This window comes from Dromiciops gliroides, chromosome 3 (genome assembly GCF_019393635.1).
Source record: "Dromiciops gliroides isolate mDroGli1 chromosome 3, mDroGli1.pri, whole genome shotgun sequence".
Taxonomy (NCBI): Eukaryota; Metazoa; Chordata; class Mammalia; order Microbiotheria; family Microbiotheriidae; genus Dromiciops; species Dromiciops gliroides.
Window position 1 is genome coordinate 419,124,204 of NC_057863.1, and position 576,716 is coordinate 419,700,919.

Below are 576,716 nucleotides of genomic sequence, written 5' to 3' on the forward strand. Positions count from 1 at the left end.
CACTGCCCTGATCCTCCCCCATATCCCCTCCTCACTTGGATTTCACCCCATTCTACCTCTCACCTTCCCCGTCCCCCAGTGCATTCCTATAACACCTGAATTTTACCCTAAAGATGTCATCATGTGGCAGCAAGGTGACACAGTGGACAAAGCACCCACCCTGGACCCAGGAGGACTGGAGCTCAAATCCAGCTTCAGACACAAGACACCCACCCACCCACCAAACTCCAACCACCCCACACAAAAAAGATAAGCAAAAAATAAATACTTTACAGATATCATCCCTTCATAATCAATTCCCACCTGTGCCCTCTGTCTAGACCTATTTCCATCATCTGTCCTAATACTGAGAAACTTCCCATGAGTTAGATGTATCATCTTCCCATGTATGAACATAAACAGTTTAACCTTTTAACATCCCTCTTAATTTCATTTTCCTGCTTAACTTTTTATGATTCTCCGGCATCTTGTATTTGAAAGTCAATTTTCTATTTAGCTCAGGTCTTTTCATCAAGAATGCCTGGGAGGGCAGCTAGGTGGCGCAGTGGATAGAGCACCGGCCCTGGAGTCGAGAGGACCTGAGTTCGGATCTGACCTCAGACACTTAACACTTACTAGCTGTGTGACCCTGGGCAAGTCACTTGGCCCCAATTGCCTCACTTAAAAAAAAAAAATCTTAAAAAAAAAAAAAAGAATGCCTGGGAGAGGCCGAGCCATGATGGCGGAAGAAAGACATTAAGCTCACAGGGCTCCTGATACAATAACCCCCAAAATAGCAATAAAAGAACCCTTGAGGCAGAAAAACACACAAAAATACGGGCTGAGAGTTTTCTCCAGCTATAGATAGATTTCAGGGGGCCGTGCTGGACCACGAATAAAGCCTAACCCCACAATCGGGCCAACACACCAGACACCCGCCAGAGGAATTTGCCCCAGTGCCTCTGAATCGGCTGCAGCACTGGCATCTTCTGGAACCAAGTGCGCAGTGGGACTGAACGGCTGGCCTGGGGGCAGTAAGTGCAGGGGTACCAGTGGATTGGGGGGGAAGGATTCGAATGTCCCACCCCAGCGGGCAACTAGGAAGAAATCCTGAGTGGCGGGAGACCCAGGTGGGGGAGGGGAACAGGGGAGCAGTCTCATCGGAAGCTGAGAACCATACCACAGAAAGCTTTGCTGGTTGGTTTCTTGATAAATAGGCCTGAGGTTATCTCCAGACCTGAGAACAGGCTAGGTGAGATTAAAGCCTGCCCCGCCTCAACCCAAAACACCTGGAACCCTCTGAAGCTGAGAACAAGAGTGGAGCCGAGAAGCAGCCCCCCCCCAACCCCCCCCCCCCCCCCCCCCCCCCGCAGTGGAGAGTTTAAAATGAAATAAAAGCGAGGCTAGGCAGGCTGAGAAGAAGTCCAATCATCCCCCAGGCCACGCTGTAGCTTGAACAGTGTGTCCTGGAAGCAACACCACACTTAAAGAAGGAGTTAAAAGCTAAGAAATAGTAAGCCAGGATGAGCAGGCAGAGAAAGCATAAGAACATCGAAAACTTCTTTGGGGGCAAGGTAGACCACAATACAACCTCAGAAGAAGAAGATAATAACAGGGACAAAGCTACAACCTCCAAAGCTTCCAAGAAAAATATGAACTGGTCTCAGGCCATGGAAGCTCTCAAAAGGGACTTTGAAGAGAAAGTAGGAGAGATAGAACGAAGATGTAGAGAAAAGGAGGAAAGAATGGAAAGGGAAATGAGAGCGATACAGGGGAGTCATGAGAAAAAAGTCAACAGTTTGAAAAGCCAAATGGAAAATGAGATTAAAAAACTGTCTGATGAAAATAACTGCCTAAAAATTAGGCTCGAACAAATGGAAGCTAGTGACTTTATGAGAAACCAAGACACAGTAAAGCAAATCCAATTGAATGAAAAAATAGAGGGCAGTGTGAAATATCTTCTTGGAAAAACAGCTGACCTAGAAAATAAATCTAGGAGAGATAATTTGAAAATCATTGGACTACCTGAAAACCATGACCAAAACAAAAGCTTAGAAACCATCCTCCAAGAGATTGTGAGGGAAAATTTCCCTGATATTCTAGAAGCAGAAGCTAAAATAGAAATCAAAAGAATACACCGAGCACCTCCTGAAAGAGATCCCAAAAGGAAAACCTCCAGGAATATTAAAGCCAAATTCCAGAACTCTCAGGTCAAGGAAAAAATACTGCAAGCAGCTAGAAAAAAGGAATTCAAATACTGTGGAGCTCCAATAAGGATAAAGCAAGATCTAGCAGCTTCTACATTAAAGGACCGAAGGGTATGGAATATGATATTCCAGAGGGCAAAGGAACTGGGACTTCAGTCAAAAATCACATACCCAGCAAAACTGAGTATAATTTTTCAGAGGCAAAAATGGGATTTCAATAAGAAAGAGGTCTTTCAAGCATTTGTGATGAAAAGACCTGAACTGAATAGAAAATTTGACTTTCAAATACAAGATCCTGGAGAAGCATAAAAAGGTAAACAGGAAAAAGACTTCATGAGGGATATTAAAAGATCAAACTGTTTACATTCCCACATGGGAAGATAATACTTTGAAATCATAAGAACTATTTCAATAACAAATTCAGGGGCAGCTGGGTGGTGCAGTGGATGGAGTGCCAGCCCTGGACTCAGGAGAACCTGAGTTCAAGTGTGACCTCAGACACTTGACAATTAATAGCTGTGTGACCCTGGGCAAGTCGCTTGGCCCTGGTTGCCTCACCAAAAAAACAAAACAAAACAAAAATTCTTCACAAGAAATTCACAGAAGACAGGGCTGAACTGAATATGAAGGGATGATATCTGTAAAGCATTTATGTTTTATTCTTTGTAGGGCAGATGGGGAGGGGTGTCATGTCTGGGGCTGGATTTGGGCTTGGGGGGTCTCCTGGGTCCAGGGCTAGTGCATTGTCCACTGTGCCACCTAGCTAATCCATGATGACATCATTAAAATAGGGTTGAGGTGTAGGAGGAGTAAACTGGGGGAGGGAGAAGGGGAGAGATGATCTGGGGAGAGGTATTTCACATGAAGGAAACAAGAAGAAAGCTTATGGGGGAGATTAGAAGAAGGGGAAGGAGTTGGGGAGTGAGTGAACCTTAATATCATCAGAATTGGCTCAAAGAAGGACTAACATACATACTCAAGTAGGTATAGTAATATACTTTTGCCCTTGCAGGGGGAGGGAGAAAAGGGGCGGGGGGGGTGGAGAAGGGAAGGAGGAAAGGGCAGATTGAGGGAGAGAGCAGTAAAAAGCAAAACACTTTCAAGGAAGATGAAGATGTTCTGCATTACTGCACCAGTATGACATATTGAATTGCTTGATCTCATAGGGAGGGTTGAGGAGGGAGGGAGGAAGAAAAAATTTAGAACACAGAATTAGCTCAGGGACCCTGATCTCATTGGAGTGGGCTCATGGAGGGAATATATTTCATACCCAATTGGGAAGAGTAATCTATTTAACACTGCAGGAAAACAGGAGGGGAAGAGGACAAGGAAGGGTGAAAAAAAGGAGTGCAGAGAGAGGGAAAGGATAGTCAGAAGTAAGGCACCTCTGAGGAGGAATAGGTAAAAAGAAGATAGAGTAAATGTCATGGGAAGGGAGTGGGATGGAGGGAAATAGTTATGATGATTTATTATAATGGCAAAATGTATGGTACCTACTTTGCTGGGCTTTTGTGAAGAAGATTCTCTGTCAAGCTTAAGGTACTATATAGAGGTTGTGATGAATAGGATGCTATCAGGAAAAGCTGGAGAGACCTACATGAGCTGAAGCAGAGTGAAATGTACTGTATACAAAATAACAGCAATAGTGGGGGATGATCTGCTCGGAAGCATGTGGTTGTTTTCAGCAAGGCAATGATCCAATGTAACCCTGAGGGATTTATGAAGATTGCAGCCCATTTGCAGAGAAAGAACTGATAGTATCTAAAAACAGATGGAAACACATTAAAAAATTTTTTTTTCATTTCCTCTTTGACAATTCCTTAATCTGAAGTTTTGGGGTGTTTTTTTTGACTGTTTGCTCTCATAACTAGCTTATATGGGAATTTTTCCATGACTACTCATGTATAACTTATTTTGAATTGATTGAGTTCTTGTGGGTGGGGGGGCGGGAATGGAGGGGGGAAGAGAAGTTGGAACACAAAGTTTTTTTTAAAAATTGATATTAAAATTTTGTTTTTACATACATTTTGGAAAATAAAATTCTATTCACAATAATAATTAAAAAAAAAAAAAGAATGCCTGAAAGTACTCTCTTTCAACAAATATCCATTTTTTCCCCTGAAGGATTATACTGTTTTGCTGGGTAAGTGATTCTTGGTTGTAACTTCAGTTTCTTTGCCCTCTGGAATATCATATTCCAAGCACTCTGATCCTTTAATGTAGAAGCTGCTAGATCTTGTGCTATCCCGACTGTGTCTCCACCATACTTGAATTGTTTCTTTTTGACTGCTTGCAATATCTTCTCCTTGACCTGGGAGATCTGGAATTTGGCTATAATATTCCTGGAGGTTTTCCTTTTGGTATCTCTTTCAAAGGGTGATTGGTGGATTCTTTAAATTTCTATTTTACCTTCTATTTCTAGAATATCAGAGCAATTTCCCCTGACAATTTCCTGGAAGATGATGTCTAAGCTCTTTTTCTGATCATGGTTTTCAGGTAATCCAATAATTTTCAAATTATCTCTCCTGGATATATTTTCCAGGTCATCTCTTTTTCCAAGGAGATATTTAACATTGTCCTCTATTTTTTTATTCATTTGGATTTGTTTTATTGTGTCTTTATTTCTCATAAAATCATTAACTTCTATTTGCTCAATCTTAATTTTTAAGCAATGATTTTCTTCAGAGAGCTTTTGTACCTCCTTTTCCATTTGGCCAATTTGGCTTTTCAAGCCAAATTATATTACCAAGTCATTAGCATGCATATATATATATATATATATATATATCTTGGAGGAGAGATAGTTAATACTATCAAAAGCTACAAAGAAATCAAGAAGGTTGAGGACCAAAAAATTCTAAAAGATGTAGCAGTTATGAAATACTTGGTAACCTTGAAGTGGTTCTGTTTCATGGAGAATCTGGAAACCAGGTTGCCAGGGGTTGAAAAGTGTTTGGGAGGTGAGGTGAGAGGGTAGGGAAGAAATTTAATACAATTTTTCCTAGGAGTTTGGCAATGAAAGGAAGGAAAGGCAAAACAACAGATTCGTGTGACATCCAATCATTCAGTTAATCAAGATGCCACTCCTAGGAATGGCAAACACTGGAGAAATTTGGTACTTTCATCTCCATTACCACCATCTCACTTCATAAATAGGTACAACTCTGGTTAAGGAGAAACAAAGAATCTTAACTCTCCACATATATGGGAAAGAGGTGAGAGTGAGAAAGGTAATTTGCCAGCTCACCCAGGAGCAAATGTTTGACAAGATGGTCTTATCCCAAGTGTGTGAGCAAAGAGAGTGAGCAGCAGAGGGAAGCACATTTTGCATCAGCACAACCCCAGATACCTTTTACTTTTTCCTGCTCTTTGGAGAGGTATGGCTCAAGGAAAAAGGACCAGGACTTCCATAAGGAGGGAGAGGGTAGCACTTTTGGTAATTAACTCCAACATCTATAGGGTACTCCCTTCCCACCCTACCTCTTGGCAACAGCAAGAATGAAGCTACAACAGGACACTTCCTTTCCAAAGATGGTTGAATCCATGCTTTGTTTCCATTTACCCCTTATCTTAGATGTCTAGTTCATCTCTAACACAAATATTTAAAGACTGTGGGACAGGGCGGCTAGGTGGTGCAGTGGATAGTGTATCAGCCCTGGAGTCAGGTGTACCTGAGTTCAAATCCAGCCTCAGGCACTTAACGCTTACTAACTGTGTAACCCTGGGCAAGTCATTTAACCCCAATTGCCTCACTAAAAAACAAAACAAAAAAAAAAAATAAAGACTGTGGGACACTCACCATTTTCATCTCCATGCCCACTGTCCCAGCCTCAGCTTTGGTGAGAGGCTCCCAGAATATTGGAGCTAGGTAGTTCTAGGAACTTCCCCAGACTCCTCAGGGTGGTAGATGAATTGTATTTGCATGAGACAAAAGTACTGGATGTGAACTTTTTGGTAACTCCCTTTATTTCTTTTTTTTTCTAAATCATAAAAGTATTTTATTATTTTCTAGTTACATGTAGAGATAGTTTTCAACATTTGTTTTTATAAGATTTCTAGTTTCAAATTTTTTCCCTCCCTCCCCTTTCCTCCCCCCTCCCCAAGACTGCAAGCAATCTGATATAGGTTATATATGTACAATCACATTAAACATATTTCTGCATTAGTCATGCTGTGAAAGAAGAATCACAGCAAAAGGGGAAAACTTCAAAAAAGTAGAAATAGTATTGTTCAATCTGCATGTAGATTCCACAGTTCTTTTTTTCTGGATTTGGGGAGCATTTCCATCATGAGTCCTTTGGAACTATCTTGGACCATTGTATTGCTGAGAAGAGTCAAGTCTATCACAGTTGATCAACACACAATGTTGTTGACACTGTGTACAATGTTCTCCTAGTTCTGCTCATCTCACTCAGCATCAATTCATGTAAGTCCTTCCAGGTTTCTCTGAAATCCACCTGCTCATCATTTCTTACAGCACAATAGTATTCCATTACATTCTTATACCACAACTTGTTCAGCCATTCTCCAATTCATGGGCAGCTCCTCAATTTCCAATTCCTTGCCACCACAAAAATAGCAGCTATAAATATTTTTGTACATGTGGGTCCTTTTCCCTTTTTTATGATCTCTTTGGGGAAAAGACCTAATAGTGGTATGGCTGGGTCAAAGGGTATGCACAGCTTTATAGCCCTTTGGGCATAGGTCCAAATTGCTCTTTAAAATGGTTGGATCAGTTCACAGTTCCACCAACAATGCATTAGTGTTCCAATTTTCAACAGCTTCTCCAACATTTATTATTTTCCTTTTTTGTCATATTAGCCATGAGAGGTGGTACCTCAGAGTTGTTTTAATTTGAATTTTTCTAATCAATAGTGATTTAGAGCATTTTTTCATTTGGCAATAGATAGCTCTGATTTCTTCACCAGAAAACTGCCTGTTCATATCCTTTGACCAACTCCCTTTATTTCTATGGAGCTAATTTGCTACCTTCTAAATTCTGCTTTTCCATAGGGGAAGTTTCACTTGCCCTATCCTGATTATAGCTTTAAATCAAAGGCACAGTCCAAAAGTAATTTTTTTTTAAACTTCAGGTTTTTTTCTAATAAGGTATTTTATTTTCATGCACTATTCAGGCACTTCTGAGTTAGGCTTCCCATTACAGTTTTACATGCTTCACACAACTTTATTTTCTTTCTATTTGGTGAAATCTCATAGTATCTGTTTAATACATAGTTTATTGATCCAAACTATTGTGAGCATTCTTGTCAGAATAAATTTTCTAATCCATTGTATATTATATCTAGTGAACCTCTCCAATGGTTCCTCAAAACACTCTAGACTAAACAAAAACTTTCATGTCATTCAAAGTTCATTATCAGTCCTCACAACCCTGTCTCTGTTATTAACTCCCTGAACAGGTCAATCCATACAGGATCCACTTCCTCTTTATTTTTATTCCTATTTCTGAAGTTTTCTTTGGTTGCTCCTAATATATGAATTAATTTTCCTTCTATTATTCATTTCATTATATCAATAAGCTTAAAGCTTTATGTCAACTTTCGCCCAGAAAGATTTTGTAAAAAATTAATCCTAATCTCTGACCAGTCCCCTAATTCAATCCTGCTTTCAACTATATACTTTGTCTACAATACCAAAAGACTGAGTAAATTCTTTAAGAATAATGTCCAATATTTTATATACTTACATTGCTATTGTGCTTAAAAGTTTACAAAATACTTTTTTCATAATAACTGAGGTACCAAATATATCATATATGTGTATATATATGTGTAGGTATGTATATATGTATATATATATATATATATATATATACACATAGGTTCACATTGCACTACAGTAATTAATCATGGGACACAATTCAGACAAATCACATTAAAATATCAATGTGTTTACTTTGACATTGTGTAAATTTTTTTTTTTTGCTTTTGTGGAAGTTGTTTCTTGCACACTATGTTCTTTAGTTCTTTTAGTTCTCCCATTTGTTATACAGAAATGTGCATAATTATATAAGAATATATAAGATGTGTTTATTCAGTTTACAAAACTCAAGGCAATCTCTATTAAAATATATTCAATATCTCCAAGCCTGCATTATAATGGCCTTCCACTGTATTAAATTTCCAACAGCAATACCGCATGACACTGCTGATCCCAGTTAATCTGATAAGCATTCTCAACAATGTCAAGGGGGAGCTATTTGAATTAACCATCTGTCAATAAAGACTGAAAGCTGAAAATACTCCCTATAAATACAATTTTCTAGGTGCTTTTGGATTTCTGTTTTTCTAGGAACAAACTATATTCATACAACTAAGTTGTTGTTTTTAATTCCAGAGATAACAGAAATACTAGTTCAAACACAAAGACATAAACAAAAGTTTTTTCTCGTATCCTTCCTTCTCCAACCAAAAAATCAGATAAGAGATGATTCAATATTCTCATACACGACTAAACTCTTAAAAATGGCATAATATTAATCATACCTAATTTGTCAGAATTGTTTTTTCCAGAAAAGAAAAATGTATAAATATAGCAGTCTTGTGTGCTTAGAAGTCATTAGCATATCATAGCACTAATAAATAATATTAGATGTTTTAAATGTATGTATGTATGTGTGTGTGTATAGATAGATAGATATAGGTATATAAAATAGTCAATCCTTTAAATATTACCTTCCATGGAGCCAAGGTGGCAGATTAGAGGCAGTCACCCAGCTGAATTCTCCCAACATTCCCCTAAAAGCAACTAAAATAACACCTCAAATCAAATTTTGGAGTGGAAGGGCCAACAAAAGTTCAGGGTAAAACATTTTTCTGGCCTGAGAAAACTTAAGAGGTCAGCTGGTCTGTGGCACTGGGGTGGAGAACCCACACTTGCTGCAGCAATAACAGTTGGGCCAGCAGCATGGTAAGGTGGTCTGAAAACTGGTCAGAAAGAGATAACAGAGGACACTTTGCTGGTACTGGGTACAGCCAGTGCTGATTGGCAACTCTATTGCCTGGACATTGTTCTGGGTCACAGTTTCAGGGAGGAGAGGAGCTCTGGGGAGCAAGGGGGTTGGTCACAAGAGAACAGGAGTCCTGGTCACAGTACCAGAGCAAAGAAGAGCTCTAGCACTTGTGGCTGCAGAGACTAGGGCCCTCCCTGGGTAAAGACCAGAATGCAGAATAGGAAAGCACTGATCGGGAGAACATTGATCTCTCCCAGGATAACACGACCTTGGAAGCACCAAAAATTTACAGACCATGCAGAACCAACTCTAAAAACAGCAACACACACACACACACACACACACACACACACACACACACACACACACACACGGCATGAAGCTTTGAACAGTACCTGCCCTTCCCAAGGTGTGCAGAGCCCAACTTTAAAATGAAGTTCAAAGTGAAAAATTGGTGGGTAAAGTGAGCAAACAACAACAACAACAAATTTGACCATAAAAAGTAATTTTGATGGCAGAGAAAACTAAGATATAAACTCAGAAGAAGATAACAATGTAAAAAGAGCTACCAGGAAAAAAAATGCCTTAAAGAATAATCCTAATTGGACCCAAACTCAACAAGAATTCCTAGAAGAGTTAAAGAAAGAAATAAGAATGGCAGAGAAAAAAATAGGAAAAGCAATGAGAAAGATACAAGAAAATTATGAAAAGAAAATTAACAGCTTGGCAAAAAGAGGCATTAAAAAAGTACTGAAGAAAATACCTTAAAAAACAGAATTGGCCTAATGATAAAAGAGGGATAAAAGTCCATTGAAGACAACTCCTCCAAAGGCAGAATTGGTCAAATGGAAAAGGAAGTACAAAAATTCATGGAAGAAAAGAAATCTTTAAAAAGCAGAATTTACCAATTGGGGGGAAAAGAGGCATGAAAGATCACTGAAGAAAAGAATTCCTTAAAAATTAGAATTAGGTAAGTGAAAGCTTTTAGTCCATGAGACATATGTTGGAAGGACTATGGGAAAATAGGCATAAAACATGATAAGACCTATATTAACTGATGCAAAGACAAGTGAGAACTGAGAGATTGTTGTGCACAGTAACAGCAAAGCTATAATGATAATCAACTGTGAAAGACTTGGCTACTCTGATCAATACAATGATCTAAGACATTTCCAAGAGATTACAGTTAAGATCACACAAGATTTAGTGGCCTCCATGTTAAATGAGTGGAAGGCTTGGAATATGATATTCCACAAGGCAAAGGAGGTAGGAGTATATCCAAGAATAACACCCTACAAAACTGAGTGTAATCAATCATTCAAGGGAAAAAATACAGATATTTTAATTAATAGAGGACTTTCAAGCATTCATGATGTCTTAGATCATGTTTTATTCTGAAACTACCTCTCTCATCATGTAATTTAGTAACTTTGGGGGCATAGCTATAAATTGCTTTTATCACTGGCTGTACCAATTCATAGCTCCACTAACAGTGCAATAATATGCCTATTTTCCCATAGTCCTTCCAACATATGTCATTTTTCTTTCCTGGGAGTTGCTTAAATTTTCATTTATATAATTATTATTGACTTGGAGCATTTTAAAATATTGTTATTGATAGCTCAGATTTCTTCCCTTGTGAATTGTCTATTCATATTTTTGACCATTTATTACTGGTAAATAGTGCTTCCTCTTATGAATTTGAATCAGTCTCAAATGCACACACATGTGTGTAAATGTGCACATATATACACATACATACATATATACACATATATGTGTAAAATAATACTTTAATTAGAGAAACTTGCCACAAGTAACAGTTTTCTTTCTCATCTTAGCTGCATTGATTTTGTTTGTACATAATATTTTAAACTTTATTTAATTAAAATTGTCCATTTTAAGTTCATATTTCTATCTATATCTTATTTGATTAAAAAATCTTCCCCTGGGGGCGGCTAGGTGGTGCAGTGGATAAAGCACCAGCCCTTGATTCAGGAGTACCTGAGTTCAAATCCGGCCTCAGACACTTGACACTTACTAGCTGTGTGACCCTGGGCAAGTCACTTAACCCCCATTGCCCCGCAAAAAAAAAAAAAAAAAATCTTCCCCTATCCATTCATCCAAAAGGTAATTTCTTCTTTGCTCCTCTGATTTATGATATGACATTTCATATTTAGGTCAGTTGTCATTTTGGAGCATCATATATAATACGGCATGAGGTGTTGGTCTAAATCCATTTTTTACCAGACTATTATACAATTTTTGTTCAATAGTGAGTCCTTACCTTATTAACTCGGGTAGTTGGGCATGTTGAATACTATGCTATTAAGTTAATTTGCTTCAGTATGTTATAAACCTAATCTGTTCCAATGGTTGACTTCTTTATTTTTAGCCATTATGCATTCTTTTTGAAGATTACAGATTTTTAGTATAATTTGAAATCTGATATTGCTAGGCCCCTTTTATTCCTGCTTTTAAAAATCATTTCTCTCAAGATTATTGACCTTTTGTTCCTATATATGAATTCTATATTGATTCTAGTGCTATAAAGTAATTCTTGGGTGGTTGATATGACATCAAATAAGTAAATAATTTAGGTAATATTTTCATTTTTACTCTATTGGCTCAAGCCTACCCATGACCAACAAATATTTCTCCAATAATTTAGGTCTGTTTTATTATCATAAAATATTTTATTGTTGTATTCATATAGTCCTTGTTTCTGTCTTTGTAGATAGACTTTCCTATATTTTTTACTTCCTCTAATTATTTTAAATGGAACTTCTATTTTTATCCCTTATGGTTTGGTTTTGATGGCATTAGTCAGAAAAGCTGATTATTTGTGTAAACTTATTTCATGTCTTGCAAACTTGCTAAAGTTATTCATCTCATTAATTTTAATTAACTCTATAGTGTTCTCTAAGTAAATCATCGTATCAAGACTTGGTTTTGAATATTGTTACTACTATCCAGATTATTAGATTAATAGTGCTTAAAGAGGCCTAAGAAATTATTTTTTCCAAACTATTTCTTTTCAAATGATTAAATTAAGACCCAGAGGGGTCAGGTGAGTTATAGGACAAATAGGTAACAATAGAATACTGATTCCATCAAACCCAGATGTTCTGATTCCAATTTTAATGGTCTTTACACTTGATTCAGATTGCATACCAAATGCTGAAACTTTAAGTTACATCTTCCTACTGTTAAGGGCCAAAAATTCTAGCTAAACTGTCTAAAATATCTAATGAGTGGTCGCCAATAAATTATAAGCTTTAGCAAGAGTTATACTTTTAAGCAGTTATTAAGGAGAATAAGAATTTGATAAAGAGAGAAGAAAGGCGTAAATTCCTATCTATTAAAGGGAGAGCACATTTCTAGCTCCCTTCTCTGCCAGAGTCCTCAGGAAAGAGCACCAGACAGAACGCTAGTCCCTTCCTTCTTCCTCTCACTAGCCAACGTCACTTCCTGATGCCAAAGAAAAGACTCCTGGTCTTGCCCTCAAAGACCTTCGCTTCATGGGTGGAACTCTTCTACAGTAAGTCTCCAGCAGGTGGCATCATTCCAATTGTTACAGTTCCCCGCTTTGTTTACTCAAGAAACGGGATGTTTCCTTGATGAAACAGTCAAAAATAACAGAATACAATAACCTATGCTAACTAACAATATGTTAATAACAATATAGAAAAGGAAGAGAGGAAAATTTTGTCCAGAGGGGCAATTTTTTGTCCTCAATGAACTGATGCTTTGACATTGGTCTTGCAAAGGGAGGGCCTCTGCAGAGAGTACATGTTACAGATGGTGTATATTATAACAGAAAGAGAAAAGAGAGGGGCAGCTAGGTGGCACAGTGGATAAAGCACCGGCCCTGGATTCAGGAGTACCTGAGTTCAAATCCGGCCTCAGACACTTGACACTTATTAGCTGTGTGACCCTGGGCAAGTCACTTAACCCTCATTGCCCCACCAAAAAAAAAAAAAAAAAAAAGAAAGAGAAAAGAGAAAAAAAACAACAACAAAACAAAACTGTTCATTTAAAGTCTCTGAAAGTCTTTTTTCAGATGTCCTCTAGGTGTAGTTGTGGAATGAAAGTCTTTTCAGGGGTTGATGTGTGGATGCTGGTAATCAGCCAGGAAAATTTCCTACAAAATTGAGCTTAACACAACTTTAAAATAGCTTTGTCAATAATCAAATCAAACAATGAAAGTTCTCAAAAACATGTCTAAGGGAATTCGGAATCTTAGTTGTTACACATGAAACATATAATAAAACAAAAATTGAAACATTCTTTAAAATTAATATTAATATAGTCCCCCCTTATGGAGGGTAATTGAGAAGACAATTGCTGTGATATTAATTTTTTAAAATAATTTTTAACTTTGTTTCATCACTTTTTTCATCATATGCCTAATTATCCTTATGCCATTATGAAAAATTTAAAAATCTAATATAATTGGTAACAGGTGTCAAGGCCAAATTCAACACTGTATTTATCATGACACCTGAGATAATTATGGGGGTTACCATAAAAGAACAGAGAAATGATGGGATATGAGCATTCCCACACTTGAGCAATATGTACTGCCCATATAGTATGCCAGGCTTAAAATATGTGGATAGAATATATGTCTATGCCACCGAACATATTGGAGGAAACTGAGTCAGACTTAAGCAGATGCATGGGATTGAGATGTCCATGGCATCAGGCATATAGGAGGGAGCATAGAAGCCAGGTGTAGAAGTGAGATGGGTGGGATCAAAACTTCCAGCCATCTGTACAGTATTGTGGGGAAAAAGAGAATAAAATATTAAACCAAGAGAATCCAACCTTAACATTTGTCAAAAGCCGTTCCCTCAGCCATACCTTGACTTCATGCATGTCTCCCCTCATGTGACAGTTCAGTGTCTGCTCTTGCATGTATTCCTCTTGTGATTGGATGGCATCTTGGCCAACTGGCATCTGATAACTCAGAATAAAGGCAATTAATGTCTTAAATGATAAGTTCCCATAATCCAAGTCTCATGTGGATTTAAAAATTGAGGATAATAAATGATTGCAAAAAATGTGAATACATCTTGACTCAGAACACAATATATAATTATGCAACAATTTCAAATAATACCCCTTTTTTTACTTAGTATACAATTACTTTTGTGAAAAATCTGAACATATTTAAATACAAGAATATGCTTATCAAAAATAATACTTCTAGAATCAATTTACACTTGCCATGGCAACCAATTTGCCACGGAAATGCTTTAAAGAGTTTGATCAAATAATCAGTTGAGAAAAAATAACAAAAACAAACAACTCAGAATATGGGAGCACAATACTCCTAGAATTAACATTGTATTATGAAATCAAAACCATCTTTCAATGTTTCAAAATTAGATAGACAAATGCATAGAAGAAAATACACATGGAACAATAAAAGACAATGAAATTCAAACTAAGGAAATCTAAGTGAATATGAACTTAATATTAATAAGAATATTATAAAATATAAACTCGATCACATGACTATAAAAAGCTTTTACAAATATTCTCCTTGTTTTAAAAACTAAGTATAAAACACAATCTCAAAAGCATGAAAATCTCTATGAAAATAAACCCATACCATTAATTCCAAAATGTAGGTGTAATAGCATAGAAATCCTATGTAATCTCTGAACTGATACTATTACTCTGAGTGAATTCAGAACACTTTTGATTCCGATATCTAAAATCCCCAATACTCATATCAATACCTTGCTGCTTACTTCTACATTTCTGTAAAATATGTACCCTTCCATGGCAAAAAGAAGCGGAGTCTTGAACTATGTTGATGATTGTCATTCTTGTTCAGCTTAAGTTTTTCTTCTTTAACCCCTCTATATTGTCTGTCAGTCTTTTCACCATACAAATGCTTTATAAGATTACTAATTAAAGACAAAAGCAGGTTAGCAAAATTATGAATAAAATGAGCATATCTGGAATTTAAAGGGCTTTCTAAGGTTGTCTCTGAAGCACAGCCAGGCTGGGGAAGGACTGAGCCTGAAGCTGCAAATGCTGGTAGAGAAAGTTGCGCATGCGCATTAGATCTCTGGACTTCCCAGGAAGGGGAAGCAATGGATTTGGCTATGGGAGAAGTAGAGGGTGGGGTCTGGAGAGGAGGGGAGGGACCAGCGCAATTTGAATCAGACTTGATTTTGAACTCAGGCCTGGATTCCTCTTCCCCCATTTTGCCTCCAGGCACTAGGGAATTAAAAGCTTCTAGGGGGTGGGTCATTGCCTCCAGGCATGCAAAATTAGAGCAACAATTAGTGTTAGAACTGGGAAAAGCTGCAGGAAAAGCTTCATGGTTGGGAGAGGGGGAGATATTTCCTTGTGTGAGTATGTTGCTGGCTCTTCTAACAAAAAGAAAAAGAAAAATAGAAAATCCACAAAAACAAAGCATTAACATGATCTTATCTCCCACTTGTCTGGTTAAACAGACTAAAATAAAAAATAAGGTAATTAGGGAGTTTAAAAGGTCCATTTGAAAAAATATAAAGGGAAAACACCCGGCAATTCAGCAGTACTTCAGATTTAAAGGGCAGGGTAGGGGAAATTTCTTACCCAACCGAAAGATCAGAAGTGAGGTTCAGCTGTCCCTTCATGGTCGCCATCTGTTAAGGGCTAAAATTCTAGCTAAACTGTCTAAAATATCTAATGAGTGGTCACCAATAAATTATAAGCTTTAGCAAGAGTTAGACTTTTAAGCATTTATTAAGGAGAATAAGAATTTGATAGAGAGAAGAAAGGCCTAGATTCCTATCTATTTTTTTAAAATATTATTTTATTTTACATATCAGGTATTTTATTTTTTCCATTACATGTAAAGATAGTTCTCAACTTTTGTTTATACAAGCTTTACAATTTCAGATTTTTCTCCCTCCCTCCCCTCCCTCCCTAGATTCCTATCTATTAAAGGGAGAGCACATTTCTAGCTCCCTTCTCTGCAGGAGTCCTCAGGAAAGAGCACCAGACAGAGCACTAGTCCCTTCCTTCTTCCTCTTACTAGCCAATGTCACTTCCTGATGCCAAAGAAAAGACTCCTGGTCTTGCCCTCAAAGACCTTCGCTTCATGGGCAGAACTCTTCTACAGTAAGTCTCCAGCAGGTGGCGTCTTTCAAATCGTTACACTACTCTAGTACTAGTGCTATTTCTTTACTTCATGCTGACTTTACCAAAAACAAGTTGGTCTACCTCTCTGTGAGCTTTAAGAGGAATAATACACTACCTAATCTCACAAAGGTATTATAAGATTCAACTGAGAGAATATATGCAAAACTATTTTGTAAATATTAAGTGCTATGTTATTCTTAAAAGAAGATGTTATTATTGTATATCCCATGTAAGGTCTAAGGATCCTTATCCAAACCTCCACTCTCATAGATGAGTGTTGGGTCTTAAAGCAAGGTTCCATCTACTCGTCATGTACCCTTGAGGGAGCAGGGGTGATTTTTTCATTGATTTACACTCCAACTAGTACACTTTTCTCCAAATTATCTGTTGAGGATAATTGTATTCATCTATCCTCTAGTTTTTAGGAAGGAGTGTTTTACTTATGGGGTAAAATAAGAACATTTAGTATGACATATCACCAGTAAATTCAATGACAGAAGCGGATCCAAGAAGAGACCAGCAGGAAGAATATGACAAACTCTATCTTCCTCTCACCAAATAATTCCAAAGAGACCTAGGAAATGCACCAGACCAAATTCTTATGAAGAAATCCAGGAAAAAGCCACAGAGACTCATTTTTTACAGTTGAGGTCTTCATAAGGAGACAAACCAAAAGTTTCAAAATGTTTTGTTTTATAAATGAAATGAAAGGAAACTCAACTAAACTTTGTAACTACACATAATTGAATGATAGGGGAATTTTACTTATTTACTTAATAATAATATGATTAGCAATCACATTTCTCTCTCTTTCATATAAATGAACAATTAACAAAATTAACAGACACATAATCTGCTAATTTCTTCTGGGTTTGTATTCCAAAGGGCACCCTAAATTTACCCACTGTGGATATCTGCACTTCATGGGCGGTCATATTCAAATTATATACTTACCAAATAACAGGACAAGTAGGATCCATAAAAATCAATAGAAAACAAGATCAAATAGGCTCCAAATAAGTATGAGGTTCTCAATAAAATTGATTAAATATTTAGGATTTGATTGGGGTTTCTAGGCCAGCAAGCAAAACTTGTTCTATGGATCTTCAGTCTAAAAGGAACTGGAACAAACTATGGTATCAACACAAATAAGGCAAGCACTTTAGGTCTATTAAATATACACATACATATGTGTACATATGTGTATGTATATGTATCTACACAATGTGTATATATGTATCATCTATGTATATACACACACCCCTATATATTTATGATTTCACACTATATTGCAGGCTAATATCTAGGCACCAGTATTTTAGGAATGCAAACTCTACTTCTCATATACTCCTTAATAGCAATACTTATATAGGATTCAGAATTACAACAAATATCATTATTTAAATATTCAACAAATATAAAAAGATTAAGAATTATCTCACAAAGAATTATTGACTTTTAAGAAAAATATAGCAGGAAATACAACTGCTATACAATTGCAATTTGAAAATGCGAGAAAATACATTATCTTTTTTCTCCCCCTAGTGTATCTAGGGTTTGCAATAACGAAAGTCCTAGAGAGAGAATTTCTCCCACGGGTCCCAGACAATTTGAAGAGTCCAATGCTTTTCCCAGACAAGAAGCCCATAATGCAGTGAGGCTCTGAAGTTTTTCTCCCAGAGCAATGCTGGCTATATTCCATACCTGGCTGTAGTCTGATAATCACATGTGGTAAAGAGATGTCTTTTTGATTGGCTGTGGAGCCAAAACTGGTACAATCAAGAGGTACTGGATTGGACAAAGCAATATCTTAATTTCATTCTGGCTTGGCTGTGTTTCAGTGAGTAAATAAAGACCAAGCTCTTGGTGGAAAGAGATAGATACCTGAGGCCTTTATCTGCCCAAAGGGGTCATCATAATGTGGTCCTGTGTTGCTTTTCTGTTATGTCTTTTCTTCCCTGTTTTAGGTGAAAGAATATGGGTGACAGATCTGACCTTGTGTACTTCAAAAAGTCAGAATGGTGAACCAATAAAGGTCTAGAAACCAGATTCCATAAAAGCCTATTAGCAAGCCTAAAAGGAACAATTTTTGAGACTTGGAAACCATTAAGCCCTGAGGAATGACATGATAGTACCAGTGGTAGCTATAGACTCAGAGAGGCTATGCCACATTTGTCAATTAATTTTGGGGAGGAGACCAATGCTTCGTAAAGACTGCTTTTAAGTTTGAGCCCCTATACTGAAAGGACTACTGGGTAGGTATAGGGGAGAGTGTGGCCCCACATGTTGGGGCAAAATGCTTGCCCTTTCATTCTCATAATATCTTCACAGTAAATATATCTTTGTGCAATCTAATTTGATAGAACAAATAGAATGCTAAATCACTGGATGTTAATAGGGGGCATCAAAATGGGGATTTGAAATGATGGCATTAGAGAATCATCCCTGAGGAAACAGGAAGAATTTTAGAATCCTGAGTAGGGTGATCTAATTAGTCATTTTACATTTCACATGGGCTCTATAGTTCATAAATAACTCGAACTATAAATGATATCTTCACGAAAATTGACCATGTATTAGGGAATAAAAACCTTATAAACAAATGCAGGAAAGCAGGAAAAGTAAATGTACCCCTTTTCAGACCATAGTGCAATAAAAATTACATTCATAAAGGGCATTTGAAGCATAACTCTAAAATTAATTGGAAACTAAATAATCTTAAAGAATGAATGTGTCCAAAACAAATCATGGAAACAATCAATAATTTCATGAAATATAATGACAATGAGACAACATACCAACAGCTGTGGGATGTTATGCCTTAATGATTACATCAATAAAAGAGAGAAAGAACAGATCAATAAATTGGGTATGCAAATAAAAAAATAACAACAAAACAAAAATCCTCAATTAAACACTGAAATATATCCTGAAAATCAAAGGAGAAATTAATAAAATTAAAAGTAAACAAACCATTGAACTAATAAATAATACTAGGAGGTGTTTTTTTTAAAAAAGCAAATTGGCTAATTTGGTTTAAAAAAAGAAAGAAAACCAAATGACCAGTATCAAAAATGAAAAGGGTGACTACACAATGGAATGCACAACTGAAGATGAAATTAAAGGAATTAGGAATATATTGCCCAATTATATGCCAATAAAAATGACAATCTAAGTGAAATGAATAGTTATAAAATATAAATTTCCCAGATTAACAGAAGATCAATTTAAATACTTAAATAGCCATACCTTAGAAAAAGAAATTGAACAAGACATAAATGAACTTCCTAAGAAAAAACCTAAGGGCCAAATGGATTTATAATAACAAACATTTAAAGAACAATTAATTCCAATACTATAAAAACTGAAAAATAGGTAAAGGAGTACTACCAAATTCCTTCTTTGATGCAACTATGGTTTTGATACTTAAACCAGGGATAGCAAAAAAGGGAAAGAAAACTTAGCTCAATCTCAATTTTAAATAAAATACTAGCAAGGGGATATGGCACTATATCACAAAGATCAGACACTATGACGAAGATCAATTTGTACCAGCAATGCAGGGCTGGTTCAATATTAATAAAACTATAAATACAATTTACCATATCAATAACAAAAACAACAAAAATAATATAATTATATCAATAGAGGGAGAAAAAGCTTTTGACAAAATATAAAACCCATTCCTATTAAAACACTAGAAAGGAAAATAACAAATGTAACTTTGCTTAAGATAAGTAATATTATATAAAACCAAGAGCAAGTATTAACTGTAAATGGGATAAACTAGAAGCCTCCCCAGTAAGATCAGGGATGAAACAAGTATGTCCATATCACCATTATTATTCAATGTTGTACATGAAATGCTAGTTATAGCATTGACAAGAAAAAGAAATTGAAGAATAAGAAAAGGTGACAGTGAAACAAAACTTTTTGCAGATGATATGATGTTATACTTAGAGAACGACAGTTAATTTTAAAACTTGTTGAAATAATTAACAATTTTAGCAAAGTTGTATTATATAAAATAAACACAACAAATCATCAACATTCCTATATGTTACCAATAAAACCCAGAATGAAGAGCCAAAAAGAGTAATTCCATTTAAAATAACTATAGGCAGTATAAAATACTTGGGAGTAAGCTTACTAAGACAAACACACAGGAGTTAGATACAATTACAGAACACTCTTCATACAAATACAGATCTAAATAACTGAAGAAATATTAATTGTTTATGAATGGGCCAAGATAATATGCTAAAAATGACAATATTTCCTAAAATTAATTTAGTCTCATATCAATTAAACTACCAAAGAATCATTTTATAGAGCTAGAAAAAATTACAACAAAATTCATCTGTAAGAACAAAAAGGTCAAGACTATCAAAGGAATTGGTGAAAAAAATGTAAGGGATGTAAGTCTAGCAGTACCAGATCTCAAACTATATTTCAAAGCAGTAATCAAATGAGCACAGTAAACTAGTGTTTGATAAATCTAAAAATCCCAGACAAATTCATTATTTGACAAAAACTGCTGAGAAAGTTGGAAAATAGTCTAGAAAAAACTATCAAAGAAAAATGATCCATATGTAAAAAAAAAAAAACAATATTTGTAGCAGCTCTTTTCAGGATTCCAAAGAATTAGAAATAGAGGGAATGGCCATCAATTGGGGAATGGCCAAACAAGTTATGATATATGAATACCATTGCCCTTTCATTCTCATAATATCTCTTTAAACAGACTAAAATAAACAAATAATGTAATTAGTATTCTTACAGAATACTATTATCCTGTAAGAAATGGTGGATATGATTTCAGAAAAACTTGGGAATACATAAGAACTGATGCATAGTGAAATGAGCAGAACCAGGAGAACAATATACACAATAACAGTAATATTGTAAAGATAATTAACTGTGAAAGATTGAGTTATTCTGATCCCTATAATGATCTATGACAACTGCAAAGGATTCATGATGAAAAATCCTACCCACCTCCAGATAGACAACTGCTTGATGCATACTTTTCATCTTTCCTTTCTTTTTCTTTCTCCTCCCCCACCCCCAGAACATGGCTAATGTGGAAATATGGTTTCCATGAATTCCTATGTATAATGGGTATTGTGATGTTTAAAATCTATATTGTGTGATCGCCTTAAATTAGAAGCTTCAGCACCAGTCTTTGGGCATACAGGTATTAACATGGAGTTCAGAAAGTTAAGAAAAGGCCTTTCTAGTCTAGAGTTCCAGCCTCGTTGGGTTCTTCCTCAAGTCCTCCTCCATGAGCCTGCTTTAATCAGGAACTCCCCAGCAAGCTGATTGTGGAAGCTTTTTATAGGTCTGGAACAGAGGTGGTCCTTACACACTGCTTCAAGCTGATTGGTTGGCATCATCCAAATCCATTGGATTTGAAGGTGTTCTCAAGTTGAGTTCACAGTCTAGCTTCTGAGAACAATTCCTTCTTAAGGGATAGCCAGGTGTGATTTCAATTCAGTTAACTTGAAGTAGGCTAATCAGCAGTCAATCACTCTAACTTGATTCAATCAGTCTAGATTAATCTCCAGGTGGGTCTTTGAGCATCTGCAAAATCTCATTATTTCATCACAGTATCTTGGGGGTTTTTTTGTTTTTCTTGCCTTCTTAATAGGTAGCGGAGGGAGTGGAAGGAAAGAAAAATTTGGAATTGAAATTTTTTATTAATTCCTGCTACATTTATGCTAGTAAAATGGCCAATCTTTAGCCAAACCTATTGTTGTTTGCCTCCCTTTCCAAAAGCACTATAGGAGGTGCCCAGGATTCCTGCTTTTGTCACAATTCAGTTTCAATCTAATGGGACCCAGGGCCTCTTGAACTCAAAATTCCACCCAAATGTGCAAGTTATCTATCTTGGAATTTCATGTTCACTCCCCTAAGACTAAGAAACAACACAAAATAAGGTAGCCTAAAAACCTAAGCTGAGCATTACCTGTTTTAAGTTTTTGTCAAATGCACAATTGTAAGTGTTAGGTGTTTAGCTTTACTTCTCTGTGTAGTAATAAATTGTTGATCCCATACCCAATTTATATTGTATAATGAGCACCTTTCTACTGTTCCCTTTTAGGAAACCCTTGTCATGAGTCATTCCCTAAGTTATACGTAAATTTTCCCTGGGGTAGGGATTTAATGAGTAAAGAGTAGAAGAAATGAAATATTTATATGGGAAAAGAGTGGAAGAAAGGGAAGGCTAATCTTTTTTTTTTTAATTAGAAACCATGTTCCTCTAATACTGAATATGGTACATAACTGATGCCTGGATCCAGTGTAGAAGAAATCATTAATAGAGACATAAGTGGTGTAGGATCCTAGCCCCTGTGGGCCTAGCATTAGTTCAGTTTGACTGTGATCTTGTGGTGTTGAAGTCTTTTATAAAATCTTGGTAATCTCAAAGAAGAAGAGTTTATCATGGGAACCAATTTAGAAATAGAAGTATGTTATATGTTTAATATGATTATACATATATAACCTATATCAGATTTCTTGCTGTCTTGGGGAGCAGAGAGAGAAGGGAGGGAGAAAAATTTGGAACTAGAAATCTTATAAAAATAAATGTTGAAAACTATCTCTACATGTAACTAGAAAATAATAAAATACTTTTATGATAATTTTTTTTTAAAGAGTAAAGCTCTATATACTACTTAAAAAGAAAAAGAAATACAGGGCAGCTAGTTGGCACAGTGGATAAAGCACTGACCCTGGATTCAAGAGAACCTGAGTTCAAATCTGACCTCAGACACTTGACATTTAGTAGCTGTGTGACCCCAGGCAAGTCACTTAACCCTCATTGCCCTGCCCCCCCAAAAAAGTACGTTATATAAAAACAATAAATTTCATTAAAATCAATGGATAACTCCTAAAATAAAAAGAGACAAATGGAAAAGGATAATTTAATGTGGTCTAGTAAATTGTCCTGAAAATGAAGATAAGCATTTTGATTTTGACATGTAGGATGAGGGGGAAAACCTCTATGCGGTGTTAAAGGGGGATGATGCCATGATCACGAGAGGACAATTTTAGCAGTAATACTGAAGACTACCAAGAAAACTGTTCAAAAGGTGGAAAGTCTCAGAAGAGAAATTTTAAGAATCTTGACTAAAGATCCCTAAGGACTAGAATAGGAAGGAATAAGAACAACTAAACCTATGGTACAAAAAGAAGCATAATTTGGAAACACTGGAAGTCAGGCATGCAATCAATATATATTGAGCACCCATATCCTACTAGAGAATGTTAGAGAAATACCAAATAAAAATAAGACATTGGAAGCTTAAAACCTAACTAGGGGAAGAGTGAAGTGGGCTCAGGAGAAAATGGTAAAATATTGAACAGGCACATAAAAAAGCTTAAGGATATTTATAAAGTAATATAACTAACCTTGCACTAGTAACAACTTTTCTTGGTTTCAATGACCTGATCTGCAAAATAAATGAGTTGAATTAAATGACCTCTTAGACCTGCCCCTTCTACCTCAAAACCTATAAATGTTAATTTGTTAAAAAGGCTAAGAATGAAAATTAAAAGCACAAGTTAGGTGCACAAATAAGGGAAGGCTTGCTTGAGATGTGTTTTGAGACAGGAATTGATGAAGATAAGGATTTATAGAGAAGAGGAAGATATCACAGGATGTAAAGGTACTGAGGTAATGATAAGTAAATTTTGTGTCTGTCTTTTGTGATACCAGAAAATATTTACTCAATTCCTTGATCATTATTAGGCTTACTGAGAATGTCGGGGTGAGTATGTGGATAAGGTATATAGAAGTTGGATGGTCTGCAATCCATTTGGATGGACAGCCATGTTGTCTGGAGCTACTAAATATATTTACATGAAGCAAGGAGTCATGTTAGGGAATGATCGGGGGGGGGGTGGTGTAGATTGTGAGTAGGGGAAGAAGACAGATCTTGAAAGCCAGGAGTTTGGATTTGACATGATGAGAAAAAGAGAGATCATGCAGGTTTATAATTATTCTTCAAGTGACACAATTGTATAGGCATTTAGAGATTGAATTTCAAGATCTCAAAGAAAAGAAAATTTCAGAAGAATGGAATCCTATTTTAACATTTGCCTATAACAAGAATGAGGACTTTCTCAGGTCCTTATAGCAGGTCTGTCTTCAAATGAATTTATTTAAGCATAAGAAGATTATATGCCTATGTATACCTATAGCTATAAAAATGCAATGTGACTTTAAGACTTTAGATGAAATTTTTTTTGAAGATGCAGTATCACTTCCTACCAATACTGCTGCCTAAACAAGAGGCAGGATATCCATCTCCCACATATCTCCTCCAGCAAAACCCTGATGTTTGTACCACACCAAATGATGATCAAAAAATACAATGATATCTTCCACCTCAAAACTGGACAAATAGTCTTTCAGAAGTCTGAGATCAATAGGAAAGGAAGCGTCCTCAGCAAAGGGAACCAGAACTATCAGAGACAGGACAGCCTTCAAGGTTCTATGTCAGAGGGCTTCTCTGAGAAAATGTCACAGGACATGGCAACAGCAAAAAGCAGTCTACCATTGTTGCCATTTCATAGCCAGCCTCATCAAATGAGAAGACCTCAAGCCATGAGCGCCTTAACACCAAACCCTCCATTTCCCCCTGAGCTTGGCATATCTCTTGAGGAAAGGCTGCATGGGACTAGGCTGGATGTCTTCCATTTGTCCTAAGGAAACCACTTCTATCTATACTAGCACAAGACATCTTCCACCTCTGGCTGTCAGTCCAATATCCCAACTGGGATGTAGAGAACCTCCAGTGCAAAGTAACCCTCCCCTCAACTTCAGGTCTCCAATATCCTGCTTTGTTTATCCTTTGAAGGGATACTGATTCTCTCTCAAACACCCTTATCACTTAGTTCTTCAACCTATTCACCTGTCATGAACTACTACTCCAACCCACCTCAGCCACACACAAAGATGGCCATAACCTTGATATTTTCACAACCCACAAAAGTATCCTTCCATGTACAAGGATACTGAAATCCCCTTATCCCACTATCTACTGGTTATTTACTTCTCCTTCTGCCTTTCCTTAAATAAAGCCTATTTAACCTTTGACCTCCTTGATCCTTGATTCCTTGACCCTTGACCCCTCAATTCTCTCCAAGACCATCTCCCTGGTACCTGCCACTCTCTCCTCTACTCCCTATCTTGACTCCCTGGTGAATCAATTCAACTCTACACTGTCCTCTCTTGAATCCCTAGCCCCATTATCATATCACTGATTATGCCCAGTCAAGAGTCAGTCTTGGATCACTCTCAAAATTTGTTGCTTTTGTACCTATACACATGTTGCTGAACAAGGTGGAAGAAATCATGAAAACATTTTGACTGTGTCTACTACAAATTTATGTTAAAAACTTCAACTGGGCTCTCACCATTACTGGGCAATCCTACTATATTTCTCCTATCAACTCAATATCCCTCTCTCCAGAGCAGTTCTTCCAAAGCTTTTCATATTTCCTCAAACCTCTCATGTCTTCCTCTGCCTGTACTCTCTCAACTGAAAACTTTTCCTCATATTTTACAGAAAAAATTAAGACTTTTGTTGTGAAATTCCTTTTCTCCCCTTTTATCTCCTATCACTCAGATACCTTCTGCCAATATCTCCTCCTTCACCCCTGTTTCCATGATGAAGTAGACTTACTCCTTACCAAGGATAACCCTTCTATTTGTTCAAGTGATTCCATTCCATACCATTTCCTCTGATTGCCCCCTCTATCATCCCCACTTTCACTTATTTTCAATTTCTCCCTCTTTCCTGACACATTTCCTGTTGCCTTTAAACATGTCCATGTTTCCTCATCCTGGAAAAAACCCTCATTTGATCCTTCTATCCCTACAGAATATTGCCCTATGTTTCCGCTGCCCTTTGTAGCTAAACTCCTTGAAAAGGCCACCTAAAATATAAGCGTTCACTTTCTCTCCTCTCATTCTCTTCTTAACCCTTTAAAATATGGCTTAGGGGCAGCTAGGTGGTGCAGTGGATAGAGCACTGGCCCTGGAGTCAGGAGTACCTCAGTTCAAATCCGGCCTCAGAAACTTACTAGCTGTGTGACCCTGGGCAAGTCACTTAACCCCAATTGCCTCACCAAAAAATAAAATAAAATAAATAAAATAAAATAAAATATGGCTTAAACATTATTGGGGCAGCTAGGTGACAGTGGAGAGAGCACTGACCCTGAGCTGAAATCTAACCTCAGGCACTTACTAGTTGTGTAACCCTAGGCAAGTCACTTAACCCTGATTGCCTCAAACATCCAGGACCAGTTGTCATGATGAATATCTTGCCACTGGACCCAGATGGCTCTAGAGGAAAGAGTAAGGCTGGTGACTTTGCACAGCCCTCCCTCTCACTTAAATCTGATTCACTCCCAGTCATGACATCATCCAGATGTCATGTTCCTCTTCAAGAATGAAGGATAAACAACAATACCACCATATTACTCCACCAAAATGGTACATAGAACACCAGGCCTAGAGCCTGGAATACCTGAGTTCAAATCTGGGCTCAGACACTTACTAGCTATGTGACCCTGAGCAAGTCATAACCCTGTTTACCTAAGCTTCCTCAGCTATAAAATGAGCTGAATTGAAGGAAATGGTGAACCACTCTAATATCTTTGTCGAGAAAACTCCAAATAGTGTCTCAAAGAGTTGGGCAGGACTGAAAAATAACACAATACAAATATGAAGAAGAAACATTCAGGAGTAAAGAAGTCTGTTCCAAGGGTTTTAAGAAAGAAAAGAGAGGGCAGCTAGGTGGTGCAGTGGATAGAGCACCGGCCCTGGATTCAGGAGGACCTGAGTTCAAATCCAGCCTCAGACACTTGACACTTGCTAGCTGTGTGACCCTGGGCAAGTCACTTAACCCCCATTGTCCTGCAAAAAAAAAACCCCAAAAAAAAACAAAAAAAAAAAAGAAAGAAAGAAAGAAAAGAGAGGGCAGCTAGGTGGCACAGTGGATAGAGCACCAGCCCTGGATTCAGGAGTACCTGAGTTCAAATCTGGCCTCAGACACTTAACACCTACTAGCTGTGTGACCCTGGGCAAGTCACTTAACCCCAATTGCCTCACTAAAAAAAAAAAAAGAAAGAAAAGAAAGACTTAAGCATGCTGATCCAAGCAATGACTAATCATGTCTCCAGGGCACCTTTGATGAATCATGTCATTCATCTCCTGAAAGCAATAGACAGAAGGTGAAGAGATATGCCTTTTTGGACTTGGTCACTGAGTGAATTAGTTTCACTTCACTACACTTATTTCTTGTAAGACCCTTCCTTTCCCCCGCCCCCCAACCCTTTCTTCCTCTTAATTAATGGGAGTGATATGGGGTTGGAGGTAGGGAGTGGGGGAAGGTTAGCACTAGTGATGCCATGAAAAAAAAAAACACTAATTTTTTTTTAAGTGAACAGAAATTCAAAAAGAAACTTGAAAAGCAGGGGATTTTTAAAAATACAGTATTATATACTTAAAAACAAACTATGGGGGCAGCTAAGTGGCGTAGTGGATAGAGCACTGGCCCTGGAGTCAGGAGTACCTGAGTTCAAATCTGGCCTCAGACACTTAACACTGACTAGCTGTGTGACCCTGGGCAAGTCACTTAACCCCAATTGCCTCACTAAAAAACAAACAAACAAACAAACAAAACCCCAAAAAACAAAACAACAAACAAACTATGAAATGAATATTCACAGTTTCAAAAAAATCCTTTTTCTGGAAACAAGTAGTACAATGATTAGAGTGCTGGCCCTGGAGTTAGGAAGATTCATCTTCCTGAGTTGAAATCTGACCCCAGACACTTACTAGCTGTGTGACCCTGGACAAATCATTTAACCTCTGTTTGCCTCAATTTCCTCATTTATAAAATGAAGCTAATAATAGCACCCATCTTTAGGATTGTTGTGAATATCAAAGGAGATAATATTTCTTTCTTTCTTTCTTTCTTTCTTTCTTTCTTTCTTTCTTTCTTTCTTTCTTTCTTTCTTTCTTTCTTTCTTTCTTTTTTTTGCAGGGCAATGGGGGTTAAGTGACTTGCCCAGGGTCACACAGCTAGTAAGTATCAAGTGTCTGAGGTTGGATTTGAACTCAGGTCCTCCTGAATCAAGGGCTGGTGCTTTATCCACTGCGCCACCTACCTGCCCCCATGGCTATTTTCTATGCCATGAATGTACTTCCTCCTCTCAACCACAGAGAATCCCTTACTTCTTTTAAGACTCAGCTCAAAGTACCACCAAATGAAACTTTTCCTGACCTCTCCACAACTGCTAGTCTCCTCCTTCCTAAAACTACTTTTATATTTATTTTGAATTTATTTTCTACATACTAAGATTTTGTTTTTTACTTTTCCAATTAACAAGCATTTATTTTTTTTCTTCCTTCCCCCATTGGAAAAAGAAAAAGAAATAACTCTTGTAAGAGCTATACATAGTTAAACAAAACAAATTCCCACACTGGCCATGTCCCAAAATTGTACATACCAAGAAATATACATGTTGTCTTCCTTAATAGAATTAAGGGTTTTCCTCCTTGAGGATATGGATAGTTTCATTTTTGTCTTTTATCCCCAGCATCCAACATCATTGAAATCTCACAAATATAAAGACATTTAGAGATTGACTTTCAGAATCTCAAATGAAAATTTCAAAAGAATAGAAAAAAAAACATAAAAAGTACTGTTGTTTTTTGTTTAGTTATTTTCAGTTGTGCCCAACTCTTCATGACCCCATTTGAAGTTTTCTTGACAAGAATACTGGAGTGGTTTGCCATTTTTTCCCCAGTTCATTATACAGAAGAAACTGAAGCAAACAGTGTTAAGTGACTTGTACAGCATCACACAGGTAGCAAATGTCTGAATCCAGATTTGAATTCAGAAAGATGAGTCCAGACTCAATCTACTGCACCATCTAGCTGCCACACAACAGAGAAGATATAAGTACAGCTCACCCATGTACCTACTTTCTCATCTCTTTAAAACTTTTATGAGGTTGGTTATTCCTGCATTGAGGATATCCTTGATAAAATATGAGGAAGGAATCAGGTAGGCTTTAATAGATTATTCTCTATAACAGGACCACATCTTCATAGTCACAATTGACTATGAGATATAAATAATACAAAATCAAAACCACCACAACCAACATAACTATAGTAATTTATAAAGCACTTTAAAGTTTGTAAAGTCCTTCACTTATGTTATCTGTAGTTGAGCCTCACTTCAAGACTTAAATAGATCTTGATTTGTTTATTGCTCACTTAAGCAAACAAATAAAGATAAATAATCCCAGTGAAGCAAAACATAGCCCTTTTAAGGCTTTCCAGGTGCTTTCTAACAAGATATCTTTGATGCATGTGGTAAGATCATGTAAGATTCCTGAAAAAGCCACAGAGAACTTTGTTCAGTGATCATGATTATTATCACCAAATGAGGCATCAAGTAGGGGGATGTAATTTGCCAATGGTATTAGTTTCATAAAAAAAAATTCTACAAAGAGTCCAAAATGAACATGGATTTTATATAGATAGTAAAGTTCCACAAATACTGTTTGTGGATGACATGCTGATTGCATTGAGTCCTTGGGATTAAGAGTCCCCTCAATGTTCTCCACAACTACAAAAAACCCCAACAAATTTGCCTAGCAACCCAGAATAGAAAAAACAAGTGGATAATGAATATAAAAAAGCCAAGATTATGATACCTGCTGGGTAGGTTCCTGAGTGTTAGTATATACAAACTATATAGGCATTGAATATGGATAATGATCTAGGACCAGAAATGAACAGGAAGAAGAAAACAAACTGAAGATCATTTGGAAAACATTGAAGTACTTGAAGTGATTCTGCAGCCTCTTACTGCTGTCAAAGCATATTTTAAATACCATGTTTCTGTGGTTGAGAGGCAGTGTTGTATAATGTATAGAAACCTGGCCTTGGAGTCAGGAAAACCTATGGTCAGTTCTGCATCTAACATATATCAACATTAGATCTGGGGAAGAATGTGTACTTTGAATCAAGAAAGGCTTACTATATGTTGTTTATTAATATATGCCCCAAACTAAACATTCTATAAATCCAAAGCAAAAGACAGAAGAAGCTGTTGATACCATTAATAAAGAAAAAAGAATTAAGGCAGATATACAGTAGATCTCACCTGTGGCCCTCTTATTATCATAAAGAAATCTATAATAATTCTAATTAATGGTTCTTTTTCTACTACCCACTTTCTTCTGTACTTTTTTTGGCTACCACCCACAGCAAGGCCACTATGAGCTGAATGGGTGAGAAGGGAAGGACTTCTCTTCCCCTGGTCCCTCTCTTTTGTCCTAGCTCCAAGAAATGAGTCATGAGGGAATAGGGTGTTTATTTCTGTTCTGTGTTGTTTGTTCTTCTCAGTTTCAGGTGACAGAAGTGATCCTTATGGGGCCCAGGAGTTCAAGGCATGGCAATCTTGGAGCAAGGATTGAAGATGGGATGGTATAGCCAGTTATCACAACATGGAAGCCCTGAGAAGCCAGGGTGCCTGGATCCTGAAAGGGGTTGCAGGAATAAGTTTGTATGTTTGAGATTATACCTTTTGAAGTAAATATTTCTGTGTGAAAGATCATCTGACTTAATGGCTAAATGGTACTGGAGTGCTAGGGAATACTTTCTACACTTGGGAGGAATACCATTGGTGGGAGATAAAGCCATTGGCAGAGAGTCTAGAAACCCCAACCCTCTTAAAGGTGCTAGAGAATGTTGGAGAAAGACGTAAAATTAATCTACCTGACCTTCAGGCAGTGGGGACCAGAGTGGGCTGTTATATGTGGGACCTTGTCTGGCATACAATTTGGTCCTTTACTTTTTTTTTGTCAAATGTTAATTTATTGCAATAGTCTTCCTTTGTAGCTTAACTTGCTGGGCATTCCACAGCACCACTATTGATGTCATCAATACCATCACGAGGATGCCTGCCATAATTGTTGCAGTCCACAGACTGGGCTGTTCCAAGGATCTCTTTAATGGTTCCAGAGAGCTCTCTTGCCAAGTATCGGTGCCTCATCTGTAGCACAATGCTGATGATCTCATCAAGACTGATGTTTCCATTGTTTAATATTTTTCTGCTTCTTTCTCTCCTGAGTAGGTTTCTTTAGGGCTTTGATGATCAAGGCTGAAGCAGAAGGTACAACCTCAATCTGGGCCTGTCTGTTCTGAATGGTAAGTTTCCTTAGCCCTTTCCAGTCACCAGTTGCCTTGGCAATGTCATCACCAACCTTTTTGGGAGACAAACCCAAGGGACCAATTTTGGGGGCCAGAGCTGATGTGGCACCAACTTCACCACCAGTGAACCTTAAAAACATGACTTTAATTTCGCTGGGGTCAGACTTGGGAGGTATGGCGGCAACAAAGGTGGAGGCTCAGCCTGGATGCTGCAGGGTGGCTTTCGGTGTCGGATGAACCCGGATTCGGGACGACCAAAAGAAGTTGCACCTTCAAGCACCACAAGCTGGGAGCCAAAAAGGGTCCTTTACTTTTGAAGAGACCCCTGGAGGGGCAACTAAGTGGCACAGTGGATAAAATGATTAGCCCTGGATTCAGGAGGACCTGAGTTCAAATGTGACCTCAGACACTTGACACTTATTAGCTGTCTGACCCATGGCAAATCACCTAACCCTCACTGCCCCGCAAAAAGAAAAAAGAAAAAGAAGAGACCCCCTGGAAGGATTTTCTGCACAAGACTTTTGATTTTTTAAAAGTAGCCTTTAAATACTCTTGCATTTTTTTTTTTTGGTGGGGCAATGAGGGTTAAATGACTTGCTCAGGGTCACACAGCTAGAAACTGTCAAGTGTCTGAGGCTGGGTTTGAACTCAGGTCCTCCTGAATCCAGGGCAGGTGCTTTATCCACTGTGCCACCTAGCTGCCCCCACCCTTGTGTTTTAAAATAAAAGATCCCAAAGAACTTTTGGGGAAAATTTAGGCAGTAAATGTACAATTTTTTTTTCTAGTGAGCATTCTCTCCCAAATTGGTGTAATTTTCCAAATTTTTCATTTGATTGCTTGACTGTTAAAGATATAATTGTACAAATGTTGTATTCCTGAAATCTGTATAAGATTTAATATACTGATACTATTCTATATGACCGATCCCTGTGCTATTATACTTATATTACTGATATTACATTCTATTTATATATACTGATTTTATATTGATCATACTGATATATTATATGGATATATTATTATTTATATAAGTGTTGATATTAAATTTACTGTGAGAAATTTGGAATCACTAGATTGCTGCCATTTAGTAAAAATGCTTATATTGTTCTTTTTGCATTTAAGCAGACCTGTGTCCTACTTGTGTTTTGTGAAAGCTAAATATCTTATAACTTCATAGGGTGAGAATGCCTGTGCCTAAAATCCACAAGTACCTGATATTCTTTGCTGCTTCTCTAACTGAGGCTACCTGCCTTAGTGTTCTGATATGTGAGTTTACAATTCAGTTTGGTTTGCCCTGGCAGTGGCAGGCCAGTAGCAAGTAGCATGGGAGAATTTGTGGTGCCCTTAGGGACAAGAGCCCTGGAGAAAATGGCCTGAACCTCTATGAGGATTGGACCACTTATATTAGAGGAATCCCTATAGAATGTTAGTGTGCTATGTAGAAAGGGATATTCTTTGCGCAGACACAAGTAGGATGACCTTATGAGAGAATGATGGGATGAGTTCTACCCAGGAAAATGTTCTCAATTTGAGAAAGAAGCAACACCAAATTGATCCAAGTCCCAAATTCCTGCAAGAACTCCATGTAGCTTGGAAAACTAAGTGTGGACCAGGTTTCTGTTTGAGATGGGACTAGTTTTCTTTGTCTTTACCCTTTCTTTTGCTCATAGATTGAGAAAGGCCCTAAAAACTTAAAATAAGCAAACAGTGATATTTGGTAAACTTTACAAAATGCTTATTTTGTTGGCTTATTTGGAGAACTTTGTGAAATATTGCTTGTTCTGTGAATTTACAAAAACTTTGTAGAGAATTTTGGAGAGAATTATGATTTTATTTGTATGTGAGAGGTTGAACATGTTTGAGACTTTATGGCTTTGAGGAAAAAAGTAAAAGGACATTGCCTATGTCTCCTCAGAAATCATAAACTGTTTTGAATTTGGGACAGAGGATGTGTTTAAAAATGCACCCCTATCTGCCAGGGACTGCACATTTAAAATGGGGAAATATGTAACTTGGGCTTGTCTGGTCACGCTCAGTTTGGTTAATATGGAGGTGTCCTTGAGGAGTTTTTAAAATTTGTCCAGATTTCCCATTATGGAGGCTTCTGGTGGTGTGGCATCCTTTGATTGGCTGCCTGAATCTTTAAAGCTGAGAAACTAAAACAGTCTTTTTCTTTTTTTTCCCTGCTGCTCTTTTTTTTTCTCTCTACTGTGATCTTTTTGGAAATTCTTATTGTGTCCAGAGGAAGAAGATCCCAGTTCACCCACAGAGAGATCTCCAGGAACTGAATCAGTGAGAGGGATCAGATTTTCTTCATCTGCTTCCTCTCTTTTACCTGAGCTCCCAAAAAAATGCACTTGGGAGAGTTTGTTTCTATTTTACATTGTTTGTCCTTCTCTGTTTCAGGTAGCAGAGGTGATCCTAAAGGCACCTGGAAGTTTGAGGCATGCTTGCAGGAAGGATGGTACAAACCACACAGCACATCATGTGAGTTCTGAGAAGTCAGGATGCCTGGGACTTGATTCCAAGGAAGGTTTTGGACTTGGAACTGGAACTGTGCTCTATGGGAACTGAGCTAAGCTATGAATCTAATCCCATTCCTCTCCCCAAAGACCGAAGTAGTGCTATTTGTGATTATACCTTTTGAAATAAATATTTCTATGGAAAAAATGCTAATGGCTCTCTTTCCAAGTACTTGAAATGAGGACAGGTATCTTTTTCTACATTCATATGTATTAAAATGTGTCAATAAAATTAATTACATTTCAAAAGGGATTGATATTTGAGATAAAGCTGTCTCCCAAATAGTTTTCCACAGAATTCTGTCACTATTTTAAAAAGCCCAGTGCTATGTATGTACCCTGCTGATCTGAAGTGAATGGATGAAAACATTTATGTAAGTCATATACCTATCTGCATAAACCTTTTAAAATGTGCAAATTTGCAAAGAAAAGTAAAGATGCTGCCAAAACAAATTCTAAATCTCACCGTCCTCACTCTTAAAGAATTGTGTCTCTGATGTATAGTATCTTTTTGAATGTCAAGAAAATTAAATTATTTTTATATAGTCTATTTAATTCAAAGTAATTTTCAATTAAGGTATATATGTATCTGAGTATGTAGAGATATTTATGTATAAATATATACATATGTACATAATTTATTGAAATAGCTAAATGACTTCATTTTCAAGAATTCATTTTAAAATAAACTGAAAAAATTAAATTGACCTACACTTTAAAGATGAGAATTGGAATCTGGACTTCAAACATTAAAACATTTGTGCTTAGGGACAAGAAATTAACTAAGAAATTCTATAATTGTAAGTAACAGCTGCAATACAGTTAATATTTAATCACTATATTGTGAGACAGTTCAGAAGTGGAGAACAGGATTAACATATTGCTTTAAAACATTCCATTACTTTCTGCATCTGTTTACTGATAATAAAAGACACAGCTGTTCTAAACGAAACATACTAACAGGTGTAAACTGCTTATTTGGCATCTTAAATAAAACTTAGTCCTCATTTCCTTTTAATATACTTCAAAATTATATTCTTAGCACAACTAATACCTTAAAGAATTGAATAATTTGAGGTTACTCTATTCATTAAGAAAAACAGATCTGGAGCATGCTTTCTTCCAAATTATTGAAAACCTCTGTTCCTAAATAGTACATATCCTGAACTAATTATCCCAGATGTGTTCCATAAAATGGTCCCACAATTGAGCAGTTTTTCTTAAGCAACTGTTCTATATCAAATTTACTACAGAAAAGCATCAAAATTATGAAGCAACACTGTATCAAATTCATGGTAGTAATATCACTATGTTTGGTTAAGCAATGAATGATAATCAAGCTTGAAATTGAATATTTATTTTGACAAGTACTCCAGATAATCTGTAACCATGTGTATTTAATTCAAGGCCATTAACAGGAGATATAATATATCCATGAATAAATTCTTAATAATTACATACCAAAAGCATTAAAGTTAAGTAAAGATTGTAAATTACCACTATAAATGCAAACTTGTGTTGAATAAATGAATATGTTAAGAACAGAACAGTCACTCCAAAACAACATGGGTGAGTAGAACTGAATTTATTCCAATTTAAAAGTCATTTAATTAATCTAGAAAAAAGATCTGTAAAGTTTATGCGTACAAATGTGATAATACAAAAAGTACTAAAAAATACAATGATTGAAAAAATCAAGGACAAAAATGAGCATTACTAAGTATTTTAACATCTTAATAGAATCACATAATTATTTTGGCCACCATCACTATCTTTACTTCTAAGATATAAAACTTTGGCAAAGAAGGTTAAGGGGAACATCAAAGAAGGTTAAGGGGAATATCAAAGGAATCACTGTCTTTTGTTTTCCTAAAATAAAAATATGTATGAAATTATCTACAAAAAAATTTTCTTTCACAAATGCACATACAAACATATTGAGAGTTGGCACAAATTTCTTTACATTTGAAGGAAATTTACATAAAAGGATGTAAAAATAATTTTGATTTTTTCCAGCATAATACAAAGTACTAATATTACCAAATCCCCAAATTCCTTTTTTTCTTTACCTCAATTAGAGATTATTTTTATGTAAAAATGCATAGTCAACATTTTTTTTGAGAATAGAGTCATAAGTGAAAAAAGGCAACAAGAGCACTTTCCTGAAAGCACTCTCAGACCACTTCTATAGACCACCTCTATGTAGCAATGAGTACGCATAATTAGCTAATATTTTAACTATCTCCACTTGGAGGTAGAATCCCAGGTGAGCTTTTCCCTAACCTGGCCTCACCAGCAGCAGCTGTGTCATCCCACAGTCTCTCCTTTAACATCTGCTAAACTAAGTTTTTCTTAAGAAATTGATTTGAAGTCATGTTTCCTGCCACTCACTAAAGGTACAAAAATTACTAGTTAAAAATCTGGTATAGAAGACACTAAAGCCTTTTTCCAAAATTATCCTTCAGAGCCCAAGAAACAGAATCATATGATAGTTATAATAGTTCTATAACAATGTCCTTCCTTCTGATACTTCCCTCTGATTAAATAAAACACAATGCATTTCATAAGTACTTCATTTTATTATTGGAGTAATGTTGTGCTTTTGGATAGACTTTCAGATATTAACAGCATCATTGTACTGAAAGAACAAAAAGATAAGAGAACTGAAGGTGCCTTAAGGAGATGGCAAAAATTTGTCTTCAAACTCAACAGAGCCCTTTGCCTTTAAAGAGAAAAATCTGTGATTCTGCTATGGGTATTCATGTGATTGCCTAAACATACTTTCATATACATAAACTGGAAACTAAATGATGTGGTCAAGAAACTATAGGTAAGAAGTATGTTTAATCAGGCAGTGTCCAACATATGAATGGGTTACATTCCAAAGATGCCTTTGTAGGTTACCTTGAACATATTTTCCAATAGAAATAAATGAGGAATTGGTATTTTAGCTGTTAGGCCAGTCTCCAAAAACCTAATTAATCCATGATTAAATGGTATTATACTAATGCCACTCCTCCCTCTACCACTCCTGCCAACACAAATTCCCAACCTAGACAGCTTTGGAGTAAGCTGAATTTTAAGGCTTAGATAAGAGAAGAGGTAAAAGCTCCTAGAAAGCAATGTAGAGAAGAGAAGAAAACAGAGGAGAGAAAGGAAGAACTAGGGAGGAGAAAGGTAGTTTCTAAATTTCCTGATATTCCATGTAGCCGTTTGGTGACTGCATGAATTTTGCTTTATAATACTAGTCCTTTTCATAAACTTGATCCTTAGAATGAAAAAATATAATGAAAAACTAATATATATACATCAAGATTGGCCAAGCACTTTGCAAATACAAAAATCTGTACAATCCAAAGAGATCTTGTGATAACTTTCTTCTACTGGATCTCAATTGGATACACATCTATTATCTACAGGACTATTCTCCTTTGAGCAAACTCTATGAACAAACTGATGAACTGATTTAAAACCTCCATAAAATTACAGTGAAAACACATTTATATAGACACTCAACCTGATCTCTAGTTTATTTAGAATATTTTAATGTTCAAATTAAGTTTTATGAGAGGATTGTTACAACCTCAACATGAAAACAGAGTTCTTGTAACTTCTGAATTCTGTGCATACTAACAGAGCTATAACAAGGGTGAAGCAACCAAGGATTTGTCCCAGGGTGACAAATATAGAGCACTTACAGTCCTTCAGCAGCACAGAAATAGAGCTTAGCACCTAGTTAGCAAGAATAATTAGAAATCTACCAAATGGTGGGCTAAAGTGTGCTCCTTTCATTTCCTCCCCTGCTCCATATCCTTGACCACACCTTCCTTCTCCCCAGTGTCCCAAGTATTGTTTCCCCTTGATAGGGAAGCAGTCTACCTGAACCACTCCCCTTTCTCTTCAACTTAGCACTTTCTTCAAGTTTGTTACCTCAAGTGTAGTTTGTAATAGTTATTCAGGACATAACATTCTCACAGCTCTCCATGCTGGAATGATCGGGTCTCGAAATATGTATTTACTGCATTTAGTTGCATTTCTTATCAGGTTTGTGAAAAAAAAAACAAAAACCACTAACTTAAAAAAACCCTCAAAATAATTTAGGGATGGGGTGAACACAGAGGAGTGTCTCAGAATTAGGTTTTCTATACAGTTATTAAAGGATCAGTTAATTCAGTTAAATTAGGGGTTTAAATATGTCAGATGGGTCAAAGAATTCAAAATAATAAGCTTGCTATATGTCCTTAGAAAAATTCTAAAATTGACACTTCCATAGATCATATTGCTCCTTTATTTTTTCCTAATCCAGATGACATATGACCACTTTGGTCATGTATGAAATTAATTGATTTAACTCCAGAGTACTTTCTAATGATATCAACATTGCCATAAAAGTGGAAACAGAGTTCTTAGCTTACATTGTATGGCTTTACAATTTCAAAGATAACTGGACAGCCACTACTATCTGTGTATCTCCTAAGTAATGAATCATTACTGTGATTGGTGAAGTTTTAGGTTGGGTAAGAATAACCACTGGGAGCTGTGAGCTGATCCAACCATTCTGGAGAGCAATTTGGAATTATGCCCAAAGGGCAATAAAGCTGTGCATACCCTTTGACCCAGCAATTCCACTTTTAGGTCTTTTGCCCAAAGAAATCATGGAAGGGGGAAAGGGACCCACATGTACAAAAATATTTATAGCTGCTCTTTATGTGGTAGCAAGGAATTGGAAGTTGAGGGGGTGCCCATCAATTGAGGAATGGCTGGACAAGTTGTGGTATATGAATACAATGGAATACTATTGTGCTGTAAGAAATGATGAGCAGGAAGAGTTCAGAGAAACCTGGAGGGTCTTACGTGAGCTGATGATGAGTGAGATAAGCAGAACCAGAAGAACATTGTACACAGTATCATCAACATTGAGTGTTGACCTACTGTGATGGACTATATTCTTCTCACCAATGCAATGGTACAGAAGAGTTCCAGGGAACTCATGATAGAAGAGGATCTCCAAATCCAAGAAAAAAAAAAGAAAGAAAGAACTGTGGAGTATAGATGCTTATTGAACCATATTATTTCTTTTGTTTTGGGTGCTGTTGTTTTTTTTTTCTATTTTGAGGTCTTGCATCACTGCTCTGATTTTTTCTCTTGTAACAGGATTAATGCAGAAATAGGATTAATGTTATTATGTGTATATATATGTGTGTGTATATATCTATATCTATATCTATATGTATAGAGATATATAGATATAACCTATATCAGATTACCTGCTGTCTAGGGGAGGGGGGAGGGAGGGAAAGGAGGGAGAAAAATCTGAAATTGTAAAGCTTGTATAAACAAAAGTTGAGAACTATCTTTACATGTAACGGAAAAAATAAAATACCTTATACATTAAAAAAAAAAAAAAGAATAACCACTGGGCAGTTAGGAGACTCAATGGATAGTGCACTGGGACTGGAGTCAGGAAGACCTGAGTTCAAATTTGGCCTCAGACAATAACTGGGCAAGTCACTTAACCTTGTTTGCTTCTGTTTTCTCACTTGTAAAATGAACTGGAGAAGGAAATGGCAAACCATTCTAGCATCTTTGCCAAGAAAACCCCAAATGAGGTCACAAAAAGTTGGACACAATTGAACAACAACAAAAAAACAATCTATCATTATGCCCTTTTTCTTTCCACAAATATTCTAGATACTTTACCAAGGTTTTATGAGGAAAGAGTTTGTTCTTTTTTTTTAGGCTATGGGGGTTAAGTGACTTGCCCAGTCACACAGCTAGTAAGTGTCAAGTGTCTGAGTTTGGATTTGAACTCAGGTCCTCATGAATCCAGGGCCAGTGCTTTATCCACTGCGCCACCTAGCTGCCCCCAAGGAAAGAGTTTGTAAATATCAAATCACTATAAATACAAGCTGTTATCATAAACTACATATACCATCTCAATACCCTATGCCACAGGTAACTCTGTGTTCTACCATCTCTCATTATTAATCAGAGCAATCTCCTCCTCAACTGAAAATAGGCATTCAGAAGCTTATTATAAAGCTATACTATGGGAGAAAGAATCTAATCTTAGCCTTTTAAAAAGAATATATATTTCATTTGACTTGAATCTATTGCATAGCAAGTGATTAGGGGAGAGTAAGAGGAGAATAGGAGGCACCCATGTAGGTCAATGGATGGAGTGCTGAGCCTGGAGTCAGAAAGACCTGAGTTCAAATCTGGCCTCAGACTTACTAGCTCTGTGACCCTGGGCAAGTCACTTAACTTGTGACTTATGAAGTAACAAGTCACTGTGTCTTAATTGACTGAAGAAGAAAATGGCAAACCACTCTAATATCTTTGCCGAGAAAACAACATGGACAGTATGAACAATGGAATCACAAAGAGTTGGACGTGATTGACCAAGAAGAAAAAGAGAACACCAGGGGGCAGCCAGGTAGTGCAGTGGATAAAGCCCTGGATTCAGGAGGACCTGAGATAAGATCCAGCTTCAGACACTTGACACATACTAGCTGTGTGACCCTAGGAAAGTCACTTAACCCTCAAGAGGACACCAGTAACAAGGTTATAATTCTACTACTGATTAGAATTTTTTTCAAACTTAGTTCCACAACACAACCAAAACTCCAGAGTTCAGAGCTCCAGAGCACTGGAATTCATTGACTCACTCTCTCAATCTCCTATATACAATCACTGAAATAATCCTGGTACTCAAATTTCAAACACCAAATTCCAAACTTGCTTTAATATAAAGGCAGAAATTGCTCTTACCACAGTTGTTACACCTTTCAAACAGTTCCTTCACTCACAATTTCCATGCTAATTTCTTAACTATCAATGATCAGAATGGTCCCTGAAGCTAATACCAAATACTTATAAATAAGGCCAGGGAACTTCAGGCATTTGATTTCCCTTACAGACTCCAGAGACATACTTAATGTTCCTTATCCCCTTTCTCCCTCCTAAGCTCCACAGTGCCCCAAACTCCTGACAATTTTCAGTATACTTTCTTCCAACTGAGTGGTACTTTAAAAATATGTCTTTTGGGGGGCAGCTAGATGGTGCAGTGGATAAAGCACCAGACCTGGATTCGGGAGGACCTGAGTTCAAATCTAGCCTCAGACACTTGACACTTACTAGCTGTGTGACCCTGGGCAAGTCACTTAACCCTCATTGTCCCGCAAAAATATATGTTTTTTTTCCTTCTATTTAAAAAAAATTAAATTAAATGTATTAAAGAAAATGGCAAAAGTGGCATAACCTCCCTTTTCTACTATATGAAACTATCAAAGTACTGTTTAGGTCATTTGTTTTTCAACTATGTTACACATGATGCCACTTGTACCACTATAGTTATGAAATTTTCTCTTATCATCAAGAAGGCATTATTCTACATATTTGATCAAGTAGAAATTAAGAAACTAAAAAAAGAAAATCTTTATAGCACTACCACACTACAAGAATATTATACAATGAAAAGACAAGATGAAACTAGTTTTCTTTTTGTTACTGAAGACAATCTGGGGGCCTTCTAAAGAAAGTCATGTTGATAAAATAAAAAGGAAACACAGGAGTATAGATATACTATTATTAATAGGAGTAAAAAACTAATTAGTCATAAAAATTTACATACTATTTAGTGTTTTATAAGTATGCATCTATTCTTGGAACACAAAACCAATTAAATAAGCATTTGTCGTCTATCATATACTAAGTTTTCATTATTTTTCTCAACTAACAGATGGAAAAAAATGGGACACATCCATTATTACAAAGTTGACAGGAGACCAAGAAATATATGCTTATCTACTTATTAGATGCCCATCTAGTATATTCTGAATACATTTATTAGATAATGAATGAATATCTCTGCTTCAAAGGACGTAAAACATCTCCCTAAATGGGGGGAAAAATCCTTTCTAAATTAATGGTCCAGATTTCACAGCTACAGATGAATTTTCCTGCCATTGTGTAAATGTATAAAGGACTCAGAAGGTTTTCCTCTGAAAGACTATTAAAACTCCTAAATTTAATCCATGAAATTACTCTTATCTCTTTCTGTGAGGAGGGAAGAATACTTTAATAAAGACAGAGATAGTGAGACTGAATGGGAATGAATATCTATCCTAGAAATCAGAAAATAGACAATGTTTATAACTGATAATACAGGCAGTTACATTTTATAAGAATGTACATCAATTTCTTTATACATGAAAATAAATAGGATTTCAATTGCTGTTTTTCATTAAAACAAAAACTAAATATAGTTTAAGACTCCATGCTAAAATTTTTATTTGCTTTTAATTTTCTATGAGATTCTGATGTATATTAAAGAGAAAGTATCATTCTTGAGTTTTGATAAATCAAGTTAAATAACAACTAACTGACTAGTTACTTATTAGTAACCATACATTAAAATCCTACTAAATAATCCTAGAAGAAAAGTGTATTTGAAATATTAGAACACTTTAAGGAATCTATATTTGTCCTATATGCGTACAATAACAACAATTACGTCCAAGTCTTGCCTAATAGAAATCTTTCAAAGGTTAGTAATTATTTTTAATCAATATATCAATTTTATACAAATGATAGTTAAAAATTCTTCTTGAATTGGATGAAAGCTAAACATGTATGCTGTAATACTGCTTTCACTTTGTAATCTCTCCAGATAGAGTACAAGGGCAAACTTCAGTCCCACACTATCCATATTATCATAAATCCCAAATTAGTAGGGCCTGTATTTATGCAATTTTAAGGTATTTCTAACTACTATACAGATGGATAGGGGATTATCTTGTAGGATTCCTTTGTGAATAATTTGAAAAGAACTGAAAGCTTAGCTAAACATAAATAGAAGACATATGGAAAGAAAAATATTAGATTATGATGACTCCTTTTATATTTTTTTGGTGGGGCAATAGGGGTTAAGTGACTTGCCCAGGGTCACACAGCTAGTAAGTGTCAAGTGTCTGAGGCCGGATTTGAACTCAGGTACTCCTGAATCCAGGGTCGGTGCTTTATCCACTGCGCCACCTAGCTGCCCCAACTCCTTTTATATTAACTTACCTTATTAAATCAAGAAAATATTTTATTTCAAAGTGATTTATGCATAAAAATGGAGCCATTAATGTACTCATTGAAGTTATTCAATTATTATTCATTTCACTAACATCTGTTTCAAAGTGCTTTGTGAACCTTAAAGTGCTATATAAATGTTAAATACTACTACCATTATATATTGTACAAGACAGGATTATTATGTCTGTCTATTATTTTCTTCATGCAAGTATATATGTTGCAGAGAGGAAGGGAGTGCATACAGGTCTTACTCCAGCACATTAACTCTCACACGAGGGTTTAATGGCACAGACTGGCCTTGGGCCTCGCCAGCTCCACATTTGTACTAGCCCTAAATGACTCAGTCATTCTCATTCAGAACCCAATTCCACTATCGACCAACTCTCCACATTCCCTTGATCCAGGTAACTGCTCTTTGTACAAAAATGCTAGTTTTATTCTGTCCATGTTGCTTCCTTTATCACTGACAGACAAGTCTCTCAAACTCTAATGACCAAATACTATTCCTTTTCAGTGATATTCTTAAATGGGATTGGTGAATTGTCTGTAACTGTGTAAAAGCACAGTTGTTTCCTTCTACCTCATCTAGCCTCAGAGCATCCTCAACATCTGCCAGTTGCACACAAAGTAGATTAATTTCTGCAAAATTTAATCTTCTTTAATACAAACTTCTAACACCATGAATTTTATTTTATAAGAACATATCTCTATAAATTTTATTGCATGAAAACTACTTTAGAATTCAATCACTAACCTAATAACTTAGGATCACAGAGAATGTATCAATAATTACTTAAAAATAAATCATATGAAAGTTTATTTAAAATTATAGCTTACCACATCTGTAGTGACTTCTTTTCCTATAATGAAAAAATAACAGAGAAATAGAATTGGAAAATAAGATGTTCAAACTAAAAATTAAAATTCAGAAGAAAATATATCCTACAGCCAATATTTAGACTGTTATTTAAAGCTGTTTTCCCATACAAAATCTTGTTTGTATAATTTTGAGTGCTTTTATATCTACAATATATGATATTTTAAAGTGTTTTATTATTTATGAGATCTATTTTTGCTTCTTCACAAACATTAAATTTGTTGCACAATAGTTTCATATAAACATGCTATACTCAAATTTTTGTTGTATTTCTTTCTCCTTTTTCTCCCTTTTCTTGGGTGTCAATTAACCTCATCTGGCCTCAGTTTCCTCATCTGTAAAAATGGAGGTGTTGGGCTACATGATCTCTAATATCACTCTCAGCTCTAAATTATGCTTGATCTTCCTTTCTCCAGTGGAAGTCACATAATCTGTCTACTGATTAATATTCTTCCTGTTGTTTCATAGGTTCATAAAAATGTTCTTGCCTACCATCCTCAAACAGAAATAGACATCTTGCTGGTGGGAGCCCACAGAATTACTGAGTTGAAAAAAAGCACTAGGAACTTTTTTTTTACTAGTCTTACCCAGCTTTCTAAAAACATCAATTCCCTTTAGGTTCATTTTTTCTTCTTTCTTTGATCCTCAGTTTCACTTTTACATTTCCAAATCCTATGCCATTTATTCTCATAACTCACATTTTACCATCTTTGAAATAAAAATTTCCCCCTTTTCCTCCCACTCTGATGACTTTGAATTTTGTTTTGACTCCAGCTTTTGTTCTATTGTGACAGCCACTTATTTTTTTACCTTTAATTTTTTTCAATTTCACATAAAAATGTTTTAACTTTTAAAAAAATTTTGAATTACAAATTCTGTCCCTCTTTTCCCCCTTCCTTGAGAAATTAAGTAATTTGATCTAGATTATACATGTACGGTCATGCAAAAACATTTTGATGTTAGCCATGTTGCAAAAGAAAATGCAGACAAAAAACCAAACCAAGAAAAATAAAGTTTAAAAAGTATGTTTCAATGTGCATTCAGACTCCATCAGTTCTTTCACTGGAGATGGATAGCATTTTTCATGATAAGTCCTTTAGAATTACCTTGGATCATTGTACTGCTGAGAATAACCAAGTCATTCACAGTTGATCATCTCACAATATTGCTGTTTACTGTGTGCAATGTTTTCCTGGTTCTGCTCACTTCACCCTGCATCAATCCATGTAAATCTTCCCAGGTTTTTCTGAAAGCATCCTGCTTATCATTTCTTATAGCACAATAGTATTCCATCATAATAATATATTCACTTAAAATTTTAAGTGATTATGTCCTATTTTCTGATAATGTGCATTCTGAAGCCAACTATAAAACTGACAATGATAGTTCTTTTATTTTTATGTTCAACTTTAATCAATAAACATTTATTAATCACTTACTACTAAGTAGTGGGGATACAAAGTAAATGCAAAAACAATTCCTACCCTCAAGGAGCTAACATTCTCCTATTGGAGAGACAACATACACTTTGGATATTTGATATTTTCCAAAGGATGTATCCATAGACTATCAGTCAGTCAACAACCATTTCTTTTTTTTGAATAAACAATTTTATTTAAAGTTTTGGTTTTTGAATTCTGTCCCTCCCTCACCCCTCCATGAAGCAGTAAGTAATCAGAAATAGGTTATACATATGTTCCATATTAGTAATTTTATAGAAGACTCAAATAAAAGAAAAAAACAAAAGAAAGAAGGTGAAAAATAGTATACTTAAGTCTGTGTTCAATCAATATCAGTTCTTTCTTTGGAGGTAGATAGTATGCTTCATCTTAGTCCTTTGGGATTGTCTTGGATCATTGTATTGCTGAGAATAGTTGTCTTTCACAGTCTTCATCAAACAGTATTGCTGTCATTATGCACAATGTTCTCCTGGTTCTGCTCACTTCACTAGACATCAGTTCATACAAGTCTTTCCAGGCCTTTCTGAAATCATCCTGCTTGTCATTTCTTATAACACAATAATATAATATTCCATTACAATCATATATCACAGTTCAACAAGCATTTCTTACTGATGCATCAAGCACTGTGTTATGAGCTGATCATACATAGAAAAGCAAAAGCATGATCCTTGTCCTCTAAGAACTCTGCAAAAAGCAACATGCAAACTGCTCTGAATTTATAAGACATGTACAGTGTTAATGGGAGGTAATCTCAGAACAAAGGTGCTAGCAATGAGGGAGGACGTGAGACTAGAAAGGGACTGGATGGCTCATGTAGAAGGTGGGATTTAAGCTGAGTCTTGAAGAAAGCTAGAGAAGCCAGGAGGCAGAGAGGAGTAAGGAGTACAGGGGACACAAAAGCATGGAAATGAGAGATGGAATGTCATGTGTGAGCAACAGCAAAAAGGTCAATGTAGTTAGATCACAAAGTATGTGGAGGGGAATAAAATGTTTGTTTGTTTGTTTTGAGGGGCAATGGGGGTTAAGTGACTTGCCCAGGGTCACACAGCTAGTAAGTGTCAAGTGTTTGAGGCCAGATTTGAACTCAGGTACTCCTGAATCCAGGGCCGTTGCTTTATCCACTGCACCACCCAGGCCCCTGTGGAGGGGAATAAAATGTAAGAACATTGGAAAGGATATTTGTAAGTTTATTTGTATTTGTAAGTCTAAAAAACAATATAAGAACGATTAGAAAGAGTATATATAGACAGAGGGTGTGATCATAAGGTGACATTGATGATACAACACCATAGAAAACAAAATAAGAGGCTTACAAGAAATTAAATGGAAGAAATAGCAAGGGAGAAACTGAATATGGCGAACACGCACACATACACAAAGAGGCATATAATTTTTTTTTAAAGGGGGCAGCTAGGTGGCACAGTAGATAAAGCACCAGCCCTGGATTCAGGAGGACCTGAGTTCAAATCTGACCTCAGACATTTGACACTTTCTAGCTGTGTGACCCTGGGCAAGTCACTTAACCCTCATTGCCCTGCAAAAATAAAATTAAATTAAATTAAAATAAAACTATTATAATAGAGGGGAAGATGAGGACATGGGCAAAGGTTAAATCTTACTCTCATCAAAGTCAAACAAGGACGGTAATAGTAGAAGGGGTTGGGGAGGGGATTTGGGGGAAAGTGGTGATCATAAGTAAAACAATTGTGGGAAAGGAGAGGGTGTGGGGCAGAGTGGGAAGGATTAACAGGTGAAAAATAGCATGGAGAGAAATAAACAGTCATCATAACTACAAATGTGAATGGAATGAACTCACCTATTCAATGGAAGCAGAAAGCAGAATGGATTAAAAACCAAAATCCTACAATATGTTCACAAGAAATACATTTAAAGCAGAGTGGTACACACAGGGTAAATGTAAAGGGCTGGAACAAAATCTATTATGTTTTAGCTGAAGCAAAAAAAGGTGTAGCAATTAGGATTTCAGACAAAGCAAAAGCAAAATTAGATCTAGTTAAAAAAGATAAAGAAACTATATTTTGCTGAAAGGTACCATAGACGATGAAGTCATATCAATACTTAACATATATGCACCGAATGGTATGGCATCTAAAGTTTTGAAGGAGAATTTGAATGAGTTACAGGAGGAAATAGATAATAAAACTATCCTAGTGGGGGACCTTAACATTCCTCTCTCAGTACTGGATAAAACTAACCAAAAATAAATAAGAAAGAAGTTAAGGAAATGAATAAAATTCTTGAAAAGTTAGATATGATAGATCTCTGGAGAAAACTGAATGGAAATAGAAAGGAATATATCTTCTCAGCAGTACATGGAACTTGCACAAAAATTGACCATGTGGGGCAGGTAGGTGGCACAGTGGATAAAGCACTGGCCCTGGAGTCAGGAGTACCTGAGTTCAAATCCGGCCTCAGACACTTAACACTGACTAGCTGTGTGACTCTGGGCAAGTCACTTAACCCCAATTGCCTCACTAAAAAAAAAAAAATTGACCATTTATTAGGGCATATAAATCTAACAACCAGATGCAGAAAAGCAGAAATAATAAACACATCCTTTTTAGATCATAATGCAATAAAAGTTATATTCAATAATGCACAATTGAAAATGAGATTAAAAACCAATTGGAAATTAAATAATCTGATCCTAAAAAAATAAGTGGGTCAAAAAACAAATCATAGAAACAACTGATGATTTCAATAAAGAAAATGACAATGATCGACAACATATCAAAATTTATGGGATGTAGCAAAAGTAATTCTTAGGGGAAAATTTATATCCCTAACCACTTACATAAATAAAATAGAAAAAAAGCATATCAATGATTTGGGCATACAACTAAAAAAAACTAGAAAATGAACAAATTAAAAATTCCTGATTAAACATCAAATTGGAAATCCTAAAAATCAAAGGAGAGATTAATAAAATTGAAAGAAAACCATTGAATTAATAAATAAAACTAGAAACTGGTTTTATGAAAAAACAATAAAATAGATAGACCATTGATTAATTTGATAAAAAAAGAAAAGAAGAAAACCAAATTACTAGTATACAAAATGAAAGGGGTGAAATCCCCACCAATGAAGAGGAAATTAAGACCATTATTAGGAATTATTTTGCCCAATTATGTGCCAATAAATTTGGCAATCTAAATTAAATGGATGAATATCTACAAAAATAGAAATTACCCAGACTAGCAGATGAAGAAATAATATATTTAAATAACCTGATTTTAGAAAAAGAATTTGATCAGGTCATCAATGAACTTTCTAAGAAAAAAACCCCAGGACCAGATGGATTCACAAGTGAATTCTACTGGGGACTGCCAGGTGGCATAGTGGATAAAGCACTGGCCCTGGATTCAGGAGGATCTGAGTTCAAATCCAACCTCAGACACTTGGCACTAGCTGTGTGACCTTAGGCAAGTCACTTAACCCTCCTTGCCCCGCAAACAAAACAAAACAAAACAAACAAGTGAATTCTACCAAACATTTAAAGATTAATCCCAATACTATATAAATTATTTGAAAAAATAAGTGAAGGAGGAGTCCTACTAAACTCCTTTTATGAGAAAAATATGGTGCTGATACCCAAACCAGAAAAAAACAAAACAGAGGAAGAAAATTATAGACCAATTTCGCTAATGAATTTTATGCAAAAATTTCCAATAAAATAGTAGCAAATATATTACAGAAATATATCACAAAGATCATATACCATGACCAGGTAGGATTTATAGCAGGAATACAGGGCTGGTTCAATATTAGGAAAACTATTAGCATAATTGAGGATATCAATAACAAAAGCAACAGAAATCATATGATTATCTCAATAGATGCAGAAAAGGCCTTTGACAAAATACAGCACCCATTCCTATTAAAAACACTATAGAACAGGAATAGAAGGAGCTTACCTTAAAATGATAAGTACTATTTGTCTAAGACCATCAGCAAGCATTATCTGTAATGGGGATAACATAAAAGCCTTTCCAATACAATCAGGATTGAAGCAAGGATGCCCATTATCACCTCTATTATTTAATATTGTATTATAAATGTTAGCTATACCAATAAAAGAAGAAAAAGAAATTAAATGCATTACAATAAGTAATAAGGAAACTCATTGCAGATGATATGATGTTATACTTATAAAATCCTAGAGAATCAACTAAAAAGAAAATTGAAATTATTAACAACTTTAGCAGAGTTGCAGGATACAAAATAAATGCACATGAATCTCACTAATAAAGTCCAGCAACAACAGATAGAAAGAGAAATTCCATTTAAAATAACTATGGCCAATATAAAATACTTGGGATTCTGCCTGCCAAGACAAACACAGCAATTATATAACCAGAACTATGAAACACTTTTCACTTTTTCACAAAAATAAAATCAGATCTAAATAATTGGAAAAATGTTAATTGCTCATGGGTAGAGTCAATATAATAAAATCGACAATCCTACTTAAATTAGTTTATTTAGTGCTATACCAATTAAATCATCAAAAATATTTTCTAGAGCTAGAAAAAATAAAAAAAATTCATCTGGAAAAATAAAAGTTCAAAGATATCATAGGAATTATCTGTCCAATTCGAATTTTTAAGGCACTGTTTTCTTCAGTAAGCTTTTGCACTTTTCCATTTGGCCAAATGAATTTTTTTAAGGAACTGTTTTCTTCAGTCAATCTCTGTATTTCCTTTTCCAAGCTGTTGATTCTTTTTTCATAATTTTCTTGCGTAGCTTTCATTTCTCTCCCCATTTTTTCTTCCACCTTTCTCAATTAACTTTTTTTGGGGACAAGGCAATGAAGTTTAAGCGACTTGCCCAGGATCACACAGCTAGTAAGCATCAAGTGTCTGAGGCCAGATTTGAACTCAGGTCCTCCTGAGTCCATGGCCAGTGCCACCTAGCTGTCCTCTCTCAATTCATTTTTTAAATCCTTTTTGAGCTCTTCCAAGCAGGCTTTTTCGTCTTGAGACTAATTCATCTTTCCTCTTGAGGCTTGACAATCTGAGAATATTGTCCTCATCTGAGTTTGTGTTTTGCTCTTCCCTATCAACACAGAAGCTCTCAATGGTAAGAGCCCTTTTCTGTTTCTTATTCATATTGTGGTTTATTTTTTTAAATTGAGGTCTGCTCCTGGGGCACAAGGGTCACTGTTTCAAGTTTCTTGTGCTGGGGGATAGGGACTGTGTCACCAGCTTTCTACTCTGAGGCCTCTGTGGCTTGTGGATTCCTCACCACCCTGGGGTTGCTCCCTGTGCTTGCTCTTGGCACTAGGATGGCCCGGCCCAGTTGTGCCTGTCCCATGGGTGGCCCTCCAGCTGGCAGCCTGCCCTCTCAGCTGGTGCTGGCGAATCTCACAACTGGCCCGCTGTACCATCAGGTTGCTGAGCCAAGATCAAGGGGCCAAGAGCTTCCTGCTGACTTGCCCAGACCCCCTCCATGCCATGCTGTTGTGTGCTGAGCTCCCCTTTTTCCCAAGTGAGACCTACCTTTTCCTGAAGTCTTCTAAATTATCTCAAGTTGGAAGATTGTGTCTCTCTGTCTTTTTGTAGGTTCTGTAGTTTCAGAATCTGTTTAGAGGCTTGATTTAATGTTCTTTTTGAGCTAACTGCAGGAGAGCTCAGGCAACTTGCTGGCTTCTCTCCACCATCTTGGCTCTGCCCCCCTTGATATCATGGGAATCAATGAAAAAAATACAAAAGAAGGTGGTCTAGCAGTACCAGATCTCAAACTGTACTATAAAGTGGTAATTATCAAAATAATCTGGTACTGGCTAAGAAATAGAGAGGTAGATCAGTGGAATAGAATAGATAGAAACAACACTATAGTAAATGACTATGGTTATCTAGTATGTGATAAACCCAAAGATCCAAGCTTTTGGAACAAAAACTCATTATTTAATAAAAACTGCTGGGAAAACTGGAAAATATATATTAATATATTTTACTTTTATGTTATATTACCATGGTTTCCCCAGTATCTCTCCCCCTCCCCCTCCCAGAAAGTTATCCCATGTTAAAAAGTATATTTTTAAAGAGAAAAATGATAAAAAAAGAAAAATCAGCATCACTGATCAATATATCTAAAAGTCTGAAAATATGCATAATGCTTGTTCTTTATAATTTTACCACATTCACTTTTGATTTTTATAGATATGTAGCTGTTCTTTCTGTTTACATTATTGTAGTCATTGTGTGTACTGTTTTCTGGGCTCTGCTTACTTCATTCTGCATCAGTTCATGTAGATTTTTCCGTGCTTCACTGTATTTATTACATTCATCATTTTCATAGCACCATAATATTTTATTACACTCATGTACCACAATTATTTAGCCATTTCCCAATAGATGGGCATTTACTTTGTTTCTGATTCTTTGCCATTACAAAAAGAATTGCTACAAATATTTTGGTGCATATTAGAACTTTCTTAGACCAATGGCCTCCTTGAGGCATGTACTTAATCACAGAATCTAAGTCAAAGGATGTGTACATTTTACATCTATTAATTGGCATAATTCCGAATTGATTTCAAAAATGGTTGCACCAGTTCAGTTGTACTCACAATGGGTCAGTGTACATTCCCACAACCCCCTCTGATATTGACTATTGCTATCTATTGTCATCTTTGCCAATATGCAGGGAGAGGTGAAACCTAAAGGTTGTTTTGATTTGCATTTCTCTTGTGATTAGCAATTTGGAGCATTCTTTCATGTGATTGTGAATAGTTTGTAATTGTTTTGAGAACTGTTTGTTCATATTCCTTGACCATTTATCTATTAGGGAATGGTTTTTGGTTTTATTTGTGTGAATGTATACTTACATATATAATTTGTTTATATAGCTTAGATACCACTTGCAGAAAAATTTAATAGAGATTTTTTTCCCCATTTGACCTCTTCCCTTCTTATTCTAAGTTCATCAATTTTGATTGTGCAGAAGTGCTTCAGTTTCATAAAACCAAAGGTATCTATTTTACCTTTTGTAATTCCTGCTATACTTGTTTTTGTTTAAGAATATATCTCCTTTGGGGGCAGCTAGGTAGCACAGTGGATAAAGCACCAGCCCTGGATTCAGGAGGACCTGAGTTCAAATCTGACCTCAGACACTTGACACTTACTAGCTGTGTGACCCTGGGCAAGTCACTTAATCCTCATTGCCCCACAAAAACAACAACAATAACAAACAAACAAACAACAACAACCACAAGTTCTCTGCCAGCCAGCACCACATCATTCATATGTGGAACAATCAGTTACAACAAATGGAGAAATTTTGAATGCTATGGTTAAGTTCACTTACTTTGGCAGTATACTTTCCAAGAATTTCCATGTAAATGATGGGGTTGACGTATACATTGCCAGAGCTAACTCAGTGTTTGGGAGGCTCCAAAGGAAAATGTAGGAGAGAAGAGTATTAGAATCCCTACCAAAGTGAAGGTTTACAGAACTGCTGTGCTGACCTCATTATTGTATGACTCTGTAACCTGGATAGTCTACTAGCTCTATGCCAGGAAACTGAATCACTTCCATTTGAATTGTCTTAGGAAGATTCTGAAATCACCTGGCAAGATAAGGTGCCAGACACTGAGGTCCTTTCTTTGAATGCCAAGCATTCAAACTCTACTGCAGAGAATGCACTGTGATAGACTGGCCATATTGTTTCAATGTTAAAAGTACATTTGCCTAAAAGACTATTCTACAGAGAACTCACACAAGGCAAACGCTTCCATGGAGATGGGAAGACGTGGTACAAAGATACTCTCAAGGTCTCTCTGAAGAACTTTGGAATCCATTGTGAGACATGGGAGATGCTGGCGCAGGACTGCTCAGTATGGCTTACCTGCATCAGAGAAGGTGCTATGAGCACAGCAGAACTGCAGTAGCTCAAAGGAAAAATGAAATGTGCACATTTAGAGGCATGTCCACTCCAAATGTTCACATGGATTATTTGTGCCCAACCTGTGGTAGAGCCTTCTGAGCTCCTATTGTTATGATCAGCCATAGTCAGATCCACTATACCTTGACTCCAACATAGTGATGTCATTTTGTTCCTCTTCAAGAATGAAGGACAATCACCAATACTAATTTCTTTTTTTTTGGGGGGGGGTGAGGCAATTGGGGTTAAGTGACTTGCCCAGGGTCACATAGCTAGTAAGTGTCTGAGGCTGGATTTGAACTCAGGTCTTCCTGAATCTAGGGACAGTGCTTTATCCACTGTACCACCTAGATGCCCCCACTAATACTAATTTCTATTCTGGCCCATCTTTCTTGAAAGATTCCTGTAAAAAAAGTTTAAAGCCAGTGAACAATACTGCAAATGCCTCCTTCTCATTTAAAAAAAAACAACACTCTGATCCATCATACTGTTCATTTTAGGGCAGTTGGGTGGCACTTTGGTTAGAATGCCGGGCCTAATGTCAGGAGGACTCATCTTTGTGAGTTCAATTCCAGCCTCAAGACTGTGTGACCTCAAGTAGCTGTGTGACCCTGGGCAAGTCACTTAATCCTCATTGCCCCCCCCCAAAAAAGTAGGGAGAATATTTATTACATGTTCTCTTTGATAGCTACATACCCTAGAATCCTGTACATCATCTCAGCAGCTTCTAGCTTTCGCAATTTGAAATAATGTTAAGAATCTTGTGGGGCAGCTAGGTGGCGCAGTGGAGAAAGCACTGGCCCTGGATTCAAAAGGACCCGAGCTCAAATCCGGCCTCAGACACTTGACACTTATTAGCCACATGACCCTGGGCAAGTCACTTAACCCTCATTGCCCTGCAAAAATTAAAATTAAAAGGAAAAAAAAAGAATCTTGCAGGGGAGTAAGAATAGGCAATAGAGAATGGGAAGAAAATAATTGGAGGAAACTTTCCCTTCAGCTGCATGTAGATGATTCCATTGTAATACTTCTGAGTAGAATCAATTACAAAAGGTTTTCTTCTCTTCTGAAACCTGAGAGGAAATAACAAAGCTTCTCTGCAATGCTTTGAAGCCCCTATGCCAAGAAACTTTGTGCACCCTATATTTTTCCCATAGACTAATTTAATACTGCCATGGATGACCTGGTATATGCTTCTCTTGTCTTGCAGAGATAGTGTTAACTAGAAGAGATGAGTTGTTCCTGGGAAACACATATGGAAAACAGGCGTATTCAATTGGGAGCTGAGAATAGTACTCTCCTGAAACACATGTTGGGAGGTGGTAGCCTTGGGAAATGAGTATTGAGAATGTTTACTTCATCGTTTAACTCTATGTTATTTACTTTGCTTTCTGTTTTAAGCGTCCTATGTTTTATTATGAAGTAACATGATTCATTTTGACATAGCCAGATTTAATGGAATTGGGAGTTATGAACTATGGAGTACCATGAAGCTGAGAGGAAACAGCAGCAGGCTGTTTAGGGGGTCCAGGTGCTACATTTTATTAGCTAATTATTGTACTCCATGGCCCAAAGGGCCTCAACAAGGGTCTATCCTCACATGGGTCAAGATTTATCCTTGGAAGTTCTCTTTTTCTGGCTTTATAAATACTAGCTATTAATATTATTATGGCTCTGCTCATATCCTACAGTAACTCCAGGAAAATCTCTAAGGAAAATCTCTTGGGCATGTCCCCAAATGAGGAAAACAGTGTCCTTTCTAGAAAAAGTACACAATATACAATATAGCCATCAGGTATAAGGCAGTTGTTAATTCCTCTACCAAAGAAAATCCTTAAGAATAAAGATTCACAGGAACATATGCATACACATGGACAAGAAACATAAAAAGGAAATGTCTCAAATAGCCCATTACATTCATCCCATCAGATGCTCAGTTGCCAATGATCTTCCATAAAATATGCCCCCTAGTCACTGGGGACCAATCAGGACTTGTTATGTCATCCCAGCAAAGTATATAGCCTGTAACAAGGGTCAGATCATATGTCTTGTTCAGTAGAAGATGCTCTAGTCCATCAAATCATCCCTGTTCACCTCCGCTACAAGAAAATTAGATAGCAAATTCGCTCTTCTCATTTTCACTTCTAGCTCTTGAAATAGGGTCCATGAAGAATTCTTTCATCATCCATAGTTTCTTTTTCTTTTTCTTTTTTTCTTTTTTTTTTTTTTTGGTGAGGCAATTGGGGTTAAGTGACTTGCACAGGGTCACACAGCTAGTAAGTGTTAAGTGTCTGAGGCTGGACCTGAACTCAGGTCCTCCTGACTCCAGGGCCACCTAGCTGTCCCCATAGTTTCTTTTTCAATGACATCTGAATTTGTCCATTTTTCTCTCTTGAGGTCATCACTCTTCTTACACATTTTTACACATATATGTAATGTTTATATGATAACAAGTAATTAATGAAGAGCTTAGCCAGAGAATACCAGGGTGAAGAAACAGACAGTAAAAATAAAAGAACACATGAGAACAAGCATTATAGATAGGGTCAAGATGATGAGGGAAGGCAAAGGTCGAGTAAAAATAGTGATAGTGATAGAGATACAGACACACACATACTCATGTGACTATATATAGGGTGCTCCAAAAGTCAGTGCAGTTTGAAACTGTAATAGCACCTATGTGCTATATAACACATAAGTCTTTGTTATAACACATGGTACATCTACACTACTCAAGTGTTAAATTGCACTAAGACTTTTGGAATACCTTGTACATATTCATTTATGCATATCACTATCCTCACCAGAATTTTTTTTCCCCTCATCATCTTGACCCTATCTATGATGCTTGCTCTCATGTGTTCTTTGTTTTTAACTGTTTCTGTTTCTTTACCCTGGTTTTTTCTAGCTATGTGATTAATTAATTACTTATTCTTTAAATCATATATATAATATATGTATATATACATGCATACACACACACACATAGCACATATGTGAAACAGAGAGAAAAGCTCTTAAAAACTGTTTTACTTACTCTTTCCATTTGGTTTTCTTCACATCATTTTTAACATCCCTTATCACCAGCATTTTGAAAAAGGAGAGGGCCTCCCTTACTTTTTGCTTCTTTTTCTTTTTTGATTCTTGATTTTTTTTTCTTTTCAGGGCAATGGGGGTTAAGTGACTTGCCCAGGGTCACACAGCTAGTAAGTATCAAGTATCTGAGGTAGTATTTGAACTCAGGTCCTCCTGAATCCAGGGCCGGTACTCTATCCACTGAGCTACTTAGCTGCCCCCGATTCTTGATTTCTAACAACATTTTCCTCGTTCTTTTTAAAAATGGAAATCTCTGCCAAATTTCCAAGATTTTATAAATTAATTTTGGCTATCACCATTACATCATCAAAATTTGTAGTATCTTTCACTTTCCATATCACAACCTCTACTCTTTCTTCCAAATAAATCCTCTCAATCTAGTGACATACTTCCCTAGTTTGCAAATATATTCCTGTCAGTTATCATGTATATCTAAATAAGCATCCTTGCATGACCATCTGGAGACAACATATCATGCAGGCAAGCTCATTCCCCATCTCTCTCCTACCAGAAACTGGGCTCACCATTAGCTGAACTCAGTGACCATCTGGGAATGCCTGACTATGAGGACAAACACACCAACATTCTGTTTAGCAAACATAATTGGAATCTTGGAACTGATCATTTTAGATCCCCTGTGGTTAAGTATGTCCCTCCAACCTGGTTCCCAAATCCCTATTAGACAGAACTATCAATCTTGTAACAAAAACAAACAAAAACCCCAACTCTACTCCTTTGTTATACTTTCCTGGATTCTCACTCTTATTCAGCTCTGTCTTATCCTTATCTAGTCCCAGTTAAACTATCTGTCCTTCTGTACATTTCTGGAAATTATTAGACACAAACTCTCATTGCACTGCATTATGAGATAGAGGGCCTGTGTATGAATCCTGAATCAGTAGCAAGTTTACTAGCTTCTTTAGGCTTCATTTCACCTGAAAAAAATGAGGGCATTGAATCATGTTTCTTCTAGCTCTAAATCTATGATCCTTTTTCTCAATCTTTCCAACCATCTCTTAGCACTAATTGAAGCCTGAGGACACCACACCGCTGGAAATTTGCTTCCTTGTCCCCACTCCACCCCTATATCTCTGCCTGTTGAAATTCAACCCATTCTCCAAGACCTAACTCAACTGTAGCTCTTCCTCCCACTCAGAATTAATCAACAAGAATTTATTAAACACCTAAATTTGTGAAAGCATTATGTTCGGCTCTGGGGATACAGATACAAGAAAAAAAATAATCCCTGTTTACAAGGAGTATATTTTATTATTTTAAGTAACATGTCCCTATGTACAAGTATAAACAGGATCAATACAAAATAAATACAAGGAGGGAGGGAGGGAAGCCACTAGCAATTGTAGGGATGAGGAAAGACTTCATGTCAAAAGTGGTGCTTGAACTGTAACTTGAAAAATCAGAGTGTTTTTGTAGGGTAGAGATGGAGTGACTCCAGTTTAGGTATAAGGGACAGTCAGTGAAAAAGGTATTGGGAGGGAAGAACATGTGATTAACAAGTTAGATCTCCCTCCTATGAACTTTAATAATACTTTATCTCTTTTACCCATTCACTGTGTTTTTTTTCTTCTTCATTCTTTTTTATTTTCAGGGCAATGAGGATTAAGTGACTTGCCCAGGGTCACACAGCTAATAAGTGTCAAGAGTTTGAGGCCACATTTGAACTCAGGTCCTCCTGAATCCAGGGCTGGCTCTTTATCCACTGTGCCACCTAGCTTCCCTATATTCATTGTATTTTATTTTGTATTAGTTACTTGTGTATATTTCTTTTCTCCTGTACTAGTATGTCGTGTTCCTTTAAGGAAAGTATATATATATATATATACACACACACACACACACACATATATATATGTATGTATATGTATATGTATATATATGTATATGTATGTATATGTATATGTATATATATATATATATGTATATATATATATTTGAACTCTGTGTATTTCTAAACACTTTAAGATTTTCTGTACATAGCTGCTAATTAATGTTTGGTAGATTAGTAACAAATCAACCAAATTTAAATTCTCATTCTTTCTTTTTTCTATCTTTACAGTTCTGTTCTCTTAGAGTCAAGTAAACCGCATTTCTTCTAACCTTTATTCTGATGTTATTGATAGCATATGCTCCTACTTTTAATTATGTTTTGTAACACATTTTACTTAATAATATTTTATAACATTTTAAATTAATTACTCCTTTGTGGTTAGCTTGGAACTCTATTTCTGTCTCTTCCACTCCTTTCTCTCTGAATCTGTCACTTCTCTTCTTCCTTAATTCCTTAATATAAGGAACACATTTTTAACAAATAGTAGGATCAGAAAGTAAATGGGCTGCTTCAGCAGGTAGTTGGTTTCCCCTCAACAAGAAAGGTTGTATGACCATTTGTTGGGTACGCTGTAGAGGGAATTCTTATTAAAGAATAGGTTAATCTAGAAGACCTCTGAGAGCCTATTATTATATTATACACATTTTACAAATAGAGAAACAAAGGCTAAGAGGCTAAGTAATTTATCTAAGGTCACATAGCTAAGTTATAAAAGTTATATGAAAACTCAATTTTCTTTACTTTATACAGTGGTCATTACACAGGATTATACTGTCTAATTTCAAATTATAAATCTCCTGGGAGTCTTCTATATTGATCTTATCTTCCCCTTCCTTCCTTAATTTCCCTAGATATTCTCCTTTATCCCCTCCTTTCCTATGTATCTTAGACAAATTAACTTCCTTTGAAGTAATGTACCTTGTTTCCTTTCCTTTTGAGGTACTTAATGAGTACCAATCATAGAATCATATATTTAAATCTGAAAGGAATCTCAGATATTATCTATTCTAATCCCATTTTATAAATGAGGAAAATGAGGCTCAAAAAGAAATGAATTGACCAAGATCACACAGCTGCTATATTTAAATAGTATTTTAAATCAGATCGTCAACTTCAAATTTGTTTTTGTAGTGAGTGTAGCAAACATATAGTAAGATAGTTACTATGAACCTATCTTTTACTTTATCTTTCAGTTTCCTTTTGTATGTTGTCTTCCTGTATTAGATTCTGACCACTTCAAAGGCAGGGACAGCCTTTTATTTTTTCAATTTGCATCCCCAGCATTTTGCACAGTGACTGTTACAGACTTAGATATGGTGACTGACTAGGGAAAATAATGAAACTGAATAAAGGGAAATTATACTTGGTTCTCATCCCTTAGATGATTCTGTCAGGGAGAAGATATTAGAGTTCAACCTTTAGGAACATAGTGCACAGAAGTCCAATGAGAGACTCTCTGGAAAAAAAGACTGATGGTAGTGATCATAGAGAATCATGGAAAAGAACAGAATTTTAAAACTGAAAAAGGGTCTTAGAAATTTAGTCTCACTCTTTATTTTAACAGTGGAGGAACTTGAAACAGAGAAATTAAGTAATTTGTCCAAGGTCACACAGGTGACACTACTGGCAGAAAGATACAGTATAATAAAGTCATAGAAACTCGTGGTTTTGTTTCATCCTTTTAGCATTAGAAATTCTGTACATTTTCCCTTGTTTCATGCTCTATTGTTAGCATTAGTCTCTCTGTCTCTGTGTCTGTCTCTCTCAATATTCAGCCCTTATGTTACTGTTCTTTCTATGCAATACTTTCCCTTTCATTCAATTAATGTTATTTTATATTAGGGTTAACTGAAATAATGGTATTTCTTTTAAATTTTTCACAAATTACACATCTGAGGTAAAATACCTGAAGCGGTCACTTGTAAGTGATAAGGAACAAGGGTGTCAATCAGGAAGGTTTGTAATATATGATAACATAAGGACAGGTGCCTATGGATCTGTGCAGAAGGTGGATAGTCAGGGATCCAACCTTTGGTGAACAGGAAGTCAGACATCAGTCCAAAAAAGAGGAAGAAGGCCAAGAATCTGTCCCTAAGGAGATAGGAGGCCAGAAAGACTGTCCAGAGGATCAGGGGGAAGCATTATGTTCCCATTATAGGTTTAAGAGATACAGATATAATGAGCAAGTCCAGCATCTTGGCACTGTGAGTAAAATTCCAGTTGAGTTCACTTTGCTCACATTAATGCCTGAGAGTTCCTATCTGTGGATTCATAGTTCAACAAAAAACTATAGTATGTGTCTATTCCTATAGAAGATCCCAAATTGTAAATATTCCAATGTGATTATATAGTGACATAATTTTTTCTACCTACATTTGAATGAGATTATACTTGATGTTCTAGTAATTTATAACATTTAAAATAAAATTTACAAGTCCCCATGTGAAGATAAAATTCAGAAGGACCTGAAAAACTATTCATCTTATCTAGGCTTTTACTTCACTCAGTCTCTTGCTTGTTTCTTATTCCAAGCTGGGGGTTAATAATATCACTTCTCGGGGCAGCTAGGTGGAGCAGTGGATAAAGCACCAGCCCTGGAGTCAGGAGTACCTGAGTTCAAATCCGGCCTCAGACACTTAACACTTACTAGCTGTGTGACCCTGGGCAAGTCACTTAACCCCAATTGCCTCACTAAATATATATATATAATAATGTCACTTCTCAAATTACCATTAAATATAGCCTAACTAGTATAAGCAAATTCTTTTAAATGAATAGAATTTATCTACTATGCCCAAGAATCATAGAATCATAAAATTTTAGAATGTAAAGGAACTGTAGTGATCATTAATCCAATCCCTTCATTTGACAAATAGGCAGACTAAATCCCAGAAAGCTGAAGTGATTGGCTCATGCTCAAGACTCAAGTATCTCAGTTTAAATTCCATTTTCTCATAGCTGTATCTGAATTTTATGTAGAGATTTTCAAATCTCTTTCCTTTTCTAATAATTGCAGGCTGAATGCTGGCAAAACATAAATGTCAGAAATTTTAATGACAGTATAGAAACTGATCAATTCCTTTTAATACTGTTAATAACAAGTGAAAAGCCAAATCAGGCTGTCAGAGAATTTAGAACTGACCATACGTGTAGAAAAATGTTCTAAGACTATAAATACCTATGACTTCAGAAGCAGTCATGATTCAAGGTGATTTTCAGGCTGCAGACCTTGAAGATAGAGGATAAACAGTTCCTTTCAAAAGAGAGAACAAAGCTTTGAACAGAGTAGACACTAAATATTTTTATGAATGAATGAATGTTTGCCACCAGGTTCAGACTGTAAACCAAGATTAAGCTCTAACCACCTCACTTTCATATGACTTTAATTTATGACTTTTATTTAGTTAGTCAACAAAACAAATCTGTCTCGTCTTATACAAGTTTCGAGTCAGAGAAGAAAAGCTGGAATTTAGGATCAACAGTTTCTCCAAGTAGTAACTTAACTAGAGCAGTGAACCTCGGACTCTGCTCCAAAGAAATCATTCAATCAATAAACATTTATTAAGCACCTATTCTGTGCCAGACCCTATGCTAAGCATTGTGGATATAAAAAGATACAAAAGATAGTCCCTGCCCTCAAGGAGCTTACAAGCAGATGGAGAACATTTTTGGGGGAAGGGATGTACTTCCTTTATTCCCATGGTTCAGGATATAACACTGGCCTGCAGTACATGACAGCACACCAGCCTTGGCCATTCCCTCACGGTGCCTCAGCTGCCACCCAAAGGATCCCATCACCACACTCTTCTCCTATAGCTTACCTTTGTGCCTCCTAACCCTCAGAACCATACCCTTAGACTATCCCCACAACACTATCCCTGATATCAAATCATTTGACCTGTTTTTTAAAAATGTATCCCTCTCCTCACTCAATTGTCCTCTGCAGAAGTGCCAAATACTCCAGGCAAAAGAATTACTACTTAAGGCTATCATATGCCGATTAGTAATGAAAAAGTAATAAATATTTAAATGAACAAATTCTGATAAATGTAAATGTAAAATATTAATGTGATATATTACCAAATAAAAGAGTATTTTGAATTAAAGCAGTAATTTAGAAATATAACTATAGACCAGCCCTATTTTAAGAAAATATTAGCAAACATCCAGATTTACAAAGCAAATAAATTAGATTATTTGCATGAAGAACATTCTCTTAAAAAAAGAGATTCACCAATCACCTCCTTTTACATAGGAGCTTCCCTAGTTCTTTTAGTCATTTCTTGACCGAGAAGCTTAAACTTATAGCTATCTAATCCTATCTCTTTGAACAGTGGAGAACATTCAGATACATATAAACATTTAAGGGCATATATTTTTCACAGAAGACCGAGGCTTTTAATAAGCAAGGCTAAAAGAACAATTAACAAATTCATTGTGTTTCTTCTTAAACTCCTTAATACAAAGTTAAAAACTCATTTGTTTAATTAAGTTTCTGCCTCAAATGTGCCCAGTTAGTTTTTAGAAAACAAAATTACATTTGCAGTATACAAGTCTTACCTTTTAAATCAACATTTTCACCTTTAATTGGCATATACAAACTTAGTCAAAGAAATAATCTCTAATAGCGAATAGAACCTTAATTCACAAATTTGTTCACTGTTCTTCCTTGCTATGAATATTAGCTACTATCTAATTTTAACTATAACATGTATGGTGTACTTTGCTTCATTACTTTATTTAAAAAACCCTTTTCTTAAAGCACTGTATATTACTGAAAATTGTATACATATCATCTTGTTAATTCAATCATTTGAAATATATAATGAAGCTGCATAACAATATCCCATTTATGCAAAACGGGGTGTAGTAGTTTATTGAATGTTCACATTAAGTGTTTCACCTAAAGTAGATGTTCAATTTTTGCTGATGGTCATAGGATGTGTATGTTACTCATTTTAAAATTATTATTATACCAAAGTAAACTTGACTATAAATAATATATAGCTAGATAAACATAATCTTTCTTGAATATTTCTGAAAATATCTTGCAGAGCCTTAAGATCTTTATTTTGGATATTATCATTGTACAATACTGCAAAAACAATTTTGGTTATCCGAGTTTTAAAATTTTGGATTCTAGATAAACAGGAATTTACTATATACATAAAACATATACTTAATTATAGGTAAGTCATAATAATAAAACCACATATTTGTGATGAATTAGATGTAGCTGCAGCAATTTGCATTGTTTTATTTAAAATAAAACCTAATAAAAATTTATTCAAAGACCCCAAATCATCAAATTTCCTTATTTTTCCAAGAAAGAATTCTTTTAGCAAATTTAACATGAAACAAGATCTTCATCCTCTCCCAAGTTTTCTCCTAAAGCCTTCTATTTAAAGATAACTATGTTTGTGACCTCAACCCATGAATTTCTTTATCCCTAAAGAGTTAAGATATTCTTTACATCCTTTGGTTCCAAGAGCTATCTTCTTCCTCATACATAAACACTAAATTAATGCCCACTTTGGCCATAAAGTATTTTTTCTACTCATGCTTCCTTATGAAAGAGAAATCTATTTCCTTATGATATTTCCTTCCCCTTTTGATAGCCCTGTCCCCAACTAAATAATCAGCAAAGAAATTTTTATTCAGACACTTTTATAATGAAATTGCCATTTTTCCTTATCTCTTTTCACTGTTTTCATCTTTCTGCCAAAGGAAAACCTTAAGGTTAGATTAGAGGACCAAAAAATAAGGCATTAGAACATGAGACTCTTAGAAAGAGATCTCTTAGAGTTTTCAAGTCTTGTATAAAGTATATATGAGGGGGCGGATAGGTGGTGCAGTGGATAAAGCACCAGCCCTGGATTCAGGAGTACCTGAGTTCAAATCCGGCCTCAGACACTTGACACTGACTAGCTGTGTGATCCTGGGCAAGTCACTTAACCTGCACTGCCCCGCAAAAAAAAAAAAAAAAAGTATATATGACCCAATAATTTCATTACTTGTAATCATACCTGCAATACTTTTGGTGGCAATAATACATAACTATTGCCATATTGAATCCAAAGCTTTATAGAAAAGAAACACTAAAACACTTGTATATAGAAGAATATATAAAATAATATATGAAAATTTAATAGCTATTAAATATGATCATTTGGGCATTTTGCTGTCCCAGAATCCAACCAGCCTTAGATTTTTTTAATGTTTTATATCTCTTATCTGTCTTTGGACTTTGTAAGGAATGTTTTTGTTCATTTTTGTCTCTTCTGAAATGCTGTATGTGCAACTTACAGAGCACTGTGCAATTAAGTTGTGACAATGTAGAGTGCCTCCACAAATTCAATAAAGTTTTTAAATTTGAAAAAAAAAAGAAGAGAAACAAAGAACACAGTATAAGAAATTTCCAATTATGTATTATAAACTTGAATATGTGTGTATATATGTATATAGATATATGTGTAGATATGTATGTGTGTATATATGTATGTATATATAAGTATATATTTTATAGATATAGATATAGATATATGTCTGTATAAAGAAGATATTACCATGAAGCTCCTGGTGATTTCCTAAATTTGTCATTAGAAATTATTCGAAACTTCTTAATTCTCATCATAAGCCTCTGAAAACATAGAACCAAGATAAATGTTGTAAAACATTAAGAAACTGCACTACTAGTACTGTCATAAAACTATATGAGGAATAAGATGGTAGGTACACAGTAAAACTTTGATTTGGACTCTAACTCAAAATTTATGAAGATTCATCTTGAAATAGGCTAAAATTTACTTTTGGATTATCTATGAATAAAGGTTTTTTCTGAACAAATTTTAAAATTGCAAGATACACATCAACATTATGTGTTGATCAGCTGTGATAGACTAGATTCTTCTCACTAATACAACAGTACAAGAAAGTTCCAAAGGACTCATGCTGGAAAAGGCTCTCCAAATCCAGGAGAAAAAAAAAACAAAAAGAACTATGGAATATAGATGCTGATTGAACCATACTATTTCTTTTGTTTTGGGTGCTGTTTTTCTTTTTTGAGGTTTTTCCTTTTTTGCTCTGATTCTTCTCTTATAATATGACTAATGAAGAAATATGTTTAATGTTGTATATATAAAACACCTATATCAGATTACCCGCTGTCTAGGGGAGGGAAGGAGAAATTGGAAATCTTATATAAACAAATGTTGAAAACTATCTCTACATGTAACTGGAAAAAAATAAAATACTTTTATCAGGAAAAAAAAGAATTTTACCCCCCCCCCAAAAAAAGATTGCAAGATACATATTTTAACCAAATTGTGGTATTTATTTTTAGAGACTTTAAAACATTTATAGTTTAGATGAAAATAGATGCTGCTAGTTACAAATGATTGCTGAAGTACTGAAGTATATCTCCAGAATCGCTATTTAGAAATACTTTGTTAGAATTTAAGTTTTTCATGGATTGATTCTAAATTAAAGCTTTTTACTGAGATTGACATTTCAAATTGTTCCAAATTAGTGATTTTACTACTATATCCTCTCTTAAAAGCCCAAATTCAATTCAATTTCCTTCTTGAAACTTTCCTTGATCCCCCATATTACTAACAATTTTCCCTGTGATACTGGATGGAACTTTATTTTACAAATCTCTACTGTGCTTCATTCATTGTACATTTTAGATATCTCTTCCTATAGCTTAGGAAACTAATATTTCTCAAAAAGTGACATTTCTAGCCACCCTTTCTAGTAACAATTTATCAATATCCCTACCTCATTGGAGATCAGACTCAAAAGGACTAGAAAAGAATGAATTATCTTCCCCTATTCCCCAAACCCACCTCTACTTTAATCTTTATTATGTCTGTTAAGGCCATCACCATTCTCAGTCATTCAGGTTTATAACCTTAGAGTAATAGAATCACAGATTTAGAGCTGAAAGAATTCTCAGAGGCCATCTTGCCCAACACCCTCATTTTACATATGAGCAAACTGACGTCATAAAAGTAGAAATGCACCCTCTGAGGCTGAGATGCAACAAGTATGGATTGTTTCTTTGCTGTTTGTGCTAATTTTGGCCTAATAATTAACACCAAGAAAACACAGGCTCTCCATCAGCCAGCACCATACTTTATGTGGAGCCTGGAGTTTTAATAAATGGAGAAATTCGGAATTTAAGTTCACTTATCTTGGCAATACACCTTCTAGGGATGTATATATAGATGATGAGGTTGATACATACATTGCCAGAGTTAGCTCAGAGTTTGGGAGGCTCCAAAGGAAAGTGTGGGAGAGGAGTGTATTAGACTGCCTACCAAACTGAAGGTCTACAGAGCCATTGTGCTGATCTCATTGTTGTATGTCTCTGAAACCTGGACAGTCTACCAGTCCCATGCCAGGAAACTGAATAACTTCCATTTGAATTATCTTAAGAAGATTCTAAAGATCACCTGGTAAGATAAGGTACCAGACATTGAGGTCCTTTCTCAAGCTGAACTGCCAAGCATTTAAACTCTACTTCAGAGAGTGCAACTCTGAAAGGCTGGCCATATTGTTTGAATGTCAAATGTACATTTGCCTAAAAGACTAATTTATGGAGAACTCACAGAAGACAAGCACTCACATGGAGGTCAGAAGAAGTGGTACAAGGATACTTTCAAGGTCTCTCTGAAGAAGTCTGGAATCAATTGTATGACATGGGAGACACTGGCAAAGGACTGCCCAGAATGGCATGCATGTATCAAAGAAAGTGGAGTGGAGCAGAACTGCAGTAACTCAAAAGAAACATGAGATGTGAAAATTTAGAGACATCTCTACTCCATATGGTCACATGGACTATTTGTACGTGACCTGTGGTAGAGCCTTCTGAGTTCATACTGGTCTGATCAGCCACAGTCAGACAAACTGTACCTAGATTGAAACACAGTGGTGTCATTGTGGTCCTCTTAGAATGCAAAGGACAACAACCAACCAAAAATTTTTCCAAAGGCATAGGTAACTTGGTTAGATGCTTACAAGTTGTGTGACCATAGGCAAGTGATTTAACTTCTGTCTTCTTCAGCCATGGGGTACAGTCATTGGAAATGTACTAATTTGGGAGATGGAATGTCTTATTTGAAGAAAAGAAAGTGTCACAGTTCATGAACACCTAAAAAAAGGCTTTTATATTTGATTTTTGAGGTGATAAGGAACCATTGGAGTTTACTGAATGGGAGAGTGACAAAATCAGAACTGCATAATAAGAAAATCCATTTCAGAATTGAATAGGGAATTGATTAGAGAAATATTTGAAGCAAGAAAACCAACTAAAAGGCTATTGTGATGGTTCAGGTATAAGGTCATGAGGGATGGAACCAGGGTGGTGAAGATTCAGCAAAGCAAACTGAAAAGAAGCAAGTGAATTGAGAATGGTGATGATAATGATAATGATGATGACAACGACAATGAAAGAACTAGCTAGCATTTAGGTAACACTTTAGAGCTTGCAGGATGCTTTGCAAATAATATCCCATTTTCCTTCACAATAAACCTGGGAGGCTGGTGCTATTATTATTCATATTTTACAGGAAAGGAAACAGAGTTAGAGGTTAAGGGACTTTTCCAGGGTCACACAATTAGTGGGTGAAGTTGGATTTGACCTCAGATCTTCCTGATTCTGGTCTAAAACTCTATCCACTACATTAGATAGCTGCCTCTAGGTGGGAGGAGAACCATGAAACAAAAGTGTCACAAAAACTTGGAGACAAGAGAGTATCAAGAAGAGGATGGTAAAGGCTACAGAAAGGTCATGAAGAACAAAGATTGAAAAATTTTATTAGATTTGGTAATAAGAAATCCTTTGTTACTTTGGAGAGGGGAGTTTCAGTTTAATGATAAAGGGAAGGAAAAGGAATAATGATTCATATAGCACTTACTACATACCAGGCACTCGTCTAAGCAGTTTATAAATATTATCTCATTTGGAGTCAAAAGCCAAACTATAAAGAGTTAAGAAGAGATTGGAGTGGCAGCTAGTTGGCTCAGTGGATAGAGCACCGGCCCTGGAGTCAGGAGTACCTGAGTTCAAATCCAGCCTTGGACACTTAACACTTACTAGCTGTGTGACCCTGGGCAAGTCACTTAACCCTTATTGCCCTGCAAAAAAAAAGAAGAAGAAGAAGAAGAAGAGATTGGGAAGAAAACAAGTGAAAGCACAGATTATAGACTGCCTTTTCAAGGAGTTTAACTCAGAAAAGGAGGATAGATATAAGATGAGAGGAGGGATAGAGGGATCAATAATAGTATTTATGAAGCGCTTTAAGTCTTGCAAAGTCTTTTACATACAATATTGCATTTGATAACAGATTTATATGTATTACATAGAATAATAGCTTTAGTACTAGAAAGGAGCTCCAAACTAATCTTCCCATCTGTAAGATGTAAGACTCTGAGAATCTGAATCTAAATCATAGCTCTGCTACTTTCTACAGGAGGTAGATTCAGATTCTTTGACTGCAAATTCAGCATTCTTTTTACTTTACCATGAATTGTTCAATATAACAAAGTTCTCTCTTATGAACACAAGAGTGAAGGCTGAGGAAAATTCCTATAAATTGGCTAAAAAATAAATACATAGCATTTATAAGCATATAAAAGTTTTTAGGAATCAAAACAAAGATTATTTTTGTAACTAGAAACTTTGGGGAGGTAGAACGCAATGTGGCATCTGCAGTTCCACAGACCAGATGAGTTATAAAAGATTTGGATCATTTATTTGGGCTTTAAAATGACACCATTCCTCACTGCTTTTGAAAATGTAATTAAGAATCTAAATTTCACAGCTTTGAAGGTACAGCCAAATGGAGTTTGTGAAGCTGGCATTTTCTGTGATCCAGACTACCTAATAGGAGTGAAAGAACTCTGAACCAAGCCCCAGGTTCTGTTCATTGCTAATGAAATATAGAAGGGATTAGTCAGAACTGGAAGATAGTTGGAACTAGAAGATAGCTGGCTGTTGACCATAAAAATATCTGACCTGATATAATCTTTCTTGGAAAGTGAAACATGGGTCAACTTGCAGTAGAAGTCCACTTCCTTGTCCTGCGATCATAGCAATCCTTGAAGTTTTGGAAGAAGGCCTCACTAAAAATGCAGATAGGTAACATCTTCAGAAGTGAACTGATGCAGTTGCCTTCTAATACTGTATTATTAGAGGAAGCTAGATACTAATTAAGATTAGTGTGGAAAATGAATTCTGTGAAGTGGTTATATTATTCAAATTTGCATTACATATTTTCCCTGGACTAGAAACAATGACCATACTTTACATAATTATGACTTCAAATAGTGCAGATTCAAATGCATAAAGATTAATTATTTGCACTCTTTGGGATCTAGTTTAGATAATATTGTTATTAGATACATTAAATATTATGATGAATATTTCACTCCGTGAAAGAGTCTGAATTTAAACACACACACACACACACACACACACACACACACAAAACCACTTGAAAAAATGTTTAAAAACCTTTTTTTAGACTTCTGGCCAAAATTATATATGGTGATATCATTAGTTTTGCACCCCAAAGGAAATTAGATTTTATCCCTAAATTAACCACCCAGAGATATCTAGTATACTTCTATCACAGCTGCTGTGAGGAATGCAATATTCAATTAGGGAAGAGTAAAAGGATAGCCTTGTGGCAATACAGACTCAATTGAGATAACGTATGATCTAAGGTCATAGCTCTACCTCTACAATTCTGATTTATATTCACTTGTGGGGTCCTCCAGCGGCTGCTTTTCAGGTTCTAGGCACTCTGTGGTTCTATACTCCTGAAACTATAGTTCATGAGCCCCTACCAGTGTGTTTACCTTAAACAGAAGCAGCAGAAGACAAAATTGGTCCAAAGCAAAGACATTTACAAAGATTGCATAATAAGAACCACAGCTACAAAAATCCACCTCATAATCCTGCAGCAATCTCATACAAATACACACAGTATTAATGGGAAGAATGGGCATGTATATAAAGTACATTGGAATTGAGACACATATGTAGTGAACATTACAAGCAACTCATGCTTCCAACAATGCTGGGATCTGATGTCCTTTCTTTCTCATTGGTGACTTCCCAATGTTTTCCTCCTTGTTATAGTGTCTGTGCTGGGAAAGCTGCTCCAATGGGCTTCTTGGTCCTACTCCACTTTGCAGCCCATCTACTGACTGTCAAGGTTAATTTCTCTTGAATCCATAGCTGTCTTTTTTCTCTGCTGCCATCAGTAAAATTCTTTGGAGCTACCATTGCTTACTGTCTCTATTTCATGCTGGGTGTGGCACCTTCTACTGGGAGAAGACCTCCCATTGCAAGATGTCATGATGTGATGATCAGTGGAGTGCAAGGATAAGAAATTCATTCCCTTCTTCAAGAAATGAAGAGGAGTTCCCTCCCAGGAACTGGGTTTTTCCTGAATAGCTACTTCTCTCCTCTATATTACCAGAGGTTGCAATCCTTATAATTTCTTCCTGCCTCAACTGTGTCTCAGAGCTGGCAGCAAGCTTGCTTTTTATAGACTATCAGAAGAATGGTAAATTTTCAGCCAAACAATGTCAAGCTAGCTTTCTAATTCCATCAGGGAAGAATTTCTTCACATATCATAAAGAGGTGACAAAATGAAATGCCTTCTTATACTTTAATAGATGAACACCTTGCTATATATGTTATTTGTCCCTGGTATGATTTCATTAACCAAGTGGAGAGGGAGGGAGAGGGGAGGTATGTACAAAAACAACTGACCAGGGGAGTTCTGGCTAAATCCCAATCTCTAAATTCACCTCCCTACAGTTAAACATCTGTTGTCCCCAGAAAATCAACTATGGACATTTTTACATATTCATCCATATTCCTAATTCTAGATATATATCTCTTATGACTTGGAGAAGTCTAAGTATTGTCTTTTTGAGTGTCTTCTTCCTGTGCCTTGTACTTAATAGTCTCAGCAATGTCCATATGGCATAACTCTTGAAAAATCCAGAAATTAACTTTCATGCAAGTGGGTCTAGGACTACCTTAACTCTTACACCTGGGAATTACACTCACCTCCAAAATTAACAGAAGAGACACAAAAATACTGAATACTGAAGAAAAGAACTCTGTAAAAGGCAGACTAGGTCAAATGGAAAAAAGAGATATAAAAGCTCCCTTTAAAAAAGAATTCCTTAAAAATTAGAACTGGACAAGTGGAAGCTAATGACTCCCTGAGACATCAAGAAATAATAAAACAAAGTCAAAGGAATAAAAAAAGAATAAAATATGAAATATCTCATTAGAAAAACAACTGACCTAGAAAATAGATTGAGGAGAAATAATTAGATAATTATTGGGCTACCTGAAAGCCATGATTTTGTAATGATTGAAATGACGACACCTGCTAGAGAGCTACTGTAGGAAAGCTCTGCCATGAGGAGAAGGCATCTGAGGGCAACCCATGCAGTCAGGTCCTTGGCGTCAGGAAGTGATGTTTGCTCATGGGTGCTGTCTATCAAGGCTACCAGCCAATTAGCTTGGAGATGTGGGTGCGTGTGGATGGGATGTTGCCAGTTTCACAGGAGGCTTGTGGGATGAAGGAGGTGTGTCTCTGACTCTTTTGTCTGGACTCTCATGGAGAGTGGAGCTAAAATGTGCTCTCCCTTTGATAGATTAATCTAGGCCTCTTTCTCTCTCTCTCTTCACCAAATTCTTATTCTCCTTAATAAATGCTTAAAAGTCTAAACTCTTGCTAAAGCTTCTGATTTATTGGCGACCACTCATTAGATATTTTAGACAGACTAACTAGAATTTTAGTCCCTTACAATTTACAAAAAAAAAAAAAAGCCTAGACATGATATTTAAAGAAATTATCAAGGAAAACTGCTCTGACATTATAGAACCAGAAAGTGAGCCAGAAATTGAAGGAATCCACCAATTGCCTCCCTAAAGAGATCTCCAAATGAAAATTCCCAGGAATATTCTAGCTGAATTCCAGAGTTCCTAGGTAAAGGAGAAAATATTGCAATTATTCAGAAAAAATTCAAATATGGAGCCACAGGATTGTACAAGATTTAGCAGCTCCCTCATTAAAGAAGCAGAAGGTTTGAAACATAATATTCCAGTAGGTAAAGGAGCAAAGATCATGGCCAAGAAAAACCTACCCAGCAAAACTGAGTTTAGGGGAAAATGGATGTTTAATGAAGTAGAGGACTTTCAAGCATTCCTGATGAAAAGACCAGAGCTGAATATTAAATTTGACATTCAAACACAATATTCAGGAGAAAGATTAAAAAGGTAAACATGAAAGGGAAATCACAAGGGACTCAATAAAATTTATATTCCTATATGGAAAGATGATATATAGAACCCCTAAGAACTTTATAATCATTATTAGGACAATTAGAAGTAGTCTACTTAGAGGGTATGTTGAGTGAGTTGATTATGTTGATATCTAAAAAAATAGAGAGATTAAAGAGGGATGCACTGGGAGAAGGGGGAAAGGAGAGGTAGAATGGAGAAAACTTTCTCAAAAGAAGCACAGAAGGAAGAGCTTTTACTGTAGAGGGGGAAATGGGAGGCTAGTAGGTAATGTTTGAAACTCACTCATCTAAATTGTTTCAATGAGTGAAAAATATAAATATACACTCAATTGAGTATAAAAAGCTATCTTACCCAACAAGGAAGTAGGAAGGAAAGAGGATAAGAGAAAGGAGAGGCCAGATAACAAGGAAGGCAGATTAAGGGAAATAGTGATCAGAAGCCACACAGACTTTTGAGGAGGGACAGGAGAAAAATAGAAGTTAAACAAGAAAATGAGATGGAGGAAAATACACTATTAGAAATCATAACTGTTAATGTGAATGGAATGAGCTCACCCATAAAATGGAAGCAGAGAGCAAGATGGATTAGAAACTAGAACCCAACGATATGTTGCTTACAAGAGACACACTTGAAATAGAAACACACACAGGAGAGTTAAAATAAGAGACTGGAGCAGACTCTATAATCCTTCAGCTGAAGTTAAAAAGGCAAGGGTAGCAATCATGATTTCAGACAAAACAAAGGCAAAAGCAGACCTAACTAAAGGAGATAATCATGGATATACATTTTGCTAAAAGGTACGATAGGCAATGAAGTAATATTGGCATTTTTACAGTAAGTTTCTCTGAGAAAGGCCTCATTTCTCAGGGAACTGAGCCAAATTTATAAAAATAACAGTCATTCCTCACTTGATAAATGGTCAACAGAAATGAACAGGTAGTCTTCAGAAAAAATCAAAGTTTCTACAATCATATGAAAAAATGCTCTAAATCACTATTGATTAGAGAAAGGCAATACAAATCTGAGGTAGCACTTCATGCCTATAAGAAATTACAAATGCTGGAGGGGATAAGAGAAAATAGGTACACTAATGCACTCTTGGTGGAGTTGTGAACTAGTCCAACCATTCCAAAGAACAATTTGGAGCCATGCCCAAAGGCCTATAAAACTGTGCATACCCTTTGACTCAGCAATACCACTACTGGGTCTGTACCAGAAAGAGAACAACAAAGGAAAGAACTGATATGTACGAAAATATTTATAGCAGCTCTTTTTTGTGGTGGCAAATAATTGGAAATTAAGGGGATGCCCATCAATTGGGGAATGGCTGAACAAGTGTGGTATATGATTGTGAGAGAATACTATTGTGCTATATGAAATGATGGGCCTGATGGTTTCAAAAAAATCCTAGAAAGATATATATGAACTGATGCAAAGTGAAGTGAGCAAAACCAGGAGATCATTATATACAATACCAGCAGTATTGTAATGATGATCAACTTTAAAAGACTTGGCTACTCTGATCAATACAATGATTTAAAGACAATTATAAAGGACTCATAATGAAAAAAATGTTATATACCTCCACAGAGAGAACTTGCAAATTGGTGTATAATTTTCTCATTTAAAAATTTTTTCTTTCTTTTTTGCAATATGGCTAATATGGAAATGTGTTTTGCATGATTTCACACTTATTGCTATCATATTGCTCAGTGGAGGTGGGGAGGAGGTGGTGGGAGGGAGGGAGAAAATTTTGAATTCAAAAGTTCTCCCTACCACTGACTCAATAAATTGCAGTAGCTCCCTATTACCTCCAAAATCAAATACAAGATCAAATACAAAATCAAATACAAGATCCTCTGTTTGATATTTAAAACCCATCATAATTTAACCAATTCCTTCCTTTTTTAGTCTTCTTATACCTTACTTACCACTACATACTTTTCTATCTGGTGACACTGTTCTCCTTGCTGTGCCACAAACAAGACACTCCATTTCTCAGTTCTGGGCATTTTCTCTGGCTACCCTCCATTCCTGGAATGTTCTGTCTTTTCATATCTGCCTACTGCCTTCTCTGCCTTCCTTTAAGTGCCAACAAAAATTATATATTCTACAGGAAGCTTTTCCCAACCCCTCTTAATTCCTGCCTTCCCTCTGTTGATTATTTTTTTATTTATCCTGTATACAGCTTATTTATACATTTACTCTTTGTCTCCCCCATTAGATTTTGAGCTCCTTGAGGGGAAATATGTCTTTTAACTCTCTGTATTCCCAGTGCTTAGCACTGCCCAGGACATAGTGGGAGTTTAATAAATGTTTATTGACTGGCAATTCATTCTAATCAGCTTCCATATTCATAACGGCCACAATGATGCAGCAAATATTAATAAAAAGCATTCAAATATACATCCATTGGGGCAGCTAGGTGGTGCAGTGGATAGAGCACCGGCCCTGAATTCAGGAGGACCTGAGTTCAAATCTGGCCTCAGACACTTAACACTTACTAGCTGTGTGACCCTGGGCAAGTCACTTAACCCCAATTGCCTCACTAAGAAAAAAAGACAAAAACAAAAAAACCCAAATATACATCCATTCCCAGGTATTCCTGAATCCATAACCTAGTCCCTAAGGAAATTCATGTTTATACCTTTGGAGTTCCTGCCCAACCCAAGTTGACTCATGATTGAGTGTGTGCAAATTAGCCCACTGTATCTACTTGCTGGCCCTAGCTTCACAAACCATTCAGCTTTGTCTAGCCATCTAGTCAGGTCATTTGTTTAGCTTAACTATGCATATTTGCTTTAAGGGCTTTTTTCCCCTTTCTTTTTGAGTGGAAGGGGAAAAGGTTAGAATGAGAGAGGGTGGATTTTTCACTAATTGAAAAAAATTAAATAAAAAGCTATATACAAAACATTGAAACAAGGGCAAATATGGGAAGGAAAGAAGCATTTATTAAGCACCTACTACATGCCAGGCACTGTACAAAGTACCTTATAAATATTTTGTTTGATCCTCACAATAACTGCTACTATGATCTCCATTTTATAGCTGAGGAAACTGAAGCAGGCAGATTTTTAAGTAATTTGCCCAGAGTCATACAGCTAGTGTCTGAGGCTTGATTTGAACTAAGGTCTTCCTGATTTTATGGCTGGTGCACTATCCACTGTGCCACCTAGCAGAAAATTTTTTTTTAAAATGGAACACGACTATAAAAAATGATGCCAGCTATTTGTACAAAAATATTTAGAGCAGCTCTTTTGTGGTGGTTAAGAATTGGAAATCGAAGGAATGTGCATCAATTGGATGGCTAAATAAACTGTGGTATATGATGGTGATGGAATATTATTGTGCTATAAGAAATGACAAACAGGATGACTTCAGAAAGGCCTGGAAAAACTTGTATGAACTAATGTATAGTGAAGTGAACAGAACCGGGAGAACATTGTGCACAGTGACAGCAATAATATTTGATGAATTGCGAATGACAACTATTCTCAGCACTACAATGATTCAAGACAATCCCAAAGGACTAATGATGAAGCATAGTATCCACCTCCAAAGAAAGAACTAATATTGATTGAACACAAAATGAAGAATGCTATTTTTCATTTCTTTCATTTTTATTCAAGTATTCTCATACAAAATTACTAATATGGTAATTTTTTACCCAATAACCTATATCTGATTGTTTACTGCCTCAGGGAAGGGGGCAGGGGAGAGGGGAAGGAGGATAAAATTTGAAACTTGAAACTTTAAATAAAAATTTTTATTATTTTTAAAAAATAAAGACATTCATACTGAAAAAGAAATAATGTCAGGAATACTAAAGCTCACAACAAACTCAGGTTGTCAATGAATACTAAGGACCAAAAAAATGGGTTTCAGGGGTTTTGAGATACATTGGAGAAAAGAAATTATAGGTTGCTCATAATAAGCAACAGATTTACTAAACTTTTATTTTGCTTTGGTTTTTCTCTAACAAAAGCAATCTTTAGACTATAAAGGGAAAATAGCTAAAAGAGAGTTGAAACTCACATTAAACAGAGTTGAGTGCTACCTTTGATTAGTTTAAGTCACCAGGCTCAAAAGAACTGAACCATGTATATGAGATTACAGGTTTTATTTGGTGATTTTAAATTCAGGGGGGGGAATGATTTTTTTTTTAAATTAAGGGTTATGGTGTCTGCTAACCATGGGAATAATAGAATACAAATGCCATGAAGAGGGGTTACAACAATCAGCTAAGGAGATTCAGAAAGGAGGCCTAAGGGAGGCTAGAGAATAACTATTTACCAAGAAAAATATCTCTACTTTGGGGGAGGAAGCTAATTACACAGTTCAGACATATAAAAAATTAAGATCTGAGATTATTAAGATGTCTGGATCCCATAAATAGAGCTACCCAACCCCTATCTGAAGGCTCTTCAGGTTCTGGGATTAATTCAGTCCCTTGGCAAAGGAAATGTAAGGACTTTTGAATGCATAGTTCGGCATCTCAGTGTCAAGTCAGCCTTTCAGCCTCTCCCATTTTGACCTTCTAATAATAGTAGTCCTGTCTTGGTTTCCATATGTAGCTTTCTAGTTCTTGAAGGAAGTGCTTCCCCACCCCCTTCAACACCCTCCCCATCTCCCCAGCTCCTGGTCTTCCCTAAACTGCCTGCTAAAACATCCAAGTCATCTGATGATGGAACTCCCTGACAGTAACTATCCATCTGTCAGATCTTCCTCATATTACTGCCCTCTGCTCAGACTAGATTACATATACTACCCCACACTGCTGAGAATCTGAGTCCCAGCCCTGCTAGTTGCTTACTTAGTCAATAAGCATTTATTAAACACCTAGTGCCAGGCACTCTGCTAATTGTTAAGGATACAAAGAAAGACAAAAGGTAGTCAAAGAGCTCACTGTCTAATGGAAATAACATGCAAACAACTGTATACAGAGAAGATATAGAACAGATAAATTGGAGATAATCCATATATAATGAATAACAAATGAATACAATATAGTGCCTAAACCTGCTGACTATAGTCATCCCTATTGTTGTCTCCTCCCATTCCCCACAGGATATTAGCTCCTTGACTGCAAGGATTATTTCATTCTGTAATCTGTAATCCTAGAATCTAGCATAGTGCCTCATAAATCAGTAGGTACCTAATAAATGCTAGTTGAGGTATCTATTGGTACATGAACTCAGAAGAAACACAGTCCATTAGTCTGCGCCAGAAGGCTCTGTCCAACCATGTAAGACAGTATAACAATGAATACAAAAAGATTTTAAGGAGGTATAGAGGAATCAAAATTAGTGTTAAGAAGTCAACATATAGAAAAGTATGACACAAAGAGAAGAGGAGAAGCTCTGCACTAATAAAACTATATAATGGTATGAAGATTAACAATCAATGACAATTATGAGAAATCCTGATATTTGTTTCCTACATGTCCTTAAACAAATTACTGTTCCACTCTTGAATTTCACTTTCCTCATTTACAAAATAAAACGGTCAAACTAGATTATGTCTAAAATGTTTTCTAGCCCCCCCCCCAAATCTATTATCCTATGAATGGTGACAGAGTATTACCTATCTGACCTCCAGATGTATAGTTTATTACTCTATTACCTATCTGTCCTCCAGATGTATAGTTTATTACTCTTGCTGAGGGTGACCATATGTTGACATGACTTAGCTAATCAGGAAGCATGCTGGTTTTCTGGCTTGTGTATCTGAAGCCTGCCAAAACTTATCAAACCTAGCAATTGTTACCCACTTTTGATTTGTGGGAATGAATGATATAGGCCAGAAGAAACCTAGGATGTATCTTTAATGACCTTGAATTTTTGGATAGAAAAATTAAGCACTTTAGGGCAAAAGTTATATGTTCCTCTCCTAGTCCAGTAGAAGGTTTGTGCGTTTGAATAGGGGGAAAAAAGATATGAAGAGTAGTTGTTTACATAATGTGGAAGATCAAGATTTGTTTGTTTTGGATCATGCCTTATAACAACAGAACAATAGGAGAATGGACTTATGAGGACTAGTAAGAATGTGTTTGGTAAGATACCTGCTGACTTGATCAATAGGACTTTAAACTGATGTTTGAAGATGGGGAAAAATATGCCCAAATATAATTGTACAAGTGGGTACTTTGAAGGACAACAGAAAATTATAGAAAGTACAGTAGTGGATGCAATACAGAAATTGTCAGGAATTCAATTCAATTACACAAACATTTGTTAAGAACCTATTATGTGGGGACAGCTACTTGGCGCAGTGGAAAAAGCACCGGCCCTAGATTCAGGAGTACCTAAGTTCAAATCCTGCTTCAGACACTAGACACTTACTAGCTGCATGACCCTGAGCAAGTTACTTATTGCCCCACAAAAACCAGAAAGAACCTATTATGTGTCAAGATGAGGCTACGAAGACAAAAACAAAATACCTCTTGCCTTCAAGAAGCTTATATAGACTACTGGGAGTAAACAACATTTGTACAAATATATAAAGAATATATACAGAGTTAATAAAAGGTAATTGCATGGGAGTAAGAGAACACTAATGTTACCTAGAGGAGCAGCTAGGTGGCACAGTGGGTAGAGTATTTAGCCTGGAGTCAGGATCTTTTTTTCATTGTGTTTTGATCAGAGGACAATTCTCAGTATTACTAGGTTCTGTCTTCAAAGTCAGTTGCTTTGGTTTATAGAAATAATAAGTATAATTCCAATTTTGCTGTCTTGATTTCTGCATTATTTTTAGTTTTGTCTTAACTATTTTCTTTTTTCAGAATATGCTATGCTTTAAGATATTCTATCATCACAAAGTGAAGTGAGCAGAACCAGGAGAACATTAATTTTGGTATTAGCCATATTGTAATGATGATAACTATTAAAGACTTAGCTACTCTGATCAAAACAATGATCCAGGGCAATTAACAAGAACCCATGATGAAAAATGTTATCCACTTCCAGAGAGAACTGATGAATTGCATGCAGGTTGAAGAACATTTTTCACTTTGACTTCCTTGTTTTTGGTGTGTATGTGTGTGTGTGTTTGTTTTGGGAGGGGCGGTTCTTTTGCAACATGGCTAATATGAAAATGTAATTTGCATGACTTCACATGCATAATCACTATCATATTGCTTGCCTTTTAAAAAGGGTAGGAGGGGGCGGGAAAAAGGAAGAGAATTTGGAACTCAAACGCTTAAAAAATGAATATGATTTTTAAAAGAAAAATTTTAATCAGGAAATACTTAAGGCAATAAACAAAAAATATACACAAAAAAACCACACATTGTCCAACAGTTTCAAATGATCAATTCTCTTGTTTACCTTTTCACATTCTTCTGTAAGAACTCTTATTTTCATCCTTATTTCTTACTTTCATTCATTAAGCTTCTGACCATACAGTTGAAGGATTCTTGTAATTCCTCCATTTTCATTTTGGTGGGAGGGTCTAGTTGTTGTTACTGAGGTATTACTCTTTTTTTTTTAGGTGATTTCACTTTCCTTTTTCCTTTGTCCCATATTATTTATTTGCCATCCAAACCCCATTGAACACTGTAATCAGCTTATCTGTCATTTTCATTCTGGGCTGCTAGATGGCAATGTGGATAGATTACTGGCCCTGAAGTCAGGAGAACCTGAGTTCAAATCCCACCTCAGACACTTACTAGCTGTGTGACCCTTGGTAAGTCACTTAACCCCAATTGCCTTAAATATCTGGGGCCATCTCCAGTCATCTTGATATATATCTTGCCACTGGACCTAGATGGCTCTGAAGGAGAGAGTGAGGCTGGTGACTTTTCACAGTCCTCCTTCACTTAAATCCAATTCAGTGCAAGTTATGACATCACCCTGATGTCATTATCCTCTTTCAAGAATGAAGTACAAACAACAACAACATTCCCATTCCCCTCAAATCCTTCCAACCCGAAATTTCAATCTAATTCCATCAAGTCCTTCCACTGTGCCATCAAGAGTACCTTTTCATAGGCATTAAGTTTCCTTTCATCTTAAATCTTTTCCTCTCCCACTCTTTTCATCTACTAGGTCTTGCTGAAATTTGATTTTCTCCTGATGACACAGCCTCCCTTGATACCCTTTCCAGTACTGGCTAATGCTTTACTCATTCTCCTTGGCTCACTAGTCAAGGTAAGGGAATTGGAATACTCCTTGCTCCCCATTACCACTTCCAGGTTCCCTCCCTTCCTCCATCATTCAGTGACCTCTCTTCCTCTGAGGTTCATGCTATTCACACCTACCACTCAATCAAAATCCTAGCAGCTGTTGTCTACAGACCTCCAGGTCATTCCTCTTTCTTCCTTAATCAGTTTAATATCTAGCTCACAATTTTTTTCCTCTTGCCCTAATACTAAGGGACCTCAACATACATATTTATTCCTCAATGTACTCAACTCTATCCCACCCACAGCCACACATACAGTTGGTCATAATCTTTAATCTTGCCCCTACTCGCAAGTATACTGCCTCTGTGTTCAAGAATATGACTATATTCTATTGGCTTTTCGCCTCTCCTTATGCCTTTCCTTACAAACTTTCCTCCTTGCCAGCACCATGACCTCCAACCCCTTGACTCCTCAATTTTAAAAAAATATATTTTTGTGGGGCAATGAGGGTTAAGTGACTTGCCCAGGGTCACAAAGCTAGTAAGTGTCAAGTGTCTAATCCCAGATTTGAACTCAGGTCCTCCTGAATCCAGGGCCAGTGCTCTATCCACTGTGCCACAGCTAAGTGACTAGCTGCCCCTGACTTCTCAATTTTCTTTAAGGCCATCTCCCTTGCATTAGCCACTCTTTCCTCCCCTCCCCATCTTAACTCCTTGGTAAATACATTTGAATCCCTGGACCTTCAATCATATCACAATTATACTCAGCCAGGCCTCAGTCTTGGATCACTCCCACCATTCATCACTCCTACACTCATGCTGCTGAACAAAGGTGGAGAAAACCATGCAACTGTGATAACTACATCTAGTGTAAATTTATGTTACACAACCTCAGCTAGGCCCTTTGTGCTGTTAGGCAACCATATTATACCTCTCTTATCAACTCACTATCCCACTCTCCATAGCAGCTCTTCCAAATCATTTTGTCCATCCTCAAACCTCTTATGGTTCCTCTTCCTCTACTCTCAACTGAGAACACTGCTTCTTATTTTACAGGAAAAAACTGAGGCCATTCACTGTGAACTCCCTCTTTTTCCCCCTCTTCATCTCCTATCATCCAGATTTCTTTTTCTACTTTCTCCTACTTCATCTTGGTCTCATATGAAAAACTCCTTACCAAGGCCAACCTTTTTTACCCCAATCTGTTTGCATTTTACTTCACATTTCCAACTGCCTTTTAGACACCTCAAACTGGATTCCAGTAATCTTAAACTCAGTATGTCTAAAAGAGAACTCATTACCATTTCTCTAAACCTTTCCCCTCACTCCTACCTTCCCTACTACTATCAACGGCAACATCATTTTCCAAATCCCTCATGCTCACAATCTCTTGTCCCCCATTTCCAATCTGTTGCCAAGACATTGGTTTGAGCTTTGCGACATCTCTTCAGATACGCCCCCTTTTCTACTCTGACATTGCTACCGCTCTTGTGCAGGCCCTTATCACCTTGATTACTGCAAAAGCCTGCTGGTAGGTCTGTCTGCCTCAATTCTCTCCCCGCTCCAATCCATTCTCCATTCAGCCATTACTTCCCTGGATAGATGGTTACAAGGGCTAGGCTGAAAGTAAGACCAGTGATATGGTATGTGCTGCTATTTCCAAGGTTCTTGGGTTCAGAATCCTAGGCTGTCTCCATCAGAGTGTAAGAGGTGGTGGTGGTGGTGGTAGTCCAAATTGTGGTGGTTTGACTCAGCACATGCCACTTCCTTTGTTTCCCTCAGGGTGGATACTTTAGTGAAGCTGGTTTGCCTGCCTCATGGGTGGGTAGTTGGTTATCAGTTAGTGGGGAAGGCTAGCTTCTTGTCTATAGTAGTCGTTTCCCTAAATAATGGCTGAGGGGGTTAGGAGGGAAGCAGGGCAAGTGATCTGGGGAAGGGAGGTACTGATATTCCTAGGACTCTTGGATCTATCTATCCAACAGCAGCAGTAGATCAGTGGTTAGTACTAGTGGTAGCAAAGCAGATCCCTTCTCTATAAGGACTGCTCCCTGGTTATGGCTTCAAGGGCTGGAGGGCAAACACATACCAGTATTTGGGGTATTTAAGAAGAATAATGATGAATAGATTCAGAATTGAGTTCCAAGGGAAAATGAAACACTTAGAACAACCTCAGTTTCATTAGAGTGCCAAAATCCAAAGCATGCATTTAATTTTCATTGGATCCCCTTTATTGGCAGTCAGTATTTTATTCACAGCTTGTTTGTCTATCAAATTCCCTACAGTAGCTGTTTAAAAATCTGTTTTAATCTCAAACCTTCACCACCATCCCAAACTCCTCGTTCTCCACAAATGATCTTTCCTCAAATTTTGTTAAGAACATGAAGGATATCTGACATGGTCTTGCTCAAGTCTCTCAAACTTGCTCTTGACTTCAAAGTTTCTCTTTATCTTCATGTATTTTCTTCCATCATTCCTGTCTTTGAGGAATGCTTATCCTTCCTCTTTGCCAAAGCTAATCTTTCCACTTGTGGTCTTGATCCTACACAGGACTTCAGCCTATCAATTCCTTCTTTTCTTCTTTGGAAAATCAATCTTTCACTCTCTACCATCTCTTTCTCCTCTGCCTACCAGATCCAGTAGACACTTAAAAAATCCTTTCTACAGTCTAACTCTCCCATTAAGATATTAACCTAATATATGTGAGTGTGTATTTTCTCTTTTTTGTCAAATTTCTTGAAAGAGTAGCTTAAAATTGCTAAGTTCGCTTTCCCCTTATCTACTTATTCCTTAATCCCTTTAAATAGGCTTTTTTGCCACTTCCACTCTAATAGTAATGGTAGTCAACATTTGAAAAGCATTTTAAGGTTTACAAAATTGCTCTACAAAACAAAACCATAACATTCCACATTAGTAAAATATCCATCACCACTGTCAATTTATTCTAATGTAATTCAGCATGGTGGTTATATGATAAAATAACTCAAATATGGGAAAATACTAGATCAATATAAAGCATGTAAGAAAATCTTTCTAGAAACTTACTTCTGTCATAAAATATCAGCCAAGCCAGGCAAATTGGAACTTTATACATCAATACTTCAAAAATTTGTGGATCCATGGGGATGGAAAATCCCTCCACCAAAGCCTATTCTTAAGATTTTTTTAAAGTTTGGTACATGTTCTATAAAAATTACTGTAACCAAAAAATCTATCATCACACATGAATGAGTCTTTTTCTAAGCTTAAGTAGACTGGTCCAATCCTAGTCTGTACACAAAGCTTTTCTAGATCAGTAAAAGAGGCAAAATCTTGAAGGACCCAAGGTATATTCACTTTACAATGAAGAATCTGAAGAATCACAACATTATGTCTAAATAACTGTGTCAATTCTGAGCATAAAACCAAAAGTCCCTGTGCTCTAGGAGGTTACAATCTATTGGAGGCATAAGATGTGTAGACTGATACATACAATATAAATTAGAAGTACATAAGCTAAAATACTTACCTGAGAGAAGAGATAGATTAGCAAGTTTCTCCTAGGGTATAAAATGGTAGAGGGCAGCTAGATGGCACAGTGGATAGAGTGCCTGGCCTGGAGTCAGGAAGACTCCTCTTCCTGAGTTAAAATCTGGCATCAGACACTTACTAGCTGTGTGACCCTGGGCAAGTCATTTAACCATGTTTGCCTCAGTTTTCTCATCGGTAAAATAAGCTGGAGAAGGAAATGACAAACTACTCCAGTATCTTTGCCAAGAAAACCCCAAGTAAGGTCATGAAATGTCACTGAAAACGAATGAACAAAATAAAATAGTAGAGACAGACTAGTTCTGTTTTAGGTAGATGCTCCTATCAGAACAAGAGGTGATCAATTTGTTTATTTATTGAATTTGTTTGGGAGTAGGCAGAGGGATCAGGGAATAGTTATAAAATGACAGGGAAACCATACAAATTTTCAAGGGTTGCCTTTACAATGTAGGTTCATTACACTGTTTAGAGTTAACAGAGGCAATCTATAATCAAAGGCCCAATTCAAAACAAAAATGAAGTCTTTTTAATCAGATTGCCCTAGCTCCTTCACATTAGCAAAATAATAATAAAATGAAATAAAATTATAGATTTGTGTTAAACCGTCATCATATCAGGGCATACTATTAGAAAGAATAATCCAAAATTATATGAATGGATAGCACTTACATGTCATTGTAATTGATAATGAATCTAATTTTTTTTTAGTGAGGCAATTGGGGTTAAGTGACTTGCCCAGGGTCACACAGCTAGTGAGTGTTAAGTGTCTGAGGCCGGATTTGAACTCAGGTACTTCTGACTCCAGGGCCGGTGCTCTATCCACTGTGCCACCTAGCTGCCCCATAATTTCTAATTTGAAACTGCTTTCAAAGAAATTTAATTGTAGGGGGAAAAAAGATTCACTGGGATGCTAATCCACTGTTGTTAGAAATGTTGATAGATCCAACCATTCTGAAGAGTAATTTTGAAATTATGCCTAAAGGGCTATAGAACTGTGTATACCCTTTGACCTAGTAATACCTCTCACTGCTAGGTTTATATCCCAGAGATATCCCCCAAAAGAGAAAAAGACCTATTACCACAAAAATATTTATAGCAGCTCTTTTTGTAGAGGCTAAGAATTGGTAATCAAAGGGATGACCATCAACTGGGGAATGGCTAAGGAAGCTGTGATAAAAGACGGTGATGGAATATTATTGTGCTGTAAGAAATGGAAAACAGGATGATTTCAAAAAGGCCTGGAAAGACTTGTATAGTGAAGTAAGCAGAACCAAGAGAACGTTGTGCAGTGACAGCAGTATTGTTTGATGAAGAATTGTGAAAAACTTAACTATTCTCAGCAATACAATGATTTAAGACAATCCCAAAGACTAATGATGAAGCATACTATCCACCTCCAAAGAAAGAACTGATATTGATGGAACAGAGACTGAAACATGCTATTTTTCACTTTCTTTTTTCTTTTATTCAAGTTTTCTTATACAAAATTACTAATGTAGTAATGTTTTACATAATTGCCCATGCATTATGCTCATACATATCTGATTGCTCACCATCTCAGGGAGGGAGGAGGGGAGGGAGAGGAGGGATGAAATTTGAAATTCAAAAGTATAAGTAAAAATGTTTATTTTTTTAAAGGAAGGAGGATCAAACAGGACAATTTTAGAACTAATGTCTTTAATTTATCACATACATTTTTAAAATAAGCTTTATGTAATAAAAAATAACCAAGGGGCAGCTAGATGGCACAGTGAATAAAACAACCAGCCCTGGAGTCAGGAGTACCTGAGTTCAAATCCGACCTCAGACACTTAACACTTAGTAGCTGTGTAACCTTGGGCAAGTCACCTAACCCCAATTGCCGCCCCCCCCAAAAAATCCAAAAGGATAATTAAGCTTTGCCTTTCTGTTACATGGTAAAATGACAGAGAAACCAAATCTATGTATATGTAGAATGCAATATTCCAATAATCAGAATCCAACTTATTGATTTTAAAATTAGGAAATAGACAACTGTACCAGCCTCATTCTGATTTTTTTAGATAATCTTATCCCAAAATTTAAAAATATTTTCATATGTATTTCTACCCAAACTTGTAGGGGTTATAAATGTAAAATGATTTCCTTTCTAATTAGAATTATTTTGTGTTGGTTTCTGGAATTCAATTGTGTGCAATTAAAATTAGTTTTATTGCTAAAAAAAGGAAAAAAAAAGGTATTTCCATCTAATTATGAATCCTATTGCGGTTTATAACTATATGTCATGAATTTGAAAGATAATGTATAATTTACTATTTATTATGCACTTCTTTTAAATTATCATTTTCACTCAGTTTCTGCTTGTCCTTTGAAAAGAAAATAATAAAACTAGGGTCTAATGTGTAGGTACCTTATAGATTTGTTTTAAGGGTTACATGGTCCTTTTCTTCAAATATTACCCCCCCCCCTTCTACATGAATTCTGACCAATTAAAGTTTCCTTAGGGTTAAGGGACTTCCTCTTTTAAAATGCAAATATTGATGGAATGGTTATAGGGCTTTCAGTTATTCATACTGAAGAGGTAGGGCAAGAGAGAATGGGGAGGGTAAGGTAGTAGGAGGCAGCAAAGAACTTTGTAGCACAGAAAGAGCAGACCTTGGTAGTATGGTAAGGTAAAGGGGTGGAGAACTGAATGAATATATTAGGGGCCTAATTAACAGGGAAACCAAGAAGTAGGAGAGAGACTTAAAAAGATAGGTGAATGACTAAGAAAAACTTCCTCTACTTTGGAATTTTGCCCAGGACCAGATCTGTGCAGCACCAAATACGGTATATAAAGCCAGTCAATCTAATTACTAAATTTCACTTAGAAGATAAAAATTTGAAAGAATATTTGCTCTCCTGAGAATAGCTGATAAGATAAAATGTTAAATTGGTATAAATTAAATACATCATTTTATCAAAGGACACAGGAATTCATGAACAATTTTGGTAAGCATTACATTGCTTTCAAGTGACAATCTGCTTTTATTTAATATGTTGGAAAACTATGCTCTTGAATAATCTTATGAATACTGACTTAAAAGTTTTTTTTAATTTTGCACACCTCAGGAATATCAAATTTTTCCTCTAGTTCTTCCTAACTAACATCCATCTTCTTCTAGCTTTGAATAAATATAAGAGAACTCAAGTACATTAACATTAGATTACATACTAAATATGGTATTAAACAATAATTTCAGTAGTTGTAATTTATTCAACAAATTGAGAAATGTAGGAATCAAGGATCTAGAAGAGATCAACTAGCTCATGTTAATATGAATATATGGATCACCTGGATTTGACGGAGGTACCTTATTACCTAAATGGATTTTATGAGACCCTGAAAAATGCCCTTTGGCTAAAACTTCAGGCTGAAGCTAGATAGCTAGCAGATAAGTCCCTATATACTAACCTCTCTTCCCAAGAGAGTAAACAAATCAAAATGCCCCCTTTTGACTAAACTTCAACTAATGAGTCCCCATTCACTATCTTCTTTCCCCCAAAGAGTAAATAGAGCAAATATCTAGACATTCTTGTCTTTAGTAAACCCTTCCTGTGTCTTTAAGCCGCCTGTTATAGTATTTGCTTTAGGTTAATTTGTATCATGCTAATAAAAATGACATCACCCTGTAAGCAGTGAGCAGAGAAAAGCTTATATACCTTCAGAAAAAGGGAGTCCTCAGGCTCTCTTGGGCGGGGAGACTCCACACATGATCATGTGTTATTTCTTTCTTCTTGGGACAACAAAATATTGAATTGATATTGGTTTTTTTCTGTTTGTCTCTGATCTGGTTTTGTCTCATAGGAGATATTATAAGATACTATAATTTCTCTGATCTGTTTATTGATTCTGTTTGTAGGAGACAGGCAGATAACAAAAGCTCTATTTTAATATTCAGCACTCAAATTCCTCATTTTATAGGCAAAGAAATTTGTCTCTATATGAAAAAATCCCTGGTTCTAAGACCAAATCCCAACATCTTAAAGTTTTTGCATTAGTATTTAACTTTGAGATAATATTCTAAGAGAAGCAGAGATTGCCAAATTCCTTAAAGATGTTGATAGATATGTGAGTAAGAGAACAGTCTGCTTATCATCCAGAGGTTGGGGGAATTAATTGTATAAAGATACTATGTCTGATTACTATGGGAATTAATTTTAAATGAGGAAACTAAACTTAAGAGTAATAAAATGAGATATCAATTGCTCATGGATAGGCAGAGCTAATATAGTAAAAATGACAATACTGCCTAAATTAATTTACTTATTCAGTGCCATACCAATCAGACTACCTAAAAATTATTTTATACAGCTAGAAAAAATAATAACAAAATTCATCTGGAAAAACAAAAAATCAAGAATATCCAGGGAAATAATGAAAAAAACTTCACAGGAAGGTGGGTTAGCGGTACCAAACCTGGAGCTTTACTATAAAGCGGCAGTCATCAAAACTATCTGGTACTGGCTAAAAAATAGAGTGGTAGATCAATGGAATAGGCTAGGCTCAGGAAATGCAGTAGGAAATGACACTAGTAATGTAGTGTTTGATAAACCCAAAGACTCCAGCTTCTGGGATAGGAACTCAGTATTTGACAAAAACTGCTGGGAAAACTGGAAGATAGTATGGCAGAAATTAGGCATAGACCAACATCTTACACCTTATACTAAAATAAGGTCAAAATGGATACATGATTTAGACATAAGAGGTGATACCATAGGTAAATTAGGAGAGAAAGGAATGGTGTACCTATCAGATCTTTGGAAAGGAAAACAGTTTTTGACCAAACAAGAGATAGAGTATATTATAAAATGCAAAATGGATGATTTTGATTATATTAAATTAAAAAATTTTAGTACAAACAGAAGCAATGCATCCAAAATTGGAAGGGAGGCAGAAAGCTGGGAAACAATTTTTGAGGCCAGTGCTTCTGATAAAGGCCTCATGTCTAAAATATATAGGGAATTAAATCAAATTTATAAGAATCCAAGTCATTCCCCAATTGAGAAATGGTCAAAGGATATGAACAGGCAGTTTTCTGATGAAGAAACCAAAGCTATCTATTCCCATATGAAAAAATGCTCTAAATCTCTAATGATTAGAGAGATGCAAATTAAAACAACTCTGAGGTACCACCTGACACCTATCAGATTGGCTAAAATGACAAAAAAGGAAGATAATAAATGTTGGAGAGGCTGTGGGAAAATTGGAACACTAATGCATTGTTGGTGGAGCTGTGAGCTGATCCAACCATTCTGGAGAGCAATTTGGAATTATGCCCAAAGGGCGATAAAGCTGTGCATACCCTTTGACCCAGCAATCCCACTTTTAGGTCTTTTGCCTAAAGAAATCATGGAAGGGGGAAAGGGACCCACATGTACAAAAATATTTATAGCTGCTCTTTACGTGGTAGAAAGGAATTGGAAGTTGAGGGGGTGCCCATCAATTGGGGAATGGCTGGACAAGTTGTGGTATATGAATACAATGGAATACTATTGTGCTGTAAGAAATGATGAGCAGGAAGAGTTCAGAGAAACCTGGAGGGTCTTATGTGACCTGATGATGAGTGAGATGAGCAGAACCAGAAGAATATTGTACACAGTATCATCAACATTGAGTGTTGACCTACTGTGATGGACTATATTCTTCTCACCAATGCAATGGTACAGAAGAGTTCCAGGGAACTCATGATAGAAGAGGATCTCCAAATCCAAGAAAGAAAAAGAAAGAAAGAACTGTGGAGTATAGATGCTGATTGAACCATATTATTTCTTTTGTTTTGGGTGCTGTTGTTTTTTTTTTCTATTTTGAGGTCTTGCATCACTGCTCTGATTTTTTCTCTTGTAACAGGATTAATGCAGAAATAGGATTAATGTTATTATGTGTATATATATATCTATATGTATATGTATAGAGATATATAGATATAACCTATATCAGAGTACCTGCTGTCTAGGGGAGGGGGGAGGGAGGGGAGGGAGGGAGAAAAATCTGAAATTGTAAAGCATGTATAAACAAAAGTTGAGAACTATCTTTACATGTAACGGAAAAAATAAAATACCTTATACATAAAAAAAAGAGTAATAAAATGATTTGCCCAAGGTAGTACAGGATTTGAACTATTTGACTATGATGGCAAATTCAGCATCACTTTTCCACTAAACAAAGGTGATAGCTGAACTTAATTCAGCTACCTTCCTGAATTTAAATAACATAAAGATGTCTTGTAGAGGAGTTGAAGAAGGCCTATGTTGTAACCATTAGGGTTAGTTTGTTTAAATGTACAGAGGCTGGTGGTGGAGGGTCTGAGGAATAGCAAGTAGTTGAGTTTGGCTGGAACATGGAGTAATATAACAGGGAGAGTGTATTTTAGGGCAGGGTTTCTTAAACTTTTTCTATTCATAACCCCTTTTAACCATGAAATTTTACACGACCCCAGGTATATAGGTATATAAAATTCATATACATAACCTTTTACTGTTGCCAAATTTTTCATGACTACCCCATTCAGTTACTCGACCCCATATGGGGGTTACAACCAAGAGTTTAAGAAGCTTTGTCTTAGGGCATACTCAATTATGGGCCACTAAAAACTATACCCATATTCAAAGCAAACTTTGAATCTGCTTCTATACACTACAGCTAACAGGACTTCATATGATGGTTCTTTTTACTGGATTAACCAGAGTTCACATTAAGGCAAAGCAGAGGAATTTAAATGTTTTTAATTAGTTAAATAACAAGGATATACTCATTCCCTCCCTACACCTGCCCAGTACACCTGGGCATACTTTATTACACAATTTTCTGGGAAAGGAAACAGGTAAATCAAACCACTAGCAGGACTAAGGAGGCAGCCTTGCAGGAACCATTCTATGTCCACTTAACTGACAAATGTCATTTCCTCTCAGAGCTGCTAATATCATTTGCTAGTCTCCTTTCTTCAGTATGCTGTCATCTGCTAATTCTTCACTGAGCTACTTATTGCCATCCACTGCTTTACTGAATTGAAGCTACTATAAGGCCCCTTCTTAGAGAAGTAAAGACAGTTCTTTTGGGAGAATGCCCATAGCCTTAAGTCTCTTTTTAGCTTTTTTTGGCCAACAGACCCATGCTTGCAATTGGGTAAATCAGAAAATCTCAGGTCAAATATATCTTTTTAATTCATTTTGCTACCCACTCATGAGGGAAAAAATAGAAACCACAAACATTTTGCAACATTTTGATGGGCTAATAATATAAGGATCCCCTATTCCAATCATCTGATGATCTAATAATAGAAAGTCCCCAACCACAACTCTAAAAAAACACATAATATAAATTATATAAGGACATAGTAAAAAGGCAGATGATCTGATACACCTACAGCCTAGATTTAATAGTTACTGCAACCTTGCAGTTTTATCTGAAGGAACAACTTTCACAAATGTAAAAATATTGGTCACCTTCCCCTTGTCTCCTATCCTTGAATAAGGAACATCTTCTTATTGAGATAACAAACCCTGCCAGCTACTTGGCAAATATTGCCCCCCAACCATACCCCTCCCTGCCTACACCTTTACCTTTTTCTTGCTTTTAAGATTTCCCCTTTCTCTATCCATCTTTCTTCTGTGAAAGTTGTTACTTATCTATACTAAGTTGCCACAAAATGTTGCTAATTGCTTGTGTACTCTAGAAGGGTCTAAAAAGTTATAAAAACTAAACTGATACCTTTGAGGGTTGTAGTTGCTATGCACAGTTTCCCTAGCATAATATTTATTTCTTTTTAATCTGTAATCTGACTTTGACCCATAGTTATCAGAGCCCCTGTGACAGGTATGCCTCTCTCAAGAGGATCCAGTTATCTTAGTAGAGAAAATTCCTACATACCAACTTCATATTTGAGTTGAGGTAAGAGAATTCCTTTCAACTCCCATTATGTCCCCGTTAGCATAAATCAGTGGAGATTGCCCAGGAGCTTCATTTTTTTTGCAAGACAAGTAAGGGGAGGCTAGATAAAAGGCCATCAGATTTACCAGTTAATCAATCACACGGCGTTTGAGAGAGTAGCTCCAATGGAAAGGTGAGGTCAGAAACCAGATGTGAGTGGGTTGTGAGCAAATAGACCAAAAGAGTTCATGTATTCCAGGAGTTTAGGAGGCCCTTATCCCCCTAGACTATTTCAATAATCTTCTGGTAGGTCTCCCTGACTCCAGTCTCTACCTATTATAGTACATCCTCCAGTCAGCTGTCAGTCATCATCCTAAAGTGCAGGTCTGACCAAGCCAGCCCCATGCTTGATCAACTCCAGTGGCTCTTCAACAAATATAATACAAGTCATTTTAGACAGAAAATTGGGCATGGAGGAGCACTGCAAGAGAAACAGGTAGCTTCATCTTTGACACAAATGATCGATGAAGCATATAGAATCAAACAGTAGGAAAAGACCTAATATCTAGTTCAAACAATACCTCCAGGATCAAAAATAAAATCCTATGTTTGGCATTCAAAGCCTTTCATAATTGGCCCCTCTCTTACACACACCTTTCCAATTTCCTTTCTTACACATTATACCCCACCCCTCCACCTCCCCATTCTCCCCAAGGTCCTCTGATCCAGTGAAGCTGCCTGCCTTGCTCTGCCTCAACACATTTCAACTCTCCCCTCTAGGCATTTTCACTGGCAGCCAGTCTCATATACCTTGAATTCTCTCCTTCGTTTATATCTCTTGGCTTTCTTCAAGTTCTAACTAAAATCTCACCTTCTAGAGGAAGCCTTTGTCCAACTCCCTTAATTCTTATGCCTTCCATATGTTGATTATCTTCATTTTATCCTGTATATAGTTTGCACATAATTGTTTGCACATTGTCTCCCTAATACACTGTGAGCTCCTTAAGAGCAGGGCTGCCTATCTTTTGTCTTTTTTGTCTCCTCAATGGGTAGCACAATCCTTGGCACATAGTAGGCATTCAATAAATGTTTATTGATTGGCATTAAAAGAGAAGAAAGACAAAGGAAGGTAAGGAGCTAAAGGAATAATCAAGTTTCAGTTTTTTAAGGGTTGGGTGGATCTGCAGATGTTTATAGGTAGTGGAGAAGGAAGTAGCAGATAAGGAAAGATAAAACCAACTGATCTTATTACATTAAATTTCAGGCTACTTTTAAAGTTTAGCCTAACATTTTTTGACTGTGGATCACTGACCTTCAATAGAAAAAAATTCTTAGTAATTAGAAAAGGTTAACAAAGGTATAAATTTTAAGGAGTTATTTGAAATATGAAAAAGAATATTTAGTAACATTGAAAACAGAATATTTCAGGCAAAAGAGGCAATTTTTTAAAAGGCCTAGAGTAAGGTCCATCTGGGAATGGAATGTGCATGTCTGATTATCCTTGTACCTCACCAGGGACCTTATATAGTATCTGCATCTATTACAGGCTTAGTAAATATTGAATTTAATTAAACTGAACCAAAATGGGTCTAAAGCTTAATTGTTTAGTGGGTATTTCAGAGCTGTTTAGGAAAAGGTAGAATGTAAAAGCCTTATTCCTGGGTTAAAAGGGCAGTGAGTAGCCACTAGAGAGTGGTTATGAAAGATATTGGTCCTTCATACTATATTACCATATTTTAGTTCTGGAGATGAGTAGATTTCCGTGGAGCAGCTAAGGAGATGAAATAGGCTTTTGGTAAGGCTTCATAATGTGTTTTTGTTTTTTGTTTTTTTGTGGGGCAATGAGGGTTAAGTGACTTGCCCAGGGTCACACAGCTAGTAAGTGTCAAGTGTCTGAGGCCAGATTTGAACTCAGGTCCTCCTGAATCCAGGGCCATAATATTTTTAAGGACATGATATATTCATAATATTTTAGAGTTTCAAGATGCACACAAATTTAAATTTCTAACATAAATCTTATCACCTGTACCTGAAGAACAACAAAATTGGGAAAGAGGCCATTTCCCCTTTAAGCAGCTCTAATTATTTGTACATTTTTCACATGGAGCCTAACTCTACCAAGGACATTTTACTTGGTCATTTTACATAGCCAGTTTTCTTCCCCTCCTTTTTCAATTCAAAATCCCTTTATTAGATTTTCAATTTTAAAAAATCAGTCCTTGTTGGATACACTATCCCTAGTTCATAACTCCTATAATTGAAACTAGAGTGCAGAAATCTAAAAGCCATTCTCAGACATGATCTTCTTAATAAGCTGTTCACTTCCCAAATCTGTCATCTTTTTCTTATGAATACTTTGCCTTCAATCACAGTGATGAAGAAAATACCACCTTTGCCCCTAAATTCTTTGTTTTCTTGCCCACTGGAACTTCAGAATTCTTTCGTCTGACAACTGAGATTAGGATGACTCCCATCAGAAATGGAATACTTTACTGATAAACTGGTGAGGATCTTAACAAAGGAGACCCTGAAAGAATAATTGTTAAGTAAAGAGGTAAATTATACAAGGATCTTATATGTATTATCACACCCTTCTTAATATTTCCCTGGAGCTACTGTGTTTGGAGCTCTTCTTTATTTCTATCACATTCCACATTGTACCATATTTATCTTGGTACATATCATAACCTCCCAGAAGAATATAACTCCTTAAAGAAAGGTACCGTTTTGGTTCTTTGAAGCTCAAAACCTAGAACAACCCTCTGCACAAAATAGACAGTGAATAAACATTTCCTGCAATGAATTGGAAAGAGGGAGGAGTCAAGGTCATGATCTTCAAGTACTTGAGTAGCTGTCACATGGAAGAATGATTAACCTTATTTTGTTTGGCCCCAGAATAATTTGGAACATTGAGTGGAAGTTACAGAAAGGCCTATTTTGGCGTTATACTAGGAAGTTTTCCCCTTATAAATTAGTGCTCTTCCAAAAAAGAAATAAATTGCCTCAAAAAGTAATGAGATCCCCCACCACTGAAGATCTTCAAATAGAAGCTGGATGACTATTTGCTAGGGATGTTATATAAATCAAGCAAATCTCAAACCAGGAGACCTCAGAGGGCCATTCCAACTCAAAGTCTATGACCGAGAGTGCTAAGCAACATTGCCTTTAATATTTTAAAGCCATAAGTGATCATGAGCATGTTACTATACAGACTTAAGTCCTGATGCATACATGTTGTGAGTTTAATGTTATAAACAAATAAAAATTGTAGTAAAGTTAATCTGATGCATTTAATTATGTGAACAATTGTTATTGTGTTGAGTGATACTTATAAAATCCAATGCTCTTTCCATTATATCATTTCTGTCTCACATATATAAAACTACACAGAATACCCTAAAATTACATCAACTATGTTCTAAAAGCTAAATTTGTTGTCTGCAACTCCAAACATAATTTCCCAAAGAAACAATATAAAACTAACATTTTTAAAAAGAAAAAAAAAAGCCAAGGTAGCAAGCATATATGGTCCCACAAGAAGACCATATCTTTGGGGGGGGGCAGGGCAATTAGGGTTAAGTGACTTACCCAAGGTCACACAGCTAGTAAGTGTCAAGTGCCTGAGGTCATATTTGAACTCAGGTCCTCCTGAATCCAGGGCCGGGAATTTATCCATTGCACCACCTAGCTGCCCCAAGAAGACCATATCTTGAATAAGAATTCTGTTCCCTTTACAATATACCCAGTTAAGGTACTAAGTAGTCATCAAGCCTTTGCTTGAACATCTTCAACAAGTAAAAAACCAATAATTCCCAACATAGACCATTCTATATTGGCACAGCATTAATCATTAGGAAATATTTCCTTACATTAAACCAAAATTTGCCTGCCTGAAGCTTCTACCTACTGTGTCTAATTCTGACATTGTTGCAGAAGTGCAAGGAGGCACTAAAGATCATTTTATATTTTTTTCTTTGCTTCTTAGGCTTCCAAAGCCATAGACACAGGCAGAAATGCGATTTTTGAATAGTTGCAAATGGGGTGATATTATAGTATGATAGAAAGAGCATTTGGAAATAGAATGCTTACGTTTTAGTTCCAGTTATGTCAGTTACTTATAAGTGACCCTGGTCAAGTCACTGTAACCTATGAGCCTCAGTTTCCATATCTATAAAATGAATGATAATATTTTCACTACTTAGAAAGTGTTTGTGAAGATCAATAGCATCGTTATGTAAATATTTTGCAGTTTACAAAGGAATATATATCAATCAACCAACAAATAAGCATTTATTTAGTATCTAATGTCTTAGACACCGTGTCAGTCCCTGGGGATACAAAGACAAAATTGAAAATAGTCTCTGCCTTCAAGAAGCTTACAGTCTAGCCAAGACAGACATGATACTTTTACAGAGATATATACAAAATAGATACAAGGTGATTGTTGGAGGGAAGGAATGGGTGAGCATAGGCATTAGTACCAGGCATGATATAGATTAAGAACCAGGAAAGGAGATTAAGAAAGAGCAGATGGAAAAACAGAAGACTCAAGAGAGAGTAGTGTCAGAAAAACCTAGAGAAGAGAAAGAAAGCAACAGTTGATGATATGCAGTACATATAAATGTATATAATCCTAGTTGTTGTGATAACAGAAAGGAATTACATATACAAGAAATACCTAGTCAGTGGTATCTGTAAAAATAGAAAGTATAATTTATGTTAATAGGGATGCACATTGGAAGCTTGTATCAATAAATTTTTCTTTAAGAATACTCTCAAGAAAGGCAATATGTTGAAGTCACAGGATAGATGACAAATGTGCATAGAATATGAAGTTTGTATTCTGGTATGCTCTATGCATACCTATGCTCTATAATCTGTTGAAGGAATTTTACTGCCAAAGAATAAAGAGTTAAATATGCAAGAGTTTTTTTTTTTTAAGAATACTCTTCCATCTTTTATAATGATTTCAATACTTGGCTCTCAGTATTCTTCTCCTCCCCACCTTTCTTCCAATATTGCTATCAACTTCAATGTTGTTAATTAACTAACACCTTGAGTTCATATTTCTATGATTTAATAAGCACCCAATGATATTTTATCTCTACTCCACTTCAGGTGCCCACTGAAATAGTGAAATCCTGTCATAATTCCCAAACTTCTAAGATCTCAAGTTTCAAAATTCCCTAACTACTACTACTATTACCTTTTTATCTTCCCATTTCCTCAGTCCTTTTAAATCTCATAATCCTCATTGTGACCCCCCAATCCCTCAATCATTCTATATTCTTCTAGTCATAGAAGACTCATATGTCTCCCTACTCAGTCTGGGACGTCATAGTCAATCATTTTAATGATGCTTTCACTAGCATCTAAGGATTTTTCACTTTAACCCTTGACTATTACTAATTTGCCAATACCCAATCCTGAGTAATTTTTAATGTTTACATGGTCCATGTCTAATCCTGAACTGTCAGGAATTTGTGGGGAAATCCAAACTCTATTCACCAATATGGTTTGGCCATGACTACAGTTGAACAATATTTTTATTATTCTTGTCTTGAATCCCTATTATGCTTCAAATAGCAGCTGTGCCAACCATTTCCCAGTTTCTTCAGGCTTCCAACTTTCCTCCAAATTCTCTTACTCTCAACAAGTAACTTTGGACTCCCCCTTTTCTGAGAAGACTGCGGCTAATAATATTTTCCTCACAATTCTTATTTTCCATCTCAGAAGTTCTTTCTATTTTCACCCAATCTTTCTTCTATCCTATTTTTAAGACAATATGCTTAAAGATTAATCAATCTACCTAGTTCTTGATCTTAATCCCTTCCCACCTGCCTCTGTGACTTTGTTCCATCAATTTATCTAGTTATAATGAAAACAACTTTCAAAACAAAGTCTAAGGGGCAGCTAGGTGGTGCAGTGGATAAAGCACCTACCCAGGATTCAGGAGGACCTGAGTTCAAATTCTACATCAGTCACTTGGCACTTACTAGTGTGTGACCCTGGGCAAGTCACTTAACCCTCATTGCCCCACCACCACAAAAAAACACACAAAAAAACAAACCCAACAACAACAAAAAAAGCTATCCTTCTTAAATACTAATAACAAACAAACGAGAAAACATACCATTTTCTTCCAAGAATGTGTTCAATTCAGTCACAATTTCTTGTCTATTTCTTCTCAGCTCTTCATTCATTTCTATCATCTAAATTAAAAACAGAATCACAGAATCTTTCGTGATTATCTTGTCTACCTTGACCTTTATTTTACAGATGAGGAAACAGGCCCAGCCAGATGGTACCCTAACTCCTACTCCAGTGTTCTGTCCATTGCAATACACTTACACAAAAAAAATTAATAACTTCGAAAAAGTTGAGACTAAAAAAGCCAGTTTTAATTTCTTGCTATTGCTTAATTAAAAATTCAGAATTGTTTTTCTCCTAAAATGATTATAATTTTAAAATATGTCAATTCTTTCTTAAATAAAATATTTCATTTATAGGACAGATCTAACCCCCAAAATGTTTCATTAAGGATCTAATTATTCTTTGAGCTAGAGTTAAATAAAGTTTGAAATTCTGGGGTCACTACAAAATGAAGCTGATAGACTCTTGCCCAGGATGCCTGCCTGGATGGAGTCAGGAAGCCTAGCTGATCCATACCTAAACCAGAAAAAAAAAAAAAACTAAAAATCACACCAAACTAAATAATGATCATGAAACCTGAAGAAAAGAGTTTGAAAAACTACAAATAACATCAGATTTTTAAGTATGTTGATCAGTTTTGCTGATTTTTTTCCTCTTTTTCATCTCTTTAAGAATTCTTTATTATAAAGGAAGGCTCTATGTCAGGGAACAAGGGGAAAAACATGGAGAAAATTTAAACAATATAAAAACAATTAATGAAATGTATTTTTTAAAAAGAAATCCAACAAGAAACTACAGCAAGTGAATTTTTCCACTCTAAAATAGCACACAAAATTAGCCAGCATACCACAGACAATAGGAAAGGGGACTGTTGGCAAAATTGGCATCAGTACAGATAAACAAGAAGGCAGTATACCACTTCAAACAGATTCAAAGCAGAAACACCTATAGCCTACAAGGCTAATCAGAGGCAATGAAAGCAAAAAAGCACTAGTGGTCAGAAATCCACAAAAAGAACCTTGTAAGTGATTAGGATTTGTAGAGATTCATTTGGGCAGCAGGACTCACACCAGGACAAGCCAGGGCAAGGGAATCTGAGGTCTCCAGCACTTAGTTCTAAGAAATCATAAAGGACTCTGAAGATCCATGTTCTAAAGCTCAAATTCTGAACCTCAAAAACTGAGTTTTTACAGTCAACAGAACTCAGTTCAGTAACCAAAATGAACCAAAGCAAAAACAAGCAGAGTAGACCACTTCAACCAAAAGCACCTAAGAGGTAGGGTTTTGTCCTAGCATGAAGTCCCATTAAGGCTAGAGAGATGAATAAATAGAAAATATACAAAGCACTATAAAGAATTATAATAGATCATGTAATAATGCCCCAAAATTAAAATCAGAAGAGGAGAGTAACTGTATACTAAATATAAGCAAAGAAGGGAGGGAATATAAGCGGAGGAGAGGGGAGGGAAAAGGAGGGGAGGGAAGGAGAGGGGAAGAGGAAGAGAAAGAGGAAGAAGAGGGGCAGCTAGGTGGCACAGTGGATAGAGCATCGGCCCTGGATTCAGGAGGACCTGAGTTCAAATCTGGCCTCACACACTTAACACTTATTACTAGCTGTGTGACCCTGGGCAAGTCACTTAACTCAATTGCCTCACCAAAGAAAGAAAGAAAGAAAGAAAGAAAGAAAGAAAGAAAGAAAGAAAGAAAGAAAGAAAGAAAGAAAGAAAGAAAGAAAGAAAGAAAGAAAGAAAGAAAGAAAGAAAGAAAGAAAGAAAGAAAGAAAGAAAGAAAGAAAGAGGAAGAAGAGATGTCCATAAATTGAGGAATGGCTGAACAAATTGTGATATATGAACATAATGAAATATTTCATATAAGAAATTTTGAAAAATGGTTTCAGAGATTCCTGAAAAATAGGAATTAATTAATAGGTCAGAACCAGAAAATTTTATAGAGAAACATTTTTAAGGAAACACAGTTTTCAAAGACCTCTCTGATATATGAGCAATCACATTTCCAAGGAAGATGTTGAAGTATGTTTTCCACCTCCTGATAAAGAAGTGACAGACTCATGGTGCAGAAGGAGCCATAGATATTTTTGGATATGACTACCATGTAGATTTATTTTACATGCCTATGCTTATTTGTTACAAAGGTTTTTTGGGGGGTGTTTTGTGTTTGTTTTTAGTTGGAGGGACTTGGAGGAAAGGGGGGAGAGAGTAGTTGTCAATGGTGATGCCAAAAAAAAAAAAAAGAAAAGAAAAGGGAAAAAGAGGCAGATCATTGAAACATTTTAAAAAGTAAAAAGTGGGATACAGTAGTGAGCACAACCCAGCAGGACAACCTTGAAAAGAGTAAGTTAAATTTATTAGTAGTTTTTAAAGCGAGCAGTATGGAATAGAGATTCACCATTTCTTATACAATCATATTTTTATGTTCTACTTTGTATGTAGAAATGCTCTTTTGTAGGAGGGCTGTTTATTAAGTTTGGAGTATTTTTAATGGAACAGAAACATTGGACTTATCTTAGCCTGAACTCCAATAGTTTAACTACAGCTGCACTCATTTATACATGATGCTTCCCTATATCCAATCAGTTGACAAGTCTTATCAATACTAGAACATTTCTCACATCTGTCCCGTATCTCCATGCATATAGTTTCTACTCTAGTTCAGGATCTTACTTTTTCTCTCGACCATTGTACTAGCCTCCTAATTGGCTTTTTTTCTATTTCAAGTCTCTTCTCTCTCTAATCTATTCTCCAAACAGCTGCCCAAGTGTTATTCCTAAATCACAAATCTAACCACTTCATTCCCTACTCAATTCCAGTGACTCCCTATTCTACCATCAACTATAAACTCCTGTTTAGCTGTTAAAATACCCCCAAATCCCTGGCCCCAACCTATCCTTCCAGCCTCTTCATAAATTACTCCCCTTCCTGAACTCCACAATCCAGCTAAATTTGCCTTTATTTTTTCTCTCACAAAGGGAAGACACTTCTTCATCTTCAGACCTTTACACTGGCCATCCATCATATCTGGAATCCATTCCCTCTTCATTTCTACCTTAGAATCCTTCAACTCAAGAACAACATTCTACAATGTCTTTCCTGCTCTCTCCCATTGCTAGGGCCTTCTGTCCTCCTCCCAAATACTTTGTATTTATTTTGTATATATTTTTATATACCTAAAGACATACATGATAGCTCCACTAATGTAAGCTCCTTGAGAACAGGAACTTACACTTTTTTTTTCTTTGCACTCTTGTGCCTAACGAACTACCTCTCAAAGAGTAGGTATTTAATAAATGCTAGCTATATACATTTTAAATTTTATTCTAATCCAGGTAGGTTGTTTTTGGGGGGTTTGGGGGGCGCCATATTTGCCCTAAAATGTCTTCAGCAGCATCTTCAGAAACAGCAACACAGATGCACAACTTTGATTTGAGCTGAAGAACATAAGTTAGGGTTGTGACAAGGCATCTTATCTGAATTATTGGCTCTGCCGTTTTAGGCTAATTACTGTCCTTGGGATCCAGGGATGGATGAAATTGGGGATACAGAAGAGCGATTGTCATGAGGTATAAGGAAGAAATTCCCTTATAGATCTGGGAGGGAGCACCTCATCACCATTACCCCACCCCCCAAATCTTACCTCCACTAATAGCCACCCAAATGTGCCATGTCCCTGAGGAAATCCAAGGGCCCTGGCTGGAGGCTGCAGAGGTCCGGGGCCTCCCCTTCCTGCCCTCTCCTTGATTCCCACAGGTGGTTACCTCCACTCTAGGGTCAGAGCTTTGAGACGTGGCCTCCCATTCCTGCCATTTCTCTGGAACAGCATTCCCCATGATCGGTTCGGGGGTGGGGGGGTGGGGGGGGAGAGGGAGCGGGGCTGTTGCCCCAGTCTGAAAGTGGAGGCTCAGAGGCCCTGGGGAGGAGTGGGTAGGCCTTCACTCCAAGGACTGCCCTCAGGAGCCTTCAAACAGAGTCTCTGCATCACCAGCCAGGTGCTGTGAGGCACAAGGCATGTGTGGGGAGGCAGGGCCTGGGACCTGGTGTAGAGGGAGGTGGGGCCTCGAACCTAGTGTGGAGGGAGGTGCATTAGAGCTTTGCTTAGGGACAGGCTATACTGGGCCACGATAGAGCAGGTGGGCCTAAGACCAGATTTCAGTAGCCCACTTTGCATTCTTCCTTTTTTTTTTAAATCCTTAGCAAAAATAATCAGGGAGGCAGTTAGGTGGTGCAATGGATAAAGCACTGGCCCTGGATTCAGGAGGACCTGAGTTCAAATACGACCTCAGACACTTGATACTTACTAGCTGTGTGACCCTGAGCAAGTCACTTAACCCGCCATTGCCCTGCAAAACAGACAAACAAATAATCAATCAGCAAGCAGTTACTATGTTAATTAAGTAGTAATGAAGCCCCTGTTGTTGGATTATGGAGAAAGCAAGGGAGTTCCAGAAAAACATCAACTTCTGCTTTATTGACCACTAAATCTTTTGTATGGATCCTAACAAAATGTGGCAAATCCTCAAAGAGATGGGAGTACCAGATCATCTAACTTGTCTCCTGAGGAACCTGTATTCAGGCCAAGAAACAACAATTAAAATTGAACATGGAGTAACTGATTGGTTTAAGATTGGAAAAGGAATATGACAACACTGTATATTGTCACCTTATACATCATATGAAGTGCCAGACTGGATGAATCAAAAGCCAGCATTAAAGTTGCCCAGAAAAATATCAACAATCTGAGATATGCAGATGGTACCATTCAGATGGCAGAAAGTGAGGAGGAATGAAGAAGCCTCTTGATGAGGGTGAAAAAGGAAAGTGTAAAAGCTGGCTTGAAGACAAACATAAAAAACAACAACAATAACAATACACTAAGATCTTGGCAACTGGTCCCATCACTTCCTGGCAAATAGAGGGAGAAGAAATGTAAGTAGTGTCTGATTCTTGGGCTCAAAGATCACTGCATACAGCAACTGCAGCCATGAAAGTAAAAGACACTTGCTACTTGGAAGGAAAGCTATGACAAATCTGCACAGCATACTAAAAAGCAGAGACAACACCTTGCTGGAAAACATCCCTATAATCAGCTATGGTTTTTCTAGTAGCCATGTATAGTTGTGAGAGTTTGACTATAAGGAAAGTTGAGAATCACAGAATCAACACTTTCTGATTGTGGTGCTGGAGAAGACTTCTGAGAGTCCTTTGGATGGCAAGGAGAGCAAGCTATTCACTGGAAAGCCAAATACGGAAGCTGAAGCTTAACTACTTTGGCCACATCATGAGAAGATGGGGTTCATTTGAAAAGACCTTGATACTAGGAAAGATTAAAGGCAAAAGGAAAAGGGGATGGCAGAGTTTCATGGAAATAATGAACATGAACTTGGACAGACTTTGGGAGACAGTGGAGGATAGAAGGACTTGGTGGGCTATGATCTATGAGGTCATGAAGAGTCTGACACAATTGAACAACTGAACAACAACTAATGGCCAATGCTTTGCAACTGTTATCTTATTTGATCTAAGGACAACAACTACCTTGGGAGGTAAGGTGCTATTATTTCCCCCATTTTACAGATGAGTAAACAGGCAGACAGTTTAGTGACTTGCCCAGTTACATAGTAAATGTCTGAAGCTGGGTTTCAATTCAGCTCTTCCTGACTCCAAGTCCAGAGCTCTATCTGCTGTGCCACCAATCTGCTCCTAAGCGTCAGGTACTGAATAGGGATTTAAGAAAAATCAAATAAGCCTTTGCTCTCCAGGGGCATACATTTTAATGAGGTAGACATACACACACACATACACATATACACATATATAATCTCAAGATCTATCTATATATACATGTATATATACAAGATATATGACAATATGTCTTATATAATTAAAATATATACAAGCTAAATACATAGTAGTTAAAAAGTAGATTTAGAGGGGAAGGAACTAGCAGTTAGGGGCATTTCAGGAGAAGCTTCCTGCCAACAGTGGCATTTGACCTGAGTCTTCAAGGAAAACAGGGATTCTAAGAGGTAAGGAGGGAAAGAATATTCCAGGCACGAGGGACCACCAATTCTAAGCAATGATAGCATCATGTGGGGTGAACACAAGACAGAAATGACAAGATTGGCAACTTATTGGATATACATGTTGAGTGATCAGGAAAGTAATATCAGCACAAATACTTATCTCAGAAGAAGAATGGCTTGTGGTTTATCTTGTAAATGCCTTAAAGAAACATCCACTTTTGTTAGGGGTAATTCATTTGAACATGACTAAACACTGAAAATGTTTTATTATAAATTATTTACTTAATATGCACTGCTTCAAAATGGATTACTCTATGTGTTTATTTATTCTATCCCCAAACATTTTGTTACAATTGAAGTTAATCTGGCAATTTTTAAATGAATCCACTTTTGTATTAGAGTCCTCCTCCTCCTTCTTCTTCTTCTTTTGGGTGGGGCAATGAGGGTTAACACAGGGTCACACAGCTAATAAGTGTCAAGTGTCTGAGGCTGGATTGGAACTCAGGTCCTCCTGAATCCAGGGCCGGTGCTTTATCCACTGTGCTACCTAGCTGCCCCTCCATCTTCTTATAAAAAGTATTCTGTTATTAATTCCTTAGCAAAATCTCATCATCCTAATGGGAGAATGAATAATACCAAGCATAAACACTGAGTTCTGGTTTTCTGTTTCAACATGACAATTAGCCAACCTAAATTTTAAAAGCCTCTAGTCTAAAATGTTCAAAATTTCATTTTCTAATAATAGAGACATAAGGTCTGAGGTAACTTTCATTATCTGACCTGGTTATTGGCAAAATAATTTTAAATTGTGTTAAGACCAATTTTGTAGGAAATTCGTAGAAGAGAAGAGGATTTCTATAAGTGACTTGAGTTAAAGAAGACAGCTGGAAATTGCTCTAAAATCACACTCAGACCAGAGACATGCATCCGATGGTGTCCCGAAAACCAGACAGCTGTATGAGATGAGACTTCTGTGCTAAATGGATTTTTTTTTTACTTTTTCCTTTTTCATCTTTTATCTGTACAATCTACTTACTTTGGGTTTGTCAATGTGCCAGTCAATTTCTTCCCTTTTCTCCCTCACATTGTTATCCATAATAAGTTCCATAGTTAAGAACCCTTAATGAAGTGTTTGTAATGTCAGTTAGTGATTTATTGAGGAGACCTCATCTCTCAATTAGAATCAAATGGGGGAATGTGAAAAATAAATATTTCTCTTCTATTTAATAACTAATTATTGTATTAAAACCAACATTTTTTTCCCTTTTCTACTTTCCCATCTAGAAAACAACCATTGTGGGAAATTTCTCTTAGAGATTTACCTAAGTCAATATCTAATTAGACAGTAAAAGAAATTCTAAATTTGGACTAATGGGTGTATTCCTTCTCATTGTGTTTGCTCATACAGGTGCTAGGAAAATGTTATTTCTCCCTATTATCAAGAGAGGAGATATGGAAATTGATGTTTCTTTGACTAAGATTTAAATGACTTAAGTCATCTACCCCAAGATATCCCACCTCCCATTTGATTAACCAATCAGAGTTGATTGGCATCCCTCAGGAACACCTCCTCTTCAAAGGACATATAAACTGTGACCCCACCTTAGTCAGGGATCTTTTACCTGATAAAGAATCCAAATGACCATCCTTTTATTAATAACCTGCCAGCCTTCTTGATAAAATTATTAAATTACCCAGAAACTATAGCTTTCATATTTTTAATCACATTGATGAGAAAGTACAAAGAGGGAAAAAAGAAGAAATCCTAAAACAGAGCCTTTGTACACATCCCCAGTTAGTGGATGTAACATAGGTAAAGATCAAGCAAAGAAGACAGGTAGAAGGTAATAGAAGGTAGAAGGTAGTCAGCAGCATCAAATACAAAGAAGAGCTTAATGAATCAAGCAATCAACAGATAAACATGTATTATGACAGGTATTGAAATATAAATACAATTAAAGAAAATCTTACAAGAAAGGATATACAGAGAGAGAGAAAAAGAAAGAAAGAGAGAGAGAGAGAGAATAAATTCAAATAAATGCTCCATAACCAAATACAAAGTGGTTTGGGATGTAGGGTATTTGGGGAATCAGATAAAGCTTAATATAGAAGGCAGTGCTTAAAGGAAGACAGGGATTCTGCAAGGTGGAAGTACTGGAAAAGGATATATGCCAGGCACGGTAGGGGTGGAGGTGAGAAACCAGTGTGGCCAGTACAAAAGTACATAGATAGGAGATGGAGTGTCCTGTGTGAGGAAAGGTGAGTGATAGCCAGTGCAGCTTAAAAGAAAATCATTTTGACTAATTTTGACTAATACAAAAATATGTTTAATGTTATATATATATATATATATGTGTGTGTATGTGTGTGTGTGTGTGTGTGTGTGTGTGTGTGTGTGTATCAGATTGCCTGCTGTCTCGGGGGGAGGGAGGAGGGAGGGAAAAAATTTGAAATTTGAAATCTTATATAAACAAAATGTTGAAAACTATCTCTACATGTAACTGGAAAATAATAAAATACTTTTATTTTTTAAAAAAATCATTTTGGGCCAGGTTGTAAAAGGCCCAAAACTAAACAAAGTAGTTTACATTTTATCCTAATGACTATAGGGAGTTGATTTAGTAGGGGTGTGATATGGTCAGTTTGAATTTAAGGAAAATGACTTTGGCAGCAGTGTGTAGGATCAACTGGAGTGAGGGGAGACTTGAGGCACGGAACCCCATTAGGAAGCTATTATAAAAACATCAATGAGTGATACTGAAGGCCAAAACTAAGTGGTAGCTTTATGAGTGAAAAGGAGGGGCCAGGTATGAGAAATGCTATGGATAAAGAAATGCAAGATTTGGCAAATGACTGGATATGGGGGGGTGAGGGAAAGGGAGGAGTAAAGAATAATGTCAAGGTTACAACCCCAAGAGAATAAAAGTAAGATGGTGTCTTCAGCCAAAATAAACAAGTTTGAAAGACAGAAAAGTATGGAGAGAGAGAGAGAGAGAGAGAGAGAGAGAGAGAGAGAGAGAGAGAGATGTGATGAGCTAAGTTTTGTTGAACAATCAGTCAAAAAGAATTTATTAAGCCCCTTCTATATTCCAGACTCTGTGCTAACTGCTAGGGATACAAAGAAAGACAAAAGACAGACATTGTTCTCGAGGAACAGTTTTGGACATGTTGAGTTTGAGATGTCTCTGGGTCATGAAGATAAATATTGAGAAAAGACCATTAGACTTAAAAGATCATTGGTAACACTGAATGGAGAAACTTCTGTTTAATTATGAGATAAGAAATCAAATGTAGTGGATAGAGCACTGGGCCTATAGTCAAGAAGAATGGAATTCAAATGTAGCTTCAAATACATACTAGCTGTGTGACCCTGGATAAGTCATATAACTTCTTTTTGCTTCAATTTCCTCAATTGTAGAGGGAGAATAATAACAGGCCTTACATCACAAGGTTATTGTGAAGATCAAATAATATTTGTAAAGATAGCTTAGTATAGTGCTTGGTACATGGTAGGCAGTATATTAATGCCTATTCTCTCACTCCCTTCCAGAATGCAAAAAAACTTGTATGTGTGTGTGTGGGGGGGGCAATTGGGGTTAAGTGACTTGCCCAGGGTCACACGGCTAGTAAGTGTTAAGTGTCTGAGGCCAGATTTGAACTCAGGTCCTCCTGAATCCAGGGCCAGTGCTCTATCCACTGCCAAAAAGATTTTGAAGAGAGAGAGGTAGCCTGGAGTAGTGGGAAGAACGCTAGACTTAGAGACAGAAAAATCTGGATTAAAATCCTGCCTGAGAATTTTATTAGCTATGTGAACCTGAACAGATCACTTAACCACTTTCTTCATTCATAAAATATGGGGTTTGGAATAGATAGCCTTTAAGGTTGCTTTCATCTCAAAATCTTTAATTATATTATATGAGAGTGAGAGAAAAGGAAGTAGACACACTGAGTATAGATTGTTTTTTCAAGTTTAGCTGAGGAAAGGGGGAGTGATATAAGATGACTCGTGGTGGGCATAAGAGGATCTAGTGATGGGTATTTTAGTTTGTTTCTCTTTTGAAGATTTAGGCATACTTGGGAACAACAGGGAAGGAACCAGTTTATAGAAAGAGAATGAACACAAGAGAGAGAATGAAGAAGACACTGGGAATAATAGGATAATCTGCTGAATGAAGAGAGTCAAGGATACAGGTAGAGAAATTGGCCTTTGCAAACAGAAGGGCCATTTACCTCATAATCAGAGACTGAGGTGGCTAAGTGGTGATGAAATACATACACACACACACATATATATATGTATATATACTCATACACACATATATGTACATTATATATAAAATAAAAACTACAGATGTTATAGCTACAAAAATAATAAATAAGAATTACCTTGTAGAAGATAATACATTTTTAAATCAAGATTTCCCCCAATAGAATATAAGCTTCTGAAGGGCGAGGACTATTTAATTTTTTGTTTTTGCATCCCTAGTGAATAGCACAGTGATTGCACATAGTAGGAGTTTAATAAATTCTTGTTGAATGGAATCAACACCAAGCTGGGTTTATACCTGCTATACAGGGATAATTAAACTGTAGGGGAAAAAATAATACAACTTATAAAACAAAAAATCCCAAACAATATCAATAGAGTACCTACTGTGTCACAGGCATGGTGTTAGGCCATGGTGATACAATAGCAAAAATGTGAGTCTCTTCCTTCAGTCTCTTTTTTCTCTTATTGTTTCTGGGGAAAACAACACAGGACTTGAGTCAGAGAGGAGGGAAAAGGAAATCGTATGGGTAACTTGTAGTGGTTTTGTATACTGGAGTTAGTCATATCTGGGAGATATTGAAGAAAATTTGAAGGAGAATAATCTTCAGGGCCTAGTAGTGATCAAGATTCTTACCTTCAGGTTGATAAAGAAGTATAATCAAGGAAAGGAAGATAGGAATAAGGTAAAGGATTAAGAAAGATCTGGGAATAAAACCAGAAGAGGGAATTAGACCCTCAAAAAGTAAAAAGACATAGTTTGCATGACAAGGTCAGTAGGAAAAGCTAAGTAGAACATTAGAGGCTAAAGAAAATTGAAATAGTGGCTTAGTAAGTGGGGAAAATTGTTGAAAAAAAATTTATATACAAAAATATCATGGGAAAGGCTGGGAGAATGACTTTTACCAAGGACTGAGGTAGGATTCTCCTGGCTTAATTTTCTCAATCTGACACGTGGAATGAAAACTATCCCACCTGGCTGATTTTAAGCCTGGCCCACTGCAATAGGCTACCTATACTACTTTTCCCTGGAGTGCACATGAAGCTTAGGGAAACATTATTCCCTGAGAGCTTTGTCCCTCTTCTTTTATGGCAAATTCCTATAATCATGTCATTTGATCAGCAGGAACACAATATTGGATTTTCTTTTTTTTTTTTTTTAGTGAGGCAATTGGGGTTAAATGACTTGCTCAGGGTCACACAGCTAGTAAGTGTTAAGTATCTGAGGCCGGATTTGAACTCAGGTCCTCCTGACTCCAGGGCCGGTGCTCTATCCACTGCATCACCTAGCTACCCTTCACAATATTGGATTTTCATCCCTTAGGTTAGTAATACAAATGGGTTACTATAGTGAGATGCAGGGGTATATGGTTTAACCTAAAAATTCTAGTCCTTTTTATATTCTAAACAACTAAAGTGTATAAGAACCTGGCTTTGTCATCTGTCTGCTGTTAGTTATGCATTTTAAAACTGAATCAGAAACACCTAAAGTACAGCTTATTTGACATGCACTCTTGTCACCTTAAGTCTTTTTTATTCTTGACCTTGCCTTTTTAACCTCTTATTAAAGTTTGTCCCATCCAGGCTCAAGGCTTCAACCTCATGGCAGTTACAGCCCATGCCTATGCATCTCCTCTCACCCTCCAGACCAGGCCCCTCCTTCCCCTGTGATTTCTTTGACCCTGTTCAGCTTGAAGCAGTTGCAGAAGAAAAATCTTCACCCCCTTTTCCCTTACATGTAGAGAAGTGGGGAATGAGATGGGAGTTGGGATTATTAAAGTTTAAACTGACCAACTAGCTATCAGGATGGACACACCTAAGAAGGGAGATAAGCTCATTAGGTGTGGCTGCTGCCTGATCTGAGCCATGGGACAGAGATAATTCCAGAAGTCAGGACTACTACCCCTCATTCAAGCTTTCCCTACCCCCAAAGGAAACTTTCCATAGTCATGTAGTTAGCCCATCCATTACCCCCTCCCCGAACCCTTCTGTCCTCTATAAAGGTTTTGGCCTCCCTTCCAGTCAAGGAGAAAAGATGTCTGTCTCAAAGTCATCTCTTCCCCAAGTGGGAAGTCTTCCTTCTTAGTCACCTTCTCCAGCACCCAAATAAAAAGACCATTTTATTTTATTCTAATTGGATTGTGTGTAAGAGGTGTAATTCTTTAAAGAGGAATACCTAAGGACCACTCCCCTACCTATTTCTCCCATGACAAAAAGGTCTCATATCTCAAATATACAAAGAACTCTGTAAAATCTAAAAGAATATGAGTCATTCCCCAATTGATAAATGGTAAAAGGTTATGAACAGACTTTTTTAAGATAAATAAAACAAAACAATCTATAATCACATGAAAAATGCTTTAAATAATTATTGATGAGAGAAATACAAATTAAAACAACTTTGAGATAGCATTTTACACCTATCAGACTGGATAGAATGATCGAAGGGGGAAGAAAATTGTTGAAACAGAGAAGGGGTTGGTGCAAGGCTGAAGGAGAGCATGGTGGGGTTTTGCAGCTGTTTTTTAGACTAGAGAAAAGAAGTTGAGTGGGGTTATCGGGTTATTAAGAGGTGACACTTGCATATAAAACTTTTTACCAGATACTTTGTTACCAGATACTTAGTTTTGAGGGGGTATATATCCACAAGTAGTTTTTAAAAACTGCAGGAAATCTCAACCACTATGAAGGATAAGGAAGATTTTACAGTGACTTTCATCAAGTGCATATTGTTTGTATTTCTGCCACAGCCAAGTGCCTGTTACCTGATTTTCCTTTTGGAAGAGAAGAACTGTGCCTCTCCACACTCCAAGTTCTTAGGGAGAATGAAGTACTCCTAAAGGAAACAGGAGCAAGGTTTCCAAGGGGAAAAAGAAATCAGAGGCGGAGGAGGGGAAGACTTGATGCTTGTCAGGATGTTAAAGAATGGAAAAGTGTTACACAGGGGAGGAAGTGAAGGAAAAGGACAGCTGTGCAATTAGAAATTAAAAACAGATTGAGGCTCTTCCTGGAAAAGGGGGGGGGGGTTGGAGGCTCATAATGCAATTGCCACTTGTAGAAAAGTACCATGCCACCACTATCATTGAGTATACTCCCACCATGATTAACTTTGATAAAGTAAAAAAAAAATGATATGAAGTTATGGAGACCTTCATCATTAATGTGCTAAAATAGGACACATTTGTAATTCTGAGTGACTTTAATGCAAAACGAGGCACAGACTACCAGACATGTCCTTGGGAAGAAGGGAGTCAGAAAAAGCAACAGCAACTATCACTTACAACTGAAGACTTGTGTGTCTCATGACCTTTTCATCACTAGCACTGCCTTCCATTTGGCTAAATGCAATAAAACTTCATGGATTCACCCTTGCAGAAAACTTTGGCATTTAATAGATTCTGTCATTGTAAGGAAAAGAGACGGGATGTGAGAATGATAAAGGTAATGTGTGGTGCAGAGTATTGAACTGATTATAGATTTATCCTCTCCAAATATTCACATTCAACAACAGTAGTGGGCATAAGGCAAGACTACCGGAAAACTTAATGTCAACAAATTAGAGTGCTTCTCCTAGCAGGAAGAGTTCATTACTTGTTTACCAGGAGGATAGTTCATCTGTCTCTAAGAAGAGTTTAACACCATCAAAAATAAAGTACAAGCAAAGCTTAGAGAGATGCAGGATTCTTGGCTCAGTAAGAAGGCAGATGCAATTCAGTTTTATACTGATAGTAACCCTCCAAAGGGCTTTTGTGAAGCTTTGAAGGCTATTTATGGGCCAAATACCTATGGCAAATCTCAACTACTCAGTGCTAAGCCACACTGATTAGTGATAAGGACATGATCCTAGAGAAATGGGTATTCACAATAGAATGTCATCAATCAATGCTGAAACCATTGATCATATACCTTAGATTGAAGTCAATCCCTCTCTAGCTGAACTTCCAACTGAAGAAGAGGTTTTGAATGTCATTTGGCTCTTCTTGTGTGGCAAAGCTCCTGGTGATGAATCTATTCCATCTGAGATTTATAAGGCAAGGGGTCTATTGATCATACAAACCTGGCTGAAATTTTCCAGGTTATATGGCAAGAGGAGGTTATCCCTTAGGAATTCAAGGATGCCTCCACTGTCCATTTCTATAAAAGAAAAAGAAATAGATTGTCCTGTGATAATCATGGCTGCCAGTTTGTGTGTGTGTGTGTGTGTGTGTGTGTGTGTGTGTGTGTTTCATTGTTGGCAAGAATTTTGCCTGAGTCCTGCTGATCCTTCACTTGGAAGATGGTCATCTATTTGAAGGTTAGTGTGGTTTTGGAAAGAGCTGAGGAACAATTGATATACTGTTTGCTGTCTGACAACTTCAGGAAAAATATCAGGAGTAGAACAGAGGTCTGAATACAACATGGGACCACCCAGTGTGACATGCCCACATCACAGAAGGTGCTGTGCTCCATGGGGAAAGCATTATTTCAGGAACACAAAGGAAATGTGAGATGTGCAAATCTAGAGACATTTCAATCCCAAATGTTCAAATGGCCTATTTGTTCCCCACCTGTAGTAGAGCCTTCTGAGCTTGTATTGGACAGATCAGCCAAGGTTAAATACATTGTACCTTGACTTCAACATCATATCATTGGTCCTCTTCAAGCATGAAGAACAAACAACAACTATGCATTATACTAAGTACTTTTACAGATATTATCCCATTTGATTATCAAAACAACCCTGAAAGGTAAGTTCTATTCCTATCCCCATTTTATAGTTGAGAAAATTGAGACAGATAGAAGTTAAGTGACTTGCCCAGGGTCACACAGCTAGTAAGGGAGGTTGTATTTGAGCCTAGGTCTTCCCAACTCCAGGCCCAAAACTATCAATTGCATTGCTGATTGAAAAAGTAAAAAAGGTGAGAAAGTCTGCCACTTCATCAGAAATTAGAATGAAGGAGTAGTTATGTCTGAGTGATATGAGATGAGGAAAAAATAGGAACTCTTAGCTGATGGCCTCAGCTGACAGGGTGGCTGAGGGGTAATATGGGAGGTTTCAGAGAAGAAAAGGCTTGGAACAGCTGCTTTGTGGGATAGAGGAATGATTAGGAAGGAGTAGAAGGATCATAATACTTCAGGGAGAGTCTGATTCATATTAAATAACACAAATTTGTAGTGGACTCAATCAACACAGTCTTGTGAAGTCGTCCAGCTCTATTCAGCAGAATGGAAGATGTGGATGGTGAAAGTCATTTGGGTTGAGGTGTAGTAAGGCACAATTAATGAAAACAACATGGAGCCAAGAAATTCCAAAGCAAAGAATACTAAAGAGTTGAACTGGTTCACCAAAGAGTTGAGATTGGGAAAGGAAGAGAGTGTATATAGAACAAGGTAATGTCTTGGGTGTAGGCCTCCATCAGTCTCGGATGACCATGGATTAGCGCCTTGAAGAGCCACAGGCCACAGTGTGGCTGTGCAGGCTGATACAGGAGCCACAGCTCCTGAGTGACTTATAACTGGTAACTGCCGCATCCCGTGTTATATCTACTCCATAAGGAGTAGCTGGAGTGTCCTCTCCAGGGCGCTGGCCTGGGCAGATCAATTGGAAAACAAGCTTTTGCCCATGCAGCAGGTTTTCCCTCTCTGTGACACTGGTGAATCCAAAGGAGAGGCAGAGCCAATACAGTTTGGCACCAGTGCCGCTGCAGGAGTTGCCAGAGGGATGTGATGTCCAACATCCAACTGCCTAAGGGACTCCGACTCCTGATTTTTCCTTGGGGTTAACTCCAGAAGCCTTTCCCATATATGGGTATAGCTGCAAGGCAGCAGAGGTTTAAAATCAGGGTTTCCTTCCCCTAGGCAATGTCCTAGGAAAGGATTAACAAGAGAAGAAATGGAGGTCGTGATGATGCAATGGAGGAAGGAGAAGGAAAGGGAAGAATTTGTCTATGAAAGTGTATCCCTGGGAAGTTGTGGATGTCAAGTACACAAGTATTTAAGTACCTACCATGTTCCAGGCACTATGCTAAGTACTGAGGATTCAAAGAAAATTTTTAAAAACCATATTCCCTGCTTTCAAGGAGTTCAGAGTCTAATATACTAGGTACAAACAATATACACAGGATAAATTGGAAATAATCTCAGAGAAAAGACACTAAAATTAAGGACTTAGAAAGGCTTCTTCTTTTTTTTTTGCAGGGCAATGAGGGTTAAGTGACTTGCCCAGGGTCATACAGCTCGTGTCACGTGTCTGAGGCTGGATTTGAACTCCTGTCCTCCTGAATATAGGGTTGGTACTCTATCCACTGTGCCACCTAGCTGCCCCTGAGAAAGGCTTCTTTTGAAAGGCTTAAAGGAAGCCAAGAAAGTAAAGAGGGAGAGTGCTCTAAGCATGGGGAACAAACAATTAAAAATGCATGAAGTAGGTGGCACAGTGGATAGAGCACCAGCCCTGAAGCCAGAAGGACCTGCGTTCAAATCCTGGGCAAGGCACTTAACCTTGACTACCTCTAAAAAAAGAAAAGAAAAAGAAAATGCATGAAATTGAGAAATAAAGTAAGCTTCGAGAGAACAGAAAGGAGGCTAACATCATTAGACCACAGAGTACATGGAAGAAGTAAGAATGAAAGGTAGGAGGGGGTCAAGTTGGCTTTAAAAGCCAAACAGAAGATTTTATATTTGAGATTAAAAAGTGACTTCTAGGGGCAGCTAGTTGGTGCAGTGGATAAAGCACTGGTCCTGGATTCAGGAGTACCTGAGTTCAAATCTGGCTTCAGACACTTGACACTTACTAGCTGTGTGACCCTGGGCAAGTCACTTAACCCCCATTGCCCCACCAAAAAAAAAAAAGTAACTCCTAGAGTTTGTTGAATAGGAGTATAACACAGTCAGATATGTGCTTTAGGATGATCAGTTTGACATGTGAATGGATGATAAGAAATTTGAGGGAAGGGTACCAACCTTTTCAATAGTCGAGGTGAGAGATGATGAGGGCAAGGCCCAAGGTGGTGGCAGTATTAGAGAAAAAGAGTATATATGAGAGATATTATGAAGGCAGAAGTGATAGAACTTGACAATGTATTGCATATGGTGGGGGGGGATAAGCGGGAGTGAGGACATAAGGATAACACCTAGGTTATAAGCCTAGATGACTGGGAAACTAGCGATACCCTCAATATTAATGGGGGAATTAGGAAGAGAAGTGGATTTGAAGAGGATAGATAGTGAGTTCAGTTTTGGACATGCTGAGTTTAAGATATCTGACTGTATGACTTCCAGTTCTAGATGTCCAATAGGTAACTGGAGATGCAAAACTAGAGGTCAGAAGAGAGGACAGAGCTGGACAAATAGATCTGAAAATAACCTGCATAGAGATGATAGTTAAATCCATGGAAGCGGATGAGATCACAAGTGAAAAGTATAAGGGAAGTGAGTACTCTGAACAGTCTTGGGGGCACACATGGTTTGGTGAATCTGCTTTCTAGCATGTGGAATGGAGGGGCCTGTTCTCTGCTTCACGATACATGTAATTGTTCTACGCCTATTTCTCTTCTACTAACTGTGTGATGAAGAAGGAGCCTTTTGGCTATCTGCTAAGCTGGAACTGAGTGTTTATTCAAAAGGCAAAGCAGGGTTTTCTCTCTTTTTCTTGCCTACATGTCTTCAAGTGAGAGGGTAAGGACTACTATAAGAGACCAGGTGGGTAGAAAGAGCTGGTGGCTGTTTTCCTTCATTCTCAAAGGGGACCAAAATGACATCACTATGTTGGAGTCAAGGTACAGTGGGTCTAATTGGCTAATCAGACCAATACAAACTCAGAAGGCTCTAGCACAGGCGGGGCACAAATAATACATTTGAACATTTGGGTTGGAAATGTTTCTACATTTACACATTTCCGGTTTCCTTCATGCTCCTGCAATAATGCTCATAGAGCATAGCGTCTTCTTTAGTGTGGGAATGCCATGCTATGTGGTCCTTTGCCAATGTCTCCCAATCTTACAATCAATACTAAAGTTCTTCAGAGAGATCTTGAAAGCATCCTTGTGCCACTTCTTCTGACCTCCACATGAATACTTGCCTTGAGCAAGTTCTCTACAAAATAGTCTTTTAGGTAAATGTACATTTGGCATTCGGGCTATATGGTCAGCTCCTAAGAGTTGTACTCTCTGAAGTAGAATTTGAATGCTTGGCAGTTTAGCTAAAGAGAAGACCTCAGCGTTTAGTGTCTTATCTTGCCAGGTGATCTTCCGAATTTGTTCAATTCAAATGGCAGCAATCCAGTTTCCTGGCATGGCTCTGGTAGACTATCCAGATTTCAGAGGCATGCAACAATAAAGTCAGCACAACAGCTCTATAGACTCAGTTTGATTTGCAGCCTAATATCCCTTCTTTCCCATACTCTTTCAGAGCCTCCCAAATACTAAGCTAGCCTTGGCAATATGTGTATTAACCTCACTATTTATGTGTACACCCCTGAAAAGTAGACCACCTAGGTAAGTCACAGCATTCACAGCATTCAAAATTTCTCCATTTGGGGCAGCTAGGTGGTGCAGGGGATAGAGCACCGACCCTGGATTCAGGAGTACCTGAGTTCAAATCTGGCCTCAGACACTTAACACTTACTAGCTGTGTGACCCTGGGCAAGTCACTTAACCCCAATTGCCTCACACCAAAAAACCAAAAAAACCCAAAATTTCTCCATTTACTGTGATGAGCAGTTCCATGTATGGATTATGCAGTTGCTGGCTGGTAGAAAACCTTTTTTGGGGGGACTTATTGTCAGGACAAAATTAGCACAGGTGGTAGAGAAATGATCCATACTGTATTGCATCTCAGCTCAGAGGCTGCACTTGAGTGCATGATCATCTGTGAACAAAAAGGTCATATACCGACTCTCCCTCCACTTTCGTCAGGAAATGCCAGGAGCAGAACACGGGCCTGTACACAGCATTCATTGACCTGACCAAGGCTTTTTATATTGTCAGCTGTGAAGGCTTGTGGAAGGTCATGGTGGAATTTTGTTTGCCTGTGCAAGTATGCCATCATGAAACTGGCATACAATACTGATAAATTTCTCCAGGCAAACATCAAGGAAAATAACAAATGCTGGAGGGGATGTGGAAAAATTAGGACACTAATGCACTTTTGATGGAGTTGTGAACTAGTGCAACCATTATGGAGAACCATTTGGAACAATGTCCAAAGGGCTATAAAACTGTGCATATCCTTTGGCCCAGTGATATCGCTACTTGGTCTGGAGATCAAAGAAAAGGAAAAAAGATTTTTGTACAAAATACTTATAGCAGCTATTTTTGTGATGCTAAAGAATTGGAAGTTGAGGGGGATGCCCATCAATTGGGGAATGGCTGAGTAAATTGTGCTATATGATTGTGAGGGAATACTACTGTGCTGTAAGAAATGATGAGCATCATGATTTAAAAAAATCTGGGAAGATATATATGAACTGATGCAAAGTGAAGTGAGCAGAAGCAGAATATTTTACACACTAACAGCAATATTGTAAGGATGATCAACTGTGAGAGGTTTAGCTACTCTAAACAAGATAATTCCAAGGACCCATGATGAAAAAGCTTTCTACCTACAAAGAAAGAACTGATGAATATAGATTGAAGCATACTTTTTTTTTGGTTGAGGCAATTGGGGTTAAGTGACTTGCCCAGGGTCACACAGCTAGTAAGTGTCAAGTGTCTGAGGCTGGATTTGAACTCAGGTCCTCCTGAATCCAGGGCCGGTGCTCTATCCACTGCACCACCTAGCTGCCCCAGATTGAAGCATACTTTAAAAAAAATTATTATTTTTTCTTTTTTGTCTGTTTTCTTTAGCAACATGACTAATATGGAAATGTTTTTCATGACTTCACATGTATAACTGATACCAAATTATTTGCCTCCTAAAGAAGTGGGGAGGAGTAGGAGGGAGGAAGAAAATTTGGTATTCAAAATTAAAAAAAAAAACTAATATTAAAATGTTTATATATGTAATTTGGAAATATTTAATGAAATAAATGAATATGCTTTAAAAAAGATTGTAAGGCCTTTGAGAGCAGGTATTGTTTCATTTTTGTCTTTTTATTCCATAGCACAATGATGGATGGGCACATAGTAGGAGTTAGCAAATAAATGTTTGAATGATTATACAGTTCTCATCATGTCACTCATTCCCCTGCTCAAAAACATTGGTAATTCTTCATTATCTACTAACTATCATTCAAACTCCTTAACAGGCATTTCAGAGAGTTTTATAATCTGGCTTTAAGATCTTTATATACTTCCCCTTTCTTCAGCTAAACTAGATCATAATAGAACAAATTTTATGTTTTCTTGCCTCTATGTGTTTGCTCAAGCTGCTTCACACCTCTAGAATATTGCTTTGCTTTTCTCCTCTTTGTGACCTGATGTACTCATTAGGGTCCAGTTCAACTACTATATCTGCTGGAGTGCTTCCCTGTTCTCCCTTCCTAGAAGTACACCTCCCCTCCTCTGAATTTCCTCCTAGCACTTACTTAGGTAGTGTTTATAAAAGAATTTGCCACAGGATCCCCATTACTCCATGAGAGCGTTCAAAGTAAGATAATTTGAAAAAATATGAAGATGTGTGTGAGTGTAATTTGTGTGTGTATCTGTATTCATGTCATATCATCTACTAAATTATCTTAGAAGACTTAAAAGATAGAGAATATGTCTCATTTCTATTTGGTATGCCTTAACCACACTTGGCCAAGTACTTCAGCAAAGTGGACTTTCAATAAATATTCACTGTATCAAAATATAGCATCTGAAATACTTCTCTCTCATATGTGGGGGCCCCCAAAAGCCATCCTGACTAAAAGGTACTCCGTGGGTCTATAGCCATTCAAAACCATGACTCAGGAACCTATGTTCACCTTTACTAGTGAATCAGAGGACATAGTCAGAATAATATTTAACAAAGGAGCTGTCAGAAAAAGTAGCAATTGTACATATGGATAATGACTGAGGGATATAAATGACCAGGACACAAATATGGAGCAACTCATGCCTCAGATAATGTAGTATAACTGCTGTCCTTTGGTTAATATCATTATGGTTATTGGGTTTTTTTGCTCGATGCTGCTGTCTGCTGGGTCTATTGACCAGTGGCTATTAGTCTCAAGTACTGTCCCTTGATGTAAACAAGCATGTTTTTCATGATTTTTTTGGAATTGTTATTGATCATTGCATTGATTGGAATTCCTAACTCTTTTGGACATATGGATCCTTTTCCTCATTCTTTTTGGACATATAGACCTAGTAGATATTTCTTGGTATATGTTGGCATAAAAGAATTCATATGTGGACATAAAAAATTCATTAACCACAACCTTTGGGTTAAAGAGTATGCATAGTCTAATAAATTTGGGGGCATAGTACCTAATTGCTTTCCAGAATGGTTGGACCAATTCACAGCTCTACCATTAGTGTGCATTAATATACCTCTTTTCCCTCAGCTGCTTTAGCATGACATTTTCCTTTTTGGTCAATTTTGTCAATTTGATAGGTGTGTGAAGCAGAAGCAGAAGAGTTGTTTTAATTTGCATTTCTCTAAAATTATTACTGATTTTGAGCATTTAAAAAAATTACTATTTATAATGTTTCTTCCTCTGGAAACTGCCCATTCATAACCATTGACTATGTATCAATTGGGAAAGTTTTTATTCTTATAGATTTGAAATAATTCCTTATATATATATTAAAAATATTTTAACCATAGAAATTTGCAAAATCAGCCCCCTCACACACACCTCCATTTTCCTTCTCTTCTAATTTTGGCTGCATTGGGTGTTTGTATAGACATAAATTTTATGCAATCAAAATTGTCTATTTTACTTTCTTTGATCTTTATTCTTTGCTTGCTTAGATTCTTTCTCATCCATAGAGCTGAATAATTCCTTCCTTGCTCTTCTAATTTGTTCAAGATGTCACACTTTAAAATGTCTGAGGCATACACTTGGATCTATCTTGGTATTTACAGTATGAGATGTTGGTCTATGCCAACTTTCTGCCATACTGCTCTCCAGTTTTCTCAGCAATTTTTGTCAAATACTGAGCTGGCATCTCTCTGGGCTTATCAAATTAGGTTACTGTGCCCATTTACTTCCATATCATATAACTAATCAGTTCAACTGATCATCTCTGTTTCTTGTCCAGCACCAAATCAGATTTTATTTGAAACAATATATTCCCCCAAAGTCCATACACACACACACCACACACACACACACACACATACACACACATAGATCTTCACATTTTTGCGAACTATATTATTTTGAATGCTCTAAGTGGAGTAATGGGAATCCTATGGCAAATTCTTTACAAACACTCCTTAAATTTTTCTGTAAAAGTAAATCTTCACATATTGAGGTAGTTGCACTGTATCCCTGGCATACCATCATCTGACTATTCTGGTAAGATAACCACATTTGTGTAAAATAGTATGATAACAGGATGGCAGGATTCTCCATTTCATGAATTTTCTCAATGTATTTCCCACTCATTTTCCCACTCTCCCACTCCATTTATTTCCCATTATGCACGTATCTCCATTTGATCACAACTTCCTCTCCTCTGAAATTTATTGGTACAAAAATCAACTATTTTAATATAGCAAAAACAAAACATAGGAGAAAATAATATTAGTGGAAATCACATCCAAAATATCTACAAAATGCACAAAATATCTGAGAACCAATTTGTTGATTTATATGAATACAATTACAAAACACTTAAAAAATAACTGGAGGAGGGTATTCATTGCTTATGCTTGAGCCATGCCAATATAGCAAAAAAGAATAATACCTAAAGTAATTTATAAGATTTTAATGCTTTACCAAACTACCAAGGGTTAACTATGTAGAGCTAGACAAAAAATTCATTTAGTGAAATAAAAGATCAGAGAATTGATTGAGGGTTGGAATTTGTGAATTTTTTTATGTTCAAGTACATGGTCAATTTTTGTAAAGGTAGCAAAGCTGAGAACTACATATACGTTTTTTTTTTTTTCAATTTCCTTTCAGTAGTCCTTAGAAGCCTATCATAGCTAACTTTTCTAAAATTCTATTTAGACCTACTAAACATATAGACCATTTAGACCTAGTAACTGTATATCTCTTGGCATAAAAAATTCATAGAATGGGGCAGCTAGGTGACAAAGTGGATAGAGCACTGGCCCTGGATTCAGGAGGACCTGAATTCAAATCTGGCCTCAGACACTTGACATTTACTAGCTGTGTGACCCTGGGCAAGTCACTTAACCCCAACTGCCTCACTTAAAAAAAGAAAAAAAGCACAGACTGCAACCTTTGATTGGGCTAAAGATTATGCATAGTTTAAGAAATTTAACAAATTAAAGCTCTGTTTAGAGCTTTAACTTCTTTAATATGTTTTGTTAGATTTTTCTAAATTTGAAAGACATAAAGCTACCTTTAAATTATTTTGTTATATTCTTGTAGTTCAAAGTATTTTAAGTTTTTAGATACTATGCTATTTGATGCATATATTTAGTAGCAATATTATTATTCATGGCACCTTTAAGTATGTTGTAGTTTCTCTGCTTATCTATTTTTAAGTGTTTTTACTTTATGTATTGCCTTGTCTGAAATCATACTTACTACCCTTGCTTTTCTTGCTTTAATCTGAAGCATCATTGCTTCTACACCACTCCCCGATCTTAACTTTATAAACCTGTTTGATATGTTCCTTGTAAACACTGCTGTATTCTTTCTGATCTAGTCTGCCATTCTGTTTAATGGATAAGTTCATTTGATTCAATTGTGATTTTTAGGTGTTTTCTCCTCACATTTCCTCTTAGTGTATGATTTTGACTGGGCTCTCTTAGTTATTGATTTACTTCTTTTTGGCTTAAAGCAGTACTTTTTTTTAAAATTTAACCAGAAAATTAGATTCTGGTTGTGACAATTCCATGTGGTATGGTCAATCTAGTTTCTTTCAGGAGGAATTCTTTTTATTTTTTGCCATGGGCTCTATTAATTCTGGAATTTTTTCTTTTATGGTTTCTTGAAATGTTGTAGCCCAGAAATGTATTTATTTTTGATTTAGTCTTGGTTTTTAGGGTATAATGATTCCTAAATTCTCTTGTCCAGTTTTCCAGACCAGTTGTTTTTTTGTTTTTGTTTTTTTTTTGCTGAGGCAATTGGGGTTAAGTGACTTGCCCAAGGTCACACAGCTAGTAAGTGTTAAGTGTCTGAGGCTGGCTTTGAACTCAGGTCCTCCTGACTCCAGGGCCGGTGCTCTATCCACTGCACCACCTAGCTGCCCCCAGACCAGTTGTTTTTGATAGAATATATGTCTATATCTATAGACAAATAGATACATATCACTTTTCCTAATTTTTCATTTCATGATTACTGTTCTACTTCTTGTTGCTTTGTTGAACCACGGAGTTGTTTGCTTCATTTTGTTATGCTACATTCCATCAACTACTTGGAGAAAGTGGTACACTCTTTGCCTTTTTTTCCCCTCTTTCCAAGTGTTTAAATTCATCTTTATCTGTTTTGGCTCTTCCTTTATTCCTTCCATCAGCCACTGGAGTCCCTGTGGCCAATTTGTTCTTTTAGGAGGTTCTCCTCCAGCTTCTCATTTATGTCCACAGCTTTAGGTCTGGAATTAGGGCTTTGTGCTACAGACAGACTCTCTCTCACTGCTGGACTGTGTGGTTAAGTCCAGATGTCTACAACTTCAAGCCCATGGAACACTCCACAAGATGGCATTGGGTTTAGGATGGTCTCCTGATGTATATTCAGATTCCTCCAAGTTGCTTTGGACTTGATCTTTTTCCCTTGTGCCACCACCTAACAGGGGATTTCAAACCCTGAATGGAAGCAGCAATAGGACCCTTGCTGCAGGTCCTATTTCCTTGTGTTATCTTTGACGGGCTAGAAAAGCTGTTTTCCTTTAGTTTTACTGTTTTATATGGAGCTCTTCATCATTGTTAATAAATGTGCCTCAAGTTGGGAGTTTGTAAAAGATATTTTTGGACCACAGGAATTAGAACCATGTCTCGCAGATGCTGACTGATATGGGTGGGCAACTGAACAATGTTGATCTAGTGTATTTATAAAAACTGATTTTTTCCAATATGAAGTCTATTGTAACCATATTTAGTACAAATGACAAATATTTTAAGTTACTCTTGATGTTTGGCATTATACCTTACAGAGTAAATTTTATAAAGAGATTAAGAAACATTTACTGGGGCAGCTACGTGGCACAGTGGATAAAGCACCAGCCCTGGATTCAGGAGTACCTGAGTTCAAATCCAGCCTCAGAGACTTGATACTTACTAGCTGTGTGACCCTGGGCAAGTCACTTAACCCCCATAACCCCACAAAAAAAAAAAAAGAAACATTTACTGAATCTGTTGAATGAATGAATAAAAATGAATAAATGACAGAATTTTTTTTTAAAAACCTCCCACTATATACATTAAGAACCAGTCCATCTAGCTGAATTTTTTTATACATATATGTAATTTATTTCAGTTTACAAAATGGTGAATCTTCATTAAAAACAATTATTTGTTACACAAGATGATAAAAAAATGCAGAAGACATGATCATAAAGTTTTAAAGCAGAATAGATTTTGTAACTGAAAGGAAAAAAGAAACACAATATTCTGCTTTATTGAATAATATATAAGTATCATATAGTTTTTGGAAGGTATGTTAAGTGATGAAAAAATGGACGACCATGAACACATCCCTTAATTTCATTTCCAAGCTGTAGCTTCATTCTACACATAGTATCTTGTACATCTTCTTTTGATAAATACAAAGGAAGCTGTCGAGAGAGACGCACTGCTTCTCCCTATAATGAAAAAAGCCACAAGGGTATCACTAGTATCCTGAAAGAGATGCATTCATAATTTTGGCAGATTTGGTGAAGAAAAGTTGAATAGGTATTAAGTTTTTATCTTTTAATTATATTAATATAATATTTTAGATAAAAACCACTACATACTTCCAAAAGATACTACTTAATCTGAGTCTTTTGGGGAAAATACTATGCAACTGCAAAGTAATATTTTTATTTCCTTTTCCTACCTACTTCCAGAGCAGGAAATTGGTTTTATCCTAATCTTAAAACTTTTAAGATACTTTCTCCCATCTTATTTTATAACACTATAAGGTATCAAATTTCCATTTATTAAATAATATGGATCTTTAAAGAGATACAAATGTTGGGGCTTAGCTAGTACACTTCACCACAACACTACTGCCTACTGAACAGTATTTAGTATATGATGGATACATCTTCTATTGAGTCCCTTCTGAGGGTTATTAGTTACCAAAATGCCCAAAGCATAATGTGCCTTATCTATAAGACTGTTCCCTATAGGATGTCCATCAATTTGAGAATGGCTGAATAAGTTCTGTTATATGATTGTGATAGAATACTATTGTGCTGTAAGAAATGATGAAGGGAATGGTTTCAGAAAAAACTGGGAAGACTTATGTAAACTGATACAAAGTGAAGAGATCAGAACCAGAAGAACCACTGCACACAGTAAAAGCAATATTGTGGTGATAATCAACTGCAAAAGACTTAGTTACAGGGGCAGATAGGTGGCACAGTGGATAAAGCACCAGCCCTGGATTCAGGAGGACTTGAGTTCAAATCCAGCCTCAGACACTTGATACTTACTAGCTGTGTGACCTTGGGCAAGTCACTTAACCCTCACTGCCCCACAAAAACAAACAAACAAAAAAAAACACCCCAAAAAAGACTTAGTTACTCTGACCATTGTAAAGATCTATGGCAATTCAAAAGGACTCAGGATGAAAAATGCTATCCACCTATAGAGAACTGATAAGCTCTGAGTACAGACTATAGCACATATTGCTTGTGTTCTTAATGGGTGGGTAAGTAGTGGGAGAGAATCTGAAATGATAAATTGAAAAATGAATGTTAAAAAAAAGAAATCATAGTTCTAGCCTCCTTCCTCCAAAGAAAAAAAAATAAAAAGAGAAAAAGCTAACAATGATAATCAAACCAAAAAAAAAAAAAAAAGACTGTTCCCCCAAATGGACCCAAGAATAGCATGATGATATGGCTTTCATGTAGATGAACTGTATAAGTATTCTAAAATGCTGAGATTCTCCCCAAGTATCTTACATTTAATTAATAAACAAAAGGCTTAATATTCTAATTCAGAAGAAAGAATCTTTAACCATCTTAAAACCTGCCAACTTGTAAATGCTGGTATTACATACCTCTAAATAACTAATTACTTTCCGAGGTCTACATTCATAAACTTCCTTTGCATTTTTATTTAGCACTGCATTAAGGATTTCTTTTAAGTCCAATATTCCATAGAATGGGAGACAATTAGCCATTCCTTCTATTTCCAGATGGTTTTCAGTAACTGAAGTTCCTGGAATAAAGGAAAAATAAATAAATAAAAAATCTTACAGCAATTTTGAATTACATTCCAGAACATGTCCATTAAAAACAAAATCAATGTTAAAACATTTAGTGAACTTTGATTAGAATTCAATTCGGAAAAATATTTCTTTTTTTCCCTTACTTAGAGACCATATAATTTCCCACAGGATTCCACATTAAGAGGTGGTGCCCACTGACACTCCACATGTGCCTCAAGTAATGTAATTTCATCTAAGTTATTGCTGTTTTGCTGATTCTATTTGCTTAGAACATTTATTTCTTTGGAGAGAAAATGAAGTCCCATGATATTTATTAAAATAAAAGTGACTTTAAGCATTTTACCAACTGTTATTCAAGTTCCTAACCAAGGCTCTGTTCTGGGCTCTATCTTTTCTCTCTTCACTCTTTCCCTTTGCAAATTCACCAGCTGACAGAGGTACACTTATCATGTCTAAAAAGACAGCTCCCAGATCCAAATATCTATCTCAAAAACTCAAATGAATCTATGCTCTCACCAATATGGATATTCCCTATAATTATGCAGATTATAAGTCATCCATGTATGCACATCCTGTGTGATTCTTGCCTATCGTCTCTCATATAGCCACCATACAAAAACTACCCAAAATGCTAAAAAGGATTTCTTCACTTTCTTCTGACATCACAAGGGTACCAGTCCCTTACTATGTGACTATTTTATCTTCCATTTTCCATATAACATCCTTTACTCCTGCTCTTCTTTATAGCTCCTATTGATTACACATGGCAGCTTGAATACACCTATCACGTCTTTTCCGTTGTCCTCCAAATGATACTCACTGTCAGTGTTTCAGACTATTGTACTTCATGCCTCAAAATTATTTAACACCACCAGGAGATGGATCATTGTTTCCGAAAGAAATTTGGGGTCATTAAAAGTTTTGCAATTTTTTGTAGGCAGTCCATTTCATTCTCCTCCTACTTAATTCTGGGCCCATCTTATTGTCCATATATAGTATTTGTCATGGATGGACTGACGGACAAGATGTACAGATTGTTCACCCAACCGAATGATATGAATTGGCTAACACACACTGCTCATCCATTTGGTTTTTCCTGTGCAGATGATCAGGCCAAACTATGCTGAATAGTTACAGATACTTTCAAAAAGATTTTGCAATATTCCAAACCTTGGATGCAACCAGCACAATGCCATCTACAAATAAAAGAATCTGGAGAACCTCATCATACATAGAAAATTCTTCAACTTGGATTCTTATGTTGGATCTCCTCCATACAGAAGTGGACAACATAAATCTCTTGTTTGATGCCTTACCATATAGGTCTGTAATCAGTGTTTGAACAAGATTATTTTGTTGTTATCATCATTTAAGGGGTTGTGAATGATTTTGATGTTTTGATATGCAATATCTTTTTTTTGGGGGGGGGCAATGAGGGTTAAGTGTGACCCAGGGTCACACAGCTAGTCTGTCAAGTGTCTGAGGCCAGAGTTGAACTCAGGTTCTCTGTATCCAGGGTAAGTGCTTTATCTACTGCACCACCTAGCTGCCCCTGCAATACCTTTTAAGGTAGCATTTTGCTTTTTTTATATTTAAAAAGCAACACACATAGTGGGCTCTTGTACTATCTTTACTTCTCAGTCAATTGTGTAATGATAAAGATATAGTCCACCATTACCTCTTTCTCATTCCCCATATCCAACTGGTTTCAAAGTTCTGCACCGAATCTTTTTGATCCTATTCCATAGCATCTTTTATTTCTGTCCCCTTCTCTCTATTCACCCAACCTGAGTTAAGGATCCCATTCATTACCTCTTGCCTGGATGATGAAACCGTTCTTTCTGTCTCTAGAATATCCCCTCCCCAATCTGTTATCTAAACAGCTAACAAATTGATATTTCTAACATAAAGATCTGTCTATGTTACCTGACCTAAAAATCTTAATTACCCTTATATTACCTCTGGTATGAAATACAAAATCCTTAGCCTAACATTTAAATCCTTCCATTCTTTCATAATAGATTTCCCACCATCTTTCCAGTCTTTTTCATATTATTCCCAGTCCTGCATTCTTCTCTTCCTATCAATTTGGCCTAGTACTTGCTCTCCATATATGACACTCCCAATTCCTGCAAACCATTCCTTTTCAAAGGTCTGGGATGTCCTCCCTCTTTGACCTCAAAGTTATAGAATCACTAAGCTTCCTTTGCAATACAGATCAGGTACCATTTTATACAAAAGGTCATTCCTCATATCCCCAGTTTTTAGTGCTACCTTCTTGAAATAATTTACATATACCATACATTTAATCATATGTTAAATGTTATATTCCCCCCGTAAAATATAATTTCCTTGAGGGATAGAACTATTTTGGGTTTATCTTTGAATCTCTAGGAACTATGACAGTGATTAGCACATAGCAAGTGCTTAATATTAATTGAATTGAATAGAACTGAGAGTTGCGATGGGAGTTATACAGATAAAACATAGTTTTTGTTCATAAGGAGTTTAAATAGAAAAGTTAAGACTACTATTTGAATAACTGTAATTAATATGAAAAAGGATATGAGAATAGTCAGAGGTACAAAGTACTATGAGAACACAAGAAAAAGATTGCTCCCATTATGAAAACAAGGGATATATTCATGAAATAGGATGACATTTGGGCCATTAATGATAGGTAGAATTGTTTCTGAAGGAAATGAGGGTGAGCAAGGAATTCTCCAGGAGGAGGTAAACAGCAAGGGTGATGGAAAATTCAGAGAATGGTAGACAGGCCATATTGATTAAAATACAGGAATACACGGTGCATGGAGGGGCATATGGGAGATAATTTTCTTAGTGTTTATTATGCCTATCATTTGATATATTATTTGGAGGCAGGAGAGTATATTAGAATGAGCATTGGCTCTGAACTCAGAGGACCTAGGTTCAAAATCTGTCTCTGATACTTACTCCTGTGTGACCTTGAATAAGTCATTTAACCTCTCTGAGTCTCAGTTTCCTAATTTATAAAATGAGGGGGTTGGAATAGATGCCTTTGAGATCTCTCTTTCAGCTCTACATTTATGACCCTGTGACACTGAAAACTACCTGTAACATTTGGACTCTAGAAAACTATTCCCTTGGGAAAACTGAGGGACAGATATCAATGGAAATTCAAGAATATCTGCAAAATTATTAATTACTTAATTATTCCAGTGGTTTAGGACATGAATTATCTCTTAGTTTTACAACTAAGCATAGGGCTCAAGTTATCTCAGACAAAAAACAAGAATTTATTTGGCAGCTCAAAAGAGAAAAAAGGAAATTCTGACTTTGAGAATGTAAGACACAAGAAAATCTGTTTCTTGATGTTGGAGGGGATTAAAGTTGTACAAACAAGTTCCAGAAAAAGACGGAATCTACCTTCAAGACCACATGGCTACTGACACCAAGCTGAGATTTTAGCTTAGAACAAAAGGTGAAGAATCTAGATTCAACAAAGGCTAGGACCAGTTTGAACAAATTGCTACTAAATTATTTAAACAAACCATATAGGGCAGCTAGGTGGCACAGTGAATAAAGCACTGGCCCTGGATTCAGGAGGACCTGAGTTCAAACCCGGCCTCAGAAATTTGACACTTACTAGCTGTGTGACCCTGGGCAAGTCACAACCCTCACTGCCCACCCCCCCAAAAAAAATAAACAAACCATATAGGACAATAAAATAATGGGTCAGAGAAAGGGTAGGACTCCTAAGAGCTGTCAACCACATAACTGAAGGGACAAAACAGAAAACTGTAGGATGGTCTTGGGTCAATATAAAAGATCCTGAAGTTCAAGGGCAAAAGCTCATTATTTTCCTCATCCAGGAGGGAAAGACCTTTAACAGATGCAAAGAAAAGCTACAAAGTAATATAGTATGGTCCAGAATTAGAGGAGATGAGTTGAAGGGATGAAGTCTGGTGATAAAATTAGGAAAAAGGTCTTAGAAGGAATGAAATATCTCACCATTCCAAAAAGAAGTGCCAACCTAAATACATTTAAGAATAGAAACTACTTCATTCTCCCCAAATAGTACTACAGAAATGGGAAAGAACTAGGTGACTAGAAGTTCAATAAATTGTGCAAGCAAATGTGTTTGTAATGGTCAAACTGAGGAATCTTAATCCCTTTAGCAAAAAGAGAAGAAAAAGCACACTTCTCTTTGCCTGTCCTTTTTCTTCAGCCAATATTTCTCCCAATTATTAAAGTGAAACAAATAGGGCAGTCTGGATGTTAAAAGGATAAAAAAGATTACTATGAAACGATCTGATTTGTTAAAACAACATGAATGTAAGGAAATTTGTTTCAAATCAATTTACGCTAAGAAGGAACCAATGTTTTTTTTTTCCTTTTCTTTTTTTACACTGGTACATGCTTACCTTCCAAAATGCTTATTTTTAGATACAGGCAGAATCACAGATCATATATTTGAAGGTGAACCACTGCCACCAACTTGCCTGGTGTGGTTGTCCTAATGGCAAAGTACAGAGAGAACTGGGGCAGGGGAAAACAGGATGGCTTCTATACTCTGATTTTTAACCTTTGGAAGGAGGCATCTGTTTTAAGAAATATGCATTTCCCACAGATAATAGGGAATACTTCCATCCCATTTCATAAAGAACAAAACCACCCAATGTCACCAGTGGCTGGCCAAGGCCTCAAATCTTCCTTGCCCGAGTGATGAGTTGGGGGAGTATCCTTCCCTTCCTTCATTAGCTTCTTCTGCTTCATGACTATTTCCAAGCATTCTATTGTTTTTCTGCCTATGCAAACATTCAATGAAATCATCATATTACAGTTTGCATTCTTTCTTGGCTTGGGTCATACCAATTCCACGGGCACACTCGATGTATTCCTTCTCAAAAGCATGGCTTCAAGCTGGCATTTTGTAAGGTTGCTCAGCACCCATAATTGCCATCCATATGTCAACATTGATACCTAGTTGGGTTTGAATATCAAAAAATGGCATGGCTTCAGCCTAGTCCAAATACTGAGTCCTTTTCCTTCACAAATCTCTGTTATCCCCCAATGTTTTCTTAACTGTGGCGAGTATGATGACTTTTATAAAATGAGAGTAAGAAAAGTTCTTATACAGCTACTATTTCACATGTTGAGAAGAAAGTTAATACATCAAAATTATTAAAAACAAGGACATTAATTCAAATTATAAAATTCAAAAGGGAACACAAAACATTTGAATTTATTTTTCACTTAATAAACATCAAACATGTCATCGCACCTGGTATCAATTTTATCTTGAATCCATTTGCTGTAAGACGTGGATCAGATAAGTAGGTTGAACCACCAAAGTCTTGATCATCTGTTGTCATTTTATTTAAGACCTCTAAATAATGAGATCCACTGAAAAGACTGAAAAAGAAATCATGGCCTTTTAATTTATCAAATTATATAAGGCAAAATTAAGAAGAAAAAAATGAAAACATTCCTCCCTTAGAAGATTACTCAAGGTTCATTTAAAAAATATTTAAAAAAATATTCCCATGGATGAATCTTATTTGTAAAAAAAAAATAACTAGTTTAACAATACATTTATTAAGTAATTATAATATGTACAAGGTACTGTACATATTATTGATGGGAAAACTAACAATATTTCTTATTTATGTAATGAGGCAGTATAGTTCAGTGAAAAGAAGAATAGCTTTGGGTTGTGTTCTAATGCTAACTGGTATTATTTCAGGATTTCACTTCTCTAACATTTAGTTTTCTCATTTGAAAAATGGGGCTAATACTTGCACCATCTACCTCATAGGGTCATTGTGAAGAAAAAAGTATGTAAGCTGTAGAATGCTAATAATTACTACTCACATTTATATAGTGCTTTATTTAAAGTTTACAAAGTATGACCATCCTCACAACATCCTTAAAGTTGTTAGTATTAGTATCTTAATTTTATAGACGATGAAACAGGACCAGAGAAGTTAGATGATTTGTCCAATGTCACAAAGATGGAAGTGACTGAGTCAAGCCTTGAACTCTGTTTTCTGATGCTAAGTCTAGTGTTCCTTTTACTCTGTTATGTTGCCCCTCAGCTATACAGAGGTACTAGATGAATGAATTTTGCTAGCATGGGGCCTTGGACAGAACAAGCACTCAAAAAATACCGACCAAATTGAATTTTCAGTCAGTAACATTTATCAAGTACTCACAATATTGAAAACTTGTTTTAAGCATAACAGAGAACTAAAAAGGAATAAAGGACAAACTATATTTACTATGCTGAAATAAAATTTGTAAGACTGTACAAAATGCTTTTCATATATAATACTTTATATGTAACGCCTTTCATATATAATATATAACATATATAAATCTATAACATTCTACTTTTTAAATGGATACAGTAAAACATTAATTATCAAGTCACTTAAGACATCATCTTGCTTAACTTCCAATCTCTGGGGAGGACTTTTAAAATCATTAAAGTGAGATAGTATCCTTCTTATTCTTAAGAACTTCTAGGGAAGTAGATTACCTAATTTTTCTTAGTAACTTGTTCCAATATCTAATAACTCTAATAGTCAGGGAAAGCTTCCTGCATAGTTTAGAGTGGAGGTCAGCAGCCTGTGGCACTTGTGCCAAGGATGGTCACGAGCTGAATTTGAGTGGTGTGGCCTGGATTGGCCCTCTGCAAAACTGTGAAGTAGCCAAAGTTTGTCTTTGGCACCTACCCAATCAATGCCAATCTTGGCTGGACTGCATCACACAAGAGCTTCTTGGGTTGGGGGGTTGCTTATTTTTGTGTATCTACCATCCTATTATTCTCAGAAAGGGGTGCTCTCATACCAATCCTCATGTCCCCCTAAACAGGGGAAATAAATGAAGACTTTACCAACATATGGGCTAGAGAAGAGACACCATAGCCTGAAAGAAATACTTGGCTGCAATCAGAAGATATGTGCTGACCTCACTTTACATTGGTCACACTGACTGTTTGACCTTTAGAATATCACTTAACTTCTCTGTGCTTTTATTTTACCCATTCCAAAAATGGAAATATCTGCTGTTATACAATATTTCAAGCAGTATTCTGAAAATACATCAGCATACAATAATATACAAAGTCAATCTAGCTCTCTAAAAGAAACATGCACTATATAATAGAGCCCTGTACTAATGCTAGAAGACATACATCCTAACTCTTGTGTCATAGTAGGTTTTTTTCTTTAAAATTCAGTCAAATGTGTCAAGATATCAGCCATTAGTAATGCATGCTCAGGGAAAACAATTCCTATTGTTCCTTTAAGATGCCCAAATTACTACTACTTCTTTTTTTTTTTTTTTAGTGAGGCAATTGGGGTTAAGTGACTTGCCCAGGGTCACACAGCTAGTAAGTGTTAAGTGTCTGAGGCCAAATTTGAACTCAGGTCCTCCTGAATCCAGGGCTGGTGATCTATCCACTGCGCCACCTAGCTGTCCCCCAAATTACTTCTTAATGGTAAATTTGGGAGTAGCAGGTCATTGTAGCTTACAATAAATATTACCCTATTAAAGTCACTTAATAATGATGGGGATAAATGGGCTTGATATGTAAGTGTACTTTATAGAATGTTGAATCTCTGTAGAATTTTTTTTCCTTTCCTTTCCTTTTTTTTTTTTTTTTTTGGGTGCGGGTAATGAGGGTTAAGGGACTTGCCTGGGGTCACACAGCTAGTAAGTGTCAAGTGTCTGAATCCGAATTTGAACTCAGGTCCTCCTGAATCTAGGACCAGTGCTTTATCCACTGCACCATCTAGCAGCCCCGCTCTGTAGAATTTTTAAGGCAATAATTATAAATAAATGTTTCTCAAAGTTTAGAATTTAAGGTGTTCTTACTTTAAGTACATACAACTTTAGTTTTAAAAATTCATAATAAGTATGAAAAGAAAAAAATCCAGTATATTTATATTTCTCCAACATACCTCTCTGTTAATATCACTGGCTTCTCCAATGGCTCTGCAGGAAGTTTATGATTCTCAAGAAGTCTTTTAAATAGTAAAGCTTCTTCCACTCTGTATGGGTTTAACAACATAATCTCTGTTTTGGAAGCAATTATCCATGCATCAGGAAAATTTAAATGGTGGATCAGGCAAAGTTCTTCTCTATGTTCCAAGTCACCCTTCATATACTGCGCAGACTTAAGTTTTAAGGTTTTCATAGAAAAAGGAACCTGTATGATTTTTGTATTTTGTGTCTTGTTTTTCTTTTTCTCACTTTGAGACTGAAAAAGGTCATCAAGTTTTGGCTGATTAGGAAATGAAGTTTTCAGCTTGTGTTTCTGTGCTAGATTCTGTGCTGCTGTTAATTTCAATCTTTTTCCATTGTCTTTTGGTGTTCTTTGTAACCCCTGGTCAGTAACCTTCTTGATTTGCTTATTGTATCGTTCTAGATCTTTAGCAGCCTTTTCTTCATACCTAAAAAAAAGGGGGGAAAAATGCAACCAATAAGAATATAATAAGATATGTTCTTAATTGATAGAACACAGAAAATATAATGAATGACAAATAAAAGGCAGCTGGAGGTAATTAGTACTGATGAATTTATTTTTGTAGGCACTGAAACTAAACATTAAAAACTAACATGGTAAATTTAAACTCTTCAGAATTTTTGTAAAAGTAAAATTTAGAATGAAATTTTTGCGTGTGGGGAAGAGGGGGAATTGGGAATAGGGATTGGGAGAAGGGGATTAAGGAAGGTCTGCACCTGTGATTTCATCAACATTGGGAACTCGTTGCCAATGAGGAAACCTACTCTATTCATGTACATTGGGACCTTCTCTGAAACTTATAGTCGTGGGTATCTGCCTAGGACACTGAGAGTTTTAGTGACTTACTCAAAGTCACACAAGCTAGCATGTCTAAGAGTCAGGAGTGGAATTCAGATCTCCATGACTTCAAAGACAGCCCTCTATGTACCTTTTAGGGTGTGAACAGTTTTTATATACATTGAATGGTATTTCCAAGAATTTGACTAGTTTTTGCATCTGTGTTCAAAGTTCTCACTTGCTGTTTGCTTCTTTTGAGGTTTCAAGTAGCAAAATTATTGACTCAAAGGCAAGAGCTTCTAATTCTATTTATTTGGAAAGGTCCATAATAGCCCCTATTTTGAATTATACTTTTATTATGAAGCTTTTAAGAATTTGTTATTTCATGAAGAGTTGTACATAGAGTAAGAAGGCCTGGATTTGAATGCCAACCCTAAAATTCACCCTGAGTGATTTTAGACAAATCACTTTAACTCTATGAATTCTCATTTTCCTCACTGGCAAAATACAAATAAAATAATTATACTGCAGGGTTGTTGGGAAAACAGTAACTTTTAAATATGAATGTGCATTATCATCACCAGTATGGGTACTCCTTCCATTGACACAAAAAAAGTAACCTCTCTATTCCTTCTCATCTTGTGCAACTCTAGTCCCTACTTCAGCAACTTAAGAAACATTTATTAAAGCATCTATCATTTGTAAGGTATTACACTAAATTCTTGGGCCACACAAAGATAAATATAACATCCTGCTTTCATCAAACTTACCCTTTAATAAGGACAGAAAGATATGCACATAAATAATTGATATAAGGTCAAGTGATTTAAGATTAGGCAAGATGCTATAATATCTTAAGGATATCACTTTCACCTGGTCATGGAAGAAGGGAGAACTTCTATTACGCTTTGAAGGAAGGACAGGACTGCAACAGATGGATGGGGTAGTGAGGAAGGTAAGTCTTTTGTAGGAATGGATGACAGTGTAAGTAAAGGTATAAGGACATGAGAGGGTAAGACAAAAATAGTTAAGAGTATTAGCTTGAAATATGGAATATATAGAAGTACTAACATAAGGTTGATGAGTCAGATTGAAATGTATTAAATTCTAGTATCTGGAGCTTACATACTGGATTCCTTCAGGGTTAGCGGAAGTATCATCTATAAGAAGCTCCCCTGCCCCCATACTGTTAGTCTTCCAAGCACCTCCTAGACCTTAAAATTACTTTGGATTTATTCTGTATGTATTTTATACTTATCTGTGTACATGCTGTGTTTGAATCAAGGGGTGATATGTTCAGAGTCATGCATTACTTTGATTGGAGAGGCAAGGAGACCAATAAGAAGGCTATGACAATAATCAGTTTTCCTATAAAGAAGATCTACTCAACAAAATGGAAATCTTCTTCCTTCTGTTCTTCTGGTACCTTGGATATACCAAGATATCACTGTCCATTTAATGGATCTCATTTTTACAATGAGCAACCCACCATGTATATTTTTTACACTGTATATTTCTCAAACACTATATTTTTTAGGTATGTTAAATGTCAGAGCATTCATAAATCTACACCATTTTAAAAAAATCTTAATAATTTTGAGAAAGGAAAAAGTGTGGTCTCAGATATTTTTCTTGTACAATTTCTTTAAGTGAAGAAGTACATGAAATGTGTTGGGAAATTAAATTGCTGTGAAAACTATAGTTAAATATACATCTTTGAAAGGTACCTAGAGAGGATAACAGAGTCCTCAGGGTCAAAGAGCATTGTTTCACTATAAATAAGATGGAAAATGTTTGGAGGCACCTTATCATTCCACATCTGCAAATTTTTTAGTTCCCTTCTTTTACTTAAACAGGATCTGGGCAGCAATATAAAATCCACTTAATTTTCAATATAGTACATTTTAATAACAATAGAAATAAGTATTTTTAGATGCTGGAACATTAAGCTTCAGGATTTTTCCTCTATGGTGGAAAATTAGTTCAACAAAAAGGTCACCATTTGTAATTAATTATAATGTTCAAACTTTCACATATGGTATCAATCTTAGGTTTACTCAAGTAGTCAATTTAATTAGTTCCTTGGGATGAACAGTACGCCATGTCCAAGAAAATATTAAGTAAATGTTGAGATAAAAAACAGCTGCTACCTATGTAGTTAATATAGTTAAGGGATTTATTAACCTGAATGGAAAAAGTTAATCCTTAACACTATTGTGGTTTTGATCTGACCAAAAAAATCTTTTCAAAGGATGTTTCCGGAATAAAGAAAACATCTAATTGTATGGCTCTGACTAACTAAGTTTTAATAGACTCTGGTGTCTAAAATACCAAATTAACAGTAGAAATGAGTTAATGATATGGCTCCCCCAACTGAATCTCCAAATTACCATTCATTTGACTGAAATTCCCAGTGGCAGAAGGAAACTATGGCACATTGCCCAGATTGAGATTCCAATTCACTGAAGAAGGGCAAATAGGCAAGAAATCCCAGTCATGTTACCCTTTAAAACAGACTATCAGTAAGTAGCTTGGAAGCCCTGATCCTAACCATCCCTGTATATGGTACTATTCCAACTCAAGTCAACAAATATTTATTAAGCACCTACTATATGCCTGGCACTGTGCTAAATGATGGGGATACTAAGAAAGGCAAAAAACAGGACCTGCCCTCAAAGAGCTCACAATCCCATGGGGGAGACAACATGTAAACCATTATGTACAAACAAGCTTTACACAGGCTAGGGTGGAGAAAAACAGCAGAGGGCAGGGACTAGAATTAAGGATCTTAAAGAAAGCCAGAGATGCCAGGAGGTGGAAATGGGCAGGGAGAGAATTCCAGGCATGTGGGACAGCCTATGAAAGTGCCTGAAGGAGGCAGCTAGGTGGCACAGTGAATAAGCACTAGCCCTGGATTCAGGAGGACCTGAGGTCAAATCCGGCCTCAGACACTTGACACTTACTAGCTGTGTGACCCTGGGAAAGTCACTTAACCCCTATTGCCTCACCAAAAAAAAAAAAAAAAAAAAAAGACCAAAAGGTGTGGGAATCTGTTATGAAAAGCAGTGAATGCCAAACAGAAGATTTTATATTTGTTCATAGAGGTAAGAATAAGGCATTGGAATTTATTAAATGTGAAGGGGGGGGGTGGGGAACGTGTATATGATATGATCAGACCTGGGCTTTAGAAATTTGATAGATGAGTGGAAGATGGACTGGAATGGGGAGAGATATGAGGCAGAGAAACAAAAAAAGAAGAGGCCACTGAAATAGTACCGATGTGAGGTAATGAAAGCCTACTGTAGAATGGTGGCTGTGTCAAAGAAGGGGGCATATATGAGAAAAGGTATAAAGGTAGGATCAACCATAATTGGCAACTGATTTTACTTGAGTAGTAGGAAAGAGTGTAGAGTGGTACCCTCAATAGGAATAGAGAGTTTGGGGCATGTTGAAACTAAGATGTCAAAAGAAAACCCAGTAAGAGATGTCACAATAAGCAGTTGGAGATGTAAGACTGTAGGTCATGGAAAGTTTAGGGCTAGACAAATAAGAGGAGAATCTGTATAAAGGTGCTAATTGAGTCCATGGGATGAGGAAATCATTAAGAGAACTAATATAGAGGGAAAATAGACAGTATCCCTTTCCCTTCCCCAGACAAAGCCTTGGGGGACACATCCATGCTTAGTAAGCCAGCAAAGGAAACTGAGAAGAAACAGTCAATCAGTTAAAAGGATAACCAGGAGTAGTCTCATAGAAACCTAGAAAGAAGGGAGTCAAGGAGGAAAAGATGATTGTCAAAGGTTGCTTTTACAATGTCAAAGTATTATTCTGCCATGTAAGACAGTTTATCACCAAATAGGGCAGAGAAAGTACTTTTGTGTAAAGAAAAAGAAATAGTTAAATTAACTGGTAAAAGATGAACAGTTTGAAGCTTGAGAGGAATAGAAAAAAATCTTTGATATAAAAAATTGCTAAAATATGTGTGTAAAGAAACAGTTTCACATGAGATTTGAGAAATTTGGGACAGCAGATGAATTGTGACACAAATATAAAGACTTAAATCATTTTGTAAAGGATGCAAGATGATGCTCTTTCTATTTTGATTTATAACTATACATATATACATGTATATTCACATCATACACACATACATATTATATGTATACACATCTACAGACAGCTAGATGGTTTAAAGAGGACAGAAAAAGAGCTTTTAACAAAACTTGATATTATATGAGTATGAAGAAACTCTGTAAAGAACAAAAGATTAAACTGGAAAGAAGTTTTAAGAATTTCAAGAGAAGCATGGCTCCACTCACTGAAAATAATATTTTTTTAAAAAATCACCTATTTTGAAACTGAGGGAAGATTAGATATGGACTGTTGATTTCATAGAGGAAATGTGGCCAACTGTTACCACCTAAGTGAAAGGCTCCAGAAAACTGGAGAGGCTAAGAGGGGGAAAGGAAGAGAATAAAGGATTTGGCAGAAGAGGAAAAGACTAAACAGGGGGTTAACAAGCAGTTTTGCTGGAACTGTTTGAAGAAATCTGCTGCAGGAGAAAGTCAACTGACTAGAAGGCTTAGACTGCTATTTCTTTACTGATTGAATAAAGCTTTAGTTCCAGATACCATTCTTCAGTCTAATCCCTAGAGCTTGAGAGAAGTGAAATAAGTGTTGCTCTTTGCTACTCCTGGTTTGAAAGGGTAAAGCAGGAAGGTGAAAGGAGTTTCACATCTGCTTTGCTATACAGGAAGAGCTGATAACAGCTAATAGAATGACTCATAATCCTGGTGACTAGAGAGGTGGTGAGGCTGGTTGACCTTGTCCAGAGAGACAAGCTGAGATGTTTTGAGTTCTGCGGCATTCCGATAAGTAGCCAGCTGGTCTGGTGTGCCTAGAGATAACCAATGTGATGATCTTTGCATTCTCTGCCTCAGAGGAAACTGCAAGCCAATTCAATAATATAACACTTTTCAAATGCTCTTGTGTAACGATTGGAATGATGCCACCTGCTGGATACTTACTGTAGAAGAGTTCTGCCCATGAAGCGAAGGTCTTTGAGGGCAAGACCAGGAGTCTTTTCTTTGGCGGGGAGGAAGTGACGCAGACTAGTGGGAGGAGGAAGGAAGAGACTGGCGCTCGGTCTGGCGCTCTTTCCTCTGGACTCTGGCGGAGAAGGGAGCTAGAAATGCGCTCTCCCTTTAATAGATAGGAATCTAGACCTTTCTCTCTCTCTTTACCAAATTCTTATTCTCCTTAATAAATGCTTAAAAGTCTAACTCTTGCTAAAGCTTATAATTTATTGGCGACCACTAATTAGATATTTTAGACAGTTTAGCTAGAATTTTAACCCTTAACAGATGGCTGACCACGAAGAGGAAAGCTAACCCCCAGTCTTCTTCTGATCTTCTGGTTGGGTAAGAAATTTCCCCTCCCTCTCCCTTTAACTGCTAAGTACTGGTGTACTGGCTATGTTTTCCTTCAAATTTTTTCGAATGGACCTTTTAGACTCCCTAATTATCCTATTTTTGATTTTAGTCTGTTTAACCAGACAAATGGGAGATAAGATCATGTTAATGCTTTGTTTTTGTGGATTTTCTATTTTTCTTTTTATTTTTGTTAGAAGAGCCAGCAACATACTCCCACAAAGAAATATCTCCCCCTCTCCCAACCATGCTTTTTCAGAGAAACCTGAAGAGATTCCTGCAGCTTTTCCAAGTTCTAACACTAATTGTTGCTCTAATTTTGCATGCCTGGAGGCAATGACCCACCCTCTAGAAGCTTTTAATCCCCTAGCACCTGGAGGCAAAGTGGGGGAAGAGGAATCCAGGCCTGAGTTCAAAATCAAGTCTGATTCAAATTGCGCTGGTCCCTCCCCTCCTCTCCAGACCCCACCCTCTACTCCTCCCATGGCCAAGCCCATTGCTTCCCCAGCCCGGGAAGTCCAAAGATCTAATGCTCATGCGCAACTTTCTCTAACTACATTTGCAGCTTCAGGCTCAGCCCTTCCCCAGCCTGGCTGTGCTTTTGAGACAATCTTAGAAAACTCTTTAAATTCCAGATATGCTCGTTTTGTTCATAATTTTGCTAACCTGCTTTTGTCTTTAATTAGTAATCTTATAAAGCGTTTGTATGGTGAAAAGCCCGACAGACAATATAGAGGGGTTAAAGAAGAAAAACTTAAGCTGAATAAGAATGACAATCATCACCATAGTTCAAGACTCCGCTTCTTTTGCCATGGAAGGGTATATATTGTACAGAAATGTAGAAGTAAGCAGCAAGGTATTGATATGAGTATTGGGGATTTTAGATACCGAAATCAGAAGTGTTCTAAATTCACTCAGATTATTAATAGTATCAGTTCAGAGGTTACATAGGATTTCTGTGCTATTACATATACATTTTGAAATTAATGGTATGGGTTTCTTTTCATAGAGATTTTCATGCTTTTGAGATTGTGTCTTATACTTAGTTTCTAAAACAAGGAGAATATTTGTAAAAGCTTTTTATAGTCATGTGATCAAGTTTATATTTTATAATACTCTTATTGATATTAAGTTCATATTCATTTAGATTTCCTTAGTTTGAATTTCACTGTATTTTATTGTTCCATGTGTATTTTCTTCTATTCATTTGTCTATCTAATTTTGAAACATTGCAAGATGGTTTTGATTTTATTATACAATGTTAATTCTAGGAGTATTGTGCTCCCATATTCTGAGTTATTTGTTTTTGCTTTTTTTTCTCAACTGATTATTTGATCAAACTCTTTAAAGCATTTCCCTGGCAAATTGTTTGCCATGGCAAGTGTAAATTGATTCTAGAAGTATTATTTTTGATAAGCATATTCCAAAAAAAAAAAAAAAAGAGGGGAACATTTGTAAAAGTTTTCTTTTTTCAAAAAAAAAAGTTTTCTTTGAGATTGTGTTGTGCTTTAACTTGTATTTAAATATGTTCAGATTTTTCAAAAAAGTAATTGTATACTAAGTTAAAAAAAAGGGGTATTATTTGAAATTGTTGCATAATTATATATTGTGTTCTGAGTCAAGATGTATTCACATTTTTGCAATCATTTATTATCCTCAATTTTAAATCCATATGAGACTTGGATTATGGGAACTTATCATTTAAGACATTAATTGCCTTTATTCTGAGTTATCAGATGCCAGTTGGCCAAGATGCCATCCAATCACAAGAGGAATACATGCAAGAGCAGACACTGAACTGTCACATGAGGGGAGACATGCATGAAGTCAAGGTATGGCCGAGGGAACGGCTTTTGACAAATGTTGAGGTTGGATTCTCTTGGTTTAATATTTTATTCTCTTTTTCCCCACAATATTGTACAGATGGCTGGAAGTATTCATCCCACCCATCTCACTTCTACACCTGGCTTCTATGCTCCCTCCTATATGCCTGATGCCATGGACATCTCAATCCCATGCATCTGATTAAGTCTGACTCAGTTTCTTCCAATATGTTCGGTGGCATGGACATATATTCCATCCACCTATTTTAAGCCTGGCATACTGTATGGGCAGTACATATTGCTCAAGTGTGGGAATGCTCATATCCCATCATTTCTCTGTTCTTTTATGGTAACCCCCATAATTATCTCAGGTGTCATGATAAATAACAGTGTTGAATTTGGCCTTGACACCTGTTACCAATTATATTAGATTTTCTAATTTCTCATAATGGCATGAGGATAATTAGGCAGATGATGCAAAAAGTGATGAAACAAAGATAAAAATTATTTTTAAAAATTAATATCACAGCAATTGTCTTCTCAGTAATATTATAATTTTAAAGAATGTTTCAATTTTGTTTTATTATATGTTTCATGTGTAACAACTAAGATTCTGAATTCCCTTAGACATGTTTTTGAGAACTTTCATTGTTTGATTTGATTATTGATAAAGCTATTTTAAAGTTGTGTTAAGCTCAATTTTGTAGGAAATTTTCCTGGCTGATTACCAGCATCCACACATCAACCCCTGAAAAGACTTCCATTCCACGATTACACCTAGAGGACATCTGAGAAAAGACTTTCAGAGACTTTAAATGAACAGTTTTGATTTGTTCTTTTTGTTGGTTTTTTTCTCTTTCTGTTATAATATACACCATCTGTAACATGTATTCTCTGCAGAGGCCCTCCCTTTGCAAGACTAATGTCAAAGCGTCGGTTCATGAGGACAAAAAAAAAAATCGCCCCTCTGGACAAAACTTTCCTCTCTTCCTTTTCTATATTGTTGTTCACATATTATTAGTTAGCAATAGTTATTATATTGTTTTTACTGTTCCGTCAAGGAAACATTTTGTTTCTTGAGGAACAACAGGGGGGACTGTAACGATTGGAATGATGCCACCTGCTGGATACTTACTGTAGAAGAGTTCTGCCCATGAAGCGAAGGTCTTTGAGGGCAAGACCAGGAGTCTTTTCTTTGGCGGGGAGGAAGTGACGCAGACTAGTGGGAGGAGGAAGGAAGAGACTGGCGCTCGGTCTGGCGCTCTTTCCTCTGGACTCTGGCGGAGAAGGGAGCTAGAAATGCGCTCTCCCTTTAATAGATAGGAATCTAGACCTTTCTCTCTCTCTTTACCAAATTCTTATTCTCCTTAATAAATGCTTAAAAGTCTAACTCTTGCTAAAGCTTATAATTTATTGGTGACCACTCATTAGATATTTTAGACAGTTTAGCTAGAATTTTAACCCTTAACACTTGTAAAGGTGAATGTAATTTGAAAGAGTTTGTAAACAATACAATGGAGATAGGGAAGGAATAAGCATTTATATAGCACCTACTATGAGCCAAGCATTGTGTTAAACTTTAAAAAACCAAACAAATATGAATTGATTTGATCCTCACCAAAACCCTATTAGGTAGGTGCTATTATTATTTTTTTTTACATTTTTTTTTTTAAACGGGGCAATGGGGTTAAGTGACTTGCCTAGGGTCACACAGCTAGTAAGTGTCAAGTGTCTGAGGCCAGATTTGAACTCAGGAACTCCTGAATCCAGGGCCGGTGCTTTATCCACTGTGCCACCTAGCCGCCCCTAGGTAGGTGCTATTAGTATCATCCTCACTTTGCAGTTGAGGAAACGGAGGCAAATAGAAGGCAAGCAACTTGTCCAATATCATATTGCTAGTAAGTAAGTGTCTGAGGCTAATTTGAACTCAAGGTCAAGTATAAAAGATAAGTGTTGCCTAGCTGGAGGGTAATGAGACCAGCAGAAGAGCAGTTAAGAGAGTAGTGGCTTTGTATGATACAGATATTTTTGAATAGACCAATGACATAATATCCTGTAGTCCAGAGTTACAAGTCACCCTGAATACATGGGTTTTCCTTTCTCTTGTACTTTTCTGTTAGGAGCTCTTAGGTGACACAGTGGATAGAGCACTAGTCCTGAAGTCAGAAAGACCTGAGTTCAAATCTCACCTCAGATCCTTACTAGCTGTGTGACCCTGGGCAAGTCACTTAACCCCAATTGCCTTAAACACCCAGGGTCATCTCCAGTTGTCCCAATCTATATCTTGCCACTGGACCCAGGTGGCTCTGAAGGAGAAAGTGAGGTTGGTGGCCTTGCACAGCCCTCCCTCACTTAAATCCAATTCAGTGCAAGTCATGACATCATCCCAATGCCATGGTCCTCTTCTAGAATGAAGGACAAACAACTTTTCTGTTAGTTTTCTCTAAGATGGTGTCCACTCTCCCCCATAGATACTGTGAGAGCACATTAGCAAGAGACTGAAAGTTAGATTGACATGTGGATTCTGATATTTATTATTTCTGTGTTTAATATAACTGGTACCTACGATATTATTATTATTTCTTTTGTTTTGTGCTAATGGTTATGTTTAAGGTATCAAAATATCAGCATTCTGAGTAACTAGTTTGTATAAATGGAAGTATACCAGTGGAGATGAAGAGCTAAAGTGGATAGGAGAGAGAATGTACTTCCCCCACCCCACTGTAGGGCTGACATTATATAATAAGACCCTAGGACCCTGATATAATCTCATTCTTTTCTCAAAAGCTGAAAAGCATTTCTCTAACCTGTAGAAAAGAATGAAGGTATATAGGTTTGGATGGAACAGAAAGCATATGAGAGTAGGGGGGACAAGGACAGAAAAAAAGAAGAGATAGATTATGGAGAATTAAAAAAATTGGCCTGGCAGGAGTTTATTTGAAAAGTACTGGGGAACTAGTGATAATTTTTTTAAGGATAATACACTATGAGCAGGTGGAATTTATACCAGAAATGCAGGGCTAATTCAACATTAGGAAAACTATCAACACAATCAAGCACATCAATAAAAAAACTAACCAAAATCATATGATTATCTCAATAGATACAGAGAAAGCTTTTGACAAAATACAGCACTCATTCCTATTAAAAACACTGGAGAACATAGGAATAAATGGAGCTTTCCTTAAAATAATAAGCAGTATCTACCTAAAACGATCAGCAAACATTATATGTAATGGGGATAAGTCAGAGACATTCCCAATAAGATCAGGGGTGAAACAGGGATGTCCATTATCACCTCTATTATTTAATATTGTACTAGAAATGTTAACTTTAGTAACAAGAGAAGAAAAACGGAAATAAAAGAATTAGAGTAGGGAAGGAGCAAACAAAACTATCACTCTTTGCAGATGATATGATGATAAACTTACAGAATCCTAGAGAATCAACTAAAAAACTACTTGAAACAATTTAACAACTTTAGCAAAGTTGCAGGATAAATCTACATAAATCATCAGTACTTCTATACATGACCAACAAAGATCAGCAGCAAGAGATAGAAAGAGAAAATTCCCTTTAAAGTAACTAGACAATATAAAATATTTGGGAGTCTACCTGCAAAGACAAACCCAGGAACTCGATGAATGCAATTACAAAACACTTTTCACAAAAATAAAATTAGATGTAAATAACTGAAAAAATATCAATTGCTCATGGATAGGCCAAGCTAATATAAGAAAAATGACAATTCTACCTAAATTAATTTACCTGTTCAGTGCCATACCAATCCATCTATCTAAATATTATTTTATAGAATTAGAAATAATAACAAAATTCATCTGGAAGAACAAAAGGTCAAGAATATCAAGGGAACTAATGAAAAAAATGCACAGGAAGGTGGGCTAGCCATACCAAATCTGAAGCTATACTAAAAAGTCATCAAAACTATTTGGTACTGGCTAAGAAATAGAGTTGTGGATCAGTGGAATAGGTAAGGCACAGGAGACATAGTAGTAAATGACTATTGTAATCTACTGTTTGATAAATCCAAGGACTCCAGTTTCTGGGATAAGAACTCAGTATTTGACAAAAACTGCTGGGAAAACTGGAAGATAGTATGGCAGAAACTAGGCATTGACCAACTAACATTTTACACCGTGTACCAAAATAAGATCAAAATGGATACATGATTTAGACATAAAGGGTGATACCACAGGAAATTAGGAGTGGAAGGAATAGTTTACCTCTCAAATCTATGGAGAGAAGAATTTATGACCAAATAAGAGATAGAGAATATTATGAAATGCAGAATGGATGATTTTGATTGTATTAAATTTAAATGATTTTGTTCAAACAGAAGTAATGCAGTCAAAATTAGAAGGGAAGCAGAAAGCTGGGAAACAATTTTTACAGCCAGTGTTTCTGATAAAGGCCTCATTTCTAAAATATATCAGGAACTAAATCAAATCTATAAGAATGCAAGCCATTCCCCAATTGAGAAATGGTCAAAGGAAATGAACAGGCAGTTTTCTGATGAAGAAATCAAAGCTATCTATTGCCATATGAAAAAATGCTCTAAATCACTACTGATCAGAGAAATGCAAATTAAAACAACTCTGAGGTACAACCTGGCACCTATCAGATTGGCTAATATGACAAAAAAGGAAAATAATAAATGTTGGAGAAGCTGTGGAAAAAATTGTAACACTAATACATTGTTGGTGGAGCTGTGAACTGATCCAATCATTGTGGAGAGCAGTTCGGGACTATGCCCAAAGGGCTATAAAGCTGTGCATACCCTTTGACCCAGCAATACCACTATTAGGACTTTTCCCCAAAGAGATCATAAAAAAGAGAAAAGGACCCACATGTACAAAAATATTTATAGCTGCTCTTTTTGTGGTGGCAAGGAATTGGAAATTGAGGAGCTGCCCATGAATTGGAGAATGGCTGAACAAGTTGTGGTATAAGAATGTAATGGAATACTATTGTGCTGTAAGAAATGATGAGCAGGAAGATTTCAGAAAAACCTGGAAAGACTTACATGAACTGATGCTGAGTGAGATGAGCAGAACCAGGAGAACATTGTACAAAGTAATGGCAACATTGTGTGATGATCAACTATGACAGACTTAACTCTTCTCAGCAATGCAATGATCCAAGATACATGGATTCATGATGGAAAATATTCTCCACATCCAGAAAAAAGAACTGTGGATTCTAAATGCAGATTGAACCATACTGTTTCTACTTTTTTTTTTTAGGTTTTCCTCTTTTGTTCTGATTCTTCTTTCACAACATGACTAATGCAGAAATATGTTTAATGTGATTGTACATATGTAACCTATATCAAACTGCTTTCTGTCTTGGGGAGTGGGGAGGGAGAAAAATTTGGAACTAAAAATCTTATGAAAACAAATGTTGAAAACTATCTTTACATGTAACTGGAAAATAATAAAATGCTTTTATGATAATTTTTAAAAAAAATTTAAAACAATTTTTTAAAAGTAGGGGAGAAATGAAAAGTAGCAGGATCACTCTGACAGAAATGTAGAGAATAAATTGGAGATGAAAACTGAAGTTTGGGGGGGGGGAGACCATTAGAAGGGGCAGCTAGATTGCACCGGATAGAGCACCGGCCCTGGAGTCAAGAGGACTTGAGTTCAAATCTGACCTCAGACACTTAACACTTACTAGCTGTGTGACCCTGGGCAAGTCACTTAACCCCAATTGCCTCTTCAAAAAAAAAAAAAAAGTACAGATAACATTTTGGGGCAGCTAGGTGGTGCAGTGAATAGAACACCAGCCCTGGAGTCAGGAGTACCTGAGTTCAAATCCGGCCTCAGGCACTTGACACTTACTAGCTGTGTGACCCTGGGCAAGTCACTTAACCCCAACTGCCTCACTAAAAATAAATAGATAGACAGATAGATAGATAGACAGACAGACAGACAGACAGACAGACAGACAGACAGACAGACAGACAGACAGATAGATAGATAGATAGATAGATAGATAGATAGATAGATAAAAGAAGGCAACTGCAATAGTCTAGGCAAAGGGTAATTAATTAGGGCCTGAATTAAAGAGTTGTAATTGGGATGTAAAGAAAGCTGAGTAGCATATCTTATGGATTTAGGATCAAGAGAATTTAGTGACTAATAGGACTTGGCAGAGAAGACAATGGAGAGGGAAGGGAAGAATTCTAAACTGATTTTAAGTTTTCCAAACTTAGTGATTCATGGTGCCATCAACAGAAAGAAAACTAGACAAAAAGCAGTTTTTATTGTTTTATTTTTTAATAATGAGTTAGGTTTTATTGATGATGAGCTTGAGGTACAAGAGGACACCAATGGAAGTGTCCAGAAGTTAACTGGAAATGAAGAGATTAAGGGAGTTAATGCTAAACACATAGAGATTTGGGAGTCAGAATACAGATATGGTAGTTTTAGCTGTGAAAGTAGATGAGAATCCAGGAAGATGGAAAAAGGAAGTTCAAAAATAATATATTTGGGAAACACCTACATTAGGGAAAATGGAGGAAAAAGAAACTTGTAAAGAGTGACCAGAAATGTAAAAAGAGAACCAATAGCATGAAGCCAACAAAGGAATGAATGTCAAACATATCTACTAGTGACCGGTGTCAAATGCTGCAGAAGTCAGAGGATGAGGGTAAATAGTCATTAGATTTAGCATGGATAAGTGCTCACTCTAAAAAATAACTTACTTCTTAAGGAAACCAAAACAGAGTACTAATCTATTTGTGTTTGTTGGGATGAGGTTGGAACCATCAGGAGTTAGTACATGGGATCAAAGATCAGTAGTGTGAGATAACTGGCTAAGAATTGCATGCTGACAATAAAACTTTATTTCAAGTACACTTAGAGAGAAACTGAAACTGGGTGAGTTTCAATGCACACAAATGGGCCAGGATAAAGGAGGTGATCTCCATAATCATATTAAATAGGGGTAATTATGAAGATGCAGAGGAGAAAAGGGAGGGTACTTAGTGGGCAAAGGAGGGGAAGAAGTGGTAACTCTATGCTTGCAGGTAATATTTAATGTTATAGAACCCTGAAACAATCAACATAGGTGTGTTGGACTTAAGAGTATATATTAGATTATTCAATCTAAGGGATTTGTGCACCACATGGATGATAAAAATTTTAACAAATGTTTACATCACTGGTGTCTGGACAGATGGCAAGGGTGAGACAAAATTAAGGGAAAGAAGACTGGACCTAACAATGTTAACCCAATGGATTGATATATTCATAGAAAATGGTATAGAACTTTCAAAAAAAGGAGTAAGGTAGGTGGCACGGTGGACAGAGTTCCAGTCCTGAAGTCAGGAAGACCTGAGTTCACATCCAGCTTCAAACATTTACTAGCTGTATGACCCTGGGCAAGTCATTTAACCTGTTTGCCTCAGTTTCTTCAACTGTAAAATGGGCATACGAGGACCTAACTTGAAAGATTGTTGTGAGGATCAAATGCAAATATTTGTAAAGCACTTAGTGTGCCTGGCACATAGTAAGCACTATATAAATGTTTATTCCCTACTCTACCCTCAGACAAAGTAGAAAATTGATGATTTTGATAAACCAAAAAATTCTAAAGAGATAAATTGATTTCTATGCAATTAGAATTATTTGCAATTTTTCTTCTATTTCCTCTTCTAGCCAAGTTCTAGTAATCCAGCAACAGGACAGAGTGATGAAACAGTTGAGCATCTGTGTACATAGATCTCATGTGTGGACACACTATGCAATTGCACCTTGGTTCTTACAGCAGCAAGGTGTTCTTTCTACTCCATTTTCATTTCAGTCCCCAGAGACTATTCCAAATGTTATCTCTTTTCAAGCCTCCAAAAGCATGCTCTCCTCGACCCTCTTAGTTGAGGCCCTTTATTTAAAAAAAAAAAAAGAGGCTATTTGCCAGAATTCTTCTCCCTTCCTCCTTTTCTGAGAACAATTTCTCATCATTGCAGAGGTCTTAAGGTTATCTTCCCATTTCCTGCAGGCTCTGTTAAAGAAGTAGTTGCCTAACTAAGGCAACACCTCTATGTGTACCCTTCAATCCCCCCCCCTTTTAGCAGATTGTCTCTACTGTTGTCCCTTCTATCACTCTAATCTTCCTTTTCTTATCTACTGCTTCCTTCTCTGCTACTTTACAAACAATTCCAAGGCTTTTCATACTTAAAAAAATCTTTACCAGATTCCAACATTCCTATTGTACTATATTCTTCCTCCTCTTTTCAGCCAATCTTCTTGGAAAAGAAAAAAAAATCTATACTCAATACTTCCACTTTCTCTCCTCTCACTTTCTTCTAACCCTCTGTAATTTGTTCTTATCATTGGACTGAAACTTCTCTCCATAGTTCTTGATGATTTCTTAATTGGAAAAGCTAATGGAACTTTTCTCATTTCCTCATCAATCTAATGAATCCATTCTCACTTTTCATTCTTCTTGACCTCTTTGCAACATTTGACACTGTTGATCCCATGCTCCTCCTGGAGATTCTCTATCTGGGTTTTTATGATACAGTTCTCTCCCATTTCTTCTCCTACCTCACTACTTCCCAATCTTCTTTGTTAGCTCATGATCCATGTGACATCACCTAAGAGTGGGGGTTTATCAAAGCTTTGTCCTGGACCCTCTTCTCTGTTCTTTATACATTCACTCCCTTGGTGACCTCATTAGCTCCTGTGGGTTCAATTATCAGCTCTATGCAGATGACTCCAAGATCTACATTGATATACAGAACAATATAATTCTGGTCTTTCTCCCAAGTCCTAGTTCCACATCATTGACACCAATTAAATGCTTCAAACTGGCTATCTTGGAGGCATTTCCAAAATAGAATCTCATTATATTTCACCCTTTATTCCTGACAAACCTATGTTTCTTCCAACTTCTCTATTACTGTCTAAGGCATTACCATTCTTCTCAATCACTCCAAATAATGCAACCAATTACCAAATCTTATTGCTTCTTTCTACTTGACATCATACACAGTTACCACCCTAGTTCAGGACCTCATCATCTCTTAGCTGGACTACTGAAATAGTTTCTTTCTTCAATATTTCTCATAATATACAATTTTTTTTTTTTGGTGAGGCAATTGGGGTTAAGTGACTTGCCCAGGGTCACACAGCTAGTAAGTGTTAAGTGTCTAAGGCCATATTTGAACTCAGGTCCTTCTGAATCCAGGGCCAGTGCTCTATCCACTGAGCCACCTAGCTGCCCCCTGAAATAGTTTCTTAATTGGGCTTCCCAACTTAAGCCTCTCTCCATTCCAATTTATCCACATAGCCATCTTAAGGCAGAGGATGGTCTAATTATGTTACTTTCCTGTTCAACATATTCCACTGATACCATCTTGTCCTCAAAATCAAATGAAACCCTTCTTTTTGGCAGTTTAAGCTCTTTACAACCTGGTCTCTTCCTACCTTTCAAATCTTCTGGAAGAAGGAGGAAAAGGGGCACATCTTCATTATTCCCCACCCTGTGAACACACACACACACACACACACACACACATTCTCTCTCTCTCATAGGTTAATTCATTGATCTTTTTTATGTAGAAAAAAAATCTTTTTCTTAGGAAGTAAATTAAATCAGAGATTATAAAGCTATCAAAGATGCAGGTAAATTTGCATGTTCTTTTTCTTTCCTTTCTATTCACCACTATTGCTACCTCTAGGTGGCCTGATTTATTTTTCTTCTAGTTTGTCTATATTGGCTACAACCCTTAATTAAAAGGTTAACATTTGGGGGCAGCTAGGTGGCACAGTGGATAAAGCACCGGCCCCGGATTCAGGAAGACCTGAGTTCAAATCCAGCCTCAGACACTTACACTTACTAGCTGTGTGACCCTGGGAAAGTCACTTAACCCTCATTGTCCCACACAAAAAATAATAAATAAAATAAAAGGCTAATAACATTTACAAATCTAGAATTCCAATTTTAGAGAAAACTTTTCTTAAAGTTTTTCAGAGGTGTTTGTCCTTTCACCAGGTAAACAAAGTATCTAGATCCACCATTTAGGAAATATATCTTCTTGCTTTCTGCCCTGTCTCTGGAATTAGACTCTCTTGAATATGTAAACTTTTTGAGTTGAGATATTGTTTGAACTTTCATCCCGAAACCACAGCATCCTCACTGGTATGTGCTTCACATGACCCACTACATTACAGCCAGCTCTGGCCATGCTTTGCTTTACTATCTAACCATCTTCTCACCTGCCACCTATAAGGATTGGAATTATGCCACCTGCTGGAGAGCTACTCTAGGAAAGCTCCGCCATAAGGAGAAAGTGTCTGAGGGCAAGTCATGTGGCTTTTTTTTGGTGTCAGGAAGTGATGTGTGTTCATGGGTACTGGCAATCAAGGCTACCAACCAATTTGCTTGGAGCTGTGTGTGCGTGTGGGGGGGACGTTCCCAGCTTCACAGGAGGTGTTGGGCCCTTTTTGTTCCTGACCTCACCATGGTGGGTCGGATGATGGGGTCTCTTAGAAATAGTTAGATTTTTACCTTTCTCTCTGATCCTGATGCTCTTTAATAAATACTTAACACTTAAATAATCTTGCTAAAGCTTATAATTTATTAGAGACCACTCATTAGATATTTTAGACAGACTAGCTAGAATTTTAGCCCCTTACAGATGGCTGACCACGAAGAGGAAAGCTGAACCTCAATCTTCTGATCTTCTGGTTAGATAAGAAATTTCCCCTACCCTGTCTCTTTAGTACTCCTAAGTATTGGCTGTTTTCTATTTAAATTTTCAAATGGGTTCTTTTCAACTCCCTAAGTACCCTGTTTCTGATTTTAATCTGTTTAACTGCTTTGTTTTTGTGGATTTTCTATTTTTATTTTAATTTTGTTGGAAGAGCCAGCAAGGTGCTCACACAAGGGAATATAAATATTCCCCCCCTCTCCCAACCATGCCTTTTCAGAGAAACCTCTGGCTCCTGCATTTTTTTCAAATTCTAACACTAACCATTTCTCTCCTCCAAATACCCTCTGACTCCCTCTGAGTCCTCCTCATTTGGAATCAGTACTGCCATTGCTACTAGAAAGAGTATATCAATTTACTCCCCTAACAATCCCTATAACTTTCTAAACCACAATACCCTCCATCCTCAACACCATACTTCCTTATCTCTACCACCTTCCCCAATTAAAATGTAATTTCCTTTAGGACAGGACCTGGATTGTTTTTCCTTTGTATACCTAGTGATTAGCACAAAGCCTGGTACATAATAAATATTCCTCCCTCTCACTCAGGCCTTAAACCTCCTACTAATTCTTTGGGAAACTTGCTTCATTCTGGTAAACTAACAATTCCATAGTGTTCATTGTTTTCTAATTAAAAAATAATAACTTTATAAAGAAAAACTCACATAATTCCTAATGGTTCAAGTACAAAGCTAAGGAGCAATTTCTGCTGACCTGATAGTTTAGGGATGCAGTTCCACGGAAGAACTTCATTAGTTGCAAAGTTACTTGTCCTTTGGTAAAAAGGAAAACATCTTGAACCACCAAATTAAAACCTATTATATACTGAACCTGGACTTTATCCCCTACAAGAGAACATAATGCACTCTGAAATATTAAAGAACCATGTCATGTGCCTCAAGAAGAAAAAACAACAAAAACTTGCAATGTTTCTCCCTAACATAGCTATTAAGCAGGAGTAAATGTCGACAGGAGGAAGAAGGAATGAGAGGTTAGGTTAAAGTTTATATTATACAAGACAGACACTGAAAAGATGCACATTGGCTTTAGAGGAAAGTAGCTTTTTCTCTCACTCTGATACCCTGTCCCAATTTTACAGAACTAATTTTAAGAAAAGTCAGCTTCTACTTTAGGAGTCTGGCCAGCCAATGATCTAGGATTCTCCTGGCCAGGACTCTCATGACAAAAGATCACATGATAAAAAAAAATTTTTACTATTATCATTGAGATGTCTTGGGACACTTTAACAAATAGGTATAAAATACCTACAATGTAGAAAAATGAATGGGAGAGAATAAAAACTTAAAAGGGAGTATTTATTGGATTCTGGTAATTTTTTACTAAAATATTGGATGCCAGTGACTGACATATGAGAAACGGATAGGACATAATGGAGTTCTTGATTTTCATAAATATTTATATGTCTATAAAGAAATGGGATTTTAAAAACACTGACATATAGAAAAAGGAGAATGAGTAAAATAGTGAATGTCTTTTAATACCAGTTTGGTTTATTTTACTGTGAATTTTATTCATAATAGAATTTTAGAAGGTGGCATATATATATATGTTGATATAGATTTATATACAAATGCATATATACACATAACATACACACACACACATATACATAAAATCTTTGTGTATGCAAGTACCTTAAGCCACCAGGTGGGGGAAAATATTGCAAACATTTTATTTCCAAATATCTGACTATATGTGAACATCTTGATATTAGAAAGGCAAATCTAATAATACAATTAAAGTATTCATTTTCTGTTGTGTTGCATTATGCAAAATATGCTATGCCTGTTTAAATCAGAGGTTCTTAGGGTCTCTGAACTTTTTTTTTAAATGTTCTGATAATGTAATTTCATTACAATTGGTTTCCTTTGTAATCCTGCACATGCATTTAAAAACATTATTCTGAGGAGTACATAGGCTTCACCTGATTGCCAAAGGAGTCTATGAAAGAAAAAAGGTTAAGAGCTTCTGTTCTAAATCAATTAAGAACACCATGCTATTTTATTTTTTGAATACTTATTCTGGACATTTAATTTCAAAATGGTGATTTCTGTGCTCAGTCATAATGGGTAGCTACTATTCAGAGACTGATAAACAGAATTATTGATTTAGTTTTAAAAGTCTCTAATGTTGATAATATAAAATATAATTAATCCAGAATTACACTACATCATGCAATTACATAGAATATTGGGATATTAACTCTTTTGAGTTGTCTAGATTACTGTCACATGTCTAGTCCTAGTGAAACGATATATCATTTAAATAAAACAAATAATAAAGTGATGCTTTTAAATTGAAAAGCAGAATGGAAAATCTCTAACATCAAACTTAAATCAGGAAACAGTAAGGGCTGCACCAAATGAAAATTAGAAACAAAGTAATGCCAGGAAGGGATCCTAGACGTGCCAGAAAATCATTTTCCATTTTCATAAGTAATTAATATTTTTTTTCATCTAATGAGTCATATAGAATGGAAACAACTAAGTATTCTGGTCACATGTAAAATCTGGAAACTTACTTCATTCTTTCCTCTTCACTCAATGTCTTCCACAGTTCTTCAATTTGTACTGTCATATCCTCTATGTGGGTCTTTGAATTTTCACTGAGATATTTTGCACGCTGATCTTGAATAAAAAGGGCTCTTGCTGAAATGGGCTTCTTAACTACTCGGTTGCTAATTAAATCATAGGCTGTAAGCTGCCCACATTTGTCATCTATCACATTTGATTTCTTTTTATTGGGGCTTTTACTGGGACTCTTCTGTTCAGGAGTTTGTTGATTACAGTTTATATTTATATCAGATGTTAAACCTTTTTCTGGTGGCACAAAAATTTTCACAGGTTCAATGTTCTTTCCTACTATATCTTTAAGCGCACTTCCCTTACTCCAGTCATCTGCATAGATTTCAAAAGATGTTTCAGATACTGTTGCTTCCTCATTTTTTTCCATTTCATTAACAGAACTGTCTTCACTGCCATTTACAGACTGAATATACTTTAAAGCATCTAGATTAAACGTTTCACTCTGTTGGTCCTGCTTATCCTTACATGATGAAAAATTATTTATGAAGGCATCTTGACATGTATTTTGATTTGCCTTATCAGTGCTAGAAATTTCACCATTGAAACCATGAGGATTATCATGACAAATTATCTGATGCTTTAAGCAGACCTCAGTGTTATTTCCCGATTCACAATTTTGCATGTCATGTTGGAATGAAAAGGTTGAAATATCAACATTTGGATAACTATTTCCAGATGATTCCATTTCATTAACATGCACATCTGTTAGTACTGTTCTGTTAACAGCCATGTCAACTGAGGAAACATCTGCTTTATTATTTTCACGAGAATTTGTACTAGGTAGTGGTCCATACCATGATGTCAACACATTTTCAACAGCAATTAAGACAGATTCCTGAAAATGAAAGTCATCAAATGTTAGAATAAATCATTTATAAAATAATTAATAGATGAGTAGGAAACATGACAAAAATAAGAGAACATCTGTATATAAACCTGCAGCTACAGAATGATTCTACAAACCCCATTTACATATGATCTCTCAGTTTTGTAATCTCTTACCTTTCAACTTATACATTAGATGCATTTTGGCATAAAAAAATATATAAAGTCAGTATGACTAACTATAAAAACATAAATTAGTAGTTCAGTTTCACAGGCCATGTAGCCAAGTATTTTATTTTTGATAAAAACGCTAAAGCATGTTTTGTGTAAGGGCATTATTGCTTATCATGACATGCACAGAAAACGTTAAGAATTTAGCTCAGCAGCCATCCCTAGGGTTCTCTAATAACCTGTTATGGATCAATGAATTTTACTTAAGTCTTTCTGAACCTATTTGTATTTTTCAATCTATGGTTGGTCTTTGGGGTAATGCGTTTCATAAATTTAATATTTCCTTTTATTTATACTAAAATTCTCTTTTTCAAACTTCAAAGGATACTTTCTTCCCCCTGTCATTTCTTTCCCTTATCTTCCCCTTCCCTTCTTATCTTCTTTTGCTTTTCTCCCCTCCCGTTCCTGATGTGGAATATGGAAAGATTGGTAGGCAAAGGGAAAAAAGGGGTCAAAGAAAGCTCTGTGAAATTAGGTCAAGAAGGAAGTCAAACTTGGCCTCAATTTCTCTAAGTTCTACAATCTGGTAGGTAAGTCATTCTACTCATACCTTTCAGAAGTTTATAAATAAAACTCAATCAAATTCTTCCTCAGACTTCGACTTCCTACACCCAAGAGTTAACATAAATTAGCATGAAGAATATATATGAAATTATGTTACCTTATTTTGTAACAGTACTTGACTTTTATCAGGTGTTAAATTTACATCCACATCAGCTGCAGGCACAACAATTTTCATGAAGAAGACTGGATATGAACGAGTTGACTCTTTTAAGCATTTCTCATTGTAGTAGTGTCGAATTAACTACAAATGTGTTTAGCAAATTTAAGTTAGAGTTGATTGGAAAATAGAGAGGGTGACACCTATTTAAAAATACTGACCACAGGAACACATTTATCAAAGAAATTAAAGTGATGGCAGGTAAAACATGAAGGGTTAATTTCTATTCTAGAGTTCCTTTAGAGACTTTGGATTGTTTATGAAAATCTACGCAAACAACTATGATCAGAGAAAATTCGGTGTCCCAAAGTCACTAAGTTCATGATCCAAAGGAAGTTTTTTAAAAAGAATTCTAGTCCACATAAAATAAATATTCAGTCTGTTTGTAAATGAAAATATATCTAGTTTTGATTCTTGTATCAGATTATTTTTTAATTTTCCAAAATATGGTTACCTTTAAGATGTCTTTTTGATGTACTGGTCGATTGTTTATAAAAATAAAACTCCTTTCTGGGGTTGAAAGATTTGTCAAGGTGTGATCAGAGTCAAGCTTTGGAAGAAATCCACTCAAATAAATCTAAAATTTTAAGAAAAAAGTGAAATATTAATTTAAAAATAATTCATGTGTAATTTTGTTTAAAAAGCTGGCTTATGAAATAGGGTAAGGATAAAGATAGGCACTAGACCTGTGATATCCTCAATATAGGTAACTCTCAGGTGAAGAAGGTCCCTCTACAACTGTAAGATAGCACTTTCGCTGCAATTTCTAGTATTAAAGCAGGGTTTGTTAGCCTTTTTTGTAACAGATTCCTTTGGTAGGTAAAAATAATCTCAATGTTTTGTTTTTTTAAAATTTGACCATAGGTTAATTAATGATTTGCTAAATATACCAGGAAATATAAATGAATTTCAAATAATAGTTAAGAAACAAGGGACTATACATTCCCCTGCTTCTCCCTCCCCCATCAAGGTACTTAGGGAGAGTTAGCTGCTGTTTAACAACCTCATTTAGAGTTAGCCTCTTTCCCCAGTTTTATTTAATAAATAAATGAGTAAAAGTGGGTAGATAACAATACATAATTTTATAAAACTAGTTAACTACATAGTTATATACATAGAACAATGTATATAACATAATTTTATATAACTATATAAATAACTGTACACACATACACATACACAGAGAGACAGACACACAAACTACCCTCCCTACAAAACCAAAATAAAAACACAACTTGATTTAAGGCCTTAATTCCAATATTTTCATGACTAGGGGCATATGACCTAACATTGATCACAGAGTTCAATACTACTCAGTTTTATGTTTACTTTCCCTTATGTCATTCCTTTTCATTACCATCTTTGCTTTCTTTACCCTTCTTCTTCTCTTGTTCTATACCCTTTTCTCTCTCTCTCTCTCTCTCTCTCTCTCTCTCTCTCTCTCTCTCTCTCTCTCTCTCAATGAAAAACAGAAGGGTTGCTGACAGAAGGGAGAAGGAAGGCCAAGAACACTATTAAGCACTATGTTAAATATGAACAAATGAATGAAAAAAGCAATCATTAAACTTGGTCTTGATTTTCACAAGTATGGACACATTCCTTTCTAAAGATCTTCTTGGTTATGAAATTAAAAAGTTAAAAATCACAAACATAAACGTTTGTCAATTATCCCTCTTAAACAAAATCTTCTGTCTCCTTCGAAAGTATCCTTGCTACCCTCCCATCTATACAAAGAATGTGGGAATATTCAGAAAAAAAATACAAAGCTTGTTTTTATATTTGTTATGTCTCATTTGAATTTTGAGGACATGTATGGAAACAGCCAACTTGCAAAATAATCTTAGTGGATTTTTGTTTAATTTTTCAAGTCTCTTGGCACTCAACTTTAACTTTTAAATTAATGTTTTCATTGTTGTTTTTAATACTTCCAGAGTAGCTATAGGTTTGAAATAAGAGGAGGCTTCAGTCAAGGATGACCACAGAGGAGGCAAGGAAAAAGAAGCATGGAAAAAGCCCTTGCTCTATCCATTCAGTTCAACTTAGTTCCCTGGGCAGCCTAGGCTCTGGTTCTATCTAGCCTAGCCATATCCATCCTACCAATGCTTCCTTCTGGCTGTCCCTGGCAACCCATGGTCATCTACTCCCACATCTGATCAGGCCTGCCTCCATGCTACCCAAGTAAGTTCCTTGAGGGCAGGGTCAACTTTCCATTTTTCTTTGTATTCCCAAAGTTTAACAAAGTGCCTGGGACACAATTAGTGCTTAATAAGTTCTTGGTGACTGACTGATGGTCTCCCTTACCCATATGCTCCTATTAAAAAATTAGCCTTCTTCTGTCTCTGCTTCCATGGTGATGGCAAGCTAACCTAATAAATAACTTAATATGCACTAATGGAAGAAGGCTTGGGCAGAGAGTATCTCCTTCCTCCAGGATCTTTCTCCCTTCCCAAGTAACAAATGAATTTTAACTCTGGTTTTTCAAAAATAGTTCTCCTGACCTTAATTGTAAAATTTCTGACTAAATAGAAGAGTGGCTTAGCAAAGAAGCTGTTTTTGGGTAGGCAGAAGGACCCTGAGGCATCTTACAAGACACACAGTGTGGACTGCCACCTAAGAATAAGGTTGTCCTTGAGGTTGCAAATAAGTTTAAGTGTTTAGGGATATGCATTACGGATTACTTCTTTTAGACCACTAAGTGCATTATTGTTGCTGTGCCAAATTTCACCAATTACTGAAAATAAATAAATAAATCCACATGATCCATTACAAATGATACTACTTAATTCATTGTAAAATTTCACAGTACTTATAAATGGTAGTTTAATTTATAAGGTAACATGAGACATCTCTGTAGCACCTGCTGGGCAGCAGGGTGAGGCTGCTGGGTCTTTGAAAGATTTACAGGGTTTATGAATTTCCAAAAAAGACTCTGCCTTAGAAAGGATAATAAGAAATTTTTAAAAATATTCCTAGTATTTCACTTTCTTGATTTTGTCCAATTAAGTGAAAAAAATTATAATTTATGAATAGTAAAAACTTATATGGTTGAGGTTAATCTTAACATTATAATATTCAGTTCATAATACTGAAGTTATATAAAAGTTGAAATCAAAAGGCAAAACCTTAGAAAATATTTCTAGAAAACATTTCTTTGGGGAAGAGACTGTTACACAGCTGGCTGAAATGTTCACTTCATGGTTTTTAGTTCTTCATTAAGTTTAAGAAAACACACTAATTTTTGTGAAAACATTTACCTACAGTGAGGAAATTTCAAGGAATGTGTATTTCTAATTTAAAAAAAGATTCTAAAGCAAATCAGCATGACTTCTACAAGTTCTTTGCCTATGAACAAGCAGACTGAAGTGATCTTGCTGGATATAGTGGAAATTTAAACCAGAAAGAATCCTAGCAGTGTGATGTACCCAGGGCTAACAAACTCTATCTATATGTAAATACAGATATAAATATAAATATAAATACTAGGAAATGCAGCAACTTTTTTTTTGGTGGGGCAATGAGGGTTAAGTGACTTGCCCAGGGTCACACAGCTAGTAAGTGTCAAGTGTCTGAGGCCAAATTTGAACTCAGGTCCTTCTGAATCCAGAGCCAATGCTTTATCCTCTGTGCCACCTAGCTGTCCCTAGCAACTTTCAATTAAATATAGAGGGACTTAAAAAGACAAATTTAAATAACTTAAAGTGAAAATCAGGCAGGGCACAAAGGAGATAAACATCAGGTGAGGAAAAAACATAGGGCAAAAATAAGATGTCTGTTAGAGACAGAAAATTATGTTGTTTTATTAAAGAATTGATTAATAAAGAATAAATTAAAGCAAACATTTTTATTACTTGGTATTAAGAAAAAGTTGATTATAAGGGATGCAGAAAGGCATACAGACTCCTAATGTGTTAACCATGATCAGAGTAACTCCTATGGCACCCAAGAGTAAAGTTAAATAATTGGATACCATTTTAAAATAATGGAGGTGTTCAAGTCATCAGAGTTCAGAACAAAATTTGTGTAAAGAATTGGTAAAAAATTACAGAACTCAGCAATTATTCTTACTAGAAATACATTACAATTGGAAAAGTTCAAATATTCTGCTCATATTTGAAATATTTACCTTAAAAACTCTTCCGATAAGGTCCTGTTCTACTGTCTCAATACTGTAATGAATTGACCCTGAGGTTCTGCAAGGCTATGCCAGTAAGCACATAATCTGCCAAGTTCTACAAAGCTGGAAAGGTTTTAAGTATAGTCCTTGTGACGAATGGACTATATTATGTTGGAAGACTTGACTCTCTTAAGTTTAGAGGGGCTCAGCAGGCTTTTGGTCAGAGAAATTCTTGAAGACTACATACAACCTTAAAGAGGGACTGCAATCTTTGTCAATAGAGGGAGGAGTGCCCACAATGACAAATTTACACATCCTTGAAGTACTGCAGTATAAGTAACCTGTAAGTAACACTATAAGTAAACTGTAGACTAGTCAGTCAGCTTAATCTGAGAAGGTGATCAGGAAAAAAAATGTTTATAATATTTAAACTGACTGGTAAGAGATATTTATATTAAGAAATCTGTCAAACAACTGCATTAGAAGGGTCCTCAGAAAGCATCTAATATAACCTGTATCTGACCAGGATATATTAACAACATATCCAGCAAGTGGTTATCTAGTCTATGTGTTAAATAACCCCCCAAAAGGGGGAACCCTCTGTATCTTTTTTTTTTTTTGGCAGGGCAATGACTTGCCCAGGGTCACACAGCTAGTAAGTGTCAAGTGTCTGAGGATGGATTTGAACTCAGGTCCTCCTGAATCCAGGGCCAGTGCTTTATCAACTGCGCTACCTAGCTGCCCCCCAAACCCACTATATCTTGATGGAAAGATGTAAATAAAATTATGACTTGTTGAGGACAAAAGTCACTTAGATAGGTACTAAGAGAAATTCCTTATAACTCAGTTATTGAAAAATCTTTCCTTTCCTAAATTATATCCTTTAAAATCAGCAGAAAGAAAGAACATTCAAGCCAGACCTACCTCTCACTCCCACTAGGATGTGAAAACTTCCACTGGGATGGCTTGAAATTGGCATCTTTTGCTGGTCAATTCTGCCTGGAGGCAAAGTAGGTAAAAAAGTAGGTATCCACTGCTGCTATCCCTAGGCTGCAAGCTCACCCAGATCACTCAGAGGATGACTGACACAGCAGGTTGGGATGGCTCAAGTCCTGAACCATTTAGGGAAGTGAAACTGGGGTCAGGGGGAGAGAGTACCTATGGTAATGGATCCCCTCCTTCTCCTCAACTGCAACAGACTTTCTGTCCAGGAAACACATTCAAACTCATTTTATTTATGGTTCCAAATTCCATCCCCCTATCATTTCTCCCCCACCCACTGAAAAAGCAAGAAAAATGAAACCCATTATAAATACCTATAGTCAAGAAAAACAAATTCCTGCATTACTTGGGTCCAAATGAAATATGCTTCAATTTGCACTCTGAGTCCATCACCTCTCCTTTCATCATAAGTACTCTGACACTACGGTGGGTTGTTTCTACTGTGCCTGTCAGAGTTCCTAAATTTTCAAAGTTGTTTGTCTTTATAATATTGTTGCTATTGTTTGTTTGTTTTTTTTTTTTTTAGGCAGTGGGGGTTAAGTGACTTGCCCACGGTCACACAGCTAGTAAGTGTCAAGTGTCTGAGGCCGGATCTGAACTCAGGTACTCCTGAATCCAGGGCCGGTGCTTTAACCACTGCGCCATCTAGCTGCCCCCTATTGTTGCTATTGTATAACATGTTCTCCTGATTTGACTCACTTCATTTTTCATCAGTTCATAGAAGTTACTCAGAGGTTTTTCTAAAACTACTCCCTCCATTCTTTCTTTCTTTTTTTTTTTCTTTTGAGGGGTAAGGCAATTGGGATTAAGTGACTTGCCCAGGGTCACACAGCTAGTAAGTGTCATGTGTCTGAGGCCGGATTTGAACTCAGGTCCTCCTGAATCCAGGGCCGGTTCTTTATCCACTGCACCACCTAGCTGCCCCCATGATTTCTTATAGTACAATAGTATTCCATCACATACATACACCATAACTTGTTCAGCCATTCCCCAATTAATGGGAACCTCCTCGGTTTACAACATATGTAGATGAGTCCTCTTCCTTTCTTTATGGGGTACAGAAGTAGTAGTAGGATAGATAGGTATGCAGAGTTTAATAGCTTTTTGGACATAGTTACAAATTGATTTCCAGAAATTCTGGACCAATTCACAGCTCCACCAACAGCACAGTTAAGGTACTGGGTTTGTTTTTTCCCCAAAGCCCCTTGAGTAGCATCTGTCATTTTCCTTTCCTGTCAACTTTGCCAATTTGATGGGAGGTGGGATTTCAGAGTTGTTTTAATTTGCACTTACTTATTATTAGTATTAAGAACATTTTTAATGTGGCTAATGATAGCTTGTATTTCTTCCTCTGAGAACTATCTATTCATATCTTTTGACCATTTTTCAGTTGAGGAATGACTCATTCTTACAAATTTGAATTCGTTTCCCTTTATCTTAGAAATGTGGTGACCTTTGCCAGAGAAATTTTCTTCAAAGATTTTTTCCTCTAATTTTTTTTACTTCCCTTCTAATTTTAGCTATAATGGTTTTGTTTGTACAAAAATTCTTTAATCTTCCATAATCAACATTGTCCATTCTCCCTCCTGTGACCATCTTATTTGGTCATGAACTGTTCCCTTGTCCACAGATTTGACAGGTAATTTCTTTACTTCATTTATGACATCAGCCTTTATGCCTAAATAATCTACCCATTTGGAGCTTGTCTTGGTTAAAAAAAAAAGAGATGCTGGTCTATATCTAGTTTCTGCCAGACTGCTCTCCAGTATTCTGAACAGTTTTTGTCACAGTACGAGCTCTTGCTCCCATGGTGAGAATCCTTGGGTTTATCAACAATATTTGGGTTTAGTGGGTACTGTGCTTATTTGCTTCTGTATATTGTATACCTAATCTTTTCCTTTAATCAACCTCTTTCCTAAATTGTTTTTTTTTAATCAATTATGGCTTTGTTAGTATACTTTGGGACCTAGTACTGCCAAGCCCCTTTCTTCCCACTTTTTCTGTTGTTGGGGTTTTTTTGGTTCTTCAAAGTATGCCTTTGGTAGTTGGAATTGTATGATTTAGGTAGTATTGTCACTTTTATATTGGCTTGGTCTACTCATGAGCAGTTAATATTTATCCAAGTATTCAGATGTCATTATTTGTGTAAAGAGTATTTTGTAATTATGTTCATATAGTTCCTATGTGTGTGTCTTGGCAGAGAAACTCTCAAATATTTTATAATGTCATTAATTATATTAAATGGAATTTTTCTTTCTATCTTTCCTGCTGGTCTTTGTTAGTACCATACCGAAATGCAGATGATTTGTGTTAATTTATTTTATATTCTACAATTTTAAGTTGTTAATTATCACAATAAGTTTTCTAGTTCAAATTCTAGGGTTCTCTAAGTCATCACATACTCAGCAAAAAGTGATAATTTTGTTTCCTCTTTACTTTGTCATATTGCTTTAGCTAGTATTTCTGGCTCTATCCTATAGAGAAATGGTGATAATACATACTCTTGCTTTACCCCAATCTTACCAAAAGGCCTCTAGCTAACCTCCATCACAGATAATGCTGGTTCATGGTTTTAAATAGATATAATTTACCATTTTAAGGAAAGTTTCATTTATTCCTATGTTTCCTAGTATTTATATCATAAAATGGTATTACTGTCAATAACTTTTATATTTACTGATATAATCATATAATTTTTGTTACTTTTTGTTATTAATATTGTCAATTATGTTTATAGTTTTTCTAATGTCAAACCAGCCCTGAATTCCTGGTACAAAACCTTACTCAAGAAACGAATTCTCTGAAAGTTAGAATTGACCAAATAGAAGCTAATGATTCAAAGAGACATCAAGAAATATTAGAACAAAACCAAAAACTAAAAAAAGTACAAGAAAATGTGAGGTAGCTCACGGGGGGGGGGGGGAATGACCTAGAAAATATATCAGAGAGATAATTTAAGAATTATTGGGTTACCTGAAAGTTATAACAACAAAAAAAGATCCTAGATGTAATATTTCATGAAATCATTAAAGAACACTGTTCAGCTATCTTAAAATGAGAGGGCAAAGTAGAAATAGAAAAAACCCACAGATCACTTCTTGAAAAAAAACTCAAAATGAACATTTCTGGGAATATTATATCAAAATTCAGAGCTCTCAACTCAGAGGAAAAAATGCTACAAGCAGTCAGCAAGAAAGAATTCAAATGCCAAAAAGGCATATTCAGAATCACACAAAATGTAGTAGCCACCAAAGCAGCAGAGAGCTTGCAGTGATCTCCCAGAAAATAAAGGATATGGGCTTTTGGTTAGGAATATGTTCCTCAGCAAAACTGAGTATAATCCTATTGGGAGGAGGGGAGAATGAACCTTTAATGAAATAGAGAACTTCCAAGCATTTTGTGAGGGGGGAAAAAAAACAGAGGTGAGAAGAAAATCTGACATATAAACACAGGACTGAGGAGAAGGATAGAAAGGTAAATATGGGAATGCAATCCTAAGGGACCAAACAAGGTTAAAGTGTTTATATTGTTATATAGAGAGATCATCTATGGATAGCCCCTGAGAACTCTGTCATTCTCAGGGGTGATAGAGGGAATTTGATTTTACAGAATGGAAGTGAATCTGTTATGTTTTGATGAACTTAAAGAAAAAGAATAGAAATGATGGGGAAGAAGAATATACTGGGAGAAAAATTATGTCACATACATGGAATGTGCACGTAGAAGTGTATACAATAAGGAGAAGGAGGAAGGATTTAGGGGGTAAGGGAGTGACACTTGAACCTAACACTCATCTGAACCAGTTAAAGGAAGTAAGAATACATATAAACACATACAGTTGAGTATAGAAATACATTTAAGCTTACAGGGAAACAGATGGGAAAAGGATTAGGGGGAATAGGAGGAGGGAATAGGAGAAAAGGTAGATTAAGGAAGGGATTACACAGAAGCAAAATAATCTTCTACAGAGGGACGGATAAAAGAAAGAAGAAAAAGTAGAAGATAATAAGATGTAATCAGCTACAAAATGGAAAAGGATAGAATGGATTAGAAACCAAAACCCAAAACAGAATCCAAAAATATGCTGTTTAAAAGAAAACTACTTGAAACTAAAAAATGCATACAGAATTAAAATAAGGTGCTGAAGCAGAATCTATTTTGCTTTAGCTGAAGTAAAAAGGGCAAGGGTAGCAATCATGATCTCAAAAAAAGCAACAGCAAAAACATACCTAACTAAAAGAGATAAAAAAGGAAACTAAATTTTGCTAAAAGGTTCCACTGACAATGAATTAATGTATCAATACTAAACATGTATGTGCCAAATGGTATACAATCTAAATTCTCAAAGGAACAATGTAAATGAATTGATAGAAAAACCTTAATAGTGTGAGACTTCAATTTACTCCTCTCAGACCTGTATAAATCTAACCAAAAATGAGAAAAAAAAATGAAGGTCCTAAATAGAATTTTTTAAAAGTCAGATATGATAGACCTCTGGAGAATATTGAATCAGAACAGAAAGGGATATACCTAGCACCAAATGTAGTTATCTCCCAAGCTTCTATTCTGGGACATCTTTTCCTATAGTACTGTGCCTGATATCATCAGCTCCAGTGGATTCAATTACCTTCTCCTTGGAGATGATTATCCCATCTACTTATCCAACCCTATCCTCTCTTCCTGTCCAGCCTTGCAATTCCATAAAGCAATTAGATATCTGTAACTGCATTTCCATCAATATTTAAACTCAACCCTTTCCTGCCTCCTAACTTCTTTACCAATTTTTTGGGATATCACTACACTCCCAGTAACCCAAACTTGAAACCTAGGTGTCATCCTTGACTTCTTACTCTCTGTCTCCCTTATCTAATCTCTTGTACTTCCCCACTTCTCTCCTCTGACTGCTACCACCCTGCTGCAGGCCCTCAATATCTGAACTATTGCAGTAGCCTGTTGATAAGCATCCCTGGCTCAAGTCTCTCCCCATTCCAGTTCATTCTCCATTTAGCTATCAAAAGTGTGGGTCAGACAAAATCTAGTGGCTCCTTATTACCTCCAGGATATGCACAACTCACTCTCTCCCAACCCTGTACATTTTCACTGGCTGTCCCCATACCTGGAATTCTTTTCCATCTTGTCTCTACCTCCTGGCTTCCTTTAAATCTAAGCTAAAATCCCATCTTTTCCAAAAAGTCTTTCCTGATTTTCCATAATACTTTCCCTTCCCTCTAAGATTACCTCCAATTCATCTTGTATATATATTGTTTGTACATTTAAAAAAAAAAACACCATGTTGTCTTGTCCATTAAGTTGTGAGCTCCTTGTCTGTTTTTTGTATCTTCAGTATTTATCATAATGTCTGACAAATAGTAGGTGTTTAATAAGTGCTGGCTGGCTTGAGTTATTGGACAACTTTTAGGCAAAAGGTTGCTGTGAATATGTGATGTCTGGCAGCAGACATTCTAAAAGAAGAACCCAGCTCTTAAGAGAGAATCACTCTGTATCTTTTCCTTTTCACCTCTATTACAGGGCAGTATGGAGTGGATTTCTCTCTCCTGTGATCCTGGACAAGAGAGAAGAGAACAAGATTTGAAGTCAAGAGAAAACACAGAAGCAGTTGGATTTCAAAGTATAGCTGGTGATTGTTGTCTTTCATTCTCAAAGAGGACCAAAATGACACCACTATGTCAACATCAAGTTACAGTGTGTCTGACTGTGGCTGATTGGACCAAGATGAACTTGGAATGCTCCACCAGAGATCAGGCACAAATAATCCACATGAAGCAGAGGCCTCAGGAGCCCAGATGAAAGACCTGCTCAGGAGGATGCTCCGCCTACAAGGAGGATATGAAGATACCATGAGCAGAGAAAGGATATTCAGGCTCCACAGTGGTAGAGTTGTGAACTGTATAGGTCACATGAGTTCCCTACATGTATACCTCACTCCTAGTATACACACACACACACACCCAAATTACTTTTCCAAATGACTGTGGGCATGTCCTGGGTTGATGCTGATGAATATTTTGTAACTACTGTTTTAAAAATATTCTTACAATTTCCGAGCTGGACTTCTCCATCATAACCCTGAACTAGGTATCTCCCCATCCCTCACCTCCACTTTTTGGCTTCCTCGTGTTGTTTTTCCTGATTAGATTGTATTCTTCTTGATGGTGGGGCCTGCCTTTCTTTGTTGTATTTGTATCCCTAGCACTTAACACAATGCCCAGCACACAGGTGGTATTGAATAAATGTTTAATGACGGAATGATGTCATCTTAATAAATGACTTTTCTTTGAGTTATGTCTATTGGCTACTAAAGGTAAATGCTAGTTCATAAATTATAATTTTAGAAGTATGCACTCACAGAGTACCTTGAAACTGAGATTGTTACTCTAGTGGGGACCCAATGAAGGTTGGGTTGGGAGAGAAGCCTTGATGGGGTGCTATAGATGTAAGTAAGGAAAGTATATTGTACATCAAAGTATAATACATCATAAAATTTTTAAAGCATTTTTTGTTATAAACTTATGATTTCATTGGTATAAAGGTCCCAATCAGGAAATACTTTATATCAATATAGATTAGCTGCTGTTATACAAATTACATTTTTTTTTTTAAAGACAAGGGATGCTCTTTATTTATCTATTTTTTTGCAGGGCAATGAGGGTTAAGTGACTTGCCCAGGGTCACACAGCTAGTAAGTGTCAAGTGTCTGAGGCCAGATTTGAACTCAGGTCCTCCTGATTCCAGGGCCAGTGCTTTATCCACTGCTCCACCTAGCTGCCCCCCACAAATTACAATTTTAAAGAGTTGCCTGGGACACTGAGAGGTTAACACAAGCCCAAGATCAAATGGCCATGTGAGAAAATAATTCTTAATAATGGATTTCTGGAAGAAACCCAGACATCAGTTTTAGCTGCTCTCTCCCCCTCACCAGAAACCAGCCTGAGATGAGCCTTCAGCTTATCAAAAGGAATGAAAATTGATCCTTCTGATTAACTAGGGGAAAAAGCACACCTAGATGGTTGGAATTTGATCTCTAGACCACCCCCCAAGGCATGTCAATCAATGAAGCTGAATGATGCTAACCAATTAGCTTATATCAAAGTGTGGTGACCCACTTCTACCAAAAAGAAGATACAATCCCTGGGCACACCAGGGTTGCTCTCTTGTCTCCTGGCTCTCTTCTTCCTGGGACTCTCTTTTACTCTCCACACTGGGCATGTAATTGTTTAGGTCTGTAAGCCTGTGACCAAGTGGTCAATACTTTATTAATATGTGATGTTAATTAATAATGAATGCTTACTGCCCAAACTGATGCAATAGCCATTAATTTATAAATAGCATTTTAGAAAATTAATTTATAAATAGTATTTTAGAAAACCCAGCCTAATCCCCCAATAATTTAATTAACATAGTCAATGAGTCTATCAGGTAGGCCTTGAACCCAAGTTGTAATTCCCCTAAGACTGGACCTCTAATGCTGTACTACTTCTCAATGAAAAAAAAAATAACAATATTCAATGTATATGAATAATCTGCACCATTGTGCATCTAAGTTCTTAAGGGAAAAAGATAATCAGACTAAGTGAAGAATTAAATAGAAAACTAATGTTTGGGATATTTTATGTGAATCTTTTAGATCTAGACATAAGAAAGAATTTAATGACATGAACAGTTTTAAAAAACAGGTATGAAGGCCTTTGGATATTACTAAGCAGGAGCTGTAAGGAGTGTAATTATTTTTCAGCTCTGAATGGCAGCTTTACAAAAACTGACTATGATATAGGTTATAAGGAGTTCAATCAAATGCTGAAAAGCAAAACAATTAAACATCCTTTACAGAGTAAAACGCAACAGCAATTATAATCAATAAGGATATTTGAAGGAAGAATTCAGGCTTAAATGGAGACTAAATAATATAATCTTAAGAACAAATTACAAACACAATAAAATTCTGTGAAACCAAATTATATAACCTCAGACATATGGGATGCAGTAAAAGCATTGCTTAGAGGAAAATGTAAATCTCTAAACATATTAACAAAATAGAGAAATAGAATAATGAATTTAAAAAAATTTTTAAAGCCTTAGGAAAATTACCCCGAAATAGGTACAAAACCAAATTCTGAAACTCAAAGAAAAGATATACAATTCTAAAAACCAAAAATTACTGGTATGATAAAAATTACAAGATTTTTTTAAAAGATCAATTACATGGATAAGTCACTAACTAATTTGATTTTTTAAAGGAAAATCAAATTTTAAAAAGGAAAAAGGAAATTCACAATAAAGACAAAATAAAAGAAATTATTGTACTCAGTTATGTACCCACAGAATTGAAAGCTGAAATAGATCAATGTTTGCAGAATGATAAAATACACATAACAACAGAACAATAAGAAGATAATTAAATGCCAAATTCTCAAAAAATGAACAAGGTATAAGAAAAATATCTATGGGCTTAGACTGGCTTTTAAGCTAATTCTATCAAACATTTACAGAACAAGTAACAAATTATTTGTAAAAACAGACCTAGGAGGAACCATATAAACAGACCTAGGAGGAACCATATAAACCATATAAAATGAGAAAAATATAATCCAAATATCCCACCAAACCAGGGAAAGTAAGATCAAAGAAAAACAAATCTATCCCTAAACTCAAGTTTTCATACAGGCAGCATGGTATAGTGCTAGAGAACAATAAAGGCATAGCATAGTACAGAGCTAAAAGAGATGATTTGGAATTAGGAAGGCCTGCATTCAAATCATGCTTCCCACATTTACTGTGTGATTATAAACAAGTTGCCTGACCTCTGACTTTGTTTCCTCATCTGTAAAAGGGAATAATAATAATGATAATTGCACTTCCTATTTCAGAGGGTTGTAATGGGGATAAAATCAGATTATCATCCTTTATAATGCATATAAAGCACGATAAACTTTAGTGTTGTATAATTGTCAGTAATGAAAAATGTATACAAATAAATGATACAATATGACCTTGAAAGTGATGAAGATCAAGTTGAAGATCCAGATAAGATGCTATAAGAAATACAAGTGAGATAACCTTCAACTGGGGTGGCAGGTGGAGAAAAGGAGGGAGAAATATTAGAGAAAGCTTCATAGAAGGGATAGAACTTGATTAGCACCTTCAAAGAAGAGAGAGTAAGTCTTAATAGAGGTGATAAATGAAATGAAGGGAAGGAACTGATGAAAATGTCAAGGATAAGAGTTTATAAAGAAAGTACCAAGGACAGGATGTTTGGAGATACCCACACTCAGAAGGGTAGAAACAGGAAAAAAAAAAAGTAGAAAATCAGCAAAGGAAGTGGTCGAGGGTGGGACTGGGATAAAACCAAGAGAGAAGAATATCATCAAATCTAAGGGAAGAAATTTTTTTCTTAATTTTAAAAAATTATGCAATTAACACCCAAAAAGGGGAGCATTTACATATACCAAGTAGAATAGAAATAGACTGTATATGAAACCAAGATTCTACAACTTAGCTTGCTTTTAAAAAGTACATACAAAGTAAAAAAAGTACAAAAAATTTAACATGTTACTTCCAAAGCTGTCCTCGTCTATTTCTTTCTGGACTTCTTTTTCTGTACAAATTCCTTTAAATATTTCAATCACTCTCATTTTTAGAGGGAACCCTACCGTAAGCCCCCTTCATTCAATTGCAAAAAAGAAAAAGAAAAGAAAACCAAAATTGTTATAATACACAAACACAACAACCCACACACTGGCTGTGTCTGAAAATGTGTGTCTTTTTTGAACCTTGAACATGTCACCTCTCTAGGTGTTAGGAGCCTGCATCATCATTATACTTCTGATATCGTGGTTAGCCATTGCACTGATCAGAGTTCTTAGGACTTTGAAAATTATTTTTATTTATGATGTTCTTATATAAAATGTTCTTCTTGTTTGGGAGCATGGAATTTTAAGAATAGGGTCATCAGCAGTTTCAAATGATGCAGAAAGGTCAAGGAGGATGGGAACTAAACAAAGATGATTCACTGAATCTGGCAATTAAGTACACGGAAGGAAAAAGAGGTAGAGATCATAGACCACTCTTTCCAGTTTTACAGTGAATGAAAGGGGAAAAGATTAGAAAAACAGTGTAAAGAGTCTAGGGAAATTTCTTGGGAACAGGAGGGATCTGAGTATGTTTATAGGCAGAGGAGGAGAGAGAGAAAAAAGAGAAGAAGGAAGGAGAGAAAGAGAGAGAAACAGAAATGATGAGGCAGAGGATGAGAAGAGAAAATGGTTAAGAGAGCAAGCAAAGTATTAGAGAAGATTTGAGGAGCCAAGATGGTGAAGGAAAGACATTAAACACTCAGAGCTCCTGAAACAATTACCCTCAAAACAACCATAAAACAACTCCAGGAGCAGCAAAACCCAGAAAAATGGGCTGAGATTATTTTCCAGCCAAAGACAGATTAGAGGGGGCCGTGCTGGGCTCCAAGTAGAGTCCAACCCTGCAACTGCACCAACACAGTCCCCAGGCAGGTTGCACCAGAGAAACTTAACCCTGATGCCCCTGAATCAGCTGCAGCACCAGTGTCTTCTGGAACTAAGCTTATTGTCAGGTGAGAGGGCTGAATGGCTGGCCAGGGCGGGAAATACAGGATTGTTTGTGGGACCTAAGAAGGAATTCAGCTGCCCCACCCAAGCAAGGAACTAGGAAAAAATCTTGAGCAGCCAGAGGCCCAACTGGGGGAGAGGAGCAGGGTTGTTGGAGCTAAGAAACAGAGCACACAAACTTTTGCCAGCTGGTTAATTAACAAAGTGGCTTGAGGTTATCTTCAGACCAAAGAATAGGCCAGGCAAGTGAAAAACCTGCCCTCCCTCAAACTGAAACACTTGGGACCCTCTGAAGCTTGGGACGGTGTAGCTTGGAAGTAGGGCCCCACTGTAAGAAGGAGTTAAAAGTCAAGTAAAAGATGGGCAAGATGAGCAAGCAAAGAAAGTTGAGAACTATAGAGAGTTTCTATGGCAACAATGAAGATCGAGGTACACCCTCAGAAGAGGATAGCAATGTTAGGGCCCCTACATCCAAAGTTTCCAATAAAACTATGAATTGGTCTCAGGCCATGGAAGTGTTGGGACTTTGAAGAGAAAGTAGGAGAGATAGAAGGAAGATTTAGAAAGGTGGAGGAAAGAATGGAAAGAGAAATGAGAGAGATGCAGGAGAGTCATGAGGAAAAAGTCAACAGTTTGAAAAGTCAAATGGAAAAGGAGATACAAAAGCTCTCAGAAGAAAATAATTGCCTAAGAATTAGGATTGAACATATGGAAGCTAGTGACGTTATGAGAAGCCAAGACACAGTAAAGGAAATCCAAATGAATAAAAATAGAGGTAAATATGAAATATCTCCTTGGAAAAACAGCTGACCTGGAAAACAGATCCAGGAGAGATAATTTAAAAATCACTGGACTACCTGAAAACCAAGACCAAAATAAGAGTTTAGACAGCATCTTCCAAGAAATTGTCAGGGAAAATTGCCCTGATATTCTAGGAGAAGAAGATAAAATAGAAATTGAAAGAATCCACTGATCACCTCCTGAAAAAGATCCCAAAAGGAAAACCTCCAGGAATATTATAACCAAATTCCAGAGCTCCCAGGTCAAGGAGAAAATATTGCAAGGAGATAGAAAAAAAAACAATTAAAATACTGTGGAGCTACAGTAAGGATAAATAAAATCTAGCAGGATCTACATTAAAGGACCGGAGGGCATAGAATATGATATTCTAGAGGGCAAAGGAACTGGGACTACAGCCAAAAGTCACCTACCCAGCAAAACTGATTATAATCTTTCAGGGAAAAAATTAGAATTCAATGAAAAAGAGGACTTTCAGGCATTTGTGATGAAAAAACCTGAAGTGAATAGAAAATATGACTTTCAAATACAAGACCCTAGGGAAGCATAAAAAGGTAAACAAGAAAAAGAAATCGTGAGGGATATTAAAAGATTAAACTGTTCATATTCCTACATGGCAAGATCATACTTCTAACTCATAAGAACTCCCTCAGTATTGGGGCAGCTGAAAGGAATACACTTAGAGGACACAGGTCTGAACTGAATATGAAGGGATGATATCTGTAAAACATTTATTTTTTGTTTATCCTTGTTTGTTGTGAGGCAGGCAGGGTGGGGTGTCTTATGTACGGGGCCAGATTTGGGCTCAGGGCCTCCTGGGTCCAGGGTTGGTGCTTTATCCACTGTGCCACCTCACTAACCCATGATGACATCTTTAAAATAAAGTTAAGGAGTAAGATGAATTCACTGGAAGAAAGAGAAAGGGAAAGGTAGACTAGGAAAATGTAGCTCACATGAAAGAAACAAGGAAAGCCTTATGGAGGGGAAGGGAAGAGGGGGAAGGAGTGGGGGAGTGAGTGAATTTACCTTACTATCATCAGAATTGGCTCAAAGAGGGAATAACATACATACTCAAGTGGGTATAGTAATATATTATTACCGTGAGGGAAAGTGGGAGAAGGAGATATGGTGGGGAGGGAAGGGGGGGCAGTAAAAAGCAAAATACTTTCACACTTTCACACTTTGGAGGAAGGTGAAGATGTTTTGTATAACTGCAAGTGTATGACTTATATTGAATTGCTTGATTTCATAGGGAAGGTTTAGGAGGGAGGGAGGAAGAAAATTTAGGATGCAAAATTAGCTCAAAGAACTTAATCTCATCAGAGTTGGCTCAAGGAGGGAATAACATACACACCCAATTGGGAGGAGTAATCTATCTAACCCTTCAAGAAAGTAGGAGGGGAAGAGGATAAGGAGAGAAGGGTAAAAGAAGGGAGGGCAGAGCAAGGGAGGGGGCAGTCAGAAGCAAAGTACTTTTGAAGAGGAATAGGGTAAAAGATAGACAATAGAGTAAATATCATGGGAAGTGAATAGGATGGAGGGAAACAGTCATGATGATTGATTAAAATGGCAAAATGTATGGTACCTACTTTACTGGGCTATTGTGAAGAAAATTCTTCATCAAATTTAAGGTATTATATAAAGGATATGATGAAAAAGATGCTATTAGAAAAACTTGAAAAGACTGAAGCCGAGTGAAATGTGCTGTATACAAAAGAATAGCAATAGTGTAAGATGATCTGCTGGGAAGGATGTGGTTATTTTCAGCAATGCAGTGATCTAATATAACTTTGAAAGACTTATGAAAATTGCAATCCATCTACACAGAAAGAACTGATGGTATCAAAACAGATTGAAGCATAATTTTTCTTTTGATAGTTCTTTAATCTGAAGTTTTGTTTTTGTCTGTTTTCTCTCACAACCTGGCCAATGTGGAGATGTTTTCCATGACTTCTATAAGGGGCTAAAATTTTAGCTAGTCTGTCTAAAATATCTAATGAGTGATCGCCAATAAATTATAAGCTTTAGCAAGAGTTAGACTTTTAAGCATTTATTAAGGAGGATAAGAATTTGGTGAAGAGAAAGAGAATGCCCTAGATTCATCTATCTATTAAAGGGTGTTTCATCAAGGAAACGTACCGTTTCTTGAGGAAACAAAGCGGGGTTAGACTTTTAAGCATTTATTAAGGAGAAAAAGAATTTGGTAAAGAGAAAGAAAGGCCTAGATTCCTATCTATTAAAGGGAGAGCACATTTCTAGCTCCGCTCTCCACCAGAGTCCAGAGGAAAGAGCCAGACCGAGCGCCAGTCTCTTCCTTCCTCCTCCCACTAGCCTGCGTCACTTCCTGACGCCAAAGAAAAGACTCCTGGTCTTGCCCTCAAAGACCTTCGCTTCATGGGCGGAACTCTTCTACAGTAAGTCTCCAGCAGGTGGCGTCATTCCAATCGTTACAAGGGAGAGTGCATTTCTAGCTCCACTCTCCACCAGAGTCCTGAGGAAAAAGAGCGAGAATGCCAGCCTTGTCCCCTCTTCCTCCCACAAGCAAATGTCACTTCCTGATACCAAAGAAAAGCCACATATCTTGCCCTCAGGCGCCTTCTCCTCATGGCGGAGCTTTCCTACAGTAAGTCTCAGCAGGTGGTATCATTCCAATTGTTATAATACTCATGTATAACTTATATTTAATTGCTCAAGTTCTTGGGGTAGGGGTGGGAAGGGAGGGAGGAAGAGAAGTTGGAACACAAAGTTTTAAAAAATTTATGTCAAAATTTGTTTTTACATGTAATTTGGAAAATAAAATTCTAAACGGAAAAAAAAAAGGAAAGATCTGAAGAGATGGAATTGAATACAAAAGTGAAAAGCACAGCAATGGCAAGAAATTAGGACATTTGCTCCTTGAAAAAGTGAAGGATATGTGTATCCTTCAACATACAGAATAATTATGTTCTTCAAATCTGACTAAAAAACAAATTTTATAATTAAATCCTATCTTCCCCTGGTTTTCATTATAAAATCGGCAACACATTTCCTCTGGAAAAAATTCTGGCCTAAATATTTTTTAAAATATACTTATATAAAATATACTTCTCCTATATCCAAGAGGTGAGGTTCTCAAGGACTATACCAGAAGAATGGCAGCTCAGCCAGGATATACTAAGTAAGAAATTGAATACAGGATTAGTACATACAAGTTTTGTATACAAATATGTCTGCCACATTGAGGTAAAAGTCATAAAGTTTTCTTATACAACAAAACATTCACTGAATAGCCATGTATCAGCAAATGACTATGATATAAAAAATAAAGACATCAAAATTTTTTTAATGTAGAAGAAAGATACTGAGAATTAGAGTTTTCAGACCATTTAGAAGAATTGATATAGTAGATAATACTGTTAATGTACATATTCATCCAATGTTCTAATTGCTACAGTACTGGAGAGACTGAACACATTGCCACTGATGCTAAAAATGAAACCAGTAATGACATATGTGACTGAAAATAAAGGTGGACTGGTCATTTATTGGGAATGAGAGATAATAAATGGAGAGCCTAATTTGATAATGCCTGAGATCCATACGGAGACCTCTGGAACACAGTGTAGATCTTTATGGAAGATTTAAAGGTAGACCTGAAGAAAAACTAGATAGAAAATATTTGGGGGCTTTCATTCTGTAGTAGCAACAGAGGTATTCACACCAATGCAAAATATCTAATTATCAACAACTCAAAATACTCAAATTAAAATACATGAAAATAAAAGCAAAATACAACCAAACAACAGAACAAGCAATCTACAACTATAGAATATTCTTTATAGAAGTTTTACAGTGAAAAGCAAGAGGCAGGAGAATGACTTGAATAGGTACCAGAATGAATACATATTTTTTTAAATGTGAAAGGAAATAACTGATGGAATAAGATCTCTATGGAAACCCTGATCCTCTTATTCCATTACAAGTAAAGGGCATATTCTTAACAATGAAAGTCACTTCATTATACTTAAGTTTTGTAAGTATAATAATAATAATATTTAAAAACTGATATGTATACAATATGTTGCAGTTGCAAAAATTTTTATATACATTATATTTCATCTGAACTTCACCATAAATGGGAATAATACCAGGTCTAATGTCTACCTGCTTAGCTATATTTGGCATTAGTATGATTTTTTAATTTGACATCTCAATACCTTCTGTTTAGTTTAAAGGGTAAAAGTGGTATAAAAAAATAATTAAAGAACATTTTAAATTCCATCATCCTTTGGTTACCTGAGATTCTTCAGAGTGATGCTGAAATGCTTCCATATTGCTCATCATGGTAGTTCCTAGGACTGCCATCAAAGCGGTTTTGTGATCTGAAACCCTGCTTTTCTGCCAAATAATTACCTGAAACAAAATGACAGAGTCAAATCTTATAACACTGATTTTAGATTATAAAGCTTAAACTACTTATGTTAATAAATGTATCACATTATGGACTCTCACGTAAATATATATTTACTTACATATATTCTTATATTAAAACTCTATCCTCAAATGATGCTTTATCACCTAGAAGCTAGAATAATTCAGCTTAGAGCATCCTTAAGGACTGGCTCCAAGTACTAATATTTTACTCACAACCAGGAAATATACTGTAGCATTTCTGTAAACAGCCTAATTGAAACAAAAGTTAGGAACCATTAAGTAAAAGGGTAGTTTGAGGAAACTGACCTTAGGATTTAAATACTGAGATTCTCTTTAGCTAACCACAGTCTCATTCAAGTCAATACTGAAATCAATGATGGATGTAGATAATAGCTATAAAAGTAAAGAGCTGCCATTTCTGCTCTTTGAGTCCAATCATATAGAGAAGTACATGAGTAATTATGAATCTAAATATCTATCAATTTATATTTTTTAAAAACCTGACTTTTAAAATTATATTTTAACAGGGACATGGATACACTGTAGAGTCATGAACCTAACTATTCTGGAGAACAATTTGGAACTATGCCCAAAGAGTCATAAAACCATGAATAGGTTTGACCCAACAATCCTCACTACTAGTTCTCAATCACAAAGAAATCAAAAGGGAAAGGACCTATTTGAACAAGGATCTTTATAGCAGCTCTCCTGTGGTGGCAAAGAATTGGAAATTGAAGGGAGACCCATCAATTGCGGAATGGCCTGAACAACTTGTGTCATATGATTTTGACAGAATAGTACTGTGCTATAAGAAATGATGAGTAGGCTAATTTCAGGAAAACCTGGGAAAACATGAACTGGTGCAAAGTGAAGTGAATAGAACTAGGGAATATTATACACGGTAAGCAATATTTTAAGAATGATCAACTATGAAAAGACTTAGCTACTTTGATGAAGACAGTGACCCAAGAGAATTCCAAAGGAAACATGATGAAAAATTATATCAATTTCCAGAAGAACTGATGAACTCTAAGTATAGACTGAAGCATACTTCTTTTTAACTTTCTTATTTTTCTTGGGGTTTTGGTGTGTGCTTTTGTTTGCAGTATGGCTAACATAGAAGGTGGTGCTTGAACTGAGTCTTGAGGGAAATAAGGGATTCTACCAGTCAGAATTGAGGAGAAAATCCATTCCATACATTGAAGATGACCAGTACAAAGACGTGCCTATGGGAGATGTGAGGAAGACCAGTTTGGCTGGACTGTACAGTATGAGAAGAGAAATGTAAGATAGGGTTGTAAAGGATTTTATGTCAGACAGAGGAATTTATATATTATCTTGGCAGCAACAAGGAGCCAATGACTTACAGAGTAAGGGAGAAACATGATCAGATCTGTTTTTAAGGAAAATTTCTTGGCAGCCATACAGAGGATGGACTAGAGTGAATGAATGACTAAATAAATGAATAAAAAAGCACTTAAAGGTGATTTATTATGTGCAAATCATAGTGCTAAGTGCTGAGAGTACAAATAAACAAGCAATACAGTCCTTGCTCTTAAGTTGTTCATATTCTAATAAGGGGAGCAGGGATATATTTGAAACAGGGAAGGCAATTTGGACAATCTTAAGAGAGGTCACTGCAGTGTTTAAGACAGGGGTGAAGAGAACGTGATCCAAGTGGTGGCCATGCAAATCATCTCCATAAGGATATGAGAGATGTTATGAAGGAAGTTAACAGCATGATTCAGACTTTCTGGTATGAAGGGAGGACCAAAAAATTTTACAGAGATTTTCTAGATCACAGGGGCACTGTACCCCTAAAACGTGTGATGTGGAAGAGATAAATGTATAGTCACTAAGGAAGATACAAGTAAAGAAATTTCCCCAGAAAACACCTATGAGGTTAAAAGTAACAACAACAACAAAATAACAAAGGAACCAACCAACTAGAGATTTTTTCCTAAAACTACACAAGAAGACAATCAATCAATAAACATTAAGTACTTAGTATGTGCCAGGCACTCTAAGTGCTGGATAACAATGTAAGTAAAACTCAGATGGAAAAACTGATAGGGGAGAAACAAGCAGAAAACACTATGGACTACACATCACAACACTATGCCTGTAGGTGAATCAATCTTTTCTGTGGGACTAAATGCAGAATGTGAGGGCACATAAAAAGGGGGGAGGTGGTGAGAGAAGAAAGGAGTGTATGTATGATATACCCTAATCAAGGCAATGGTAAACAATGAAAGGAAAATAATTCTAGTCTTTTAGGAAGAAACCCTATGGCAAAATGAGTAAAGCTGGCAAAAGGGAGGGAATAAAATAGGAGAAAAGGAGCAATTTTGATTCAATGGTGGGAGGAGGAAAGAATGCTCCCATTGGGTGGGAAGATTTTATAATGGGAGATGCAAGGGCATAATTTACAGTGATCTGGTACTTAGACCACTACCTCTGAGAGAGTATTGTGGCGCTATGGGCAGCATCCTGCATCAGAGTAAGGTGAATCAGAGCTACTAAACAACTGAAATCCAAATGGGGAAAAATTATCATGCAGAGGACAGGGGGTAGTAGAGAAAGAATTACACTATCAGGGAGTGCAGGAAAGTTTCTACCACTTCTATGATCTTTATCTCTTACTGTAATTTATACTTCTAAACGTGAGGTAAAAGGAAATAACATAGAAACTATTTCTACAGTTCTATGGAAAGAGGCAACTCAAAGTATGTAACTCAACCTCTTTCAGCCTGTTTTCTCAAATATAAAATGGGGTTTATAATAACACCTACCTCAGAGTGTTGTTGAGAAGATCAAAAATAATACATACAGTGCTTTGCAAGCATTATGAGTGCAAACTATTATTATTGTTGTTGTACCATTTTGACCTTGTCTTGGTATACAGTATAAGATGTTGGTTGGTCTATACCTAATATCTGCCATATTGTTTTCCAAGCAATTTTTGTCAAATAGTGATATTTTTTTTTGGTGAGGCAATTGGGGGTTAAATGACTTGCCCAGAGTCACACAGCTAGTAAGTGTCAAGTGTCTGAGACCAGATTTGAACTCAGTTCCTCCTGAATCCAGTACTGGTGCTTTATTCACTGAGCCATCTAGCTGCCCCTAAATAGTGATTTCTTATTCCAAATGATTTGATCTTTGGGTTTATCAAATAATAAATTATGATGGTCATATACTACGATGTATTGTGTACCTAATCTATCCCACTGATCTACCTCTCTATTTCTTAGCTAGTACCAGATTGTTTTGATTATTACTTTACTTTATAATACAGTTTAAGATCTAGTACAGCTAGGCCACCTTCCTTCACATTTTTTTCATTGATTATCCTGATATACTTGACCTTTTTGTTCTTCCAGATGAATTACTTTTTCTAGCTCTATAAAATATTTTTGTTGGTACAGCACTGAATAAGTAGATTAGTTTGGGTGAAGTTATCATTTTCATGATATTGGCTTGGTCTATCCATGAGGAACTGATATTTTCCCAATTATTTAGATCTGACTTTATTTGCATGAAAAGCATTTTATAATTGTGTAAATATAGTTACTGAATTTGTCTTGGCAGGTAGGCTCCCAAGTATTTTATATTTTCTACAGTTATTTTAAATAGAATTCCTCTATTTCTTACTGCTGGACTTCATTGAGAATATATAGAAACGATGATTTATGTGGGTTCATTTTACACACTGCAACTTTGTTGATGTTAATAATTCTTCTAGATTTTTAGTTGATTCTCTAAGTATACTATCATTTCATCTGCAAAGAGTAGTAGTCTTCTTTCCTCACTGCCTCTTCTAAATCCTTCAATTACTTTTTTTTTCCTTATTGATATAGCTAACATTTATAGTATAGTATTTAATAACAGTGGTGATACTTGGCATCCTTGCTTTGATGCTAATCTTACTGGGAAGGCCTCCAGCTTATCTCCATTACAGATAATGCCTCCTGATGGTTTTAGATAGATACTACTGTAGGGTAGCTAGGTGGTGCAGTGGATAAAGCACCAGCCCTGGATTCAGGAGGACCTGAGTTCAAATCCAGCCTCAGACACTTGACACTTACTACCTGTGTGACACTGGGCAAGTCACTTAACCTTCATTGTCCCGATAGAAGGAGGAGGAGGAGGAGGAGGAGAAGGAGAAGTGAGAAGACAGATACTACTTATCACTTCTACTGGTTATGTTATGGGCAATTAATGCTGATAGTTCTCCTAGTATTGAACCAGTCTTGCATACCTGGAACAAATACCACCTGGTCATAACATATGATCCTTGTAATCTGCTTGTAAGTATTTTAAATTTTTATATCAATACTCATTAGTGAAATTGGTTTATAGTTTTCTTTATCTTGTTTTGCTCTTTCAGATTTAGTTAGGTTGCCAGTTTTCTTAACACGTAACTCCTAATAATTGCTTTAATTTCTTTTCTTCAATGGTGGTGAATTTACCCTTTCATTTTAGGTATTGGTAAGTTGGTTTCTTTCCTTTTTAAAAGCAAAATAACCATTGGTTTATCTATTTTATTGATTTTTAAAAAACAAAACCAGCTTCTAGTTTTATTTATTAATTCAAAGGTTTTATTACTTTCAATTTATTAATTTCTTTGATTTTCAGAATTTCCAATTTGGGCTTTAATTGGATATTTTTAATTTGTTGTTCTAGTTTTTTTAGTTGCATGTCCATTTAATTGATCTGCTCTTTATTTTACTGATTCATGTGTTTAGAGATGAAACTTTTCTTCTACATACTGCTTTGGCTGCATCTCATAAATTTTAGTATGTTGTTTCATTATTGTCATTCTTTTTAAATGAAATTATTGATTTTTAAAAAATGATGAGGGAGCAGATTTCAGAAAAACCTGGAAAGACTTAAGTGGACTGATGGTGAGTGAAGTGAGCAAAACCATTTGAACACTATACACAGTGACAGCAACATTGTGTGATGATCAGCTGTGATAGACTTGGTCTTCTCAGCAATACAATGATCCAAGATAATTCCAAAGGACTCATGATGGAAAATGCTTTCCACATTCGGAAAAAGAACTGATTGAACCATATTATTTTCACCTTTTTTTGTTTTTCTTTCTTGTTTTTTTCCCCTTTTGTTCTGATTCTTCTTTCACGACTTGAGTGATGTGGTAAAAAGCCCTCCTTCACTTAAATTCAATTCAATGCAAGTCATGACATCACTCCGATGTCATGGTCCTCTTTGACAACAAAGGACAAACAACAACAAATATGTTTAACATAACTGTGTATATTTAACCTATATCAGACTGGTTGCTGTCTTGTGGAGTGGGGAGGGAAGGGAAGGAAGGAGAAAAATTTGGAACTCAAAATCTTATAAAGATCTTATAAAAATGGATGTTGAAAACTATCTTTACATGTAACTGGGAAAAAATACTATTAAAGATTGGGGGAAAAAAAGAAAAGAAAAAGGGGCAGCTAGGTGGCACAGTAGATAAAGCACTGGCCCTGGATTCAGGAGGACCTGAGTTCAAATTTGACCTCAGACACTTGACACTTACTAGCTGTGTGACCCTGGGCAAGTCACTTAACCCCCATTGCCTCACCCCCCCCAAAAAAAAGATCGAAAAAATTTGTTTTGTTTCTATGATTTGTTCTTTGATCCACTTTTTCTTTCTTTTTTTTTTTTTGTGGGGCAATGAGGGTTAAGTGACTTGCCCAGGGTCACACAGCAAATGTCAAGTATCTTGAATCCGAATTTGAACTCAGGTCCTCCTGAATCCAGGGCCGGTGCTTTATCCACTGTACCACCTAACTGCCCCCTGATCCACTTATTCTTTAGGATTAGACTGATCTATTATTCTATGGCCCTTTCTTGAATGTAATTTTATTGCATAATGATCTAAAAAGGATACATTTAATATTTCTGCCTTTCTACATTTGGTTTTATAGCTTTTATGCATTAATACATGATCAATTTTTGTGTAGGTGCCAATTGAAAAAAATATATATTCTTTTCTATTCTCATTCAAATGTCTCCAGAGGCATATCAAATCTAGCTTTTCTAAGATTCTATTCACCTCCTTAACTTCTTTATATATATATATATATATATTTGTTTTGTTTTGTTTTGTTAGATTTAACTAGTTCTGAGAAAGGAAACTTAAGGTCCCCCACTAATATAGTTCTACTGTCTATTTCTTCCTGTAAATCATTTAACTTCTTGAAAAATTTGGATGCTCTATTATTTGGTACATATACATTAGTATTGATGTTACTTCATTGTCTCTGGTATCTTTTAGTAATATGTAGTTAATTTTTAAAATTAGATCTATTTCTGATTTTGCTTTTTCTAAGGGCATTTTTAACTTTAGCTGAAGCATAATATATTCTGCTCCAATCTTTTACCTAAATTCTGCATGTGTCTCTGATTTGAATGTGTTTCTCATAAACAACATATTACAGGATTTTGGTTTTTAATCCATTCTGCTATTTGCTTCCATTTTATGGGAGACTTCTCCCATTCACATTCAGTTGTGACTACTTTGTATTTGCCTCCATCCTATTTTCCCATTTATACTTTTCTCTCTCTCTCCTTTCACCTTGTCCCTAATAACCAGTGTTTTGCTTCTGACCACTGCTTCCCCCCAAACTGTCTTCCCTTCTATCAGTTCATCCACTGTCTCTTATCTCCCTTTTCTCCTTCACTATAGGGTAAGATAGACTTCTATACCCTGAGTATGTTATTCCCTCCTTGAGCCAATTCCAATGAGAGTAAGGTTCAAGTGATGCCCATACCTCTCCCTTCTTTCCCTCCACTTTAACAGTTTTCATACCTCTTCTTGTGAGATAATTTATCCCATTCTACTTCTCTTTTCCTTCTATGTGTATCTCACCCTTTAATTATGTTTTTTGGGGGATATTATCCCATCAAGGTCAACTGATACCTGTACCCTCTATCTGTATATATTCTAACTACCCTAATACGGATGAAATTCTTAATAGTTACCAGTATCATTTTCCCATGTCAGAATGTAAACAATTTAACCTTACTGAATCCTTTATGTTTCCTTCTTTCTGGTTTACCTTTTTATGCTTCTCCTTGAATTGTACTTGGAAATGAAATTTTCCGTTCAGCTCTGGTCTTTTCAGCAGGAATGCTTGAAAGTCCTCTATTAGACTGAGTATCTATTTTTCCCCCTGAACATTATATTCAGTTTTGCTGGGTAGATGATTCTGGGTTGTAATCCTAGCTCCTTTGCCCTCCAGAATTTCATATTTGAAGCCCTTCAATTCTTTAATGTAGAAGCTACTAAATTGTATGTAATCTTGATTATGGCTCCATAACATTTGAATTGTTTTTTGGTTTTTTTTGGCTGCTAGCAGTACTTTCTCCTTAACCTGGGACTCCCGAAATTTATCTATAACACTCCTGAAAGTTTTAATTTTGGGATTTAGGTGGTGTTCAGTAGATTGTTTCAATTTCCATTTTACTCTCTGGTTCTAGAATATCAGGGCAGTTTTCCTTGATAGTTACTTGAAAGATAATGCCCAGGCCCTTTTTTCATCATGGCTTTCAGGTAATCCAATAATTCTTAAATTATCTCTCCTCAATCTATTTATTTTCAAGGTCAGTTATCTTTCCAATGAGATATTCATGTTTTCTTCTATTTTTTCATCCTTTGGATTATTTTTTATTGTTTCTTGATGTCTCAGGGCATTTGCCCAATTCTAATTTTCTTCAGTGAGTTTTTGTACCTCTTTTTCCATTTGGCCAATTCTGCTTTTTAAGGCATTGTTTTCTTCAGTGAGTTTCTATATAACTTTATTTTTGTGTGTTTCCTTTACCAAGTTGTTGACTTTCTTTTCATGATTCTCATGTATTACTCTAATTTCTTTCCCCAATTTTTCTTCCACCTTTCTTATTTTAATTTTATAATTCCTTTTGAGCTCTTCTAGGAGTTTGGGAGGGGGGGGTGAGACCAATTTTCATTTTTCTGTGAGGCTTTGTATGTAACTGTTTGACATTATTGTCCTTTTCAGAGTTTGTATTTTCATCTTTCCAGTCACCATAGTAACTTTCTATGGTCTTTTGTTGTTGTTGTTTGATCATGTCTCCAGTCTATTTCTTCTAATTTTATGCTAAAGTTAGGTTCTTCTAGAGCAAAGGGTGCACTATATTAAATTTCCCATACCAGGCCCAGCAGCCCCATAGCTGGCCTGTTGCACTGGGGGTCAGGGGAGCTCACCACTGGCCTGCTGTGATGAGGTCAGAGCCTCACCATGAACCTGCTCTAGGGCCTCCCCAATTACATATACTCAGGTTCATTGGGGCCTCCCTGCTGCTGTCTTGCCCAGATGCCAACTGTACTGGACTGTGCTCCCCTTTTACCTGAGTGATACAGACCTTTCCTTATGATTGTTGTGGACTGAAAAATGGTTTCACCTAGTGTTTTTGTTGGTTCTGTCACTCCAGAATTCATTTTGAGGCAATATTCTATAGTTATTTGTAGGTGAACTGGGGAGAGTTTAGGCAAGTTTCTGCTTTAGTCCACCATCATGGCTCTGCCCCTCCTCCAACTTCCATATCTACTCTGTCATCAGTCTCCTAATTTTCTGTTCTTATTCTCTTCCTTGCCTCAAAAGATGGGGGAGAAATTGAAAGCACTGCATCTATTTCTCCTGAATAGCCATTATCTAAGGCCCATTATTTTTATCCTCATTTCTGCCAAAGTAAGAGGCATTATTCTGTATTATCCATTACCTATAATGTAGACTTATGAGTGAGAGAATAAGATTTTAATTTTCTCTCTGAAATATTTCTACTCCCTAATTGAATTCTGATATTTCCTATTATGTTTTACTTAGATTCTTTATAACACTGATGCTCTCCTTGATGCCCCTGTCATTCAAAGTTCAAGATTTTTAAAACTCAAATAAAACAAAGAAAATATACCCCCTTCAATCATATCTTTGTCTAGCATTAGTTTCATATAAATAAACATTTCATTTTTAATTCATTCATTACTAACTGAATTCTCTTGAAGGAATGATTCAAATCTTTTACTTTTATTTGTTGTCTAGCTATTTTCTTTGTGATTTGGGCTTACTTTTGCATGATATTATTTGGGATTATAGTTGTGTCTTTTTCTCTTCAAAATATCTTATTTCAATTTTTCCTTTGATTTCTTGTAATCACAAAAGTCTTATACTATTTTTATTGTTGCTACTTGAAATTTCAAGGCTTTCCTCCCCCTTCCTGCCTAGAAGGTTATTTTATTATGAAATTTACCTACATTTCTTGGTGATTTAAACCTCGGGTTTGTTTTTGTTGGTGTGCAGTAGAATTTCTCAAGCTGAACTTTGCCACCTGCTTTTAATATTTCTGGGCAATTTTTCTGCATGAGTTTCAGAAATGTTCTTTTTCATGATGTGTCTCTGAGATAACTAGAAGTAAGGGATATCACAGATTATCTCTCCACATCCTATCTTCAGATAAGTAATTTTGCTTTGCGGAACTCTCATGTGCTCGTTCAATCTTCTCATTAAAAAAAAAAAGTTTCATTATTTTTCCTTTTTACACTCCGATTCTGCGTCACTTAAGGGAATATACTGTGAACAGGGTCTCTATCTTTTGTTCTAAAGTCTCTAGTCTCTACTCAGACCTGATTATTTGTTCATAAAGAGCTCTAAACTCTATCTTATTACTCTGATAACTTCATGTAACTATTTGATTATTCATATGAATCATTCTGGAGTTTGTTGAAATTATTTCATCGCAATTTCAAAGGGCTTTTAAGAATTTGTTACATTACCTTTAACTCCTCCTTCCCCTAAGAAAATTTTGATTAAATTTCTATTGTGAAATATTTGCCCATTGAAGTAGATGTTTCTCTCAAATCCTTTTTTCTTTCTCCTCTTCATCAACTTTTGTTTATTTTAATAATTTGGCTAATTTTTCCAATATGAAAATGTGCTTACTGTCAATCCTCTTAATTCAGATTTATTACTAGTTTTCCCCCCGCTCAGATTTCATGTAATGGTCTTTCCTGAAATGGGGTATATTTAAGTACAGAAACAAAGCATAAAAGTAAGCTGATGTGTGAGACAGGATTCAAAATTGTGACTTGCTTTTCTTTTTTTTGAATAATATTTTATTTTTTTCAATTATATGTAAAATAGTTTTCAGCATTCATTTTTGTGAGACTACTTGCATTTTAAAAGTAATATATATATATATGTATGTATATTTTAGTTAAAATGGAGATTAAAGCGAGATATATTTGAATGACTCAAACTTAAATCAATTTCAAAATTAGAGATAGCTTTAAAAACACACGTAAATTTGAGAAGCTTTCCAAGTTCAGTTCTGCAACATACTAGCTATGTAAGCCCAGGTATTTTACCTCTCAGTGCTCTGGGCAACTGTCCAAGACTGTAAATTGCAGCAAAGACAGACAATCTGTATTAGTAGAACAAGTTTCCTTACCTGAGATATTCTCTCCCAATGAAATCACAGGTTACCCCCCCCCAAAAAAGATCATATGTAAATTTTATTTAAAAATATAGTAAAAGGTCCTAATCTAATGTTTCACCATAAAGTTGAAATGATGTTGATGAGAATGTATGTTAATCACTTATAAAGTTTAAAGCACTGTGTAAATATCAGCTATCATCATCACCATCATCATTATTATTAAAGGTAGAGTGGCATAGTGAGTCTGCCTCAGAGTAGGAAGACCTGGGTTCAAGTTCTATCCCTGACACACAAAGATTGTGTGACATTAGACAAGTCACTTAACTTCTCAGTGTCTCAGGCAAGTTATGTTGCAGAACAGATCAGGTATTGAGCTACGTAAGTAAAAGGAGTTTTCTCGATTTGAGGGTTGGGGAGAATGGGAAGTTCCTATATCAATGAAATCACAAATCTTGTTTTTAATAAACACACACACACACACACACACACATATATATATATATATATATATATATATATATATATATATATATATATGTATACATGCATGCATACATAGCAGAAATAAGTTCTGGAAGGTTCTACTAAGGTTGAAAATACTTGAATAGGATCAGTAATATACATATGGTCTGTTCAGTCTAACCAAATATGGAGAGGCTCAGCACTAGTATAGCACTAGCAGGACAAATTTTTTTAACCTCAGAAATCCAAAAAACGCATCAAGTGATAGAACACTAGTTCCTGGAAAGAATACTGTCGTTGATTAAATCATATGGAAATGCAATTTTTTTTGGTAGGGAAAATGGTTTTGTACATAGATTATATAACACTATAAATCAATATAAACTCATAGACACAAGGTTTAATTTCCATATCTATCACTACTTTCTTCAAAGAGTTTATATGAAACCCATGATGTCAAAGTCAAAGTCAACACGCTCTCTCCCTTGAAATGTCATTCATATTTGGACAACACATAGTCTTGGAATTTCCTCAGAAGGCCTAGTTAATGATTAAACAAAAAAGAGAAAACACCCAGAATCTTTTCAAACAGCAGGGAAAAGAGAATTCAGGGTAGGGAAGCTATTGAAATTTAATTTTCTTTCTCAGTGGCTTATGTTCTGCTATTCCTCCTTTTCCACATTGGAAATGACTCTGCCTTCAAAAGTTCCTTTGGCCTCTGCCACAAAAATTCTCACGGCCTCTTTTACTATTTCCTCTTCCACCGAATCTTTTTCAATGGTCACCACAATCTATAAAGTCCCCTTCAGCTTTATACTTGGAGTTATTTTTTTTTCCCGATTGACTTCCATATCATCCATGACCCCTTAGCAATTTTAACATCTCCTATGTTGGAAGTTCACAGTACCAAACCTTTTAGATGAGGAAGTTTCCCTCTCTGTGACTATCCTTACAACAAAAGAACCATAAAATGATTGTTTTAATGTTTCTTTTGTCGTGTCTTCAGATAAACCTTTGAAAAAGTCTTATGACTAGCTTTGTGAATTAGTTATTTTCTGTCCTTTTTATTTCAATTTTATTGGTCTACTCACTAATTCTATTTTGTTGCAAGAAATCAAAGTTTCTTTTGCAAGATCATCAGAGGAAAATTCTATGAATGCATACCCTTTAGGTAAGTTTTGGTTGTTTTGGGGCATGTTGATAGATGATGCCTTTTCACATACTTCCTGAGATATCTGCAAGTATTTAGCACACTGGAAGTGCTTTATAAATGTTCATCCCCTTCCCTTTCTTCAGTGGCACTTTAGGCAAGGTTATTCAGGACAAGTATCTTCTTTTGAATTTTCTTGCCCTTAACTTTTTAACTCTTCTGTAATTCAGAATGATGTCCTGACCATCTGTTCCTTGTTTCTCTTCTAAGGCCTTGTCCACATCTGCGTTAGTCTTAAATTCAACTTGGATAATTCCTTTTGAGGATCCATCTTTGATACTAACTAAAATAACTTCAAAAGTATCTTCAAACACTTCACTTAGAGACTCCCAAGTATAAGGCAGATTTTTGACCAAAAGTGTTTTGCTTCGCAGTCTTTCTTGTTTTACTTTGATTTTTCAGTTTGATATCAGAGTCAAGAACTTTTGATCAATTGAGTTCCAGAGTTTTTTCCAAATCTTTAGCAAATTCAAATTCCAAATAGCCAAACTTCTGTATGAACCAACTCGGACACTCACATTTGTAAGATGATTTATTTGCAAAGAAGTTATTGATACCAGTTTATATTTCAGAAGAGCTTTTGTTACAGTTCAAATTTCCAGTAAAGAAATTAAAAACTGTAGATGCTTCAACTTCCAATTTCTGCTTCTTGGCATTAGGGGCAGTTTTTGTCCATTTCTTTTTTCGTCTTTCCAGCTGATTCTTAGATAGACCCTCTATTTCAATCATGTAACACGTTTTATTTCTTGAAGAAAAAGTTCCCAAATTATTTGGTTGAAAACATTAGGTAAGAAATGGGTTAAGATGAGATTTAGTCCTTAAATGTAAGGTAATGAGGCCATGATACTCATTATCTGAATGATCACCAGGTTTGATTAGTCCATCTGTATGTAAAGAGGTGTCCCTTTCCTTCTTTCTCTTCTGTATATGCATCTCTTATGAAGATGTTCACATGGTTCAAAAGGATGACATCCTTCAAGAGAGGGATATTAGGCTTTGATCAAAGGAAAAAGAAAAACTGTACTCACCCCAAAGAATAAGCATTTTGCTTTTTGGTAGAACCATACTTTCTTGGAATGCTAGTCTTTAACTAGCAATTTTCTTTTGGAAGTCAAAAGGGGTTTTGGCTCAAAAAAAAAAAAATTACCTCTACAAAAGAAAGCAGTTTTATACATTGAGTTAGCTGATGTTAGTCAAATTACATCAGGCCACTGGAAAGGCTATATTTAAAATGGTGCCACTACCAAATAAAAATGGCATAAATGAGTCCCAAGACTGTAGCTTTGAAGTTTCAGGCAAGGCATAATGAATGCACTTAACACATGCTATATAAACTATATTATAGTGATTTTCATATAATAATTTATTTCTACCAAAGAACACCTGGTAAAATAAAAATGTTACAAGCATAATACCTGTGGCACTAAACACAGCCAGTCCTATAATTTGGTTATTTACTTAATTTTCATGAGATGCCTATCCTTTTAAACCAAGAAATGGAGATACTATATTGGTAAAAATTTATTATAATGCCCTCAAGCATAAATAGCATAAAATACTAAAAGTACAGCAGTTTTGGTCATATTTAGATAAATATTACAATCTACATTTTCTAAAACGTCAGTCTACTCTTTCTAAAGATAATAAAATAAATCAGCATTCTTTACTATTTTTCTATAGTAAATATGCATAACTAGCATATTCTGAGTGATCATTGTTACACTATAATTTAGCCTTATAGTTAGTTTAAATAAGCTAATTCCAACTAGAATTTCCTCTAATATATACTGCTTCAGTTTTGAATTTTAAAATAAAGGAATTTTAAAAATCCTCCCCCCAAAATTAGTATTTTAAAATTTTTCAATCAGTATAATGCTTGTGACACAACTAATATAACCATCACACTGTTTATTTTAGTTTATATTAGTGTGATGCCACAGGTACAGATATAAATCTTAGCTGCTGATTAATGCAAGGATGTTATTACACTGCCTGACCTGCTGAATAGCTAGTATACATAACTGTAAAAAGATCACTCAGTAAATGGGTTTTGGAAAAGCTATGAAACATGAGAACTATTAAATGCAGACTTTAAAAAGTAGACACAGCTAGCAATTTGGGGGTATTATTCCACACTGGCAAATTATTGCATCAGATTAGATCAGGGCAATTTCCTTATATTATTTATACTTCAATTTATAACAAATATCAAATACATCTGCCAACTAGTTAACACTTATTCTATTACTCAGGTAATTAACTAAGGTTCTACTTTCAAGATTGGATACATTACTAAACAACAAAATTTGATACTTAACAATTGGGTACCACGGAGGAACAGAATTTAATTATCCTCAGGAAACAAAAATGATTAAATAAAAGAGGGAAGAAGCATAATACCAAAAAAATCTTACTTCCAAAAACAGGCATATACAGTTGATTTCTTGCAATTTTTCATATCTATATATTTTTTTGCAGTTTGGTTGCAGGCTGAACTTGTGCTATAAATACTCCAACACATACCCCCATATGTTTTCTATCTAGGTCAAACAAACTTGGAGCATCTGGATGTGCCAAGTAAGAATCTGACTCTAGTCAGTATGATGACAGTGCAAAAACAACCCAATCAAAAATATATTATTACATGCAGACCATCTTAGGTTTGATTAGCATTAGCCAAATATATCTTCTCTCCATTCCCTATTTCATTGACAGACATTCCAAAAAAGAATGGTCATGTAGCCACTGCCAGTATTTAATACTTAGATCATATATATGTAAATTCTGCTTATATAAGTTTCTGAATAGTGAAGCTGAAATCTGTGTTAAATTGGGGTGGGAGGGAGAGGAAAAATCACAAACACCTGCTAATGCAAATATAATCAGAAAATTTCCATTTTAAGTTTGCCCAAGTATCACTGATTTATCCATGTGAATGTATATTTGTCTATAATTCATCCAAAAACCTTTGTAAATTTCCATTTCCTGTATTGTTTGAACTTGCAGTTTCCTATATTGATTTCTGGGACCTAGTGAAATGAATATAGCTTGTTTCCATATCTATTTTCCATACCACCCAGTGGTATAATTTCTTGCTCAGAAAATGAAAAGTATGCAAGAACAGCAAAAATGAATTTTTCTGTATGAGACAAACAATGTAACAATGTATCCTAATACATGCTATATTATATACTACATACATACTGTATATTAACCTTTACAATATGCTATGTTTTATGTATACTTATAGTAGTAAAATTAGGCTAATCTGTATAGCATAAAATAATAAAATAAGGACTATAGCAACTTATTTTAAGACCTCTTTTACAAGGAATTTGTATAGTGATAATATCAAGGTTTCAAATTTTTGCATTACAAATGGCATCATGATAGATCCTATTATATCAATACTATTATGTCATTACAATATGTTATAAATAATGACATGCACATATTTTAGAAGTCTATAGATTTGTTTGCTCATTTATTTTTACTGAAAACCCCTTGGCTTCATTTTTCATTATTTACATAATCTATTCTTAAATATTTCCAGGAAGGGATTTGTTATCTCACTGAATTGTATAATCTCCCTTCTTAGAATAATAGAATAGACTGTACCTGCCCACACTATATCAACAGATAAGATAGTTAGATAAATGAATGGATAGGTATGTAGGTGAAAAAAGCACAGAGAAAATAGTACTTGAGTGGAAAGCTGACTAAAGAGAAGAAAATAATACCTGAAATTCTGTTGCTCTAAGTCACTGTCAAGTTAAAGTAGCTGAGGATGACATAGGCCAATTAATTTGCTAAAAATATTCAGTTTTGAGTTATTTTCTAAATAAATGTTTCCAGATATTTCTGTCTGTTGGTTGTGGTGGTGGTGATGAAGGTGTTTTTGCTGTTGTTATAGATTTTTTAAAAAATCGATGTCATCACATGGTTATAGATTGCTATGAAGAGCTAACATCAGCTGATATACTAGATTATTTTTTACAAGTCTTTATCTAGTTGTAAAACTTGAAGATTTAAAAGATATTGCTATCATTAATATGTTCCTGAAACTGTCCATTCAGGTACATCAGGTGAAAAGTACAAACAGGAGGCAAGAGGGAAAAAAACAGCTAAAAGAAAAGAATGAAGTAAAATAGCAATTTTATGTTGCAGTAGTTGTGCCTAATAATATACTTGCTTATATAAAATAGGAAAGGAGGGAGGAGGCACTATAAATTTTTGAATTTTAGAGATTAATCCTATTATTGCTTCACCATCTTAGTATATCAACATGCAAGTTAAGACTTTCAGGTCAACCATTCTAGGGGGCATATTACTTAAATTTAAAACATCCTTTCCCTATTTATAAAAACAGCAGGCGGAAAGAAAGTTTATCCTGACAACCCAGTACTGTCATTCAAGAATTGCTCAACAGAATTTTATCAGTACTACAGCATCTGCTTATAATAACTGATACATATTTTAGGATCAGGAGACCATCTGAAAAACATAGTATATATGAGTAGATTAAATTCTGTGCCTTCCAAACTTGATGATCATTCTTTTTAAGCAGCTTTCAAGATAGATAAAAGAATGTCCTACTATTATGTATGGGGCCATATTTCACCTCCAAACCCCTCTTTTTCCATCATGATGCCACCACCACCTATTTCTCTGCAAGTCATGAAAATTTGAGTCCCTATCCCTTTTTTATTTTGCTTTTATTTCTATTTTTTAAATTCTATTTTTGCTTTATTTATTTCCTTTTATTTGCTCCCTATTCCTTGCCTCACAGGGAATCTATTTTCAAATCATCATGTTTCTAATAAAATAATTCCTGAATCTGATCCCTTCCTCTTTATCTTAACTGCTATGAAACTTACTCAAATCATTAGTATTATAATATGTTCTTCTTAGTATAATCTACTATGCCGCCAGCAATTCATCTTAAATCCAGCCATCCAATCCATTTTTTGAAAATGTTACTTTTGACTAGCTCACCAAGATCCTTAAAACTCTGCAGAATTTCACCAGTTATTTTCCAAATCAAGACCAAATCCTTGATCTTGGACTTCAAAACCCTCCATTAGTTGGTAACCATCCTTAAGTGTTGTTCCTTCTTTTGCTTTTGTTGTAGTTAAGCTGAGGTTCCTTCTAAGGCTTTTGAACAGGTCACCACATCTCAGTAAGATACAAAGCTAGCATTGTACTTTATACTTACAGGCTCACATAATCTCTATAATGAAGAAAAAAATGAAGCAATTTGCCTTAGACTTAAAAAAAAAAATTAAACACCATTGTGCTAAGCCAAAATTTTGTTTGACAAAGCATTTTCAAAAGGATAAACAAAATCAATCAAGAAGTGTAATTTACCAAGGGGACCATTCTGTGGGCACTATGCTAGGCTCTAGGTACATAAGCATTGTATATTAGAAACTGTAGATAATATACTTGTGGGTATAACAGAGAGCAAGAATATTATTTCTCTACTCCTCCAGACTCAAAGACTCTAGCATAATTTCTGGATTCCCTTTCCAGAATTCCACCTTCCTCCATCCCCTAAAAAACACTGGAAAGTAGTTTTTATTGATTCTTTGTTCAAAGTCTCTTACAGGTTTCCTGTGCCTTCCAGTACCATAGCCTCCATCTTAGTTCAAAACCTTATCCCCAAGACCTAGATTGTTGTAGTAATCTTCTAACTAGTTTCTCTACCTCTAGGATCTCCTACCACCGATCTTGTATACTCTTGTTAGTTTAATATTCCTAAAATACCCACTATGATGATGCAATCTGGCTATTCACAAACCTTTAAAGGTTCCCCAATTTTCACAGACAACAGTTCAATCTTTTGGCCTCATATTGAGGGTGCTCTGTGATACAGCCTTTCCTTCTACCTAATTTCCTGACTACTCTAATCATAAACCTCCTGCTTCAATCTAATTAGCAACTAGGCCCTTGAACATGCTTTATGTTCTGACTTCATAATGAATCTGAGAGTAGAAAGACATTTGAATCTTATCTAGCCTATGTTTACTCACAAATACTTTGGCCTCACTTTTTACCTTCTCTTTTTTTCTTTACTTTTCCAAATCTTGCCCTTCCTTGAAAATACAACAAAAATTCTGCATCCTTCACAAAGCCTTCCTTGACTACCTCTGGTTGAAATGACACTGCTCTCTTCTGAAATGCTAGATCACATATTGTCTGTGCAACTGGTTCGTCAATTAGTCATGTAATACCTTGTGATTGCTCTTCTATTAATGTAGTGAAAATAGTTATCTTTGTTTTAAACTTTGCACGTTTTATGTTTTGCTTCTCCTACTAGATTGTAAACTCCTTGAATTTAGGGACTGTGTCTTATGCTCTATATCTTCCATACTTCTAATATGCCTTTTAGCTCTTATGCCAAAATTCTTCCCATATTCCATGACTGGATTTTATATTTAGATTTCTATGCAAGAACTACTGAAGTTTGAAATCTTTATGCTGTGAAAAGGGTTGCTGTACTTAGGATTTCAATTATGAGTTCATTTTAATACATTTCATAATAATATAATTTGAAAGCCTGAAGGCACATTAGAAGTACAGTCCAACTCCATTTTCCAAAGAAACTAAGGCCTATACAGGTTGGAAGTGACTTGCTCAAGGTCATATAAATAGTTTGTGTACAAAAAGTTGAAGACTTGAGTTCAAGATCTTTCCCATTTGTCTCTGTTGCTTTCATCTGGCCTCTAGTAAGGAGAATGAAATTCAAGTTTTTATTCTAGAAGAATAATAACAATAATAGTAGTAGTAAATAACATTTATATACCATTTTACAAAGAATTATAAATATTTATTATCTCATTTGAGGACCACAACCACTCTATGAGAGTAGGTAACATAGATATGATCCCATGTTACACAAAGGAAAACTGAAGCTCAGAGAAATTAAGTGACTTAGTCACACAACTAGTTAAGAGTCAGAGGTGGTATATGAAACCAGGTCTGCCTGACCCCAAGTGCTGCACTTAATCCACTATGTTAGGATGCTTCTCTTGGTAAATAAAGGTTATAAAGAATAAGTTCCCTTACTGATGTAGTATGATTCTTCATGATGGATTCAGTTGTTTGTATTATGATTACAAACCAGGGGGATATAAGCACTGCTTTAATTTGAGCAGTTTTCAAAATAGTGCATATAAAGTAGCTATTGAGATGTTATCAGGGCAGAGCCAAGATGGTGTAGAGAAGCCAAAAAGTTGCCAGGACTCTCCCAAGTTTCTCTCAGAAACAAAATTAAATCAAGCCTCTAAAAAGATTCTGGAGCTACAGAACCTACAAAAAGATGAAGAGAAACAAAATTCCAGTTTAAGATACTTAGAAGGACTTCAGGAAAGGTCTGTCTCACCTGGTAAAAGGGGAGTGCAGCACAGTGGGTGTCTAGGTAAACAAGCATGAAGCTTAGTCACAGCACAGATCAGCAGCTGAGACCCTTCAATCCTGGCTCAGCAGCTAGTGGCCCAGCAGGCCAGTTGTGAGGCCCCTAGCCCCAAAGCAGAAGGCAAACTGCCAGCTGGAGAACCACCAACAAGACAGGTGTGACTAAGTAGGACCGCCCCAGCACAGAGAGTAAGCCCAGAGTGGTGAGGAGGTGGTGAGCCCCTCAGGTCTCAAAGCAGAAAGCTAGTGATAAGAGCCCTGGCCCCCAGCACAAGAAGCTTGGGGTAGTGACCTCTGGGCCCCAAGATCAGAGCAAATATGAGTAAGGAACAGAAAAGAACCCTCACCAACAGGGAAGATCAAAACACAAACCCAGAAGAAGAAAACACTGTCAAAATGCCTACATATGAAGGGTCAAAGGGCAAGATGAACTGGTCTCAAGAAATGTTATCAGTTTGAACTTCTTGAAGATTGTAAGGATGAAATTCAATCTCTGCAAAAGTTCCAAAATGACAGCTAGATCTTCCTTAGCTCATTGTAATAAAGCCATTTAATGACTAACTTGTTCAAATAAAAGATACCTAAACAACAAAGATGCAATAATAACAAGCATATCTTCTAAAAAAAAAATAAAGAACTGCTGAAAGAATAAAGTCTCAATAGGAGGCTTTATGACTAACAGGCAGCACAGAATAATAATAATGAGAATGATAATAACAGCTGACATTTATGTGTTTACAGTTTACAAAAGCACTTCACAAAAACATGACCCCAGTTGAGCCTTGCAACAGCTCAGTGATGTAGATAAAGTGTTATTCATTTCATTTTACAAAAGTGGAAACTGAGGCTCAGAGAGTTTAAGTGACTTGCCACAAGGTCACACAAGGGAGGTAAAATCTGAAGACAAGTCCTCTGATTCCTATAACGTGTACTTTCAGATTCACACCCTATTACAGGGAAGGTATGAAAGAAAGCGGCTCCAATTTATCTGGTATTTTGCAACAAGACGAAACATAAATTGTTTAATGTTAGCATAGATTATATATACTTTTACATTTTTCAATTAATGAGATTAAATGTGTTGCATATCTCTTAACTTTTCAACACCACCAAATATGTACATGAAAAGTAAAAGAAAGTATTAAATCAGGAAAATATTAAAATTACTTTAACATAATCACTATTTAACATGGAGGAAAAGTAGGAAGGAGAGGAGGGCATAGGGCAGAACCTTGTATATAGTAAGTATTTAATAAATGTCTGTTGAATTGAATTGAATGAGCTACAATCATCCAAAGAGATAGTTTAAAATGGCCTGAAATTTTAAGCACACAACCTTACAGGCTATCACTCTCTTTTCTAATATTTTATAAGTTCCCAGATGAATGATTCCAAACAGAGATGTTAAAGCATCCCAATGTATACTTAACTATCAAGAAATTAAATAAAATTCATTTAAAACATACAGATGTACAAATGTACTTTTAAAGAAAGAAAGAACCAATAGAGGAAAGGGTACAGCATTTCTGAAAAGGTTGGGAATTACTGCTTTAAACTATACGATTTCATTTTTCAAAATCTACCTCCCCTTAAAAAATATAGCTTACAGGGGAAGCGAGGTGGCAGAGTGGATAGAGCACCAGCTCTGGATTCAGGTGGATCCGAGTTCAAATCTGACCTCAGACACTTGATGCTTACTAGCTGTGTGACCCAGGGCAAGTCACTTCGCCCTCACTGCCCTGCCCCCCCCCCAAAAAATAGCTTACAATTTTTTTAAGAGTAATTGTTCTAGAAAATTCTTCATGGCATATGAAATGGTTAAAATGCTAAATTGAGTGTGACTATAATTAACATGAGAAACATCTAATTCCTAGAAATAGACATCTTTACAGAGTAAAAGTATATATAGCAGAATCCTACAGGTGGTTTAATCATAACATCTAAAGCTGAAATCACTAGCACTGATTAATTAGCAGTGGCTAACTATGGAATGGCTCTAACACTTCTCTAAATAATGTCTACTTTAAATAAACTTACTGAATCCACTTGAAAATCATTTCCCTTTGGCTGTCTCATTATTCAATATGCTTTCAAGGAACATGGTGATGAAAGAAGAAAAATACCTCTTTCTAACATAACCATACTGGCAAGAGGATCAACATTATCAGTATTCAAAGAATGTCTTGGCAGGATAAACCTTCATAAAAAGAAGGAACACTATCTAATCCAAGTCGTCAAAATAGCAATAGTACTTCTCGTATTATGTGCAGTATAAATGTTTATTACCAGTGCAGAAAAAAAAGCTGAAAAGAAAGGTAAGACTTCAATATTGTCGTTTCTAAAATTCTAATACAGAAAAAAATTCTTTAGACAAATTCTGTCAAGAATGTTAAAATTCTATTTTTTTTTAAAGAAAAAAGGTTAGAAATAGGCAAGCTATTTCTGACTCAATATTCAAACACTTAATTCAAACATTAATTCTTATTCTGAAGATTTCAAAAGTAATCTACCCTTAGAAAAAAAGGCTTGAGGGTGTATTGCTTTTATGAGTTGTGTACATTTCTTTTTCAAATCACTTTCAAATTTAACATTACCATTTAGCAGTTAAACTTCAGCCAATTGTTCTTTCCAAACTATACCGGTTTCCATCATAGTCAGTGGCAAGGTACCCTTAACTAAGTTGTGCTATTCTAAATACACCATCTAGTCTTTGGGGTTTTTTTTTGGTTATACTAAATGGCAGTGACATCATGTGATTTGTTCAATGTAGGTAGAGGTAAGCCTGGGTTCTCAAAGACTATACCAGCAAAATACAAACGCTAAAAGGTTCTGCTATGCTGGAAAGGTTTCAAGAATAATTTCAGTAACAAAATATATCTCCTTCCCAAGGATCAGCCTGAATGAATTATTTGGCAGTGGCAGAAGGAATAAAAACAAAAAATAGCCTTCAATATTATGCAGTCCCTTTAATTTCTGCAGTGATGGTAGAAGAGTGGTAAAGAAGAGACAAAAGTTAAGAATCTTAATTTTTAGACCATTTATAAATATTAATTCTAAGTACTCAATGTGAAAGCCTTGTTCGAAGATCAACAAATGGAGCTGTTAATGAAAGCACAGAAAAAAACGTTTATGTTCTACATAAATGGAACCAGAAGACAAAAGGAAGGTGTAGCTAAATGCTCACAGGTTCACTTTGGAAAGGAAATTAAAGTGGATGACAGAGTGTCTTTCTCATACATCCAAAGTAATGAAACACAGTATTTCAGAGGACATTAGGTCATCTTGAGTTGGCAGGGCTATGATAAGCATTTTTTTAAAGGACAAAATAAAGAAAATGATAGCTTATTTGCCAACATCTGATGCAGAGAAAGAGGAGGTAGAAAAATATTATGAAAAACTTGATAAGACCTTCCAAATTATATGAACATATACTTTATAGTTTATTATTTCAATGTAAAGATTAGGATAGGGAAAATGGTAAAAAAATAATAATAATAATTGATTTGGTAAGATCTAGTTAAGGAACAAAAAAGAGAAAGGCCAAAGACCTAATGACTATACAGAAGCCTCAAACTTATAAATGTCATACTTTCTTCAAGAAGAAAATCATTATGAGCTAGATAGCAAATTAACAAAAAATTGGTTACCAATATAGAAGTTATTTTCAAATCAGCCATCTATATACATTCAGATCATCAATTTGCTATATCAAAGATTAAAACCAATACCAAACTAGCATAATAAAAATAACAATATGTGGCGGGCAATTGAGGCAACTATAACATAATCTAATTAAATTAGTTCTTGATGCTCCTATCTGGGAAATGAGTAAGAGAACAGATATCAACAGACCACAATTATTGTCTAACAAGGTTTAATTAATGTAAATCAATTGCCCCAAGAAGACACATATACACACACACAAAACAAACCAGAGAAACTCTCATTCTCATTGCCAGTAAATACTTGAATAATCTTCTAAAGAGCAGAAAATAGCAGCTCAGGGTAATAATTTAGAATATAACTTCATATGTAAAATTTGATGGAGGAAGGAGGAATATTATGAAGAATATCACTTCATAAAATAGTGAGAAGTAGGATATAAAGAATGATACCAAAAGCTTGACATAAGACAACCAAACTCAATCATCTTGAGGACTTTTAAGGATGAAGCTGGATTTGAACTCAGGTCCTCCTGAATCCAGGGCCGGTGCTTTATCCACTGCATCACCTAACTGTCCCGCATTTGGGGTTTTCTTAACAAAGATTCTAGAGTGGTTTGCTATTTTCTTCTTTAGCTCATTTTAGAGATAAGGAAACTGAGGCAAACAGGGTTAAGTGATTTTCCCAGGGTCACGCAGATAGTAAGTGGCCGAGGCCAGATTTGATTTCAGGAAGACAAGTCTTCCTGACTCCAGGCCCACCACTCTATCCACTATACCACCAACTGTTCCTCCTTATTTACCTTGTATTTATTCTCTTCATATTTATTCCAAATATATTGGATACATATGTGTGTATACACATATGTACATATATATTTATATTACATATAGCACATAATATAGTTATATATGGAATATACATTTATATATTTTCTTATCTCAGACTGTAAAATTTTTTGAGAGTAGGACTATTTTGTTCTTTATATTCGTATCCCCAACATATATAGTAGCCCTTAGTAAATTATTTTTGGATTGAAAGAAAAAGAGCTAAGCAAAAACATTTGATTTGGTAACCATATCAAGCAAGACATACAACATTCTGCTCTATAGTAGTTTCTTTCTGAAAGGGGATATTTCTGGAAACATTATTGGTTTTTCATTTACCTGATTTCCTTTTAGTAACCTTTTTGTTTACATTGATGTGGACACTATGTATACTATTCTACTGGTTCTGTTTATTCTAGTCTACATTATAACATACAAATCTTTCCAGGTTTCTCTGAAACCATAATGATTTCTAATAGCATAATAATATTCCATTACATTCATATACAATAGTTTGTTCAGTCAATCCTTAATCAATGAGCAGCAATTTTATTTCTAGTTCTTTGATTACCATTAAAAAAAAAGTCCTACTCTGAATATTCCGGTAAAAACGAGGTCTTTGTTTATGCTTTTGACTTCCTTAGGGTTTATGCTTAGTAGAATGTCTAGACCAAAGGGTATGAATAACTTAGTCATTTTTCTTGCATAATTCAAAACTGATATGCAGAATGTTTAGACTACTTCACATCTCCCTCAACAGTTCATTTGTGTGTGTCTGTTTTCCCATAGCTCCACCAACATTAACTGTCCTCATATTCTGTCATCCAAACTATGGCATATGGTTGGACAGACCATAGACAAAATTGATCCATCAGTACATACATCTTTAAAAGACACTTACGAGCTGTGTGACTCTGGGCAAGTCGCTTAACCCTCATTGCCCCACCCCCCAAAAAAGACAACAGAAATGGTCAATAAGCTAAGACAAGAGGAAGAGAGGGGTATGGACTATTTTGGGGAAACTGCAGTACTTTTAGGGACTACAAGCTTCTCCCTGTTTTCTATAAATTTATATTCCTTCTATTGCTTCTTACTGCTATATGAAGTGATATATTTCAAAGGCCTATTACTTTAACGCCTCCTAATGGTTTTAATGTTCTTCTAGTAATGCTAAATAGCTTCATATCATGGAATACCTGATCATTTTTTTTGTTTCTGATAAAGTAACTAACAAAAATAATTATGTTTCAATCTGCATTCGAATACCATCAGTTATCTCTCCATATATTGTCCACATCTTTCACAAGACCTTCAGAGTTGTCTTGGATCACTGCACTGCTGAAAACAACGGAGTCATTCACAGCAAAACATCTTACAATATTACTGTTATTTTGAATACAGTACATTCTACTTTGCATCAGCTCATGAAGGACCCTCCAGGTCTCTATGATAGTATCCTGCTCATCATTTTTCTCATAGTAAACTATTTTCACATAATACTTTAAAGAGAGATTTCCATACAATGAGCCCATAAGGTTGATCACTGCAACAACAGCAATAGACGACCTTTATATAGCACCTTAAACTTGACAAAGAATTTTCTTCACAACAGCCCAGCAAAATAAGCACCCTACCATCATTATCATCAATCAAGCATAATCCATCAATCCTCTTCATCCTGTCAATCCTCATCATTGTCAATCAATCCTCTTTCTTTCAATTCTCATCATTAATCAGTCCTCCTCATCAATCAATCCTCATCTTTCTCCAATCCATCTTTCTCCAATCCATCAATCCATCACCAACATCACCACCACAATGACCACCACCATCATCATGCTATATTGCTCCTGTCTCCACTTCAAAAATTTTTTCACAATTATTACTGTTAACTGTTTCCCTCCATCCTATTCCCTTCCCATGATATTTACTCTATTTTCTATCTTCCTTTACCCCACCCCTCCTCCAAAGTGTTTTGCCTCTGTCTGCCCTGCACCTGGTCTGCCCTCCCTTCTTTCACCTCTCCCTCCTTATCCCCTTCCCTTCCTACTTTCCTGCAGGGTTGGATAGATTACTCCACCCAATTGAGTGCTTATTTTATTCTCTCCTTCAGCTAACTCTGATGAGATTAGGGTCTTTGAGCTAATTTTGTTCAGTGTAAGGTTCATTCACTTTGCCACACCTCCTCCATCTCTCCCCCATTCCATAAACCCTTTCCTGCTTCTTTCACGTGAAATTTAACCCCATTCTACCTCTCCCCTTTCTATGCTCCCCCAGTGCATTCCTCTCCTCCCTCAATTTGACCCTAAAGATGTAATCATGGGGCAGCTCGGTAACACAATGGACAATGCACCCACCCTGGACCCAGGAGGACCCAAGCCCAAATCCAGCCTCAGACATACGACACTCACCAATTCCAACCCTGCCCCGCCCCCTGCCAAAAAATGATAAAAAACAAATGCTTTCAGATATCATCCCTTCATAATCAATTCCTACCTGTACCCTCTGTTTAAATTTATTCCTATCATCTGCCCTAATACTCAGAAAGCTCTTATGACTTAGACATGTCTTCTTCCCATGTAGTAATGTAAACAGTTTAACCTTTTAACATCTCTTATGATTTCTTTTTACTGTTTATCCTTCTATGCTTCTCTAGGATCTTGCATTTGAAAGAAATTGAAATTTTCTATTCAGTTCAAGTCTTTTCATAACAAATACCTGAAAGTCCTCTTTTTCACTGAAGTCGCATTTTTCCCCCTGAAAGATTATACTCAGTTTTGCTGGGTAGGTAATTTTTGGTTATAATCCCAATTCCTTTGCCCTCCAGAATATCATATTCCATGCCCTCCAATCCTTTAATGTGGATGCTGCTAGATCCTGTGCTATCCTGACTGTGGCTCCACAGTATTTTAATTGCTTCTTTCTGGCTGCTTGCAATATTTTCTCCTTGACCTGGGAGCTCTGGAATTTGGCAGATTCCTGTAAATTTTCTTTTTTGGGATCTTTCAGGAGGTGATCTGTGGATTCTTTCCATTTCTATTTTGCCTTCTACTTCTAGAATATCAGGACAATTTTCGCTGACAATCTCTTGGAAGATGCTGTCTAAACTCTTATTTTGGTCTTGGTTTTCAGGTAGTCCAGTGATTTTCAAAGTATCTCTCCTGGTTCTATTTTCCAGGTCAGCTGTTTTTCCAAGGAGATATTTCATATTGCCCTCTACTTTTTTATTCATTTGGGTTTGCTTTACTATATCTTGGTTTCTCACAAAGTCACTAGCTTCCATTTGTTCAATCCTAATTCTTAGGCAATTATTTTCTTCAGAGAGTTTTTGTATCCCCTTTTCCATATGGCTTTTCAAGCTGCTGATTTTTTTCTCATGACTTTCCTACATCATTGTCATTTTTCTTTCCATTTTTTCTTCTCCCTCTCTTACTTTGTCTTCAAAGTCCTTTTTGAGCACCTCTGTAGCCTGAGACCAATTCAAATTTTTCTTGGAAGCTTTGGATGTAGAGGCCCTGGCATTGCTATCTTCTTCTGAGGGTGCACTTCAATCTTCCTTGTTGCTAAAGAAACTTTCAATGGTTCTCAACTTTCTCTGCTTGCTCATCTTGCCCATCTTTTACTTGACTTTTAACTCCCTCTTACAGTGGGGCCCTACTTCCAAGTTAGCCTGTCCCAGGCTTCAGAGGGTCCCAGGTGTTTTGTTTAAGGAAGGGCAGGTTTTTCACTTGCCTGGCCTGTTCTTTGCTCTGAAGATAACCTCAAGCCAACTTGCTAATTAACCAGACAGCAAATGTTTGTGTGCTGTGGTTGTTAGCTCTGTTGAGCCTGCTACCCTCTCTGACCTGGGCCTCTGGCTGCTCAAGATTTCTTCCTGGTTCCCTGCTGGGGTGGGACAGCTGAATTCCTTCTTAGATCCCACAGACAACCCTGTATTTTTCCCCCTGGCTAGCCATTGAGTCCTCTCACCTGACCTTAAGCTTAGTTCCACTGTAGCTGATTTGGAGGCTCAGGGGTAAGGTTCTCTGGAGCAGCCTGCTTGGGGCTGGATCTGTGTTGGCACTATCGCAGGGTTAGATTCTGCTCCCAGCCCAGCACAGGTCCCTACTAAGCTGTCTTTGGCTGGAAGATAATCTCAGCCCCTCTTTTTGTGGGTTCTGCTGCTTGAGGGGTTGTCTTATGGCTGTTTTTTGGAGTAATTTTGTCAGGAGCTCTGAGTGTTTAATGTCTTTTCTCTGCCATCTTGGCTCCGCCCCTTCAGAACACCATAGTCTCTTAAGATTTCAAACTGCACATCACCAAAAGAGAAACAGAGAAGCACAAAGTAGGTGAGCAAGCTGTACAATATCACTAATGAAGAATTGGGCATGTTATCATTGTTAAGTTGTTTCAGTTGTGTCCAAGGAGCAGAAAAAAAATTATATCAAAGATATAACCAAAAAAAGGAAACAGACTAGTCATATAGCAAAAGAATAATTGATGAACAGTCTGTACACTTCATTACCATTTATGTAATGCCAAGACGTCTTGAGGGACACAATCATGTTCCCTAAGGAAGGGCTGCTAAGGTTAAGCTGGAAGTCTTCCTTCTGTGCAGTAAGTTCACCACTTCCTGCTGCCACCTCATAGCCAGCCATATGAGGCGAGAAGACCAGATTGCATGATTACTAGTACCTTGAGCCTTCCATCTCCTGCTGGATATAGCATGTCCCCTGAGAAAAGGCTTCTTGGGGCAGGGGCAGGGGCAGGCATCTTTCATCTCCCTCAAAGCAATCACTTTATCCATGCCAGCAGAAAGAATTTTCCACTTCCTGCTGCCAGCCCAATTTCCCAAATGGGATGTGGAGAATGACCATTGCAAAGAAGAACAATCTTCCCTTTGACTTCACATCTACCATTTCCTGCTCTGCCTGTCCTCTGAGGATAGAGGAGTGGCAGACTCCACTCAATGATGAACATTATCATGCCTGGTCATTCCCTTCACATTCCAATGACTGAACGTCTACAGACCATCATCCAAAGCCCATTTCCCACCCCTCTCCCCTGATTCCTGATTCCCATTCCCCTCAACTCTCCCACCCCAAAGTATTTTGCTAATCCACCTAGCCATTCCACTGTGTCCTCTGGAATATCTGTTCCACAGAAACAAACTTCCCTTCATCTTAAATTTTTTGATCTCCCACTGCTTCCATTTATTAGCTCTTACTGAAACCTATTTTTTTCCTGAAGACACAGTCTTCCTGGATACCACTTCCAGCAATGGCTATATACCTTCACTCATTCTCCTTGGTTCACTGGTCAAAGTAGGGGGAGTTGGAATACTCCTTGTTCCTCACTGTCACTCCAAGGTTCTTCTTTTTCCTCCATCACTCAGTAACCTTTCTTCCTTTGAGGTTCATGCCAATTCTTATCTATCATATAATCAATATTTTTTAATCCTAAAATTATTTTATTATTTTCCAGTTACATGTAAAGATAGTTTTCAACATTTGCTTTCATAAGATTCTTAGTTCCAAATTTTTCTCCCTCCCTCCCTTCAGTTCCCCCTCCCCAAGACAGAAAGCAATGTGATACAGGTTATATATGTACAATCACATTAAACATATTTCTGCATTAGTTATGTTGTGAAAGAAGAATCAGAGCACAAGGAAAAACCTCAAAAAAGAAATGCAGACTGAATTCACAGTTCTTTTTTTATGGACATAGAAAACATTTTCAATCATGAGTTCTTTGGAACTGTCTCAGATCAGTGCACTGCTGTGAAGAGCTACATCTATCACAGTTAATCATCACACAATGTTGCTGTTACCATGTACAGTGTTCTCCTAGTTCTGCTCATTTCACTCAGCATCAATCCACTTAGGTGACCTGATGACCGCCATATAATCAAAAGATGATCATACCCATGATCTTGCCAACATTCACAAATGTACCACCTCTACATTCAAGAATTCTGAAATCCGGATGACTTCAGAAAGGCCTGGAAAGTCACATATGAAATGATGTGAAGTGAGCAGAACCAAGAGAACATTCTACACAGAGACAGTAAAATTGTTTGATGAAGAACTGTGAATGACTTGATTGTTCTCAACAATACAATGATCCAAGACAATCCCAAAGGACTACTGATGAACCATACTATCCACCTCCAAAGAAAGAACTGATATTGATGGAACAGACTGAAGCATGCTATTTGTCATTATTTCACTTTTTTTCTTTCAATCAAGTTTTCTTATAGAAAATGCCAAATATGGTAATGTTTTACATAATCATACTTGTATAACCCATATTTCATTGTTTTCCACCTCAGGGGAGGAGGGGGGAAAGAGGGATAAAAATTGGAACTCAAAACAATAAACAAACAAAAAAAAATTAATTCTGAAATCCCCATATCCAACCATAATCTATTGGCTCTTCACTTCATCCTCTTTTTGCTTTACAAAAACCCTGATCTTACTCCCTACTATGATTTTTTTACTTCCCAACACATACTCTTCAATCCAGTGACACTGGCCTACTGGCTACTGCATGGACCTGGCATTTTATCTTTTGGTTCTGGGCATTTTTTCTGGTTGTCCCCCTTTCCTGGAATGCTCTCTCTCCTCCACTCTATTTACTGACCTCCCTGGATTCCTTAAAGTCCCAACTAAAATCCTACTTTCTATAGGATATTTTACCCAATCCCTCTTAATTTCAGTTCCTTCCTTTTGTTAATTATTTCCCATTTATCCTGTACAAAGCATTTTTTGTATATATTTATGTGTATGTTGTCTTCCCCATCAGACTATAAACTCCTGAGGGCAAGGACTGCCTTTTGTCTCTTTCTGTATTCCTAGTACTTAGCACAGTGTCTGGCACACAGTAGGCACTTAATGTTTATTGGATTGATTGATAGAAAACACCCCTGGCATGTTGGGTAGGACTATTGTGAAGGATTTACAAGAGGATGTTAATAATAATCATACAATATGAGAAGGCATGGATGGAACAGGACCTGTAACACTGGAGGAAGTACCCACATCAACAAGATCTTAGATTCATTCAAATGTTATGAAAATAAGTTTAGATTATTACAAAATAATGTGGCCTGGTAGTGTCAGAAAGTTTCTTTCCAATTTTAAAGTTCATATTATACTTAGAATACAAAGGCAGGGAATGTTTCAATTTTGTACCAGTATCCCTAATTGCTAGCACAGTGCCAGCCTCACAGTAGATGTTTAATAAATGGTTATTCACTGACATTGCCATATGCTTGGAGTAGATTACAATATCTACTCTGCTTTTTAAATAATTTTACTGGTGTGGTTTTAAGCTTAACAAAATGTTCTCGCAGAAATATACTTCCTGTCAGTGAATACCAGATACAGAAGAGTTCTAAATCATATAAATATTCCTTGAACATTGTCACTTTTGTCTTTAAGAGAGAAGGAATTAATCTTGGGTCATCTTTTTTTCTGTTTAACTAACTCTTTCTTATTCCTAATTACAAATTAGAGCTTCCTTTAATGATAGTCTTCTCCCTTTTAGTTTTGTACTACTTAGTTCATAAAGCTATAGAATGGAAAACACTTCATAACACTTAAATTATTCCATAAATTGGATTTTATTATTATTCTACCTATGTATGAATTCCATTCTTATGACACTTTTTCTTTCATTTTACATTACTGACTAGATTTTTATTGTGCTTAATCCATTTTCTCGGCTTCCCTTTTTGACACTAAAATTTTAATTACTGATTATACTCAATCAAGATGTCTTAAGGTTATTTATAATAGCAAGATGTATCTCTAGTCACCAGTATTTTAAAGAATCACTGAATAGTGAGTAGAAAGGCAACTTCAAGCTTATTTCATTTACCTCTCTGATAAAAATAAAGATAATGAATGTCAAAGACTGCAGAATTTACTCATAGTTCATACTCATGTTTTACGATCTCAACAGTCAAGAGGCAGTATGCTATACTGGAGAAAACACTGAAGAAAAAATAAGGTTTGTGTTTTAGTCCCCTTCTCTCTACTCACATGGCAACTATCCTAATTCAGGTTTTATCACCTAAACCATCCTTACATCCCTAGTACAAACCTCATTTGACTATAATGAATGAATTCTTGGATAAATCACTATAATCTTTTATGTTCATTAATGATATTGGCCTACACTGTTCTTTCTGTGCTTTATCTTTCCCCAGTTTAGGTATTTGAAAAATATTTGCCTCATAAAAAAGATTGAGTTTTTTCTTTTTCAATTTTTAAGAATAATTTAGGAAGTATGAATACTAACTGTTCTTTAAAAGTTTGACAGAATTCTCCTTTGAATCCAATCAGGTCCAACAGTTTTTTTTCTTTGGCAGTTCTTTTGTAGTTATATATCTATTTTCTTTTCTAAGAATGGATTATTTAAGATCTTTCTGGTTTTCTGACAGTTTCAGTGTTTTGTATTTTTGAAGGTATTCCTCTTTCCTTCATGTTGTCAGTTTTGTTAGTATTTACAGCTGTACATAATATGTTATATTCTTTTTATTTCTTTTGCTGTGATTTCACCTTGCTTACATGCTATTTTATTGATTTTCTGACCTTTTTAAAAATCAGATTAGCTAAGGGTTTATCAATTTTATTAATCTTTGCAAAGAAAGAGCACTGGTCTTTTTTGATTCTAATTTTTCTATTTTCCCTCATTTTAATCTGTTCTTTTGTGTTTACTTTAGATTTGCTTATTTCCTATTTTAAAATGCATATTTAATTCATTATTCTCCTTTTTCTATTTTTTCCTTCATTTTATTTTTTTATTTTTTAATAATATACATTTCTATTTAGTTTTGAGTTCAGCATACCCTTTTTCTATTTTCTTAATATATGATTTTAAGAATATAATGCTCTGAGGACTATTTTAGTTGCATCCCCAAAATTTAGTATGTTGCTTCATCATTAAAATTTTTTTTTAGTTTTTGTTTATATGAATTGTTCTTTGATCCACTCATTTAAGGTTTCACTGTTAAGTCTCCAATTGAGTCTGTATCATTTTGGGGGAGGGGGTGTAGTCTTGGGACCAACTTCTGTTCTTATTGCATTATGAATGCAAAAGATATAGCAAACATTTTTACCTTTTTCCATTTCTTTGGAATCTCTCTGCCTTAGCACATTTTCAATTTTTGTAAAAATTCCACGTGGTAGAGAGAGAAATGCAGCTCCTTTATTCTTTTTGTTGTTACTGTTGTTGTTGTTGTTCTGTTTATTCTGGCTCTCTTCCCCTCATCTCTACTCCCTTCTTTTCATCTGATACCCCTTTCCTTTTAGGGTTTTATTTATTAGTTCCTCTCTCCTGCTTTTATCTAGTTATGTATTTCTTTCTCTTCATTTTTCCTCCCAGTCACACAGATTCCCTATCAGCTAGTCTCATTCATTAGTTTGTTTTATTTCATATTTTTGTGCTCCTTTCCAAAAAAATTTCTTAACTCCATTATCTTCTCTTTCTGTTTATACTCTCATTTTCTGATTCATGACCCCTATAACCTGGTCTCTCTCTTTTCTCTATATTCTTCATACAATCAAAGTTTCCAAGGTATCCCTTCTAGGATCTGCCTTCTAGGCACTTTTTGTAAAAATAACCCCATCAATTTCTTTTTCCCATTGTGCCTTTCTCTGAAAACAATGCCAATTATTGCAGGACTAAGAGAGTAGAATGTTCCATGGTAGGTGACCACCCCCACACAATTCATGCCTCCATCACCTGATCTATACCATCTCTTATTGATATTTTTCTGCTATATTTGCCTGGAAATCTCCCTGTGTCAATGCTTTCCTCCTCCTCTACGTGTAAGTTGTCCCAAGGGTTACAAATCCCCTGTGCCAGGACAGGAAGACCTTTCAAGGCACCAAATTTCCCAGATCTCATCCAGTTGTAACGATTGGAATGACGCCACCTGCTGGAGACTTACTGTAGAAGAGTTCCGCCCATGAAGCGAAGGTCTTTGAGGGCAAGACCAGGAGTCTTTTCTTTGGCATCAGGAAGTGACGTTGGCTAGTGAGAGGAAGAAGGAAGGGACTAGCGCTCTGTCTTGCGCTCTTTCCTTTGGACTCTGGTGGAGAGCGGAGCTAGAAATGTGCTCTCCCTTTAATAGATAGGAATCTAGGCCTTTCTTTCTCTTTACCAAATTCTTATTCTCCTTAATAAATGCTTAAAAGTCTAACTCTTGCTAAAGCTTATAATTTATTGGCAACCACTCATTAGATATTTTAGACAGTTTAGCTTGAATTTTAGCCCTTAACACACCTGACCCACAGGAATAATCACCAATGGAACCCCTTTCATTCCAAAGTAAGGACCCCTTTCTTTCTTCCCCTCTTCAATGTTTTCCCCTTCCTCCTCACCCATTCCCCTGCAGGTGCTTTTCTTTCTGAGACCATAGTGGTCACCTCATTGCTAGTTCTTGATTTGATCTCCGTGTATCATTCACTACTCTTTATTCCCTTTCTCCTGTCCTCTTCTTTCATGTACCCTCCCATGTTGTAATGCAGTCCTACAAAAGAAGCATTCGCTGGTATCCAGGGTATGGTCAGATTCTACCCATAATGCAGGTCTGCCTCTTCACTTTACAATATCTTCACAGCCTGCCTCTTTGTATACACTTAACTTACTCTTACTGGTCTTTCTGTTGTTACTATGTTGCTGTTACTTTCTGCATTTATTCAATCCTCTGCATTTCTGTTGTTTGGCATGTTCAAGAAGCAAATAATCTCCTCAGTTCTGTTTTTTCTTCCTAAAAATATTTTAAACTCTTCCTTATTACTGAACATGCATCTTTTGTTCTATATGGTTAAGCCCAGATTTGCAGGATAAGTCACTTTGGGCTGTATCCTGACTTCCAAAGCTCTTCAGTACATATTATTGTTTCCCTCCCCCTTTTTCTAGCAAATCCAGAATACTCTTGAAATAAGCAAATGTCCTTCCCTTTGTATTTGAAGGTCTTTCTTTTGATGGCTTACAGAACTTCTTTCCAAACTGAATTGTTAACATTTAACCATGTGTCTCAGTTTGCAGTCTTGGTTTTTTCTTTTTCTTTTTTTTTTCTGGTGACAATATGTGAATTCTATTGGAATTTCATTTTTTATGTTCAGAAGTCCTAGATTGTTCTCCTCTATTATTTCCTTTATTATGGTATTTTTTTGGTCCTGTTCTGTTCTTCTGTGAGAACTATGATCCTTATGCAACCTGTCTTTTAGAAACATATATTCTGCTTATAATGAGCACATTTTCTTTTGGCATTTTTGTTGTTTCCTTCTGTTCTTCTAGATCACCTTGTATTTTGGGTTTTTGTATTCCTAATCTATTGTTTTCTCTTATGTTTCCTTGGTAAAGCTTGCCATTTAAGATTCATTTTTCTATTTTGGTAATTATTTTTGCTGTGCAGCATACCAACCAATTCTGCTCCCATAATTCTTATTTCCCTTTCAAATCACTCAGAAACAATGTGTTTGAGTCAACATGCTCCTCAAATGCCATATTTCCTTCTGTTACTACTTTTTCCTGTTGATTTATCTATTTATATTTGAGGTCTTTGCAAGTCTTCTTCCTGGAATTTTTGGTACTTTCAGTTCTTTTTTTCTCCTTGCTTTCCTAACTCCTTCTTTTCTAACCCCTTCCTTTCTAATTGTGGTTTCTTTGGATCTCAAAGCATTTCACCTTCTCCTTACATTGGACAATTTATGGTTCATCAGTCTAGATTTTTGTCCTAACTTTTAGGCTGTCAGAATTGGTCTGACATGGATGCTGTGCTCTTCCCTTAGGTTTGATGGAATGCTGTACAATCCCCCAAAAGCATAGTGCCCTGTCCTGATGATCTGTCTCAATCCCTTGATTCCTTAGTTCTGTCTCAGTACCAGCAGTTCAGATCCTGCTTTTCCTGACACTAGAACTTCTGAGCTTTCCAGAACTGGTATTTCCAGGTTTCAGCCACCAGCAGATTTTTACTCCTGAAGGGCTGTGGCCAACCTGACTGTTGAGCCTGAGACTGGGGGTCTGTACAGCAATGGAAAGAGAGAAAGGAGAACACAGTTCAGTGGTGAATTCTGATGTAAGCCTGTGTCATGTTCTACTAGTAGGGGTCTTGCTGCTGATGGCATAGGAGAGGAATGGGTGCTAAATAAGCTCAAAATCACTAAGCATGAGTTTCTAGGTTTGGTTTTTTTATTCGTTTGTTTACATTTTCTTTTGGATTCTGGGTGTCCTAGACCATGAAAACAACTCAAGCTACTTTGGTGCATAATTTCTGTTTAAGAGAGGTTTGAGAGTCCATCAGGACTGACTCCAGGACTTGAGTCTCTCCTTTCTCCAAGCTACCCACTATGTATCTGGTAAAATGATATTCTTAATGTACGCATTTGACTATGTCACTCTTCTACTCAATATATTCTAGTAGAGTTCCCTCTTACTTTTAGGATCAAATCAAACTACTCTGCTTGGTATTTAAAATCTTTCACAATCTGGCCTGAACTTACCTTTCCAATCTTATTATACATTACTCTTGTTAACAAACTCTATGATTTAGCAAAATTGGCATTATCTTTGCTCCTCACATATAACAGTACATCTCCTTTCACTATGACTATCCCCCATTCTTGGAATGTATTCTCTCCTCGCATCTATCTCACAGAACACTTAGTTTCCTTCAAAACTTAGTTCAAGTGACATATGAAGTCTTTCCCTATCCCTTAGCTTTTCATGCCACTCCTTTCAATTATTTTGTATGTATTTTATATATACTTTCATATGTATGTGTTGTCTCCCCTAACAGAATCTAAACTTTTGGGGGAAAGGGACAGTGCCTAGTTCACATTAGAAGCTTAAAAAATGCTTGAAGATTGATCAGCTTCTACAGGTTAAATTATTAGCTCAGTCACCATTTCCTCAGTGAAGCCCTCCCTGACCTCTTGTCATCCAAATTATATTGTCCTTCCTCAATTTATTTTGCATTCACATGTTTATGTACATGTTATAAAAACGCCTAGTAAGCTGTGCTCTTTTTTTCCCTTGCCACTGTCCCCTGAAAGACTAAACACAATTTTTAAAAATTCTATTATTGATTTTCCTAGGGAAAAATGAAATTTGGGCATAAATGATGAACTGTACAGCCTTTCGCTTTTAAAAATCACATTCATAAGTTATTTTACAAAAAATCAGTCTTACCTTGTTATGTGTAAAAATAATCCTTAATTCAGGTTTGAGAATGCCATAGGCTATAAGGAGGTCTTGGATTTTTTTTAATTCATCCTTACATTTTTTAGCTGTTGAGTAAAATTGTTTTCTTACAGGAAGATTCTTAAATAGTTTCAATGCAGTTACAGTTGTACCTATAAGCAAAATTAAAAAAGATATCAACTCTCCCCAAAACCAGTGCTAACAAAAGGCAAATTTTAACTACATTCCAGTGAAAAAAACAATTTCACAAAACAAGTAACCTTAAGATTTCCCCTAGGCCAGATCTCTAGAGATTTAAATTAAATCTGGAGATTTAATAATGAAACTCTAAAAAGCAAAAAGAACAAATCATAACAATAACTGAGAGACAATCATAATGGTGAAAGAACATGCCAAAATTTCTGGCATAAAGCTAAAGTAGTACTCAGAAAAAAGTTTTATCCCTAAAAACAAACATTATCAAAATGGAAAAAGAAAGTAATATTCATCAAGAAATAAACCCAAGATAAATAAAAAAGCAAACATCTTGAAAATCAGTGGAGAAGCAATTCAACTGGAAAGCAAAAAAACTACAAAGCTGATAAACAAAACTAAAAGTTAGTTTTTTTAAAAGACTAGCAAAACTGAATAACTTTTACCCAACCTCATTAAAAAGAAGGGAGAAAAACAAATCAATGAAATAAAACATGAAAAAAGTAAAATCACAATTAAACCAGAAGATGTAAAAAGAAAGACTGGAATCCATTATACAATTATATATACCCCTCCCTCAAATCTGAATAGAAGAGAAATAGATTATACCAAAAATAACCCAAATAACAAAACACGAGGTAAAGAACCTAAAAAAATCCAATCTTAGGAATGGTAATATAACCAGTTGCAAAGGAATTAAGAAAACAAATTTAAAAGTCCCACAAACCTCCTGCTCCTAATGGATTTACAGCAGAATTCTAAGACTTCATCATACTGTTAAAATGGTTAATGACACACAAAAAGTTTAGGAATATATACTTTCCCAACAAATACAAGATTAAAGTAAGGATGTACCTTCCCCCACTATTATTTTATAGAATTTGAGAAATGCTATTAAATATCAAGAAGAGAATATGAAAGACAAAACTATCCCTAATTATTAATAAGATATTTTACTTAGAAAATTCTAGGGAATCAGCATAAAAACTAATTGAGACAATTATCTTAGCAAAGTTACAGACTACAAAATAATCCACAAAAAATTCACAGAATTATTATACAGTAGCACAATCCAGAGGCAATAATATAAAAAGAAATTCCATTTTAAATTACTACAAAATAACACTAAGTTTTAAAAAAATCGATGTCAAAATTTGTTTTTACATGTAATTTGGAAAAAATAAAAATCTAAATTAAAAAAAAGAAAAAGCTTAAAAAAAACTACAAAATGAATAAAATATTTGGGAGCTCAATTTACCAAAGCATACTCAATACTTTTAACCATAACTGTTGAAAGCTATCTCCTTCAACATGTTTATGAAATGGCTTGTATATTTTATGTTTTTGTATCTATTTGGACCTTGTTGTAGCATGTTACAAGATGTTGCTCTAATGATTTTTACCAGATTGCTTTCCAGTTTTTTTCAGTGTTTGGTCTCAGAACGCCTTTACACTCTTAAAAATTGAAGACCCTCAAAAAGCTTTTATCTATTGATATTCACAGTTTTGGAAATTAAAACTATTATTATGAAAAATAATTTGAACCTCACCAAAACACTTTCAGGATCCTCAGACCACACTTCTAACAGTTTAGAACTGCTAACTAGGGAGCCCTTACTCAAAGAGTTGGTGTCCTACAGTTTGTTGAATACTATACTACTATATAGGACTCCTCCTGGATCTTATTGACCTAATCTGTTCTACTGATCAACTTTTTTTTTTTTTTAGTGAGGCAATTGGGGTTAAGTGACTTGCCCAGGGTCACACAGCCAGCAAGTGTTAAGTGTCTGAGGCCGGATTTGAACTCAGGTACTCCTGACTCCAGGGCTGGTGCTCTATCCACTGTGCCACCTAGCTGCCCCTACTGATCAACTTTTATTTTTAAGCAGTAACAGTTTCTTGATGGCTACTGCCTTATAGTTTTAGACCTGTTACTACAACTAGATACTTTTCCAACTTAAAAGTAAAAATAGTATTTCTCTTGGGATTCTTGACCATTTATTCATCCAAATGAATTTTGTTATTTTTGTCTAGTGCTATAAAGTAACCCCTTGGTTGTCTGATTGGTATGGCATTTATTCTGTAAATCAATTTAGGAAGTATTACCATTTTTATTATAATAGCATAAGCTAACCACGAGCAATTAATTACTCTATAATACTTTAGTCTATCTTTATTTCTAGTGTTTTGTCATTGTATTCATCTAATTCCTATATTCATTAGGTATACTCCTAGATATTTTATACATTCTCTAGTTATTCTGAACTGACTTTCTTTTCACTATCTCTTCCTTCTCAGTAATATAGAGAGAGGCTGAGGATTTCTGCAGACTTAACTTTATATACTGCTGCTTAGTTGAGTTTGGTTTCGATTTTTGGTTGCATCTCCAGAATTTTCTAAGTGAACCAACATAGTACCAGAAAAAAAAAGTAACTGTTTTCTCTTTGCCTATTAATATCTCCAGAGTATCTTTTTTTTTCCCTTTGGGGGAGGAGGGTCCTATTGCAATAGTCAGCATTTCTGGAATTATATTAAATAAGTGGTAACGATATTTTACCCTAGACATTATTAGAAAGGAATCTAGCATGTTTCCAATACTGAGAATGCTAGCTCAGTTTTAAACAGATATTATTAACCACGTTAGAGAAAAGTCTACTTAGTCCTATGCTTTTAAAACATAAATGGGTGCTGTATATGCTGATATGTCTGAGGTGATACTTTAGAGTTGTTTTAATTTGCATTTCTCTGATCAATACTGATCTAGAGCATTTTTTCAAATGATCATAGATAGCTTTAATTTTTTTGTCTGAAAACTGCCTGTTCATGTCCTTTGACCATTTATCAACTGGGGAATGACATATATTTTTTATACATTTTACTCGAATCTCTATATAATTAAGAAATGAGGCCTTTATTAGAGATAATTGTTTCAAAAATTCTTTCCCAGTTTTCTGCTCTTCTTGTAATCTTGGTTACATTAGTTTTGCTTGTGGAAAAACTTTTAAATTTTACATAATCAAAATTATCTATTTTACATTTTGTTTTGCTGGGGCAGCTAGGTAGCACAGTGGATAAAGCACCAGCCCTGGATTCAGAAGGACCTGAGTTCAAATCCGGCCTCAGACACTTGACACTTGCTGTGTGACCCTGGGCAAGTCATTTAACCCTCATTGCCATGCCCAAAACCAAAAAACAAAAAATTGTTTTGCTTTCTACATCTTCTTTATTCCTAAATTCTTCCTCTACCCAGAAATTTGACAGATAAATGACTCCATGCTCTCTTAATTTGCTTATCCCCACCACCACCACCATTTTGACCCTATTTTAGTTTACGGTGTGAGATGTTGGTCTATACCTAGTTTCTGCCATACTGTTTTATAGTTTCTGAGCAGTTTTTGTAAAGAATGAGTTTCGTTCCAAAAGCTTGAATCTTTGGGTTTACCATATACTAGATTACTATAGTCGTTTATTATACTGTAATTTGTATCCGACTCCACTGATCCACTTCTCTATTTCTTAGCCAGTACCAGATTGCTTTGATAATTACAGCTTTATAATACAGTTTGAGATCTGGTACTGCTAGACTACCTTCTTTCATATTTTTTTTTTCACTGATTCCCATGATGTCCTTGAACTTTTGTTTTTCCAGATAATTTTGTCACTATTGTTTTCTAGATCTATAAAACATTTTTGATAGTTTTGATAGCACTAAATAAGTAAATTAACTTAGGCAGGATTGTAATTTTTATTATATTGGCTCTGCCTACCCATGAACAATTCGTATTTTTCCAATTTTTTAGACCTGACTTTATTTGTGTGAAGTGTTTTGTAGTTCTGATCATATAGTTCCTGGGTTTGTCTTGGCAGGTAGACTCTCAAGTATTTTATATTGGCCAGTTATTTTAAATGGAATTTCTCTTTCTATATGTTGTTGCTGGACTTTGTTAGCAATATACAGAAATGCCGAAGATTTATATGGGTTTATTATGTATTCTGCAATTTTGCTAAAGTTGTTAATAATTTCAAGTAGCTTTTTATTTGATTCTCTAAATATCACATCATATCATCTGCAAAGATAATTTTGTTTCCTCATTACCTATTCTAATTACTTTAATTTCTTTTTCTTTTCTTATTGCTATAGCTAACATTTCTACCATAATATTAAAAAACAGAGATGATGATGGGCATCCTTATTTCACCCCTGATTGTACTAGGAAGGCTTCATGCTTATCCCCATTACAGATAATGCTTGCTGATGGTTTTAGATAAATATTACTTATAATTTTAAGGTAAGCTGCTTTTATTCCTATACTCTAATTTTTTTAATAGGAATAGGTACAATATTTTGTCAAAGTTCTTTTCTGTGTCTGCTGAGATAAGTGTATGATCATTGTGATGTATTGCTATAATCATTTTACTAATATTTTATTTAAATTTTTGCATTCATATTCATTACGGAGATTAGTCTATAATTTTCTTTCTTTATTTTGGCTCTTCCTGGTTTGGCTATCAGCACCATGTTTGTCTCACAAAGAGTTTGGTAGGATTCCTTTTTCACTTAATTTTTTCAAATAATTTATGTTGTATTGGGATTAATTGTTCTTTAAATGTTTGGTAGAATTCACTTGTGAATCCATCTGGTCCTGGGGATTTTTTCTTAGAAAATTCATTGATGACTTGATCAATTTATTTTTCTAAAATTGGGTTAAGTGTTTTATTTCTTATTCTGTTAATCTGGGTAATTTATATTTTTGTAGACATTCATCCTTTCTCATTTAGATTGTCAAATTTATTGGCATATAAAAGGGCAAAATAGTTCCTAACAATTGTCTTAATTTCTTCTTCATTGGCAGGCAGTTCACCCTTTTCATTTTTGATACGAGTAATTTGGTTTTCTTAACTTTTTTTGATCAAATTAACCACTGGTTTATCTATTTTATTGGGGTTTTTTTTCCCATAAAACCAGCTTCTAGCTTTATTTACTAATTGGTTTTCTTATTTTCAATTTAATTAATCTTTCCTTTGATTTGATTTCCAATTTGATATTTAGTTGGAGATTTTTAATTTGTTTGTTCTCTAGTTTTTTTTTTTAATTGCATGCCCAATTCATTGATCTATTTTTTCTCTATTTTACTGATTTAAGCAGTTAGGGATATAAAATTTTCCATAAGTACTGCTTTGGCTACATCCCATAAATTTTGATACATTGTCTCATCATTGTCATATTATTTAATGAAATCATCAATTATTTCTATGGTTTACTCTTTGACCCACTTATTTTTGTAGGATCAGATTATATAATTTCCAATTGATTTTTAATTATTCTTTCAATTGTCCACTGTTAAATATAATTTTATTGCACTATGACCAGAAAAGGATGTGTTTACTATTTCTGCTTTTCTATGTATGGTTGTAAGGTTTTTATGCCCTAATACATGGTCAATTTTTGTGTAGGTCTCCTGTACTGCTGAGAAGGCATATTCCTTTCTATTCCCATTCAATTTTCTCCAGAGATCTATCATATCTAAATTTTCAAGAATTTTATTCATTTCCTTAACTTCTTTCTTGTTTATTTTTTGGTTAGATTTATCCAGTTCTAAGAGGGGAAGGTTAAGATCCCCCACTAGGATAGTTTTATTATCTATTTCCTCCTGTAATACATTCAACTTCTTCAAAAATTTAGATGTTATACCATTGGGTGCATATGTTAAGTGCTGATATGACTTGATTGTCTATGGTACCTTTCAGCAAGATATCGTTTCCTTCTTTATCTCTTTTAAGTAGATCTGTTTTTGCTTTTGCTTTGTCTGAAAAATTGATTGCTACCCCTGCTTTCTCTGCTTCAGCTGAAGCATAATAGATTCTATTCCAGCCCCTTATGTTTATCCTGTGCGTATCTCTCTACTTCAAATGTTTCTTGTAAACAACGTATTATAGGATTTGGGGTTTTAATCTATTCTGCTATCCACTTGTGTTTAATGGGTGAGTTCATCCCATTCACATTTATAGTTATGAAGACTATTTCTCTCCATGCTATTTTTCATCTTGTTATCACTCCCACTCTTACCCTTCACCCTTTCCCTCCTCATAAGTGTTTTACTAATGATCATTGCCTTCTCCAATACTCCTTCCCTTATATCAGCTCCTTCTATTATCCCCATCCTTTTTTAGAGTAAGATAGAATTCTATATCCAACTGAGTGTGTTTGTTATTCCCTCTTTGAGGCAACTTTGATTTGATGAGAGTAAGGTATAATCTTTGCCCATAATGTCCCTGTCTTCCCCTCCTTTATGATAGTTCTTTTATGCCTCTTTTTTATGGTAGGGGACAATTTTACCCATTCAATTTCCCCTCTCCTCCTTCAATGCAATTTCTTTCTTGTGCTTTTATTTTGTTTTGTTTTGTTTGGGGTTTGTTAAGGGCATCATCCTATCAATGTCATCTTATAACCACACCCTCTGTCTACATATACTTCTAATTATTCTTATAATAAAGTTGTTAAGAACTATAAATATTATCTTATATAGAAATATAAATAGTTTAACCTTATTGAATTTCTTAGTTTTTCTTTCCTGTTTCTTTTTAACCTTTTTATGTTTCTCTTGAATCTTGTATTTGGAGGTCAAATTTCCTATTCAACTCTGGCCTTTTAATCAGAAATGCTTGAAAGTCCTCTATTTCATTAAATGTCCATTTCTCCCCCTGAAAGAATATATTCAATTTTGCAGGGGAGGTGATTCTAGGTTGTAAATTTAACACCTTTGCCTTCCAGTATATCATATCACAAGCCCTACATTTCTTTAATGTGGAGCAGCCAAATCCTGCATAATTCTGACTGTAGCTCCAAAGGTATTTGAATTGTTTCTTTTTGGATGCTTGCAATGCTTTTTCTTCAATCTGTGAGCTTAGAAATTTGGCTGTGATGTTCCAGGGAATTTTCATTTTGGGATCTCTTTCAGATATTGATTGGTGGATTCTTTCGATTGCTATTTTGCCCTTGGGTTCTAATACGTCAGGGCAGTTTTCCTTGGTAAGTTCTTTTTTTTTTTTTAACTTATTGTGGGGCAGTGAGGGTTAAGTGACTTGCCCAAGGTCACACATCTAGTGTTAAGTGTCTGAGGCTGGATTTGAACTCAGGTCATCCTGAATCCAAGGCCAGTGCTTTATCCACTGTGCCACCTAGCTTCCTCCTTGATAAGTTATTGAAAGATATTTTCCAGGCTTTTGGTGTTGTTATCAATAATGGTGTTCTGATAGTCCAATAATTCTTGTATTATGTCTCCTGGATCTATTTTCTGGGTCAATTGTTTTTCCAATGAGAAATTTCACATTTTCTTTTTTTCTTTTTTACTTTTCTGATTTCTCATAGAGTAACTACTTTTCATTTGTTCAAATTAAATATTTGAAGAATTATTTTCTTCAGTGACCTTTTGTACTTCCTTTTCCATTTGGCTAAATCTATTTTTTAGGGAGTTATTTTTCTCAGTAAACTTTTGTATTTCTTTTTTTTCGTGGTTCTCTTGCATTACTTTTATTTCTTTCCACAATTTTTCTTCTATTTCTCTAATTTGTGTGTGTGTGTGTGTGTGTGTGTGTGTGTGTGGTAATTGGGGTTAAGTGACTTGGCCAGGGTCACACAGCTAGTAAGTGTGTCTGAGGCTGGATTTGAACTCAGGTCCTCCTGAATCCAGGGCCGGTGCTTTATCCACTGAGCCACCTAACTGCCCCCTAAAAAGGATTTTAAAAAGCAAATTAGGGGCAGCTAAGTGGCGCAGTGGATAAAGCACCGGCCCTGGATTCAGGAGGACCTGAGTTCAAATCCAGCCTCAGACACACTTACTAGCTGTGTGACCCTGGCCAAGTCGCTTAACCCCAACTGCCCCCCACACAAAAAATAAAAATAAAAAATAAAAAAAATCTTTTTTAAGCTCTTCCATGAATTCTTTTTGGGTCTGAGACCAATTTACATTTTTCTTTGAAGCTTTACCTATAGCCATTTGTTACTACTTTCCTCTATGTTTATGCCTTTATTTTCCCTATCACTGTAGTAACTGTCAACAGTCAAGCTTTTTTTAATTTTTATTTTATCTTTGCTCTTTTTTGTGCCTTTTTTGTGCCTTGATCATTTTTATGAGAGGTGGGCTCTATTCCTACACTGTCCCAAGTATTTGTGCTGAGGCTCTGAGTCTTACTGGTGCCTTTCACTGGGCTTGAGGGCTTAGGTGCATGTTTTCTCTATAGAGTAAGCTTCCCTTCTGACTTGTACTGGGGTGGGTGGGGGATGTCAGTCCTCCCTTTGGCCTTCCCAGGTGTGGGGTAGCCTTCTCCAGGGGTGGGTTCCTGGTGCTAGGTTGCAGAAGTTAACAAAGTCTTTCTGGTGGCTGTCCCTAGAGGAGTGATCTTGTTGCTGGTCTGCTCCAGGGGTGGTGCCCTGCTGCTGGGTTGATCTATTAGCAGGGTTTTTGTATTAGCAGGCCCTCAAATGAGTAATTTTGCTGTAGATCTGCTGAGAAGTGGAACCTCCGGCTTCTGGTTTGCCCCAGAAAGAGTCTCTCTGCTGAAAGCTCCCAGACGGGAACTTGCAGTTGACTAGTCTTTTGCGGGACCTCACTGCTTGTCAACAGTGAGTTTAAAGTCTCCCTGGTGGTCAGTGCTAGCCATGGGGTGCCTGGTGAGGGTCCCCACCATGCTGCCCAGACTGCTCACTTGCCTAGGGAGCTGCTAGTCTGCAGAAGGGCAGAGCCTTACTAGTGATATGCCCCCAAGCACAGAGCCCTGCTTCAGGACCCCTGTTGTGAGCCCAGAAACTAATGCTGCTGCTCTTGATCCTCATTTACCTCCTATCCAGGTAAGACAGAACTTTTCTGCCAGGTTAGTAGGCTGTTTCCCTGCTCCTGGAACTATTCAGAGGCAGTTTTATGTTGGTTTGGAGGGGAAATTTGGGAGAGCTCCAGAGGGGTGTTTACTCACTCTGTCATCTTGGCATCAGAAGTACAAGTTAAATTTTCAAGCAATGTTTGATTGATTTGTAAATTGATCCAGGCCTCAGGATATTTTTCTTTGGGAGTTCAATTTCTTTTACTGAAATTGGATTATTCAAATTCTCTAATTCTGGTTCTATTAACAAGGATATTTTAAAATATATTCCTCCATTTCAGTTATTGGTTTTTTTTATATCATAAAAGCATTTAATTATTTTCCAGTAACATGTAGATATAGTGTTCAACGTTTGTTTTCCTAAGATTTCTAGTTTCAAATTTTTCACCCTCCCTCCCCAAGACAGCAAGCAATCTGATATAGGTTATATATGTAGAACCACATTAAACATATTTCTGCACTAGTTATGCTGTGAAAGAAGAATCAGAGCACAAGGGAAAAAAAAAACCTTAAGAAGAAAAATAAAAACAACAGAAATAGTATGGTTCAATCTGTATCTAGATTTCACAATTCTTTTTTTTCTGGATTTGGAGAGCATTTTCCATTTTGAGTCCTTTGGAACTATCTTGGACCACTGTATTGCTGAGAAGAGTCAAGTCTATCACAGTTGATCAACACATAATATTGTTGCTACTGTGTACAATGTTCTCCTGGTTCTGTTCATCTCACTCAGCATCCATTCATGTAAGTCCTTCCAGGTTTCTCTGAAATCTGCCTGCTCATCGTTTCTTACAGCAGAATAGAATTCCATTACATTCATATACCACAACTTGTTCAGCCATTCCCAATTGATAGGCATCCCCCCAATTTCAAATTCCTTGCCACCACAAAAAGAGCAGCTATAAATATTTTTGTACATGTGGGTCCTTTTCTCTTTTTTATGATTTCTTTGGGGAAAAGATCTAATAGTGGTATTGCTGGGTCAAAGGGTACGCAAAGCTTTACAGCTCTTTGGGCATAGTTCCAAATTGCTCTCCAGAATGATTGGATCAGTTCACAGCTTCACCAACAATGCATTAATGTTCCAATTTTCCCACAGTTTCTCCAATATTTATTTTCCTTTTTTGTCATATTAGCCAATCTGATAGGTGCCAGGTTGTACCTCAGAGTTGTTTTAATTTGCATTTCTCTAATCAATAGTGATTTAGAGCATTTTTTCATATGACAATAGATAGCTTTGATTTCTTCATCAGAAAAAAGCCTGTTCACATCCTTTGACCATTTCTCAATTGAGGAATGACTTGGATTCTTATAAATTTAATTTAACTCCTGATATATTTTAGAAATGATGCCTTTATCGGAAGTACTTACTATAAAAATTGTTTCCCAGCTTTCTGCCTCCTTTTTAATTTTGGATGCATTGCTTCTGTTTATACAAAAACTTTTTAACTGAATATAATCAAAACCATCCATTTTGCATTTCATAATATTCTCTATCTCTTGTTTGGTCATAAACTGTTCTCTCCATAAATCTGAGAGATAAACTATTCCTTCCTCTCCTAATTTACCTATGGTATCACTTCTTATGTCTAAATCATGTATCCATTTTGACCTTATTTTAGTATAACGTGTAAGATGTTGGTCTATGCCTAATTTCTGCCATATAATCTTCTAGTTTTCCCAGAAGTTTTTGTCAAATACTGAGTTACTATCCCAGAAGCTGGAGTCTTTGGGTTTATCAAAGAGTACATTACTAAAGTAATTTACTACTGTGTCTCCTGTGCCTAGCCTATTTCATTAATCCTCCACTCTATTTCTTAGGCAGTACCAAATAGTTTGGTTTTTTTTTTTGTTTTTTGGGGTTTTTTTTGCGGGGCAATTGGGGTTAAGTGCCTTGCCCAGGGTCACACAGCTAGTAAGTGTTAAGTGTCTGAGGCCGGATTTGCACTCAGGTACTCCTGAATCCAGGGCCGGTGCTCTATCCACTGCGCCATCTAGCTGCCCCAGTACCAAATAGTTTTGATGACTGCGGCTTTATAGTAGAGCTTCAGATTTGGTACAGCTAACCCACCTTCCTGTGCATTTTTTTTACTAGTTTGCTTGATATTCTTCACCTTTTGTTTTTCCAGATGAATTTTGTTATTATTTTTTCTAGCTCTATAAAATATTTAGGTAGTCTGATTGGTATGGCACTGAATAAATAAATTAAGTAGAATTGTCATTTTTATTACATTAGGTCAGCCTATGAGCAACTGATATTCTTCCAATTACTTAGATCTGATTTTATTTGTATGAAAAGTGTTTTGTAATTGTGCTCATAGAGTTCCTGGGGTTGTCTTGTCAATTAGACTCCCAAGTACTTTATACTGACTACCGTTACTTTAAATGGAATTTCTCTTTCTATGTCTTGCTGTTGGACTTTGTTGGCCTTGTATAGAAATGTTGATGATTTATTTTATATCCTGCCACTTTGCTAAAGTTATTCATTGTTTCAAGTAGCTTTAGTTGATTCTCTACGATTCTCTAAGTATACCATCATATCATCTGCAAAGAGTGATAGTTTTGTTTCCTCCTTGCCTATTCTAATTCCTTTAATTCCTTTTTCTTCTCTTATTACTAAAGCTAACATTTCTAGTACAGCATTAAATAATAGAGGTGATAATGGACATCCCTGTTTCATCCCTGATCTTATTTGGAATGCCTCTAATTTAGCGCTATGACATATAATGTTTGCTGATGGGTTTAGGTACATACTTATTATTTTAAGGAAAGCTCCACCTATTCCAATGCTCTCTAGTGTTTTTATTAGTAATGGGTGCTGTATTTTGTCAAAAGCTTTCTTCTCTGCATCTATTGAAATAATCCTATGATTTTGGTTAGTTTTGTTATTGATATAGTTGATTATGTTGACAGTTTTCTTAATGTTGAACCAACCCTGTATTTCTGTTATAACTATCACCTGATTATAGTGTAATCCTAGTGATCACTTGCTAAAATTTTTGCATCAATATTCATTAGGGAAATTGGTATATAATTTTCTTTCTGTTTTAGCTCATTCTGGTTTTGGTATCAACACCATATTTGTATCACAAAACGAATTTGGTAGGACTCCTTCTTCACCTATTTTTCCAAATAATTTGTATAGTATTAGAATTGTTCTTTAAATGTTTGGTAGAATTCACTTGCAAACCCATCTGGCCCTGGAGATTTTTTCTTAGGGAGTTCATTAATTGCTTGTTCAATTTATTTTTCTAATATGGGCTTATTTAAGGATTTTATTTTCTCTTCAATTAACCTGAGCAATTTGTATTTTTGTAAATATTTATCCATTTCATTTAGATTGTCAAATTTATTTGCATACAGTTGGGCAAAATAGCTCCTAATTATTCCTTTAATTTCCACTTCATTGGTGGTGAATTCACCCCTTTCATTTTTGATACTGGTAATCTGTTTTTGTTTTTTCTTTTCTTTTTAAATCAAATTAACCAAAGGTTTATCTATTTTATTTATTTTTTTCATAAAATCAGATCTTGGTTTTATTAATTCTAGTTTTCTTGCTTTCAATTTTATTAATTTTTCCTTTAAATTTCAGAATTTCTAATTTACTATTTAGCTGGGGATTTTTAATTTGTTCTTTTTCTAGCTTTTTTAGTTGCATGCCCAATTCATTGATCCCCTCTCTTTTTTACTCATGTAAGCATTTACAAATATAAAATTTCCCCTAAGCACTGCTTTGGCTACATCCCATAGGTTTTGGTATGTTCTCTCATTATTGTCATTCTCTTGGACAAAGTTATTGATGGTTTCTATGATTTGTTGTTTGACCCACTCATTCCTTAAGATGAGATTATTTTCAGTCTACCTTTTCATGGCTCTTTATTATATGTAATTTTTTTTGCATCATGATCTGAGAAGGATGCAGTTACTATTTCTGCTTTTCTACATTTGACTAAGAGGGTTTTGTGCCCTAATACATGGTCAATTTTTGTATATGTGCCATGTGCCACTGAGAAAAATGCATATTCCTTTCTATCCCCATTCAGTTTTCTCCAGACATTAATCATATCTAACTTTTCTAACATTCTATTCACCTCTTTAACTTCTCTCTTATTTATTTTGTGGCTAGATTTATCTAATTCTGAGAGGGGAAGACTCAGATTCCCCACTAGTATAGTTTTGCTGTCTATTTCCTCTTGTAACTCATTTAACTTCTCTTCTAAGAATTTGGATGCTATACTACTTGGTGCATACGTGTTTAGTATCAATATTACTTCATTATCTATTGTACCTTTTAGCAAGTTGTAGTTTCCTTCCATTCTCTTTCAATTAGATCTATTTTTGCCTTTGCTTTGTCTAAGATAAGGATTGCTACCCCTGCTTTTTTTACATCAGCTGAAGCATAATATAATCTGCTCCAACCTTTTACCTTTACTCTGTGTGTATCTCTCTGCTTCAAATGTGTTTCCTGTAAGCAGAATATTGTAGGATTCTGGTTTTTAATACACTCTGCTATTTGCTTCCATTTCATGGCAGAGTTCATCCCATTCACATTCACAGTTGTTATTACTACTATTTCCCTTCATCCTATTTACGAACTTTGTACTTTTTTCCCATTCTTTCACCCTATTCCTCCTCACCAGCATTTTGCTTCTGACACCTGCCTCCCCCAATCTGCCCTTCCTTTTATCAGCCCCCTCCCTTTTCTTTACCCTTTTCTTCCCCACTTTTGCCTTCTCTTCTATCAGTGACCCCGTTTCCCTTTCCCCTTTTACTTCCCTAAAGAATAAGCTAAATTTTTTTCCAAATAAGTGTATATATTATTCCTTCCCTGAACCAAATCTGATGAGAGTAAGGTGGAAACAATGTTCACGCCTCCCTTCTTTCCCTCTACTGTAATAGGTTTTTTGTGCCTCTTTATATGATATAATTAACCCCATTCCACCTCCCGTTTCCTCTTCTCCCCACATAACTCCTTTTTTTTCACCCCTTAATCACATCAAAGACAATTTATATTTATACCCTCTATGTATACTCCTGTCTGCCCAAATAGAGATACAGTTCTCAAGAGTTATAAGTATTATCTTCCTGTGTAGGGATGTAAACAGTTTAACCTTATTGAATAAATTCTTCCTGTTTACTTTTTTATACTTCTCTTGAGTCTGTTACATTAAGATCAAATTTTCTATTCAATTCTGGTCTTTTGATCAGGAAACCTTGAAAGTCCCCTATTTCATTGAATTTCCATCTTTTCCCCTGAAAGAAAATGCACAGTTTTGCTGGGTAGTTGATTCTTGGTTGCAATCCAAGCTCCTTTACCTTTCAGAATATCATATTCCAAGCCTGGCGATCCTTCAATGCTGAAGCTACCAGGTCTTGTGCAATCCTGACTGTGGCTCCATGATATTTAAATTGCTTCTGTTTGGCTGCTTGGAGTATTTTCTCCTTCACCTGATAATTCTGTAATTTAGCTAGAATATTCCTTGTAGTTTTCATTTTGGGGTCTATTTCAAGAGGTGATCAGTGGATTCTTTCAATGAAGATTTTATCCTCTGATTCTACAATATCAGGGCAGTTCTCCTTGATAATTTCCTGGAATATGGTGTCTAGACTTTTTTTTTTTTTTCTCTCTGATCATGGCTTTCAGGTAGTCCAAAAATTCTCAACTTGTCTCTCCTGGACCTATTTTCTAGGTCAATTGTCTTTCCAATGAGGTATTTCACATTTTCTTCTATTTTTTTCATTCTTTTGATTCTGTTTGACTGATTCCTGGTGTCTCATGGAGTCATTAACTTCTATCTGACAAATTAGAATTTTTAAGGCATTGTTTTCTTCAGTAAGCCTTTGCACTTCCTTTTGCATTTGACCAAGTGAGTTTTTAAGGAATTGTCTTCTTCAGTCAATCTCTGTGCTTCCTTTTCCAAACTGTTGATTCTTTGTGTTTCCTTTTTCAAGCTGTTGATTCTTTTTTCATAATTTTCTTGCGTAGCTTTCATTTCTCTCCCCATTTTTTCTTCTACCTCTCTTAATTGATTTTTAAAATCCTTTTTGAGGTCTTCCAAGAAGGCTTTTTGGTCTTGGGACCAATTCATCTTCCCTCTTGAGGCTTCACAATTTGAGAATATTGTCCTCATCTGAGTTTGTGTTTTGCTCTTCCCTGTCAACACAGAACCTCTCAATGGTAAGAGCCCTTTTCTGTTTCCTACTCATATTGTGGTTTATTTTTTAAAGTTTAGGTCTGCTCTTGAGACACAAGGGTCACTGTTTCAAGCTTCCTGTGCTGGGGGATAGGGACTGTGTCACTGGTTTTCTACTCTGAGGCCTCTGTGGCTTACGTGTGCTTGCTCCAAGCACTGGGATGGCCCAGCCCATTGTGCCTGTCCCATAGGTGGCCCTCCAGCTGGCAGCCTTCCCTCTCAGCCTGTGTTGGCAGATCTCACAAATGGCCCACTGCGCCATCAGCTTGCTGAGCCCGGATCAAGAGGCTTCAGTTGCTCTGCTGTGGCCAAGAGCTTCCTGCTGACTTGCTCAGACCCCCTCTGTGCTGCACTGCTCTGTGCTGAGTTGCTCTGAGCTCCCCTTTTACTCAAGTGAGACCCACCTTTTCCTGAAGTCTTCTAAATTATCTCAAGTTGGCAGATTGTGTCTCTCTGTCTTTTTGTAGGTTCTGTAGATTCAGAATCCATTTAGAGGCTTAATGTTCTTTTTAAGGGAAGCGCAGGAGAGTTCAGGCAACTTGCTGGCTTCTCTCTGCCATCTTGGCTCTGCCCCTTAGTTATTGTTTTTTGTCGGCATACACCTGGACAAAATAGCTTCTAATGGTTTTCCTCTTCATCTATTATGAACTTTAATCTTTTTAGCTTGAGTATTAAATTTGGTTATCTTTTAAAAAGTTAATTGACAGTTTTTCTAGTATATTAATTTATTAAAGTTTCTAGTTTTATTCATCAATTCAATTTGTTGTTTAATCTCTTTTTTTAATTCTCCAAAGTTCATCTTTGCATTTACTTGTGTGTTTTGAAAAATGTGTTGCTTTCCTGCTTTTTTTTAGTTGTATGCCGGATTTAATCAACTATTCTTCCTCTTTAGCTACATCTCTGAAGTTTTGGGATTTGTCTTCTTGTTGGCATTTGTTGCTTGAAATTAACAATTATTTCCACATTTTCTTCTTTGATTATATTAGTCTCCTTTTAAGTCTCAATCATTTCTTCAAATGCCTTTATAAATTTAAATTTTTATTACCCATAGCTTATAATGGATGTGTTTAATGCTACTGCTCTTCTGAACTCATTTATGAGTTTTTCATACCTTAGCAATGAATAAACATTTCTTTTGGCAGTAACTGGGTTAAGTAAGCTCTGGGGATACAAAAGAAGGCAAAAGATAGAGCCTGGCTTCAAGGAGCTCACAATCTACAAATACATGATTAATTTCTATAAAGGTCCATGCACAAATGAGAAATAAGTATACTCAATTCCTGCTCAGAAAGCACAAGAGATTTATCACATCTAACTTCTGTAAATTCTATTTGGGTCCTTCTTTCTTGTCTGTCTAATCCACACTGTCTTATAGTTAACATTAGGATGAAATTTAGAGCTGGAAAGGGCCTTAGATTCATCAAGTTCCTGATTCTATTAGTGATGGAATTACAAGTTCTCCTAAAGGAAGCTAGGAGGTTCAATAAACAGCTCTAGATTTGGGAGCTCTATACTTGGGAGTTGAGAAGACTTGAAATAACAATCTGCCTCAAACATTTACTAATTTTGTCACACTGTACAAATCTGGTCTCAGACACTTACTAGATATGTGACCCTGGGCAAGTCATTTAACCCTGTTTGTCTTAGTTTCCTCATCTGTAAAATGAGCTGGAGATGGAAATAGCAAACCACTCCGGTATCTTTGTCAAGAAAATGGCAAATGGGGTCACAAAGAGTTGGACACAACTGTAACAATACAACAACCCTCTCTTTTTAGTTTTGATAATGTAGTTTCAGAGATATAATTTATCCTTTGATAACTGTAGCTTCATCCCCAAAATTCTTCTTTTACAAAGCTATTAATTGTTTGTTTGTTTTTTTAGGATAGGCTCTACCCCTTTCCCTTCTCCGTCTTAACATTATATGTCAAAGTGTCTCAGTCACTCACAGGACTTAGACCAAGCGTTAAAAGGCCTTTCAACTGGAATGACATTGCACAAGAACTGTGTCTGGATAGGCTATGCAAACTTGACAACTCCTCAGGGATCATCTACAAATTATTATACAAATTAGGAAGGGATTAGATTCCAGAAATTAGACAAAATATGGCTTTCTAGCATGCCACTGAGGAGGAACCAGTTGGGGGGAGAGGAAAGGAGCGATGGCTTTGGCTTTGGCTAGGTTTTCCTTCCCCTTTCTCACTTTCATCAAAGGAAGGCTTTGTGAGCACTACAGAAACCATAATATTCTGGACATTCCATCTTCCTATCAGTGTCCTAATGTCATCCCTGGGTCAGTTATCAATTACGCTGGTAGCCAAGAACACAAGAGTCACGCAACACACTGAAAGCTTTGCTTTGATTATCTTCTTGGTATTCCCTTTTCTACCATCCCTTTTAACCACTCTGTTCCTTCTGAATATTTCAAAGGATAAACTACGTATGCCCTTTCCACCACCATATTTCAGTCATGTTGTAACCCATCATGTCTCAGTGTTACTCATGATGTTGAATCTGCTATCTCTAATTTACTTGATAACTCATATTTTGTGCCTTTGTGTGTAACTATGTAGGGTTATGAATAAAATAATTTTACTTCTTCCTGGAAACTGAGACTTCCTGGGTATCTCCATTGCTATTACTCATCCTTTATCATATATTTTATTCACTGGGATATTGGTGAGTCTTTTTCCTCTCCATTTTCAATTTTATCATTACTTGATTAGATCTGAAAGTCCTCAGACACATAGATTATTGCCATCTTCAATAGCTGTACTTTGTCTCTATCCAAGAGCTTGTCGTTGCTGTATCTTAAGTTCTAGTACAGAAGTTCAGATTCCATTCTCTATTCTAGAAACAGAGAATTTCATAGTTGGAGGGGACCTGAAAGACCACTGATTCCGACTCATACCTGGATAACCATTTTCTCTACAAGACTATATTCTCAATCAGCTCTTCACTTTCTGTCAATCAAAGATGATGATATTTTTTAAAGTGCTTTGCAAAGTGCCTGGCACAAAACAGGTCCTTTATATGTTTATTCCCTTCCTTTCCCTTTCCCTTCCACCATCATACTCTTATGGAACCCTTGCCTTTAATGAGAAATAGTGACAAAACTTAGTCTTTAGTTTTCTATCCTAAATTTTATGATCTCAACATCTTAGTACAGATGATATTCTCTTCTTTGAAAGAAAAAGACCCAAATTATTTAGAAACTTCCTTAGCAATCCTTATTTTAAAAAATAACCTTGGGGGGGCAGCTAGGTGATGCAGTGGATAAAGCACTGGCCCTGGATTCAGGAGGACCTGAGTTCAAATCCAGCCTCAGACACTTGACACTTACTAGCTGTGTGACCCTGGGCAAGTCACTTAACCCTCATTGCCCTGCAATAAATAAATAAATAAATAAAATAACCTTGAACTCCAGAACAAAAGATGAAGAACATGTAAGTAACCTAGTTGGTTTCACTATGAAGTAGCATTACCTCAAATTATATGGCATAATATAATTTATATGGCACAAGGCAGAAGGCAAAGGAAATAAGATGATGGAGATAAATCCTACAGTTCAATAGAGTAAGATATATAAAAATGTTCATGGAAGGAAAACTTGTCTATAAGTACTTAAACAATATCAGGTTATACGGCCCACATCATCAAATTATCCCCGATTTACAATATATGACAAAATAGTAAAGAAAAATCCACAGACCTTTCTTCTCCATCAGTTAGAAATAATTTCTCATGTTACATTGGGGTTTATTGGAAAAGGCCTTTTTGCATATGAACTACATATCATTCAACAGATTCATGATCTCAGTGATGTGAGTACATTCTTCAGCATAGATTTTTAACTCATCCAAGACTTCTTAGCGTATGTAATTCTTAACAGTGTCTTTTTCATAAATCCTCCATTAGGGAATCTACTCAAAGTGATGGAAGCTTTCTTCTTCCACTACTTTTTATATCTTATGGATACTAGTGCAGGACTAAGGTTGTCTATTCTATCATCTGCTTCCTTTTCCAATGTCCTTAATGATGTCTATCACAGACATGAAAATTCACCAGACCGCAGTGTTTAAATAAGACCCCCTCGATGAAATGGTTGATACTTTAAAAAGGACTATGTTGATGCTTCCAAACTGAGAGGTCACTGTCCACTATCATACTTTATAAGAGGATTTTTATGATTTAACTTCTCAACTCTAACTTGAGTACATTCTAGAGACTCTGTAATTAAACTAGTCTTTGCTATGTATAGTCAAATAGGCTATATAATTAATAAGGCAACTACTTATTATTATCCTGTAAAAAGGTATGGCTATTAGTATATCAGGAATGTTATAAAATGTTTACAGAAAGGCTGTGTTTCTAAATGAAGCTAAAAAGATCTTTCAATACATGCTCATTTGCACTGCAGGGATTTAAAAAGAACATGATGCTCTACTTTAAATAACAGGGTAGGGAAGTGAAATGTCTCAAGTAAAGTACTCTAAGTGTGTTAACTTTCAATATCGGAGAAGTTTTCACTTATGTAATAATAAGAGTTAAGAGAGTTCATCTACAAGGGTAAATCCATAAAGGTAACTTTAATCTACTGAAGACCTGATTCAAAGGGATTATCTAAGGTAGTGATAGAAGCAGGAGATGGGGAAAAAAATTAAATCGTATATTTTGGTAAATGGGTTTTAAAAGTTTAAAAGAATCTTATTGGTTTGTATTTTAAAGTAAAAATGAACAAATAAATGAATGAATGAATGAAATTCAACATAAGGCTATTTAACAAATATGGATTAAATACCCAAAGATAACATTAGATGACATTTGTAAAACGTGTGTTAAATGCACTTATCAAATTCTTTGGGATTTTATTATTTTTCTTCAACAGCAAATAATATTTATCTTTAAAAATAAGAGTTAAATCCACTGGTATTTGTGGAAAGTGACTTATAAAAGGTTTTGAAATTTGTTTTTTAAAAAGACAACTTCAGTGCATTACAGTCTTAAGTCACCATTTATAACTATAACTAGCTTTCTACAAACATCTTCTAATAATGAAGTAAAAAGTCATGCTAAAACAGAAAAAATTACTCCATTGCAAATAACCTACAGGAACCTTAAAGGCACAGGTATAAATTGGGATGGCAGTACTAGTTTTATCTTACACTAAAAATATTTAAATGGATGCTGAATGACAGCTGCTGAAATGTGAGTCTGTGATTCAATCACTCAAATAAATATCATAGCTAAGGCTATATAAACATAAAAAAACCTTTTGTAAGTTTTTGCAAATTTCTAGAACATATCTTCAAAGGATAAACTGAGATTTGTAAGAGCATTGGTTTTTGTTTCCTCATCCAACTAATTATACTTGGAGAGAAAAACTGAGTCACAGAGTTAATAGTTTTACACCAATCTTTTAATGTACACTGCTTAAGAAAACAGTAATACATTAAAGAATAAAAGGAACATAAATGACTGAGAAGTTGTCCCAACACTTGCTTATAGTCATACCTGGCTCACATTTGCTAAAGGGGACAAGTATAAGAAGGGCAAAGGTAATTAGGAAGAGAAAAATCAACCAGCAAAAGGGCAAAGATCAGGTGGACTCAATGCTTAAGGTTTGTTATTTCACAGTTCCCATGGAGATGAACACAGAGAGGCATGAGAAGTATGAGTGATGCAGAACCAACAGCCATCCAGATTAGACTGCCTACTACAAAGATAAAAATAAATACATTTAAGTTTTATAAGGTGACCTGGATTAGTGCAAGGCACTCTACTGGAGTCTCCTCTGGAAAGCCACTTAAACTTTTCATAATAGTTTCCTAATTTGACCTCCCAAGAACTGGAGACAAAGTCATTCTACAAGACACTTTTGCTCAAAACAGCCTTTCTTTTAAGTCTTGACCTTTGAAATAAGGTAAAGATTCTGTTCTTATATACATTAGTAAAGAATTTAACAAACTTGCTACTTCTTAGAATTTAAGAATATTAATATGTGTGTGTATGTGTGCTGAATAGCTTTTAGAATTCAATTCATTTTTGTAAGCTTAAAAAAAAACCATGATTTTTCCTGCATTTATCCAGTCAAGATTAAATAAAACAATAAAGGAATGGCTCCCACTAAGTATGAGAATTTTAAAGATACAAACAATGCTTCCCCTTATAGCACTTTTCTTAGTCCCACATCAGAAAGTATTTAGTAAGAATAGTACAATGAAAAGAAGGAAAATTCCAAGAAGGAAAATTATAAAAGAAAAAGATCTTTGGGAAAAAAGATTCCTAACTACTTTATATTTAAAGGCAGGAAGAATTTAGAAAAATACGCTACTCTGAAAAATAAGAAACTATAAAATTAAAATCAATTTCCATGACCATTTCTTTTTTTTTTAATTTATTTATTTTTAAGTGAGGCAATTGGGGTTAAGTGACTTGCCCAAGGTCACACAGCTAGTAAGTGTTAAGTGTCTGAGGCTGGATTTGAACTCAGGTATTCCTGAATTCAGGGCCGGTGCTCTATCCACTGCGCCACCTAGCTGCCCCTCCATGACCATTTCAAGGGAAAAAGGGCAAACATTCCATTTCAGATACAATTCCTTTGACTACAAATTTAATGAGTCCCCATCTATAATACTATTACACCTTCATTGATCTTGTTAGCAGCAGTATACATTTTAAGTACACACACTTACCATGACCTATTTTATACTATAGTTACACATGTATGTGTTGTATTCCCTTATTATACTGTAAATTTTATGTAGACAAGGGACGTATAACTATCTTTAGATACTACCAGTGTCTACCACAATGCTTTCTATATAGCAGACACTTTGAAAATATTCAATTAAAGTGAAAAGAATTTGCAGGAAAAAGGAGAAAAGATTTAAGAATACACAAAAAAATCTAGTTAATAGCTTTTATCTTTACAACTCAGAACTGAACACCTTTAAAAGGATTACATAAATAGGCAAGATATCACTCAATTAAAAATAAATGAGCAGATGTGTAAAGCACAAAAAAATCAGATTACTGCTATCAGCAAAAATGTCTGGAATGTACTCCTTCCTCACCTATGCCTCTTGAGACTCTTCATAAGAGGCTTCTCTCAGACGCCATGAAGTGTTTTGCTATTCCCCAGTTCTTAGAGCTCTCTCCTCCTGAAATAACTGTATTTACTTCTGGGTACGTGTTCTTCCCCTAATAGAGTGTAAACTCCTTGAAAGGAGGGACTGTTTCATTTTTGCCTTTAAATTGTGCCAGCACCTAGCACAGTGCCTACATAGAGTAGACCTGCAAAATAAAAGTTTGTTGAAAGAGTGAATTCCATCTGTAACACTGATATCAGTCAAATATTTTTATTTTTAATGATTTGATATAATATGTTGTCACAGATCAAGAGCATGCTACTTGATCTACTCATATGCTCTTGCCCTATTCCCCTTGTAAATAATTACGAGCATTTCTGATATGGTTGGTCAGGATCTGGGCTGAGAAATTAAAGTCTTTAAGCAACTGGCCTTAGCAATTCCAACTAAATGTCCAGGAAAAACAAGGTTTTGATAACAAGAATGGGTATACAAGTTATATAGGGTTTTGAAATTTGATGGATGAGATATAGATGAGAAAGAGAAAACAATGTTGAAAAATTTCTTTCCTTACCTTGTCCAAGATGTGAAGGTTTTTGGGAAACTATATGACCACTGCTATCTAAAACATACTGTGTGCTAAAGTTGTCAGCAGCTGTCTTTGTTGTAATTAAAACCTGAAAAAAAAATTCAAATAAATGACTTTTAAATATTTGAAGCAGGTACATAAGCTAACCTAGATTTCAAATGATTCTTATTCATAACTCAGTTTAAACCAGAAATTTTAATTCCTGTGGTAACTTTCATTATTCACAAAATTAGATAAAAGTAGGGCAGAAAAATAAGTGTTTTATTCTGAAAATTACTCATAGTGAGTTTTGAGGATTACATTTTCATTGTAGCATAAATAGGAAGTTGTACTTGGAACTCCTATTTAGCTAAGTTTTGTTCATAAAAAACATTTTTTAATAAAATAGATTTAAATGCATTGTGGAGCTTGCTTTTAGATTGAATCACATTGTTAATACTTTTAGAACTGAAAAATCAACTTTTTCCCATTTACATTTTATATACAAAGTACATTTTACTGAGTTTTAAAAAAATAAGCTCTATGTATATATACACACATTGTTCACAAACACTTTGAACTCCATAGTTTCTGTGCATACCAAAGAAAAAAAATTTGAATATTCAAGAGAAATTTTGCATAAACACCATTTATGAATAAGGTCAAGGGAAGGAAAAAAACTAAAGAAATCATCTATTCCAGCATGAAAAGGATTCCTAAACTGTTACTTCTGACTATGGGAATATAATTTTGAACACAGGAAAGATAATATGAAAATTTCCAATACTAATTTTTTCTTCATTCATTCTCTCTTAGAGAAATTAAAAGGGAAGAAAATGAACAGATTTAGTAAGAAATTTTGATGGAAGATCAGTTAGGCGATGGACATTTCTAATTCCTAACATGTTGCCTTCATCAAGCTAGTGGCATTGACCTAGTAACACTGGCTTTCTTGCTGTTCCTTGCACATGACACTTATCATCAGGCAGGATTATATACCCTAAACTATACAACTACCTGCCTCTGTATATTTAAGTGATTCTTTAAGCCCTTTCCCAAACTATTTTCTAGTATCTTACAACTCATAACCAAAAATTGTTCCTGAAATTAACTTAAAGTCCACTTAATACAATTCAAGCCAAATACTTACTAACAAATTCCCCTCTCCCAAAGAAAATGGATTAATTCTTATTTGATATTTCGTGGAGGGATTTTATTTTTTGCAAATTAATTATCCTATAATTATACCTTTAAAGGCCACCCTGTATTTATACACTGTCTTCTCCAAAATGCCAAGGTCAAATGAATTCTATTTCTATTCTCCAAAGAGCTAGCCACCTGACCCAAATTGGTGTCATAAGCAAAGGATGGCCTGGAACTGAGTTCTAGTACTAATTCTGCCAATGGCTTGGAAGATGGTCCTGAATAAATGATTATGATATCATCTGTAAGGAGAGTGATGATAAGATGAAGATGATGCTAATACTTTGTAAGGTTACATAGTGTCTTTGGTTTAATAAGTTCAAAGCATTAAATAGATCTTAACTCATTCATCCTTTAGACAAACTAATGAATGGTAAATATTTTCTAGTCTAGATGGTACGAAATGCCAAAAGTAGAGTGGGCTTTCAAATGAATTAATGCAGCAACAAAGAACAGAACCTAATATCTTACTCTCCAAAATACAAAAAATTATAAAAATTAACATCTGTATTATGTCATAAGAATTGAAATACATAGGAAATGATCTGTGACCCATAGTCATCAATACTAAAGATATACAGGGGCCTATTTTATAATGTGTAAACTACTAAGTCACATTGAATGTCACAAATTTCAAGAATTCAGAGTTCAAATTAACTGTTTTAATACAATTTTTAAAAAGAACTGTTGCCCAAATTTATTAATATAAGTTAAGTCATCAGGAGAATATGTCTACCCTTAATAACAGCATAGACAATTTCTAAAATCATAATTTAGTGAATTAAGAATAAGAAGTCCTAGTCCTGGCTCTAGAACTAATTAGCTGGAATATCTTGACTAAATCCCCTAACCTCTTTAGACCCTTGTAAAATGGCAGATGATAGAAGAGGGTTAGTCAAGATTTAATTTTATAAATATTTGGTAAGTCAGCCTAATGTACATTATGCTAGGCACTTGGTAAGGAGGTCAGGAAAAGATGCAATGTTTAGATAATACAATGTATGTGTATATGTGTGTGTGTGTATATGTGTACAAACATATATATATAATTATGAAGCAAAATAATTCAATAACTAGATGATTTCTAATATCCTTTTCAAAATTTTCTATGACTTTATTAGACAGATTTCCTTAAAGTAAACAAAAAGAGAATTCTTAAAATACTCAGGTATTTACTTTCTTTCTTTTTTTTTTTTTTTAATGAGGCAATTGGGGTTAAGTGACTTGCCCAAGGTCACACAGCTAGTAAGTGTTAAGTGTCTGAGGCCGCATTTGAACTCAGGTCCTCCTGAATCCAGGGCCGGTGCTCTATCCACTGCGCCACCTAGCTGCCCCAGGTATTTACTTTCATGAGACTGTATTACTCTAAAGGCAATCTGGAAAAATACAAAAGGAATGAAATATTGGGAAAGAACAGCCTTCAGGAATAGGGAATTCTCTTGAATCAAAGATATCTGGCCAGCCTGTGAGGTAAAGGAACAGGGTTTCTTCCTCGGTAATAACCCCAAGTCAGACTATATATGGGCTGAGTATAGAAAGGAAGACAGGACACAATCTTATATAAGTACACTTAAGTTAAATGGTAAAGAGGGGTGGCAGAGCCAAGATAGCAGAGAAAAGCCAGGGACTCACATGAGCTCTCATGAATTCCCCTACAAACAAGTTTAGGGGCAGCTAGCAAGATGGCACGGAGCAGCTAGATGGCACAGTGGATAAAGCACTGGCCCTGGATTCAGGAGGACCTGAGTTCAAATCCGGCCTCAGGCACTTGACACTTACTAGCTGTGTGACCCTGGGCAAGTCACTTAACCCCAATTGCCTCACCAAAAAAAAAAAAAAAAGCTTAAATAATTTTGGAGCAGCAGAACCCATAAAACTCTGGGGTATGACAATTTTCCAGCCCAAGACAACTTAGAAAGTCAGTAGTAAAGGTGTGTTGTGGGATGAGAATGGAGGAAAAACCAACACAGGCCTTGCCAGTGTAGGCCTTGCCCCAGAAAACCAACAAAAGGCCTTGGGAGTAACTGAATCAGTGGAAGCAACAATTTCCAGAGTCCTCAGCCCATAGATGGTATGGGGGTTAGGCAGCTGGTCAGAAGGAGATTACAGGGGTCACTTTGCTGGAATTGGGAGCATAACTCTGTTACATAGCTCATACTAAGATCCAGGCCACCATCCTGGGTCACAGTCCCAGGGCAAGGAGGAACACTAGCACACGAATGCTTACAACCACAGGAGAACAGAAATGCTGCTCACTGTTCAAGGGTGGAAAAAAACAACTTCTTTTTGTCACTCACAGACTAGCACAGGCCAGGAGAGTAGTAAACACATCTCTCCTCAGATCATACCACTTGGAAGAACTGAAAATTTACAGATCCCATGAACTACTTCTGAAAACACCTGTACAAAAAATGTGAAGCTTGGAACAATGCTCCTCTACCCCAGGAGCAGAACCAAAATTTGACATAAAAAGTTTAAAAAAAAAAAAGGCTAGAAAAATGAACAAACAACAATAAAAGAACCTGAACATAGAAAGCTACTGTGGTGACAAGGAAGATTAAAACACAACCTCAAAAGAAGACAATAAAATTGCTATACCAAAAGCTTCAAGAAAAATATGAAATAATGTCAGACCCAAAAAGAATTCCTGGAAGAGCTCAAAAATGATTTTAAAATTCAAGCAAGAGGGAGCAGCTAGGTGGCACAGTGGATAAAGCACCAGCCCTGGAATCGGGAAGACCTGAGTTCAAATCCTGCCTCAGACTATTGACACTTAATAGCTGTGTGAACCTGGGCAAGTCACCTAACCCTCACTGCCCTGCAAAGGGAGGAGGAAAAAAAAACCTCAAACAAGAGAGGTAGTGGAAAAATTGGGAAATGAGAGTAATGCAAAAGAGTGAACAGTTTTGTAAAAACACACAAACACACACACACACACACACACACACACACACACACACACACACAGAAGAAAATAACACCTTAAAAAACAGAATAGGCCAAATGGTAAAGGAGGCATAAAAATTCAATAAAGAGAAAAATGCCTTAAAAAACAGAAATGGCCAAATGGAAAAAGATGTCCAAAAATTCACAGAAAAAAAAAAAGAACTCCTTAAAAAGTAGAACTGTCCAAATGGAAACAGATACAAAAAAAAATTGAAAAAAATAATTCTTAAAAATCAGAATTAGGCAAGTGGGAGCTATCATTCCATGAGACATCACTGTTGCTGTAGTTGCTGAATCCCTTCAGTCATGTCCATTGTTACTGAGTCATTTCAGTCGTATGCAACTCTTCTTGACTCCATTTGGGGTTTTCTTGTCAAAGATATTAGAATAGTTTGACATTTCCTTCTCTATCTCATTTTACAGATGAAGTAAACAATGTTAAGTGATTTACTTGTCCAAAGTCTTCCATATAAGAAGTGTCTGCGGTCAGATCTGAACCCATGTATTCCTGACTTAAGGCCAGGGACTCTATCCACTGCACCACCTACCTGCCCATGAAACATCAAGAACAAAATGAAAAGAATGAAAAAATTTTAAAAAAGTGAAACATCTCATTAGAAAATAACTGATCTGGAAAACAGACTAAGAACCGACAATTTAAGAATTATTGGACTACCTGAAATCCATTATCAAAAAGAAAATCTAGAACACAAGATTTCCTGGGTGGAGCCAAGATGGCAGAGGAAAGACAGAGTTAAAGAGCAAGCAGGCCTGGGGTTACTTACAGACCAGAGCACAGGCCAGGGGAGTGTAGAACATGCCTCTCATTGAATCATAACACCTTTGAACCCCTGAAGCTTGAGACAGTATGTCCTGAAAGCAGTGCTCCACTTTAAGAAGGAATTAAAAGTCAGGAAATAGTCTAGGAAAATGAGCAGACAGAAAAAACTACGGACCACAGAAAGTTTCTTTGGTGACAAGGAAGATCAAAATACACCCTCAGAAGAAGTTAACTAATTCAAAGCTCCTACATCCAAAGATTCTAAGAAAATATGAATTGGTCTCAGGCCATGGAATCACTCAAAAAGGACTTTGAAAATAACTTAAGAGAGGTAAAGGAATAAATGGAAAGAGAAATGAGAGTGATGCGGGAGGATCATGAAAAAAAAGTCAACAGCTTAAAAAGCCAAATGGAAAAGGTGATACAATAGCTCTCTGAAGAAAATAAATGATTAAGAATTAGGACTGAGGGGCAGCTAGGTGGCACAGTGGATAGAGTACCAGCCCTGGAGTCAGGAATATCTGAGTTCAAATCTAACCTCAGACACTTAACACTTACTAGCTGTGTGACCCTGGGCAAGTCACTTAACCCCAATTGCCTCACTTAAAAAAAAAAAAAAAGAATTAGGATTGAGCAAATGGAAGCTAATGACTTTATGAGAAATCAAGACACAATAAAGCAAAACCCAATAATGAAAAAAATAGAGGGCAATGTAAAATATCTCCTTGGAAAAACAGCTAACCTGGAAAATAGATCCAGGAGAGTTAATGTGAAAATTATTGAACTACTTGAAAGCCACAAACAAAAAAAGAGTTTAGACATCATCCTCCAAGAAACTGCTAGGGAAAACTGCCCTGATATTTCAGAACCATAGAGTAAAATAGAAATTGAACGAATCCCTTGATCTTCTCCTGAAAGAGATCTCAAACTGAAAACTCCCAGGAATATTATAGCCAAATTCCAGAGCTCCCAGGTGAAGGAGAAATCATTGCAAGCAGCCAAAAAGAAACAATCCAAGTATTGTGGAGTCACGGTCAGGATAACACAAAAATCTAGCAGCTTCTATATTAAAGGACTGGAGGGCTTGAAATATGATATTTCAGAGGGCAAAAGAACTGGGAATACAACCAAAAATCACCTACCCAGCAAAACTGAATATAATCTTTTGGGGGGAAAATGGGACTTCAATGAAAAAGAGGACTTTCAGGCATTCATGATGAAAAGAACTGAGCTGCCGGACCTGAGAACAGGCCAGGTGAAATTAAAGCCTGCCCCCCCCCCCATCCAAAACACCTGGGACCCTCTGAAGCTGAGAACAGGAGTGGAGCCAAGAAGCACCACCCCCCCACCCCAGTGGAGAGTTTAAAATCAAATGAAAGTGAGGCCAGGCAGGCTGAGAAGAAGCCCAACCATCCCCCAGGCCACGCTATAGCTTGAACAGTGTGTCCTGGAAGCAGCACCACACTTAAAGAAGGAGTTACAAGACAGAAATAGTAAGCCAGGATGAGCAGGCAGAGAAAGCAGAAGACCATTGAAAACTTCTTTGGGGGCAAGGTAGACCACAATACAACCTCAGAAGAAGAAGATAATAACAGGGACAAAGCTCCAACATCCAAAGCTTCCAAGAAAAATATGAACTGGTCTCAGGGCATGGAAGCTCTCAAAAGGGACTTTGAAGAGAAAGTAGGAGAAATAGAAAGAAGATGTAGAGAAAAGGAGGAAAGAATGGAAAGAGAAATGAGAGCGATGCAGGAGAGTCATGAGAAAAAAGTCAACAGTTTGAAAAGCCAAATGGAAAAGGAGATTAAAAAACTGTCTGCTGAAAATAATTGCCTAAGAATTAGGATTGAACAAATGGAAGCCAGTGACCTTATGAGAAACCAAGACACAGTAAAGCAAATCAATTGAATGAAAAAATAGAGGGCAATGTGAAATATCTCCTTGGAAAAGAAGCTGACCTAGAAAATAAATCTAGGAGAGATAATTTGAAAATCACTGGACTACCTGAAAACCATGACCAAAACAAGAGCTTAGACACCATCCTCCAAGAGATTGTGAGGGAAAATTTCCCTGATATTCTAGAAGCAGAAGCTAAAATAGAAATTGAAAGAATCCACCAATCAACTCCTGAAAGAGATCCCAAAAGGAAAACCTCCAGGAATATTATAGCCAATTTCCAGAACTCCCAGGTCAAGGAGAAAATATTGCAAGCAGCTAGAAAAAAGGAATTCAAATACTGTGGAGCTCCAATAAGGATAAAGCAAGATCTAGCAGCTTCTACATTAAAGGACCGAAGGGCATGGAATATGATATTCCAGAGGGCAAAGGAACTGGGACTTCAGCCAAAAATCACGTACCCAGCAAAACTGAGTATAATTTTTCAGAGGCAAAAATGGGATTTCAATGAGAAAGAGGTCTTTCAAGCATTTGTGATGAAAAGACCTGAACTGAATAGAAAATTTGACTTTTAAATACAAGATCCTGGAGAAGCATAAAAAGGTAAACAGGAAAAAGACTTCATGAGGGATATTAAAAGATCAAACTGTTTACATTCCTACATGGGAAGATAATACTTTGAAATCATAAGAACTATCTCAGTAAGAAATTCAGGGGCAACTGGGTGGTGCAGAGGAAGGAGCGCCAGCCCTGAACTCAGAAGAACCTAGGTTCAGGTATGATCTTGGACACTTGACAATTGATGGCTGTGTGACCCTGGGCAAGCCGCTTGGCCCTGGTTGCTTCACCAAAAAACAAAACAAAACAAAAATTCTTCACAAGAAATTCACAGAAGACAGGGCTGAACTGAATATGAAGGGATGATACCTGTAAAGCATTTATGTTTTGTTCTTTGTAGGGCAGACAGGGAGGGGTGTCTTATGTCTGGGGCTGGATTTGGGCTTGGGGAGCCTCCTGGGTCCAGGGCTGGTGCTTTGTCCACTGTGCCACCTAGCTAATCCATGATGACATCATTAAAACAGGGTTGAGGTGTAGGAGGAATAAACTGGGGGTGGGAGAAGGGGAGAAATGGTCGGGAGAGAGGTATTTCACATGAAGGAAACAAGAAGAAAGCTTATGGAGGAGAGTAGAAGAGGGGGAAGGAGTTGGGGAGTGAGTGAACCTTAATATCATCAGAATTTGCTAAAAGTAGGACTAACATACATACTCAAGTAGGTATAGTAATATAGTTTTGCCCTGGGGCGGGGGGGGGGGAGGAGGGAGAAAACTGGGGGGGAGAAGGGAAGGAGGAAAGGGCAGATTGGGGGAGAGGGCAATAAAAAGCAAAACACTTTCAAGGAAGATGAAGATGTTCTGCATTACTGTACCAGTATGACATACTGAATTGCTTGATCTCATAGAGAGGGTTGAGGAGGGAGGGAGGAAGAAAAATTTAGAACACAGAATTAGCTCAGGGACCCTGATGTCATTGGAGTGGGCTCATGGAGGGAATAGCTTGGAGGAGCAATCTATTTAACCCTGCAGGAAAACAGATGGGGAAGAGGAGAAGGAAGGGTGAAAAAAGGGAGTGCAGAGTGAGGGAGAGGATAGTCAGAAGTAAGGCACCTCTGAGGAGGAATAGGTAAAAAGAAGATAGAGTAAATGTCATGGGAAGGGAGTGGGATGGAGGGAAATAGTTATGATGATTTATTATAATGGCAAAATGTATGGTACCCACTTTGCTGGGCTTTTGTGAAGAAGATTCTCTGTCAAGCTTAAGGTACTATATAGAGGTTGTGATGAACAGGATGCTATCCGGAAAAGCTGGAGAGACCTACATGAGCTGAAGCAGAGTGAAATGTACTGTATACAAAATAACAGCAATAGTGGGGGATGATCTGCTGGGAAGCATGTGGTTGTTTTCAGCAAGATAATGATCCAAAGTAACCCTGAAGGACGTATGAAGATTGCAGTCCATCTGCAGAGAAAGAACTGACAGTATCTGAAAACAAATGGAAACACATTAAAAAAATTTTTTTCATTTCCTCTTTGACAATTCCTTAATCTGAAGTTTTGGGTTTTTTGACTGTTTTCTCTCACAACTAGCTAATATGTGAATTTTTCCATGACTACTCATGTATAACTTATTTTGAATTGATTGAGTTGTGGGTGGGGGGTGGGAATGGAGGGGGGGAAGAGAAGTTGGAACACAAAGTTTTTTAAAAATTGATATTAAAATTTTGTTTTTACATACATTTTGGAAAATAAAATTCTATTCAGAATTTTTAAAAAACTGAGCTGAATGAAAAATCTGACTTTGAAATACAAGACGCTAGAGAAGCATAAAAAGGTAAACAGGAAAAAGAAATCATAAAGGATATTAAAAAGTTAAACTGTTTACATTCCTATGTGAGAAGATGATACTTGTTACTCATAAGAACTTTCTCATTATTAGGGCAGGTGGATGGAGTATATTTAGACAGAGGGCACAGGTGTGAGTTGAATATGAAGGAATGGTATCTTTAAAAAAAAATAAAATTAAGGGAAGAGAGAGGAATGCACTGGGAGAAAGGGAAAGGGAGAGGTGGAATGGGGTAAAGTATCTTACATAACAGAAGGAAGAAAACACTTATGGAGTAGAGGGGAAGATGGGGGAGGTGCGGAGTGAATGAGCCTTACTCTCATCAGAAGCCGCTCAAAGAGGGAATAACATACACACTCAATTGGGCAGAGTAATCTACTTAACCCTGCAGGGAAATAGGAGGAGAAGGGGCAAGGGGGGAGGGGTGAAAGAAGGGAGGGCAGAATGGGGAGGGGCAGTCAGAAGCAAAACACTTGAGGAGCAATAGAGTGAAAGAAGATAGAAAATAGATTAAATATCATAGGGAGGGAATAAGATGGAAAAAAACAGCAACAGTAACTGAAAAAAACTTTGAAGCAGAGGCAAGAGTAATGTAAGATGATGTTGGACTGATTGATGGACTGATGATGATTGGATTAAGATGAGAATTGATTGAAGGGTACTTACTTTGCTGAGCTATTGTGAAGAAAATTCTTTGTCAGGTATAAGGTACGATTTGTTATCTATTACCTTTGTTATCTATTACCGTTGTTGCAATAATCAACCTCGTGGGTTTATTGTAAGGAAATCTCTCTTTACTATATAAATGTAATTTACTATTAAAAAAAAATGATGAGCAGGATGCTATCAAAAAACCTGGACTTACATGAGATGATGCAAAGTGAAATGTACTGTATACAAAATAACTGCAATATTGTAAGATGATCTGCTGTGAATGACTTACTTTTAGCAATACAATGATCCAAGACAATTCTGAAGGACTTAAGAAAAATGCAGTTCATCTACACAGAAAGAACTAATGGTCTGAATACAGATTGAAGCATAATTTTTTTTGTTAGTTCCTTTATCTGAAGTTTTGTTTTTGTCTGTTTTCTTTCACAACCTGGCTAATTTGGAAATGCTATGCACGACTACAAATGTATAACTTATATTGAATTGCTTGAGTTCTTGGTTGGGGGGGAGGGAGGAAGAGAATTTGGAACACAAAGTTTTAAAAACTGATGTAAAATTTTGTTTTTACAGGTAATTTGGGAAAATAAAATTCTAAATACATCTTAAAATAAAAAGATGTACCACCTAAAAAAAGAGAGAGAGAAAGAACACCTAGACATCTTTCAAGAAATTATCAAATAAAACTACCCTAATATTTTAGAACCAGGGGAAAAACAAAAAGGGAAAGAATCTAACAATCACCTTCTAAAAGAAATCCCAAAATGAAAACTCCCAGGAATATTATAGCCAAATTTCAGAGCTCCAGGTCAAGGAAGAAATGTTGCAAACAACAAAAAAGAAACAATTCATACGTCATGGAACCACAGTTAGGATAGCACAAGATTTAGTAGTTTCTGTATTAAAGGATAAGAAGGCTTGGAATATGATATTCTGAAGGGCAAAGGAGCTAGCATTACAACCAACAATTGTACCCAGTACAATCCTTCAAGGGGAAAAATGGATATTCAATGAATTAGAGAACTTTCAAGCATTTCTGATGAAAAGTCCAGAGCTGAATAGAAAATCTGACTTTCAAATATAAGATTCAAGAAAAGCATAAAAAGGTAAACAACAAAGAGAAATCATAAGAGATTCAATAAGGTTAAACTGTTTATATTCCTACATAAGAAGATAATTATTGTTTTTGTTCATCCTTCATTTTCAAAGAAGACCAATAACCTAACAAGGTAAAATCTTAACTTGTATAATAATTGGATTTAATTGAGGTGGAGCTGCACAGTCATTAGCTTTACTTTTCTCTTCCAGAGTTACTCAAGTCTAGTTGTAAGGCAAGAGTCAAGATGATTGATGATGGCCTGAATGCAGTGCCTTGGCATCAAGCTGTAAGGGCTTCATAGCATGTTTCAGCTGCATTCATAGCACTGGAACAATTGTTCTCATTCGCACATTCCACGAGGGGTAGTCATCAAATGCTTAGGGTAGACATCCCCCTAACTCACCAGAAGGTTTGAGGACCACCAGTTACCCTTACCAAGGAAAATGATACTTCTAATACCTAAGAACTTTCTCATTATTAGGGCAATTAGAAGGAGATACACAGACAAAAAGCACAGGTATGAGTTGAATATGATGGGGTAATATCTAAAAAAAATTAATGAGTGAAGAAAGAATGATGCACTGGGAGAAGGGGAAAGAGAAAGAGAGAAATTGGTAAATTATCTCAAATAAAAGAGGCATGAAAGAGCTTTTACAGTGGAAAGAAAAATGGGAAGGTGGGAGTGCTCTCATCAGAAGTGGTTCAAAAATAACACAGGGGCAGCTAGGTGGCACAGTGGATAAAACACCAGCCCTGGATTCAGGAGGACCTGAGTTCAAATCTGGCCTCAGACATTTGACACTTACTAGCTGTGTGACCCTGGGCAAGTCACTTAACCCTCACTGCCCTGAAAACAAACAAACAAACAAAATGAATAACATACACACTCAATTGGGTATAGAAATCTATTTTATCTTACAGTAAAGTAGGAAGAGAAGAGGATAAGGGAACGGAAGAGCCTGATAGAAGGGAGAATGGATTGGGGGAGGCATTAGCCAGAAGCAAAACACTTTTGAGGATGGAGAGGGTAAAAGGAGAGAGGAAGTAGGATAAATAGGGCAGAAAATAGGATGGAGGGAAATACACAGTAATCATAACTGAGAAAAAAGTCTTACAACAAGTTTCTGATAAAGGCTTCATTTCTCAAATATATAGAGAACTGAGTCAGATTTATAAAAATAAGAGCCATTCCCTAAGTGATAAATAGTAAAAGGATATGACCAGGCAGTTTTCAGACAAAGTAATCAAAGCTATCTATAGTCATAAAAAAATGCTCAGGATCACTATTTATTAGAAAAATTTGGGGGGGCAGCTAGGTGGCGCAGTGGATCAAGCACCCACCCTGGATTCAGGAGGACCTGAGTTCAATGTCAGCCTCAGACACTTGACACTAGCTATGTGACCATGGGCAAGTCACTTAACCCTCAGTGCCCTGGAAAAAAAAAAAGAAAGAAAGAAAAATTCAAAAGATAATGAACTCCGAGGTATCATGCCATACCTATCACATTGGTTAATATGACTGAAAAGGAAAATGCCAAATGTTGAAGGTGATGTTAGAAAACTGTGACATCAATGTACTGTTGATGGAATTGTGAACTGATTCAATGATTTGAGAGAGTAATTTGAACTATGCCCAAAGGGCTATAAAAGCACAAATACCTTTTGACCCAGCAATACCAATACTGGTATTGGTTTTGATCTGTATCCCAAAGAGATTAAAAACAAAAACAAAAAGGAAAAGGACCCATATGTACAAAAATATTTATAGTAACTCTTTTTGTGATGGCAACAAACTGGAAACTGAAGGCATACCCATCAATTGGGGACTTAACAAGTTATGGTATTATGATGGAATACTACTGTGCTATAAGAAATGATGAATAGGATGCTCCTAGAACAACACAGAAAAATAGATATGAAATGATGCAAAATAAAATGAGCAAAACCAGGAATATTGTACACCACAACAGTAATACTATATGATGATCAACTGTGAATGACAGCTATTCTCAGTAATACAACGATCCAAGACAATTCTGAAGGACTTCTGATGAAAAATGCTATCCATCTCCAGAGAAAGAACAGATAGTATCTAAAAGCAAATCAAAGCAAACTTTTTTTAAGCTTTATTTTTCTTGGTATTTTTTGCCTCTGTTTTCTTTCACAAAATGACTAATATGGAAATATTTTGCATGGCAACACATGTATAACCTATATCAAATTGTATGCCTTCTCAATGAAGGTAGAAGTTGAAGGAAGGAGGAAAAGAATTTGGGACTCAAAAATTTTAAAAATAAATGGCAAAAATTCTTTTTACATGTTAATGGGGAAAAATAAAATATTAAATATATTTTTAAAAACAAATGACACATTTTTATTCAAACAGATATGGGATTTCATTGATTTGGATATTACCCCCCAAAATATAGTTCACAACCCATCAATGCCTGCCTGTCCTGTGCAACTCTTGTTCAAGTCCTTTTCCATGAGGAGACCACTTAACATACAGGAAGCCTGCCTAACTTTCTCCTCACATTCTGAGGATACTAGTAGAGCCTAGATGTAGTCATTGCTCTTACCTTTACTATGGTTCTTTTGCTAGTTACATGTAATATGTTATAACCTGCTCATACCTACCATCCACCCCTCTATGTTCCTCTAAATAATAATAATTTTTTTAATTTTAAAGGCTGTACTGCTCTGACTCAAAATCATAAGACATTATCAGTAGAATGCTGGTATTAAAAAAGAAGGATCTTTGCATCTGAAGAAAAAAAAAAAGCCTATATACCCTATGAAGTACTCCTTTGTAAGGCCCATCCCTCTTCTCTTATTAATGTGTTCCTCTGGGAACCTCCATTTTTTCCTGGTCCTATTGCTGTCTTTCAAAATATATGGACCAGTGCCAAGTATCTTCCTCTCCACCTCCTCCTCCAAGCTTTTCAGCTCCCATTTGTGTGCTGTCTTCCCTCATGCAAATACTTCTTCACTGTACTGTTGTCCAGTCACACCTGACTTTTCAGGACCCTGTGAACCATAGCATGCCAATCCTGTCCATGGAGTTTTCCTGGCCAAGGTACTAGAATGAGTTGCCATTTACTGCTCCAGTGGATTAAGGTACATAGAGGTTAAGTGATTTGCCCAGGGTCACATAGCTAGTAAATATGTGAGGCTTGATTTGAATTCAAATCTTCCTGACCCCAGGCCCAGCATTCTATCTACTGTGCCACATTGCTGCCTCTGGTCTGTATATCCCCTTCCAAATGTTCAAATCAATGTACCTTTCTAGTATTCTCTTAGGAATGCTTGGAAATCCTCTAAGGATTTTCATTAAAGGTTCTCTTTTTTCCTCCCTGAAGGATTTTCTCCCTCAAGTTTTGCTGAGTAAGTTATTCTCAACCTTTGTCTTTTGCCCTGCCAAATATCGGTTTCTTCTGTTCATTCTCCTCTCCTTGATGACGACAGCAGCAAAGTCTTGTGTGATCCTGACAAATGTCATCTAGTACTTGAACTCTTTCTGTCTGCTTGCATTATTTGACTTGGAAGCTCTGGACTTTGCCTAAGATGTTTGTGGAAGTTTTCATTTTGGGGTTTCTTTCAGGAGGTAATCAGTGGATTCTTTCTGTTTTTCTTCTGCTTTTTGATATGCCTGGGCTGTTTTCTTCAAAATTTCCTGAAATATGGTATCTGGGATTTTGCGGTAATGATTTTCAATTAGACAATTTTTAGATTCTCTCTCCTTGACCTGTTTTCTAGCATTGTTCTTTTTGAAAAGAGATACCAGATGGTGCAGTGGATAGAGCGCCAGCCCTGGAGTTCAAATCCAGCCTCAGACAATTGACACTTACTAGCTGTGTGACCCTGGACAAGTCACTTAACCCCAAATACCTCACCCCCCCAAAAAAAGGAGATACCTTACATGTTCTTCCTCTTCTTTTTTTTCCTTCTCTTTTGGTTCTGTTTTAACATTTTTTTTTAATTTAATAAAGTATTTTCTTTTCTTTTCCCGTTACATGTAAAGATAGTTCTCAACTTTTGTTTATCTGTTCTAACATTTCTGTGGCCTCAAGGAGTCAGTGATTTCTCTTTGGTCCACTAAAATTTTCAGAAGTCAGTTATTTTGGTAAAGTTTTGTACTAAGAATAAAGATTTTTTTATTCTTTCCAATTCTTTCTTCTAGAGCTCCCATTTACTTCATAATATCACTTAAAAAAACCCAATTCTTTATCTTTTTCAGGAATTCTAGTAGTACTTGTACCTAAGCCATACCTTTATCTGAGGTTTTGTGTGCAGTTGCTATTAAGTTATATTATTCTTTGTTTTTTTCTCACTCTTCTTAAAGAGGACTCCTACAGGCTTTTTATTTTGAGTCTTGATCTTTCTTTGCATCTAAAAGTGCTGAAGGAATTGTTGCTGCCGGTCATGGAGCGAATCTGCCGGGCCATGGAAGAGCTTCAAATCGCTCTCCGACACCCCGGCGCTCTGCCCGCCTTGTGCGAGCTGCTGGCCCAGGCGCCCGACCCGCAGATCAGGCAGTTTTCAGCACTGCTGATCAGGAGATGGGTTAGCACACGATATTCATTCAGAAGTTATATTATTCTTCTTGGTCTTTGTCCTAGATGCATAAAATTCCTTTATTAGTAGTATGTTCTTCTTATTTGAATTATCAGCTTTCTTGATTAGCACTTTTTGTTAGATCCTCACTTTGACTGATCTAGTACTCTTGGATATAACATGGCATCCACCACCATGATGAGTATGTGTCACCAAACTATATTTTTTCCTTCTGGCCTTCATATCCACTGTTGGTGGACAAAGTCCTAGAGATCTCTAACTTGCCTTGAATCTTCTAGCAATAGAGCACTGTATTCTTCAAGGATGTCCAAGTAACTTTCAGAGCTCCTTGGGCTACAGAATCATCACTGCCTTCTTGATATGAAATTTACCAGTTTCGGTTCTCACTACTAGGTTCAGAAACGGGGGAGGTATTTTGCTTCCCTGGGGCTTCTTTTCTAAAGCTCCCAGGTCTTCCTGCTCCTGAGGAGCTTCTTCATTAAAGTTGTGATTATCTGCGGATGGCTAACAACACTAGAGGTTCTAAAAACCAGTATTCTAATTCCTGATACATGGGGGTCAGAGCCTTCAGGGGTGCTTACTCCTTAGGGTTTCTTTACTATTGCATTCTATTGTAAGGAATCAAGCACTCTTGTTCCTGATACACAATGCCCCTATAAGCTCCCAGTTTCTCTGAAGAACCCTGAAAAGCCTCCAAGTACTATTCTCTCCCCAGTACCTCTAGCTAGACCTACATCCTATTCTCTGCAATCTTTAGGGTGTTGCCCCATGCCATCATGGGTTGAAGATACTTAGTAAACCCCCCCCCACCCCCGCAACTGCTTAATTATTATTTGATCTGCTGCTCTATGTTAGTCTTTCCTGAATATGTATGGTAATTGAGCTATTCTGCTACCTCTGCCATCTAGACTGGAAGTCTCCCCCATTTCTGTTGTTCAGTTGTGTCCAATTCTTTGTAACCCTATTTAGAATCTTCTTGGCAAAGATACTGGAGTGATTTGACACTTCCTTCTCAATTCAACTTACAGATGAGGAAACTAAGAAAAACAGGGTTAAGTAACTTGCTTGGGGTCGCACTGCTAGTGAGTATCTGAGGCTGGATTTAAACTGATTAGGGTGAGTCTTCCTGATTCCAAACCCACTGGTCTATCTACTGTACCGCCTAGTTGCCAGTACTGGAGTGGTTTGCCATTTCTTTCTCCAGTTCATTTTACAGATGTGGAAACTGAAACAAACATAGTTAAGTGACTTTCCCAGGGTCACACTGCTAATAAGTGGCTGAGGCCAGATTTAAACTCTGGAAGATAATAAGTCTTCCTGACTGCAGGCCCAATGCTCTATCCACTCTGCCACCTAACTGCCCAGCTAAAACTTCCTAAACGCATTGTCTCCCCCACCTAGAATGTGAGCTTCAAGAGCAAAGACTATCTTATTTTTTTTATTTATATCCTCAGTGCTTAGTATAGGGCTTTGTACATAAGTATTTAATAAATGCTTTTTCATTCACTCATTCATTCAAAAGCAAAGATGTCCATTATCACCACTATAAGTCAGTCAATAACCATTTATTAAGCACTTACTGTTTCAGGTACCATGATAAGTTGAGGATATGAAGAAAGACATGAGTTCAAATTTAGCCTCAGACACTAGCTATGTGATCATGAGCAAATCATGTAAGCTGTCTGCCTCAGTTTCTTCATCTGTAAAATGGAACTAACAAAAGTACCTACCTCCCAGGTTGTTATGAGAACCAAATGAGATAATACTTATAAAGCACTTAGCATAGTCTGGCACATAGTAGGCATTTAATAAATGCTTGTTCCCTTCCCATCCTTTTTTTTTTTTTTGGCAGGGCAATGAGGGTTAAGAGACTTGACCAGAATCACAGAGCTAGTGTCAAATGTCTAAGGCTGGATTTGAACTCAGGTCCTCCTGAATCCAGGACTGGTGCTTTATCCACTGTACCACCTAGCTGCCCCTTCCCTTCCTTTTTTTTTTTTTTTTTTTTTTTTTGCGGGGCAATGAGGGTTAAGTGACTTGCCCAGGGTCACACAGCTAGTAAGTGCCAACTGTCAGAGGCCGGCTTTGAACTCGAGTCCTCCTGAATCCAGGGCCGGAGCTTTATCCACTGCGCCACCTAGCTGCCCCCGCCCCTTCCTTTTTTAACATAGACACAAAAATATATATGTATGTGTGTGTGTGTGTGTGTGTGTGTGTGTGTATGAATGGGTCACAATTTTCTTATTCCGTTTTCTTCTTTGTTAATAGTAATACAAGTTTCTTCATAAAAAGATTTATGTTCTACCTTACATATAGCAAGCATTCAGTAAATGTGTGTTAATTGCCTAAGCAGTAATTTTTTTCTGAAAAGGCTGATTCTAAATATTAGAGCTATTTTATTAATAACTGATGCTTTCTTACAGGCAATAATAAAATAAAGTAGGATAAGACACCATAGTACAATGAAAAGTTCTGTGTTATTACTAAAAATCTTTAGGAAAGAAGATGTTATAGAACCTTCTAACATATCCCACAATATTCCAACTAGTTTGACAATAGCTATTTATATAAGCCATGGTTACTTATAAGGAAATATCAAAGTTGTCTTTTAATTAAAATCACTAATGGATTTCTCATTTCTTAATTCTGAATAGTAAACTTAACTTTAGCTATTCATAGTTCAAGTTTACTGAGTGTCTCAAAAATGCAAATGCAAAGTAAACTTAGAGGCTAAATTAAACTAAATTGTGTAAGCTTAATTAAATTAAATTAGAATCTTATAGGCTTAAACTAAAGAAGAAAGGCAGTTCTTGTAAGCAGAAAACTCATTGTACAAAAATTGCATCCATGGTTAAATAAAAGGAAGTGTCACATTGCTTCTGTACCCCTAAAGTTAAAAAGACCAAGTATAGTGCTGCCATCTAGCAAGCAAACTTATTAATTACTCAGTGGCAGCTCTGACAGTGAATAGAGTTACCTGGGATATCATACAGAAAAACAAATTTTACCTTTTCTAACCTTCTGTCAATACCAATCCAAAGGTAAAAGATTACTTGCCAACTTTAAACAAATGCTAAAAAGGAGGATTCAGTTTCACAAATAAGAAATATGCATTTTAGGAAATAGATATAAAGGATTATAGGAAAAATATTGAAGAAATTTCTATCTTACCTCAGCTATACAACAAAGTGACCCTAAGGCTTCTCCACGAAAACCATAAGTTGTCAACTTTTCAAGGTCTTCATGACTGTTTATTTTTGAGGTATAGTGCTTTATTGCCATCACAGGTGCATCAATAGCTTTGATCCCGTCACCATTGTCTCGAACTTCTATCTTATCAAATCCATAATTTTCCTACAAAGGATAAAAAGTTATGAAAAACTATACACCTGATTACTATTTCTAATTCAGCAAGCACAACACACATAACTGAATCATGTCACATTTTCATAGGTCAAGTGTAGGAAAGTCAAATAAAAAATCTCTTATTTTCATTTTTTTTGTTTGTTTCTGGTAATAAAATGTACTAAACGAATTATCTTCTGAATCATCTTCTACATATAACTGCTAGTACTTTGTTTCTAAACACAAATTATTCTAATATCAGCTTTCTTTCAAGTAACTGTATTCAGTGCAATTTTAATAATCATTTTCCCTTCAAAGTACCTTTTTGGGAAATCATCATCATGGTTTTAAAATTTTATATGTCTCCCATGAAGCAAAAGCAAAATTGTATTTAAGTAATACTATAAAAGCAAGGTAATCTACTAACAGCAGAAATCTAATGATAATTAGAACCTGAATTTGAAACCATTAACAAACTACTAATTTGAAAGACAATCTCATTTGAGATTCACAATGATCCTGGTATGGTAGGTATTAAGGACAGCTATCTCTATATTTTTAGATGGAGAAACTAAGATTCAGAGAGCGATATTTTTTATCTACTTCACTACTGTAGAGGCTTATTTTACTTGTGCAAATGGTTTTACTATTGAGGATATTAGTTAGGGGGAGATAGTGGCACAGTGGATATATCATGCCAAATGAGGAAGATATGAATTCAAATCCTATCTCTTACACTTATTAGTTATGGCCCTGAGCAAGTCACTTAACATCTGTTTGCCTGTGTTTCCTCAATTGCAAAATGGGGATAAAAATAGCACCTACCTCCCAGTGATATTGTGAGGATCAAATGAGATAAAAATTGTAAAGTGCTTAGCACTTGGAACAAAGTAAGTGCTATATAAATATTAGCTATTATTATGACTATTATTAATCATGAAGTCTGAGGTAGGCCTATAAAAGGGAGTATCTGAGAACTGCGCCATATAGACACTGCTGATACTCTCAGCATAAAGCTCTATGAGATGCAATCAAGAAGAGGATAATGCCTAAGTTCCATAGAGAACTATATAGAATGGGGGATATGGGATAATGTGTTCCAAAGCCCAAAGTAGCAAGTAGGTGGTGAAGTAGATAAAGTGCTGGTCCTCAAGTCAGAAGACTCTTCTTCCTCAGTTCAAATCTGGCCTCAGACACTTACTAGCTCTGTGACACTGTGACAGGGAATTTTTTCTTTATTCATGTCCCACCAGGAGTAGAAAATGGCAATTTGCAGAGGAAAATGGCTCGGCTGAAGAGCATCATGGACTTCCAGTTCCTGGTTGCATTCTGTCCTTCCCACTTAATTTTCTGAGTAAAAGTCATAAACTAGAGTTCCTGAGAGTGGACTTTTCCAATCTTAAGGGATTACTTTTTTTTTTTTGGCAGGGCAATGAGGGTTAAGTGACTTGCCCAGGGTCACACAACTAGTAAGTGTCAAGTATCTGAGGCCGGATTTGAACTCAGGTACTCCTGAATGCGAGGCCAGTGTTTTATCCATTGTACCACCTAGTTGCCCTGGGGATTACTTTATGAATAATCAATCCTGCATTAAAAAAATTTTTTCCAAATTTGAGAAATCTTGAGTTCCAGTGGCAAGGCCTTGAACTTCTAAGACATAGATTTACTCAACAACATACTAATTGGAGAAGGAAGAGAATCACCAATGTAGTACCTACAGATATGAAGCTTTATCATGTGGGTCCAAAAGACGTGGACCTTTCCAACCCTCCAAGTGATTGCACAAGTTATTAGGTGGCAGTTTAGTGGTGCAATGGATAGAATGCTGGGCCTGGAGTCAGGAGGACCTGAGGTCAAATAGAGCCTCAGACACTTATTAGCTGTATAACCCTGAACAAGTCACTTAACCTGGTTTGCCTCGGTTTCCTCAACTGTAAAATGAGGATAATAATAGCACCTACTTTCCCTCAAAGTTGCCATGAGGATAAAAATAAGATATATGTGAAGAGCTTAGCATAGTGCCTAGCACATAGTAGTCACTATGCTAGCTATCATAATGATAATAATAATTGTTACCATTATTAATACTGTTCATACACTGAAGGTCCAGAGAGAATGCAGAATTAATTGCTCAGCATTTCTGCAAAATATCTTTCCTATACTGGGGTAGTCTAATGGGCTACATGAACATTTTATGATTCTCTATTTGTTTTCCGGTTCCTATGAGGTTTTGGCATCCTATGCATTTTATGTGGTGAGTGAATAAAGGATGTTCCACAACCAATATCTGCAATTTTCAATGAATGTACAAATTGTTGAAGACTCTGTTATCTACATTTGCACAAACCTAGACATGAGCTATACAGCAAGTTTAGTTGGAAGTTTTTCTGGAGTACTCCACATGGGGGCACAAGCCAAGGAGAGAAACAAACCTTCTAGGGTCAAATCCTAAATTTCAGACCTAATTTGTTTGAGCCTAGAGACCCTTAGAGGGCCCTGGGTGATAAGTCTCATTGTTTTCTACCCAATAAATAGAATGGAAGTTCCTTGAAGCTGCAGGGACTGTTTCATTTTTTACCTTTGGAACCCCAAAATCCCTATCACAATCTCTGGCACATAAGACATGCTTGATGAATGAATGAATGAATCAATCAATCAATCAATCACATGTTAAGTGACTTGCTGAACATGAAATTTGAATCCAAGTCTTCTGGACTACAAGTCTAGAATTCTATCAACTACCTTAAAGGGACAGATTTTTGTGCATAAATAACTCATTAGCATACAAAAAGAAAATCTCCTAATTGCTCTGGCCTTTTGTTGACTTAATTGTTAAGAAAACTCACCAGTTTATTTCCTAATTGCTCTGGCCTTTCATTGACTTATTTTAATTGTTAAGAAAACTCACCAGCTTAACATCTATATTTGTGGCACCAGCATCCAGTGAATTTTCTATTAGTTCTTTTACGACACTGATCACAGAAGTGATCACCTGAGAACTTGAAAGGAGACGCACAGTCGCTGCAGGCAACTGCTTCATTTTTCTTCTAAAGCTGTTTGGGGAGAACACAGGAAATAATGAGAGGATAGCATATCACAAAAATAGAGTTTCTAAAACATGTCCAACTTCTTTCTGGATATTTAGATTTCTATGTCTTGATTCATGAAGTCTAAAACCAAAAAATTAGACCCACATAGACCTGCCCTCTCAAATAACTACCTGTATGGATTTTCTTATTTTCCATAATAGTACCAAAATTTCCTCAGTGACTCAATTATCTTTTATTCTTCCCTCTTTCTCAGGTCTTCCTCCCCATATCCAATCTGCTTCCTCCCATATCTCAAAAAGTCTTCAAGTCTTGATGATTCTTCATTCACTTCTTTCCCTCTTCCTATTCTTACTGCTATCATCCATTCTACAGTATAAACTTCCCAACTGGCCTCTGAGTTTCCATTCTCTTCCTCCTTCAGTGTGTATAACACATCACCACAAGACTAATCTTCCTATAAGGCTTTTCACAATCTAGCCTCAACCTAAAGTCCTACATCTTGGACCTTATCCTTGGTTCTAATCAAGCCATCTTGTTATTGTTGTTCAGTCACGTTTGACTTTGTGAGTCCATGGACCATGATACATTAATATTGTCCCTGGGGTTTTCTTGGCAAAGATACTGAAGAGGTTTGCCATTTCCTTCTTCAGTGAATTAAGGTAAACAGGTTAAGTGACTTACCCAGGGGCACATAGCTAGTAAGTATCTGAGGCTGTATTTGAACTCAGTTCTTCAAACGATTCCAGGCCCAGCACTCTATCCTCTAAGTCACCAGCTGCCTCTAATCAAACCTTATCACTCCCTACTGTGCCTTGGAATACAGCTTGTGAATTCCCCTTCTATCATTTCCCCCTCTGACTAGCCTACCAAAATTCACTTCAAGTTTTATCTTAAATCCTTCCTTCTGGATGCAAATGATTTGTCTCATCATTTCTACAGCACATATCCTGTATATATTTTGGTACATACCATTTATTTCTCCATAAGGACTGTATGCTCTGTGAGAATAGGGACATATCTTCATATAAATATGTATATACACACACACAAACACCCCACACCACCACCACCAAACACAGTACTTTGCACTTAAGTTTTTAAATCAATATTTGTGGAGTAACTTAACACTATTGTTGTTTGTTCATGTTTTTCCCCAAAGAGGACCAATAACAAAGACAGAACCAAGGAGATGTTTGACTTGTGCATAAATTGGATTTAAGTGAGGCAGAGTTGCACAAAGTCATCAGCCTCACTCTCTCTTCCAGAATCAGTGAAGTCTAGTGGCAAGACAAGTCAGGACAGCTGGTGATGACCAAAGATGCAGTGGATGACCTTGGTGTCTTCAAAGTCTGACCAAGCTCTAAGGGTTCTACAATGCCTGCTGCAGTTGCTTTCATAGCCACTGGAACAAATTATTCTCATCTGCCCATCCCACCAGGGGAAGTCTTCACATGCTTGGGACAGACACCACTCTAGCTCACCAATGGGTTTGTGGCTCATCAGATACCCTCAACCATCTGATGAGACAGCTTACTGGGTGTGGCCCCTGAGCATGCTATACAGCTTCTTGGAGCCACAGGTAAAATCCTGGAAAAAACCCAAGAAGGAATGGACAGACAAATAGAAGGTGAGCAAAAAAAGAGTAGCAAAGAAGTCCCTTCTCTCTGAACCTCAATTTTCTATACTCTATAAAACGATGGGGATAGATATTCTTTAGGAATAGGAACTGAATCTGGGATTTTATTAGTTATGGAAGTTTCTTCTCCCTAAGCAAATTGGCACCTTCACTGCAATTTATAGCTTTAAAAAGTTGCCTAGAACACTGAGAAATTAGTGATTAGCCCAGGTTCCCTTGGCCAAAGGGGGTGTCAGAGGCTAGATGGGAACCCAGATTTTCATGGCTCTAAGGTCAGTTCTCAATTCACTTCACCAGGGGTTGGGCAAACTATAGCCCAAGGGTAATTTCCAACTCAGTGTTTTTTGTTGGCCAGAAGCCAAGAATGGTTTTTACATTTTAAAAAATTTACATTTAAAAGTTGGGCAGCTAGGTGGCACAGTGGCTAGAGCACTGGCCCTGGAGTCAGGAGTTCCTGAGTTCAAATCCGGCCTCAGACACTTAACACTTACTAGCTGTGTGACCCTGGGCAAGTCACTTAACCCCAACTGCCTCACTAAAAACAAAAACAAAACAAAAAACATTAGTTGGGCAGCTAGGTGGCCCAGTGGATAGAGCCTGGCCCTGGATTCAGGAGGACTTGAGTTCAAATCCTATCTCAGACACTTGACACTTGCTGTGTGACCCTGGGCAAGTCACTTAACCCTCACTGCCCTGCAAAAAAAAACAAAAAACAAAACAAAACAAAAATTATTAGTTCCCATAGTTTGCAAATCCCTGGACTATACCATCCTGACATTCATTAATAAAGCATTTATTAAGTTCCTACTCTATTAGAAACAAGAGTGGTTCTGTTGGGATGGAAAGCAGGCCCAGGAACCAGGAAAAGCAAAGTTCAAGCCCCAGCTCTGACACACGCTAACTGTGTAACCCTATGCAGACACTTTATGGTGTCTTGGGCAACTCTAAGACTAAATTGCAGAGAAGGTACATTAACAGCGGTAGAAAAAGTTTCCTCATTCAGAAGTTCCCTATACTAATGGTCCTATCCCTCTCTATGTAAGAGACCTCTAAGGTCCCTTAGTTGAGAGTCTGATGCTTCACTGTCATACATTCTCTACCTTTTACCTTAGCCCTTGCCCTGCTCCTGATTCCCATATCTCCACACTCCTTTCCTGACCAAGCTGTGTGACACAAAGGAAGGAAGGAAACAAATGCCTATTATGTGTCAGGCACTGTGCTAATCATTTTACAAATATTATCTCATTTGATCCTTACAACAACCCTGAGAGGCAGATTGCTTTTACTATTCCCATTTTACAGCTGAGGAAACTGAGGCAGACTGGGGTTAAGTGACTTGCCCAGGGTCACATGGCGAATGTCATTTAAATAACTGCTATTGCACCGGTTCTGGAGGTAAGCATTTATTATTAATTAATATTATATACCAGTAAAAGAGTGACTGCTTGTCTTCCTAACTTATCATGGTCTCAGGCCTTTAGACCTGCATTATCCTAAGAGGAAGGGACAAGACAAGAGTGGGGAAAGCGGAAGAGAGGGGAAGAGAGGGGAAGAGAGGGGAAGAGAGGGGAAGAGAGAAAGAGAGAGAAAGAGAGAGAGAGAGAGAGAAAGAGAGAGAGAGAGAGAGAGAGAGAGAGAGAGCGCGCAACTGAGCAGCACGCCAGCCCATGACCTCTTCCAATTTTTATACTCTTTTGATAGAGGTGGTCATTATACATTGATCAAAGTTAATTGGTTAGCATCATTCAATTCCATTGGCTGACATTACTTGGGGGTGGTTTAAATTAAAATTAACTCTACAGATGACATCCGGGAGAAGGCCCTCACTCAAACTGCTTAAGGCAAAGTCCATTATCTAGGTGTGGTCCTTCACTAAGCTAGAGGAAAGGGTCTATCTCCATTTCTTCATTCCCTTGCTTTTGTCCCAGATCAAGAACCGGACTTTCTGGTGTGGGGGAGAAAGGACTGAGGAACTGATCTCTGGGTCCCCCCAAGAAATCCATTATTAATAACTATTTACTCACATAAGTATCTAAGGGTGAATTTGAATTCAGGTCTTCCTGGCTCACTGTGTCATCTAGCTACCTCTAAAGACTTCATTTCCCTCTTTTGGACTATGTAGGCTACTCATGCTTTTTTCCCATTGTATTTACCTACCTCTGTTCTTTCTTTTTTTTTTTTCAGGGCAATGAGAGTTAAGTGACTTGCCCAGGGTCACACAGCTAGTAAGTGTTAAGTGTCCGGGGCCATATTTGAACTCAGGTCCTCCTGAATCCAAGGCCAGTGCTTTATCCACTGCGGCACCTAGCTGCCTCCCTGTACTTTCAACTCAATATATTTCTCTCTCCTGGAAATACCCTTGCCTTTATCTCCACTTGTTAAAATCTTCTTCTTTTAAAACCCAATTAATAACCAAATTATTTAACCATAACACTAAAAGTGATCTCTCCCTTTCTCTGCAGTCTTATACCATAAATTTTATACTACTCATTGATATTTATATCAAAGTTCTTCCTAGATTATAAACCTCTGTTCTAGGTAACTAAGTGATGCAATAGATAAGAGTGATGGGCCTGGAGTCAAGAAGACGAATTCAAATCCAGCCTTAAACAAATACTAGTTGTGTGACCCTAGGAAGGTAACAACTTGTATTTCCCTGAGTTTTCCCATCTATAAAATAAGGATACCCCTACCTACCAGGCAGGGTTGTTGTGAGGGTAAAATGAAATAATATTTGTAAAGCTCTTGGCACAGTGCCTTACACAAAGGAGGCCCTAAATAAATGCTTATTCCCTCCTCTCTTTGTATTCTCTACTGGTCTTTTGACTCCAAATCCAGAATTCCTTCTCCTGTAAATGCATCATCTCCTGATTATCATCAAATCATAGTAAGTGAGGCAAGAGTTGACAAAGGGAGCATGAATCAGAGAAAATAATTAAATTTAAATGAGAGCTATTTAAAAAAACAATTGCAAAAAAAATTTTAAACTTCCCCATAAATCTTGATGTTTAAAAAAGAATAACGGGGAAAACAACAACAACAACAACAGGGACAGTTTGGATTCCTGTAGAACTCTCTAGATCAATCACGAAAGTCACTAATTTCAAGCAGTATTTCTATCTTCAGTTTCTACCGCCCCTTTCAAGGTATAACACAATTCTGTTTAATTTTCCTTTCTTAGTTCTAATCATAGTATCCTATTTTTCAGAAACTTACACTAGCTCCCCCTTACCTAGAGAATAAAATCTAAATTTCTTAATCTGGCTCTTTATCAATTAAATAATGAGAAGTTTTAATAATGCCAGGCATTATGAGTACTGGGGATATAAACAGAAAAGTGTCTGACTTAAATGAGTTTAAATTAAATTTCCAAACTCACTACAACTTTACTTGTACACAGTGCTCTAGACAAAATAAATTATTCCGTTGCTTAGATATTGTCCACTTTCTTGCCTCCATGTCATTTGTTTGTGTTGGTCTTTTCACTTGGAAAGCTCTTATGATACATACATTTTGACTTATTGGCATATCTTTCTGTCAACATATTCTTCAACTTCAATACCATTAATACTAGCTGTGTGAACCTGAGTAAGTCACTTAAACTTCAGTTTTCTCATCTGCAAAATGGGAACAATAATGGCATCTACCTCTCAGGGATGTTGAAGATCAATTGAGATAATGATTGTAAAGTACCTGTAATTCTATTATTATTATTATATTCCTTTACTGGATTAGCTCTCTCCCTCCTCAGAACCCCAAATGCACTTTCTTTTAGGGTACATCTCCCAAATAGGTAAAACACTCTTTTTGAGCTAAGACTCTCTTACTCACCATCATCTTCCTCAGAATACTTAAAAGTGCCTTACAGTAAGCAGGCCCTTAAACTATTATTTATTAAAATTAATTAACTGTCCTTTGCTATGTGTACTGTTTTCTACCTTTAAAATAACGAGGTGGGGGAGGCGGAAGATCGGGTTAAACCTCAACTATACAAATGTTGTCTTTTTTTGTACTTCGAGATATTTTGCTTCACCCTCAAACTGAAAAAGGCCAAAATAGGGAAGCACTAAGTAAAAGTTTAGTTTACTCAAAAAGTAATCGCTTTCTCAGAGTACCAATCAATATCTATGAACAATATCACAAGATCACAGGTTTAGATAAGGAAGTGTCCCAGGAAGTCATTTAGTCCAAACACCTAAGGACATAAGATAACAGAGGACAAAAATTCTGAGTGCTTAATTTGAATGCAAAAAAAAATCCATATACATCAATTTGGCACTTGGGCCAAAACACCACACACCCAAAGAACAAGTTGAGCTATAGTTGTGGACCAGATTTCCAGATGGGTTTGGATACACTGTAGCTGGCGGGGACGAGGGCAGAAGAATGAAAAGCACCATAATGCAAAATTCCTTCAACAAAGTAAAAAACAAAACAAAACAACCAAGCGAGACTCAATACCCCCTTTATCCTGCCTGCCTAAGTTCTGTGCATGCACGTATTCACACGCTTCTACACGCGAGAGCACTCATACACACACACTTATGCACGCGTGTATACACACACAAACACGCGCACATACAAACACAATCCCGAGGCTTCGGCGGCTTCCCAGGGCCTATGGTGCAGAATCACTCTAACGAGCCCCCCGCGTGCGCGCTTACTCACTCACAGGAGGGTATAGGAGAGAAGAGCGCAGCACAGACAAGAAAATAAAAATTCCCGTTGGTCACATGATACCTTCTCCTCTGGGCACCGGTTACTAACGAGTGGCGGTAAACCTCTACTTCCTCCCTTCCTCCAGATCTCGGTCTCCGCCTCCGCCTCCGCCTCCGCCTCCGCCTCCGCCTCCTCTCGGACCGCCCCGACCCGGCTCACGGACGCCGGGCTCCTCCCTCGGCCCGAGGAGGTGGTGCGGGCCTCCAGGAAGCCCAGGAGCGCTGGAGGCGGAGCTAGCCTCCCTCAGCTTCACATCCGCCTCCAGCGCTCCCGGGCAGGTTCTGATTGGCAAGCCTGCCTGTCAGTCGGGCCGCCGCACCGTTCCGCTCTTAAGGCTTCCGCGGGTGACGTTCTAGCCCGAGGGAAGAGCAGGCTCGGGCTCCCGGCGTCTGGCCGGAGCCGCGGTGCTTTGGCGGGTCCGGAACGGTCGGTGCCGCTCACTACCTCCTTCCCCTGTTTGGTGCCCGTTTTGAGGTACGTTCTTACGGCGGGGTGGGAGGACCCGGGCCGGGAAGACACCAGCCCCGGGCGGGGGAGTTCTAGACGGGCCCCGGAGTCCCTCCGCCCTCCGTGACGGTCCCGATCCGCGTCCCAGCGCCGGTCCCTGGGTACCGAGGCTGTCGCAGGGCGGGAGAGGAAAGGATCTGCCCTGGACCAGCCTGTCGTGGCCCTCGCGGTCCCTCCCCCGCACCTCAGCTCCTACTTCCCGCAGGGACCTATTCTGTGGAGCTGGTTCCTCCAGGCTCCCCGGAGCTCCGAGTGGGCAGAGGGGAGCTTGCAGCCGCCGGGGAGAGCAGCCCGGAGCGAGCGGGGAGGGAGGGTGGGGGTGTCGACCTTTAACCTTTAATCTTTTTGTCTGCGTAGCCTTCGGGCTGCCCAGACCAATGCGGGAAATGCCCTTTTTGGCGTTTCGAGAAGGTTTTCTCATTTTGGTAGGAGTGAATCCTACAGATTTTACAGGATAGGATTTAGGGAGGGCAAGATTTTCATGGATTGAATTGCAGGGAATGTCCCTTAGTACGTTTGTAACTAACTTTTAGGCTCAGCAGTATCAAGATACATCTTGCCTACTTCTTCAGGCACAGGCTGGATGACCACTTGAGTGTGTTGTAGAGACGTCCTGATCAGACGCAGGCTGGACTGCATGCCCTGAGGTCCCTTTTCACTCTGTGATTCTGTACCTTGACTAATTTCCCAAAGCACTGGGATAATGGGAGGTGTGCAAGTCGGCACTACCAAAGGTGTTTTCTTTTAAGTCGACTCTACTCTGCTTTTTTTCTTTCCTTTCTTGAACTACTAAAAAACTTAAGGTTATAAGTGAGGTATTTCTATTAACAGTACCATTCAAGGGATGCTTTTTTCTTGTTTTTATATAAAAAGGCATTCTGAGAAAGGTAATCATTTATTCCTTTATTCCCGCCCCGTGGGAGAACAAAAGGACGTTTTTGACCTTACTGAATATTTAGAGGCAGTAAATAAGCGTGGGGTGCCGCAACTTATGTTTTTCAAATAAGTTTGACTTTACCAGAAGACGAAGAAACAAAAATTTTCTCTCCCCTAAGTAGCAGTGGTGTTTCAAGACTTAAGTACTTTGAAAAGTGTAATTTGCCCACTGTTACTTCCTCTCAACAACACTTTGAGATAGTTATTTAAAAACATTTGTCTCCATTTGAGACATCAGGAAAATTCATGCATGTTTTCTATTCTAATTGTCATATAAGAAATCTTTGGGAGGAGGCTTTTAAAAGGATTTGAGTTTGGGAACTTTAATTTGACAAAGGTTCCTTACAGAAATTATAAGTGTCTGCATATACTAGGTATTTTCTACTATTTTCCCCCTACTTTGGTTAATGACAGTGCCTATTTCTTTCCTGGTGTTTCAGTAGGGTTGTTTTAAATAATCTATTCATCTTTTCAATGATAAGAATTTTGTTTCACTTCCTTGCTTCCCTACAGAGCAAAAATGAATGTTGGAGTTGCTCACAGTGAGGTAAATCCAAATACCAGGGTAATGAACAGTCGTGGTATGTGGCTGACATATGCATTGGGAGTTGGTTTGCTTCATATTGTCTTGCTCAGCATTCCCTTCTTCAGTGTTCCTGTTGCTTGGACCTTAACAAATGTTATACATAATCTGGTAAGAACTTTGCCACATCATAAAATATGTTGCAAAATTAAGGATTGGGGGTAAAAACAAAAATGAAGTTTAAAGTAATCAGGAAACTTGAAAAGATTTTTATTGTATAAATTATATTTTGTAAGCTATTCATAGAGAATTTGAAGAGTAAAATTTAAGAATATGCTAGAAAATACAGTTCAAAAATGTGTTTTATAAATTGTCTATAGAGGTGGAATTTAGCACATTATTTAAAACTGTCATATAATCTTTCATACATGAAAGCCCATTGGCAGATGTTATTTTTCCAGTAATGGTATTAGATTTGTGATGATCCATTTATACACTGTAACCCAGTCCCTCTTGCAGCAGCCCTCCTTTGTAATGTGGCTAACTGGGACTGGGACACAATTTGGCAAGACAAAGTTAACTGGATTTACATGGGAATCTATCTAACCTATGATCTTGGCCTCATTAACAAGACACTTCTAACCTGCCTCTAGCATAGTGATCCCAAGGCCAGCCAATTTATAGATTAAAAGTTTACTTCTAAAGATTGTTAGACCAATTATAAAGTGTTTAAACATCTTAATATAAACCAGAATGCACTCAATTTCTTAGACATAGGGTAACTGGCACTTTTTTTTACCTTTTGTTTTTTAGTTCAGTTTAAATCTTTAAATCTTCATACCATACACTGCAAATTTCCAGTAATTATTTTCTTTTTGTTCAATGCTAAAGCTTACCATTAGAAACATCAGTACAAATGGAATTAGCTTAGCTCAAACATTAAATTTAATCAGTACTTATTGAGCCTCAATATACTGTGCCTCATATTCTGTCTTTTGTTCCTTTGGTACCAAAGGTCTCTGTTACCAGAGTTGTAGAATGTACATGCCCTATTTGTTTTAAGTAATTATGAGTTGATGTCTTCAATAGTGGACTTAGGTAAATAATATAGTTAATATTCTGTTATGCTTGTGTATATATATATATAATGTAATACTTCAGGTACAGGGGTGTCTTTGTGCATCTGGGTGTTTAGATGGCAGTGTAAAGGGGGTTTTGAAAAGGTAATGGCAGCAATCAGAGGGCTTCCAGAAAAAGTACATGTCACTCATTCTAGGACAACTCCTGTGGTTTTTTTTTGCCAGTTTCAAGACCACACCTACTTGGCACTATTTAAAATGAGTCATGAAGTTATTCATTTAGTCTCAGCTGGATATCAAGTCCCTTTGAATTGCTGAATAAGCATAAGCAAAGATTGGAATATGTTTTTTGAGGGGGAAGACTATTTAGGTTAAGTTCTTTAGCATGTACTCTGGCACGTTTATATATGTGTGTGTGTGTGTGTGTACATATATAAAAACACACTACAAACAATTTGTTTTTTCCCTCTAAACTTAAAAGAGGTAGTTTCTTTGTCATTTAAGTCCTTTTACCAATGAATTTGTACATATTTGGGGTTTTTTGGTTTTTTTTTTTTAGTTTCTCAAATCTAGCTTATTATATAGTTTTTTAATATGTGTAATAAAGTGTTTTTTTTCCCGTTACATGTAAAGATAGTTCTCAACTTTTGTTTATACAAGCTTTCCAATTTCAGATTTTTCTCCCTCCCTCCCCCCTCCCCTAGACAGCAGGTAATCTGATATAGTGTTTTTTTAGTATATTTATATATATATATATAAACTTATGTCTATATATATGCATATATATTCATTTATGTCAACATATGCATATATATTCATATATACACACATAATAACATTAAACATATTTCTGCATTAGTCATATTATAAGAAAAATCAGAGCAATGACAAAAAACCTCAAAATAGAAAAACAACAGCACCAAAGACAAAAGAAATAGTATGGTTCATTCAGCATCTATACTCCACAGTTCTTTTTTTTTTTCCTGGATTTGGAGATCCTCTTCTATCATGAGTTCCCTGGAACTCTTCTGTACTATTGCATTGGTGAGAAGAATAGAGTCCATCACAGTAGATCAACACACAATGTTGATGATACTGTGAATTTGTACATATTTGTAACCAAACTGTGTTTTGGACTTGGAGCCAGATTATTCAGTACAAGCTATTAAGTCTTCTCATCTCTAAAGTGGGAATAAGCCATAAGAATAAACAACTTACATCATAGGATTAGGAGTCCAGGATCAAATGAAAAGATGTATGTAAAAATATAAGTGTGAACTATAATTATATCAACATGTTAGGTATGCATCTATCATAATATGTATCATTATATATGTGTATGTATATATATGAACGTAGTAAATCCAATTTTTGCAAAAACTAATTTATAATTATTTTCCTCCCAAACAATCATGACTGCTGAAGTGCTTGGTAGGGAAAACAGGTTTTGGTGTAATGTTGTGAAGAGAAAACAGTTACATATTGCCTTGGGCTATTTATATTTGTTTTAGAGGAAAGCCAGCATTCTAACATAGTCTAAAAGAAGTGTCTGTTAAAAGCATTTGAGCCTTTTTGGGTTTTTTAATTGGATATTTGTACATGCAACTTTTTTTTTTTTAAGAAATTTACCTGAAGACAATTCCAAAGAACTCATGATACAAAATGCTATCTCCCAGATACTGATGGAGTCTAAATGCAGATCAAGCCATACTATTTTTGAGAGAGAGAGAGAGTGTGTGTGTGTGTGTGTGTGTGTGTGTGTGTGTGAGAGAGAGAGAGAGAGAGATTTGGGTCTGTCTTTCACTACATGACTCATAAGGTAATATGCATTACATGACTGAACATGTATAACCTATAAATTGCTTACTGTCTCAGGGAGGGAGGAGGTGAGAGGGAGAAAGAAAATTTGGAACTCAGAATTTCCTAAAAATGTATGGTAAAAATTGTCACTACATGTAACTAGGGAAAATTTTTTTCTTTTTTTTTGGTGAGGCAATTGGGGTTAAGTGACTTGCCCAGGGTCACGCAGCTAGTAAATGTTAAGTGTCTGAGGCCAGATTTGAACTCAGGTACTCCTGACTCCAGGGCCAGTGCTCTATCCACTGCACCACCTAGCTGCCCCAAAATGTTTTTTTTGTTGTTGTTGTTGTTTTTTTTTAATAAATTTGGCTCAACATAAAAGTACCATCAGTTCTTCTAATCTGGTACTTTGGTGGAAAGCCAGTGGCTAAAAATGCATCCTTGCATTTCTAACTACATGTATACCGAATGTGAAAAAGATTAGAAATTCTACATATTCTACTTAATTAGTATTTTAGTTGTAGAATGTAAGCTCCCCAGGGCTTACTTTTGTCATAGCTTCAGTACCTACCACAATGCCTGGCACATAGTAGCAGCATGATAAATTTTTGTTGATTGATAATGGTTCAACAACAGAAAAGGAAAAAGGCGTTGGTGTGTGTTGGTTTTTTTCTTGGTACTATTTCTGCATCACTGATGGTTTATCATCAGTCTGGTCTTAACATTCCAATAATAATGAAAGTTTAACATTCAAGTTGTTAATACACAGACATGCATACTGACTCTTTGCATTCTTTCATGTTAAAAATATAAATATTAAGTTGCTTTTTGGTGATGTACTTCCTTTATTTTCTAGGGAATGTATGTATTTTTACATGCAGTAAAAGGAACACCTTTTGAAACCCCTGACCAGGGTAAAGCCAGGCTGCTAACTCACTGGGAACAACTGGACTATGGGGTGCAGTTTACGTCTTCACGGAAGTTCTTCACAATTTCTCCAATAATTCTGTAAGTAGAAATAACTCAGGGCTTAGGAAAGCTTAAAGAGGGAAGAATCAATCTGAAATTGTTTTTGAACTCTTGTAGGTATGGGAATGTTAAGAGAACCTTTATTTCAGCAGGTGGATGATGATACTATTCTATAGCAGCAAGCATTAAGAGAACATCCTAGGACAACACAGTGCCAAGCACTGGTAGGGATATGAGAAAAGTATAGGACAAATTCTCTTCCCTTGTAGAAGAGAGGACTTAAATACATACAAAATAAGCAAATCCAAGCCAATGGGATTATCCCACATCCTGCCTCCCATTAATATTCCTAAAACATTTGTTTGCTTGTATCGACCCCTGATAAGAAGCTGGCAATGCTTGAGGCACAAATTCACTGTTTGTGAGATAGAATCTGCTCTTTAGCTTGACATTTAAGGTCCTCCACCTTTTATCTTACCATGCTACTGCTCCATTCCACAAAATCCCTGCTCCAGCCAAATTGGCGTACTTGACTTTTTTTTTTATCATGTTTTCTCTATTCCTTTTTTCCATGCCATTTATCCTGTGTGGAATTCAGCCAGCATCTATTTTTGAGCACCTACCTTATTCAGGGCACAGTACTAACCTCTTTGGGGTATCAGATATAAGACATGGTGCCTTCCCTCAGGGAGCCCCCACTGGGGTATGGGAAGTAGGACATATAATCATAATAATTACTCTAGCCTTTTCATGTTTACAGAGCACTCTCTCCATTAGAACTCTTTGAGGTTTACAGTATATTGCATCCATCTTACTGATTAGGACCCTGCTCAGAGGTGAAATGCCTTGTCCATGACCACATAGCTAGTACAGGTTAGAGGGGGATTTTGCAATTCAGACCTCCTGATTCCAAGTCTTGTGGTCTTTTTTACTAGAATCTGCTTTCACATAATGTAAAAAAGTGTACAGGTACACCTCATTGCGTTCCCCTTTGTTGAACTTTTAAAGATAGTGTACTTTTTACAAATTGAAGATTTGTGGCAACCCTGCATTGAGCAAGTCTTTTGACATCATTTTTCCAACAGCATGCACTCACATTATGTCTCTGTTCCATATTTATGGTGATATGGAATCAGTGATCTTATCAGTGATTGATGACTATTGTAATTGTTTTTGGATGCCATGAACTGCACCCATCTAAGATGGTGAACTAAATTGATAAATATTGAGTGTATTCTGACTCCACAGACAGGATGTTCCCTGTTTTTCTCCCTCTCCTTGGGCCTTCCTATTCTCCAAGACACAATATATTGAAATTAGGCCAGTTAATAATCCTACAATGGCCTCTAAGTGTTCAAGTGAAAGGAACGATCAATGATGTGGTAAGCTTCATTGTATTGTTTTAAGAAATTGCCATAGCCACCTCAACCTTCAGTAGTCACTGCCCTGCTCAATCAGCAGCCATCGATGTTGAAGCAAAACCTTCCACTGGCAAAAAGATAACAGCTCATTGAAGGCTCAGATGATAGTATTTTTTTTAACAATAAAGTATTTTTTAATTAAGGTATGTACTTTTAGACATACTACTACTGCACACATGCTCAGCAGCATGCACAATCTCAGGGTGGGTCAGGTGTGGCCCCTCCCAAATGATTCAGCTAAAACTTTCGATATTAATCTTTACCACAAATAATTTTTACCTCAGTATATACATATATACACACACACTATAGTATAGTGTAAACCACTTTTATATGTGCGGGGAAACCAAAATATTCGTGTGGCTCACTTTCTTGCAGTATTCACTTTATTGACTTATTCCCTTGGTTTGGAACCGAACCCGAAATATCTCAGAAATATGCCTGGACAAGTGTATAAGTGATATAAAGGACGCTTTATAGGAACTTAAAGGAAGGAGAGAATGAATATATGCTTCCTTCAAGGTCTTGCCTTTGTTAACCACATAGGTGGTGTAGTACATTGAACTTTTGGCCTCCTGCATCATACACTTAATAGCTAAGTGACTCTGCAACAGTTGCTTAACCTTTCTGTGCCTTGGTTTCTTAATCTGTAAAATGAGGGAGTTCGACTCTGGTTTCTAAGGTCCCTGTCAGTGCAAAAGCTATGATCCTATGAGCTCAGCATTCAGAGTTTACGCTCTCTTCTGAACTATCATTACATCTATCTGTATCATTCAACAATGAGTACTGATTTCTTCAGTACTTGAGATTTTTCTCTCATCAATTTGGTTTTCCTCTTCAGTGTTGCTACATTGTAGGTTTTGTATTATATCTTTTTTCCCCAACTTGATTGTAAGTCCCTTAAAAGTTATACCTCTTATGTCTTCTTTGCATCTCTATTGTACCATATGGACAAACTGCCTAATACTTAGTAGGCTCTCAGTAAATGTTAATGATAATAGTACCAAATGGTATGGTTTGTGTAGCCTTTAAGTGTGAAATTAGATAAAGAAAGATAATTGTAAGCTAGATTAGTTGAGGGCGGGGCTTCATTTAGGTGATAGGACTTGAACTTGGACCCAAAAATGGTTAGGACTTGAAGAGCAGACATGAAAGCATAATGGTTTGTGGAAATATGTTCATATCATATAGCTCCTCTTCTATCTAATATATTAATAGTCCTTTGTAAAAAAAAAAATGTCCATTTTAGTCTTCTTTCCCTCAAGGAGATAAAGACCTTAATGTTGTATGGATGCACACAACAATAAGGCAGCTGTTGTGTACCTGCATTCTAATAATTTACGAAACCCTCATGTTTTAAAAAGAATGTACTGGGGCAGCTAGGTGTCGCAGTGGGTAGAGCATCGACCCTGGAGTCAGGAGTACCTGAGTTCAAATACGGTCTCAGATGCTTGACACTTACTAGCTATGTGACCCTGGGCAAGTCACTTAACCCCAATTGCCTCACCAAAAAAACCAAAAAGAATGTGCTACAAGTATTAATTAAAATCTATTGTGAAGCCACTTGCAAATGTTGTTATTGTTGTGCTTTACATTCTTCAAAGTGTTTCTTCCACATTTTCTAGATGAAGAAATTAGAGCATCAGGGAAATTGAGACTTGCCTAGAATATTACAGCTAATTGGTGACAGAGCCTAAGGTTCTTGATTCCCAGTCCACTGCCTTTTCTATCATGCCATACTACGTTCCATGTGAGGCAGTAGGATTTGCCACATTTTTTCCACATTGCCCTAGCATTTTTAGTTTTCTAAAAAGGCATCATGAAATTCTTATTTTTATTTTAATTATTTTAAGATGTAAGCTAACACCTTTCAAAAGTATGACTTGAAATGACATAATGGGATGTTAGAGCTCCAAAAAGATCAATAACTACTGATGTATAAAACTCTTATATACACAGAAGTATTGATAGGACATATGTAAATAGTATCCTGTTTTTGTATGGCATGAAAGAAGGGCAAGAGAAGGAAGCAAAAATAATGGTCTTCAAGTGTAAGAAAGTATTAAGTGAGAATGGTTTTAAATTACAGAATGAATAATGGTGTACAGTAAAGGTTTAACAACTAGCTCTCTAGAAAGGAAGTATATGTATACTTAAATAAGGCATTACAAATTGTACTGATACATAGGATATGTAGTGTCCGATTAAAAATAATAAAATATACAACATTCTTTAATCATAGATTCCATATAGTCATTTGATTCCTGAATACTTTCATCAATTCTTGCCATACTCTTTTATCCATAGCCAGTCTGAGGTTGTAGTTTTAACCATGATTTGACATAAGGATTTGCATTCTAGTCCACTCTTTTCCCAATTTATTATCAAGAATCTGATACGTGGTCTACTATTAAACTATTTCTTCCTCTTGTATAAATTATTTTCATTAGCCTGAAATATCTTTCAGCTTTATCACTCATGATTGCAATTTTTAGGTTTTTGTATAGTTGCAGAAATTAGAACACTGAACACTATTTTATTCTGTTATTATTTACAAAATCCCCAAAATTGTTTAAATGCATTTCCTTACAAATTTTCATTTAAATGATAGGTTTTTACCTATACCCATAAGTGAAGTTCTTCAAGTTCAACTCTAATAAATCAAGATGCTTTCATTGTGCCTCTCTGATAAAATATGTAAATTCATGTGTTGAATTATATTTTCTATTAAATATTCCAAGGAAGAGCATTAAATGTATTATTCTTATTAAATGGAATGTTTTTAAGCTTATGACTTAATCAGATATTTAATTTGAGATTAATGCTTTCCAATACCAATCTTTAAATTTTCCAAAGCTCTTAACAGTTTAATTTTTGCATTATGAGTATCAATTGATCTTGACTGCAATGCAGGTGAAAGTAATGAAAATTCTTTAAGACTATCAATCATTAAAGCAGTCTTCCAAGAAATTAATGTTAATCTCTTTAACAAACCAGAAGAAGAACAGGAAATCTACATATGCAACCTTCAAAGGATAAACCCATTCATTATCCAGCAGTAGTGGCTTGTAAACCACATGCTATTCATTTCCATTACCAGTACTTAACCTGTTTTAATAATTTCAATTTCAAGTTATTTCCTACAGTTGCTAGGTTGGTCTGATTTATTATTAGATTTGTGATAAGCAGAATACATTTTATGTAGAAATATTTTTAAATAATTAATTTGTTTTACTTCACATATTGAATCATCATGTAATAAGAACAGTTAATGATTTAAACAGTGCCAAGCGATACATTTTAGAAAATTTTTCTAACAACTTTATAGCTATTCTAAACTTTTTTCTCTAACACCAGAACAAAATGCAAGTTTAAATTTGCTTTTAAATATTCATTATCAAAACCACAATTATTTAATGTGTAGACAGTAATGTATTGAAAATAAACTCTGCTTATCTATGTGACCCTTGGCAAGTCACTTTTCTTTTGCGCGGCAAAAGAAAATTTATATATATGAATTACACCCTGTCACACGCAAATCCAATTAGAATAAAAGAAAAAAGAAAATAAACTCTGCTGTGGTTGACAACAGTTATCTTAAAGTAGCAAATAATATTACCTTTCCAGGAGTTGATTGAACTATGCACTGGAGATAAATCAGTACAGTGCTTTTCTTAGAAATTATTGATGCTTCGGGCAGCTAAGTTGGCACAGTGGATAAAGCACCGGCCCTGGATTCAGGAAGACCTGAGTTCAAATCCAGCCTCAGACATTTGACACTTACTAGCTGTGTGACCCTAGGCAAATCACTTAACCCTCATTGCCCACCAAAAGAAAAAGAAATTATAGATGCTTCATCAATCATGATACAGATTTTTGGCATTCTCTTCTGTAATGTTCTTAAATATCTTCAGTTTCTTTTGTGATGTTCTGCTATTCTAATTGCACTGTTTATGTGTGTAAACAATTACATCAATTAACTGTCTACTTTCTTTCATCCAGATAGTTCTAAAAATATTGTGGATAGCAAACTAAGTAATTGCTTAGTTATAATTGTGTACCTGGAAACTTATCTACTGTCATGAGTAGCTCATGAAGCAGAATTTAAGAATGAAAGCAGTGGGTTAGAAAGAAAGATGTTAACAATACATTTTGTGCTTACCCATCTGAATAGATTAGAAATTATCTGTCCACACAAGAAACTGCCTACCCAGTTATAATCACAGGGGGACAGAATTCTTTGCCTTTTTAATATGAGTCTGAACACTTTTTTGCAGCTAGTTAGGCTTCATTCCAACACATGTATGTAGTAGTAGGTGGTGTTATCAGAACTTTTTTTTAATTTCACAAAAACCAGGGTTGTTCATTTGAATCCAAATGTTTACATTTAAGCAAAACAGCTGGAATTTACAAGTATTTTTCATTTTTCCTGTTTAACTGGTTATGAACCTGTTTGGCTACAATACCAGACCTCAGATGAGAACATCCAAAAGGCAATGTTTTTGTTTTCTTTGAACACTGTAAATATTCATTAACATAACTTAGGTAAACATAAAATGTTCATGTCTTAGTAACTGAATCCAAAAGCTAAATTTTTCATGTAACTTAAATCATCAGAACTTTGCTAAAGTATTGTCTTTTGTTTTACTTTTTTCCTCTTTTGTTCTAGCAAAGTAACTGTACTTGACTACTTTTTAAAACTTTATTTCAGTGAACTTATCTTCTATTTTGCATATTGAAAAACTCGTAAATGGCTATCTTTTTAAAAAATCCTTATCTTTTTTTGTTTCCACAGATATTTTCTGGCAAGTTTCTACACCAAGTATGATCCTACACACTTCATCTTAAACACAGCTTCTCTCCTGACTGTGCTAATTCCCAAAATGCCACAACTGCATGGTGTTCGGATTTTTGGTATTAATAAGTACTAAACTGAAAATGTGAAACTGAACCATTCTGACCAAAACTTTGTGGCTACTGCTTTTTCTATAAGGAAGGAATAGGTAGCATGCTATGCTGTTTACATTGTAATGTGCAATGGGAAGTTTTTACATTCAAGGTCTAATACTTATTTGTATGCTATTTGAAAAAGCAGATTTTAAAGAGATGCCTCTAAGTATTTAACATGTCTGCTAAATTTCTGCAGAAGTTTTCCAAGAGAGCAGGGCAGGCCCCGCTCACAAATGATTGACAGTACAGTGAGAGCAGAAAAGCTCTGCACATCGACACAGGAGTCTTGAGGATAGGAGTAGTTTAGTTTATAATGAAAGGGCACTATGTACGAAGTTATCCAATCAGTCACAGTCAAGCTGAAGTACATTTATATGTGGAGCAGAATCATCCTATACAAAGGTCAAATGTCCTATTGCTAAGACAGCTCTATTTTGTTTTACAAATGTACTCTTTTGTTTTTGCTGGCTTACAGTTTTTATTTCTAGACCTGGTCAGTTCTGGATGTATCAGAGGACAGATGTGTCCTTGGTGATGTACTTCTTAATAGGTGTCAGTGTGGCTTCCTGCAGCTTTCTAGTGAGCCTTCAGACATTAATTTTGGGCAAAGCAAAGTTCTGCTGGGTTTTTGTTTTGTTTTCAAAATGACTGCTAATCATTTTTGGAAAAAAACTAATTTGATTCAAAGCAGTCTGAAGTATAATGTGTAATTCTCTGATTATCTAGTTGAACCATTTAATGGTTCAAATCTCTAATCTGGAGAAGCATAATTAAATACTAGATAGACAACTATAAATGTTAGGAAATTAGTTGTCTAGTAAAAAGATAGCTTTCTCCAGCCATGGTACAAAGTAAGCTACTAAACACTGGATCTCTTTTTTTGTAGCTTTGCAGTAAAGGATTATATTTTCCAAAAAGTTCCCTTTCTCCATCTCCACTTTACCTATTAACTTTACTTTCAAGATACGTATCAGTTTAAGTGGTCAAGGAAGTAAATTTAGGGTTATTTTAAGTTAGTTACTAGAGTTTGTGGTTCCTGGCCCTAATTTATACACCTAATTCCTTATTGAGGTTTCCTCAGAACTTTTTGTTAATGATAATTAGCTATTACAAACATCAGAAAATAAATTATTGAAAAATTAAACATTCCAAAATTCAATGATTTTTGGAAAATAAACTAAAATTAATTCTATAAAGTAGTTTTGGACGACTTAAAAATCAGTTTATCCTAATAAAGCCATACTATCTTTAAACTGTCTCTTTTGGGGAGATCGTTGTTTTCCATTGATAGTCTTGAGTATGGAAATCAGTTGTGTAATTGACTTTGTATATTTATGTCTTTTTCCCACAATTTGAAACACTAAGAAAAAATGGGTGTTTTACTTTAATAAATTTTTTTTTAAAAAATGGATGTAAGATTATTTCAACACATGTAAAAGTTATCTTCAACCTTTCCTAAATAACCCTTATCATGGTCTTTCCCAGTTTATTTTAAATCAAGCTTTGATTCATACAAGTAAAATCAGATTCTTTTTGATCTTCCTTACAGAATTTCTTTTAAAAAGTGTCTTATTCAAAAAATTTCCTCACCCACCTGCATAGCCTTTGTGTACTATAGTGCCAAGATAGTGTCTGGCACTGAAGACAGGCTTTCTTGACTTCCTTTCATATCATAATTTTAAAATTTTAAATGTTGCCTTTGTTATAAGCTTCTATAGTTTTTCTATTCCATAAAAGCAGATTTTAAAAAGCATATTATCGGTTTTGAATATGATCTAGAACATTGGAGGTTTTTTGTTGTTTTTAATATTTTTATTACTGCATCCACTACCAAATATAGGCTGAGATAGGTACTGGCCTATCTATGTTATCACGAGCCCTGAGACAACTGTCTGTGTTCTTTACAGATAACAGGATAAAATTCCTCCCTTTCCCCCCTCTACTATTAGCCTGTTCCATCAATTCAAGGCCTCCTTTCCCCACATTAAATACTCTAATCTGCTTATCCCTGTGGTTAGTAATTTTTTCCGAGTATAGTGAACTACATAGATCATCCAACTGGAGAGCCTGGTCTCAAGAAAATAAATCAGTGGTTGCTATGTATGTCCACAATAATCCTACAAAATAGCTACCTTCTGCTATAACTTTCTTCCACACCAACCAACTGGACCATCTTTTTACTCTTGTCCCTGCCCAACCATCCTAAAGGGACTCTACAGTACCAGTTATCTCAAAGTGGCTGGGCCAGTCATAAAAGAATTGATCTCAGAACCTTAGCCCGTGTGAGCTGTAAACCTCCTTCCCCTTTGTTTCTATTATTCCTCCACATTCCTTTGCTCATTACAGTGCTTGACTTGGGAGGCTTTGACTGACTCATTAGCTGTGAGACCATTGACACACGGAAGTCATTCACCTTTCTGACCCTTATCGTTTCCTCATATTTAAAATGGAGATGATGAACATTTGCATGCAGCTTTCAAAGTTGTGGGGAGAGTGCTTTATGAACTTTAACGGCTTATTTTTTGCCCTTTTTCTGGGAGATAGGATTATTGTTATTGGTGACCTTGATGGAAACCAATGGCAATTTTTGTCAGGAAATGGTGTAAAGTAAGTAGAAAAGGCATAGGGCCTGGAAATCGGCGTTCTGGTTGAATCTAGGCAATGGCAGTAAAGATTAAGCCTTCAATATTTAGACCTAATTAATGTTTTACCAGTTGAATTAAATAGCCATGTAAAGAACTGTTTTTGTTGCACAAGCTCATTTATTAAACTGATGATCTGCATGAAGATAGAGCTAAGTTTTAGAGAACCTGCATCCTTTCTAAAGGTGTCTAAGTGTTGTCAAGGACAGAAGGTGTAACCTTGACTCCCAAATTCTCATATCCTTCACTTAGCACCCCCAATAGAGAAAAATGATGCCACTTTCTAGTCTGTTCTATAATTCAGTCCAAAAATAATCATTTGGTTTTGTTCTGTCCTTGGAGTGATAGCTAACTTGAGCACGTAATAATGATATTGACCCTGCATGTCTGGATGTTTCAGCATATTGTCGAAAGACAACTATAACATGTAACTGTGTTGTTGGTATTTAACCTATTTTTTTTTTTAATCCTAAAATGGGGCTTCCAGTCTCTACACAGCTTCACTCCTTTGGGAATGTGGAAAATGGAGGGTTAGTTTTTCTAAGGGAATAGACACAGAAGAAAGAGAATAAAGTATCTTTTCATTAACAATTGCACCGATTTTGAAATAATTAGTAAACCTAATGCCCATAGTTTTGATTAGCCAAAATATAGTGAGAAAATAAAGCAGTCTGTAATTTTGATGCCATTCACAATGAAGCATTAATAAAAGATTATAAGATGTCTTGTCAGATAAGTTATACTTGAGAATTCTCCAGCTCCACAGATAACCCTTCCTGAAAAAATACTGACATCTGCCAGGTGTCTAGTGCATGGGTAGTCTATTATATATATGTACTTATAAAAAAATTGCCCACAGGTCTTTTTGAATAGCGGTGTTCTTAGTACAATTGTGGGGGGAGTTAGGAAGTTAAGGAGACTTATTCTGTTAGAGATAAACTGAAGTAATGCTATGTAGTGAAGGATGGTCAGAGCAGATAATCTTGTGCACTGCTGGAATAAAGGACTGAAAAATCATTGTGAAATTACAGGGCTAGAGATTTTGGAGTCATCAAAATAAGAATTGAAAAACTGGTAGCATTTGATTTCTTGAAAAGGGAGAGAACAGGGTTAATGATAGAATACCTAAAATTGAAGAGGAAGCAAGGCCAGGGGAGAGGAGGCTGTTAGTGTCAAATGCTACTTAAAAGTCAGGCTGAGAACTGAGAGGACCAGAATTTGGTCATTAGGTAGTGACAGGATGACCTGCGTGCTCAAAGATCGTTTTGCTGCCATGAGTAGTTTCAGTCGGCGGATAAGAGCTACAGATTTTGTGGTAAAGGAGGAAATGGAGTCAGTGATAATCTCAAGAAATTTGTCCACAAAAGTGAAAGGAGAAAGGGCATTAGATCGAAAAGGCAAGTCTATCGAAAGGAGACTTACTTGTTTATCCCTCTGAAGAGGGAAGCCTGAAAGCTAAGAGGAAAAGGTCGAAAATGATCCAAAGAAACCAGAGTAAAGGGCCAAGAAACAGCGGGAAGGAATGGGGTCCGGGACACAAGAGAGAGGGGCACATTATTCCCCTGTAGCGGTTAGAGGCGAAAAAACCCCAAAGATACACATGGCAGGTATTAAAGTTTAATCTACATTAGCTTCTCTACCCCACCCCGCCAATTACTTTGTTATAAAACAAATGAGAGGCCCTGGTTTTGTATAGCGTTTGTCAATTTCCGGAGCGTTCTCACCGAGTATTTTCCCCACCCCCCCTCAGCCAAAGAGGGGGGGGGCATCCATCGGCCCACTCACACCCACTTACCCAGGGGCAGTGGGTGAGATGGGGGAGCCCCCGGATGCACTTCTTTGCGGGCTTGTCTAAGAAGCGCGGAGGTGCCTGCTTCTCACTCGTTCGCCTTTCCCTGCCTCTACCCCCGCGTCTGCGACTCCGCCACATTTCTCTGGTAGAAAAGGTTTGAAAGCGTCAATATCCCAGCCTAAAACTGAGCACCCGACTGCTCCGCGTCTTAGTTGTACTCCAAGAGCCGAAGTTAGCTGCCCACCCTCGGGGTTCCGAGGGTTGTTTGTTCACGTGACCTTCCCTCAGTCTCGGTTGCGTCATCTCCGTGCGCAGAGGACCGACCCGAGGCGATCCTCGTGGCGCACGCGCACGCGCCGCCGGACCTGTACTTTCAGAAAAGGGCTCTGTGGTTGAGGAAAGAGGTGCCAAAGGAGCAGCCCCCACGGCCTTTCTGGAAAGAAAGTAAGTAGCAGACTGTGGTCCCTTGCGACTTCAGGCTTCTCGGTCTCCCTAAAGGTCAGTTCCTGGCCTCCATTACTCGAGCGAAAGTTATTCCTGGACTGCAAATTTAGGATCCTCTGGCACGTGACCGGGGGGGGGGGCGGGTCTGTGCGCCTCAGGCGCCATGGGACTAACCCCGAAATCTGACAATTATTTCCTCACCCCTCTCCTGCCACTCAGAGTCAAAGGAAAAATGGGCAGGGCCTCGTTCTCTGAAACCTACCCCAGCTTCCACTGAGTCCTGACAGGACCACTGTTTTCCCCATGATTTTTACAGTTTTCCAAAGCAAAATCCCGTTTGTAGTAGGAATAAATAATCTATTTTAGATTTGAACGAATGCCCAAGGTGTGAGCTTTGTGATCTGTAAAAAAGAAAACGTTGAACTATTTGGGAAGCAAAGAGAGTATCATTTGAAATCTCTGGTCCGATTTAGGGTTTATCTCCCTTGAATTCATAGATCTGTATGGGAAGTCTTACAGAGGAGGCTGGTAGGTGGCACGGTTGAATTCAGATACGGCCTCAAGCATTTAGTAGCTGTGTGCCTCTGAGCCAGTCACTTAACCTCTGATTGCTTCTGAAGATTAAACGAGATTAATATTGGTAATGAGTTTAGCATGTAGTGCCTAGCACCTAGCTAAGTGTTCATTCCTTCCCCTTCCCTACCAATGAGAACATGTAAGTCACATGGAGGTTAAGTGACTTGCCTGTGGTCTCCCAGTTAGAGGTGGATTTTTTCCCGGGTTCTTACTAAGTACAACATTGTATTCATTCTCTCTGTTCACTACCAGGCTGTTCTCCAATGGGAGAGGTAAGCCAAAATAAGACTTTCCCCCCCAATAAAGTGTTAACTTCTTTTTAAGAAAAAGAAATTTCTTATGTAAATTTGGGTGTTAAGAAGGATAGAGTGTGTGGAGAAAGCAGGGTCTGGATCTGTGGAGTTGAGTCACAGGATGGCTATTCTCTCCACTGATAACAGAGACTTACCTGCCTTTCATACCCTTTGAGTTTCTTAGGATCACTAAAAATTAAAGGGATTAAGCCCATTGTCACCCACTTAGTGTCTTTGTCAGAGTCTGGACCTCTGTTCAACACCTGGCCTGACTCCAAGACCTGGCCCTCTCCAGTAAGCCAGGTTTCCCCTAGAGACTTAACAAGAAACAAAAACAATTAAATATGGAAAAGGGATACATGCAGTCATAAACTTATAGATATTTACTACCAAAAGAATACATATATATGCTTGTGTGTGTTTACACACTTAGACACACACATATCCTGTTTAACTGTGTTGAAGATAGGGTCCCTTTAGTTGCTGAATATAAATTAATTAAGAAGCATCATTTAGGGCAGCTAGGTGGCGAAGTGGATAGAGCACTGGCCCTGGAGTCAGGAGTACCTGAGTTCAAATCCGGCCTCAGACACTTGACACCAGCTGTGTGACCCTGGGCAAGTCACTTAACCCTCATTACCACACCAAAAAAAAAAAAAAAGAAGCCTCATTTAGAATGATAAAAGAAAGGCCCTTTTGACAAAGTAACATGAAAAATACACTTTTATGAATAAAACAGGTTTTGGGTGACTTTTACTCCTCCACAAAACAAGGTAATGTGGAATTTTCCTTCTATTTAAGTATGATTGCTTCTAAACCATATGAAAATTCTATTTTGAAAAAAAAGATATTTCAGGCAAAAGTAATGTATTTATTCATTCCCATTTGCCTTTTTTTGTGCTTTTTTTTTTTTAGTGAGGCAGTTGGGGTTAAGTGATTTGCCCAGGGTCACACAGCCAGTAAGTGTAAGTGTCTGAGGCCGGATTTGAACCCAGGTACTCCTGACTCCAGGGCTAGTGCTCTATCCACTGAACCACCTAGCTGCCCCCTTTTGTGCATATTTATAGGTAAATTTGGGGGTTTAAGAATTGATATCTAAAGAAAACTTTGCAGAGAGTAATATCGATGAAGTGGGTAGCCTGGTATGGTGTAGGGGATTGAAAACTAGCCTTGGAGTCAGGAAGACATAGGTTCAATTTCCTTCCTCTAACATATACTGCCTGTGTAAACTCTTGGCAAATTACCTAACCTCTCAGTATTCCCAGGCAATTGTAAGACAATGAATAGAGAAGGTTGTAATATGTTAGTATAAGTTCCTTACAGGTTCTCCCTGTATCAATGAAATCATAGGTCTTGTAACAATTGGAATGACGCCACCTGCTGGAGACTTACTGTAGAAGAGTTCCACCCATGAAGCGAAGGTCTTTGAGGGCAAGACCAGGAGTCTTTTCTTTGGCGTGAGGAAGTGACACGGGCTAGTGGGAGGAGGAAGGAAGAGACTGGCGCTCAGGCTCACGCTCTTGCCTTTGGACTCTGGTGGAGAACGGAGCTAGAAATGTGCTCTCCCTTTAATAGATAGGAATCTAGACCTTTCTCTTTACCAAATTCTTATTCTCCTTAATAAATGCTTAAAAGTCTAACTCTTGCTAAAGCTTATAATTTATTGGCGACCACTCATTAGATATTTTAGACAGTTTAGCTAGAATTTTAGCCCTGAACAGTCTGGTCTCATCTCCTTCTCACCCCCTATACACCGTCCCCCGCGCCCCCCCCCCCATCTATTAAAATATAACCTCTGTGTCAGAGGTTTCTTCCTGACATTAAGGTTTCAGGTACACTTTGTCCTTTCGGAAGGAAAACCTAGGAATATAAATATATGGAACTCCCCTAAAGGTAGTAGCTATTACCCCTTAATAAGTACTCAGACTTAAAATATAGATCAGCTTCATATACCTAGTAAAGTATCCTGAAAAGATTCACATACATATCCTTAGAGTTAAGCCCCGACCTCTCCATTTCCTCCATTGTGCTACCTTTCCTTTGGGAACCTGTACCAGGTAACTTAGAGAACTGTCCTAGGTATCTCCCCAGAAAGGGCAGAGGCCAGATTTCACTCCCTTTACACTGATGATCTGTACTACATTGCTCTTTTCCCATTGTCCCATCTTTGCTCCCCCTTGGTACTCCACTATTAACTATTCTGCTGTGGAGAAACAAATGTTATCAGGCATACTAAACTACCACTCTAGTTTGGGACCTTTGGATGACTTAAGGTGAATGGAGTTATCTCTTGCCCTTGAGATACTAGTTTCCATTGGTGGTATCTGTCTTCTTTGGTATTACCAGTGATGGAACAGCAGTCAAAAAGCAGAACTGCCTTTAAATTCATTCCCTTTCTTCATCTGTGCAGATGTCTGCTATAGACAAATTAGTCCTGGCAGTATTCTGGATATTTACTTGATCTGAATCTTAACCAGGATGTCTCACTCTGGGCCATCTAATTATCCAGCTGCAAATTGGATAATGGTGCTTTTGTGACTCTCCAACCAGTTTTGCCACTTCTTTTCAGTGTTCTTTTCTAGCTGGTCATTTATATCATGTCCCACCCAATTGTGGGTGTATCCCAAGATTCTGTCTTGGATCTTCTTATCTTTCTCTGCTTTGTGATGTAATCTACTTTCATCATCTTTATGCAGATTTCTATCTCCAGCAGTTTCTCCTGACCTTTGTCCCAAATCATCAGTTGCCTATTTGATATTTCTAAGTGGATATTCTCAAGACATGCCAAACACAACATGCCCAAAACATCGCTCATTATCCTTTTCCAAAACTCACCTTCCATATTTCTGTCCATCAAGGGTACCACCATCCTTCAAGTGTCCCAAATTCTTTCAACTATATCATTTTAATTTTCCTTAAGAACTGATCTAGGGGGCAGCTAGGTGGCGCAGTGAATAAAGCACTGGCCCTGGATTCAGGAGTACCTGAGTTCAAATCCGGCCTCAGACACTTGCCACTTACTAGTTGTGTGACCCTGAGCAAGTCACTTAACCCCCATTGCCCCACAAAAACAAAACAAAACAAAACAACAACAAGAACTGATCTAATCATGTCACTCCCTTAATAAACTCCCAGTTGCCTCTAGGATATACTATGAACTACTCCTCCCTTTGTTTTTAAGGCTCTTCTGTATCTGGACCAAACCTATTTTTCTAGCCTCCTTGTACATTACTCCCCGTAATGTACTCTGTTCCAGCCAAACTGGATCAAAGAGTTGCTCTCTTTTCCCACATGGCACTCTCATCTCCAGAGCTTTGCACTGGCTATCTATCATTTCTGGAATGCATTCCCTTTTCACTTCTGCCTCATAGAATCCATTATTTTCTTCAAAACAAGTTCACTTTCATAAATATCATTTTCATGAATCCATTCCTTTTCCTTGTAACAGCTAATGCCACTACTCCCCCCACACACTACCTTGTATTTATTTTTTATATGCTTCTATATCTGCATGTTGTTTTCTTCAGTAGATTGTAAGATACATGAGGGCAGGTATGGTTTCATTTTTGTCTTTGTATCCTTAACCTGATATGTAGTAGACACTTTATAAATGCTTGTTATTAATGTGTAGGTCCCAATTCCTTAATTTGCCCATACTCAAGCCCTCCTGTTTTCTGCCAAGTCCAACTAGTTCCCTGCAAGCAACAAGTGTTAGCAATGAATTATCTATTGTGAGGGTCCTTCACATTTTTTGGAGCTAACTAGTTTTTCATCTTCTTGGTACAGTGTGACTTTCCACCATTCCCTTATTTTGTGTTTTTCCAGGAACACCAAGGTTTCACAGGAGTACTCTATTTCCCAGCTGGAATCCTGGAGAGGAAATTTAAGGATTATACTGCTATTGTTCCTGCTCTCTGTGTTCTTCTGGGCTGAAGCCATGAAGTCATGACTCTCAACGGATTTCTTAGTAGAATATGAATTGGTCCTGGGTCTCAAGATCTTCCCCCTCTTCTGAAACTCCAAAGTGTAGGGCAGTGGCTCTTACCTGAACATCAACGTGTATAGAGTAAAGCTGTAGAATCATTACTAATGGCCTTATAGGTATATAACTAATGTGTACCATCCTAATTGGCCTCAAGCTTATTTCTTGGGCTTCAGTGACTCCCAAATGTTTAGTAGTGCAATTAAAACACTCCAACTATGAGTCTCCTTGATAATGTTATAGCATAGTTCCATATTTCTTTCTTCTTCTTCTTCTTCTTTTTTTTTTTTTTTGCGGGGCAGTGAGGGTTAACTGACTTGGCCAGGGTCACACAGCTAGTAAGTGTCAAGTGTCTGAGGCCAGATTTGAACTCAGGTACTCCTGAATCCAGGGCTGGTGCTTTATCCACTGCACCACCTAGCTGCCCCAGTTCCATATTTCTTAATTCTTGCTGGATCAGATACCCTCTTGAGTAACTTGCTTTTAAAATTTCAACCTTAACCTGAAGGAATCCTGACTTTGAAGCTTTATGCCAAGAATGTTTCCCCCATAATATGTTGGCCACTATGAATGCCATCACATTGCTGGTTGCAAAGACCTATATATAACAGATCAAATCATTCACCACAACTAGAATATTGCTCATTCTCTTTCAAAGACAAGAAGTCTATACACAAGCTCCAAAGGTTCACTAATTTTTATGTTCCTCAGATCAGTGATCTCTAAACATTTTTGATTGCCCCATCATTAAAAAAGTGTTTTAGCATATCTTCTAAATATATGTATTTTTATAAATTATATCTCTAGATATGTAGATCTATAGAGATATTCATTTGCATGTTGTGGACATTTTAAATATACAAAAAATAGAAATTTTATGAAGGTGAGAAAAGATGAATTGAACAATATTTTTTAAATATTTATTTTATTTCTTAAAGCTACAGAATAGCAACAAAGCACTTTTATCCTTAGGAAGTATTTTCCCCTCCCTGGGCCTATGCAAGACCTTTCTTGTCCTTGGATGCTGTGAACTATGCCCTAATTGGTACAGTTCCTCCTCTTCTGTGGGTAAAGTTCTAGAATGACTGCCATTGACGTGTGCAATGTAAGAAGCAGGGTCTCCCTCATAACCCAGGGCTCTGGCCAGTGCACCCTTGCAGTATTGAAGGAATGAAGCTAATTCATCCAACCCTCCATCCCCCAAACTAAAGCCCTAGAAGGGTCCATGCCTCTGTGTTAACAGGACCTACTGGTTCCTCTTGCAGCTTGGGCTCCAAGAGTTGAGGTGTGGTGTGTGGATCCCTGGCTAGGTGACATGCCAAATGTTCTCAGGAGTTCTCATGTATGACTCTCTAGCATGCTACTTGTTTGGCTGGAAGAAGGAGAGCAGTAAAGGCAGCTAGCCCCTACAAACATGACAAAGTTTGTTTACAAATAGTTGTATTATTTTTAATTAAATTAAATTTTTTCAATTAACATGTCTATTTTCTCTACTTCCCATTCACCTTTGAAAAAAACCACAAACAAATAAAAAACCTTCTTAACAGCTATGTATAGTTAAGTAAAACGAATTCACTCACTGGTCATATCCCAAAATTATGTCTCATTCTGTATCCTGAGTCTGTCACCTCTGTGTCAGGAGGTGGATAGCATGCTCTATTATCAAAACTGGTATCATAGCCATTGAGTTGATCAGAATTCTCTAGTGTTTCAGAGTTGTCTTTACAGTGTTGTTATTTTACTATGAATTATTCTCCTGGTTCTGCTCAATTTACTCTGCATTAGTTCATGCAAGTCATTCTAGATTTTTCTGAAATTTTTGCTTTTTATCATTTTTTTGGTAGAGTCTTATTCCATTATTCATATACTATATTTTTGGGGTGTCCCCTTAGTTTCCAGTTTTTTACCACCACAGAAAGAGCTGCTATCCATATTTTTGTACATGTAATTCCTTTTTCTCTTTCTTTGATCTTTTTGCCAGATAGACATAGTATTGCTTTTGTTGGGTCACAGGGTATACACATTTTGTTACTTCAGTGACATAGTTCCAAATTGCTTTCCAGAGTAGCTGGATCACTTCATAGTACCACCAGCAGTGCCTTAATATGCTTGTTTTCCTAAAGCCCTTTCAGCATGGCTTTTTCTTTTTGTTAACTTTGTCAATCTGATGGGTGTGAGGTAGAACATCAGAGTTGTTTTAATTTGCTTTTCTATATGTGAGTTGGATATTTTTTTCATATAGCTATTGATAGCTTGGATTTCTTCAGACTATCTGTTCATAGCCTTTGACAACTTATCAGTTAGGAAGTGGCTATTACACTTTTGAATCATTTCATTATATATGTTGGAAATGAGATCCTTATCAGAGAAACTCATTGCAAAGATTTCCCCCGGTTACCTGTTTCATTTCTAATTTAGGGGCATTTGTTTTGTTTGAACAAACAAATAAAAAAAAATCAGAATTGTCTTCTTTAATTCTCTCTATCCCTTTTTTGGTCAAAAACTATTGCCCTACCCTTAGATCTAGAGGCTAATATCTTCCTTGCTCCTCTACTTTGTTTATGATATCATTTTTTTTATATCTAAGTCATGTATCCATTTGGAACTTGTCTTGGTACACACTGTAAGATGTTGGTCTATATTTAGTTCTCTTTCTTCATGATCCCCAGTGGATTGTCCTAATTACTACCTAGGGTACTTGTACCCACTTTGGTGACCATTGCTCTAAATACTGTCTTTTCAGTCTTGTAAAACCTGTTTTCTGCCAGATTCAGACTTTTCTCTTTGCCTGTGATTATAAGATCATAGGTTTAGATATAGGTAATAAGTATCAGAGCCAAGATTTGAACAGAGTCCTCTAACATCAAACCCATCACTCTTTCCACTGTACAAATCCAAGGGCTTTCTTAGCCATGAGTCACTAAGCTTTGATTAACAGTAATTACCTTCTTTCACCTTGGAAGATCTCTTATGGCCAGGAGTTTTCTGGTAAATGTTTAATAATCAGATCTGCAAGGGGCTTGGGGAGAATGTGAGTATGACACCTTAATAAGTTTAGCCATATAGTGCAGACAATAAAACAGCAAATCAGTCCCTGATTCATAGTGGTCACCAGTTTCCAAAGCGTAAATTCTCATATTGACAATCTAACAATTGGCTTTCATGACTGGTCAAACTGGCTCCATTATTTCCCTTCTTTCTAGTTCATTACTCCATTATAATTTTACCTTTTGCTGCTCCCTCAACAGTAGTAGTTTGCCTTTAGCTTAATTCCTTGAGCATTGCATCCTTTTTTTCATGGCCAGTATCACAACTGGGAGACCCTCATCTCTATTCAAATTGGATAATCAAGATTAGCTTCAGAACTACATATTTTTTTCTACCAATTCAGATATCATACCCTTTTTTAAAAAAATAAGTTCCAAGGGGGCGGCTAGGTGGCGCAGTGAATAAAAGCACCAGCCCTGGATTCAGGAGTACCTGAGTTCAAATCCGGCCTCAGACACTTGACACTTACTAGCTGTGTGACCCTGGGCAAGTCACTTAACCCCCATTGCCCCGCAAAAAAAAAAAAAAAAAAAAGTTCCAGATTCTTTGACATGGTTTCCTTGCTTTGAGGCCTTTAATATAGTGCTTACTTCTTTTGTGTCAAAAATTATCTTTATCCCCACTTTGGAATTAATTATGGTCCCTGATGTATCATACCTTTGGGATAAGAGTACCTATCCAAAGTTGCCTTTCATATACTGAAGTGATAATTGATAAATGCAGTCTCCCATTTTTAGATGGTGCCATCTGACTTAATGCTTGTCAAAATACTGGTCAGGAAGTTTTCCATTCATGTTAAAAACAAGCTCCATACATGTAGTATTGAAACTTTTCAATGGCAGTCAACTTTAGGGTCAAGAATAGCTTGGAAAGAAAATAGTGTCCTCCCTTCCCTCCACAAATAGGCTTCTGTTAGAAGAATAGCAACCCACAAGTCATTTATGCTGGTATCCGTGTCTAATACAGAGTTTAACTAAGATCAGGAAAAGCTGTGTGAGGTAACTAATCAAGTTCTTGAAGACCTTATGTATTTCTTGACCCACTAGTTTCCATAAAGCTCCAAAATATCCAGACCACTTCTTCAGGATGCCATTTGCTGTTTCTGAACTTTCTGTCTGGCTGAAGGTTCCTCCCAACAATATATTTATAGTTGAAGTCATTGATGAGTTCTGTACTAATGACATCCTTTTTTACAAACTCTAACAGTAGCCTTGGAATCCCAGAAGTACTGTCAGTTCATGATAATTTTTGGACTCAGCCAGATAAGGGGTGCTGTTATCTTTTGTATATAAGAGTGTTTGTAAGAGGCGTGGAAACATGTCACTTGTCAATGACAGCTTTAGACTAGCAGTCTCCATGCAGTTTCATACCTTGAATAATTCCATGTACTTCTAATATCTTTAGACCTCACCAAATTAAATCATCCATCTCATCAATACCTTTAAGTAATTTGTGCCACTTTCTACTTTTTCCATGAGTCTGAAAAGGGAAAGGGACCCAGGAATCTCTTGATTCTAGCACAATTGGATCTTTGTTGTCGCTGTCACACAGTGTCCTATTAAGTCTAGGTAGAATGAATCCAGAGATGGTCAGGGCAGGGAATAATTTTTAGGATCCAAGGGTGGCCCTTTTGCCTGGCTCCACCATTGTTTCCCAACATCAGCTCTGTAGCCTTCAGCTTCTGGAAGACTAATGATATCTATCTTAGAGTTATAACAGTACAGCCAGTCTCATTTGGTTTTATCCTTTTGATACATACACAGTAACATTATTTTACAATGCTCTCTAGGTGCTTGGAAAGGTCTTGGTGCTGTCTTAACTTGGCCACTACTAGTGCAGAAATTTCCTCAGGGAGAGTAGGGAAAAGGAATTGAGTCTTGTTGAGCCCCTTAAATGTAACACTTTTGTCAGAGGCTCCTTCCTAACACAGAAAACTCAGGTACACTTTAGGTACCTCTCTATACCAGCACCCAAGTAGGTAGGCTGGAAACTATGCTATTTGGCATTACCCTACTAGCTTCCCTTAAAAACACTAAGACTCACCAGGCTTCTTAGCATACATTTTTTAAATTTACATAGTGCAGGACACAGACGTGACTCAGAGTCATAAAGCTCATAGAGAAGAGACTACTACTAAGCCATAGCCCATTCCTTTCTAATGAACTATCCTTCCCCTAGAGACCTACATGGTCTCTGGGACTTATACTCCTAAGGCCTAAACAAAGAAGGTGATTGGGATTGTTCCTCCAAATCAGTGCTCTGTATTTCATTATTTTATGAGAAATTCTTCCCTGGGCACTGTTCCCAATAGTGCTCCCACTTCACTATCACTGCCTCTGTTCTTGGTAGCATCTATAAATCCATTTAATCTTACTATATCTTTCTACAATCCCATTCCCCATTTTTTATAGAAAATAATTGAGGCCATTTCCCATCCTCCCCATCTATCATTCTGATGCCTTCTGCCACTATCTTCTTCACTGGTCTCACATGATGAAGTGACCTTACTCCTTACCAAAGAAATCCCATTCTATCCTGTCTCCTCCAAGTATCCCCCTCTGTTATCCCCACTCTTTCCCTTATTTTCAGTATCTCTCAGTCTACTGGCTCATTTTCTACTGCCTTCCTACCACTATCAACTTATATCTCTTCTGACCTTAGTAGCTAAACTCGAAAAAGCCATCCACAATAGATGCCTCCACTTTCTTTCTTCTCACTGTCTTCTTAACTCATTACAACCCAGCTTCCTACCTTATCATTTCATTGAAACTGCTCTCCAAAGTTACTAATAACCTCTTAGTTGCCAAATCCAATGGCCTTTTTCCAGTCCTCATCCATTCTAGACCTTTCCGCATCCTTTGACACTGTTGATCACTCTTTCCTTGATACTTTTTCTCTCTAGGTTTTCAGAATCTCACTCTTCCTCTTACCCATCCCCCAATTCTAGTGTCTTCCTTCTATTATTTACTATTTCTCCTGTATGTAGCTTGCTTTACATGTTTGTTTATATGTTGTCTTCCCCACTAAACTATAAGCTCCTTGAGGGCAGGGACTGTCTTTTGCCCTATTTTGTATCTCCTCTCCGCCTCCCCAGCTTAACACAGTGCCTATCACATAGCAGGCACTTAATAATTGCTTATTGATTGATTATTACTCTCTTCAATCCTGCTATATTCTCTGTTATTTAAGCTCTTTAGCAGATGGTGCTGGTTATTTCAACCCTAATGAGCTACCTTTAATATTTACTATGTAGAGCAATTACATTAAATGAGTCCTTTCCTTGGGTCAGAATGCTTCTGGCTTCAAAGTCCCAGCTCTCTTGTTTTATACTTGATCCCTAACTCCCCTCCCTATTCTCAGAGTCTCTTCATGTTGCTAGGGGACTACATCTTAGATTGCTCATAGAGGATTCTGTTTTCCTCTTCAGGTCAGCTCAGCCCCTTGTCTATTCTGATACCTCTCTTGTAGGCACTATGCCTCCTGCTCACAGAGCACTTCTCACAGAGCTTTGGGGGATTCCAAGAGATCCTCTTCTTGTTGTTTATTTTTGTCTCATCTTCCTCTGGGGCAGTTGGGTTGTTGTATAAATTATCTAGGCTACTTCTCCAAGATTCCCAAAAGGGTCATGCTCTAGATCTAATGGCTCCTGGACACTGTTCCCAGTGCAGAGAGCTGTCACTTAGGAAGAGGAGAAATCCCTCACTAAACAAATATAATGTGATACTTGAGCTTTTTTGATGTTAAGTATTTCATAAAGAAATAAATGGTTTGACAGGATCTATAAAATCCTATATCCTCTTTGTATTCTTTCCCCCTTTAAATAGCAGGGTTCTATTTATGTGGTATTTAAAAAAAAAAGAAATTACTGCTGGTTTTCATGAGCTTCCCTGTAATTTAAAACTGAAGGACAATGGAAATAGCTTCCAAGCCTCTCATTATTGTATTGGACTTCTGAGTCTTATGCCTACACTGTGTATAAAATTCACATCGTAATACATGCTTCTCTGTGTGGTTCTTTTTTAGGCATATTTATAGATTCAACATGCTGACACTGAATAAGACATTGGGGCTTCTTTGTAGATTGCCCAAATGGCAAATATATGGATTTTTAAGAAGTTTTTCTTTTCTTCCTGGGAAACAGTTTCTTCATAAACTAGTGTTAGGAATTGAAACTAGTTGTGATGATACAGCAGCTGCTGTGGTGGATGAAACTGGCAACATCCTAGGAGAAGCAATACACTCCCAAACTGAAGTTCACTTAAAGTAAGTAGCCATTATCATGATTGCTTTACTGTCAAAAAAGAAATTAATGGAAGTAATCCTTATGTATTGTTATGGTAAGAATAGTGTTAATTTGTATAAGGCTTTATAATTGAACACTTGCCTGTATCAGTGATCACATTTGATCTTCCCAATAATCCTGGGAAGTAGTATTAAGAAAGTTGATATAGAGAAGTGAAGGGACTTGCCTAGTCAAGGTCACACAACCATTAAGTGGAGCTAGGACTGAAGATCAGATCTCTGACCCATATCCATTACTCTTCAAAGCTAAGTTTCTCTTAACACCAGGTATTTATAATGATCTAGTTGGCTATACAGAAGAAATGAGAAAATATGCCCCCATTGAGAACCAACCCTTCTTCCACCTCTTTCAGTTGTCATCCTTGTTTCAAGAGCCTACTTAGATCCAACCTCCTCCTCCATAAAACTTTTGCCTTTTTAAGCCCACACTGATTTTCCCATTATCTCAGATTTTATATCACTTATTGTATCCCTTAAATCTTATGCTTCCTTGTACTCTTAATCAGTAGTCATCATCTGACTAAGCTCCTTTTGCCTAATCCTACAGTCCTACATCATGTGTCCCTGTCTATTGCAGTAATAGCAAAATCTAGGGGGTCGATGGCGAGTCTCAGCTGCCTGGCCTCGCTGCCTTGTGGTTTCCTTAATGGAGCCAAAATGCTCTGGGCTGTGGTTGTTTCCTCATCCTTGCCTTGTAATCCTTTCTCTTTCTGTCTGTCCCTTTCTTCCCTCTCCTTTCCTTCATAAATATATGTTGCTATTTCTTTAATTCTATCTGTACTCAGGGCATTCCAACCTGGACACTGCCTTTCAAAATATTTCTGTATTTCCAGCAAGGAACAATCTATCATAGTGTAGGGGCCAAATTTAATATGGGGAGAGTTAATTGGGTGGCTCGCCAAATATTGGGGTTCAGAAAATAATGAGGGACCTCTAGGTCCAAAGTTTCCTCCCCTACGAACTGCCTTTTTAGTTGTTTCTCCCAGGCCAATAAGAAAGGAGCTTAACAGCCTCTTTTCCACAAACAGATCAGGTTTTATTAATGAGAATAAAATACACAGCAAAGGTGAAATTAATGAGGTCAAGGACAAGGGAATAGGGAAAGAGGAAAATGGATAATCTCCCTGGCTCTAGCAAAGGCTGTCTCAAACCCAAACTCACTTTTAGCTCAGCTAATTCAAAGAGCTGGATTTTATTAACTCACCACCAGGGGTCTGTAATTTCTATGGGAGTCAGCTGTTCAGCCTGTCTCCAGTCAGGCTCCAAAAACTTCTCCTAGGCAAGAGAGAGAGCTACTTCCTGTTGGGGTCCCTTTTTCTACTTTTTTCTCCCTCCCCCAAAGGGAAGGTTCTTCAAGTTGTGTGGCTGAGACCCTTCCTCTGTTCATGACGAAGTCCACAGCCTTTGAGGACACTCCTCAGGGTTGGCCAAGTTGAACTAAGTTTAACAGGGTGGGCCAGGTGTGGCTCAAAATCTAATTATCTTAAGTGGGTACTTAGTAGTTTCTCATTCACAGCCAATTCAAACACTACTAAATCAAGTCAGACCCCTGGGCATCTGCAAATTCCACTATTTTGCCACAATAGAATCTATTAGGTCTTTCTTTAGGTTTCTGAACATATCTACAAATTTTTGCCAGTTATCAGTTTTGCTAGCACAGGATTCCATTGTCTTTAACAATGTTTCCCTTGCCTCCTGCAAATTATCAAAATGCTCAGGGATATTGGGGTCCCAGTTAGGGTCTTCTAAAGGCCATTAAGTAGCAGCTTTTCCTGATGTTTCTAAGGAGTTTGCTGCCGATATTATATCAGCTCTTTCACCTGGGGATAATATAATTTCCATGAGATCAGTAACATCACCCCAGGTGGGCTAATACACTCTAAAAGTTGCCCTAAACTGACTGATAACTGTTGTGGGACCCTCATCAAATTTAGGAATATCTCGTTTCCTTGAACTCAAATCTTTGGGACCAAAAGATGTGTATTGTCTGAGCCTCAGTACAGCACTCTTTTGATCATGGGTGAAGATCTTTTGTAGGGGAATAATTTTGGGCTTTTCTGTCTCCTTTAAAAGTGGATTTTTTTCTGTGGTTGGTGTAGAGGAAACAGAGGGAGAAGCTGGCGTCTCCTCTTGTATGAGCTCCCTTGCTCGATCTACTCCAGAGTTCCCAATAAATTAAATATGTGGGTGACACATGACACAGGATTATTTGCAAATTCCTCAATGTTTGAGGATAAAATGACCCAAATTGTGGCCATTGTTCCTCTAATAAGTTATGCCATCTAAAACACAGTCCAATGAGCTTTCTCTTGGTCATGTCTGATTTCACTGTTAATTTACCCTCATCCCAATCCATGAGTAACTTTCCTAATAGAGAGTCCTGGGGAATTTCACAGGGTATTATGTTTTGTCTAATCCCCATCTTGTAATTCAAAATTTGCCTTACTATAACAAAAATAAAAATAGAAATAGAAAATCCACAAAAACAAAGCACTAATGTGATCTTATGAAATTACAGCCTCTAATTGTCTTCAAAAAAACCTAAAAACTTTTCCTCTTAAGAAAAGGTGGGGGCGGCTAGGTGGCACAGTGGATAGAGTGCTGGCTCTGGAGTCAGGAGGACCTGAGTTCAAATCTGGACTCAGACACTTGACACTTAGTAGCTGTGTGACCCTGGGCAGGTCATTTAACCCCAATTGCCTCACGAAAGAAAGAAAGAAAGAAAGAAAGAAAGAAAGAAAGAAAGAAAGAAAGAAAGAAAGAAAGAAAGAAAGAAAGAAAGAAAGAAAGAAAGAAAGAAAGAAAGAAAAGGTGGTTGGGGAAAGAAAAAAAAAACCAACAGGAAAAGTGGCAAGAACAGGCCTTTGGCTATTTAGAGAGACAGGCACATAAAATCAGTGAAAATAGGAGAAACGTACAACACATAGAATTTCTTACCCAACTTGTTTGAAGAGAAGATTTGGGGGTTCAACACACCCTTTGTGGTAGCCAAAACTGATGAGTAAAATTAAATGTGGTTGTCCTATAACTGTCCCAAGTTTAGGAAAAATTAGCTGGGGTTTATCATATATTTGTTACTTAGAAATTAGGGGCTACTGCGCCAGTTTGGGGGCATTAAGCATTTATTAAAGCATATTAGATATTAATAAAGAGCACACACATGGCTCTGTAAGATAGAAAAGCCTAGCTAGGAGAGAGGAGAGAGAAAATAGGCAACCATAGTGGACTGCGTCTGCTCTCACCAAGTTCCAGGGCCAAGAGCACAATCAGCCAGCATAAGTTCCCTGAGGGAAGAATGAGAGGCGGCCTTTGCACACTGCTTCAAAGTAATTGGCTAGCATCATTCAAATCTATTGGTTCACTGGATTTGAGGATGGTTCAGCACAGTGTGTGCTGATGTCAGAGACCAGAGAACAGATCCTCTGACAGGACAAGGCTTTCAGGTGGATGTGGTTTTGAGTGAGGTAACTTTCTGACTATGGTCTGGCCTTAAGAAAGGTCAGGCCAGGCTCTCTCAGCAGGGGGCCTCTGGGAGTCCCAAAACCCCAATTATTAATAATTTTCTCACAATAGAAAGTAAAAGTAACTTACTAAATGAAATAGCGAATAAGGAAGTTCACAACCTATTATGATAGGTCCTTCCAATGTTACCTATTTCTTAGCTTAGCAGTACTTACAAACCTATTTCTTAGTTTTCTGCAAGAGGCAGGTCTGAATCATTGATTTTCAGGATCTATCTGAACTATTCATCTCCACATTCATGTGTGCCATGCACTGTGCTAAGTGCTAGGAATACAAATACAAGTAAAAGACAGTCCCTTCCCACAGGGAGCTTACATTTTAACAGGGGAAAAGAGCACATGAAAGAGAACTGGAAGGGGAGGGAGGATACCCATGTAGGGGCACAGTGGCAAAATCACGAGAGTGAGGAACAAAGCTAGCAGAGGAATGAAGCCTGGAAAGTCCCTCAAAATAGAGATTTGGGGAGGAAGTCATCAATAGGAAGAGGGTGGTTCAAAGGGTGAGAAGACAGCTGTGGCCTGGGGGTGGTGTGGGTTGGGGGGTTGGGGGGGGGGTGTGCATGCATGTGAAGTTTTTTTGCTAAATCCAATTAATTCTCCTATTTCATTTGGAGGAAGTATATATCCATCTGTATCTACCTTCTAGTCATGGGTTTCCTCACACCAGGTGTCAGTTATACCAATGATCTCAAATTTTCATTAACATGTATTTCCTCCTGCTTGTTGACTAAACTTAGACATTTATGGATATTTGAAGACATGGATTTTACTAATGGCCCTTTGGATTTCATTTCTTGTGAACTTCCAGGGGTCTCAGTCGCTCTTCTCTCTTTATTATAGGTTGTTGGATAAAATATAGGCAGTTTTCTCCCTTGTATATCCTTTTAATTTTAATTAGGTTTGCAAGGTATCAGGCAAATACATTTTACCAGCCTTTGTTAGAGTGCTCCTTTGGTGAGATTATTTTTTTTAACTTTAAACTGTTTAGTTTGAAAAAAATATGCTTTCAGAATTATTCTTGTACTAGGAGAGAAAGTAAGGTTTCAGTTTTGAGGTCTTCTAATTTGATATGATAAACTCATGACCATTTTTTCTCTCAGAACAGGTGGAATTATTCCTTCAGTTGCACAGCAACTTCATAGAGAAAACATTGAACAAATAGTGAAAGAAACTCTTTCTGCCAGTGGAGTCACCCCAGATGAACTCTCAGCGATTGCAACTACTGTAAAACCAGGACTTGCTTTAAGTCTGGGAGTAGGCTTGGAGTACAGCTTACAACTGGTAAACCAGTACAAGAAGCCTTTCATTCCTATTCATCACATGGAAGCACATGCACTTACTATTAGAATAACCAATAAAGTGGATTTTCCTTTCTTAGTCCTTTTGGTCTCTGGAGGTCACTGTTTACTGGCCATAGTTCAAGGTGTTTCAGATTTTCTTCTACTTGGAAAATCATTAGATATAGCACCAGGTGACATGCTTGACAAGGTAAGAGTTAATGTAAGAATGCATTTCTTTTTGTTTTGGGGGCAGCGGGGTGGTGCAGTGTAGAGTGCTGGGTCTGAAGTCAGAAAGACCAGAGTTCAAATGTAGACTTAAATACCTAATAACTGCTTGACCCTGGGCAAGTCTCTTAACTTATATTTGCCTCTGTTTCCTCATCTATAAAATGGGGATAATGATAGCACCTGCTTCCCATGGTTGTTGTGAGGATCAAATGAGATAATACTTGTAAAGTGCTTAGGATAATGCCTAGTATAGTGAATGCTGTATAAATATTAGCTATTGGGGAGGGGGAATGTCTTTCCATTGTAACACATAGTAAGTATTTAATAAATGAGTGTCAGTTGACAGTGTCACCACTGAATTTCAATACCTGTCAATTTCAATTCAACAACTCCATTGTTGCCATTCAATTCAGTATTGTTTAATAACCTTAATTAGGTAGAATGGTTTATAAAGACTTTATCTACAGTAAGAAGTCAAACTGGAAATTGAATATAGGATGGAACTTTGTAGCGTGCTGGAATTTTTTTAATATAGTCTCTATAAATCTAAAATAGACATGCTTTTTATTTTATGTATCACTGTTGTTCTAAAGAGTTTAAAAAACCTCTAATATTTAAAATTGTATTTTGAGATGAATTTACTTGAAGATTTCAAAATTATCCTTCTTAGTAAACTTCACTCTTAAAGACCTGGTGTTGGTGGTTGCAGAACCCTTCTGTCTGATTATTAAAGGAGATACCATAAATAAATTGAGAGGTGAAAGGAGTTTTGAAGGCCAAGAAATTTTGCCATGTCCCATTTTGCAGGTGAAGAATCTAAGGTGATTTGTCCAAGGTCACAAGGGATTTGAACCTAAGTCCTTTAAGTCCCCTGTTCTTTCTGTTTTACCAGGTCCAAATCTTCCCTTTCCAAAAAAACCCCAAAACACTTTGATTCGATCCTACTTTCCTTCATGTTCTTATCATATCTGGTGACCTTTTCTTAGTCCTTACCTTTCTTAACCTCTTTAGCTTTTGCAACTATTAACTATTCTTTTCCCCTGGTGACTTTTGACCACTACCAACAACCCCATCTCCTATCAGGACAATCATTGCTCCTGGAAAAGGAGCATCTGTTGACTCCTCAACTCCCCATCTCTGAATCCCAAGATACTTCCTTCCTTGGCCATCCCTCCTATGTATGTGCTGCCTCTGTCTACAAGGAATCTAAGCTCCTTGAAGGGGAAGCTGTCTCATGTCTACATTAGTATTACCAGCACTAGCCTAATGTTTGGCACAGAGTAAGCATTTAATAAGTGCATTCATGCTGAATTCCTTTTACTGAATGATTATTGATGTCCTAGCCCTTAAAAATGGGCATGCAAAAAGGTTCTTTTCTCTGCTCTCTTCTTTTTCGGTACCCTCCCTGTGATCTAACTAGCTCCCCTACGTTCTGTTCTCCTTGCTTTATAGATGTGGTACTGAACCCTATTGCTTGATCTATCAATGAACATATTGAATATTGAATCTTGCTAATTGAAGCCTTATTTCTTTTTGATAAATTGATCACCACTTTAAGTATCTGTTACTGTTATACTAGAGAATTCCTGTATAAGATGATGTGGTTTACTTGCTAAAAGAAGCACCACACCTTTAAGTTCTTTAAAGAACAAAACCTCTCCAAAACACAGGATCTTAGTAGGGCTTTGGTTTTTGATAACTAGCCGACAAAGGCACACATTTTACTGATTCGATGTTATCCCAAATCTACTCTTTCTTGGGAGTAACTCCTTCACTTCCACAAGGCCAGAAAGTGTCAGGGTTGAGCACTTTCTCCCACCAGCAAACGTCACTTCCTGACGCCAAAGAAAAGACATGTGGTCTGGCCCTCAGAGACCTTCACCTCATGGCGGAGCTTTTCTACAGTAAGTCTCCAGCAGGTGGCATCATTCCAATCATTACAGTACAGTGGAACCTCTTTTGTTTTGGGGTCAGAGAATTCAAATCCTACTTTTGATGCTTACTACCTATGTGACCCTGGGACTATATGACCTCTCAAGACTCTTCCAGCTCGGTGGTTCAGTAGACAGAGCACTGAACCTGAAGTCATAAAGACTTGAGTTGAAATCTGGCTTCAGGCACTTATTTACTGTGTGACCTTAGACAAGTCACTTGATACCTCCATCTTCCTAGGTTTTCTCAACTTTAAAATAGGATGATAATAGTACCCCTCTTCCAGGGTTGTTATGAAGATCAAATGAGATATTTGTAAAGTGCTTGGCATAGTGGCTGGCACACAGTAGTTGCTTAATCAATGCTCTTTCTTTCCCCCACTCAGGAACCTTCAGTATCTCCCTCTAAGATACAAAACAAACTCTACAGCTTAATATCTGAAGCTGTATATAGACTGCTTCCAGCCTACCTTTCTGCATTGATTTCACTGTTTTCTCACCAAACACTTTCTTGCTGTTCCCTCCCTTTTTCCATGCTGTCCCTCATGACTTAATGTACCACTCACTCCCCTCATCTCACAAAATCCCTTGTTTTAGTCAAGGCTCAGCTAAGGGGCTCCTACAATGCCTTTTGTGGTCCCTATAATTACTTATATTTCCAAGTTATGCATATAATCATCTCTTTCCCTGTTATATTTTCCCAAGAGAAATGAATGCCTAGTATAAATGTCTATGTCCAGGGTCAAGTACAGTGCCCTGCACGTGGTATTTTTTTAAAGTATATGTTGGACTGGATTGGATACCAATCTAATGGCACAGTGTTGGACTTGGAGTTAAGGAAACCTAGGTTCAGATCCTGCTTCTGAAATGAGTGAGCTAGCCATGGGCGAGACAGTTAACCTCTCTGGGCCTCAGTTTCCTTATATGTAAAATGTTGATTAAAAATACCTATAGTACCTGCATGAGGCTTGTTGTGAGGTTCAAATAAGATAATATATATAAAATACTTTGTAAAGTTCAAAGCACCATATAAAAGTCTGCTGTTCTAAAGTTCTTTTTGAACTGTAATATGCTGTTTGATCATTGAAGAAATGTCAAACTGAAGGGCACTTACTATGGATAAAGTTCTTTGATTAAACTGGAGAAATATTGGCATTAGAAAGTTGCACATTTTTTCTCTCTCTTAAAAGCACTATTAATCATGACAAAAGAGAATGGTGGATGGTTACCCCACTGCTTCTTCTCAGGGTTAGGGGAGCAGTGATCTGTCACTTCTATCTCCACTGTACCCAAAAACAAAAAGGAGAGAAGGAAATTGTGAACTTCTCTTTCTAAAATCCCCAGGGAAAATGGAGTGGTTTCATCCATTTAAAACTGACTAGTTCCTTCCCTCTCCCAAGGAAGGCAATGAATATGAGAAGTTTATTTTCTTTGGTTCCTAGATGCAGCAGCTTTCATCTATTATAAGCCATCCCACTACTATGAATTGTACCTTTAGTGTCTACTAGCCACAGTCTTACTTTTAAAAGCATTATGTTTTCATAATATAGTATTCCATAATAGAATTTTGGTTCTTTGCATCTAGCTTGGCCCAATTATATAATATCATGTCTTACAAAGTTGTTTTTTTTTCTTTGCTAGGTAGCAAGAAGACTTTCTTTAATAAAACACCCAGTATATTCCACCATGAGTGGGGGCAAGGCTATAGAACATTTAGCCAAGCAAGGAAATAGATTCCATTTTGATTTTCAACATCCTCTGCATAAATGTAGAAATTGTGATTTTTCTTTTTCTGGACTTCAGACTGCTGTAGACAAAATAATAACACAAAAGGAAAAAGAGGAAGGTGTGTATGCCTATATCAAACAAAGTCAAATATATAATAAACCATCATGAAATAAATATCTAAAAATCACTAACGATTATTTTTTCAGGTATTGAGAAGGGACAAATCTTGTCCTGTGCCGCTGACATTGCTGCTGCAGTGCAACACACAGTAGCAAGCCACATTGCTAAACGAACACATCGTGCTATTCTGTTTGGCCAACAGAGAGGTTTCCTAACTCCTTCTAATGCAGTATTGGTAAGTGCTTATAATATTTCTTTTAAACAATATCAGTAACACTTTGTTTTGGTGTATAGACAAGAACCAGCTTCCCTTGCATACATACACATCAAGAAGAAAAAGTCTTTGTAACCACACATATCAGTCTTGTATGTATGTGGTTATGTGAAGTGGAGGAGAAGCTTTATCATGCCCTGCCTAAAAAAGCGTTGCAGCCTTATTGGGCCTTAACACAACCTGAATAGTGCCCAGAGACCCTTAATTCTTGTTCTAGGGTATGGAATATTCCAGGAATTGAAAGTGATTTGGGGGATTTGGGGAGCAGAATAGAGAAAATTAAGCCTATTTTCATAACAAAATATTGCTGTAAGTGGTTGATAAACATTTTTATATTTACCGTCTAATATCTAATATTTTAGCAGGGCAGAATAGTACTAGCATCATAATTTTCTCATAGAATTCTTACTCATAGCTCATAGAATACCTTCACATAATACACTTTGAAAAGTGTTAGTTCATATTTTTATTTTTGTGATGGTTAATTTTAGTCTTTTAAATTCCTTCAGGTTGTATCCGGAGGTGTTGCAAGTAACTTATATATTCGAAGAACTTTGGAAATTGTAACAAAAGCAACAAATTGTATTTTATTATGTCCTCCTCCCAAACTTTGCACGGATAATGGGATTATGATTGCATGGTGAGCAAAACAATATATTTTTTTTTATATTAGCCTTAAACCATAATTTTAGTTCTGTGTAAACATCTTATTGTCTGCTAATAGTAAGCTGATAAGGGGGGAATACTTTGTTGTAGACACATTCTAAAATGATAGATTTAGAATTGTGAGGAACATTATACACCTGATGATCTAACTCCACCTGTATTACAGTTTGTCAAGGCAAACCTGTCTACCATAACAAGGGATACCTTTCCATCCTGTCTCTTCCAGCAGATTGCTCCCTTGGTGTTCCCTACTCCCCCACTTAATCTCTTCCTGCTTCCCTACTGCCTATGAATGTGTCCATGTCTCCCCTACCCTCAAAAAAACCCTCAATTGATCCTTCCATTCCTGCTAACTGTTGTTCCATGTCTTCTGCCCTTTCTGACCAAAGTCTTTAAGAAGGTCATCCACAGTCTGGCTTCTGACCTTATAATTCAGACAAAACTGCTCTCTCCTATGTCGTTTGAAATATTGCGGGGAACCTGTCTCTGTTCTAAGTTATTGGGGAACTTAGCTGGGGTTTCTAATATATTGCTACTTATAAATTAATGGCTATTGCACCAGTTTTTGGCAGCAAGCATTTATTAAATCATATTAAATGTTAGTAAAGAGTTAACTGCATTTAACGCAAGCTGAAAATCCCCAGCACCATAGAGAGAGAACACATGAGTCCAGAGTTCAGAGCTAGAGAGAGAAGAGAGAGGGGGGATGCATGGCTACCTCCTCCTTCGGCCATCCCAGGCCAAGAGAGCATAAGCCCCCTGTGGCCCAGAGGAGAGGCAGCTCTTATACATTGCTCAAAGCTAGTTGGCCAGCATCATTCAATTCTGATGATTTATGAGACCTCAGCGTGGTCCATACCAAAATGAGCTGTACTGTGCTGAGCTCAAGGTCTAATGAAAGACAGACCCTCTACTGAGAGTTTGATTTCCGTTTCTATTGTCTCTGGGTCCCCTCAAAACTCATCATTAATCATTATTTTCTCACACTCCAAAGTTAGCAGTGATCTCTTAGTTGTCAAGTCCATTGGCCTTTTCTCAGTCCTTATTATCCTTGACCTCTGCAGCCTTTGACACTATCAAACACCCTCTTCTCCTTGATACTCTCTTCTCTAGAGTTTTGGACAACTCTCCTGGTTCTCCCCCTATGTATATCTGACCTATCTTCAGTCTCCTGTGAAGAAATTTAATCCAAGTCACACCCACTAACTGTCCCACAGGACGCTGTCTTGGGCTCTCTTTTCTTCTCCTTCTATACAACTTCATTTTGTAATCTTGCCAGCTCCTATGAATTTAGTTGTCATCTGATGATTCTCAAATCTATTTATCAGTCCTAACCTCTCTGCTAACCTCCAGAGTCACATCTCCAACTGCCTTTTAGAATTTTTGAACTGGATAGCCAATAAACATCTTAAATACAACTTGTCAAAAACTGTTTTCATTTTCCTTCCCTCTAAACTTCCCTATTACTGTCCAAGGCAACACCACCTTCCAGTCCCCCAATCTGGCAAGCTAGATGTCATCCTCAACTCCTCACCATCTGTCACCCCCCCATATCAGATCTATTGCCAAGGCCTATCAGTTTCTCAAATCATCAACATCTCTCAAACATACCCTTAGGCCCTTCTCTCCTCTGACATTGCCACCATTCCTGGTAGTGTCCTGTTGCAATCCACTCTTTGCTTATCTCAGCAGATTTCTTAGCTTCTCTTGCTCCTTCAAGTTCCGGCTAACATCCCACCTGAAATGGGAAGCCTTTCCCCATCCCTCTGAATTCTAAGGCCTCCCCTCTATTGGTTATTTCATATTTATTTTCTGTGTAGCTTGTTTGTACATATTTTTACATAGGTGCTTATTGTCTCCCGCATTAGAATGTAAGCTCCATGAGGGCAGGGACTGCTTTGGACCTTTCTTTGTAACCCTAGTACCTAGCACAGTTCCTGGTATGTAGTAGGTATTTAATACATGCTTATTGACTGACTGAGGCTAAAGAGGTTAAACCACTTGTGACAGTAGTAAGAGACAGAAGCAGAATTCAGAGTCAGGAGAATCTGGATTCGAGTCCTACTTTGGACATAGATGAGTTTTGTGACCATGAATAAGTCACTTAACCCCTCAGTGACCCAGGCAACTATCAGAAACTGTAAGTTATAGATAAGTGAAAGAAGTTTCTGCTCAGGGAGTTCCCCATACTGCTAAATTCACAATTCTGAAACACAAATCATTTTTTTCCTTAAATCTTTGGAGTATTTATTTCCATATTTCTTCTTTAGGAATGGTGTTGAGAGATTGTGTGCAGGACTGGGCATATTACACAACACAGAAGGTGTCCGATATGAACCAAAGTATGTGGCACAATTCCTATTTCTTCTTCAAGTTATCTTCTAAATGTCACTGCTCTAATTTAAACTTGTGATCTCAAGTTTTCATTGAAGTTCTATTAATAATTAATGTTAGTTTAAATATGCAGGGAAGCCACACATAATTCCTTTTGTTAGCTTCCTTATGAAGGTGGCACCCTTCTAAGAAGCATTTGACTGTGACTGTCTAAGAAGGCAAGTCATAAAAGTTGAAAGAGATTATGAGTTACAAACTAAACAGAGTTCATGTATTGTAGCCAATTCTTAACTGTTTCAAGATTTGTTCATTATAATGCAATTTAGGCCTGTTGTGAACGTGTTTCAGTTTTTTAAAGTTGTGAACAGGTGGCCATGATCAGATACAACCAAACAATAACAAGTAGTCTGGTAGAGTCTGATATGCTGGCAGCCCAGCCCCCCAGGGTAATGCTAAGGCATGCTAAGCTATGGCAAGGAAACATTGCTTTCAATAAAGAAAGAGTAATTCCAGGCCTAGATTACCGTGAGCTGGTTGTACACGTAGTGTGCAAGAGGCTGTTCCTCAGGAAGCATTTAGCAGTTTTGTGTACCACCAAAAAGCAAGAACCAGCCCTTCAGAAGCTGGGTCCACAAACGTAGGTTATATCCTTAGTACCTCATTCCCCATCCCACCTGCTGTAAACCTTTAATGGATATTTTGAACAGAGGCTTCATACCTTTCCCAGGTAAGAGCCACTTCCCTAGAACACAGCAAGAGGACGCAACAGATTCAATCCTCAAACATAGTAGCATATATAACAAGTTGTTTATTAGGAGCTGCTCCCTCCATTCATCATTTCTAACTCTAATGTACTTGGATAGTAAGAGACAGGCTATAGGTTCTTCACAGGGTTGTTGAAATTACTTTATAACTGTAAAGTGCGATATAAAAGTTGTCACTAGTGATCTCAAATTGACATTTATAATAGGCAGCTGGTGGTGCAGTGGAGAGAGGGTAACACCTAGAGTTTGGAAGACCTGAGTTCAAATGTAGGCTCAGACACTGTGTAACCTTGGCCAAGTCACTTAACCTCTTTTTACCTCAGTTTTATCAACTGCAAAATGGATGATGATGATGATAATAATAATAATAATGGCAACAACAACAAGAGCTCCTACCTCCCAAGGTTGTTGTGAGAATCTAATGAGATATTTGTAAAGTGTTTGGCATATAATATTTTGGGCTATATATATATGCATAGTATATGTAGCACTCTATAAGTGCTAGCTATGATTATCATTATAATAAGAATGTATAAAGCATTCTTCTTTTCCCATTCTTTTAATCAAGTATACTTTTTCTGTCACTCAGAAGGCTCCATAATTCAGTTTCCTTTACTAATAATTCATTTGACTACATGGTATATTATAGGCTATCTACTCTCTTTTCTACTTTAAGTAGGTTAGCTATTTTCATAAAAGATAGTTCTAGGAAAGTAATATGTCTGTTCAAGGACCAGAATTTACCATGGATGGGAGAAAGATCCTCTATGTATACTGCATCCTGCTGTATCCTATAAACTGAGATTGCATATTATTGTAGGGCTTGGTCTCCTGATTCATTTTAAATCCTAGATAAAGTTGTCCCTAGCTCATGTAATATGATTGCTTAATTTTTTATACCAGGGCTTGGTTCTAGTCCAGGCTTCACCTTAGGGAAACAGGAACCTGGGACCATCTCACCCAGGAGAACAAAGGACCATTAGATTTAAATCTCTAGAAGAGCCTCCAGAGACTGTCTAGTCCAGCTCCTGAGGTTCAGAAAAGTTGAGACCCCCCTTCGCCCCAGTCTCTTAAAAGTAGGAACAGATCCAGGAATCAAAGCCTATACCCCTGAATCCAAGTCTAGTGTGCTTTCTAGCAGTAGTGAAACTATAACAAACTAAAATAGGAGTGTTTCTTGGAATCATTTGGGCAAGAGACTAGAAGGAGCAGGAAGATGATTAATGTGGTCTCTTTGAAGACTTCAAGATCTGTAACCTAGCAGGACTCAAAAGGCCAGGCCTCTGCTATGTTGTCTGAGATTGTCCCACTGCCAGGGTTTTCTGGAATCTGATCCCCATTAATGAAAGGTATACTTAACTCCTTCCCAACTATCCCTGCCCCCAAAGAAAAGTACACTTCCATTTATATTTTTCTTGTTCTGTGGTCATCATTGTGGATCCTCTATTTATCAGTGCAAATATCAACCTAATGTGTATGAATCTCTGAACTTACCAAAGTTACATAGTAATATATTGCTTTTTTTATAATACAGATGTCCTCTTGGAGTTGATATTTCAAAACAAGTTGGAGAAGCTTCCATAAAAGTACCAAGTTTGAAGATTTGATCCTTGATTTTCTTTAAGAAGAATTTTCTAAAGGTATTGACTCAATGTTAGTACCAGATCCTGGATTTTTATATGGTATATTCGAGAAGATGTAAAATTGTAAATATCCATTAAAGCTTTTATTTTCACACTTTCCCTGTTATGCTCCTATGTTTGACAGGTCAAATACGACTTTAGGGGATCAAAATTTTGTTAATGAAAAGCCAGCCAGGGAGACAGTTAATAGCCTAATGTTGTAGAAAAAAAAAAGTTTCTTTCCCTCATTATATGAATACATTTAAAAGCTACAAGACATGTGCACATATTTCTTTAGGGAAAGGAAAAGGGTAGAGCAAAAGAGGATAACAAGAGTAGACCTGTCATGTGTTAATTCCACCTGTTGCAGTTCTAAAGCCTTTATTTCTTTTTCTACTCAAAATAGGTAACAGAGGCTACCCTACAACTAGATGCATGTCTGTGGTGATGGTGGTGGTAACAGTGATGACAGTGGGCCTAAGCCCTGTTAGATGAGAGAATGGGCCATAAAGAGAATGTTCTTCATTTAATGCCCAAGAAAACTTGTTACTGGCACCCTCACAATATTAAGGTAGTCATAATATGAGTGAGTGAATGAATGAATTTATGAGTGAATGAATGAATGCTTATTATTAAGTGCTTACCATATGCTAAGCACTAGGGATACAGAAAGAAAAGTGAGATAGTCTTTGCTGTCAGGGAGCTCATATTCTAACAGGTGTAACAGTTTATAAGAGAATTCAGCTGCAAGTCAGATGGAAATATTCATTGGTCCTTATGATGCAGCAGCAAGGCAGATGGGAATCCATCTTTATGGTCTTTTTTTTGCGGGGCAATGAGGGTTAAGTGACTTGCACCAGGTCACACAGCTAGTGTCAAGTGTCTGTGGCCAGATTTGAACTCAGGTTCCCCTGAATCCAGGGCCAGTGCTTTATCCACTGTGCCACCTAGCTGCCCCTTTATGGTCATTTCTGTTAATAAAATGGTATCTGTTTCTGACACTGAACTATTTAACAGTGCTAAGGACTTTGAGGGCCAGAGTCTTCTTTACTAGGTCTTTAATAATTGGGGTTGTTGAGGAGCAGGGGCCTGCAGATCCCATTGCTGGGTTGGGTCTCTACAGGGCAATGGATGTGAAGCCAGGCTGGAAGCTAGGCTGGAAGGTGCCATTCTTAGGGCCCTTATGCTCAGAGTGTTAAGCTAGTTTACCTCCACCTGCATCTGAGTGAAGGAGATGGTTGACTAGGTGGAAGTATTAGCAAGTAGTCCATCTTCTTTAGAAATGGAAAAAATTATTACAAGTGAAAACATGTAAAGAGTCTTCGTAAAATCCTTGTATACCTTTAAACAATAATATGGCTTATAGACTTACTATACTATACATATGTATATAAGCAGCTAGGTGGCATAGTGATTAAGTGCCAGACTTAGAGTCAGGAAATCCTGAGTTCAAATTCTATCTCAGATATTTAGTAACCGTGGCCCTGGGGCAAATCACTTAACCTCTCTGCTTCAATTTCCTGAATTGTAAGATGGGGATAATAGTAGTACCTTCCCTTCAGGGTTGTTATGAGGATTAGATAACATTTGTATAATTCTTTGCAAATCTTCAAGCTCTATTTAAGTGTTATTATGTGGCATTTAAAAGCAACTTTATTAATGTTTAGGATGGCTACATTGCATAATTGCATGTAATGTATTATTTCATATCCTATGACAAATTAAACAATAGGTACAGCAGACAAGGTAAATGATGACTCTTGCTCTCAGAATCACTGAATTCACTAGAATTTCTTCTCATTGCCAGAAAGATTGTTTGTTAAAAGATTTCTGTGTTAAAAGCATTAAAACTGAATGATGCATTTATGAAAATCCTATATTTATGTATAGATTTTAACCCCATTAGAGAACTAGGAAAAGAGACAGGAAAGAATATTGGATGAGAGTCCACCATTCAGTATTTCAAACATGGTAGTTCTGTAGCTGCATCAAGATAATTATATAGATCTTGAGCTGGCCCCCTTAGAGGCAGGAAAAATGCCCTTGCCCCTCATAGCTGAAAACATAGACATGTCTACAGCTCTGCCACTGTAGGAGATTTGAAAACCTTGCAATCTGTCATGGAGCCAGTTTCAAAGCTGACTCTAGCCAAAGTAGTCTTTGCTTCCATGGTTTCCAGAGATAGCTCCTGGTTTTTTCACTTGGGGAGGTGTGTTTCAGTATTAAAATTTGTAGATAGATAGATAGATAGATAGATAGATAGATAGATAGATAGATAGATAGATAGATAGATAGATAGATAGATAGATCTCCCATGGATGGCAAAGAATGGCAAATTCTTTAAAGTCCTTTATTCACTCTCCCTTTTTTAGTAGTAAATGTGCCTGTTTCCCGATTCCACGGATTTTACCTCACTGCACAAGATGCAGCATAGAATAGCAAAGCTATTAATTTAGAATTTACTGTGAAGGCCAAATGTTTTTTAAAATTGCTTATGTGCTTTTCAAGTGATATATTGGGGGAAATGGTTACACTAACAACAATATATTAATTATACTTATTATTATACTTATATATATATAAAATTATACTTAGCTATACTAGAAATCTGCTGAGAAGGTCAGAAGTGAAGAATGGATTGCAGCAGGATAGATATCAAAGCAGCTGCTCTATGGCGAGCTCAAGTGGGACAACTGCAAGCAGGACAGATGAGGAAAAGGGGTTTTTAAGGACATACTAAATCCCAGTTTGCCCGACCAGACCAGCCATGGACTGCCATAAAATAACAGCGGTAGACAAGTCACTCTGGTGTGCATTGATCAGAAATAGAGTAATTCATTTTAATCAAAGGCAGCAAGTATTCCAAAAAAGGCCAGCCTTTGCACCTGCCAGGCAAGCCTTCAGTCTTATGAAAAGAAAGAGTTCATGAGCTTCCTACTTTTCAGGCCTACTTTTATACATGATAAAGTCACTGTCAGCAGTGCCTTCTTTTCCTCTGGGGAAATAATTATGATATTTTTTATGGAACGTTTTAGGATATACATTATTAATGTTTTAGGTAGGGTCATTTACCTCTTATGATCTTTTGTATGCTTTCTAAATTTAGCCAATTAAAAAAAATCACCTGAGGCAAGTGATTAGTAATAATTGCATCCACAGTGCCTGGTGCGTAGTAGGTATTTAATAAGCATTTGTTTGTTTTCTTGCTTGATTGAATACAAATTAAGTGAAGGAAACTGTGACAGACTTATAAAAACTAGTACTCTAAGCTCTCATACACCCTTAAGTACCAATGATTAGATAAAGAGGTATCATTTTATTTGACTATCATACTGGCACTTTCCTCTCATCACAGCTTTGGGCCTATTGAGTAGCCCCCACCATGCATACTTCCTTTATCTCCCATGCAGCACAGTTATTCAGGGTCATCAGCTGATCAAGATCCTTTCTTGTCTCCTGCCTTTATTTGAGTGAGGGACACTTTATTTGGGTGAGGGACACTTTGGGAATTACAGCCTAAAAGAAGAGGAGTAGTGTGCTCCAGCCAGGCCTCTTTATCCTCCTTACATACTTGTTTTAAAATGCTGCTTATGACATAAATATTCATTTGTTGCCATTGTGTCCATCATGAAATTTTATTAGGTTTGAGTGCAGTTATTCTAATTTACTACAGAAAGTTTTACTCATTGAACCAATTTTCCAATATCAGTACTTGGAAATTCCTCTTTTAAAATGTTACCAGGCTCTCTAGCCAAGAATGTTTTCATGTTGAAGTGGTTTGAGGGTTTTCCTGAGTGTCATGGGTGGCTTTCTTCTGTTTAATTTCCTTGAGTTGGCTCAAAGCCATGATTCTTGGCCTTGAGACTTTTATAATATCTGATGAAGCTGAAGTTGAAAAAGAAAACATTCTACGAGAAGTAGTGAACCTTGTTGCTTTGAGTCTTCCTATTAAGTTGCCTGTACGAGGTATTATAAGCAAAGAATCTTTAGGCTGAATTTTAGCTTTTACTTTTCTTCTGTGTTCTTTACCTAGAAATTAGAGAACCAGAATTACAATTATTATTCTCAGATTTTTGTCACAGTACTGAATCCTAAAGTAAAGGGGAGATGGATTTGATTTTCCCATTTCAAAATTCAGTTCATGTTCTTGGCCATTAGAACTGTGATAATAGAGTAATGAGTCTGATTTTTGCCTTTTATAGGTTCTTTTATTACTTTATTCTTATTATTTTCATTAACTATTTTATTAAATCTTTATTAACTTTATTAACTCTTACAAGTCCAGAGTGAGCATTAAGTATATGAAATTGCTGTGGAAAAAAATCATTAATTAAATCAAGATGAGTGAGAGAAAAGTTTTGGGGGGAATTGTGAATCTTGCATGGGAGAGGACGTGGTAGGGCTGTGTTTTAGGCAGAAGGAATACACTTGAAACTTTTAGATGGGAATAGAGAATTTTTAGAAGGGAGCTTAGAGGTCATCTGATCCAACTTTTCTAAATAAGAAAACTAAATCTCAGAGAGATTTAAGTGATTTGCCCAAGTCCACATAACTAGTTAGTAGCAGACTCAGGACTAGTACCTAAATCTCCTGACTGGTTCAGTGGTTATTCTTCCGTATTATGCTGCTTCTTATGAAATAGAAGATAATCACAGTGATTCTCCCCTCACCCCCCACCAAAAATCCTTTAGAATTCTATCACATGAATTTGCCCAGTCAAAATCTTCATAGATTAGTGGTATCTGAGGTACAGATCATAATATCATACCAAGCATACATTTGACTGAAGTGGAGAATGCATGTGGGCAAAGAATTAGTTATGGTTTTTAACACCTTCATGGCCACAAAGAGAATAAATAATCCAGCTTCAACTAGCCAAAAATTTCTTAAGAAAAACATTACCTTTTTTAAAGACAGGAATTATGGATGGGCCTCCATTTATCTCCAGACTGAAAAGGAAATTACAAGTTAGAATGTATTCATTAAGTGCTTATTCTGTGTTGAACACTAAGAATACAAATAGAGGAACAGTTGCTGCCTTCAAAGAATTTATATTCTAATAGAGGAAGTCAGCATATAAATGGGAGTGATAGCCAGGGAAGGGAATGTTTGGGAAGTCACAGGGATGGTGAGTTGATCTATGGAACCATCATAAATACTTATACCATATATAGTTTGATTGTTTGGTTCTTTTTAAGATCACTTCTACCCCATATGCAGTCACTAATGCTCTAATTCAACCTTCCAGATTTAGCTTGCTTTTGACACTGCTGAGTTGTACAGTTATATCCATACATGTTAAGATCACTAATGAATTATAACTAAGTTCCACCATAATATGGCACCTCCCCATTGCCCATTGATGGCCACTAATCCTCAGAAATATTAACTGTTTTCTTACTGGTTGAGATTGAGGAATAATGTGCCTATAAACCTGTAAAACTCAATCCAGTAAAGAAAGAGTTACTGAATAGAGCCAAAGCAACCTGATAAGTCACTAGGAAGGCCCTCTCCTCCATACCTCCTGCCCTCTCCCACCCTAAATGGGCCAGTATCATTCTATTTATTTTTTCAGAGAAACTAAAATTGGAGAGAATAGGTTCTCAATCTGTGTTGCCACTTGGTCATAAAATAAAGCAAACAATGCCCCAAGGGGGCTTAGCATAGTGCCTGGCATATAGTAGGCACTTAATAAATGTTGATTGGTTGGTTGATTGATTGATCATGAGGTAGAAGGGGAAGATAATGAACTTGTGAAGGTATGATGAGATTGTAGGCAAACTTGAGAGCCTACTTCCACCCACTAAACATTAAGGCCCACCATATATGTAGGGACATATGTGGAGCAACTCCACACACTAGGTAAGAAATTTCCAGGATTTCTAGTGGAAGGGAAGGAAGAAATGGGAGAAGGGGTACTTGGTATTACTATTTTAAATCTAAAATTTAAGGTCTCTATGTAAACCTAATTTAAGCTTTTCTAATCTAAATTTTAGCTACTCAGAAATGAATGTCATTTATAATATTCCCTTGGAACTCATGACTCCTTAAATGCTATTTATTTCTAAATAGTTTTTCATAGGACGCATTAGTATAATTTGGTGGTATATGCCTACTAATAATAAATTTATACAGTAAATTGTGTTTGTATAGCATTTCTTCATCCAAAAATCTTTTATCAACTACATGCATCACTAGTTCACTATAAATGTTTATTTATAATGATGGGCCCCCAGAAATACTTAAATATCCAGAATTTCCCTCTGAATTAGAGAAAAATTAACTTTTGTTTGGATTCATTTTAGTATTCAGTGTTGCTGTATTCTAATTCTTTTGAGAAATTAGTGACCTTTCTGTGGTACATTCTGTATTAGTTAGAATACTTGATTATCCATGACACCAAATTCTCTGACATCTAGATAACAAATGTTAATTGTAGAATACTACAACAGTGGTTCTTTTATATCATATTGTATAGTTAAAAAACTTCTGGTAACATAAGCGGTAATATGAAATTTGGGGAAAAGTAAATCCATCTTGGGCTCTATCCAAAGAGATTTAATTAAAGAAAGTACAAAAAGAGTTACATAAAATAAAACCTTGAAGCTCTAAGGAGGGATTTTATTGTAAATTAAAGAAAACACCACATATTTCATCTCATCTACAACCACGCATCTGACTTAGTCATTTTCTAGCCTTTCAGAGTTGAACCCAAGTGTTTGGCCTAGTTCTGGATTAACCCTTTGCCACTCCCTGGTGGTCATCAAGCACAGGCTTGATGACTACTCCTCCAGTATATGGTACAGGGGATTTTTGTTAATGTATGGGTTTGAGTAGAAAGTGTGAGGCTCTGTGGATTTGGAAAAAACACTGCTGACATGAAGATTGGTTTCAAGGTTGTCCTATCGTTCTACTTTGGATCTTATCTGTAAATAATATAACTTTCTAGGAATTCTCTGGAATAAGGATAACCCTAGTCAACTTGTACCCCTCATTATCTAGGTCTTCTAATCTAGATTTGGGATCAGAACTAATCCAGGCCCCCAAGGTAGGCTTTCAGGTTCACCAACTGGCATTATGCCTGTCAGAAATATTTCTGAATATCTAATTTTCACTGGACATTTTGAAATCTAATTGAACCATCTATGTAAATCTAACTAAAAAGAAGCTACCTAAATATAACTTCATTACCATAATTTCAGATAAATGCATGGTACCTTATAGAAGGCAGCCCAACTTTTTTTTGCATTTGAAATTCCTTTACAAAATCTGGGCTAATACTTGCATCTTTGCTGATGTTATTCATTAAACGAAGGAATTGATTTGGCTTATTCCTGCATTCCTTTAACAAGTGTCGGTAAGCATTTGCATTATAAGTTAAGTAGCCAAGAGCACAGGCACAAGATATACGAACCTAAATAAATGAAACAGAAACATTTCCTTCTTGGTTGCTGATTTTCATTTTTTTTTTAATTTCAAATTTTCTGAGTCCCTCATCAAATATTTAATAGGAATTAACCCAATATTTTTTAATGGTAGATATGTATCGCCCTACAACAGAATCATAAAAGAATGTCTATTCCAACCACCTTATTTGACAGATGAAACTGACAAAAGTAGAACAGCCACACATATGCTCCTAGTGAGGGCAATATGTTTCATACTGCTATGAATACATACATATGTAAACAAATAATGTATGTTTCATACATTTCAATGATGCTTACAATATTGCCCAAAGGTCAGGAGAGAAAGAATATAGGGATAGCTTAGGAGGTCCCAGAAGAAGATCTAGTCATTGTCTTTAAAAATCTGCCATACTGAGTATGAAGCAGGGGTTGGCATATATATGTTTCAGGACCTGACACAGGAGTTCATTCCAGACTGGTATAATGACCATTATTTCTGAGTCTTTATTGCTCTTACTCACAAGAGGGTAGTGGGGGAGCACTTAGCACCAAACCAGTATATTAGCTGGCATACCACCTCTCACCCACATACACCACTAGCTAACCACTGGTTCTGTTAGTTTATGGTACTTATTTAGGCTTATAGTCATCTAACGCAATTTTTCTTATGTCTTATATGTGACGGCTAAAAATTAATTTTTTGTCATAATGTTTTTCTCCTTTTCACCAAAAGTGGTAAAAAGGAGAAAAAAAATTCTAACATAAAAATTAAGGGATGGGGGCAGCTAGGTGGCACAGTGGATAAAGCACTAGCCCTGGATTCAGGAGGACCTGAGTTCAAATCCAGCCTCAGACACTTAATACTTACTAGCTGTGTGACCCTGGGCAAGTCACTTAACCCCAATTGCCTCACCAGAAAACAAAAAAACAAAAAAAGAAAGCTCCACACTACACAGTAACAGCGACATTATGTGATGATCAGCTGTGACAGACTGCTTTTCTCAGCTATACAATGATGCAAGATATTTCCATGGGGCTCATGATGGGAAATGCTCTCCACATTCAAAAAAAAAAAAATTAAGGGATGACCAATTCCTTCATAGTCAATTCTATTCTGGAGTTGCGCTTTGATTTAAGAATTAAGTTAATGGCTGTTAACTTTTGGATCATTGGATAACAGGAATAAAAGATGAGAAGTAAATATTACTAAAAAAAATCCTCTCACCTTTTAAGCTGTTGTTACTATGAACCAAAGTTTATGGGTTATGAACCAAAATTATGAAGCTACTAACAGGGAAGTGAGAAAAGGAAAAATTATACCTTCCTTATATTACTTAGGCAGGGTGAAATTTTCTGTTTTACCTCTTCTTTTTCCGAGTACAAGTGGTAGCAAAGCCTTTGAATTGTCCTCAGTGTGGTAAAGGCTTCTGTAATACCAGCTGTGGTATGAGTCAAGCTAGCTATCAAATTTCCTATAAAAGAATAGACAAAATTGTTACACAAAAGGATATGTAAATTTTTGCGTAAAGCAAAATCAAACAAATGTTTAATAAAGCAGTACAAATGAAATTCTTTGAAAGATCAGAGTAGGGAGAATTTACTTTCATCTACAAAGGATTGAAGAAAGCTTTGTGGCCATAAAATACTCTATTAAATGTGACCAGACAACTCATACGTGTGTATTGTTGTAAATGGGTACAAATATGTCTACCACAACTGGAAAAAAAATCAAGTGTTCACTCTCCTAATGGTAGAGAGTACTGTCATCTTGTTTGGGGGGAAAAACACACAATTCTGTATCCCAGGAAAATAATCAAAACACAATTTCAGTGATTATATTTATTGCTTGTGTTTTTCTAGAATTCTCCTAGTACTGGAAGTCTCTCCAAGGCTTCCCCACACAGGTCAGTCAATCATTAAATATTTATTAAGAACCTACTATGTGCTAGGCATTATGGTAAGCCCTGGGGATACAAAAAGAAGGACAGTCCCAATTCTCAAGGATCTCACAGTCTAATGGAAGAGACAGGTTCATAGGAACCTAAGCCCCAAACCACTCTTTACAGAATTACTCATTATCACTTGAGTTAACACCTATTGCTATAAAATAGTTAATGAAAATAATTTTACATATGACTTTTATTATTTCCTTACCTGTTAAGACCAGAGTAGCTGTCTTACATGAATACAGAAGATCAACTAAAATAGTAATGCCTCTTGCAGACAAAGTAATGTGATCCACGTCTACGATAACTTTGGCTAACACGATTATCTGAAAACAAAGCAAGACATCAGATTTGTTCTCTGGAGTAGGAATCACAGGAAACAGTTGGAACTAAAAAATTTTATTCACTTTGTTTTCTCCTACCAGGTAGGAAAGTGTAAGGAAAAAATTGGGAGACCGCAGTAACTAGATCCTCTGCTCATCTTGGGGTCACTGCTACCTCTTCAGTGACCTTCAGGAGTAAATCTACCCCTTCTCACGGTGTATGTAACCTTGAGAATTATGTGGAACGTGGAGAAGAAATAGAAACAGTTGTGGTGGCTACAGTTATTTCCCAAAGGGAGTAAGATAAAAGATAATGAAAAGAAAAGTACAGGGGTAGATCAGTTAGTAAGTCATAGAAGGGCAAGGGCTATCTGGCATTATAATGATCAGACTAATTTGACATGTTCCCAGTGAAACGGGGTGGGGTGGGGGGGAATGTTACACATGTAATTAGACAATAACACAAATGCTTACCCATACAATGTGTGCCTTGCATGAGATTATATTGTGTTTGATGATGTATATAATAATTGATGCATGTTCTTGTTTTATTTTTTTCTCTCTTAGAATGTTTATTGGTTTTGTATTAACATCATGCATGTATTATATAATCTGTTAACCACGCTTAATTTGCTGCTAGCAAGTTAATCTACCTATTGGGGACATGGGGCTTGGGGGGAAAAAAAGAGTAATACTGTACAAGGCAAATACAAATTTTACACGTCAAAATTTGGGGGAAGGTTTTTTGGTTTTTTTGCGGGGCAATGAGGGTTAAGTGACTTGCCCAGGATCACACAGCTAGTAAGTATCAAGTGTTTGAGGCCGGATTTGAACTCAGGTACTTCTGAATCCAGGACCAGTACTTGATCCACTGCGCCACCTGGCTGCCTCCAGGAAGGTTTTTCGAATTACTTGTAATATTGTTCTAAATTTAAGTATTTACTGATTTGGGAACTATAATCTACTGTTATACCTGAAATGCTGCCATTGCCCTTTCAGTCTCAATATCCGATTTCAGAAAAGGTTCAAAAATAGATATGGAAATTGCTCCACTTTCCAATATTAGGTACTGTTGATAGCGATTATTGAATGCAAAAAGAGTTATTGCATAGCCTGCTCTTAAACAAATATCCTAGAAATAAGAAAAATAGTATCTTTAGGTCATTATCATATCCACAAATTATTGAATTAGCAAAATATACAGCATTCAATTCATAAACTATATATTAAACTAGGGATAGAGAGTGGATTTAGGATTTCAATGATATGCAGAACTCCTGAATGAAGAAATTCCTTCTACCAATACAGGTCATCATTATCTCCACAACTTACAGCCTTAGAGAGTTCCCTAGAGCTCTGAGAGGCTGTGACTTGGCCAGGATCACACAAACCAGTGTGTATCAGAGGTGACTCTCAGGACAGTTCCTATCCATTACAATGTACTGCAAAGTTAGACAGGTTGCAATCTATGTTAGTGCAGGGAATTCCCACATCAGAATCCTTTCATGTTAATGAAACTCAGTAGGTATAGAAATAGTACAAAAGATAGAGTTTAATGATAGCAGAGGACTCTATGATCCCATTGAAATTCTTCATTTCTACATTTAATATTCATTTTAGCACTGTTATTTCTCAGAAACCCAGAGTTGTCAGGGACATCATAGTACATCTCTTCCAACATCCTTTCCATTTATGACCAAGAATTTCCATACATACCTTACAAGTGATCATCTAACCATTACTTAAAGAATTCTAGAAAGGAACAACCTACCACTTCTGGAGTCATCCCTTTCCATTTTGGACTTTCTCTAATTGTTAGTACTTAGTATGGTGCCTGGAACATAGTAGGTGCTTAACAAATGTTTATTATTGATTGTTAGGAAGGTTTCCTGGTTTCAAGCCTATAAATCTTCCTCATTACAATTATCAACCATTGCGCCTGGTTTTGTCCTCTGATGCCAAGTAGAAAATGTCTACTACTTCTTCCATATGATGGCCCTAAACATCTACAGTTCCTTCAACCAGCTGTCATATGGCATGAACTTGAGGCGTCTCACTGTCTTGGTTGCTGTCCTTTGGAATCTTTACAACCTATCAGCGGTCTTCCTATTAACATGGAACCCAAAAGGGAGCACAATACTTGAAAGGTAGCCTAAGGAGGGCAGACTGGTGCCGGGCTCCTGACCCTCCCAGGCTGATGATTGCCTTAGTTTCTTGACTAATAGTACTTGCTGGTGACTCCTGTTAAATTTGGTATCCACTAAAACTTTGAGATCTTTTTGAGATGTATGACGGTTTACTCCCACCCTTCCTCCATAACAGTAGCCAAATCTTGAATTTGTGAAATCGACTTTGTTAAGCCAAATATATGACTTTATATTTCTCCCTACTAAGTTTTACCTTATTAAATATAGTCCAGCATTACATGACATTATCTGTGCCTCTCAGTTTTGTGCCATCTTCAAGTTTGATAAGCATCTTATTTATGCCTTCATTTTCAAGTTATTGATTAAAATGTTAAGCAGCATAGAGTAACCAAGCACAGTTTCCAGCAGTATTCCAACCTCTGCTAAGTTGACTTTGAGCCATTTATGATGACTCTTTGTGTCTGATCATTCTATCAATTCCAAACCTACCTGGTGGTTAAACTCTTCTTAGCCCATATCTCATCGTTTTTACAACATAAAAAGTATGAGACTTTATAAAATCCTTTACTAAGAGCTTGTTGAACTATATCTACAATATTCCTTTAGTCTGATGTGAAAAGTATTTCTAAATATCTGGTTTTCATTGGAAATCTTAATATCTACTACACATATCTCATTCGGTCTTCCCAACAACTCTAAGAAATAGATAATTTTATTATCCCCATTTTATAAGTAAAGAAACTGAGGCTTGGCATTTAAGTAACACACCCAGGGTGGCACAGCTAGTCAATATGGTTTGCCTGAGGTGAGATTTGAAATTAGGTCTTCCTGATTCCAGGTCCAGCACTGTACCATACCACCTAGCTGCCACTGAGAGAGATTAGCAACTCTTCTTAAACTTACAGTATTAGAAAATTTCCAGGGCAGCTAGGTGGCGCAGTGGATAGAGCACTGGCCTTGGATTCAGGAGGATCTGAGTTCAAATTCGGCCTCAGACACTTAACACTTACTACCTGTGTGACCCTGGGCAAGTCACTTAACCTCAATTGCCTCACCAAAAAAAAAAAAAGAAGAAAATTTCCTGGGGGCAACTGAAAGTTTAACGTAGCCTATGGTCTCAAAGCTATAGTTAGTGTGTAACTTATACTGGAAAACCCAGCTTTTCTGATTCTTAAGGCCAGTTCAGAAACACCAAGTTTGAGAGTTTAGGAATGCAGCAAAAGCAAAGTTTGTTGGCATTACTACCCTTTGGGATAGAGAAGAGAATTCTAGAATCTAAACTTGTAGTGAGACAAAAGGAAGTTTCTGTGTAGTTCTAGCCTCCTGGGAGAGGCCCCCAAGCCTCAAAGAACAACAAAGACTAAAGCTAGAAACTAGGAGAACAAAACACCTGGTCATTTCCCTCTGCTCTCACATCCATCTTTTCTCAGTCCTCCTCCTGGACTTCTCTGCAGCTGTTGGCAACGTGGATCACCCCCTTCTCCTTGATACTCTCTTCTCTCTAGACTTTTGGGATACCACTCTCTCCTGGTTTTCCTCCTACCTATCTGACCACTGCTCTGTCTCCTTCCAGATCATGCCCTCTAACCCTAAGTATCCTTCAGGGTTCTGTCCTGAGCCCTCTTGACTTCTCCCTCCATGCTACTGCACTTGGGGAATTTGTCTGCTCCCATGGATTTGATTCACATCTCTATGCTGATAATTCTTAAATCTGCCTACCAGCCCTAAAACTCTCCAGTGACCTCCAATCTCACATCTCCAGCCACCTTTCAGACATCTAGAATTAGATATCCAGTAGGCATCTTAAACTCCTTATGTCCAAAGTGAAACTCATATCTTTCCCCTTAAACCTTCCTCCCCACCCCACCCCCCTTCCCTGTTACTGTTGAGGGCTATCATAGCCAGCCCCTCAGGCCCATCATCTAGAAGCAGTCTTCCTTGATTCCTCATTTCCCCCACCCCGTATTCAACCTGTTACTTAGGCCTGTTGATTTTACCTTTGCAACATCTAATGTGCCCCCTTCTCTCCTCTGCTACTGGCACCACTCTGGTGCAGGCCCTCATCATCTCATGCTTAGACTATTGCAGTAGCCTACTGGTGAGTCAGCCTGCTCAGGTCTCTTCCCACACCAATCCATCCTTCATTCAGCCACTGAAGGCATTTCCCCAAGTGTACATCCAATTATACCAGGGGCTCCCTCTTGTCTCCAAGATCAAATACAAAATATTTGGGAGTGGAATCAAGATGGCAGCAGAAAGACATTAAACAAACAGAGCTCCTGAGACAATTACCCCCAAAACAGCAATAAAACAACCCCCGGAACAGCAAAACCTACAAAAAGATGGGCTGAGATTATTTTTCAGCCAAAGACAGATCATAGGGGGCCGTTCTGGGCTGCAAGAAGAGTCCAGCCCCATGATCACACTGACACAGTCCCCAGGCAGGCTGCACCAGAGAAACTTACCCCTGAGCTGCCAAATCAGCTGCAGCACCAGCGTCTTCTGAAACTAAGCTTATGGTCAGGTGAGAGGGCTGAATGACTGGCCAGGGGGGGGAAATACAGGGGTGTCTATGGGACCTAAGTAGGAATTCAGCTATCCCACCCTAGGAGGGAACCAGGAAGAAATCTTGAGTGGTAGGAGGTCCAGGTAGGGAAGGGGAACAGGTTTGTTGAAGCTAAGAAACAGCACACAAACTTTTGCTGACCGATTAATTAACAAGGTGACTTGAGGTTATCTTCAGACCAAAGAACAGGCCAAGCGAGAGAAATACCTGCCCTCCCTCAAACTGAAACACCTGGGACCCTCTGAAGCTTGGGACAGTGTAGCTTGGAAGTAGGGCCCCACTGTAAGAGGGAGTTAAAAGTCAAGTAAAAGATTGGTAAGATGAGCAAGCAAAGAAAGTTGAGAACTATAGAAAGTTTCTTTAGCAATAAGGAAGATCGAGGTGCACCCTCAGAAGAGGATAACCTCAGGGCACCTACATCCAAAGCTTCCAAGAAAAATATGAATTGGTCTCAGGCCATGGAAATGCTCAAAAGGGACTTTGAAGAGAAAGTAGGAGAGATGGAAGGAAGATTTAGAGAGATGGAGGAAAGAATGAAAAGAGAACTGAGTGATGCAGGAGAGTCATGAGAAAAAAATCAACAGTTTGAAAAGCCAAATGGAAAAGGAGATACAAAAGCTCTCAAAAGAAAATAATTGCCTAAGAATTAGGATTAAACAAATGGAAGCTAGTGACTTTATGAGAAGCCAAGACACAATAAAGCAAATCCAAATTAATAAAAAAAAAAAAATAGAGGGCCATATGAAATATCTCCTTGGAAAAAGAGCTGACCTGGAAAATAGATCCAGGAGAGGTAATTTGAAAATCACTGGACTACCTGAAAACCATGACCAAAATAAGAGTTTAGACAGCATCTTCCAAGAAATTGTCAGGGAAAATTGCCCTGATATTCTAGAAGCAGAAGGTAAAATAGAAATTGAAAGAATCCACTGATCACCTCCTGAAAGAGATTCCAAAAGGAAAACCTCCAGGAATCTTATAGCCAAATTCCAGAGCTTCCAGGTCAAGGAGAAAATATTGCAAGCAGCAAGAAAAAAAAGGAATTCAAATAATGTGGGGCTACAATAAGGATAAAAAAATCTAGCAGCATCTACCTTAAGGGACCGGAGGTCATGGACTATGATATTCCAGAGGGCAAAGGAACTGGGACTACAGCCAAGAATCACATACCCAGAAAAACTGATTATGATGTTTCAGAGGGAAAAATGGGATTTCAGTGAAAAAGAGAACTTTTAGGCATTTGTGATAAAAAGACCTGAACTGAATAGAAAATTTGACTTTCAAATACAAGACCCTGGAGAAGCATAAAAAGGTAAACAGGAAAAAGAAATCATGAGGGATATAAACAGATTAAACTGTTTACATCCCTACATGGGAAGATAATACTTCAAACTCATAAGAACTTTCTCAGTATTCAGGTAGCTGAAAGGAATACACTTAAAAGACACAGGTCTGAACTGAATATGAAGGGATGATATCTGTAAAGCATTTTTTTTGTTTACCCTTATTTTTTGTGGGGCAGGCAGGGTGGGGTGTCATGTCTGGGGCTGGATTTCGGCTTGGGGCCTCCTGGGTCCAAGGCTGGTGCTTTGTCCACTGTGCCACCTAGCTAACCCATGATGACATCTTTAAAATAGGGTTGAGGGGTAGGAGGAATGCACTGGGGGAGGGGAGAGGGGAGAGGTGTACTGGGAAGAGGTAGCTCACATGAATGAAATAAGAAAAAGCTTATGGAGGGGAGGGGAAGAGTGGGAAGGAGTTGGGGAGTGAGTGAACCTTACTATCATCAGAATTGGCTCAAAGAGGAAATAACATACATGCTCAAGTGGGTATAGTAATATATTTTTGCCTGAGGGAAAGTGGGAGGGGAAGGAGATTGGGGTGGGGGGGGGGAGAGGGGAAGGAAGGAAGAGAAGATTGGGGAAGGGAACAGAAAAAAGCAAAACACTTTTGAAGGATGTTCTGCATAACTGCACAAAAATGACATTTAATTGCTTGATTTCATAGAGAGGGTTGAGGAGGGAGGGAGGAAGAAAATTTAGAACACAGGATTAGTTCAAAGACCTTAACCTCATCAGAGTGGGCTCAAGGAGGGAATAACATACTCAACTGGAAGGAGTAATCTAACCCAGTAGGAGGGGAAGAGGATAAGGAGGGAAGGGTGAAAGAAGGGAGAGCAGAGCAGGGGAGGGGGCAGTTAGAAGCAAAACACTTTTGAAGAGGAATAGGGTAAAAGAAGATAGGAAATAGAGTAAATATCATGGGAAGGGAATAGGATGGAGGGAAATAGTTATGATGATTGACTATAATGGCAAAACGTATGGTACCTACTTTGCTGGGCTATTGTGAAGAAAATTCTTTGTCAAGTTTAAGGTACTATATAAAAGTTAAGATGAACAGGATGCTATCAGAAAAACCTGGAAAGGCCTACATGAACTGAAGCAGAGTGAAATGTGCCATATACAAAAGAACATCAAGAGTGTAAGATGATCTGCTGGGAAGGACATGGTTATTTTCAGCAATGCAATGATCCAATATAACTCTGAAGGACTTATGAAAATTGCAATTCATCTACAGAGAAAGAACTGATGGTATCTGAAAACAGATTGAAGCATATTTTTTTTCACAGTTCCTTAATCTGAAGTTTTGTTTTTATCTGTTTGCTCACACAACCTAGCTAATATGGAGATGTTTTCCATGACTATTCATGTATAACTTATACTGAATTGCTAGAGTTCTTGGGGGTGGAGGGGAGTGGGAAGGAAGGGAGGAAAAGAAGTTGGAACACAAAGTTTTAAAAAATTGATGTCAAAATTTGTTTTGGCATGTAATTTGGAAAATAAAATTCTAAACAGAGAAAAAAAATACAAAATACTCTGTTTAGCATTCAGTGCTTTTCATAACCTTGTCCCCCACCTCTTTGATCCAGTGACACTACCCTCCTGGCTGTTCCACAAACAAGACACTCCATCTGTCAGCTCCCCATATTCTCTCTGGCTGTCCCCCCACCTCCTCCTGCTCCCCCCCATCCCCATACCTGGAATGCTCTCCCTCCTCAACTCCACCTATAACTTCCCTGGCTTCCTTTAAATCTCAATTAAAATGTCACCTTTTATAAGAAGCCTTTCTCAATGAATTCTAGTGCCTTCCTTCTGATAATTATTTCCTATTTATCCTGTATATAGTTTGTACTTGTCTCCCTCATTAGATTGTAAACTCCTTGAGGGAGGCACTATCTTTGGCTTCTCTTTGAATTCTCAGGGCCTAGTGCAATACCCAGCACACAGTGGGCACTTCATAAATGTTTATAAGATAGGTCAGTTGCTATCATTGAAGTTTAGCTGGACATCCACTCCTCTACAGGCTCTGTTCCTGACTCTACAGACTTTCCCTGTTGTGCCACTCACCCTACAAGTTCACTGTGCTTCTGTGGAACCTTCATTTCATTGATTGGTTCCTCTCAGAACCTCCACTTTAAGCAATGTGCACAGGCTAGTCATGTTCACTCTTTTCTGCTCCTGACTTACTCTTCAGATTTCCTCCACCATTCCCCACAAGGGGATATTATTTCTCCTTCTTCCTCCAACTCCCTTCACCCTTTCCCTGTTGTTTTTATGTGTTATCTTCTCCCATTAGAAAGTGAGTTTCTTTAGGGAAGGGACTCAACTTTTGCTTGTATTTGTATTCCCATAGTACATAATAACATAATGAATTCTTACTGAATTGTTGATTTCTTTATCCATTAGGCTGTGTTAGAGAACTAAATTGTTTACTTTGTTAACCCACAAACACCAGAAAACCTGATAGCCAGAAACTACTCCAGAATCCCTGTGATCTCCAGACTTTGCCCTGGTGGTACAGGAAGAACCTGACTATTCCCAGTCTAAATCTGGGATCTGTGTGTATGTGGTTTGTGTGAAAAGAATTATTCTATTACTACATATAAGTTGGGATAAAGAACAAAGTGCTCCTAAGGAACCTTTAGAAGAAAAGAAACCGAGAAAGAATATGTCACCACAGAGGCCCATTTATCTTAATGAATGTGTCTCTAATAACTTTAGCTCTTAGTTTCCATAGTTCAGTTTCCTCACACTGAAGATCCATAATGCAAAGTACCTATGTGTATTTTTATGAGAGGCATCATAGCATAGTGAGCAACCTCGAGGTTAGTTCAAGACCAGCCTATGAAAACACAATGGCTAGGGATGCTGGGCAGGTCTCTTAACCTCCCAGTGGTCTGAGTCTTGAAGTTATCAAAGTTACAGAACAGTTACAGACCTACATTGGTAGAAAGTTGCCTTCCTCAATGAAATAATGCATCCAAATGAAAACCAAAACAGAACCTGACCACTCAACTTCTTCGTTCTCAATAAAATCTCCCAAAATTAGACCAGGCATAGTTAGCAAGTGGCACCACTAGGACAAATCTGTAGATGATAGAAGGGGTTCTAGAAATTATTCCATGATATCAGGTGTTGGGGTATAGCAAAGTTTTGAAAAAGTAAATTACTCAATGGGGATTTTACTTTTCATAGTTATTTTGCCTGTTCTCTGAATTTTAAAGGGACTAAAGTTAAAGCCAGAAGACTTGTAAATCATTCTCCACTAAAGGCCCATTCTAGTACCCTGAAGCTGGAAAGGCTTCAAGTCTCCTAACAATCATTTATCAACAAGCCTAGCCCAGGTCGCAAGTTCCATATTCAGGTGAGCCACCAAGTGATTGGTGGTAGGCCACCAAGTCAACAATTTGAAAAATTAAATATCAATTTTGGGGGACCCTGGCTACTCAGGAAACATCCCACTACGATGTAGAGGTTGTAAATTAGCTTCACTAAGGAAGTTGATGATGATTATAAATATAAGCTACCCACAGTTGGCATTCAAATTCTGATGAATTTAACTCAGGGTTATTTGATGGGTTTGGGTCTTGGGGGGGGGGGATGGGAAGGTGACCTTAAGTGTTATTAAAGATACTTTCAAAGCAATTTTGTATTATAGTTATTACCTATCATCCATGGAATATCAATTGAGTAATTCTCATTTGCATCAGAGCCTTAGCACTGGAAGTAGATTCTTAGTACTTTCTAACTGTTTAACTCTGGACAAGTATTTAGTCTCCCTGTTTCTCAGTTTTCTCATCCCTGAAATGAGAACAATACTGCCTACTTCTCAAGGCTACTGTGAGAAAAGCTTTGTATGCCTTAAAAGTACTTTACAAATGAATTTCTATTTAAATTTTTCAAGGAACAAAGGATGAGAATTTAGTAAACCTAGATTCTAACCCAAGCCTTACCCTTCTGGACCTCAACTGTAAAATGAAGGGATTGCACTATACTGTCTTTAAATTCCCTTCTAATTTTTTTTTACCTTCTAATTTTAATGATTGATTTTTATGGGATTATAATGAAGTATAAATATTTTTTAACAAAAATATCTTTGAAGTACCTTATCTGGTGAATGAAGAAGATAAAGGACATCATCATACCTAAAACCTTCTTCTTCTTGCAATATATCTTGCAATTTATCATTCCTCAGGACAATGCAAGCCAAGGCACATGCCACTTCAACCTGAATATTTTGAGTTTTTTTTAAAAAGTAATATATTATTTACCAATAATTTATCCAAAGAATTAAGTGAATCAGTCAAAAACATTTATAAGATGCCACTTTCTGCAAGGCACAATAAGATAATGTTATCTAGATTAAATGAACTACTATGTTTAAAGAACTTTGCAAATCCTAAAGAGCTACATAAATACTGGATAGAGCGCTGGGCCTGAAGTCAGGAAGTCATAGGTTCAAATGTGACCCCAGACAGTTACTAGCTGTGTAACCCTGGCCAAGACACTTAACTTCCATTTGTCTCAATTTCTTCATCTCTAAAATAGAGATAATAATAGCACCTATCTCCCAGGGTTGGTGTGAGGATCAAATGAGATAATAATTTTTAAGTGCCTGGAACAAGGCAAGCACTATATTAATGTTGGCTACTATTATTGTCATCATTATTTACTTATTCAAAATATAATACCTGGGGCAGCTAGGTGGCACAGTGGATAGAACACCGGCCTTGGAGTCAGGAGTACCTGAGTTCAAATCCGGCCTCAGACACTTAACACATACTAGCTGTGTGACCCTGGGCAAGTCACTTAACCCCAATTGCCTCACTTAAAAAAAATATATATAATACCTACTATTCCATTTTCTAAGCAGTAGATTCAAGAGTAGTTTCTTAAAACTCTTGGAGAGATGTTTCTTAAAGACCAACTTGACTTGAAAAAAAATTAAAATGGTAACACACTTGTATATAACACTCTATAAAACAGCCCTGTGAGTTCAGTGCTATTATTTGCATCTTACAAACAAGGAAACAGACTTAGTGAGGTTGTGACATGTACAAGATTACACAATTAATAAATGTCCAAGGCAGAATTCAAACCCAGATTGTTTTGGCTCCAAGTCCAGGACTCTATAAATTGCACCTCATCTCCTCTTTAAAAAAGATGAATGAGTAGAGACCTTCCTTTCCCTTGTACACACAATGCCATTAGATTTTTTTTAATGGCATTAGATTGTGCACAAATGAAACGCAAATATGTTGCACTGTCAGCTGGGGACAGTAGCAAATGCAAATGAGTGTTTGCTCAAGCATACAGCTAAAACGCTTCTACATCTTCCCAGACAACTTTCTGAGGGACTCAGAAGCTCTTTTGGAATCTGTTAACTGGCAGTTATAGTGACCAGATTCTAAGCTCTGGAAGAGCATCTATCTTTTTAGGTAGAGAACTACAAATGATAGAGAGGTAAAAGTTTTCTCCCCTCTGAAGACAGAGGAGGGATGGAACTGTCATTTAATCTATAAACTCATAATCTAGAGCCAAAAGGGAGAATTTGAGTAACAATCTAACACCAAATTAGAGTATTTTCACAGGAAGAAAGGCACAAATCAATATAATTATGCTACATTTCTTTGAAAAATTTTGTTTTTAAATGATTGCATCTTAAATCTGTATTGGTATGTCTGTATTTCATCCAAAATGAATTATTTGCAAAATATTTATTTTTTATTTTAACTGTTTAGTTTGTTTCCCTTTTGGCAAAATCAAAATGAAAAAATTGCTAATTCTACATCATTAAGATACGTTTGTATGTAGGTAAATAATTTAATATTTTCTCTACAATGAGTTCTCTCATCTAAAATTAGAAAATATTTCTTATACATTTTTCATATTCCCATGGGGGTTTGTGTGTGCTTTTAAAAAGGTTAGTAAAACCTAAGTAATAATTTACTAACTGTAATTAACATGGCAAAATAATAAGAAAATTATCATCTTAGAACGTTTTTTAGATCAACTCTCATCTACCTCACTAATATTTAAAGTGGCTCTATAGTCTGTTATTATACCCCCTCTGATAACAAGTACAGTTTATCAAAGTGATATTTATCACTTTGTGTTTATATTTACTCATGTTTCCCCTCAACCCCCAACAAATAATCATCCCCTCACTTCACTTGGAATTTTAGGGAAAGATTTTTTTCCCCTTTGTATAATTGCTTCCTTGAATAAAATAGCAATAGTGGTATTTGAAGAGCTACATTGTATTAATTGAAATGAAAGTAAATGGAAAAATCCACTATTGATAGCTCCTTAACTACTTATGCCATTCCTTCAGATGCATCACTCTGAAATGCACTACTAGATATTGCTAGCTATAGCAACCCAGGAAGCGGAAAATAATGTTGAAAATCTTCCAGAATTTGCCAGTGAATGAGCAATGTCACCACATAAGCCCCACCTCCCTCCCTAGTCTCTGCTTTTAGTAGTAAAATAAGTGCAAAACAAAAAGGGGTATTTGTGAGTAAATACAGTATTTCTGATCGTGACTTAAAAATTTGTTTTCAAGAAAAGTAAATTAAATTTTAATAAAAATTTGACTTAATAGTAGCATGATTTAGTGCACACAATCAGAACCCTCTGAAGCATCAGTTGGTAAAACTTTTAAATTTTATAGTTGCACAAACAAAAGTAAAATATTCTATTCCAGACGTTTTTACATATGAGAAGAAAATGTTAAAATGCTTTCAACAAACCTTAATCTGAATAGATGGATGATTTCTCAGGAGGTTAATAAGGACAGGGAAGGCTTGTTCATCAACAATATATTGCTGACTAGTAGTATTGCTTGTATGGGCCACACCTGTAAAAGTCCACATGTCAAAGAGATATTCTATTCCTCCCAATGTATGAAAAACTTAGCACTGAAAAGAAACCAAAATCCCTGTCTTGTCAATGGTAAAATTAGATGACAATAGATAATTTTCAATTGGCTTCATTGGGAAAATACAACCAGCATACCGAAGGAATTGCCAAAACATCACTAATTTGATGTTGGTCTCTGTGAAAGCCATTTCATTTTCACTTGGTCAAACAGACCAAAAAGAAAAAAAAAGAAAGATAAAAACACTGGTGGATACAGGGGGGCCGGGGTGTGGGGGAGGGGAGAGAGAACAGTTTCTTCTTAGGTAGATAGGCTTCTTCTTACCTTTCTGAACTCCACGTGTTCTTTCTTTACTATGCTTTAATAAATGCTTAATGCCCAAAGACTGGTGCTAAAAGCTTCTGATTTATGGCGACACATTTAGTTTTATTCATCACATCCCTCTCCCTTCATTGTTCAGTTACCTATTCCATGGTCCTATTCTCCTCAAAGAGTGCAGACTCTTTAACAAACCTTATCTTTATGAAAGGTTGGCTCACTCTTTGGATATGCTTCCGCCAAGGTCATGAAATCCTAACTCTTCATTCCAGAATAATGGTTCTCTCTCTATGACAAGAAGCCTAATGGAAGCAATCCCCTCTGCTAAATTATAGGCACCATGGGCTTGAAGAATTTTTAGATTGTGAAAAATCATCAGGAAAAAAAATTCCATGCTTACAAAAGGTGATGGAGTCAAATCAACAATATTGGGTTACAATGTACAAAGCAGTATGCTAGTCACTGGCAAAAGTCACAAGCTTAAAAACAGTTAAATGAAGCAGAGCTTTCATAGAATAGTTACTCTGCACACATATTTATTCTTGTGGGGTTTTTTCTATTATGTACATTTTAAAAAGGTGAATATAGAAATGATTTATCATAGGGTTTTGCATCTCCCTAGAATTAAATCCTGACAACCAACTAATTTAAAAGAGATCACCAGGGCAGCTAGATAGCACAGTGGATAGAGCACTGGCCCTGGAGTCAGGAGTACCTGAGTTCAAATCCGGCCTCAGACACTTAACACTTACTAGCTGTGTGACCCTGGGCAAGTCACTTAACCCCAATTGCCTCACTAAAAAAAAAAAGAGAGAGATCACCAATACACTAAGAAATATCCTGATGGCAATAGTCATAATATACAATGATACTGTTTTTCCCTTGTTTTTCCTGAAGAATATATGTCAGTTTATACATGAATACTTTAATGAATCTGCGATCTAATAATCCATTGGGTATTCCATCTATTGGGCCACATTACATGCTCTCTTATTCTTTCCCCTATGATCAACTCAAGGTACTTTCCTATAGGTCTTTTTACATTTTCTGAATACCAGTGGAGGATTCCGCCTACTCAGTTGTTATCCCTTTCTCTTGCCACATAACTGGTCCACCTCCTTTCCTTTTTTTTTTTTTTCTGGGGCAATGAGGGTTAAGTGACTTGCCCCAGGTCACACAGCAAGTAAGTGTCAAGTGTCTGAGGCCAAATTTGAATTCAGGTCCTCCCGAATCCAGGGCTGGTATTTTAGCCACTGTGCCACCTAGCTGCCCCTTCATCCTTTTCTAATCATACATTTCCTTAAGGATATTCCTATTCCCTAGGCCACTTCTCTAATATACTTCATCTTAAAAATATGTTTCTGTCTGACTGAGGCCCCTATGAATCGCCCTCTTTCTTTACTCACAATTTTGATTCCTTGAATGGGCTTCCAAGGGGATATTGTGAGGCTCAAATGAGATAATGGATATAAAGCATTTTGTAAACCTTAAAGCACTATATAAATGTCAATCATCATTATTATTCCCATTATTATTGTTAGCCTACAGTCACCAGGCCTCCAGTCTGATAATGACTTCGTTCCCTGAACCTTCTCTTGTAGTTTTGCTGAACTTCAGATATTTATAGAGCAATACAGGGATGTACTGTTACATGTTTAACAAAACTGTTTGGGGGGGAAGACGGGAGTATGCACGCACACTTTTAAGTTTGATTTGTATTGTTAACATTTTCTTAAGTCTAACAATCCACAAAACAATAACTCAAATCTTAATGTTTAGGAATTGCCAATTTCTAAAGTGTTACAACTGAAAATTTAACTATCAGCTGAGGAGGTCGGAGCTGACTCCAGCACACTTGTACATATAACATAGCTCAGAGAACTGTTGAAAAGATGGGTCTTTGTATCAGGGAGTGGCTTGAAATTCTATTTTTTCCTCTAAAATGACTCTTTTTTTCTGTGTGTGCATCTCTTTTTTGATATTTAAAATGATAAATCTCTATTATGCACAATTTGCTTTTTAAAAAAGAATATAGTAAATTTAATATATTATTTTCAAAGTCCTGATTATCTGTATTTCCCTCTGAATTTCCATCTTTTCTCTTCTGTGCACTTTTTATGATGATTCATCTTTTATTTCTTTATTTTTTGGCAATGCTGTCGCTAGCTGATTTACTCCTACCACAAATAAAAAGGGAAAACAGAATTATGGAAACAAACATAGTCAAAATAAGTTTACACATTTGCAAATATTCAAAACTATATGTATCCTTTTGCAGCTTAGTCCATCACCTTTCTGTTAGGAGAAGCCTTTATCATTGGTTCTTATTGGTCATTGCATTGATTAGAGTTCTTAATCTTTCTGAATTTTTTTTTTAATATTGTTGCTATATAACTTATTTTCCTAGTTCTTCTCCCTTCAATCTGTCTCCTTTTATACAAAATTACCTACACTTCTCTAAAACTATCCCTTTTGTCATTTCATACATTGAAATAATATTCCATTATATTCATATACTATTATTTTTTTGATCATTCCCTAACTGATGTTTCTAGTATTTTGCTATTATAAATATTTTTTTGCACATCTGTGTAATTTTCTGCTTTCCTTGGATTTGATCTCTTTGGGCTCTGAATTTGTTGATTTTGATTCAAAGGGTACGCACAGTTTGATGACATTTGGGGCATAATTCTAAAATGCTTTTCAGAATGGTTCAACCAATTCATAGCACCACCAACAATGGACCAGTTTGTCATTCTGCAGCTCTTCTAGCAATTGGTCATTTTTGTTGTTATCAGTGCTGTCATGATAACTATGAAGTAGAACCTCAGAGTTTAATTTATATTTCTCTTATTAATAGTGATTTTTTAATATAATTAAAGATAGCTTGAATTTCTTGCTTAGAATAGTGTTGTCCATATTTGTTGACCTGTTAGAGAATGGCTGACATTCTTATATGTTTTTATCAGCTCCTTCTAGATCATGGAAATGAGACCTTTATCAAATAAACTTGCTACAAAGAAGTTTTCCTTAGTTAACAGATTCCCTAATTTTACCTGTATTGATTTGTTTATGCAAAATCTTAAAAATTTTGCATATGGAAAACTGACCATTTTATCTTATATAAATGATTCTCTCCATCATTTTTCTACTCATGAGCTCTTTTCTGATCTATAGTTGTAAAAGATATTTTCTTTGCTCCTCTAATTTCTTTATGATGTGGCCTTTTCTATCTAGGTCATTATCTATTTGTTTTTGTTTTGTTTTGTTTTGTTTTTGGAGGCAGTCAGGGGTAAGTGACTTGCTCAAGGTCACACAGCTAGTAAGTATCACAGATCCTCCTGATTCTAGGGCTGGTTACTCTATCCACTGCACCACTTAGCTGCCCCAATGAATCTCTTTGAAAGTTGTATTGTTATGTGGTATGAAATGTTGGTATATACCAAATTTCTACCAAACTATTTTCTAGTTTTCCTAGGGTTTTTTTTTTGCTTGTTTTTTAACAATGTTTCTTTACCTCAGCAATTACAATGTTTGAATTTATCAAACACAGTGATATTATGTTCTTTTGCTTTTGTTCCTTTTGCCTCTTAAGTACATAATCTATTTCACTGATCAACTTTTCTCATTTTTGGCCAGATGTAAATTATTTTCATAATTACTGTTTTGTAATATAGTTTGAGATATGACATGGCTAGGCCCCCAACCTCAATTTTTTCCTATTTTTTCCCTTGAACCCTTGACCCCTTGACCTTTTGTTACTTTTTTTTCTAGCTCTCTCTCAGAAGTAATCTTTTAGTAGTTTGGTTGCTATAACACTGAACAAACAAGTTAATTCAGGTAGCATTGTTTTTTTTTTAATTATAGTGGAATAGCTTATCTATCAATTAACATGTCTACTTTTTAGTTCTGACATTATCTCTGTAAAGAGTGTTTAATAGTTGTATTCATATAGTTCTTGTGTACATCTACATAGGTAGACTCATTCTAAAGTTATTTTGAGTGGAATTTCTCTCTATACCTCTTCCTGCTGAATTTTGTTGCTTAGGATTCTTAAAAGCACTTTACTTTTTGCCAAATGCAGTACAGCTCGCTGTCATCTTGTTACAATTTTAATATCAACAGTTCAGTGTATTAGCTATCCAACTGCATTGTCATAATTTGAACAAGAAGCATTTTTCATCTCTCTGGTTTTTATGGATTTTTAGGCTTCAAAACTTTAGTAATACCTTTAGTTTTACATCACCCTTATTTCTTAATATATTCCTCACTCCCTTACCCACCAAGAAGCTATCCCTTGGAACAAAGGAAAAAATTAGTGGGGGTAAGCAATTTAACAAAACCAGACAATATATCAAGCATTTCTGATGATATATGCAGTGTTCCATATCCATAGTCTCTCACTTCTATAAAGAATTGAGGGAGATGCATTATCTATACTCTTCTCTAGACCTGAGTTTGGTTGCTATAGTTATATAAAATTATTTCTTTTTGTTATTCTTGCATTTAAGTCTGTCATTGTTTTCCCCCAAATTAATTTTGGTTGCTCCCTATCAATCCCCTACATGATCAAAGAAGAAAAAAAAAACGTTTGGTGTTAAAAGCCCTTTATATTGTAGTTCCTCTCTCCCTACTTTTCCAGTCTTCTTACCCCTACAGCTACAAACACACACACACACACACACACACACCTCTTTGATCCAGTGACACTAACCATCCATGAACAAGACACCCCATTTCTCAGTTCTGAGCATTTTCTCTGGCTGACCTCCATGCCTGGAATGCTGTCCCTTGTCATCTCTGCCTCCTGGCTTACTTGGCTTCCTTCAAGCCCTAACTAAAATCCCATTGTCCTCAGGAAAACCTTCCCAATCCCTCTTAATTATAGTGCCTTCTCTTTTCTATTTAATTCATTTTTATCCTGTTTATTGCTTGTTTGTACACATTTGTTTGCTCGCTGTCTCCCCCTTTAGATTGTGAATTTCTTGAGGGCAACGACTGTCTTGCTTTTCTTTGTATCCCCAATGTTTAGCACAGTCTCTGGCATACAGTAAGCACTTAATAAATGCTAACTGACCAACTGATTTACATTGTTGTAGACTTTGTGTATATTGTTTTCCCACTTCTACTTCCTTTATTCTACATCAGTTCATATGAATCTTCCTATAAGCCCATCTCTTTTAAATAATTATGGATCTTGTCACAGTAGCCCTGTAATGTTCTGAGTCTTATTGTCGGTACCATACTATTATCTAAAAACAGTAACACAATGTATGTATAAAGTATTTGTCTTCCACTTAGATCCTATGTAAGATAGCCTAGGTGTAAAACAGAGATGTATACATCAACATTAAATAATAATGTATATAACATCCTTTGTTTCCAATATAGCTTCCTCCTTTCATGTCTTAGAGGGTTCTAATAACAATCAGTAATATTTCTATGACTGAAGTTTCAGTCTCTTTGCCCATTTATATGAATCTACTCCCTCATTTCCAACAGGGAAGAGAATCATACTGACTGTGCCCAATTCTCTAGAGAACTGCTTGGCTGACAACATAGAAACTCTCCCAATTCCAGTGACTTAACAAAGTTTTTCCCATAAACTCAAAAATTGACACAAAGTAAAGGGACACAGTGGAGTGCATACAGAAGAAAGGAAGCCATTTAGTTTATTGGCAAAATCATTGTAGCTTCACCCCCACCTCCCCCAAATCCAGTATTGTTGTAATCCAAGTTAATGTTCCCAAACAGATCTCAGTTGATTTGGCAACATGGGAATGTGAGATATAAATTTCCGATCCCCTTGTAAACTCATGGAGTGCTTTTCTCTGTTTTTCTGAGAACTTTGCTTTCTACTAGTGGAGCACAAAATTGAATTGTTACTTATCCTACTACAAATGTTAATACTGGCATATTTACTGTAATAACATACTAACCATGTAAGTAGGGTATCAAGTATGTCTCATGCTTTAAGCATAAGAAGCCAGAAAAAGATTGAGAGGGCCTTAACCCCATTCTAATAGGCCTCTAACACTGTCACATTATGATTTACATCATCTTGCATTTTCATCACCTTGCAGCAAATATTCCTACCTCTGCCTTCATGTCACACTTAAATAACTAGTCCTCTCCTTGGCCCTCCTCCCTGACCCAGCATTATCAATAACAATATGCTACTGACTTATACCTATCATACATGTCAACAAATGACATGTTTGGCAATATCCACCAAAACTTAGTAGAGGATAGAGTTAAAAGAATTAAGTAATAAGTTATCTGGGGGCAGCTAGGTGGCACAGTAGATAGAGCACCGGCTTTGGATTCAGGAGGACCTGAGTTCAAATCCCGCCTCAGACACTTAACACTTACTAGCTGTGTGACCCTGGGCAAGACACTTAACCCCAATTGCCTCACCAAAAAAACTCCATAAATAAATATTGTCCTTTAAAAAATAATAATGTTATCTGTTTTTCAATCTATATTAATTTATACCAATTTATTTCATCAGCATTAAGTATCGTTCACTGAACACTCTAGGAAGAAATTATAAAACATGGAAAAAGAGCTTATAACCTTACAAACTATTTGTAAGAGAATATGCATCTACAGTTATACTTTGGTATAAATGGCCACAAAACTGAATTTAAAATAAGAGTTCTGTGTTCTAAACCAGTGCAACTTCTGTCATTTTTAAGGGGGAGTCATTAAGAAAATGGAATGCCGAGCAGAGTTAGGCTCAGGGCCCTTTAACACATCAGTAACTGGAGATCTCTGCAAGTCTTGGTTTAACATGTTCTTTGAAGGAGCAGGAGATTATTAGTCTACTTACAACCTAAGAGGGCCAAGTGCTACAGGAATGAGAGCAGAGGACAAAAGGTTAGTTTGTATTTCTATTAAAAAAATTACATAGCTTGAAGAAATATAAAATTGTACAAACCAATACACATGGTTCCCACGGCTCTGATAACACTCAGAAGCGTACCCACAGCTATCTTGCTAATTCTCAGTAGTCGAACCAAAGGTGCAATACCATTTCCTTCACATATTTGGTTTTGGTGCAATTTACTGTCCTTACTCAGAGCTATGACTGCTTCACCTCCTTGTAGAACAAAGGAAAAGAGATAAGTACTCATGAATATTTTGCAGATTTATATACGGTTTTTGAAAAGTGATACATCATTGTAGCATGTAGTTAACCATGGGTTCTTAGAGGTTTTTACCAGCAGAGCAGAGTCAGTCGACAAACATTTAAGCGTTTCCTATGTGCCAAGCATTGTGCTAAGCATGAAGAAAGGCAGAAATGTGCTCTCTCTACTCTTGAGCTCAGATTCTAATGAAAAAGGCAACGTTCAAATAACCGTAAATACAAGACATAGAAAGTGCAAATGTAAGGTAATCTTTAAAAGAAGACACTAGAAGTTGTGAGGGGATCTGAGAAAGTCAGATTTGAGCTGAATCTTGAAAGAAGCCAGGAGGTGGAGGTAAAGAGATAGAACATTCCAAGCATGGAGGGGCCACCAATGAAAAGGCCTAAAGTCTGGAGTGTCAGGCACAAGAACAGCAAGCAGGCCAGTGTCATAGAATCACTGTCTATGAAGGGAAGCGAAGAACATAAAGATCAGAATGTTTAAAAGAAGCCAAATTGTTAAGAGTTTTAAAAGCCAAGCAGAATTTTATATTTGATGCAGGAGGTACAAAGGAGCTACTGAAGTTTATTCAGTAGAGGAGGTGGCATGGTTGGATTTGCGCTTTAGGAAAATCACTTTGGCACCTAAGTGGAGGATGGATTGGAGTGCAGAAATATGGCAGCTAGACCAATTGGAAAGCTATCACAGTAGCCATGCTTGAGTGGATGGGGGACTACACCAGATGGGTTCTATGTAAATAGAGAGCAGGGGACACATAGGAGAGATGATGTAGAGGTAGAAATAGCCAGACTTGTCAACAGATTGGATATATGAAGCAAGCGTACAAATGGAGTTGAATGTGACCCTGGGTGGCTGGGAAGTTGGAGGTACCCTCAATAGTAATAGGGAAGTTAGGAAGAGAAAAGATTTGGGATTGGATGGGGAGGGGGGGGTGGATAATGAGTTCAGTTCACAATATTGAGTTTTAGATGCTGTGAGACATATAGTTCAAGATGGCCAAAAGTCAATTGGTGATGTGAGAATGGAGCTCATGAGAGAGTTTTAGACCTGAATTTATAGACCTGATAATTATCAGATAGATGATAATTGAATCCACAGGAATTCATGAGATCACCAAGCCTAGAACAAACTTTGACTGACTTCGTCAAGTTGAAAAAGTTTCATGTTGGGCCCTGGCAACAAACTATGTTTTAGTTTATCAAAAAAGTTACTTACCAACATACTGCATTTTAGCTGATGGTGACAAAAGCATGTTGATTATAAAATTGTACCCAATCTGTTCTGCCATAAATTTCTGCTGTTTTAGAGTTTGCCCTGCCAAGGCCCACAATGCTGAAGCCCCTTGTTCCTTAACATGTAGTTGAAATGCCTGAAAATGGGGGGGTGGGGGAGGGAAGGGAAGGAAGAATAAAATGATTTATTCATTAAACAAGGACATATTGAGCAGCCTATGTTGTACATACAAGGTATCTATTCACATAAATCTTCACATGCTTTCCTGTATTCATTATTTTCATTGTTTCTTATGGCATAGTAATATTCCATTATATTCATGTAACACAACTTGTTATAGCAATTCCCCAATTGATAAGCATCTACTTTGTTTCTTATAGAATGTATCATTTATAAAAAATGTTTCTAAGTTTACATTTCACACTAAATTCTGAAAATTAAAAAAAATACATTTTCTGGATAAATTAGAAAGAAATAAAATTCTTTACCTTCAAGAGTTTTAAGAGATATCTGGTCAATGATCTTTCTAGAAATCCTTTTTGTATAGCAAAATTATGACTTGCCAGTGATTCTACAGCCATAGCTCCTTTCACTTGAACACTGATTTGTTTTCCTTTAAAAAGTGCTACAAGAGGAATGATTGCACCTTCCTTGGCCATAGCATCCTGCACATCTGTGTTTCCACGAGCAATTTCAGCAATCGCAGCTGAACATACAGCCTGCAGCACGTCTTTAAAGGAACAAAGAAGCTCACCAAAAATATAGATTTTTTAAAAAATTAAGACATACCAAAATATAGCACTTCCTCTTTGAATATACTTTGAATATATTTCCTCTTTGGATATACTTTAACATGATTTGAATTCATCTTATAAGTAGCTGTTTGCCTATACACACACACACACACACACACACACGCACACACACACACAAACACACACACATATCCAATTCAATTCGATTAAAATATGTTAAGCACGTACTGCATGCAAGGCATCGTGCCAGATGCTACAGATCAAATGACAAAAATGAAAAGCAACCTTTGCCCCCAAGGAGTTTACATTCTACTAGCATTACATTTGACAGTTTACATGTAAACTGATATGTAAATATGTAAAAAAAGAATATTAGAAGAGGGAGAAAGTACTAAGGACTAGGAAGAACTGGGAAGCCTCCCATAGGAGGTGGCACCAGAGCTGAGCCTTGAAGAAAGCTAAGGATTCCCAAAGGGGGAAAGAAAGTCAGGTCAGAGGCATGGGAACATCAAATGGAATACTAAATTTGGGGAATAGCAAATTGACTAGTTTGACTGGAACATAGAAAAGAAATAATGTGAAGTAATATGGGAAAGTAGGCTATAGGCAGTTTGTTCAAGGCTTTCTATTGCCAAGCCAGGGAATTTGTATTTTATCTTCCAGGAAATAGGGAGATGTAGCTCAGTACAGTGGAAATAGCATTTGGATCTAGTGGCAGAGGGACTGGGTTCAAATTCTTGCTTTGCTACTTCTTAGTGTGGCCTTGAAATAGTCAACTAATCTCTTTAAGCTTTATTTTTTTCCTTGGTAAAAGAAAAGAGTTGAACTACACAGTCTCTGACCCTTCTAGGTCTGAATTTATTATCCTATATTGTTAAACATGAAAATGATGTGGTGCTTTAGAAAGTTTATTCTGGTAGCTTGTGTGGAAGATGGATTAGAGAGGAGAGGCTGGTGGCCTGGCAATCAATAGGTTGTTGTAATAGTGCACATGACAGGTACTGAAAACCTGAACTAGCATAGAGGTCCAGTGGGAGGAGAGAAGGGGATACATGCGGAACATATTATGGAAGTAGACTGGCACATACCATTGTACCAGAGATCTGTTCATATAAGTCTTCAGATGCTTCTCTGTATTCATTATTTTCATCATTTGTTACAGCACAGTAATATTCAATTATATTTGTATAACACAAGTTATCCAATTGATAGGCATCTACTTTGCTTTCAATAGAATATACAATTTGAAAAAATTATTCTATAAACTCATTTACATTCCACATTGTTACCAAAATTAAAAATTGAATTATTTTTTTAATAAACTGAAAAAGTAATAAAATTCTTGTCTTCAGGAGATACCTTGTTAATAATGTTTCTAGAAATCCTTTCTGTAGAGCAGCATTATAATAAAACTTGGTGAAATTTCGATATGGGGGTGAGGGAGAGGGAAGTGTTGCCAAACTAGATAATTAGAATGATGGTTATTATCATCAGGTAAGGAAGTTTGAATAAGGTGAAAGTTTATAAAGATTATTTTGGACATGTTGATTTCAAAACACATCAGGTAGAAATGTTCAGCAGGAAATTGGTGGTATGGGATTGTGTTTTAGAAGAGTGATGAGGACTGGATTGTGTAGATTTGAACCCATGGGAGCCTATGAGATCAACAAGACATACATTCAAATTAATTCTACTTCATAATTGATCCTAAATCATATTGATTTCATATTGTTATTGATTCTGCATCTGCTTAAATCCCCTCTCTCTGTCCTTGAGTTGAGCTCAGCAATTTAGCTTTCTCTCTTAAAGTTATAATTAAAAGAAAAATTGTTATCTCTCATACTGGTAGCCCCCGGGATACTTCCAAGATACCTATTTGTTATCTTTATACCCCACAAGTTAACTTGGTACCATCCCCAAAATATATGTCATCTGTCCTTGAGTGATTAGGGGAGTTTTTCTCTCTTCCAAGGAGATAGCAAATCTGGTAGTTTTGATCTCCTAGTAAAGATTACAAGATGCAGGCATGTCCCACAAAACAATTAACATTCCTTAATTGTTGGAGAGGGGTGGTTACTAGCCCTATGTGGGTGCTAGCCTGCTTTCTTTGATGTAACCAATCATGTTCCCCACCCCCATGGTGCTGTCTACCCTGTAACCAATCACAGTGTCTTCCCCACCTACCCAACTCAGTTCTTTGGTTTTTTGTACTTCCCAAAACTATATGAAGGCCAATAAACCCTACCTCAGGGTCTTTGGTCATTGAGAAAGGCCATTGACCCAATTATTGGTTACTTCTAGCCTAACTAATAAAGTGATCACACTCATTACCTTGTCTCTCAAGTTGCCTTAATTTTCAAATGCAACAACAGAATATCATCACTATGAAAAGTACTGTAATAGGGGGCAGCTAGGTGGCGCAGTGGATAGAGCACCGGCCCTGGAGTCAGGAGTACCTGAGTTCAAATCTAGCCTCAGACACTTAACACTTACTAGCTGTGTGACCCTGGGCAAGTCACTTAACCCCAATTGCCTCACTAAAAAAAAAAAAAGTACTGTAATAAAGATACAGGTATATGTTATGTAACTCATTCCCAGATATACAACCAGGGCTTTGGAAACCCAGTTCTTTCAAAGAAGCCAGTGGCACGGGCCTTCTCCCTCCCGGGACAGTTGAGCATATTGTCACTAGAAATTCAGTAAGACATTCCATTATAAGACAAATCCTAGCTACCTGCCTATAGAGGACAAATAGTCAGAAGTCAGAATTATACTATCTAAAGCTTAATATCTGGTCACTTTATTGAACAGAAATGAAAGCTCACCTGATTCTGAACTCAGAAAGGAAACAAGTAATGGGATGCCTTTGTTTTCTTTCACAGCTCTCTGATTTTCCACATGTCCTATACATAATACCCGCATACAATTCATTACATTCACCAGGAGATTCTCTTTGTCTGACTTCAAGAGACTTATCAGAGCAGCCATTCCATTCTAAAGCAAAAGGCCCATAGTTACCAATTATATTTGAGTTGTGAATTTTTCATTTGGAATTATGTCTATATTTTTTCATGCTGTTTATTAACTAATTATTTTTATGGACCTGTTAAACAAGGTAATGACATTTATTCTTATACATAGGCACGTTTACATGGAGAACACTTTGTTGCAGGCCAATCTTTATTCAGTTAAGAAAAGTTCACACTTTGGCTTACTGGCTCTTCAAAAAGGGAAGCAAAAATGTAGAAGGCTTCATGGCATAATGGAAAGAATATGCATGAATATGGTCAGAAGAGATGTGGGTTCAAATCCTACTTGTTAGCTATGTAACTATAAGTCACTTAATTCCTCTGAGCCCCAGTTTCCAATCTGTAAAATGGTGATAATATCTATGGTAGTGTTATTGTCAGGATCAAGTGAGAGAAAGTATGAAAAGCATTTAGCAAACCTTAAGCACTATAGCTAATATTATTATGAAAGAGCAATAGAAGGAAGTACTACATTTATAATTACCTGCCAGTGAAGATACTGGCTCACTGATGGTAACTGCAACACAAAACATCATGAATTCAATCCATTTTTTTTTTTAATGAATGACCTGACCTGATTTGGCCAATTACAAAATATGAATGAACCAAGAAGAATGTAGTTATAAATTTTTAAAGAAGGCATCTCTCTAAGACTATAAACTTGCTGACCTGCATTTAGTAAAGGTTTCTCAATGAGTAGCCTTTCCTAATGAAATGACAGATCCAGACAGATCCATTTAAGAACCCCATATCACCTGATTCCACTCTCCTGCCTACAGCAAAGTAAACCCCATGTCGCAGCCCTCTGGGATTCATCTCCCAGAAATACTATCAACTTAAATTTGGCATCAGGAAATAAACTTACATGTTTGGCGATTATATCCTTGTTGCCATCGAGCTGAGCAACATCATAAAGAATAACTGCACAGCGTGACTGCAGCTCAGGCTCATCAGTAAGCAGCAAGTTGATGAGTACGGAAATGCCTCCTGACTCTACCAATGCATTGCAAACAGACTTGTGGATAGAGATGTTGCTCAGCAACCCTGTGATTTTACACTTCAGTTGCATTTTGTTACTTTTCAGCAGGTGGATTAAGGCAGGAATGGTTCCTGCGAGGGGTCAGAAATGAGGTCATTATATGTAAACCATTTTGCAAACCTTGAAGGACTATGTAACTATAAGTTATTATTATGAAGAAATCAAGATGAAATTGAAATAGTTTCTAGGAATTCAAAATCCATTTCCCCACCATTATAATTTAAACCATGCACATGAACATTGCAAAATAGAGAAAATAAATACAGGCTATTAGAGATGATATAAACCTAATTTATAATCCATAAAACAAGGAAATCTCATTCAGCCATCACTGTGAGGGAATTTACAGTTCCACATAAAGAAATTTTTCAGATAACTGAAGCTTACCTCCTTACACACCAAAACTTGGAAACATGTTAACTTTTTTTTGATAGAAGACATATTACGTACTTTTGCCTTTTAAAACTAAATATACTGGGGGCAGCTAGGTGACTCAGTGGATAGAGTACCGGCCCTGGAGTCAGGAGGACCTGAGTTCAAATCCGGCCTCAGACACTTAACACTTACTAGCTGTGTGACCCTGGGGAAGTCACTTAACCCCAATTGCCTCACCAAAAAAAATTAATAAATAAATAAATAAAAATAAAAACCTAAATATATGGGGGGCAGCTAGGTGGCTCAGTGGATAGAGCACCAGCCCTGGAGTCAGAAGTACCTGAGTTCAAATCTGGCCTCAGACACTTAACACTTACTAGCTGTGTGACCCTGGGCAAGTCACTTAACCCCAATTGCCTCACTAAAAAACAAAACAAAACAAAACCTAAATATATGGGGGGCAGCTAGATGGCACAGTGGATAAAGCACCAGCCCTGGATTCAGGAGTACCTGAGTTCAAATCCGACCTCAGACACTTGGCACTTACTAGCTGTGTGACCCTGGGCAAGTCACTTAACCCCCATTGCCCCACAAAAAAACAAACAAACAAACAAAAAACTAAATATACCAATCATAATTTGACCTTTCTTTGATGACTCACTATCATTATTGTAAATATAACTATTTCATATTGTTCTAAGGTCATATTGTTATGCCCTCAGAAGCTGTTGAAGAGAACAGGGCTGGTCGATTGCCACTCTACAAAATGAGCCCAGGCTCCCCAAAGGAAGATTAGATTTTAACCTGGGTCACTATCACTTTTACACAAGTCTTGCTTTGGAGTGTAATGTCTGTGTGTGGAAGTTTCTTTACATTCATACCAAGGACTTTGCTTAAAACTTAGTACAGAGAGTAAATCACCAGTCATATTTCAGTTATGCAATGGTGTGAACTTTTCTGTCTGTACTGAATCCCCTAATGCAGACTCTAGCATCCTGTCTAGACTTATTTCTTCCTGATTCCTGACCCCTATAACTCGGACAGTGTTTCTATTTCTGTCCTCCTGTAAAGTACTAATGTCTGGATAATGTCTTATCTAGAATACATTCACTTTTTTGCCCATTCCCTTCAGTTTGGCTTGGGTTAAATGTCCCCTCAGTTCCCTTCCAACTCTAAATCAATAACCCCATGACATTTCTTTTGCTTTGTGCTACACCCCCCATCCTCCAATGAACTTATCTGCCAAGTCTTGCAGCCCTGTTCATGATCCTCAACCACTTGTCTAGGAGTTGGACTGAATGGCTCCTGAGGTCTCTTCCACCTCTCATCTTCTGTGAATCAGTGCTGACATGCTTAAATAGTTCTCATATCTGCTTTTGATACTTCTTCTGCCTCCTTCCATCATTGTCAAGCTTGTAAATGTCATTTCCTACTGCTTTTATGATGCCTGCCACTGTGTTTGTCCCTTCAACCCATTTCTACTCCTGATCAGATGTAGCTAGGAAATCAGATTATCCCAGAATGTTGGCACAAGAAAGGATCTTAGAGACCATGTCATCCAAGACTCTTGTTTTCTAAGGGAAGAAACTGAAACCTACAAAAACCAAAGTAATTTGGGGGCAGCTAGATGGCATAATGGAGAAAGCATCAGCCCTGGATTCAGGAGGACCTGAGTTCAAATCCAGCCTCAGACACTTGACACTTACTAGCTGTATGACCCTGAGAAAGTAAGTCACTTAACCCTCATTGCTCCCCCCCCAAAACCACCAAAAAACAAACAAAAAATTAATTTGCCTAAGCAACAAAATAACAAAATCTTTCCAGATGGAAGGGGACTTTCAAGAGTCCAACTCCTTCATTATATAGAAGAATTTAAGAAAATTAGACCTAGAGAGGTGAGATATTTTGCCTGAGATTTGTTAGAATTGTGTGTAACATTAGGATACTGATTTAAGTGAAAGGATTATGTGTTATAATTTGAGGACTTCTCCTACAGAGAAGAGATGAAGCTGGGAAAGAAAAACTGACTATAGAATGAGAATGAGTTAATGTTCTTTATGACAGATACTTTGGTGGCTCAGGGATATTTTTATTTCATGGACTCACAGAATTTTAGAGTTTAAAAACCTTGGAAAGCACCTAGTCAAACAAAACACCTCAGAGGTCTCCTAGCCTAACCAATACCACCTATAATATCTATGACAAGTGATTATCCAGCCTATGCTTGAAGAATTCTAGTGTAGAAGAGCCCACTCTTATAAGGTAGTGCATTCCACATTTTGAAAGTTATAATTGTTTTTGTGTATATGTTTTTAAATACTATTTTATTTTTCCCCAATTACATGTAAAAACCAATTTTTAATATTTGTTATTTTATTTTTTAAGTTCTGAATTCCAAAATCTAACCCTTTCTCCTTATTCTACCCCTTCCCTGAGATAGTAAGCAATCTGATATAAGTTACACATGTGCAATCATGTAAAACATTTCCATATTAGTTATTTTATGGAAGACAACTTGAGCAACAAAGAAAGAGAAAAATGGTATGCTTCTGTATTCAGACGAAAGAGCTGATATAAATATTTTTGTACATATAGGCCCTTTTTCTTTATTAAAAAAAAATTCTTTGTGATACAGATCAAGTAGTGGTATTGCTGGGTCAAAGGGTATGCAATACCACTACTGTGGGGCTATATCCCAAAGAGATCATAAAAAAGGGAAAAAGAACCACATGTACAAAAACATTTGTAGCTGCTCTTTTTGTGTTAGCAAGGAATTGGAAATTCAGGGGATGCTCATCAATTGGGGAATGGCTGAACAAGTTGTGGTATATGAATGTAATGGAATAATATTGTGGTGTAAGAAATTATAAGCAGATAGATTTCAGAAAAATCTGGACTTACATGAATTGATGCTCAGTGAAATGAGCAGAACCAAGAGAAAATTGTACACAGTATCAACAACACTGTGAGATGATGAACTGTGATAGACTTAACTCTTTTCAGCAATATAAGACTATGCCAAAAAACTTATGGTGAAAAATGCCCTCCACATACAGAAAAAGAACTGTGGAATCTGAATGCAGATTAAAGCATACTATTTTGTTGCTTTTTTGTTATTGTTCTTGTTTATTCTTTCTTGCATTTTTTTCTTTTTGTTCTGATCCTTCTCTTACAACATGACTTATGTAGAAACATGTTTAACATGATTGTAATGTATAACTATATCAGATTGCTTGCTGGCCTCTGGAGGGGGCAGGGAAGGGAAGGTGGGATAAAAATTTGGAACTCCAAAAAATATCTTTACATGTAATTGGAAAAAAAATTCAATAAAATTTGAAAAAAATAGTTTTTAAAAGTGGCTCAATAATCATTTCTACTTCTTTTTTTTCCAATATCCTAAGATGTATTTCTTTTGGACCTGTTGATTTGAACTTTGAGTGTCTCTAGGTGCTCTCTTCCCTTTCCCTCACTCAGCTTGGCTCACTACTCTCTCGTTATCCATTTTTGGTCATCCTATCTATCTCACCCAGAGGCTTTATCTCCTCTTTCATCTTCCTTCTGCCCCCAACTTAAATTAAAAGGTACACCTCAACTAATTCTGCATTTTCATCCCACTAAGCCTATTCTTCCCAGAAAGGGCTGTTCTTTTATACTCTTCTTCTACTGTCTGTTCTTGCTTTCACTTTCTGTATATCTTTTGAAAGTCTCAACTGCTCAGTGAATTTTCTGTGAATGCCACATTAGTTCCTTTAGATAGCTCCCATCAGAATTTTTTCTCTGTGTCTTCAAAATTTCATGGTTGAGTGCGTCATTTTCTTTTTGAACTTACATACCCAGCTGAATTTTATTTCATGAGTTCTTTTCTGTGCTTTCTCTGAACTCTTGGGAATATATTTTTCCAAAACTGAAGATTCATATCAGAAAAAGTTCACTTTCTTGTTTTCTACAACAAATTCTAAGATGGAGTGCTCACTTGCCCCCATGGTTACCTTAATTTCTATTTGGGCAACCAGTTCCTCCTTGTTAGTTAGAATTGGTTCCAGAATGGCTTTTACCCAAGAGGCACTTTCAACAGGTGTCTAGATGCTTGAAGTCCCCATTGAAACTATATCATGATTCCATGTCAGGTTTGGTTACTAACTTATATATCCTGTTCCTTATGTCCAAAAGTCTGAAATATACCCCCATGAAAATATTTTCTATTTTTCCTTCCAGTAAAATGCTTTCTACAGTGCTTCCCCTTTCAGTTCCTGTGTTTGCTCACATGCATGCATTTTCTTCATATCTAATTCTACTCTACTGCCACCATCACCACCACCACCATCACCTTTTTTTGTATATATTACATTCCTTTTGAATGGCATAGAACTCTCCAAATTCATTATCCAGTCATGAGTCCCATCCAATATGTCTTGATGATATCTATTAGTTCAAATTTTCTCCATCTATTTCTTTTCTATCCTCATTTATATTCAGACATAAATACTGGTCCCCTTCTTACATGTATTGTCCTTGTGGATTATTTGTTTTTTCTTTAGCAATTTCCCCTTTTACGTTGTACCTGCTACTCTCTATGGTGTCACATTTTGCAGATACTTGTGAGCAGTTTTGTTGCCTTCCACATTTTTTGACTTTTAGACCCCATGAATTAGGTTAGAAAAGAATTCAGATAAATACTTTACTGGCCCTCATTAGGTCCCTGCCATCATAACCAAGATACCATCTTTTCCATATTTTAAGCCCATATTCAGAAATTTAAATCCCATTGCCTCTTAATTCCCCACCCACAATTACTTCTAGCTTTCTGAATGTGTTCTGAATGCTTGATCTTGACAAAGATATGACTTCTGGATAGGTGGAGTATTGCCGTTACTAAAGTATTCAAAATATATTGGTTGCAAGATGAGATTTTCAAGCTAAAATGTTCATTTTTAGGGCCAGCATATTATTCTCAAAATGACACTTTTCCAATGTAATCTTATTTTAAATCTCTTATTTGTCTTTAATAGTCATAAATGAAATGTTTTATTTTTATTTAATCCCCACATTTTTCCTCTTTTTATAACTTCTTAAATAATTTTTACATTTAAAAGTCAAAGTAATGTGGGCATTGTCAGTATTATATTTTTCTATCTACTAAAAAGGCAAGAAGATAGCCAAACATTAAGCACATATATACTAAACAATTCTATGCTAGACTCAAGGTTAAATCTGGACCTGCCTCAGTAATGCAGTTAAGTTTGGGAGTTGAAGGTTGGTATATCTAGAGCCATCTTGAGAATTTTGATCCACTTTGGGAGTGGAACCAGGGAATTAAATCAAACCAAAGGGTTCCTGTACCATGAGGTAAGTTTTCCAAGACCTTTGGACTTTCAGAGCCACCAACTTACTCTTCTTTTCAATTTGGGGCCCAACAGGAATTCTCTCTGTAGTTTCTTCAAAAAGTAGTTATCCAGACTCTTCTTGATGACCCCCAGTGAAGGGGGATCATACTACCTCCTGCTAAGATAGCCCATTCCACTTTCAGGCATTCCGATATTAAGAAAGTCTTCCTTATGTAGCAATGTTCTGACCACAGTCTTCCAGAACAAGACTAGCTATGTCACCTCCTCATAGTTTTAAGGGTTACCCCTGAGAGTTTAGGAGTGATTCTACTCTAATGTTATAAACCCAAACCCCCAATCTTTCATGACCCCCACTGTTAGCCACCAGTGATTAATACCCTAGTTTTATATAATCACAACTTTTTAATTAATCAGTTAGCTTTTAAGAAGAGATATTTATTGTTAAGCTATAAGAACAGAAGTTAGTAAGCCTTTCCTCCTAAAATCTGGGAGCAAACTCTCTCCTATGATTCTGACAAGAATGGGCTTAAAATTAATGCAGTTTCAAATATCCACCAAATTCACTTCCCAATATGGAGTGGCTGATGGATGATAAATGTGTTTTTTTGTTTGGTTGTTTGGTTGGTTTTGGGGGTTTTTGTTGGTTTTTTGGTGTGAGGCAATTGGGGTTAAGTGACTTGCCCAGGGTCATACAGCTAGTAAGTGTTAAGTGTCTGAGGCTGGATTTGAACTCAGGTCCTCCTGAATCCAGGGCTGGTGCTCTATCCACTGTGCCACCTAGCTGCCCCTATGGATGATAAATGTGAATCTTTGCTACTGCTGGGCTGAATCAAGCCAATCTCTTGGGACTTTGCTCTGCAATGTCTGGTTTCTTAAAAATACCGGCTCCTAGAATTCTGGTGACTCACTTCCCTGACTTCTCAAAGCTCACAAGATCATAGCCATTTCTCCAGGAACCTTCAATTAACAACATGAAACAATAAACACAACAGAGACAGAACCCACGGCAGAGCTATGCATCTTGGTTTCATGCCAGCTCTGGGCCCCAGGCCCTTCCCTTATTCAGAGGACCATAGTAGTGCATCTTCCAGCTAGGTTTAGAAAAAGCAAGAACAAAGAATTTTGTCCTGCGTTTAAAGTGCCTTTTGAATTTACTCCTCTTCCAGCTATACAGCTAATCAACAGTCCCTCTCCTGATCATGTGGTTAGCATACAGGAGCTAGTTACAGATTATCTACACATGCTCCAGGCTGGGGAGCAGGACATTTCCATTACTCCTCCAAATAAGGATGGTCTTCCCTCCCCGTACCCTGACCCCTGCTCATTATTCTCAAGCCAAACCTAATCTACCTTTCTTCAGCTTTCTTTCATTACTCCTAGTTCTGCCCTTTGGGGCCAAATTGATGATATTTAACCCCTCTTTTCCATGGATTTTGTCCAAATACTTAAAAACTACTTTCATTTTCCTCAACATTTCTCCAGGCTAAACCTATTTAATTCCTTGAATCAAATCTTGTATGTCATGATATGTATTCACCTTCCTGGTCACCTGGTCATCTTCCTGGTCACCTCTATCTTTGTGCCCTTCATTTTATCAATACTCTTCCTTAATTATGACATTCAGAACTGAGTGCAACATTCTACAAATGTTCTGTCTAGCACAAAATACAGTGGGACTATCAACCTCTTGTTTTGGACATTATACCTTTCTTAATGTAGTCTAGGACAACAGTTTACAATCCACTATAACCCCAAATCATTTTCATACAGTTTACCCCCATCCTATCCCTGTGAAACTGCTTCCTTCCTAGTGCATGACTTTACATTTATATAAAATTTTTCTTTATTCCACCATTTTAACCTCTCTAGATATTTCTGGATCCTGTCTCATCCAGTGTCTTAGCTATTCCTCCCAGTTTCAAATCTACAAATCTATTCCCTTGGCCAAGCCATTGTTTAAAATGTTGAACAGTCCAAGGTCAAGGACAAATCCTTGAGGTATATCACTGGAGACCTCCCAACAAGCTTACAACAACCAGTTAATGGGCCTGGCAATTAACAATTTCCTAATCCATTTAATTGTGCTGTTGGCTAGTCTGCATCATTCCATCTTGGATGCCTCTTGTCAATGGTGCAATAACCATCCAGTGACTGGAAATGTTCAAACAGATACTGGACACTTATTTATTATGTATGCAATAGAAGCAGTTCCTATATTAGACAGACAATTGGGCAGCTAGGTAATGCAGTGGATAGAGCACCAGGTTTGGAATCAGGAACACCTGAATTCAAATCCAACCTCAGACACTTGTTAGCTGTGTGACCCCAGGCAAGTCACTTAACCTTTCTTTGACTGTTTCTTCATCTGTAAAATGGGAATAATAATAATAGCAATTAAGAGCATAGTGGAGATCAAATGAGAGAATTTCAAATTACTTAGCACAGTTCCTGGCACATAGTAAGTGCTGTACAAATACTAACTGTTATGATTATTACAGTTGAGATAGATAGAAAAGTCCAATTCCCTGCCCAAAGTGAGATTTTATGCTAATTAATGAGCCTAGAAGCAGAACAAAACATGTTGAGACATAGGTATTCAACAAATATTTGTGGAAATTTGTGGAAATAAATGAGGTAATAAACCATTTTTGTCTGTGTTAGAAAAAAAATGTGGAATTCCACAGAAATGGAATCAATATGATTCCATGAGATTATACTTCTTCCAAGTTGAAAAGAAGATAAAATTTATCCTGCATTCCTGTTTTCTATAACTAAATAATTAGGCAACAATGAAGCTATTTTAATGAAGTTAGCCTAGCTATAAAGTGGCAGTATATAAATTATTAAATAGAAGAATCAGTAAGAATGAGTTATCAGTTTATTTCTTTTCATATTACCTGCTTCTAAAATACACCTCCAATAGTTTTTACTTGCTAAGCAAATCACTTCCAAGGACATGACTGCCATCATCTTCCGTTTATAACTTTCAGACTGCAACATTTCTGATGAGGGTCCAACAAAAAAATATGAAATGTGATTCCATAAGATACAACTGTGTGACTAAAGCTTTCTCTACACAGACAAAATGAAGCAGAAAAGTGAGGTCACAATCACCAATTCAAAAGCTCAATGAAGCTCTTACCTGTGCGTGGTATGATGAACAGATTAAGTTAGACCGACATGGTTTCCGATTTCTAAGGTCTAAGTTATTTAATAATTCAAAAAGAGAGGGTAAAGTGGCCTTGATATTGAGAAAGGAACATTTTCTTTGGTCTATATCATCTAGATTGATTTTTCCAAAGAACACTAATTCATAAGAACTCTATTCACCTCTCCAACTTACTTAAGAAACAGTTCAAGGAACAGTCCAAACTATATTATTGTCAATGAATGTTTGTCCACTGTGCTTAGGATTTGGTGTCTATTGTTGATGATACTTTTTCTACCCTTAAGAAACTCATGATCCCCAAAATGAAAATAACATAACATATGCTTCTAATCAGTTCTTAAAGTGAGAGCAAAGAAGTAGCAACATGACTTCTCTTTCCTTTCTCCATCCCTACCAATCTTCCCCCTCACTCTTCTTCATAATCCATGTCTGATTCCTCTAAAACCATTTGACTCCACTAAAGCCCAACTTCTCCTGGAAGTCATCCCTAGCTCCACCACTGATCAGTCCTTTAATCACTGATAGTCACAGATGTTCACTTACAGAGAGTAGAAAGTTTTTAGGGCTATGACAGTAGTAGCAAGCCTTAGACAATTATGAAACTTGGATTGTCACTTTTTGTCCACTCTGTTCCTCTTGGTAGTAGAGTCCCTCTAAGGTCCCGTCCAGACCTAAATCTATGATCCGATGGTGGTGGGCACTGGCAGGCATCTCAAGCTTATTTATGTCCAAAATGCAACTCCTTATATTTGTCCCTCGAATTATCCCTTTTATAAATATCCCTTTTTCTGTCAAGGGATCACTATACTCCTAGATACCCAAATTTGCAACTTCAAGGAACCTTGATTTTTCTCTCTCCTTTGTTCTCCATATTGAAATAATTTCCAAGTCTTGTCAATCATACCTCCACAACTCTCATATCTGCCCCCCTTCTCTCCACTCTTATGGCTATCACTTTAATTCAGTTCCTCATCACCTTTCATTTGGACTATTGCAATTGCCTTCTAATTGGTCTCCTATATTCCAGTCTCTCTTTTCTCTCATCCATTTCCACATAGCTTCCAAAATGACATTACTAAAACACAGATATAAATATTTCCACTCTAATATTCAGAAATAAGTAATTCCCTTGTTTCTAGGCTAAAATATAAAGTCCTTATCCTGATATATAAATCACTCCACAATCTGACTCTAATATAACTTTACAATCTTATTTCATAACATTCCTCTTCTTAAATTCTCCATTCCTGTCAAACTGACTTGATGACTATTTCCTATATGCTACAATTCATTTCCTTCCTCTTTACCTTTGTACAGATTGTCCTTAAGGTCTAGAATGTACTTCTTCCTCTCCTCTGACTCAGAATCAAGGCACAATTCACATGTCATCTCCAAGGTGAGGTCTTTCCTGAATACCCCAGTTATTACAGTTCTACTTTTTTTTTAATAACATTGTTTTGGGGCAACTAGATGACATAGTGGATAGAGCACCGTCCCTGGAGTCAGGAGGACCTGAGTTCAAATCTGGACTCAGACACTTAACACTTACTAGCCGTGTGACCCTGGGCAAGTCACTTAACCCTCATTGCCCAGCAAAAAAAGAAAAAGAAAAAGAAAAAGAAAAGAAAAGAAAGAAATAACATTGTTTGATACTTACAAGATAAGTATACATTTCACATATATTTATCTATATATAGATCTTACATTGTCTCCATTAAATGTGATATAATGTCCCTAAGGCCACAGACTGTTTTGTCAGTGTTTCCTAGTGGCCCTCATGATACCATACAAAGAACAGGTGGTTAATGTAGAACTGAATTAAATTGCAAATAAAAAACAAACCAAACACAATTATATTACATTCTGCCTCATTTGTAAAAGCTTTATTTTGCTAAAAAGGCTATTTAAAAAAATAACCCATTCACTTTGCATCTACTGTCTCTGATAAGGATCTGTTATCCAAGAGATACAGGAATGTATCATAAATATGTACCAAAAGCCTTTCCCCAGAGTTAATGTGAACAAATGATATGAACAAAAAGAATCTTAACCTATTAACAACCATATGAAACATTGTTCTAAATCACTAATTATAAGAAAATTGCAAGTCAAGACAACTCTGAAATTTCCCCTTGCAACAAACTGGCAAAGAATGCCAAAGATGGGAATTGTCAATAATAGAGGGGATGTAGGAAACAGGTACACAAATGTTGGAGTTATGAATTGGTCCAATCATACTAGAAAAGCAATTGGCAATCCTAAGAAAGTAACTAAAAGATCCATAGGCTTTGATCCAGATGGACCACTTCTAGGCATATACCCCAAGGAAGTAATTGGTTAAAAATTACTTTAAAATATATGTGGAAATATACATGTGCATATAGAGAGAAATCAAGGGGTTATAAAAACAATATGAATTTAAAATTTTTAAATAACACATGAGTTCATTTGTGAATCCTACTTCATAAATAATCATTAAAGTGAATAACAATTTAAAAATTTGTGTGAAAAGAAAATGTGTCTACTTACCTACCAAGGTTTTCCATACTGGGAGTTCAGGGATATTTAATTCTATAATATGCTTCAAAACCTCCGTGTGAAAATTTAGCACTGACAAATGAATTATATTATTTCCTTTGCTGTCTGTTTTTTTCCAATTAGCCCCATGAGTATACAAATAATGGAGAGTGTCCAATGCTCCAGATGTGGCTGCAAGTAATAGTGGGGTACATTGATTCCTGAAAAACACAGGAACACACTGCAATAACATGGCATAACAGGGTACAGAATGTTAATCAAATTTGCTTTTTCACTTAAGTAATCTGACTCAGTGGTATTTATATAAAATTAATCTCAATGTTCGAATAATTTTAGATACTGTCTAAAGCATAGCATAATGTGTTCATCACGATGCCTAAACCCTATTCTTCTCTGACTTCAAGAAACATATTAATATGTTCTTCTGCCTATAAACTAGCTCTTTCTTTCTTATTTATACTTCTCTTGCCTCTACTCTTCCTATTTACACCAGCCTCTCACTTCAACCAGTTCCACCTCACCACTTCTCAATTCTATTCTCCTTGAATTTGCTTCCCAATAACCTCCTGTACCTTATAGAAATCTATCATATGAAATGCTTGTGCTCTGAGTCCACCTCATCTCCTATCTGCCTCCTCTAACAATTGTTGCTGACCTCTTTTGTGAAGAAGTAACTTTTTCCTTTGCAGCTAGGTGGCGCAGTGGATAGAGCACTAGCCCCAAAGTTGGGAGGACCCGAGTTCAAATTTCACCTCAGACACTTACTAGCTGTGTGACCCTGGGCAAGTAACAACTCCAATTGTCTTAAACATTTGGTGCCGTCTCCAGTCATCCTGATGTATATCTTGCCTCTGGACCCAGATGGCTCTGGAGGAAAGAATGAGGTTGATGACCTGCACAGCCTTCCCTCACTTAAATCCAATTCAGTGTGAGCCATGACATCACCCTGATGTCATGGTCCTCTTCTAGAATGAAGAACAAACCACCACCACCACCACCTTTTCCTTTGCCCCATAATTCTGTCCTAAAGGAAGATGGATTGTTCTCTTTGTATCACCAAGTTCACTTTTACTCCATTGATCATTCTATCATCCTTCCTTTCCTCATTTGAAGCCCGTATCAATCAGTTATATCACATTCTCCAAATCCTCTACTACTGTAATCATTTGTGACCCTCTTCTACCTTTTCTTCAATGACTTTAGGACCTGATATAAAGTGTTTTTATTATTCCATTCTATCTCTTATTATCATGTTCAACAAATTACTATATTCACATTAATGACTTGACATGCCATCTGCAATTCCCCATATCAAAAACATACCAGCAAGGCCATGGACTTGACCTGAGAGTTCTATCTCTCATACTCAAATTTGATAATTCCTCCTTTCTACCACAATACCTTATTTGACATTTCTCCAACTAGCCAAGACTCACTGAACTTTTTACCCTCACCTTTGACCTACAATTACTTAACCTTTTCTATTTATTTAGTCAGTTAGTTATATTTAATCATTATGAGTACAAGTGAGTATAGGTTATATGCCCCCTTAAATTTAAATTTCTACAATATCTCAGTACCAAAACCTGTATCTCCCCCACTGTTCATTTTCTTCATATCTATTTCTAGAAACATTACTGTGTTGATATATAAAAGTAAGGAGATATGGCAATTTGGCCCACTATAAAGTCATGGTATCTAATGCAAACTAGGCTCTTAATATTACTCTGTAATCTTATATCCATTTCTTGTTGGTTATTTAATAGGCTACCCATAACAGCTATTCAATATCTTCTCCATTTTTATTTATTCAACAAATATATATATGTATGTATATGTGTGTATGTATAAATGTATATACTTATTCATTATTTATTCATTCATTCATTCATCATTTATTTATTAGCTCATTCAGTCATTTATTTATTTGTTTATTTATTTATTGGGGTGGTTTATTCATGGTCCTGCCCTGAATATCCTTACAATCTCTTAAAGGATATAAAATACACACGCAAATAATGACCTGATGTTATTTTGATTAGTTTTACAAATTGTTTCAATTATAGCACTCTACATGGATATTTTTTCCTCTGCCTAATTCATCCAAACTTCTTCAAATAAATAGATCTTGCCTACCCATAATTCTCCTTCATTCTTCCACTATTATTTCTGTCAATCTGGAACCAAATTTGTTGTTCTATTTTTACTTCTAATCTACTGTTCAATCCATACCCGTCTCTCCCAGGAAACACCAGTTTAAATGCAGAAGTGATAACTTCTGATTAGTGATCATTATGGAAACATCTGAGTAGGCATTTGAACTGGATCTTGAAAGATGGATTAGATTCAGCATTGATGTACTATATGCCTCTGCCATATAGAAGTCTTCTCTTTTCTTAAAATTCATCCCACCCTTTCTTACCTCAGTTTTTTTGTTCTGTGCTGGAGTTTCCTATATTTGGAATCAAGGTGGAGGGAATGACATGAGCCAAGTCATGAGGTGGGAAAGCTTGAGGAATATTTTTTAAAAGGCTGATCTTTTAAGTTTTCCTTCTCAATTAGTTTTTTTTTTTACACCTTCAAACATGCTCAAGAAGCTACTAACAACCACCACCATTTTCACTTGACCCTGCCATTCTAATGAGCTATAATCTGATTCTGTCCTTTTCACTACCATATTTCTCAAATGATTGGTTTATACCTGCTGGCTCCACTGTCTCCCATTCCTGCTATCTAACTTTAATTCCCAGTGCTTTTCTTGATGGTCTTCAATTATTACTTTCTTTCATTTTTCCTTCTGCTTGAGTCCTTTGCAGCACTAGACAATGCTAACTGTGTCCTACTTCTAGAAATTCTCAGCTTCCATCATATTAGAATGGTAACTCTAGTTAGCTTTATCAGCACTTTAGTAGTTCCCTCACCGGCTCTTCCTCCAGTTCATGTCCTTTAAATATTGGAATTCCCTAAGAATCAGTCATTTGCCTTTTACTCTTTAATCATTACATTTTCTTTCCTGGAGATTTTATTCATTCACATAGCTTCAGCTAAGAAACTTTTACCAATGTTGAGACTTAAATCTGTATTCTTAGTCCTTATCTCTCACTAAGTTTTATTTCTGGATTTTTGGTTACCTGTTGATCCTTTCCATTAGCATATCTTGCTATCACCTCACACCATCTCTAAAATAAAAAGTTAGTACCTTTCCACCAAAATTGTCTCTTCTTGACTTTCTTACTAATTCTCCTTGTTACTCAGTCTGAAAAATTTTTAATCATATCCTTTGATCATGGCCAGGCTAATGAGTATATAAAAAAGGTAATATTAGCCAAGTAAATTCATAGATTTAATGTAATAATAGTCAAAATACTAATGGAATGCTTATAGAAGCAAATAATTTACTAGATTCAAGGAATAAACAGAAAAATAATATCTAAATGATTTTTTTTTCAATTTCAAAAGAAAAAAAAAGGTAGGCCTGTACCACCAGATCTCAAATTATATTAGAGGTAATTATTAAAATTATCTTGTACAGATGGAAAATAGAAAGTAGATCAATTGAACCAAATTATTAATTCAGAAATAGACCCAAAGGAATGCAATAGACTTGAGCTGGATAAACCATAAAACAATGTTCAGTAAAAAAAATTTTTTTAAGCAGCATTATGTTTAAAGTAGTATTAGATCTTCATCTCAGACTATTTTGTGAAATAAATTTCAAGTGGGCCAATGATCTATTTTTTCTAATTAGAAAAAAATTAGGAGAATGTAGTATGAGATATCTTATCACCATTGTGGAAAGAGGAATATTATTATTTATTCAACAAATAAAAGATATTATAGGAGTCAAAATAGATGGATTTAATTATATTAAAATTAAATTTTGATAATACAAATGTCAATAAAAAGAAATTAAAATATTTCCTATATATATTTCTTATTTTTAAAAAAGTAACTTGACAACATTTCTAACAAAATAACACAAATTATGAGTGGGATTTCTCTCCCAGTGTATGGTACTCCTCAAAAGTAGTTATATGTCATTACCTGAAAGTTTATTTACCCTCTGTTATCAGAGAAATATAAATGTAAGAAACCCTGAAATGCTATCTTACATCAACCAAGTTGGTAAAGATAGTTAAAAACTATAAAATTCAGTATCTATAGAAATGTAAAAATAGGCATAAACTTATACCTCTAATGGAAATGTGAATTGATTCCATCTTTTTGGAAAGCAGTATGATAGAACATACTAAAAGACATATAACTGTTCATATTCTTTGATACAATGATCCCACTATATAAGGATTATAATTTAAAATATTATTGAAAGCAAAAAAATTAATTGTAGAAGGATATTCATATCAACTTTGTTTATAATGGCAAACTACAGGAAACAACCTGTGAAACAGTCATTTGAGAAATGCTGAAGAAATTCTAGCATATAAACATGTAATTTAAGCCATAATAAATGACAAAATAGGAACAATACAAAGAAATATGGGAAGACATGAAGTGATACAAAGTAAAGAAATAAGAATAAGAGCAACATACATCCTAACCATAAGTACATAAAAAGATGGCTATGATCTATGAAACAGACACAGAAGAAAAAGGTTAGAAAAAGAATGTAGAAGCAAAGAAATAGGATATTTTGATGTGTTTTTCTTAAAGTTACTGTGTATGTCATATACAAAATACAAATAAGGGAATTTATAGTTTTATTTTAATTTTTGAGCATTTGAATAGTAGTTTTTGCTGATAGTTATTAACTTTAGGATAGGAAAAAAAAAGAAAATTTAAACATCTGAATTCCTTTTCCCTCATCTCTCCTCTTATTAGTCACTGTCTGATTTCTTTGTAATGTCTTTCTCTACCTCTTCCCATTACCACCATTCAATTACCTCATAGCTGAACTACTGTGGTAGCCTGCCAACTCATATCCCTGACTCCACCTTCTCCTTAATCCAATCCATCCTGCACATGTTGCCAAGAGTAATCTTAAAGCATCTCCTTTATAATTTCACTCCTGTTTGGAAGTCTTCAGTCACTCCCAATTGCCTACAGGCAGGAGTAACTTTACATTCAACCTTTTCAGTTTTATCTCTCCTCTGCTTAGCTGAAACCTTTGAATCTGAAAAGCCTAAATCAAAAACCATTTCCTCCAAGATGCATTTCCTGAAAACTTTAACCTACACAGATCCCCCTTTCTGAATCACTGTTATATTTATTGTCTATGTCAAGCATTTGGGAAATCAGTCTTATGTGTGCCTACCCAACTTCCATGAAAACATGATATAAAACAAAATGATTTTGTGGTTAATTCCATAGAAAAAATGTTATAAATGGAATTGCAAGCAGACTAAGAGTTCTGACTTTGTGGTCAGAACATGTAGATTCAAATCCTACATCTAACACTCCTAACATGTGTGACCTTGGACAAATCACTTCAATTCCTTTGGCCTTAGTTTCCTTATGAGGGGGTTGATACCTTTTGGGGACCCTTCAAAATCCAGAGGTGTGATCCCAGTTGTGAACATTTGATTTGCATCTCACACAATAATCTGAACAACAATACTGAATGGATTTTTAGCAATATCACAGAATGAAGGTTTTGCAAAACAAAATAGGTTGTGATTATATTATGTAGGATACCTTTCCTTTGTTACTTAACTATGTTCCCTACCAAACTCTTACAGAGGACAATAAACTTATCCTCTATAGTTTCTTCTGTATTTCCCTCACTTCATGACATGCTATGAATATAGAAGGTGCTCAAAAATGTTAGTTGTTTGAGTAATTGACTAATCTTTCAATTAATGGGTCAACAAATATTTTAAAAATGGAAACTTGTGGACAGTAAGTTCTTTGGGAGCAATGAGTGAACTTTCTACTTCCTTTATGACTCTTTGTAGCACATACAAGGCTCCAAGAACAGCTCTCAGCAAACTTTGATTTACTATTCTGTATGGATATGTTGGTCTATATTGTGTACATAATAAATCTCGCTTAAGTGAATTATGTGGTTACCATTCTTTATTTTTTTTCCTCTTCATTTATTTTCTATGCAGTAGCTACAAGAGCGGACTTGAAGTGAGGAGATCTGGGTCTGAATTCTATCTTATACACTTCACAGCTGTGTGATCAAGATAAAGTAATAAAGTTATCACTATGAAAACTGGAATATATTAAAAGGAATAGAATTAATAGGAAACAAAATTCTCAGACTGGAAGTCTAATAGACTGAACCTATAGAGAATGTACTCAGACAAGATAAAAGGTTGACTCAACTAGATAAAAGCTTGCAAATTTTATAAGCAATGATGATGTGATGTAGAGGAAGAATTCAAAGAAATTTCTAAGATTTAATTGTTATGTAAAATACAAAGAAAAATATAATCAAAGATGATGAAGGAAAGGCATTCCCCAAACCCTTCCAAATACCTTCAAATAATTCCATAAGACAATTCCTGGAGCACCAGAATCTACAAGAAAACAGGTGAAATAATTTTCCAGTCAAAGACAACTTAGAAGGTCCACAGGAAAGGTCTATTGTACCAGGGTGAGAGTGGAGAAAAGCCCAGTGCAGGCTGTGCCAGTGTAGACCCATCCTCAGTAAACCAGGAGCAGGCCTTGGAATTCACTGAATCAGCAGCAACTGCTTCAGGAACTCAGCCCACAGAGGGTAAGGGTGTCAAACAATTGGCAAGAAGGAGATTACAGGTATCTTTTTGCTAACACGGAGGCAGGATTCTATTGTTTTGCCCATACTTGGATCAGGGTCACAGTCTTGGGTGGCAGTTTGTTGGGGGGGGGAAGGGGGTAAAGGGGAGGAACACTAGCACACTAGAGCTTGCAGCCCCAGTGGAGCTAGACACTCCTGTAAAGAAATTGGTCCCCACACTCCTCATAGTTCCAGGGCAGAAAAGCAGGCTTGTGGTTGCTTACAGACCAGAGCACAGGCCAGGAGAGTAGTAAACAAACCTCTCCTTAAATCATACTGCCTTGGAAGAACTGAAAACTTACAAATCCTTCTGAAGAGTCTCTGAAAACAGTGGCACAAACTCCCTAAAAGCTTGGGACAATGCACCCTCCACCCTGGAAGCAGTACCCCACTTTAACAAAGAGTTATAAGTCAAGAAATAGATTGGGAAAATGAGCAAACAGAAAAAAATTCTGACCATAGAAAGTTACTATGGTTACAAGGAAGATCAAATACACTTTCAGAAGAAAACAAAGTCAAAGCTCCTATATAGAAAGCTTCCAAGAAAAATATGAATTGGTCTTAGGCCATAGAAACTCTCAAAAATGACTTTCAAAATAAAGTAAGAGAGGTAGAGAAAAAATGGGAAGAGAAATGAGAGTGATGCAAGAAAATCATGAAAAAAATGTCAATAGCTTGGTAAAGGAGACACAAAAAAATACTGAAGAAAATAACACTTTCAAAAACAGACTAAGCCAAGTGGTAAAAGAGGTACAAAAATCCAGTGAGGAAAAGAATGCCTTGAAAAGCCAAATTGCCCAAACAGAAAAGGAGGTACAAAAAGCTCACTGAAGAAAATAACTCCTTAAAAATTAGGATTAAGCAAATTGAAGCTAATGACTTTATGAGAAATCAAGAAACAATAAAACAAAACCAAAAGAATGAAAAAATAGAAGGCAATGTAAAATAGCTCATTGGGAGAAAAATATAATCACTGTTTCCAGGAATTTGCTTTATGAAAATTTCCCACAATTTATGATAGAATACAGATTAATAGAATACATGCAATGCTTTGAAAGAGAAAAAAATCAGCTTCAATTAATCTAACACATTGTCATCCTACTGCAAATCTTCATTGAAAAGGAAAGGATTTTAGAAGTAGCTGAAAAGAAAAGCCATCACCCATCAAGGTACTAAGTTCAAATTGTAAGGATAATTCACTTTTCACAAGGAAACAAAGAAAAAGCTGGAACATGATTTGGAGAAAGTCAAAAGATATCATACTTCACCCTAGAAACATCTATCCAGCTAACCTAATAATGTATGAGGGGCAGCTAGGTGACACAGTGGACAGAGTGCTGGGCCTGGAGTCAGGAAGACTCGTCTTCCTAATTTCTAAGTTCAGTTATGGCCTCAGACACTTACCAGCTTTGTGACCCTTGGCAAGTCACTTAACCCTGATTGCCTCAGTTTTCTCATCTATAAAATGAGTGGGAGAAGGAAATGGCAAACCACTCTAGCATCTTTGCCAAGAAAACCCCAAATGGGGTCACAAAAGAGTCTGACATAATTGTAAGGACTGAACAACAACAGAATGACATGAAGTTTAAAAATATGAACATTTTAAATTCCTCACAGCTTATTAAAGAATTTTTTTCTTCTTCTTTTTTCTTTTTTTTGGTGAGGCAGTTGGGGTTAAGTGACTTGCCCAGGGTCACACAGCTAGTAAGTGTTAAGTGTCTGAGGCTGGATTTGAACTCAGATACTCCTGAATCCAGGGCCGGTGCTCTATCTACTGCGCCACCTAGCTGCCCCCTGAGAATTTTTATTAAAAAAAAAAACAAACAAACCAGACCAAGGCCTTAAATATGTAAACCAGCCCAAGAACAAACCTCCAGGTAATTCTTGTAGAGAACATTATACTCAAGGAGATTTAAAATGAAAATAAGGGGAAATATCAGGTAAAATTTTGAACCACTAAATCAAGAGAAACCGTAAAAACTAAATGTATATAAAAGTTATACATGGCAAGTAAAATAATAGCAAGAGTGCTATAAAACCTGAAATGTTCCAAGGAAGAAGAAAAAAGCAGTGGGTGGGATAATATCATGAATTTTAACCAGAATCAACAAAAATCCAGAAGAGTTGTTATAATTTGAAGTAGTATCAAGTGATGGAAGGAATTGGTATATTCAAAATTATAATTTATTCTGTACATTGTTGTAGATTTGTAATGTGATATTTTATAGTATTCTTGATTGTGTTTAATGTTTGATATTTTTAATAAATGTGAAAAAATTATATCAGGTACATAAACTGAAAGGGTTTGAAATATGCTCACTGCTTATCACATAACAGCACATTCTGCTACTACTGTCCTTAACATTCAAATATATGTCAAAGGAGAACATCTAGGTAACAATTATTTTAACTCATGTGATAAAATGCCCAAATGGAAGGTCATTTTGACCAATAACTAAGATTCACAAATAAGAGTAGAAGGGGCTGGAAAAGACACTAATAAATCAACAAGCATATAACATTCATATACTTAGTTGTTAAAAGAAAAAGGGATATTCAAGAAAAGGAAATCATTTGATTATGGGGCCTAAAAATACTGAACAGTCAAAATGGAAAGAGAATGGGTGATTTTAAAATTAGTCATCATAATCAGGAATGGCAAAAGGGAAGAAAAGTGGTTATAGTTTAAAAGGAAAAAATATTAATCTAGAAATTGGGATTGGGAATGTGGTTGTCTATAAATTAACATTTTTCTAAGTAATGGGATTTAAATTCTATTCATGTGGTAGTCAAAGTAAATGTCTAATATTGGACTAATTTAGGGAGCATAATTTAGATCTTAAAAGAGAAAAGTATAGCTGAGTAAGATCAAGGGGAAAAATTAACAGTTATAATTTTGAATGTTAATGGATTGAATTCACCTATGAAATAGGTTACAGTATTGGGGGGTGGGGAAGAGACAAGTCACAACATACTCCCTAAAGGAAAAATAATTGAAGCAGAAAGACACTTACAAGTTTAAAATTAGAATTTGGAATTTTTTATTATACATCAGTTGACTCCAAAATATCAGGATTACCAATCATGATTCTGGTAAAATTAATTCTAAATTAGAAAGCATTAAGTATGATAAACAAAGCAACTATATCATGATTAATATAAAAATTGACAGCAAGAGAATATAAATATTAGGTAATATATATATATGTAATAATATTGAAACTACATTATCAGGGAAAATTAAACTGAAGAACAAAAAACTAAGAGAGAAAACATTAGTATCAGGAGATATCAACATCCCATTTTTGATATATGTTAAGCCAAACTGAGAAATAAATCAACAAGTTACAAAATCGACTAAGATGATGAAAAATAGATTTAAATGACATTAATAAAACAATAGATTTATTAGATAATTTTCTTTTTATTCAAATGTGCATGGTTTATTTACAAAAAACTGATCATACTCTCAGCCATAAATTTGAAAAATGCATAAAAGCAATTATTTCAAACACTACTGTTACAGACTATCATTTAATTAGAATAGTAATAAGTAAGGAAAATATGATAAAAGACACCTGCCTAAAGAAAGACCAAAAATTTGTTATAATAACTGGGTCAAAGACCAAATTATAAAACCAAGAAATTATATCAAAGATAATGACAGTAATAATGCAACATAGAAAAACTTATGGGATGTATATTGCTAAAGCAGTTCTTAAATCCAAATTTATTTCACTGTATACATTTAGGTGGCATAGTGAATAAAGCATGGGGTCTGGTATAAGGAAGACCTGAGTTTGAGTCCAGCATCATACTCTTAATAACTGTGTGACCCTGGACAGGATACTTAACCCTTTTTTGGTCTCATTTCCTCAATTATAAAATGGGGATAATAATGGCAACCAACTTTCAAGGTTGTGAGGATCAAATGAGATCTTTGTAAAGTACAAAATGCAATGCCTAGCACAAGGTAGGCATCATATAAATGCTAGTTGTTGTTGTTATATTAAACAAAACATAAAAATAAATGAGTTGTTTATGATTACAAGAAATTAGAAAATCAACAAATATATCCAAAATAAACATAATAGAATTCACTAAAATCAAATGAGAAATTAGCAGAATTAAAAGTGAATAATTGAATTAATAAATAATTTACATAAAACACTCTGCAAACATTGAAGTGCTATGTAAATGCTAGCTATTATTAAATTCAACATGTAATTCTTCAAAAAGTAGATAAATGGAATTAATCATGCTAAATTAAACAAAAAAAAATGGGGGGGGGATAGAAAGCCATAATGACAAAACAAAAAATTAGAAGAGGAAAGCTACAATAAATACCAAAGAAATACAATTATTAGAGAATATAACATGAAATTATTTGCCAACAGAACTAAGAATGTAAAAGAAATGGATTAGAACCTTTAAAAACACGAAACACCTACCCTGACCAAAAAATTATCTAAAGAAACCAATTTTAGAAAAAGAAATTAAATGTGTCATTAATAAGTTGCTACATTGCAAAAAAAAAAAAGTCTGGCCAGATGTATCCACAAGTCAATTCAAACTAACATTTAAAGAACAAATAATTCCAGTCATATATAAACTCATGCATTTAAAAAAATTCATTATGATCAAGTAGGATTTATACTTTAAAAGTGGTTCAATATTAGGGATACAATTAACATAATAAATCATATGCAAAGAACTGTGCTATGGTCAACATGGAGAACACCAGGTGGGGATACTTCCTCCAAAAGTTCAGGTTAAAACCCTTCTATGATTCATTATATTTGTCCTGAGGAATTGCCTGAAAGCACATAGTGATTTGCTTAGGGTCACACAACTAATAGGGTTTAGAAGCAAGATTTGGAATTCTTCCTGACACTACTACCAGCACATCATGCACTGTCACACTGCCATATTAACAAGAAAAATAAGAAAAAATATTATTATATGAATATATTTAAGAGTTTCAGGAAGGCTAGCTATAAGCAATAGGAAAGGAAGGAAGGAAAGGAGAGAAGGAAGGAGGGAAAGAAGGGAAGGAAGGAAGGAAAGAAAGGAGAGAAGGAAGGAAGGAAGGAAGGAGAAAGGAATTAAAGTAACAAGCATTGGTAAAGAGAAGTATCTTTATTTGCAGGTGATATGTATGTATGTGTGTACACACAAATATATATATATATTGAACTTTTATTTAGAAAATCCTGGAGAATGAACAAAAATGTTAATTGAAATAATAGACAAAAAAATTTAGGATATAATAAACACAAAAATCACCAACATTTCTACATTTCCCCAATAAAAAGGAAGAAAATGTGCTATTTAAAATAATGACAATATATACTAAATATCTGAGAATTAACTTATCAGGATATATACAGAACATCATTGTTATTATTATTATTAGCTAGCACTTATATACTGCCTACTGTGTGCCAGGCATTGTGCTAAGTACTATAAAATATGTCATTTGCTCTTCAAATCAACCCCAGGATGTAGGTATTATTATCCCCATTTTACAGCTGAGGAAACTGAAGCAAACAAAGGTTAGGTGACTTGCCCACAGTCACACAGCTAGTAAGTGTCTGAGGCTAGATTTGAACTCAGGTTTTTCTGACTTTAGACCCAGTGCTCTATTCCCTGTATCACCTATCCACTTATAACATAAAAAGTCAACCATCAAATAATTTTTACAGAGTTAATGGAAGAATTAACAATCAGAGAATTATTCAATGTTTATTTTTTCTCTTTCTTTGTTAAGTAAATCTAATAAAAATAAAGGTGACAATATTATTCAAATTGATTTATAGATTTAACATTATACTGATCAAATACCTCTAGCATAAATTACAAATTTAGACAAAAATAATAATGATTCATATGCAAGAACAAAAGGATAAGAATACAGTTAGGTCCTGATTAGTGGAAATAATGAATCCCCTGAAGTACTGACATTTAAGAAATGTGTACAATATATTTCCATTGGGGTTAAACTAATTACAATATTTTATAAAAACATAATTTAAAATAAATCAAATTTGAATACATGCAACTCCTTCGGGGGATTCATTGTTCATGCTAATTGGGAACTAAGGGAAAATGTGGAAAAGAAAAAAGAGGAAGAGAGATTACACTCAAGTTTCAGTTATACTATAAAGATGGAATTATCAATATCATGTGGAACTGGATAAAAACATAAAAAGAAATTAGTAAAATAGGTTACACAGTAATCAGATGAATACAGTAGTCTAGTGTTCAATAAACCTAGCATCATGAAAGTCTAGAGAAAATATTCATAATTCCATAAATTTTGTTGTGGAAAATAAATAGCATTGTGTTGAAAATGGGAACAGAACAAAATCTTACACTTTATATAAAAATAAATTCCAAATAGGTCAAATCACTGAAATATTTATAAACTTCCATTTAAAAAAACTAGATGAAAAGATTATTACATCTTTTACAACTGTGAAGTGAAACATTCCTAACAAACTATGACTTAAAAGAAATTATGATATAGAATAGATTAATTTATTATATAAAAAGATAAAGCTTTTTTAAAAATCAGTGCAAGGGGCAGCTAGGTGATGAAGTGGATAAAGCACCTGCCCTGGATTCAGGAGGACCTGAGTTCAAATCCGGCCTCAGACACTTGACACTCACTAGCTGTGTGACCTCGGGCAAGTCACTTAACCCCCATTTCCCCATGAGAAAAAAAAAATCAGTGTAAGTGGAATAAGAAGGAAAAATATTTTGAAAAAAAAACTTCACATCAAATAGTTCCAATATAAGTATGACATACAAAATGTATGAGCTGACAGAAATTTGTCAGACTAAGAGCCATTCTCCAAGTGAGAAGTCAAAGAATATAAGAAGCAGTTCTTAAAAGAAAAAAAAAACAACAGCCAACAATTGCATGCAGAAAAGTTCAAAATCTATAATGGTCAGAGAAATGTAAATTAAACCAACTGCCAGTTTCCACTTGATCCCCATCAAACTGGCTGTGGCAAGACATAGGCTATAATTACACTACTGGTTGAGTTGAGACTTCCTCCAATTTTTTGAAAGCAGTATGGAATTATGTTTCTAAGAAAAATTGTACATCCCTTTGACCCAGTGATCCCAGGGAAGTTACTAACAGGGGGAAAAAGTGTTATCCATATAAAATTATTCTTTTTTTTTTTTTTGTGAGGCAGTTGGGGTTAAGTGACTTGCCTAGGGTCACACAGCTAGTAAGTATTAAGTGTCTGAGGCCGGATTTGAACTCAGGTACTCCTGACTCCAGGGCTGGTGCTCTATCCACTGCATCATCTAGCTGCCCCCCATATAAAAGTATTCTTAGAAGTACTATTTATAATAGAAAAAAACTGAGAAAAATGTAGGTGTCAATCAAGTGAAAAAAGATTGAATTGTGACCTGCAGATATAAGAGGATGCTCTTGAACCATAAGAAATGATGAATATGAAAAATTCAGAGATATGAGGAAAATTAAGTTATGTAGAATGAAGAAAATGGGACCAAAAGAATAATATATCTATAAATTACAATTAATACATTCAAAACAATAACAAATAATTTTATATACATAGTAAAAAAAGTAAAAGAAGAAAAGAGCAATATGGGCACTGCTATATATATGTGTGTATGTGTATATATATACATATACACACATATATACATATATCTCTATATCTATAGAGATATAGAGATATATACATTTTTTTGTTTGGTGAAGCAATTGGGGTTAAGTCACTTGCTGAGGGTCACACAGCTAGTAAGTGTTAAGTGTCTGAGGCCGGCTTTGAACTTAGGTCCTCCTGAATCCAGGGCCAGTGCACTATCCACTATGCTACCTAGCTGTCCCTGGGCACTGCTATCTTTAAATCAGTATACATATCTTTTGGGGAGGAGTCATATTGGTAAATAAAGGAAGTTACAGACACATGCATACTCTTTTACAGTCTCTTATTTGTATTTGCCAGTTGCTTCTTTACAAAGAAGCCTATAGAAGTCAAAGAAAAGCCCATATTTTAAAAAACAGACAGAGAGAAAGAAAAGGAGGGAAGGAGTCAGGGAGGGAGGAAGGGAGAGAGAGAGAGAGAGAGAGAGAGAGAGAGAGAGAGAGAGAGAGAGAGAGAGAGAGGCGGGGGGGTGGGAGAGGGAGAGATCATTTTGGTATCAGGAAGATGGTTGGTATCACTGAAAGCACTACATAATTTTACAAATATGAAATTTAAATTCTGGGTCTGGTTTCCTGTCTATTTGTAGCACCTGTCCAAGATCTATGCACTGATATAAACCCAATGCATTGTTTTTCCAGTTGCAACTGGGCAATATGCATTCTTCATCCACTTGACTTTTCCTGTGTGGATTGCTAGGCTGCTTGTTCTTGAGTTTCCAAAGATTTCACTGAGGCTGTGCTATATATAGTGTTCTAAGTCTCAGTGCAATCATTACAGTGTCCTCTGAAAACAGGGGTATCCTCATCCCTTACATTGTATTTAAAGGATTGTTATCAAGAAGAATTAGACTTATTCTTTGTGGCTCCAGAGGGAGAGCTAGCAGGAAATGCTGGGGTACATTAAGATTCTGGCTTAAGATAAAAAAGAACTTTCTAATTAAGTTGTCTAAACAAGCTGTATCACTATATTCAAGGAGAGGTGGGATTATTATCTTCAAGAGCATTACATTAGGAACTTCTTCCTTATTTGGGAGTCAGGACTAGATGATCTCTAAGGTCCCTTCTAATTCTAAAATTCTATAATAATACAATCTTGTTTTTGTTTTTTGGGGAGGTAACTGGGGTTAAGTGACTGAGGTTGGATTTGAACTCAGGTCCTCCTGACTCCAGGGCCAGTGCTCTATCCACTGTGCCACTTAGCTGCCCCTGATAATACAATCTTTAACTTAAAAATTATCATTTACAATTCAAAGCAAAATTAAGTCAAGTGAAAACTTTCAGGAAGTCAAATTACTATAATATAATTACTATACTGGCTAGTCGTTGGCCTCAATGTTCCTCTAAATTGTCTTCCCACTTAAGATTCTATGATACTAGGGGCAGCTAGGTGGTACAGTGGATAAAACACTGGCCCTGGATTCAGGAGTACCTGAGTTCAAATCCGGCCTCTGACACTTGACACTTACTAGCTGCGTGACCCTGGGCAAGTCACTCAACCCCTATTGCCCGCCCCCCCCAATAAAATAAATTAAATTAATTAATTTTTTATAGAAGAATTACACCCTTTCAGACACAAATCCAATTAGAATTAAAAAAAAAACATTCTATGCCTTTAATGACTTACTCAGATGCTGTCTCGGCTTCTAGCAAACTAGGATCCTTCCTACAGAGAATAATGATGATGCAAATATTGTCATAGAAAGCAGCAACATGAATAGGCAGCCATCCTCTTTTTTCACATAGAGTATAATCTGCTTTGTGGCTTAGTAGACAGACAGTTGCTTCTACTGAGCCAGCCTGAGCTGCAAGGTGTAGGGGTGTTGGACCTAAAATAATTTAATGATTAAATATGGTTAGAACAGTTGATATTTATAATAACATATTGCTATATATAATATCACTAACATATAATTATACAAAGCTTCAATGCTTATAAACTATTTTAAAACATACATTAATTCATTTGATGCTTCCAACAAACTTATGGAGAAAATTAATAGATATTTCTATCCCCATTTTACAAATAAGGAAACTGAAGCTCACAGCAATTAAATGACCTGACCATGGTGGCACAACTAGTAAGTGCTAGAGGCAGAATATGAACCTAGGTTTCTCCTGACTTCAGGTCACTCATTCCACTAAACCACAGCAGGATCTAAAATTTTAAAAAAGGGTGTTATACTTTGTTTTGCATATTAAACAGTACTTTTAAGTTCATCTTTTTATGCAACATACTTTCAACAAGTAGGATTTATTAATTTGGGGGGGTGGGGCTATGAGGGTTAAGTGACTTGCCCAAGGTCACACAGCTAGTAAGTGTCAAGTGTCTGAGGTCAGATTTGAACTCAGGTCCTCCTGAATCCAGGGCTGGTGCTTTATCCACTGCACCACCTAGCTGCCCCTCGGGATTTATTAATTTTAATTGTACAAGTGTTAATTAGTGAATAAACAAGCAGGGTAACTTGAGATCTGTTCAACTACTTAAGTAGCCCAGGCCATTTTCAATATGCAATCTAAAAAATTTCCTGAAAAATAAGCCACTAAATAATTTAATGAAGTAGAATTGTATTAAGGCCTAGCTCATCATTACTTATATTTAGAAATACTATGGTTCACTATATCCCCAGTTTATATCATTGTACCTGCCATTCTCCCCAGCTCCAACAATATAAAGAGTCTCTTGTATTGGATTTAGAAAATTATGTGTTATTTGTTTTACTTTGAAAGTATGGGAATGAAAGATAAATGATGACAAAATAGAAAAAATCACTTTGAAAATAAAGAGAATTTGATGCTTTTAAGGTTAGCGTGCATAGTGTAAGGGGCTAAAATTCTAGCTAGTCTGTCTAAAATATCTAATGAGTAGTCACCAATAAATTATAAGCTTTAGCAAGAGTTAGACTTTTAAGCATTTATTAAGGAGAATAAGAATTTGGTGAAGAGAAAGAGAAAGGCCTAGATTCATCTATTAAAGGGAGAGCGCATTTCTAGCTCCACTCTCCACCAGTGTCCTGAGGAAAGAGAGCGAGAGCACCAGCCTCGCCCCCTCTTCCTTCCACAAGCAAACGTCACTTCCTGACACCAAAGAAAAGCTGCATGGTCTTGCCCTCAGAGGCCTTCTCCTCATGGTGGAGCTTTCCTACAGTAAGTCTCCAGCAGGTGGCATCATTCCAATCATTACAATAGATATACTAAACTGATGTATTTTATTTAAATATCTTTCTAATTTTGTTTAAATGTGATGTTCTAAAGTAAGAAATCCAGTATTTTTTCTTTCTTTAAAAAAAGTGACTCAAAACAAAGCCCCATCCTCTGTTACTGAAAAATGTTTAATCAGTAAACTTTACTTGTGTATATGGAAGCACTGCTAAATGGAAGAAGAAAAAAAAGGAAAGCTATTTCATTCATCTACTCGGATAGAAGAAGAACTACTTGGGCAGTTTTGAGACTTTCTTTGACCAGTTTCACCCTTTCAACTTTTCTTATGGCATGAGAGAAATAAAACAGGGAAAAGAGATACACGAAAACCTCTCTCTCTCTCTCTCTCTCTCTCTCTCTCTCTCTCTCTCTCTCTCTCTCTCTCTAGTACTTGGAGTTTCTTCTACTAATAGAGAAAAAGAAAGGGAAAAACTGGAACAGGCATTAAGAGTACAAAGAAACAACTGAATGAAGAAAGTAAGGAAAAATTAGGGAAGTCATAGAAAAGTCTTTCATACTTCGTAAGCCTAAATGTTGGTGATAAATGGGTATAGCTCCAAGTTACATTATACAGGATGAATCATGTACTGAAGCTCTGTGCTCACAAAGACTGGGCTCCTTCTTGAAGCCTTCTTCTCAATAATGATTATTTTCTGTGGCTCATTCTGTTTCCACCCAAGGTCCCCTCTGAGAGCATAAGAATTCCCTCCCAGACTTGCATTGTTCACATGACCCATAGTATCAGCATAGTAGCACTTACTAGTTGTGCCACCATGGTCAGGGCAAGGTCCGGGTTTGCTCCTTCTCCTCATCATTGTTCTTCACACCTTTGCCCTTTGGTTCCAGCAAATCCTGTGGTTCAAGGTTCTTTGCTAAAGCAACGTCTTCTACCTCAGCAGTTGCCACCTCTATGTGACTCATCATTACCCTGGTCTCTCATTTGTGCTGAGCCTTTGAAACTGCATTGTCTTGCTACACTTTTGCTGCCACTGTTGCCTCTGTAGTTGCCATCCATTTACCACTTCCTTTCTTCTTCAGAAGAATTATAACATAATGTGAAAGCCAGGCCCAACTTACCTCAAAAATAATTAGCAGATTTCTGGCTCTTTTGTTAGTCAAGCCCCCAGCCCTACCTAGCTGGCACATAAAAGGGGGTGCCTTAGATGACTCAGATGCCACTTCCTCTATTAAACTTCCTTTAACCTCCCTGACTCTCCTATCCCTCTGACTGGACTTCTATCTTTCACTTGTCATAATACAACTGGTGATGTAGTTATTTTTATGTTTGTCTTATCTCCCCTACTGGTTTGTAAGCTCCTTTCTGTTGAGCTTCATCTTTGTACTGCTAGCATCCAACACATTACATGACACATCAGTTGCTTAATAAATGTTCGCTGAATTGAATGGGCTATCCATTTAACTGGTTTTTTGAGAGTATATTTTGTCTTCTCAACTAGACTGTAATCTCCTAGATGTTAAAGATTGTCCTTTACCTTTCTTAAGTATCTCCTTCAGCCCCTAACACAAAACCATTCTCATAATAATTATTATTAGTACTATTTAATGAAAAATGACAGTTGAGAGTATAAGGGAAGATTCTTAATTGTAGATTAGAAGCCTTAGGCATTGCTAACTTTGAAAGCATTCATCTTTAGATCTAAGTGACAATTGTTTGATTTAACTACATGGATAGAACACTGGACTAGGACTCATGAAGGCCTAATTTCCCATCCTACCTCAGACATTTATTAGTTATAAGACCTTGGGCAAGTCATGTAACCTCTCTGTGCCTCAGTTTCCTCATCTGTAAAATGAGAGTTGTGTTAGATTAGATGACCTCTAAGATCCCTTCCAGCTCTAAATCTAGAATGCTATGAGAGATATTTTTGATAATTAAGAAGGTGGTAATGCTGATATCTTATCTCAGTCTGTTCAAATTATATGCAATACTTAAATTCTAGGTCCATACTTGAAGAGAGAAAAAAATCCATTTGAGAAATGAAGCTGAAAAATTATTAACATCAAATGTCACAATTTTGGAGGAAAATAGAAAAAACAAATACTTTACAACCTCAACAAAGGACCATTACTATGGCCTTTAGTTTTCATATATCCTTTTGCAGATAAAATATTTACACAGTAACAAAAGGAATGAACTTTTATCATATATGACAAATTTCAAAAAGGAAATTTTATTAATATTTCACTTGTCTTACCATTCTTGTCTTTTTTCACATCGGCTTTGGCAGGTTCTTTTCCTAAACAGGAATGAACAAAAGAATCATTAACCACCACTTTACAATTAGCTAATTTCTTCACAATGTAAAACTCATACTTAAGAGAAGTTGTAAGAAGATATGCTTACACGAACAAAGGCAGAACTATAGTAGCCTCAGAACTCAGCAATATATCAAATAAGCACGGAAAGAAAGCAGTCTACAATGGGAGCTGACAGTGGAAGTTTTCAGAGAAAACAGCCAACAATAGGAACACTAATCTATTTCATGCCAGAAGCCTTGAAAATACAGGTAATATTCTTAGTAGGGATTTTGTTATTTGTTTTCTTACTGAAAGAAATCTCCAGACATCTCTGTATTAAATAATAATGGCTTGCATTTGTATGACCTTTCTAGGTTTTCAAACTGTTTTATACTATGGTATCCATTTAATCCTCACAACAACCCTGTGGCATATGTAGGTACTCTAATTATCCCCATTCCACAGATGAGGAAACATGCTGAGAAGTTATGTGACTTGCCCAGGGTCACATACCTAGTGTATGAGACAAGAGCTGAACCCCTGACTAGTTTTTATGTTTGGGGTAGGGGTATGCTGGCATCAGCTCTAAGAGTAGATTGTTAAATTTTCCGTGTAAGCTGTCTTTTAGGAATTTGTTCTTGAGCTGAGCTTTGCAAGAAGCTAGAGCTTCTAACAGGTGGAGGTGAGGAAGGTGCACATCCAGGCACAGGTAGCAGTTTGTACAGAATCATGGGAATAGGGGATTAAATGTCATGTGTGAGGAGCAGTAAGAAGTCAGGTTTGGCAGGACCACAGAGTGTGTAAAGAGGAAAAGTGCGCAGTAAGTATGAAAAAGTAGGCAGGAGTCAGACAGTGAAGGACCTTAGGTGCCAAACAGAGTGTTGCCTCTCCTGGATAAAATGTAAGATCCCTGAGGGCAAGGACAGTGTCACTTTGGTCTTTGTAACCTTGGTGCCTTGCTTCAGAGTAGGTGTTTAATAAATGTTTGTTGACTAATTAATTGAACTAAGAAGAATTTAACCATTGATTGGCAATCTCCTGAGTCATTACAATTTATGTCACTATCAGATTTAAATTACTATCCAAAGAAGCAATATAAACATGATGATGGTATCACATTATTTGGGATCCAGAAGCTCTCTTAATGTAAAAGAAGAAATAAATAGGACAGACACAACGTAATTTTAGGTTTAAAGCATACTGGTACCTAGGTTGCTCATCACAGATCTTCTCTGGTTGACATTCACATTAGAATTACATAGCTGGCATATAAATGACACTCTGTTGTGCATAGCAGCATAATGGAGAATAGAATAACCCAATTCATCTGTAACACTGATAGTGGAGGATGAGGTTTTCCGACAAAATGTATGGAAGACAGCAAATAATCCTCTTTCAACAGTACACCTCATGCCATAGGGCAAACTCTAAAATCATGTAAATGTGTCAGAATTAGTTTTCTTCACCTTTGTCAAAAAGAACCCAGGGGATTAAAAAAAACTTTTATAGACAGTCATGATAATGATGGTTAACATTTTGTTTTGTTTTGTTTTGGTTTTTTAGTGAGGCAATTGGGGTTAAGTGACTTGCCCAAGGTCACACAGCTACTAAGTGTTAAGTGTCTGAGGCCGGATTTGAACTCAGGTACTCCTGACTCCAGGGCCAGTGCTCTATCCACTGCGCCACCTAGCTGCCCCTATGATGGTTAACATTTATAAGATGCTTATCAGGAAGGCACTGTGCTAAGTGCTTTACAATCTCACAACAACCTGGGAGATAGATACTACTGTTATCACCTCCATTTTATATATGAGGAAAGCAAGACAAACGGGCTTAAGTGACTTCTCCAGGGTTACACAGCTATTAAGTGTTTTGGGCCAAATTTGAACTCCAAATTTCCTTGTACCAGGGACTTCAGGCCCAGAGCTCTATCTACTCTGCCACCTACTTGTCACTTGTAAAGAAAGATCTATAATTTGCTTAGTTCTACCAAAGCAGAATTTAGGTTTATTGAGGCAATAACTATGAGAGTTGTTTAGCCTGACTAACATAAATATGAAACCTCTTGGAAACAATTATAGAAACTTTTTATTTATAGAAAGGTAAAAGGGAGGCAGCATGGTATGATGTCTTCTAGTTGTGATTCTACCACTAATGTACTGTGGGAGCTCAGAAAAATCATAATCTCTTTGGGCCTCAATTTCCACATTGCAAAACAAAGGAATTGGACTAAATTATTTCTAAAGTGCTACTTTAGTCACTTAATGTCTGTCAGCCTCAATTTTCTCATCTGTAAAATGGAGATAATAACACCTACCTCACAGGTTTATTTTGAGGATAAAGTGAGATCATATACATAGAGAATCTTATAAACCTTAAGGCACTATATGACTGCTAGCTATTATTTTCTCAGGTATGTTAAAAAAAAAAACTGAAAGTAGTAGTCTCCTTTTCTGTAGACTTTTTAAATAAGGCAGTTATGACCTTTTTGAAAAATGTCAAATTGAATCCCCTCCTAAAGTCAGACAATGGACTAAGACCATTAAGATTCCTTCCTTATGGTTTAGGAAGATGCTTAATAAAAGTGCCTGACCTTCAAATAACTAGATATATAGCACAACTGACCATTCTCTACATTAGGTCTATTAAATTCTATTTACTTGTCTGGACACATGAAGTCAAATTCCAAGTCCTTAGAAATATTTTTGAACTAAAATAATAATTCACTTATATTTTTGTTTGCATATGTCAATGTTTCAGTGGATTAGTACTCCTTCCAATGATGCAAATCATAAACCATATCTTATTTTGAGAGATTCCTATCCACATTCTATCATGAATTCTACCATCAAAACCTTAAAAACTATTACCTTAAAAACTTCATCTCTTTTCTTCTGCCCCAAAAGGAAAGGTGATCCTCCTTTCCAAGGTTAACCTTTCTAACTGTACCCTTGGTCTCTTCCATCCCTTCATTTTTCTTTTCTTTTTTTTTTTTTAGTAAGGCAATTGGGGTTAAGTGACTTGCCCAGGATCACACAGCTAGTAAGTGTTAAGTGTCTGAGGCCAGATTTGAACTCAGGTACTCCTGACTCCAGGGCTGGGGCTCTATCCACTGCGCCACCTAGCCGCCCCTATCCCTTCATTTTTCAATAATTCCTCCATCTTCGACTTTTAATCTCTCAATGTACTAGCTTCTTCCATTACTTTATACTTACTCTAATAAGGCCCCTTCTTACCCCTAGTAATTGTCTACTAGTTCATCTCATAGACACAAAACACACCAATATATGAACAAAAATCCCTAAGTCAATGTTAACCTGTTTGCTGAACCTATAGCAAATTCTAAAGTCTTGGAGGCTGGCTCATCAGTTAAGAGTTAAGTCTGGGCAGCTAGGTGGTACAGTGGATAGAGCACTGGCCCTGGAGTTAGGAGGACCTGAGTTCAAGTCTGGCTTCAGATATGACACTTACTAGCTGTGTGACTCGGGATAAGTCACTTAACCCTAATTGCCTCACCAAAAAAAAAAAAAATAGTTAAGTCAAAAATTTAGGTCATGAACAATGATCACTTTCTGTCAAGAGCTCCATATGTTAAAGACACTTTTGCTTACAATGAATTCACTCAAGCTCTTGCAATCTCACCATTCTATTGTACCTTTTCTTTCTAGAGTCACTGACTTCCTTGTTGGCTTTTTTTCAGTCTTCACCTTCCTTCACCTTTTAAATATATTTCATACTTTAATCACATCCGCTTTTTTGGTGTGCTGTGCTCTTTTGGATTTCTTTCCCCTACACTATTCTTTTAGTTCCTCCCCACCTCTCTTATCCCTTCTTTTCTATCTTCTTACTTGGTCCCTCTTCCTTCCTCTACACCTAAATGTGAGCACTTCCTGAGGCTCTGCCTTTACTGCCTCTTTTCCTTTTGTTATATCCTCTCACTTGACAGCTTTATCAACTCCTGTCTAACTTCAACTGTCACTTCTGTTTAGATGCCACACAAATTTATATCTCTTGTTCCACATTTCCAGTTATCTGATGGTTAGATCTAGTGGAACATGACCAAAACTAAAATCATTATCCTTCCCACAATACCTGCCATTCCTTCTAAATTCTCCCCTTCTTCACTTCTTTCAGGTTTGAAATTTTAGAATTACTTTTGATTCTTTCCCCTCCTCACTTCCAATATATGATCATTTGCTTCTAATTCCACAGTCTCTCTTGTTTCTGGCCCTGACTTTCCACTCTCAATGCTGCTAAACTAGTTCAAACTCAGGACCTATACTATCTTAATACCTTTCAAACTATCTCCATATGTTTAGTCTCTCCTCTCATACTACTGCTGAAGTAATACTAATGTAAAGATCTGATACCATCACTTCTGTACTCAATAGTAGTTCCCTATTACATCTTGTAAAAAAGTTTTAACAATCATTATCTTGGCATTAAAGATCCTCAAAAAACAGACTCCAGTCTACCTTTTTTTGTTTTGTCACACACTTTGCCATATTTCAGCCAAACAGACCTGTTTGGTTACTGTTGCCCAATCTCCACCTATTCTTTCTTACTTCTGTATAAACTACATCTCTTTCTCTCTCTTTAATTTCTCCCCTTCTTTCATCTGTAACTTCATCCACTAACCTTTCCCTGATATCCCCTAGCTATAAATGATCTCTTTTTTCTCAACTCTTTAATATCATTGGGACTGGACCTCTCTTGTACATTAATCATAGTGTAACTTGTATATAGTTATTAGTATACTTGTCTTAAGCCCTTGAGGTCAGGGACTATGTCCTGTTTCATCTTTATCTCTAGCATCAAATGTAGTTAAGTACTTATTAAATGTTAAGGGCACTTCCATCTTCCTAGTCCCCCAGGCCTGCAACTAGGTATCATCCCTGACTCCACAGTGACACTCACCTCTGTGTCTAATCTGTTGCCAAAACCTATTGAATTCACCTTTGTACATTTCATTGATATACTCTCTTCTCTTTTCCAATATTGCCACCACCCTGGTGCAGGCCCTCATCTCTTCATCTTCTATAGCAGATCTTTCCCAATCCCTGTTAAGTCTAGTACCTTCCTTCTGTTATTTCCCATTTATCTTATATATAACTTGTTTGCACATAGTTGTTTGTGTGTCTTCCCCATTAGATTGTGAACTCACTGAGAACAGGGACTGTCTTTTTGCCTTTCTCAGCACATAGCAGGTACTTAATAAATGCTTACTGACTAAAGGTTTGTTCAACTAAAATGCCCATGGTAGACAAACAGACAGGTCTGACCAAGGAAAGTATTTGTGTCTATTTGGCAGAACATATACCAAACACAAGGCTGAGATTAATTCTCAACTGAGTCCATTTCAGTAAAGGGTGACTTATTTTATTTCATGGATGAATAATGCTAAAGGCTTTTTTATGTACTAAAAAGTATTTTAATTTAATAGTGAAGGTCAATATTATTTGATTCAGATTTCTAAGAAGATATTTTCTCTAAGACATATGGTTTTATATAACATTAGCTCCTTAAACAAAATTTTGCTTATAGATACTATCACCCAATTTGCAATAGAACAGTCAATGAGATACCTTGCACTTCATAGCTTTTTTGAAACCGAATTTTTTCTTGAATTGCTCGTGTAATTGAATATCTGAGAGTGGAAGTCTTTTGGGTCTAAGACTGTTCATAATTTCATTTATGGCTCCCCACCACTGGGTCTTATATAACTGCTGGTAGAAAGTTTCAAGTTCAAAATAGATTACGTAGTAGCTGTTTAAAAAAAAGGAGGGTAGAATAAGAAAAAAAATTTTTCCAACTTCTAAATGATTGTTTCACTTGATTTTATATTTTTGTGCAAACATCTGATCTTCTATTATAATTTTTAAAATTTAGCTAGTAAACACACACCAATAACATACAAACAGGTGAAGCACAATGGCTCTTCTATCAAAAGTTGCATGTCTGCTCATATATTATGTTTTGTGCTTTCAATGTAAGAACCTATAACTCAACACATTTATATATGTGTTCTCTTTCCCTTGGCCACATTATCAAATCTCTCATGTTATTCTCCACCTCACTATTTATTTTCACCTGTGAGCTGGCACTAATCTGTTGTCAACCCAAATTCAATGATGTGTTAGTCCACTTGATTTAGTCCAATGATTCATTTTAACTAGTTATATATCATTAACCAACCCATAACACCTAAAGTAATTTAAAGTTAAATGCAATTTAAAATGAGCAAATATTGTTTTAGGGAGAAAAGTACTGGAAAAAACTTTAAAATTATAATTTGAAACTGTACTAAAAAACAAATATTTGAATAGCTATGAATTTTTCTACAAGTTCTATAGCCAATAATTTATAAATATTTGGAATGCATTATTGAATGATTCTGTAAGAGATTGCTTAATTTGGTCTATTCCCGGAATATTTATTCTTTTGAAGGTTAGCAGTAGAACAAATGGAAAATGAGAAAAGGAATGTAAGCTATATGTTATAGGACTATTTTTTAAAGAAAGAGTCTATTATTATGCTACAACAGAGCAGGCCTTAGTCCTTGTGAAAATCCTTTTTAACTTATGAGAGAACGTGTGGAGGTGGGAGAATGAAGAAAAAGAGAGGTAGGGTGAATAAAGAACTTAGGGGTCTAATGGATCAAGCCTAAGGAGTTGGATAGTGAGCCCTATCCAAGAGGCATCTTACCCTTGTGGCCGTAGCTTAAAAGTCAAGTGACATAAGGTCCAGGACATATGTGCCACCCATCCAGTGCCCTTGGCTCTAACACAGGCCTAGAATAGTTGGAGCTACCCTGGCTCTCCTGAACAACACACATCTGGATAAGTGGTCATATTTTGACACCATTTTTGTTCAGGTATATTAATTATTGTGTTTATTTTAACACTGAGACATAACTACAGGAAAAAGGAAATCACATTGTGACGGTATACTTCTAAATATGCCACATTTCAGGAGGCTCATTTTGCCCTGGAATGCTACCTCTCGTTACATGCAGTTTCTGCATTTTTCCTCTGAGGTACTCTTTCCACATTGTGTAATGCCTTTATCTCAGCATCATTTTGTAAATCTCCCTTCACTCTGTTGCTTTTTGTGGAAAGAGAGCAACCTCTGGTCATGGGGAACATATTCTGAATGTTCCTTACCTTTTCCCATTATATTCCATGACTGGGATAGGGTAGAATTCTTTGTATCCTAAATCTTCAAATGATTGAGAAGAACAGTCTTGCAATGTTTCATAAATGTCCTAAAAGATGAGAGTTGCTGTGTTACTTACTACTTGTCTTCAAACCAACTGAAAAAAAACCTCCAAGACTTCTTTTGGTAAAATTTTTTTTAAATCTTCAAATAAAATTCTGTCAAAGTTACATATAATTTCACCTCATAAATAGATGATAACATTTATGTAGTGGGGGGGGAATAAAAGGATAAAAAGGTACATTGAAAAAAGAAAGAATAATGATTAAATGTAATTGACAAAGTTGCCAATTCAATTAAAAACATTTAACCCTGAGACAGTTTTATCTACAAGTTATAGCAAGAATCCTAAAGTTGCTAAAATCCCTAATATCCATGGAATGAATTTCTTACAAATTTATTCTTATTAGATGTGTGGCTGTGAATCAAGGCACTTTAAAATCTCTGAAGAATCAAATGGAGGGTGACCCAAAAGACAGTGGGGAAATGTATACCTAAGTTTGACAGCATGATACCAATGACTTTGGGAGTTTTTTTGTGTGTTTTTTGTTTTTTTGGTGAGGCAGTTGGGGTTAAGTGACTTGCCCAGGGTCACACAGCTAGTAAGTGTTAAGTATCTGAGGCTGGATTTGAACTCAGGTACTCCTGACTCCAGGGCCGGTGCTCTATCCACTGCACCACCGAGCTGCCCCTTTTTTGTTTTTTGGTTTTTATACCAATGACAAAATATGTCATCCAGAAGATGCATAATTGGAAAAAGACACAGGCCAATCACATAGTGCTCATACTGCTGCACTGGAATGCTGAAAGGCCTGAAGAAAATCTCCAAGAGGATGGATGTGAGGACATAGGCATAAATCACAAATAATGAGGCATGGATGGGTTATGATTTATACCGCTTGAGAGAATTCCCATGCCAATGAGATCCTAGATCAGGTGAAATATTAGTCTTCTATAAGGACCAGGCTGGTAGTCTTTCCTATAATAACTCTAGTCCTATTATATAACTGGGGTTTTTCATGTTCAGGTCTACTTCAGGCTCTAGGACCACTCTGAGCCCTAGTCAGGGAGAACATGGATACCTATAGATCTATAATTTAGCAATTTAGCATCATCAGTTTTACTCCTGCTCCTTCTCTGACTTTTTAACTTGGATCCAATACCCAGGATTTTGTCTTATTCCCTCTGGCTAAACCCTAAGCTCACACCTCATTTCCAGTAATTAAAGAGAGCAACACAGTACGGTGGAATTTGTAGGACCGATTTTCAAATCCCAGTTCTTATTACCTGTGTGATCTCGGGCAAGACCCTTACCTTGGGCCTCAGTTCTTCATCTGTAAAATGAAGGGATCAAATGAGATAGTGCACCAAGTTCCTTCTAGCTCTAAAAGTATGATCCTACACTCCCAAGGCCACATCTTGTTCCTACATGCTTAAATTTTTGTTTTGGTCCCTTTCCTCATACCCTAGTTCCTCCAAAATACCCAGTTATTCCAGGGTTTGAAATTCTGCCCCTTAAATCTATTTTCTATGCCTGAGTCCCCAGTAATAGCTGTCAGATATCTGATTGTATAAAAATGTATTATGCTAAGATTATTTAGAGTCACTCAATAAATGGGCCTGATTCCCAAGCTTAGAGGATAGAGTTACATCTTCAGACTCTAGGAAGATCTACTCTCAATATCCTATGGAACAGTATATGGGGTTGTTGGTTCTAATACTACTTTTTGAGAGTCACTAAAGAGTCATATGATATTGCTACTAGGGGATTGTGTTACTGTATTGCTAAAGAATGTTCTATGGAAAATGGCCCATTATACAAGTTATGGGCACTAAATAAATTGTATATTTAGCAGAATTCTATGCTAGGGACATTCATGTGCAGTTATAAACAAGATAAATGTAGATCAGTGAAGAAATAATCCTATAGCATTAAATAACTTTTATTTTCTATCTCCATAGCCAGACTATAGAGAGAACAGGACTGACCAAGTTATGAGCACAGCCTTATACTATGTCAGGAAAAGTAAATCTTATTGAACCTGAAAGGCTTCTGAAATCTCCTCAATTGAAGGTGTGCCAATGTCAAATTCAATTCCTCCATGAACATGAAAATACTGATTCTCTGCATAATGAAAATGCTGGCACTTAAAATTTGGTCCACGAATAAATGGTGGCAGTTCTCGTTCTGTCTTGACTTTGTCATCTGCAAAAGCAAAAACACACTTAAAAAAAAAAAAGAAATAGCATATAAACAAACATTTTTGAGGGGTCAGAGTGGGAAGAAGGCAAATTTTCCTTCCCATGTGTAAAAGGGGCACTAACACTTGTTTCTTATCTAAAAGTCATTTCTGGGAGAATTCTATTGATTTTTTTATTTTGCAATCTTTTTTTTCAGGGCAATGAGGGTTAAATGACTTGCCCAGGGTCACACAGCTAGTTAAGTGTCAAATGTCTGAGGCCAGATTTGAACTCAGGTCCTCCTGAATTACAGCTGGTGCTTTATCCTCTGTGCCACCTAGCTGCCCCCTATTTTGTAATCTTTTGACAAAACTAACACATGAATACAATATATATCAGGTACCAAATTAATAGGGTTGCTGTGAGGATCAAATGAGAAAGTGTTTGTAAAGCTCTTGGTGAGGGGGTTTAAATCCCACCTCAGGATGAGTCATTGAACCTCTCCGCTGTTTCCTTATGTGCAAAATGGAGATAAGAATTGCACCCATCTCCCAGAGTTGTGGGAATCAAATGAGAAAACATAGATTCACAGAGCATTTTACATATATTATCTTATTTGACCCTCATAAGAACCCTATGAGATAGATCCTACAGGTAGTTTTATTATGCTCTTTTTTTTTTTTTCACAGATGAGGAAGATAACGGTCAGGGAGGTAAAAGCAATTTGTCCATGGCAAGCTAGTAAATGCTGGAGATCAGTTGAACCCTGATCTTCCTGTTTCTCTTTCCAGCACTCTTTCCACTAGACATGTGGCTGACACACTTTCTATCCCTCAGTGTACCCAAAATGATACCTTGCACATACTCGATGGTCAAGAAATATCTGATTGATTGATTGATCAATAGGTATGGTTGTACATTGGTAATATTTATTAAGAACTATTGCATGCAAATCCATTATATTAGGCTGTATGGGATATGGTTGTTGTCCTTCATACTCAAAGAGGACCAAAACAGTATCACTATGTTGGGGTCAATGTATACAGTATGTACAACTATGGCTGATCAGACCAATATGAACTTGGAAGGATTTACTACAAGCTGGGTACAAAAAACCCATATGAACATTTGGGATGGAGATACCCCGAAATTTGTGAACTGCACATTTCTTCTGAGCTACTGCAAATCTGCTTTGCTTATAGAGCACAGTGCCCTCTTTGATGTTACACCATGCTGCACAGCCCTGTGGCAATGTCTCCCAATCATGTCTCACAATCAGTATCAAAGTTTTTCACAGGGACCTTTAAAGCATCCTTGTATCACTTCTTCTGACCTCCATGTGAGCACTTGCCTTGTGTGAGTTCTCTGTAAAGTAAGTCTTGTATTCTAACAATGTGGCCAGCCCATCAAAGTTGCACTCTCTGCAGTGGAGTTTGAATGTTTGGCAGGCCAGCTTGAGAAAGCACCTCAGTGTCCAGTACCTTTTCCTGTCAGGTGAACTTCAGAATCTTCCTAAGACAGTTCAAATGAAAGTAGTTCAGTTTCCTCACTTGGAACTGGTATATTGTCCAGGTTTCACAAGCATACATCATTGAGGTCAGCACAATGACTCTGTGGGCCTTCAGTTTGGTAGGCAGCTTAATACCTCTTCTCTCCAAACACTTTCCTTCAGAACCTCCCAAACACTGAGCTAGCTCTGTCAATGTGTATGTCAACCTTGTCATCTATATGTACACGCCTGGACTGTATACTGCCAAGGTAAGTGAATTTATCCACAACATTCAAAATTTCTCCATTTGCTGTAACTGATGGTTCCATATATGGATGGTGTCGTACTAGCTGGTAGAGAACCTCTGCTTTTTTATGTTAATTGTTGGGCCAAAATGAGCACAAGTGGCAGAGAATCAATCTGTATTCTATTATATCTTAGCCTCAGAAGAAGATGCATTAAGTGCACAACCATCTGCAAACAATTGATCATTCACCGACACTCCCTCCCTCCATTTTAGTCTTGGCTTGCAACCTTTTTAAGTTAAATAATTTACCATCAGTGTGGTAGTTGACCTTGATGCCATTTTTGCTCTCGTTAAAAGCATCTGACAATACTGACGAAAATATCATGCTAAAAAGCATGGGAGCAAGCACATAGCTTTACTCCACTCCACTGGTGACTGAGAAAGCTCAAAAGCATTGTCCATTATCCAGAGCCAATGTAAGCATGCGGTCATGGAAATGGCATGCAATACTGACAAACTTCTCTCCAAATTTTGCCATCATTTTCCATAAACCCTCATGACTGATAGTATCAATGGCCTTGGTCAGATTGATGAATATCATATACAAGCCTCTGTTCTGCTTCTGGCCTTCTTTCTCCTGGAGTTGTTGGGCAGCAGACACCACATTGACTGTTCCTTGGCCCTTTCTGATGCCATACTGGCTCTCAAGTAGATGACCATCTTTCAGGCACAGGATCAGCCTATTAAGGACACCTCTAGCAAGAATCTTGCCAACAATTGGGGGCAGCTATGTGGCGCAGTGGATAAAGCACCGGCCCTGGATTCAGGAGGACCTGAGTTCAAATCCGGCCTTAGACACTTAACACTAGCTGTGTGACCCTGGGCATGTCATTTAACCCTCACTGCCCCACCAAAAAAACCAACCAAACAAACAAAAGAATCTTGCCAGCAATGACTGAAAGAGACTCTCCTGTGATTGTCACAGGACAATCTATTTTCTTTTCCTTTATAGAGATGGACAGTGAGGCATCCATGAGCTCCTGGGGGATAACCACCTCTTTCCATATAACCCATAAAATTTCAGTTAGCTTTTCTAGGAGCAGTGGGACCCCTGCCTTATAGATGTCTGCTGGAATGGAATTAGCACTGGGCACTTTGCCAATGAGAGGATCTTAAAGGCATTCAAAGCCTCTTCCTCAGTTGGAAGGTCTACTGCTCCAACCTAATGCAGATGGTCAGTGGCTTCAGCATTGGTCTGTTGAGAACACTATGAAAATATTCAGCCCATCTCTCCAGGATCATGTCCTTGTCACTAAGCAAAGTGGCTCCATCAGTGCTGAGTAGTTGGAATGCACCATAGGTCTTTGGCCCATAAACAGCCTGCAGGAAATTATAGAAGCACTTTGCAATGTTATTATCAGCATAAAACTGACTTTCATCTGACTTCTTACTGAGCCAAGAAGGGAAGCAGCTCTCTAAGCTTTGCTTGCACTTTCCTTTTGATGGAGTTGACTGTTGCCTTCTCAGAGACAGATGACCTGCTGGTAAAACTTGTGGTGTTCTTATTTTTTGTTTAGCAGTTTCTGAATTTCACCATCATTTTCATCAAACCAACCCTGATGTTTGTCAGTGTTCTGAAAGCTGCCCACTCCTTTTCTGCTCCATGGTTGCCCACCATGTGGAGGCTCAGCTTTCCCTCCAAATTAGGGATAAACTGGTCCAACATAGAGAAGCACACTAATCTGTTGACATTAAGTCTTCAGGTAAAATGGCAAAATGGTATGGATGATGTCTTTTGATTTGTGCATAAATTGGATTTAAGTGAGGGAGAGCTATGCAAAAATCTTTGGCCTCACTGTCTTCCAGTCATCAGAATTTAGTAGCAGGACAGAAGTCAAGACAACTGGTACTGACTTGGGATACAGTAGATGATGACCTTGGTGTATTTGATGTCTAACCAAGTTCTAAATTCACCACACTGCTTGCTTCTGCCACCTTCATGGCCCATTGGAACAAATTGTTTATTCCGCCTACTCTGCCAGGAGAAGTATTTACATGCTAGAGTAAACACCTCCCTAACTCGACAGAGGGTCTGAGGCTCATTGATTACCCTCTAGATGGTTTAGCCCATCTACTGCGATGGTTTTACTAGAGTGTGGCAGCTGTGCATGCTACAACTTCCTGGAGCCACGGGTGAGAGGTGGGGGAGTCAGGAAAACACCAAAGGTAGATGGGCAGCCCTGAAAAGAGCTCAGCAGTCCTAACACCAGAGGAACCAGTATTCCTTGAACACCTGTAGAGCCCACTATGGGAAGTAAGAAAGGATAAGACACTATTCCTACCATAAAGGGGATTATAATCTAGATTAAAAAGTAAGACATTTAAATAATAATACAAAGCAGTACATGATTAAAGACATTCATTGGGATGGTCAGGAAGCTTTCATGGAGGAGCTGAAATTAGAGGTGGGTCTTTAAGCAGGTAGAGAATAGGGAGGAAGGAAAACGATGTTCAGGCAGGGGTCCGGAAAAAAAGCAAGGGGGGCAGAAATGACTTTTATGTGTGGGAAACAATGAGGAGACCTGCTTGGATAACAATGAGGTTCCTAGTTGGGTAGTGGTGGGAAATAAGATTTGAAGATTTGAGTAGGATTGTAGAAGACTTGAAACCACGCTGACAAACAGGTGTATTCAGAAGAGTTGTTGCCTGGGAGCAATAGTTATGAGAGAACCCCTTTCAGTGAAGAGTGATTATTTACAAAGGAATTTGCAATATAGACTGCCAAGTGAATTTTGTGGACCCCTTAAGCCTGGGCTCTTTTGTCTTTATATTCATCTTCCTATGTAGACAAGTTTACATTTTATATGGAAGGCGGCTGGAAGCTACTGAAGATTTTTGGTTTGGGCGACTGTTGTTTGAAAGGGTTCTCATCTAGTGCGGTTAAATGATTTCACCTGAGAAACACAAAATTATAGAATGATATCTCTTCAGGAGAAATCTAGCTGCCTCTCTAGAAAAAGACAAAAATACACGAACCATCTCAAACTGATGACTCTTAGGAGACTGGAAGATCAGAATGGGACAATTTCCCTAGATAATGTGTTCCATGTTCTAGGTGTTATCCTAAGAAAATACTTTCCAATTAATTTTTCTGCAGTTTATATATGTGTTTTATTGTGTTCTCAGTGGAAATTCTGCTGACTGCCTCTTTCCCTCTTGTCAGGCTAGGTAAAATTTCTCTAATCTTTATTCATAAGTCCTTTAACCACTTTTCAACCATGATTTTTTTCCAAAGCTTTTCCTGTGTGTAGGTATAGGTTGTGGGCCCCTAATTCAGTAGTTGAGATGGAAAATAGAGTGTTAGGGATATGCTCTATTTCTAATTTTAGTTGCTTCTGTTTTCTTACTCCATTTCTGATTGGGGACATTGAGGTGGGGTTGGAAAACATCTTGAACAAAGGCAGAAATGAACACTGTTTTTGGAGACAGTGAGGAAAACCTACCTGGATGGCACTGAGGTTTCCAGTTAGACAATAATGGGAAATAATGTTTGAAGGTGTAAGTAGAAATGCTGAAAGCCTTAAACACCAGGTTGACAAACTGGGGTATATATAGTAAGAAGACTCAGGGTCAAGGGGCAACAAAATCCTAAGAAGCCCCTTTCAATGATGAAAGATTATTTACAAAGCAATTTGCAATGTAAAATGCAAGATAAAGTTTGTAAACCTTTTAACCCTGAGTCCTTTTACCTTCATATTAATACTTCTTCTGTAGTTAAGTACAATTTTATCTTGGAGGCTGGTTTATTTCAATTTTCTTCTTCCTTGCTATTTTCTTATTTTGAGCAAGCTGAGTGGCAAGTGGCACAGGGCCTGGAATCAGGAAGGCCTGAGTTCAAATCCAGCTTCAGACATTTAATAACTGTGTGACCCTGGGCAAGTCATTTCACCTCCTTTCTGCCTCAATTTTCTCAACTATAACATGGGCAAAATAATAGCACCTATCTCCCAAGGTTGTTGTATGGATCAAATGAGATAATATTTGTAAAGTGTAGCACAGTGCCTGACTTATAGTTGGTACTTTATTAAAACGTATTCCCTTCTTTTTCCCCTCTATTGTCTTTCTCCTTTTCCTTCTATTTCCCCTGCTGTTCCTTTGCCCAGTTCTCATCCCAGGCTTCAGGCAGGGAGTAGAAGAGAAGAGATGAGAAGCAGACATTCAAGGATGGAGGAAACAGTCAGAATGGAAATACGATAAAGGAAATTTTTTTGAGTTCCTTAGTCTCATTCCAAACCCTGTCCCAGTGGACACAATTTTCTAGTAAGGGCACATCAATTGCTGTGAAAAGCCTGATCACTGGGTAGTTGTTTTTTTTTCTAAACTTCTTACCATCTTACACAATGCTAGTCTTTGCACTCAGAAGATCAGTCAATTGATAAGCATTCATTAGGATCAGAGGTTAGAGTTGGAAAGGGAACTTCATCTAGCAGGAGGAACAGGCACTTTTGCATGAGCTGCATGATTATCTTGCTTCTCTTCATGCAGAAGCAACTCTAGACCACACAGAGGGCTCTAGTGTATAGGAATGATGCATGTGCAGAAGCAACTCTCCCAATAAAATTCAGAAATCTCTTTAAATAGTGTAAACTGATTTTCTTCCTCCTTTTCCTTATCCCTTACTTCCTCCATGACTGTATCTCAATATGCTAGTTGGGACATATTCCCAGATCCCACACTTGGAGAAAAATCCAAGTTGGAAAAAAAAAATACAATCTTTTAAAGTGAAGAAAAAAAAGTTGTCCTTCTGGTGATAACTATTCTTACCTGAAAATGGTGGAAGCAGGGTACTTAAGTTTGGAACTTTCATCTTCTTTTTTAAGCCAAGTAAGAATGGAATCATAAAGCATATTAACCTTAGATACGCTATGTTTTGCCGCATTTCAGCTTTCTTCTCAAGGTGTTTCTCTATCAGTTTTTTCTGAAGAGCTAGTCTTTGCTGTATTCTCTGGTAGGTACAAACATCAAGATAGTCATCAGTATACCTTATTACATTAGTAAGCCAGTAGGCTGTATCAAATAAGAAGACATTCTCATATTGCTGAACTAGTGTGTTGCTAAATGTCAGCTTTAGCTTTATATTTTCAGCATATTTCATGAATATAGATTTTTCTTCAGGGCTATTAGGATCATAGGTTGGGTCTTCATTCATGTCTTCATCATATATTCCTTCATAATCTGGATCCTTTGTAAGATCAAGGAGACCTTCAGAGCAAAAAGGAAATTTTCATATAGTGAAAACTTCATATTTTGAAAGCAAAATGATTTGAGATATTTTATACCATTTCCCCCAAACTGACAAACATCTTTTGTAGAGTGTGAAAATTTATGTCAATTAATTAAATCTTAAAAATATACCTTCCAGAATCCTACTTTATACAGTGCTCTTTTTAAAATTTAGGTCTTCATTGTCACTGAAAGGCAAAAATTATGTGAGACAAAAAGTGCAGATTAAGGCAATTCTAGAGCTTGCCAACTTCATCAAAATTGTCTTTAAGAATAGATGGTGGGGGGGGGGGGCGGCTAGGTGGCGCAGTGGATAGAGCACTGGCCCTGGAGTCAGGAGTACCTGAGTTCAAATCCAGCCTCAGACACTTAACACTTACTAGCTGTGTGACCCTGGGCAAATCACTTAACCCCAATTGCCTCACTAAAAAAAAAATTTAATTAATTTGGGGGCAGCTAGGTGGCACAGTGGATAAAGCACCGGCCCTGGATTCAGGAGTACCTGGGTTCAAATCCAGCCTCAGACACTTGACACTTACTAGCTGTGTGACCCTGGGCAAGTCACTTAACCCTCACTGCCCTGCAAAAAGAATAGATGAGGGGGGCAGTGAGGTGGTGCAGTGGATGAGCACCAGCCCTGGATTCAGGAGGACCTGAGTTCAAATCTGACCTCAGACACTTGACACTTACTAGCTGTGTGACCCTGGGCAAGTCACTTAACCCTCATTGCCCCTCAAAAAACCAACAACAACAAAAAACAAAAACAAAAAAACCCAAAAAGAATAGATATGGGGCAGCTAGGTGGCATAGTGGATAGAGCACCAGCACTGGAGTTAGGAGGACCTGAGTTCAAATCTGGCCTCAGACACTTGACACTTACTAGCTGTGTGACCCTGGGCAAGTCACTTAACCCTTACTGCCCTGCAAAAAAACAAAAACAAGAACAGATGAGAGTGTTATGTATGCCTTCCAGGAGGCACTGCCATACAACATGATGTTTGTATTCCTTTGAGAGCTTATTATATTGTTTTGTGGCTTTTGAGCCCATGCAAATACATGCTGAGCTGTAACTAGAAATTTTTTCACCTGGAGCAAAGAGTGTTATGCATGCCTTCCAGGAGGCATTGCCATACAACATGATGTTTGTATTCCTTTGAGAGCTTATTATATTGTTTTGTGGCTTTTGAGCCCAAGCAAATACATGCTGAGCTGTAACTAGAAATTTTTTCACCTGGAGCAAAAACAGTTGGGGGTGGAACTGGAGGTGACAGCCTTGGGTGACACAGAGGACAGGATGACTATAGGCGCAGTCTGCCCCTCTCCTTAGAAAGGAGACCTGAAGCAATAAGAACCTGGGGAGATGGCATCCTTTTTCCCAAGCCCGTGGGCCAAGAGCCAGACTGCTTTCCCCCAGAACTCCTGCACCCCAGGTTGGCTGTGGGGACAGTTGTGTCATGCAATATTGGCCTGGTTTGGCTAAGGATCCCATGTGAGTTTCATGGGCAATCATCAGGAGAGGAAGCTTCCACTTCCAGGAATGAAACTTATCCCTTTCCCACTAGATGTAGGAGCCCTGGGACAAAGTCATTTTCACGCTGTGCTCATTGGATCTGACCATCTGCTACAGTGATCTCTGAGGTTTCTTTTTACCCGGAGAGTAGTTGTGCAGCAATAAAGGGCCAGTCAGAAAAGCTTATTCCTTACCTGCTTACTGAAACTCAATCTGGCATGATGGAAGAGAGGGTTGGACTTGGAGGCAAAAAACCTGAGTTTATATCCTGGTTCTGACTCTTAATGGGTGTCTCTGGTAAGTCACTTCTTCTCTAGGCCTGTTCTCTCATCTGTCAAATGCTGGGGTTGAACTATACGGATTCCACAGTCCCTGACAGCTCTAGATCTAACACTAGGCCCTTTTCTTTCAGTGAAGGTGAGATTTCAGACTCAATCCGAGGTAGGCTCCTTTTGGCTCATTGAGTTCCTACTGAATCAGAAAAATTTCCCCACCTGGCTATCCCTGAATTTGGCTATTACTGTATGACTGGTGGTCACTTGTAACTTTTACCTGAATTCAAACAGAGCTAAGGATGTTTTATCCTGGTTTTATAATCATGTCCCTGCTTTTTCTTTTATAGCAGATTTCTATAATCAGAGCAAGTAGTCAGTAGAAAAAATGAGGACAGTGCAAGTATGTAAGATCTTACAGCTTAAATGTATGGTTATTTGATATGCCAAACAACAAGGTATATTAATATTCAGGTTTGTCATCTGCCTGCTAATGTTTATATGGTATTATGATAAGGTTAAAGTAACTGGGTATTTTTCTGGTTTAGAAGAAAGTGAAATTCCTTCCCCATTCAGATGAGAGGGAGGATGGTAACTAGGAAACATAGTTAGGCATTTCAGGTTTTACCATAAATCTGCCCAGTCAGATCTCTGTTATGTACTGCCAAAGGCACCAAGCTACCAACTCCATAGTACAAAGGAATCACAGAGCAGACCATGCTGCTAGATTAGTTGCCAGGTCCATTCACCGGGCCACCTTAGCCCTGGTCCCCTTGCATCCTATTGTTCCCCCAAGGTATCTCCCCTTCCTATAACAAGGAGGAGATTATAAATCTTTAGTGTTAACTACCAACTGCTTAAGCCCATATGTTATCCTGGGCTATTTTGGATTCCAGAGTAAGAATGCTACTGCCTCTTCTCATATTAAAGTCAGAAGAGGAACCTGGGATAATTTTCTTTGGTGGGTCTGAAAAACTGCTGCCCTCACTATTCCTTTTGTTGGGTAACTTGAACATGAAGTTATGCTTACAAATTTAACATTGGTAATAGAATAAATTTCTAATTTTACTGCATTAGGGTTACAAGAATTGGAAGAGAGCTTGAACTCTCTGGCAAATGTGGTCCTGGACTGAGGCAGAGTCTATATGATTCAGAACACATTCTGAAGGTTGAGCTCCTCATACAGGGGTTACCTGGATGGCTGAAACTGTTCACAACAGTTTGCTTTGTCCAGTTTTTTTTTTTTCATGGAACTCTTAGATTTATTCTGTATTAGGGTCCCTGTTGCCCCTTAAATCATTTGTGTTTTGTGTTGTGGTCCTTGCATTTGTAACTCTGGTTCCTAGATCTCCCTCAATTCATAAACCCCCTGTGGTCCCCTACTTCACCCCCACTCAGCAGGAAGTAGATACAGAAGAATTGATAGTCGTCATTTTTCCCACGGTATTGAAAAGGGGGAATGATGTAGGAGGCAAAAAGGGGTTAACAGAAAAACCTAAGGTCCAAGCTCTAATTCAGATATTAGTTCTAAAAGGGATTCAGACCCCAGTTAATAGATAACTTACAAGTCAGGATGCTAGGCTATCATACCCACAGTGTTCAGTACCCATAACAGGAACAGAGGGAGCTAGGCCATGGAGACTGTAACGATTGGAATGACGCCACCTGCTGGATACTTACTGTAGAAGAGTTCTGCCCATGAAGGGAAGGTCTTTGAGGGCAAGACCAGGAGTCAGGAAGTGACGCGGGCTAGTGGGAGGAGGAAGGAAGAGACTGGCGCTCAGTCTCGCTCTCTTTCCTGGGGACGCTGGCGGAGAAGGGAGCTAGAAATGTGCTCTCCCTTTAATAGATAGGAATCTAGGCCTTTCTCTCTCTTTACCAAATTCTTATTCTCCTTAATAAATGCTTAAAAGTCTAACTCTTGCTAAAGCTTATAATTTATTGGCGACCACTCATTAGATATTTTAGACAGACTAGCTAGAATTTTAGCCCTTAACAAGACCTGAAGACTATAACAATAAAGGAAATGACAGGGTATAGAAATTCTAATGAAAAATTAAGGTATTTTGAAACTAGTCATGGGAATCAGAAAGAGACATGTACAAAAAAGGCCAAATTTGTCCCCAGAGTCACCTTATGACGTGTTAACCCCCAAAACATACCTCCACAGGAAAAGGTATCCGCCTTGGGGGTTGGCTTAGGACCCCAGGAACTCCAAATTAGGATAAGTCCTCCCCTGTACCTCCCCAAGGTAGAGAATATTATAATGAGTAGGACAGGCCCTCCCCCGTACCTCCCTAAAGTGGAGATTATTATAATGAACTGATAAATCAATTTAGCTATACTATAAATATAACTGTCTTTCCTTTCCTTATTCGAGAGACACCTTTCCACTATTCTGGTTCTCTCCCTGTGGCCATCCACAGTATTGCAAAAAAACTTGGGAAACTGAGTCACTGACTCTTGTCATTCTTTTGGGACAATCAATTTGACCCCAAATTCCATCCCACATCACTGTTATGGTGGGGGCAGCTAGGTGGCACAGAGGATAGAGCACTGGCCCTGGATTCAGGAAGACCTGAGTTCAAATCTGGCCTCAGACATTTGGCACTTACTAGCTGTGTGACCCTGGGCAAGTTACTTAACCCCCATTGCCTTGTGCAAGGAAGGAAGGAAGGAAGGAAGGAAGGAAGGAAGGAAGGAAGGAAGGAAGGAAGGAAGGAAGGAAGGAAGGAAGGAAGGAAGGAAGGAAGGAGGGAGGAAGGAAGGAAGGAAGGAAGGAAGGAAGGAAGGAAGGAAGGAAGGAAGGAAGGAACTAACTTTCTGCCTCAGTTTCTTCAACTATAACATGGGAAAAATAATAACATCTACCTCCCAGAGCTGCTGTGAGAATCAAATGAGATAATATTTGTAAAGTGTAGCACAGTGCCTGGCATATAATTGGTACTTTATAAAAACTGATGTGACCTGCACTCAGGTACGTGAGCATATTTGTGTCAAAAATGCCACCAACTCCATGATTGTGTCATGGGGTGCAGAGCACCCCAGATGTTCTCTGGGGCACACCAAGGAATCTTCTCCTTGAGAAACTAAACCAGAGGACAGATAACGCCTAGAGAGATAAGCTGAACCAAATCGGACAGAGCTAGCTTCGGATTCCTACCCTTCATTCTGGTCTCCCTTACCCTGGGGAGACAAATTTGGGTGTGGCTGCAGCCTTTGTGTTTTGAAGAGGGATCTGTAACCACCCCTAACCCAACTCCTTTAGTCACTACCAGTGGGGGATGGTCCTCCATTCCTCACCCAATTCCCCCAGCTACCACCAGTGGGGGATGGTCCTCTCTCACTAAAGGAACTTTTCACGGGCAGATGGTCCACCCCCATCAGTCCTCTATAAAAGTACCTTCCAGTCTCCTGTTTGAGGAGATTTGGTACCTCTGAGCCATGTGCTTTATGCCAAATCTCCCCATGAAAAGTCCAAGGATTTCTTTCATGGTTTCCCTCCCCCCACCCTTCCCTTCTCTTGCTCCTAAATAAACTATCACCTTATCCTAACTACATTTTGTGTGCAAGAGGGTGTAATTCTTTAAAGAGGAATTCCTAAGAACCCCAACCCGTACCCCATTTCCCACTATATCATCTGTTAGCTCAAAACAGGTACTTACTCCCTGTTTCTGGAGGGAACTGTATGTATCTAAGTATGGTCTTTGATGGGCAAACTCTGAGGCAGTCTGAGGTAGTCGTCTTGGGAGAGAGCTGCTTCCTGAGAGCAACTTTGTCCTTTGGACAAACACATTCCTATTAGCAGGGCAGATCCTTGTGCTGAAGGGAAATGACTATACTATTCCATTTGTGACAGGAATATTAATCCTGACCCTATTTGGGGGGTGCTTCTGGCAATCTGGGGAAGCACTTCTTCCATTTCTCCTAAAGTGTTATATGTGAGTTTTGGTCACTGGTTGGCCTAATAGATCAGCATACTGGCCTATTTTCTTGGTCAGAGGAGAGTTTGGGAAATGTGACACTAAGAATCCAAAAGAACCCTTCAATGAATGACTCTTCTTGATAAACCCAAATTTGACATCTGTAGTCCTCAAATACAAGATTTCTGGCACTGAGGCTGCACCTCTACACATCAGAAAATAAAGGAACAACGTCTAACATATACTGTCCATTACACACAGTGTATCAGTGGAATACAAGGAATGCAGTCTCCATTGGTGATGAAGGTTGGCAGATATCAATGCCTGGTCAGCCACTTGGCAACAGGTGATGTCAATGATTCACATGACAATAAAGTCTCAGATCTGTATCATAATGAGGGGAGGGGAGGGAAGGTGGGCCACAAGATGTCTCAGGACAATTCAGTATTTAAGGAGATAGGACCTGGCATTTCACTGGTATAGGACACTCCTAGATGAGGAGACTCCCTTTACGGAGAGGAACGGGCATGCAGAATGGCTCCTTCAGGACGTAAAGACATTTCCATTCATTCATCAGCCCAAGGAGACAGCTTTTAAGGAAGGAACTAGTTTATGCCATTACAAATCAGTGCCTAAGGCTCTCATTATCATTACAAAGTCATGTATAGATTTCTCGGGGTGCAACTCAGTGCTCAGTTTGGGGAGCCAACTTTCTGGATGCTTAAGCAATGACTCAATTCATCTGAAATCTGGAAATCTGCCTTTTGCTCTAAGGCATAAAATTGAAGAACAGTTTGAGCACCTAACCAAATAATGGGTCCTTGAACCAACTCTACAGACTCTATGTGCCACACTGATTGTACCAGCATCAAAGTCTAATAAGATGACACTTGGGGCAGCTAGATGGCAGTGGATAAAGCACCAGCCCTAGGTTCAGGAGGACCTGAGTTCAAATCCTGCCTCAGACAGAGTAGCAGTGTCTCTACATAAAACAATAGGTAGCAAATGGGGAACACCACTCTAATAGATGAAGCCCCTCAGGTCTATAATACTCTATCTGTCCACATTTAGCTCATGGGGCTCATACTATTTACCAGTCAGCCAGAGGACTCAGTTCAAAGAAAAGACATTTAATGAAACAGCATGGTAAAACATGGTAAAACATTCTCCTCTCTTCCTACTCAAACCAAGGGCACTCTCTCTTGTACGTTTAAGTAACATTAGCAGAAGAGTGATCATACATAGGGTTCATACGTGAGGGATCTATATGTGGGGAATATGGGTGGAAGGCATATTTATACCTGACAGACACACTGCAAGATCACTGATGTTTTCTGGTTCTGTTATCACACCATTCTCACTGGGTCCACCAATAGGTGTGGCATTTGAACTATGAGTAAGTCTCCGTTAGACACCTTGTTCTACCAGGTTCTGCTTCTGATGGTTTGTAGCGACTGCTATGCTGGAAGTCTCTACTACTCTTGTTGAACGTGGGGCACATTGTTCTACTGGTGTCATGGAATAAACTTTGTTGGGGATGTTACTCTGTTGGTCCCCTAGCCTCAGATGAATGTTGGCAATGGAGCCAACTACTGATCCCAGAGATTTAAGATGAGTGTGAACTTGGGAGCTGCTAGTTGCTCCTGGTGTCAATCTTCAGAGCTCATCACTTCTGGATCACCAAAGCTATCTCAAGTTTCAGCCTCTGGCTAGAATCTCTGCCTATAACAGCACATTTACACTTCTTTGGTTTTAGCCACTACACCTAGATAACAAAAGCCAGGCAGAAGAGCTCCAGGCTAAAATTAGGCATTTCTTTTCAGTTTCCTAAATATGGATGGAAATCAAAGCCATCCTTTGCAGATTCCTTTTAAGCTGAGGGTTAGATACCATCCTCCCAAGATCAGCTCTAGTTTAGAATTCAGATGAATTTGAGTCAGATCCAAAGGTAAGCTAAAGAGTCAAGGTTAAGGGTTCTCTATCCACGGAGCCCAGATTCCTGTCTTTGTTATGCACTCCTGTCAGCCTCAAAGCCTGGCCCTTTGGGGCTTCACTTTGGCCAACAAAAACCTCAATCTCCCTACATTCTCCCTCCCACCCCCAGCAAAAATATGCTGGGAAATTACCTGGGCACATATGAAAATCTGTGAACATCATAAGCAATCTAAATTGAGAGACAACATCCAACTACATAATAAAATGCAAACAGAGATATCTACCACATGACATTCACCCTAGAGCAACATGCAGCTAACATTAATGCATGTGAGTAGCATAATACTGTTGTGGGCCCAAAGCACCCCAGAAGTTCTCTGGGGCACATCAAGGAATCTTCTCCTTGAGAAACTAAACCAGAAGACAGATACACCTAGAGAGATAAGCGGAACTAGATTGGACTGAACTAGTTTAGGGACCTCCACCCTTCATTCTGATCTCCTTTACCCCTGGGGAGATAACTTTGGGTGTGGCTGCGGCCTTTGTGTCCTGAAGGGAGAGATTGCTTCAGAGATCCTAGCCACCCCTCACCCAATTCTTCTAGCCACCACCAGTGGGGGATGGTCCTCCCTCACTAAAGGAACTTTCCACAGTCAAATGGTCACGCCCCCCCCCTCCCCCATCAGTCCTCTATAAAAGTACCTGCCAGTCTCCTGCTCAAGGAGATTGGTACCTCAGAGCCACACGCTTTGTGCCTTTCTCCCCAAGAGAAGTCCAAGGATTTCTCTTGGTTTCCCTTCCCTTCCCTTCCCCACCCCTTCCCTTCCCTTGCCCCTAAATAAACTACCATCTTATTCTAACTGCTTTTGTTTGCAAGAGGGTATAACTCCTTTTTTTTTTTTTTTGCAGGGCAATGAGGCTTAAGTGACTTGCCCAAGGTCACATAGCTAGTAAGTGTCAAGTGTCTGAAGCTGGATTTGAACTCAGGTCCTTCTGAATCCAGGGCCGGTGCTTTATCCACTGTGCCACCTAGCTGCCTCGGGTGTAATTCTTTAAAGAGGAATTCCTAAGAACCCTTACCCCTAACCCAAACCCCGTACCCCATTTTCCCCATGACAATACACATCAGATAATCAATAGTTTATATGACAAAATGGCATATATTAAACCAAGACACAAATAGCAAGGCAGTGCAAAACACATAGCATTACATGTGTGAGGGCCAAAATTAGATATACTGAGTGTTATTTGGGTGACTCACCTTAATATTGGGGTCCCAGAAATATGAGGAACCTTTTTAGGTTTAATCTCCCCTCTGAACTATTCCCTTTATATATTTCTCCCAGGCCAATAAGAAAGGAGCCTCTAAGTTTTAGTTCACAAAAGGATCAAATTTTATTACACGGGAATTGATTAAACAACAAAGGTGAAACTAATAAAAATCAAAGATAAGGAAATAGGAAAATAGAAATACAGACAGATGCTCTTAACTCTAAACTTAGCCTAAACTGGTTCAAAGGAATTTAGGGTTTTCAGGTAACTCACCAACCTGAACAGACCACCAGTCTAAGTTGTACATGTGCCACCATGACCTCAGCCAACGCCCAGAGCGTTCTGGAAGTGCCCTGAGAGCTTAGCCTACGGGAATTGCCTCACCTCCCTCCAGGTCGCATTCAATCTTTCCTCCCCCAAAAGGAGGTCCTTCAAAAGCTACTCATGGAGAGTTCTCCTTCTGACCTCAGTAGCATACTTAATCTCAGGGTGGGCCAGGTGTGGCCCCTCCCAAATGATTCAGCTAAAACTTTCGATATTAATCTTTAGCACAAATAATTTTTACCATACATGACAATAGCATTGTGACCAAATAGATCACATGTAGAAACATATAACATTGTACCACTGCAGTAGTATATGCAACACATTGCAGAAAAGCACAATATATTGCACATATATTGCACAGCAATCAGACACACACACAAAACACATGTAACCTATCCTATGATAATCAGCATCACTCAGTTGCATGGGTAACCACTTTTTCCATTTCTCCTTAAGTATACAGGAGAATGGTCTCTAGTTCAACAGTCAAGGCACTGCTAATGCTTGTGAAGAGTTTATCTTCATCCTGAGAACTACCAGTCTATAGTCCTAATCAAGAGATTATTTCTTTCTCTACATTCCTTAAATGCAAGGAAGCTAAGAATAGGTCTTTCTTTTTCTTCCTCTGTGTTTGACAGAAACTATAACTGGGCCACAGTGGGTTTCTGCTATTATAACTAACTATAGGACAAGAAGGAAAATGGAAGACTGAAGAGGGTGGCCTGGTCATGTTGTTCACATTCAAGAGTATTTCTCCCAAGGTGAGTTTACTATGATAAATAAAATATTTAAAACATTTTATTTTGAACCACCTGGCATCAGATTTTTAGCTACACTTCCCAGGGATTCACAAGAACCCTAAAGTGAACTTCTTTCAGTTTAATTACTCTCTGGTTACACTATATAGTAGTTGTTCAAGTGGATACCTACTAGAATAGCACAGAGAAAGCCTCACACAAAAGGCATATCCCCTGCATGATTAAAAGATTATTAACCAAGGAGGGGTTTTATGTGTGTTGGCACAATGTTAAGAGTTTTTACCTAATTGAGTTCTTATTAAGTATTTTGTTCTCTTCAAATTCATGGAATTGTATGCTGCAGGGACTTCTTGGACAATTTTAGTTCCAGTAGTTTTCTAGTAACAAAAGAGCTAACCTGTGATGGCCTGGTCAGTCTTGGCCTATGAAGTGGTATCTGACCAACACAGAACTGGAATCACTCAATGTTCCAGTTGCAAAAAGCCTTAGAGATAATCTATTCCTACCAACTCATGTTATAGATAACAAAACTGAGGCCCAAGGTCACAGAACAAATCAGTAATAAAGCCTGTATTAGAACCCTAATCTTCTGACTTCTAGTCAAAAATTTAAAAAACCATACCATATTGACCCATGTTTGAAGAAAAGAGCTATATATTATTTAATTTCATTTTCAAAATGCCCTCTATGACTATTATAACAATATTGATTTTTTTAGAGGCCAAAAATGAAGGAAAAAAGAGAACGCTACATTAGATGAGTTTTAAAAGTCCATCTTTCACCCCACTCTCTCCTCAACTCTGGCTGAAGATACCTTTAATGTCACTTGCCTTGGGAGTGGTTTATAGTATTTGCCCCACATGCATAAATTCCTAGTTACAAGCTCTAGCTCACAGTAAAAATTTTTGACCAAAAAGCCATAAGAAAAAAAAATGCCGATATGTTAAGAGTGTAGGATACAATACAAAAATGGGTAGCAAATTCATGAATAGTTATGCTTATAAACTAATCATTATTTTTATAATGACTGTATAGAATCAGCCTTAAAACCTCAAAGTATTTACTTATAAACTTTTGCAAGCACTTTTTGTGTATGAGGGAGAGATGTTCTATCTACTTTGTGAAAATCATGATCTAGAATGATTTCAAATACAATTGTGAAGAGTATGGTTTGAAAAGAGTATTTGCTTACCTGCTGCACTAAACTCTGCAAAGATATCTTTATCTGTTTGAGGTTTCCCTTCAACATCAACATCCATAAGGGAACGCCACATTTCAGAGAACCTCACCCTTTTTTCTTTTGGCATATATATTCCATGCCAGAGTGATTTTATCATGTAGTCAACATTAATCAGAATTTGTCCAATTCGGGTGTCAAAATAAGCAGGAGGCAGCTGGCAGGATGAGCTTTGATCATAATTGATTTCTAAACTGATGGAAGGAATTTGATTCAAACAATAAATTCCAACAGACAACTCTCTTATGATTTGATGAACTTCTCTATAATCCAGGTTTGCATTTGGATCCACTGGTGCTAGCAGGACTGCTGTTGAGAAGCCTACATTTTTTAACTGACTCATAATTCCATCAGGAAGTTCTATGTGGGAACGTAGGTCCTCTTTTCCAGAGAGCCAGCTGACAACTGCAGTAGCAAGTAATTCTTGAACCTCGCTTCGGTCATATTTTTCAAAAAAGGCACTGGCATTCCTCTTTACCGCCAAATTGGACAGATAGGTGGTTTCATCTGATTGGTCAAATCTAACTAATCCTTTTTTTGGATATCTTAACATTTTCTGAAGCGTTTCTTTCTGAAGTTCCTAGAATTAGAAATAAACAGCCAACCACCACCACAAAGGTGACAAAATTCAACATTGTTATGAATCTGGATTAGAAATAGATATGAAATTTATTACTCAAGCACTCATTCCACTTTTATAAAATTACTTTTTTAACAATGAATTATCAAGTGTCAAAATTTCAGTGCAGCAAGAATAAGGGATTAATTAAATATATAATTAATAAAAGTCAGTGTGGCAAAGCAAAAAAGGATGGGGGGCGGTGGCGGGGGAAGCTAGATGGCACAGTGGATAGAGCACCAGCTCTGGAGTCAGGAGGACCTGAGTTCAAATCCAGCCTCAGACACTTAACACTAGATGTGTGACCCTGGGCAAGTCACTTAACCCCAATTGCCTCATCCCCCCCAAAAAACAAACAAACAAAAAAAAGGATCCAGGACTTGAAACCAGGAGGGCCTGGGTTCAAGTACAATCTCTGGCACTGCCATCTGTGTGACCTTGGGCAAGCAACTCAACCTCTTGATGCTCTAGGACAGGGCTTCTTAAACTTCTTCTATTCGGGACCCCTTTTTGCCTGATAAATTTTTATGTGACCCTGGGTACATAGGTATATAAAAGAGGTATGTATGACCTTTTACTGTTGTCAAATGTTTCACGACCTCCACATTCAGTTATGCCATTTCATACTGGATCACGACCCACAGCTTAAGAAGCTTTGCTTTAGGAAACCCCTTAAGACTATAAATTTCAGAGAAGGTGCTAACCTGTAGGGGCATTTCTTTCCTTATTAGGAAGAGGGCATTATGTTTTTGTGGATTCAATATCACAGGACCTTAATGAGGGAGAAAAAGTGAATGAAAACCATAGAGGAGATAGCTATCATTTAAATAATTTATCGGAACAGAGAGGGTGTCCTAATTCAAAACAATGACTTAGAAAGTTTAAATATATAAAGATTTGCAACCCTACTATTTTAAGAAGGAGAGGTGAACTTAATTGTAACGGCTACTATGCTGGTATTCTTCAGTGTAGATGGTTAACAACAAACCATGTCATTTTAAAACACCATCCATTTAAACTCTTTCACTCCAAGCAGAAGCCCAATAACTTTTAAGTGCCTTAATTAATACCTTAGTGTTTGAATGCTCACTTGTTAACTCTAGAATGTTCATTCTCCTTAGAAGTCTGTACTGCAGACTGTCATGCAATACAGACGTATCTTTGATAGCAGTGTCAATGTATTAATGGTATCCTTTATACTGAAGGTGACATCTTTTGGTGGCACTTTTAACGGAGTCTTTGAAAAGAGGCTTCTCTACGCAAGAGAACATACAGCATTTTGAACATGCAACTAGGAATCTCTTTTGCCATTTCTTCATGGTAAAATCTTTTTCTTCTCCTTTATAAATGTGAGGATTGTTTTGGACATACTGTAATACTTAACTTGTTCCCCGGGGCCTATAAATAGTTTGGAAAACTGATTATCAACTGACTGGAAACTAGTCCCTGTTTATGCTCATAAGTTGTGATGTAAATTTCCATTAAGTGGAAAGGATATAGTTCAGTTATATGGTACAGGACCATGCTGAATACCTATTTATAATAATTTTACTGTGAAGGTTTTTGAGGTTGCCTAGCACACAAAATTTTTCTACTCTAAATATTTAATTCTACTCTATTTTTTGTGACCTTGCCACTTTCAGACTAAAATGCTTAACGTGTGAAAAAAATGCCTATATGAATGGAAAGGAAAAGATGGTCGTTTTCCCTTAGTAGTAATATCTTTAGCTGTAATTGCTTTATACTTTCTATTAAGTGTAAAAACACATTCAAAGCTGGAAAAAAATTTAGAAATGCATTCTTTGGCTATTCTGTAAATGAAATGCCTTGTTAAACTGTCATACATTCAGTTTATTTTTAATTTTGCATTTCAGTTGGAAAACTCAAGCTCAATTTTCAACTTCTATATAACACTGGTGTCAGGAAACATCTCGATTCTTGGAGTATTATGTGTCTGGGATGGTTACAATAAAACTACTTTTAAAAACTACATCTCACATCTATCAGATTGGCTAAAATGATAGAAGGGGAAAATGACAAATGTTGGAGGGGTCATGGAGAAATTGGGACACCAGTACACTATAGGTGGAATTATAAACTGATCCAACCATTTTGGAGAGCAATTATGAAGGACTTACGAACCTTCCCTTTTACATAGAGAGCAACATAATTTTCCCAGTTCGTCAGGTTAAAAACCTAGGAGTCATACTGGATTCCTCATTATCTCTCCTACCCCCCCTCCCTCCCCCAACCACCGTATCCAATCTCTTCTCAAGGCCTGTGGATTTCTCAATTTCACCTTTGCAACAACTCTCCAATAAGCCCTCTCCTCAGACACTAGCCACCCTCTACTGCAGACCCTCATCACCTCACACCTGGATTACTGCAAAAGCCTACTGGTGGATATGTTAAGCCTCTCCCCACTCCATAACATCCTCCTTTTAACCACTAAAGTGATTTTCCTAAAGTGTAGGTCTGATCATGTCAAACCTCTCCACCATATCTCTCACAGCCACCCCACCCCCACCCCAAATAAACTCTAGTGGCTTTCTACTGTGTCCAAGAACAAATGCAAAATGCTCTGTCATTCAAGGCTCCTCATAACAGCCCCCTCCTACCTTTCCAGTCCTCTTAACACCTTACTCCCTGATTCGAATTCTTCAATTCAATGACACTGGCCTTCTGGCGGTTTCATGAACAAGACCTTCCCTCTCTCAGCTTCCAGGACATTTCTCTGGCGATCCCCCATGCCAGGAACACCCTCCCTCCTTGTTGCTCTGCCTGCTGATCTCCCTGCCCTCTTTTAAGTCCCAACCTTAATTCTAGTGACTTCTTTCTGTTTATTACTTCCTATTTATCCTGTATATAGCTTGCTTTGTATATATTCGTTGTCAAACTGTCTCCTCCATTAGATTATAAGCTCTTTGACAGCAGGGACTATCTTTTTTTTCTTCTTTTTATAAACCCAGTGATTAGAACAGTGCCTGGCACAAAGTTGGGCCTTAGTAAATGTTTATTGACCGATAACAGCATTTCTGAGCCAAAGAGGTATAAACTATATTTCCAACTGGATTATAAGCATTTTGACTCCTCCAAAGTAATATCTTTCTTTGTATCCTCTTAGGCACCTAGCACAAAGCCTTCTATAAAGGACTTCTTCAAGGGCTTACTCCATTGATCAAACCGCCCCCCCCCCCCCATCCCTTGCCTCTTCAATCTTTTTGTTCCAAAGACTCTCTAACCACAATGCTTTCAAATTGTGGTGCTGGACAAGACTTTTGAGAGTCCCTTGGACAGCAAGGAAATCAAATCAGTAGGTACTGAAGCTGAAGCTTAAATACTTTGGCCACATAATGAGAAAACAGGACTTATTGAAAAGACCCTTATATTGGCATTGAAATCAAAAGGGGAGGGCCAGCTAGGTGGTGCAGTGGATAAAGCACTGGAATTGGATTCAGGAGTACCTGAGTTCAAATCTGACCTTAGACACTTAACACTTACTAGCTGCGTGACCCTGGGCAAATCACTTAACCCCAATTGCCTCACCCCACCCCCCACCCCTCCAAAAAAAATTGAAAGCCAAAGGGGATAGCAGAGGACAGGATGGATGAATAATATGTAAACAAGGAACCTGAACTTAGACAGACAGAGGAGGAGAGAAGCACCTGGTTTGCTATGGGCCATGGGGTCACAAACAGTCTGGACATAACTGAAAAATAATAACAAATACATGCTTGTTCAATTGTTTTCCTAATTCCAACTATTGTGACATTAACTGTCTGGCTTTAGACTCTTTTCAGTCTTGTTTCAGGTTACTTCCCTGTACTTCAGGTACCCTATAATTTTGCCAAATCGGACTACTTACTATTCACTGAACTCATTCTGTCCTGATCATCTCTTCATTTACTAAGGCAAGAGTGATGCTGGATTTGCAATCAGGAGAAATTGGGTAAAATTTAAGTTCTGCAATTAATTTTGTGACTAAATAGGTCCCTTAACCTCTTTGGGCCTGTTTCCTCATTGGTAAAACTAAATTATCTCAAGGGCCAGCTAGGTGGTACAGTGGATAAAGCAACGGGCTCTGGATTCAGGAGGACCTGAGTTCAAATCCAGCCTAAAACACTTGACACTAAGCTGTGTGACCCTGGGCAAGCCACTTAACCCTCACTGCCCCGCAAAACAAAACAAATCTAAATTATCACAGTGGTCCCTTCCAGCTCTGTTCCTTTCCCTGGAATGAAACCCATTACTTTCTCCTCTCCTCAGTGTCTACCCAGTGAAATCCAACCTATCCTTTGATATCTAGTTCAGTTTGTCACTTCCTACAGAAAACTTTCTCTGGTTACCCTCCACCCTACCTCAGGAAGAAAGTGAGCTCTCACAACACTTTGCTTATGACCTCCAACCATTAGTATTCTAATTTGGATCCTAGTTTTTTAGGGATAGATTTTATTTCCCTTATTTATGTTTATATTTTATAACAAAGCATGGCTGCTGATTGAATGAACACATGGCTAAAGTGCTGGGCCTGTAGTTAGGGAGAGTCTTCCTAATTTCAAATCTAGCCCTGACATCTACTAGTTGTATGACCCTGAGCAGATCATTTAACCTTGTTTGCCTCAGTTTCCTCATCTGTAAAATAAGCTGGAGAAGGAAATGAGAAGAGTCTGACACGACTTTAAAACGGCTGAACAACTATTTAAGCTTTGTGTCGCCTAATTTTTTTTTGATCTTGACCTATGATCTCATCTGTGTAGGGAGCTCCCCATGAAGAAACTCCCTTCACAGAAAGAAATCTAGCAGCAACTTTGTAATTTAGTCATTTCCCAGCCACGTGACCCCAGAAAAGTGACTTAACCTGGCTTCAGTTTCATTTTCCTTTCTGTCAAATGAGGGTAATATTAGCACCTACTTCACTGGGTTGTTGTGAGGATCAAATGAGATAGCATTTGTAAACTACTTTTGCAAACCTTGAAGGACTATATAAATTCTTTTCTTCTTGGCCGGTGCCACTGCACTGAGAGGTTAAGACACTTGCCCACGGGCATCCAGTGTATGTTAAAGCAGGCTTGAATGAAGGTCTTCCAGCCCTCTCGGCAGGCTCCTCTATCCCATGGGGCGACTGCCAACTTAAGCACCTAACGAGTGTAAACAAACACTGCATACCAGGGGCTTAATAAATATTTGTCTTATTCACCGACTTTGGGGGTTCGGAGGAGAGGGTGATGGGGGAGGTCAGAGGAATCGTTAAAACCTTAAGGGGGGGGATATTTTCTGGCATGGTTTGTGAGCAGCGACCCCCCCGGGACGCGCTCTAGGGAGCGAAGATGGGATGGGGGAGCCGGACTAAGGGATCCCCGGGTATGAAGATGGGGTGAGGGAGCCAGTCTAAGGGGTCCCCGGAGACGGACCTAGTTAGGTCCAGCCCGCTCCTTCCCACGATGTCCACCTCAGCTTTTTCTTGGAGGCTTCACCCACGTCAGTGGCAGGGAAAGGGGGACGGAGGCAGTAGGACTTGAGCTTCCCAGGGTCCCGGGGCTGGTGGATCAGGGCCTCCGGCTCGCCTGGTCGAGGGGCGGGGAGCTGGGCTGCTGCAGAGTTCGAAGCCGTTCCTGGACCCTCGTGGGGAGTAGGGGGGAGGGGCGGGACGGAGGGAGGCAATGATCTGGTCATCTCGGTGCTCCCCAGGTGGCCCTAAGGGGCAAGAGGGGTCCAGTTTTGGTTAGATTTGTAAACTTTGTTAGGAATTTCCTATACCATTGAAATCAAACAAAACTGGACCACTTAGTGATTAATATTCAAAGAACAATCAACCAATATTATGTGCAAGGCTCAGTGGAGGTGTGGATTTCATAGTCTATTTTGGGGGGGGGGCGTTGAGGCAATTGGGGTTAAGTGACTTGCCCAGGGTCACACAGCTAGTAAGTGTCAAGTGTCTGAGGCTGCATTTGAACTCAGGTCCTCCTGAATCCAGGGCCCATGCTCTATCCACTGTGCCACCTAGCTGCCCCCTAGGTGTGGGTTTCAAATAGAATTGCAAAAAAGATATACCTTTATGTAGATATACATATATGTAACACATACATATGTAAATACAAATACATATAGCATTTAGACCAGTAGGTATACAACAAATGAATTAAAACAGCTTGCTGATATGACAGGTGGTAAATTCCTGAATTTCATTCATTTTATGAAACACTAACAATTTCTTAGTTTGCAGACTGGGAAATTTTAATTCTAAACTTTTCAAAATTTAGGAGGATTAGAATTCATATTTTTAGCATTTTGTCCAGAAAGCTGAAAACAAGGAACCATTTTATAAGTGATCTTTGGAAAGATACCTCCGAAAAAATCATGGATAATAGCTAAAACCAGCTATTGAGAAAACACTGGTGTCTATCTACTCCCCATAACTATTTTCTAATCTTTTTTTTTTTTTAACAGGGCAATGAGGGTTAAGTGACTTGCCCAGGGTCACACCGCTAGTAAGTGTCAAGTGTCTGAGGTCGGATTTGAACTCTGGTACTCCTGACTCCAGGGCTGGTGCTTTACCACTGCACCACCTAGCTGCCCCTTATTTTCTAATCTTTTAAAAAAGCATTTGACTTGGGGCAGCTAGGTGGTGCAGTGGATAGAGTGCCAGCCCTGGAGTCAGGAGTACCAGAGTTCAAATCCGACCTCAGACACTTGACACTTACTAGCGGTGTGACCCTGGGCAAGTCACTTAACCCCAATTGCCTCACTAAAAAAAAAAAAAAGCATTTGACAAGAGAAGGGCAGGTCTTCAAAGATGGTTCTCTACATGAGGGGTTTTTTTGGTCATAAAATTGAGAAATGCATTGTCATATGTGATTAAAGGCTCTCCTCCAACAAGGAATCTCTTTTGAGTCTCAAAATCCTTCAAGATTTCTTAACAAAGGCAGTCCACTCTGTTCATTGATCCTCTGATCTGTAAAACAAAGTACCAGCCAGAATCCAAAGGTATTTGCCACTCTAATGGTATTAGTCTTTTAAGGTCCAAATGGAAGGATTTCCTATTAATCCTACACATTTTCATTTGCAGACTTGGTATATGTGGTACTGAGTGTCAGAAAATTATTATTCAAGAGATTTGCCAATAAATTCAGAGGAAAAGCCAAATGGATGAAAAATGTCCACTGCACAGATTATGACATAATTGGATGGTTAAGTCTACTTGTGGCACATAGTACACATTTGGGACAGATATTCCAGCTTATAGGCAAGAGAACAAGGTAGATTTCCTTTGAGAAACTGCATAGCACTTTTAAGTATCTAAATGTACTTCCTGTTGCAAAGGTCCATCTTTTCAATACCAGTTTCTCTATTGTTGGAAATCTTGGAACAACACAATTTCAAAGAGATTAAAGTGAGTGTAAAGCAGGCAGCTGCATCATTTCCAAAGGCAATAATTTGACATGGATAGATCAAAGTTTGTTCTAACATCATCCTTGTGGCAGTGTGAGAACTTCCACCAGCTCAGTCCTTTGCAAATAAGTTTAGGAGTAGCCCTTGTACTGAAAGAGGGTAATGTTTGCCCAAGTCAAATGTTTATTAAGCTCCTACTACCTAGAGACTGGATCTGTGATTTCACTGAGTACTGAGAAGTGACTCATCTGAGGTCAAGTAGCAAGGGGGGAATGTGATAAAATAATGGGTTTTAGCAGATACTCAAAGGCCCACCTAGAGATTAATCTAAACTGATTGAATTAAGTGAGAGTGATTGACTGCTGATTAGCCTACTTCAAGTTAACTAGATTGTAAGCACATCTGGCTAGGCTAGCCCTTAAGAAGGTATTGTTCTCAGAAGCTAAAGACTTTGAATTTAACTCAAGACCACTTTCAAGTCCAGTGAACCAATGGATTTGGATGACGCTAGTCAATCAGCTCAAAGCAGTGTGTAAGGACCTCCTATGCTCTGGACCTATAAAAAAGCTTCCACACTCAGTTTGGGGTAGTTTGTGATTAAAGCAGGCTCATATCGGAGGACCTGAGAAAGAACCAAACCAGGCTGGAAATCTAGGTTAGATAGGCCTTTTCTTAACTTTCTGAACTCCATGTGTTCTCTTTTTTCTAATACCAATATGCTTTAATAAATGCTTAATGCCCAAAGACTGGTGCTAAAGCTTGTAATTTAAGGCAACCACACATTTAGATTTTAAACGACACAGACAGGATTTAAACCTTGTTTACATACTTTTTTCTGAAATGTTCCTTACACCTTTTAAGAAACCTGGAATTTAACCTTAATCAGCAATAGAACTTCCTGAGAGTAACTGGGGCTTTGTTCCTGGGGCATTTAAAAATCTGAGATCTTGCTGAGAACACTTTTACTCCTTCAACAGCTTGAATAACCTAGCTTAGCACCTAATTAGAAAGAAAAAAGTTAAAATAGGAAGCTACCAGATGACACATTCCTCCCCCAATCTTTGAGAGCATTTTGTGCAGCTCAGTCCAGGCACAAAATTCTTAATTTACAATTTGGACCTTTAAGCAAATGACTAAGGTATCTATTTTATAAGTAACTTGACTTTCAATACCTTAAATCACAAGTGAGGTTTTTAGGATGCACTTAAACGTTTCCAGATGCATACTATGTTATATCCTCTATGTTTCAATTGATGCAGCAAATATGGGTTCTAAATTGTGTTAATATCACTGTCAGTTTAAAATAGCAAAGTTGTATTTTTGAATGTATTAAAAAAACAAGGCAGCAATTTCCATTAGTATTGAACAATTGGCTTGTAAGTTATAGAACAATTTGTTTAGTGAATTATAAATGGATTAACTACAATACACAATAGAAAAATATTTTATTTTTATGTAATAATTCAATAAATGTCATAATGTGTACACTCATTAACACTGAATAACCTACTCAGCAAGGTGTTATTCTGAGGATGATGTTTGCAGTCGACTACATTTATCAGAGGCCTTTTCGTTATTATTTTCCATTTTTGCAATTTTAGATCCAAACTGCATGGCTCTTTTTGGCAGAACAGTGGAAGCTCTAAGACCAAGTTCTAATGCTGCAAGCCGTAAAATCAATTTCTCGCCAACTCCACGGGGCAAAGTCAAGTTTGCTTTTTCCAAAATAGACAGAGAATTTAGAAAGGTGACGACATTTTCATCAAGGAAAGGAAACCTAAATTGAAAATAAAATTTTAGGAAAAGGAGGTTGAAAAAGCCCATTTGTGTTCATTATTCTTTTATTTATTTATTTGTTTTTATTTTATTTTTTTAGTGAGGCAATTGGGGTTAAGTGACTTGCCCAAGGTCACACAGCTAGTAAGTATCAAGTGTCTGAGGCCGGATTTGAACTCAGGTACTCCTGACTCCAGGGCTAGTGCTCTATCCACTGCGCCACCTAGCTGCCCTGTTCATTATTCTTTTAATTAACATGAACAATTCTAATTAAAAATTGAACTTTAAAGGTACTACTTCCAGCATAAATAAATAAATAAATAAATTAGTACAAAATAGAAGTTAATCAAGGTAAAAAGAAATATTTCTCAATATTTGTCAAATAAAGAATGGGTTTTAAACTGTCAAAAAAATCTCTATTTTTATAAATACACATAAATTTATAAAAATAAATATAATCATAATATTTTTGTTTTTTCTATCACTTTAAAACCACAGAAATAAAGGTTATGGGGCATGAAAATATACTGTATCAAGGTGCCAAATCCTTTGTTTCAAAGTACAGAGTAAACTGATAAGCCATATTTATTTAATTATATTCACATTTTAAGAGTCACTGAGATAGTATGACAAGTCAAATATTATTTTCCAGGGTCAAATATTAGGTTATTAATATTAGAAATAATCTTCAACTTCAGACCCCTCTCAACTATTTTCACTCCTTCCTTTTCTAGCATGCTAATCTTTTACTTACCAGTAACTATTAGTCTTTTTACTGCTTTAAAGTATTAGTGACCAATCCTTATCACCCCATAAAAACAAATATTACTATAACTCAAGTGATAATACCAAATATTGTTTCTGTTATATATTATGGAACGATTCCTCATTAACAAAAGTTGGTTTAAAAAAGCATATAGTAGTATTTTTTGATTAGAAGAATTGTAAATAAATCGATTAGAAGAAAAGTAAAGCACTTTTACTGTGGTTTAATTACCAAAACATATAATAAACTCTTTACTGATATTAAAATGTAATAATATTTATTAAAATAGGATTATGATCTGTATAACATAATGACATAACATCTAGGAACTTTTCTAATGCATTTTTCTCTTCAGGTAAAATAACATTTTCATATATAATAATTCAAGTCTCTTGAATTTGTTTTAACTGAAAGAAATATATTCCGTCTCCCTAAACTAAATAGGCATATTTAGGATATAAATTCATAGAATCTCAGTGAAAAAGAAAATTGTATTCAATAGTATAATCAATCAAAATAAAAGGCCAAGATTAGATATACTATGCACAATTAACTATTTTAAAGAGTATTTATTTGTGCCTTTACATGCTTCCTCTAGAAATAAAGTTATACATAACTTAGAGCAGTTATAAGATTATACATTGGAAAATGTTTTATGCTCTTAGAAGATTATTTGTAATATAAAGCCAAGGTAGTATCATTGCTGTTTCTATTTATGTTATCACCCTTATTAAAAAAAAAAGGGGGGGGGAACCTAAGGCCCAGCTTAGGGTTATGTAAAGTACCCTGGACTAGAAGTTGGTAAACCCACGTATCCTCCCTAACTTGCTGTGTGACCTTAATCAAGCCACTAGTTCTCTAGGTTTTGTTCATATATAAGAGGAATGTGGATTATATTATCTTTACCAGTTTATAATTTTCTAAACTCCTCACCAAAACCATGTCATTTGGATTACCTTGCTTCTTTTCCATGATCACCAATAATCCTGTCATCACGGCCAAGATTTCTAGAAGAAATTCGACCCAGTTCCATTTCTAGTTCTTTATTTAATCCTTCTAGACCATGTGTCTTGAATCGAACACGATGACGAGAATATCCTGCAAGCTGTTCATCTGCACCAATGCCAGTAAGAACTACCTACAGAAGTTTGAATAAATTTAATTAGCTTTTTGAAAATATAAGGATAAGTAAAATAAGACCTTAATAAGGGAAAGTCATAATAAAACTACAGTAGAAAGGAAAACATTCCCCCCAAATCAATAAAACACAAAGGCATAAAAAATCTATATATTAAAAAAGGTTTTGTATTATGCTGATCTACAATTTAATTATGCTATTTTTTTTATTTCATGTTAAAGTATTAGGGGAAAAGCTGTTCCAAAATAAGCTAGCAAGTGAATTAAATCTTCATTCAATAAGCATTTATTATATGCCCAGTACTGTAAGTGAAAAGAAAATAAAAACCCGTCTTCTATCTACTAGGAAAATGTTCTTAGCTTTGGCAATATTAATGTTTTAGGTATAAAGTTCTCCCTTTACAAAAGCTCTTAAAGGAAATGTATGTTTTATGATGGAGAATATCAGAGCTTCTCCATTACACAAATTGGCTATCATTCACTGGGACTAAATAAATCAACCAAAGATTTATGTAAGTGATTTCTCTAATAATTTGATAATACAATTATCTCCCCATCATTTACTAAACTGTTATCTGTATTAAGCTTAAGAAATGATTACGATTTAAGGAATCTATACCATACCTTTGCAGAACTTTGGTATGGTTTCATTTCATCCTCTTTCACAGCATAGCCAGCTCCTCTAGAAGCAAACCAGACTGCACAACCAATGCTGTCGTCCAAAACCGTATCCAAGGGTTGAACTAATTGACTTATTCGGTGTTGTCTCATTCTTTGCAATTCTTCTAGGGAAACATTAATTTCGACAAAATTCCAAATTCTTAAAGGATTTATAGCTTTCAATTCTTCTACTCCTGCTCTGCCAGTGAGTCGGTCTGGCACATTAAAATTCTGGACCTGATTATTAGCAGTTGTGGTAGCAAGTCCTTTAGTGTTTTCCTCAGAAGGTTTTTCAAGATGTTTTTTCAGCTTAGCACTTTTTTTGGTGAAAGTAGTACACCCAGTCTGTTTAGTCATGAAAGCTACATTAAGAAGATCAATTGGTTCATCAAAAGGAACATAGCGATCAGCAAGGCTTGCAATAACCATGGAATCAATGCCACCAGAAAAAAGTATTGCAATATTTGCTTTCTTAGCAGAGGCTTCAGAAAGGTCATCATTTAGTATTCTTTCAGTCCTAGCTAAACATAAAACTCGTCTCTTTACAGCTTCACTTAAGACATGAATTAACTGATGAACCACTTTCTTCATGTGCTCATCTTTTAGAAAACCTTGAAGAGTTTCTATAGTAGCTGGCAAATAGGAACTATGATCAGATTCAAAGGAACCTTGTGGTAACTTTGTATTTAATGGAGCAACAGGTGTCTTAAGGCAAAGTCTGGTTTCATTTATCATGATGGATACAGATTTTGGTAAATCATCTGAAATCTGATTAAGACTCTTGTCAACCTCCTCTATTATATTCTCTTTGGAAATATATTTCCAAGGATATAATTTTAAAACCATGTGTTTGGAAATGGTAGAGGATTTAAGATCGATTTTGAAAATTCCACATGCAGGCACTTCCTGCCACTTTCCAGCAGCCTGAGTACCCACTGAAGCAAGGCAGAAACCCTTTCCTGTATTACTAAAATGCCAAAGTAAGCTACGACGACCAAAATAATCCCTCCCAAACCACACACAATGACTAGATGCCTGGTAATAAATGAAAGCCCATGGACCATGAATGCTTGAAAAAAGTGACATAATTTCAGACTCATTATTAAGTGAGGAAAGATGATTAAACATAATTTGAGTATCATTCTCTTCGGCTCCTACATATATTCCACTAAAGATTTCTCCGTTCCAAAGGAATACATTGCCTCTTTCATCTTCAATAGGCTGAGGAGTCAAAAGGCCTCTTAAGTGAAGGACATGACCAGAAAATAAGCAATGATAATCAGTATCAGTCTTTAACACCTGTTGACTACTGTTGGGTCCTCTTCTTTTAAGAATATGGAGTAGATTCTTATGCAAAAAATCACACCCACCATGTCCAATGGATAAAGTGACTGAACAACAAATGCCACACATTATGTACAATTTAGCAAACTTATTTCTTGATTTTGTTTTTTTCTGTATTTTCTATTTCTTGGTGGATTTTTTTCAATTCATCTAATGTGTCTGTGGAAAGAAAAAGGAAATATTAAATTAAGTAAATCTTTTAGAGACCTATTAACTTACAATGCAGGGAATCCAACTACCTCTGTGTTAGTACACAAAAACACTAATCATTTTTATTTGTTATATTCTATTTAAAGTACAGAACAGACTGCCTGGGTAGAAGGCAGGGTAGTATAATTTTGTGGTCTTCCATACTTCTGAAGGTTTAATTCAGAGATCAAACAACCTCAATTAATTGAAAAGTACATGACAAATTCTTTACTAATATATACTGGGTGGGCCAAAAGTCATGAAGGCATTTCAATATTTACTAACTCCTTTAGTTTTAGTTTTTAATTTACAATACTGTAGCATCACATGAAGTATATATAGGAGTATGAATTTATATTATGTGTGAAAAGTCAAATCTCACAAATGGTGAAAAATAAAGAAAAAATAATTTTCAAACATTTATTAAAATATTGTGACTTTTGGCCTACCCTGTAGTAGTCAATACCATATCTAGTATGACTTTACTTTTTTACATGTTAGGAAGAAAAAAAATCAACTCTCATTATTCTTTTTTTTTCCCTCATGGAACTTTACAAATATGAATAAATATATAACAGAAAAAAACTCACTTTTACTTTCAGAGAGCATTTCTGTTCTGTCTGCAAGAAAAAATATGTTGCTGTTTGGTTGCTGCTTATAAACTTTCTGCAAAAAAAAAAAATTTAGGCTAATATCAAGACTTGATCCATTACGTAGCAAATCTTTGAAAACATTTGCAATTGCTGAATGACTGAACTGCTAATATCTACTTACAAGCTAACCACACATGGTTATGTTGGCAGCTTCTAACTACCAATAATTAATAATCTTAAAATGGTTTTGTTTTGTCTAAATATGATTTCAAAGGTGTAGGAAACTCCTGCTCAGTACTTTAAGTCTTAGAAAGATGCTGGGGACATTTATAGTTAAGTGGCTTGCTTAGTTTAATATAGCCAGTATGTATCATTAGGACTTGAATGCAGGTCTTCCTGACTAGCTTGCTATCCACTTGACCACAGACTTGCATGGTTTTTGTTTTGTTTTGTTTTGGTGGGGCAATGAGGGTTAAGTGACTTGCCCAGGGTCACACAGCTAGTAAGTGTCAAGTGTCTGAGGCCATATTTGAACTCAGGTCCTCCTGAATCCAGGGCTGGTGCTTTATCCACTGTGCCACCTAGCTGCCCCTTGCATGGTTTTTAAAATATTCAAATGTTATTATTCTGCCAATACTGTTAACAAGCAGTTTGCATGCTTACTGACTGCACCAAATGAACAAGTGTGTGAAAGATTTATAAGGACCATTTTGTGTCATTCAATTTATCCTTTTTTTATTCACACCAACCAAATCTATTTCACTTAAATAAGTATTTCTATCTTTTCTCAATGTCATTTAAAATAAAATACATTGTGCTACTGAAGCAGAAACTAAGGACAACATGATGAAGTAGAAAGGGTACTGGCTCTTAAGTCAGAGGACCTGGCTCCAAATTCTTCCTCTGATGCATATAACTATATCACCTTGGTCACATTTCCTTCCTAGCTCTCAGTTTCCCTAACTGTAAAATAAGGGGGTTGACTAGATGGTCTATGAGGTCCCTTTCAGCTCTAAATCAACAGTCCTAAATTACTCAAATATAAAACAGGAGCCTATTGCCTAAGAATATAAAAGATAAGGAAGTATAACAGAATTGATCAGTGGAAAGGCACTATCAATTGCAAACAATTAAAAAGCCACAACAATGACTTTTATATGCATCATACTGTGGCTATGGTAACATATGAACTACAAAAGAATAAAAAAACCTTGTACTTTTCAAATCCAAGCCAGGTTCTGTTATGATATTGTGGCAATACCTGCCTTATGGGACTAGAGCTATGTTGCCTCAGACACTTGACACTTACTAGCTGTGTGATCCTGGGCCCTCACTGCCCCACCAAAAAAAAAAAAAAACAAAAAAGAAAAAGAAAAAAGAGTGAATTAGAGGGCTGGAAGCAACTGCTAAAGGTTATCTAGCTCACTTACCTCACAGGGTTATTAAATACTTTTGTAAACCATAAGTTACAATATTAAAAGATTATTATCTGTTTATAATTATGCTGAAAGAGATGTGGTTAGGGTTTATTTCCAGGAGGATGGATTAGATTCCATCCTATGTGAATTTCTACAACCTTGCATCGTATCATCACTTTAAAGCTCATGGTCAAATTATTTTTACCTGAATCTCTCTCTTTTTTTTTTGGTGGGGCACTGGGGGTTAAGTGACTTGCCCAGGGTCACATAGCTAGTAAGTGTCAAGTGTCTGAGGTCAGATTTGAACTCAGGTACTCCTGAATCCAGGGCCAGTGCGCCACCTAGCTGCCCCTCCTGAATCTCTTTTGCTCTTAGTTTAAGTCTACTTCCTATTGCTTTACCATCATTTAAAAAGAACCACAACTTGATATTATCCTCTATAGGATAGTTTCTAAAGTGGAAGCCCATCACTAAAAGTACTAATCATTTTCCTTTCCTGATTAAGCAATCTCAGTAGATGTGAGAAGAGTAGCCAAAAGTATACAAAGGTGCTGGTAATCATTTACTGAAGTTGATGACTAAAATTCTAGGAAACTTTTAAAGAAAGTATCTAAGTTTTGAATTATTTATTTCTTAAATTACAAACATATAAGGAATTTTGTGGCATAGTGGACATGAAGTCAGGAAAACTGGGTTTGAATTCTGTTTGCCATTTAACATTTGTGACAATAGGTGTCATTTAATTGGAGTCTCAGTTTCCTTATATGTAAAATGGGAATAATACTTGTACATACTCCACAAGGCTGTAAAGCTAGAATGAGATATAGAACATTGCTCCTCAAAGGTTAAAAGTGTTATGTAAGTTATTATCATAAACCCACCAACTAAAATTAATTTGGCAATTACTTACTCTGTTTTTCTTCAAGTTGGAAAGTTCATCCACAACAACTTTTTGTTCTTTAATCTATTAAAAATAAGATTGAAACATGTTCTCAAGCATCTTTTGAGAAGATTTTCTATGTGATAAGGTAGCTTCATCTTCTCAACATTAGGAACACATGACAACATCTATAACAGAGGTTGATAAATATCTAAAAAGTAGTCTATAAACTCATGTAATTTTTCTGGAAAACAATCTTGACAATACTCAACAAGGTCCTACCCTTTGATTCAGTCATCTTACCACTATAAATATATCTCAAGGAAACAATTAAAAAGAAGTATTTGTAAACTATGCTTATCACTGAACTACACAAAAGAGAAAAAACACATGGCTGGAAACAGACTGGCATATCAATGCAGCAGAGCATAATATACCACCAAGAAGAATAATACAAAGGATATATATGAAAATAATGCAGAATAAGAAAACCAAACTAAGAGTGCTATATACTATGTAAAATTATAAGAATCAGAAAGTATAATAGCATAAATTGCCTATATATATATATATATATATATATCAATAGTTCATAGATTTATGATTTTGTCCACAAGAGCACCACCTCTCTCCATCAATGGAGACTGTAATCTCTCTGATTTAGCAGATGGTCTTTGAAAGTTCTTGTGATTTAAAATGTCATCACTTTGCAGCCAATCCAAAAACATCTTCCTCCAATTTGGTATGAGGACAGACTTAAAGATCTCTGGGATCAGTCTGAAAGCATTTCAGCCTGACAGGATCAACAAAGCTTTCGTTCTGCTGGCACAATCCAGGATAGGATCACCTCCTCCGCACTACAATGGGCAATTCAGAAGAGGTCTGAATATATAAGATTAGTTTTTAATGTAAACGTTCTTAAACAGATTAAAAAAAAGATAACTTAAAATTCTAAATCCTTTCCTCTTGACATAGGATTGGATGGGGGAGCTGAACATATAAATGAAGTGTGGAGGTGGGATGGTGGATATGCAATTATTTTGGGAAGTAGTTAGAAGGGGAGAGCTTGTGAATCCCCACAAGCTGGCCAGTTGACTCATTAGTGGTGGAGACTGGGGTGTGGTACTAGCCACAAGCACAAGCTGCCAACTCTGAAGAATTTGATGATTACAGTGGCAAACTGATGTACTGGAAAGAACACTAGACTTAGTAATCAGAAAAATCCAGATTCTGTCTAGGCTTTGACATTTATTAGCTGTGTGTCCAAAGGCAAGTCACAACTTCTATGATCTTCTATTCCCTACATGTAAAATGGGAATACTAATATTTATACTACTTCACAAGGTTGTGAGATAAAGTTTTAAAGGGCTTATTATAATACCATATTCTGCCAACACAACAATGCAGTGTCACCAGCACCACCCTTCCCAAGCTAACAAATACTTTAGTTCCCTTTGAATATCCTTACTTTTAAAAGCTGGTTAGTCTAACAATCATTTTCACTTCAGACCTAATAAGGGACTTGATTCTTCCCTTATCACTGTGCCTCACACTGAATTAGCCATGAAATGTCTTATACAAACATTGAAGAACAAAGCCAAAGTCACAAGTGCAATAAAGATGATGAAATACGACTGCAGAATAATAAAAATAGCTCACCATTTTATAGTTCTTTAAGGTTTAAAATGTGCATCCCTCATAACAAATCTGTGAGAATAGCAGTGCAATATTAACATCCTCATTCTACAGAGAAGGAAAATTCCCCTCATGGAATCAAATTGCTTAGGATAATAATAGCTAACATTATATAATAATTTAAGAAGGTTTGTATACACTTTGTATATGATTATTAAATTTGATCTTTCCAAAAACCTTGTGGGATGGATTCTGTTATTCACTCTTTATTACAGATGAGTTATGCTCAGTTCAGAAATTAAGTGATTTGCCCAGGGTCACACGATTAGCAAGTCAGGGATTCAAACCCTGGTCTTCCTCACTCTAAGTCCATTGATTGTATGCTCCTTAAGGGCAGGGACTGTCTTTTGCCTCTTTTTGTATCCCCATTGTTTAACACAGTTACTGCCACATAGTAGGTGCTTTTTGTTTACTGATCAATTAATCTAAGTCCAGCACTACCCCTATGCAGCTGCTGTCAGATCCAGAATTCAAACCTTGATGAACTTGTCACAGAGTGGTATTTGGACTCAGGGGCCAGTGGTCTGAATTCCAATTCTGTGATCATGGCCAAATCAATTTAAGAGTCTGGGCTTCAAATAGGTCAGATGCAAGACATGTATATAGCACTTTTACTATGTGCTGGGAACAGCGCAAAGCACTTTAGTATAATCCCTATTTTTAAATATGAGGAAACTACAGGAAACGGAGATTAAATGACTTGCTCCAGGGTCACACAGCTATTAAGTGTCTGAGGCTGGATTTGAATTCAGGTCTTCCTAACTCCAGGTCCAATGAATCACCTACTTGCCCTAGAAAATAAGGGTATTGGACAAGTTGATCTTCAAACCACTTTACAGCTGTAAATACTAAGATCCCAATTCTGGGTACAAAATTAGTGCTCTTTTCTTTGTAACATTTCTTAAGCCACAGAATTCTTTTGCCATACACTTTTTTTTGGTTTAAATGATGAGATTTTTGCATTTCAGAAGGGGGGAAACATGCCACTGCACAGGGAACCTGGGGAAGGTCCCTAAATGTCCCTGATAGTAACACCTTGGGGCCTCTTCACTCCCCTCCCAATCCCCCATGAGGCGGCCTTCTCCCCTGCTATCAATGCTCGACTCCATCCCCTTCTGTCTTATAGCTTGTCATCTCCCTCAGCGCCTACAATACGTTCAGGACAAATCCATAACCCGGAGCTAGAATGGCGGCGCACACGAAGACGTTAAGTCCATATTCCCCCCGTCATTCCCCCCTCCAGCTCCCCAGGCACCTGGGCCCACAAAGCTTTACTGGCTCTTTAAAAAGGACGGGTGGGGACAGAAGAGAAATAACCCGCGGCAGGTCACAGGTAGCGGAGTAGCCCTCCCGTAGACTGCGGCTACTTCTCCTTACGCGGTCAAAATTAGGGGAGAGAATGGTGGGGAAAGAGCGTGAAAGGGAGGCGCGCCGCCAGCACTAAACACGCTCCCTCCCGGCCTCCTCCCGACTCCCAAGAGGGAGCTTCCTTCCACCCGGGAGGCGCAGAGGATCCTGGGAAAGGAGCGCAGAGTAAGGCTGAGAAGGAGCGGCTTACCCACAAACCCTCTCCTCGCCTGCAGGGGGCGCATATGCGGTGATGTTCCCATCCTTACCTTCGAATTGAGTTCCTCCTTGTTTAGGGGCAGTCTAGTGGAAGCGGCGGGCTCGGCTCCATCCTCTCGGCGCGTGCCCCTGCCTGGCATCCTTGTCCCCACGCTACAGTGAGAAGATGGACAGGACGGGGCAACCCCACTTGGAGTGGCCGTTCGCAAGCACCGCCTCAAAACTTCAGTGCACTTCCCCCTCTCCCCCCTCCCTTCTTGCTCTTTCTCTTTCCTTCCGGTAGAACCTCGGGCGTGTAACCGGCTTTGCTCGTTTTGACTACGTCATCGGAGCATTTACGGTTCCAGCGTCTCATCGACGTCTCAGCGCATGCGTAGCCATTTAAGTGTCCTCCGGGTTCTCGAAAGAGTTTGGTTGTAGTCTATGAATAATGCTCAGTCTCTAGTCTCCTTCTTCACGCCCAGGAGCCTTCTAGTTGTGTATTGCCTTCCTCGGTAGAAAAAACCCATACATTTTAAGTTCATGCTTATTTGGAGTTAAGCATTTATTAATCTCTTATCCCTTGCCCAATACCGTCCTTGCGCCTTCCTTTGCTCTTGGATGGCCCTTTTGCTTAGGGATTTTACAGGTTCGGGGACTCATACGCTAGGAAATGGGGAAGAGGGCGGTTTGGTACCTTTTCTGCAATTTAAAGCACTAAGAGGGCAAGGGATTTGCCCAAGTTCCCACGGCCACTAGGGGTCAGCAGGGACTTGAACCTAACTGGTCAGTTCTTTCCATTACAGCACACTGCTTCTTCATCTCCTATATTATTTGTTATAAACTACTTTTAAATTAAATTTTGTTTTTTAAAATGAGCAAAAGTTTTTTTTCTTTCCTTCCCTCCTCAATGAAAAAAAACCGAAGTAAAAAAGATGCATAGTCAAGCAAAGTAAATCCCCACATTGGCCATGCCCTCCAAGAATGCATATTTTCATTCAGCTTATCCATTTCTGTTGAACTTTGTCATTGCATTGGTGAGAGTTCTCAAGTTTTACTCAGTTTCATCATCTTTGAAATGAGCTGGAGAAGGAAATGGAAAACCTCTCCAACATCTTTGCAAAACAAACAAACAAAACCACCCAACCAAACACATAAAAAATAACCCGCGAATGGGGTCATGAAGAGTCTGATCGGAATGACTCAACAAAAAAATAACAATAAATGCTTGCTGTGAGAAATGGGTAGTTGTCTCCTCTCAATGTGGATATAACAAGTCAGTCATACTTCCCTGACCTGTTTGTAGGACAAAGGTCTCAGATCCCCTCCTCCCCCTCAGGTTAGCAAGGTCACATGGTTCAAGGAGCCCTGGTCTCAATTAGGTCCTCTCCAGAGTTGTGTCCATATAAGGAAGTATAAGGTCCACTCCTGAGTTATGCCCATACAAGGAAGAGGGGTGGGAATACTGCATTCCGATTAGCTAGTTTTTCCTCGTAGATTGTAACCCCGACCAGTGATGAAAAAGGGGAAGGTCCATTCGAGTTAGGGACTAGGGTATAAAACAGGGCCTTTGAGCCCCCTTTCTGGGCACCCACTAGCTGCACCCTAGGGTGCCTCCTCATGAGAAGAAAATAAAGCCTTTGTCACCTTGCTGCTGAGTTCCTGAGAATTATTGAGAAGAGGATGGATTTTTCCCTCACAATTGGAGGTCCCACTGAGATGTAAGGAGCTGCGGGGCCCTCTAGGTTCCAGCACTCGGAAAAACTAGCTAATCAGAACGCAGTATTCCCACCTTTCTTCCTTGTATGGGCATAACTCAGGAATAGACCTTATACTTAATTATATGGACACAACTCTGGAGAGGACCCAATTGAGACCAGGGCTCCTTGAACCATGTGACCTTGCTAACCTGAGGGGGAGGAGGGGATCTGAGACCTTTGTCCTACAAACAGGTCAGGGAAGTATGACTGACTTGTTATATCCACATTGAGAGGAGACAACTACCCATTTCTCACATTGCAAATGAGAAAATGGTGCCAGTCTGTTATGTTAGTAACTCTAGAAGGATAATTTACGCAGGTTGCTGAGTGAGAACTTGATAGAGGAGCTATGCCCTGGCCTCTGTTATCCACTGATATCTTAATCATGTACTCACAAATAATTTTCACCACTAATCTCCCTTTTATTTAGGGTAATAAGACACTTTTTTTTACTTTGCTTTTTTTCCCACTTCTACCCACCAAACGAAAAGAAACCCTGTGGATTGTCTCTCAGAATTGAGGCAGGGGCCACTAAGAGTATTCTATAAAATAGTTTTGATTGAGTATCATACTTGAAGTATAACTAATAAGTCATGAGGATTATTACTTTTGTTGTACCACACAAATAATTTTTTTTTTTTTGCCATATCTAGTTTTATAAAGACTGAGAATAATATCATCTAGCTTAGTGACCCACCTCAGTCACCAGATTTGGCTCTAAATAACTTCACAATATTTTTAAAAAGTCAAATCCATTGATATAATTCCCTAGTTCTATATCAGCATGGTAGAGTGGCTGGAATACTGGGCTTGGATTTAGGAAGATCTCCATCTGAACACTACCTACCTCTGATAATTTAATATGTATATATAATAATGGATGAGGGTGTGGTTTAACTCTCAGACTCAGTTTTTCTTTATCTGTAAGTTGAGGATAATAGTCTTTGTAGTATGTACCTCATAGGGTTGTTGTGAGGCTCAAATCAAGTAATAGATGTAAAATGCTTTGTAAGCTTTAAATCACTACATAAATCATAAATGTCAGTTATCCCCAGCACCTAACCCACTGCTTTGTTCAGAATAGGCACACGGGGGCAGCTAGGTGGCGCAGTGGATAGAGCACCGGCCCTGGTGTCAGGAGTACCTGAGTTCAAATCTGGCCTCAGACACTTAACACTTACTAGCTGTGTGACCTTGGGCAAATCACTTAACCCCAATTGCCTTGTAAAAACAAAACAAAAAACAAAACAGAATAGGCACACAGTATATTTTTGTTGAATGACTGAATAAATATAAGCATGATATGACAATGGCCTAGATGAATAATTAGTTAAATAGTGATAAGTAACATCATTCTAAGGTTTAGTTCAAGGGTTTTGGCACTCACTTTGGACCATGTAGAAACATCATGGAAGACCATGATAGGTCTTCCATCCTTTTGGATTAAAAAGACCTTCATTTGGGGGAAGTAGCTTGAGTGTTGCTTTTGCCCCATTTCCTTGATTTTGTCTTTCTTTGGCAGATTTCCACAGTTTTAAACTCAGACTGGCAACCAAGCTACTATTCGTCTTAGCCTACTTGGGTTTCGGTGCTCTGTGTCTATAACAACGTTATAGACCTAAATATACTCCTGGAGTCTCCGTTTTTACTGAGGGAGGAAGGCCGTCCTTTACCCCCATCCTTTCTGGCTTCTGTACTTTAAAATGTCTCTCTGGTACCTTCATTCTCTCCCTCCTCCTCTTGCTTTTCAGCTCCCTTTTGTCATCTTCCCTTATTAGACTGTAAGGTCCTTGAGGGCAAGAACTTTTTTTTTTTTGCTTATATTTATAACCCAAGTGCTAAGTGCAGTGCACATAATACATACTCATTTCCCTCTTCTCTCCCTCCCTTTTTTCCACCCTCCTGTCTTCCCTTTCTCCCTTCCATGCTTTCCCTCCCTTTCCTTCTTTCCCTTCCTTCCTACAGTTGGAGACTGATTACAGCAACAATGTTTTGCTCATTGCCCAGCAGGGGGTAGCAGAGACTGCAGAACTGTAACAGCTGTTGACCCAGACTTACACTTGGTGTAAACAAAACCAAACAAAACTGAACTCTAGGGGGATAATTTGAGAGACTGAAAGACGCAAATTCCTAACAGAAGCTGTGGCCTGGGCCCCAGATGACTCTTAAAAGTTTCCCAGTTTTATTTATTTATTTATCTGTCTGTCTTTCTATTTATCTATTTATTTTGCTGTGCAGGGATGGTGTCCCTGACTCTAGTGAAGCTGTTTATGTAGTTCCATTTTCAGAGATTCCTGATAACCTAATAAAGGTGACCTTTAAAGTATTCCTAGTAGGGCAGGCTGCCCACTGGACACTACCTAACTCAAGGGTAATAACTCCCCCAGTGGATTATGTTAAGGGAAGAGGAGACCTCTATACTGTGATGCCCCCCCCCCAAAAAAAAAGACTGATCTCAGCCTAACTAAAAAAATCTGCAGGTACCAAAAAAGGGAAAAAGAATCCCGATATCAGTTCCTTCTGTACCCTAAGTCAGAACTTAGCATGGACTAGCAGATCAGTTTCTGGAAAATTTCATCTTGGCCATTTAGGAGGAATTACCCAAGGTATATTGACTTGTGTTAAGGGCTAAAATTCTAGCTAGTCTGTCTAAAATATCTAATGAGTGGTCGCCAATAAATTATAAGCTTTAGCAAGAGTTAGACTTTTAAGCATTTATTAAGGAGAATAAGAATTTGGTAAAGAGAGAGAGAAAGGCCTAGGTTTCTATCTATTAAAGGGAGAGCACATTTCTAGCTCCGCTCTCCACCAGAGTCCAAAGGAAAGAGAGCGAGACTGAGCACCAGTCTCTTCCTTCCTCCTCCCACTAGCCCGCGTCACTTCCTGATGCCAAAGAAAAGACTCCTGGTCTTGCCCTCAAAGACCTTCACTTCATGGGTGGAACTCTTCTACAGTAAGTCTCCAGCAGGTGGCGTTATTCCAATCGTTACAGTTGCCTCTTATCCCAGGTATATGTCCCAGAAGAATGGGAAACTGAGACTTTACCATAACTACAAAACCATGAGGGGCCATTACTATCCTGGTCCAGGAGATAATAGATTATCTACTACTCTTGATACCCAAAATGATGGACTAGTTGGCAGCCATGTTTATGAAATTGGACCTCTGGAGAGCATACAATCTCAGATTCAAAAGAGCAATGAACAGAAGATAGTTTTTTAGACTTATTATTGTATATATGAATAATATGTTATACTGTTTGGCTTTTACAGTAATCCACAATTTTTCAGCAGTCAGTGTTTTGTTATTGTTTGTCCTTTGTTCTTGAAGAGGAACATGACTTTGGGGTGATGTCATGACTTGTAGTGAATTGGATTTAGGTGAGGGAGGGCTGTGCAAGGTCACCAACCTCACTCTTTCTATCACAGTCATCTGGGTCCAGTAGCAAGATATTTTATCAGGATGACTGAAGATACCCCCAGATGTTTAAAGCAATTGGGATTAAGTGACTTGCTCAGGGTCACACAACTAATAAGTGTCTGAGGTCAGATTTGAACTCAGGTTCTCCCAACTTTAAGGGGCAGCTAAGTGGCACAGTGGATAGAACACTGGCCCTGAAGTTGGGAGGACCTGAGTCAGTGTTTTAAGACCTGTTGAATAATTCATGGAAGGAGGGTTTATCTTGATTTTATTTTCACCTTATTCTAGGCTCCCATCCAACAGACTACACTGATTTGAGTAATTCTCCAGCTCCTATATTAGTATAAACTATTTTGCAATTTGGAAAAGTGCCAATTTGAGAAAGAGTCCAGCAGAATATGGTAGAAAGTGCAAAAAAAAAAATTAACTCAAAGGGCCTGCATTTCAAACCTGGCTCTGACACTTACATGATCTTGGCAAATCATTAACTTCTCTGAGTCTCAGTTTCCTTATCTATAAAATTATAAAACCGGACTAAATTATCTTTTTGGTCCACTGTTGCTTGAAATCTGTAATAATATGATTTCTTGGGACTGATAATAGTCTAAATGGTAGGTCAGTATTGACCCTTACAAGGTTGAGGCCATAATATAGTGGAAGGATTCCTGCCCTACAAAAAAATCTGTATTGGTTTTCCAACTTTTCAGAGTATTTCTGTTGTTTTATCCTTAGGTTTCTCCCCAATGGCAACCTTGAGCCACCTGCTGAAACACCCCGAAAAAGCCCAAGGCAGAGGACATTTTGCAACATGAAGCACAGGTTCTTTTCAACCCCTTTTCCTTTCATTTTTGAGCAGCTTTAAATATTAGCAAATTTTTCTTTACTCAAGCCTAAATTCAAAACTCCTAATAAATTCATTGCTCCTAATGTTTCCCCCTCAGGGCAAGCAGAACAAGTCTAACTCCTGTTTCACATGACTGGCTTTCAAATACTTGTAGACAGCTATCATGACCCTTCTCAAAACTCCTTTTCTTCAGGCTAAACATCTTTAGTTTATATACTATGTTCTTTAGTCCTCACTATCCTGTTTATCTTATTAGGATATATTTCTACTTATGTCCTTCTGAAAATTTTGTTTCCACAATTGGCTAATTTACTCTGGATCTAGTCTGATCAGAGCAGAGTATACTATATTATTTCCCTTTTTCTATACAGTATGCCTCTTCTAGTGCAGAGGATAGCATTAATATTTTTTTTTTGGCTGTCATGTCACACTTGACTCATATTGAACTTATAGTCAGGTAAAATTCCATTTTTTTTCTACAGGAATTATTGTCTACCTCTTACATTCTCTATATATGAAGTCTGATTTTTGAAAAAAACTCAAATGTTAGAACCAAGAGAACATTATATGCAGTAACAGCATTACTGTTTTAACAATGACTTTGAGTGAATAAGTCATTTTGACTACCATAAATATCCAAATTAACTATAAAGGACACGAAGAAAGATGCTATCTTCATCCAGAGAAAGAATTGATCAGTAGAAGTATGTATAGAATAATTTTGCATATCTATATTCATATTATCTTATCTTATCTCATCTAAACTCATCTTATCTCATCTTATCTACCTATCTATCCATCTATCCCTATTTATGTCTTTGGTAGCCATCTCTAGGGCTAGAGGGGTGGAGGATAGAAAAAAAGGAGAAAAAAAGAAATTTAAATGATAATTTTGTTGTTTTTTTTTTTGGCTGGGGCAATTGGGGTTAAGTGACTTTCCCAGGGTCACACAGCTAGTAAGTGTTAAGTGTCTGAGGCTGGATTTGAACTCAGGTCCTTCTGAATCCAGGGCCAGTGCTCTATCCACTGTACTACCTATCTGCTCCCCAATTCTGTTGTATTTTTGAAAAGAATAGCAAGTTGTGTATAATAGAGTTTCAGTTTCATGTACAATCATCTTTTTTATTGCACTGTGTTATAGAAATATTTGTTTTATTCCATAAACATGTATTAATGTAAAAAATAGAAGGGGAAAAATAAAAGTCAAATGTTAAATTTTCTCTATGTAATTCACTATTATTTGATTTGCCCCATTTTCCTAAGCTCTTGAGATCTTTCTGAATCTCTACAGCTTTTTAACATATTAGATATCCTTTATAGCCTTGTATCATTTGCAAATTTGACAAGCATGCCTTTTATGACTTCTTCCATGCCATTGAGAAAAGGACATATTCTAGGGACATTCCCTCTGATAGTCCCTTCTAAGCCAGAATAAACTCATTAATGTATCTATTTTTTGGATTGTCATTCAATCAGAGATCCACCTAACTGAGATGTCATCTAACACAGGGTTTCTTAAACGTTTTCCACTTGCAACCCCTTTTCACCAGAGAAATTTTTACACAACTTTATGTGACCCCCCCCTTATATAGGTATATAAAATAGGTACACATAACCTTTTACTGTTGCCAGATTTTTCCCAACCCCCACATTCAGTTACATGACCCCATATGGTGTCGTGACCTATAATTTAAGAAGCTTTGATCTAAAAAAAAAAAAGAAGCTTTGATCTAGCCCATATTGTTCCATCTTGTCCATGTGAGTAGCAAGAGGTACTTTATTTTATTATTTTTTCTTTTTGTAATAAACATTTTTATTTTTAGTTTTGGTTCCAATTTTCATCCCTCTTTCCCTCCCTTCCCCCACCCTCCCTGAGGCTGCAAACAATCAGATATCAGTTATAAATGTATGATTATATAAAACATTACCATATTTGTCATTTTGTAAAAGAGAACTTGATTAAAAGAAAAAATGAAAGAAAATAAAAAATAGCATGCTTCAGTCTGTTCCATCAATATCAGTTCTTTCTTTGGAGGTGTATTGTATATTTCATCAATAATCATTTAGGATTGTCTTGGATCATTGTATTGTTGAGAATAGTTAAGTCATTCACAATTCTTCATCAAACAATATTGCTGTCTCTGCACATAATGTTATCTTAGTTCTGCTCACTTCACTATAAATCATTTCATACATGTCTTTTCAGGCCTTTCTGAAGTCATCCTGCTTGTCATTTCTTATAGCACAATAATATTCCATCACCATCATATACCACATATTGTTTAGCCATTCCCCAACTGATGTGCATTCCTTTGATTTCCAATTCTAAGCCACCACAAAAAGAGCTGCTATAACTATTTTTGTACAAATAGGTCTTTTTCTCTTTTTGGGGATGTCTTTGGGATATAAACCTAGCAGTGGTATTTTTGTATCAAAGGGTATGCACAGTTCTGTTGCTCTTTGGGTATAATTCCAACTTGCTCTCTAGAATGGTTGGATCTTTTCACAACTCCACCAATAGTGGATTAGACTCCCAGCTTTCCCACATCCCCTCAAACATCCAGTATTTATCACTTTTGTTATATTTGCCACTCTGATAGGTGTGAGGTGATATTTCAAAGTTGTTTTAATTTGCATTTCTCTGATCAATAGTGATCTAGAGCATTTTTTCATATGATTATGTCCAGCTTTGATTTCTTTGTTTGGAAATTGTCTGTTCATATCCTTTGACCATTTGTCAATTGGGGAATGATTTGTATTTTTAGAAATTTGACTCAGTTCTCTGATAATCTCTATAGAGATCTATATATTTGAGAAATGAGGCTTTTATCACGGATATTTGTTTCAAAAATCCTTTCCCAGTTTTCTACTTCCCTTGTAATCTTGGTTACATTAGTTTTGTTTGTGCAAAAGCTTTTTAATTTTATATCATCAAAATGATCATTTTACATTTTATTTTACTCACATGAGGTCCTTTAAATGTGATACTAAGACTTCAGTAAACAATACCTAAAACATTCCCATTATCTGCAAGTAATCTTTTTAAAAAAAGAAACAGGATTAGTATGGTATGGTCTATTCTTTTAAAAAATGTTATTATGAACATGAAAAACATCAAGAAACAAGATCATTTTTATATACAAAGAACAGAAAAAAAGACTTGTATGTGAGATCATAATAATAGCTAGTATTTATATACCACCTACTATGCATTAGACACTGTCCTAATGGCTTTACAAATATCTAATTTGATCCTCACTGTAATCCTTGGGGTAAGTGTTATTATTATCTTCATTTTACAGTTGAGTAAAAGCAAACAGAGATTATGTTTCTTCCTTAGAATCACATAAGTGACTGAGGTCAGATTCAAACTTGGAATTTCCTGATTTCAGGTCCGGTATTCCATCAACTGTGTCACCTTCCTGCCTAGGTGAATCTATTATGTACAATATCTCCGCCCCACCCCCCCCCCAACTATATAATATATTTGTAACCCTGGTTCCAATACTGTCCTGATTATCTATTTCTCTTTCTGAGTTCTCTTTTATTCTTTTGTGTATTTAATAAATGTTTCATTGATGTTCTTTTCTTCCTATCCTTATCTATACTCCATCTATCCCCTTTATTTTTACCCCTCCCCCAAATAAAACATCCTCTCATAGCAAATAAATATAATCAAACAAAACAGATTCATACATTGGCTATGTATAAGGGTGAAAGTCTTATTCTATACTTTTAGTTTATTATCTCTGTCAAGAGGTGAGAAATGATTTCTCTATCACCAGTGTTCTGGAATTGTGGTTGTTCATTAATCAGAGTTTTTAAGTCTTTCAAATTTGTTGTATTTTTCAATGTAGTCTTGTATAAATTATTTTCATGATTCTGTTTACTTTAGTCCTTATCAATTCATAGAAATCTTCCTAGTGTTCACGGGATGTTTTTTATTTCTTAGGGAACAATAATGTTTCATTACATCCATTTGCCATATTTTGACTAGATATCTATTCTTTTATTGATGGATACTTTCTTTGTTTCTAGATTTTTGCTATGACAAAAAGTACTGTTATAAATTTTTTTATACCTATGTCCTTTTCTTCTTTCTTTGATCTCTTTGGCACATATACTTCATAGTGGTATCTTAAGGCCAAAAGGCTACAGTGTTTTGTGCCTTTTTGGGGTACAATTCCAAATTGTTTTCTAGAATGATTGGACCAATTCATAACTCCAACAAAGTTCATTAGTTTTATTGTTCTCCCATAGCACCTACAACAAACATAATTATCTTTTGTTGCCATATTTTCTAATCTGAATGGTGTGTGATAGAATTTGAATTGCTTTAATTCGAATTCTTCATATTAGATTTTGGGAACATTTTTCATAATGTGATTTCAGTTTTTTTGAGAAGTACCTGTTAATATCTTTTTATCATTTATCTATTTTGTTCTCATATAGTTGATTTCTTACATGTCTTGGATATCAGAACTTTACTGGAAAATATTTTTTTCAAAGATCTACCCCAGTTAATTGTTTTCCTTCTCATTTTAACTGCATTGATTTTGTTTGTGTAAAACTTTTTCAATTTTGTATAACCAAAATTGTCCATTTTCTCTCTTGGAATTTTGGAGTATCTCATCTATATATGTAACTTTGTTGGCAACCGTGTTCACAATATGGAACATGGAATAGAATACAATCTAACTCTTCCATACATGTGTAGTATATGTATAGCTAGTTAAACTTATTTTTATTGGTAAAGTAAGCAAATGTGACCCAAGAATACATAGAAAATTCATATTTTGGGCCAGGATTATTTTTCCAAGTAAAATAACCAGTTTGGGAAAAGTAAACAATAAGAAGGGGATAATTTGTGGTTATGAACCATTGTCCTTACTCATTGTAATTTTATGGTTCTATAACTTTTCCTGATGTGCCAGATTTAATTAAAAGCTATAAAAGGCCAATGTAAAAATTTATCAATCACTATTTTCTTTCAAGTTAGAAACTATGTTGCATATTAAAATTACATTGTATCATGTTATCTTTATAGTATATCAAATTTTATCCAAATCCATTGACTCCTTTGGATTTACTGTGAAAGACAGATAAAGATGGGCAAATAAAAACATTCTGAGCATCTAAGTCAAAACAGACTCATTTAATCTTCTTATTTAATCAGTACACTTGAGACTGTAAAGGCCCATGGGAAATCTCTGGCAATAATTAGAGAACCAACATATACCTATAGAGGTTTTTTTGACGTAACAAAATGTACCTTTAGATTACCATTTCCATTTTTTATATCACCACTGTGCACATATATATATATACATATATATGTATGTATATAAATGTATATATGTATATATAAATGCTTATTTCAAACTTTTCTGTGATTACCAAGCACTAAATTTTAAAAGTAGAACTTTAGGTTTGGAAGCCATCACTAGGCATGTTTTAATAATATAATAAAATAAGATAGAGTATGGACAAAATAGCTATTTTTAAAAACCACTCTATGTTAGTATTTCACAAAGAGACTTGTTATTTTAATCTTTTTCCATTTTGTGATGCATTCTGAGTTATCTTTTTGTTTGTAAAGTAAGCAAGTACAACCCAAGAGTCCACAACAAATAAGATAATTTGACCAGAAGTTGTTATTTCAACATGATTATTTTTCTGAATATAAATAACTAGGTTAAGAAAATAAAAACCAAAAAAGTACAAATCCATTGAATTCACATGGAAAAATAAAGTCTGATGTGTATGCACAAAGAATTCAATAGCCTATTTATAATTTTAAAAAATGTACAGAAGAGAGAAAGCTAGGGAAGCTAAAAGAGAAAATTTAAGAGCACATCCTTGCCCTGTAAAATAATGTAAGAAATACTGAAATTCAGAATGAGTTGAGCTTAGAGAGGACAACTAAAGACAACAAAAAATGTTTTTGTTTGTGTTTGTTAGTTATATTAAGGGAAAGAGGAAGGCCAAAAAAGCTATGAGACCATTTCTTGGGGGTAGGAAGAATGATGATAACTATCAACAGAAATAACAAAACTGCTCAATTCTTGTTCTGCTTAATGCCTCCTTGAAAAGGCCAAGGAGAATGACCTTTATATGGAAATGACAGGATAACAATGACTGCAGATAAGTTGATATCCAAGATGAGGAAAGAAAGACCAGGAAAGCAGCTAGTTGCCTTTGATGAATTCAAGTCACCTGGTCCAGATAAAGTAAATACTCAGATCTTGAAAGACATATATGATTGCCAAGTGACTGTGACATCTGAAAAATTATGGAAAACAAGAGAGGCACTCAAGACTGGAAAAGGTTGGATGTTATGATTTTCAAAAATGGAAAATGAATGGGGGTACATAATAGTGGTCATTAAGTGTTGGAAGCATTTGTCATGTGGAAGAGGGATTATATTTAGGGCCATTGCATCATATGATATTAGTTTTAGAGCCAAAAATGACCTTAGTATTTACACCACCTCTTTCTGTTTGGACTCCAATGGTATAATCAGGTACAAAAGGAAGAAATTACAAAGGTGCAAATTTAGGCTTGTTATAATCAAAGTCTCCCTAACAAAGCTATTTCAAAGTGGAATGGGTTACCTTAGAAGGTCTTGGATTTCTCCCACATTGGAGGGCTTTAAGCAAAGGCTACATGACCACTTATCAGATCTGTTGTGATGGGCATACTTTTTCAGTTCTAAGTTGGACTTCTTTGCCACTGAGATTCCTTCCAACTCATTGAATTGGATACTCCAGTGATGGTAACTGAGCCCTGAGGCCCCTTTAAGCTCTAATGTTCTGTGATTCTATGAGTTAGTTATAGTTTTTATATATGATATATAACAATGGTGCTAGCAAATCAATACACTATAGTAATAGTAATCAGCCACTGTTAGAAAGCTTATCTAAGTCTGAGACTAAAAATGAGCCATAGAGATCCTTGAATGCAGTTTGCACAATGTGTTGAGTTAAAATAGTTGAAACCAGGTAATTTGTTTAAAATGTAAAGACCCTCTAGTCTTCTAGCTTCTGCCTCAAATTGAGATGGATAAGGAATTTGAGATATAAAATATACTAAATTCTGAAATGGCCAAGTGAAACTTAAAAAAATATTTAAGATACACCACCTTTGTTTCCAATTCTTTGCTATAGCAAAAGTGCAATTATAAATATTTTTGTATATATGAGTCTTTCCTTTCTTTGATCTCTTAGGGGTGTGAGAAAATAATGGAATTTGGCAGATACTCAAAGGCCCCACCTGGAGATTAATTTAAACTAATTGAATTAAGTGAGAGTGGTTGACTTTGCTGATTAGCCTACTTAAAGTTAAAGATATTGTAACCACACCTAGCCAACCCTTAAGAAGGTATTGTTCTCAGAAGCCAAGGACTTTGAATTCAACAGGAGACTACCTTCAAGTCCAGTAAACCAATGGATTTGGATGACACTAACCAATCAGCTTGAAGCAGTGTGTAAGGACTGCCTTTGCTCCGGACCTATAAAAAACTTCCACACTCAGTTTGCTCAGGTAGTTTGTGGTTGAAGTAGGCTTGTGGTGGAGGACTTGAGGAAGAACCAGACCAGGCTGAAACTCTAGGCTAGATAGGCCTTTTCTTAACTTTCTGAACTCCACATGTTCTCCTTTTATTAATACCTAGTATGCTTTAATAAATGCTTAATGCCCAAAGACTAGTGCTAAAGCTTCTAATTTAAGGTGACCATACATTTAGATCTTAAACATCACAGGGGCATATGATTAAGAGTGGTATTATTGGATCAAAGTTTAGTGCCTTTTTGAGTATAGTTTCCAAATTGCTGAACCAATTCTTAGCTTCACCAATTAGGGTACTTGTCCTTTTACAATCCCTCTAACAATTGTAATATTCCTTTTTGTTGGGAAGGGGGGAGTATTTTTGCCAATATAATGGGTATGAAATAAAGCCTCAGAGTTATTTGAATTTGTGTTGAAATTTTTCTTAGTGACTAGGAACATTTTCATATGGTTGTTGGTAGTTTGGACTTCTTGTCATGAAAATTACCTGCTCATATCCTTTAATATTTTATCTATTAAGGAATGTCTCTTATTAGGTATTTTAATAAGTTTTCTTCATCATATCTTGGCTATCAGCTCTCTATCAGGTAAATATTCTGGAAGATTTTCCCCAGTTAACTGTTTCTCATCCAATTGTATCTGTACTGATTTTATGCTGAAACTTCAATTTCATAATTTGCGTAATCAAAAACATCCATTTTATCTTTTGTGATCCTTTCTCTTGCTTGGTCAAAGATTATTCTCTTATCCACAGTTGCAAAAGAAATATCCTTCCCTATACCTCTAATTATTTGAATGATAATGACCTTTTATATTTAGGCTATGTTTCTAGTTGGAGTAAATCACTGTGGCATGTGGTGTGAGATATTGGTCTAAATCTCATTTCTGCTAAATTTCTTTCCAGTTTTCCTAGCAGTTTTTGTCAAATAGTGAGTTTTTATCCTACTTGGAACTATTTAGCAATATGTAGCTATGGTTTTTTCCTTCTATATGTTATATACTTAATCTGTTACACTTATTGATTTTTTTCTATTTTTAAATCAATGGTAAATAAAATTTTTATTATTTTTAGTTTAGTTTGAGTTCTGATATTTTTAGGCCAATGATATATTATTTTAGTGTACAAACTGTGTAATCACAGCTTTCTGGGCAGGGTTTCTGAACATTGACATTCATAATGCTCACAGCTAGAAGAATGGTGAGCAAGACCATCAAGCTGTGCAGTTTGGAATGTTCTTACAATGTAATTTCAATAGGTATGGGACCCATGGTAGCCACTTTGGATCCATGACATTGATAATCTTTGATAATTTGCTTATGTGTTCAAAGTGCCTACTGAGACAACAATTGGGTTGACTTGCCATTCTCAGGTTAGAGAATTGAGAGCACATGAAGAGATTGATGAACTATTGGTTAGTCACTCTATCAAAAGATTTTAGTAGTAGTTGTTTCCTCATCTATAATGTGAGGGGCAGGTCTAAATGACTTATAAGGTATCTTACAGAATTAAATTAAAGGATCAGATTTTAATAGTTGTAACAGATCTCAGTGACCATGTAGTTCAATCCATAGCTGAAAGGAATCCCAACTATTTATTATACCTGACAAGTGGCCATCCAGCCCTGCTTGAATACTTCTAGTGATGAGGAACCCACCACCTCTCATGGAAGTCCATTCCATTTTGGGACAGATCTAAACACTGAGTTTTTCCTAATGCCAAATTTTAATTCACTTCTTTGTACCTTCTGCCTCCTATTCCCAGTTCTGTACTTTTTTCCATAACAGAATAAGTCTAATCCCTTTCCCTCACTGCAGGCCTTTCAGTAGCTTGCTATCATGTTTCCTTGAGTCTTATGTTCAACAGTCTAAATGCCCTAAGTTCCTTTAACCAGTACCAATATATTGAATGGACTCAACGCCCTTCACCATTAAGATCTGAAATTTATGATCCTAAGTCACAATGAAATTGTTCCTGATGCTTCTGAGCTTCAGGTATGACCCATATATATTCAGATAATGGGAGTACAGTCAGGTGTGACGTAGGATCATAATATTTTGAATTGGAATGAACCTTAGGGATCATCTAGTGGCCCAGTCCCCTCATTTTATAGATGAGGAAATTGAGGCATGGAGACATCAAGTGATTTGCCTGCAGTCATAAATGTAAATAGTACTCCTGTCAATTGAATCTAAGCCTTCTGACCCCCAAGTTCAATACACTTTCTCATAAGAGTAAGAAAATCCTTTTTTCCTGCCACAGAATAAAAGTTGAAAATTTGTAGAGATATGCTAAACCACAATACACTTTCTCATAAGAGTAAGAAAATCCTTTTTTCCTGCCACAGAATAAAAGTTGAAAATTTGTAGAGATATGCTAAACCTTTCTACAAATGCTAAGTAGTTCCTACGTAGAGCTGTGGGCACTGAAATAGAGATTTCACTGGGCCAGATGTCTATAATTATATACCTCAAGTAGGTATGGACCAAGCAATAATCCATGGAGAGATTAACATTAGAAATCTTGTATGGGATTTACACCAGCAAATAGCATGTTATAGACATTATTCAGGCAGATAGATCTATTAGCATAGATTCTGATTATAGCAGGAGGTACTGCATTAGTTTTAGTGGCTCAGCCACACTGGTTCATAGCTAAAAGTTGTATGTTTAGTGGGTCACTTTGCTCCTGCCCCTACCTCTTCCAGTGCTCATGCCCATATAGTCTCTTCCTGCTTCCAGTGGGCAATGTGGGAGATCTTTGGGATTAATTTGCAGTCATATGGAATGAAAGGCTTAAAGGGACCCTCTACCTATGTCTGACCTCTTGAACTAGATAATTCCTAGGGCCTGTAGGTGACATTGGAGAATGTCCCCTGTGGGACATTGTGAGACTTTGGACTATTGCAGTTTTTCCTTTTTTTTTTTTATTATCTTTGTTTCTTTTTTTTTTTTGGCAAACTGGTGAATGCTTGCAAATAGGAGAGTTGGCAGCAACCTATACAAGGCTATCCAAAAAAGTTCTATGTATGGACATACTTCCTAGATTTAGGAAGAGCTCAAGTGAAGAGCAACACATTAGAAAGGTCACCCGTAGTTTTTGTTTCACAGTTATCTCTGACACAGGAATCATAAAGAAACACAAACTAGTGCTATGCTGAGGGTAGTGTGAATACTATCCTGTGCCACACCTGATAATGTCACTCATAGAGGAACTTTATTGTCCCATATAGTGTAATAAAGTCAGGATATTTTAGCTACTTGAGGAAGTAAGGAGTCTGGAGGGCAGTAGTAAAGACAGTGAATACAGAAAAGAAAAATTTCTTCTTGAAATGACTAGCTAGCTAAGAAGGTGGTATCTGAGAATAGGATTTAGATGTCTAAACCTTGGCTTCAAATGAAGGAATGACAAATTCCTAGTCAGGGGTGAAGTTCTCTTAACAAAGAGTGGTAAAAATGGATTTTCAAGATTTCTGCTAAATGTAATCTACCTATGTGAGTTTAAAGTCATTTCATCTACCTGGGCCTCTTATTTCTCATCTATAAATGAGGGAATTGGACTACATGACCTCTGGGGTCCTTTCCAGTGTTAATATCCTTTGATTCTAGAATCTCTCTTTTTAAAAATGTTTATTTATTTATTTTTTTTATTGGGGCAGTGAGGGTTAAGTGACTTGTCTAGGATCACACAGCTAGTAAGTGTTGTAACAATTGGAGTGACTCCACCTGCTGGAGAGTTACTGTAGGAAAACTCCACCATGAGGAGAAGGCATCTGAGGGCAAGCCATGTGATTTGCAAGGTCAGGTCCTTGGCCTCAGGAAGTGACGTTTGCTCATGGGTACCGTCCATCAAAACTACCAGCCGATTAGTTTGGAGCTATGTGTGCATGTGGATGGGATGTTCCTGGTTCCACAGGAAGCTTGTGGGATGAAGAAGGGGCGAGGCTGGCTCTCTCACTCTCTTTTTGCGAGGACCTCAGGGGGGAGCGGAGAAGGAGATGCGGGCTCCCTGAGATAGATAGCTGAATCTAGGGCTCTTTCTCTCTCTTCACCAAATTCTTATTCTCCTTAATAAATGCTTAAAAGTCTAAACTCTTGTTAAAGCTTATAATTTATTGGTGACCACTCATTAGATATTTTAGACAGTATAGCTAGATAGAAACTTTACAGTGTCAAGTGTCTTAGGCTGGATTGGAACTCAGGTCCTCCTGAATCCAGGGCCAGTGCTTTATCCAATGTACCACCTAGCTGCCCCTTAATTTTAGGATCTCTTAATCAAAAATCTTTAAAGTAAAAAGTATGAGGGAGGGGGATTTGACTATGTATATCCATCAAGGTAGATATTCTGAAAAATAGCAATGATGAATGAAGTTGAGACACTTACAAGTTCAAAGGAAACATTACAAGAAAGAATCTAACAGTAAAATCAATAGTTTCAAATGTTTACACAGTAATACCCAAAGTTTAGGGATTAAAAAAAGCAACATTTAAAATGCTAATTCAAGAAAACAAGTGAGACTTGGAGAAATGAAACTGATGTTTAGAATATGGTTCACATGGATTTACTGTATTCATAAGAAACAAGATAGTTTAAAAGGGAGTGGGATTGGGAGTCAGGTATATTAAGAAGGTATCTGATGTGAGGAAATTGAGGAACAAGAAGGAGGAATATGGTGAAGAGCATATGGATAAAGATCAGTGGAGGGAGAAACAGAAGCCATTTTGTCATCAGAGTATATCACTGTTCACTGGGGAAAAAATAAGAAATAGATGAAGTGTTCAGAAAACCTGAGAATCCTGGCCCACAGACAATATAGTAATGATAGGAGACTTTAGTTTTCCAGACATTTGTTATAGCCAAAGACAGAGTTACTAATAATGCATTGACTGGCCTTTATGAAAGTTCATCCTTTAAAAAGTGGAGAAACTAATAAGGGGAAATTCTATACTGGCCCTGCTCCTTACTAACAGGGAGGAACTGACAAACAGGATAGAAGTGACCAGAACATTTATGAACCATTGTAACGAATGGAATGACACCACCTGCTGGAGAGCTACTATAGGAAAGCTCCACCATGAGGAGAAGGTATCTGAGGGCAAGCCATGTGGTCAAGGTCCTTGGCGTCAGGAAGTGACATTTGCTCATGGGTACTGTCAATCAAGGCCACCAGCCAATTAGCTTGGAGCTGTCTGTGCCTGTGGGGGGATGTTCCCAGCTTCATAGGAAGCGTTGGGTCCTTTTTTCGTTCCTGACCTCGCCATGGCGGGTTGGATGATGGGGTCTCTTAGAAATAGTTAGATTTTTACCTTTCTCTCTGATCCTAATGCTCTTTAATAAATACTTAAACACTTAAATATTCTTGCTAAAGCTTATAATTTATTGGTGACCACTCATTAGATATTTTAGACACACTAGCTAGAATTTTAGCCCCTTACACCATTAACTGACAAGTATTTATTAAGCACTTACTATATGTTAACTTGGAGAAGAAAATGTCAACCCAATATCTTTGCTGAGAAAACCCCATAATGGGGTCACATGACTGAACAATGTGTTAAATACTGTGCATCATGCACCCAAATACTGGGGAAACAAATACAATGAATGAAACAATTCCTATTTGGAAGGAGCTTAAATTCTGATGGGGGAGACAGTAAGTCACATATAACACATATGAACATATATGGAATAAATATAAAAAGAATAAATATAAAAACTAGTTTCAGATAGAGGTCACCAGCCATTGAAGGTATCAGGAAAGGCTTTGTTATGTAGTTAATGATTGAGTTGTATCTTGAAGGATTTGTTGTTGTTGTTTGTTCTTCATTCTAGAAGAGGACCAATGACATCAGAAAGGTGATGTCTTGACTCACAAGTGAATTGGATTTAAGTGAGACTAGGCTGTGCACAGTCCAAGCATAGGGGACAGCCCTTGTTAAAACACAGAATGAGAGAAGGAGTGCTGTGTGGGAGGAATAGAGAGAAGGCTACTTTGGCTGAATTGCAGAATGATACAGGTGGAGTAATGTACCATGAGGCTAGAAAAATAAGATGGAGCCAGATTTAGCTTTAAAAACTAAAGAGTAGGGGCAGTTAGGTGGCACAGTGGATAAAGCACCGGCCCTGGATTCAGGAGTACCTGAGTTCAAATCCGGCCTCAGACACTTGACATTTACTAGCTGTGTGACCCTGGGCAAGTCACTTAACCCTCATTGCCCTGCAAAAAAACCAAACAAACCCCCAAACCCCCTAAAAACTAAAGAGTATATTTTTATTCTACAACTACTGAAGTTTTACTGAGTAATGATGTGGTCATATCTGTATTTAAAGAATATCACTTTAGCAACAGTGTATAGGATGAATTGGAATGGGGAAAGACTTGAAACAGGGGGAACAATTAGAAGGCCGTTTCAGTAATCTCGGTGAGATGACAAGGGCCAGAATTAAGATAGCTATACGCATAGAGGAAAGGTCAGATGTGAGAGATGTTGCAGCAACTGATTAGATATGTTGGGTGAAGGAGAATGAGGAGTCAAGGATGATGCCAAGGTTATGAACCTAGGAGAATGGAAGAATGGTGAAGAATTCACCTTTGATAGAAAGAGAAGTTTGGAAGGGAGGTGAGTTGGGTGGATAGAAGTTAATGAGTTCTCTTTTGGACATGTCAAGTTTCATATTTCCTTAGGACATACAGTTTGAAATGTCCAATAGGTAACTGGTACTTTAGGACTAAAACACAGGAGAGACTGGGGCTGGCTATATGAGCTATATGCGTAGATAATTTTTTTTTCTTTGGTTGTTGTTGTTGTTGTTTTTTGTGGGGCAATGAGGGTTAAGTGACTGCCCAAGGTCACACAGCTAGTAAGTGTCAAGTGTTTGACACCAGATTTGAACTCAGGTCCTTCTGAATCCAGGGCTGGTGTTTTGTCCACTGCGCCACCTAGCTGCACCAAATGCATAGATAATTAAATACAAGAGAACTACTGAGGTTACCAGGAGAGAGTCTAGAGGGGAAAAATCGGGAGCCTAGGACAAATTCTTGGGGAACACCAAGAGTTAGGGCATGAAATGGATAATGAAACAGCAAAAAAGAGACTGCAATAGAGCAGCTATACAGGTAGGAGAAGAAGCAGGAGAGCAGTGTCAATAAAGCCCAGAGATAAAAGAATATCTAGGAAAGAGTGGGTAACAATTTCAGATTCAGCTGATGGTCAAGAAAGATGACTAAGAAAAGATAAATAAATTTGACAATTAAGAGATCACTGGTAACTTTGGAGAATACTTAGCTGAGGGCTAAGGTCAGAGGCCAGGTTGCATAGGATTAAGGAGTGAATAAGAGGAGAGGAAGTAGAAGCAATGGATATAAAGAGGCTTTTCTAGGACTTTGTTGAGAAAGGTAGGAGAGCTATAGGACAATAGTTTTAGGGGATGGTAGGATTAGTGAAGGATTTTTTTTTTTTAAGTAGAGAAGAGTGACTTGAATGTATTTGAATGCTGTAGAGAGGAACCCGTAGAGAGGGAGAGGTTGAATAGTAGAGAAGGTGATATGGTTGAGGTTGAATTCAGCAAGAAAAGATCAGAAACTGGGATAAAGGGAATATGTAGAGGGGTTGGCTTTGGAAAGGAGAAGTGCCACCTCATTTAGACAGACTGGGAGAAAGGATGAGAAGGGGAATGATGTCAAAGGGTTTTAAGATAAAGTACTGAGGAGTTAAGGACTAGAAGTTTTGATGAAAGTGAATAATTTTGTAATAAAATGATTTTATTAGAACTTATTTTGTAAAAAATGAATAAAAAGATGCCACACTGCTAAATACTTAGAAAACATGTTAAGATCTATTAAAACAGAAATCCCAGAAATTCCAGACTTTAGAGGACCTTGAACTGTTTACTAAACTTAGCCAATATTTTTAAGGAAAGGTATTGGATACCCATTATTAACACATAGGAGATATGGGGAGAGATGGAATGATAGAAGTTTTTTGTCAGGTAGAAGTATATCAGAGTTTTTAATTAGGTATGTGGAATAAATTAAGAATGACAAGATAGAATGTGTGACTATCCCTGTGTGTGTGACTGAGGTAAAGAATGTGTCATATTATTTAAGTAGTTTATTGAGTATTAACTAGTATTATTGAGCATTCAGGAGTATTAACTAGTATTATTGAGTATTTAGGAGGATAAAGAGTTGTGGGAGCATTAGCATAGATGTTGAAATCCACTAACACAAGGGCAGAGGTTGGGAAGGAGAGGACGATGGTAAGGCAGGTATTGAACTCCTTGAGAAAGGAGGAATAGTGGCCTGGGAGAGTATTTTGGTATTGTAAACTTCAAAGGGTTGGGGGTTACTGAGTGATAGTGGTAAAGGAATAGTCTGGAAGAGAACAGGAAGAGCAAAATGTAATATGGTTCTCCTTCCAAGACCATTTTGTCAGGGAGGGTGAAATAGCCTAGCCCTGATGATGAGTGAGCCTAAAATATCATTGGTGGAAAGCTAAGTCTCGGTGAGGGCTAGTAGATGGGAAGTTTGTGAGATCAAGAATGTAGGGAAGTTAGTTCACTATGGAATATGAATTTTAGAGGGAACAGTGGAAAGGATGAGCAGGGTTAGAGTGGATCATGGGTAGGGTAGGGTTGAGGAGAATGAGGATGTGAGAACAGGAAGTGGAGGGGAGTGGGAATAGTTTTCTGCTTTATGGCTGATGATTGATTAATAAAGGGAGTCGTAAAGAAACAGATATAATAGCCATAGAGGGAGAGTGGATGGCAGATGAAAAAATAAAGGGAAGGTAGTGACCACTCCATCCTGGAGTTTGTAATAATAATAATAATAATAATAATCCCTGGGTATAATCTGACATGTACTTTAGATTTTGAGAAAGCAGATTTCAAAGTGTTCAAAGGAAGATTAGATAGTATAATGTGAACTAATGTTCCACCAGAGAAGTCAGCCCAGCAAGGATGGGAACCTTTCAGGAATAAAAATCTGAAGACACAAAGAATAACTTTTCTAGTGATGAGGAAAGAAACAGGAGCTATTTGAAAAGGTTGATGTGTATGGACAAAGAACTCACCAACCAACTTAGATTTAGATGAAATATTTCTACCCAAGTAAACCAACAAGGATTAATATGATGCAAACAGTGTATGGCAGAACAAATATTTACTTATTTGTATAATGTTTCTTTTTCTCAGGAAGCCCTAAAATATAACACAGTACTCCTTTCCCCCACAAGGTGGGCTAATTATGTTTGTTCTAACTTGCTGTCAATAATACAATTTTAAGACATTCATTTCCTTTCCTCTATAGGGAAACAATGTATATTTGTCCACACAATCATACTAATTTTTTTGGCTTTACGAAGCAACAAGCCTGAAAAAGACGATCCATAATATCAGAGTGTAAACAGGCAGGTCAATTCAGGGCACAGTTGTTTGCTAGTGGGTTTTGTTGTTGTTTTATTTTTATAGGTTTTGCTATGCTGTTGTTATGAGCTTATCTCTATTAAAAACATCATGATCATAGATGTGTACATGCAGGTCACAATGATTTAAGAGGGAGGAAGTTGGATGTGGGAGGATGAGAATTAAGCTCTGTGAGTAAAGGCTCACACACAATCATCACAGGTGTAACTGCCACCTAAGCAACTTCTGCAAATGGGAGTGGGCACTGCAAAAGGAGGCAAACTTTCCAGAATACATGGGGAGGGTAGACATGGAAATAGAGTGGTTTGAAGTGGGATAATTCCTTTGTAAATTTTTTACTGAACACCTAGAAATTAAATGTATATCATTGATACTAATATTTGAACACTTTTGGTTCTACTTAGGTAAAGGTGTTTTTTGTTGTTTTTATTTTTAGTGAGAAGCTAACAATATTAAGCAAAGGTTCTTGGGCATAGAAAGTGATAGCTCTGTTTTGTATTGTGTCTACAACATATGCATTCATGATACCAGCTGATATCAGCTGTTCTAATCTTTGGAGTACTTTTTTGTGTAGCTAATTCCATGTAAATATTTGAACATTTGATTTTTAATACAAATTTTAATTTATTCCACGTTTATTAGGAATGCATAGCAGTGGAAACTTCAGGTTTCGTATGCCCCAAGGCATTGTTTTTCATTTATTTCATGAGTAATTGTGTATAATTACATTTGTTGTCATAGAGAAAAAAATGCTTTTGTGAATTTGCTTAAATTAGAAATTTAGATAATAATGCAAAAGTTATATGCTATAGTTATTATAACTCATAAATATAGGGGATAAGAACTGATAATCTTGGAAAGAAAGCCTCAAATTCTAGCAATATACGAATGAACCCTTACTCTTTACTGAATACTGTAGGAATGTAGGAAAAGGGAAGAAGGGAAAGAAGAGAGAAAGGAAATAATCTTTCTGAACATTACTAAGGAGGAACTTGTTGTTTTAGTGGAACTCTATTCAAGTAAAAGGATGCTATTTCTATAATAATTTTCATGTTTGTGTTGTAGGTTCTATGTACAGTTTTTTTTTTTTTGAGAACAACGGGCATTAAGTGACTTGCCCAGGGTCACATAGCTAGTAAGTGTCAATTGTCTGAGGTCAGATTTGAACTCAGGTCCTCCTGACTTCAGGGTCAGTGCTTTATCCACTGCGTCACCTAGCTGCCCCATCTATGTACATTTAAAATAAGGCATGACTACTAGCTTGCCATCCCAGACTTGTAAATGATTATCAGAGTTGTGAGTTAGAATTCTGGCACTTGGGATGAATTTAGTTCAATAGGAAAGTAGGGAATGTGGAATGAATCAGTACACTTTATGGCTGGTGTGCAATGCTTCATTACTTTCATAGACTCATACATAGTGTGAGAAAAATAATTATTAGTAAGGAGTTCCTTGGGGGGACCCAGATTGGTTTCAGCCCCTTTCTCTCCCCACCACCCCAACTACAGAAAATTCAGTTCTTGAACTTTAACTGGTTTAGGGGGAGCCCAAGGGAACAAAAGGAATGGACATGGAATCTTTTGTCTAGCTCAATGAACTGATGGGATTATACCACACCTATCTGGACTTTGCCTTTGCCCAGCAGGGGGTTTCTCCCATTAGGCCATGATATCATCTGTAGAGTCTATTTTAATTTGGACCATCTTCAAGTCATGTCAACCAATTTAATTGAATGATGCTAACCAATTAGCTTTGATCAGTGTATAGTGACCCATTTGAGGCTCAAGGTTGTCACCATCTTGGCTTGGAAGACTGTCACTTGGTGAATGCATTCCTCTTAGGACAGGATAGGTTTGCAGGCCATGTGCTTTCTCTTTGAGAGACAAAAGGTGCTTGGGCTTTAATGCTTGTGTTAACTGCCATGAGGTTGATACTTTACTAATATTTAATATGAATTAATAATAAATAATTACTGCCAAAACAGGTACAATAGCCATTATTAAATAAATATCCATTAATTTATAAGTAGTAATAATTTTAGAAAGCACAGTTTAGCCTCAATAATTTAGAAAACAATAGTAAGTTCTTCCTCTGTTCTTTGGTAAAGAAAAAAATGTATTAAATCAATTCTTTGACATTAAAGGCAAACATCTGGCTCACCTAAATCTTTCTTGATTGTTTTTTAATATCAGTGGAAGTCAAGGTTCAGAACTGTGAACTTCCAAGTGGCAGATTTGTTTTCTACTCCTAGCTTTTCTTGTCAACTTTTCCACTCAAGGTTTTCCATGTTCTTAAGAATTTCACAAATAAATGTCAGTCCACAGAGTGCATATGAGTCTTTCAACCTTTTGATCTAAACAATAACAACACATGGATCAATTAATGTGAGACCACATAGGAAAACAATAAGGAAGGTAATGTTATCTAGATTTATGACACTAGACAATTCACTTAACCCTGTCTGCCTCAGTTCCTACATCTATAAAATGGGAGTAATAATAGAGCCTTCATCCCAGGGTTATTGTGAAGGTAAAATGAAATAATATGTTTTAATTTCTAATATGATAAATATTGATAGCTATAACCCCCATAAACAAAAGCTCTTTGGGGTGGGTCTTCAAAAATTTTAATGTGTGTAAAGGTGTTCTGAAACCAAAAAGTTTGAAGTCTACTTCTTTAGAGTTTTATGACCACTTGGAATTCCTCTGTGATGTCTTATGGATTATATTGCTATGAATTTTGTCCTTTATTTTCAATATTTTTGTCAACATAATTATATATTACATATAAAAGCCATATATATGATGTAGAATATAATTAATTATATAAGAGCTGGCGCTATGACAAGAAACAATTGTATTGTTATCTTGAGGACTGAGACTGTTTTATCACAAATCTTAAGACCTCTTCTGGGGAGCTGACTTCCTTACCCCAACTCAGTAAATTTGGCAGCTTTCTAATTTAACTAGTTATTCTTAATAACTTGATGCTAATGTTAGTCTTCTTAATTAGCATCCAAGTCAGTCAATAAACATTCATTAAGTACTAACTATTTACAATAAAAGGTGCTAAGAGCTGGGTATATAAAGAAAAGCAAAAATAGTTTCTGCCTTCAAGGAACCCCTATTTTAATGGGAGGGAAGAGAAGGACCTGGAAATAATCAGGTACATGCAAGATACATAAAGAGTAGATGAGGGGCAGCTAGGTGGTGCAGTAGATAAAGCACTGGCCCTGGATTCAGGAGGATCTGAGTTCAAGTCCAGCATCAGACATTTGACACTGACTGTGTGACCTTGGGCAAGTCACTTAAGTCTCATTGCCCTGCCCCCCCCCCAAAAAAAAATAGATGGAAGGTAATCTCAGAGGTAAGTCATTATCATGAGGCGATTGGGGAAAAGAACCTCTTGAAAAAGGTGGGATTTGAGCTATATCATAAAGAAAGTCAGATAACTAAGAGGCTGGTTTGGGGAGAGAGAGTATTCCAGGTATAGGGGACAGCCAGTGCAAAGGTACAGGAGTTGAAGTGTCCTATGTGTAAGCCAACATAGCTGGATTGTAGAGTGAATAGAGGGGAGTAAAGTATAAGGACATCAGGAAGGTAGGAATGGGCCAGGTTTTGAAGAGCTTTAAATAATGCTAAACAAAGGACTTTATATTTAATCTTGGAGGTGATAGTAATAAGGTTCAACTTACACTTTAGAAAAATCACTTCAGCATCTGAGTGGAAGATAGATTGAAATGGGAAGTCAATTACATGGCCATAGTCAAAGTGAGAGGTGATGAGGGTCTGAATTAGGGTGGTGGCTATGTTCATACAGAGAATGAAATATATTTGAGAGATGTAGAGAAACAAACAATAAGACTTGGCAACTCTTTGGACCTGTGGGGTGAGCAAGAGAGAGGAGTTGAGGCTCACACCAAAATTGTGAACCTGGGTCACTCTGAGAATGGTGGTGCCCTTAAAAACAGTAAGGGAGTTCAGAAATGGGGGTGGATTAGGGAAATATGAGTTTGCTTTGGACATATTGGGTTTGAGATGCCTGTGGGACATCCAGTTCAAAATGTCTAATAGTGAGATCTCAAGACAACCTTAGAAGAGACTAGGACTGGATATTTAGATCTAGGAATCCTTTAAATAGAAATGATAATTGAATTTATGGTGAGAACACTAAGTGTGAGAGTATAAAGGGAGAAGATAAAAGGGTCCAAGACAGAATCTTGGGTAATACCCCAAGTTAGTAGGTGTGACATGAATGAAGATTTAGTAAAGGAGTCTCAGGAGGGGTGAGACGCTGAAAAAGATATCCAGAATAAAGCAGTGTCATGAAAATTCATAGAGGTGAGAGTATCCAGGATACTTAGGAGGAAATTACCAATGTCAAATGCTTCAGAGAAGTCAATTAGAATGATGACTGAGAAAAGATGATTGGATTTGGCAATTAAGATATCACTGGTAAGATTAGAGATGGTACTTTCAGTTAAGTGATATTAAAAGTATTTGCAGAGTTAAGGAGTTAGAGGAGAGGAGGTGGAGGCACTTTTCAGGGACTTTACCAGAGAAGGAGAGATATAAGACAAGAGCTAATGGAAATAGTTGGATCAAGTGAGTTTTTTTTTAAAGTATGAATAGGCAATAAGGAAGGAACTATTAGATAAGGAGAGATTTAAAATTAAAGACAGTAAGTATGATATTAGGGAAGACTGGAAAGGATGAGATCAAGGGTGTATACAGAGGGGTTGGTCTTGGCAGGGAGATGGGCCCTTCATCTAATATGGGAGTGATATGCGATAAAGAGGAGAAAAGAAGAGGGAGCTCTTGGGAAATGGATGAGAAAGTTTGAGAGGCTTCAATACTGGAAGAAATGTCTTGTGATGAGCACAGAAGAAATGTGACCTAGGATCATATCATCAATAAAAGGGATAAAGAATTTGTGGTTAAGATACTCATAGTTTAAGAAATGACAAGCAGGATGACTTCAGAAAGGCCTGGAAAGACATGTATGAAATGATGTATCATGAAGTGAGCAGAACCAAGAGAATATTGTACACAGAGACAGCAATATTGTTTGAGGAAGAACTGTGAATGATGCCTATTCTCAACGATACAATAATCCAAGACAATCCTAAAGGACTATTAATGAAACATACTATCCAACTCCAGAGAAAGAAGTGATACTGATAGAACAGACTGAAGCATGCTGTTTTTCACTTTCATTTATTTCTTTTAATCAAGTTTTCTCGTGCAAAATGACAAATATGTTAATGTTTTACATAATCAAACATGTATAACCTCCTCCCCCCAAAAAGAAATTCATAGTTGTATTAGGTGAACAATGGAAGATTTGAGCATATAGAAAGAGAATGATGAGCAAGATGAAGAGGAGTAAGAACAAAGTTAACACAAAAGAGATAGATTATTTAACAGAGATGGTTGAATGAAGGCTTGAAAACACCACATCCAGGGGGCAGCTAGGAGGTGCAGTGGATAAAGCATCAGCCCTGGATTCAGGAGGACCTAAGTTCAAATCCGGTCTCAGACACTTGACACTTACTAGCTGTGTGACTCTAGGCAAGTCACTTAACCCTCATTGCCCCACAAAAAAAAGAAAAGAAAGAAAAAAGAAAAGAAAACACCACCTCCTTCCTCAGGAAAATGATGTTCCTCTGGGAAGGGTTGAGACTAGGGGTGTCCTGGCAAATATTTAACAGCTGGCTTTTTGGGAAAAAATGTATACATGACACACTTTTAGGTTGAATCTGCATTATTAACATTTAATCTATCATTTTATTCAGTCTAGAAACCAATAAAACACTAAATCAAACCCTGATTTAGAGTGGTTTCTGATTTCCATTATGTAAATGATCACACTGAAAATTTATCGGTCAACTTTCCCAAGCCAAATTGAGTTCTCTCCAGAATACTCTTAGCTTTCCATGCTTTGGGTTTCTACTCTCCCAGCCCACTGATCGACCCCAGGCTCCTGAGAAGCTGTACTTCCCCCTTTACCTGAATAGCAGCTTTTTAAGGGTCACCACTATGCACATTAGGTCAGACCAAAGATAATTCCTGTGTGTACTCCTGCTCTCAGTTGGAAGAGTGATAGTGACTAACCTTAATTTCCTCATCTGTAAAATGGAGGAATAGAAATGCATTACCCTTATCTCAGCTTTGTTGAAAGTAAACTCTTTTGTAAATCATTAAGCACAATATAAATGTTGTTTTTTCCTGTCTTTCGGTCTCTGTCTCTCTTTCCCCTCCCCCTTTCCCACTTGCCTGACTATAGCACCATTGTCTTTTTTGCTAGATCTTCATCTATATCATGTGGACTGTGGGTGTCCCTCAGGACTGTGTCCTGGGTTATCTTCTCTTTTTTCTTTGTAATCTCTCATTTAATGATATCATCAGTATGCATGGGCTAGTCAGGTTAAATTATTTGCCCCAGATGATACAGTTTGTCAGAATTTGGAATCAAACCCAAATATCTGGAGTTCAAATCCTAGCCCAGAGTGAAACATTAACAACTCACAGCACAAGAGTGGTGTTGGGTTAATCATCACACACACAAAATGACATCAACAACATTAAACATTTCTATGGTGCTTTGTGGTTTATAATGTGATTTATACCCATTATTTCATTTGATCCTATGAGGTAGATAGTACAAGTCTTACAATCCCCCTTTTACAAATAAGGAAACTGAGGCCAGAGAAGGATAGGCAACAGTGAGGGGAAAGAGGCTAGGGAATGGAACTGGGCACCAAGGTAGCATACCCTTGGTCACTAGTCCTGGCGCTTTAGGCATGAAAAATGTGCAATTCCTTGGGCACACAGTCCCTGAACAAATTCTTTAGCCTCATCCATGCAGAGATGCAGACACTCAGATGCAGACACTCAGCAACAACTCCCCAACAAAGATAGGAAGGGAACATTCACAGTTAATTGTGCTAAGGTAGTGACTGCCTTAGTGTTTAGGCAAGAGTACAAGTGGTCTGCAGGTGTGGCTACAGCTGAGAAGTGTGGGATGCTGTTGACAGGCCTTTTGATTTTTGTTTTTTTGGATGGTGGCTCTGTTCCCAGAACTGGCTGCTGTGAGAGCTTCTAGCCATTTTCCCTGCATTTCTCAATCTCACAGAAAATATGTAATGCTGGAACAATGCAAAGTGGAGGAGGGGAAGGTTGAGAAAGAAGAGAGAAATCTAATTAAATAAGTAAGTAAATAGATCAATTAATAGATAAATGAACACACATCTCATCCTACATATATGTGTATATGTGTGTAAATGTATATGTGTGTAGTTAATTTTCCAATCTTGTGGAAAGCCATCAAAGATAGACTAGTAGGATGCATTATTATCACTTAATCACAATTCATAGGATCATCGAACCTAATTTTATAGATTTTAGAAAATCTGACACCCAAATCACTTAGTTCATCTAAAGAAGGAATTCTTTCTATGTTAGAGCTTTGAGCAAAACATAGTAATAATTTATAACACTTTCAACTATTTTTATAGGCACTGAATTCAAATAAAATTGGAAGTGGAAGGAATGAAACATGATTGAAGAATATGCTCTTCTCTTTTGTTATTAAAACACATTTGTAATTTTTGTTCCTAGATTATGGTTGGGATTGTAGAAAGCCACTGGGTCATCTGTACTGCACAGTTGAGGACCTTCTGTAGTTAGATTTCATAGACTTTTCTTAATTCAGAGGGGGTAAACTCCTAAAGTACTGTCAGCTGGTTTTATTATTCTTCATAATTATTGGTTTCTTAACTTATAATTAAGTGGTACAATAAATGGAAAGGTGGCAATTGGAGTGGAAAAAAATGTGATTAATTTTATTTACATCTGTGGTTTGTTATAATCTATTGTTATTTCCAAATGAAGCCATTGGAATATAATGTTTTTAGTGATAATTTTCTCAGTCACCAAGATATGATATAATGCTTAATAAGCACAATTTTCAGTTACCTACAATAGGAAAGAGGGGGAAAGGCCTTAAGTTGAATAATGCATTTAGAGTATTAAAGGTTTATAATGTGATTTTATACTTACATTTTGATATGGTTATACTATATGTCCCAGGAATTTACCTTAAACAAAACAAAAAAGTTACATTGTAAAGATCCAACCTGAAATTTAAAAAAATTTAGTCCCTCTGCTCAATGACTAGTCTTTGTTGTGAATAAGGCAGCTTAGATTCCCATACTGATACAAAGCAATATAACCTTTTTTCAGATCTTCCCTGGGAGAAAGAATGTGATTAAGGATCTCTTTTTCCTGTAGCTTTCCTCAAGTCACATGAAAAATATTGAGAGCCATGCTGTTAAGAAACAAAGGAATTAACCAAATTGGATTCCATCAAGATAAAGCTTAAAAACAATTTGCCTCAATCTTTTGTTATCTTGAGAGGAAACATTGCAATAATCTACTTATTAAATTAAAAACAAGAAAGAATATCAGTCACTGAGTAACTCAGGAGTAATTTCAATAAACTTGAAAAAATTATCATTGATAAATTGCAATTCATGCAATTCTTCTATGGATAATTCTAAGGATTTAACGTAGTAGAAAACATAACAAGGTGATGCTCAGTAACAAGCAAGTAAACCCGCTCTTACAAGTGATGACAATATGACAGTGATGAATTTCTGGATTTGTCTCAGTGTTCAGGAGAGAAAATAAATTTCAATTCCAAATTATTTTTTTTTCCAGGGCAATGAGGGTTAAGTGACTTGCTCAGGGTCACATAGCTAGTAAGTGTCAAGTGTCTGAGGCTGGATTTGAACTCAGGTACTCCTGAATCCAAGGCCGGTGCACCACCTAGCTGCCCCTGCAATTCCAAATTCTTAATGAATTCTTTTCATCAAGGACAGCAAGAGCCTAGTTAGGAAAAATGTGTTTTACTTTGTCCTTTCAAAAACCTAAAATAATTTTTTTTTGTAGAAGTGACCTTGAAGATGATTTCTCAAACCTCCTTATTTTACAGGTGAGAAAACTAAGATTAAATGAGATTAAATTATTTTCCCACTTTCATAAATCAGTGAATAACAAAGGCGGAATTTGAGTGAAAATTCTCTGATTCCAAATACTGGGTTTATGTACTACACCATGCTATACCTTCACTATTTGCCTTATTATTCCTTATTATTAACATTATTTTATCTCAGTATGGCAGGAATGTAACTGGGTTTCTTAAAACACTATTAGCAAAACACAACTTGGGTCCCATCATACCAGGCAGGAGAAGCTTCAAATATCTATCTGATGACAGATTATATGTTTGTCATCCAAGGGCCTGCCTAAGTCATTTGGAGATTACTTATAGATTGACCACAGGCTGAGAATTTTTTCTGCCTCAACAATTCCCTCAAGACCACCTACTAAGCTTTTGAGGGATCATTATCTTTAATGGCGAAGCAAGTATTCAAAATGATGAAAATATAGATCCTGGAAGGATTGAAGCAATCTTCCCTGTTATTAACATGCAGTTACATGCTGTATTAGTCAATTATTCAGTATACAAATTCTAAATTCAAAAATAGAAAAAAATGATGACAATTGCATGTGGTAATATGTTAATTTGGAAAAAATTGTGATTTTTGTTGTATTGTAATTTTGTTCTCTCATTTAGAATTCAAGAAAACATTTTTCCCTAGATTTTTCAACAATGACTCCAAAATAAAATGGAAAATTCTAAAGATGTGTATGAGTTGTTTTTCCCTGAAAGAATAAGGGCAAGTTTTTTTTCAAATAGTCTGAAGCAACTGATGTGAAGTCAGGAGACCTGCATTCATTCAATTCCTGGCTCTGATGCTGAAGTACCCTTAGACAAAACATTTTCCTGGGCCTAAATTTCCTTATTTGTAAAGAGGAATTAGATCTTGAAGGTTCCTTCTAATTCTAAATCCCTTACTGGCATTTGATCTTTACATTTTAGACTTGTGATGCCAAACAGTTGGAAATAAATAGTAAACTTCCCTGCTTAATTATTTATTAATATTTCTGAACACAATTTTTGAATTGACTAATGTACTGCCCATTAATATTTACTAGGTTATACTAAGAATCAAGTGAAGTCTACCAACCCAGAGTAGATTAGAAGGTCTAGGATTTACAGAGAGGGAATGTAGCATATTACTTGGCCAATAGAAACTTTAACCCAAGGGATAAAGGTCAGAGGCTCCAGGATACGCAGAATAATTGTGGCAGATTTCTTTTTGCTGTTACCTGCACAATTTCTTACATTCTGCCAATTCTTACATTCTACATCTACTTAGCAAGGCACAGCAAAGAGAAGTTATTTGCCAGGAAAGGGAAAATTGAATAGAAAATCACTGGTTATAAGGAATCAATTTCAAGTGTCAGGATCAAGTCACTCTGTTAGGAGTGCCCGAGACAACCAGAGTTCTTGAATTTTCATCAAAATACTGGCCCTAGTGGAAACATGAATTGCACATTGGTTGGGAACTGTATTGGTTTTCCTTTATGGTTATCCCTTCCCCAATATGCCTGCTCCCCAAGGTGGAATGCATAACTACCAGGGTGTGTGTAGGACTTCCTACATTCTGATTCTTCTGAATAAGATTAGGTCAGTGGTTAGTGGCATGACTTGTTGGTTAATATTTAGAATAAATTACTGTCCTTTGGTAAAGTTACTATTAAGGTAGTGATGGTTTTGGAAAAAATTCTAATTAGGGGCAAAAACATGATGTCAGCTTGAGACAACAATGACAAATTTTATTCTTCTTTCAGTTTCTAGCCACTTTTTTTTTTTTAATTTAAATTTTTTTTTTTTTGCGGGGCAATGGTGATTAAGTGACTTGCCCAGGGTCACACAACTAGTAAGTGTCAAGTGTCTGAGATTAGATTTGAACTCAGGTACTCCTGAATTCAGGGCTAGTGCTTTCTCCACTGCGCCACCTAGCTGCCTTCCACATTTCTTATACTAAGAATAAAAGTTGCTTCAGTTCATGGGAGACATAGCACATAGGAGAAAAATATTTTAAAAAATAACCAACAAACAATAAACATAGTGGGAACTTGTATTTTCTTTCTTTTTCAGGTTATATATATATATAGATATATATGTATATATGTATGTGTATATACATACATATAAATATACACACACATATATACTTGTATATGTATAGTCCATTTAGAAATATATGGTTTGCTATAGAAATATGTAGTTTATTCATCTATGAAAGGCAACCTGTTCTCTTTTCATATTTCCATCAAATACAACCTTGACAATTTCTTATAAAGACATTTTTAGCAATGCAAAAGTAAGAAATGGGTTCAAAATAATTTTCTATCTTCCCCTCTGAGATATTCTGAAAATTGATCTCTCAATGCTTTAAAGATTGTGTTGTCTCCAGAATTTTTTTGTAGATTAAATTTCTCTTCCCAACTTCATCTTCTTAAGTGCCACTTCTATTTCCTATATAGGACAGGTATTAGAGCCCAAATGTGGTTCTTTTGCCATCAGTAAATTGAAATGAGGCCACTAAAGACTATAGAAACTCTGGCAAACCTATTTCATTTCATGCCTGTCTGTTATCGTCCTTCAAATTTCCCCTATAAATGTCCTTGGGGCAATCTTTAAGGATTAAAAACTTTAGGTCACCCAAAGGGCTAAATAATAGGTTGCAGCATATTGCCAGTGATGATTTGTGGACAAAGTGGCAAAAAATTATATCATCCAGGAGATGATGAAAAAAATGGAAGTAGCCAATGATGTAGCAAGAGTTAGGAAAAGCATTTGCATGGGTACCCATCAGTTGTTTTAAAAAAAGAACAACTTAGGGCAGCTAGGTGGCGCAGTGGATAGAGCACCGGCCCTAGAGTCAGGAGTACCTGAGTTTAAATCCGGCCTCAGACACTTAACACTTACTAGCTGTGTGACCCTAGGCAAGTCACTTAACCCCAATTGCCTCACCAAAAAAATAAAAAAATAAAAAAAGAACAACTTGAGTAAAGCCTCCATCTTGTCAAGGAGCTATTCTGTATAGCAGAGGTGCTAGAACAACCTCAAATTCACAGAAACCAGATTAAAATATAATTGAGGAATATTTAATAAAATAAATAAAAATACAATAAAACAAAGAATAAATCAGTCTTCAAATTGATGTGATACCTATCAAAATCCTATTTGAAGTGAGTCATAGTGAATCTGAAAATTTTAGGTTAAATGCTTTATTACAGGGCATACATTTGCAATTTTTTCTCAGTAATTTAAAAACCAGAGTATACATTTATACCTTCACCTCTCATACTATAAGAATCAATGATTCAGGGGGGAAGCTAGGTGGGGCAGTGGATAAAGCACTGGCTCTAGATTTAGGAGGACCTGGGTTCAAATCCGATCTCAGACACTTGACACTTACTAGCTGTGTGACCCTGGGCAAGTCACTTGACCCTCATTGCCCCATAAAAAAAAGAAGAAAAGAATCAATGATTCAAAAGCTTTGGGTTCTACCACTTATTTGTCACTAACTTATTATGTCACATTGAGTAAATCTGGGTCCTGTCTGTAAAATGAGAACCTTCCAACTCTAACATTCCCTGATTTGTAATTAATAAAAATTTAGTGGATGAATGGGAGAAAGCTCCTATATCAGAAATGTCATTCTCCATTAAGCTTACCAAGTGCTTCTTGCCCTGTGAACTTTCAAACAGTGAACTCAACAGTTTAGTGCAGTGCTCTTTTAACTACAAAGTACATTTTAAAAATGGAACTATGTAGTAAGAATTTGTTAGACTGTGGACTTATTTACATGTGTCATAGACCTTATAAACCTTCTCTACGTGATCATAGCCCTGTACATTTTAAAGTTCACACCATTATGAAAATTAACAGGATAATACTTACATATTGTTCATTCTCAGATTCTCCCAACACTTTAAGGGAACTGATACACTGATACATATATGTTTCATATTATAAATTACTTTTGTTTTGTTTTGTTTTTGCAGGGCAATGGGGGTTAAGTGACTTGCCCAGGGTCACACAGCTAGTAAGTATCAAGTGTCTGAGGTTGGATTTGAACTCAGGTCCTCCTGAATCCAAGGCTGGTGCTCTATCCACTGAGCCACTTAGCTGCCCCTTAAATTACTTTTTAAAGCTTAAAAAGTATGTCACAAAGTTTTCAAGGTAGCATCAATATAACTTGGTTAAAAGGTAACCTCTGATAAAATTTATCATCTGGAAACACAATGAGTTCTTCATTGGGAGATGAATCGGGAGGATTAATGTTAAAGGAGAAAAATGTTAAAGTTCTATATTCAGTGGGACGGGTGACGTAAGTTTTCAAGGATTGTATATATGACAAGTTAAACTGAGTTCAACGTTTTATTAAACATGACCAAGTTGGGTTTCCTCCTATGAAGCACATTGTATCAGACATAAGAAGCACATTAAATCAATATTTTCAATGCAAATGCTATACATATAATTTATTCTGTAGCTGAACTGTTAGTGGACACATCCTCATGTCTAGTCTTTGATGTTTTATAACTTACCTTTTTGGATTACAGTAATAAATTTTCATATTAATAATTTGTACTTATTCAGTTTTTTGATGCATAGACCCCAAATGCTTCGCAAAGATATTAATTGTAAAGGTTATTGTTAATGGTCTCTCAGGAATGGGTCCTGATTTATATTTGGGGAAAATGGGAATCATAGAACAGTAATATAAATAAGGTTTAAAATATGTAGGATCAAAATGTATATGTTCATTCCACCTATAATGAAAAGTAATCCAAGTTCACTTACAGTAAAGGTATATCCTGATGTTACATTTTGGTGCAGAGATGATGGAGATGGCACTAGGTTTTCAAAGGCTACATCAATAAAGAGTAAGTAGGTACTTCCAAATTGAAAATTCTTGGAGTATGTGCTTGTGGAATCTGTTACCTGAGGATCAGATTAACTAATCAATCAATTGATCCACATTTACTAAATGCCTACCATGTACCAGGCACTGTGCCTGGTTCAGGGTATTTAAAGACAAAAAAGGGAACAATCTTTGCTCTCATGGAACTTAGATTCTCTTAGAGAAGCAACATGAAGATATATAAGTATACATAGGATAAAGAGACAGATAAAATAAATACAATGCAGTTAGGGAAAGAGGGAAAGAAGGCACTAATAATTGGGAGGGCCAGGAAAGATTTCATGGAGAAGGTAGTGCTTGAGCTGCATCTTGAAGGAAATGAAGCATTCAGTGAGGCAGTGGTGAGGAGGGAGGGCATTGCAGGTAAGGGGGATGGGCAATACCAACACACAGGAAGGAGATAGAGTCCTGAGAGTAAGGAATGGAGAGAAATCCAATTCAACTGGACTATAAAGTGCATGAAGGGGAGTAACATAGTTTTGGGCTAAGTCTTGAAGGGATTTGAAAACCAGAAAGAAATTTTTATTTGATCCAATATGGAACAGCTGCAATTTATTGAATAGGGAGTAAAATGATCAAACCTACACTCAGGGAAATCACTTTGATTGCTATGTAGGAGATGAATTGGAACAGGGAGAGACTTGAGGCAGGGAAAGCAATTAGGAAGCCATGGTAGTAGGCTCGGTGAAAGGTGAAGAAGGCCTAAACTAAAGGATGTACTAAACTATGTGGGTAGTGAGGAGGGATGTAAGGGATGGTGTGCTGGTAGAAATATCATTAGTGATGAGTTGGCTATTTGGAATAAAGTGTGTATGGAGAAGTTTATCACTAGAGGATTGATTGGTAACCAAATGATATATCTTTTAACTATAGCAATTTATGGAAATAATTTACAAAGGGGTAGAAGGGTTGTTATCTATAATCCAATAAAGTCATGGGTCCTTGATGTACTGAAGAAGACATTTGTGGCATATGGTTTGCAAAGGAAAAATGACAGAACTTTAAACATTTTTTCCATATTCTAATGTCACATTCAGTAAATTGTACTGCCTCATAAAATTAGTGTTAATGGTCTCTCAGGAATGGGTCCTGATTTATATTTGGGGAAAATGGGAATCATAGAGCAGTAATATAAATAAGACTGTTGTGTTGCCTGGAGTGAGTATAAAAATTTTCGTACTGATCAATCACTTCCTTTGAATAAATCACAACCTCTATGAGCTACAGATTATCTATAAAATGAGAATATTAGTATTTGTGCTATATACCTCAAAGATTCTTGTGAGGAACAAGTAGTCATATTTGTAAAACCTATCTAAGGATTTAAAGCATATCACAAAGTGTATGACTATAAAAGCTAATAAGAGTTCTATTGGTTTTTTGGTAATGGAGAGTACACTGGAGGATTTGTGAAAGATAGTTCTAGAAACTCTCACCCCTCTGAGTTACTGTTAGAACTCTGAGGGAAATAGTAGTTATTGCCTCTAGGGAACCAATTTACCAATTCAAGAGGCAGTTGAGAGCTTGAGCCCAGAGGAGTAAATACACAAATATTAGCTACCATTATTAATCATAAAGTTATTTTCATGGGCTGGCTACTTCTAGGAAGTTAGACAAAGATAATCTGTGGGTACTTGTTACTTTGATAACTTTCCCCAGTCTCTATATAAGATCAGTTAGTAAAACATGACTAAGGAACTGGGGTGATTTGATGATGTCCATTTCTGGCACTATACAGAGAAGTACCATTGTTCAATGTGAGAAAATAAAATACAAAGGACCAACTGCAGAGTAGGCACTCAGGTTTATTACAAGGGGAAAAAAGGTCAGTGGCTGAGACCATAATGTTATAGGAAACCAAGAGATTCTAATAAGAAATGTACACCAGAAAGCTGATCACTAAACAAACAGCTTATAAATACCCAGCACAAAGGACACTTTGGTAATAAGTAGGTGTCATAAACTCCAAGTACTGCTTTTTAGAATTTGGTAGAAAAATGGCTATATGGTGAAGCAAAAAGTTCTATACTATCATGAATTACTCCATTGTGCTATGTGCATGTGTGTGTTGTGGGCATAGGTTTCTTTTTCAATTATATGTGCCATTGCAGAATCAATGAATTGGTTTAAAAACAACTATTTATTGTGAGATAAATACTATTCTTATCCCTGTCAGAATCACATCGTCACAGAATTTCAGTTACAAGAAACTTCAGAGGTCAACTAGTTTAATCTGTACCTTCAAAGGAATCTCCTTTATAAACTACCTGAAAAACCATCATCTAGAATCTGCTTGTAGGTCTTCAGTGATAGGTAATCCATGGCCTGGGCAGCTGGCACAGTGGATAGAGCACCAGGCCTGGATTCAGGAAGACCCGAATTGAAATTTGGTCTCAGACACTAGGCGTGTGACCCTGGGCAAGTCACTTCTTCCTGTTTGCCTCAGTTTTCTCATATGTAAAATGGCATGGAGAAGGAAATGGCAAACTACTGCAGTACCTTTGCCAAGAAAACCCCAAATGGGATCACAAAGAGTAGAATATGGCTGAAATGAGTGATCAACAACAACAGCCCATTGTCTCCAGAGGCAGACCATTCTGCAACTGAATATCTCTAATTCTTAAGACATTTTCCCTTGAAAAATCTTCCTCACTGCAACTTTAAATGTAAGATCATAGGGTTCAGAGAAAAAATGGGACCTTAATCATACTAAGGCTTTCTTTTACATATGAGGAAACTGGGTCCTAGAGAGTTCAATTGACTTGTTCAATATCACACAGGTAGCAAGTAGCAGAAGTAGGATTTGAACACATAGCCTTTGACCCCATATCCCATACCTTATCAACTGCACTATAATTCCCATACACCTAGTTCTTCCCTCTGGGCCCAGGCAGAACAAGTTTAATCTTTTTTTCCATAACACTCTTTAAGTATTTGAAGATACCTATTATGTTCCCCTATCTTTTCTTTCTATTTCAGTTCCATCAGCCTCTCTCCAACCTGGTTACCTTCTTGGGAATGTATTCCCATGTGTCATATACACACCACACACCACATATCTACACAAATGTATAGCACACACACACACACACATATATATACACATGTGATATAAAACATGGCACATGGAAACATCATGTGAGAGCTGAAAAGGGCAGCAGAAATCATCTGATTCAACCCCGTCATTCTGTATCTGGGGAAATCTAGGCTCAAAGAGATCGTGACTCATCCAAAGTCTCACAGAATCAGTGGCAGATTCAAGACTAGAACCTCCTGGTGAGAAGTTTTATATTTTACTCCCTGGCTTTTGTGCCTGAGTAAACTTACAATGTAGCAGGGAGGATAAACATAACACACATTAAAAAACTGCGAATGATGCCAAAGTCTCTCAGTGATAAGTTGGCTAGTAAAAGTAGTTTTTAAAGTTTTAAAGGTTTTAGGTTTAAAAGAGTTTAAGCCTAAACTAGATCTTAAAGAATGTGTTGGATTGGACAGGAAGAAGGGAAAAGGAGGACATTTCAGGCTAAAGGGAACAACATGAATAAAACCATGGAGAATTTAACATGGTGAGGTAGGCTTAGATGACCTCTAAAGAAGTTCCTTCCAGCTCTAAGATTCCATGAATCTATGAGGGAATATGGTGAGAAGGAGTAGGAATTAAGGTTATGCAGGCAGGTCGGGCCAAATTAAGGACAGTATTAAAACTTCCTGGAAGCTATGGCCTAACCCCAAGAGGTATATGCTCAACTGATGGAGAGTGGGAAGATGGGCTGTGTTCCACCCTCCCTCTGATGTTCATTTGTGGTTTTTGTCTCTTATACAACTATACCTGTCCTTTTTCTTCAGCACTCCTTAATTTTGTCCTCTTTCTTTACTGTGCAAACTTCAAACCTCTCCCTTTAGGGCAGTTATAATCCAAATCATACCAAAGCATCCATAGCAATAACTATGATGTGCCATTGGGAAAATTCCACCTTTGACTCCTCAATATATCTACCTCTGACTCTCTAAAACCCTTAGTGATTGTGGTAGACACCTCTTGGATGATGGGCTCTATGTTCCAGTATAGTGACCTAAGAATAATAATTTTGCCTAGCACCTTTTTTATTTTGGTTTGAATGGGACAGAGTGAGTCTCCCAAAATATGCAAACATAGAGAGACATACATTTCATTATGTTATCTTTTCCCCAAACCCAATCCTATTCTAAACTTTCCTATTATTGTTAAATCCACTACAAAGTGAGTTTTAGATCTCCTTGGACCTGTTCTATAGTTAGATGTTCCATCATTCTTTTTTTTTTTCCTTGCAGGGCAAGGAGGGTTAAGTGACTTGCCCAGAGTCACACAGTTAGTAAGTGTCAAGTGTCTGGGATGAGATTTGAACTCAGGTCCTCCTGAATCCAAGGCTGGTGCTTTATCCATGTCACCACGTAGCTGCCCCATGCTCCATTATTCTTTTTTTTTTTGCAGGGCAATGGGGGTTAAGTGACTTGCCCAGGATCACACAGCTAGTAAGTGTCAAGTGTCTGAGGCCGGATTTGAACTCAGGTCCTCCTGAATCCAGGGCCAATGCTTTATCCACTACGCCACCTAGCCACCCCCATTCTCCATCATTTACAGGATCTGTCCACTCTCACCTTCCACAGAGTTAGTTGTTCACTTGTCACATGATCATGTAAGAAGATTCTGTATATTATTAATTCCACTGGACTCTAGGGGTAGTAGACAAAGGAAGCTTCATAAGGAAATAGTATCATCAATTTAGAGTTAGAAGGGACATCAGAGGCCATCTAATCACCTCGTTTTATAGATGAAGAGATTAAGAGGTCAAGAAACTCATTTAAAGTCATGCAAGTAGAAATCGACAAAGGTAGGATTTGAATATATAGCCTCTAACTCTAGAGCCAATTGGAAAGAACTCTGTATCATTGGAGCTTTTCTTGGTCTAGTGCATTCTTAGTCTGACGTAATGCAACTTGTCATAAACTGCAAAGAAACATGTCAATAATTACTTATTAGTATCTTAAAGGGCACGTAGGTGACACAGTAGATAGAATGACATTCCTGGAATCAGGAATACATGAGTTCAAATCTGTCCTCGGACACTTACTAGCTGTGTGACCCTGGCAAGTCCCTGAATCCTGTTTGCCTCAGTTTTTTATTTATAAAATGAGCTGGAAAAGGAAATGACAAAGCACTCCAGTATCTTTTCCAAGAAACCCCCCAAAAAGGGGTCACAAAGAGTTGTACATGACTGAAAAAATGACTGAACAATAGCAACAATATTAAGGACTAAATACTTAAATGATATAATGATATGATTCAAAAGAGTGTTCAGATTAGGAGAACAGATTAACTGGAGGAAGGTCCTTGGAGTGTGTGAATACTGACTTGGCTCTTGAAGAACACAGATTGGCAGACAAAAGAGAATACTGCAGATGAGGGAAAAGATATGAGTAAAAGCATAGCTGTAGGATCTCACAAATTTTAGGGAATAGCCAGTCTATTAGTCTGGCTGGAAAAAAGCAGGGCAGTTTTGGAGAAAAAAGAGAAATGAATTTGAGAGTGTATGTGGGGAGGTGGGGAGGTGGGGTGGCATGAGGAAGTGAGGAAGACATTGATAAGGGAGATTAATGAAGAATTTTGTATTCTAGATGGAAGATTTTGGATGTGAGACTATAAGCAAAAGGGAACTATTTCAGTAAGGAAATACGATGATTTTTGATTCTTCTAAATTTTGTGTAGACAGGATTGGAGTAGGGAGAGATTATAGACAGGGAGAACATCTAAGTAGTTGTTGTAGTCTGGACATAGAATGATTAGGATGAGGATTAAAGTAATGGCTGTGAAAATGGAAAACAAAGAGTAGGAATAGAGAGGGAAAGGATTGAAGGATCAATTAAATGAATTAGACAACCTAGATTTTAGTCCTGGCTTTGCCACTTTCTAACTCTGTAACTTTAGTTATTTAATATCCCTAGACTTAATTTTCCTCAGTTATAAAATCATGGATTTGGACTAAACAATTTCTAACGTTCCTCCTGGCTCTCAAATTTTGTATTTTTATGAAATGAAGAGGAAGGAACAAATCCAAGAGACATTGGACAGGATGAATAGGCAGTTGAAATTGATAGAGAGACAAAAGTAAAAAATGACATCATTTTGGAACCTAGGAAATCTCATAATGTGGTATATGAGGATGGTGGAAAGAGTAATGAGTATGGGAAGGTTAGATGATAAGCTTAAACGAGTGTTTCAAAGTACATATAAAGAGAGAAGTCCTGTTGGCAGATTACTCAGAGATGCATCAGTGCATCAATAGTTTGCAAATGTAATCCACAGTTAGTACTCAGCAGTATCAATTTGCATGTCATTTTAACTTAATCCTGGCAATCTTAACTCAATGCCTGGCAAAACCTTGGTGTAATTATTTAATGAACTTTCTAATCCTCCAATTTCACTTTGAAGTTTCTTGTAATTATTTCCTGACTTTCAAATCATGTCATTTATACGTTGAAGAAATGTTACAAAGGTTGACAGTTTCCTAGCTCAAGAGTCAAGTAATAGATTCCAGAGATTATTTTTTCCTAATAAGGACTGTAATATAATTAATGCTTATTAATAGCTCACTAAAATGTTTCAGTGATTGAGTATGGTATTGGTCATATATTGTTTTGATAAGAGTTCAAATTGCCAGTTATTAACCAATGAACTAGAAAACCTAACCCTTTCCCTTTAGATGCTAACTACCATTTTCTTTAGTTCAGAGTACAGTACTTTGCAAAGGTCCTGCCCAAAAGGAGGTAATGTGTTTTGACTGAATAGTTTATAAAATCAACATTTCCTTAAGTAAAAGTCCTACTTTTGCTCAGTTAACATTCAGTTGGATAATTTTCTATATTTTAAAAACAAATTTTAATCAGTAATGCCTCATGAAATTGAGCATTCTAAGAAATTAGAGTGTAAAACACTAGAATTCAGTGGGAGCATTGCATAGTGAAGTTCCTGTTTAGTTTTGTTATTCTATTTAGTATTGTACAATACATATCAGGAGAGAGGTAGAATGACTATGACTATGGACAAGTATATATGACATGACTACGGACAAGTATATATGACATGACTATGGACAAGTCACTTAATGTTCATGAAACTCAATTTTCACATCTAAAAAATAAATATAACATCACTTGTACTACTTATCTCACAGGATTGTAAACTTTAGAGTGCTATAAAAATAAGAGTTATTATTACTATGGGGCAGTAAGAAGAGCACTGGACATGGAGGCAGGTGACCTGGTTTCCAGTCTTGAAGTTGTTGCTAATTAGCTGTGTCACACTTCGCAAGTCATTTAACTTTTCTGGGCTTTAGTTTTCCCAAGTGTGAAATTAGGAATTGTACTAGATTGAGTTCTTTTTTAAAAAAAGTTACTTTTTTTCTAAATTCATTTTTAATTGCTTTTTTTCTGCCTTCCACTTGCCCTCCTCAACCCCAATTGAAAAAGAAAGAAAAATTAAAACTATTACAAAATGTATAGTCAACAAATCAAATTTCTGAGTTGTTCATGTTCCTTCCGCCAAAATATGTCTCATTTTGCATTCTGTGTCCTTCACTTTTCTATCAGGAAGTAGGTAGCATGTTTCATCTTAAGTACTCTGGAATCGTGGCTGGTCATTACCTTGATCAGAGTTCTTAAATCAATCAGTCATTGTTTGCCTTTACAAAATTATTGTTATTTCATAAATTGTTCTCCTGGTTCTGCTCACTTCACTCTGCATCAATTCTTACAACTTTTCACAAGTTTCTCAGAAATCATCCCCTTCATCATTGATTATAAAACACAATAATATTCCATCTCATTTATATACTGTAACTTGTTCAGCCATTCCCCAAATGAAGGGCATACTCCCAGTTTAGAAAAGAACCACAAATATTTTTGTACATCCTTGAAGGTTTGTTTTTCTATGAACTTATAATACCTCCCTTTGGACATGACTGAATGAACGAAGAACAACTACAATACCTCCTCTAATCTACCCTCCCTATAATTCTCCCTTCTCTTTCCCTTATATTTTCCTGTTTAATGAGATGAATTTGTGTACCCAATTCTGTGTGTGTGTTTGTGTATGTATGTATATATGTATGTATTCTTTCCCCCTTTGGCCAATTCAAATGAGAATAATGTTAAAGTAACAACCACTCCCCTTACCCTTTCATCCTTCTTAGTATTGACTTGTATACCCTGATTATATGAGATAATTTTGCCCTAACCTTCTTCCATTCCTCTCTTCCTTTTCCATTTTTCTTTCAACATCATCAAGACATAATAGGAGCACTCCACGCCTTCCATCTAATTAGACTCCCTCTATGACCCTATCTTGGGTAATATATATATGGGGTCAGAGGAGTCGAAGGGGACATATATAATCTCCTCATATTTAAATGTAAGCAGTATATCCTTGTTTAGTTCCTTATAAATGTTCATTTGGATTCACCATTTCATGTTTCTTATAACTCCTGTGTTTGAACTTTAAAGTTTATACTCAGCTCTGGTCTATTCATCTGGAATGCTTGGAAGTTTTCTGTTTTATTATTATATGCATACACACATGTATATAATATTCCAGAAGGCGAAAGATGGAGGTTTATAGCCAAGGATAACTTCTCTAGTAAAACTAAATATAATTTTATGGGGGGATATGAACCTTTAATGAAATGTATGTGTGTGTGTGTGTGTGTGTGTGTGTGTGTGTGTGCGCGTGCACATACACATGCATATCCTTTATAGTGGAGGCTGCTAAATCATGATTTTGTCTATGGCTCCTTGGTATTTTAATTCTTTCTATATGACTGCTTGTAGTATTTTTTCTTCGACTTGAAAGTTATGAATTTTGGCTATCACATACCTGGGAGTTGTCATTTGGGGGTTGCTTTCATCAGGTGACCAATGGAATTTTTTCTATTTCCTCTTTGCAATCTGGTTCTGAGATTTGGTAAGTTTTCTTTTAAGATTTCTTGGAATATGATGTCAAGGTTCTTAATTTTTCTCCTTGATCTCATTTCCAGGTCAATTGTTTTTGCTATGAGATACCTTATACTTCTATTTTTTTCTGTCTGTTGACTTTGTTTTAATACTCCTTGATGTTTCATGGCGTCATTAGTTTCCATTTTCTCTATTGTAATTTTAAGTGAGTTTTCTGCTTGTCCAGGATTTTGTACCTCTTGTGCCAAGTTGTTAATTCCCTTTCCAATTATTTCTTCCATAGCACTCATTTCATTTCCATTCTTTTCTTCTAGTTTTCTTATTTTAGTAAAAAACCAAAGGAGATTATTGATAGTATAACCAAGTGAGTGTCCCACTAGGTTTTGACCAGGGCTCTTTTTTCCCTTTTCTCTATTCCATCTCTTGTAATGATTTCATCATCTGTATGCAAATAATTCCAAGATCTATTTATCTAGACCCAACCTCTCTCCTGAAGTATAGTCTCACATCACTCCCGATGTCTCTAATTGGATGTTCCATAGATATCTCAGACTCAACAAGTTCAATATAGGCCTTTTTATTTTGTCCCCTAAACCTGCCCTTCCTTCAAAATTCTTTATTCCTGTTTTGGGGAGTATAAGTAAACTCAAGGAAATGAAAATAAAAAGCATATAGCTGAGGAGATAGAAAAAACAATGTAAAATAAATTCAAGTAGAATTTATGAGAAAAGTAGCAGTGTGGGATGTGTAGGAGGACTAGCACCTCTGGTATGAGGTTTTGCTGAGCCCTTTTCAGGGCCGCTCATCTACCTTTGGTGTCCACCTAATTCACCCAGCTCTCACCTGAAGCAGCTGTAGCATACACAGCAGCCACATCCCAATAAAACCATTGAGAGTAGCCAACAGGTCCCAAACCTGTTGGTGAGTTAGGGGATGTCTACCCTAAGTATTTGAAGTCTTTCCCTAGAAGAATAGATAGATGGGAACAGCTTGTTCCCATGGTGGCTGAAGCAGGCACTGTGGAGCACTTAGAGCTTGATCCGACATTGAAGATGCTGCAGTCATCCACTGCATTTTGGGCCATCACCATGACTTTTGTCTTGCCACTGGACTTTGATAACTCAGAAAGAGAGAGTTAGGCTGATGACTTCGTGCAATTCTTCACTTAAATCCAAGTCATGCTCAATTCAAGACATCACCTTTGATGTCATTGGTCCTCTTTGAAATCAAAGGAGAAACAACAATGAAAAAAGAGTATAGAAAGAGCTGCAGAATATGGAATTTTAAAAACCTTGATAATAAAGAATTAGCAGCACAGTGCTTATTTGCCATAACAAAGTCATCAGAGTTCTAGGCTAAACAAACATGACAGTTAGACAATATTTTCCAAAGAGCATTTTCAAATACAAATATCCCTTCCACATCACAGGGGTTAGGGGAATGGTGCTCTGAGACCCACATAAAAATTTTGGCCCTCCTTTCATACAAGAGAAGAACTCTGAATTATTATGGTATTAAAAGATAAAATATGTTGGTATTACATGATACTATACATATGGGTTTTTTTTTGTTTGTTTTTTGTTTTTTTGCAGAGCAATGAAGGTTAAGTGACTTCCCCAGGGTCACACAGCTAGTAAGTATCAAGTGTCTGAGGCCAGATTTGAACTCAGGTCCTTCTGAATCTAGGACTGGTGCTTTATCTACTGTATCGCCTAGCTGCTCCCCCATACTATACATATGTTTTATGCATTTCTGAGTTTCTAAACCTTTTCTGTGTCATCTGTTGGCCTTCTTATGTTATCTGTGGCTTCTGCAAAATTCTCCCCCAAATTCCCATTTAATTTCTTATGTTGACTTGTGATATATTGAAACCATGATGGGGAAAATCATAATGTGGAAGGGATAACTGGAGTGTTCTTATAGATGGTCCATGTCAGTACTTCTTATTTATTCCCATGACTTCAAATACCTTTTCTATGTAGATGCTTCTCAAATTCATATCTTTTGATTTGTCTTCTCTTCCAAGTTTCCATCCTACTTCTCTTTTGATGGGTTCCTTTTTGCTTTTTTGGCGGGGAGGGGGATTTGGGTTTTTTTTGCGGGGCAATTGGGGTCAAGTGACTTGCCCAGGGTCACACAGCCAGCAAGTGTCAAATGTCTGAGGCCAGATCTGAACCCAGGTCCTCCTGAATCCAGGGCTGGTGCCCCATCCACTGCACCACCTAGCTGCCCCTCCATCCTACTTCTCAAACTGTCCACAGTACACTTCCTCTTGAATGTTCCACACACAGCTCAAACTCAAATTGTTCAAAAGTGAGTTCATTATCTTTTCCTCTATGCCTACTTCTTCATGTGACTTCACTGTTTTTTCAATAGTAACATCATTCACCTAATCTCCCATGTTTGAAAGCCTTGGCATTAACTTTGACTCTTTACTTTCCTTCATCTCTCATATCTAGCCAGCTATCAAGACCTCTGAAATATTTCTTTCATATACGTCCCATCTTCTCTATTCCTACTGTCATCACCCTAGTACAAACCCTAATTTTCACCTGCCTAGACTATTCAGATCAGAACCTAAAGGGTGTTCCCACTTCCAGTCTTTTCCTACTCTAATCTTTCCTTCATACCATTACACAATGCAGTAAATAGATTACAGGAATGCAGGATCATATTTTATAGTTGGAAAATACCTTATAACTCATCCATTTCAATCTCATTTATCTGGGCATGTCATTCCTCTGCTCAAAACTCTTCAGTCAGTACTTATTATTAACCAAATAAAATTTAAGTACCTTTGCCTTACATTGAAGGCCCTTCACAATCTGTCATTACCTGACCTTCCTACCTTATCTTGTCATAAATCATAAAATAAAACCCTAAGTCATTAGACTGGAAAGAATCTTAGAGACCAACTAGTTCAGTGTCCTTCATTGATTGTTGAGAAAACCAAGGTCCTAAGAGATAAAGTGACTTAATGAAGGTCCCTTCTTGGGGAAAAAAAGGCTGTATTACCTCACTGATGTAGATACTTCCTCCAGTGGTACAGAATACAACCCTTCCACACCTTTTTTCCTGTGTGACTCGTCTATATTTCCCTTTAAATCTTCTATAAAGGATCTGTCTCAAATGCTTGATACCTTTCTCTCAGTCTTTTAACATTAGGTGGATACCAATGCAAACTTTCCTTGTTCATCTCTTATTCCTTGATGTCAGATGCAGACAACTCTTTTTCTAATCCTATGTGGAATCGTGGAATGGCTAATATAGTCTAAACCACACTGTGCATTAGAATTGTAGATATTATCTTGCATCTAGTTTATATTTACCACATACCTCTTCATTTTCCTTTGGGTTACACAATATAGATTCTTTAGAGATTGTGGTGCTCTATGATTTGTAGCTATATGTTATTATTAGAAGGGTATTGGTGTGAAAAAAACATGGATTTTTGTTTTATGGAACATCAAAACAATTTTGTAATTTCCCAACTAATATTGATTTGATTTCTTGCTCTTGTTGATTCTAAGCCCAGTTTATTGTCTGTCTGTAGTATCTCCCCAAGATATACTGATGAACTAGCTCAGTGTGACTTGCATCCAACCATATACATGTCATAGTCCAGATGACATACATTGACCACTTGTTTTTCTCTGTATAATTGTTAGGCCCAATTTTTTTGAGTGTTTCTGTGATCTCATTAAGGAAGCTCTGTAGTACTCTGGGGTTTGATGCAGTCAGTACAGTGTCATCTGCAAAAAGCATCTGGGGAACCTTATCTTATAAAGGGGATCCTTTGTCTCCTTGGAATCTATAAGGAGCATCCTTCATGATAGTGACAAGTTCCTTTGGTGAGCATTCATCTCCTTTTTATGCTTCAGAGGATTCCTAAGCAAAATTTGCTCTCTTGTTGATATATTAAGGAATCAGTATAATCTTCATGCAAACATGAGAGACTCCACATGTAGTAAGAGAACATTTAAAGCTGCAATTTGCTGGACTTAATCAGATGCCCTTTTAGAGTGAGGTCTTGTATTTTCTGTACCTTTTAGTCAATTGTGAAATGGTGAAAATTTGACATACTATAGAAAATGGTTTACAAAAACCTATGTTTCTCTCTTCCCATTTTTTTCCTCAATTATTTCCAAGTGTACCCTAGATCCATGTGATCTTATTCTTATAAAGATTTTATAGAGATGAAGGAGGTAAAGAATGATGTGTCAATACTCACCACTGAGTTCAGTCTTGAAGGTCTATCTATTATAACATGTCTGTCTGGCTTGTGTCTCCCATTGGGTTCAAGGAGCAAATAACTAATAATCATAGTAATGTAAATTATAATAATAGCTAGCATGTGTATAGCATTGTAAGATTTTCAAAATGCTTAACAAATATAATCTCAATGAGTTAGATGCTATTGTTACTCCCTACTTCATAGATATGGGAACTGAGCCCGAGAGAGGTTAAATGACTTGTCTAAGAGAGGATCATAGTGAGGTTTTTCTTCACTCCAAATCCATCATTCTAATCCATCGTGCTACCTAGTTGTTTTGTAATCAGAATTTGGCTTGTATTTGCTCCCACTCAGGGTTTTTCCTGGGGCCACAATATTTGGCAAACTTCTGGTACATTTGAATGAGCTCATCTGCTAGCAAGAAGGACAATTAAGCATTTTTACATAAAAAATAAACATTACAAAAATAGCTAAAGACCTACATAAGACTCAGACCAATCTAGTAGCAAAAACCAAATGCCATTCATACAGAGTCCAGGAGCCATCGAAAGAGATAGGTGGCCACCAAAATGCAGCTGCAGTAAACAGGTACACCATTGGCCTAGATCCTATACATAGAGAAGTTCCAACAGTTTGAGTGAATATGATTGCTACATCTTTTTTTTCCAAGAATAAATATACATCACTTTCTGCCAGATGGTCCACCTATTCACTGCTGTTACCACTTTTAATGCCCACCATCTCTTTCAGTAGTTCCTAGACTTGAAAATGTCATCCACAGCTTCTATTTGCTGCTGCTATTGTTGTTGTCACTATTTGTATTTATATAGTTCCACAGCACCAACCTCAGTGTGGCCTTTGTACCCTCCAGGATGATTTCATAGTATAGAAGCCCCCTTTTATCTCCTTGTCCTTGTGGTTCTTCTATCCCTTCTTCCTTTTCTCTTTTTCTTCCCTGAAGCCTCCACTCTCTTTCAATGCCTAATACTTTGTATTTGCCTAATACATTGTATTTGCACTTCCTCCTTCCTCAAGATTCCAGGCCTATGTATCCTGCCCTGAGGAGAATTTTAGAATTTTAACAAATTTTAAGTTATTATATATGCTATGAATTACATATATGCTATGCGTAGGTATAAAGAGTATAGCATCAAATAGTAGAGTAGTATTAAGCAGACCAAAAACAATCAAATTGAAGGATCTATTAAGTGCTTATTATGTGCCAGAAAGATAATCTTTGCCTTCTAGGATCTTGCATTCTAGCAAGGGAAGACAACACATAAAGAAAGTTGAAATTTGGATAGAGATAAGTAGGGGGTGGTATTGGGGCATGGTAGAGAAAATCTAGGGAGTCAGGAGTACATTCTGGAGAAGAATAAAGACATGTCTGGCCCTGAACATAATCCCTAAAATGGAAATTCTTTGAGGAACCAGTGAATCATGCCATGGAGGAGGACACTTCCAATATAGGAAAATGGAAGGGTAAAGTGAGCTTCCAGGACATAGAGAGGCCAAACATATAGTTCCTTTTCAGGTAAAAATTAAATAACTCCACATGTAGTACATACTGTATAACATCACATAAAGGTGTATGCTATGCGATATTCCATATTAGAGTTACATACCATACACCTTTATATACATTTGATTATTCAAGTGCCATCCTGCCCTGAAGGTAGCTCATAGTCTTGGGCGAGCATATAGCACCAGTCTATGTGAGTGGCATCCTTGACTATCATTCACCAAGGCCATCATGTGTTTACTTTTTGTACAAGTCAGATAATTAGGGCACTTTTCCTAGTTAGTCATGGTCACTTCTCTATCCTCAGGCTCCTCATCTTCTTTAGGAAAGCTGATATTCTCAGGCCCACTGGCTTAACACACAGCCTTTCCTGAGCCAAGTTAAGTATAGGTAACTTTTGGGTTGCTATTTTGTTTTTATTTGTTATACTTATTCTGTATATATTTAATATATGTATTTGTTATCTCTGATATTGGAATCCAAATTCTTTGGAGTAGAGGACCCATCCCATTCATTGTATTTGCACCACCCCCTCCCCAGTCTCTGGAATAGTTCCTGGTACATTGTAGTAGGCCTCCACCAGTCCTGGACGACCATGGTTCAGCGACTTGAAGAGCCACAAGCCACAGTGTGGCTGTGCAGTTCGATACAGGAGCCACAGCTCCTGAGTGACTTCTAACCGGGTAACTGCTGCATCCCATGTTGTATCTACCCCATGAGGAGTAGCTAGAATGTCCTCTCCAGGGCGCTGGCCTGGGCGGATCAATATGGAAAACAAGCTGTGCCCATTCAGCAGGTTTTCCCTCTCTGCGACATTGGTGGATCCAAAGGAGAGGCAGAGCCAATACAGTTTGGCACCAATGCCACTGCAGGAGTTGGCCAGAGGGATGTGATGTCCAACATCCAATTGCCTAAGGGACTCCAACTCCTGGTTTTTCCTTGGGGTTAACTCCCGAAGCCTTTCCCATATATGGGTATAGCCGTAAGGCAGCGGAGGTTTAAAATCAGGGTTCCTTCCCCTAGGCGGGTTGCCTGCCAAGGCTTAACGAGCTCCATTTGCCCGAATCTGGTACATTGTAGGTATTTAATAAATGCTTGTTAATGGATTGATGTAATCTGAGTTCTGAGCTAAAAATTTCCCAGACTGTATGTTATGATTCTAACCCCTCATTGCATCCTGCAGATTCTTTCTATTTCACTGGAACTCCCACAATCTAAGTTTTGGCAGGAAAACTGAGCCAAGAAATCCTGCATATTTCTCACTTAGAGTTTCACTTGCACTTTACTTTTGATGGAGTTAAGCACTGCCTTCTTAGAAATGAAAAAACTATCTGGCTGGCAAACCCTGTGGAGTTCTTGTTTTTTATTGGTTTAGCAGCTTCTGAATTTCCCTATCAATTCATCAAACCAATCCTGTTGTTGTGAATGTTCTGGCCCAGATGAGTAAATATAGTGTTTTACACCAAATCTCTGAAAGCTCTCTACTCCTTTTCTGCCCCACTGTTGCCAATCATGTGTAGGCTCATCTTTCCCTCCAAATCAGCAACAAACTGTTCCATCATGGCGAAACACACTACTGTGTTGATATTAAGTCTTTTGGTAGTCATCTTGCCTTGGTACTGTAGATTTTGTTGAATTAGGTTTAAACTTGGGGAGGACATGTCTATTAAATGCCAATGTTTGCTTGTGAGGGTGTGTCCACCGAGTTTTATTTTCATTTAGGGTAAATGGAAGTCAGTATTGATCACACACAAGTCTTTAGTAGTGACCACTACTGTTGCTGTCTCCTCTTCCATTCTTCCCAAGGACTCACTGCCATATCTGATAGTCTGTGCCTACTCTGGCATAAAGTTACCCAGGATTATAAGCTGTCCACTTTTGATGCATTGATGATGCAGGTCTCCAGGTCTTCATAAAAATTTTCTTTAAGTTCATCGGGGTTTGTCATGGAAGGACACATACACAGCAATGATGGTGGCATGGTACTTTTTTCAAGTGGTAATTAGATTGTCATGAACCTGCCATTCACTCCTTTGGAAGGCATACAAACTTGTTGACTAGATTAGATTGGATTGTGAAACCTATGCCAATTGCACAGTGCTCTATGTATCCAGCTCCAACTTTGGTAAGCTGACCTTCATTTGCCAGTCTTGTTTCACTCAGGGCTGCCATTTGGATGCTATTTCTTCTGAATTTCCTTGCAATAAGAGCTGTTCATCTTTAAGGTCTACTGTATTTCACATTGTCCCTAAGCACAGGTATATTCCATGTACTAATGGTGGGTGGAATCACCTTCACTAAGTTTTTGTATACTTTTTTATGTTTCAACTGCAGGATGGGATTCCTGCCTGCTGTGGTAAGCAGGCCAAGGTTAAGGTGAAGTAAACAATATTTAGGAAACTTTTTCTTGTCCCTCCTCATGCCAGGAGGTGAGCAGTGTGGTCCTTTAAAAGATTACTCAGATACCCAGAGACTGCCAAAATGCCCACTGCTGCTTCAGTCCCATGAGAAGACAACCTTGTTCCCTGGGCACCTTTGTGCAAGGTTGTGACTACACCCCCCAGTATATCTGCACCTGATGCTTCATCAACTAGCCCATTGCCACAGGACTTCAAGGTAGGTAAGGTGCTAAAGTAGTAACATAGTAAAACAATAAAATAGCAATATAGTTGAATAGTAAAAATAATGAAATAGTAAAATAGTATGAGTGATGTCTTGACTCATGAGTAAATTGGATTTAAGTGAGGCAGAATTGTGTGAAGTTGTCAGCCTCACTCTCTCTTCCAGAGTCATCAGAGTCCAGTGGTAAGACAAAAATCAAGACAACTGACAATGGCTCAGGATTTAATGGGATGCCTTCATGGCCCATTGGAACAAATTGTCCATATCCACCTACACTGCTAGGAAAGTCTTCACATGCTTGGGGTAGACAACCCCTGAACTCATCAACAGGTTTGAGGCCCATTGGTTACCCTTAACTCAGTTTAGCCCATCTTCCAAGATGGTTTTACCAGGGTGTGGCTGCTATACTACAGTTTCTTGGATTCCCAGGTGAGAGTTACATGGCAGATGAATACAAAAGGTGGATGAACAGCCCTGAAAAGGCCTTGGCAGCCCGCATACCAGAGGTATTAGTCCTCCCTGAACACCTTTGTGAGAAAATAATGGGGTTCTAGGGGACCCAGAGGCCCCCCCCCACTTGAGGGAGCCTTGCCTGACCTCTTTTTTGGGGGGGGGCAGGGCAATGAAGGTTAAGTGACTTGCCCAGGGTCACACAGCTAGTAAGTGTCAAGTGTCTCAGGTCAGATTTGAACTCAGGTTCTCTTGAATCCAGGGCCAGTGCTTTATCTACTGCGCCACCTAGCTGCCCCCTGACCTCTTTAAAGGCCAGCCCAGAGTCAGTAGGATTGCAAAAGAAATGTAGATTGACCTTCCTGACTACCTAAAGGAAGTTTAACTAACCTAGGCGACCACCCTCAAGTCATGCCAATCAATGGATTTGAATGTTACTGGCCAATTAGCTTGGATCAATGTGCAGTGACCCACCTCTACCTGAGAGAGGATAAAAACCTTGGGGCAAGGGGGGGTCACCCACTCTCTCTTCTCTCCCTCTCATGCTCTTCTCTCCCTGCCTCTTCTTGCTGCTCCTCTCCCCATCCAGTGATTTTATGCTGGGCCTGGATGCTGGAGGAGACAGCCATGTGACCCCCACTCTCTCTCTTTTCTATCTAGGTATGTAGGACTTCTGAACTCTAATTGTGAGTAATGTGCTCTCTTTCTTTACTAACATTTAATATGTTTTATAATTGCTTAATGCCAAAGACTGGTGCTATAGCCTCTAATTTAAAAGTCGCAATATATTAGAAACCCCAGCTAAGTTCCCTAAAACCTAGAACAGAGATCGGCACCCCCATATATTTTCAAATGACACACTTTATACACCCTAATAAAGGACCAGGGCTCCAGGAAAGAGAAAGTGGGTAAATGGAAATCATCCTGGAAACCATCGGCATAGAAATGATGATTGAACCCATGGGAGCTGATGAGATTCCCACATGAAGTATTTTGGAAGGAGAAGAGAAAAAGACTCAGGACAGATCCTTGGGAGATGTCCACAGACAATGGGCAAGACATGGTTGAAGAATCCACAAAGGAGGACTGAAGAGCAGTTGGACACATAGGAGGACCAGGACAGCAGAAGTGTCACAAAAACCTCGAGAGGCGAGAAGATCCAGAATATGATTATCAATGGTGTCAAATGCTAGAGTGAGGTTAAAAAGGTTGAGGAGTGGGAATAGATAGATCATTAGAATTGGTCATTAAGTTATCATGGTACTTTTGGAAAGGGCCGTTTGAGTTGAAGGATGAGGAGGGAAGCCAAATTGAAGATTATCTCTACATGTCTTTAATTCAAACTGGCTTTCTTGCTATTCTTCACGTATAACACTCTCCCATTTTTATGCCTTTGCCCTGGCCCTATAATGAGAACTAGCAGCTTCTCCCTCCTTACCCCTATCGTTTGGAAACTCTAGTTTCCTTAAAAGTTCAGCTAAAGTTGTCCTTGCTACAATGAGGACTTTTTTGGTACCAACTACCAGTGCTTTCCTACCAATGTTACATTGTATTTGTTTTGTATATTCCTATATACAGGATGTTTCAAAAAATCTAAAACTGTACTAAGACTTTTGAAACCCCCTATATATTTATGATGTCTCTCTCATTAAAATGATTTAAAAATTAATTAATCAATTAACTAATTAAATTAATTAATTAAATTTAAAAATTAAAAATTAATGAATAAATAATTAAAACAATTAAAATAAGCTCTGTGAAGGGCTTAGCTTTTCTTGAAAGCCAGCACAATGACACATAGTAGGTGCTTAATAAATACTTGTTGACTGATTGATTGCTTAATACTCCATATCTTGACCCAGAATCTCCCTTGAGGACATTTAGCTCAATTTAGGATGTTCAAGTCAACTCACCTGCTAGAGACCAAGGAAACCAACAAGAATTTTGAATATAAATACATTTTAAAAGAAATAAATAAAGATGTGGTGGTATTGGGCAGGGCTTCTTAAACTTTCCCCACTCATGATTCCTTTTCATCCAAGAATTTTTTTCTTTTTTCTTTCTTTTTTTTTTTTGAGGGGCAATGAGAGTTAAGTGACTTGTCCAGGGTCACACAGATAGTAAGTGTCAAGTGTCTGAGGTCAGATTTTGAACTCAGGTCCTCCTGAATCCATGGCAGGTGCTTTATCCACTGAGCCACCTAGCTGCCCCAAGAAATTTTTATGTGAACTCCCAATATATAGGTATACACAACCTTTTGCTGTTGCCAATTTTTTCACAACCCCCACATTTAGTTATGTGACCCCAATATGGAGTTGTGACCACAGTTAAGAAGCTTGGTATAGGGCAAAATACATTATATCTGGAGTGAGAGGTTGTGCTTTCAATCCCACCTATGAAACTGAATTTTGTTCCCCTTATTACTCAGATGGTGTTCTTTTTGTTCTTTCCTTTTGAATTCCCTAACCAACTTTGTTTTTTTGGTTCGTTTTCTAAGTTTATTCTATAAACTTTAAAGTCTGAGTAACAACAAATTTAGAAACAAAAATTCAGAGACAGGGAAATGCCTAACCAATTTTCAAAGCTTACTCAAAGCTGACCATTTCCTCAATGAAGCTTTCTCTAACCCTTAAGCTGGCAAGGAAGGGCTTTACCCATGGACCTCACATAATTACTTTGTTTTACACTTATGTACTTAAATATTATTTTATATGATGATTGTTTGTCTATTTGTCAACTCCCTCCCTCCCCCTGTTAGTCTTCAAGCTCTTAAAAGACAGGGACTATTTTACTTAAAAAAAAAAACCCAAAACAACAAAAAAACCCCTTTGTCTCTCTTCTAATGCCTGTCATAGTACTATGCACACAGTAGGCATGGTAATTTTTTAAAAAATTGAATTAAATATGAAATGTCCTTTGTATTTCATAAAAGATAATCACATGCTAGAAAAGGTATAGAAAGGAATTTATAGACACATGATACTTTCTAGCCACTTTCTTTTCTGACTTTTGTATCTTATAGGTGTGTGAATCTGTGTTTTGGCTACCTATGATATCACCATGAACATTAGGGAAAAATCCTTAACTGATTTTAAAAGACATTATATTTGTATTTTAATATTTTATTTTCTGCTTTTCTTAATGTCAAACCTACTTACCAAATGTTTTATATCATGAGAACTGGAGTTGGTTATCTCCCTATTGACTCTTAAGAGGAATTTCTCTGGGAATGTGTTTCACAATAGTATTTCTTCCAGTTTGCTTGTACTATTCTCCCCCATCCCTCCTTTCACTTCCTCTATGACTTTTTGCCCTTGCTGCTGTTTTTGCAGCATGTATTCCAGCATGTTAAGCATGTTAATATTTTGGATCCTTTTCAAGTTCCTTTTCAGAGAAAAATTTGAAAGTCAGTAAGGAGTAACATGGATAGTTCTCTGAAATGAAAATTGATCCTTTCCCAGTTAATAGATTTCAATGACCCCATGTTTGTTTTGAAAGCCTCAAACAGTTATCAAATTTCTGTAGGAGACTAGACTGCTATCTAATTGAAATATATTTCCCTGGTTCATTCTGTTGCAATGCTCTTAATTCAGCATGCACCCCAAATCCTCTTATTGAATGTGAATATGAGATTCAATGTATTAGCAAGATAGAGTTAACCCACTGTCTACTCCTCATATGTTATCCTCCTAGCTTGGAAAAACAAACAAAAAACCAATGACAATACTCATCATCAGAAAAAAATCAAGTCAAATATAAACATCTTCTGCTTTGCCATTTAGTTCATTTTTTTCCCATAGGGGAAAGATTTGAGAAGGATTTGATTGTAAACTCCTTGAAGGCAGGGACTGCCTTTTGCCTCTTTTTGTATCTCCAGCACTTAGTATAGTGCCTGGTGCAGAGTAATAGCTTAATAAATACTTATTGATTGAATGTATTAGGCAATCAGTCACTATTGACAGTGATATGTGTCCACTAAATAAATTAATTGACTATATTTTTTAAGCACCTACAATGTTCCAAGCTCCATGCTAGGCACTGGGATACATGTACCAAGATGAAACAATAACAACTTTCAAGAGTCTACACTATAATGATGATGATAAGTATATATGTATGCACAACATAAAGAGAAAAGTGAACTAAATACAAATATGTACAAAATAGTTACAAGGTAGTTTGGGAGGGATAACACAACCAGTTGGGGGGCATTAGGAAAGGCTTAATGTAGAAAATATTGCTTAAGCTTGCATCTTAAAAAAAGAGAGGACTATAAGTTAGAGGTTAAGGAAGGAGTACAAGCCAGCCTCATGGATGGCCACGAAAAAATGATCTGACATGGCAGATGGAGTGTTTTTGGGTGAGGAATGACAGAAGCCCGGTTTGCCTGTATCTCAGAGGGAGTGAGGAAAGAGAATAATAATAAAATGAGACTGGATTTGAATGGCTGGGGCTCAGTTGTGAAGGGAGTTAAATGAAGGAGTCTATATTTTATTCTAGAAGTAATAGAAATTCATTGGAATTAAATGGGTAGCAAAATCACAGGTTAGATTTGCATTTAAGGAAAATTACTTTGGCAGCTATATATACAACTGGATTAGAGTGGAAAGAAACTCAAGGCAGATAGGCTAATGGGGGAGGAGCTCTGCAATAATTTAGGAAGGAGGCAATGAGATCCAGAACTAAGGTGGTGAATGGAGAGAAAGGGCTGCAGATAAGAGATATTGTAGAGGGAGAAATAGTAAGATTTGGCAACGGATTGGGTATGCAGGGTGATGAGAATGAGGTGTTGAAGACAATTCTGAGGTTAGATCTGTGATATTACAATGTCATATTAGAATACTACCATGATTTTTGATGCCTTCAACAGAAATAGGTAGCCTTTTTTAATGGGGGAGGGATTTTAGGGGATGATAATGAAGTCAGTTTTGAACATGTTCTGTATGAGATAATCCTTTGACACTTGATTTTAAATGTCAAAATGGTAATTGGTGGAGGCAGCTAGGTGGCGCAGTGGATAAAGCACTGGCCCTGGATTCAGGAGTACCTGAGTTCAAATCTGGCCTCAGACACTTGACACTTACTAGCTGTGTGACCCTGGGCAAGTCATTTAACCCCCATTGCCCTGCCAAAAAAAAAAAGTAATTGGTTATCCGGAAATGAAGTTCATGGGCTGGATATATGATCTATGAGTCCAGTATAGAGGTCATAGTTAAAACCATGGGAACTGATCAGGTTAGAAGAGAATATAGAGGAAGAAGAGAAGAAAGCCTAGGATAGAATCTTGCAGAGAATGATGTGAAGGATGTGAAAACAGAGATAAGGAGGATGCATTAGATAGCTAAAAAAGATAATCAGGAAAGTGTAATGTCACAAAAACTCAGAAAGGAGAAGGTTGTCAATGAGTTTCAAATGCAGCAGCTAGGTCTAGAAGGATGAATATTGAAAAAAGCCATTGATTTGGAAATGATGAGATCATTGGTAACTTCAGAGGGAGCAGTTACAGTTGATTGATGAGATCAGAAACCAGATTGAAAAATGGTTAAGGAAGGAGGATAGTTTATTGAGGCTGTAAGTACAGATAGCTTTTTCAAGAACTTTTGCTGATGAAGGAAAAAGAGATATAGGTCAACTATTTGAGGAAATGGTATGGCCTAGTGAAATTTTTTGAGGATGGAGGAGATTAGGGCATAACTGAAGACATCAAGAACGAACCAATAGATAGGGAGAGGTCAAAGATTCATCACAGATTTAGGGAAAAAAGGAGAGAGTAAGAAATTATGTCACAAGGTTTTGAGATAAGGAGAATGGAATTTTTTTGGGGTGAAGGAACTCTTATTGAATTAGCTGGCATTCCCAGGAGAGTTGCTACAGCCCAAGAAAATTTCTTCAAAGGAACTGTTACATGAAAACATAAAAAGATAAAGATATACATTTTTTCAGCATGCCACTAAAATCTTCAGTTATTTTCTAGAAAGTAGCAAAACTATCATGTTTGACCAGAGCCAACTCTAGCCAAAACAATGAAGGTTGTCAAACGTTATTTTTTTAAACATTCTTCTGACTTTCTTTGTCCCTTTTCCTTCCTTTACAAGATCCTATAATAATGTCTCATCATATTGTAGAGGTGACACTGGATTCTTTTATTTATTTTTAATTATATATTTTGTTTTACATCATCTCTGCTTCCACATATCTCTACCCGTATACTACCCAGAATACCATCTCTTAAAACAAAGAAGAAAAAAAGAAAAAAATTGTTTAGCAAAATTAACCAACATGTATCAAACTGAGTATAACAATATATTAATTGTTTCACACTATAGTGCCTCAATATTGCAAAGAAGTTATGGAGGTAACATTTTCTCATCTCTTTTTCAGGTCAGTTTGGTTATTATAATTATGTGACATTCTTTTTGTTTGTTCTTTCTCATTTACATTATTATAATTACTATATATATAAACATGGAATATTATATATTATAACATGTATAACACCATATATAGGTGATGTTATTTTAGTTTTCTTACTTCACTTTGTATCAGCATATACTCTTTTAATGCTTCTATGTATTCTTCATAGTCAATATTTCTTACATCTCAGTTATATTCCACTAATGTACTTCAACTAATTTGTTCAGCCATTATCCAGCTGATGAGCAGCCACTTTGTTTCCAGTTCTTTACTACCAAAAAATTGTTGCTATAAAAATGTTGGTGTTTTATGAGGCCTTTCTTTTTATCTTTGACATCTTTCTGGTATATGCCCAGTTGTGGGATCTTTAGATTAAAAGGTATGGGTATTTTAGTCAATTTCGTCCCCCAGTCTTTCAAAGTTATTTTTCTTTTCTTTTCTTTCTTTTTTTTTTTTCAGTGAGGCAATTGGGGTTAAGTGATTTGCCCCAGGGTCACACAGCTAGTAAGTGTTAAGTGTCTGAGGCCAGATTTGAACTCAGGTACTCTGGACTCCCAGGGCCGGTGTTCTATCCACTGCGCCATCTAGCTGCCCCTCAAAGTTATTTTTCTTGATAATAATCTTGTCATATATAAAAATTTTCATTCTCTTCACTCCATATCATTTCACAGAAGCTTCAATTTTTTCCCCTCTGAAATTGTCCACTTAGTCATTTTTTATGGTGTAATAACATATCCTTATATTCTTATACACAATTTGTTTAAACCATTCCACAATAAACAGGCATCTACCACTCCTCCTCAATTTCCAATTTGGGGCTCATAAGTTATGTTTTTAGTAGTTCAGACCCATTGAATTTGAAAGTGCTTAACCACTTGGGGATTCAAATCTGGGAATACTAGTTGAGAGTTAGCCATAGATATAGTGCTACATACTTCAAAGGGATAAAGGAGATTATACTTTGGACTAAATAACCTCTGGAATCCCTTTTCAGCTTGGAATTTCTTTTGTTATAATTTTTTCCCCTGAAACTGAGGTGCCATATTATAATGATTCTTGAACTTCAGAGAAAGGAAGCATTTATCTTTTCAGGCTACACCCTAAACGATCTATATTTCTTAAACTTTTAAGGCTATAATTACAGCACCCAAAGTCAGCAAAGCTAAGAATTAAGCCACAACTAATGCAGAAGTTTGCATTCTCTCTCCAACCATCCCCACTTCCCCCAAGTGACTATTGTTTGAAAATATTTGTTTTCCCCCTCATTTCCTTGGCTAGTTACTACTCCCTCACTCTTATCTCAAGGTTATTTTCCAGAAAATAATCCTAGCTAAGAGGGGGGTGATGGTGGAAGTAAACTATTTTTAGTTAATAGCCTTTGTGAATGAACAAGTCTGTGGTCAGCAACAATAGCCTCAGCCCTGTTACAGAATTGCCAGAGTCAATAGAGCTGGGTGATTTGGCCAGAGAATTCTTTAGGATAACACAGCCATAGGGTTTGGTTATTCTTAAAACCTTTTTGGGGTCAACAACATTGTCCTCTTGTTAGAAGAACTAGTATCACTGGTTTCACTTTTCTCCACTTCCAATAATTGCAGTGTTGTCCTAAGATACACAAAGATACCTATGCAGACTGAAAATTTAAGAGTTATATTTTAAGTGTAGGCAACTTTCTTAGTCAAATAATAATAATAGCTAATAAATTAATATTTATGTAGCACTTAACCATGCTAAGCACTTTACAATTATTCTCTCATTTGATCCTCGTGACACCCCTGAGAGGTAGGTAGTATTATAATCCCCATTTTAGAGTAGAAGAAAATGAGATAAATTACGTGACTTGCTCAGGGTCACACAATTAGTGAATGTCTAAAGGCCAAGGTTTGAATTCTGGTCTTCCTGACCCAAGACCCCAGCACTCTATCCACTATACTACCTAGTTGTCTTGTAAATAGAAATTGGAAATTTAACTCGTGAGTTCATATATAACGATGACTGAGAATTCTATCAAAATTTAAATATAATATATTGTGAGTATATATATACATACATGTATATTTCCTTTTATATATATATATATATAACCATATATTAATGTGATCATCATTAGATCATGTAACTGAAACTCTCCTACCAAATGATTCAGTAATTTTGTGCATCTAAGACTAGGGAGCTGACTGTCCTGTTGAACTTTGTAACTGAGCAGTCCTCAGCTGGAGTATCGTGTTCATTCCTGGCCATTGTGTTTAGGAACAACATTAATAAGCTAGGACCATACATAAGAGGATCATCAGATAGCGGAGGACCTTACATTCATACCTTATGTGGATTATTGACGCTACAAGGTATGCTTCATCTTGATTTTTTTAAAATGTCTCTAAAGTAGGTTTTCTTTAAGTATTTGAAAAACTATCAATCAGAAGAGATAACTGATTTTTTTCTGCTTGGCCCCCAAGGACAGAACTAGGGACAATGTATAGAGGTTCTGAATTCTGATTTTTTAATTTCCAGGGAACTGAGTCTGAAGATATGAACTGACCCCATCCTCTTCCTCAACCCTTGGCTTCTGCTTCACTCTTAGGATAGCTGAGTTTAAGAGAATTCCTTGGTCCAACATCCAGCATTTTTCCTTGCATTATCACCAACTGGGATTTGGATTTGACTTTGTACATTTCTGTAGTCCTGGTAGGCGCCAACCAGATCATACTGATTTCAGGGTTCATTAAAGTCCTCTGTCTCATCTCTGTCTCCTTAGTCCTCTTATGTAGTCACTATCATTCCCTGTGGACTTTTCATCTATTTGATAATATTAGCACCTTTCTCCCACTGATGAGTTCCTTCTGGGGCACTCTATTTGAAAAGGGTCCAGGTCAGCCAACCCTACAATTCCCCTTCCCCATCTATTCTTCTAACTCCCCTCTGCTTCAAAATCATGGCTCCATCTGAAGTCTCACCCTGGAACATCCATTAATCCCAGTGATATTCTCACCCTGGAAAATCCCTCTGCTATGTCCTGGCCACCTTTCCACAGCTCTGAGTCTTCTTGGGAGCCTTAATTTTGAAAAGGGCCCCAGATTTACTGACTTCAATTCTCCTCTTGGCTGTGTTTCTAATTTCAGTACCATACCCCCAACATCCTGCTACCCACCAACCCATCCTCCTTCCAGCTTCCTTTTGTATGTTGTCTTCCATGTTAGATTTTTTTTTTTTTAGTGAGGCAATTGGGGTTAAGTGACTTGCCTAGGATCATGCATCTAGTAAGTGTTAAGTGTCTGAGGCCGGAGTTGACTCAGATACTCCTGACTCCAGGGCCGGTGCTCTATCCACTGTGCACCTAGCTGCCCCACCTGTGTTAGATTTTAATCTCATAGAGGGCAGGTACCGTCTTTCTTTGTCCTTGTATTTGTATCCCCAGTGCTTAACACAATGCCTGACACAGAGTAAGAGCTTAATAATTAATATTGCTTTGTCGATTAGATCTGTCTAGAAGTAGAAGGGGCTGCCTCAAGAGGTAGTAGGTATCCATTCTTTGGAGGTCTTTAAACAAAAACTGTATGACCTGGTGAGAAAATTGAAGAGACCATTCTTGTTTTGTTATAGGTTTAACTAGATGGCCTCTGAGGAGTTATCTAACTCTGAGTTTCTGAGTCTTTGAACTGATTTGTACCTATATTTATTTATTTACTTATTTATTTATTTAGTGAGGCAATTGGGGTTAAGTGACTTGCCCAGGGTCACACAGCTAGTAAGTGTTAAGTGTCTGAGGTCAGATTTGAACTCAGGTTATATTTATTTTAAAGTATAGGGGTGGCACAGGAAAAAATTTATTATTATCACTAACATTTAGAACAAAGGTAAGGAAAGTTAGATGAATGTTTGACTTTGTTAACATTCCGTATACTTCTCATTTTACACTGAGGCTTAGCCTTCTAAGGTCAAAACATAAATTATGCTGGAAAGATAGGTATCTTTAGAAGATTGGGGATGAACACACTGGCTGAAAGAAAGCATGATGGTTACTATAATGATTCTTGTGAGAAACTCAAACTTGGCACTCTAGTATACCACATGAATACTATTTCCAGGATGGAGATGCCCAGGAGAAACTGAGCAAACTTAAGTATACTCCAGGAAAACCACACTCACCATGCAACCTCAGGCAACATCAGCATTCATCAGTGTGAAGAGACTGAGGGAGCCTGAAGGCGCAGAGGTGTAGCAGGATAGTGTGAACGTGGGTGGTGCAAATGGACATGTTCTTATAATCTGCTGCCACTAGAGAAAATGGCTCCCCTAAACTGATAGAAACCAAATTTGAGAAGACTAATGGTACTAATCTAATTGGCTGCCCTTTTCAGCTTTTCTTAGGTTATTTCAGGGAAGGATGGCTGTGTAAATTTTACTGCTTATAATTTCATAGATGATCATATGAACCAGAAATTCTCTATTTCAGTATTGTTGATCCTTCCTTCAACAAACCTGTGGTGTAAGGGAATCCTGTTATGTCCCTTTTGTTCCCCCAAGTGAGTAAGGACCCTTATTCTATGTCTGTCTATGGATAGTGGCCAGATTGTTAACTGGCCTAAACTGGTCAGACTGCTAAAGAGACAAGCTTCTGATATGCCCTCTTGCCAGATTAGCTGGGGGGGTATGGTTATTAGTATCCCACTGTGCTGAAGGGTTGCGGAAGTGGGGAGAGGAATTCTCAGTATTGGCCAAGAGGCAGTTATCTCCAGTGGGTGTGACTTTTGCCTAATGCTTGTGTCTTTGTTTTTCTCCTGGCCAGGTAACTGCATCCCAGAGCCTTGGACATTTCCCTATTGTCAATCTCTAGGAGTTGATTGCTGACAATTCTATTTTCCACATCCCTACCTGCCTATCATCACCCATAAAGGATGGCAGAGCTATTATCTCCTTACCATAAAGTGGGTCTTGGGAAGCAAAAACCCCAAATTCCACACAAAACCAACGTGAGGCTCTATCAAAAGGGTAAGATTTTATTTGACAACTGCACTCAGTTATTGGGAGCACATGGGCCGCTCATTGTCAGAGCTGGTTTTGCACATCAGTGTTAAAGTCAATTGACTAAAGGGTATGGTTTCCAGTGTACCCCCCCAAAAAGACCCCCCAAACCCTCACACATAACCTCATGGACTGGCTTGCTAAGGACTTAAATTCCTTTAACTGGACAAATGGACAAGGCCTTTTATTATATAACTAGAAATAAGATCGAAAAGGTAAATACTTCTAAAAGAAATAAGATTATTGACAAATTTATACTAAGATATGATTTTGATTGAAGCAGAATCTTTCCTGATAGTTGGGGTTAATGGAGAGGGATGGTGGAGGGGAAAGGGAGGGGTGGGGGGTAGAAGAGAGGAGGTGAATACTAAAGACTAAAGTGAAGAGGTTAAAGAAGTGGGGCCTGTGGGAGGGATGGAAAGTACAGACATGGGAGGTCAGAAAGATTGAAAATAAGCATTCCTTACTTTGTAATCATGATTAGGTGTAGCTCTAGTTATTACTTCTCTTCTTGTTGGACAGTAAATTATATCTTTTACCTAGGTATGTCTATCTTTGCTGACAGGAAGTTGAGAAATTGATTGAATTGGAGATTTTGTTTGGGTGCCTGTAATTGGCAGGTTTTCCATGTTACAAATGGCCTCATTCTGGGCCAGGAAATGCCTTTTAAACATTAGACCTATCACAAGGGGGGGTCCCCTCTCTTGACTATTCACCCATCCAGACCCCATCAACCACTGGTTAGGAAAAGTGACATGACTGGATCACACCACTTGGGTAAGATGGGAGCCACCGACCCTAACTTTTCTGGATGAATACCAGGCCTTATTGTTTGCTCTGCTATTACATCCTGCCATTTGCCTATCTGCCCTGCCTCTATAACCTCCAGACCCCTCTCCCTGAACTGTTATTTCACCTAAGCATACACCCTAAGGATCCTTGGGTCCTTGTCATCTACTCTATCACTTAGGATTTCTATACTTTTCCATCCATCATATAGCTGGATTTTCTTCTACATTCATCACCCCCTCCCCCATTAGAGTTTGACTTCTTTGTGAAAGTAGGAACTGTCTTGCTTTTTTCCATTTGTATCCCTAGCATTTAGCTTGGTGCTTGGAGCATGGCATATGCTTAATAAATGCTTTTTTAAATCATCTATTCATCCATTCATTAATTAAAATGTTGACTTTGAAATTCTATGATAATCAACCATAATAGCCAACTTATATGCTATGATATAAGGTACAAATTCAACAATTACCATCCCAGATGAAAAGATACAGCATATATTAGATATTAATTTTACTTTAATCTGGAAGTTCTGACCTAGATATTTGTTAAGTAGTTCTTTGGATTAGGCCTTCACATTAAAGTACCAAATTTCTCCTGCAAATAGTGTAGGGTATTTGGCTCCTCTAAATTACTTCCTGAGAAGGGAAAGAAAGAAAGAACCAATGTTCACTATTAATGCTAAAGCTTTGCTTTTAGAAATTGTATGGACTTCAAGGTCTGAGTATTTGGGGATATGAGATATAGAATAAATAATCTTGATATTTGTGCTCAACATTTGCAAGAAATCAAGGGACTGAGAATGAAAAAAATTGCTGGAAATAGTATTCAGGCTAGTGGCAAAGAAAAATGAAGACACAGAAATTCATACTTAAGTTTTCAACAAATCTGAGACGCCCTCCTTATCTGAAGCTTTCAGTGACATCATAGGTAGCAATTCTGGCACTATAGACTTCCAGATATATTGGTTAAAACCAAACACGTCCTAAACCCAAAACAATCTTATCACTGGCTGTAATTGGCACTTAGATATGAACTGGAAAAATAGTTTTGTCATTTTCATCTCCCTGAATTAAATGCCTCCATGGTCAGAGCAGGGGAGCATTTGAAAAACAAATAAATACTTCATTGTGTAAGTCTCTATTTGGGAAAAGGAAGTTGAGCTATTGGCAAGACTTCTCTTAGCTAACTGTTATTCTAGGGGTTACAATAAAGGATTAGAAACTATGGCATATAATGACTTGATGTTTGTGCTGAGGTTAACATAGGAATAAGAGGTATGCATCAAAGGGTCCCCTGTGGTGAAGTTAACATAGGCACAAATCAAAGGATTGTAGGCTATAAAAAATAGTTTTAAACATTCAGTAAGGTTTTCAATATTAAAATTTTGAGTAATGTAACTTGCTACTAATAGAATAGCAGCACTTAATGTTTGATTATTATGTATGAACAACTTAGAAATCCAATTCTGGTGCTCCTTAAAAACAAACTTTCTTTGCTTTGTTTTAAATTTTTTTATTAATATCTTTTGGTTTTGCATTACCTTCATTTCCCCATTTATACCTTCTTTCACTCACACCTAGAGTCATCTCTTATACCAAAAAAGAAAAGCAAGTTTAAAAGAGCAAGTTTAAAAGAGCAGTTCAGCAAAACTACCTTGATATCAACTAAGTCTAATAGTACAGGCAGTATTCTATATCCATAGTTCCTCTACCTTTTACAAGAATGGAGGTTCATTCTTAGCCAAGTTTGGCCATTATTAGACTAAACATTTTTAAAGGATATTGCTATTCTTTAAAAGTGGTGTGTAGCTTAGCATATAGCAGATACTTAATAAATAGTTGTTGAACCAAAACTCAATGCAAAAACTAAGTTTAATTAATCAGTAATGTTTATTCATTTGCAGGAAGCCCAGGATGGCAGAGACTAAAGGCATGCAAAATATCTTGATGTCACACCTTCCCTCCCACACACTTGTATCTATTTTCAATATAAGTAGTACACCTTGGAACATCTGACTCAGCTGTTATTAGTGCAGAGAGAAAAATACAGTTTGTTTTTTGCTGACACTATTTTTTAGGTAGTATTTAGAGATACTAAAGATGGAAAAGTCTTCTTAAACCACTGGATTTTATCCCTTCACTCATGCAGAAAATATAATTAGAAACAGATATTTTTCTAAGGCACAGATTTTGCCCATAAAGCCCATTTCTGTCTAAGGGCTACTCTTTTCTCTCAGAAAAATTATTCTCTTTCTCCATTGGTGTCTAAGAAACTCAGGTACATGTACTTTTGCAGTGGCTACATCACATGCCTGGAATTCACTTCCTCCTTACTTCCCTCTCTCAGAATCCTTGATTTCCTTCAAACATCACCCAAAAAAACCCTTCTTCTACATGAAACTATTCCTGATCCCCCAGCTGCTAGTGCCTTTTACTCTCCTCCTTCCATCCCTTTGTATCTGTTTTTGTTTACCTATAGAGGTACATATTGTTTTCGCCAGCTCCAGTGTAAATTCTTTTAATGCAGGATCTGTTTTCACTCTTCTCTTTGTATCCTTAGTACCTAATCAGTGTCTGGCACATAGAAAGTCTTTAATAAAGACTTGTTGATTGATTGGTTTGATGAAAGGGAAAAAAATTTCAGAAATGAATGAAAAGAATTTTATTAGTGATTAGATGAGTCCCATTAGTACTCTGGCCAAAACCTTATTGGGGAGTGATCTTAGGTTTCTATAGTATGATCTAAACCCTTGACCTTAAGGCTACTTGTGAAAGGAAAGGTATATACTAAGCCAATTATAACTGGTTTCTTTCAGCTTTGGCTTGAATGATATAGGCATGTAGAAGGGAAGGGCAGAAGAGCCTGACAAACCTGCCTGTTATTGACTAATGTTGGTTCAAACCAGTTGAGCCTTCTTAGTGAAGACAGAAGATATATACTGAAGGAACTTCATTCACAAATGGCTTCTCAAAGCAGGAGGGTGTTCTGACCTAGTTATTCAGAGATTGAGCCAATTGTTTGAAGGTTGTCAACAACTCCCCACTATATGATGCATGTCAATTGGAAATTAGGGGTATGGATTTTGATAAATGGGTGATTTAAAAGCCTAATGATGAATTAGAATATATTTTTCTCACTATTGAATGCAATAGTTTAAGCAGTTTCTTAATGCCTGAAGTACTGAGAAACATGAAACTGACAGACCTGATATAAGGGGATAGGGAATAAATATTCATTGATGTTGTTCTGTAGTGTCTGACTCTTATGACTCCATTTGGGGTTTTCTTCACAAAGATACTGGGGTGGTTTGTCATTTCCTTCTCCAGCTCATTTTGCAGATGAGGAATGAGGGCAAATAGGGCTAAGTGACTTGCCCAGGGTCACTCACACAGCTAATAAATATCTAAGCCTGGATTTGAATTCAAGTTTTCCCTATTCCAGGGCTGGCTTTCTAGCCAATGTGCCATCTAGCTGCCTTTTATCCAAGTAGTTAAAATAATTCCTTATACTACATTTTTTCTCATAAATGTTAAGATTAAAAACTGCTTATACTAAAATGAAACATAAAATGAAAAAAACTTGGCTTCTAGTCCAGGCACTAGGTAGCCAGGTTATGACACAGTAGATAGAACACTGAGTCTGGTGCCAGGAAGAGAATATTTATAAAGCATTTACCACAGTTCATGGCACATAGTAGATACTGTATAAATGATTATTCTCTCTCCCCACTCTTTAATAAATTGAGTCACTTTGGGCATGTCACTTCCACTTGCTAGGCCTCAGCTTCCAAACCTGTAAAATGAGATGTTTTATATGACTTCTAAGGTCCCTTCTAGGGCTATCCTATTCTAGCTTCATCTGTATTTTCACACACCTAAATTGGATCCAAGTAACTCTAATTATAAAAGTGACTAAAATACTCTAATTAGTTTTAGTATAATCTATTGCATTTCACATGTATGTCGTTTGAAACATTAGGGGGAAACCTGTCCCTGTTTTAAGTTATTGGAGAACTTGGCTGGGGTTTCTAATATATTGCTACTTATAAATTAGAGTCTATTGCACCAGTTTTTGGCTGCAACCATTTATTATTAATTTGACCGCATGTAAACCCAGCATAGAATCCCAGGAAGGTGGACTGGGAAGAGCCAGCCCCGGATAAGGTAAGTCAGTATTCGAGAGAGGTGTGGCAAGGAGAGAAGAGACCCCAAACCCCTTCTTCACAAGGATTTTGAACCTCTCCCAGGTAGAGGTGGGTCACTGCATACTTATCCAAGCTAATTGGCCAGTAATATTCAAGTCTATCAATTACCGTGACTTGAGGGGAGGGTTGCCCAAGGTGAGTTAACTTCTGTTAGATAGTCAGGAAGGTCAACTTACATTTCTTTTGCATTTCTGCTGACTCTGGGCTGGCTCTAAGAAACCAGCCAGAGTGCCTGAGTGGAGGAGGGGGTCTCTGGTTCCCCAAAACCCCATTATTAATAATTATTTTCTCACACATGTAAAGATTGATACTAGAAATACTATTAATCATTTGTTGGTTTGGGGCTCTGTAGGACAGTAACTCTGATTAGAAAGTATGTGTTAGTTAGCGCTATAAGCCCGTGAGAAACAGTGCGGAAGATCTTTTTCCTTAAGATGGCACCGAAGGCGAAGAAGGAAGCGGTTGTTCCCCCCAAGACGGAAGCCAAGTCCAAGGCTTTGAAGGCCAAGAAGGCGGTATTGAAGGGCGTGCACAGCCACAGAAAGAAGAAGATCAGGACGGTCCCCCACCTTCCGGCGACCCAAGACTCTAAGGCTTCGAAGGCAGCCCAAGTACCCTCGGAAAAGTGCCCCGAGGAGAAACAAGCTTGACCACTATGCCATCATTAAGTTTCCCTTGACCACCGAGTCTGCTATGAAGAAGATCGAGGACAACAACACCCTTGTCTTCATTGTAGATGTCAAGGCCAACAAGCATCAGATTAAGCAAGCTGTAAAGAAGCTTTATGACATCGATGTGGCCAAGGTCAACACACTGATCAGGCCTGACGGAGAGAAGAAGGCCTATGTCCGACTGGCTCCAGACTATGATGCTTTGGACGTTGCCAACAAAATGGAATCATCTAACGGTGTCCAGGAGGACTCAGTTCAAATGTTTTCCCCAGACACTTGACACTTAATAGCCATGTGACCTTTCATTCATCAGCAACTTGCTTTTTACCTGAATGTCCCGCATACTACTATTGACTAAAGAGGGCCTACTAGGACTGTACAATAAAGACAATTCCCAGTGTAAAAAAAAAAAAAAAAGAAAGTATGTGTTAAGGAATCAATTATTAGAGTCCTTAAACTTAAATTCAAGGAATTTTTTTCTTGTTATATTTTTTATTCTGTTAAATATTATTTCTGTTTTTTTTAGAGGGAAGTATTATGTATTTTATTTTATAGCATTTGTCTTTGGAAGCAGAGAAATAGGACTAAAGTCACTATATCAAAATAGATTTCTAGGAAATTGATAATATTTTACTTTTGGAATTAGACTTCTGAAATAGTTGAAGGTAATAAAACAACAACTAGGAGAAGACATATCTCAGTATTATTTTTGGTATGTGTGATAACAGCTTTAGTGGTCATTCTCCTATGTTAATATAGTAGGTGAAGCTATCTGAGGGACCCAGAAATAAAAGAATAGACAGTGGGGATCCCAACACTTGTCATGGACCTAAATAGAACCAACAAACTATAGGTTGATGGAAAAGAAAGCAGATGGAGGGAGCCTCTCACTCCAACTCCACCCTCCTTAAGACATCATAGGATGAAGAAATTGAATGCAGGGCTTCCTCTGCTCCAAGGTGTGTCCCAGGAAGATGAAACTCTTGCTGCCCCAATACTCAACCCCAATAAACTTCTGGAGTAGGGATGACAAAGTGGGGACCAACTGCCTTTTTATTGGGTAGGGTGAGTAGGGAGGGAGTTTGGATCAGGGAAAATCAGGACAAAGTTTCATTGTTCCAAAAATTTAGTAGGAATGGAATTGGGGTTCTGATTTATTTGATACAATTTAATTTGTAGCTGTGGAAACAGCAATAATTTTATCTGGGAATTCTAATTATTACCATTTAAATGTAAATCCATGAGTGTTCAACATAATAAAAGTCATCATATATAACTCCTCTGAAGCAAGGGGAAGTGTTGGTATCCCCATTTTACAGATGAGAAAACTAAGGGTCAGAAAGACTGAATGGCCTACTTGAGATTAAGCTAGGCAAGTGGAATTTGAACTGGGACTTTTTTTTTTTGGTGGGGCAATGAGGGTTAAGTGACTTGCCTGGGGTCACACAGCTAGTAAGTGTCAAGTATCTGAGGCCAGATTTGAGCACAGGTCCTCCTGAATCCAGGGCTGGTGCTTTATCCACTGCACCACCTAGCTGCCCCATGAACTGGGACTTTTGATTCCAAGTCCAAGGTCCTGAAAGTCTAATTTAAAAGAAAATTTGGAATCCTATCAATACAGGGCTATTAACTTTTTGGTGTTTTTCATCTCTCTCATGCACTTATATAATATTGTTAAGCATTATTTAAATATAAACAAACAGGTTTGTATTATATCTACTTAACTCAAAGGGATGTTGTAGGAAAAAGCATGTTGCAAGTCTTAAAATGTCTATATGAGCTATTATTATGATTACCTGCGTATGCTTATTTTTCTCCACTAGACTATAATTTTTTTGTTCCAATTCATGATTTCATTGCCAGAAATTCCCTCTAACATTGCAATATTAGCAAGTATTCTGCAACTTATACTCTTGGAGAATTAACTAGGGTCTTTGAGGGAGGGTCTAATTAAGTGACTTGTCTATGATCGCACAACCAGTATGAGCCTGAGTAGGATTTGAACCCATTTCATTCCAATTTGGTCATCCATATACTATGCTAATGTATCTCTCTAAAATGATATTTCATAATAACTGACATTTACATATGACATATATATACATGTGTGTATGTAATATCTAGCTCTACCAGTTCTATATCTATGTATATCTTATGAAAACTGGTGTTATGTCTTATCTTAATCTAGTATTCTATATTAGGCAATTAATAAACATTGGATTTAAATTATTCAATTGAAATTGGTGGAAGCAGTACCAGAATTATGAAGTATCAATGAGTTAATACCACTTTGGGCACCTTGGGAACTCCTGACATACCTTCTTTTAAAGCCACAACAAAAATATGTCAAACTTTAAAAACAAACAAACCACAATTCACCTTACTAAGTATATAGATCTGAGAGCCTGGCATCCTCACCGGACTTCAGCTCTGATTAGAATTTAGAAGGCATTTAAAACAGTTTCTCAGATAAGTTTCCTGGAAGTTTTTCTTCTTCTTGCTTGAAAATGAGCCATGTGCCTCCAGACATCAGAGAGGCAACATTTTCATCACCAGGGGTATTTTTTTCTAAACATAGCCCATTTCCCATGGCTATAATGGTTGTCGAACTTAGGTAGAATTAATTGTACATGTGGAGGTATCTGTATTTTAAATGTTTATATCTTATTTCCTTGCTTAAAGTATTAGAATAAAAATGATTAAATGTAAGGCTTTCAGATAACATGAAACTATGTTAAACTAACATATTTATTATGTATGCCACTCAATAAATATTTTTAGAATTTTATGGGATTTGATAAAACTGCATACAGTGATCTTTTTTCCCTTGGGACAAACAATGCAAACTAATTCATAGATAATGGCTCTTCTATGCTAAATTCAGCTCTACATAGCACAATTATCCAGATACTTTTAGGATATTAAGGCAATCTGAGTTTTAAAATATCCATTTTTGCCTGAATTTTGAATTTAATTAAGGGAAGAATTAGAGTGTAGGCAGAAAATTTTTAACCATCCCTAAGGTATAATCGGCTTTTACCAGGGTCCTCTGCTTTGGTGGTCAACGAGAAGAGCTTTGCAGATAAAATTGTCATAGGATCACATGGAGTCAAAGCGCAAAAGGACCCTCAAGGCTGAGTCCAACCTCCCTCCACCTTATGTCATTTAATTTTTTTTTTAATTTTTTGCAGGGCAATGAGGGTTAAGTGACTTGCCCAGGGTCCACACAGCTAGTAAGTGTCAAGTGTCTGAGGCCGGATTTGAACTCAGGTCGTTCTGACTCCAGGGCCAGTGCTTTAGCCACTGTGCCACCTAGCTGCCCCCCCCCCTATGTCATTTTAGAGATAAGGAAACAAAGTCCAGAAGGCTAAGTGATTTTACCAAGGTCACACAAGAAATTAATGACTGAGAAGGATTTAAGCTGGCCCCAAGCTCTCTCCATTGTATCACCTAGCTGTCTTGTCCAGAGATTTAATGTGGCAGCAACTATGGGAGAAAGAAAGTGACTCTACTGGCTATTGCCTAAGTCCCCACCTGGGATTCAATCATAGAATCAGAAGCTCACATTGTTACCTAGGCAAAAAAAGAGGAGTTTTTAATCTTTCTCCACACAATTTTCCCAGTACTCTAGCTTGTACATTTTAACTTGATTTCAGCTATATAAAAACATTGGGGGTGGGGTGAGGGAGAGGAAGGAGTAAGAGGAGAAAGTGGAGAAATATGGGTCCAGGAATCTTCCATATGCTCCAAAACCCTGAATTCCATCTGACACCACAAGGCAACTCCCACCTTCTACTAGTTATTACCAAAACCTAGCTCTCCTCAGATGACAGAGCCTCCCTGTCCACCCTTTCTAGGACTGGCTATGCTTTCACTCATTCTCCTTGGCTCGTTGGCTGAGGTGGGGGCAGGGTTGGAATACTCTTTGCTTCCTATTGCCACTTTCAAGTTTTCCCCCCTACCTTCATCATTCAGTAACCTCTCTTCTTTTAAGGTTCCTGCTATTCATACTTATCACCCAATCAAAACGCTGGTAGCTATTGTTCACAAACCCTGAGGTCAATCCTCTGCCTTTCTCAATGAGTTTAGTACATACCTCAGAACTTTTCTCTCCCCTGCAACTCCTGCCTTCACAATAGACTTTATTATATACTGACTCTCCCTCAAACTCCCTGACTACTTACTGCCTCAATTTACACACTTCCACGATATGTTCCTCCACCCCTCTCATCCAACACTTAACCTATCAGATTTTCACCTCTCTCCCTCAGTTTTTCCCTTATAAAACTTTAATCTTCACCCATACAGAGACCTCCTCAGTTCTCTCCCAGGTCATGTCCTTGCAATAGACACTATCTCTCCTTTCCCCCATCTTTACTCCTTCATGAATCAACTTAATTCTATATTATACTCTTTTCTTGAATTCCTGGCCCCCATATCATACACTGTCACATCCTGCCAAGCCTCGGTTCTTGGATCACTCCCACCATTTGCTTCCTTCACTCCTAGACAGATACTGCTGAAAAAATCATGCAAACTGTTCTAACTAGGCTTTCTAAAAAATTTATGTTAACTAGGTCCTTACTGCTGCTAGGCAATCCTATTATGTATTATATATGTATATATTATATATCCCTTATCAACCCACCATCCCACTCTCCACAGTGGCTCTTCTAAATCTTTTTCATCCCCCTTAAATCTCCCATGCCTCCTCCTCCCTCAACCCTCTTAGCTGAGATCCTTGCCTCATATTTTGTAGAAAAACTGAGGTCATTTGCTCAGAGCTTCCTTATTTCCTATCATTTTGATGTATTCTGCCACTATCTCCTTCTTTATCCCTTGTCTTATGATGAAGTGGCCTACTCTTTTTTTTTTTCTTGTGAGGCAACTGAGGTAAGTGACTTGCCCCAGGGTCACACAGTTAGTAAGTGTCAAGTGTCTGAAGCTGGATTTGAACTCAGGTCCTCCTGAATCCAAGGCCGGTGCTCTATCCACTGCGCCACCTAGCTGCCCCCCTTACTCTTTACCAAAGCCAACTTCTCTAATTGTTCAAGCAGTCTTATTCCATCCTGTCCCCTTCAACAGATTGTTTCTTCTCTCATCCACATTCACTTATTTTGTTAATTTCTCCTATCTGCTGGCCCATTCCCTACTTCCTACAAACACATTGAGGTCTCCCCTATCCTGCCTCTAAATTTAGTGCTCTTTCTGTTCAAAGATTCAAACTTGCTTCTCCCTTCCATATCTCTTCTTTTTAACACATATGTAGGCTAGGAGTATCTTTGCTTATGTTTGCAGGGGCCCCTCCTAGGAACCATTGTTGGGTCACCACTTTCTTTTTTTTTTTTTTTTTTTTTTTTGAGATATTTTATTTTTTTCCGTTACATGTAAAGATAGTTCTCAACTTTTGTTTATACATTGCTTTACAATTTCAGATTTTTCTCCCTCCTCCCTCCCCCTCCCCCCCCCTCCCTAGACAAAAATATGGAACGCTTCACGAATTTGCGTGTCATCCTTGCGCAAGGGCCATGCTAATCTTCTCTGTATCGTTCCAATTTTAGTATATGTGCTGCCGAAGCGAGCACCACCACTTTCAATAATGGCTGGTGGAGGGGGAAGAAAGTGGAAATGACAATGCTTAGTTTAACAGCAGAATCCTGAAAAGGAACTAGCAATATTCTGTGATTGTACAATGAAACTGATAAAAAGACTCAGAACTCATTAGTAAAAAACATGAACCTAGAATAGCCCGTATTAAACAGTGCCATCTGAGCAAGTTATGTTACTCCTCTGAGCTCTGGTTCTCTACCCTGGAAGCTTGGAAAAAGAGGAGAATGGTGATATTTGTACAGTGCCTACAGGGATCACAGTAGGCATTTAATAAGTGTTTATTGACTGACTAACTGGTATTAACTGAGCCCATTTCTAAAATTCTTTAATCTCTAGAACCTCTATATATGAGGTTCCATTAGTGTCCCATGAAAAGTATTGGCACAAACCCTGGCTGAGAGACCCTAAAAGACCCAGGATGGGAGATAGATGAGTAAATATCCTCTGCAAAAATTCTTTACAGAGTGCTCACTAATTCTTCCATGTGCCTTTTTTAAAAACAAAACAAAACAAAAAACATTCATCATAAGTACTGATGTGGTGAATTGCTTGTGCAATCTTTGCCACAATGGTTCTCCAAATTTGGGGACTCAGAGCCCCTTTACATGCTTAAAATTATTGAAGACCCCAAAGAACTTTTGTTTATCTAATCTATTGGCTTCCACCTCTTCCTCTGCCTTCTCATACCAAACCCTACTTTTGCCCACACATGACTTCTGATCCCTTGACCCCTCAGTTCTCTTCCAGATTATCCTCACTGCACTGGCTGCTCTCTCTTCCTTTCCTCATCCTGACCCCTTGGTGAACCTGTTCAACTCTTTACTGTCTCTTGATTCCCTCACCTCCTCATCATATCACTGTTGTATCCTTCCAACCTTCAACTTTGGTCCTTCATACTGCTGGTTGTTCTGCCTGCATCAAGTCTCTCTCCACTCCAGTCTATCCTTCATTCACTTGACAAAATGATTTTCCTAAGGAATGTTCTGACCATGTCAACTTCATACTCAATAAAATCTAGTGATTCCCTATCACCTCCAGGATCAAATAAAAAATCCTCTGTTTGGCAGTCAAGTTCCTCAGAAGCTTCCCTCCCCAAGCCCAGCTCCTTTCCAATCTTCTTATATCTTATACTACCACCACCCCCACACTCCTCAATCCAGTGACATTGGCCTCCATGACCAAAATTCTCCATCTCTCAGCTCCAGGCTGTTTTCCATATCTGAAATGTTCTCCTTTCTGCCTCTGGCTTCCCTGCCCTCCATTCAAGTCCCATCTAAAACCCCCACCTTCTACAGGAAGCCTTTCCCAATCCCTTTTAATTCTAATATCTTTCCTCTGTTAATTATTTTGTATTTATGTATATAGCTTGTTTATACATGTTTGCTGGTTTTCCCCCATTAGATTGTGAGGGTCCTTGAGGGCAGGTATTGTCTTTTGTCTTTATTTGTATCCCCAAGGCTTAGCACAATGCTTGACATGTAGAAGATGCATCCAGTAGTGTACTAGCAAATGTCTTACGGCTGGCTTCTCAGGAGAAAAAAATATTCACAACATGCTTTTAAGTTTATCTTCATTTTAACATTTTCTCCATCACTTTCTTAAATATAGACAATAAAAAAGCAATAAATGAAACCCAGGTTTGTAGCTTTCCCTATTTCCAAGGTGTAAATACTCACACTGAAAATTTAACCAATTGGCTCTTCGAGGTATATGAAAAAAATCCAGCCTAACACAGATATGTAGTTGAAAAAAAAGGAGCAGTATTTTAATAGGCAAATAACATCTTAGTATTATTATGAAAATAGTTTTGATCTGGCAAACCCCCTGAAAGGTGTCAGGGACCTCCAGGATCCTTGGACCACACTTAAGAACTGCTGCTCTAATGCATTTGGAACAGGAATTTAAAAATACTGAACAGATGCACAAGACAGCTGAGAAAACAGCATCATGGAGAGAATATTGGACTAGACCTCAGGAACCCAAGTCAAAGAGCCGACATTTTTACACCAGAGATACAACCCATTCACAGGTGAGTAAATACAGGACATATACAAAGCAAATGCAAAGGCCCTGGGAGGAGGCGACTAAACATTGGTGAATCAGAATAGGCCTCTTCAAGGTGGTATCATGAGGTTTGAGTCTTGAATGAAGCTAGAGTTTCCACTGGACAGCAACCTCTGTGAAGGCATGGAGGAGTGAGCTGGAATGTCCTGTATGGAAAACAGCAAGCAGACCGTTTGCCTAGATCACAGAGTTTGTGAGGAAAGCTTTACTTTGAGTAAAGTTTCAGCTTTACTCAAAGGCTATGTGGTAGATCCATGTCTAACCCTGATCATTGGTTATGTCCGCAAAAGCAGGCAAGGCAAAACAGCAGGTATTTTGATCTACTGGAGCAATGTTATAAACAGTGGTATTTGGCTATAACGTATTAATGAAGCTCTTACTAAGCAGATTTACTTGTTATCTTAAAACTTGATACATTCATATCACCAGACTCTTATCCAACTAAAAATATCTCAGGTCTTGAGGAAGAGCCTGCTATTAAAGGGCTGTGCTGAGGAAAACCAATAATTCCAGATCATTCAGTCAGATTATATCCTGACTTAATTAACATGGCTTTATGTAGATCTAGAAAATTCAGAGTGTCTTCATGGTGATCTTGAAGTCTCTTCCCTCTCTCAGCTGACCCCACATTCAACCAGTTGCCAAATCTTGTCAGTTCTGCTTTCACAATAACTCTGCATTCATAGCCGCCTCTCTATTCACACTTGCACCACACTGGTCTGGTTCCTCATCACTGCTCACTGGACTTGCCTAATAGCCTCCCACCTTGTCTCTCTGCCCTAACCTTCTCTCCAATATAATCTTCACACAACTGCTAAGATAATTGTCCTAATACACAGGTCCAACTAAGTCACTTTCCCACTTCCAAAACCTTCTATAGTTTATTTTGTGCTTGAATAAATAAGAAAGACAAAACAGACAGAGAGAATTTATTAAGCACTTATTATGTGCCAGGCACTAAGTTAAATTCTTGGGCTACAAATATTCCAAAAATGACAGTTTCCTATCCCCCCAAGAGTTTATATTATAATGGGAGGAGACACATTAAGGGGAGCTGAAAAGAGGAAAGGGGGCACAAGAACAGTGTGGATGGCTTGGAGGGGTTTTGTGGAGGTCCTTGGCCCAAGGTTATGCTGGAGCCACCTCTAATGGCATCTGGAGAATTGATTGTTAAATTTTCATTGTGAGCATTTACAACTTGGAAACTGGCGAACAGTATAAAAGTGATTTGGGTATATTTTTCCCATGGTAATGTTGTTGAACACTTACCAGCACACTACTTTCTGAGCCCCTGCAAGAAAAGGCAGAAGCTCCCTATTAGAACCCAAGAACCTGAGGGCAGTGTCCAGCTTGCCCTTGGGGAGGAGGTGTGAATGTGAGGTCAGTAGAGAAGGCATGGTATATTGATGAAATGGCATTCCCTTTGCTCCAAAGATAAAGACCTTTGGATTAAATATGAACTCTTTAACTTGGCATTTAAGGCACACACATATTCCTGCATGTGCATGCATACACACACACACACACACACACACACACACACACACACACACAATTCGGCTTCAATCTACTGAATTTCAAAGAGGTTGGGATTTAATGTTAGAGCATATAGATTCCACTCCTGTCCTCGGCTGCTTACTCCTTATGTAATTGTTAGCATAACTGGACCTCAGTTTCTTCATCTGTAAAATTAAGGGAGTGGATGGAAATCACATATAATTTCTAAGGTCTTTCTGATCTCAATCTTATGACTTTTATCTCTACTTATCTCCTCTATCTGGTGATCTCTTGCCTGAGACCACCATATCAGGAAATGCTAAGGCTTCTCTCCAGCTTCACTACTGACCTCGGGTTTTTCTACCTGGCCCACTACTGAACTCCCTTTTGTGTGTTGCCTTCTCTAATTAAAATATAAGCTCCCTGAGGGTGATGACTATCGGAGTTTTTTTTGCTTGTATTTATATTTCCAGTACTTAGCATAGTGCCTGGCACCACATGGTAAACAATAAATCTCTCTCTCTCTCTCTCTCTCTCTCTCAATGTTCCAGCCTTATTCCACACTGCTCCCCTTCATCTACTATATGTTCTAGCCAAACTGGACTTCTAGCTATTCCTGGACCAGATTCTGTACTCTCCTCACTCAAATTCACTTCTTCCTTCTATAGGAATATTATTCTTTCCTAATCCAATTCAGTTGCCATCTTCTCCATAAAACTTTCCTTCATCCCATTTTCTCTCTTCCCACAGCTCTCCTTTATGGGGGCAGAATTTGGACTTTGCATGGCACTCCCCACTTTCCATCTGCAGCTCTCCCCCAAAAGATTGTACACTCCTTGAGGGCAAAGACTATCTTTCTTTTTCTTATTTGTAGTACTTAATAACTATTTATTGAATTGAATTGGTAACTGAATAGATAAATTGGAGTGGGGAGAGATTTGAAACAGGCAGGACCTACCAGCAGGCTATTTTAATTGTTCAGGCATGAGAATGAGATCCTGCCTAAGAGTGGTGGCACTGTCAGAGGAGAGAAAAAGTCATTTATGAGAGATACTGCAGAGGTGAAATAGGGAGGCCTTGGCAACAGATTGGATATGGAGATAGGGGGTGAGAGATAGTGAGAAGTAGAGAATAAATCCCATGTTGCATACCTGAGAAACTGGAAGTGGTGTTGTCCTTTACAGTACTAGGGAAGATAGGAAGGAGGGAGCATTTAGGGGCAAGATAATGACATGTTTTGGACATGTCCACTCTGAGATGTCTGAAAGGCAGTGGAGATGCAAGACTGGAGATCAGCAGAGAGGCTGGGGCAGGATTGGTAGATTTGAAAATTGTCAACATATAAATGGTATGGGGCAGCTAGGTGGTGCAGTGGATAAGGCACATGCCCTGGATTCAAGGGCACCTGATTTGAAATCTGGCCTCAGACACCTGACACTTACTAACTGTGTGACCCTGGTCAAGTCACTTAACTCTCATTGTCCCGCCAAAACAAAACAAAACAAAAAAACGCAAAAAACCCCCACACAAAACAAAACAAAAAACCCCCACAACAACAACAACAATAACACCCCCCCAAAAAACCAAAAACCAAACAAATAACCAAACAAACAAAACCCATATAGATGGTAATTAAATCCATGGGAACTTCTGAAATCACCAAGTGAAGTAGTATAAAGGGAGAACAGAAGAGGGCCCAGGAAGAACCCTAAGGGATATTTACAATTAAAGGGCATGATTTGGGTGAGAATCAAGCACAGGAGACTAAGATGAAGCAATCAAATAGACAGGAGAACAAGGAAAGATTAATGTCCTGAAAACTTAGAGAAAAGAGAATATTGGAGAATAGTGATCAGCAATGTCAAAAGCTACAGAGAGGCCAAGGAGAATGAGAACTGAGAAAAGTTCATTGGATTTTATAACTAAGAGATCATTGGTAACTTTGGAGAGAGCAATTTCAGTGAAATGATTAGGGTAAAACCAGATTTAAAAGGATTAAGAAGAGAGTGAGAAGAGAGAAAGTGTAGGTACCCACTGTAGACTACCTTTTCAAGGATTTTAGCAGCAAAGGGCAAAAGAGATATAGGATAATATCAGGAATGGAAGGATTAAGTGAAGGTGTTGTGTTTTTTTTCAGGATAGGGGAGACCTCAATGTGTTTGCAGGAAGTAGAAAATAGGCCAGTAGATAAGAGGAAATTTACAAAATAAGTTAATGTGGTTGAGAGAAGAAACAATCTGTTGAAGGAGACAGGATGGAATAAGACTGCTTGAACAATTAGAGAAGTTGGCTTTGGTAAAGAGTAAGGGGGGGCAGCTAGGTGGCGCAGTGGATAGAGCACCGGCCTTGGATTCAGGAGGACCTGAGTTCAAATCCAGCTTCAGACACTTGACACTTACTAACTGTGTGACCCTGGGCAAGTCACTTAACCTCAGTTGCCTCACAAGAAAAAAAAAAAGAGTAAGGCCACTTCATCATAAGACAGGGATAAAGAAGGAGATAGTGGCAGAATACATCAAAATGATAGGAAATAAGGAAGCTCTGAGCAAATGACCTCAGTTTTTCTACAAAATATGAGGCAAGGATCTCAGCTAAGAGGGTTTGAGGGAGGAGGAGGCATGGGAGATTTAAGGGGGGATGAAAAGATTTAGAAGAGCCACTGTGGAGAGTGGGATGGTGGGTTGATAAGGGATATATAATATATACATATATAATACATAATAGGATTGCCTAGCAGCAGTAAGGACCCAGTTAACATAAATTTTTAGAAAGCCTAGTTAGAACCGTTGCATGATTTTTTCAGCAGTATCTGTCTAGGAGTGAAGGAAGCAAATGGTGGGAGTGATCCAAAACCGAGGCTTGGCAGGATGTGATCAGTGGTATGATATGGGGGCCAGGAATTCAAGAAAAGAGTATAATATAGAATTAAGTTGATTCATGAAGGAGTAAAGATGGGGGAAAGGAGAGATAGTGTCTATTGCAAGGGACATGACCTGGGAGAGAACTGAGGAGGTCTCTGTATGGGTGAAGATTAAAGTTTTATAAGGGAAAACAGAGGGAGAGGTGAAAAATCTGATAGGTTATGGTTGGATGAGAAGGGTGGAGGAACATATCGTGGGAAGTGTGTAAATTGAGGCAGTAAGTAGTCAGGGAGTTTGAGGGAGAGTCAGTATATAATAAAGTCTATTGTGAAGGCAGGAGTTGCAGGGGAGAGAACAGTTCTGAGGTATGTACTAAAACTCATTGAGAAAGGCAGAGGAGTGATCTCAGGGTTTTTTTTTTTTTTTTGTTATATCATTGAACTAAAAAAATATTTCGATTGGTTCAAATATTCAACAAAATACAATACGATTAAAAATATAAAGAACAAGGCAAGAGAGGTAAGGGAAGAAGGGCAAAGGGAGGGAAAGAATCAAAGAATAAGAGGTGGGGAGGGAGCAAGACAGGGAGAGAGGGGGAAGAAATAGAAGTATGTGTGTATATATGTCTATGTTTGTGTGTATGGATATCTACATATCTATATATAAATATAACCTGATGAGAAAGGAAAAATATGGCCTTTGGGAAGGGATTATTTACCTTATATATCTAACATGAAAAATCAAATAATGAAATGTCATGGTTTCTGTTGCCATAATTATTCTTTATATTCTTGTGATGGTGGAAAAGAAATGATTTTGGTGCTTTAAAGGTAACATTCTAATTTTCAATAAAACTTTATCTTTTCAACATTCCAAAAAAAGGAAAAAAGACCTATTTGTACAAAAAATATCTATAGCAGCTCTTTTTTGTGGTGGCTAAGAATTGGAATCAAAGGAATGCCCATCAATTGGGGAATGGCCAAACAAGTTGTGGTATATGATTGTAATGGAATATTATTGTGCTATAAGAAATGACAAGTAGGATGATTTTGGAAAGGCCTGGAAAGGCTTACATGAACTAATGTATAGTGAAATGAGCAGAACCAGAGAACATTGTGCACAGTAACAGCAATATTGTTTGAGGAAGACCTATGAATGACTTAACTATTCCCAGCAATACAATGATCCAAAACATTAGTGCAAGGACTAATGATGAAGCATACTACCCACCTCCAGAGAAAGAACCAATATTGATTGAACACAGACTGAAGCATGCTATTTTCCACTTTCTTTTTTTTCTTTTATTCGAGTTCCTTACCATCACAGGGAGGGGGGAGGAAAGGAAGGGAAAGAGGAATAGAATTGGAACTTAAGCCTTTAAATAAAAATTTTTATTATAAAAAAAACCCTTTATCTTTTCAAGCGAAATTCCTTATGCCATTGGTATTTTTTTTTTTTTTTGCAGGCAATGGGGGGTTAAGTGACTTGCCCAGGGTCACACAGCTAGTAAGTGTTAAGTGTCTGAGGCCGGATTTGAACTCAGGTACTCCTGAATCCAGGGCCGGTGCTTTAACCCCTGAGCCATCTAGCTGCCCCATACCATTGGTATTAAGAAGGAAGGGTACAGGAGAGGACAGCTAGGTGGTGCAGGGGGGCAGCTAGGTGGCACAGTGGATAGAGCACCGGCCCTGAGTCAGGAGTACCTGAGTTCAGATCCGGCCTCAGACACTTGACACTTACTAGCTGTGTGACCCTGGGCAAGTCACTTATCCCCATGCCCCGCCAAAAAAAAAAAAAAAAAAAAAAGGATGGGTGCATCTAAATGCCTACTATGTGCTAGGCACTGTGCTAAGTGCTTTACAAATATTGTCTCATTTGATGCCCACAACAATCTTGTATTAATGTTTTAAATGTAATTGATTCAGACTTAATGTCATCAGTTAAATTACTGGGAAAATTAATACACATTAGAAAACCATTTCCAAGCATAGTAACTTCTTGTTTTTGATAGAGGCTGTGACCTATACTGGTTTCTTTTGTTTATATTTGTTGTTTTCAGACATGAAGGTGGAAAGATTTTGGCATTTCTCGAAAGCTGGACCTTATCTTTTCTGTATCTTGGAATGTGGAGCAAAGAATGGGATTGATAGACTTGAGACATGAAGTGAAATAAAAAACTATTGGACTAATTTGCCTGATGCTTCACTTCTTGGTTGGTGCTGTCCAATACTTATCCTATTTGCAGAGGTTTTGCAAGGCCTAGAATTTCATGACCCTCCTCTCCAACAAATGTTAATTATTAATGAAGTCAACTTTACTAAAGTAAGTCAACTTTACCCACCTAAAAAAAGGGGGAGAGAACAAGAATGACTTGAAAAAAATCCATAGCTACTCATGGAACTTAAAAATTAATTATTTTCTCCCATTAAAATTTTTTTTCAGATGTGTAGACGCTATAACTAATAATTAGCCAAAATAGCAAGCTCTTCTAGCCTTTGGGATGAAAGACACCTGGGTAAAGACAAATGGTTATTATTGTTATTATTAATGGCTTCACAGTGAATTTTTCAAGTAAGGACAATTATAATTTGGCATGTTACATGAGGCTCTCAAAGACATTAAAAACAAGGATTCGTTAAAGTATCTCAGAAACCTGTGTTAGGTAAATGTTATTACCCCTGTTTTACAGATGACCAAATGAAAAATGGTTTTTTACAAGGTCACAAACAAGTCAATAGCAGAATTGGAATCTGAATCTAGCCTCTGGTTTCCTACACAGATAGCTAATGTTGATGCCTCCTGGGCAGTAGTAAGCAGCTTTCTCTCAGACACTCAATTGGTGCCTAGAAAATGGCTAAAGCTCCCATGGTTAGCCCTTGGCTCTGACTAGGGAATCTGCAAAGACCATTTATATCAGCACATTTTTACAATCACACTTTGTGTTATTAGGGAATTTAAACACCTTCCTCATGGCAAAGGAAGATGATTTGTTTTTCTGGTTTAATTAAGGTCATTAATATTCCCAGGTATGTGTAGCAGTTGTAAATAGGAATATTATTCCTTGACATCGATTGCTGAAGTGATAGTCTTAAAGTTTTCACGTATTCTTTTATTGACCAAAAGAACAGCTTATAGGTTACTTGAGATAGTAAGGGGCACCTGGTGCACTACTTCTTACATAATTCATGATCAAAAAACTATTGAATAAATGGTTGAAAAAAGTGTGAAACACTCCTTTCCTTTTTATTCCTCTTGCCTTCAGTAGAATATTGGGGTGATTCCTTACTGTACAGCTAGTCTCTGGAACATTCCTGTTACACAAGGTACTCTGAAGTCTGGCTTCTGAGTGTAAATATATTTGAGAGTTAACAGAATGCTGCCTCATTCTGACTTTGATGTATTTAAAATTTGATGTATTTTGGAGTATATAATAACTATGCTTTCCTTTGGAAGGAAAACAGGCAACACTTTCTTCACTACCCTTATTGCTTTCTAGTCCTCATATCACAACATTTTATAAAGCTCTGACAGGCTTGATTGCCTTTTTGTTTTTGAATCTTCAATATTTTAGTCCAGAGCTTTGCACATAGTAGGTGAGAGGGTGTGATGAGATGAGATGGGATCAGAAAGCTAGGTCTGGAAGGGACTTCAGAGGCCATCTTATCTAGCCCATTCATTTTTCTAGAAGAGGAAACTGAGACATTTGAAAAGTTGGGGACTTCTTCAAGATCAGATAAATACCAAATGTCAGAGGCAAGATCTTAACCCAGGTCCTTTGATTTCATAGCTAATTTTCATTCTACTCTATCTCCTTCCTCTCCTGCTGACTTAAGAAACTATGGAGATCTCAGGAAGCTACAAAGAATCTGGTTAGTTGGCATCAAGTCTTTCTCTATTTGAATAGTGATTATTACCTATTGATTTTAAACTACATGACAAAGGTGGGGTTAAAAAATTATACTATATCTTTGGCTTATTTTTGTTACTGTTTTCATTTACATTTTAATTTGAGTGTGTCATACACTGAGAATTTTAAAACATACCAGGTAAAATAATGAAGGTATCATATGAAGTTTTGACTCAGGAGGAGCCACAAAATGGTTGATTCCCCACCCCACCCCCATCTTGTCCTACTGCTTAATTCCTCTTTGGTCTTCATGACATGTAGGGAATGAACAGCAATACAGTCTAAGCAGAGTTCTTGTTTCTAAGCTTGATTGCTATTGGTTCATGCTTTCCTTGACAATGAGAAAGTAATGAAGTGCTTTACACTAAATTGAAATAAAATATCTTTCTAGTTTCTGAAGGGTCAGTAAATAGAGAGGGTGATAATGTTTGCAAAGGAATTAAGCAGAAGAGTTGGTATCACAAGGAAAATTTGCTATAAAAAAGCAACATAGGTAAACCACTATAGAAATATTCTTTTTTTTTTTTTTTAGTGAGGCAATTGGGGTTAAGTGACTTGCCCAGGGTCACACAGCTAGTAAGTGTTAAGTGTCTGAGGCCAGATTTGAACTCAGGTACTCCTGACTCCAGGGCCGGTGCTCTATCCACTGCGCCATCTAGCTGCCCCTATAGAAATATTCTTAATGGTTGATGATAACACTAATAATAATAGTCCAAAGGGTCAGCTAGATGGCATAATGGATAGAGTGCCAGGTCTGGAGTCAGGAAGATTCATCTTGGAGAGACTCTTACTAGTTGTGTGACTCTGGCCAAGTCACTTAACCCTGTTTGTGCTGTTTCCTCATCTGTAAAAACTGGAGAAGGAAATGGCAAATTACTCTACCATCTTTGCCAAAAAAATCCAAAAATGGGGTCATGAAGAGTTGGACATGACTGAAAAGATTACAACAACAACAACAACAACAGCAAATAACCCAAAACATTTTTTTCTTCAGTGATGGATATTTTCCCATTGGAATTAGGTGCTTTATTACTTAAACTCACAGATTACAAGGCCACACACAGGAGCATAGATCTACAGCAAGAAAGTACGTTAGAGATAATTTTTTAGGTTAACTTCCTCATTATATAGATGATAAAACTGAGGCATGTAGAGTTTTAAGTAAATTGCCCAGGTTCCAGAGGGAATAAATTATAGATTTGAGTTGAATCCCAATCTTCTGATACAAAACTGAGCACTCTTTTCATGAGGGTGGGTCAGAGGGCAAGATACCAACTCCTTTTATTTCACTCAGAAAACTAAATTCTCTTTGTTCCTGGGAACATAGGTTCCTATCATTATCATTATCACCATCCATCATGCCCCCCTTTCCTGCATTGTTCAGGTACTTATTTTCAGACTTCTTCTCTGCCTTTCCATTATCCATGACTTTTTTATGTGTACTCCACTGTCAACACCACATCTATTATCTTTCATCCTTTTCCCTAATTTCTCTAATGTTCTTAAGGAAAGAGAAAAAGAGTAGTTTCTTCTTGTAAAAGAGTTGGGTAGTCTTGACCCCAAAGTGTCCTGTTTTATATTTTCAATTTTCATTTATATTCTTAACTTTCTGTTTTAAGTAACGTGTGTCTATTTCTTCAATGTTGTTTATCATATAAAATATAGCATTAAAGGCTAAGATTTTCCACATTTTCATTGGTGAATCTCTTTAAAATAAAATAACCATATTCTGCATAGAGGACCTAAAATGGTAAAAAATAAAATAAAATAAAATAAAAAAAGATTTGTTGATCCAAGACAAAAGATAGTCTTAGGAAACTACCATATGGTAATACCATTAAAAATATTTATTTTCATATTTAGAAAATTAAAAAAGAGAGGATTGTGGTTCAAATTTGCCAATCTATTAGTTGGTATTTTCAGAAGCTCCAAGGGCTTGTTTTATCATGAAATTTATTTTTCATATAATTATTTATTTATAGGGTTTTATTATTGTTAGCCTAAAGATCAAATTCTTTGTGGCCAAAAATTAAAATATTAAAAAAGAAAAACTTACCTGTCAAAAAGATTTTTTATCCTTAGCATTTACTTCTTAATATAAATGGAAAGAATGCTGCATTGACACCAGAGAACTGGGGCTCAGATTTCAGCTTTGCTTCTTCTTACTCTTGTGACCTTAGACAGATAATGTCCCTTTTCTGGTCTGCAGTTTTCAGGTCCATAAAATCAAGGTGTTGCACCATCAGATGGTCTCTACGGTTACTTCCAACCTTACTATGTTTACTCATAATAGATTAATGCATTCATGCAAATGGTAATGGAATAAAGCACACACGCTATGGCCAACCAAACCAGTCACAGTAGTAATATTTTACAAGACTGGCAGGTTTCTGGAGAACTGGTAAGGCTATCTTGCAACATAAACCATGCACAATCGCATATATAGTTGTTTAAGAAGATTCAGGAGATTGCATCTTGGATTCCCTATTTACATTTTGCTTTTCCTAGATGTTTATCACTGAACTATTTATTGTCTTGTGTTTCAAACCTAGGCCTCATGGGACATTATAAGCAGGGGATTTAACGCTTATTTAAAGTCTAGCCTATCAGGCAGGTAGGTGGTACAGTGGATAGAGAGCGAGGCCTGGAGTCAAGAAAACCTGGGTTCAAATCTGGCTTCTAAAATTTACTAGCTGTGTGACCCTGAGAAATTGTGTGCCTCAGTTTCCTTATCCATAAATGGGGATAATGATAGCACTTACCTTCCAGGATTATTGTGAGGCTCAAAGGAGATTTATTGTAAAGCACTTAGCATATGGACAGCTAGGTGACACAGAGAATAGAGTGCCAGACCTTGGAGTCAGGAAGACTCATCTTTCTGAGTTCAAATCTGGCCTCAGAAAGTTACTAGCTGTGTGACCTTGGGCAAGTCAATCAACCCTGTTTGCCTCTGTTTCTTCATGTATAAAATGAGCTGGAGAAGGAAATGGCAAACCACTCCAGTATCTTTGCCAAGAAAACCCAAATAGGATAACAACACAACTGAAAAACTACTGAATGACAACAACAACACTTAGTATAATGCCCGGCACATAGTAAGTGTTATATAAATGTTAGGTATTGTTATTATCATCTCTGAGGTATGGAAACTCTGATTAGTTCTCTATACAGATGAAACCCTGAAATAACTGGACCACATTGTCCAAATTCAAAAGAGGCTTTACCTTCTTACAGAAACCCAATGCATTAATTTATGATGGCAGTAAAGATGAAATATACCACTTACCTTCTGCTGTAGAGGTGATGGGCTGAAAAGCAGACATAAACATGGGCAATACAGAATTTATTTTGCTGGACTACACACATAAATGTAATGGAGGTTTTATTTTATTTTTAAAAAATTGTTTAATAGAGGTAGTGAGGAGAGATAATAAATGCTTGTAGAATAAAATATGTTTTAAAAGAAATATTTTTAAAATGTACAGTGGAACCTTCCTAGCGACCACAGAGCTCGAGCCCCTTATCCAGAGCACTCACTTTCCAGTGTTAAGGCACCTGGAAAAACACATTAAGAACTGGGGAAATGATTGGAAGACATGGAATTGAAACAAAAGTATAGTCTCAAGGTGTTCTTTATAGGATCATAGATTTAGAGCTGGAAAAGGAGAGGGAAAAAAGAGGTCATCTAGCAAATCCCATCATTTTACACATTGAAAACTGAGTCCCACAGATGATACAGGCAGTAAAGTATTCTCAGGTCTTCTGATGCTAAATTCAATTCCCCCCTGCTCCCCAATATACCATACTGCCTTCTTTTGTCCAGGCAATCTGATAACCTAGAAACATCTAAGAAATACCTAGCATGTCTAGCATACATTGAACATAACAAGCTTTTCTTACTCAACTATAACAACTTTCCTAGGTAACTTAAAATACTTTTGTCTGCTAGATAAACACCAACAACATCTTACCGGGCAATACCATGATAGAAGCCCTGCATAAGGAATCAGAGGCATGTCATTTGTGTTCTGACCCTGCCACTCAGTAGCCATATCCATACCCACCCAAGGTATAGTATATTCTGGGTGTAGAGCTTTAATTTCTCTTGAGTCTTAGTTTTCTCTTCCATAAAATAGAGATAATAATACTTACACTCAAAGTAAGGATCAAATGAGATAACATCTCTAAAGTGCTTTATAAATAGTCCTCTTCACTTCTCTCCTTATAGGATCTCTTGGTGATTCCATCTATTCCCATGGGCAGGGTTTTCATCTTTACATCTATTTAGCCTTAATCTCTATTTTGATCTCTTGTCCCATATCACCAGGGGCCTGTTGAACATCTCCACCTGGACGGTCCATTAGCATTTCAAAATCAACATGTCCAGAATGGAACCCATTACCTTACCCCACCTTAAGCTTTTCCCTCCCTCAAACTTCCCTATTTTTGTTGAGAACACCATTATCCTGCCAATCATTCAGGTTTATTGACCCATGATCTTCTTTGATTAGCTTCTCTCTTACCCTCTCTCCCTATATTTAATCAGTTGCTGAGTCTTCTTAATTTTATCTCCACAAGATCCGTTTGCATCTATCTTCCTCCTTTCACCCACACAAACATCATCACTCTTCATCAGGCCCTTGCCCATAATATTTTAATAGCCTTCTGGGTCTCTCTGTACCTAGGATCATCCCTCTCCAAGCCACCATCCTCCACACAATTGCTAAAATAAATCTATTTAAGGCACAACTATGATCATGTTTTTCCCCTTACCTCAAAATCCTTCAGTAGCTCCCTATTACCTTCAGGATAAAAACAAAAAACAAAAAACAAAAACCCTGTTCAGTCTAGATCTTAAGGCCCCCAATTATCTATCCAAAACCTACTTTTCCAGCTTGGTTTCAGACTACTCCCCTTCATGTACTCTGTATATTGGCCACCTATACTCCTAGCCATTTATCAAACTCTCCATGCCATCTCCAAACTCCAAGAATTCCTTTAAGTCATCCCCCATGCCTGTAGCCTCCTTATATCTGATTCTTTGAATCCTTATCTTCCTTTAATGCTCAGTTCAAATGTTCCCTCCTCTCTGAAGCCTTTACCAATTCCCACAGCTGTTAGTGCTTTCTCTCCTCAAATTCCCATGTATTTACTTGGCTTGTTTGTACATGTATTCCTTATCTCCCTCACCACCCCCACCTCCTTCCAAGTCTCTAGAGGGCCAGGAAATTTTGGTTTTTGAATCCCCAACGGCCAGCAGAGTACCATATAAATGGTAGGTGCTTCATAAATACATGCCAAACTTAATCAAATGTAAGCTGTTTTAAAGACTCTCTTTTATTAAGACTTAATGACTTACACCCCTAACACTTTGCCCTTGGTTATTATGACATCCAAAGTCTTCATTTCAACATACTCTCATAATACATTAAAATCTATATCTGTAATTTATTTTAAATGTTAGGGTGGCTATTTACTGGTGACATGTAGGGGAGGCACCTTAATCTTATCAAGAAAACTATCTCCAAATCAAGTTTGTGTTTCTTCTGGGAAGTTTTCTGATAAACAACTTGAGTCCAGTCCTATCCATGACTCTTGTTAGCTTTAGTTAGAGTAGTCACTTCCTGATTCCGATTTCTTATAATTTTTCTTGCTTGGAGTTGGGTAGAGCTTATATCCTAGGCAGTTAGGTGGCAGAGTAGATAGAACATGGGGATTTTTTTTTTTTTAGTTTTTTTTTTTTTTTTTTTTTTTTGTGTGGCAATTGGGGTTAAGTGACTTGCCCAGGGTCACACAGCTAGTAAGTGTTAAGTGTCTGAGGCTGGATTTGAACTCAGGTACTCCTGACTCCAGGGCTAGTGCTCTATCCACTGCGCCACCTAGCTGCCCCTGAACATGGGGATTTTAATAAAGAAGACTTGAGTTCTCAATGTGGGAGTACAGGAGACTGGGTCAAAGTGTCCACCCATCCCATCACCCCTAAGAAAAGCCTAGTCTTCAGGCTCAGATACTTATTAGCTATGTAACCCTGGGCAATTCATTTAACCTCTGTCTATTTTAGTTTCCTCAACTGAAAAAAGGGAATGATAATAACAGTATTTACATGAGAGGGTTATTGAGAGGATTGAATGAAATAATATTTATAAAGTGCTTAGCACAGTGCCTGGCATATAGTAGGTACTTAATCAATATTTGTTTCCTTCTTTCAGTTGACTATCTGTACTTTGTTCTACTTTTATCTGATCCTCCACTCTGTATTGAAGAAAACAGTCTGTTATGTTTCAACAGGATGCCTTCCTTGAATTTATGTGGAAGGGGAAAATAAAGCCAGCTTATGTAGTTTAAATTAAACAAATATGTATTTCTTTCACCCCTTCCTCATTAAAAGTAAATTATGTTTGTGCATCTCATTGGAAGTAAGAACTTTTCCTTTCAATGGTCAAAAATAAATGTAATGTAAAGAAAATTCCATCTATAAATAGGAGACATAGGTTCGAATCCTAGCTTTGACACATTCACTTTACTTGGGTGATTTTGGATAAGCCCATTAACAACCTTGAACTTGAGTAACCTTGTGCAAGCTTTTTAAAGAAGTTTTTGACCTGATTAATATTTACTTTTCACCCAAACAATGCCTATCAATTTTCTTCCTCTTCTCTAATAAGGAAATGTTCATCTTTCTGTAGTTATCTTAGGTTGACTGACCCTGTGCTTCAGTAATGTTGTATAGGGTTTCAAAATTTAATTATTAAATTTTTTGTTGTATGGGTTTTTAGGATACTTTTCAAATATCTTATGGTCCATTTTATAGTTCCAGAAGGATATACTCACTGGTATTATGTAGCTGTTATTTACTTTAAATGTGTTCTTCCATTTAACTTTGGTTTTAGGATGACAATTAAATCTCTTCTATCAGCCACAGCTTTCTCTTTATATGGTATCATTATGTTCAGTGTGCCTTCCTTTATGAGTTATGAATATCTCCAGGTGTCATCTTCATTCACTGATTCAATGCAGTCTCTAAATTCAAGCTTGAAGCCTTCAGTTTCTATCATTTCTTGGTGTACATTAATAATTTAATACATAATCCAAATAAAGCTTTGGTATCAACAGAGAAATATTTCTTAAGATGAAGTTTTTAATGTTTTTGGTGGAGCCATATATAATATCTTTATGTCATCTATGTATATCAAGGGAGTTATAAGATGTTTTGGTTTGATTCCCTTCATATTTAGAAACCATACTTAGTTCTATTAAGAAGTGATAATAGATTTAAGGTTAGGCAGAACCATAGTGTCTTTAAACAGTTTCCCTAAAAAGGTTGTGTTTTATATGAATTTATCTGATAAATTTGTATATTTTAAATAGAGAATGGCTTTTCATATGATCACCACATACTCCAATGTATTCAACATATTTGGGTCTATTTTACATATTTACAATACATGAATAAGTCATAAGTGTATAATTGAGTAAAAGATTTTGAGATTATCAACAAAATCAGTATAAAATTTATGGCACATTTGGGCAGTTTGTTTGGTATTACTGAATCCATATTAAGTTGCTCCTTGAGACTTCTTGGCTTCTATTACTAGCTTCCATAACCAACAACCCTGCAAGTAATGCCTATAGAAATGTAACCTGGCATCTATAGTCCCTTCATCCTCAGCAGCCACAGCTATAAAGACCCAGAAAATAAAATTCTTAACACCAAAGTTCTCAGCACTGTCAAATGGGATCAAAATCAGAAACAGATATTATCTCATGAGTAGAAATGACATTAAATAAGATGTATACCTTCTGCTTTGTCCCTGCGCCATGAAGACAATGGGACCTTTTCATCTGACTTACAGCTGAAAGCTCCCCTGTGTGTCATCTCCTCCATTGGAACATAAGCAGGGATTGTCTTACTCTCCTATTTTCCCTAGCACTTAGCACAGTGCCTTGTACATAGTACGAACTCAATAAGCGCTTTTTCATCGAGTCTTTCGTAATTCATGTGCCATTGTGAAGTGTTGGAGGTTATTAATCTTCTCTGGCTCTCCTTTCCACTGCCCCCCCCAAAGTAGAGTTTCAGTGACTTCACTTTACATAACTATAACTGTCATCATATTTACTGTGTACATGCTCTCTGTTTCTCATTTGATCCAACTTGTATGTGTCAGGTTTCTTGAAAACACAGATAACATCAGTTTTCCTTATCCTTTTGGGGGAATTCTTTCTTACCTTGATTTTGTTACTTCTCGAATTTCTGTAGTGAAGTTTTAAATAGATTTTTACTATTGATTTATTGTGATCTTTGTGCTACTGTATTGCTTTAATATTTTTGATGTTTGCTTTTAGTTGTTGATTAGGGGAAATCTAGAAATGCTTTGTTTTTCTTTTTATATATTTTTGGTTGTTGGTATTGCCTTTAGCTGGGAGATAGATTTGGCACTGGAGCTTTCTACTGTGTGAACAAATCAGATATTGGTGTAATTTTCCAAATGTTCCTGCCCAGATCTTCAAGTAGGTTTTGCTCTGGTGGTCTTTGATTCTTGTCCTTAGGGAGAGTCCTTCTTGATAGCTGCACCTTTGTTCTTAGAATTCTTACTACAGCCAGAGCTTCCAGACATCCTTCTGTGTGCAGGTCCTGAGATGGTTGCCTGCTTTTTGTCAAATACTGTGGGGGGGAAATCATGATAGTCATAGTACACCAGCTTTTTAAAACTACTTGCTAGACTTAATCTACTAACTGGCTTTATGCTATCAAACTGAAAGGGGGCTTTTTGAAATTTCAGTCTAAGCATGCTCATTGCCTTTTAAAAATAATTCGAGATATCGGTGCTGTTTTTGTCATTTAATTATTAGGTATAATTTCTAGAGTTTATATAAAGATTTTTAATGATCTCAAGTTCTTCAGCTTTCTTCTCTTCAGATTTTAGTGACTTCTTGATTTCATCTATTTTGCCTGTTATTGATAAAAATAATCAAGATTTGGGGCAGCTAGGTGGCACAGTGGATAAAGCACCAGCCCTGGATTCAGGAGGACCTGAGTTCAAATCTAGTCTCAGATACTTGACACTTACTAGCTGTGTGACCCTGGGCAAGTCACTTAACCCTCATTTCCCTGCCCCCCCAAAAAGTCAAGAGCTCTAGGTTTTTTTGGCTTATATGGATTGACCTTGTCTTTTAAGAAACTAGTTTTTTTTCCTTCTTGTATTGGGTAGAGGAAAAAATCATAATATGATATGAAGTATATTTGAGGTTAAAAACAATAAAAATTAAGTTGATTTTAAGCAGGTTGATATCACCATTCTCAGTTTATCTGGTCTATTATTAATCTGAGAACAGGATTTCTGACAGAAGATAAATTGTTTGAGACTACTTAAAATCATACCAGCTAGTTTGCCCTATAGAATTATAATTTTGCTTAAAAAAATATCACATACAAACTGATATTACCCAAAACAAATTCTAAAAAAGGGAGAAGAGAGTAAGAACAAGGAAAAGAAAGAAAAAACAGATTGTATATAATCTTCCTTCTAGGAAGTGATAGGGTTACCACCCATCCTGAGTTCTGTGAAACTGTTCCAATTTAACCAGGAAAAATCTCACATCCTGTAAGCAATGCTTTCATATCTAAAATATATTTAATTTTGTTGTAAATTAGGGGCAGTAAAACAACTTGCAGTCTGATGAAGGCTTTAACATCATCAACTCAGGCTTACTTAGCAAATAGACTAAAAAACAGGGAGAGCCTCCTGCCCCACAGAAGACACAGTTTTGAATGACTATAAGATTGATTCTCTTACATGTCCATGTTATAAAAGCAAATGACCTTTCATCACAGTACATGGCACCTAATATAAAAAATTGAGTCAGTGTTTTGGTTAAAGAATTCATTTTATTGGTATTCATAAGATATCAATAGAAGAGTACTCTAGAACTTCTATATTCTGGTACTGTGGCCTTAGTAAATCCATAATTTCATCAGTGTGTATATTTCCTCTACCCATGTAGATACTTGGCCCTTCCAAACCTTCTCATCCTATCAGATTTTTCTCCATGTACTTCCACCAGTCCTCTATAAGGAGTGTCTACTCAACATGTTGGGGACATAGAAATCAAAAAGACATTTTTTGGGGGCATATTCTCATCTGTGTTTAGGAGAGAGGAAATTTTTTTTGTTTCATATCCATATTCACCATCTCTACATTTAACCATTTATTTAATATTATCATAGATGCATATACTATGGGCTTTCATTGGAGGAATCAGCACTCAAAATTCTTAATTATGTAAGTAAAATTAAATGTCATTTTAGAATTCAACTGCCAATCATTTAAACTGTTTGTCTGAAATAAATGTAACACTAAAATCCTAATCAAGTCTAAGAATTGAAGGTACAGAATTGAAGGAATAGTTCTAAACTGTAAGTATGAAGGCTTTATCAAAGTTGTTAAAGTATTGGCTGATCTCTCACAAGCTTACATTCTCTGGCCTGAAACAGTGTCTTGAAATTGGGGCTTTCACATAGAAACAAGTCTGATTAGAATTATTTTTACTTAAATAGTGGAAGTTAGTGATAGGATCAAGCAACTATAGAGCAGGAAGAGACCTTAGATTTCATCTATCTAGTCTAACACTTTCATTTTTCAGATGGGAAAGGTGATCCATAAGGATATAAAGTGATTTGCCCAAGGTCACAAGGCAGTAAATAGAATTACATAATTTTAGACCCAAAAGAAATCAGGGAAAAGTAATTAGTTACCTTCGCCCACCCTCCTAGAATATGGCAGACACATCACACTAAGTTATATTGATCTTATAATAAAACGAAATAATCCCACATCAGCATTTCTATACAACACCCACAAAGTCCAGTAGCAAGAGATAGAAAGAACAATTCCCTTTGAAGTAACTGGAGATAGTGTAAAATACTTGGGATTCTACCTGCCAAGAGAAACCCAGGAACAGTACAAATACAATTACAAAACATTTTCACGCAAATAAAGTCATATTTAAACAACTGGAAAAATATTAAGTGCTCATGGGTAGGATGAGCCAATATAATAAAAGTGACGATTCTACCTAAATTAACCTACTTATTCAGTGTCATAAAAACTACCAAAATTATTGTATAAAGCTAGAAAAAAAGAAACAATAGCAAAATTCGCATGGAAGAAAAAAGTCAAGAATATCAAGGGAATTAATGGAAAAGAAAAGTGAAGGAATGTGGTCTAGCTGTACAATATCTCAAACTGTATTACATCAAAACAATGATCAAAATAATCTAGTAACTAGCTAAGAAATAGAGTGGTGAATCAGTGGGATAGATTAGGTACACAAGACACAGTAGTAACTGACCATAGTCATCTTGTATTTGAATAAATACAAAGATCCAAACTTTGGGGGAAAAAACCTCACTATTTGACAACAACTGCTGGGAAAATTGGAAAGCAGTTTGGCAGAAACCAACACCTCACACTATATACCAAGGTCAAAATGGGTACATGAATTAGACATAAATGGTGATAGCATAAGCAAATTAGGGGAGTGTGGAATAGTTTACCTGTCAGATCTATGGATAAGGGAAGAATTTATTACCAAACAAGAAATACCGAACATTATGGGATTTAAAATAGATAACTTTGATTACATTAAATTAAAAAGGGTTTGCGCAAACACTACCAATATAGCCAAGATTAGAAGGAAGGCAGAAAACTGGGGGGAGGGGGATTTTTATAGCAAGTTTCTCTGATAAAGGCCTAATTTCTCAAATATATAGAGAACTGAGCCAAATTTATAAGACTATAAGTAATTCCCCAAATGATCAAAGGACAACAGGCATTTTTCAGAAGAAACCAAAGCTATCCATAGTCATATGAAAAAATTCTCTAAATCATCACTGATTAGAGAAATGCAAATTAAAACAACTCTGGGGTACCACCCCACACCCATCAGATTGGCTAATATGACCAAAAAAGACAATGACAAATGTTGGAGTGGATATGGGAAAATTGGGACACTAATGCTGGTAGAGTTGGTCAAGTTGTGAATTAATCCAACCATTCTGGAGAACAATTTGGAACCATGTCCAAAGGGATATAAAACTGTACATACCTTTTGACCCAGCAAAAGCACTACACGATCTCTATCCAAAAATGATTTATATTTTCAAAAATATTTATGGGAACTCATTTTGTGGTTGCAAAGAATTGGAAATTGAGGGGATTCTGACCAACTGGGAAATGACTGAACAAGTAGTGGTATATGATTGTGATGGAACACTAGTGTTCTATAAGAAATGATGAGCAGAATGATTTCAGGAAAAACCTAGAAAGAGACGTAAACTGATGCAAAGTGAAGTGAGCAGAACCAAGATGAAGTTGTAACAGCAATATTGTAAAATTATTAGATGTGAATGACTTAGCTATTCTCAACAATACAAAGATCTAAGACAATCTCAAAGTATTCATGATGAAAAATCCTATCTAGCTCCAGAGAAAGAAATGATAGAATCTGAATATAGATTGAAGCATCCTGTTTTTTAACTTTCTTTTTCTTTTTTCTGTTTTCCTTCACTACATGATTAATGTGGAAATAAAAAAAAAATAAAACTAAGATTCTAGGTTTATATTCACATAAACTAGCCTGAGGCAAAATTTTGAAGTAGGTGAATTTCTTCCAAGAAGCCTTCCTGTGCACTCAAATTCAATGCTTCCTGTTACTAGACATAGGTATTCTCCTCTACCTCACTGCATCAATCACAATTTATCTGTTCTATGTCCCAGTTTGCTCTGAAATCTATTTTCTGCTTACTGATAATGGGTGGTCATTGGGTTAACTCATAAAATCATAGACTTGGAAAGGACTCCAGTGGTCATATAGTCCAACCTATTGCTGAAAGGAATCCTGAGTATAACAGAGGTGTCAAGGGTTCATCTAATCTCCATTAGAAGCCCTGAGGCAGCACATTCCACTTTTGAAAAACTAATTTTTAGGAAGTTTTTCCTGTCATCAAACCTAAAATTTGCCTTTTTACAGTTTCTACTCATTGTTCTTGGATGAACCCGCTGGGGTCTAAACAACAGGTCTAACCTTTCTTCCACATGGCAGCCTTTCAAATACTTGAAGGTGGGTATCATGTTCTTCCCTGAGTTTCCTCTTCTCCAGGCTAAGCACCCTCAGTTCCTTCAACCAATACTCACTTGACAAAGACTTAAGTCCATTCACCATCCTCCTTGCCCTTCTATGGATATTCTCCAATCTATCAGTCCACTTCTTAAATTGTGGTATCCAGACCCAAATATGATACTTCAGATGAGGCCTAAGGATGGCAGAAGACAGAGGGCCTGTCATCTCCTTATTCCTGGAAGCCACGTCTTTCTTAATGTAGCCCCACATCACACTAGCTTTTTCGTTGCCACATTCTTCTGTTGAGTCATGGAATTTTCAGTCCAATAAAATCCCCAAATCTTTTTTTCAGATGTACTGTCTAACCAAGCTTGTGCTTATGAAGTCCCTTTTTAAATCCAAAAACAATGATTACATTTATCTCCATTAATTGAGAGCTTTGTTATGTTCAATCCAATGCTCTAACCTGTCAAGATCTTTTTGGATCCTGATATTGTTATCTAAGTGTTAACTATACCTCCCACCTTCTTGCTCTCTCCATCAATCAATAAACATTTATTAAGCACCTACTATGTGCCAGGCAATACTAAATGCTGGGGATATAAAAAGAGGCAAAAGACAATCCCTGCCCTCAAGGATCTTACAATCTAATGGGGGAAGACAACATGCAAACAAATATATACAAAGCAAGTTATGTACAGGATAAATAGGAAATAATTAACAGAGGGAAAGCACTAGGATTGAGGAATTAAGGAAGGCTTCTTGTGGAAGGAGGGATTTTAGTTGGCACTTAAAAGAAGTCAGAGAGGTCAGTGGTCTGAGCAGAGGAAGAAGAATGTTCTAGACATGGGGGACAGCCAGCGCAAAAGCCTGGAGCCAAGAGATGGAGTGTATTGTTCATGGAACTACCAGGAGGCTAGTGTCACTGGATGGAAGAATGCCTGTTAGGAGTAAGGTGAAGAAGTTCTTAGCTACTTCTGACTATCCTCTCCCTTACTCTGCACTCCCTTTTTTCACCCTCCTTCCTTATCCTCTTCCCCCTCCTACTTTCCTGCAGGGTTAAATAGATTACTCCTCCCAAATGGGTATGAAAATGAAATCTATTCCCTCCATGAGCCCACTCCAATGAGATCAGAGTCCCTGAGCTAATTCTGTGTTCTAAATTTTTATTCCTCCCTCCCTCCTCAACCCTCCCTATGAGATCAAGCAATTCAATATGTCATACTGGTGCAGTAATGCAGAACATCTTCATCTTCCTTGAAAGTGTTTTGCTTTTTACTGCTCTCTCCCCAATCTGCCCTTTCCTCCTTCCCTTCTCCCCCCCCCCCCTTTTCTCCCTCCCGTCCCTCAGGGCAAAAATATATTACTATACCTACTTGAGTATGTATGTTAGTCCTTCTTTGAGCCAATTCTGATGATATTAAGGTTCACTCACTCCCCAACTCCTTCCCCCTCTTCTACTCTCCTCCATAAACTTTTTTCTTGTTTCCTTCATGTGAACTACCTCTCCCCAGACCATCTCTCTCCTTCTCCCTACCCCAGTTTATTCCTCCTACACCTCAACCCTATTTTAATGATGTCATCATGGATTAGTTAGGTGGCACAGTGGACAAAGCACCAGCCCTGGACCCAGGAGGTTCCAAGCCCAAATCCAGCCCCAGACATAAGACACCCCACCCTGTCTGCCCCACAAAGAACAAAACATAAATGCTTTACAGATATCATCCCTTCATATTCAGTTCAGATCTGTGTCTTCTATGAGTTTCTTACTGAGATAGTTCTTATGATTTCGAAGTATTATCTTCCCATGTAGGAATGTAAATGGTTTGATCTTTTAATATCCCTCATGAAGTCTTTTTCCTGTTTACCTTTTTATGCTTCTCCAGGGTCTTGTATTTGAAAGTCAAATTTTCTATTCAGTTCAGGTCTTTTCATCACAAATGCTTGAAAGACTTCTTTCTCATTGAAATCCCATTTGAGGGGGAATAGGTAAAAAGAAGATAGAGTAAATGTCATGGAAAGGGAGTGGGATGGAGGGAAATAGTTATGATGATTGATTATAATGGCAAAACATATGGTACCTACTTTGCTGGGCTTTTATGAAGAAAATTATCTGTCAAGCTTAAGGTACCATATACAGGTTATAATGAACAGGATACTATCAGAAAAACCTGGAAAGACCTACATGAACTGAAGCAGAGTGAAATGTACTGTATACAAAATAACAGCAATAGTGGGGGATGATCTGCTGGGAAGCATGTGGTTATTTTCAGCTAGGCAATGACCCAATATAACCCTGAAGGACTTATGAAGATTGAAGCCCATCTGCAGAGAAAGAACTGATAGTATCTGAAAACAGATGGAAACATATTTTCAAAATTTTTTTTTCTTTTCCTCTTTGACAATTCCTTAATCTGAAGTTTTGGGTTTTTTGACTGTTTGCTCTCACAACTAGCTAATATGGGAATTTTTCCATGACTACTCATGTATAACTTATTTTGAATTGTTGAGTTCTTGTGGGTGAGGGGTGGGAATGGAGGGGGGAAGAGAAATTGGAACACAAAGTTTTAAAAAAATTGATGTTAAAATTTTGTTTTTACATATATTTTGGAAAATAATATTTTATTCAAATCCAAAAAAAGAAAGAAATTCTTAGCTAAAATCTAGGTAAAACACATATAAAGCATTTATCTTCTCTACCAGCTTAGAAAGCCTCTCATAAAAGGAAATAAGGTTACTATGGCATGACCCATTTTTCACGAAGCTATGTTGGCTCTTTGTAACCATTGCTCTCCTCCTTTTAATGATCTTCTCTACAATTTTCCCAGGAAGAAAAGTCAAGTTATCTGACTTACAGTTTGCAAAGCTTTTTTTTCTTTCCTTTTTTTTTTTTTAATCAGGACATTTTCCCTTCTTCAATCTTGTCTCATTAAACTAATTCATGGTAATTTGTTAGATAGGTACTCTGATAACTACTGAGCTCTTACTCAATGCCATAATGGAAACCTTCCTCTTTTAGTACCTCAAGGTGCCAGCGTACCACTTAAGTTGCTGTAGAATAATGAAATCTTAGAGCTGGAAGAGACCTTAAAAACTTTTTCCACTCCTGTGGACCTCTAGAACATCCTTGATGTAGGATCATCCAGCCTCTGAACAACTCCAATGACTGAGGTGTTATACTATCGCCTGAGGATTAAACTTTCAGCTAACTTCAGTCCTTTCTACATCGGCATTATCTTTGGTAGTCACCCATCTGTTATCAAGCATTCTTGCTACATGATTGGCCCACCTTCTAAGCTCATCATAAATCTTTTTAATGTGCTGCATCATGTGAACAAATTGTCCAGAGAAATTTCAAACCAATTATTTGCATATTTCTTCAGATCACCTCTAGGGAGTTATTTTTAACTATTGTTATTTATCCTTCATTCTTGATGAAGACCATGACATTGGTGTAATGTCATGATTTGCAGTAAATTGGATTTAAGTGAGGGAGGGCTATGCAAGGCTATCAACCTCACTCTCTCCTCCAGAGTCATCTGGTTCAAGTGGCAACATATATATCAGGATGACTGGAGATGGCCCTAGATGTTTAAGGCAATTGGGGTTGTGACTTGCCCAGGGTCACACAGCTAGTAAATGTCTGAGGTGAGATTTGAACTCAGGTCCTTCCAACTTTAGGGTCAGTGCTCTATCCACTATACTACCTTAACTGTCCCAGTTATTTTAATGAAAAATCCAACTGGTAATTAGTCAGGGAAATTATTTTTGGTTAATGAGGTTTTTATTATCCTTTAACTCACCCTGTGTTGGTGGCTACCTCTCTTACACAGAAAGTTGTCCCTATTCACACTTGGCCTAGACTTTATTTTTCAGTTGAACAGATCTGTTATAGTCTATTTACAGAGTGGCATCCTTGTTAATGATCTGGAGTATCAATTATCCTGCCCTCCTCCATATAAACACATAACCCCATGGTCTTTGTTAGGGGCTCTTTGATTCCATAATGTACTCTAGTGTTATATATGTATGTATTATGTGTGTGTATATCTATATCTATAGATATCTATATAGATATAGATATAGATATGTACACCCATAAATGGGCACAAGCTGAGGACTACATGAGATCAAGGAGGAGTCCCTGGAAAACCAAATTGTACTTCTTCGGAGAACTGGATGTCAGCTTCTTTAGAACAAAATGAGAAGGATCACAGTGGTGGTGGGGAAGCATAAGGTTGCCCTAACAAAATAGGGTCAGTGTCTTTGATTCCTTATTCAGTGGTAGACAAGACAGAAATCTAGAAGGGAAAAGGTAAAGAGGCCCTACATAAATGGACAAAAATCCTTTTGAGGAGTACCACCCTGCTTCCTGTGACCTTCTGTGACCTGGGTGTGGTAACAAGGTGAGAAAACTAGGCAGTGACCAAGTGATAAACACCAACAGAGAGCTGGTAAACCTTGGCAGTATGAGAAGGCTCTTGGTGTTGTACTGTAAGTAACACTGACAAATTCTCATGTAGGATCTTTGGGACTTGGGATGAATATAGTATTTATCGATGAATCTCTGTGTGTGTGTGTGTGTGTATGTATGTTTGTGTTATAAATATATATGCTGTATGTATGTATATATGTGCCATATGCATATATCTATGTATATATAGTATTTTGATTTTCCTTTTTCTTTTAATAAAATCTTGCTCTTTATACAATATAGTCAACATGTTGGCTTCAGGGCTTTCTAGGGAAGAGATTTCCAGTGAGACAGTTTAAAACAAATGAAGTCTTTATACTCCTTTTGCAAGGGTTAGATAATTGACAATTCCTTTGGCAAAAGGGTCTAGTTGGAGTACTTCTTTGATGTTTGGGCCACAGTGCTTGAGGATACTGCCTAATGTAGCTTACTAAAGCAGTTTGGGAATGAATAGCATTATGTACAAGACAAAATATAAGAGCAGAAAAAGAGCAAGCTAAAAGCCAAAGAGAAAAATACTTTTACTTTTAAAGAAGCTGTTCTTCTATAAATAATTTAAAATTAGAAAAATGCATCATTTTCCTTCGTGTCAGGTAGCACCATCTTTTATAGCTGCAATAATAGCAGTTTAATAAATCATGGTACTTTATTGAGAAATTATTTTGTGAATATCTAATCATTAGACCACTATACTCTTACAATAGCTTGATAGAATTTACTTAAAATTTACGATAATGGGCTTGTTTTTGCAGGTCAAATGCTTATAAAAAGGACAATTTAAAAAAAACCTTTAGAGCTGGCTGTTGTAACAAGTTACAAGCCATTTCCTAAAGCAGTCTGTCTCTGACATTAGCTACAGTTTAAAGGGTCTTCCCTGCGAAGGGGTGAGGAATTAATCATGAACATCAGACATTTGCTTAAAGGAGAATATATGGCACATATTCAGTGAGAGACATATTGTGTATGTCTCCAAGTTAATTGATACCAAGAAGAAACTATTAAGCTCATTTAATGACACCTTACATGCTCATAAAAATGGTAATTGTAGCCCACATGTTTTTCAATTGCAATTTAAAATTAGTCAACACATTAATGTTTTCTAATGCGACTGCCTACTGCTGTGTTATTATTTTTTCAAAGGTCTAAACCCATCTAATGCAAAGGAAAACTTGCATGTGCTGATAAAAAAAGAGGGAGATACCTTGTGACCACAAGAAATTATGTGTTCCTGCATTTGTCACAACACAACACACCACTGATCCTACTAATGACCTAGTTGATCCACCTTTTTCTGAAGATATGCCTTGTGAAGTGGCAACAATGAAAATGGGAAGACTAGGGTTAGGTATAAAGGGAATCATATAGCCATTAGAGGTAGAAGGAACCTTAGAGATAACTTAATGAGGAAACTGAGACCCAGCCAGGTGAAGTTTTGCCCGAGGTCGCAGAGCTGGCTAACGGCAGAGATGGGATTTGTGTTTAATTTCAAATCAAGAATCAGTTAATTCCTATAAAATAATATTTGCTGATAGAAAAAAGAATGGCATCTTGGAACATTGGAGTTATCAAAATGGTTGCATTCCTAAAGCTGGAGACAATAGTGTTGGGGATTGATAACCATAATCCATTTCCCTTGACCGATTTGTAGGTGCAAATGTGACTATCTCTGGGCATGCTTAAAGGTGCATAGTGAAAATCAATTCTTCCTACGTCAGTGAAAAGGTCTTCAGGAAGCAAAACTCCAAATATTCACTACTGCATGTAAGATAACAGCTGGAGTAAAAGCCCTCCATCATTCAAAAAATGATTAATTCAAGTGCAGAGGCACCAAAGTAATTAATAAGTCCAATGCCCCAACCTAAGTGACTTGTCGATATTTTTCCAGGTTGTCTAAGTTTGTAGGCAGGAAACAGATAAAGCACTATGGAAGCAAATAGAGAGCATATGTTGCAAAAACAAACATTTCACATTTTTTTCCAGGGGTGAGATAATGTAATTGAATGTAAATGAAAATCTGACTGTAGAAACATCCTCAATCTTTTCACTTATATTATATATCTGTGTGTATGTATTTATCTATAATATGCATATATCTACATACATGTAATATATGTAGATATCTATGTATGTGCCAGTTTACTAATTTAAAACCACTATTCCAAGAAATCTCCAGCAATTTTTAGACCTCTTATTTCATTGGTAGTAGAGGGGACTTTTGATAAGAAAACTCTACCAATGTAGATTGGCACTTACTTTGCAGTTTATAATCTCACAGCAGGGGTTCTTGTCTTGGAAATGCATGAACTCAAATTTTTTTTGATGAATGTATTTCAATATAGTTGGTTTCCTTTGTTATCCTATATATTTTAGTTGACTCATATCAGAAAGATAGACATTATTTCTATGAAATAGGAATAGCTTCATTTTTTTAGTCTACAATTTATCTCCAATGTTTCTTGCCATGAAGACAATTGTAGTTTCTTAAAGGCCATCTTGCAGATGGTAAAAAAACAAAACCAAAAACATTCTGATACAAGAGAAAAACTCATCCTCCTATATACTAAAAGTAATTTTTATCTAATTCTGCATTACATGTAGTTATTTAAGCATTAGATAAGAAAAATTGCATTTTCTTACAGAGCTTGCAGGAAGTAGAATTTTTTGACCAGACTGTGATTTCATTAGTCTAGGAAACTTCAGAGGAGGAAATTCAGGAGGAAATTAAAGTCTTAGAGCTACTTAAGGTTAGATGACTTGCCCAAGATCACATAGCTGTTATGTATTGGAGCTGGTATTTGAACCCAGGTATTCCAGATTCCAAACCCAGCTCTATATCTACTATGACATGCTACCTCTTTAAAATGAAATTACTTCTAACCACTACCTGCCCCTTATCTCTTTCTATACTGTCATGTAAAACAAGAAACTCTGGGATTGTATAGAAGAAATTCATTTAGACATTTTTGAGACTTAAAAAAGTCTTAAACTCAATTAAATGTGCTAATTCTAAATTCTAAAATGTTTTGGATAATTCACCTGTATGTAGCCCAAAGGAAACAAAATGAAAATTTCTAAAACACTTTAACCTTGTCTTTTCCTGCCATGAACACCTTGATACACTTGAAACAGCAAAATTTAACATCCCAATAGCCCATATAACAAGTAATCTTATTATTTCTAGAACTACCCAGCCCCCTCCAGGGCATAAGAAGGTTCCTAAACCTATGGACAGTTGCCTCATGCCAAAAATACTGAGGGCCAGTTAGATGTGCTCAAACCATTGATTCCTGTGGGTATTGTTGGGCTTTGGGGTACCACTCTTGCTCATGGCATATTCCCATGGTTTATATTGTGCCCAACCATCAACATTAGGGCAGCCCTGGGAATTCTGGAGCCTCTGAGAACCACTTACAGGTTTAAGGACACAAACTAAGCATAGGCCATAGCCCAGGGAACCAAATGTGTTGTTTCCCAGCCATGGGGAGTACTTGTTGGTTTGATTGTTCATTGTAACTGATATTGCCAAAAAACAAAACAAAAAAAACAAACAAAAAAACCCTTTAGGTGTCATTTATCCTTTGGAGGTGACTTTTAAAATTGTATTTTTGATTTTATCAAAAGGACAGACATACTTATGTTGGGTTTGTTGTCATGACTAATTCTAGTTAATGCTTTTCCATTTCATCAGTGAGTTAGGGCTCTTCCAGGATATGTTTGAAGGTCCTTTCTCATAACTCTGACTTCTTATTCAATGCATATGATAATAAATCCAAAACCAAAATTGATTTCTAAGTCTTCTTGACTCTACCTCCACAACTTATCTCAATCTGTCCCATTCTCTCCTTTCACATGGCCACCACCCTAGTTTCAGGCCCTTGCTATCATCTCACTCCTGGGCTATAACAATAGCTTCTTCCTTGGGTCTCACTGTCTCCACACTCTTCTATCTCCAATCCATACAGTACACAGTCATTTATGTGAGAATTCTAAGGCACAGGACTAATTATGTTACTTCCCTACTCAAGAATCTCCATTAGTTTCAGATTACTGCTAGGATCAAATAGAAATTTGGTGGGTTTAACATCCAAAGCCCTACTCAATCTGGCTCTAGCTTTTTTTTTTTTTTCAGATTTGTTGCATGCTACTTCTCTTCCTTTACTTTCTGGTTAAGCCAAACTGGACTGCATGCTGTCCCTCAAAAACAATGTTCCATCTCCTAGCTCTATGTCTTCTCATTGGATGCTCCTCATGCTGGGATGTATTCCATCTTTTCTCCTCTGCAGCCCTTATATGATTCCTAGGTTCCTTTGAAGCTCAGCTCAAACATCACCTCCTCCAGAAGCCAATTTCCCAATCTTCCCAGCTGCTAGTGAGTTCTCTTCCCATCCTTTAACTATTCCCCCCAAATACCTTGTATTTACTTTATATATAATTGTATCTACTTCAAGCAATCAGTGAAGTGAGCAGTTATTAATCACCTACTACGTGTCAGGTCCTGTCCCAGACAAAAGGCATATAAAGATAGTGTCTACCCTTGATGAGCTTACCAATATAGCCAGGGAAGACAATATACACATATAGCTGTATATATAATAGTCTTCCAAAAGTCTTATTGTAGTTTTAAACTACTAAAGCTTAACTTCCTGCATTTACAGAACTGATACAAGATAGTTTTGGGAGTTAAGACTAGAGGAATCAGGAAAGGCTGCACGCAAATCATGGCTCTTGGGCTCAGCTTTGAAGGAATCTGAGGATTTAAGAGGTGGGGAGATGAAGCATGGTGGGGGGACAGTCAGTGCAAAGACATAGAGATAAGAAATGGAGCATCTCTGTGTAAAGAAGAATGAGAAAGGCAGTTTGGTAGGATCATACTGTGTAAAGATGAATAATGTGTATTAGTCAGAAATGTAGGTTGGACCATTTTGTGAGGGGTTTTAAATACCTTAAAAGAGATGTTTATATTTGATTTTATAGATAATAGCAAGCCACACAAGTTTGAATAGGCTACCCCCCCTCCCAGGTTCACATATGGTTATTAGTGTGCTTTATAAAAGTCAGGTGTGTGGAGGATAGATCAGAGTGGAGAAGGAGATCAGCCAGGGGGAGGAAGGAAATAAACATGCATTTATTAGCTGCCTACAAGGCCATAGTAAAGGTCAAATATTATAATACCCAAAGCAATTTTGTGTGTATTAGACTTAAGAGACAGGAAGACTTAGATTCATACATATTTCTTACTCTGACCCACTCTAGCTGTGTTTCCATAGATAACTCACTCTGGATGGTACAGTAGATACTGCTTCTCGGCCTTCTGGCTAAGATCAAATGTGGATAGTACAGTAGAAAGACTACTGATTCTGGAGTCAGAGGTCCTGAGTGCTCATCTTATCTCTAACACTTACTACCTTTGTTATTTTGGGTGTCATAACCTCCCTGGGCCTTTGTTGCTTATTTATAACATGGGATTGGGGTGGGAGGGGAAGGTTAGATAGCCCACCAAGTCTCACGCTCTATGGTCCTATGAATCGTTCTGAGCTTAATTCTGTAAGACTACAAATTATATTTTTATTATATTTATATGTGTTGGTGGAAGGGGTTCTCATGCTGAGGAAATCACAAGTCCTTGGCCTTATTTACCGTATCATCCAAGTACTCTTTGCATTCCAGGTGGGGAGGGTACTTCAAAAACACCAAGATACTCACCATTGGAATGTAGATATTCTAATTAAGAAACAATGTGGGGACAGCTCGGTGGCGGCGCAGTGGATAAAGCACCGACCCTGGATTCAGGAGGACCTGAGTTCAAATCTAGCCTCAGATACTTGACACTTACTAGCTGTGTGAACCTGGGCAAGTCACTTTACCCCAATTGCCTCACGAAAAAAAAAGAGAGAGAAAGAAAGAAACAATGTGTAGCTCTTTCTGAAATGTTTCCTGGGGGGGGGGGAGGTCCAAAAAAGTAAATAATATACCATAAAATGGACTGAATGAAAATTTTATCACTTCTTGTTGGTGATCCTTCATTCTAAAAGAGGACCATGACAGATGCCATGACTTGCAATGAATTGGATTTAAGTGAGGAAGGGCTGTGCAAAGTCACCAGCCTCACTTCCTCCTCCAGAACCATCTGGGTCCAGTGGCAAGATATGTCATCAGGACGGCTGGAGATGGCCCCAGATGTTTAAGTCAACTGGGGTTAAGTGACTTGCTGAGGGTCACACAGCTACTAAGTGTCTGAGGTGAGATTTGAACTCAGGTCCTCTCAACTTCAGGGTCAGTGCTCTGTCCACTGTGCCACCTACCTTCCCCTGTTATCAATAGAATGCTGCTGAAAAAGAGAGGGGTAGAACAAATAGGGCTGCAGGAATAGGAACTTCAAGGTAATTGTCCCTCATTGCTTGGCTTTTACTGGGGTATTATATTCAGTTGGGGCCTTATAGGAGAACTATGAAGTTGGGAAGCATCCAGAAGAGAGCAATAAAAATGATTGAATACTTGGGAACAGACCAATGATAAAAGTCTAAAGCCACTATGTTTATGTGTTCTGAGGAAGAGAAGGCCTACTGGAAGTTTGAGAAGGAAGATTGTCTTACCCACTGTAAGCAACCTCCTTCTACTTTGCTGAAGACAGATTAAAAGGTAATAAATAGGTTTTAACCTCAGCATGAGAGATTTAGGTTAGACAACGAAACAAGCAACACTTTCTGATTTTAGAGTTCTGAAAAACAGGGATAAATTATTTAAGGGAACTGTGTACATTTCCTTTTTTCAAAACCTTAAAGAAAATGGGACTACTTTCTTGGATATTTTTATGTCAAGCAGAAGGGTGATAAACTAGATAATCTTAAGTTATCTTCTAGCCCTTTTGAATCCATTATTGGACCAACACTTGGCCCAACAAACATGACTTCTGAAAAAAAGGCCACATTATACATCCTAGGCTCTTGGAAGTTTCTGGATACAGCCCTTATTTCAGTTTCAAACAGGAAACTGTAGCTTATCTATAAAGTGTGTATGTGCTTATGTGTATGTGTCTATCTAGATGCATGCAGACGCCTTTCAGCACTGGGTATGTTTGGAGGTCAGGCAACATGATTAGTGGAGAAAGGATATATATACATCTATACATCTTTCTAAAAAATTGGTGCTTGCTACTTAACATTTCACAAGGGAACGATTCAACATTCATAGACTATAGAAAATGTCAAGCAATGCTTTGAAATCTGCCTATAACATGGAGAAGATATAGGTGTAACATGGCTTTAAAACTCATTGGTAAGTTGAAAGGCTTTTGATCCAAAAGGATCACAGTTCTACAATCTGAGTTTTTCCTGTAATAAATGATGACAACTATATTACTTCTCTTTAAAGAAATGTGCTGAGGAGCATTCTTTGCCCTGCTTTCGGTGCTGGTGAGACTATCGGATGTAGCAGAGGAAACTCAGAGGACTTTGGGGGGGGGTAAGTAAAAAAAAAAACTTTTCTTTCACAAATGGGGTTGTATTTGTTAATATTTTATACAGATTTTATTCTCTTCCTAGGATTTAAAAGAAATTAATCTATTTGCAAACTTTTTTTCATTCAGAAAATTAAATGAAAAAAAAAAACTTTCACCTATTTTTTTCCCTTCTGTCTTGGCAGCAAGTTAAAGTAGTGATCAACAAATAAATAGAGGGGAAAAAAAGTAGTATTCTTTCCTCTCTGAATAAAATATAAATAGAGAGAATCACAAATTTTTCAACTAGAAGCGATCTTAGAGATTATCTAGTCCATTCCCTTAATTTTGAAGATCTGCTTTTTGAAAAAATGAGAATAGACACTCTGTGTTTTAACTATTTGCATTTTATATTTGTGAGGGACATAGCTCAGTCTTATGGTTAAAGCAAGATCTTTGAGTATAGAACTCCTGTTTCAACCAAAGTTTTCTGCCATTTGTAATCTAACCAAATTTAGGGAACTCCTAACTTTTTTCTCCATGACCCTTTCTCTTTATGCACCACAACTAGTATGTGATTTTCCCCCCTCCGCTTATTTATATCTAGGATACCTACTTTTCTATCCTGAAGCTTTAAACCACTCACCAGGATTTGATCTTATAGCTCTGGTTTCTTTTTTTCAGAATATTTCCCCCCATTTAACTGCAGCACAAGTTCCAGTCTTATGCTCTGCTCCCTGCTCTCCCTCCCTCAACTTTTGCTCCCCAAAACCCTATTGTAATGAAGAGAAAATAAAAAGATTCACCACCATCCCCCTCAGAGTTCACTACCTCGAGTTACAGTTCTAACATTTCTCACTGTGCCCACCTAATATCAAGCATTTAACTTCAATACAACCACCTATAAGTATAGTCCTACATGAGTAAAGTACTTCCTGAGAAGTATAATAATGGCAAGAATTAATGTTTATGAAGTATTTTTGAGGTCCCTGAAATAGAAAGGCACTGTAACTAACCAAGTATTATTATCCCCTTTGCTCTGACTTAGTCCTAGAAGGCAACATTTTACTGCAATAATGGACTATTTTTATCATGTAAGGACTTTAGTTGCCTTCCTTTCAGCAGTTTCCCCAGCCAAGTGAGCTATGTTTTCTGCTTCTTTAAAGATCTAATGAAACAATAACCTATTTTCAAATGAAATCTCATGAGATGCTGGGCACTACATTTCCCTTCCCATGCCTTTGCACTGACTGTCGACCATTTTTGAAATGATCTCCCCTCTTCACTTCTACCTTCTAGTTTCCCTGATTTTCTGGAATATTGGCTCTCGATTCTAATCCTAACTTCTCCAGCATTCCCAACTAGTGCCTTTCCCCATTGAGAATACTTTCCATCTATTATGAATATATCTTGTAGGTATTTGGTTATTTTTATTTGTTTTCCCATTAGTGCATGAGTTCCTTGATGGTATGGAGTTGTGTGTGTGTGTGTGTGTGTGTGTGTGTGTGTGTGCGTGCGTGCGCGCCTTCCTATCCTCTGGGTTTAGAACCAATCAACTTAATAGTAAAATTCCTAGTGACTAAGTATTGAATATATCTGTAAAGTTAGCTATGTAAACCTTAAAGCAAAATCACTATAATCTTTTCGGTGTCAAAGAAGGAAATCTCTTTTGGAGTGAGAAGACAGGACAGGTTTATAAATAAAGAAGGGGGAAAGGGGGCTTCAGAAGGAAAACTGCAGTTGTTAAGGAAAGTAACTAAACTGTAAATCTCCTATCTCTACCCTCCAGACCACATCCTAACTGAATCCAACTGTGCCCCACCCTTGTACCCTCTAGCAGTACACACCTAGTCCAGTGAGTCTCTTTCTAGTCTTCCCCTTCACAACTAGCCATTCAGTTCATTTCCACTCCAAGGACCAATATGAAGAATCCATTTTCTGGGTTTTATTGTGACTGGGTAGGGAAAAAAGGGAGGACAGGACTCCCTCAAAGCAGGGACTACAGATTGATTCAAGAAACAAGGAGAAGTAGGAAATGTCAGGGAAGAAAAAGGACAGAGGGAAAAGCATGGGAAGAGTAAGTTGATAGGGAAAGTGCTTATTCCTGCCCCCCTTTTTTTTGGGGGGGGGAGACTTTCTGAGATGATTTGGGAGAATCACCATGACTGCAGACTCAAGAATAAGACCTAAGAGATTTAGACCACAAGAGCTAGAAAGGACTTGAAAGGTCTTCTAGTCTAGAGGTGTCAAACAGGCTGCCACATATGGTTCACAACCCCCTCCCCCACAATAGATTAAAAAGTAACTGGAGGGAAGCTAGGTGGCCCAGTGGATAGAGCACTGGCCCTGGAATCAGGAGGACCTGAGTTCAAATTTGGCCTCAGACACTTAACACTTACTAGCTGTGTGACCCTGGGCAAGTCACTTAACCCCAATTGCTTCACCAAAAAAAAAAAAGTAACTGGGAAATGTTTTTAAAAGAAATAAAATACAATGAAACCTAGGTAACATTACATTTTAAAAGTAATTAGTGGTCCTCATTTCAATTTCAGTCAATTAATCAACATTTATTAAGCATTATTAAGCACAGGGCAGCTAGGTGGCGCAGTGGATAGAGTGCCAGGCCCTGAATCAGGAAGACTCAGATGCTTACCCAGGACATGTCACTTAACCCTGTTTGTCTCAGTTTTGTCATTTGTAAAATGAGCTAGAGAAGGATATGGCAAATCATTTCAGTAAGTTTGCTAAGAAAACCCAAATGCGGTCATAAAGAGTAGGATATGACCAAAAAAATCACTAAATGACAACAAAATGCCAGACACAGTGCTAAACACTGGGAATACAAAAAGAAACAAAAGACAGTCCCTGCCCTCAAGGTGTTTACAATCTAATTGGGCAGACAACATGCAAACAAATGTGTGTGTACACACACATGTGTATATACATAGTATGTTATATATATTATGTATGTGAGGTGTGTGTGTGTGTGTGTGTGTGTGTGTGTGTGTGTGTGTGTGTGTAATATCAAGTCAGATAAGGATAAATAGAAAATAATCAACAGAGGGAAGACACTGGAATTAAGAGGGGCTGGGAAGCCTTCCTACAGAAATTGAGTTTGACACCACTGTTACAGTCCATTCCTCTCATTTGTCAGTCAATCAGTCAAGACACATTTATGAAGGTCCTAGTTGGACATTTAAACACAAGGGCATTTAAGTGTATAGCGGACTTTGAAGTCAGTCCTGCTCTTGACATATATTGGCTGTATGACCGTGGGTACATCATTTAATTTCTCAGTTTTCTACACGACTCTTTTTAGGCAACTTGTGTTGCAAAGCAGGTGCTGACTTGGTTGAGTTCATTCATATGGGAGTTCCCTTTACCAATGAAATCACGTTCCCTAGCCCTACTAGCCAAAAGGCACTGAAGATACAAAGACAAAAGGAAGGAAGGAAGGAAGGAAGGAAAAGAAAAAAAAAGAAAAGGAGACAAATAGAGGCTTCCAGTTTGGGTAACTAAGCTAAGAGACTACAACTTGTCCAAGGTTGCATAGTTGCAAAGCTTGGGACCTGAACCTAGTTCTTTCCCTTTACGATCACGCAATTCGCTAAGTGCAATATGTGCATTAAGGGTCTCAGAACGGAGACGAAAAGGGAAAGAACAGTGAGAGTTATTTTCATGAAATGGGCTCCTCAAGGGATTCTCCTTCACTGGGAAAACCCACTCTGAAGGCTTGAGACTTGCACAAAATGCTATACAACCGGCTTTCCCCCCGGGCTAGTATTAGGACAGAGAATGCGCAAGCAACTTCTCACCAGAGCCCCTCGGGCGGCCAAGACTGAGCGAGCACCTCCTCTCCCTTTCCCACATCTCCGCCCCCTTCTTTCCAGGCTCGCTTCCCACCACTCCCCCCAGGTTCTTCTCTTCGCCCTCCTCCTCTGCACAGGAGAAAACCCGGATAACTGGAATTCCCACGCACGAAAATGCTCCCAGGCTTCCCACGTCCCGTGCGCGGAGGTGAAGGTCCTGGAGGCTCGGGGCAGCTTTTTACTGCTAAGAGCGAAGGCTCTGCCCCCACGGAGGCGATTCTAGTAGAGGGATGTCCGGTCGTTCGGCGGTCAGCGCCTCGTACTCTCGGGGATGAGCTCACGTGGGGCGGGCGCTGGCCAGGTGCCCGCCCGAGCTCCACCCCCAGGCCCGGTATAAGAGCTCGGGTGGAGGCCCTTGCCTTAGTGACAGCCTCGGCAGCTGGGAGCCTCAGCTGAGGCCCCCAACAGGTTTTCGGAGCCTGCCTGCTCGTCACCCCTAGCCATAAGGCTATAGCTTTCCAACTTCAGCTACAGTGATAGCTAAGTTTGGAAAGAAAACAAAGAGAAATACCGGGTCGCCTCTCTCCCTTTTTTTTTAAACAAACAAAACAAAACATTTTTTAAAAAGTATTTTAGAGTATTGTTTTCGTTTTGTTTCCTTGCTTTTTGGTGGTGCTGTTACCAGTTATTTGCACTCCAGTCAACGACCAAAACAATAAAACGTCAGTAAGCAGCAGCAACAGCAGACGACAAAGAAAAATCAGCAAGTAGCTTCTGGCGTCATGACCCCTAAAAATGACCAGAACACTCGTGGAGGATGTTGTGGTGAGTGAGGGCATAACTAGTTCTGTTTCTTATATCCGTTAACCTAATCGGTGGTACGTCTGGGTAAGGTTGTGGGAAAATGTAGCTATTAGCTGCAAGGATTTTGGGTAGCAATCTTGCAATTTGGGGAGAAATGGGGAGCAGAGGAATTTATGGATTCCATAGTTTAAAAGTGAGCTAAGAGGGGTCAGTTGTGTCCAGTATAAACATGGTAGTGAGGCAGCCAGGAAGACCCAGTTTCAGCCTTTCTCTGACACGTACTGGCAGTGTGACCCTAGGCAAGTCGCTTAAGTTCTAAGTGTTCCAGGGAGCTCTTTAGGAACCAAAGTTGCAGAGAAGTTGCCCTGTGTGATAGAGGTACTTTCCCCACCTAAGAGTTCCTTATAGCAATAGAATCATGGATCTATTCCCTATCCCTGTGTATATACACTCTGGGTAAAAGGCAAAGGGAAGCATACTGAAGGGAGATCTGTCTTCATTTTATGCAAGTTCTGATGTTTTGCATGACTACTCATGCATAACTTATATTGAATTGCTTGAGTTCTTGAGGGGATGGGGAGGGAAGGAGGAAGAGAAGTGGGAACACAAAGTTTTTAAAAATTGATGTCAAAATTTGTTTTTACATGTAATTTGGAAAATAAAATTCATTTTATGCAAAATCTCAAGTGCTAGATGTACTCAAATAAAATGACTTCATAGTCAAGACAACAAGTTTATCGCTTATTTCAGGGACCTGCTGAGAATCATAGGACTGATTTCATGAAATGGCTTAATCAAAATCATTTTTAAGAGAAAGAAAATGGTGAAGACTTGAGAGATTTGGTAGTACAATTTATAAAGAATATCTTTTCATAAAGACTGAATACACCCTTTTCTACCTTTGTCTCCACTGCAGGATCCTTTAACAACTATGTTACCTCTGCAAAATTTCTTCTCTACCTTGGTCATTCTCTATCCACCTGGGTAAGTAAAAATGGAGTGTAGCCATTGCTACATAAGTTACACAATTTTCCTTTTCTTCTGACATGTGACCATTGAATTGACTTCCAATTGACTTGTGACTCTTAAAGAACTCAATCACTTAATAAGCATTTCTGGTTTTTACTAGCATTCTTAGCATCACATTTTCCCATAGTCGCTAGTAAATTCCAATTGATGTGTGTGATATCAGCTTTATATAGAATTACATTAAAATAGGATACTGGTGTCTGAAATGCAAAACCAAACTGACAGAAATCTTTGAGTCATTTAATATGTGGTATGTATGCTTCTTAATTTGGCATAAAGAGTAATGGCAATTCTCCCTTTTAGAAGAAGTGGAAAATTGCATGTAACTTTTTTAAAAACTATTTGAAAATGATTATTTATTTTGTGGAACTTTGCTTCCAGTATAGGCTCCCAAAGATTGTACAAAAGGCATACAGTGGTTGCCAGAATTAACAGTTATATATGCAAGTAATAGAATCAATGAGAATGAATATTTTGGAGGTTAAAAAAAAAGGCTGGTTGTATATGTTATTAGCTGTTAGCCATTTGTGAACCAAGCCAGTTTGTGATCCAATGAGCTAAGATGCTCAAACATCAAAAACTTTGTAGAAATTATGCCACTGATTTGCCATGTGTGCTACATGAAAATTATATGCCTTGCTTCTGTCATCAGCAAAATGAGAATAATTATATTGTCCAACTTCACAAGAAAGGTGTTGCCTCCTTTAAAAAATAAGCCAAGGGGGGCAGCTAGATTGAGAAGTCGATAAAGCCCTGGCCCTGGATTCAGGAGGACCCAAATTCAAATCCGATCTCAGAAACTTGACACTTACTAGCTGTGTGACCCTGGGCAAGTCACTTAACCCTCATTGCCCTGCCCCCCCCCAAAAAAAAATCCAAGTGCATTGTACTCATGCATCATGTTATATTAAAAATGAGATGAGAATTTTGAGAAAGAAGCTGAGGGTGATTTTTAGGATTTTTAAAAAAAATTCTAGTCTTATAATGATTCTCTTTGATTCTTTAATGAAGTGGGGAAAATCTTTGGCCTGTGTTTTCATGTAATATAATTTAATAGCTTATTTAATCTCTTTAACATCTACAGCAGTTTATTGGTAGCTGTTTTAAGAAGGCAGGCACCTGTCTCTTAAGTCAGGTTGGGCAGAGAAGAGTTGCTCTGCAAATAAACTGTAAACAAAGTGTGATTAGTGTGAGTTGGTTACAGTCCAAACAGCAGATATTCTTATATTCTCTGTCTGTCTTCCTCTCACTTTCTCTTGGGAAATTGCCCTTAGTAAAGTTAAACCTGTAGCTTGTTTTTCCATAACCAAATATAAGTCTAGGAGATCAATAAATGGCAGTAGAAACAGAGTATTTGTCATTCTCAGCTTATTCACAGGACTTAGCCCATGCAGTCAGAAGGTGCTTCATTTCCAAATATTTGCCAAGTTTAAGGTTTATTTCTTTGAGCTTTGGTTAATCGGTCTGCCACTCCAGCAGGATTTCTCAGTCACTTGAAAAATCACCCCTCCTCCCACAAAGTGATGACCAGTTAATATAATCCCAAAGCAACCCAGAAAAAGGGGAAATTAAATTTAAAATACACCAAAATTTAGTTTCTCCTCCCCCTCTCATTTTGAGGCAAAGAATATTAAGAGAATCTCAAATTCTATATTTTTCCTTCTAGTTTTAAATTCCAGAAAAATCATTTTCCATAAAGCATTTCATTCTACCATTTGTGAGAACTCTTAGGATAGAAAGATTGTCTTCCCCCGTGTTTGCTTAGATACACCTTAGAGGATAGGGTTGAATGCCTTTTTGTTTGATAGTGAGGACTAATAAACAAATATTTATTGAGAACACCTATTGTGTGCTAGTTACTGTGAGTGAAGCAAAGAACTGGCCTCTGCTCTCCAGTCACTTGTAATTCTGTTAGAGAGGCTTGATATTTGTGAAAAGATAATAGACAATAGATAAGGTAAAAAGATGAGGAAAAAAATTGATCATCTCAAAAGTCTCTTTGGGACAAGGGGAGAAAATTTTAAAGGAGAAGAGATCTAGTCATCTTTATTTCATCTCCACTTTTAATATCTGAAGTGGTCATTTACCCAGTTCATCAGAATTTGGTGTTCAGGAAGTCTGTGTCTGTGACTATAACTTGCTGTCTGTCCTACTTTCAATGTCAACAAATCTTTCTTAAACTCCTACTGTGTGCTGAGGAACATATAGACAGTATATGATCCCTGTCCTCCTGAAGTTCACAATCTAGAAGGAACATGTGACACATTCATAAACAACTATAATAGAGAATGGTACCCTTATGTAAAATATGGATTGTGTGAGGTTTGAGACAAGAAGAAGAATGCTGACTGGGAGGATACAGAGAAAAGCATTGTGGAAAAGATATCTGAACTAGGTTATAAAGGGTGAAGAGGATTTCCACCAGTTGAGATTGGAGTTTAATGGAGGGAGGAAAAGAGAAGACATTTCAGGTGTTGGGAAGCTTATCTCTCCAAACAAAGGCAGAAAGTGTTCTAATTCACATATGTGAACTAGAAATAAAAGGTTGCCACCATACTAACATTCATGTTAATGGTTTCATTTTAATAGAATACTTAAACTGCAAAAGATCATTTTGTCTAGCATTTCTCCCCTACTCTACCATTTAAGAAATAAAGACATTGAAGGTGAATGTGACTTGCTAAAGTCACAGATAGCTCAGTGGCATAAGTGGGTCTCAAACCTTCATATTATGACTCTAGTCCAGAGTTGTTGGTGTTTTTTTTTTTCTTGTAACAACATCGTACTGTATTGTATACAAATATCTACCATTATTGACTGGGATAATATGGAAACTGAGACTTCTTTTTGGAATACCTTCCTAAAAGCCTTACATCAGGGACTGCCTTTGATACTACTTTGCGATCACTGCCGTCCACTTCTTGGACTTCTGTTTAGATAGACTAGAATCTAAAATGTCTTCTAAGACTGACTCTTCTGGTTCTGTTGGAAGTTTAGGTAACTGGAACAATTGCCTTCCTTCCCCATCAAGGCTATAGCAGTGGTATGGGATAGGGGTTGGGGATGTGACAAGGTAGGGAGGGGAGGAAAGAACAAGAAGAAAAGCAAATTTGATAAAGCAGGATTCCCATTGGTGTAACTTCTCAAAATGAATCCAAAACCAAGTCTTTTGGATGAAGTATAAGAAACAAACAAAAATTAAAATTCTAATTCTTAATCTTCAGGTTAGGTAAGAAGAATTTCATTTGCTGATGAGCAATCTCATAATTTTTGCACTTGTCCTCACTTTTGTAGAGAGAATTACCTACTGGTTTAGATGTTAGAATAAAATCTTTCCATCTCTGTTCTCTATTCAAACATAGCTCAATCAATGGAATTTTTGCATATATGTATGTGTATTTGTGTTTGTATATAATGTTAACTATAAAAAACACATTACTGAAATGTAGTTTCTTTATACTATTCACTTTCAATGATTTTTGAAAGCCTGCTGTTTTAATTATAGCATGTTGTAATTTTTTAGCATAGCCAATTCTTGGTTAATTTTAAAGCAAAACAAACTTCCTATCTCAATTTCTCAAGTGAAACTCCCTCCCTCCCCTCCCCCATGTATTTTGCTTTATAAATTTGGTTTCCAAGAAACTTTACATGTTTTCACTATCAAATAATTCAGTACTATGATTAACTTCTCTTCAAAGTTCTGTTAAAGTCAGAGTAGAAATCCATTTCAGTAGGAGAGGATAAGATAATAAATCATTCTTGATGTTTTGTTCACCTTTGCTAATTTCTCTATAATCTGTCCTTAGCATTTTCACATCTAAGATTCAATTAGTATGATTTTTTTTGAAAATGAAAAAATATCATAGCTTGAGACCTCTGCTCAGACCTGGGTGTATGTTACTTTTTAAAAAATTTTTGGGCTAAATAAGCATTGGGGTATGGTATAGACGTAAGTTTATTATAAAGGATTTCTAACACAGCAGATCTTAATTTTGATGAGTCCTGTCATTTGTTACTTTGGTTTTATTTTAATTTTATCTTTTTGATGTTCTAAGAAACTTAAGTATTTTTTTTTTTTGGTGAGGCAGTTAGGGTTAAGTGACTTGCCCAGGATCACACAGCTAGTAAGTGTCAAGGGTCTGAGGCCGTATTTGAACTCAGGTCCTCCTGAATCCAGAGCCAGTGCTCTATCCACTGTGCCACCTAGCTGCCCCTACTTAAGTATTTTTATCAGTTTATTAGGAGTATGCTAATATGTCTTCAGAGTAGATAAGACCTGTATCAATTCATCTACTATTCCATCTCTGACAATATTTAGGTATATGTTGTGAAAGATCATGTTTGTTTTCCCTAACCTCTGAGCTTAATATAAAAAATATCTCAAAAGATCCTAGATCCCTTGAATAATCCATTCCATTCCTGGATCAATCATCTATAAATTTATCTAAATTCTTCTTCAGAATCTATTTTCAATTTATACTGTCTCATGTGCATTTGAATTGCATGGGCATTTTACCTACTCAGTTGTAGGGATCAGTGCTTTAAAAAATAAAATTCTCATCTCTTGAATGTTTTATCATTTATTCTTCAACAAGCATTTATTACTAAAAGAGTAGGAGTGTTTTAAAAGCTCTCATGCATGAAATATACATTTGTGTATAAACTTAAGCCTTTCACTGACTTTGTCCATTTAATATCAAAATTGGCACTTTGTTAAATCATATCTTTCTGCATCTAGCTGCTTTTCCTGTTAAGTATTTTTTTCCTTTGTAAAAGTACCACCAGGAATAAATCATATAATAGAATCTTAGAATTGAGAAGGACTTTAACATCATCAAGCACAACCCTTTAATCTTACAGATGAGGAAACTGGCCTTTTCCTGACTGATGCTGGTTCATTGCACCCTTAAAAAAACCCCAAACCTAGTGCCCACTATGTGCAACTCACTGTCGAGCATACACTGGTGGATGTGTACTAAGTTTCAATAAAACAATATTCCCTTTTCCAATTTAACTATACTTGTGCAGCAGCATGGTTATACTATTTGACCAAGGGTGTGTCTGATTTTTATGCAAGACTGCTTTAGTTCTTCCTAGATAAGTTTTGATGCATCAAAAAATGTAATGCCACTAAATTGCCCAATGGAAATAAGGGGTGGGGTGAGGGGAAACAGCTGCTGATTAAGTCTATCCTTTTCTTTAGACTATAAGTGAGTGTGGTTTTTCTTTCAGTGCCCAAGGCTTTCATTGTGAACTCAACTATTGGGGGTACAATGCCTTCTGTGTTATATCAGAGTTGCCAAATTTAACTCTTGACCATTGTGCTATCTAGTAACTGTTGACATTGGGAGACAAGAATGTGTGTCAGAAGAGTTGATTTTTTTTTTGGTGAGTCCTTCCCCAGTTCCCTACCCACCCACTTCTGCCCCTAACTCACAAGTGCCTTCCCATTAGGATTAGCTTTCATTTCCATTTTATATATATATATATATACACACACACACACACACACACACACACATACACATATATATACATATATATGTATACACACACACACACACACACACATACACACACTACTCCTTCCTCATTTCTGTTTTCTGACTTCCTTCAAGTATCCACTAAAATCCCATCTTCTACAGGGTCTTTCCCAAGCCCCTTTAATTGTAGTGCCTTCCCTCTTTTAATTATTTTCTATTTATCCTGTATATAGCTTGCTTGTACTTAGTTGCATGAATGTTGTATCCCTCATTAGATTGTAAGCTCCTTGAGAGAAGGGACTATCTTTTGTCTTTCTTTGTATCTGCTTCTATCTCGTCTACAGTGATATGTAAGTAAGTAATGTCTTACTTGGGATCCTCAGCTGGAAGGGTTCTTCCAAAAAGAAAATAGCTTTTAGTGTTTAATTGTCTAGAAAATGAAAATACTAATGAACTCTTCTATTTCCTTCCATTTTTTTTATTCAAGGGAGATCGGATGTGGCATTTTGCAGTATCTCTTTTTCTAGTTGAGCTCTATGGAAACAGCCTGCTCTTAACTGCTGTCTATGGACTTGTGGTGGCAGGCTCTGTTCTGATCCTGGGAGCCATCATTGGAGATTGGGTAGATAAGAATCCAAGGCTTAAAGGTTGGTAGTTTTTTAAACTAGTCCTCTTCAATTCAATTGGACAGACATTTGTCTGATCCATATTTAAAAGGTTGGGGCGGGAGGAGAAGAAAGAGACGGTAAGTAAATCATCTAATTTGTGATGAGAAATATGTCAGGAAAAGAGCTATCCTTTCCTTTTTCAAAGTGTTCAACAATTCCTTTTGCAGTACCCATTGTGATCAAATTAGAGGGCAGTTGAGTAGATGAATCACTTCAGCCCACCAAATATTTATTAAGTACCTACCTTGATGCCCTTGATGACAGCATTTTCTGCTGGAGGTGGAGGGCCTAGATCCTGGACTATGTAGGAATGCCTGTTACATTTGTGCTCAGAGAAATAAAGAACTTTTAAAAATACCTATAGCTCTTGATAAAGTCCAAATGTTAATAATTAACATCAAGTGACATTTTTCTGAGAACAATGTTAAACATTAAAAGCTGGCATAAGTCTGGCTTGATTTCTCTTGGAAATGCAATGGAATCTCTTTAAATAAGACTACTACTAGGACAAAGAATGTACAACTACCTGAGAGGCAAACTATGCTTAAATGGTTCTTTCATATAGTGGGGTTTTGGAGAATTTGAAATCTAAAAGTCCCTTATCAGTGCAAGGTTTCATATCTGTATATATAGAATAACAGGCCATGTTATGTTGGAATGTTATTTTCATTAAATATTGTTGCTTCTTACATACTTTTCTCCAAAATGCACAATTAGAGAAACCAGTTCCACACAGCCAAGGAATCAGTCAAAGGATTGAACAATTTCAATTGTCTACTGACTCATGGCAGTGTAGATGGCCAAAGCAGATAATTCAGGCAAAAATTTCCTGAATTACCCACTTAATTGTAACCCAGAAGGCCTGACAAGATTGTTAGAGGTCCTAGGGAAATGTAAAGTTAACTTTAACTTCTCTGGTCTCCAAACCAGCTCCCTGAAGGAAAGTTCTGTGTTCTAATTTTTTTCCTAGTTATTTTGAATGTTCCAAGGTAGGGAGAGCATGCTTATTTTTTGGTTAGCTCATAATTTCAACACTGGTGAGCTTTTTGTAGCAATTTTAAAATTGAGGAACAGGGTAAAGAAGGTTTTTAAAGTTTTTTTTTTTTACTTATATATAAAACAATATATTATTTTAGGAATACTTTCAGAGATGAAAGAAGATTATACCTTCACAATAGCCTTGCAAGGTGTGCAGAGCAGGCATTCTCTCCATTCCTCAGATGAAAATCCTGAGGAACAGAAAGATTAAGGGAGTTGCCTAAGGTCACATAAGTAGCAAGGGGAAAATTTGGGACTTCCATTAGGTTGTAAGCTCCTCCAGAGCAAGGATTGTCTTATCCTTCTTTTTGTATTCTTAGCACTTAGCACAGTGCCAGGCACATAGTAGGCACTTAATAAATATTGATTGATTGATTGATTGAAATGTTTATTGATTGCCTTGAACCTAGGTTTTCTGACTCTAATTCTAGACTTCTAAGACTCTCTAAGTCTAGACTAATCCTGGGTTCCTAATTCTACCATTACCTGTTCTACGCTTCACTATAGGAATTCTAAAATTTTCTGAGGAGAAGGTAACTAATGGTTTAGTAGCAATGATACGTTTTATGGTGATAAAAGCATAAACTCTTCTGTATTCTTGGCAGACTTCTCTACTACTTTGTTTTGTAGGTTTCAATGGACAGTGTAGGAGATTACTTAGTTCTATTTGTAGTATAAACAATTTCATATTATCTGAGCTATGGATCTCAAGCAAGATCTGACATTTAAGCAAGAATTAAGAGCTGGGTCATTTCTTTGTAATAGTAACAGTGGGGACTTTATTCCTTCTTGAATCAGGGTAGTTAAAAAAACCAAACCAAAACAAAAAAACCCAAACAAAATAAACAATTTCTTGCATGATACTTAAGGAATTGGTCATTATGAGTGATCATAGTCACTTGTGTTGGGTAGACCTTATTTTGTGTATAAGTTATTCTTGTTTGACTTAGAGTATCTTTGGGGGAGGTATAGGGAAGAGCTGAGACAGAATTTAATTCAGTGAATCAGCAGAATTGTTTAAAATTTATTTTTAGCAGTTATTTTTTGTGTGTATATAGGTGTATGCTACTTACCCCACTTAAAGTAATTCTAACATGGAAGTGAAAGTGGGCATTGTCTCACTCAATATTTTTGTGTATAATAAGTAATTTTTTTTCTCCCTTGACATAGTGGCCCAGACTTCTTTGATTGTACAGAATGTCTCAGTCATCATGTGTGGTGTCATCCTAATGATGGTTTTCTTACATAAAACTGATCTTCTGACCATGTACGATGGATGGGTTCTTGTAAGTCCTCAATTAAATACTGTAATGAAAAGATATTAATAGGTGGTAGTAATTAAAGATTGAAGCATGGTTTCTTCTTTTAATTCAGTTTCAGCACATTGTGATTAACTTGAGATCTGTCTGTTGTTTATGATGAACTATATTGGGATTGGGATTAACCAGTACTACAACCCTTAGACACACATGATATGATGACTTGGGGACTGAATTAAACAATTTCTCAAGGGCCCTTGACCCTGTGATTCTATGGTGGTGGCTCCATTGAGAAAAGAGGAATGAAGTACTATGAAGAACAGAGAGCTTAATGTCACTTAATGAAATTGGGCCATGAGGAAAGAGCAGATATCCTATATGTTGAGGAAACCAAAGCAGACAATTTAAATAGCTTGCCCAGGATCACACAGCTAGTAAATATCTGAAGCCAAATTTGATCTCAGTCCTGCAGATTCCAGAACCACAGCCCTATTGACTGAGTGGCCTTGTTGCCTCAACTACATTTAGAGCAGCCACACTCCACAAACATGTTGTTGGCCATTTTGCCTTAAATTGTCTTCATTAATATTTCAACATTTACTTAGTTTCTGTAAAACAAATTACCCAAGATGAAGAAAATACATTTCTAACCTTAGGGAACATCTGACTAACTCATTTTACTAATGTGTATTGAAAATGAAAGGATTTCTTTCAAATGAAGGTTAAAATTTGTATCAATTATGTTACCAAAGAATAATGTGTAAAATTATTGTGAAAGAAATTCTTTAGAATCAGAATTTTAACCCTGATTTTTCCCTCTTTCTGATTCTTTAGACTTCCTGTTATATCCTGATCATCACTATTGCAAATATTGCAAATTTGGCCAGCACTGCAACTGGGATCACAATTCAGAGGGACTGGATTGTTGTTGTTTCAGGAGGTGACAGAAGCAAATTAGCAGGTAAAATGTAGTAGCCTTTGTTTTCTTTTCTTTTCTTTCTCCCTTTCTCTCTTTTAACTGGCTAGGTTATTTAAGGAAATATACTTAAGTCAATGTTGACAAGGGAGTTTTTTTTTTTTTTATCTTCCAGAAACTCTCTAACAATAATAGTTGGAAAGCACAGTACTTCTGTAGTCACACTCCTAATATCAGAACCCAAATGACAATAACAAAATTGGCTTGCATAATGATAAATTCACAAACAATTCTTAATATTATATTTAAAATGAGAAGAGAGAGAGGGACATATCTTTTTTTACTGTCTTGATTTTGTTGATTCGGTTTTTTTTCTCGTTACTAAGAATTAGTGGTCGGGGCAGCTAGGTGGCACAGTGGATAGAGCACCAGCTCCTGAGTCAGTAGGGCCTGAGTTCAAATCTGGCCTCAGACACTTGACACTTACTAGCTGTGTGACCCTGGGCAAGTCACTTAACCCCAATTGCCTCACCAAAAAAAAAAAAAAGAAAAAAAGAATTAGTGGTCAGCTGATTGCTGTCCTCAAAGCCAAGAAGACATGGCTTTAATTGCTCATCCAAGCCCTCCTAGTTGTTGTGACTAAGCCCCTTGACCTTTCATTGCTCTACATCAGTGGTGTCAAACTCAAATAGAAATTGAATCACTATTTTTGCAGGCTGCAAATTGGCTTGAAAATGAAATCTTAACCTTATCTATGTTCTGTTTTTCTGTTTTCTTTATTTTTCTTTATTTTGGTAATTTTCCCCAATTATATTTTTATCTGTTTCTGGTGGTACAGGAAGTGTTATGGGTGGCCTGCAGCCCACCTGAGTATTTGACCTCTCTCCTCTAAACAACTCTTTCAAAGAAATGTAGGCCAATACTTAAAAGAACTAAGAAGACTTAAAAAGAATCATTGTAGAGAAAAGTGAGACTGAGGCTTAGAGTCACCCATCCCACTTGGATCAGGAAAAACTTTCTGGAAGATTTTAGTTTTGAATAGGTTTTTGCAGGAGGAAATAAGCTGGTATGGAAAATTCAAGGATACAGAAATCAAGACCACACAAGTTGTTGGCATAGCCATTTGCTGAGCAACACTGCTCCAGAGGACATACAGCAAATTCACATGAATTCATAACAATAGATGAGACACTAAAAGAGGAACCAAAGTTAGTGAAATACTTTAAAGGCTAAAAGGAGAGTTTGGATTTGATGCAGTAGGGAGCTACTGCAGTTTCTTGAATAAGAGAGTATAGTAGCAGAATAATAACTTGAATGGTAATGCCACAGTGCCTTTAGGTACCTGGATGAACTTATCAAAAATTTAGTGCAGGAGAATGCAGTTCAGAAGACTTTTACCTGTGTACTACCTGGAGGTAAAGTAATGATTCTAATTTTCTCATTAACCTTTCTTCTTGTGACCAGATATTAATACTTAGCATATCATATCTATTTTACATATTGAACTCTGAGATAAGCCCTAGCCCTCCTGGAATGCAGGCACCTAATAGGTATGACTCATTCTGAGCTTTTTTTTTTACCCTCTTAAAGTCCCCATCATATTGATTTTTCTTTTTATATTTTTGTGTAGGCTATTTCCTTTTAGGCATGAATAATTTTTTAAATGCTTAAATGATTAGCTATTGCATGCCCAACTTCTAAAAATAGCTGATCATTAGTGCGTCTTTTTTAGGGGGTCTTTGTATATATATATATATATATATATATATATATATATATATATATATATATATATACACATGTACATTTTTCATGTCTCTTAAAATGGTAAAAACATCTGTAAATAAGTTGAAGAAAAAAATGTTTTAAATTTGTTTTCATGTAAATTGATTTCTTAGCTGAAATTTTGGCATATTTTATTTTCCCTCCTACTTTTCCAAAGCATAGTTTAAAAGGGTTTCTTCCTTACCTATCCTGTTTATTCTAGAATCAATCTAATAATCTAGTTTTTGTCTACTATAGTTAGTTAAAAATAATTTCACATTCAAAAGTAGCTTGTACTATATGCTATTCAAATGAACTCTTGCTGTTTAAAACTTTAATTTTACTTCTCTTTCCCTTGAATTATAGTTAGTTACTTAGTTTCATTAGTTAGTTATTATAAATATAACACAAACCTCCAAAAATGAAATTTGGAATGCTAATTGATAAAACTATTTTTTTCTATTTGAAAGTATATACAAATTTGGTACATTTACTAGCTGTGCAGGAAACAATCAGCACACAATAGTAATGAATCTGAAAATTGTTTATAGCTACAAAATGAAACAGAGAATTCATATGACTATCTATTGAATTAAAATTAGTCACACTTATCTTGATCTTTCAGGTAAAAGAGTTTTTTTTTTTACCCAAATTATAGTTATTTGTTTTAATTTGACACTTCTTTCCTTTCCATGTAGGTTTTATTTACACATAAAAAGTATAAGAGATGGAAATCTCAATTCAACATGCATTTATTGAGACTATTATGTTTCAGGCAATTAAGTCATTGCAAAAATAGCCTCATTTAAAAATCAATGTTAGCCTTAATTCTCTAGGGAAACTAGGAAACATGTCAAAGTTCTTCTGTTATCAATAGACATTGTATATTCACCAGTCTAATGGGACCAACTAAGAAGGTAATTGACTACCGGAAGTAATTATAAAAAATATTAAAGGCAGTTTTTTCTAACGATGTGTTTTGTAGTCACATAATGCCTTTCTGTCAAGGCATTTTTGAATAGCACACAGGATTTTGTTAATTCTCTGAAATGTAGGAAATGACAAGACAGGTAGATTTCAGGCCTAGGTTTTCTTTCACATAGAATGGCTTTTTTTAATGAAATAGAATCTTTCAGTTTTGAAATATAGCAAACTTATGTATTTCCAAGTATACAAAAAATTTTGAGACTTATTATATTTTTGCCAAAATAACACAAAGACACTTTTTTAAAAAAAGCTTTGTGAGATTAGGTTTATGTCTTGATATTATAAATATGACTTTTTCTATTTCTCTCATAGATTTTTTTTACAAATGTCTATTATTAAATGATTTTCCCCACAGATATGAATGCTACCATACGAAGAATTGACCAGTTAACTAATATTCTGGCACCCATGGCTGTTGGTCAGATAATGACATTCGGTTCTCCTGTGATTGGCTGTGGGTTCATTTCTGGATGGAATTTGGTATCCATGTGTGTGGAGTATTACTTACTCTGGAAAGTTTACCAGAAAACTCCAGCTCTAGCTTTGAAAGCTTCTCCAAAAGCAGATGAAACAGAACTGAAACAACTGAATTTACAGAAAGGTATTCTCAAAAAAGATGATCAGGGGCGTAGCTAGGTGGTACAGTGGATAAAGCAACAGCCCTGGATTCAGGAGGACCTGAGTTCAAATCTGGCCTCAGACACTTACTAACTGTGTGACCCTGGGCAAGTCATTTAACCCTCATTGTCCCCCCCCCCAAAAAAAAGATCAAACCTCATATACTGATAGTCAAACCAAATGATTTTGCAAGCATTTAAGGCCCTGAAAGAAGTAGTTTGTTGTAGTAGGTAGAGAGCTGGGTCATAAAACTAGGAAATCCTGCATCTGAGTTCCCATATATGACCCATGCTAGCTGAGTGACAGGCAAGTCTCTTAACTTCTCAATGTCCTAGGAAGTTTTGTAAGACCATAGGAGAAGGTGCAGACCTGCTTTAGTAGAGGGAGTTTCCTTGCCCAGGAATTCTTTATCTCCTATCAAGGGCCCAACCCTACATTTGACCCTTGAGGTTAAAAAATAAAGCTTCCTAATTAATAAGAAAAAACCCAGGCTTTCTTTAATCCATGTGGGTCTTGTCAGTCATAGCTACCTCTTTACTACCTGGTGGGGCTGCTAAGGAAAGGAGGCTTGATGTAGCTGACCCATTGGGAAGCATATGAGGTATAGGAGTTAAGGAGGAGTTATAGGGAAGTTGACATAAGAACAGACAGAATGAGATGAAGAGGTGATAAAAGAGGGCTTTCATGAAAATCAGTCAGCTAATAAACATTTTTAGGCACTTCTGTGTTGAGGTACTGTACTAAATACTGATGATGTAGAGAAAGGCAAAAGACAGTGTCTGCCCTCAAGGATATTACTTTCTAATGAGGGAGACAGCACGTAAAAAGAAAAAGGAAAGAAGGAACAAATGTGGTCATTATAGAAAGGATGTCATTAAAATGTGGGTGGGGCAGTTTTGTTTTGTTTTGTTTTTAGAAAATTCTCCAGAAGTTCATACTATGTGAGTTGCTTTTTGACCAGAATACTCAATTATCACTGAAGTAAATTATTTATTCAAATAAAATCATAAAAGAACATAAATAATAAAAATTATTATTATAATAAAAGAACACATTGTCAAGTGTTGGGGAAATAGAAGAAAAACTCTAAGGTTTTTATGTGTAGTTATAAGGTAACTGCTGAATGGCTTGTGTTGTTCTCATAAATTAAATGCTTAAGGATCAATGCTTTTTTTAATTTATTAACAGATATTGAGTCAAAAGCTCAGGAGGGATCCCATTTGATGGGTGAAAAAGATCCCAAGAAGTATGAATTTGAAAACGAAAAAGAGCCTGGCTGTGCTTCCCAGATAGCAGAACCTTTCCGTACTTTCCGTGAGGGATGGATCTCATACTACAACCAACCAGTGTTTCTTGCTGGCATGGGTCTGTCTTTCCTCTATATGACTGTCCTGGGCTTTGACTGTATCACAACTGGCTATGCCTACACTCAGGGTCTGAGTGGCTCAGTGCTTAGTCTTCTCATGGCAGCCTCAGCCATCACTGGTATCATGGGAACAGTGGCTTTTACCAGACTAAGAGAGAAGTGTGGCCTGGTAAGAACAGGTGTAATCTCTGGAATAGCCCAGATAGCCTGTTTGACCCTCTGTGTGGTCTCTGTTTTCATGCCTGGAAGCCCTTTGGATTTATCAGTTTCTCCCTTTGAAGACATCCGTACTAGATTTATTCAAAGTAAGGAATTGTCCTCAATAGTACCTACAGATGCACCTGAAACTCTCTTCACAACTGGAATGTACAACTTACTAAATGAGTCTTATCCTACCAAGGAATACACAGAAATAAGTTCAAAGCCTGTACCTTTAATCTCTGTCAGTCTGCTGTTTGCAGGGGTCATTGCTGCTAGAATTGGTAAGAAAGTTGTTGTTTTTTTTTAAAAAAATTTCAGTCATGTAAGGGATAAAAAAGAATATTTGCTCCTTTGAGTATAGTATACTTAGGTATTATTACACATAACCAAAGACTTAGGATTTAAGGATATTTCTAAATATTCTTAATTGTGATATCTTAATTTTGATACCTTAATTCAGGTAGCAACAAATTTATTAAAAAACTAATATTTATAAGTCCTTTCTCTACCTCTAGCATTCCTTATCTCATTCCATTGGAATTAATTCCTTAAGAGAGCTTAATGATTGGCTAAGGGGAGTAGGCTGTTGATGGCTTCATTACACTTTTATTTGGTAATTCAGAACTTCCATTACTGTACCACACAAGTCACAGATTTTTTTTTAAACTTAGAGTTTGGTCACAGTATAGGTTCATGAGAATAAGGCAGTGTTTTGGACGTTATTCAGAAAAAAAGAATAGATGAGAATAGCTATCTTTTTTTTTGTCTTTATTGTTTGTTTTATTTTGTTTTGGGTAGATGTAAAAGGAAGTATTAGTTCACAACATAAGAAGTACTTACAGAGAAAATTTAAGTAATAATTAATAGAGTGCTAGTGTATTACTCCTGGACTTATTCCTTGAAATGAAATTGCATTCATCTTGTGGCATGAAATGAATGCACTAATTTATCAGACATATCAGTATTCAGCTAAGACAGATTTATTTTAAAGAATCAAGCATAGAGATAGAGTTTACTAATTATGTTGTAAAGAGAATAGCCCTTTATCATGAATATGTAAGGACCATTTATTTCATTCTTTTAAAATGATGTTATTTCTAGTAATGTTTACAGTATATCACAGATTGGATTTCAAAGACTTCCTTCCATGCTGTATATTATACTTGATAGATCAATGGCAGAATAAAGTTGTGTTGGCACTTCGTTCTTCTTAAACACTTATCATTTGAGTCGTTTTGAATAACTTAAGGAATTAAATCATTATTAAATCCCATGGTAGGTCTCTATGGGGAATAGTAACAATGGATTTGGAATTGGAAAGGAGCATAGATCATTTAATCCTCCACTCTCATTTTATAAATAAGGAAACAGGCTCTTCCTACCACACCATATGAGATTAATTGGTATCAGATCAAAGAATCTAGGCATGTATCCTAACTCTTCAACCTGAGTGGTCTTGGGCAAGTCCTTAAACATCTCTGGGAACTTTTATGGAGCAACAATGAAGGGGCTGGCTCCAGTGACCTTTGACTTCCTTTCTAGGTCCAAATCCATGATCCTCTAAGAAATACTCAATTTATATGACATTTTAAAACTTTGAAAGTGGTAAGAGCATTCTTATCCCCATCTTTTACATATGAATAAACTGAAGTCATCAGACATTTAAATCTTTATTGTACAAATTTGTACAAATATAATAGGATATTATTTTGGATATTTGAAAATGTGATCATGAATCAAATATGAAAAAATGAAATAATTTTCTATCTTTTTTTTGTTACTGTCATTACAGGTCTTTGGGCCTTTGATTTGACTGTGACACAGTTACTACAAGAAAATGTAATAGAGTCGGAACGAGGCATTATAAATGGTGTACAGAACTCTATGAACTATCTTCTAGATCTTGTACATTTCATCATGGTCATCTTGGCTCCCAATCCTGAAGCTTTTGGTTTACTTGTGTTGATTTCAGTCTCTTTTGTGGTAATGGGCCACATGATGTATTTCCGATATGCCCAGAAAACACTTGGGAATCAGCTCTTTCTTTGTTGTCCTGATACAAAAACAGTCTCCGATGAAGCAGAAAGTAATGTGTCTGTTGTGTAACACAGTTAATTGTTGCTATCCCTGTTATTGAATTGTAGCATTAGTCCTTACTTTAGGGCAGCACTAAATGGTCAACATGTTTCTTTTGAGTTTATGACAGTTATACCTTAAGGGGTAAGCTTCAAAGAAACTAAAAATATGTACATACAAATTAAGGAGTCCCCTTCATATCTAGGGATTAATTGACCAGGAAAAATACCCCACCAACTGAAATATGGGGAATATATTGGTGATGCCGATGTTCCTCTTTTGCCCTACAGGTAGAGAGAACTTAGAATGGAAAAGCGACATGTATGCTTTAATATGATTGCTCTTCGATATATGTCCATTGTCCATCTATATGCTCTAGAATTCAGATGCATTGCTTGCCCCCTAAAATGGTAGTTGTACTCATTCTTTCTGAGTAAGACTAGCCTCATGTTCCTTATATCCTGTCCCCATCATTTAAATATACTTCTTAAAATAATTTCTCTTCCAGCCATGAAAAGTGGAGTGTGTTAACCTGGTCTCAGTATTATCCTATTGCTGGTGAGGGTTTGAGAGAGACCTGGAAAGTTTTGATACTCAACTAGTACTTTCTTGCCATGGATATTTTGGTTGAACATGGGGGAGCACATTTATTTTTATTATTACCACTTGGTATAGAATAGAGCAAAATATATTACACATATGTAGCACTTCATATAACAAACTAGCATATAAACTGCAGATGTAGTTATAACATAGCATTATAACCATCTTTACATAAAGATGCAAGACATGCTGAAAGTAGTCTTCATATGGCAATAGCTGGATTATATAAACTAGGAGCTAGAAATGAACATGAGAGGGACATATCTGAATTTTACTCCTGCCACTGAATTAAATCAACTCTATAATCTTGGATTATGAGAGTCTTAAACCTGGTGAGTTCAATGGAAAGTGTGAAGAGTAAACTGGCCAGTTTTTTTTTTTTAATAAACCATCTGACTTGCTTTAAAGCAAACTTTTGGTAAAGTAATTGTATCTATAACCTTTTGTGGCCAGAAACTATTTTAAAATAGTTGTATAGTAAGAATGGTTTCATAAATGTGTTCTATCTAAATGTCTTTAGAAAAAAAATAAAGGACTTTTGCAATTTGCTTTCTAAGATTTACCAGTCATTATTGAGTTTGCCAGCACCAAGTTGGTACTTTGGCATTAGCCGTTGATGCACTTTCATGGAGACTGCAATATGTTGCTATGAGCACTTTCTTCTTTGTGTGTGTGTGTGTTAATGTTTAATCTTTTCCTTCTTTCTTTTTCATTTTTCCTACAATATGACCATGTGATTTACTTTGTTGTAAAAAAAAAATCTTTGTAATAAATATTTCTATATAAAATGTTTCCAAAATGCTTTTCCTTAAGCACTTTGATGGGGTATTTGCCATAACCTTGTTTCAACAGATTTTTCACAGAAGGAACTTTTAAAGCTACAATTTTGTAATAAGACAACTTTAGTGGGATGGTTCTGTTTTCACCCTCTTTATGTTCATGTGCATGGACATACAAAGGTCACCCAGACAAACTTCGATGGAGCCTAGGTCACGAGGAAATGGTTGATTGTCCAGGCTAGTGTGATACAGCTCAGAGGGTATGATTTTTTGGCATCATCCACTAGTGAGTGACATAAGAATTTTGCTTCATATTTTACTAAAGAATTTGAGGCCATTTGCCAAAAACTTCTTCCTATTACTTCCTCCTTGTGTCACTCAAATGCCTCCTGCCACTATCTCTTCACCCTTCTTCATGAAGTAGCCTTTTTTTTTTTTTTTTTTTTTTTTTTTACCAAGGCAAACCTCTCTACATGCAACAAGTGATTCAATTCCATCCTGGTGTCTCTAGCAGATTGTCCCCCCTATCCATCCCTACTCTTACTAATCTTCAATTTCTCCCTTTCTACTGGCTGCTTCCCCACTGCCTATGCCCATTGCCTGCCACATCTTAAAAAAAAAACCCTTACTTGACACATTCATCCCTGCCATCTCCAGTCTCAATCTCTCTTCCTTTTTGAGGCTAAACTCTTTGGGAAGAATGTCTACAATTGGTGGCTCCGGTTCCTTCTTAATCCTTCATTCTGTAGTCTGTCTTACTTAAAAGCACTTCATTCAACTGAATTTGATCTCTTAATTGGCAAATCTAATGATTTTTTTTTTCTCAGTCGTCACCATTCTTGACCTTTCTTGAAACTTTTGACACTGTGTATCACCCTCTTCTCCCTTTGATACTCTTTTTCTGTCTAGGTTTTCCTGATACTCCTGGTCCATGTTCTCTGAATCCAGCACCTTTTGCTCTAGATAAGAGGAAAAGCAAGGCTAAACTAGAATGCCAACAAACCTTTTCCACAAAACATTGCAAAAGTCAGAACCACCTTTATTATGTTTTAACAGGTAAATGACTTTCTTTAAATTGGAACTTGTTCAACTTTTCTAAAGAATGGACTAAGGGTAGATCAAAGTACAAGCAATTAATTTTTCCACAGTACCTCAACTTGACTTCTGTGTATGTCAATATTTCTTTTTTGTGAATATTTTTCTTTATTGCATTGTCAGGAGGAATATATATATATATATAGAAATATATTAATAAAATCTCAAAATAGTTAATAAACATTTATCAAATTCCTACTATGTGCCAGGCACTGTGCTCAGAGCTGAAGATGCAAAAAAAAAAAAAAAGGTGTGTGTTTGGGAGAAGACAGTCCTTCCCCTCAAGGTCACAGCCTGATGGGGGAGACAGCATGCAAAGAACTATATGCAAACATGCTATATGCTGGATAAATTGGAAGTAATCAACAGAGGGAAGATAATAGAATTAAGAAAGATCAGGAAAGGCTTCCTGTAAAAGACTGAATTTTAAATGGGATTTGAAGGAATCCTAGAGACTGGAGATTTTTACTTCATGAGTCTAATTGTAGTAATGACAACTCAAAGGATTTTAAGACTTAATAGGAGTAGTATTATGTCCCATGAATGTATATAATACTTCATAATTGATTAGAATTTTTTGAAATTTCAACTGTTATGAGGTTATAATCATTTAACATTAAACCAAGAACAAGTTTCCACATAATTAAGAGGATGTTCAAATTGCATTATGTACTTATTCCTGGAGAGAATTTTCCCCAAAATAAATTTAAAATTTATGTCTACATCAGTCAGATCACAGATTCATTGAACTACCAACAGGAAGAGGGATTTTCTTTTATATCCGTATAGAATTTATAATTTTTTAAATTATAGTTTATGGGACATTTTAGCAAGTCTGATATGGCATAATTCACATTAAGCAACAGGAAATCCTTAATGTTTGTGTGGTTTTTTTTGTTTGTTTTTCAGAACTTGCCCTGCTGGCTTTCTCAAAATAAAGAATATTGCTTGATTTCCTCACTCACAAAACATGAAGAATTTCTGCTTATGTTTCTGCTTGTGTTAACATTTTTCCCCAAATGTTCAGTCACCATCCCTCATTGACCTGTTTTTAAGTGTTTTTTTGAATTTCATGTAGCACTTGTTGTTTTTTAAAAAAATTTTGGTAACATACTATAGAAAAGAGTAAATTATCCATTTTCATTCTAAATTAATTTCATCTGTAATATTCATATGCTGTAGGTGAGAGACCATTTTGCTGATTTGAATTACCTAGTTAATTGCTTGAATTAGTTGATTTATGATTTTGTAGTTCACATATCTACATACACATACAAACCAATCTAGAAAAAAAATGTTAAGTAATTTCAAATTTCTTTTAAAATCAGTTTTTAGCCTATTTTCATTTAATACGTTTCTATACACTTACTCTCTTGGGAAAAGAAGCTTTTAACCAAGGTTGTATTATCTCTCTGTTAAAATGAAAAGCACTTTCAAATAGTTTGCATTCAATCTAGAGAAACAATGTTTAAGTGTTGTTTTTGTTTTTGTTGTTGTTGTTGTTGTTGTTGAGTCATTCAGTTGTATTTTCAACAGAGAAGTGGAGTCTATGGGTAAATTGCCAAAATCATAAATGTTTGTACAGCTGTTCTTGGAGCCAGTTGAAATGATCCACTAGTGGTTGCTAACAGTGGAAATGCTCAACTTGTTTAGTTCCCTATTGAAGAACATTTTGAAGGGAAAACCCCACCAAAACCCATGTCTTAATTCCTTTGTCAGTGTTGGCAGGGAGGGAGTTATGAATGTATTTATGTGTGCATGTATGCTTTGTCACATAATGAGGTGGCCTGACTCTGCAAAAGCAACCCCTCCACAGACACAAGGGTTGGCATTCTATTCCATGTTCTCCAGCATATTGCCCCTTCTATCATTCCTTCTCTTTCACTTATCTTCACTCTCTCCATGTCAACTGGCTGCTTCCTTACTGCCTACAAACATGCCCATTTCTTCCTCATCCTCAAAATACCTTCCCTTAACCCATTGACACTTGTTAGCTATAGTCCCATATGTCTCCTCCCTTTTGAGGGCAAACTCCTTGAGTAGGTTTCCTATAATCTCATATCTTCTCACTTTCTTCTTAACTCACTGTAGTCTGGCTTCTGAAGACACCATTCAACAGAACGTTACTATCTCTCTCTCTCTCTTTTTTGTGAGGCAATGAGGGTTAAGTGACTTGCCCAGGGTCACACAGCTATTAAGTGTCATGTGTTTGAGGCTGGATTTGAACTCAGGTCCTCCTGAATCCAGGGCCAGTGCTTTATCCACTGTGCCACCTAGCTGCCCCCAGATACTATCTCTTAATTGCCAAATATAATGTCCTCTTCTCAGTTCTTATCCTTCTTCACCTTTCTGCAGCACTTGGCACTTGATACTGTTGTTTTTCGTGGTTTTGTGGCACTATTCTTTCCTACTTCTCCTTATTTGCTGAATCTTCAGCCAGGTCATGCTTACTAATAGGATTCAGAATAGGACTTAATGGAAAAAAGTGGAAAGATGCTTCAGCAAAGACTACAAAGAAGTATGTCATCTTTTCCTGGGGACAGTGTTGATCACTATAAATAGAGTCCTTGAGGACAGACATGGTTTTCTTTCTGCTTTCATTTGTATCCCCTCTATTTAGCACAGTGCCAGATTCATAGAAAGTGCTTAATAAATGCTTACTGACTGACAAAATAACATAGGCTGTGGCAGCTGCCACTAAAGAAAAGAAGTTGGAACACAGTGTTACAAAAATCCAGAGAAAAGGGCTTACAACCAAGAAAACCTGTCTGGCAAAACTAAGAATGATCCTGTACAGGGCTTCTTAAACTTTTTTTTTACTTGTGACCCCTTTTCGCCTGAGAAATTTTTACACAACCCCAGATATATGGGGAAATGAAATAGGCATAGAAATGAGACATTTATTGACAGTTTTTTGTGACCTCCACATTCAGTTACCACATGGGGTCACAAGCCCTGGTTTAGGAACCTTTGTTATAGAAGAAAAAAATTGATCTTTAGTGGAATAGAGGATTTCCAAGCATTCCTGATGAAAAGACCACAACTTAGTAAATTTTTTTGAAATAGATATACTTTGATAGATACATTCAATACATACAGTCAACGTTGCTGACTTCAATCCCCATGTTCTCTCTGCTAAACCACTTTGCTGCTTTTTCAGATAGAGTTCTGCTCCCCTTTAATTCTGGGAGAAGAATATGAACACATCTTTCTGCCCTCCTTTTTAATGCCCCTCATAATGCTACCAGCCATCTTGACTCCATTATAGTCATATCCCACAAGTTGTTCAGCCATTCCCCAATTGATAGGCATCCCCTCAATCTCTTATTCTTTGCCACAACAAAAAGTTACTATAAATATTTTTGTACACAGAGGTTCTTTTCCTTTGATCTATTTGAACTACAGACCTAGTAGTGTTATTGCTGGGTCAAAGGGTATGCCCAGTCTTTTTGCCCTTTGGACATAGTTCCAAATAGTTCTCCAGAATGCTTGAATTGTTTCACAACTCCACCAACAATTCATTAGTGTAGTTATTTTCCCTCATCCCTTCCAGCATTTGTCATTTCTGATAGTTGTGAGATTGTAATGGAGTACTCTTGGGCTATAAGAAGTGACAAAGGGAATGGTTTCAAAAAACCATGGGAAGACCTATATGAACTGATGCAAAGTGAAGTGAGCAGAACCAGGAGAACATTGTACACAGTAACAGTAATATTGTAATGATGATCAACTGTGATAGACCTAGCTACTCTGATCAATACAATGATCCAAGGAAATTCTAAAGGACTCATGATGAAAAATGCTATCCACCTTGTTAAATGTAAGAAACAACCTCTAGAGAAAGAACTAATGAACTCTGAATGCAAATTGAATTATAATTTGCTCACTTTATATTTCTTGATTTTTTATGATATAACTAACATGACAATTTTGATTGGTCTATGTTTCAAATGAAGAGATGGAGTTAGACCAAGAAATTTATGAGGCGATAGGATTAGGGCCACCTCAGCTCCCTCCTTATAGCATCATGGGAAGAAGGAATTGGTGAGCATGGTACACCACTATCTTATAACCTGTATTCAAGGTTAAAAACAAGGTTTTATAATGGAGTCACCCAGACTGACTCGGCACAGAGAGCTGACACTGTACTCCCTCACCCCTTCTACTCTCCCTGTTAGATTCTTCTCTATCCCTCACTTGTTACTGTGCTCTCCTATTTCCCTTTTGAGTTCAAGTATTTGAGTATTTGTATACTGAAGTCTCTGCGTTAATCTGTTCAATCTTCCTTTATCTAGTTTAGATGAAAGTAACATTCAAAGAATGTTCATTCTCCCCACTCCTTCCTCTACAATCATATTCTCATTTATACACCTCTATTCTGCAATACTGATTTCCCTCTCCTTCCCTCCTTTCTTACCCAGCATATTCCTAATACCATTAAAACAGAACAAAACCACTTACAGAGACTTTTTGCCAAATTTTACCTTTCTTTATGATTCTCCAGGGATACTAAGAAAGTATTTGTTTCTTATCCCCCTCATATATTCCCTTTCAAGTAACAAATATGTGTACCTTCCTATGATTCTCTTGATATCTGCACTTCCATTTCAAAAAATCTTGACTTTTGTGGACCCCATTAGAGGTGCTTTGCCACTCTGCTTCAAAGTGGAGGTATTGAAGACATGGATTCTTTCAAAGTGTAGATAAGGGCCAGATCAGGAACTTAGTTGCTTTGAGAACCATAGAATCATAGTTTGCAGTTGAATCCACCCTTGACAAGTGCTGCACACACAGTCTTTCAGGGAGATGTGGCTAGGATTTTTCTTGCCATTGCCTCACAACAAGCTACCCACCCAATATTTGAAAAAGGAAGTTACTCTTGAAAATCACAGGTATTAAAGCTAGAAAGACTTTAAAGTTTATCTAAGGAGTATTTGTGGAAGGAGGGATGGTTTAGGAGTCAGAAGACCCGGTTTTGAATATTGTCTCTCCACCTGTTAAAACCTTGGACAAGTCATTTAACCTCTTTTAGCCTCAGTTTCCTCCTCAGTGAATAAAGGGGTTGAATTGGATGATCTCTAAGAGTCCCTTTTAGCTCTGAATTTACAATCTAGGCCAATGATTTCATTTTTACAGATAAAGAACCTAAAGCCCTTAGGTTAAGTGATTAGATCAGACCATTAGTTAGTGAAAGAGACAGGAATCAAACCCACATCTTCTATTCCAAATCCCAATGCTCTTGCTTCTGGACCACATCACCATCCATCTGTCAGATACAGTCAAGTTAAACCAAATCCACAGTATTGTTTGAGCACTTACTATATGCCCAGCAATGAGCTAATTTAATTGTGAGAGACAGAAAAGAAGACAAAAGTCTTGCCCCAGAAGGGTTGAATGCACAAGCAAAGGGACTGATGGAAAATATAACTTTCCCAGAAAGAATAAGAGACTGAAGAATAATGAGACAGAGGTCATGTTGGAGGGGAGAAGCTCCCTGAGTAAAGAAAAGAGTGAGAGGAAGGCAGACAAGCACCAGCATATTGCAAGTGAAGGGCACAGCTCCAATGTGAATATCATCATGAACATCTAGAACCCTGTCTGGCTCACTGACCCACTTAGTGAGCAATCTGTCTGGGTAGAATTTTGCATCTTTCCTGATTGTTGGTGTTACTGAGACCTGATGAGTTCATTTCTTTGCTTCCTACCTCTCTCCTGTCTCGTCATTTTTTGGAGAACTGGCATCAACTTTCCTGCTCTCTTAAACTTTGTTCTTTTGCTCTCATATTTTTATAATAAGAGGGTTTGTCTCTAGATAAAGATAAGCTGATAGTTATTGTGTTCTGAGTATTTGTTCTAAAGGAGTAAAACTCCTAATAGGGAAAGGTAAAAAGCAATAATATCCCTAATGGCCCTAGATTTAACATCAACCTATATTGAAGATATCTATCTCTGTCTCTCTTTCTAGAGACACAAAGGGGAGGCTTCATCATGATCCACAAAACAGTTCATTTCAATTCAATTCACTTATTATATGACAACTATATGTAAGATCCTGTGCTTGACATTAAGATGGATATTAAGATGGATAATGACAGACATTTCATGCATAGCTTATCTTCTCAATTCTGATCCCTTATACTCACAACTTATACTTTCTACTTTGGGAAATTTGACTTAGGCATATAAAACAGGATACTGAGGAGCTGATTTTGACAGCAATAGAAATTGAAAAAAGGAAAATATTGGTATCTTCCAGAGCAGTTAGGAAAGGATCAACTCTCTATGTACAGTTACGATGGTCCATTGCTTCATTAGAAATGATGGAAAGGATGAATTTAAAAAAGGCTGGGAGCAGCTAGGTGGCACAGTGGATAATGTACCGGCCCTGGATTCAGGAGGACCTGAGTTCAAATCCAGCCTCAGACACTTGACACTAGCTGTGTGACCCTGGGCAAGTCATGTAACCCTCATTGCCCTGAAAAAAGAAAGAAAGAAAGAAAGAAAGAAAGAAAGAAAGAAAGAAAGAAAGAAAGAAAGAGAGAAAGAAAGAAGGAAAAAAAGAAAGGAAAAGAAAAAGAAAAACCTGGGAAGACTTGTATGAATGGATGCAAAATGATGGAAGCAGAGAAAAATTAATCACAATATTGCAAAAGAAAACCTTAAAGTACTTAAAAACTCTGAAAATGCTATAAACAATAAGACAGTTGTTTATTAGATGTGCAGAATTGATAATTAAATCCAATTCAACAAGTATTTATGAGGTTACTACTACATGAAAGACACTGAACTAGGTGATGGGAATACAAAGACAAAAACTGGATAGTTTTTGTTCCAAAGCAGAATATATTCCATAGGAAAAGAGCATATGCACAGATAATGTATATTAAGTAAAATATATAAAGCATACACAAAGTAAATATATATACTAAGAAAATAGAAAATAAATTCAGAGTAGGGTACTAACAACTAGGAGTATCAGGAATGACATCCTGACAGAGATGGCTCTTAAGCCAACTTTTCATTGAAGCTAGGGATTGTGTGAGGTACTAGTAAGTTGGTAGTACTTTCTGGGCATGGAGTCCCTTCAAAGGTATGGAAGTGGGAGGTGTAATAATAAGGGGAAAATGAATTTTGTTCTTATTTCATATAATACTTCTCTTTTTATGTGATTTGCTCTTGTAAAAGAAAAGAACATTTCTAAGTGATGGAAAAGTGGAATAATTCCTGACCACCCCATTTCACAGCTGTTCTTCCTTACACTTCAGATCCCTCTGCTACCAGCTGAGAATAGTATTGAGAAGGTAAAGATGAAGAGAATGAGTAGGGATTCTGGAGATTCACTAAAATTTAAACTAAACGGTTAAGAGTATAAGGATAAAGGAAAATCTAAGCTTGTTCTCCCAGACTTAGGGAGATAAATTTCCTTATTTTTCCAAGTAATTTTCCAAAGCTAGTTTGAGCAGCCATCTGAAAAACTGTCCCTCTCAAGAGGTCATCTCTAGCCTGAAAAATAACTTCCAATGCTTCAGCTGAAGAGACATCATTTGGGCATGAGAGCTGTGCAGATAAAAGCCTGACTTGACCATTTTGACTTGAGGCCTAGGAAGGTCAGGGGCCAGTCTAAACAGAACTGCAGAGTCTGAAAGTTGATCACATGTTTCCTTATAGCTTTTAGCTTTTCAGAAGGTCTGTACAACAGAACTGTAGGGGTCATCCTTCCAGTTGAGGACAGACCTAATGGTATAAACATTGCATAACAGTCAGGGGAAGAAAGAAAAAAAGAGAAGCCACAAAAACTTCTCTTTTGTCATTATAGCCTGTTTATTTTTTATTTTCTTTTGTTTTAGAAGATGAAAGATTGGCAGAAAATATATAGTTCGTCAGAACAAAAGTAGCTCAATAATGTATATTTTTTCAAGGTGATTGTAATTTAAGTGAAATATGATGTGCACATATTTCACAGAGCATAAGGAGAGCTTTTGGCCTCTTCCAGGGAGTTGGCATTTGTGGTTAAAAGTTATTTCAGTTTCCAGATTGACTTCATTCCACAGAGACAGCAGTTCTTTGACTACAGAGTTTACTTTGGGAAGGAACTACGGACTCTAGAGAAGAAACCTTCACCACTTTTAGCCGTTGCTTTCTTTTTTCTGGTGATCTATTAACCTAATTGGCTTCTTTGCTGTCCCTGCCAGGCAGAAAAACTTCTTAAGATGTTATAATAATAAAGTCAGGTGGAGTTGTCCACCAGCAACTGAATAGGTGTTTTGAACGGGAGATATTATAACTGGACAGTCACTATTAGTACTGCCTTTAGTCTTTACTGCTATTGGTAAAAAAAAACAAAATACCATCTGGAAGATTATAAAAAGTATCCTTTAAAAAAATCCAACATTGGAAATTAAACACTTACAGTGGGATCATATTTGGCAAGTGAACTGTTGAATAGAAATATTTTTTTGGTAGTCAAGGTACTCCCTGGCTCAAGTGATTTATTTTGGGCAGCTTTCAAATTCATTTAGGGGTATGCATTATTATTTACAAAGCAATTTAGAAGCCACCAATCTGCAACAGAACACATTGTAGTCATATCTTCTAGTGGGAATGATAATCACCCATTTCACTCACAACACAAATTTTACAGGACAGCATAACAAGATTGTCAGACAATTATTGCAAAGATATAATTCGGGCTATGGTTCCCTCCCCACAAGAAGAGTTAGTACAGATGGGGCTTTCTACATTACTAGCTACAACTGTTTTCAATTGTCACTTAACTTTACCTCCAGATAAAATGTTTCAGTTCACTCTTAGCTCCTATTTATTACTTTTAATTAGCCTGGTACTGGATTAAATTGATAGATTAAGATAAAGTAGCTATTATTTGAAAGGGGATTTTGACTTCTTACTGGGATTCCTTCCAACTTCATTCTATTCTTTTAAAAAAGAAAGCCACATATTCCCCTCCTGCCCCCCAATACTTCTTTCCATATCTCTCACAGATTAGCAATTTACTCAAAAAATATTTATTAAATGAAACAAAACAACAACCCTGTTATTTGGTCATTTCTAGGTTCCTTTTAATAAGATTTAGATCCTAAAGTAACCAAGTCGATAGTATGTAGTTACTAACCTTTCTTTTCTCCCAAATAGATAGCAAAACTGAGCTTTTTCACTTACCACTTCCTCTTTTTTTAATGAAGACATAATAAACAATTATTTTGTGACAGTATCCCCATGTTATAGTTAATATTTTGTAAAGTGTCACAAATGCAGCTTTAAAAGGTGCTCATCTTTCTCCTAAAGAGCAGGATAGACCCTGGGAAAAATCTGGCTCAGCATATGTGACATTAATTGTTCCAAAAACAAATTGTCTGCAAGTTTCTTGTTCAGCTTTGTTGGCACCTTTGGTGGAACTGGCAAAAGCAGAATGACCACAATGATTGAACCTCCATTGGTTATAATCTGTTCTGGCTCACACTGAAGCACATTCTGTGGGGGAAGGAGGAAACTTGCCTGACTGGTCTTTTCTTGTCTGCTGGCAAACATACTACTTTCCACTACTTTTTCACAGGTATAAAATTTACACAAGCTGTCCTTGTAGATGCACATATATATATATATATATATATATATATATATATATATATATATATATATATATATATATAGAGAGAGAGAGAGAGAGAGAGAGAGAGAGAGAGAGAGAGAGAGACATCTTTATGTGTGTGTACACAGTCATGTAGCTAAGTAGTTATAAATGTAGTATATTAAAGAATTGAAGGGGTTGTCGCCCTCTCTGAGCACTATTTTGTCTGAAGGAAATCATAATCAAGCCCACTCATTATCTTCACTAGATGCTTCCAAAATTATTTTAAACGTTGTTATACTTTGACAGTTCAATCATTCTCATCTGTGTGGGTACCCCTTCTGCTGGTGCAGAATATAATCTGTTCATACATTCTCATTTTATGTGATTCTCAGTCCATGCCCTTCTAGAAACTGTCCATAAGAGATCTACCCAATGTTTTTCATATGTACCTCTGGGTCTTTTAATGATTTGTGAATGCCAGTGCAACCTTCAGGCTGTCCCACTGTTGTACTGTCTTCTGGTCACATACAAATCCAAGGGGAGCCTTAATGATTTCACCTATGCATGTCACCAATTAAGAAGTGGATCATGGGGGCAGCTAGGTGGCGCAGTGGATAGAGCACCGGCCCTGGAGTCAGGAGTACCTGAGTTCAAATCTGGCCTCAGACACTTAACACTTACTAGCTGTGTGACCCTGGGCAAGTCACTTAACCCCAATTGTCTCACTTAAAAAAAAAAAAAGAAGTGGCTCATAGGATCATAGGTCTAGAATTGGAGAGGAATTCAGAGAACATCTAATCCACCTCTGATATTAAGAAACAGAGGAAACTGAAGCCCAAGCTAGTAAGGTTGGGCCTCTCCCTCGACTTCATGGAAGAACAGGTTTAAGAGGCCAGGTAAAGTGCAGCCATCAGGCATCAGACATTTGACTGACCCAGGTGTTCCTAATTCTCTGACTTGGCTGTGGTTGGAAAATTCATATGTGCTTGAGAATTTTCTTAGTACAGAATGGTGCATTTGGAATGAATATCAGCCTCTTTTGTCTACTTCTGAGTATAAAACCATGTCATCCCCTTTGTTACTAGTCCACTGAAAACCTGATTTCAATTCTGGACAGAACTAATTAATGCTTACAGTTAATGTGTTCTGTGATTTGCTCCAACACCAGCATGAAATTGAGACATGGTGGTAGTGGTAGTGGGAACTGACAGGCACATATCTTCTGGCAATATCCTTTTTTTTTTTTTTTGCATGGCAATGAGGGTTAAGTGACTTGCCCAGGGTCATACAGCTAGTTAAGTGTCAAGTGTCTGAGGCTGGATTTGAACTCAGGTCCTCCTGAATCCAAGGCCAGTGCTTTATCCACTGTGCCACCTAGCTGCCCCCGCAATATCCTTTTGATACAGATAAATTCATGGTGGTGCATGAGTGTGGTCCATACCATTTCCTTAAAATCAGTAACTGAAATGTTCGTGGCCCTTTTTGAACTTTTCTGTTCATGCTATGTCTGTTGCTTTATTTTTTGCCTCCTAGTCAATTTAGTCCTCAGCCTCTTTTCTTTGCATCTTCCCCATTTGTTAATTGTATAGTTGCTTCTGTGTGCCACAAACTAGCTGTTACCCCTTGTATAAAAGATTAGAACTGAACTATGTAGGATGACCTTCGACAAATTGATTAACTTCTCTAAGGCTTACTTTGCTCATATGGGAATATATTGGCCTAGTCAAAAAGAGATTAGGTATATTGTGTGATTTGGGTTTTCAAAAACTTTGAAGGATTTGAGGAGTTTCATTATTGGGGAAATTTCAACCTCAACAAAGCTTCAAATAGGCATTTCTAACTAAACTATAGCATTTCATATTCCTTTGCATTGCAATGAGTACCTCACAAAGTAATAAACCTCTTAAATTTGCACTGATTAAATACAGAACTATGGCAATTAACACCCTGTCTTATCTTTAACAGTCTTTTCTAAAACCAGGGGAGGTGCTACAGACCTCATTCCATGGCTATTGGTGACCTTATTTAAGGATTAATGATTCAACATTGATAGGTCACATATCACTGGGCACAAAGGGTAGCATAGTATGGGGAGGAGGGTTGCCCTTAATTACCACTGATTAAATATTTTGTCTGGAAATATCCTTGGGCTAAAAAAGAATCAATCAGAAATACTTTGATGGAATGTTTCTGAGGAAGAATTCTGGTATTCCACTGAGCAACTATTGTTATGCTTATATACTCTAGTTTAGTTTTGGCCGAAATAAAAGTTTGTTGAAAGTAAGTCTCAGCACAGTAGATAAAGCCCTGGCCCTGGATTCAAAAAGACCTAAGTTCAAATCCGACCCCAGGCACTTGACACTTACTAGCTGTGTGACCCTGGGCAAGTCTTAACCCTCACTGCCCTGCAAAAATAAAAAAAAAAAAAAAGAAAGAAAAAGAAAAGAAAAGAAAAGGGAAAAAAATAAATAAAAAAATAAAAGTAAGTCTAACTGCTTACTTACAGGTTTATCTAATTATAACGAAGGGCAAAAAGCACACAATTCAGGCAAACTCATTATAAAACTGGTATTGCTTACATACAGTACTGTTGGGCCATGAATTTGGTCTGAGTTGGCAATGTGAAGAATGAAGGATGTACCTGTATTCCTTAGGACTTAATTAGTGACCCTAAATAAGCTTCTATTGGGCCCTAGCTCCTGCCTCCTAGACTTTCATCTCTCCCCCCCTCCCTAAACTTCCTTGATCCCTAAATTCCAGTTACAGGCATAGATCTACTTGACTTTCCTTGGGTTCTTGATCTAGTTTAACAACTTTGGTTTGGAAATGGGACATCATGGAGTAGTTGGCAAAACAACGTATTTGAAATTCAAATCTCTACTCTGCTACCTACCATCTCTGTGAGCTTGGGCAAGTCATTTTCCTTCTCTGTTTCTTAATTTCCTCATCTCTAAAATGATGGGTTTTTACAATTTCTGAGATTTCTTCAAGCTCTGAAATTATATGATTCTGTATTTTTTGAACCCAAGTTCAGATCACAGCTCTGCCACTTACCATCTATGTGAGTTTGAGTAGGTTCCTTTACATTTCTGACCCTTGATTACTCATATAAATTGGTATTGTATTGGTAAAAATGAGTATTATACTACTTATATTAATTACTCATATTAATTGAGATCATCTCAAAGGACCCTTCTAATTCCAAATACTATTAACTTATCTATTTTGGGAAAAGACCACAGAATCAGTTCCCCTCATGGTCTTATATTGATATCTTTTATTTTATTTTTGCAGGGCAATGAGGGTTAAGTGACTTGCCCAGGGTCACACAGCTAGTAAGTGTTAAGTGTCTGAGGCCGGTTTTGAACTCAGGTCCTTCTAAATCCAGGGCCAGTGCTTTATCCACTGTACCACCTAGCTGCCCCACCCTCACGGTCTTATAGATCTCAGAAATCTTCTATCCCAACCCCTTCATTTTACAGATGAGGATACTGTGACACATAATGTTTAAATAACTTGCCTAAAGTCATACAACTAGTAATCCTGAAAGACAGGATTTGAATACAAAAATCACTGTTCTTACCATTGGACCACACTGCCCTCCTATACAGAAATGATATCTCTACAACATTTCCAAGCCAATTTTGGAATTTGTTCAGGTGAGCTCTCTAGATCAAAAGAATCGGTCTATTTTCAAATAGCAGGCTAGGCCATCCATGAAGCCTCTGGATAACATGATCTTGAGGTTCCCTACCCATATTACCTCATAAGATTTTGCTAACTTCCCTCTTCCTTCTCCTAAGGCAAATTCATGGGAAACAAAACAAATGCAGTATTATCATTTCAAACACACACACACACACACACACACACGAATTTAACCTGTCACATAATTTACCCCATAAAGTTCATAAAACATAACTTTTGTTTGCAAATATAAATCAGACCTATTTCCTTTTAATTTGACTTGGGTTTTACAGTGACTCTGTCACAACCAACCCACTTTTCCCTCAGTTCACGAATCTCTATTTCAATTTCATGAAAGAAATCATTAAGAATGCTGTAATTATTAGGTGAAAAAACCCAAACCTTCATTTCAATTCCCAATCCCCACCCTCCATGGTAGTCTGGAAGCAGTTAGCATTTCTTTTCTTGGGTACTCAGAAAAAAAAAAATCTCCTTTTCTTCTCCCAGATTCAACTCTTTCAGCAAGTTTCTGCCATATAGATGAGAACTAGATACTTGGAAGATTTTGCAAAAGAAATATTTTGCTAAAACTCAAGTGTATCTTGTCTATGACATTTCCCTGGGATACCAGTCTAGTAGCTATGACAAAAA

The 576,716-nt window shown here is 36.9% G+C and overlaps 6 protein-coding genes, 1 non-coding gene and 3 pseudogenes across 19 annotated transcripts; 4 read left to right on the forward strand and 6 right to left on the reverse strand.

Moving 5' to 3' along the window:
* Positions 1–31,241: 31,241 nt before the first annotated feature.
* LOC122747741 lies at positions 31,242–102,218 on the reverse strand (annotated as a pseudogene).
* Positions 102,219–124,211: 21,993 nt separating this feature from the next.
* Positions 124,212–266,797, reverse strand: PMS1 (PMS1 homolog 1, mismatch repair system component). 4 transcript variants are annotated; one of them, XM_043993294.1, is made up of 13 exons: positions 266,687–266,797; positions 260,169–260,313; positions 257,087–257,269; positions 238,352–238,454; positions 215,413–215,576; positions 178,048–178,164; positions 157,718–157,840; positions 157,204–157,347; positions 155,423–156,321; positions 134,047–134,538; positions 131,364–131,494; positions 125,927–126,087; positions 124,212–124,520 (listed from the first exon to the last, which is right to left on the reverse strand). In XM_043993294.1, the coding sequence occupies exons 2-13, from the start codon at positions 260,298–260,300 to the stop codon at positions 124,356–124,358; spliced, it is 2,814 nt and encodes a 937-aa protein (XP_043849229.1). In that variant the 5' UTR covers positions 260,301–260,313; positions 266,687–266,797; the 3' UTR covers positions 124,212–124,355. The 4 variants fall into 4 exon arrangements, with proteins under 4 accessions (XP_043849229.1, XP_043849228.1, XP_043849230.1 ...); XM_043993293.1 differs by having other exon boundaries at positions 266,619–266,755; XM_043993295.1 differs by having other exon boundaries at positions 266,615–266,755.
* LOC122746142 lies at positions 130,736–131,093 on the reverse strand (annotated as a pseudogene).
* A 120-nt stretch (positions 266,798–266,917) lies between the features above and the next one.
* ORMDL1 (ORMDL sphingolipid biosynthesis regulator 1) lies at positions 266,918–280,033 on the forward strand. The gene is made up of 4 exons (XM_043993297.1): positions 266,918–267,139; positions 268,622–268,802; positions 272,367–272,518; positions 278,696–280,033. The coding sequence occupies exons 2-4, from the start codon at positions 268,629–268,631 to the stop codon at positions 278,829–278,831; spliced, it is 462 nt and encodes a 153-aa protein (XP_043849232.1). The 5' UTR covers positions 266,918–267,139; positions 268,622–268,628; the 3' UTR covers positions 278,832–280,033.
* A 3,326-nt stretch (positions 280,034–283,359) lies between these two features.
* Positions 283,360–310,515, forward strand: OSGEPL1 (O-sialoglycoprotein endopeptidase like 1). 6 transcript variants are annotated; one of them, XM_043995623.1, is made up of 9 exons: positions 283,360–283,728; positions 288,423–288,698; positions 295,651–295,890; positions 300,551–300,938; positions 304,531–304,735; positions 304,824–304,972; positions 305,521–305,651; positions 307,948–308,019; positions 310,310–310,515. In XM_043995623.1, the coding sequence occupies exons 3-9, from the start codon at positions 295,670–295,672 to the stop codon at positions 310,380–310,382; spliced, it is 1,239 nt and encodes a 412-aa protein (XP_043851558.1). In that variant the 5' UTR covers positions 283,360–283,728; positions 288,423–288,698; positions 295,651–295,669; the 3' UTR covers positions 310,383–310,515. The 6 variants fall into 6 exon arrangements, with proteins under 6 accessions (XP_043851558.1, XP_043851559.1, XP_043851561.1 ...); XM_043995624.1 differs by lacking the exon at positions 307,948–308,019; XM_043995626.1 differs by lacking the exon at positions 295,651–295,890.
* A 3,030-nt stretch (positions 310,516–313,545) lies between these two features.
* Positions 313,546–406,030, reverse strand: ANKAR (ankyrin and armadillo repeat containing). Its single transcript, XM_043996621.1, has 22 exons — positions 405,433–406,030; positions 393,785–394,222; positions 387,086–387,249; positions 384,992–385,092; positions 383,414–383,594; positions 379,036–379,255; positions 373,996–374,197; positions 357,952–358,160; positions 355,151–355,255; positions 346,360–346,604; positions 345,291–345,459; positions 342,199–342,440; positions 341,693–341,846; positions 340,267–340,428; positions 332,881–332,987; positions 330,234–330,356; positions 321,049–321,207; positions 319,961–320,078; positions 319,169–319,278; positions 317,615–317,811; positions 315,300–315,346; positions 313,546–314,426 (listed from the first exon to the last, which is right to left on the reverse strand). Exons 1-22 carry the CDS (start codon positions 406,028–406,030, stop codon positions 314,161–314,163), a joined length of 4,317 nt encoding a protein of 1,438 aa, XP_043852556.1. The 3' UTR covers positions 313,546–314,160.
* An 8,883-nt stretch (positions 406,031–414,913) lies between these two features.
* Positions 414,914–425,804, reverse strand: ASNSD1 (asparagine synthetase domain containing 1). 5 transcript variants are annotated; one of them, XM_043996945.1, is made up of 7 exons: positions 425,199–425,431; positions 423,908–423,955; positions 422,279–422,332; positions 419,948–420,023; positions 417,789–419,327; positions 416,984–417,165; positions 414,914–415,262 (listed from the first exon to the last, which is right to left on the reverse strand). In XM_043996945.1, the coding sequence occupies exons 5-7, from the start codon at positions 419,235–419,237 to the stop codon at positions 415,007–415,009; spliced, it is 1,887 nt and encodes a 628-aa protein (XP_043852880.1). In that variant the 5' UTR covers positions 419,238–419,327; positions 419,948–420,023; positions 422,279–422,332; positions 423,908–423,955; positions 425,199–425,431; the 3' UTR covers positions 414,914–415,006. The 5 variants fall into 5 exon arrangements, with proteins under 5 accessions (XP_043852880.1, XP_043852881.1, XP_043852879.1 ...); XM_043996946.1 differs by having other exon boundaries at positions 425,321–425,430; XM_043996944.1 differs by lacking the exons at positions 423,908–423,955; positions 425,199–425,431 and adding an exon at positions 425,560–425,804.
* A 71,262-nt stretch (positions 425,805–497,066) lies between these two features.
* On the forward strand, positions 497,067–497,607 carry LOC122747743 (annotated as a pseudogene).
* Positions 497,608–502,805: 5,198 nt separating this feature from the next.
* Positions 502,806–502,912, reverse strand: LOC122752047. Its single transcript, XR_006355852.1, has one exon. It is a non-coding gene; the product is annotated as a U6 spliceosomal RNA (small nuclear RNA).
* A 35,019-nt stretch (positions 502,913–537,931) lies between these two features.
* SLC40A1 (solute carrier family 40 member 1) lies at positions 537,932–561,707 on the forward strand. Its single transcript, XM_043994700.1, has 10 exons — positions 537,932–538,134; positions 538,231–538,320; positions 542,789–542,928; positions 543,824–543,891; positions 549,907–550,066; positions 552,296–552,411; positions 553,219–553,345; positions 556,407–556,652; positions 557,858–558,517; positions 560,029–561,707. The coding sequence occupies exons 3-10, from the start codon at positions 542,886–542,888 to the stop codon at positions 560,340–560,342; spliced, it is 1,734 nt and encodes a 577-aa protein (XP_043850635.1). The 5' UTR covers positions 537,932–538,134; positions 538,231–538,320; positions 542,789–542,885; the 3' UTR covers positions 560,343–561,707.
* The last annotated feature ends 15,009 nt before the right edge of the window (positions 561,708–576,716 follow it).

Coding starts and splice junctions, on each gene's coding strand:
- PMS1 (XM_043993294.1), bottom strand. CDS start 260,300: ATGAAGCAGTTGCCTGCAGCGACTGTGCGTCTCCTTTCAAGTTCTCAG. Junction 157,348..157,717: donor ATCAAAAAGACATCTTAAAG/GTAACCATATTT, acceptor ACACATTTGTAG/TTAATTCGACACTACTACAA. Junction 124,521..125,926: donor AAGTAATTAGTTATTTAGAG/GTATGTAATACC, acceptor TTTTCATTATAG/GGAGAAGCAGTGCGTCTCTC.
- ORMDL1 (XM_043993297.1), top strand. CDS start 268,629: ATGAATGTTGGAGTTGCTCACAGTGAGGTAAATCCAAATACCAGGGTA. Junction 268,803..272,366: donor CAAATGTTATACATAATCTG/GTAAGAACTTTG, acceptor TTTATTTTCTAG/GGAATGTATGTATTTTTACA. Junction 272,519..278,695: donor ACAATTTCTCCAATAATTCT/GTAAGTAGAAAT, acceptor TTGTTTCCACAG/ATATTTTCTGGCAAGTTTCT.
- OSGEPL1 (XM_043995623.1), top strand. CDS start 295,670: ATGCTGACACTGAATAAGACATTGGGGCTTCTTTGTAGATTGCCCAAA. Junction 304,736..304,823: donor ACAAAAGGAAAAAGAGGAAG/GTGTGTATGCCT, acceptor TTATTTTTTCAG/GTATTGAGAAGGGACAAATC. Junction 308,020..310,309: donor GGTGTCCGATATGAACCAAA/GTATGTGGCACA, acceptor TTTATAATACAG/ATGTCCTCTTGGAGTTGATA.
- ANKAR (XM_043996621.1), bottom strand. CDS start 406,030: ATGTTAAGATATCCAAAAAAAGGATTAGTTAGATTTGACCAATCAGAT. Junction 394,223..405,432: donor TGCAGAGTTTAGTGCAGCAG/GTAAGCAAATAC, acceptor TTTGCTCTGAAG/GTCTCCTTGATCTTACAAAG. Junction 383,595..384,991: donor ATGGAATATAATGGGAAAAG/GTAAGGAACATT, acceptor TTTTTTAAACAG/CTACTACGTAATCTATTTTG.
- ASNSD1 (XM_043996948.1), bottom strand. CDS start 419,237: ATGTGTGGCATTTGTTGTTCAGTCACTTTATCCATTGGACATGGTGGG. Junction 417,166..417,788: donor CATACCAAAGTTCTGCAAAG/GTATGGTATAGA, acceptor AAACTTCTGTAG/GTAGTTCTTACTGGCATTGG. Junction 415,263..416,983: donor GATCATGGAAAAGAAGCAAG/GTAATCCAAATG, acceptor TTTTCAATTTAG/GTTTCCTTTCCTTGATGAAA.
- SLC40A1 (XM_043994700.1), top strand. CDS start 542,886: ATGACCCCTAAAAATGACCAGAACACTCGTGGAGGATGTTGTG. Junction 543,892..549,906: donor GTCATTCTCTATCCACCTGG/GTAAGTAAAAAT, acceptor TTTTTATTCAAG/GGAGATCGGATGTGGCATTT. Junction 558,518..560,028: donor GGTCATTGCTGCTAGAATTG/GTAAGAAAGTTG, acceptor CTGTCATTACAG/GTCTTTGGGCCTTTGATTTG.